General features: G+C 55.8%; 153 protein-coding genes, 4 non-coding genes and 1 pseudogene across 158 annotated transcripts; 78 read left to right on the top strand and 80 right to left on the bottom strand.

Annotated features, from left to right (window-relative positions):
* Positions 1-70: 70 nt before the first annotated feature.
* B0T15DRAFT_7553 (uncharacterized protein) lies at positions 71-885 on the bottom strand. Its single transcript, XM_062871283.1, has one exon. It carries the CDS (start codon positions 759-761, stop codon positions 252-254), a length of 510 nt encoding a protein of 169 aa, XP_062725378.1. The 5' UTR covers positions 762-885; the 3' UTR covers positions 71-251.
* Positions 886-1,475: 590 nt separating this feature from the next.
* B0T15DRAFT_7551 (uncharacterized protein) lies at positions 1,476-3,065 on the bottom strand. The gene is made up of 3 exons (XM_062871282.1): positions 2,442-3,065; positions 2,079-2,375; positions 1,476-2,008 (listed from the first exon to the last, which is right to left on the bottom strand). The coding sequence occupies exons 1-3, from the start codon at positions 2,687-2,689 to the stop codon at positions 1,771-1,773; spliced, it is 783 nt and encodes a 260-aa protein (XP_062725377.1). The 5' UTR covers positions 2,690-3,065; the 3' UTR covers positions 1,476-1,770.
* Positions 3,066-4,249, top strand: B0T15DRAFT_7550 (uncharacterized protein). The gene has a single exon (XM_062871281.1). The coding sequence runs from the start codon at positions 3,443-3,445 to the stop codon at positions 4,214-4,216; it is 774 nt and encodes a 257-aa protein (XP_062725376.1). The 5' UTR covers positions 3,066-3,442; the 3' UTR covers positions 4,217-4,249.
* A 1,388-nt stretch (positions 4,250-5,637) lies between these two features.
* B0T15DRAFT_506355 (uncharacterized protein) lies at positions 5,638-11,967 on the top strand (the record flags this gene model as incomplete). The annotated part of the gene is made up of 5 exons (XM_062867564.1): positions 5,638-10,332; positions 10,417-10,531; positions 10,784-10,940; positions 11,483-11,634; positions 11,720-11,967. 5 exons carry the CDS (start codon positions 5,638-5,640, stop codon positions 11,965-11,967), a joined length of 5,367 nt encoding a protein of 1,788 aa, XP_062725375.1.
* A 1,925-nt stretch (positions 11,968-13,892) lies between these two features.
* On the bottom strand, positions 13,893-17,204 carry B0T15DRAFT_481238 (uncharacterized protein; the record flags this gene model as incomplete). The annotated part of the gene is made up of 2 exons (XM_062866011.1): positions 13,893-16,557; positions 17,170-17,204. 2 exons carry the CDS (start codon positions 17,202-17,204, stop codon positions 13,893-13,895), a joined length of 2,700 nt encoding a protein of 899 aa, XP_062725374.1.
* Positions 17,205-22,925: 5,721 nt separating this feature from the next.
* B0T15DRAFT_7363 (Rad1/Rec1/Rad17) lies at positions 22,926-24,330 on the bottom strand. The gene is made up of 2 exons (XM_062871265.1): positions 23,981-24,330; positions 22,926-23,919 (listed from the first exon to the last, which is right to left on the bottom strand). Exons 1-2 carry the CDS (start codon positions 24,147-24,149, stop codon positions 23,057-23,059), a joined length of 1,032 nt encoding a protein of 343 aa, XP_062725373.1. The 5' UTR covers positions 24,150-24,330; the 3' UTR covers positions 22,926-23,056.
* On the bottom strand, positions 24,280-24,627 carry B0T15DRAFT_488311 (uncharacterized protein; the record flags this gene model as incomplete). Its single annotated transcript, XM_062866498.1, has 3 exons — positions 24,280-24,325; positions 24,380-24,434; positions 24,489-24,627. 3 exons carry the CDS (start codon positions 24,625-24,627, stop codon positions 24,280-24,282), a joined length of 240 nt encoding a protein of 79 aa, XP_062725372.1.
* A 187-nt stretch (positions 24,628-24,814) lies between these two features.
* B0T15DRAFT_7342 (histone acetyltransferase-like protein) lies at positions 24,815-26,545 on the top strand. The gene is made up of 3 exons (XM_062871262.1): positions 24,815-24,967; positions 25,040-25,164; positions 25,236-26,545. The coding sequence occupies exons 1-3, from the start codon at positions 24,955-24,957 to the stop codon at positions 26,286-26,288; spliced, it is 1,191 nt and encodes a 396-aa protein (XP_062725371.1). The 5' UTR covers positions 24,815-24,954; the 3' UTR covers positions 26,289-26,545.
* An 800-nt stretch (positions 26,546-27,345) lies between these two features.
* On the bottom strand, positions 27,346-29,562 carry B0T15DRAFT_387098 (glycoside hydrolase family 37 protein; the record flags this gene model as incomplete). Its single annotated transcript, XM_062864364.1, has 3 exons — positions 27,346-28,594; positions 28,657-29,316; positions 29,384-29,562. The coding sequence occupies 3 exons, from the start codon at positions 29,560-29,562 to the stop codon at positions 27,346-27,348; spliced, it is 2,088 nt and encodes a 695-aa protein (XP_062725370.1).
* Positions 29,563-31,121: 1,559 nt separating this feature from the next.
* Positions 31,122-32,423, bottom strand: B0T15DRAFT_488308 (pyridoxal phosphate-dependent transferase; the record flags this gene model as incomplete). The annotated part of the gene is made up of 3 exons (XM_062866497.1): positions 31,122-31,950; positions 32,008-32,266; positions 32,327-32,423. 3 exons carry the CDS (start codon positions 32,421-32,423, stop codon positions 31,122-31,124), a joined length of 1,185 nt encoding a protein of 394 aa, XP_062725369.1.
* Positions 32,424-33,662: 1,239 nt separating this feature from the next.
* B0T15DRAFT_488307 (uncharacterized protein) lies at positions 33,663-35,185 on the bottom strand (the record flags this gene model as incomplete). The annotated part of the gene is made up of 4 exons (XM_062866496.1): positions 33,663-34,073; positions 34,330-34,699; positions 34,758-35,072; positions 35,124-35,185. 4 exons carry the CDS (start codon positions 35,183-35,185, stop codon positions 33,663-33,665), a joined length of 1,158 nt encoding a protein of 385 aa, XP_062725368.1.
* A 152-nt stretch (positions 35,186-35,337) lies between these two features.
* On the bottom strand, positions 35,338-36,403 carry B0T15DRAFT_488306 (uncharacterized protein; the record flags this gene model as incomplete). The annotated part of the gene is made up of 4 exons (XM_062866495.1): positions 35,338-35,681; positions 35,742-35,832; positions 35,894-36,247; positions 36,341-36,403. 4 exons carry the CDS (start codon positions 36,401-36,403, stop codon positions 35,338-35,340), a joined length of 852 nt encoding a protein of 283 aa, XP_062725367.1.
* A 2,803-nt stretch (positions 36,404-39,206) lies between these two features.
* On the bottom strand, positions 39,207-42,635 carry B0T15DRAFT_481234 (uncharacterized protein; the record flags this gene model as incomplete). The annotated part of the gene is made up of 2 exons (XM_062866010.1): positions 39,207-41,192; positions 41,265-42,635. 2 exons carry the CDS (start codon positions 42,633-42,635, stop codon positions 39,207-39,209), a joined length of 3,357 nt encoding a protein of 1,118 aa, XP_062725366.1.
* Positions 42,636-43,376: 741 nt separating this feature from the next.
* Positions 43,377-44,783, bottom strand: B0T15DRAFT_7140 (Dolichyl-diphosphooligosaccharide--protein glycosyltransferase subunit Swp1). Its single transcript, XM_062871238.1, has 4 exons — positions 44,435-44,783; positions 44,166-44,364; positions 43,822-44,109; positions 43,377-43,767 (listed from the first exon to the last, which is right to left on the bottom strand). Exons 1-4 carry the CDS (start codon positions 44,569-44,571, stop codon positions 43,528-43,530), a joined length of 864 nt encoding a protein of 287 aa, XP_062725365.1. The 5' UTR covers positions 44,572-44,783; the 3' UTR covers positions 43,377-43,527.
* Positions 44,784-46,454: 1,671 nt separating this feature from the next.
* On the top strand, positions 46,455-47,853 carry B0T15DRAFT_515874 (uncharacterized protein). Its single transcript, XM_062868227.1, has 4 exons — positions 46,455-46,660; positions 46,773-46,957; positions 47,012-47,100; positions 47,173-47,853. The coding sequence occupies exons 2-4, from the start codon at positions 46,858-46,860 to the stop codon at positions 47,554-47,556; spliced, it is 573 nt and encodes a 190-aa protein (XP_062725364.1). The 5' UTR covers positions 46,455-46,660; positions 46,773-46,857; the 3' UTR covers positions 47,557-47,853.
* Positions 47,854-48,089: 236 nt separating this feature from the next.
* Positions 48,090-50,103, top strand: B0T15DRAFT_7089 (CDP-alcohol phosphatidyltransferase-domain-containing protein). The gene is made up of 3 exons (XM_062871230.1): positions 48,090-48,646; positions 48,710-48,835; positions 48,889-50,103. Exons 1-3 carry the CDS (start codon positions 48,497-48,499, stop codon positions 49,927-49,929), a joined length of 1,317 nt encoding a protein of 438 aa, XP_062725363.1. The 5' UTR covers positions 48,090-48,496; the 3' UTR covers positions 49,930-50,103.
* Positions 50,104-50,790: 687 nt separating this feature from the next.
* Positions 50,791-51,763, bottom strand: B0T15DRAFT_488301 (Phox domain-containing protein; the record flags this gene model as incomplete). The annotated part of the gene is made up of 2 exons (XM_062866494.1): positions 50,791-50,854; positions 50,907-51,763. The coding sequence occupies 2 exons, from the start codon at positions 51,761-51,763 to the stop codon at positions 50,791-50,793; spliced, it is 921 nt and encodes a 306-aa protein (XP_062725362.1).
* Positions 51,764-52,592: 829 nt separating this feature from the next.
* Positions 52,593-54,273, bottom strand: B0T15DRAFT_515869 (peptidase family M28-domain-containing protein). The gene is made up of 2 exons (XM_062868226.1): positions 53,370-54,273; positions 52,593-53,273 (listed from the first exon to the last, which is right to left on the bottom strand). Exons 1-2 carry the CDS (start codon positions 54,035-54,037, stop codon positions 52,760-52,762), a joined length of 1,182 nt encoding a protein of 393 aa, XP_062725361.1. The 5' UTR covers positions 54,038-54,273; the 3' UTR covers positions 52,593-52,759.
* Positions 54,274-58,437: 4,164 nt separating this feature from the next.
* B0T15DRAFT_6918 (uncharacterized protein) lies at positions 58,438-59,652 on the bottom strand. Its single transcript, XM_062871218.1, has one exon. It carries the CDS (start codon positions 59,549-59,551, stop codon positions 58,886-58,888), a length of 666 nt encoding a protein of 221 aa, XP_062725360.1. The 5' UTR covers positions 59,552-59,652; the 3' UTR covers positions 58,438-58,885.
* On the bottom strand, positions 59,653-62,847 carry B0T15DRAFT_6926 (uncharacterized protein). Its single transcript, XM_062871220.1, has 3 exons — positions 60,619-62,847; positions 60,396-60,556; positions 59,653-60,340 (listed from the first exon to the last, which is right to left on the bottom strand). The coding sequence occupies exons 1-3, from the start codon at positions 62,697-62,699 to the stop codon at positions 59,754-59,756; spliced, it is 2,829 nt and encodes a 942-aa protein (XP_062725359.1). The 5' UTR covers positions 62,700-62,847; the 3' UTR covers positions 59,653-59,753.
* Positions 62,848-63,772: 925 nt separating this feature from the next.
* On the bottom strand, positions 63,773-65,003 carry B0T15DRAFT_6924 (uncharacterized protein). Its single transcript, XM_062871219.1, has 2 exons — positions 64,041-65,003; positions 63,773-63,978 (listed from the first exon to the last, which is right to left on the bottom strand). The coding sequence occupies exon 1, from the start codon at positions 64,817-64,819 to the stop codon at positions 64,220-64,222; it is 600 nt and encodes a 199-aa protein (XP_062725358.1). The 5' UTR covers positions 64,820-65,003; the 3' UTR covers positions 63,773-63,978; positions 64,041-64,219.
* Positions 65,004-65,622: 619 nt separating this feature from the next.
* B0T15DRAFT_t32 lies at positions 65,623-65,714 on the top strand. Its single transcript has one exon. It is a non-coding gene; the product is annotated as a tRNA-Ala (tRNA).
* A 326-nt stretch (positions 65,715-66,040) lies between these two features.
* B0T15DRAFT_6900 (uncharacterized protein) lies at positions 66,041-68,152 on the bottom strand. The gene is made up of 2 exons (XM_062871216.1): positions 67,087-68,152; positions 66,041-67,026 (listed from the first exon to the last, which is right to left on the bottom strand). Exons 1-2 carry the CDS (start codon positions 68,040-68,042, stop codon positions 66,351-66,353), a joined length of 1,632 nt encoding a protein of 543 aa, XP_062725357.1. The 5' UTR covers positions 68,043-68,152; the 3' UTR covers positions 66,041-66,350.
* A 160-nt stretch (positions 68,153-68,312) lies between these two features.
* Positions 68,313-69,413, top strand: B0T15DRAFT_515856 (uncharacterized protein). Its single transcript, XM_062868225.1, has one exon. The coding sequence runs from the start codon at positions 68,459-68,461 to the stop codon at positions 69,140-69,142; it is 684 nt and encodes a 227-aa protein (XP_062725356.1). The 5' UTR covers positions 68,313-68,458; the 3' UTR covers positions 69,143-69,413.
* Positions 69,414-69,477: 64 nt separating this feature from the next.
* On the top strand, positions 69,478-71,147 carry B0T15DRAFT_515855 (BCS1 N terminal-domain-containing protein). Its single transcript, XM_062868224.1, has one exon. The coding sequence runs from the start codon at positions 69,580-69,582 to the stop codon at positions 71,104-71,106; it is 1,527 nt and encodes a 508-aa protein (XP_062725355.1). The 5' UTR covers positions 69,478-69,579; the 3' UTR covers positions 71,107-71,147.
* A 292-nt stretch (positions 71,148-71,439) lies between these two features.
* Positions 71,440-72,667, bottom strand: B0T15DRAFT_6812 (uncharacterized protein). Its single transcript, XM_062871197.1, has one exon. It carries the CDS (start codon positions 72,352-72,354, stop codon positions 71,773-71,775), a length of 582 nt encoding a protein of 193 aa, XP_062725354.1. The 5' UTR covers positions 72,355-72,667; the 3' UTR covers positions 71,440-71,772.
* Positions 72,668-72,730: 63 nt separating this feature from the next.
* B0T15DRAFT_515851 (cytochrome b-c1 complex subunit 9) lies at positions 72,731-73,565 on the top strand. Its single transcript, XM_062868223.1, has 5 exons — positions 72,731-72,828; positions 72,897-72,916; positions 72,973-73,038; positions 73,118-73,166; positions 73,226-73,565. Exons 1-5 carry the CDS (start codon positions 72,826-72,828, stop codon positions 73,280-73,282), a joined length of 195 nt encoding a protein of 64 aa, XP_062725353.1. The 5' UTR covers positions 72,731-72,825; the 3' UTR covers positions 73,283-73,565.
* A 1,059-nt stretch (positions 73,566-74,624) lies between these two features.
* On the top strand, positions 74,625-80,903 carry B0T15DRAFT_515849 (uncharacterized protein). The gene is made up of 2 exons (XM_062868222.1): positions 74,625-80,300; positions 80,380-80,903. The coding sequence occupies exons 1-2, from the start codon at positions 74,695-74,697 to the stop codon at positions 80,645-80,647; spliced, it is 5,874 nt and encodes a 1,957-aa protein (XP_062725352.1). The 5' UTR covers positions 74,625-74,694; the 3' UTR covers positions 80,648-80,903.
* A 232-nt stretch (positions 80,904-81,135) lies between these two features.
* B0T15DRAFT_6761 (uncharacterized protein) lies at positions 81,136-82,988 on the top strand. The gene is made up of 4 exons (XM_062871189.1): positions 81,136-81,430; positions 81,492-81,941; positions 82,006-82,696; positions 82,755-82,988. The coding sequence occupies exons 1-4, from the start codon at positions 81,341-81,343 to the stop codon at positions 82,958-82,960; spliced, it is 1,437 nt and encodes a 478-aa protein (XP_062725351.1). The 5' UTR covers positions 81,136-81,340; the 3' UTR covers positions 82,961-82,988.
* An 832-nt stretch (positions 82,989-83,820) lies between these two features.
* Positions 83,821-87,191, top strand: B0T15DRAFT_497829 (uncharacterized protein; the record flags this gene model as incomplete). The annotated part of the gene is made up of 4 exons (XM_062867291.1): positions 83,821-84,010; positions 84,067-85,048; positions 85,133-85,438; positions 85,484-87,191. 4 exons carry the CDS (start codon positions 83,821-83,823, stop codon positions 87,189-87,191), a joined length of 3,186 nt encoding a protein of 1,061 aa, XP_062725350.1.
* A 503-nt stretch (positions 87,192-87,694) lies between these two features.
* On the top strand, positions 87,695-87,766 carry B0T15DRAFT_t33. Its single transcript has one exon. It is a non-coding gene; the product is annotated as a tRNA-Arg (tRNA).
* A 460-nt stretch (positions 87,767-88,226) lies between these two features.
* On the bottom strand, positions 88,227-89,804 carry B0T15DRAFT_497828 (class I glutamine amidotransferase-like protein). The gene is made up of 4 exons (XM_062867290.1): positions 89,211-89,804; positions 88,727-89,113; positions 88,495-88,623; positions 88,227-88,437 (listed from the first exon to the last, which is right to left on the bottom strand). The coding sequence occupies exons 1-4, from the start codon at positions 89,392-89,394 to the stop codon at positions 88,415-88,417; spliced, it is 723 nt and encodes a 240-aa protein (XP_062725349.1). The 5' UTR covers positions 89,395-89,804; the 3' UTR covers positions 88,227-88,414.
* A 1,870-nt stretch (positions 89,805-91,674) lies between these two features.
* Positions 91,675-94,300, bottom strand: B0T15DRAFT_6684 (glycosyl transferase family group 2-domain-containing protein). Its single transcript, XM_062871179.1, has 4 exons — positions 93,462-94,300; positions 93,074-93,299; positions 92,422-92,980; positions 91,675-92,353 (listed from the first exon to the last, which is right to left on the bottom strand). Exons 1-4 carry the CDS (start codon positions 94,032-94,034, stop codon positions 91,762-91,764), a joined length of 1,950 nt encoding a protein of 649 aa, XP_062725348.1. The 5' UTR covers positions 94,035-94,300; the 3' UTR covers positions 91,675-91,761.
* Positions 94,301-97,844: 3,544 nt separating this feature from the next.
* B0T15DRAFT_6610 (Fms-interacting protein-domain-containing protein) lies at positions 97,845-98,854 on the bottom strand. Its single transcript, XM_062871164.1, has 3 exons — positions 98,392-98,854; positions 98,064-98,307; positions 97,845-98,004 (listed from the first exon to the last, which is right to left on the bottom strand). Exons 1-3 carry the CDS (start codon positions 98,748-98,750, stop codon positions 97,963-97,965), a joined length of 645 nt encoding a protein of 214 aa, XP_062725347.1. The 5' UTR covers positions 98,751-98,854; the 3' UTR covers positions 97,845-97,962.
* A 695-nt stretch (positions 98,855-99,549) lies between these two features.
* Positions 99,550-101,016, top strand: B0T15DRAFT_387563 (hemolysin-III related-domain-containing protein; the record flags this gene model as incomplete). Its single annotated transcript, XM_062864392.1, has 1 exon — positions 99,550-101,016. The coding sequence occupies one exon, from the start codon at positions 99,550-99,552 to the stop codon at positions 101,014-101,016; it is 1,467 nt and encodes a 488-aa protein (XP_062725346.1).
* A 198-nt stretch (positions 101,017-101,214) lies between these two features.
* B0T15DRAFT_488285 (uncharacterized protein) lies at positions 101,215-101,774 on the bottom strand (the record flags this gene model as incomplete). Its single annotated transcript, XM_062866493.1, has 3 exons — positions 101,215-101,304; positions 101,502-101,537; positions 101,592-101,774. 3 exons carry the CDS (start codon positions 101,772-101,774, stop codon positions 101,215-101,217), a joined length of 309 nt encoding a protein of 102 aa, XP_062725345.1.
* A 2,132-nt stretch (positions 101,775-103,906) lies between these two features.
* On the bottom strand, positions 103,907-105,890 carry B0T15DRAFT_6599 (rab-GTPase-TBC domain-containing protein). The gene is made up of 3 exons (XM_062871163.1): positions 105,196-105,890; positions 104,327-105,132; positions 103,907-104,269 (listed from the first exon to the last, which is right to left on the bottom strand). Exons 1-3 carry the CDS (start codon positions 105,760-105,762, stop codon positions 104,146-104,148), a joined length of 1,497 nt encoding a protein of 498 aa, XP_062725344.1. The 5' UTR covers positions 105,763-105,890; the 3' UTR covers positions 103,907-104,145.
* A 2,459-nt stretch (positions 105,891-108,349) lies between these two features.
* Positions 108,350-111,061, top strand: B0T15DRAFT_497822 (sulfate transporter family-domain-containing protein; the record flags this gene model as incomplete). Its single annotated transcript, XM_062867289.1, has 2 exons — positions 108,350-109,298; positions 109,361-111,061. 2 exons carry the CDS (start codon positions 108,350-108,352, stop codon positions 111,001-111,003), a joined length of 2,592 nt encoding a protein of 863 aa, XP_062725343.1. The 3' UTR covers positions 111,004-111,061.
* A 717-nt stretch (positions 111,062-111,778) lies between these two features.
* B0T15DRAFT_515833 (Endonuclease/exonuclease/phosphatase) lies at positions 111,779-114,125 on the bottom strand. The gene is made up of 2 exons (XM_062868221.1): positions 113,025-114,125; positions 111,779-112,962 (listed from the first exon to the last, which is right to left on the bottom strand). Exons 1-2 carry the CDS (start codon positions 113,851-113,853, stop codon positions 112,136-112,138), a joined length of 1,656 nt encoding a protein of 551 aa, XP_062725342.1. The 5' UTR covers positions 113,854-114,125; the 3' UTR covers positions 111,779-112,135.
* Positions 114,126-114,334: 209 nt separating this feature from the next.
* B0T15DRAFT_6579 (WD40-repeat-containing domain protein) lies at positions 114,335-116,448 on the top strand. Its single transcript, XM_062871161.1, has 2 exons — positions 114,335-115,606; positions 115,678-116,448. Exons 1-2 carry the CDS (start codon positions 114,447-114,449, stop codon positions 116,312-116,314), a joined length of 1,797 nt encoding a protein of 598 aa, XP_062725341.1. The 5' UTR covers positions 114,335-114,446; the 3' UTR covers positions 116,315-116,448.
* A 134-nt stretch (positions 116,449-116,582) lies between these two features.
* B0T15DRAFT_488280 (transcription factor Pcc1-domain-containing protein) lies at positions 116,583-116,984 on the bottom strand (the record flags this gene model as incomplete). Its single annotated transcript, XM_062866492.1, has 2 exons — positions 116,583-116,871; positions 116,947-116,984. 2 exons carry the CDS (start codon positions 116,982-116,984, stop codon positions 116,583-116,585), a joined length of 327 nt encoding a protein of 108 aa, XP_062725340.1.
* Positions 116,985-117,590: 606 nt separating this feature from the next.
* B0T15DRAFT_6549 (protein-tyrosine phosphatase-like protein) lies at positions 117,591-119,996 on the top strand. The gene is made up of 3 exons (XM_062871155.1): positions 117,591-117,777; positions 117,944-118,243; positions 118,319-119,996. Exons 1-3 carry the CDS (start codon positions 117,720-117,722, stop codon positions 119,914-119,916), a joined length of 1,956 nt encoding a protein of 651 aa, XP_062725339.1. The 5' UTR covers positions 117,591-117,719; the 3' UTR covers positions 119,917-119,996.
* Positions 119,997-120,342: 346 nt separating this feature from the next.
* On the top strand, positions 120,343-120,837 carry B0T15DRAFT_6553 (uncharacterized protein). The gene has a single exon (XM_062871156.1). The coding sequence runs from the start codon at positions 120,443-120,445 to the stop codon at positions 120,797-120,799; it is 357 nt and encodes a 118-aa protein (XP_062725338.1). The 5' UTR covers positions 120,343-120,442; the 3' UTR covers positions 120,800-120,837.
* Positions 120,838-121,556: 719 nt separating this feature from the next.
* B0T15DRAFT_6506 (uncharacterized protein) lies at positions 121,557-123,667 on the bottom strand. Its single transcript, XM_062871151.1, has one exon. It carries the CDS (start codon positions 123,539-123,541, stop codon positions 121,718-121,720), a length of 1,824 nt encoding a protein of 607 aa, XP_062725337.1. The 5' UTR covers positions 123,542-123,667; the 3' UTR covers positions 121,557-121,717.
* Positions 123,668-125,350: 1,683 nt separating this feature from the next.
* Positions 125,351-126,103, bottom strand: B0T15DRAFT_6516 (uncharacterized protein). Its single transcript, XM_062871152.1, has 4 exons — positions 126,040-126,103; positions 125,792-125,979; positions 125,533-125,719; positions 125,351-125,400 (listed from the first exon to the last, which is right to left on the bottom strand). The coding sequence occupies exons 2-3, from the start codon at positions 125,927-125,929 to the stop codon at positions 125,591-125,593; spliced, it is 267 nt and encodes an 88-aa protein (XP_062725336.1). The 5' UTR covers positions 125,930-125,979; positions 126,040-126,103; the 3' UTR covers positions 125,351-125,400; positions 125,533-125,590.
* A 2,819-nt stretch (positions 126,104-128,922) lies between these two features.
* B0T15DRAFT_387850 (uncharacterized protein) lies at positions 128,923-131,547 on the top strand (the record flags this gene model as incomplete). The annotated part of the gene is made up of 6 exons (XM_062864410.1): positions 128,923-129,445; positions 129,512-130,089; positions 130,153-131,031; positions 131,096-131,138; positions 131,194-131,349; positions 131,444-131,547. Coding segments are annotated over 6 exons (2,283 nt in total), but the record flags the coding sequence as incomplete, so codon positions are not given.
* A 737-nt stretch (positions 131,548-132,284) lies between these two features.
* Positions 132,285-134,251, top strand: B0T15DRAFT_6246 (uncharacterized protein). Its single transcript, XM_062871136.1, has 4 exons — positions 132,285-132,391; positions 132,547-132,763; positions 133,393-133,768; positions 133,878-134,251. The coding sequence occupies exons 2-4, from the start codon at positions 132,596-132,598 to the stop codon at positions 134,003-134,005; spliced, it is 672 nt and encodes a 223-aa protein (XP_062725334.1). The 5' UTR covers positions 132,285-132,391; positions 132,547-132,595; the 3' UTR covers positions 134,006-134,251.
* B0T15DRAFT_6238 (uncharacterized protein) lies at positions 134,252-136,048 on the top strand. Its single transcript, XM_062871135.1, has 6 exons — positions 134,252-134,481; positions 134,571-134,805; positions 134,865-135,095; positions 135,161-135,228; positions 135,292-135,461; positions 135,526-136,048. Exons 2-6 carry the CDS (start codon positions 134,586-134,588, stop codon positions 135,968-135,970), a joined length of 1,134 nt encoding a protein of 377 aa, XP_062725333.1. The 5' UTR covers positions 134,252-134,481; positions 134,571-134,585; the 3' UTR covers positions 135,971-136,048.
* Positions 136,049-147,501: 11,453 nt separating this feature from the next.
* On the top strand, positions 147,502-149,715 carry B0T15DRAFT_545341 (uncharacterized protein; the record flags this gene model as incomplete). The annotated part of the gene is made up of 4 exons (XM_062870131.1): positions 147,502-147,553; positions 147,645-147,850; positions 147,912-148,682; positions 148,745-149,715. The coding sequence occupies 4 exons, from the start codon at positions 147,502-147,504 to the stop codon at positions 149,237-149,239; spliced, it is 1,524 nt and encodes a 507-aa protein (XP_062725332.1). The 3' UTR covers positions 149,240-149,715.
* Positions 149,716-151,151: 1,436 nt separating this feature from the next.
* On the top strand, positions 151,152-152,408 carry B0T15DRAFT_388750 (glycoside hydrolase family 5 protein; the record flags this gene model as incomplete). The annotated part of the gene is made up of 1 exon (XM_062864457.1): positions 151,152-152,408. One exon carries the CDS (start codon positions 151,152-151,154, stop codon positions 152,406-152,408), a length of 1,257 nt encoding a protein of 418 aa, XP_062725331.1.
* Positions 152,409-153,201: 793 nt separating this feature from the next.
* B0T15DRAFT_388146 (uncharacterized protein) lies at positions 153,202-155,715 on the top strand (the record flags this gene model as incomplete). Its single annotated transcript, XM_062864428.1, has 4 exons — positions 153,202-153,279; positions 153,439-153,681; positions 153,748-154,484; positions 154,542-155,715. The coding sequence occupies 4 exons, from the start codon at positions 153,202-153,204 to the stop codon at positions 155,713-155,715; spliced, it is 2,232 nt and encodes a 743-aa protein (XP_062725330.1).
* Positions 155,716-159,407: 3,692 nt separating this feature from the next.
* Positions 159,408-161,724, top strand: B0T15DRAFT_5945 (ammonium transporter AmtB-like domain-containing protein). The gene is made up of 4 exons (XM_062871108.1): positions 159,408-159,760; positions 159,873-160,204; positions 160,273-161,211; positions 161,272-161,724. The coding sequence occupies exons 1-4, from the start codon at positions 159,715-159,717 to the stop codon at positions 161,530-161,532; spliced, it is 1,578 nt and encodes a 525-aa protein (XP_062725329.1). The 5' UTR covers positions 159,408-159,714; the 3' UTR covers positions 161,533-161,724.
* Positions 161,725-162,876: 1,152 nt separating this feature from the next.
* Positions 162,877-164,391, top strand: B0T15DRAFT_5938 (Alpha/Beta hydrolase protein). The gene is made up of 2 exons (XM_062871106.1): positions 162,877-163,295; positions 163,354-164,391. Exons 1-2 carry the CDS (start codon positions 163,068-163,070, stop codon positions 164,377-164,379), a joined length of 1,254 nt encoding a protein of 417 aa, XP_062725328.1. The 5' UTR covers positions 162,877-163,067; the 3' UTR covers positions 164,380-164,391.
* Positions 164,392-164,393: 2 nt separating this feature from the next.
* On the bottom strand, positions 164,394-167,130 carry B0T15DRAFT_515770 (uncharacterized protein). The gene is made up of 8 exons (XM_062868220.1): positions 166,842-167,130; positions 166,632-166,700; positions 166,468-166,573; positions 166,284-166,394; positions 165,949-166,227; positions 165,639-165,888; positions 165,276-165,589; positions 164,394-165,222 (listed from the first exon to the last, which is right to left on the bottom strand). Exons 1-8 carry the CDS (start codon positions 166,909-166,911, stop codon positions 164,793-164,795), a joined length of 1,629 nt encoding a protein of 542 aa, XP_062725327.1. The 5' UTR covers positions 166,912-167,130; the 3' UTR covers positions 164,394-164,792.
* A 1,967-nt stretch (positions 167,131-169,097) lies between these two features.
* Positions 169,098-173,064, top strand: B0T15DRAFT_5911 (uncharacterized protein). Its single transcript, XM_062871102.1, has 2 exons — positions 169,098-172,654; positions 172,731-173,064. Exons 1-2 carry the CDS (start codon positions 169,318-169,320, stop codon positions 172,805-172,807), a joined length of 3,414 nt encoding a protein of 1,137 aa, XP_062725326.1. The 5' UTR covers positions 169,098-169,317; the 3' UTR covers positions 172,808-173,064.
* On the bottom strand, positions 172,973-174,081 carry B0T15DRAFT_515763 (uncharacterized protein). Its single transcript, XM_062868219.1, has one exon. It carries the CDS (start codon positions 173,884-173,886, stop codon positions 173,260-173,262), a length of 627 nt encoding a protein of 208 aa, XP_062725325.1. The 5' UTR covers positions 173,887-174,081; the 3' UTR covers positions 172,973-173,259.
* Positions 174,082-174,350: 269 nt separating this feature from the next.
* Positions 174,351-175,893, bottom strand: B0T15DRAFT_506314 (uncharacterized protein; the record flags this gene model as incomplete). Its single annotated transcript, XM_062867563.1, has 3 exons — positions 174,351-174,457; positions 174,501-174,587; positions 174,759-175,893. 3 exons carry the CDS (start codon positions 175,891-175,893, stop codon positions 174,351-174,353), a joined length of 1,329 nt encoding a protein of 442 aa, XP_062725324.1.
* Positions 175,894-177,545: 1,652 nt separating this feature from the next.
* Positions 177,546-182,849, top strand: B0T15DRAFT_570296 (C2 domain-containing protein). The gene is made up of 4 exons (XM_062870831.1): positions 177,546-178,154; positions 178,230-178,539; positions 178,611-181,294; positions 181,351-182,849. Exons 1-4 carry the CDS (start codon positions 177,963-177,965, stop codon positions 182,656-182,658), a joined length of 4,494 nt encoding a protein of 1,497 aa, XP_062725323.1. The 5' UTR covers positions 177,546-177,962; the 3' UTR covers positions 182,659-182,849.
* Positions 182,850-183,655: 806 nt separating this feature from the next.
* Positions 183,656-186,013, top strand: B0T15DRAFT_506312 (ELMO/CED-12 family-domain-containing protein; the record flags this gene model as incomplete). The annotated part of the gene is made up of 1 exon (XM_062867562.1): positions 183,656-186,013. One exon carries the CDS (start codon positions 183,656-183,658, stop codon positions 186,011-186,013), a length of 2,358 nt encoding a protein of 785 aa, XP_062725322.1.
* A 1,149-nt stretch (positions 186,014-187,162) lies between these two features.
* Positions 187,163-188,807, top strand: B0T15DRAFT_545325 (uncharacterized protein; the record flags this gene model as incomplete). Its single annotated transcript, XM_062870130.1, has 3 exons — positions 187,163-187,238; positions 187,305-187,435; positions 187,493-188,807. 3 exons carry the CDS (start codon positions 187,163-187,165, stop codon positions 188,564-188,566), a joined length of 1,281 nt encoding a protein of 426 aa, XP_062725321.1. The 3' UTR covers positions 188,567-188,807.
* A 203-nt stretch (positions 188,808-189,010) lies between these two features.
* On the bottom strand, positions 189,011-189,455 carry B0T15DRAFT_497803 (uncharacterized protein; the record flags this gene model as incomplete). Its single annotated transcript, XM_062867288.1, has 2 exons — positions 189,098-189,455; positions 189,011-189,028 (listed from the first exon to the last, which is right to left on the bottom strand). The coding sequence occupies exons 1-2, from the start codon at positions 189,365-189,367 to the stop codon at positions 189,011-189,013; spliced, it is 288 nt and encodes a 95-aa protein (XP_062725320.1). The 5' UTR covers positions 189,368-189,455.
* Positions 189,456-190,342: 887 nt separating this feature from the next.
* Positions 190,343-192,683, top strand: B0T15DRAFT_5571 (uncharacterized protein). Its single transcript, XM_062870437.1, has 4 exons — positions 190,343-190,776; positions 190,847-190,952; positions 191,025-191,452; positions 191,506-192,683. Exons 1-4 carry the CDS (start codon positions 190,532-190,534, stop codon positions 192,620-192,622), a joined length of 1,896 nt encoding a protein of 631 aa, XP_062725319.1. The 5' UTR covers positions 190,343-190,531; the 3' UTR covers positions 192,623-192,683.
* Positions 192,684-193,533: 850 nt separating this feature from the next.
* On the bottom strand, positions 193,534-196,015 carry B0T15DRAFT_5586 (ATP-NAD kinase-like domain-containing protein). Its single transcript, XM_062870474.1, has 2 exons — positions 194,271-196,015; positions 193,534-194,201 (listed from the first exon to the last, which is right to left on the bottom strand). The coding sequence occupies exons 1-2, from the start codon at positions 195,730-195,732 to the stop codon at positions 193,687-193,689; spliced, it is 1,977 nt and encodes a 658-aa protein (XP_062725318.1). The 5' UTR covers positions 195,733-196,015; the 3' UTR covers positions 193,534-193,686.
* A 2,655-nt stretch (positions 196,016-198,670) lies between these two features.
* On the bottom strand, positions 198,671-199,554 carry B0T15DRAFT_488260 (uncharacterized protein; the record flags this gene model as incomplete). Its single annotated transcript, XM_062866491.1, has 3 exons — positions 198,671-199,084; positions 199,144-199,301; positions 199,365-199,554. The coding sequence occupies 3 exons, from the start codon at positions 199,552-199,554 to the stop codon at positions 198,671-198,673; spliced, it is 762 nt and encodes a 253-aa protein (XP_062725317.1).
* A 186-nt stretch (positions 199,555-199,740) lies between these two features.
* B0T15DRAFT_5456 (uncharacterized protein) lies at positions 199,741-201,740 on the top strand. Its single transcript, XM_062870133.1, has one exon. It carries the CDS (start codon positions 200,000-200,002, stop codon positions 201,389-201,391), a length of 1,392 nt encoding a protein of 463 aa, XP_062725316.1. The 5' UTR covers positions 199,741-199,999; the 3' UTR covers positions 201,392-201,740.
* Positions 201,607-203,198, bottom strand: B0T15DRAFT_5467 (uncharacterized protein). Its single transcript, XM_062870160.1, has 2 exons — positions 202,078-203,198; positions 201,607-201,810 (listed from the first exon to the last, which is right to left on the bottom strand). Exon 1 carries the CDS (start codon positions 203,068-203,070, stop codon positions 202,090-202,092), a length of 981 nt encoding a protein of 326 aa, XP_062725315.1. The 5' UTR covers positions 203,071-203,198; the 3' UTR covers positions 201,607-201,810; positions 202,078-202,089.
* Positions 203,199-204,002: 804 nt separating this feature from the next.
* B0T15DRAFT_5444 (uncharacterized protein) lies at positions 204,003-208,242 on the top strand. Its single transcript, XM_062870066.1, has one exon. The coding sequence runs from the start codon at positions 204,342-204,344 to the stop codon at positions 208,044-208,046; it is 3,705 nt and encodes a 1,234-aa protein (XP_062725314.1). The 5' UTR covers positions 204,003-204,341; the 3' UTR covers positions 208,047-208,242.
* Positions 208,243-208,308: 66 nt separating this feature from the next.
* Positions 208,309-210,486, bottom strand: B0T15DRAFT_5447 (uncharacterized protein). The gene is made up of 2 exons (XM_062870099.1): positions 210,335-210,486; positions 208,309-210,233 (listed from the first exon to the last, which is right to left on the bottom strand). Exon 2 carries the CDS (start codon positions 210,223-210,225, stop codon positions 208,498-208,500), a length of 1,728 nt encoding a protein of 575 aa, XP_062725313.1. The 5' UTR covers positions 210,226-210,233; positions 210,335-210,486; the 3' UTR covers positions 208,309-208,497.
* Positions 210,487-210,649: 163 nt separating this feature from the next.
* On the top strand, positions 210,650-211,456 carry B0T15DRAFT_515731 (Tim10/DDP family zinc finger-domain-containing protein). The gene is made up of 2 exons (XM_062868218.1): positions 210,650-210,912; positions 211,010-211,456. Exons 1-2 carry the CDS (start codon positions 210,815-210,817, stop codon positions 211,185-211,187), a joined length of 276 nt encoding a protein of 91 aa, XP_062725312.1. The 5' UTR covers positions 210,650-210,814; the 3' UTR covers positions 211,188-211,456.
* Positions 211,457-211,601: 145 nt separating this feature from the next.
* Positions 211,602-214,599, bottom strand: B0T15DRAFT_5435 (uncharacterized protein). The gene is made up of 2 exons (XM_062869994.1): positions 214,299-214,599; positions 211,602-214,232 (listed from the first exon to the last, which is right to left on the bottom strand). Exons 1-2 carry the CDS (start codon positions 214,478-214,480, stop codon positions 211,733-211,735), a joined length of 2,682 nt encoding a protein of 893 aa, XP_062725311.1. The 5' UTR covers positions 214,481-214,599; the 3' UTR covers positions 211,602-211,732.
* Positions 214,600-215,132: 533 nt separating this feature from the next.
* Positions 215,133-217,007, top strand: B0T15DRAFT_5411 (CTLH/CRA C-terminal to lish motif domain-containing protein). The gene is made up of 2 exons (XM_062869834.1): positions 215,133-215,446; positions 215,510-217,007. The coding sequence occupies exons 1-2, from the start codon at positions 215,296-215,298 to the stop codon at positions 216,682-216,684; spliced, it is 1,326 nt and encodes a 441-aa protein (XP_062725310.1). The 5' UTR covers positions 215,133-215,295; the 3' UTR covers positions 216,685-217,007.
* A 941-nt stretch (positions 217,008-217,948) lies between these two features.
* B0T15DRAFT_5399 (uncharacterized protein) lies at positions 217,949-219,606 on the bottom strand. The gene is made up of 3 exons (XM_062869762.1): positions 219,173-219,606; positions 218,639-219,110; positions 217,949-218,584 (listed from the first exon to the last, which is right to left on the bottom strand). The coding sequence occupies exons 1-3, from the start codon at positions 219,310-219,312 to the stop codon at positions 218,093-218,095; spliced, it is 1,104 nt and encodes a 367-aa protein (XP_062725309.1). The 5' UTR covers positions 219,313-219,606; the 3' UTR covers positions 217,949-218,092.
* Positions 219,607-221,621: 2,015 nt separating this feature from the next.
* B0T15DRAFT_5357 (uncharacterized protein) lies at positions 221,622-224,226 on the top strand. Its single transcript, XM_062869513.1, has 4 exons — positions 221,622-221,655; positions 221,740-222,105; positions 222,173-222,221; positions 222,290-224,226. The coding sequence occupies exons 2-4, from the start codon at positions 222,044-222,046 to the stop codon at positions 224,030-224,032; spliced, it is 1,854 nt and encodes a 617-aa protein (XP_062725308.1). The 5' UTR covers positions 221,622-221,655; positions 221,740-222,043; the 3' UTR covers positions 224,033-224,226.
* Positions 224,227-224,322: 96 nt separating this feature from the next.
* B0T15DRAFT_515724 (uncharacterized protein) lies at positions 224,323-228,343 on the bottom strand. The gene has a single exon (XM_062868217.1). It carries the CDS (start codon positions 227,961-227,963, stop codon positions 224,421-224,423), a length of 3,543 nt encoding a protein of 1,180 aa, XP_062725307.1. The 5' UTR covers positions 227,964-228,343; the 3' UTR covers positions 224,323-224,420.
* A 2,121-nt stretch (positions 228,344-230,464) lies between these two features.
* On the top strand, positions 230,465-232,309 carry B0T15DRAFT_5310 (uncharacterized protein). The gene is made up of 3 exons (XM_062869212.1): positions 230,465-230,643; positions 230,712-231,867; positions 231,924-232,309. The coding sequence occupies exons 1-3, from the start codon at positions 230,557-230,559 to the stop codon at positions 232,085-232,087; spliced, it is 1,407 nt and encodes a 468-aa protein (XP_062725306.1). The 5' UTR covers positions 230,465-230,556; the 3' UTR covers positions 232,088-232,309.
* Positions 232,310-232,816: 507 nt separating this feature from the next.
* B0T15DRAFT_515716 (uncharacterized protein) lies at positions 232,817-234,120 on the top strand. The gene is made up of 4 exons (XM_062868216.1): positions 232,817-233,055; positions 233,131-233,154; positions 233,209-233,397; positions 233,479-234,120. Exons 1-4 carry the CDS (start codon positions 232,989-232,991, stop codon positions 233,859-233,861), a joined length of 663 nt encoding a protein of 220 aa, XP_062725305.1. The 5' UTR covers positions 232,817-232,988; the 3' UTR covers positions 233,862-234,120.
* An 82-nt stretch (positions 234,121-234,202) lies between these two features.
* Positions 234,203-235,122, top strand: B0T15DRAFT_5226 (uncharacterized protein). The gene is made up of 2 exons (XM_062868640.1): positions 234,203-234,662; positions 234,738-235,122. The coding sequence occupies exons 1-2, from the start codon at positions 234,405-234,407 to the stop codon at positions 234,981-234,983; spliced, it is 504 nt and encodes a 167-aa protein (XP_062725304.1). The 5' UTR covers positions 234,203-234,404; the 3' UTR covers positions 234,984-235,122.
* A 1,080-nt stretch (positions 235,123-236,202) lies between these two features.
* B0T15DRAFT_5205 (uncharacterized protein) lies at positions 236,203-240,194 on the bottom strand. Its single transcript, XM_062868506.1, has 3 exons — positions 239,175-240,194; positions 238,522-239,115; positions 236,203-238,463 (listed from the first exon to the last, which is right to left on the bottom strand). The coding sequence occupies exons 1-3, from the start codon at positions 240,081-240,083 to the stop codon at positions 236,505-236,507; spliced, it is 3,462 nt and encodes a 1,153-aa protein (XP_062725303.1). The 5' UTR covers positions 240,084-240,194; the 3' UTR covers positions 236,203-236,504.
* A 2,701-nt stretch (positions 240,195-242,895) lies between these two features.
* On the bottom strand, positions 242,896-244,866 carry B0T15DRAFT_5178 (GWT1-domain-containing protein). Its single transcript, XM_062868333.1, has 2 exons — positions 244,528-244,866; positions 242,896-244,467 (listed from the first exon to the last, which is right to left on the bottom strand). The coding sequence occupies exons 1-2, from the start codon at positions 244,654-244,656 to the stop codon at positions 243,076-243,078; spliced, it is 1,521 nt and encodes a 506-aa protein (XP_062725302.1). The 5' UTR covers positions 244,657-244,866; the 3' UTR covers positions 242,896-243,075.
* A 753-nt stretch (positions 244,867-245,619) lies between these two features.
* B0T15DRAFT_5142 (uncharacterized protein) lies at positions 245,620-247,197 on the top strand. The gene is made up of 2 exons (XM_062868101.1): positions 245,620-246,691; positions 246,748-247,197. The coding sequence occupies exons 1-2, from the start codon at positions 245,743-245,745 to the stop codon at positions 246,945-246,947; spliced, it is 1,149 nt and encodes a 382-aa protein (XP_062725301.1). The 5' UTR covers positions 245,620-245,742; the 3' UTR covers positions 246,948-247,197.
* Positions 247,198-247,685: 488 nt separating this feature from the next.
* On the top strand, positions 247,686-248,972 carry B0T15DRAFT_488243 (uncharacterized protein; the record flags this gene model as incomplete). The annotated part of the gene is made up of 2 exons (XM_062866490.1): positions 247,686-248,537; positions 248,718-248,972. The coding sequence occupies 2 exons, from the start codon at positions 247,686-247,688 to the stop codon at positions 248,970-248,972; spliced, it is 1,107 nt and encodes a 368-aa protein (XP_062725300.1).
* Positions 248,973-255,832: 6,860 nt separating this feature from the next.
* On the bottom strand, positions 255,833-257,664 carry B0T15DRAFT_488242 (glycosyltransferase family 2 protein; the record flags this gene model as incomplete). Its single annotated transcript, XM_062866489.1, has 4 exons — positions 255,833-256,156; positions 256,216-256,510; positions 256,596-257,477; positions 257,579-257,664. 4 exons carry the CDS (start codon positions 257,662-257,664, stop codon positions 255,833-255,835), a joined length of 1,587 nt encoding a protein of 528 aa, XP_062725299.1.
* A 2,801-nt stretch (positions 257,665-260,465) lies between these two features.
* Positions 260,466-260,746, bottom strand: B0T15DRAFT_515697 (uncharacterized protein). The gene has a single exon (XM_062868215.1). The coding sequence runs from the start codon at positions 260,736-260,738 to the stop codon at positions 260,502-260,504; it is 237 nt and encodes a 78-aa protein (XP_062725298.1). The 5' UTR covers positions 260,739-260,746; the 3' UTR covers positions 260,466-260,501.
* A 6,722-nt stretch (positions 260,747-267,468) lies between these two features.
* Positions 267,469-269,304, top strand: B0T15DRAFT_4876 (uncharacterized protein). Its single transcript, XM_062866448.1, has one exon. It carries the CDS (start codon positions 267,618-267,620, stop codon positions 269,034-269,036), a length of 1,419 nt encoding a protein of 472 aa, XP_062725297.1. The 5' UTR covers positions 267,469-267,617; the 3' UTR covers positions 269,037-269,304.
* A 1,005-nt stretch (positions 269,305-270,309) lies between these two features.
* Positions 270,310-273,196, top strand: B0T15DRAFT_515692 (amidase signature domain-containing protein). The gene is made up of 7 exons (XM_062868214.1): positions 270,310-270,754; positions 270,819-270,915; positions 271,001-271,502; positions 271,562-271,578; positions 271,637-271,721; positions 271,822-271,857; positions 271,911-273,196. The coding sequence occupies exons 1-7, from the start codon at positions 270,621-270,623 to the stop codon at positions 272,855-272,857; spliced, it is 1,818 nt and encodes a 605-aa protein (XP_062725296.1). The 5' UTR covers positions 270,310-270,620; the 3' UTR covers positions 272,858-273,196.
* On the top strand, positions 273,197-275,534 carry B0T15DRAFT_497780 (uncharacterized protein). Its single transcript, XM_062867287.1, has 2 exons — positions 273,197-273,345; positions 273,513-275,534. Exons 1-2 carry the CDS (start codon positions 273,230-273,232, stop codon positions 275,410-275,412), a joined length of 2,016 nt encoding a protein of 671 aa, XP_062725295.1. The 5' UTR covers positions 273,197-273,229; the 3' UTR covers positions 275,413-275,534.
* B0T15DRAFT_4761 (uncharacterized protein) lies at positions 275,501-278,040 on the bottom strand. The gene is made up of 5 exons (XM_062865994.1): positions 277,462-278,040; positions 276,127-277,398; positions 275,934-276,028; positions 275,770-275,850; positions 275,501-275,681 (listed from the first exon to the last, which is right to left on the bottom strand). The coding sequence occupies exons 1-5, from the start codon at positions 277,739-277,741 to the stop codon at positions 275,589-275,591; spliced, it is 1,821 nt and encodes a 606-aa protein (XP_062725294.1). The 5' UTR covers positions 277,742-278,040; the 3' UTR covers positions 275,501-275,588.
* A 300-nt stretch (positions 278,041-278,340) lies between these two features.
* B0T15DRAFT_389760 (uncharacterized protein) lies at positions 278,341-280,215 on the bottom strand (the record flags this gene model as incomplete). The annotated part of the gene is made up of 1 exon (XM_062864509.1): positions 278,341-280,215. One exon carries the CDS (start codon positions 280,213-280,215, stop codon positions 278,341-278,343), a length of 1,875 nt encoding a protein of 624 aa, XP_062725293.1.
* A 1,180-nt stretch (positions 280,216-281,395) lies between these two features.
* B0T15DRAFT_4718 (P-loop containing nucleoside triphosphate hydrolase protein) lies at positions 281,396-282,649 on the bottom strand. Its single transcript, XM_062865990.1, has 2 exons — positions 282,379-282,649; positions 281,396-282,309 (listed from the first exon to the last, which is right to left on the bottom strand). Exons 1-2 carry the CDS (start codon positions 282,533-282,535, stop codon positions 281,645-281,647), a joined length of 822 nt encoding a protein of 273 aa, XP_062725292.1. The 5' UTR covers positions 282,536-282,649; the 3' UTR covers positions 281,396-281,644.
* A 1,227-nt stretch (positions 282,650-283,876) lies between these two features.
* B0T15DRAFT_515683 (LETM1-like protein-domain-containing protein) lies at positions 283,877-285,987 on the top strand. Its single transcript, XM_062868213.1, has one exon. The coding sequence runs from the start codon at positions 283,929-283,931 to the stop codon at positions 285,561-285,563; it is 1,635 nt and encodes a 544-aa protein (XP_062725291.1). The 5' UTR covers positions 283,877-283,928; the 3' UTR covers positions 285,564-285,987.
* Positions 285,988-286,335: 348 nt separating this feature from the next.
* B0T15DRAFT_388666 (uncharacterized protein) lies at positions 286,336-287,866 on the top strand (the record flags this gene model as incomplete). The annotated part of the gene is made up of 2 exons (XM_062864453.1): positions 286,336-286,605; positions 286,664-287,866. The coding sequence occupies 2 exons, from the start codon at positions 286,336-286,338 to the stop codon at positions 287,864-287,866; spliced, it is 1,473 nt and encodes a 490-aa protein (XP_062725290.1).
* Positions 287,867-288,597: 731 nt separating this feature from the next.
* B0T15DRAFT_563877 (peptidase S8/S53 domain-containing protein) lies at positions 288,598-291,771 on the bottom strand (the record flags this gene model as incomplete). The annotated part of the gene is made up of 3 exons (XM_062870629.1): positions 289,612-291,771; positions 289,239-289,560; positions 288,598-289,188 (listed from the first exon to the last, which is right to left on the bottom strand). Exons 1-3 carry the CDS (start codon positions 291,339-291,341, stop codon positions 288,598-288,600), a joined length of 2,643 nt encoding a protein of 880 aa, XP_062725289.1. The 5' UTR covers positions 291,342-291,771.
* A 782-nt stretch (positions 291,772-292,553) lies between these two features.
* B0T15DRAFT_4670 (uncharacterized protein) lies at positions 292,554-293,542 on the bottom strand. Its single transcript, XM_062865977.1, has 2 exons — positions 293,498-293,542; positions 292,554-293,402 (listed from the first exon to the last, which is right to left on the bottom strand). Exon 2 carries the CDS (start codon positions 293,150-293,152, stop codon positions 292,643-292,645), a length of 510 nt encoding a protein of 169 aa, XP_062725288.1. The 5' UTR covers positions 293,153-293,402; positions 293,498-293,542; the 3' UTR covers positions 292,554-292,642.
* B0T15DRAFT_545287 (uncharacterized protein) lies at positions 293,108-298,845 on the top strand (the record flags this gene model as incomplete). Its single annotated transcript, XM_062870129.1, has 4 exons — positions 293,108-295,581; positions 295,662-297,087; positions 297,142-297,351; positions 297,414-298,845. The coding sequence occupies exons 1-4, from the start codon at positions 293,367-293,369 to the stop codon at positions 298,843-298,845; spliced, it is 5,283 nt and encodes a 1,760-aa protein (XP_062725287.1). The 5' UTR covers positions 293,108-293,366.
* A 1,438-nt stretch (positions 298,846-300,283) lies between these two features.
* B0T15DRAFT_515677 (Sodium/calcium exchanger protein-domain-containing protein) lies at positions 300,284-303,492 on the top strand. Its single transcript, XM_062868212.1, has 5 exons — positions 300,284-301,037; positions 301,199-301,322; positions 301,372-301,443; positions 301,498-301,575; positions 301,624-303,492. The coding sequence occupies exons 1-5, from the start codon at positions 300,307-300,309 to the stop codon at positions 303,025-303,027; spliced, it is 2,409 nt and encodes an 802-aa protein (XP_062725286.1). The 5' UTR covers positions 300,284-300,306; the 3' UTR covers positions 303,028-303,492.
* A 521-nt stretch (positions 303,493-304,013) lies between these two features.
* On the top strand, positions 304,014-305,764 carry B0T15DRAFT_4588 (uncharacterized protein). Its single transcript, XM_062865967.1, has 3 exons — positions 304,014-304,590; positions 304,670-304,957; positions 305,117-305,764. Exons 1-3 carry the CDS (start codon positions 304,130-304,132, stop codon positions 305,658-305,660), a joined length of 1,293 nt encoding a protein of 430 aa, XP_062725285.1. The 5' UTR covers positions 304,014-304,129; the 3' UTR covers positions 305,661-305,764.
* A 103-nt stretch (positions 305,765-305,867) lies between these two features.
* On the bottom strand, positions 305,868-308,215 carry B0T15DRAFT_563874 (P-loop containing nucleoside triphosphate hydrolase protein; the record flags this gene model as incomplete). The annotated part of the gene is made up of 1 exon (XM_062870628.1): positions 305,868-308,215. Exon 1 carries the CDS (start codon positions 308,124-308,126, stop codon positions 305,868-305,870), a length of 2,259 nt encoding a protein of 752 aa, XP_062725284.1. The 5' UTR covers positions 308,127-308,215.
* A 110-nt stretch (positions 308,216-308,325) lies between these two features.
* On the bottom strand, positions 308,326-311,653 carry B0T15DRAFT_515672 (tRNA synthetases class I-domain-containing protein). The gene is made up of 3 exons (XM_062868211.1): positions 311,519-311,653; positions 311,257-311,459; positions 308,326-311,159 (listed from the first exon to the last, which is right to left on the bottom strand). Exons 1-3 carry the CDS (start codon positions 311,566-311,568, stop codon positions 308,536-308,538), a joined length of 2,877 nt encoding a protein of 958 aa, XP_062725283.1. The 5' UTR covers positions 311,569-311,653; the 3' UTR covers positions 308,326-308,535.
* A 395-nt stretch (positions 311,654-312,048) lies between these two features.
* B0T15DRAFT_488228 (Tom37 C-terminal domain-containing protein) lies at positions 312,049-313,339 on the bottom strand (the record flags this gene model as incomplete). The annotated part of the gene is made up of 2 exons (XM_062866488.1): positions 312,049-313,118; positions 313,192-313,339. The coding sequence occupies 2 exons, from the start codon at positions 313,337-313,339 to the stop codon at positions 312,049-312,051; spliced, it is 1,218 nt and encodes a 405-aa protein (XP_062725282.1).
* Positions 313,340-314,411: 1,072 nt separating this feature from the next.
* B0T15DRAFT_4546 (uncharacterized protein) lies at positions 314,412-315,313 on the bottom strand. Its single transcript, XM_062865959.1, has 2 exons — positions 315,182-315,313; positions 314,412-315,108 (listed from the first exon to the last, which is right to left on the bottom strand). Exon 2 carries the CDS (start codon positions 315,104-315,106, stop codon positions 314,615-314,617), a length of 492 nt encoding a protein of 163 aa, XP_062725281.1. The 5' UTR covers positions 315,107-315,108; positions 315,182-315,313; the 3' UTR covers positions 314,412-314,614.
* A 3,498-nt stretch (positions 315,314-318,811) lies between these two features.
* B0T15DRAFT_4531 (uncharacterized protein) lies at positions 318,812-319,762 on the top strand. Its single transcript, XM_062865956.1, has one exon. The coding sequence runs from the start codon at positions 318,982-318,984 to the stop codon at positions 319,669-319,671; it is 690 nt and encodes a 229-aa protein (XP_062725280.1). The 5' UTR covers positions 318,812-318,981; the 3' UTR covers positions 319,672-319,762.
* Positions 319,763-321,569: 1,807 nt separating this feature from the next.
* Positions 321,570-323,096, bottom strand: B0T15DRAFT_4491 (uncharacterized protein). Its single transcript, XM_062865955.1, has 3 exons — positions 322,691-323,096; positions 321,717-322,606; positions 321,570-321,655 (listed from the first exon to the last, which is right to left on the bottom strand). Exons 1-2 carry the CDS (start codon positions 322,926-322,928, stop codon positions 321,852-321,854), a joined length of 993 nt encoding a protein of 330 aa, XP_062725279.1. The 5' UTR covers positions 322,929-323,096; the 3' UTR covers positions 321,570-321,655; positions 321,717-321,851.
* Positions 323,097-324,392: 1,296 nt separating this feature from the next.
* B0T15DRAFT_424190 (GPI transamidase subunit PIG-U) lies at positions 324,393-326,344 on the bottom strand. The gene is made up of 3 exons (XM_062865608.1): positions 326,074-326,344; positions 325,744-326,011; positions 324,393-325,677 (listed from the first exon to the last, which is right to left on the bottom strand). Exons 1-3 carry the CDS (start codon positions 326,234-326,236, stop codon positions 324,822-324,824), a joined length of 1,287 nt encoding a protein of 428 aa, XP_062725278.1. The 5' UTR covers positions 326,237-326,344; the 3' UTR covers positions 324,393-324,821.
* Positions 326,345-326,505: 161 nt separating this feature from the next.
* On the top strand, positions 326,506-328,856 carry B0T15DRAFT_515651 (Pescadillo N-terminus-domain-containing protein). The gene has a single exon (XM_062868210.1). It carries the CDS (start codon positions 326,570-326,572, stop codon positions 328,568-328,570), a length of 2,001 nt encoding a protein of 666 aa, XP_062725277.1. The 5' UTR covers positions 326,506-326,569; the 3' UTR covers positions 328,571-328,856.
* Positions 328,857-329,260: 404 nt separating this feature from the next.
* On the top strand, positions 329,261-332,013 carry B0T15DRAFT_488224 (uncharacterized protein; the record flags this gene model as incomplete). The annotated part of the gene is made up of 2 exons (XM_062866487.1): positions 329,261-329,578; positions 329,668-332,013. 2 exons carry the CDS (start codon positions 329,261-329,263, stop codon positions 332,011-332,013), a joined length of 2,664 nt encoding a protein of 887 aa, XP_062725276.1.
* Positions 332,014-332,021: 8 nt separating this feature from the next.
* Positions 332,022-333,066, bottom strand: B0T15DRAFT_4451 (Haloacid dehalogenase-like hydrolase-domain-containing protein). Its single transcript, XM_062865947.1, has one exon. It carries the CDS (start codon positions 332,961-332,963, stop codon positions 332,127-332,129), a length of 837 nt encoding a protein of 278 aa, XP_062725275.1. The 5' UTR covers positions 332,964-333,066; the 3' UTR covers positions 332,022-332,126.
* Positions 333,067-333,548: 482 nt separating this feature from the next.
* B0T15DRAFT_424183 (P-loop containing nucleoside triphosphate hydrolase protein) lies at positions 333,549-337,595 on the bottom strand. The gene is made up of 3 exons (XM_062865607.1): positions 336,962-337,595; positions 334,745-336,901; positions 333,549-334,688 (listed from the first exon to the last, which is right to left on the bottom strand). The coding sequence occupies exons 1-3, from the start codon at positions 337,421-337,423 to the stop codon at positions 333,828-333,830; spliced, it is 3,480 nt and encodes a 1,159-aa protein (XP_062725274.1). The 5' UTR covers positions 337,424-337,595; the 3' UTR covers positions 333,549-333,827.
* Positions 337,596-338,014: 419 nt separating this feature from the next.
* On the top strand, positions 338,015-339,905 carry B0T15DRAFT_4421 (uncharacterized protein). Its single transcript, XM_062865936.1, has one exon. The coding sequence runs from the start codon at positions 338,136-338,138 to the stop codon at positions 339,669-339,671; it is 1,536 nt and encodes a 511-aa protein (XP_062725273.1). The 5' UTR covers positions 338,015-338,135; the 3' UTR covers positions 339,672-339,905.
* Positions 339,906-341,731: 1,826 nt separating this feature from the next.
* Positions 341,732-345,634, top strand: B0T15DRAFT_515644 (uncharacterized protein). Its single transcript, XM_062868209.1, has one exon. The coding sequence runs from the start codon at positions 341,902-341,904 to the stop codon at positions 345,586-345,588; it is 3,687 nt and encodes a 1,228-aa protein (XP_062725272.1). The 5' UTR covers positions 341,732-341,901; the 3' UTR covers positions 345,589-345,634.
* A 236-nt stretch (positions 345,635-345,870) lies between these two features.
* Positions 345,871-348,682, bottom strand: B0T15DRAFT_570256 (SAC1 family phosphatidylinositol-3-phosphatase). Its single transcript, XM_062870830.1, has 3 exons — positions 348,230-348,682; positions 346,434-348,172; positions 345,871-346,345 (listed from the first exon to the last, which is right to left on the bottom strand). The coding sequence occupies exons 1-3, from the start codon at positions 348,435-348,437 to the stop codon at positions 346,175-346,177; spliced, it is 2,118 nt and encodes a 705-aa protein (XP_062725271.1). The 5' UTR covers positions 348,438-348,682; the 3' UTR covers positions 345,871-346,174.
* A 131-nt stretch (positions 348,683-348,813) lies between these two features.
* Positions 348,814-350,236, top strand: B0T15DRAFT_515639 (ras family-domain-containing protein). Its single transcript, XM_062868208.1, has 4 exons — positions 348,814-349,177; positions 349,236-349,282; positions 349,341-349,532; positions 349,581-350,236. Exons 1-4 carry the CDS (start codon positions 349,105-349,107, stop codon positions 349,926-349,928), a joined length of 660 nt encoding a protein of 219 aa, XP_062725270.1. The 5' UTR covers positions 348,814-349,104; the 3' UTR covers positions 349,929-350,236.
* Positions 350,237-350,511: 275 nt separating this feature from the next.
* On the top strand, positions 350,512-352,998 carry B0T15DRAFT_515636 (mitochondrial inner membrane protein Mitofilin). Its single transcript, XM_062868207.1, has 3 exons — positions 350,512-350,786; positions 350,851-352,698; positions 352,762-352,998. The coding sequence occupies exons 1-3, from the start codon at positions 350,667-350,669 to the stop codon at positions 352,804-352,806; spliced, it is 2,013 nt and encodes a 670-aa protein (XP_062725269.1). The 5' UTR covers positions 350,512-350,666; the 3' UTR covers positions 352,807-352,998.
* B0T15DRAFT_424167 (Mur ligase) lies at positions 352,984-355,152 on the top strand (the record flags this gene model as incomplete). Its single annotated transcript, XM_062865606.1, has 1 exon — positions 352,984-355,152. The coding sequence occupies exon 1, from the start codon at positions 353,296-353,298 to the stop codon at positions 355,150-355,152; it is 1,857 nt and encodes a 618-aa protein (XP_062725268.1). The 5' UTR covers positions 352,984-353,295.
* A 163-nt stretch (positions 355,153-355,315) lies between these two features.
* Positions 355,316-356,942, bottom strand: B0T15DRAFT_488215 (Mur ligase; the record flags this gene model as incomplete). Its single annotated transcript, XM_062866486.1, has 3 exons — positions 355,316-355,566; positions 355,623-356,850; positions 356,916-356,942. The coding sequence occupies 3 exons, from the start codon at positions 356,940-356,942 to the stop codon at positions 355,316-355,318; spliced, it is 1,506 nt and encodes a 501-aa protein (XP_062725267.1).
* Positions 356,943-357,329: 387 nt separating this feature from the next.
* Positions 357,330-357,441, top strand: B0T15DRAFT_t34. Its single transcript has one exon. It is a non-coding gene; the product is annotated as a tRNA-Leu (tRNA).
* Positions 357,442-358,569: 1,128 nt separating this feature from the next.
* B0T15DRAFT_4227 (chaperonin 10-like protein) lies at positions 358,570-360,021 on the top strand. Its single transcript, XM_062865574.1, has 2 exons — positions 358,570-358,703; positions 358,773-360,021. The coding sequence occupies exons 1-2, from the start codon at positions 358,695-358,697 to the stop codon at positions 359,901-359,903; spliced, it is 1,140 nt and encodes a 379-aa protein (XP_062725266.1). The 5' UTR covers positions 358,570-358,694; the 3' UTR covers positions 359,904-360,021.
* Positions 359,988-362,870, bottom strand: B0T15DRAFT_4255 (glycoside hydrolase family 2 protein). Its single transcript, XM_062865631.1, has 2 exons — positions 362,262-362,870; positions 359,988-362,193 (listed from the first exon to the last, which is right to left on the bottom strand). The coding sequence occupies exons 1-2, from the start codon at positions 362,766-362,768 to the stop codon at positions 360,139-360,141; spliced, it is 2,562 nt and encodes an 853-aa protein (XP_062725265.1). The 5' UTR covers positions 362,769-362,870; the 3' UTR covers positions 359,988-360,138.
* A 718-nt stretch (positions 362,871-363,588) lies between these two features.
* Positions 363,589-365,373, bottom strand: B0T15DRAFT_497754 (P-loop containing nucleoside triphosphate hydrolase protein). The gene is made up of 3 exons (XM_062867286.1): positions 364,926-365,373; positions 364,733-364,862; positions 363,589-364,634 (listed from the first exon to the last, which is right to left on the bottom strand). The coding sequence occupies exons 1-3, from the start codon at positions 365,075-365,077 to the stop codon at positions 363,873-363,875; spliced, it is 1,044 nt and encodes a 347-aa protein (XP_062725264.1). The 5' UTR covers positions 365,078-365,373; the 3' UTR covers positions 363,589-363,872.
* Positions 365,374-365,653: 280 nt separating this feature from the next.
* B0T15DRAFT_4203 (uncharacterized protein) lies at positions 365,654-366,832 on the top strand. Its single transcript, XM_062865538.1, has 2 exons — positions 365,654-365,733; positions 365,800-366,832. Exons 1-2 carry the CDS (start codon positions 365,696-365,698, stop codon positions 366,548-366,550), a joined length of 789 nt encoding a protein of 262 aa, XP_062725263.1. The 5' UTR covers positions 365,654-365,695; the 3' UTR covers positions 366,551-366,832.
* B0T15DRAFT_4187 (D-isomer specific 2-hydroxyacid dehydrogenase) lies at positions 366,630-368,176 on the bottom strand. Its single transcript, XM_062865513.1, has 2 exons — positions 367,693-368,176; positions 366,630-367,599 (listed from the first exon to the last, which is right to left on the bottom strand). Exons 1-2 carry the CDS (start codon positions 367,883-367,885, stop codon positions 366,710-366,712), a joined length of 1,083 nt encoding a protein of 360 aa, XP_062725262.1. The 5' UTR covers positions 367,886-368,176; the 3' UTR covers positions 366,630-366,709.
* A 1-nt stretch (position 368,177) lies between these two features.
* On the bottom strand, positions 368,178-368,965 carry B0T15DRAFT_4186 (uncharacterized protein). Its single transcript, XM_062865508.1, has one exon. It carries the CDS (start codon positions 368,788-368,790, stop codon positions 368,233-368,235), a length of 558 nt encoding a protein of 185 aa, XP_062725261.1. The 5' UTR covers positions 368,791-368,965; the 3' UTR covers positions 368,178-368,232.
* A 219-nt stretch (positions 368,966-369,184) lies between these two features.
* Positions 369,185-371,904, top strand: B0T15DRAFT_4172 (fungal-specific transcription factor domain-containing protein). Its single transcript, XM_062865486.1, has 6 exons — positions 369,185-369,414; positions 369,509-369,857; positions 369,927-370,143; positions 370,197-370,228; positions 370,283-371,587; positions 371,638-371,904. The coding sequence occupies exons 1-6, from the start codon at positions 369,308-369,310 to the stop codon at positions 371,698-371,700; spliced, it is 2,073 nt and encodes a 690-aa protein (XP_062725260.1). The 5' UTR covers positions 369,185-369,307; the 3' UTR covers positions 371,701-371,904.
* B0T15DRAFT_4160 (uncharacterized protein) lies at positions 371,905-373,827 on the top strand. The gene has a single exon (XM_062865465.1). The coding sequence runs from the start codon at positions 372,109-372,111 to the stop codon at positions 373,717-373,719; it is 1,611 nt and encodes a 536-aa protein (XP_062725259.1). The 5' UTR covers positions 371,905-372,108; the 3' UTR covers positions 373,720-373,827.
* A 764-nt stretch (positions 373,828-374,591) lies between these two features.
* B0T15DRAFT_481170 (uncharacterized protein) lies at positions 374,592-375,796 on the top strand (the record flags this gene model as incomplete). Its single annotated transcript, XM_062866009.1, has 2 exons — positions 374,592-375,077; positions 375,137-375,796. The coding sequence occupies 2 exons, from the start codon at positions 374,592-374,594 to the stop codon at positions 375,794-375,796; spliced, it is 1,146 nt and encodes a 381-aa protein (XP_062725258.1).
* B0T15DRAFT_545279 (uncharacterized protein) lies at positions 375,641-378,245 on the bottom strand (the record flags this gene model as incomplete). The annotated part of the gene is made up of 2 exons (XM_062870128.1): positions 375,641-377,739; positions 378,224-378,245. The coding sequence occupies 2 exons, from the start codon at positions 378,243-378,245 to the stop codon at positions 375,932-375,934; spliced, it is 1,830 nt and encodes a 609-aa protein (XP_062725257.1). The 3' UTR covers positions 375,641-375,931.
* Positions 378,246-381,033: 2,788 nt separating this feature from the next.
* On the bottom strand, positions 381,034-383,206 carry B0T15DRAFT_488206 (heterokaryon incompatibility protein-domain-containing protein; the record flags this gene model as incomplete). Its single annotated transcript, XM_062866485.1, has 2 exons — positions 381,034-381,631; positions 382,281-383,206. 2 exons carry the CDS (start codon positions 383,204-383,206, stop codon positions 381,034-381,036), a joined length of 1,524 nt encoding a protein of 507 aa, XP_062725256.1.
* Positions 383,207-383,915: 709 nt separating this feature from the next.
* On the bottom strand, positions 383,916-385,021 carry B0T15DRAFT_515617 (uncharacterized protein). The gene has a single exon (XM_062868206.1). It carries the CDS (start codon positions 384,927-384,929, stop codon positions 384,303-384,305), a length of 627 nt encoding a protein of 208 aa, XP_062725255.1. The 5' UTR covers positions 384,930-385,021; the 3' UTR covers positions 383,916-384,302.
* Positions 385,022-385,111: 90 nt separating this feature from the next.
* On the bottom strand, positions 385,112-387,545 carry B0T15DRAFT_4091 (uncharacterized protein). Its single transcript, XM_062865346.1, has 4 exons — positions 387,314-387,545; positions 387,143-387,253; positions 385,320-387,028; positions 385,112-385,255 (listed from the first exon to the last, which is right to left on the bottom strand). Exons 1-3 carry the CDS (start codon positions 387,350-387,352, stop codon positions 385,358-385,360), a joined length of 1,821 nt encoding a protein of 606 aa, XP_062725254.1. The 5' UTR covers positions 387,353-387,545; the 3' UTR covers positions 385,112-385,255; positions 385,320-385,357.
* A 1,913-nt stretch (positions 387,546-389,458) lies between these two features.
* Positions 389,459-391,920, top strand: B0T15DRAFT_488203 (uncharacterized protein; the record flags this gene model as incomplete). Its single annotated transcript, XM_062866484.1, has 6 exons — positions 389,459-389,518; positions 389,648-389,973; positions 390,040-390,091; positions 390,783-391,117; positions 391,370-391,641; positions 391,700-391,920. The coding sequence occupies 6 exons, from the start codon at positions 389,459-389,461 to the stop codon at positions 391,918-391,920; spliced, it is 1,266 nt and encodes a 421-aa protein (XP_062725253.1).
* A 192-nt stretch (positions 391,921-392,112) lies between these two features.
* On the bottom strand, positions 392,113-394,683 carry B0T15DRAFT_545269 (extracellular metalloprotease). The gene is made up of 3 exons (XM_062870127.1): positions 394,295-394,683; positions 393,703-394,218; positions 392,113-393,632 (listed from the first exon to the last, which is right to left on the bottom strand). Exons 1-3 carry the CDS (start codon positions 394,596-394,598, stop codon positions 392,383-392,385), a joined length of 2,070 nt encoding a protein of 689 aa, XP_062725252.1. The 5' UTR covers positions 394,599-394,683; the 3' UTR covers positions 392,113-392,382.
* Positions 394,684-395,708: 1,025 nt separating this feature from the next.
* On the bottom strand, positions 395,709-399,250 carry B0T15DRAFT_488201 (uncharacterized protein; the record flags this gene model as incomplete). Its single annotated transcript, XM_062866483.1, has 4 exons — positions 395,709-395,950; positions 396,067-396,568; positions 396,719-396,877; positions 398,039-399,250. 4 exons carry the CDS (start codon positions 399,248-399,250, stop codon positions 395,709-395,711), a joined length of 2,115 nt encoding a protein of 704 aa, XP_062725251.1.
* Positions 399,251-401,226: 1,976 nt separating this feature from the next.
* Positions 401,227-402,534, top strand: B0T15DRAFT_515586 (uncharacterized protein; the record flags this gene model as incomplete). Its single annotated transcript, XM_062868205.1, has 3 exons — positions 401,227-401,832; positions 401,937-402,313; positions 402,392-402,534. Coding segments are annotated over exons 1-3 (698 nt in total), but the record flags the coding sequence as incomplete, so codon positions are not given.
* A 937-nt stretch (positions 402,535-403,471) lies between these two features.
* On the top strand, positions 403,472-404,736 carry B0T15DRAFT_506249 (uncharacterized protein; the record flags this gene model as incomplete). Its single annotated transcript, XM_062867561.1, has 3 exons — positions 403,472-404,370; positions 404,445-404,617; positions 404,696-404,736. The coding sequence occupies 3 exons, from the start codon at positions 403,472-403,474 to the stop codon at positions 404,734-404,736; spliced, it is 1,113 nt and encodes a 370-aa protein (XP_062725249.1).
* B0T15DRAFT_3859 (uncharacterized protein) lies at positions 404,593-406,644 on the bottom strand. Its single transcript, XM_062864300.1, has 4 exons — positions 406,453-406,644; positions 405,894-406,381; positions 405,695-405,829; positions 404,593-405,642 (listed from the first exon to the last, which is right to left on the bottom strand). The coding sequence occupies exons 1-4, from the start codon at positions 406,511-406,513 to the stop codon at positions 404,773-404,775; spliced, it is 1,554 nt and encodes a 517-aa protein (XP_062725248.1). The 5' UTR covers positions 406,514-406,644; the 3' UTR covers positions 404,593-404,772.
* An 829-nt stretch (positions 406,645-407,473) lies between these two features.
* Positions 407,474-408,939, top strand: B0T15DRAFT_497739 (uncharacterized protein). Its single transcript, XM_062867285.1, has 4 exons — positions 407,474-407,735; positions 407,798-407,921; positions 407,978-408,262; positions 408,344-408,939. Exons 1-4 carry the CDS (start codon positions 407,701-407,703, stop codon positions 408,803-408,805), a joined length of 906 nt encoding a protein of 301 aa, XP_062725247.1. The 5' UTR covers positions 407,474-407,700; the 3' UTR covers positions 408,806-408,939.
* Positions 408,940-410,331: 1,392 nt separating this feature from the next.
* B0T15DRAFT_497738 (general substrate transporter) lies at positions 410,332-411,935 on the top strand (the record flags this gene model as incomplete). The annotated part of the gene is made up of 2 exons (XM_062867284.1): positions 410,332-411,339; positions 411,398-411,935. 2 exons carry the CDS (start codon positions 410,332-410,334, stop codon positions 411,854-411,856), a joined length of 1,467 nt encoding a protein of 488 aa, XP_062725246.1. The 3' UTR covers positions 411,857-411,935.
* A 1,450-nt stretch (positions 411,936-413,385) lies between these two features.
* Positions 413,386-414,647, bottom strand: B0T15DRAFT_488195 (uncharacterized protein; the record flags this gene model as incomplete). Its single annotated transcript, XM_062866482.1, has 5 exons — positions 413,386-413,449; positions 413,683-413,812; positions 413,936-414,356; positions 414,439-414,522; positions 414,606-414,647. 5 exons carry the CDS (start codon positions 414,645-414,647, stop codon positions 413,386-413,388), a joined length of 741 nt encoding a protein of 246 aa, XP_062725245.1.
* A 1,310-nt stretch (positions 414,648-415,957) lies between these two features.
* On the top strand, positions 415,958-418,063 carry B0T15DRAFT_515562 (uncharacterized protein). The gene has a single exon (XM_062868204.1). The coding sequence runs from the start codon at positions 416,330-416,332 to the stop codon at positions 417,740-417,742; it is 1,413 nt and encodes a 470-aa protein (XP_062725244.1). The 5' UTR covers positions 415,958-416,329; the 3' UTR covers positions 417,743-418,063.
* A 582-nt stretch (positions 418,064-418,645) lies between these two features.
* On the bottom strand, positions 418,646-419,001 carry B0T15DRAFT_488193 (uncharacterized protein; the record flags this gene model as incomplete). The annotated part of the gene is made up of 2 exons (XM_062866481.1): positions 418,646-418,714; positions 418,792-419,001. The coding sequence occupies 2 exons, from the start codon at positions 418,999-419,001 to the stop codon at positions 418,646-418,648; spliced, it is 279 nt and encodes a 92-aa protein (XP_062725243.1).
* Positions 419,002-419,766: 765 nt separating this feature from the next.
* B0T15DRAFT_424134 (uncharacterized protein) lies at positions 419,767-420,895 on the top strand (the record flags this gene model as incomplete). Its single annotated transcript, XM_062865605.1, has 2 exons — positions 419,767-419,919; positions 419,982-420,895. 2 exons carry the CDS (start codon positions 419,767-419,769, stop codon positions 420,816-420,818), a joined length of 990 nt encoding a protein of 329 aa, XP_062725242.1. The 3' UTR covers positions 420,819-420,895.
* A 90-nt stretch (positions 420,896-420,985) lies between these two features.
* Positions 420,986-422,336, bottom strand: B0T15DRAFT_515561 (uncharacterized protein). Its single transcript, XM_062868203.1, has one exon. It carries the CDS (start codon positions 422,092-422,094, stop codon positions 421,135-421,137), a length of 960 nt encoding a protein of 319 aa, XP_062725241.1. The 5' UTR covers positions 422,095-422,336; the 3' UTR covers positions 420,986-421,134.
* Positions 422,337-423,146: 810 nt separating this feature from the next.
* B0T15DRAFT_3749 (uncharacterized protein) lies at positions 423,147-428,375 on the bottom strand. The gene is made up of 2 exons (XM_062864222.1): positions 423,969-428,375; positions 423,147-423,914 (listed from the first exon to the last, which is right to left on the bottom strand). The coding sequence occupies exons 1-2, from the start codon at positions 428,100-428,102 to the stop codon at positions 423,366-423,368; spliced, it is 4,683 nt and encodes a 1,560-aa protein (XP_062725240.1). The 5' UTR covers positions 428,103-428,375; the 3' UTR covers positions 423,147-423,365.
* Positions 428,376-428,990: 615 nt separating this feature from the next.
* Positions 428,991-430,481, top strand: B0T15DRAFT_488189 (fungal-specific transcription factor domain-containing protein; the record flags this gene model as incomplete). The annotated part of the gene is made up of 4 exons (XM_062866480.1): positions 428,991-429,057; positions 429,118-429,425; positions 429,488-429,624; positions 429,680-430,481. The coding sequence occupies 4 exons, from the start codon at positions 428,991-428,993 to the stop codon at positions 430,479-430,481; spliced, it is 1,314 nt and encodes a 437-aa protein (XP_062725239.1).
* A 423-nt stretch (positions 430,482-430,904) lies between these two features.
* B0T15DRAFT_3732 (uncharacterized protein) lies at positions 430,905-433,073 on the top strand. The gene has a single exon (XM_062864215.1). It carries the CDS (start codon positions 431,132-431,134, stop codon positions 433,004-433,006), a length of 1,875 nt encoding a protein of 624 aa, XP_062725238.1. The 5' UTR covers positions 430,905-431,131; the 3' UTR covers positions 433,007-433,073.
* A 659-nt stretch (positions 433,074-433,732) lies between these two features.
* B0T15DRAFT_506238 (uncharacterized protein) lies at positions 433,733-434,763 on the bottom strand (the record flags this gene model as incomplete). Its single annotated transcript, XM_062867560.1, has 2 exons — positions 433,733-434,426; positions 434,519-434,763. 2 exons carry the CDS (start codon positions 434,761-434,763, stop codon positions 433,733-433,735), a joined length of 939 nt encoding a protein of 312 aa, XP_062725237.1.
* A 659-nt stretch (positions 434,764-435,422) lies between these two features.
* Positions 435,423-436,573, top strand: B0T15DRAFT_3714 (uncharacterized protein). Its single transcript, XM_062864202.1, has one exon. It carries the CDS (start codon positions 435,531-435,533, stop codon positions 436,335-436,337), a length of 807 nt encoding a protein of 268 aa, XP_062725236.1. The 5' UTR covers positions 435,423-435,530; the 3' UTR covers positions 436,338-436,573.
* On the top strand, positions 436,550-436,641 carry B0T15DRAFT_t35. Its single transcript has one exon. It is a non-coding gene; the product is annotated as a tRNA-Glu (tRNA).
* A 125-nt stretch (positions 436,642-436,766) lies between these two features.
* On the bottom strand, positions 436,767-438,096 carry B0T15DRAFT_3719 (glycosyl hydrolase). The gene has a single exon (XM_062864208.1). The coding sequence runs from the start codon at positions 437,865-437,867 to the stop codon at positions 436,887-436,889; it is 981 nt and encodes a 326-aa protein (XP_062725235.1). The 5' UTR covers positions 437,868-438,096; the 3' UTR covers positions 436,767-436,886.
* Positions 438,097-440,792: 2,696 nt separating this feature from the next.
* B0T15DRAFT_488184 (heterokaryon incompatibility protein-domain-containing protein) lies at positions 440,793-442,099 on the top strand (the record flags this gene model as incomplete). The annotated part of the gene is made up of 2 exons (XM_062866479.1): positions 440,793-442,002; positions 442,083-442,099. The coding sequence occupies 2 exons, from the start codon at positions 440,793-440,795 to the stop codon at positions 442,097-442,099; spliced, it is 1,227 nt and encodes a 408-aa protein (XP_062725234.1).
* Positions 442,100-446,312: 4,213 nt separating this feature from the next.
* On the top strand, positions 446,313-447,574 carry B0T15DRAFT_387372 (FAD-linked oxidase-like protein; the record flags this gene model as incomplete). Its single annotated transcript, XM_062864381.1, has 3 exons — positions 446,313-447,288; positions 447,351-447,415; positions 447,476-447,574. The coding sequence occupies 3 exons, from the start codon at positions 446,313-446,315 to the stop codon at positions 447,572-447,574; spliced, it is 1,140 nt and encodes a 379-aa protein (XP_062725233.1).
* B0T15DRAFT_3662 (uncharacterized protein) lies at positions 447,456-449,437 on the bottom strand. Its single transcript, XM_062864174.1, has one exon. The coding sequence runs from the start codon at positions 449,281-449,283 to the stop codon at positions 447,781-447,783; it is 1,503 nt and encodes a 500-aa protein (XP_062725232.1). The 5' UTR covers positions 449,284-449,437; the 3' UTR covers positions 447,456-447,780.
* A 280-nt stretch (positions 449,438-449,717) lies between these two features.
* B0T15DRAFT_506232 (uncharacterized protein) lies at positions 449,718-450,695 on the top strand (the record flags this gene model as incomplete). The annotated part of the gene is made up of 1 exon (XM_062867559.1): positions 449,718-450,695. The coding sequence occupies one exon, from the start codon at positions 449,718-449,720 to the stop codon at positions 450,693-450,695; it is 978 nt and encodes a 325-aa protein (XP_062725231.1).
* A 449-nt stretch (positions 450,696-451,144) lies between these two features.
* On the bottom strand, positions 451,145-451,909 carry B0T15DRAFT_388058 (NADP-dependent dehydrogenase-like protein; the record flags this gene model as incomplete). Its single annotated transcript, XM_062864422.1, has 1 exon — positions 451,145-451,909. One exon carries the CDS (start codon positions 451,907-451,909, stop codon positions 451,145-451,147), a length of 765 nt encoding a protein of 254 aa, XP_062725230.1.
* Positions 451,910-472,218: 20,309 nt separating this feature from the next.
* B0T15DRAFT_t2 lies at positions 472,219-472,295 on the bottom strand (annotated as a pseudogene). Its single transcript has one exon. The product of its transcript is annotated as a tRNA-OTHER (tRNA).
* A 26,307-nt stretch (positions 472,296-498,602) lies between these two features.
* On the bottom strand, positions 498,603-500,384 carry B0T15DRAFT_545227 (uncharacterized protein). The gene is made up of 3 exons (XM_062870126.1): positions 499,735-500,384; positions 499,562-499,653; positions 498,603-499,511 (listed from the first exon to the last, which is right to left on the bottom strand). The coding sequence occupies exons 1-3, from the start codon at positions 500,325-500,327 to the stop codon at positions 498,643-498,645; spliced, it is 1,554 nt and encodes a 517-aa protein (XP_062725229.1). The 5' UTR covers positions 500,328-500,384; the 3' UTR covers positions 498,603-498,642.
* Positions 500,385-501,955: 1,571 nt separating this feature from the next.
* Positions 501,956-502,812, bottom strand: B0T15DRAFT_3560 (uncharacterized protein). Its single transcript, XM_062864147.1, has 2 exons — positions 502,341-502,812; positions 501,956-502,291 (listed from the first exon to the last, which is right to left on the bottom strand). Exons 1-2 carry the CDS (start codon positions 502,633-502,635, stop codon positions 501,984-501,986), a joined length of 603 nt encoding a protein of 200 aa, XP_062725228.1. The 5' UTR covers positions 502,636-502,812; the 3' UTR covers positions 501,956-501,983.
* Positions 502,813-503,388: 576 nt separating this feature from the next.
* B0T15DRAFT_515523 (uncharacterized protein) lies at positions 503,389-504,643 on the top strand. The gene is made up of 2 exons (XM_062868202.1): positions 503,389-503,737; positions 503,907-504,643. Exons 1-2 carry the CDS (start codon positions 503,493-503,495, stop codon positions 504,427-504,429), a joined length of 768 nt encoding a protein of 255 aa, XP_062725227.1. The 5' UTR covers positions 503,389-503,492; the 3' UTR covers positions 504,430-504,643.
* Positions 504,644-504,666: 23 nt separating this feature from the next.
* B0T15DRAFT_545221 (uncharacterized protein) lies at positions 504,667-506,159 on the bottom strand (the record flags this gene model as incomplete). Its single annotated transcript, XM_062870125.1, has 3 exons — positions 504,667-505,331; positions 505,447-505,571; positions 505,651-506,159. The coding sequence occupies 3 exons, from the start codon at positions 506,157-506,159 to the stop codon at positions 504,763-504,765; spliced, it is 1,203 nt and encodes a 400-aa protein (XP_062725226.1). The 3' UTR covers positions 504,667-504,762.
* Positions 506,160-507,430: the final 1,271 nt, after the last annotated feature.

The following is a 507,430-nucleotide window of genomic DNA, read 5'->3' as shown; positions in this document are numbered from 1 at the left end:
TGTGAGCTACACCATCGGGTTCTCGAGCTTCCCGGACTTTGCAGGCATAGCACCCAAAGCACTACTTTAATTACTACCCCTGAGCTTGGCTTGACGCTCTCAGGGAACAAGTCGCACCCGGACACCTACTCGGACACCCTCTTGGAGAACATTGGACGTACCATTAGTACCAAGCCTTACATTCGCGTTGGCGGCAACACCCAGGACTACTAGTACCTATGCTCTCTATGATGCCTCGCTTCCTTGCGCCCTCAACGGCACCGTTGACCCGGCACGGTCTCCCGACTAACCAACAACCATAACCATTGGGCCGTCCTACTTTGAGTCCTACAACACCCGGAAAGACGTGAAGTTCTGCCACGGCTCCAACCGCGGTCTCGGTGCAAATCGGTCCAGCGGGCGGCAGACCCTCCTAGATACTGTTCCTTTGGCCTGCAAGTCACTCGGGGACACCAGAAGCTCTTTGTTTGGGAACACGGGAACGAGCCAGATCTGTTTCCCGTCATCTGCCCAAGGACTCGTAAGATCGTCGGACTGGAACGAAGCCACCTACTGTCTCGCAATAGCAGAATGGCACTATGACGATCAGATCCCTCCTTGAGAAGCATTGCCCCGAGCTTGCTTTCGATAACGTCTACGGCTACATGGCGCCGTCCCATGCCGGTGTCGGCAACCACCTGAAAGCCCCTGCAGCATGGGCAGCGGGCTTGACCGAGAACAAAAGCATCAAACCATCCTCCACTCATAAGTGCTCTCGCCATTTCTGCCTCCTTCTAAGTACTAGTAGATACCAGCAGTACACTGACCGTCCCAGCTACATAAGCGGTGCAACCTCTCCGGTGGTGACCCTCCAGGGGGACGCTCATGAACCATGAGTTACCAAACGCTCCGTCGACGCCCACGTCACCCAGTATGAGGCCATCCTGTCACAATCGTCCGCTGCAAACCCAATTCCGCCGCGGGGACGGTCCTCAACGTGAAGCGGCTCATGGCCAACGGCAGCGGCGCCATCACGGGGCATCGCCTACGACGGGTGGAGCTCCAACTATGACCTGGACCGTGGAAGGCCGGTGAGGTTGGGGAATATGACGGCGCAGGTTGGAGAGAGGGTTGCGGTCGGGGACGGAGGGGTGGTGAAGGTTACCGTGCCCGATTCGAGTGCCGCACTTCTGGAGGTTCATCCGTCGGAGGGTAGCGGGAAGGCAAGGAGGAGATGGTGGTATTAACGGAATAGGGTGGTGACTGAGTTGAAGGACTGGGAGGTGAGAGAGTGAAAGCAGAAGGGTTTTCGGCTCAGGTATTATACTCTCATGTTGTTGATGGCTGATGATGAATGATAGATGAATGGTGTAGTGTTTTTGTTCTTGACAGTCAATGTTGTATGTTAAATGCAATGATCGGGAAGGACGGAAAGGCTCGGTTGGGTAGCTGTGTTCTGTGTTGAGTGTATCAAGTACACTGAATGAAATAGGTCATCATCTGGTCATGTCATTCTAACCCCCGACTCCTCGTGGCTGAGAACGAGTGAACCCAAAGCTGGTAGGCGCCCACCAAATTAACTAGTTAATGACCCTTGGAGATGAGCGAGGAGGTCCAGCTATTACAGCCCATCTGGGCATTGTGGATATTCCAGCAGCCTTAACTCCATGTTGCTCCCAGGGCGACGAGGTTCTGCCCCGACCAGCAGAGCAGCGGCACAACACAGCTCTGTGAACGCTCCCTCAAAAAAGAAAAAGAAAATATGCTCGTACACAACAGCCTACGGCCGCCTCAGCTGTAGCGAAGCGGCAGTTTCCTGTCCAAAGTATGGAATGCCTGCGTCCGGGGCGTAAACGGCATCTGCTGACTCGGCGGGGTCGGCTGCAACTCGACGGATACCGCCACGCCCTTGTCCTTGCCCTTTTGGCTGGGCCCATAGTCATCGTCATCCGAATCATCCTCCATGTCGAGCTCCTTGTTGGGGAGCATTGCCCAGATGGCGAAGGCGGATTGGCACACGTATACGGTCCTATGGCTCGGTTAGCACCCGAGCTACTCAAGTACCGGGGAAAGAGAGAGTAGGACAGCAGCCGGCTTACATCATAAACACGGTCACGGCAAACGCGCCCTTGGCCAAGTAACAGCTCTTGGCCGCACCGTAGGGCCTTGCAATATCGCAGCTCATTCGGATGTACCAGGGGACCGGGCTCGGGTAGCGGGCGTCGGCGTAGTCGGGGCCGGCCTGCCCGCCAACGCTTGTGGCGTAGAGGGCCGTCATGGAGAGACCGATGATGACGCCGAAGATCGGGTAGAAGACCTTCATGATAGTGGCGATCATCTTGGCCAGAAGGATGAAGAGAGATACGATAGAGATGGCGACATTGAAGTCAGTCAGTCTGCCCCGGGGTCAGTCAGTGATACTGCCAAGCGCCAGGTTGGCCAGGTAAGGTAGTGACACTTACGTCTGTGACCAGACGAACGGGATTTTCGGCAATGGTCTGAAATTCGCATAGGCGTAGATGATCATGTTTGGGTTGGAGTTGAGGCCGTTCTCGAAGCCGATGCGCCAGAACATGGTCCGGAAGGCATCCGGTCGCTGGACGGCGAAGAGGACGAGACACGCGATAGTGCCAGCCAGTTCGGGAACCATGCCCCAGTACAGCGGTTTCTTAGCCCTCCATGGCCGACGCAGAATTCTGTAGGAACCCATTACGGCCGTCGCGTAAATGTGTTATTCGGTGTCGCTCTCGCGCTCGCGCTCGCTCTCTCTCTCTCTCTCTCTCTCTCTCTGCTCGCTTTCTGCCGGGTCTTAATTTAACTTCTGTGCCTGGTATCTGCGCGCCGCTCGGATGGCCGTCAAGGGTCCGCGGTGAAGTGCCGGGAGGCTGCTGCTGCGGAGACGCGGCTCACATCGAGATCCCGGTCAAGAGATCCTACTATCTCGACCCTCCGTCGTTGGCGACAGCAATGATCGCGATGTTCCTCTCCAGTTGTTGTCCGGGTCGCAACGCCGGAACAGCGAGGGAGGGGGTCAGCCTCGATTAAAGAGCTAGCTGCAAGCACTTCCTGTGCTCCCATGCTGCCGCCCGCGACTGGCAAAGCAGCCCATCCCGAGCGGCCTGAAGATGCAGGCGGAAGGTTGATCACAGCTCGTCGCCCAATGAGAGCGCCGTACTGGTCCGGTTGGCAGCGTGTAAGCGCCGGCCTCGTCCAATCCCGGAGCGATGCGCCTGAGGCGGGGCAAGTATCGCCGGGCCGGCAGACGCTCTACGCAGTGCCAGCCCGACTGCATAACGTCGCCAGCGACCCAGTGGCCATTTTGTACAGTCCCGGAGGTCGTCGGACGGAAGACACCATGCTGTGGTTTCATAGGGCGTTGGCTGGGCCAGTTCCTGCTTCTTGTCTTTACCCCAACTATATGTGTACGGAATACTGTCACAGTACATAAGATAATCCATGCAATATGGCGCCTCCGACCTCTCAGAGTAACGTGACCGCGACTGGACCACTTGAGTACGGGCGTGCACTTCCCGAGAAAATAAGAAGGGGGAAAAAGAAGACCGAAGGAGCAGAGATAAGGAGAAGGCCGCCCATCCAGTGTGATGAACTCTCATCTCATCAATTTGGTTCGCGGTTGGGTTTTCGGTGGGGGTCCCTGGTGACTGGGGAGCGGGCGCGTTCGCGCGGGAGATCTTTTCGGCGATCGGCCCTGGATTCCAACGCTTCAAGCGTCTCCCAGTTCCAGACTGCGCGCCGCGCTGCTGCGTTACACATAACTAACCCATTAAAACCACGACACCGACGAAGTCTGGTTATGGCTGCCCAAAACACCTGGAGTGGCGCACCATGTCTCCAGGTGTGTGACTTACCGAATTTATTTAACCGAGGAAAGGCTCAGATGACGTGCCACAGTGGACAGTGGAGAGCTGAACCGAGTGCGTGGAAACTCCGATCTGCGAGGGGAAGGACACGATCTCACCGATCGAGACGAGCCGATCGCAGAGCGGGATGGAGCAGCGAATCCCAAGGACAAGTCGAGTCAGTCGACAGTTCAACCCCGTTATTGATTTCTGCCGAGACCGTTGCGGGATTACCTACACTAGCTACACTAGCTCACACTAGGCACGCCGTTGCGCCGCCTCCAAACCTCCATAGCTTTCGCCGGGCATTGTTGAGGATTGACCCCTTCGTCGTTGTTGTTGTCGATTCTCTTGCTTTCAGATGCCTCCCTGAGTAATCGACTGCACGGTATGCCCCAATATTCGTATTGTACATCACAGTAGCGTATTAGTAGTGTATGCAGCTCATGGGAATTGCGGATTGCCGCCTCGCAGCTCATGGGATTGCTGTGAGGTGTCAGTGGACTCGGCGCTCGCTGATTGGTCCGGTGGTGGTGCAAGATTCTTTTCGTCGTCGTCGGAGTTCAACGGTGAGAAAACCGGCCGTTCCAGACCGCGAGACTGTGCGCCGCCGTCGCACACCACTTTTGCTTTCCCCAGACCTCCAGACAAATTCTTTCGCATGTGGATGTGTGCTGCTCCAGCCTCCTCCTCCCGGGAGCCACCGAGATCCACACAAATGGAAATTGGTCAAGACGGCCGAAACCGAAGCCAGACACCAAAATGGCCTCCGAGAGATCTCGAAAACTGGGAGGAATCGGAGATGAGAATCAACACGCAGGTAATTACCGTGATGTCTTTGGTGCGATCGAGAACACAGACGCTTCTTAAGCACCTTGCGGCGCGGTGGGTGGTCTGATATTCTCGAACTGCAGGGGTCGCAAGTCGCAAAAGGCCCCACTACCGCAAGCTCCAGACCTCCATCGGCCTTCGACCCCTGTCTCTTGCGCTCCTTCCCACGCGAATTCGTTTTGTGGCCGGCGCCTTCCATTCGGCACTGGCACCGAGGACGTGAGTTATTACTACCTAAGTATACGTGGAGGTGACGGCATGAGAGGATTACCTGACCTGTAACGTACGCACTACACCGTACTGCGGTACAGAACATGCAGCAGGACGGGAATTACCAGCCCCTGCCTGGTCTGTGGTTGGAAGGACTGTTTCGTCCGGGCCAGCGAAGGAGGTGCAGAGTCATCGCAGTGAAATGAGTGATTTGACCGATACCATTTCGCACAACGCCAAGCTAGGTTAGACTGCCCACTTCCCGCCTTCGAAAAGCTTCCACCTCGTGCTCAGCGGCAGGTCTCCGCCTGTGCATTGAGTCCATTGATTGCATTCCTCTACCCTCCGGTCACGCCTCGCGGCAGGAGCACTGTCATATATGGTGACACCTCATCATAGGCCCGCCCAGGCTCGCCGACTTCGACCGGTTGCGTGCGTCCCTGGAATCCCTGAATCCTCATAGATCTCTTCTATCCGTATCCGTTTCTCTCGTCAATGGGGCGCGACTGCTGGACTGCTCGATCCGTCTTGCGCGCTGCTCGAGTCCTTGCTCCCTGCTGATAACGGGTGGTCGTATGTTTTTGCAAGTTTGCCGTCGCAGCTCTCCGTGCTCTCCCAGGTATTCGGGTTATTCGGTGTGGCGAACTGTGACACGGTAGCAGTGCAATAGTTCTGGTTCTGGGATAAGTAAGGTGCCTTCGCTGCACCCCCCGGTTGGGCTTGGGAAAGCGCCCGTTACGCTCCATCGTGTCCGGGCATGAGACTGGAGGACCAAACCGAGCCCTGTATCTCCCCTCGGCAAGCGGCTGCTGCTCTGGGCTCGCAACCCGAATGCTCCCCCCACCAGGCCGGCTTCCGCTCTGTTTCGCCTGGCCCATTGTACAGCAGCGCGGAACATCCCACGCACAACAACAATAACAGCAGCAGCAGCAGCAGCAACAGTAGCAACAGCGGCGCTGATCCGGCAAACGAGCGTGAACAACGATACGCCGACGGGTGGACGCGGATGCCTGATGATACGAGCCGGTATGATCTGGGAGAATCCTCACTGCTAGCCCTCGAAGTGTCTGGATCCGGCCCGCTCGCATCCGGAGCCCGGGCGTGGCCTGCACCGGGGGCACCGCCGCCGCCGCCGCCGCCGATCCCCGAAGCCTCAACACCGCCGCCAGCAGGGACAGGACCCGCTGGCAATAAGAGGCACTCGGTGACGGGGACGGAGGACAAGAGCGTGGCACGGCCGCTAGATTCGCAGGAGTCGCCCACCAAGAAGCCCCGGCTGGTTGCTCCCGGTGACCTGTCACTCTCCCTGCCGCCGCCGCTGGCCCCGGGCGACGACCAAAGCACACCCGCTCACTCCGCTCTAGCATCTCCGCTCTTCTTCTCGGTCTCGCCAACGCACGGGATTCCTTACCCGCCCAGCGCCTCGACGCCGGAGGCGCCCCTGTCCATGATGGCCGGCAATGAGAATCCCGACGGGGTGACGACGCTCTGGTTGCCGAGAGGGCAAGTCACCACCACGAATACGAATACCACCATCGTCACCTCCACGTCGCGGTCTCTGAGCACGTCGCATAGCCGGCCGTCGACCGAACTTTCCAGTCTATCGTGTAGTCCCGACGACGGGCCACAGCCGTTGGCGGTGCACCTGCTGCGGGGGATAGGGGTCGTCGAGCTGCTGGAGCAGGACGAGAGGCCAACCTTCATCATCGACCTCAACGACCCGGCGAACTTCGACGACGGACCCCTACACCTGCTCTACGCCAATGATGCGCTGAGGACAGCGCCCGCTCTGCTGACACTGTTGCAGACCGGCCCGGCCGAGTTGGGCGACAACGACGATTTCTTCAAATTCAAGGCTTGGGCGGTCAGCTTGCTGCTGCATGACCCGAAGGTCGCGGGCGCGGCCGCTTCGTCCTTCAAGTACTCTGGCTTTCCTTGGACTCGCTCGACGCTCCAGCGACGGTTTCGAGTCATCCGCGGCTATCAGGACACAAGCTCCTCCACGCCAACATCGCCGATCCAGGCAGCGCCAGTAGTGGCACCAATACAAGTACAATCCTCGCCGGTGACTGACCTGGGATTCAGCGGCGGCCCGTGGACGGACACGCAGAGCCAGCAGCCCGAGGCACCGGCGGAACGCAGCGACTACTTCGGGCTGACGAGCCAGCCTCACACCCGCGCGCACTCGGAACCCCGGCGCAGGACCTCCTCCTTTACCGACGCTGTTGTAGAGCCCTTCGATGATCTCGTGCTCGCATCTCCTCCGCCGCTACGGACAACGTTTGACTGGACGCAGATCCCCATTGACGATCCCAACCTTCCTCCTCACCACCGGTTTGCGCGATCCATTGACTGGGCATCCACGCCGCTGGGTCCGATCGACACGTGGCCTCTGGAACTGCGCATCATGTCGACCATGGTGCTGGGCAGCCCGCACCCGGCCGCGCTCTACTGGGGCAAGGACTATACCGTCATCTACAACGAAGCCTACATCTCGCTCGCCGGAAAGAAGCACCCCCGGCTGATGGGATCGCGGTACCAGGACTGCTGGGCCGAGATCTGGGACGAGGTGCGGCCCGAGTTCGAAGCCGCGTGGAACAGCGGGTATGCGACGATGAAGCACGACGACACCCTCTTCCTGTCGCGGCACGGCTTCACCGAGGAGACCTTCTTCAACTGGGCCACGATCCCGCTTGTCGGCGGCGACGGGTCCGTGGTGGCGCTCTACAATCCCGCCTTCGAGAACACGCGGCGGAAGATCAACGAGCGGAGGATGCTGACCCTTCGTGAGATCGGCATGAAGACCGCAGCAGCGCGAGACGTGAAGAGCTTCTGGAGCCAGCTTGCGCAGGGCTTGGAGTACAACGAGCTGGACGTGCCGTTTGCGCTCCTGTACTCGGTCGCCGAGGACAGCGAGAGCGAAGTGTCGTCCATGGCCTCGGGGAGCCTTGCGCATCCGCCGCAGATTGTGCTCGAGGGCGCCATTGGCGTTCCCGACGGCCATCCGTGCGCGGTCCCTTCGATCGACCTGCGGTACAGCGACGAGGGCTTCGCGCCGTACCTGAGGCAGTCGATGGCGCTTCCGACCAGCTCGGTGGTGCTCAGCGAGGACGACGGCACGCTGCCGAGGGAGCTGGTCCAGGGGCTCGCATGGCGAGGGTACGGAGATCCGTGCCGCACCGTCGTTGTGTTCCCGGTGCACCCGACCACTGCGGGCGACTCGGTCGTCGGCTTCATCGTCTTGGGCGTGAACCCGAGACGGCCGTACGACGAAGACTACCAGCTGTTCCTCAATCTGCTCTCCCGCCAGCTCGCCACCTCTCTGGCCTCGGTGGTGCTGTTTGAGGAGGAGATCCGGCGCGGCCAGCGGGCGGCCAAGCTGGCCGCCCTGGACCGGCAGGAGCTGTCGCTGCAGCTTCACCTCCGCACACAGGAGGCCGTCGAGAGCGAGTATCGCTTCGCACGGATGGCGGAGTTTGGCCCCGTCGGCCTGTTCATCGCCGACGGCAACGGGCAAATCAACTACTGCAACGACATGTGGTACCGAATCTCGGGACTTCAGCGCGACGCCAGCACCTTCGCCGCGTGGATGCAGAGCATTCGGGACGAGGACCGGCATGGCACCGAGCTGGCCTGGCGCCGCCTCGTGGAAGAGAAGACGGCCGTGACCCACGAATTCCGGTTCAAGGGGTCAAGGGAGCTCATGGACGGCCACTCGGTCGACGTCTGGGCCCTGATGAGCGCGTACCCGGAGCGGGACGAGTCCGGCGAGCTCAAGAGCATCATCGGCTGCCTGACAGACATCTCGCAGCAGAAATGGGCCGAGGACTTCCAGAAGCAGCGGCGGGACGAGGCGGTGGAGCTGAAGCGCCAGCAGGAGAACTTCATCGACATCACGAGCCACGAAATGCGGAATCCGCTGAGCGCCATCCTGCAGTGTGCCGACGAGATCTCGACAAGCCTGACCCGGTACAGGCAAGGGGAGCCCGTGGCGCACATCCCCGGTGCGCTGAGCATGTTGATTGACAGCTGCGTCGAGGCGGCCAGCATCATCTCGCTCTGCGCCAGCCACCAGAAGCGCATCGTAGACGACATCCTGACGCTGTCCAAGCTCGATTCGAACCTGCTGCTCGTGACGCCCGTCGACGTGCAGCCGGTCCGGATCGTGCAGGACGTGCTCAAGATGTTCGAGACCGAACTGCGCTCCAACGACATCGACAGCCGGCTGAGCATCGAGCAGTCCTACCGAGACTTGGCCATCGACTGGGTGAAGCTGGATCCCTCGCGCCTGCGGCAGGTCCTCATCAACCTGATGACCAATGCCATCAAGTTCACGCAGGGGATGCCGACGCGCGAGATCGTCATCAGCCTCGGCGCGTCCACGGACTTGGGCGAGGAAGAGCACGGACTGTCCTACGTGCCCGCGCGGCAGCAGGACCAGGAGGATCTCACAGACGACGCCGACTGGGAAAACGGCGAGAAAATCTTCCTCCATCTCGCCATCACCGACACGGGCTCGGGGCTGGACGACCACGAAAAGCAACTCCTCTTCCAACGCTTCAGCCAGGCCAGCCCGAGAACCCACGTCAAGTACGGCGGCTCCGGGCTGGGCCTCTTCATCTGCCGGATCTTGACCGAGTTGCAGGGTGGCCAGATTGCGGTACACTCCAAGAAGGGCCAGGGCAGCACCTTTGCCTTCTACATCAAGAGCCGGAAGTCGGATCGCCCCCGGGGTATGTCGCCAGTCCGCGCACCCACGCCTACGCCCACGGCCACCACGTGCACCCCCGATGGTCCATCGCCTTGGCCGTCCCCTCTGCTCCGCGCGCTCGGGGATGAACAACAGCAAACGCAGTCGCTAACCGCACCCGCCACGCCACCGCCACAAACACCAACTGCGCTGCCAGCCCAAGCATTGCCGCCGCCCCCATCCCTGCCCCTGGGACAGTCCAATACGTGCAGCCTCGACGTTCTGATTGTGGAGGACAATCTGGTGAACCAGAAGGTGCTGAAGCGGCAGCTGCAGCTCTCGGGCAACAACACGTATGTCGCCAACCACGGCGGCGAGGCCCTGGCAGAGCTGAGGCGCTCCCGCTTCTGGAACGAGAGCGCCGCCACCATGGCGAGCGAACCCCCCCTAGCCGGGCAGCCGATGGTCCCGCCGCCGTCGCCGCTCCCGAGAAGTGACTCGCAAGGGAGCGCGAGCAGGGACGGGAGCGAGGAGGACAACAACAATAATAGCAGCAACAATAACAACGCCGACGACCACAACATGAAAAACATTTCGGTGATCCTGATGGACCTGGAGATGCCCGTCATGGACGGCATCAGCTGCACCCGCGAGATCAGACGGCTTGAGCAGGCGGGCGTCATCACCCACCACATCCCCATCATCGCCGTCACGGCATATGCGCGGCCGGAGCAGGTGGAGAATGCGAAGGCCGCTGGCGTGGTAAGATTTCCCTCCGCATTTTCCACTTTACATGGTCAGTACCTCGGTTGTCTCATCATGTACTGAATTTGGCTCTCCCTGCAGGATGGCGTGATTTCCAAGCCCTTCCGCATCTCCGAGCTGATACCCAAGATCGAGGAGCTGGTCATCAAGTATGACATGGTGCCCGCCCTGGAGGAGGCTCTGCAGCCGCCCGTGCGTACGCCAGTCCGCTGAGGACTCAACGGTATTGCTCTCCCTAAAATGACTAAAGGTGTCGGGATGATGAAGCGCTTCGGAGTTCGTTTTGTTGTTGATGCTGCACAACAAGGCGGTTCGGCTTGGCTTGGCTTGGCTTGGCTTGACTTGACTTTTTGCCCTGGCAGGGGAATGGATGGGAAAGAGAGAACGGGGGTTAGGACGTGTTTGGCGAATCGTTGACTTCTAAATGTTTGCTTGCCTACAAGCATAGCATGGCGCGCGGGAGTGGGGAGGGGAAGATTCACAGCGGCATTGCAGGATCTCTGTCGCATCTATTCGGTACTGTTGTACAGCACATACGTGCTTCTGAAGGCATATCATCTACGGCCCTATTGGTTGCGGAGGTTAGAAGAGGAAGAAGGTGGTGGGTAAGGTAAGGTAGTCAAGGCATTTGTGAGTCAGCGGACGGATGGGTGGATTAAGGGAGGGGAAGAGTGACGGGAAAAGAGAGGGAGCACATCGCATGTTACCCCGTTGCCATCAGTCAGTATACCTCGCAACTCATGTACGACTGGAGCCGTTTGGGTTAAGCTACCATGACGACGGAAGGTAGAGAGGAGAAGCGGGATGTGGGATGGCTTACACAGTAGAGTTGCATCCATAATAGAAAACCCTAACGTCTAGGAAGTATATGAGCCAGTTACTGTACTTATCACTCTAACGTGTCACCCTTCGTCCATTGCCTGTGGGCGCACCATATCGTATGATTCCAGCCTAGGTCCGACTTGCCCATCCCAACAAACTCACCCCGGTTTAACCGATCAACAAATCAAGAAACAACCCAGGGGAAAGCGACTTCGTAGCCACTTCCTTGCTAATGATGCAACAGGGCTCGGTGACGGGCTCTAATGTTATGTGTTATTGACAGCAGATTTTGCTGAGAAGAACCAGATGAAAGTGGGAATTGTAGTCGATATCCATATGCGCATCCTATCCTGAAAGGCGGCCGGCTCATCTTCTCCTCCGGAGGCAGTCGGCCCCACTTCATCGGGGTCCCGATGGTCAGCCCCAGAGTGAGCCCCAATCTTCTCATAACAAAGCAGGAGCAATACGGAATACTGTGTAAGCAACTTGAACTTAAAAAGACCAACCTTCGTATAGACAACAAGCAGCCATTATTGCGATCCTGAAAACTAACCTGCTGCAGACATGATGGAAGTCTCTGCTTGGCGGTACCGCCTACAGTCAGCGATCGAGAACTGGCGGTTGACTGCTTGCATCGGCGCATCCAAATCCTTGCAGTCCACAATTCGCCCGGCGGCCGGCCTGGCACAGCAACATCCCGTCAGGCAACCAGTCTCCCAGGACGTGAACAGAAAAACAAGACCTTCCCCCGTCTCCGGGCCTCCACCCGGTCAGATCCCTCAATGCATCTTTATACCCCTTCTGTCATAACCCCGTTTGAAATATATCTAGAAACTTACGTTATGTAAATTGCCCGTCCCGCGGCCTGGCCAACATGAAACATTGGGAGGCACCACTGCCGCAAGGATTCCGATTCCGCACCCGCACCGTGCGCTCCATGCGCCCCCCGGGGCCCGAGCCAACGGCCCCGCATTGTTTCGTTTCGTTTTGTCTTACGTCGATACACTTAAGCGCAGCCGCGGCAACGCGCGGCAAAGACCGCCGCAAAAGACACAAGATGCACCGCAGCAACCAGCAAAAAAGGCTGCGCACCGCCTCATCCGCAGCGCGGGGCGTATTCCGCACTACTGCAAGACAACGCTTCCGCTGTTGTTCGAACTTCGTACCTGCATTGCGGGTGGATCAATCTGATCGAGAAGGACGTTTATGCCTAGTGCGAGTAAGCTCTGTACTCTCTAGTAGGAGCGTGCAAAGTTAGACTAGGTATAGAATTTGTATGACATGACTTTCGCAAACGCAAACTACCTACTGTACAAGTACATACCTACACTCCTTGGTAAGCCAGTTACTGGAAGTTGGGTAGTGAGGTGGTAGGCTGGTCGTATTTATGTACCAGCCTCCCTGCAGCTATCCTTGGTCAGCCAACCAACCAACAACCTACCCTACTACAAGACTCAGGAGCACACATGGAAAGATGTGAGGAACGGGAGAAAGAAATCTGAGATATTGATGATGCCGCTTACTTCCGTGGATCTCGCAGATGGCTCGGCCCTTCCACAGCCACTTGCTGCAGCCGCAGGCCCAGTTAGTAGCCAGGCTGACAGGTTCCAATATTTTCTGCGCTGGACTGGAAAGTTACATTGGATTGGATGTGAGTACATACATACATACACGTACAGTGTGGAAATAGTTACGTTACCCACAAACACCTAAGCACGCGCGTGCCTCCACCCCGTATCTGCAGGTAACGTAGGTTATTTAGCAGCCCTGACAGCGGGGCGATGCTCAACGCATGCACAATCCCATCAAGCCATGTATGAGCGGGAGGAAGTCCAAGGCCTTGTGCTCTCTTGCAATGCAAAATCCTAGCGGGAACCAAGTGGAGTTTCCAGGGATAGTACGGAGTAGGTATGCCAGTCGAGCTCTAGGCTGCATTTGATATGGATACACAGTATGGATTTGTATGCGGTGTACGTGGGAAACCGGGGGGTTGGACGGTCGCGCAGAGAAGCGAACCAAACCGATGCGTTGAATGCAAGCAAAGATAGTGGCAGGAATAAGACCTGTATTTGTTCCAATCTCACACCTAACGTATAGTTATTTGCATTTTGCCCCACGAAAGAGGTAGAAGAATCTTTTACCCCCCGTTAGCACGACAATCATGGTGCGAAACACAGCATGCGCTTTTTTCGTCCCTCGCCCTTGATCCCATCCCATCCATCCCTATTGGCCGCTCATCTGCCCCTCCCAAACACATGCTGCTGCCCCAAATGAAGACACCGAGTTAGAATACCCTCACACCCGGAAAAAGTAGAAGAAGAATAGTGCGAAAGAGAAGAAAAGAAGAGAAGATATCCGAGGAGAGAAAAGGAAGGTGGTATCAAGAATGAGAAGAAAACGTGTCCCTGCCCTTCCTTGCGCCCCTCTCCCGATGCTGCCTAGATATGGATATGCCTAATGACCGTTTGAACGCCGCCGCCAAAGGCCGGAGAAAGAAAGGAAGAAAGTAAGAAAAGAAAAGAAAAGCAAAGGAGATGATGAGGATGGATGGATTGGATGGGAAAAAGAAAAAGAAAAATGCCGCTGTGTCCCCGCCTGCCTGGATGCTACCAAAACACCTGGTAAATGTAGAAAGACCGAGAGGATATGGCAAGGACGAGAAAAAAAAAGGGGGAGAGAAAAGCCTAGAGGAGGAGAGGCAGACGGAGAGTATAGTAATTGCAGTAAAAATAGAATCAGATATGGCTCCCATCCGGCGCCGCAAACCCAGCACCGGACACGTGCTCGGCATGCCAGGTGAGGAAATCGCCCAGATCATGGCTGAGGTTGAAGCCCATGGGGACCATGTACTCGTTCCCGTCGACGTCGTGGCTGACCACGAGATCCATCATGGGACTCTGCGGGAGGCTCTGGATGCTGTCGACGCTGGGCCGCCGCGCCGAGTCGATGGCCAGCCCGGCGTGGTTGCGGCCGCGGCTCTCAAACGAGGCCGACTGCTTCAGCGTCGGCGGAGCCATGAGCGGCTGGTGGCCGAACGTGGTGCTGCTGACGCTGCGCCGGTGGCCGCCGGGCTTGTGGGAGCTGCCGACCGGCGGGCCGAGAGATACGGTCGGGAAGAAGCGCCCCGCGATCGAGTCGCCGAAATCCAGCCTCCTGCTGCTTCCGTCGTCGGCCTCGCACGGCGCCGGCGGGTCTATCCGCCGGAAGCCGGGGCTCCGGGTGGTGCTACTACCCACCACCGTCCGCGGGCTTGGGCTGCTGCCGGGCGTCGAGGTCGGCGAGGGAGGCGTCAGCGCGGGCGTCCGCGGGAGGACGGGCGTCCAGCCCTGGGTGGGAGTCCGTGGCTCGCTGGGGCCGATCAGCGAGCCGGGCCCGTCGAAGCCGAAGCTGCCAAACCACGAGGCAAGCTCTTCGAGCTGCTCGAGCTCGGCCTCGGACGGCCGCGAGTAGTCGGTCGGCTCGCTGAAGAAATCGCCGGCGCCGCCGAGAATGGCCATCTGAAACGCTGTCCAGTCAAGCGTGTCATCAACCGCCGCGGCCAGCGTGCCGATCGGCAGATCGGCCTTGGCCAGGCGGATCTGGCCATGGCGGAAGGCCGGCATGGTCAGTGTGTAAGGCGTACTGTCCAAGAAAACGTAGTCGTCCGTGTTCACCTTGGATGCGGATCCGGGCGGCAGCGGCGCGGACGTCGGCGATAGCGTGGCCTCCTCGGGTCCTATTGCTATCACCTCGGGAATCGTGGGGAGTGGTGGCAGTTGTCTGCTCGGGAGACGGCGGTGCATGGGAGACGCCTTCAATGGTGGCGGCATGGCCGACGCGGCTGGCTGGCTGGCCTCGACTGGCTTGGCTTCTGCCGCCGACGCATCCTCGACCATCATGATTGGCAGAGACCCTTCGTCCTCATCCCCGTCGTAAGACTTGGTGGTTGGCGAGTCGGGCTGCTGCAACGGCAATGCCGGTTCTTCTTCCGCCAGCTCCGCCACCGGTGCCGGCCCATTGTCAGACTCCTGGTTCGTCCCTTTCAACTGCTCTTGAGCCGCCAGTGTCGGTGTTTTGCAATCCTCTTGGCCGATCTCGGTCTCCTGATTGTTCACAACAGAGGCACGGGGCGTCACCACGTTATCCTCCTCCTCTGTTACCGCGCCGAGGGAATTGTCGAGGCTCAACGGCTCGATCGGCGTAGAGGCGGCGCTCTTATTATTGTCCTTGTCCTTCTTCTTACCGTCCTTGATGTGTGTCACGCCCAGCTCGGGCGACTGAGTCCAGTGCGCGGCTCTGCTCCTCCTGATTTCCCGCAGCGTGCTCTCGGGAAGCATCTCATCTACTTCGACGCGGTGGAAAATGCGGATCGTAAACTCCTTGGCGCTCTCCGTCAATTGCCACATGGATGACTGCCTCACCGGCGCACGTGGCCGCCGCCGCGACTTCTTTGACTTGGCCCGCTTCGGCCGCGAATTGGAGGGAAGGCGGGCTTGGGCTGGCAACAAAGGATCCTTCATCGATGTCTTTGTCGGTGACTTGACCGACTTGACGGAGCCCTGACTGCGCCGCTGCGACTTCCTCCGTGCTGGAGGGGACACCGGTGAAGGGTCCTTGAGTTTGGGAAACTTGTCCAGCTCATGGTCGGGTAGCCTTGCGTCGGCCACGGTCACGGGCTGGCGTAGCTGGAATGCCTCGTCCGTCTCGTGCATGAGCTGCTGGGCTTCTGGGGAGAAGCCCGCCTTGTCGCCTTCGGCTGCTGTCTCAGGCGGTGGCGTCACAGTGATCACTTCGAGAGACGGTGGGTGAGTGCTGGTCTCGGGCGTGGTGGGAACAGTATCCGGTGTCTCTGCGGGCGTGTGCGGGAATTGCGGGAACATGTCTGAGAGCTGGGGTGGTGATGACGGCGGCGTAAGCTGAGGATGTTGGAGTGAGCGCGTCGACGCTGGACTCCTGCTTCGCGATATCTGTTGTTGCTGCTGCTGCTGCTGTTGTTGCTGATCGTCGATTTGGTGAGGGAGAAGAAGAGGACTCCTTTGAGGACTCCTTTGAGGGCTTCTCTGGGGCCCCATCAGGGGACTTCCCAATGGACTTCGATCCGGACGGCGGGGAGGCGAGGCGCGAGGGCTCGGGCCCGCGTTCACAACATAGCCGGTACCATTGTCAATGCTGCACAAAGAAGTGGTCGATGATTGCGGCGTATCGGGCAACGGGGGGATGCAGATGATGCGATGGAGGTCTTCGCTCCGGCGGATGTCGATGCTCGGCTTGGACCGCTTCATCAATCCCATCGGCGGTCTCCATGTTCTGATCCGGCTCAACGTATCCATCTCATCGTCGTCGTGGTAGAAGTATGACCCTTCATAGTCCTCGGGGCCATCCGGCTTCTTCTGAGGACTCGGAATGAGCTTCTTCCGGATGCTGAACATGGCGCTTGTCTGTGGGGACAAAAGGGAGGAAAGAAAGGAAAGGGCCGGAATGTAGCACGAAGCACATGGCACGGAGATATGAGTGAGGAGGGTTTCGAGGCGTTGGCTAGGTTGACGGCCACCGCATTCCCACAGCCGTCTTGTTCGTGTGACCTAACGAACCAACAGGCTTACACACATGTAACGGATGTATGTAGGGAGGAGTTGAAAGGCCAGACTCGCCGGGAGAGGGCAGGGCCGAGGCGCGGGGGATAGAGGGTAGGTGTATGCGGTGGTGCTGTGCTGTGCTGTAACTAGTGTAATATTAAACGGAACGGCGCATGGCCGTAGAGCATGCCAGTGAACGCCATGGGGGGTACCGCACCGTCCGGGCCCGCTCGCCCTGCGACTGGCATCCGGTCCCATCTGTGTGCTACGTACGGTGGTACTCTTGCACCAAGAGTGTGGCGTTGACCATCGCCAAACCTGTGAAGAATGCAAAGACCGGGGCCCTGGTTGCCAAGCGAGCTGGGGGCGGGCACACATCTCCATCCGCGACAAGCGAGGGACAGGCCGGGCCATGGGGTGCGAGGCGCGAACGACCGACCCCTCCGTCGTTTCTCACCCATCAACCCCCGGCTTCCCTGTTTCCGTTGCCATAGTGCCGCAATTGGCCAACCGTTTTGCGAGCTGACGGCCTGTACGAATATTGGTCTCTCATCAGTGCTGGACAGCGGAACAGGCAGGCGAGCACGGTGTGTCAGCCATACCCAGAGCTGATTTTGCAAAGTCGTCCACGGTGCCGAATTACTGTCCGGTGAAGTGTCGAAACACATCGTGCTGAATAGATCCTTCCAAAATGTCCCCGGAGCGCAATCGCCTGGTGATCGACGCGCGACTCGGCAAGCGGCACTGATTCTGGGTCCGATCCTAGGCACAATCCTGGGATCAATCCTCCCAGCTTTTGCGATGCTGGCCCCGATCAAGCTACGATCGCGCAAGTATTTTGCACCATGGACTCGACCATAGTGTAGTGTATCCCCTCGTCTACCTGGAACTGAGTCGGATACACTATAGACAGCCCGCAGGCAACAGGAAGAACGGGGGGAGAGAAAGTGGGCTAATGTGAGACGGTGGGTCTCACGATCGTCTACACTATGCCCTTGTCGAGGGGCCATTCTTATCTGCAAAGCGGAACACTTCGACTCCAGCGAGAAAAGAGGGGAGCTGCACTCTCGGTCATCAGACTGATGAGCGCTTCCTAAACAGCGCGTTGGCGTAAGGTGAGGGCCAAGCAGTTAGCAAGACTCCTTATACGTAAATCGGGTCAGGTGTTGGCCCGTTGATCACTCAGTTGGCGCCCTTCACACACAGCTTCTGGAGGGGGATGCTGCTTCCCCAAGTATGGAGAGGGCACAGTGAGGGGAGCTGTGCTCGAGGCAAACTGCCCGCATGCTGTTACCTGCGGCTGAATCACCAACACCAGGCCCGGCGCTCAATTTGCAGTTCCTGTCGATTGCAAAGAGGGGCTCGAGGTCGGCTGCTAGACTCGGTGAGAAAATGGAATTGCGAGGATATAACAAGGGAAACAAAGAACGTGCAAATCCGGGCGGCTTAGCTCCATCAGATCCGTCGTTGCGTAACGCAGGTTTGGAATGAACGGATTGGCTGCGATGTTCGGATGAGCGCGGGAGCGATGTAAGAATGCCCCGCACCGGGCTGACAGTGCGCAATCTCGCAATTAGGCACGCGCACTGTCTAGTTAAACTCGCCGTTAGAGATCCTCATCGGTGGTGGAGCCCTACGCTATCGAGTGCCTGCCGTGCCCCTATCCTTGTTAGCCGAATTACTCTCCGAGCAAGCCGTTGGCGCACTGTACACACGAGCCATAGCTAAACTGCAACTCGAATCCACTCTACCTAGCTAGCTCGGAGGCCCGCCGACGATCCCCAGGCACACAATCAAACCAAACAAGACACATCCACTTATGCAAACTCACTGAAAAGATGCACCTATATCAGGTATTATAGTGCAGCGTATCGCTAACGAGCGCCGACCACGTCCGCACGAGTCTCCGCGGAGTATGGGTAGTGGACAACGATCTTGGCGCGATGCAATACCGGTATTGTTGCCCTGACGGGAGTCAGGATCAATTGGGTACCGGAGGGTTTCTGCGCAACACAGATGCAGGCCTCCCTGATCAGACCATTCCTAGCCCGCACGTGGACGGTACGCTAAGAAAACCTGCTTGGCCAATGCTTTGGTGAGTTCCTTACCTCCCTCAGCAAACAAACCTGGAAGGGATCCCGCGAGCCCGCTCAAATTTGTGGGAGCAGCGGGTCCTCAGACGCTAGTTTAGCTCCCTCGGGCGGGTGATTATTTCACAAGGGTTAACTAGCACTGTCTAGCAAGGGAGGCAGGGTTGTCGCCGACCTTCCCGCCGACAGGAGAGCAGGCTCGGTCCAAGAAACGCCCCATGATGCGAACCCTCACAGAAAGGTCCTATGTTGCAACGAGAGGAGATGCTCCTGTGCAGGGCGGTCTTAGTGTACGAATCTCACCGTCGCTTACACTAGGCGAGGGTAGGTAGCTAACGTTATGTGCTGCGTGTACACCAATCCCTCTTCCACGGCCCCGGTGCGATGCAAACCTGCAACCCTCGGCCAACACGACCCTCTCCGTACGGATTACTCATGCATGGGTTTTTGTCGGCTCTCTCACAGACGGGAAGCACCGCTCTGCAGGCCTGTCCGGCAGCTGCGATCTCCAGGCAACAAGTTTAAATCAAGCTGAGCATCGCCCGGCTAATGGAAGTCATCCAGCCCAAAGCCCGCTCGTTTGCAGGGATTTTTACGTCGGCTGCACACCATCTCAACTGCAGCTGCCGCGATAGTGCATTGCAATGAGTACACCCCGGCCAACCGGAATCGCAGCTCGGGGCAGCGAGAGCAAAAGCGGGAAGCTTCGCCACAACCACGCACCGTCTTGACTGAGCACATGCCAGATCAGGAACAGCGTCTCTCGACAGAGCGTTCTGTTCCTGACCTGTGCACGCCTTTGTTGCCCATGGCAGCCGTCATCCTTTTGGCGGCGCTATTCGGTCCTCTCCACCGAGTCCACTCTCGATTCCCGTCGGCCGGGGCAGCCTGATGGCATGCCACGGCATGGCACCGTGATAGGATGCATCATGCGAGGGGACCTCGATCAACTCCGCAAGCAACCATTGCACGTGGGCCTCATCCGCGCGCTCCCTCATCATATACGGGACGAACGGGTTACGGGATGCAAATGAGTGTGAAGTTTTTGGCGTCGCACCCAACGACTCAGCTCCTCCGCGCGATGCGCTGCCGTCACGCTTGTCTACCGAGGCTCCTATGGAAGATATAACGGGCCCGCCCGGAGTTCTCAGCGGCGCGGGCGAGATGATCTCACGTTAGGGCTCCTTCCCGCACAAGGTAAGCTGGGAAGCAGTGCAAGTAGACGACTGGTAGGCTGGTATGTATTCGTTGTCAGCTTCATCTCGGTCTCGAACTCTATGTCGCTTGTGTAACCGTCTCATCCAAGCTCAGAGGATTAGCAAAACACCAGACAATCCATCGTCCCCGCGCAAAAAGGAATGCCCTGAAAGCACCTACTTACACAGTATGTAAACATGTTGTTTGAGAGAACAATGAGATGTTTCTCTGGTTGACAGTGTGACTGATGCGACGCAGACATGGATACACCATACTGTTTGTATGTATGTACCTAGTTGCTGAGACGTTTAGCTGAGACGTTCAGCTCAAGCCTGGCAACACAGTTCTGACGGGATCGTTGTCCACGCCACATCATGGCACTGGCTGTTTCAGATAACGGGACCTGGAGGTTGGGGAGAGCACAGCAATTGTCTAGCCGGAAAATCCCCGGACGGAGTTGGATCCATTTATGCGGCTGCCACCATTCTCAGACCGTGAATGGCTTCCTATCAGACTCCATCCCACGGTTCTGGATCCCAGGACCCCCGTCGATCTTCCATGTGTCACCCCAACCAACAGGCACACCTTTTGGCCCGAAAACGCGACCTCACTGTCTGCAGTCCAACCCAAGGTGTTGATACGGAGCCGCACACCCTTCCCCATCCAAACCCGCTCCCGCACAACGATGTTCCGCATCACCCCGGGGTTGCCTATGCACTAGGCCGTCGCGGCCCCAGCTACTATGTATAGATGTGGGGTAGTGCACGAGCGACGCCCCCTCCTCCCCGATCCCCTCCGTATGCATGTATTGTACACTATGTAGGCCGCGTTCAAGGAGCGCCGCGGCCGAGTCCGGGACGACCATGGCCGTTACCAGCGCCGTGGCGGCGGGTTGCCCTCGTACACAAAGCCGGTGAAACCAACGTCCTTAAACTCCTGCCGGATCTTCGCACCGAGAAGCTGTGCCCCGTCTCGGGGCTGCTTGTTATAGGCCCGGCAGGTACAACTCGGCCACCGCTGCCGGCCTGCCTTCCCTCATCCAGCCGAGTCCGGACCATTGTTTCGTTTCATCCGTCTGTCCCGCGGCCGGGGCCGGGGCCGGGATTCTTCTTTCGGCGGGGTTGTTGACCTTCACGGTCTCTGCTTTAGGAATCCCCAACAGCCGCCGCCCCTTTTTTGCTGACGACGGCGGCGAAGGCACTGGGGATGATAAAGACACAGATCCCACACACACGCACAGCAGGTCAGAGGATCTCGTTGGCCTTCTGCATGGACCTCGTCGTGGTGGTCTTGAGGAACGATGTCGCCGCGTTGGTTGGCGTGTGCGTGTATTTTGTTTTCTGGTCCTCCGGGACTTCTTCGGGGCGCCAGCAGCGGGACAGGAAGGAGAGAGACGATCTGAGCAGGACCATGGGCTGGTAATGCCTCCAGCTGGTTTCTCCCTGGGAGCACTGTTCCCCTCCTTCGTTTTGTTCTAGGAGTTGGTGCTCCTCAAGTCTCATTTTGGCGAGTATCTACCTAGGCAGGTGAGAGCGAAGAAGGGATAGGTAGGTAGGAAGAGAGGGAAGTAGCTGGACGCCGTTGATTAGGAGTGGGAGTGAAAGAGAGTGTTAAAGAGACTCGCGGTTTACTTGGGAGTAATAAGGGCCCGCTTCACAGGGACATCGAGAAGATCCATTCCTCGCGGCTCGGAGGAGGAGGAGCCTACCACACCTACATTGCTGGGCCCCAGCTGCATATGTGTGGCGACTTGGACCGGCCTCCGTCTTCCCACGCCATCAGCCTGTTCTAGGACGTCGCCGAGGCGTGGGCGAGGACACCATCATACCCTCGTTCACGACTTTCCATTGGCGGCAGGTCGGTAACGAAGGGCCCTAGAAATCATGTAGGCACTCGGAGCCGCACACAGACGCCGAAAAGCCCATCAGCAGAAACAGCAGCCCGTTGGGAATGCGGAAGCGCCTTGTATGCATTCGCATGGAGAAATGGAGGTCTATGAAACGCATGCCATCGGTCATCGTCAACATTCCCTTCAAATGCCTCTAACTCTCTGTACTTCCCCGGATTATTATCGGCCTGCCCTGCCTCGGCTGCTTGTCGCCGCAATGCTGTGCCTGTGCAGAGAATGCATCGAAACTCGATCACATGGGTAGCGTAGTAGGTGAGCTGACTTCTAAGCTACTTTCTTAGTACTGTACCTATCTAGATAATCTGGGTCAGCTTACACTCGGCTGACTCACTGACCCGGTGAACCAGTCGAATGTCAGACCCGCCACCACCGACTCGGGGTGGCACGGCTGAGAGCGAGGAATATGATAAGAAGTCTTCCATGCCTACTATTGCTAAGTGCCTGGTACCTATTCGTTTGTCTTCGTGAGTAATAAGCGGCCAATCACCAACTCTGGCCTCTGACATTCCCACATTCCTCACGGGATTAAGGTGCATGTTGATTTACTCTTGATCGTCTAAAACACGGCAGTAGAGGTAAGACCTCTCAGTATAACGGAGAGAGAAAATGGTCACAATGGGTCAAGGAACCACTGGTTAACATGCCAGTGGCGAGCGTCATTCCATTCTTCCCCTCTCCAAAGGAAGCAAGATCCCTTCCGCCAGTTCTGCTTCGTCCAAGTCACACGTCCATCCCTAGCGTCTCTTCAGCTCTGGTGGCGTCTGCAGCTTCAAGGCCCTCGACCAACGCAATGGGTTCTTCGCCCTCCTCTAAATGCTCCGGGGTCTCAAGTCGGGTCTCGGAAGGGAAATGCGGCTTAAATCTCGGCACATCATGGCCTTGGTAAATAGCTCAAAGCCTTGTTCTCGGGCTAGCTAAAGTCGGCATACATGCGGACAAGGTACATGTGTGCGATGTCAAAGTGTCTGCGAACGTGAACAGTTTTTTGCAGCCCTGAGCAGTGGAGTGAGGCATCGATACAGCGCAGCAGCTATGGTTACCTAGTCTCTGTCGGCTGCGAGCTGTAGGAATTCATCGCCACAACTCCTGGCTGGATCAATGTTGGCAGAACACATGCAGGAGATCCGGGATCAGCCCCTTGGAAATGCCTATCGCTCCATCTCCGGGCCCTCCTCCCCTTCACCCTCCTCCCCCTCCTCCCCCTCATCCTCGCAAACCGCATACGGCACAAACCGAAAGTCCAGAAAGCTCGGACCAGACCCCTCCACTTCAACCATAAACTGCATACTCAACACGCCCTGGCCATCGCCGCGCAGACTGACCTTGCTGGCGATGCGCATGGCCTCGCTTGCCGATTTGATAATGTCGAACTTGAACGTCTGCACCCACCGCTGCCTCACCGAGAATGTTTCGAGCAGATCCCGCCCCTTGGCAAAGTCGACGTTGCTTGAACCGAGCGGACCGCCCGAGCTTGTCAAGCGGAGGTAGGGCTCCCGCTTCGACGCGGCGATCGTCAGCTTCTCGGGACTTGTCGGAGCCAGCTCGGTGAGGGCATCCAACAGCCAGCGAGCCGAGGTGATGATCTTGAACGACAGGTCCTCAATGTCAAAGGGGATGTCGTCCGGTGTCTCGGGCACGTAGGTGGTGAGGTTGCAGGTGGTGCTGACGCCGGACTCGTCGAGCACGATGCTGAAGGGCTCACCTTCCTGGGTGTACGAGAGGGAGCAGGTGCCCGCCATGCCCAGCGTGTGGTTGGAGAAGGCATCGGATCGATAGTTGCGTAGGTTGCTGCGGTAGGGGTCGGCGTCGGCCTTGGCTTGGCGGGCGGCCGCGTCGGCAGCGCCGAAGATCTGGAGCGTTTCAAGGAGTGCGGGAAGAGAGATCTGGAAGGTTGGTGGCGAGGCCTCGTCTTCTTTCTCCGAATCCTCAGCCGAAGGGGACGTCCGGGCGGGGCCTGAAGGAATATTGGTGGTGTAGGTTGTGAAAAGGCTCTTGCTCCAATGCGCGACCCCTGATAATCCAAGTCAACATCGAACCGTTACCCAGACGTTGGGGATCGCAGGCCCACTCACCTTGCATCACTCGAGCATGGTCGGCCGCAAACCTCAGGCCATTCTCTGTGATATCGATATGCACCTTGTTTGTGAAGTTGATCGCCTTGAGAAGCTGATACAGCGGCCTTGTCGAGTTGGCAACCGCTCGGAAGATTGGAGGAGCGGGAACAGAGCCCTCGGGCTCCATGATGATTCGGGGCGGCACGCCTGTAGAGAGAAGATATCAAAGGTTCAGGAGGACCTCTGCTTGAGACTGCGCAAAAGCGACTTCTTTCAGATAACGCTACGCTACAGAATTGGCGAGAGGCTGGGGTATCTTAGACGTAGACTCCGACCGCACAGAACATGTAAACCACGCCAAACCTGCGACTTCTGTTAAAACCAGCTGAGTGGTCGACAGGGTGTTGGACGACGTACGCAAGTGCCAGGGACGCTGGAACAGCGAGGACGGGCAAATTCACGAGTGAGCGGTCTGTGTCGCCGGCTGGTTAGCAAGAGACAGCCATAATAGATGCGCCAGACATACTCAGCGCGAAAGCGCCGGTCAGGAAGAAGCCAATGACCAGCAGAACGAAGGCGACCCAGAATTGACTGCCCTTGCCAACAGTGGGGATGAAGGGCGAGCCAGCTGCCGCCTGCCAAACCTCATGCAGTGTCGAATCCATGTGCTGCAGTTTTGGAGGCTCTGAATATGATCCCCTCAAGATACAAGCTCAAGCGCTCCAAAAATCGTGGAGAATGCGTGAATTGACTTACGCGTCCACAAGGTACGGAGACGCGAATGTTGGCGATGCAAGTCTTCCAGTTTGGAATTGGACAACTTTCGAATTCCCCGTTCATATCAAAGCTTGGCGCTACCACTGTGTGCACTGTGCAACGGACCCCCTGCCCTTGTCGCTTGTGTATCCACTTCTCCGCCTCCGTCATGAACCATCGACATCGCACTCCACGGCGCGAACCTTGCCATCAAAAGGCTGCCATAGTCCATCACTATGAAGGACGAGAGTAAGTGCATTTGATGGGCTGACCTTGTTTTTTACTGTGTGTATGGCTTTCGCTGATGCGTACTCCTGCCAGACGGGAAGCGCAAGGCAACAGACGAGCCGTCGTCGCCTGTCGCATCTAAGCGCGTTAAACACGATCCTTCAGACGAACCCGAGAAACAGCCCGCCAAAGTCCCAGCGATACCATTTCCAGAAAAGGTGAGCCTGTAGCCCGCCGGCTCCCACTTCTCCTGCATAGAGCGCGTTGTCTAACGACACCCTGCACTCAGCCAGCCGTGATCGAAGAGCGCAATGGCGAGATCGAGTTTCGAGTGGTCAACAACGATGGCGAGCGCGAGAGCATCATCATTCTCACCGGCCTTAAGTGCCTCTTTCAGAAGCAACTGCCCAAGATGCCCAAGGACTATATCGCGCGCCTGGTCTACGACCGCACCCACCTGTCTATCGCCATCGTGAAGAAGCCACTCGAGGTGGTGGGCGGCATCACATATCGGCCCTTCAAGGGGCGCCAGTTCGCCGAAATAGTATTCTGTGCTATTTCGTCCGACCAACAAGTCAAGGGCTATGGCGCTCACCTTATGTCCCATCTTAAGGACTATGTCAAGGCGACCTCCGATGTAAAGCACTTCCTAACCTACGCCGACAACTATGCGATTGGTTACTTCAAGAAACAGGGTTTTACCAAAGAAATTACGCTCCCCGAGTCTATTTGGATGGGCTATATCAAGGACTACGAGGGCGGAACGATTATGCAATGTACCATGCTACCGCGTATTCGATACCTCGAAGTGGGCCGGATGCTGCTCAAGCAAAAGGAATGCGTCCAGGCTAAGATCCGGGCGTATTCCAAATCACACATCGTCCACGAGCCCCCAAAACAATGGCAGAAGAATGGCGTATCCCCCATCGATCCCCTCTCCATCGAAGCGATCCGCGCCTCGGGTTGGTCACCGGCCATGGACGAACTGGCGCGACAACCACGCCACGGACCAAACTACAACCAACTCCTCCACCTGCTCAACGATCTACAAAACCACCCCTCCGCCTGGCCGTTCCTCGTTCCCGTCAACAAAGACGAGGTGCTAGACTACTACGACGTGATCAAGGAGCCAATGGACCTCTCGACAATGGAAACGAAGCTCGAAGCGGACCAGTACAACACGCCCGAGGACTTCATCCGCGACGCGAAGCTCATCTTCGACAACTGCCGCAAGTACAACAGCGAAACGACGTCGTACGCGAAGTCGGCCAATAAGCTTGAGAAGTTCATGTGGCAGCAGATTAGGGCTATACCCGAGTGGTCGCATCTCGAGAATTCTTAGGAGGGATTCGCTGTTGCAAAGGGCAAAGGTGCGGCCACGAAAGATGATAAGCCCATGGCCAAACGGCGCCGGGGTAGGCCTCCGGGCCGCGGTCGCCGCCGGGGTGGCGGCAGGATTGCGGATGAGGGTTTGGCTGGCGTTGACAGGGACAAGACTGGCGAGGTTTCGGCTGGCGTTGACTCGACAGGCGCTGCTGCGGACGGCTCGGGTTAGGAATCGGGATCGGGCCGCCTGGAGGGGCAAGAGCGCATGCAGCCGGACCAGGTTTTAGATTGCATTGTTATCGGCGTTGACGACGATGCGATGGCGGGTTTGGGCGGTACTGGCGTTCTGTGCGGGTGAGTCAATTCCACTTGTTGTGGCTCGCTTCGGAGGATATTTTGCCTCAGCGCTTTTTGCATTGCTACCTACCTTAGCGTGAACCATGATGCCGAGGGGCCTGAGCGAGCTACTGTGGGACAGATCCAACGGTATCTGAAGCCTTCTAGCAAACACTGCCAGTGGCAATTATTGGCTAGCAGAAATTGAAAGGGACTCCCTCGACGCCCCGAATAAGGATGCTACAGAATCGAGATAAACGTAGACGGCAGAGATGAACGTCCGTATACAATCTGCCGTTCTTTGTAGGGGTTGGCGAAAACCAAAGAGTCGACTGTCTAGTCCATGCAGACAGGAACCGGTGGCAGCTCATCCCAACCCATGTGGAATTGGAAAAGCCCCCGACAATGTAATGCGATGAGAACATGTTAGATAAGATGTCGACGCCACTTTGCATGGAAGTACAGGATGTGGTATAGTGTCATGCCCTAGTTGAGCATGCCCATATTCACAACCTCATCAGCCAGTTGTCATCCCATGTGTGCCATTAGATTATCGTTCGCAGGGACCTCTGCCGTACCCGGCTAGCCTGCAGGACGAAACCTTCAGGCTTGCGGCGCATGCGGCCTTTGCCAGGAAGCAGAAACGCTTCCTAGGTAGGTCCGGCAAGGAAGTCATGCTAAAAGTATGTAACATCGGAGTCATAACTTGTTCCTACCCCTATTAATTTCCATCACAATCATGACTTCCTCACATTCTCCCTCTTTGAGTGCCTCAACGCGCTCCTCCCAAACATCTTGGTCCACTTGGCATCCCACGGGTCCAGCTCAACCGCGCTCCGCGGCCGCGACCAGCTGGCAACACCATCTGCCGGCGCACTCCTCTTGCTAGAGTGAGTGTGCGCTGCCGTGATGTTACCACAGTCAGGCCTCTTTAGCTTCGTCCCAAACACATCCGCTGCCCAGATCAGCACGCCGTTGGTCCATCCGAAACCCTCAACCACCTCGTACTCGCCGCCGCTACCGGCCACGTTGGTCGCGTTGTCAGCATACTTCTCGAACATGATGCCCGTCGCGCCCGGCGACACGCCCTGCAGCTGCGGCGTCTGGCTGGTCGAGCCGCCCGTGGCGTACCACGTGCAGAAGGTGGAGTCGAGATACCGCTGTCCGAGGCGGAGGGCGAGGTCCATCACGCCCTGGTACGCCGGGTCGGACTCGCCAAAGGTGGCCGGGGTGTTGAGCAGGCCGTCCATGAGGACGTGTTGGTGCGGAGGCCACACGTTGGGCTGGTCCCACTGCTCGTCCGTCCTGAAGTTAGTGGTGGGGATGGCGCCTCCCTTCTCGTCGAGCATGCGAGCCACGCGGGCATAGGCCTTTTGCACGGCGAGGGGGTTCTCCTTCAGATGAGCCGGGGCGGCACCGGTCCAGAAGGGGTAGAGCTGCGCGATGTGGAAAATGACTTGATGGTCGGCAGGGGCGTTGGCGCGGTCGAGGTCGTTAGCGTCGGCGTCGAGCGGGACGAAGATGTGCTGCGAATTGCTGGTGAGGTTGTAGTCGAAGTAAGACCAATGGGTCGCGTTCCACATCAGCTCGTACATGGCCTCGCTGCGCTCGCGGGCCGCATAAGCCCACCGCTCCGCTTCAGAGTCGTTGCCTTGCTGCTTGAGGTACTGGCTGATGATGACTTCGTTCTCGTACAGGATCGCGTTGAGATCGACGGGGAGCGTGCCAATCACGTTCAGGGAGCGCAGCGGGAAGTAGACATCCTTGGCGGCATCGATGGGGTTCTTGAGCCATCGGGCCGTGTAATCCCAACCGGACTCGGCGCCGGTGGCCAAGTTGGAGTAGAGCTCAGCTTGCTCCGTCTCGTTGAGCGGCTTGCTTACGGGATAGATGATACCCGACTTGGCGTAGTAGGACCCGTTGTTAACCGTGATGTAATCCGGCCGGTACCCCTCTGGGCGCGGTTGGTTGTTGTTGACGTGGTATCTGTGAAGCAAAGACGTCAGCCCGTCAGATTCACTACGGTCCGGTCCCGCGTCGTGACGTACACGTTCAGAGTGTATGCTTTTCCGCTGGGGGCTGTGACGGTCACACTCCGGTTGTTCATGAAAAACTCGTGCTCCTTGATTAAGAGCGGCACGGCTCTCTCGATAATGCTCGTGTCGTTGGTGTAGTCAACATAAGTCTTTATCATCCGCGACAGGAGCGGGGGCTGAGACCTGTTCAGGTAGTAGATTCTCGCGCCGTTCGGAATGAAGCCGATGGTCTCAATGAAGTCAAGGAAGTTCTCGAGAATATTCCTCGAGATCTCGGTGAAGGCACCTCCGGTGCGCACCAGGCCCTCGAGGATCCAGTACGAGTCCCAGTAGTAAGGCTCGCGAAAGCGACCACCAGCCACAACGAAAGTCCGGTTCACGGGTATGAAGCTGTTGGCACACTCCGAGCAGTTTCCGGGGCCGCCGTACCGCCTGGTAAGGTCTGGCCAGATGTCGATCACCTTCTCAACAAACTCCTTGATGACGGTGTCTTCGAGCTTGTCTAGGAAGCGGGGGTCGGTTGGAAGCTCCTCTTTGGGCACTTCCACGAGCTCGCCGCCGGCTGGTGCAAAGTTTTCGGCCAGGAAGGCATTGAGCTCCGAGTTATTGCTCAGCGGCTGGCTGAGTCGGTTGAAAGCTGCAATCACCTCTTCCACCGGCTTGATCGTGGGCCTGGCGGGAATGTAAGTCAGCACATGTCTCACCGCGGATGCACCCAGCAGATCGCTTTCTGACTTACATGTCCACGAATGTCTTGGAGTCGACGAAAGGTTGAGCAAGCTGAATCGCCTTGAGGATTTCGCCATGGCAGTACAGCGGCGAATCGCATGGCGCCGTCACGGAGCCATTGATGTACAGCGCAGAGGCGCTTGAGGCTAGGCCAGCAAGCGCTGCCCCGAGGAGGCGTCGCGGTGCCATTTACGAAGGTCTCGGCACGTGGTGGTTGTGAAGGTGCCTAGGACTGTCGATGGAGTGTGCCAGTGAGGGACATGGCGGCAGGAAGGTTCGGTTAAACGAGGGAGCTGCCGCCCTCAAATAGATGAGCGACGGAAACCTGATGACCGGCCAAGGCAGGTATGCAGCCCGGAAATCGGATGGAAGGTACCTTCGGTACAGTGTAGCTTCCAAGTCTGCATCCACCGGTTTGGGCAGGAGACGAACCTGGAATCTCTGGAAGCTCTCCACATGCAGCAAAGTCAAGTGTAACCATGGTGACAGGGCAAGTGCAGCTCTTCATGTTGGGGTAGCAGGGTCACGCCGGATCTAGTGTAGACTTGGCCTGGTTCGACCATCATTGCCGCCAACTCGGGCGACGCTGATCGTTTGGCAAAAAAGGAGGCACGCATCGCTGCAAGCAGCTTCAGCTCACTACCACTTCAGATTCCGCCGGAAACATAAGGCAAGGTACCTACAGGTACCTAGTTAAGTCCCTGTCCGGATGCATGCTTCGGCTTCGCGCCTCATACGAGCCTGTCTACCCCTCGGCAGGCGCATTCTAGTTTGCATTCGTCACAGTTCATTCACTTCGGTGAGAAGGATTGAGAATTCGATGCATTGGGAACTGCATTCCCCGCAGCTGCAAGTTCAATCCCACCGGCATTGGCCCGCTCGCTAAACTTTTATAGCGTGGTCATTCGCCAACTTCCCCAAGTTTGCTGTGACGTCAGGCCAGGGCTACATGCGGAGAGACAGGGGTAATGCGGGGCATTAGCGTGAGCTCCCCAACTGACAGTCAGCAGATGCTTGTTCCTTGTCCATTCACCGCAGGTTCCAGATATTCCGGTTCCTCAAAGTGTAACCTTGGAACCCGTGGCTGGGCAGGCTGGGCCGCCAGGATCCGAGAGGCTCGAGACAGGTCATCGTTGGGACGAACTCAACCGGGATATCCGCATGGCTTGACGTTCATGGTATCGTTCCCTGGGCTCCCTACTTTGGCTTACACCGTACCTTACTGGTTGTTTCAGTCAGAAGTACGCCTTACCACCGTATCGGGGCTGGATGGAGGTATGTATGTAGTGTAAGGTAGTGTGTGTACAGTAGAATACAACAGGCAACCCGCGTCGTGAATGGCTTCTTTTGCTTCTTTGCGGTTCCACAACCCATACCCGGCGGAGTTCGGCGGAGTGCAGCCCGGTGCCCTGCCCAACTCGAGTGGGCTATTCAACGGCCAGCCGGGGGACTTTGTTGACTGCTCGGCCCGGGTTGTCGGCCCTTCTTTGCAGCAGGGCGGGGACTGGAGGAGCTACACTAAGCTGGGCACCCAGACGAGCAAGGGCGGGATTGGGGATGTCCAGAGGCTCAGAGACGTTGTTTGTCGATGCGTGACTGGAAAAATTTTGACGCCGATGTCAACGATCACTTGGCAACGCCAAGTAGCCCGGTCTATTAGGCCGGTAGGATCTGTTATTCTCGTATGTTGCATCTGTTGGATCAGCGCAAACAGTTATCGTCCGCTTGTCTAGCGAAGCTGGTTCGCCCTATTGCGAGCGGTACATGGAAACTTCTCCGTCACCGCTCTTGTCGGCCAAACTACCCCGCGCTCTGGCCTCCAAGACCGCCTCGAAAATGCGTGCTAGCCTCGGGATGACAAAGTCACGGTTCTGGTAGATCTGGTAGTGGATGACCAGTCGGCCGCCCATGAGCTTGAGGCCGGCCTCTTTGCCGAGTTCCTCAAACTTGGCACCCGGGCAGTTAGCATCATCCAAGTCAAGCCAGACCATGTTGGTATGCACAGGATGAACGAGCTTGCCGCCCAGGTCCGTCCACATCTTTGCTATCTCTTGTGCGAGAGAATGCGTGGTCTTTAGCAGGCCGCCCTCGCCGTTTGGCCCCTTACCGAATGTCTCATCCACGGCAACTCGCGCAGCGGCCGTGACGACGCCGGACTGGCGCAGTCCGCCGCCGATGGACTTCCTCACCCAGCGTGCGTGCTTGATTATGTCCCCACTACCGACCAGTACGCTCCCGATTGGGGCACCTAGGCCCTTAGAGAAGCAGAGGCTCACCGTGTCGAAACACGAAGCAAACTCAACCAGGCTGCCGGCGCCCGACGCGGCGACTTCCCAGAGCCGTGCTCCATCGCAGTGCATCTTGAGACCATGCTCCCGGGCAAAGGCAGAGATGCGTCGCGCCTCTTCCAGCGGCATAATCATGCCATTGAGCGTGTTCTCCAAACTGATGACACGCGTCGGGCATGTATGAACGTCATCATCAAGATGGACGTTTGCCCTGACATCTTCCAGAGTGAGATAGACACCGTTCTTTGGCACGACCGCCTTGACGAGAGCGCCAGTTAGTGTGGCGACCCTGTGACGGGCGTCAGTGAGTCTTGCTTCGCGCGCGCGGAAACCCCGGTTGACTCACCCTCCAGCCTCATATCTCACAATGTGCGAACGGTAGTCGCACAACACGCCATGCGGCGGCTGTGTCAGCAAAGACCGCAGCGCCAGGACGTTCCCCATGGTGCCCGACAAGACAAACAGCCCGGCTTCCTTGCCAGTCAGGGCCGCACAGTGGCTCTCCAGGTCAATGGTCGTAGGGTCTTCGCTGAAGACATCATCCAACAGCGTGCATGATTGGATAGCGGCAAGCATGGAGGCCGTTGGCGTCGTCATCGTGTCGCCTGTTGACGCTGTCAGCACCACTGGCCTGCAGGAACCATTCCGAGTTCATGGCAGCTGACTTCTGAGATCCGTGCCGGCTGCCCCGGCGCTGCCAACCCAGGCATTATGCTTCGGAGCGCCCGCATCCTTGGGAGTATATCCATTTGCTTGAGACATCTTGTGAGCTTGTGGTGATGATGTACCATAGGCGGAGCCCGAGCCCGGAAGAGAAAATGGCTGTCTGAGACGCCGATGCTGTCGCGTGCTATTTTCGAAAAGGGAAACGCGGGGTCGAGAAGTTGTCACGGTGCCCCTCCACCTTCCCGAGGCCGATATGACTCCGAGCCTGGCTTGACGGAGGTGCATTGTTGGGTGTACCGTCAAGTCCCTTACCCGTCCCGGCGCGGAAGGGGCCGAGGTCGCCGACGCTTACCGGATGAAAGCGCAACCTCTGTACCTAACGCACGGCTGGGTGGTTCTAGCCGTTCAAACCCTCAGCAGAAACAAAAGGTCGTATTTTAACCTGGGATGTCTGCATACCTATAGGTACCTAGGTAGGTACCTTAGTTTCCAGGTTGCACTGCCCGTGCTGTGAGCCTGGCAGGTGCGAGTCGCGCGATCCATCATCGCGACGGCTGGGCTGGGCAACTATTCAAGGTCCCCATTGAGTGGCACGACTCCACCGGGATTCTCACCTCCAGGAGCGTTGCGCCCGCGAGAGCCCAGCAACAACCAAACCAGAACCTCTCTTCTCATGTGGCAGTACCAGACACCCAGCAAGCCACGCGGATTGATCGCTGTAGCGCCACCTATCCAATCCCGAGTTAGGAATGTCGCATTTGTACCTTAGCTCCGAGCTTACACAGTAGGTGATAAAGCTGTGTGACGAAAAGCGGCGCACAGTCGCCACAGCACGCGTCCGATGGTTTTCGGGGCTCGCGACACTGACTAAGAATTAGCATAATCCACTGCCGTTCGTTTGCGGGAGCACAATAATGCAGGGGCTATAAATAACGACCTTCTCACACACCTTGAAATCCCTCACTGTCCCTGTGAAGGGTGGTGTTCATGACCGCAAAGGTGAAAATGCCCCGATCAACGACACAACCTAGCAATGACGAGAGCTTCAGCGTGGATTGTGATTATCATTCTGCATTACGATCGAGGTCAGATGAAGATGAAGGCCCCAAACCCCCTTCATACAAACTAATCCATTTCAATCTCAGGAACCGCAAATATCTTCCCCCGCGGTTCCTTTCCCTCCCTTACGCACCCATGTTGGGCAAGTTAGGAAATCCAATGAGGCAAAGTCTCCTTAAATCGTCGAAAAGGGCAATCAATACGGAAGTCATGAAGAAAGGTGAATTAGATGCTCTATCTCCTGTCAATGCGACAGCCAGTGCCTGTCGATGTGCCTCACTGGCTCAGATCTTCGTTATCCGGACTCACAACGCCACCGTTCGCCAAACTTGGGCCACGGAATCCTCCCGAGACGCCAGCCTGGGTAGTGGGGCTCCCGTTCTGATCGCCGACACGGGGCGTATAGGTGTTTCGAATCCACTCCATGGGGTGTCCGAGGTTGAGGCACTGCCAGTCCCACGTCTGGAGAACCGACGGCACCGTGAACCCTGGTAGGGTACCGTGGTCCAGGCCGTTATCCAGGCCGTTATCCAGGCCGCTGTCGAGGCCGTAGTCCAGGCCGTTGATTGCAGGAAACAGCCCATATGATGGCTGTTGCCAAGGCGCCTCACTGAGGGAAACAGGGTTCGGCTGAACGGCAATTGTGGAGGGCATGGGCGGCATGGCGGTCATTTCTGGCGTCCAGCTCTGGTATAGGCGGATCTGTGGGAGCCGACGACGACACGAACGGGGTGGTCGACGGAAGACCGTTGAGGACGCCTTGTGCAACCCCTGTTGGGGATGCTAAATCGGGGTCCGTCTGCACATGAGCAGCACCAGACAAAACCTGGGGATTCAAGCTTTGATAGCTTTCTGGTATCGACCCAGAACGTTCGCTGGGGGACTCGCTGCCGGAGCTGGCGTTACCAACTGTTTGTCGACATCGGATTGTCTCGGTTCTCACCCGTTTCGCTGCTCCGATCGCTCGTTGTTCAACGGCGCTCAATGGGAGTTTCATAAGGAGTCCTTCGAGAATGCGGTACAGTTTCTGCGTGTTCTTGGACTCCTTGCCCGCCTCTTGGAGCAGGCTCAATCCTTTGAAGACAGCGTCGACGGCGGCGTCGCGCTGCGGAAGGTTGCGAGCCTCATCCTTGTGAAGGGCACAGTACAGAGCGGTTGCCGTGTCGAAGATGCAAAAAATAGCATAATGGAACTTGGCCCCCATTGTTTTCAGGTTTTCGAAAAAGATCCAAGCCCGGTGCATCAGACCGAGTGCCGACTCGACGCCCGCCGCTAGGAGGTCGAGTTCGAGGTCCGACCTGTGCTTGGCCGTGCTGTGCGCGACGAAGGAGACTCAGATATCCGATCAGATGCAGATAGCGCCGCTGAAACACGACCCATCCGAAGTCTTCATCCCATTTCATGTCCGGGTTCTCCAATGCGTATTCGGCTGGGATCTTCGCGAACCATTCATCAACCACGTCTTTTACCCGCCCGGCTTTTTTCGCCTTTTCCACGTCCGAATCCGAAGGCGCACGAAGTTGCGCTCCCATGTCGATGCAAAGCTGGCAGTGGAGATTCATATGCCGGAACGGCGACGGCTGACCTGGGCGATCCGGGCTGATTTCCAGGGCCAAAGTGGGCATCACGGCTTTGCACTCGGTGTGGTTGATATGGAATGACCGGGACAACATAGCGCTCAGTGAGCTATGGCGACGGTTTAGCCCACGGTCTCGACAGCCGAGAGGGTCTACTCACAAATCCCACAGATACAGGATCGTCCACATCCGTCTCCTCATCTCGCGGTCAAACTCCTCCATACCTTCGGACAAGGAGTCTTTATGAAGACCTTGGCGATATCAGCTTGGCGCCGAGAGCTTTGATAGGCTCGGGAAAGAAGGGAGAAGAATCTACCTATCTCCATTGCTGAATGCACGGCCCTACCCAGGGCATGCCAGGCTTCTACCCATCTCTAAGCCGACTTGAACCAGAAAGCCGTGAGGAAGGGCTGCTGGATGTGGACGAGGCCGGCTTTTCCTGGGCCAATGCTGGCACTTAGCTTCTGGGCTAAGACGTGCATCCGATTCGCGTATGTCAGAACGTCGGTCTGGAGTTCTTCCAACTGCTCTCTGACGCGATCTCCGATGATGAGGTGGAGGGAGCAGGTACAGACACGCAGGATGAGGCTCGTGAGCTCGGGCGTCACCTTATCCTGCGATTTGGCGCACCAACCACGATACTGGTTCCTAAAGGCCTCCGAGTATAGGGCGTAGTAATGATAGTTCGCGCCGTCCAGGAAGTTATCGACGAGAACGTCTACTTCTAGTCAGCCCCCCGCGCAAGGCTACGGTCGGCTACGGGGTCGTTGAGGCTTACCAATGAGCCCTCTTTTGGGCATCAAACGCAGAGTTTCCTTCAGTTCTTCCGACTGTTCAACGTCGGTCTCCTCGACGAGATCTCTGCCTGTCTGCTACGCCGTCAGTGCACGGTACCTCGCCGACCCCTGGCACACCGCACACCGCACTAACCTTTGGTCCAGGGCCCTGACCCAGCACCACGGCGTGATGAAAGGGCATGTAGCCCAGGCAATTCAGGGCGTCGCTAACGTTGATATCCGAAGCATCATCATGCTCCGAGTCTCCATTAGGAGGGGCCACATCGTCTTGACTCTCGAGCCTGCGCTTCCCATGCGTGCTGAGGGGGGAGACCGCGGCAGAATTGTCAGCGGAGACGCAGAAACAGTGTCGGACCTGTGGGCCTAACCTGGACTGGCTGTCATTTGAACGCTGGTCGTTAGGGGTTCTGGAATCGCTTGCCCTGAAGGTGCAGAGGTGGGCTACCTTCCGCTTCACACAGTGGCCACAGGGGAAATGGCGGTCACACTGGAGCGAGTGTCAGTCGAAGCCTAGTAAAAAGGAGCTAACGGGCGATGTGGCGCTGCGAGGTTTTCCGACCAAGAGGCCGAGAATACTCACCCCCTGCTTGCGTCGCTTGCATTCGACGCACGCCGGGTTATTCGATGAGGCCTCTGAGGTCATGTTGCCTTCTCACAGCCTCAAGTTGCGTTTGGTGGAAAAGGGAGAACGACTCCGAGATCGAGCGCCTCCGCAAATGGTGTTGTAGAGGCTTGGTTTGATCACAGCGATGGTGGTGGCACGCTGCAGTCGTGGGTGGCGGAGGGGGCGGATTGTGCCGTCTAATAAAGCAGGAGGGAGGGAGGGAGGGTGAGAGCTGTGCGCCAGGTTTGCTTCAAAGCCACAAGGCCGGCCCCGACTCTCAGACAGGGACAGCTATGCGGACACGGATGTGGCCACAAGTCGCTTTGTTCGAGACTCGGCTAACCATTAGCGTAGTCTGCAACAAAGGACGCGATCATCATGAGACCTTCGGCTCAGCCCGACAACTTACAAGCAGTCCTTCAGCAGCCATATTATCTACATGTAGTGTACGCTGGAGCACGGTCCATCGGCAAGGCTGATCACATACATGCACTGTAACGTCAGACTGTCGCTACTCCGGCTCCTCTTGCATGCCAACAACAAGACCGAGATGACTGTCAGCTACCTACCTATATCCCAGGCTCTCCGTTCTGCCAGCAAAGCGATCATTACACTTAGACTAGCTCACCCTCCAACCCTGTGGCGGAAGGGAGCGGGGAGTTGAGGATTCGAGACCTCCCTGGGCCTCGCCCTTTGTTCGATGAAAGAGGCTTGGCATATCAGCGAATGCTCGATCCAGAATGGCCGTGCTGGCTCATTGGTCTGTTCCAAAGGTGAGGATGGGAAGAGTCTAGGCCCGTGATGACATACTTCGCACAGTACTAGTATGTATAGCACAATTACATGAATACGTTACCTAAGTTGTGTCTGACTACCTACCGAGTAGGTAGGTACCAAGACCACTACGTATAACGATGGGGATGTTGTGGATGTTGAAAGACAGGAAGGATACCTTCCCACGGAAGAGTTCCTCGTCAGGGTTCTGATCCCTTTAGTAGTCGTGGTTCTCTTATTAGACGTAGATCGAAAGAATCTCCGTTCGACTACAACAAGCTGTAACCCCAGGGAAGAGCCGTAGCTATCTGGAGGTATTGTGTATACTGTGATGGTTGTAATAAGGGAGAAACGTCATGAGCTGCGGAGAAATAATAAAGTCATCCGAGGTCTGGTGAATGGATTGGTGTGACGTCTGACATGCCCTCACGGGCAAGCCACTGCTGCCGGTGACCGAGCTCGGTTCTTGAACTCTCACCCCCGGCATCTGTTTGTGGTCACAGCTTTTACGTTAATAATAAGGCCACCGAAGAGTTGCCCCGATTGGGCAAGCTATACTGGAGGCTGCTTCCCACGCGGGGCACACATACCACACTGGTAGATGGCCAAGCTTCTATCAAGCAGTTGTGTTCACTACTAAATAGAGACGTTGAGGCTTTGAGTCTCGAACAACGACACTTCAATCAGAGGAGAGACCCCAGAAATACTGGATGTCTCCTCGATTCACCCACTTCGAGCTAGAATATCCGGGAAATTGAGCATTCAGGTAAGGTCGTCGATGGTTGCCTCGATCGGGGCGCGATCGAGGGTGGGGATTGTTTGGTGATGAAGGCGCCCAGACCTCCGAGCTTCTTGGGCCGCTAGTACTGCTAGTTATGCCAATCTCCGCGCTCGACACACTGTGCATGGCATGCTTATGATGTAGGCCTACCTGCCTGGCACTTGGTGATCGTATCAGTGCCCTGAACACTAAACCAAGGCCTATGGCCGCGCAGCTATCTGTATCGGTGCATGTGCCTGTTGCCTCGTACAAAATTGCACACACCTGTGTCTGTGCGCAGATCTGTGCCTGTGCATATTCAGATCCTCGGTAAATGATGGTTTGCGTTTTCTGTGGTTGGGTTCAGATAGTATTCAGATAGTATTCAGATAGTATTCAGATAGTATTCAGATAGTATTCAGATAGTATTCAGATAGTATTCAGATCGTCGATGAACTCTTATTGGAGTCGGTGGCCGCCTGCGGGGCTCGGCGGGGCACACTCCGCAAGGGGTTAAACACAGTCCCAATATCCGTGGTAACTACATACTCTAGTAGTAAAATGCTCTGCCGATAACTTTCATTCCGCTTCTACCGCCACTAAGTTGTTGATCGGCTCCGGGGCCACGGATATGGGAACTTCCAATTAGAGTGTACTTTGTCATTGTGTGAAACAATGGCCGAGATTTGGGGCCGCTTTGGCTCAATACGAGGCGGTGCTCGATTATCTCGCTCATGCCATAAACGGAGGGCAAGACTTCGTCAACGCTGGAGTACACCGACACAGGCAGCGGTTGCAAAACCACTTCCTTCCTCAAGCAGTTCTCTTATACTCCTGCTGGAGTTCGAAGAACGATTGGGAGATAGGCCCCTCCCGGAAGGCCGTGCGGTTCGGCACAGTACTTGCATTACACCGAGACAAACCTCATCATTCAATCCAACACCGGAAGCCAGCCCGACGACGCACGGATGAACAGGAAACCAGAACAATGTTATTCTTCTCCAGCCTCGAACGCCCTGCAGAGTTGCTCCGAATATGCAAGCCAGACGGATCCCGTTTAGTCTGCAGCCTGAAAATGAACCTGAACCTGAATCGTAAACCAACAAAGCCAATTTGCAAACCCAATCCCATACAGACAATACTCCAAACAGCGATCCTCACCCAACAAACATACCATGACAACCAAGTCAGCCCCCTTCCTTCGCGTGCGCCAGCCAAATACTCGTACCAGTACCGCATTGGAACAAACCTCCGTCAGCCCCTCCCAACACCGCAGTCCACACCCGATTATACTCGTCCAATACTCCATCAGTCAAATCCATTCCACTCCTCTATCCCTTCCGCTCTGCTTTCCCCAGTCATTTCGGCCCTCAACAGGCCACTTAGAATGGTAACATCGACCTGTTCGCCCTCCATCAGCTGCCCCGCCTGTTTCTGCCCCTCTAGCACATCGTGTAGTCGGTATAGGTGTCCGCTCTTGGCCTCCAACTCGCCCTGCAGGCGCTTGATCTCGCCCATGACCTTCTTCCGCTCGCGCATGCCCATGGATTTGTCCAGGGCAAAGTACACCTCGTTCGCCCCCTTCAACTCAATCTGGAGATGGTTGATTTCGTCTCGGGTTTCTTTGATCAGGATTGCGAGGGCCTCGCCAGGCGACATGGAGGGCCGCATGGTAGGTTCATCGTCGAACTGTTGGTTCCGTTGTTGCTGTGCTGCGTGGGTCTGGGCCTGTTCGGCGACGCGGTCTGACACCGGGATCGGCTTCTCCACTGAGACAGTCTTCTTGCCCCGTCTGACATCCTCGGCCGTGATGAGGATCTTGTTCGTGGTAAGAGTGGAGTTGTACGTGGCGTTCTTCTCGCCGTGGCTAGCGATGCGCACGCACACATTGCAGTTGGCCGAGTTGTGCTTGCAAATGCCGTCTAGAACCCGGCGGGCCTCCTTGCTAAGGGATGGGAGCGGCAGGTCCTGCGCGGCGTGCTGCTTGCTGCCCTCCAGCGTGATGTCGGGCATGAAGAAGGCCGAGGTCATATTCGGCTCCGTCATGTCACGATCAATCTCGGAATTCCTACGCATCCGGGATTGCGGCCGGGGAAGCTCGCCCTGGGTGTTGCCCGCCCAGGACTTTTGACTCTGCGAGGTGATGAGGGCCTCGTCTTCTGTGTGCTCGCTGACAATGCTCAGCGCAGACCTCACGCTGAAGCGGCCGGTGTCCTCCTCAACAGCGAATTGGCTAGTCTTCTTAAGTATTCCGGATAGCTGGGCCTTCGGCTGGGTGGACTTGGAAGGCACGACGCCGCTGTCGGACTTGCTGCGCTGGAGCATCGGCGCGGATGACGCCATCGAATGATCGGTATTCTCCGTCTCCTGTCGTGCGCGACTCTGAAGTGCCCGATAGTTATGTCTCAGCTTGGCAATTTCGTCCTCCATGACGCTAGCGAAATCAGAGTCGTCAGTGAGATTAGGCTCCCTTCTGGTGTGCTCGTCAACACTGGTAGCGATACTCTTTCCGGTCCCCTCGTTTGTACCACTGTTCATATCTTTTGGCTCGACGATGCGGGTGACTTTGGTTGTTTTGCCGAGAAACTCCCTCTCCGCAATGTCGCTGATTTTGCTCGACAGCTGCTTGACCTTCTTAACAGCTGCTTCTCGGCGCTCGAGCTTCTCCCTGAGAGCTGCTTCCGTCTGCCTCAAATCGTCGGCCAAGCGGACACCACCGTCAGCGGTCTCGCTGGCAGTGTTTTTGCCGAGGAGCTGGTTTAACCGAGCCACCTTGTGCCTTTCGTCGATCCACTGGGCTCTGATTTCCTCATGCTCTGAACGAAGGCGCTGGTTCTCCTCCTGAAGTCGCTCGTTGTCGATAGAGAGATCGAGGTTCTGCTCCTTGAGGGAGCGGATCCTGCCTTCCTTTGTGCTGATATCGTCATCTTTTTGATGCAATTCGGCCGTCTGCTGCTCCAGCTTCTGCTGCATGCGTTCCACTTCGGCCTGGAGATCAGCATTCAGCTCGAGCACTTCCGTATCCGCGTTCAAGTCCTGAATGTTGTCAAGCATTTTGTCTCGAGAGCTGATACCCTTCTTGAGATCAGCAATGTGCTGGTCCCGCGCAGCTACCTGTGCCTGCAGTTTCTTGTTCTCCTTGAAGTAGTTCTCATTGTTGCGCTCCATGCTGGCATGGTCCTGCGCAAGGTGTCGCTTCTCCTCCTGGAGAGTCTCGCACTGCCTGCGGACCGAGGAAAGCTCCTCACGGGCCGCACGGAGGTCCTTTTGGACCCCACTGAGCTCACGACGAAGCTTTTCATTTTCGGCGGTAAGAGCCTTGTTCTTCTTGATTGCGGCATCACGCTGTTCTTTGAGAGTTTCGACCTCCGCACACAAGGACTCGTTCTCAAGCTGCAAGGCTTCCTTCTCCTGCAGCATGTGAAGAGAGGACTCGAGATCCCTCTGCGAGGCCTCCAGTTCTGCTTGAAGCTTTGTGGCCCGCTCACGAGCAATCGCGGCTTGGTGCAACGCCTCGTCCCGCTCTGCAGCGAGGGCAGCATTGTGGATATCGTGGACACCGACCTGCCTGCTAGCCCGGTCAAGACGATCACGCAGCTCAGCGATTTCATGCTCCAGTTCCTGGTCACGTCCGCCGCTCCGCCTGAACGAGGACTCGGATTCTGAACCAATGGCGCTGTCAGAGAGCTTTGAACTCCTGAGCCTCTTAAGCTCAGCCTGGAGCAGGTTGACTTCCCGCTGCAGCTTCTCTGCCTCCTGCTGGAGCATTGCGTCGTGATCGTGGAGTTCGCGGACTTCCTCCTGGAGCTTATCCATCGAGACAAAGATTTCCTCGTCCTCCTCCGAGATGCCGACAGCGTGAATCTCACCGTGCTCCTTGCCATATTGGTCAAGGCGGACGCCTGACTTGCCCGACTTGACAAAGACCGGGACACCGTTCTTGGTCGTGCTAAACTTGAGAGTGCCAGACGTCCAGTCCGGAAGATGCCGGAAAGATGGCAGGAAGAAGGACCGGTTGGTAGCGGTGACCATGCTGTTGTCCACCGCTAAGCTTTGCGCCGGGGTTTGGTGATTGGTTTGTGCTATTGATGAGTGCCTTGGAGTAGTGTCACCCCTTGTCGTCTGTTTCTCCGTCCGGATCTTGGAGACCATGTCCTGCAGTGAGCGTTTAAGCCCGTCGGGAGATGCCGTGGCGTCCGGCTGTGTTGCTGCGAAACGGGAGCGGCGAGCAGCCGAACCGGGCCTGGCTGGCGAGAGAGAGAGAATAGTGGAACAATCTGATTCGTTCTCAACGCGAGCCTGCAAATCAGAGCGGAAGCGCCTCCTCTTCGCGTCAGCCACGATCTCGAACGTGTTCTCGTTAGCACGTTCCTGCGTCGGGGGCATGTTCTCCTTCCCAACCGGGGAGGCAGAAACGGGCTTGCTATTCAGCGCGGCCATGTCGGCGGTGCGGGTGTCCTCGGCCAGGAGGCCGGTCCATTCGGGAAAGGTGCGAGCAATTGCCGATGTGTTAAGGACGCTCTCGGGCATTTGCTTGGAGCCAAAGCGGCCTGACCGGGCTGTGTATCTTCTAGACGGGCTCTGAAGGTCTTGGCGAGTGCCCTCACCGTCGGGCCCAAAAGAGAAGTCGGATAAGTCTTGGGTTAAATCTGCGGTGGTGGTGCTGACCGTGTCGTGGGAGCCGGTGGAAGATGGCGGTGAGCTGAAGGGGTTGTGGTGCATACGATGCTGCAACATTTCTTTTCTGAGTCTAGAAATATGCTTTGGTTTGGTAGTGGCATGGTTGCCTCTATTATTGCTGTTGATGTTCATGGCGAACCTGCCGAGCGGAGCGTGGAGCGCGATGGCCCTCGCGGACTTCGAGAATGGCAGCAAGTGCGACCGGAAACTAATGACTAGAGGGGCGCCGATATCGATGGGCTGGCGAAATACAATTCGAGCCGAGAAAGCGCGGTTGTCGTTAGGCCGGTTACAATTGCAGTGCTGTGAATTTCTACGCGTGGTTTCGGGAGAGTTGCGCGGTCAATGGGAAACCACGAGTCGACAGAGGAATGCAGCAAGCTTGCGGGCATCAGTGACGGATGGAGGGAACGCGATCTGAAGACCCATTTGTTTATTTACAGGGGTCAAAATAATATGCTGTGGGCCCATCAACCGGCGCTGTGGGGCCTTGACCAAGGTAGCCCAGCTGGAGCACACGTTCTGATTGGCAGTGCTTCTGGCCAGCATCATCACCACCTACAGCAGCTGCAGGTATGCGAAGCATTCACACCTTGCTGCCCGACGAGACAAGAGGTGAGGTACTGTGCAGCGGAGGCACATTTATAGGCCGGGCAGGTAGATCCCGTATCAAGCTTTGCTATGCGTAGCCGGCCAACAGTAGAGCGCCGGGCCATACCTTCGCATGCTGGCTCCGATGCGCACTTTACTACTAGTAGCTACCATACCAAAACTGATGCTGATGTTCTGCGTGACCCGAATGTTCCCTTTTTGTGTAGACCACCTTACACGTCATAGCCGACCTCGACCGGTATGCGAATACAAAGCATCATTGCTTCGAGAGCTACGAATCAAGACGTGCTCAGCATATTCTCCGATGCATTTTCCCATCAACCAGGTGCCCTTCCCGTCAGCGCTCTCCTGCAAGCCTCCTGTTCTGCACTTCTCCCAACGCCTTGGTCCCGCTGAGTACTGTGACAGCAGCGACTGCCGCAATGACCGGCAATGTTTGGAATAGATTCCAGCTGGTGTAGTACATGAAGAAAACGAATTCCAGAGCCAAGATCGACCCAAAGAAGGTGGCGTGCGACAGGGGCGCGGTACCCATAGCCTTGGATAGGTGGGTGAGGTTGCCGCTGAGGATGGCCCACTGTTGGCGGGATGTCAGCATGGCTCGAGAATAAAGCCTCCGAATGAAACTTACGCCGACAAGGAGCGCGGGCAGGGTGACTATCACGGCCAGCGTGAAGATGAGCGAGACAATCTTAGGCGGGCTCTTGGGGTCGGGGCGGAAGATGTGATGGATCTCAGGCTTCTTGCCGTAGCGCAGGGGCTTCTCGTAGGCGGGGGCCGGAACGGTCGGGTCTGTCTCGATCTTGACCTCGAAGACCGGCGCATTGAGGCCTTGGGCCGAGCCAAAGGAGGCGAGAACAACCGAGGCCTTAAGCGGCTTTTTAGCAACGAGTAACTGGACGGGGATATCTTTGTGGGACTGTTGTACACTGGTCAGCAACCTTGCGCCTAAGGGACGGCCAACGAGCCCCTTACAATCTGAGCCGCCGCCTTCCCGTTCTCTTTTACCGTGAGGGGAAAGGGTGCTTCAAGCCCTGACTCTGACTCTTGCAGGACCAAAAACGCCTGGTGTGGCCGTCTTCCTTTGCCATTGTCTTTGGCCGTCAAGCTTAGCTTCAGCGTGTCGGAGCTTCCAAGCGAGACGGGTTTCTGGAGAGGAGCCTTGTGGTTGAGCCTGGATGTAGCGAGATGGGGTTAACATTTATCAGGATGTCCGACTCCTCGCCCCTGGTATGGTTGCGTACTTCTCCTTGATCGTCTCGCCGGACTTCTTCGCGACAATTGAGAGGTTGCCGTCGTCAAATCCCCAAGCTGAAGCGGCCTGGGCAACTCCTGCAGCAAGCAGCAAAAGCGACGGGATGATTGACTGCGTGAGCCGCATCTTGGGTCGTTGTCGTGGAAATATTTGCCTGCCCGTGGTGAGAGCAGCTGGTGGGCGGACAACCTAAGGCTGACGGTTGCTTCCGAAGCTCTGGACACTTGTTCCGACATTTGTTTAGCTCCAGCTGACGTTGCCAAGAAGCTACGACCACCTGAGGATGGCCCCACTTCAAGGTTACAAATGGTGAGCGCAGACCGAAAGAGACTCCCCCACATTTTGATCAGAACGTCAACGTTATGAATAGTATGTACAAGTACCTCTACTAAAAGTGGTACACTACAATACATGCATCTTAGCTAAGGTACCTATTACTAATATCAAGGATCACCTCTGACCCGTAAGGTAATATTACATTAACTAACGCGGCGACGAAAAGCCGGAAACGAGGCGTCGAAGTCAGGCGTCGCAGTCAGGCGTCGCAGTCCTACGATGGAGCTCCAAATACACCGTGCGTCTTGATGGCGGGATCGAGGAAGCTCTTCAAATCAACCGCCGCAATATGCTCGGGCTGATGATTTACCCCGGAAACGTCTGCACGGAAATACCTAGTCTCCGGAATCAACGTTTGAGCGTCTACTCCACGGCTACGCCTGTTTTGCTTCTTAGTAGACGTACATGAACATAGTACCTCACCTGAGCTCACCATGGCAGGCTCGGCACGCTCACCCCAAAGCAGTACTACTGCAGTATGACCAGGAAGCTTCCAGTTGCTTTGGACCGGTCCGAACGACAAGAACTTCCCCGCCATTCAGAGCGGGGGCCGACGTCCATGGCGATCAGCCCCACGGACAGGCGGCATCGCCCGTCGCCAGAACTAACTCCTCGCTTGATGACAGCCCGATCTCATCGGCATAGGTACTAGAGTATGCAATAGTATCGGCCGGAGGACGCGGCATGTGGCGAAGCAATAGTAAAGGAATACGAGCTGGGTTGGAGCGGTCTGATTCCATCTAGAACCTGAACATGAGCTTCGGACGGCGGGGCTTCTCGTATGCAAGTCTCGATGCAACACTCGGCCAGTCAGCAGAGTATCAAAGATAACCATCGAAACATGCAGACCGGAAGTGCGTCAACTGCAGCTATCATTCCTCGATGCGGCCACCGTCTCATTCCACCGCAGACGCTGTGGCAACGGTGTTATGATGGCACAGGATAAACTACCTTAGGCAGGTGTTCATCGGCCAGGGATGCCAGCCCCCGTGTATCAGATGGCATCCCTCGGCTTACCTTGCCTCACCAGGTATGCGAAGAGGTGTCCCATACGGGGCACATTCACCACTATCTGGCAACACAGGCGGGGTTGTCGTCTCCTGCTTTCCATGAGGCGCAGATTCCGCCGCATACCACAGTAGGCAGAAATCTTCGGCACACACACTGGTAACTTCTCGTCTACCTGTATGTCCGGATCGGATCTCCCTCCACTTTCGGGATGAGCGGTCGGGCTCTTAGTCCGTGATGGTGGAGCTTGCTGTGCTAAGGGCACTTCTTGAATGTCAACGGTTGTTCACGTTTGTCTGATGGTGCCAACAGAGCTTGTTGATATGCAATCGGGTTGTTATTCTGGCCATTGTCCGAGACGAATGACAAGCCGTGCCGCAAACGCCGCTCCACATCCAGCCTCCTAAACATCCGAGTTGCAGTTTGCATGCAGCACAGCATCGCGGAGAGCTTGGGCCGCGGATCCTTGCGGCGGTGGGGGTGGACACGGCGAGGAGGACAGGGATTTTCAGCTCCAGCCTATCATGGCGGTGTTCTGGAGATGAAAGCAGCCAAGTGACCAATGCATGCCGTTTCTGGCATCGGGAGCTGCCATAGCGTCCCGCCAAGGGGACTGGGTCGAACTGGAGTCAGGGCCTTTTATCATGCCAGTCCGCGTTTTTCCTCCGCTGCCGTCCTTGCAATATTCGATTCCACAACGGCACCGTGCTCCCACTCGCTTGAGGCAGGGTTCGTTGACTGGGGATTTAAATCTCGTTCTCACCTTCGTTTGTCTCGTCTGTTTTGCTGTAATAATCTAGTTCTCCTACCTAATCTGCTACCTAATCTCCCCCTTTTTCCGAAGCCCGATCACCCGGATCCGCCCACAAATGTAAGTCGACACGGTTGTGCTCCCGCTGGAATGCAGGCCCGTCTCTGCGGCAAGCATCATGCCGATGCCCGTTGTTAAGCATTGGCACTCAAGTCACTCACATATCGCTTAGTTTGCTGCCATCTCATCTCCATAATATTTACGTTCGCAACCACAACAACATCGAACCCTATACTAGCGCTCCAGCATCATTCGCAATGGTCTCGTTCCGCTTGACGCTCCTGGCGCTTACCAGCGCTGTCGCCGTCTCGGCGGACTACTACATTGATCCCGAGAGCGTTCCCATGTCCAGCAGAAGTAGGCTCGTTGTTCCCGTACCACACTGGAGCAAAGACTAACACAACAACACAGAGGCGTGGTGTAACGACCAGCGGAGCAGCTGCCCGACCATCTGCCTCCAGACCAGCACGGGCCAGCCGGAAGTGAACACATGCGATCCCGTATGATGAGCCTCCCGTTCGCCGGCAGATGAGAATATATTCGCCCCTCGCTAACACCTCCTTTTTTGCCAGGAAACCCTGACATACGGCTGCGTGTGCAGCGACGGCAAGCAGCCCAACATCTCCCAGTACACTCTGACGCTCCCGTACTACGTGTGCACAGAGTGGGGCAACCAATGCGTCAAGGACTGCGGCAGCAACAACGGGTGCGCCTCGGACTGCCGTGAGAAGCATCCCTGCGGCGCCCAGAACCCGCCGCGCGCCAACACGACCGCAACCTCGACGACAGCGACGTCGTCGGCCACCGGTACCCCTACCAACCAGGTCTTCGATGGTGCGGCTGATGGCTCGAATATTGGGAACAACAATGCCGCCGGCGCGCTGCGGTTCGGCAGCTCGTACGGTCTCGCGGTTGTAGCGGGTAGCCTGTTCGCTGGGTTCGCTATGCTGCTTTGAGGAGCGGGTCACGGGGCTTCAGACAAGACTGGGGGTCTAGTCTCAACTTTCAAGAAGCTGAAGAAACACGTCGTGGGTGCGACTGGGGTGTAGCTTGCAATGAGCGGGACAGCTTTAATCCTTCGGTATCGTTAATGTCTAAGTATCTGTTTGGCGAACTCGGTCTTGGGTCCACAGAAACGGGATTTTTTTGCATCTTAGCCTCGTCTGAGATCACCTGCTCACCTGGGTTTATCGTTTATAGAATGACAATTGAGAAAAGTGTTCGAGCCGCCGTTTCACGGCCCTGACTTGTTGCCTCGTTTATTATCTTAGGTACCTTATCTTACACTACGGTAGGTAGGTACTTTGTACTATGTGTTGTGCCTCGGGAACCATTGCTTCCACCCTTACGAACGCGCTACGTCAAGCCAAGCCCATGGCCCTGGGGAAGATGAGATGAAATAACGCGAGGGACAAATCAGAGGCCACACCCACAAAGGGCGTTTTCACGTGTCAGATCCAAAGGTCAAGATCATTGGAGTGATTGAGCGGGGTGTGGACCTCCCGGCGAAGCTTAATTGTTGGTGCTCAGGCTCTCAACAAACTTGAACCGGGGCAAAGTCGAAAAGACGGAGACAGGCCATCCGGGTTACGTATGCCCGACGTATAGCTACGCTTGCAATGCTAGATCTGCAGAGCTTCCACTTTCAAACCTACGAACTGTGCAACCTTCGTTCACTGAGGAAAATCGCGTTGGCGACTGTCAACTTTTAGCTTCCGCTTGGCTTTCCTAGACCCACAAAATCCATCGCAAAGTCTCCTGAGACCCATCAGATCCTTAGACGGCGAGATATCGAGGCGGCATTTGTCGCCTCCGTCCGACAGCCTACGCCACTATGGCTTCCAACAACAGCAGTACGCAGAGGCTCCGCCGCCCGCCCACTACCTTTTGGCTGCCATGGCGTTGGACCTACCTTATGCTAACCATTCCGCAACAGAGCAAGCAGCCGCCGAGTGCGTATCCGAGGAGGCACTCAGCCACCTGAAGTCATACAAGTATTCGGCCGTCGACAAGTCGCCGATATCACACTACATTCTGAGGCCATATGTAAGCACTGCCCTCCTCCCCCGCCCCGTTGCCGCGTAGAGCTCAGCTGAGATCACACCACAGTGGAATGCCTTCGTCGAGCTGTTACCGCTATGGCTGGCGCCAAACATGGTGACGCTTCTAGGGTTTATGTGCATCATCTTCAACGTCGGCCTGTTGGTGGTGATGATGCCGGATCTTGAAGGACCAGTAAGGCTCTGCCGGCATACCGCTCACCTGCCGTCCGCGCTGACCTGCTGTAGGCGCCACCATGGGTCTATTACAGCTTCGCCTTTGGCCTGTTCATGTACCAGACCTTCGACAATGTCGACGGTAAGCAGGCCCGCCGCACCGGCACGTCCAGCGGCCTCGGCGAGCTGTTCGACCACGGCATCGACAGTCTGAACTGCACGCTCGCCAGCCTGCTCGAAACGGCCGCCATGGGGCTGGGCACGTCCAAGTCGGGTGTCTTCACCGCCCTCTGCCCCTGTCTGCCCATGTTCTTCTCCACGTGGGAGACCTACCATACCCACACCCTCTACCTGGGCGTCATCAACGGCCCGACCGAAGGTCTGCTCCTCGCGTGCGCCTTCATGATCATATCGGGCTACTACGGGCCGGCTATCTGGACGGAACCGCTCGTCAAGCTGCTCGGGCCGGGGCGCATGGCCATGATCGGCACGGCGCTCGGTCTCACCGACGACTGCCTCGCCGACCTCTCGATCCGCGACCTGTGGGTCACTGTCATCGTGGTCTCGCTGCTCTTCACCCACGTGCCCTTCTGCATCCGAAATGTGGTGAAGGCGCGGCGCGCCAGGGGCCTCCCCGTCGCCCCCGTCTTCCTCGAGTGGACCCCGATGGCCGTGTACACGCTGTCGATCGGCGCCTGGCTGTACTCTCCCTACTCGACTGTCTGCGCAGAGAACCACCTCGTGCTGTTCTGCGTCATCATGAGCTTCGTGTTTGGGCGCATGACGACGAAGATGATTCTCGCGCACCTCACGCGCCAGCCGTTTCCCTACTGGACCGTTATGCTCTGGCCGCTCGTAGGCGGCGCCGTGTTGGGGAATCTACCGCGCTTCGGGCTGCCCGCGGTCACGCCACAGATGGAGTACGCTTACCTGCTAGCATACCTTGCCTTCGCGGCGGTTGCCTACTTCAGGTGGGCCTATCTGGTCACGACGAGCATCTGTCGCTATCTGGGGATCAACTGCTTGACCATCCCGGCCGAAAAGCAGAGGGAGAATACGATGATGGCGAAGATGGTGACGCTCGGGGAAGCAAATGGGCGGAAGGTGGAATAGGCGGCGAATGGACGGGATCGTAATAAAAAAAACGGGGTTGTTGTGGCACGGCAACGAAGCTATAGAGGGTGGAGGGAAGTGGGCATTGGCCTAATTGTTCGGCGCCTAGAGTCACTTGGAGACCGGGGCTGCAGGATTGGGTTCATTGGCATTGGGATTTACATCGTGGGCATGGCGTTATGCATTTCGGGCTGTCATTTTACGTTGATGGCATTACGACCCTTCCTGTGAAGAGCCTCGGCTTTGCTGTTTCTGACCTCCCAGATATGTCATCGCTTGTCTGGATAATATAGATAGAGACCTTAGACGGAGACGACGATAAAGTAGTAGTACGTAGTAATTATCTTTATGTACCTAGTTATACCAGCAGTTCACGTCATTAGCCTCGCCACAACCTCCGTTCTAATATCGCATTCCCGTCCCCAATCTGCAGGAACACTACTTAGGCTGGAGACTGATCGGGGTAAACATGCGAGGGCACCAGTTCAATTTCAAGCCCGCGACTAGGCACCTTAGGCGGGCAAGTAGCAGAATGATCATAACGCGTCCGCGGCCAAAGGGCAGTCGTGCGCTCGAGCCAGTAGTAGGCGAATCAGTACATGAAGCCTAAGGTAATTCACAAGCTGAGCGAAGCACATCCTCCCCTAAGTGAAGTCCGTAGCCGTCTAGCTCCGTTCGACCCAAAGGGGTCCTCCGGCGTGCGATTGACTCCTATATACAAGGATGAGTCTCTTGCACCCGGAGCTGCTCCTCGCTGTTGCCGCCGTCTCTACCGCCTCCACCAGCCATCATTATCATTACTCGAGAGATCGCATCTTCGTTACTGCGTTATGAGCATGTGAGATGTCATGCAACTGCATTTCATGAAAAGAGAAATTCCTTCAGGACAGGCGAGCCTGAAAACTCGGGGTTGAGGAGAATACAGCTTCGTTGGGTTAGCAAGATGCTTGGGACTTCCGCTGGTACAAGTTGCGTACTTGAGAAAATACTGTAGGCCGGCCCGTCTCTTCTCGAGGAATCGGGGATGGAAGCGCTTTAAGACGCTCTTGGGCGGCAGCGCCGGCACAGCCGCCTCGAAGTTGGGGAAGGTCAGGATGAGCCGCTTGCGGAGGTCGTCGAACTCGGAGTAGCGCTTGCGGATATTCATGCGAGAACCCTTGGGCACCGCAGTTAGTATCATGCGTTCTTTGGCGTCGCGCTTTCTCTGCGCGTGGGTCGGGCGCATACACACATTCAATGTCTCAACCTTGATATTCCACACTATAAACGCCCCGATATTCGTCGTGCTGCCGTTGACCATCACGAAATCCGTCACCTGAACGCTGCGCGCCCAGCACGCCCGGTTGCGGTCCCGCCCGTATATTTCACTGCTATTGCTGCGCCTGCCAGCGTACGCAACGTCGTCGTCATCGCGCTCGTTGTCTTGTAGGGTAATGGCGCCTGGTGGCAGCACCGACTCAGCCGAGGCGTTGGAAACGGCCCGTGTGTGCCGCGGACCGTGGGGATGTAGTTGGCTTTGCGGTTGGGTGCTCGTGTGCGACCAGTAGGGCGGGACTGAGACGCTCGGGGACGCTGCCTCTTCCGAGGAAGCGTCGGAGGAGTTCGACGTCTCGGAGGCATTGTCGTCGCTGGTGGACAAGAGGGGTCGCGGTCCGGGTACGGTCTCGTAGGAAGGAGTAGTGGATGGTGCTGCTATCTCGTGTCTTAGAGCATCATCGGAATCTTGCACCGAGACCTCGCTGCCATTGTCCAGGTTGCGTGGGCTCTCAGGGCTTTGCTGCCCGTGTTGCGCCAGATGCTCTAGGTGCTGTACTTGCTCGTTTTCTAACGCCATTCAGGCCGTCCGAGGTATGGGTTTCCCTCATGAAGCTCCCCGGGGCCTGGGATATCTTCCAGAAGTCGTGCGCAGCGGCTTACGACTGTTGCGATAGTGGCGAGTCTGAGTTTCTGAGGTCGGATACGGAGCGCAACTTGTCTCGGGTTGTCAAGGTTCGCAGATGCAGGCTTATTGCCGCAAGTATATAAAGCCGCACGTCAAATATGTACGTCGCACAATGCTCTTCGCAATGGTGAAGCTCAGTTGATATCGTAGAACTACTGATACTATGTAGTTGTTTTTCACAACGAACAACGAACGGTTTGGGCAAGGTTTCGGGAAACGATCCAGGGATACATGAGTAAATTACATGCGTAACGTTGTCGTCATCCCAAGCATAGCCCCACTGCGTATTTATATGTACTTGTACAATACGAGCTGCCGTATCTAGGGCCCTACATAAACTGTATAATACTAGTACAGTACACTCCAAAATCAGGTCACTTACAGGACGACCCGTGAAAGATTATTAGCGCGGAACCTACGACAGGGGTCTTCTTCTCAGCCCCGAAAGAACACTCTTAAACCACGAAAAGAGCTGATTCAACGCAAAGAAACAGAGCGTCTTGTAATAATCTAAAAGGCTGAGTCCTTGGGTACGCTTTTTTCGGAGAAAAATTGACCGTTTTAAGGTTGAGATTGAGAGTTTGGGGCTAACCCTGGTCTTCAAGTAAGACGCTAACGAACTTTCAGGGGTCCGACTGTACATCCACTATAGTGGGGCCGTAAATCTTGGAAATCACCTATATGCTTTCCGATTACGGCATGGAAGGGATCATAGCCTACCTCTAATGACTAATCCAAGCTTCAAGATTATATCTACCTAACGGGTTCTAGATTCTGATTGAGAAGACAAAAGCTCTGCTCGACGACAGGGGATGCATAGTCTGATGTCAACAAACAGGATATCCAGATTCCAGGCCGACATATCAGCCACAGCCCACAGGTGTCTAACTATAACTCTTCCTTCTCATAAAATCTGCTCTCTGGTTTCCCCACTGCCACCGGCATATAGTCCTCCAGGTCCATCCATTCAGCCACAAACGCAGTCATGATCCTCGCCCAGTCCCTGATGGTGGGCACATCGAGGTGCGCCCCGTCGTCGTCCATGGTGTGCCACACGGGTGGAAATGGTGTGGGGATAATGTGTAGAACGTGAACCCCCCTCTGCATGAACGGGACATGGTCGTCCTGCACATAACCCCGATAGAAGTGCACCGTTTCCTTCTCGCCCTCCGCCAAGAAGGGTTTCGTCGGTCTCGTCTCCAGCACGCCCAGCTTCCGCAATCTCTCCTCAGCCCGTGCCAGGTTCTGATATGCCCAGTGAGTTGTCGGGAAGTACGACGGAATGTTGGGCTCTGGCGCTCCCAGCAGATCCAGCAACACAAACAGGCTGATAGCCTCGAGCGGCGTAGCAAAGTTACTCCCCGCTTCGTATCTGGTGTTCTCCCAGGCTTCTGCCAACGCTCTGTCGTCGGTATATCAGCAACCCGCCCCCCCAGCACGCCACTTCGTCTTCCCCTTTTGCCTTCTGAGGCGAAAATCTCCAGAGAAGGACGCTCACCTCGACCCATACAAGCTATCCTCATCACTCCACCGCTCCCACGCCTCCTCCCCGTCCAGCAACAGAATCTGCACCCCTTTCTCCTCCTCCAATCCCTCCTCAGCATCATGATCCATGCCCATGCTCTCCCACCGCCTCGTCAAAGCCCGATCCACCGCCCGCGCAACGAAGAGAAGCAGCGCGCACGGCACCGCGCTGTCCACCGCCCCGATGAAACCCTCCGGCTGGTACAGGCTATCGTAGTGCGCCGCCAGCGTGAGCCGCGCCACCTCTCCTTCGCCCTCCGCGCCCCTGGCCCGAATCCACGGCGGATCGCGCCGCAGGATCAGGTTCTGGAACGGAACCCCCCTCGCGCCGGTCGCGGGCGTGGTGGCCGTCGTGTTGTGCCATTCGACGGTCCAGGATGGGTCAAGGTAGGTGCGGATGAAAGAGATGAAGTGCTCTTGCACGCGTGCGTGGTTGGGGGTGCCGGGGACCCGGGGGACGAGGATGGGGGACAGGAGCGCGCCGGTGACGGGGTCGAAGTCCGGGTCCGGATACGTCGAGGAGGTAGTCGGGTCGATGCTTGGGGAGATGAGATGCTTGAGGGTATGGTCGGAGAGGGGTTTGTAGGTGAGAGATGGGTGAGCTTGCGTAAGGAGGAGGAGGGAGCTGAAGAGCGTTTTCATTTTGGAGGATGCCTGCGTCCAGCAGTTTGCGTTTTGGGTAAAGATATCAAGATCATATCTTGCATGGCTGCTAAGTCAATGCTTAGTTGTATGTTGACGTTCTGACCATGTCACTGCATGGACATTGTGACATACAAGTTGACTGTTGAGGCAAGCAGCAAAATGTACAGAGTAACATTATCTTGGAAGCTGCTTTGGATGGAATTCACGGTATCTGTTCAGGTGTAATATTTCACTGCATAGGCTAACTGGTAATGCAAGGCACAGTTACATTTACGGTAAACCCAAGCGCTCAGCACGATAAATATTACGTACCGCGAGATATGCAGATAGCGAAAACTATACTACTACTCAATACCTAATACGTAAGTCGTAAGGTACGGTACCTGTATTGCATTGTACCTTACCACACCGGCGTCCGACACTTCAAGTGACGGGCACTTTTAGGCTGATGAAATGTGGGTTTGTAAACCCGTACTAGTGCTGTGTAGAGCTAAGGTATCCTGTAACGCTGATTGCTGTAACTTACAGAGTTCACTCCCGTTTTCATCTTCATCCATCACCATCACTACCAACGGGGTTTCACTTCGGATCTCCCAATTTGAGGTTTTCTCGGCCTCAAGGCGTTAGTAGAGCGCAACCGATCTGTGGAAGGGAGGCGTCCGGTACCTTTCTCTAGACCGGTTCTAGCGTGTGATGCAGTCCAGAATCCGTTCCCATTCGAAGATGTGAGTGCTTATTCGCTGCGCATAAGGAGTTGGAGCTAATTATATAGGAATTGCACATATCTGAGCGATGGAAGCGCTACGCCAGAGTTGCAGCTCGTAGCCTTGGGGCCTCGAAACCCGTGAAAACTTTGCTCTGGAACCGTGCAGCCATGGAGGAATGTGCCAGGTCGCTGCGCCTGCGCCGCTTCAGCGGCACCAAGCTCTGGCCAGCAGAGCGTTCCCGAGAATATGTAGGTGGCACAGCATCTCCGATGCTGTAACCACCGTTGAAGAGCAGTCTGGGCTGACCGAGGATATCACCTTAAGTGAACGTGGCGTTTCTGATGCTGTAGCTACTAACCTGGAAGGTACCGAAGAGGAGCCTGTTTCAGCTAGAGAGCTCGAACTTCGACTTGTTGATAAGCTCTCTGATCTGACTAAAGCGCAGGCGGAGAACTTGAAAGAGCTGTTGGGGCTTTCGAAAGGTATTACCGTAAAGGGCAAGTGCTGCTCTAGATCTGTCTCAGTACGATCTTCTTCAACATATTGCGGTAGGTGTCTAAGAGGCGGAACATGAGCTACTCGCTGGGGCTCCCAAAGCGGCCTGGCCAGCTACCCGCTTACTCAACACGTTATACGTTAAATCTCAATTGGCGCCGGAGCATGTTCAACATGGAGCAGCCTGCAGCGCTTGTTCGAGTTGAAAGTGTCATGGCCTCGAGAAAGCAAGAATCATGAATGAGGACCGAAACACCCTCCAACCGTGTTCTCCACCGACAGCTCCACTGACCCTCGGCGGTCCCCTGACTCGACTACCTTGTCATCTGAAACTAAGCTTTGCACTAACAGTGCTAGCGCCTTGGCGGATCAAGCTCGGGATGGGGCAACACATCCCGTTCTGTCTCATTGCATCGCACGCACGGGAATCGAAAGGAAGAGGAGACGTGCATCTTCCTGGATTATATATCCCGGACAACATCTCTAGCCTCAGTCAAGGCGGCTAGTAGAGCCGACGGCGGAAGAAGCGAGACGTTGGCGCCATCCAGCTTTCGGTTTCTGACCAATGTGGGCTCCAAGGTTGGGATCCGTCTCACCGGACAACAGGCCGCGTGGTGTCTGCCGTCCAGTCCGATAGGCTTATGCACTCATTCGTCACAGCCCCTCTCGGCCCACGCATAATCGCACATACTATGTGGTGCTGCACTCATGTGAGCTGCGATCAGGGCAGTGCATTAAGATGACTAGCAGTCAAATTTAGTTTATTACCCCATGTTCTGTTTCTCAAGAGAATATCGATAGTCTTACTGCTCTCCAATGACTTCGATCGGATGAGCGATGGACGCAGCCGACAAGCAGCCTGTCACCTCTCCGGCGATGGCTACCCCGCTGTCGCTGCCGTCATCAACTGAGCACCGAGGTTCAGACGCAAGACCGGCCAATGCAAAGCGGCCTACCTCGCAGGGCTCGATCGCCTCGGTAGGGTCTTCCCAGAGCCACCAAGAGTACTTGGACTCCCTAGTAGTGCCAACCAAGGATGAAATCGCCCACATCGCCGAGGTGCAGGCCGAGCGGGAGGCTGAGCTGAAACGCCGCCAGCGCCAGCTTCAGCGACAGAGCCTGGACGCTACCGTCCGATCAGAGGTCGCATCGGCGTCGCAAAACCAGCGGCACCCTCAAAATGCGCTCACCAATATGTTTGGCTTCGGCCGCCGTACCGGCGCCAGCGAAGACGGTGTCCGGGCCAAGGCGGCGACCGTCATTCAGCGCACCTACCGTGGCTATCGCGCCCGCCGCGAGATGAAGGGACTGGGTATCGACGCCTCCACCCGTTGGATACATGCGGTCAGGGAAGCCCAATGGAGGGAGATGACCACTCCGCGCGCCAGACCCGGGCTGATCGCCGACGGACCGACATATCCCGGAAGGCCGGGTAGCCGATCATCCGCAGCGCGACAGAACTGGAAGAAGGTATCGACAATTGCTCGCCACGCCGGGGGCGACGTGGATGCCGACAGCTCTTCCACCAGCAGCAGCGGCTCGCTTCCCTCGTCGTCCTCCGACTCTGAGTCGGGCAGCGGCAGAAAGACGGGGGAGCAGAAGAAGCTGGCGCGCAAACGGAAGGAAGAAGCCAAGGCACGCCGCAAGCAAGAAGCCAAAATGATGGGCTTGCAGTATTTTCTTGAGATGGTCGATCTGAAGCACCGCTACGGCGCGAACCTGCGTGTCTACCACGAGGCGTGGAAGCGCGCCGACACCAAGGAGAACTTCTTCTACTGGCTCGACTACGGCGAGGGCAAGAACCTCGACATCGAGGCATGTCCGCGCGAACAGCTCGAGCGGGAGCAGGTGCGCTACCTCTCGCGCGAGGAGCGCCAGTACTATCTCGTCAAGGTCGATGGCGAGGGCCGCCTCTGCTGGGCCAAGAACGGCGCGCGCATCGACACCTCCGAGAAATGGAAGGACTCGATCCACGGCATCGTCCCCAGCGACGATCCGACGCCGGCCTATGCGCCCGTCTCTGGTAACCGAACGGCCCTGCTCGGTGACTCGACGACCGACTCGGCCATGTCCTCCCGCCCTTCGTCCTCTTCATCCTCCTCGATCGCCTCCGCCGACGCGGCACGGTACGCCGGCGACTCCGCCACCCCAGCAACCGGCATCAAGAAACTCTCGCACCACCTGTCGGGCGCCACACTCTTCAACAAGCTCCTCCGCAAGACCGTGCGCAAGAACACGTGGATCTTCGTCGCTGACACGTCGTTCCGCTTGTACGTGGGCATCAAGAACAGCGGCGCCTTCCAGCACTCGTCCTTCCTGCAGGGCAGCCGCATCTCGGCCGCGGGGCTGATCCGCATCCGCGACGGCCGTCTCACGTCCCTGTCCCCGCTTTCGGGCCATTACCGGCCGCCAGCGAGCAACTTCCGCGCCTTCGTCAAGTCCCTGAAAGAAGCCGGCGTCGACATGAGCCGCGTGCGCCTCAGCAAGAGCTACGCTGTGCTGGTCGGGCTGGAAACGTACATCAAGGTCCGTAAATCGGCGAAGGATGCGCTGGGGAGGATCACGCATGGGCATCATGGCACGCGGAGCGGCGCGGGAGAGCTCGTGGTGCCACAACAACAGGAACCAACAACAACAGCGCGGGAAAAGAAGGATGAGGAAGAGCGAAAAGAAGCGTCAATATCAGGAGGCAGCTCCGGGACAGCTGGGCTTGCCCCCGTCTCCGGGAGTCAAGAACACCAGCCACCGCCACAAGCTGCCCAGCAAAAGGAAGAAGAGAAGATGAGACAGGAGAACGAGATTGCTGTCGAGGTCATGCAGAAACTGGACTTGGGCACTGGCGTGACGGAGCCGAAGGGCCAGAAGGGAGACGGTGCTGGTGACAGTGGGGCGCACGGCAGCGGAGAGAAGGCCGTCAACTAGTAGGCGGATGTAATGGATAGGCCGTTAGATCCCCGCGAGTTTCTTGCGGGTTTGCGATGGGGATTTGGGGATCCTGGGGGCGCCTGGACGAGACCCTATGATGATATCCCGTTGCGCTGTTGAATGGCGTATACACCGTTTGAGGTGCAGGACCTGTACCCTAACTTGCGATTGACTATCAAGTACTAGTAGGTAGTATGACTAGTAATCCCTAGAGGTATTTCCGAGGGTTGAGTCGTTTCCTGTGACCTGTTCGATTCCTCGTAACTAAGATAATCTGACATCTAACTGAATACCGAGAACCGATTATCCGTCATGGGATGGTCATCAACAAAGCTTTTCATTCTGACACACTGATATATTTCCATGTTCGGTTTCAAGACCCAATCTGCCCTGTGGCCCTCCTTTAACCGTCACCTCTCATAACAAGGCCCATAAACTTTTCCCATTCCGCCTGTCTAGTCTACATATTTTGCTCACCCCATTTCTTTCATCATCATGACATCTAATCTACTTCGTCAACCTCTATCATGTATCTGCCGAACCAGGGATAGACTGTGAAGGCAAACCAGATAACACCCCGAAAACTTGTATCGATGACAGTAACAGTTATGATGAGTAAGAATATCCCATCTTTATCACCTAATCGGCCGCAGGGGAAAGAAAAAAACGGGATAAAAAGCCAAAGAATCCAGAGCAGTCGATACCCGAAATTCACGGGTCAACCTCCTGAATGCGACCCAGACGAGGAGGAGGAGCCAGACCCCGAAGCAAATGCGACCGGCTCGCTCCTGGATTGTACCCTTCTCGAATACACAGGGTATCTGAGCCCCTCCCCTGCAAGCAAATTCGAAGAGAAACTCATCGTAGTGGAAGAATCCCTCGACTTATTGTTTCTTTCTTCATCGCCACCACCTTTCTCGTTGTTGCCTCCTCCTCGCTCCAGCCCTTTCATTTCCTCTAGCGCTAGGCATGGCTCATGGGTCCCCTGTCCCCCATCTTCTACACTACTACTAAACTCAGCACTACTCTCGAACCGTCTTCCCCTCACCACCGGTAAGGGCGGCGAAGGTGAAGACGAGGACAAATTAGCCGGTATCGGCATCGCCCAATGCATCGTTGTATGCTCGGCATGAAACACGGGAGCGTACGGCATCATGACCACTGGCACCGACACCGACACCGGCGCGGTAGTGGCGAAGAACTGAACGTGGGGTGTTGGCGTTGGCAGTTGTGGTTGTTTCGGCCGCACCGGGGCGAATATAGGGCCGGACAGGGACAGAGGCGGGAGGGTCGGAGATCGGCTGTTGTCGGGCTGGATGGAGTTGAGGAGCGGGAGAGGCGGTTGTGGTCGTTGTTCTTGTTCTTGTTCTTGCTGCATGGTCATTGGTAGGCTTGAAGGAGCAATGTAGGCCGAGGAGCGCGGCGTGAAGGCCGGCGCCCCTGGGTTGAGCTGTTGCGGGCGTGGCACCTGCCGGGGTTAGAAGAGGAGACTGAGGGAAGAAACGGCCGGAGTATGTATGTAATATGTGGTGTATGTTGTTGGATAATAATACATATACATATCATGCTTCGGAGTTTCTCGTCGCTCATACCTCTTTCTTGCCGGTCTGCCCCGATGTGTCCGACTGGCCGTTTTGCTGTTTTGTTGCGGTGCCGTTGGTAGAATGCCGGGTCTGGCCATCGACAGCTTCGCCTTTTGTTGTGGGAGTCGACTTGACCTTGGCCAGCTCTGAGCTGGTGGCCTCGGCGCTCAGGTCGTTAAGAATATTTGGGGTTTTCCGCCCTTTGGCAGCGGGCTTGTTGTCCTCGCGTGGTCCCTTATCTTTGGGTTTGACAAATATTTGCTTGGACCAGAGCTCTGCATACTTGCCATCCGCGCGAATCAAGTCTTCGTGGCTGCCTTGCTCGACAATCTCTCCTCCGGTAACAACGATAATACGGTCAGCGTTCATGATGGTGGACAGGCGATGTGCTACGATGAAGGTCGTACGGCCCTCACAGAGGATACGCAGAGCTTCTTGGATCTTCTGCTCTGTCTCCGTATCCACTGCACTGGTGGCCTCATCAAGCAGAACAATCGAAGGCCGCTTTAGAATGGCTCGCGCAATTGCCACTCGCTGCAACTCGCCTCCTGAAAGCTTGACTCCCCGTTCTCCAACTCGGGTTTGGTAGCCTTGCTCGTCGTCAGTGGAAACCCACAGGGTGAAGTAGGCAGAGAAGAGACGTACCGTCCGTGAAAGATAAGATCTGGTCGTGGATGCTGGCGGCCTTGCAAGCCTCATAAACCTCCTCGTCAGTCGCAGTGAGTTTGGCGTAGCGCACATTGTTCATGACGGTGTCGTCGAACAAGATAGGGGCTTGGGGTACGACTCCAATCTGCGCACGAAGACTGCCAAAAGGTCAGCCTACCACACGCTTCAGATACCGATTCAGGGATCCGGAACCATTTACCTGTAAAGATCGACATCTCGAATATCCTGCCCGTCGATCTCAATGGAGCCCTTTGTGACGTCGTAGAAGCGATCCAACAGCTTCAGTATAGTGGACTTGCCGGCGCCTGTAGCTCCGACAAACGCCACCGTCATGCCTGGCGTCGCGGTGAAGTTGATGTCCTTCAGGATGTCTTTCTTCTTGTCGTACGAAAAGCAGACGTTGTTGAACTTTACTTCTCCTGCTGTAAACTGCAACGGCGGCGCTCCCTCCTTGCTGAGAACGCTCGGCTTGGTCTGCATGATCTCCAGAAGCTGCTCGGCTTGGAGCAGATCCCTCGAGATGCTCTTACCCAGGCCGGCAAAAAAGGTAAGAGGAGAAACCAGTTGTGCCCAGTATGTCAGCAGCATGATAAACTGACCGGCAGTAGCTTGCTTATGAGTGACTTGGTAGACGGCCAAGAAGGCTCCGGCGAGGAGTCCGGAGAGCAGCACCAGGAACTGAAAGGCGTAGGCCAACACGTAGCCAAAGTAAACCTTCTGCGTCTTAGCCACGCGATCCTTGACCGCCACAGCATAGCGGTCCTCTTCGTGTCCGATCTGATTGAAGCTAGCGACCGTCGCCCAGCCCTGGATTCCAGCCTGTCGGACGTAGTGCTCCTTGTACCAGGCGCCCACCTCGTTCCTGCGAGCCGTCTTGAGCGCCGCGATCATCCGTGTGGCAATGTACATGAAGACTGCAGCAGTGGCAATCGTGATGAAGCCCTCGTACGGCCCAAAGGTCGCGGAGAGGTACAAGAAGGCAACCGTCATGTCGATGAGCATGGGGACGGCTCGGAAGCAGATCGACTCCAGAAGATTGGAGATGCTCTGGCCGCAAGAAATGGCCATCATGATGTCGGACGAGCTCTTTGAGTCGTGGAAGTCGGACGATAGGTTGAGAACATGGGAATAGGCGGCGGTGCTGATGGCATCGAAGGAATAGAACTCGACAGGGATCCAGAGCCACTGACGCAGAAGCGAGAGACCGGCCTCGGAAGCCACCAGCTTGAGACCGGCGAAGATGAGAACTTGGGTCCAGGGGTTCTTGCTGTTCTCACCGGAGAGACTGTCCATGATGAAGCCCAGCTGGCGCGGAATGAGCACATTGACGAAGTTCATGGCAAGCAGACAGAAGCCCACAAGCACGACACGGACCTGGAGCGAGCGTTGGTTTACGGGCCAGATGTAAGGGAAAAAGACGAGGAAGCTCTTCGCATATGTGACCCAGTTCCCCTTTTCCTTGAGCCTCTTCTCCATCTGCTCGCTAGCTTGGCGTTGGCGTCTCTCATATGGGGTTTCGTCGTCGCCGCTCTCGGAAGAGGAGGAGGACGACGACGAGGAAGAAGACTGGTTGCTGTCGGTTGAAGCATCCGAGGTCGCTCCATATCCGTTCTGCTGCGTTTTCGCGGAGTGGTCATCTGAATCGGAAGAATCATGGTGGTTGGCATCGCCGTTCGCCTTGAGAAGACTCTGCCGCTCAGAGTCCGATCCTTTCTCGTGACGGGCGCTGCGGGTCCCTTCAAAGTAAAAGGTCACAGCCAGGACGAGAGCGAGATACCTGGCAGCGACGGTCGATATGTCAAAGAAACCGACGAAGCTGAGAGGCTCCGTAGGCCGCGCCATCAGCGACAGGGTTTCTACGACGGGTTCGAAAACCAGCGCCAAGCCCAAAGATCCAATGTACGGGTACCAGACCGGCTTCTCTGCGTCCGAGAGCCCGGCGAACACGACCCCGAAGGCCAAGGCGCACGACATGAGGCCTATGATGGTATCCTGATCGGCGAGAGGGAACATGTTCCTGACGAGGCCCTGTATTCCCAGGGCAATGAGCTGGGCGAAGTAGGTCAAGACCACAAACGTGAGGAGCCATGTGATGGCGCGCCGACGCGGGTGAGCCTGTTCCGCGGACTTAGTCTGCAGGGTGCAAACGGCGATTGTGGACGTGAGGATGTAATAAACGAAGACGGTAGTCGGATAGGCGTAATGGAGGCTTGTCAGCGCCTGCCGTAGCGGCAGCTCGGCCATCTTGTCGGCCATGTCTGTGTCGTACGGGTCTGCCATGATCGAGATACTCTCCGGCCGATTCGGTTAGGGATATGGCCCGAGGCTGCAGATGCGTCGACAAGGTCTATTCAAGATCTTGAATCTTCCAAAAGATGTCGGCCGTCTCTTCTGATGCGAGGATGGCCCAGTCTGCTGCTTTTGAGGGTCCCTACGCGCGGACAAGTGTATCCCATGTAAACCGACGAGACAGTTTCACCGGCTTTGTTCTGGGCTGGCGGCTCAAAGGTGGAGTGATCTGAAACCTCCAATCTGACGCAACAAAAAGGTCGTCTCCTTCCGTGCCAATGGACCCTAATGGTGCCAAGTGGTCGCTCCTTCCCAAGCTGGTGCTCTCGACGGAGGGAGAGTTGGACTGCCCCCCGTGGAAGGAGCGATTGCCACGCGCCCAAGGTAGTAAACACGGCGGGCTGTAACAGGATAGCAAACGATGATCCGAGGCAAGAATGGACTTTCCACGTGCCTGGGCTTGCAGTCTTCCCACTAACGACAGGCCAATTTTCTGACAGCTGCGAGAAGAGCAGCAATTGGCCGAAGAAACAAGGACCGCAGCGACGGGACGCAAAGACCAAACAGTGTCCTTCCCGCCGAGGACAGAGCCTTGGGTTTGCTCTGTTTGGTCACTCACGCGGCGAGTGAGGTCGCGACAAGTCGGATGTTGTTCTTTTGACCCTGCCGTTCAACTACCTCAACGATCAACAGTTCCACAGCGCGTTCCACGAACGGTCTTCTGCTTGCCACGGTCGGGACCGGCCACCTAGAGTAACGACCTACACTCAAACCGCCCAATCGACTATTGCTAGCTTGGTGTCAGTATACACGAGTCGGATAAGGGCTGCGGTAGTTACCTGCCGTTACCCTCCGGACCCGAGCACCACGGTTGGAAATCACAAGCCAGGGAACCGGGAACAATGCGCCTATTGTATCTCAGAATGGACACAGGCCGAGACGCAAATGGAATCTCTGTGGCAGCGGATCGTTCCCTTTCGCAACTCGCAACCAACGGGTAGGGCTTCCAAAAGCAGGGCACGGGGTGACCGAGTCTAGTCACAGGACTACTTCGCGATGTGCAGGTGATGTTGGTTGTGGACTGTTGGTGGTCTATGTCGCCTGGCCGCCAAACCCAGTCATAGCAGACAGTGGAACAAGGAGGACAAGAATAGGTAGTCAATGATGACTGCCTGATTGTGGTGTTCAGTGGCACGGCGGTCCCATTGCCACGCCACGTCCCAGAGTTCCGGGTTCGGTATCCGCCAGGAATCTGACCACATGAACGTGGCTCAACTCAGCGGGTTAACGTCAGCACAAGCGGCGATGGCAACGGCAAATGTGGTTGTTAACTTTGGGGGTGATTCCGTCAGCCCAACTAGAAAGGCACGCTCGCGGCGTTCGACTAGCGGTGGCAGAATTCGTAACCCTCGTGATCCATCCATCTCGGGCCTGGCAGAAAAGAGACGGTGAGAGCAAGCTAGCCGCAGGAACAAGGGATTCCCACCGCTCTCGCTCGCCGCCACCGGCTCTTACACCCCTGAGCTGCCAAGAATGGCGCTCGGGAGTTGGCTGCAGTGAGTTGGGAAACCCCTGTCGTCATCTCTCTTGAATAGCACACGAGGAGAAGAAGGCAGACAAAGGGTGATCTCGCAGCCAAATGCGGAATCAACATCGGCGGTGAGGCTGCAGGCTGCAGGTTGTCGCCGGTTGTCTACCGGGGCCGAGTCCGGCATTTCCCAGTTCAGATGAAAGAAGGAAGGTCTGGCAGAACAAACATCAAAATCCCGGCCCCTGATTTGCTTCCACAGCGGCGGACATGCGCCCATTGTTACTGTACGGAATATGGTATGTAGCGTCAATTCTCGGGTAGCCTGATTGGCGAATGTTGTGCGACGGATACTACTCCGTCGGCGCCTCCATACCTCCATACAGTTTACGAAACCGATCGGTATCAGACAGATGGGGGCTACCCTACTACTACCTAAGAATGTACTACTCCCTACCACGGCCGCCATAGCCTTGCAGGTGTAAGATCGGCCATCATGTGATGCAGCTCCCCGTGATGAAGCATACGGCGGCCTGCTTATTCTGAGAATGGAGTTGACGTTCAGGCAACCGATGATTCCCATGCTTCCTCGTTAATTCGGAAGCACCGATTCGGGATTCCGGACGGGGTAAATTTCGGCATCCGCCGCCGCCCGGGGCTGAGACCGATAATGACTTCTGCAGCGACAGGAGGCATGAGAAGTGATAGGCCGTTTGCTTGAGTCAATGGGGACCGGGAGTCTTCGAGGGTTCCTCGCTTGGTAGGTCCCAGGTTACTCTTAACCAGACGAGCGAGAACTTTGTGCTCGGGTAGGTGCCTACACTATATGGGATGAACCAGCGCATACGGTGACTCAGAAGGCAACTCGGATTGGTTATGATCGGTTATGGCTGACGTGGTGGCGCGGCTATGACTGACAAAGGCGAGCTCTTGCTTGGTTGCATTAGCCAACTCGCAAATCGAGGCAGAGCCTATTGATGATGATTGCATGGGGTTGTGTAGGTCAAAGGGTGTCTGCTATGGCTTCCGTAGGCACTGCTCTCAGATGTCTGGTATACGGGCTCCAGCTTCCAGGTTAATGTGATATAGTAGGTAAATTCGAACTTGCTATGTCCGCGCAAAAGGGCCGTAATGTACGTATACATACCTCAGGTACACAAAGCGCTTCACCCAGATATTCCAATCAAAAGCGAAGAAATAGACCTGAACCTAAATGAAATGGAAGAAAAATAGTCGACGAAAGGGAAACAGAAAGAAACAAACTAAAAGTAGGAGGAAACTCTTGAAACCTTAACCCTGGCAGTGCCTGGGTACTTTGAAGTCGCCCAGTCGGCCTGACCTCTTCCTTATATGATTGGCGGGCGGACCGTTCTAACGGTAGACTCTGGGGGTATGGTCTAGTGGTATGATTCCTGTTTTGCATTGATCTTTCGATCCAGCCATACAGGCGGTCCCGCGTTCGATCCGCGGTGCCTCCAGTTCATATTTTGCCATTTTCGATAGCCACGGGTGTCTTTTCGCTTGCTTTTCCACTGCGCCTTCATATCATTCTGTAATGTCTTCCCCCGCTTGTATTCCCTAGTGACAATAAGCCACGGCAGATACGGACTGAAAGCGTAGTGATGAAGGGGTTCGAGGGGACGTATGAGGGAGGCAATGGAAAGGAAGAACACCTATGGAGCATCGAGTCTTCAAATCAGGTTGGGTAAGGTAGTGATTGATACGGTTAATAGCAGAGCTAACATGGGGCTGTCAAGTTTGGTCATGCCTGCTTGGGTATTATTGTAGATAAACGCTCACTGGTGGCATCACAGTGGTCGTTGATGCCTTGTTCCTCCTCATATCGTACTGTACATTGTGGACTATTGTGTCATGGCCGCCCTCTCACATGGGCTCCAGAAGAGTGGTGCTGGCCGTGAAAATGCATCAAGGCGCCCCGCTCCGCCTCCCTCTATAATGTACCATGGACTTCCCAAAAACTCCCTGCAGTCTTAGGCGACAAGATCCCGGATGCAATATGATACAGTTTTGTGACAGTAAAACGCAATGAATGGAGAAGAGACTGGCCGCTGGGAGTCGGATGGTTGGACGGCGATCGGTAAAACACAGCTCGTTTAGATGTAATCGCGGCCGCTCTTTTGCATCTCGATCAGCCGCCAACCTCTCGTCTCCGGGTTGGTCACTTCGTCGGCAATGCGGGTGATGCCAATGGCGTAGGTGACAAGTTGGACCTTGTCCTCCATGCCCGCCGCTAGCTCGTTCGTCTTGGCGTTGCGGTATACGTGAACTTCCTGTGTCCGGCAGGTGACGATGAGGATGGGGATCTCGCCGGGGTCGAGCATGCGTGCTCTGAGGATATCTACTCCTCGAATGTCGAGAATTTTGCCATCGGATTTCAAGCCAGCTTGGAGATACTGTTTCGTCAGGGCGTCGTAGACGGAATACTGCGCCTCCGACAACCACAGCTTCAGCGTCTCAGCGTCACCCTTGACGTAGGCATCCAGCACTTCGGGAAGGATGTACTCGCGGAGCTCCTGCAAGAAGGGCTCCAACTTGAATGATGGATCCATGGCGCGCAGCTTCTTGATCACCATCGCTGTCTCGTTCTCTGCAAAGAAACCGGCGACCTTGTCGGTGATGCTTCGGGCGGTAGAAATCAGGGGGTTTTCCGACTCTTGATACACCGTCTTCATGCCAAAAATGCTTTGCACGAATTTGTTGGAGTCCTTGAAATCCCTCCAGGCCTCCTTCCACGCGGCATCCTTGTGGAGGGTTACGCTGGTTCCGGCACTACAACGGGGTCAGCCGAATTGCGATAAAACATACTGTGTAGGGCAGGTGGCAGCGTACTTTGGGTTTTCTTCAAGGATCTGTTGTTGCTCTCCGTTCTTCTGTCCCATCTTCTCCCGCAGCTCCCGTCGCCTCCTCCGCTCCTCCTTGTCCACCCACCCGCCGTACCTCGAACTGCTCCCGTCATCGATAACCTCCTTGACGTTCTTGTACGCCTCGGTTTCACGAATCGGCTTGGTCGCCTTGTCCAGCACCTCGCCCGTCTTGTTCGCGCCCTTTCGCACGCCCTTCATCACGGGGGTCTCCCAAGTATAAACAGCACCCTTGGCAATGGCGCCCGCTGTGGTCTTGACGACTTTCTCAGCCGTAGAGCTGACAGCACCTGTCGTGGCTTCGTAGGCTTGCCGCGCCTTTCGGACGGACTCGCTCTCGACAAACTCAGTCGCGGAGGATGCGAGGGCCTTGGTCGACTCGTTCCATTCTTTAGACTGCTTCAACTCCGTCTGCATGGTGTCTAGGAACACCTGCCACGGGGTCTTGTCTCCATGGGGCGGCGGAGGCGGGAGGTCCTCCTTCTCCTTCTTCTCTTTCTCCTTCTTCTCTTTCTCCTCCTTCTCCTCGCCCTTCTTCCCTTCTTTAGCCTCTTCCGTCCTCTCTTCCTTCGACTGGGACTCACTATCCTTCCCGTCTTCGCTTGTTTTTGACCGTGCATTTGCCCCTGTGCCCTCGGCCTCCTTCTGCCGTAGCCGGATCGAAGCGTGGAATGGGCGCGCGGTGCCCTGTGACAACCTACTTAGCCTGATGGCATGTAGGGAGAGCGTAGAGCGTAGGAGTGGTTGTTGTTGATGGACTGGCGTAGAAGCGTAGCATGCCGTGTTCTCAGAGATGCTTAGCTGCGACGCTCTGGAGGAGAGGAGACGGTAATGCGGTGCTGGTGTGTAACCGGTGCTTCGCAAGCCTGTGACCCTCGACGGGGCACCTGGCGCGAACCTCTGGACCTGCCGGGCTGCATTCATGTTTACGTACGAGTCAAAGCCGCCCTGGTCAGTAGAGGCAGATGTAGCAGGAAGGGGAGGATGGGTGATCGGAGGGGCGGCGGCGGCACAAGACGGGACGGGAACTTGTGTCGATAAGGATTTTGCGCGCGATGGCGGGCGACCCAGAGTTGCTGAATTTCGCCGGTGGGGCAAAAGGTTTGTTGAAGTTGATTGGTCGGATTGGCCAAGCGAGAGTCTACAATAAGGCCCACCCTGAATGTGAACAAACTTGACGGCATGTTCCGATTCCCAAAATTTCCAATTGGCGCGGTCATCGACCACCGAAGTAGCAACCTTCGACTGTCCTGTGAGCGAAATTGCCGGCCCGAAAGCCAAGCCCACTCCCCGCCTTCCTCTGGCACCGAGGTCACCCTGATGACCGTCGCCTGGCGGATATGAGTCAATTTAAGATAGGCCGCCTTTTGGCGCCGGACCTAGTCCGACCTCTCTCCAAGACTGTGTACCCGACGACGACAACAATCGTCCCATTATGGACCCGACTGTTCTCCCAATCCTCCCCCGCAGGCGACGGCTGGAACCCTCCTCAACATCCATCGGCCCAGCAAAACGGTGCCCCACCAGCGCAAACATGGCATCGACTCGTGAAGAGCGTCATGGGAGGCGCTCTGGCCGGGCGCTCGGCTACATCGAACCTCGCGGAGGATGTCACAGGGACGCTGCCGATTGAAGAGGAGGAGGACAGCCACGAGCCCTACCACTTCCACATTTACAGCCACAAGCACAATACCCACATCACGCTCACCAAGCCAAACCGGGACGCCATCCTCTCCTTGTCGTGCGGCAACATTGGCTTCAAGAAATCCGGGCGCAAGCACTACGACTCGGCGTACCAACTGGGCGCGTATTTCATAGACAAGATGCACCAGAAAGGCCTGGTCAAGAAGATCAATAAGCTCGAGGTGGTTTTGCGAGGTTTCGGCGCGGGCAGAGAGGCTGTGGTGAAGGTGCTTATGGGGAACGAGGGCAAACTGTTGCGGGGTAAGATTGTGCGGGTGTCAGATTCGACAAGACTCAAGTTTGGTGGCACCCGGAGCAAGAGAAAGAGGAGATTGGGTTAAACAGTTGGCGCGTGATGAGTGGTGGGTTGGCCTTTGCGGAATCCAAGGGGGCATATATGGCGCCGGATGGCTGGGTGGAGGTCACGGATTCGCGGATCCGATGCTCGTGTACATCTGTAACTATACTGCAAACAATTATTCGAACCACTCACTGCGCACCTTGAGCGAAGCCTACACATGTCTGCCTGTCAATACCAACTGCATTTTACAACTGAGTGGCTGGCACGGGCTTCTAGATGCTTGCAGCTGGGTTGAAGGCGCGGCACCGGACGTTATTCGAGAGGTCTCGGTGTTTCGTCGCCCGAGATGCCGGCGTTGCCCCACTAAAATATCAGCTCCGTTCGGCATCCCACAAAAGCGCCCCCGCCATCACTGGACCTGCCACTTACACCAACCAACGGTGCAGAACGATACAAAGCATGTAGCAACCACCAACAATGTCACCGACTATATCACCCACCGTCCCAACAACTCCTGCTCAGCCCACGCTCCCGTTCCAAGCAGCTTCGAGGTCAGCCGCCGAATTGTCAACCGCAACCGCAGCAACCACGACATCATCCCCGCCCTCGATCCTCGGCCTGGATGCGCTCTTCAACAATCCTGTTTTTGCGGGCGGCATTGGCTTAGCCGGGCTCGGCGCAGCCGCCGCCTTCGGTCGGCGCGCGCTGATCTCGGGCGCGGGCCTCCTCCGCCGTCAGCTCCTCGTTAACATCGAGATCAGCAAGCGGGACCCCTCCTACAACTGGGTCCTGGCTTGGCTCGCCCAACCGCGCGACAACCGCGGCTTTCTCGCGCAGCGTCTGACCCGTCTGCGGAACCTGTCCATCACCACCAGCACCCGGTCGATGAATCCCAGAGGCGGCGGTGATGACGGCGCGGGAAAGATCCATGCCGATTTCAGGGTGCAGCCCGGATTCGGGAGGCACATCGTGCGCCATGCGCCGGGGGTGTACATCGCAGTGAACAGGGAGAAGGCCGGGACGGCGACGACAGCGACGGGCGAGCCGCACGAAACGCTCACGCTCACGCTGTTGTGGATGCATCGGCATGTTCTGGCCGATGTGTTCACACAGGCGCACGCGCTGGCGCAGAGCTTCCAGCAGGGCAAGACCGTGGTGTACACCGCCCGGAAAATGGAGTGGGCCGTTCTCGGGAAGCCGAGGCTGAAACGACCGCTTGGGAGTGTGATACTGGATAAGGGGGTGAAGGAGAAGTTGGTCGAGGACGTGAAAGAATTCTTGAAAGCGCAACAGTGGTATACGGATCGTGGAGTGCCCTACCGCAGGGGATATCTGCTCTATGGTCCCCCCGGGACGGGTAAGACGTCGTTCATCCAAGCCTTGGCCGGGGAGCTGGATTACAGCGTTGCTATGATAAATCTGAGCGAGATCGGGATGACGGACGACTTGCTGGCACAGTTGCTCACGCAACTACCTGAGAAGAGCATCCTGCTGTTGGAAGATGTCGATGCGGCACTGGTGAACCGTCGTCAGCGGGATCCGGATGGTTACAGTGGGCGGACGGTGACAGCCTCGGGGTTGCTGAACGCCTTGGACGGACTGGCTGCTGGAGAGGATAGGATCACCTTCCTGACAACGAACCACATTGACAGGCTGGATCCGGCCCTGATTCGGCCTGGGCGTGTCGACATGATGGTGCGCATTGGCGAGGCCACGCGATACCAGGCCGCTGAGATGTGGGATCGCTACTATGGCGACATTGACCAGGATCACTCCAGCCGGGAGCGGTTTTTGAAGCGGCTTGATGAGCTGGGCCTGTTCGGTAGCGACAACCGGGAACCGGGCGTGCCGAAAAGGCACACCTCTACTGCTGCCATTCAGGGCCTCTTCCAGTTTAACAAGGGTGATATGGAGGGTGCAATCAGGATGGCGGAGGGCCTGATCCCCCGGACATTTGAGGCCGAACAGCCCTCCGCGGAGGGGACAATAAGGACGCCGGCGTAAGGTAATGGGGAATGGGTCTTGTAGTACAACTAACTAACTGTATGGTTACATTGTAAGATATTGTCATGATATAGACCGTTGATACCCCTTGCATCACACTGTCACGCTTTGCTTGCGTAATCCTTCTCGAGACATGATCTCCCATGACAACTGTCCGCTTTGGGCACGACCTTGGACGCCTCCCAAGACCTGTGACTTCACCGAAGGCCATCATGGACCAGTTGTGACATGGTCCTGTGCATAGTCTACAGCACGCATCGGTGAGCTCAGGGCACGTAATATGTCATCAGCCGCCCGCGAAAAACTCATTTCCTCGATTACCCATCCTCCTTTGGGTTTGTCGAGGTCTATTCCCCAGCCCGAGGCGCCCCTTCATGTATCGGCATGGCTGCTGGCGGGTTGCCTCGATTGAATGCTTGGCCGGGTCACTTGAGCCCATTGGAGTGTCTTGCCTAACGTTGGGATTCGTAACCATCGGTCACCGTACTCGGAGTTAACGTCTCGTAGGTAGCAAGACGAGCTCCAAGACATGCCGCTGGTATGGCTCCGTTCTGGTGCCGAGACGATAAGGCCTAGGAGGTCGCAGCAGCATCATTCGTCTGCCGATCGAGGTAGGCTGGCGCCCCAAATCTTCAAAAAAATGAAGTCCGCAAAATCGTGAGTCGATCACTCCGGTGATGTCTCTGTAGGGGCGGCAGCAGTCTTGGGCTCGCCCTCGGCGTCAAAGCCAAGGGCATCCAACTCCCGGATCAGCTCGCTGATCTTGATCACCTTAGCGATCTGTTCCGGCAGCAGCACCTGGCCGCCCTCTTTCTTCTCCTTAAGCTCCTTCGCTTGCCTGAGCTTCTTCTTAAGAGTCCGGGCTTTCTTCTCATTCTCCGCCTCAGGGTCCAGCTCTTCCTTCTTCACCTCAACTGCAGGTGCCTCCTCTGATTGAGTAGCCCCGGCTGCCTTGGCCTTCTTACGTGCTTCGCGACGCTTGGCGTTCTTGTTGACCGCTGCGGAGGATGCCTGCGCTGGCTTGTCGCTCTTCAAACCCTCGGCGCCAGGGACCGGGCCTTTGCCACGGTTGCGGAAGTTCTCCGCGATTGGGTTTCGGTAGACTTCGACATCCTCCGGTGGCCGGTAGCCGGGACGGACTTTGATGGCTTTTCTTACGCTGCCATCGGCTCTTTTGGACTCGGGAATGTGGCGCTCGCCGCTCCGTTCGTCGGTTACGATGCCTGAGGCGGTTGGTTGCGAGGGCATGATGGGCTGATGCGGGGTCGGGGTGAAGCTAAGGAAGTGAAGTCCTCCGAAGTGTGCTTCAACCTTAGCGCAGCCGTTTATTTTGATCAATGAGTTGTGAGACGTCCGTTAGAACTTATTGTCTTGGATCTAACGCATTGGCCTGCGATGATAGCCTCGAGCCAGGTAGCTGGCCTTTTCAAGGCGTAATCAGCGCGGGATGTTTGCTTGGACAACTGAAGATGAAGGTGAGCTCCGGAAACATTGGTGGGGGGTTGCAGGCCCAGGCTTTCGGGCTTCGGAATGCTTGAACCAATCAGGAGCTGGGTCTAAAGATGCCCGGAAACATCCGTGCGGCCTTTCCGGCTTCAATCAGTGGTCCAGTTTTGCTCCGTTGCTCGCAGTGCAAACACTCGGAAACAGCTTGCAGCCTATCCCACGCACCACGGTCGCGGTACCTGCCCTTCAACTGGGATCGTTTATACCTTCAAGATGGTGAGTACGCTGGGATCTCCCAGTTTCGCCAGCATTCTATGAACCCAACGCTGACAGCGCATTCACAGGTCGCCAAAACAATCTACGAGCAAGTCCTTCCGAACCAATGCAGCCGACCTAATCGAAGCTAACCCGCTCCGCCAGCGCCTTCTTCCGAAGGAACTCTGTCATGCTTGGCGTCGTCTTCGCCGGTGCTTTCGCTTTTGAGCTGTACGTTACCACTTGGAATTGGAACTACCGGGGGGGGGGGGGGGGGGGGGGGGTTTGCCGTACTGACCTGCATGTGCAGCGGCTATGACAACATGATGAACAGGGTCTGGGACAACATCAACCGCGGGGTATGGATGCTCGACTATTCTTTTCATATGCTAGCTCAAATGCTGACGGCAGAGAACAGCGCCAATGGAAGGACATTCGACACAAGTACGTTCAGGGTGGGGATGATGAGGAATAAGCAGACTTGGGCGATACCACAAAGCGGCGAGTAAACTGGGTTGAAGAGCGAGGTCTGGATGCTTCGACCGTGTACATTTCGTTGTACGGAGGAGGGCTTGGTAGAGAATAGATCATCGGTCGGAGACATTATCTGCTTACAGCAATTCGAAGGGTTCATTGACAGAACGGCTCCGACCTTTACTCTTCGGGCCATGAACTGCCACAATCTTTGGGATGGTACCTTATGCAGTGCAGTGCCTTGCTAGTTCTACAACTTACCTGAATACTTACGGTGCTAGGACCATCTGAAGTTAGACGGTCGAGTCTGATCGTAATGTCACACGTACAATACAGTACATACCTTCGTGTTTGATTCCAGGCGCAAAAGTTAGGTGACCTCAGTCGACCCCTGCAAGGTTTATCAACCTGCCCAGAAGAACTACGTACAGTACCTTACGTTTCACTGCATTGAGCTTGTGTTATGGGCAACTTCAAACTTACCTATCCTCCGATCGAAGTCTTAGTTCAAAAAAGAAGCATTGGTTTCCTTTAGAGTCGCCACACAGGAAGCTCTCTGATAATCTGATTAGACTGGCCCGGTGTTAGCGATTCAAAGCACGTAACTTGTACGCAAGGAATACCCGCTCACTGCCGCTCTTGGTCAATAAGACGAGAACCCCACGATAATCCGTGGGCCCTCCTACCTCCTGTCATCTTTCTATCAGCAACCAGAAATTCCGATAAGGCAAGAAGCAACCACACACCCAACCTTTTGATTGCCTTCCATCCTCCCGACTTCTGTACGCCATCCACGACGTCCTTCCGAACCGTGCTACACACATGACAGCAACATAATACGCATCGCTTTGTCGATCGACGATGGAGACGCCGCCGATGTCGACGCAGGAGCAGCAGCTCTGCCAGCTTCTGCTGGAGCTGCCCGCTCGCCACCGCTATCGCTATACCGACGAAGCCGCCCGCGAGCTGCTGACGGCTCTGTTCTGGTGCATGGCTGGCGGCAAGACTGCCTACATGAACCTCTTCTTCCCGACGGGCGGGCCCGCGCGGAACGGAACCCTGAAGATGAGAGAAGCTCAGGGCGCTGTCGAGGGCGCCGAATACACCGAAGCTGCCCGTGGAAAGGCCTGCGGACACATCTTCAAGCAAGGTGAGGCCTCGTATGCGTGCAGGACATGCAGCGCCGACGACACATGCTGTCTGTGCAGCAAATGCTTTGACGCCACAGATCACACCGGCCACATGGTTCGGATCAGCATCTCGCCGGGGAACAGTGGGTGCTGCGACTGCGGAGATCCAGAAGCATGGAACCGGCCCGTGTTCTGTACCATTCACTCAATGTGGGAGGGCGAAGGGAAGGGGAAGGGGAAGGAGGCGCCTGCGGTACCAGAAGACCTAGTTTCCAACATACGAATGACCATCGGCCGCGTCTTCGACTATATGTGCGACGTCATCTCGTGCGCCCCGGAGCAGCTGCGCCAGACGAAGACAGTCGAGGCCATCAGGCAAGACGAAAGGATGTCGAGGTTATCGTCGACTTACTGCGGCGGGGACACCGAGGCACCTGAAGAGTACGCCGTGCTCCTCTGGAACGATGAGAAGCACACCGTCATCGATGTCCGGGACCAGGTAGCTCGCGCATGCAGCACCACCTTAGCCAATGGGCTCCGGAAGGCGCATGAGACAGACAGCATCGGCAGGAGCATCTTGATGTATCACAAGAGCATCGAGAAGCTCATCGAGGTTGCGACGACTCTCGAGAAGATTAGGGTGACAGTGACGATCCGCTCTGCTCGTGACACCTTTCGAGAAGAGATGTGCGGAACTATGATCGAGTGGCTCCAGGACATTTCTGGTTGCAGCGTTGGCGAAGACCACCATATCCTGAGGCGGATTGTGTGCGAAGAGATGCTCAAGCCATGGCGCAAGGGGAGCCCGGCTGCGCACGCTATCGTAGGCAAGGACGGCATCGATGACGAAGACTTGATTGACCGGGAAGATATCGAGACCAACGATTTCTACATGCAGCAGAGCAGGATTCTGCTGCAAGCTCGTCTAGCTGCCCGAGAAGCTGAACGAGAGGCTGCGATGGAGGGCGCGAGCGACGATGGGGACGAGGATGGAGACGAAGGTGATGGCAACAGTATTGGAAGCGCTATGGATGAAGAGGGAGACGACGACGACGACGTCTTAATGCTTGACGGCCGAAACGAGGATGTGCACATGCAAGACTGGCAGCAAGACCAAGCGCTGGAAGAAGACGAGGCCACAATGGCTGGCTATCCACCTCCGCCTCCGCCACCTCCGGCTGGCCGCCGGAATGCGCGAGAGCGCGAACTCACTCCATCTGACTCCGATACGGCAGAGCCCCTCATTGCTCCCACACTGTACGCGAAAGCCCATCTGGAGATACCAAAGACTCCGGGTCTGAAGCAGGGCGAGACGGCGCCGCCTCCCAAGCCCGGCCATTACTGGCTGGTTACGCCCGCCGGCTATGTTGAACGGGACGACATTCCGGTCGCGGAAAACCTCTTTGAGCGGGTCCGGCTTGACTGGATGATCCTTTTCGATCTCCGGATGTGGAAGAAGGTCCGTAACGATCTGCGCTCGCTGTACATCTCGACCGTGGTCACCATCCCAGAGTTCAAGCGCGTGCTTGGGCTGCGGTTTGCCGGTCTCTACACTACCCTTGCGCAGCTGTACCTCATCAGCGACCGGGAACCCGATCACTCCATCATCAACATCTCGCTGCAGATGCTGACCACACCTTCCATCACGGCCGAGATCGTCGAGCGCGGCAACTTCCTCACCAGTCTGATGGCTATCTTGTACACATTCCTTACCACGCGTCAGGTTGGCCACCCATGGGATGTGGCGTCGAATGCAGTGCTGTCCTTCGACACCGGGTCTGTCACGAATAGGAGAATGTATCACTTTTTTCTCGATCTGAAGTATCTCTTCAGCTCTCCGCACGTCCAAGAACGCCTCAGGACAGAAGAGCGGTACACGATGCAGTTCCTGGATCTTGTCAAGCTGCACCAGGGCATCTGCCCTAATGTGAGGGCCGTGGGCGAGCACGTCGAGTTCGAAGGGGACAGCTGGATCAGTGCCTCTCTCGTTACGCGCGAGATCAATCGGCTCTGCAGAAAGTTTGCTGAGGCCTTCCGTAACCTCAAAGAACAAGACTCGCTCTGCATGTCAAGGGTGATACGGCTCGCGGCGAAGGCGGTCATCGTCAACTCGATCGGAGCGGAGCGGCACAGGTTCAGCCAGGCGGAGATCAAGGAAGAAGTCCGTTTCAAGACTCTCGGCGACTTTGAATTCGAGGCGCCAGAACGCGATTTCGATGTCGTCAGGTTTACGGTGGAAGAAGAGCCCATCAGCTTCCATCACGCACTCCACTACACCCTGTCGTGGCTCATCGAGTGCGGCAAAGCGATGCCTGTTGAGCAGCTGAGGGCCCTCCTCAGCTTCACGACGCAGGAGCTCACCATGAAGCCGCGTTCCATGGGCAGAAAGACAATGCCGCGGTACGGCGAGTATGGTCCGGAGGACTACCTGCTGGCGGCCTTTGACTTCCCACTCCGGGTCTGTGCATGGCTCGCCCAGATGAAGGCGGGCATGTGGGTCAGGAACGGCCTCAGTCTGCGCCACCAGGCCGGCACCTATCGTGGCGTTGGCCAGAGAGACGTTGCGCACCAGCGTGACGTCTTTCTCCTGCAGACGGCGCTGGTCGTCTGCGACCCCAGCCGCGTCCTCGCCTCCATCGTCGACCGGTACGGTATGGAAAAGTGGATCAAGGGCCTCTTCGAGCAAAAGGCCAAGGCTCAGGATGACACTCAGCACCTGGATGTCGTTGAGGACATGATCCACCTCCTCATCGTCCTCGTCAGCGAGAGGACTCTGCTCGAGCCGACGGATGATCAACAGGGCCCGCACCTTGCATCCATGCGCCGCGACATCACGCACGTCCTTTGCTTCAAGCCCCTCTCTTTCTCCGATTTGACCCAGAGGCTCCCGGAGAAGTTTCAGGAGCATGAAGATTTCCACAGACTACTGGACGAAATGACAACGTACAAACCACCCGAAGGCCTCAGCGATGTTGGCATTTTCGAGCTCAAGCCCGAGTACGTCGAGAATGTCGACCCGTACATCGCGCACTACAACAAGAACCAGCGGGAAGAGGCTGAAATGGCCTGGCGAAAGTGCGTGGCCAAGAAGACCGGAAAGCCGGTAGAAGACGTCGTCTACGAGCCCAAGCTACGGCCCATCTCGTCGGGGGTGTTTGCTGGACTGGGCGAATTCACCAGCACCGGCATGTTCGCGCAGATCATCTACTACTCGTTGCTCTACACCCTTGTGTACCCCGGACTGACACCCCAAGTCCCCTCGACACGAGTAGAGACCTTCCTCCAGGTCGTCTTGCATCTGGTACTCATCGCCATTTCCGAGGACAAATCAAACGACGACCAGCCGCAGCAGGCATCGTTCATTGCCACCGCACTCTCGCGGCAAGCCCGCAGCAACTTCATGCCCGATGCGCCGCAAGCCAAGACGATCGTAGCCCTACTGAACCTGATAGCCTCCAAGGATGAGTTTAAAGTGTGTCACCCAAAGGTAGCTATGATCCTCCGCAGGATGCGGGAGAAGCGGCCCAGGGTCTTCGAGTCCAGCCGCGAGCGTCTCGGCCTCTCAGTGGACGGCATGGAAGCAACGTCACCGGCTACGAGCGGCGCGGACGAGGAGCGAGAGCGGAAGAAGCGGGCAGCATTGGACCGCCAGGCTCGGGTCATGGCACAGTTCCAGGCCCAGCAGAAGAGCTTCATGGAGAAGCAGGGCGACATCGACTGGGGCGAAATGGAGGGCCTCGAGGACGACGAGGACATGCCGCCGATGGAGGAGCACAAGAAGTTCTGGAAATACCCGTCCGGAACGTGCATCCTGTGCCAAGAGGACACCGACAATCGCCGGCTGTACGGCACTTTTGCCTACTTTACCGAGAGCAACATTCTTCGGCAGACGGACTTCCAGGACGCCGACTTCGTGAGGGAGGCGTACAATACCCCCGACAATCTCGATCGGTCCGCCGAAGCCATTCGGCCGTTCGGCGTTGCTCACGAGAACCGGCACATCGTCCACAAGGTAAACCGGCAGGGCGAGACGTTCGAGACAGAGCGCCAGGTCATTGGCAAGGGCTTCCCGGCGAAGCTGTCTCGCCGGGGCCCGGTGGCGGTTGGATGTTGTCATATCATGCACTACAGCTGCTTCGAGGCTCACTTTGACGCGACGATACGACGGCACCACCAACAGATTGCGCGACACGCTCCAGAGGACACTCGCAGGCTCGAGTTCTTGTGTCCACTATGCAAGGCGCTGGGCAACGCGTTCCTGCCCATCATTTGGAAAGGACAGGAGGAGTCATATCCCGGACCGCTGGTGCCATCGACTTCGTTCTCGTCGTTCCTCGACGCCCAGCTGCACTCTGCCTACTACACGCTGGGAGCAACGCGCCCCCCGGACCAGATACAAAACACGTTCGCTTCGTACACCGCTAGTCATATGGTCAACAACCTCGCGGAGAAGTCATCGCAGTTGCTGGACGATGCATGGGTCGAGGTCGGGCCGCAGTCGGTCTCAACGGGGACGCCTTTTAGTGAAACGTTCTCGATGGTGTCGGCCTCGGAGTTGGGCCCTCGCGGTCCCACCCCAGACGCGAATGGCGCGATGCGAGAGCTGGTCAATGTATATCGGCGGCTAAGGGACACGCTGCAGAAGAACGATATCACGTCGCGCCATCAACCCGAAATGCGCGAGCAGGAGGCGAATGAGCTCTACGGCAGTGACGCACTTGCGCGATCGGTCGGCTTCTCCATCTCCGCTGTGGAGATCCAACAGCGCGGCGTCGAGGCTGAGTATGGCATGACCTTCCTCGAGAAGATCCCGGAACAGGTCCTCACGCAGCTTCGCATCCTCAGCGAAACGGTTACCTCGTTCATTGCCGTCGGCGGCCTGCGCGAGTCCGGCGAAAACAGGATCGACACCGAGTACCGCAAAGATAGCGAGCGTCAGCACTGCCAGCTCTTCATCATGCAGTATCTGGATGAGGAGACAGAAAACACGCGGTTCCCGGCCAAATCGTACCCGCCGCTTCTCAGCCAAGATCCGTTCATCTTCCTCTGCGAATGCGTTTTTGGCGTTATCCCAGCGCAAGGGTTCGAGATCGCGCACATGGTTCGCCTCTGTTACCTGGCCGAGATCACAAAGGTAGCATACCACCTCGCTCGGAACATGCGGCCAACGCTCTGGTTCCAGTTCATCTCTCGACAGCCGAACACGGATTCCGACATCACGAACTTTGCAGCTTTCTGTGAGGCGCTTTGCCACATCGACGTCGAATACTCCGCGGATCCCCACGCCGGCATTGGCCTCCCGAGATGGGACAACAAAGCCTTCGACCAACCGGGCCTGGACGCGGAGGGATCGTGGTACACCCTCCTGCGCAAGTATGCCCTCACATTCCTTCGCAAGTGCGCCGTGCTCTTGCATGTGAAGTACGGCGTCGACTTCAACAGCCGCGTCTCGCCCAACCCGGAGCAGCCCGAACTCGAGCGGCTCTCCGAAGCGCTCCGTGTGCCTTCACTCGGGGAGATGCTCACGGCGCTGACGCCCGACCGGGGTGTGCAGCACGGGTGGCCAGCGTCTACCCCCCGACTCGTCGCAGGCTGGGTCAAGCACCAGGCGTTGTGGCCGTACAACGGCAACGAAGCGGACCTACCGCAATCGGCCATCCTCAGCCACCCGGGTATCTTCGAGCTGGTAGGCCTGCCCAAGAACTATGATACGCTCATCGAGGAGTGCACGCGGCGGCGCTGTCCCAACGGCGGGGATGTCAATGACCCAACCATCTGCCTCTTCTGTGGCGACATCTTCTGTGGCCAGGCCGTCTGCTGCGCGAAAGAGGTCAAGGAGGGCAGGCACAAGGTCCTCAAGATCGGCGGGTGTCAACAGCATATGATGGAGTAAGCCTCTGTCTCCCCTTCCCCTCCGCCCTTACTTCGATTTATGCCCTACAGCTGCTAATGTGTCTGTCTCGTAAAGGTGCCAAGGTAACATGGGCCTCTTCATCAACGTACGCAAGTGCTGCGTCTTCTACCTATCGCGCGTCTCCGGCTCCTTCAGCCATGCACCGTATATCGACAAGTACGGCGAGACGGACATTGGCCTGCGCTACGGCAGGCAGCTGTTCCTGCATCAGAAGCGCTATGATTCGATGCTGAGGAACCTATGGCTGAGCCATGGCGTGCCGAGCTTCATTTCTAGGAAACTGGAGGCGGATATCAATCACGGGGGCTGGGAGACTATTTGAGTTGGGAACGAACTGCTTATTAATGGATGGAATTCAGCGAGCTTTTTGGGGCGCTTCAGGTTGATGTGATAGCTTTGCATTTGCGGTTTGGGGGTAGGTATTCATGCATCAGGAGAATTGAGTGTTATCATGTCCTAGGATGATGTAATGAGAAGCGCGTATAGTATCTACGTAAAGTTTCTACAGAATGAAAAAGCAGTGGCTTTCAACACATGGCATTAGGGGGTGAGGTACTCAGTGGGAAGAGCGAAGTGGTTGAACGCTTGAAAAAAGCGGCGGACAGTGAGACATCCAGTTTCCCACTCCAATGGGTCTCATGGAAAGCCCACCTGCAGCGGTCCGCTAAGCCAAGAACAGTAGGCGGTGATGATTTACAGGGGCCCACTTCGGTTGGCCGGGAAGCTAGCGGGGCGATAACCTCTTATCAGGCAAGTTTGTGGGGCCCGAGCTGCAGAAAAATTTGGAGCCGCCCGCCTTAACCGTCTTGCTGCAGAAACCACCTTTTAACCAAGCCGTCCCATCGCTGTTCTTCATCTTTTCGCATCTCCATTCTGCAGCTGCTTAGATCGATCGCGGCGTCCCAGATACCATTACTCTGATTACATAGTCAGTCACTTGGTGGAGAGCATACTCTATCGTTTTCGTCAAGCATTTCTCTTCATCTTTACTCGATCGATCAGACTTGCATTCAACATGTCGCCGCTCCTGCCTCTCGCCGTGTACGGCTTGGAGGTCCCTCCGGGGGACGTCCTCGTCCCTGCTGCGATCGAGTTCCCGGCAACTGTATGGACAAAATAGACCCTATTTTGCAATGCGCCAGCGCCTTTGCTCACAATTCATCTAGATCCGCATCACCATGGCGGCCATCGACCCCGCCGCTGAGCCCGAGACTGACGGCCAGGGCAATGTCCCATCAGTTCCTCGCTCGACCTTGAAGTTGTACAAGGTGAGCGCTGATGAAGACGAGGACGAGGACTATCTAGAGAGGCTCCTCGGGGGTGGCGACGATGATGACGAGGACTCCGACTCCGACGATGAGGAAGTCAACGGCGGCCCCAGCGACCCGTCCAAGTCCAAGAAGGCGCGCCGCGAGGCCGCCATCAAAAAGCTTCTTGAAGCTACTAAAGAGGGCTCTGATGACGAGATGGAGGATGCCGACTCAAAGCCCAATGGCGCAAAGAACAAGGGCAAGGCCAAGGCTAGCGACGAGGACGAGGACAGTGACGAGGAGAGTGAAGAGGGCGACGACGTCAACATGGAGCAGTTCGTCGTCTGCACTCTCGACACTGAGCGCGTATGTGTTTAATCCCGAACACTACTGAGCTCTAGGATCTGGAGTCAACTGACCTCTTCGCTAGACTTACCAACAACCTATTGACATTACTATCGCCGAGGGTGAGAAGGTATTCTTCGGCGTCAAGGGTACTCACACCATCTACCTGACCGGCAACTACGTCGTTCCCGCCGACGGGGAGGAGGACGACGATGAAGAAGACTCGGATGACGGGTATGACCTCCCTCCGGGCATTGACGACGTGGCCGACGAGGACTCGGATGACATGAGCGATGAGCTGGATGAGATCGACGGTGCGGAGCGGATCAAGGAGATCGACACGGATGAGGAAGAGGCGCCTAAGCTTGTCGACACCAAGAAGGGGAAGAAGCGGCCCGCCGAGGAGGAGGCTGAGAACCTCGACGAGATGATGGCCAAAGACGAGAAGAAGCTGAGCAAGAAGCAGCAGAAGAAGCTCAAGAACAACCAAGGCGAGGCCGTCACCGCTGAGGCCAAGGCCAAGGACTCCCCGGCCGCCAAGGGTGATAAGAAAGTTCAGTTTGCCAAGAACTTGGAGCAAGGCCCGACCGGTCCTGCCAAGGACAAGGCGGAAAAGGCCGACAACAAGGGTGACAAGAAGGCCACTCTCGGCGTTAAGGTCGTTCAGGGTGTCACCATCGACGACCGCAAGCTCGGCACTGGCCGTACCGTCAAGTCTGGCGACAAGGTCGGCATGCGGTATATTGGCAAGCTCCAGAACGGCAAGGTCTTTGACTGTAAGTAATCGTGACGGCAATATCTTGGGGCGGTCACAGCTAACTCCGCATGCTGCAGCGAACAAGAAAGGTGCGCCGTTCACCTTCAAGGTTGGCAAGGGCGAGGTCATCAAGGGCTGGGACATTGGCATCGTCGGCATGTCCGTCGGTGGTGAGCGTCGTCTGACCATCCCTGCCCACCTCGCCTACGGCAGCCGTTCCATGCCCCAAATCCCGGCAAACAGCACCCTCATCTTCGACGTCAAGCTGCTCGAGATCAAGTAAACATCTGGTCATACATTATGAGCACCTATGAGCGACTGAGCTCAACCCGCCATCTCTAGGTATCTTGAGCGCGGCGTCGGTCGTTGTAGGTTTCATGTATTCTCAGGCGGTTCCCGTCCGTTTCTCTTATCTCTATCTGCGTCCCTCGAGGCGCCTTAATTTTCTTTGGCATTGCTGCTTCCGTGGCGGGAGAACACACACAGCAGCGTGGAGACTTCTGACCTGGCGTGGTCTGCGAGGATCCCTTGCTCGCTGGGGAGCAGACGAACGGTTTGACGGGATGACGAGGTCTGCATTGCATAGGGTCGGCGAACGGAAAAGCTTTTCGGACGGTTTCTTTACATATCGCGTCTATATTCTGCTCTGTGGCGCTGTCTCATTCACAGCTGCTGACAATGGTATCTTGGACGTTTCGAGGATATATTTTGATCAAGTACTATCATCCGGTTTTCCTCGTCCTACCGCAGCTTCAATGAGAAGAAGGCTCCGTGCCTGCCTAAGCAAATGCAGTTGTCCTTCTTCAAGTCGTTGTCTAGCCCCTGGCCTCTCGTGTTGACGGCAGGTCGCTCCTGCCGTAGCCGCCTTCAAATTGCGTCAGAGATGACGGGCTGAGAAAGGACAACCCCAGAGTCTCGGCTCACTAGGTCGGGTCTTAACACAACAGAACTGAGGAGATTTCCCATACCAGATTTCCACCACATTTTCACGTTGACATCTTCAAAGCTCTCGACATTAGTTTAGTCCACTTGTTCTCAATCACCCGACTCTCGTTAGCTCCAGGGGGGTTCGATCACACAAGAGGCCACAGCATCATCATCATCAGGTTCTTAATTCCATGCAAATGCCCAAGACGCACCGATATGAACAGCCACCTTCTCCGAGGGCCAAGTCAAACCGGCGACCTCCCCGGGGCGCCTGAGCACCCGCTGGAAGGCATCTCCAGCAGCACCCACTCGCTTGCTCCATCCAAGTCCAGTTCGTCGCTCTCTGCTAAACTCCGCCGGCACGGGAACAAGGTTGTCTCAGCCCTCAAGTCGTTGGCCACCGGCTGTAAGCAGTCCTCAATCCCCCATGGCGCAATGCTCGAGAGCTAAGTTTGCTGCTAGCTTGCGAACAGCCTGTCGCCACGGATGCGTTGAGCACAGCCCCCGGGGGACATCTGATAAAGTCGGCCTTCGGATTCGGCGTACACAAGGTGTCGAGCGCCATATTCCGCGGCCCAATGCAGCCAACGGTCGTCCACAGGGCCTCACCAAAAGGTCGACCCATTGTGAGGGAAACCTTCCAGACGGCAGCTCCATTGCAAGCAGCAATATGCACTGTGTCCGCGCAGATGCAAACGACGGGCTCGGATACCAGCCCCAACAGCGCCAGCACTTCCAAGAGCAGCAGCTCTGCGCAAACGAGCTCAAACTCGACGGCTAAGACTTCTGCGGTTTCGGTGTCGAAGAACAAGAGTCCTAACATAGTGAGAGGCGCGCGAGAACAGGGCCCAAACGCCGACGTACAGCGGTTTCGCCGAAGCCCCGGCCCCAAAGCGAACAGTATTCCTTGTGCCCCTCCGGACAACAACCTCGGCACCATTCAGGAGATGCCCTTCGGCCTCTGGTCTCCCGGCATTGCGACGGTCGAGCGCGCAGCGGCCGCCAAAGTTCACCTCGAGATATACTTCAACGAGCTTCTCGCCTCTGGGCCTTCTCCACGGCAGATGAGACAGCAGATCCTCGAAACAGACTTGTTCAACCGCGCCCGAAAGAGAGGCACGCCCCTGACTGCGGCCGAGATGCAGGCCGCCCGGGCCCAATTCTCGCGGCGCGAAAGCGAGTACCTGCGGGAACTGAGGGTAATGAAGACGAGAAGTCTCAGGGCGCTCGCTCGGTCAGGAGAAGCGGGTCGCGTGATGGGCTACGAGACGCTCAAGAGTTTGGGGAAAGGGAGCTTTGGTGTGGTGAGGTTGGTGAAGGACTGCCGGAGCGGCCAGCTCTATGCAATGAAAGTGATCAACAAAATCAAGACGCTGAGGATAAGCCAAGAAGGGCATCTGAGAGCAGAGAGGGACATTCTGGTGGCCAGCGAGGGGTCTAGATGGTGAGCATTAGGCACATTTACCTTACGGCTTGTCCCTGCCTGATGGCGCAACTGACCATCTTGCTAACCATGCGTGCCACCTAGGATCGTTCCACTCGTCGCCAGCTTCCAAGACCTGTCGAATCTGTACCTCGTAATGGAGTACATGCCCGGTGGAGATTTCCTGAGTCTCCTGATGCGGGAAAATATACTACATGAGTCAGTGGCGCGCTTTTACATCGCCGAGATCGTCCTGTGCGTCGAGGCGGCGCACTCGCTCAAGTGCATTCACCGAGACATCAAGCCCGACAACTTTCTCGTCTCGGCCTCGGGCCACCTGAAGATCAGCGACTTCGGTCTAGCATTCGATGGGCACTGGTCCCACGACACGACGTACTACACCAGTCACCGGTAGAGCCTGGTGAAGAAGCTGGGCATTCACATTGACGGCGACAGAGAAGACAAGGAGGAGGCTGGCAAGCCTGAGAAGCCGGAAAAGAAGCGGTCTAGCGGTGTCAATGCGAGCATCACGAGGCATCACAAGAAGGACCTGGGCGACGGCGAACCTCTGCTGAACTGGCGCAACAGGTGCGGGAACCGCAAGGACGCCTGGAGTATCGTAGGGACCAGTCAATACATGGCCCCGGAGGTGATCCAAGGAAAGAAATACGATGCGCGGTGCGACTGGTGGAGCGTCGGCGTCATCCTGTTCGAATGCATTTACGGCCACACGCCCTTCCTGTCCGAGGACCGGCACGAGACCAAGAACAACATCGTGAATTTCCGGGAGACCTTTTACTTCCCACCACGCCCGGCCGTGTCCCGCCGGTGCCAGCATCTCATGCTCTCACTGATCACGGAGAAGGAGTACCGGCTATGCTCCGAGCGCTACCGCATGAAGGATCTTGTCTCGCCGTCCAAGTCCTCCGGCCGACGCTCAATCCGGCGTCCTGGCTCGAACTCGAGCTCGCGTGGCCGCGGAGTGCGCGACTTCGCGGGCCGCTATGTGTTTCCTTACGATGCCGAGGACATCAAGGCACACAAGTGGTTCCGCAACATTCCGTGGGAGCGGCTGCACGAGCTGAACCCTCCGCTCGTACCCAAACTCTGCTCTGTCGATGATACGCACTACTTTGGAAAGGTGTCGGTCAGCGACGACCCGAGCGAGAGTGACCCAGAGGACAGCGGCGTTCTGTTAGAGGAAGCTATCGAGGGCGCGAACACAGAGCTAACCCGGGTCCGACAGCCATGCCCGACCCAGGGGCCTCCAACAAGTCATCTTACCGTCGCGGGACACCATCCAACCGGCCATGCCCACCCTCATCAGCAACAGCTTTTCCAGCAGCCTGACCTGTCGAGAAGCGCCACGAAGGACGAATACTCGAGTCCCCATCCCTTGTCGCCATGGGAAACTCCGGTCCCGCTACCGCCACCAACGAAGGAAGAACTTGCCTACCTCCGACCACTGTGCCCTCTCCTGCAGGAACTGGCCCTGAACGTCCGAGCCGTCACGGCACCGCGGCGAGTGGGCAAGTCCCACAGCCCCACCCAGGCACTAGCGCTCTTGGAGAATTGCATGGCGCAGCTGCCGAATACGGACGAGTCCGAGAAGGACCGACTGCGCGAGTTTGTTCGACGCTTCGGCGGTCGCCCGGTCGGGTGGCGCCCGCGCAAACGGCCCCGCGACCGGCTGCTGCGCGACGCGGGGACCAAGAGGATTGCGCTCGAGGTGAGGAGGCGCACCGCGTTTCTCGGCTATGAGTGGCGCCGCATGGAGGAGGTTGATGAGCTGGCGATGCTACAGCCGGGGACGGGGATGCTGGGTGGGGGGAATGTTGGTGTTGTGGAAGAGGAGCCGGTTCCGGTTCCTCTCGGGGCTCGAGTCCGCGACCAAGCTGGTGTTGCTGCTGGTGGTTGGGGCAAGCTCAAGGAGAAGAACCATGATGGTCACGATAGTGGTGTCGTCTTCCCGGCGGAGGAAGGGGAGAACGCACATATTGTCCCGCCGTCCCATGGGGAGGGAACTGTGGGTGTCACGACCGGTGATCGCCGAAGCCCAGACCCCATCCTACAGCAGCGCGACCGCCGCGGCGGGTTCCAAGCTTGGGGAGGGGATGTTGCGTTGCTACGGGCTTTGCACAGCGGCCCGTGGAGTCTGCAGTGAGGAGGGTGGCATTTTTCGAGTTTCGAAGACGGGATAGAAAAATGACAGAAGTCCGGGGTAACAGGGGCATAGATGAAGAGGCATCGATAGTACAGTACGATACCGACTTGAGTAGCAATAGAAAGTATCACCATCTCCCAACTGAAGGGGCAAACAGAGGAAACCTGGATCGCCTGCTAATTTGCCCGTCTGACCGTCATTGGTTGTAGGGTCGAAGCCGGTGTCTCTTGGGAGGTGTTGGTGATATAGACATCTTGACGTCAAGTAAAACCAAGGGAACTAGTAACTGTCATCATACGGAGCAGGTCTTGAGAGGTAGTCATGGAAGGGAGATGTTGTGTTGTCTCCAGAACGGCATTAATGTCACATACCAAATCTCCAAGATGTAATGTAATGTATTATACGGGATACATACATACGTCTGTAAGCCGAGTTGACCTGATTTTGAGGTATCGCTACCTTAAGTACCAATATTTCATATTATACATACAATTGCATTCCAAGGTCCGCTGGCTCAATGGCAGAGCGTCTGACTACGAATCAGGAGGTTCCAGGTTCAACCCCTGGGTGGATCGGTTTTTTTGGATCTCTAAAATCGACGACTTCTCTTTTTGCCCCTTTTATATTTGGCTCCCTCATTTTCTCCCCCACCTCGGCCCCCCTACGCGCACCTACCGTGCCTTGGTGTATAAGTAAGCTTTGTGCGAGCTTTAACTAATAGGGAGATGGTTTAATACCTTCAAGCTGTCTGTGCATCCCTGCATGAACTAAGGACCTCCAATGATAGGAAGGAAACGAGCCGTACGTACGCCATGGAGCCGTAGACGGGGGTATGTTGGATACTTCAGTCATCTCCAACACTTAACCTATTCTCAGGTCCCTCGGACTCTTCCCCTCCGAGTCTTTGCCAACGGAGCGGCGATGTCATAGCACTCGCAACCCCAGGATGTCGCACTGGAGGTTGCAGTGGCCGCCTGTTCTCAGCGCAGGAATTGAAGTAGCCCCTATTTTCGCTACGAAGTTGCGTGAGCAAAGCATTGATCGTTGGTGTCCTACCGTGTAGCAGATACGAGCACTCAACATACCGCCACACCAGGTGGCTGTTGTCGTTGGCAATTCCGTGGTTGATATTTCCATGTTGCCGGCCATCATCTATGCTACAACCTGTCCTTGTTGTATATATAGTCTTGCCCTGCCATGCACCTGCCAACAGACCCGTGATTTCAAGCGGTCTTCTTCCCGAGCCCTATGAACACGGCCTTTAGCACCTGCCACACCATTCCCAGCGTCACGGCGGCCTTACCAGTAGTATATCGCTGCGGCCGGTCGCCAACATCGACCATCAGCAGAGCCAGCTCGGCGACGGGTCCGGGGAATCGGCCGCTCTCTCGCGCATATGCGGCCGCGAGGTCGTTGCCGTTGGTGACGCCCCCTATTTTTCACACAGCATTTTCAATTTAGTAAAGGAAAGTGGGAAAAAAAAAAAAGAAATTTGAGATGAACCAAGGAAGGAGGAATATATGACGGGAACGTACCACTGCTCCAGAAATTCCCGTCCCTCACCCACCGAAGCTCGTGCCCGACCCAATCCACGCCCTCATACTTCTTCGTCAGATCAGCCTGCAGTCCTCTCGGCCCGCAGGCCTTCTTGCCCTTCAACAGCCCGGCCGCGCCGCACGGGTAGATGCCCGTGCACACCGAGAGGATGTCGGTCTTCTCGACCTGCGCCGCGTGGGCCGCCAGCCAGTCCAGCGCTTCCTTCTTCTCCTGCGTCGTCCAGTCGAGGGAGGGGTCGGGCCCAGGGACGATGACTATGTCGAGCTGGCCTGGCTGCACGGCCGGGTCGGACAGGTGGTGGGTGCAGGCCAGCTGGGCCGTGGAAGTGAGCTCGATGAGGGAGCCGGGCTGGACGGTAGAAATGTCTGTTATTTTTTTTAAATCACATAGTGGTACTTTCGTTAGTTGTTATTTTAATTTTTATGAAGGAGGGGATGAAGAGGAAAGGGAGGTTAGGCGCACAGAAGATCTTCACGCTCGGGGTGAGCTCGAGTATCGGAGCCGGAACCAGCTCGCTTACCACCGAGAGGTACTCGTAGCTCATGGTGCCGAAGACGTCGACGCAGGCCATGTCCAGGAGTTGACATCCAAAGGGGATGAACACCCCAATGCGGATTGTGTCGCGGGACTCGGTAGCAGCTGCCATGGTGTATACGATATGAGATGTCTAGAGAAACACTTCAATAATAATCTTTCACCGGTGACTAATAACAGCTCTTGGAAATCGGATGTCCCACTGTCTTCTTGGGGACCATTTCTCGAGGATAGTGCACCAGAGCTCTTCTTTAAGTATCATTGCTCTGGCATATGCTCAACCGTTCCCCCCCGAGCAGTACCGGCACCTAGGCCACGGCCCGGCCGGTCAACTCCGGCGCGGCCTTCCGGGCTGGGGCCGGGTGTGCGCGCTGATTGGTCACTTCCGCCTCAACCTCCGAAGGCACTCGGCATGAGAGGGCGAACAGACTCGGGAATTCAATCATGAGCTGGCTACATCCCAATAATGGCTAGATCGAGATTTTCTTGATTCTTCGCAGTAAACAATTGCGGTGAGCTCGGAGCACACCCATGCAAATCAAGCGCAAAGTCTCTCGACAGCATGTTGGTAACTCGGCGTTGTAATTTTCCGTGCTCAACGGTTGATCAACTTAGACCCGACTCTAGGCCACAGCACACTCAGATCTTTCGAGGTTTCGTCCCAACATACATGGGGTATGGCAAAATCTACATAGCCACTATAGCGCTAGTAAGGTATCTCTAGTAATTCACTCGTTGTCTGCAGACTGATTTCCATACTATGCTCTGCAAAGTGTTGCTCAATCCACGTAAGGTACTCCGTACGGATAGGAGAATCCGTTTCTGAAGTCGCAGGATTCGAAACTCACACACGGTCCACTTGGCGACTCAGCGCTCTGGCTTCGCCTGGGGAAAAGCGTGTGGCGCAGCGCCCTTTCTGCAGAATTGGCGCATTATCTATCCTGAACGTTGCAGCCCAGCAGTGCCTCCTCCTACGTACCTCGGGTAGTTATGCCTTGCTCACAGGTGTAGTATATACGGCTTACGCGTCTTTGGCTTTGACGTGACGTAGACGTGTTCTCCGGGCAGGTTCGGAGTTGATGCAAATTAGGGATGTGGCTATGGCTATCTCGGAAGCCACGGGGCACGGGTTGGTTCAGACATCAGGGATCCTATCTTTTGACATGCTGTTTCAGTACGGCGACTTGAGAGTATATGGACCCATGGATGGGCGACGTTGCAAGACTATCGTATCCCTTTCCGGCAAAATTTGTTGGTGTTGCCCGCGGTGTCCATGCAGCTTTCATAGCTCCATGGATGTCAGTCGGTCGCCCTCACGGTACCTAGTTGACAACCAAGACCAACCAACCAGTACCCGAGCATCCACACTGACAATGAGCAAAGCCCTGTCCACGATATACAGTGAAACTCTGTGCAGGCCAAGCAAGTAAGCGAGCGTGATGAATATATTCCTTTCCCTATACTGATGCTCCCTCTTCTCTGGGTATCGACTCCCGAAGAGGTGATAAACAAAGATGATACATCAATAATCCCTTGGATAGCGTGGCGCCTGCTGCCGGTCCAGGTCAAACATCACGCCCCCACCCGCCACTACCTGCGGATGCCGTGACGTTCTTCCCACCCTCCCTCCGTCCCTCCTCTTTGGTATGTACACATTGTAAGATTAAATATTAGGGGCTAGAATGCTGATTGTAGGGTACCCCACTGGGTCGTTTTGCTTCGCCCCAGTCACGGATCATGGGGCCCCGTCCTCATCATGTGTTCGTGCCGCTCCTGGGCCTAGCCCATCCCAGCCCGAGGTGAAACCTGTCGTCTTTCTCGCTCCTTGAGTGCGCCACGTCGTCGTCGTCACTTAAGTCTTTCGAGTCGGCTCTTGTCATAAGTGTGTGTGCGGGCCGCTCGACGGGCCTGAAAAGCCGTATTTCGTTCCACCTCTTCTCCTCCGGCCTGTCCTGTATTTCTAAGCGAATGGCGCCAGCAGGCGGGATATCCGTTCGTGTTTGATGCCCCCAAAGGCCCTGCCGGTATAATGGTTCCTCACCCCGTCCTGCTCCGAGAACTCCAGAGAAGCCGCCCAGCCCAGAAGAGCAAGCGGGACTAAAAAAGATAACAAAAAGTCAGGGCCCCATATCTAGATGCCAAATGCCGATGCCATGCCATGCATATCAACATCATGTCCTCTTGATTTACACATGTGCGCCTTCTCAAAGCCGTGTTATAAACAAAGGTCGGGACAGACGAAAACACGCGCCTGTCGCCCGAGCAGGAGAAAAATAAGAATTTCCCAAAAAAGAAAAAAAAGATAACGGGCTTCGGCGCTCGGAACATGGCGTGCTGGGCACAGCTCTAGGCCAGGAGCCACTTTGAAAGACGGCAGCGAGTCCGGGGAGAAGAATTAATCGACACGCGAATAAATAGGTAAGGTCGCAGAAAGATAAAGACGGCGTTGGAGAAAAGACGTAAATCCATGCCGCGATCATTATACCAAAGCGTCTGCTGTCACGGACTTCCCTCTGCGCCGGGTGACTTTCTTGCTGACCGTGTATACCAAATCTAGCGTCCAGAAATGGCATATTTGCGCTTGCGCACATGGTATCGAACCAAAAACCGGCGCTACCAGCGGGACCATCACGTAGTCGATGTAATTCGTCTTGACTTCTCTTCGCGAGAAGTGCATGCCCTTCAGCAACCCGGCATCGCCCATCTCCTTCTCGCGGGAGTCGACGCATATCCTGTGGAACCGTTCGTAGAGGAAGAGATAGAGGGCGACCTCCATGACGCCGGCGGTCCGGAGGACGTTGCAGACGGTGAAGATCCACGCGACGCCGTGGACATCGGGAGCGCCATCGGTAATCCACATGTAGAGAGTCGATGCGACAACGAGAATGGTCATTTGCACGGGGAGGAAGTGGGCCTCGAACAAGCGGTGGAACAAGATGAAGATGCGCTCCCAGTCGGGTTCCTTGAGGGTGTCCGTCACAACGTCGGAGAAGATACCGCTCTCGGGAGTTGCCTCGGCATCTACGCCGTCGATCTGCACCTGCGGCACATAGTTGTCGGATGAGTCGTTCCTGAATATTACCAATTAGCTATCTGCTTACCAGTGGGGTCCCAACTTCTTGCGGTATGAGAGACTTACAGAGACGTGTGAAGAGGTCGGAATGCCCGAGAGGTGTGTTTCCTCTCTTTCCACACCTCAACAAGCTTGCGCAGTGCATAACCGGTATCGAGAGCACCCCACATGTGCCTAAGCGCCTGCTTGTATCGGGCGCGCACATCGGTGATGATGCCAGCAACTCCCTTTCCGCGGCCACCGCCCGTAACGTTTGTCTGACTGACAGGGCTCAAAATAGTTCGCACCGTCAAGTTGCCATTGAGAGCGAAGAAGCACTTGAGGTACATGTGCAAGTCCTCGCCAATCGCCTCCGAGTCACAATCCCAGCCGCCAACGCGATCGACAAGTTCAAGGGGAACAGAGTAGACAGACGTCGGAGGAGCGACCGACGAACCCTTGTACAGCCCGGACATGCCGGCAGCGGACCACAAAATGTCGGCGACACGGACGATAGCCGGGACATTGTGGGCATTGCGGTCAAAGACAATCGGAGCCGAGTACAGGGTCGTGTTAGCCGTATCGGGATACGTCATATGCATGGTCGTGAGCAGAGCGAAATAATTGGATGAGAGGTGGCTGTCGGCTGCAGTGGGCAAGAAGGGTTAGCGCGTCCTGACGTGCAGAGTTTATTAAGGGGGCAATTGGCCAGATCCAGGCCATGTAGTGGAGCACCCACCATCAATACCCGTGACGATCACGTCTTTTCGCTGCCCAAGATTGTACTTTTCGCTAAGCTTCCGTGCCGCCCACGCCATATTGCTACCCTTGCCGGCCAGCTCGCCGGGGATGTCGGACGGGTGCATTGTGAAGTCAATTGAGCGGAACTTCTTGGAGAATTCGTTCGCGAGCCCGGCAGCCTTGCTCTCGGCATTGTGCTCTCTCTGCTCCATCGCAAGGTAGACCTGTGTGTTCAAGGTTGTCAGTCCGAAGCTCTGCGGCAAAATACAAAACTGGAAACCATCCCCTGAAGATCACAACTCCACCAATTGGCCACTACAGCCAGGAGCGGGCGTTGGCAACGAAGCGTTGCCGCATTTGGGATGCGACTAACAAAAGAGACTTACATCGTAGGTTGTGCGCGCCTGCGGGTGCGAGGCGAGAACCTCCAGCGTCTCCCTCAGCGTGTCATTCTCCTCCTTGTAGTTGGGGATGACGATGGCATGGATGACGCGATCGGGAGCAATGTCGCCGTCGAGTAAGGATTCGGGGTCGAGGTCGAAGTCGCCGGCTTCGCTGCTGGAGGTGGAGCTCAGGTCTCGTGAGGAAGTCAGGGTTTCGGAGCTGGAGAGTGAAGTCGACGAGCCACGGCGGCGGTGGCCGAACTTGAGATCTCTCAGGGCCCTCGCGCGCGCAGCCTTGCGTAGGCTTCTCGTGATGGTGAAGACGGCCCAGGAGGAGCGTAGTGGGAACATGAAGACGAGCACATGAATGAGCAAGCAGTAGTAAGAAAAGACCGTGACCCAGCTGCTGGTCCTCTTCGCGTCGTAACGCGGCGCATTAAGACTGTCCTCTGAGGGATATCTGTAGACATATCGTTGCGCATCCAGCTCGCTCGAGATGACCCAGTAGGATAGCCCAACGGTAGCCAACATGGCCAAGCCGCCTGCGCGCCGGCTGCACCACGTAAAGATTGACATCTCGGCACCTTCAAGGACTTGGCGGGAGCCGGATTAAGGCGAATGGCTCCGAGTGCTGTCGCTGACTGTCAAGTTTGACCGCGCCGTCGAATTGCCGAGGCGACGGGAGGAACCGACAGGTTGACGGAGAGCGAAGAGGGTGTGAGGCCTTGTGGACAGAGGGGAAGTCGAGTCGAAAGGCGCCCGGCGAAACACTTCCACAGGTCCACAGGCGCAAGCTTGAAGGTCGGGGAGGAAGGAAGGGACTGCGGGAGGAGAGGGAAAAAAGGGAAGGGAAAGGAAAGAGGAAAAATTGGGCGGAGTGGCACCCGTAAGGCGGCTGAGTCGTAGGGGAACGTGCTCAAAGCTGGGCATAGAAACTAACGTTAGCCTGCCGATGAAACCACGACGAAGGGGGACAAGCCACGCGCAATGAAAAAAAAAGGGGGGACTTGCAGGCTGCGCGTCGAGTGCTAGCCCGCGATGAACAGTACCAGGGTTCTCTATTCATCTTAGGGGCCAGGGAACAGGGGCCGGTCCCACCTTAGTGGAATTAGCCTCACCCATCAATCAACCGTATCAACGTTACCTGGCAATTATTTCTCGCTTGTCGCATTTGGGTAAGCTGTTAGGAACAATTGCTCAGAGCCAAGGTTGAGCGTGAGGTGGTGTCGGTGGTCTTGTGGTAGGAGCCATCATCCAAAGTTCTACCCCACCTGGGCATGAAATCGTGGGGAAGGCACATATGATGGATGCGGGTGTCTGTATCCATACTGTCCTTCGTACACCTTTGACTGTTTCCTTGGGTCTACAGCTCATCACGTAGTAACTATACAGATAACCTACACCTAACGGTGGTAGAAATATCGCAACGGCGCTGCTTAAAACGCCTGATGCGTCAAAGATTGGCCAAAATCGCTGCCAAGAAGAGGTAGTCCCAACCATTGCTTGTCGTTTGCTGCATGTTACCATATTACCAAAAACAGGAGGGATCTCGCAGGCCCGGCGTGATAGCTTAAGCCAACCACAGAGCCTCTTCGAGACACGCGTGGGGATCAACTTTGAGGTCAACTCCACAAACGCGACGGCGGTGTATCCCACCACCTGCAACCATTGGCATCTGATCAGGGTCTTTGATGCAGTAGCATTGAACCGGCCGCATCGCTCCTGACGTCGATCGACTGTCAGGTGGCCCATCATCAGGGCGCCGTCGTGGTTGATGAAAGAATCTTACTTCCAGACTGTCAATTTCGAGCACGGCGGGCCAATCGAGACACCAGGTGGCTGGGGAACGAACCGCAAGTGTGGGGTTCTTCTGTGTCTGAAGCTTGCGCACAGCATGATGATCCGCATCATCCCAAGTCCCCAGTTTCCCTGCGCCACAACTTTGTGGATTTGTCCGCAAAACATCAAAGGAGGCAGTCATCGGGCAAAGCGGAATTAACTACATTTAAAGTCGGCAGTTGGTACATGCCGTTCGCATTCCGCACCGGAGTAAGCTAGGACTGGGGGCCGAGGAAGCCTTGAAGACGATGGATATTTACACTTGCTCCCTCATCGGCCCGCCTATCTCCGCCTTGCCGGCTGAGAGCATGGGCCAGTTTTCCGCTGCCTTGTTCGGGGCGGGTCAAGGCATGCCATGCCACTGGGGAAATTACATATGATGAGGGTCTCCTCCGCGTAAGTTGGCCATTGGACAGGTAGTCGAGGTCACTCCACTATTGGTAAGAGCTGTAACGCATTAGTACTTGCCTTACAATAGAATGTCCGGAGCCGTGTATCCGTACGTATGCGGTACGGTACTTACTTGTGTGGCGTGTCAGATTTGCACAGGCTTGGGCTGACAGGCTTCGCCGTTGATGCAGATTGTCTCATGGGGCTGACACAAAGCTGTCTCGGGTCTGACTGCGCAATGCTGCAAACTCGCGTTGCGTGTGCTACTACAACTCTGTAGCATATAATAAACACGTAGTATACGCGAAATCAATTGGATCGGACAACACTCAGGTGCTCTTCACCGCAGGTCAGATCAGGTGTGTAAGGCTAACGATACGGAATAATGGCGCGCCAGTCGGCTGGGTAGCTATGGTAACCACACGTATGAACATGTACGGACTACTAGTACCAACAAAGGAGGCCTCGCCTGGCTGGGCACGATCAGCTCTTGGTTCTCGGCAGCACCTGCACGATCCGTCATCTCATTTCACTCGAGGATGTGACAGATGCTTATTGGCTTGTACGACCGTCGTCATCTTTTCCCGGACTTTAACCCCAACATGGGCAAAGGAACAGCGAAGTCAGCTAAAACTACATACGGAGTACGGAGGTAAAACCTCGCAGCTTTTTCTTGTCAGCGTTGCGATTTTGTGGAGGATCATCTCGTTTGGCAGCCCGGTGAAATCTGGGGGTCTCTCTAAGTATCCGAATATCGCGCAGTTACCTATACGGTAATAGCCACGTACAAAGTGCGATTTGCCCGGTCGTCAACCGGGCAATTGATTCATATTAAGCTGGTGGTTTTACTTCAGTATGGCTTGATAGTCGCTGAATCAGTACGTGAGACATTGCAACGGCTCGAGCAACGTCGAGGGGTCCATCCGGGCGCCTCAGGAACCGGAAGCCTGCATTGAACCCGCGCCTTCCCGGAACCCGACAGATCATTCGTGTTACCTACCATCTGACCGTGCTCGCCGCAGGAGCGCAATGGAATAGGTTTCGAAACAAGGCAGAGGGCTGACGACCTACGGACTAGTGTAGGGATGGATGCTTGTGTGATACCGTACATACAATATTATACGCATACCACCTACTGCCTCGCGGTGGGGAGCTTGGACCCTGAAAAACGGGCATTCTGCCTCGTCAACCCGGGTTCCCATAACCGACACCCGCTCCGCAGCGGTTCCGACTTCAGGGGTTACGGTCCGTGATGGCAGCCGTTGTTCAACTCGTCACACCAATAAGAGCGATCCATCAAAATTGCAGTGATGCATCGTGTCGCGAACGCGCTCCCTCAGGCTTTTAGTGGTCGCATTGCAACAACCCAGGTTCTTACTCCTCCGCAAGCGCTGGATGTTTACTGGCCCATTCTATGGTCCCGTATAAGGCAGATTGCTTATCATACGGAGTAGTAGAAGTTAATTCCTCGGTTCTTGCGAAGCTCTGGTGGCCGATGGTGGTGTCCAGATCAAGTTGCCGAAGGAAACTAGAACCATCTATGCTCCCGTTCTCAGCGGCCGAAAGGCCAATCCCATGTATATCACTGGAGGAGCATCATCCAGCTAGGCGATGGTTGCATTCATAGCTCAGGTTCGCTGAATCCTAGCACAGCAAAGCGAACTAGAGTCGTTCTCTGCCTCCTTTCCTTTCATACCTGCACTACGGATACTGTGTAGGTGTTCCCTCTTAGGTGTTTCCTCTTGCCAAGGCACAACTCGATTTCGTTGATGCGGCTGGGTGGCACGGAGCGATGGAGGCTCGGAATCAATCCGCCGGATTGGACCCCACAAGACCACCGGGCGCGGCCATCCTCCCGGCCAGGCCCGGCCCGATAATCTCACCCGCTTTGCGCCTTCCGGCCTCCCCTTCCAGACCCGCCCCAACTTTCGCCCATTGTCGCCGTTGTCTCCAGCGAGTCGCTTTCCCTGCCGTTCGCTTCCGTAATCCAGCCTCGCTTTGTCCTGTGCACCATGTGTCCATCCCAATTCCCGAACCATCTCCTTATGCCAACGAGAAGCGAGGGTTGGAACGGAGCCTGAAGAGCCTCGTCGTGTCTTCCTCAGCGGCGTCCCATGTAAAACCGCCTTGGTAACTGAAGGAAGCTATAAACCTTGTGTCCTAATGTGCATACTGCACGCAATCCGAGAACCAACGTCCCTAAGCTCGGAATAGCGACGGAGCTAAGTTGTCGAACCCAGCTTTAGCTGCCAAACGGTATCTCCCCGAACTGGTCTTAAACCACCTTCTCAAACATCTTCTGAATAGGTTTGGCGGCCTGGCAAGCATCGGGTTAGCCAGTATCCTCACAATAATCCAACACCAGCGCCAGCTTACGTCAATGAATTTCTCCAGATCCCTGTCCAAGTTGGCGAGATCGTCTCTGCGCTTCTTGTTCTCGGCAATGAGCTTCTGTTTCCGCTTCTGCAGCTCGACCCGCTGCTGCTCAAGCGCCTCACGCTCCGCGCGCTCGTGGTTGATGCGCGCCACCATCAGCGCGTTCTCGTCAGCATCGGCATGCTCGGGGTGCCTTGCGATAAATTCTTCCACGGGGATCAGTGGGAGGAGTTGGTAAGTGTGCCTATAAGCGGAGTGAGGTTCTGTCAACATCGTCCTATCGTCCATCAAAGGAAAGGAGAAACACGCAAGTAAAGAAGAACCCTACTCGAATCCCTCGCAAGCCGCAATCTCCCCCTCCAGATGGCGCTGTTCATAATACAAATTCTGCAACTGCAGATGCAGCACGTCCACCTCGTGCCGCGCCTCGGCGGTCAGGCTCTTCGTCTCGCGCGCGCGGAAGTGGGCGGCGCGATGCAGACCGCGAAGCTGAGCTAGGGTGGTGTTCAGCAGCTTCTGCTGCTTGGAAAGTTCGGTCAGCGCGTCGGCGGGAAGGGGCCCGTTGGCGTTGGCAGCGGTTGCTCGATCGACCAGGTCGACGAGGGTCTGCGCTTGCTCCCTCGCTGCTCTCGACGTCTCGAGGACCGAGGCTAGGGCGGCGTCGGTGATGTGCGTGTCGATGGTCATGGCTGAGGCGCTTTGAAGTTAGGTCCTTGCATCGAACAGCTGCATTTACTCCGCAGCACGTGGACTGCGATGGCTGGTGCCGCGATCAGTTCATTGTTGAGCTGCGCTTTTGTCAACAGGTGGAGCTGAACCCCAACGTTTGTGATCGTTGCGCTAAGGCATGCGCTGGCTGGCTTTTCTCATGGGCTCGGACGTTGCAGGCTGTGGGGCTAGATGTGGGCGGAAATGGCGGCACTGACGGCATCAATTGGTCCTGCTCGGGCGAGAGCTGGCTGCACTGACGCTGATGAAGGAAGCAAGCGGGCGCTCTCGGATCCCTTTTGGGTCAACGCCCGGGACGGGCTCGGCAAATCCAACCCACTCATAATAATAAACTGCGCAACTCGCTCTCCCTCTCTCGCTCAAACGTTATTCACTCCTCATACTTGAAGCATCGAAGCAGAACTTGATCCGTACGGAGCTCGCAGATCCGACACGTTGTGGCGGCTTTCACTAGGTTAAGATTGTATCTTACCTAGTACGCTCCCGGGTCCTCCACATTTGCCACTTCCATCTCAACCTGGAAGTCCTCCTCCCTCTTCTTGAGATCGCACAATCCACAACATCGATCACTTTTCCCCCACAGCCCTTTACGATACCGTCGCACCCAGACTCAAGGCTGTGTTGTCTAAGGGGTTAGACACCGGAAGTTGGTGTTCTACCGGACTGCGGTTCATTCATCGCCGGCGTGGTCCATTCCCGGTAATACCGGACGCTGTTCGGTATTCCGGTTCGTTGGATATCTATGTGTTTGCTGTCCATGGACGTCCCGTCCAACATGGGGTGTTCCGCTGCTGTTGCGTGCCGTTCCCACGATGATTCTCACGAGGGCTTGTCGTCCGGGGCGCAGGTGCAGGATCCCGCTGCCCGCAGGCGCCGCCACTCGCGGTCCATCGTCAACCAGATCAAAGACGGAGAGGAGGGTCTGCTCCTCAAGCTGGATCAGTTCTTGACTGAGCTGGAGCGGCGGGTTGAGTACTGGGAGAATTATGGGGAAGTCAGCTTTGACTCGAGCATCTCTGCCGCCTTCGCCACCCTCCAGGCGGTCCGAACACGATGCTCGCAGGTCTCGGAGGAAGTTATGGACACGGGCCGCAGGAGGCTGCATGTCATGGTGGAGACCCTGGAGACTGGCTATCATGATGCCATGGCTGCGGCGGGCTCGCTGAACGAAAAGGCGAGAGTTGGTATTGAGCTGCTTGACGGGATGCTCCAGGACATGGAGACACAGGCGGCCAGATTTCGGGAGAAAGGGTTGGCCAATGCCGCCGAGAGCCTCAAGGCCGAGGCTCACCGCGTTGTCGATGAAGGTATCGAAAGGGCCATCCGCGCAGCCGAATCGCTCGAAGACCATGTCCAGTACGCCATCGCTCGCGCCAAAGAACGCGGGCTTCTCCGCTATGAGGAGCTGCCGGTGCCCTGGAGAATTAATCCTCACATCCTCAAGGGTTACCGCTTCTCCGAGACCAAGCTAGCCTGCGTGAGATCGGCCTTTGGCTTCTCCAACGAGCTTGTCAACATCTGGTCCCACGCTCTTGGTCTCGTTCTCGTCCTGGCCGTCGCCTTCTACTTCTACCCCACGAGCACAACCTTTTCCGTGAGCTCAAGCGCCGATATCTTTGTCGCGGCGGTCTTCTTCTTCGCGGCCTGTCAATGCCTGGTCTGCAGCACCATCTGGCACACAATGAATTCGGTGGCCGATGTCAACCTCATCTCGATGTTCGCCTGCGTCGATTACACCGGCATCTCACTGCTTGTCGCCGCGTCCATTATGACGACCGAATACACCGCCTTCTACTGTGAGCCCGTGAGCCGTTGGATTTACATGGTGACCACTGCTCTCTTGGGAGTCGGGGGCGTCATCCTCCCATGGCATCCGCGATTTAATGGAGCGGACATGGCTTGGGCGAGGGTCGCGTTCTATGTTGGCCTCTCGGCCACGGGCTTTCTACCAATCCTGCAGCTTTCCCTGACCCGCAGCCCCCAAGCCGCCCTGGAATTCTACACGCCGATCGCCAAGTCCCTCTTCGTTTACCTTCTCGGCGCCTGCGTCTATGCCAGCAAGGTCCCTGAGCGGTGGTTCCCTGGCATGTTCGACTACGTTGGAGGCAGCCACAACCTCTGGCACATCGCCGTACTCGGGGGCATTCTTTTCCACTACACGGCCATGCAAGAGTTCTTCTCGCAAGCTTTCATCCTCGCCAAAGACGGTTGCACCGCATACTGAGCTGGAACGCCCGACTGGTTTGCCAGCGGAGCGGACAATCACTATTGCATTACGCCAGTATAGTCGGCCCTCTACGCGCCAGAATTGTCCCAGGATTCCCCTTGATACCCGGCCATGCATCCTCAGCTGGGCGCTACACCGGGTTCTGTCGGACCCCTGTGTTTCCGGCATCCGTGTCGGTGTCCTTGATGTTGAGCTTTAGGCTGCGGTTGTCGCGTGGTTGGCAGACGTCTCATTGCTTGGCAGCGTGAAACCTGCATTCCTGGCGCAGGACTCGAGGTCTTCGGTCTGCGTTGTCGGTCAGCACTTCTGCCTCCTCCACAGGGGCTATGAACGGCCTCACGTCGAAACAGCAATACATAGCTACCGGCGCACACCAACTACCCGCATCACAGTAGTAATTCACGTTATCGGCCTCGCAACAAGACTGCGCCATGGGTCAGCGATCAGTCAATTAAGACCAGAACGGGCTATGCCCGACTCACCTGGCCCAAAGCTGGGCTGTAGCAGGATCTCATGTTCTGTGTCACGCATTAGCAATCACACTCCCTCGCTTGACTGGCAAGGGAACATACCACGTCCCCGCAGTTCTCCCATCCTTTGCCATATGTCTGTTCACACGGCAGATATTGCGTAGCCGAGGTCGAAATCGGTGCGAGGCGGCCAAGCGGCTTCTGTTCCAGCTCCCAACCACTCGGCACCGCCGCCCCGAGCACCCCGCTGGCCGACCAAAAGGAGACGAGAGTGAGCCAACGCATTTTGCGGAGATTTCCTATCCTCGCATCCGGCAGTTCAAACTTTAGGCTCTCATCAGTGGCGGTTGTCGCAGCTCGAACATAGCGGTCGAGGAGTTTACCGAGAGTCGAATCAAATTGAAAGCGAGTAACTCGGTGGGAAGGAGCGTGTTGATACCCAGGGCTCGGCGAGCGGAGGGGTTTAAAGCAGAGCGCCGAGACACCACACCACTGAGTAATGCTCGTGCCAGTCGCAGTCGCAGCCGCAGCGTAACGGGTCACAAAAGGGGCGTCACCAAGGATATGACGGAACGGCGCGAGTGCGGCATGCGGATGGCGAAAGGAATGGACTGTGCGTGTTGCAGCAATCGGTGATGGACCTGGTTGGGTTGGACAACTCAATAGACTATCTAGACCTTAGACAAGAGTTAGACGGGCAGGCCGGAGTAACTAGGTAGCTTAATTAATCACTCTGATAGACCGTCGTAGAATAGGTATAAAGAGGGAACCAAGAGGAAGTGACAGCGTAATTAACCTAGGGATGCATTGCACGGGCATGCAGGTACATACCTTACAATACATACATGCTTCCACTTTAGAGACACATAATATCACTGCCGCAATGGCATGGCATGGCATGGCATGGCATAGTGTATCATACCTTATTACTGCGGGACAGCAACGAAACGGCCAGTGCCGCATCAAAAACCCGCCAACCACGTGTCGGCCTGTGTTTCACGGGTGCAGTGAGGGATGGCGAGGTGGAATTCCGGTTACCAATGGAGAAACACACACACACAAACACTTCTAGGGATGACATCTTGCCGCCAAAACGCGGTTGTCCTACATGCAGTTACAGATCTTTGATACTAGTAGTTTTCTTCTGAATTTACAACCTAACGTAGTAGGAGCAGCGAAGCACGGCTAACGAACACCCGTGCACAACCTAACAACGCAGGCAGCACACACACAGCGGCGGGCTAATACCTCTAACCATCTATGTATCTTAATCAACCCGCCTTGGAGAGTCTGGAAGGTCGATCTGGGGTAACTATCAAGACAGCCCTTGCAGGAAGAGCCAGGTGTGATTGGGGGCTTTTTTCTGAGGGTGAAGATCTTATTAGAGTGGCGAGACCAGGTACCTACATACAACACAATACAATACAAGCACAGCACATACAATACCTTGCCACTCAGTATGAACAAGACAGTCGAGGTGGAGAGTGAAGCCGTCTAGCAATGGGTGCCAACACAAGACAACATATATCTGCAAGGGGAAGGGCGATTAATTGGCACAGTTGTATTGCACATAGACACACCCACACATCACACCCGCGGCTAATATACTCGTCAATTCATGGCCACTGGCCGGTGCCTGATCCGAGCAACCGGGAAGAAGCGAAAACGCCAGAACGCCCGTTCACATGTATGACTTTGTCCCCATCCGGCGATTTACCATCCATCCATCGCCGTATGGTCGCATTTACCACACCGGTTGGTCGGCATCGCTGGCGCAGCGCATTGCATTAGGTAGGTATGTGGGTGGTATGCATCCAGGTATAGTACCCAAGTGAGATTCCATGCGGGATCGGGGGTAGGTAGGTAGTCTGCGATGCCACCACACAAGCGAGATTCGACTATAGGACTTGACTCAGCTACCCGGGGAAGAATGACGTGAGGAACGCGCGCTTAGTAGAGGATATCCCGGTGCGCAACCTCTATGGATCTGCTCGTTGGTAGACGTGCAAGTCGTGGCGAGTTGAAACAGCTGAGCGTGACGGGCTTGTTTCGTTCCGTTTATGGGAGGCAGGAGGACGAAAATCTCATCCTTCCTAGTTCGCATTACCGCCTGGTGAAGCCGTTGCTTGCCTTCCTCCAACTGTAGCAGGCGTCTGGATGATGCCCTTCCCATCTCCATGCCGCAAATTAGCGGCTAAATGGGCTCCGCGAGCACTCGGATTCTTGTTTCTTCCCTATTGCCGTTCGAATGGCAGATCTCCGGGCTTTACAGCCATCCTCTATAGAGGGTGGCCCGGCCGGCCATCATCGCGACGAATAAACCGGAAATGCGTGCATGAATGGGCGCACTGAAGGCAGAGTATGCAGCGCGCGGCATGGGTTCCCTGCAGCTTGTGGGTGGAGCGATGATGTAGAACAGGAACAGGTTGAATGAGCAGGCTGCCGAAGTATTGCTCGGTCTCCCCGATGCTCGCCTCTTTTAAGCAAGCGGACAGCTAGAACGTCTGGATAGCGGCTTGACATTTGCGATTTGGGTTTGAATGCATCCAACCGGGGATGTTCCAGATTATCATTACGTGCGCGGCTTGCCGAGACCTCTCGCTCGATGATCTGCGCTGAGCAGCAGCAGTTGCCTTGTCAGAGCGTCTTTCCCGCTTTACCGCGCGTGAGAAACAATCTCAGCGTAGACATCGTTGGGTATCATCTTGATGATCGCTAAAGTCGTACGCTTGATCTGATCCGCTTGAAGAGCCGGGAAGGATCTCAGGAGCTTATTGGGACTGGCGGCATGTGTTAGATGGTGCGTCCAGAGAAACAGAAGCAGGAGACAGCCATACCTAGGTGACTCCATGATCTTGGTGCGGATCATAACCAGCTGCGCAACAATGCACAGAATATTCAGATGCGGGCCGTATGCAAAAAGGAAGTCCCAGAGCCGCAAGACCTCCGGCAGAGGCGGCGTGCAGGCACAGAGCGTCAGCACGGAGGGAAAAGCGTAGATTTCGGCTGAGAGGTTCTTGGAAAGCAGGTACAGGCTGAGCTTTGGGTCGACGATGGCCAGCACCTTGTCGACCAGCGCCAGGCCCTTGTGTACGCCGTCCATGGCACCGCGGATGTAGCCAGGGCACTCCTTCGTCAGGAGCTGGTGGAAGGCGACAAACGCCTCGGCTTCGCTACGCGCAGCGTACAAGAAGGGAGCCGCCAGCACGTTCATGCCCTGGACGTAGGTCCCCGCTTCCGCTGTCATGCTCGTAACGGAGCCCTCAGTCGTGAGCGTCAGGGCACGTGCTCTTTTCGCCGCGGGAGATGAACTTGGGCTCCCGTAATCGCTTCCGTAGGCCGTTCCTGGTCGGCTACTGGATTGGTCTAGCGACAGACGCGAGCTGCTGGCTATGCTTGGTTCCCGATTGCGCTCCTCACGCGTATCGTGGAGTGTCCACGCGAAGGCATTTAGCAGTCGGATAAGGCTTGCCTCGCTCACACGGCGTCGGAAAAGGGGATCGGTCGATAATGTGCGGAAAGTGTCATTGCGGATCTTGGAGTAGGCCGGAGACGCGCCGCGGTGTATGAGGGCCAGGTAGGTGTCGGTCTCGAGCACCGGCGCATTGAGCAATATGAGCCACACGTAGATCCGGAGTGACGACTGTGGTGGAAGTTTAGCTATACTGGACGCTCTACAGCAGGTATCTGCCGAATTGGTGCTCACCATCCCGTCGCTGTCCGACTTGATACCCTGGTCGAGAATCTTAAGTCGCGTGCTCTCGAGAGCACCCTCGACGTCGCCGTTGGGCGGTCCTTCGCGAAGCAGTCTCTCGAGAGACATGGCATCGGCGGCGAGCGACCGCTTGCTCAGCACGGAGCGCCTACTTGCTGTTGCTGCGGTCATGGTCATGGTAGCATTGAGCTGGGTAACGTTGGGAATCGGCGGTGCGTCGCTGTTGGCGCGTCCTCTCTGTGGCGAGCGGTTGATGCTCGCATGACTTCTCGGCTGGGCTTGAGGAGGGAGTCTCTGGAGGTGCTGGTTCAGGTTTTGGAACTGCTGCTGGCGTTGTATCTGTAGCCTTTGCTGCGAAATGAGCGACGGTTGAGCTGCGGCCTTTGCTCCAAGGCTATGCGCCGACTGCAATCTCCTAAGCGTTCGGGGAGTGCCAGGGGACGGAGGCGGGTGGAGCTGCGTCGCCAAAGAGGGAAGAGCGCCTCGCGGAGACGGGCCGGGGGTCTCCTTGGTGGAGCTCGGCATCCTGTCCATTTGATTCAGATCTCGGGGTGTCATGGCTGTTCAATCTTCTCGAATGCATAAGTTTTGAAGTTCTGGAACAAAGACGTTGGCAATGCTGGCGCCTTTGCTACGTGTGTCAAACAGCGTGAGGTTGGTGTTCCCAGTGGAGGGGAAACTGGGTGAGAGCCTGAATGCAAGCGCCTGCAACTTGGCTGCGGACAGCCCAGTCCCAGCCATCCGGTCGTGTGCATTTCGCGACACCACATTGCAGCGCGTTGAACTCGGCCAATGAACCACATTGCATGCGCACTCGGGTTAGTGGTCTGCAGAACACTCGTTTTCTTCATGAACTCGAAACCAAGGACTCCACGTAAAATCTCCCGTGGCCCGAGCCATTAGTGTATATTACCACATGTGGTTATCGATGTCCTTGGACCCGCGCTCGTCTGATGGTTAGGTATCCTTCTGCTGGTTTCGCTTGGCTGGATGGGATTTTCCAATCTGGCCGTTAATTCCCATAGCTGCAGCCATGTTTTCGGTTACGCCCCATCCCGGAGAGAGTTTCCACATTTTGAAAGGGTGCCGTGCACAGTAAGCCCTGAGAAAACCTTTGCCCATCTTATCTTATCTGAACGAACTCTTTGCTGGTTCTGAATTTCTTGTCAAGGTCTCCTATATCAACCATGCAACATGCATGGAAGACTCATCGGAAATTCTCCTTGCTGCCAGTGTCGAGTTTTTGGGTTGCTCTATGCCAAGAAGTCAATGCTACGGGTAAGCACTAGCACAACCTGCTGGTAGGATTTTGACCACCCGCAACTGCTGGGGGAGCATCTCCCTTGGGCGTGAAGTCTCTATACCTAGGTACCTATGATTGAACTCATTTGCACTGCTATTTGGACTTGCGTGAGGAGGTGTTTGGCTCGGTCCATGAGCAGGGTGGAAACAGAGTGCTATCGCCTTCTATCCTAACCCTTTGTCCCATTCATCCATTGTCCCCACCAGCTTCCCGAATAGGATGTCCGCTGAACGGGGATTGGTCCAAGTGAATCTCGAAGATCTCACTATAGGACGCATATGTGCTTCCATTGTCCAACTTGACTCGTGCCTGAGTTGCAGGCCGTTCTATCGAGATAAGGATCAAGGAATTAGGTATATCGTAGGTGAAGATAACTACACCGTAGGCCATCGCAAGTTCCTACTGTATGTACTCATTGTACAATACATGTACTGTACGTATATGGTACCCGAAGTTGCCTAGAGTTTTCTTCGGCAGCCTTGTTTCCGCCTGGAATAGTGCATCCTCCACACGACCGTGAAGCTCTACACAGGGAACATCAGATCCATATTTGACACCGACTGCCACTTGCCCGATGGAAGTTCTCGCAGCGCAGTGTCGGCCGTCAGGTGTAGAGCCTACCGATGCAAGCTTCAAGTTGTAGCGGGGCCGAGCATGTTATCGTTGCTTACGGCATCACGCGTCTTTCCTCCCGTTCCTTAGATAATCCTGACTACCCTTGGAGGCCGGCGTTGTGCTGCATCCAAGATGCGGTTACAGTACAGTGTATAGTTTCAGTTGAAGTCTGGTAGTGGTCTATCCCGCCAGTTGTTCCGATTGGCGGTTAGTATACTGGGCACCAGCTTGGGAGCAGCTGGAAGCGGGTTGACAAGACTCCGGCCCGGCTACCTCCTACGACCGAGAGTTTTTCCATTGCCGGTGGTGGGGTCAAGCTTTGCGGCTACAAACCTTGGTAAGCACATCAATTTGGCGCCCATTGCATCATCGCCGCCGCGGACAGTTATTCGTTGCTTAGAACGGCGGTTGCCCACCATGATGCGCGCCTCCACGCACTCATTGGGTCCCAAACCCACGGTATCTATGCTCTAACAGCTACAAAGGTATTGTTATGGAAAAGCCTTCTGCGATCTCAGGAGCGACGGCCGAGGGATGAGATCGCATGGATGTGTTTTACGCTCGGTGCTCGGCGTCTAACCATGCCGACATCGTCTGGCCGATCGCCACTTCCAATAGATGATTGAGTAATCGACACGTTGAGGTCGCGTTGGGGCCTGGTCGTTTCGCAGCTACGCTGTCCACTCGGTCTCTGCGGCTGCTAGCCGTGATAGGCAGTGGAGCGATTGCGCCATCGTTGTTAGATGCCGGCCTCCGCACCTTCCAGGTTCCGCCAGGTCCGCTTCCCTGCAGAGTTACAACACATTTACCGTATATACACCACAACTTGCTGACAGCTGGGCAGTATGGATATCGTATGGCAATTGAGAATTGAGGGGGCTGTCAGTGCTTATATCCCCCCCTCCGAAAATTTCCCTCCTCCCCGTCTTGCTTCTTACTGTACACAATCTCCATATTGGGACTCCGTTCAGTATGCCGTCATATATCTCTTAGGTGGCGTGTATCAGACGAAGTCCACGTGCTACCCTTCAAGCTCGATATTGTTGAGCATTCGACGTTGAGCATTCGACCTCGACACCTCCAATATCATAATACGGGTTAGAGTCAGATTGGTTACGACGTTCTCAGGATCTCAGCAAAGGTTTCCAGGTATCCCAGCCAGTTCCCCTCGTCGTCGCGCAGCGCTGGTCGCCGTCCTCTCTTCCACCCTCTATCGGCGCGAACAGAATGGCACCCCGCGCCCGCCACGTTGTGGCCAAGGCGCTGGGTATCAACCTCCGGGAGGATCTTGAGAAGCCAGGAGCATCGACGTTCTCCGAGCGAACGGACCACACCTTTGTCGAGGAGTCCCCTCAGGTCCTTGAATACCTGACCGGCCTTGTCCCGTCCAGGAAAGAATCTTATCACTATGTTCTCTCCCTGTTCCCCTTCGTCTCCTGGATCGGCCACTACAATGCGCAGTGGTTCCTGGGCGACCTTGTTGCGGGCATCACCATCGGCGCCGTGGTGGTCCCGCAGGGGATGGCATATGCCAAGCTGGCCAACCTCCCGGTCGAGTTCGGCCTGTACTCGTCCTTCATGGGCGTCTTGATCTACTGGCTGTTTGCGACCTCGAAGGACATCACCATTGGCCCTGTGGCCGTGATGTCCCAACTCACCGGCGGGATTGTCGCCGACCTGGCCAAGACGCTGCCCGAATACCCGGGCCATGTCATTGCTTCGGCTCTTGGCATCCTCGCCGGCGCCATTGTTCTCTTCATCGGGCTCATTCGCTGCGGGTGGATTGTCGACGTTATCTCGCTCACTGCGCTCTCGGCCTTCATGACGGGCTCGGCTCTCAACATCGTGGTTGGCCAGATTCCTGCCATGATGGGCATCAGCGGCTTCTCGACTCGCGACGCGCCCTACCTCGTCTTCATCCACACCCTTCAGGGCCTGCCGCGTACGACGCTGGATGCTGCCATGGGCCTCACCGCCCTGACGATGCTCTATGCGATCAGGGCAGTGTGCTCGTATTCTGCGAAGCGCTGGCCGAAGCACCAGCGGTTGATCTTCTTCCTCTCGACGCTACGAACCGTCTTTGTCATCCTGCTCTACACCATGATCAGCTGGCTGGTCAACCGGGGCCTGCCTAAGGATCAGATCAAGTTCAAGCTTCTGCTGGACGTTCCGAGAGGTATGTGTTGGGTTCCACCTACAAACGTGCTGCGTGAGCCAACGCTAACCGTCGTACGACAGGCTTCCAGCACGCGGCTGTTCCCGTGTTGAATCAGCGGATCGCCAGCCACCTCGCCGGCTACTTGCCAGCAACCGTTATCGTCCTGCTGATCGAGCACATCGCGATCTCCAAGTCGTTTGGGCGGGTGAACAACTACACCATCAACCCGTCGCAGGAAATGGTGGCCATTGGCGTCTCCAACATGCTGGGCCCCTTTTTGGGCGGATATCCTGCAACCGGCTCCTTCAGCCGGACCGCTATCAAGTCGAAAGCCGGCGTCCGAACTCCGTTTGCTGGTGTGATCACCGCGGTTGTGGTCCTCCTCGCCATCTACGCCCTGCCAGCCGTTTTCTACTACATCCCGAATGCCTCGCTCGCGGCCGTCATTATCCATGCTGTCGGTGATCTTATTACGCCGCCAAACACCATCTACCAGTTCTGGCTCGTTTCGCCGCTGGAGGTGTTTATCTTTTTTGTCGGTGTCATCGTTACTGTCTTTTCGACCATCGAGAACGGCATCTACTGCACGGTCTGCCTCTCGGCCGCGATGCTTCTCTTCCGTATCCTCAGGGCTAAGGGCCGGTTTTTGGGCCGTGTGAGGGTGGCATCCGTGCTCGATGACCACGTTGTCGGCGACGACTTCCGGCCGATCGCCTATGGTACATTCACTGGATCCCCCGAGGCACCCTTCCGCAACGTGTTTCTCCCCATCACCCACGCGGACGGCTCTAACCCGGAGGTGGAGCTCGACAATCCGTATCCGGGCATCTTCATCTACCGCTTCTCCGAAGGCTTCAACTACACCAACGCTAGCCATAGCTTGGAGTACATGACGGAGTACATATTCGCCCACACCCGACGCACCAACCTCACGCACTTCGAACGACAAGGCGACCGCCCGTGGAACGACCCCGGCCCGTCGCGCAAGAAACTCAAGGCCGCCGTGGCCGCCGGCGCCAATGCTGCCACCGCCGACGTCGACACGAGCAAGCCGACGCTGAAGGCCATCATCCTCGACTTCAGCTCGGTCAACCACGTCGACATCACGTCGGTGCAGCAGCTGATCGACGTGCGCAACCAACTCGACCGGTACGCGTCGCCGGACACGGTCGACTGGCACATCGCGTGCATCAGCAACCGCTGGGCCAAGCGCGCCCTGGCCGCCGCCGGGTTCGGCTACCCGACCATGCGCCCGGACGTGCCGCACCTGCGGTGGAAGAGCATCTTCAGCGTGGCCGAGATCGGCGGCGCTCAGAGCGCGGCCGCGGCCGCCGAGCTGGAGGACAACGAGAAGGAGCTCGAGTCGCTGCACCGCCGCCAGTCGCACGCGCCGGACCTCGAGGCCGGGCTGTCGAAGGGCGGCGACCAGAGCAGCCCCGTCGAGACAGCGACAGCGACAGCGACGGAAGAGTATCATGGCACTAGCGCTGCGGCGCCGCATGCGCGTGCTGCTGGGTGTACGCTGAATTCGGGGCGGACGGTGGCCGTGCACGGCATCAACAGGCCGCTGTTCCATGTCGATTTGACGAGTGCGCTGCAGAGCGCGATCGCAAACGTCGAGGCCAGGGCCGAGGTGGACGGCAATGAGCTGCCTGCTGTTGGTGAGCAGCCGAAGAAGTCGGATAGTGGCGAGGCGACGGATACAAGTGGCAGTTCGTCTTGAGGATTTTGGATTATTAACTCTATTGTGTGTGGTGTGTGTGTGTGTGTGTGTGTGTGTGGTATCCTGAGCATCAAAAATCTGGGCATGACTTTTGGGAGAGGGGATTGCATTATACGGCGTTTTTTTTCTTTTTTCTTTTTTTTTCTTTTTCTTTTCTTTTTCTTTCTTTCTTTTCTTTTCTTTTTTTTTTTTTTTTTTTGGCATATTCATTATGAAATACCCCTATAGATCGACGAGGGTCTTGTGGTGATGTAGGTGATGGTCTTTGCCTGTCATCCGGTAGTCGGCTCCTCACAGCGGAGTATTCTACCTACCGTCAAAATAGACGAAAGCGTTGCTGATGCTTCACTAAACTTGTGGAGTTGGCACCATCCATGGATACCTGATGAGTCCAATGACGCGTTTATGGTGGCCCCGTGATGGGTGTCTACACTTTCCATCCCAGCCTAACGTTGTCTCCGTAGGTAGTCGTGTGTGTAGGTGTTGTGCGTGCCGCCACGCGGAGATAAGTATGTACACGGGAATCATACATACCTTACCTTCTGTTTGATCAACAGTGTGCACCTATTGCAGCGGAAACCAGGGAGGTCAAAGGATGCTCAGCCAAGGTCTAGAAAGGTGTTGAACATTAATCCTTGGGCGGTCTACGAAAACTTGCCGTTGTCCATCCATACCGCGCATGGAACAGTTTTCAGGGTCGAGTCACTTTCGATGGGTCGCAGCGTAATACCAGTTGACCGAGCGTTCTCTGGAAGGGGCGCCGACCTGCCGTCTTGCACACGAGACGTTCCTTATACTAGCTCCTCGCTACATTCCCTTCGAGAACATCACGGCTCCTTTTTTTTTCTTCCTGTGATGTAACACGCATAAGGCGGTTCACATCTCTATTCATAACAACTAGTAACTGAATGAAGCCAATTATCCCTTAGAAGAAAACTACCAGGTCAACCATTCCTCTGCAAAGCTCGCTAGATCAGATAGAACATGAATTCTTCTAGCCTAACCAATACCTGGATATTACAGACACACGGCCACGTCCACTGCCAAGTGATCAACTGAGATACCCCAATGCGCGCTGACTGAGCAGCCTTTCCCGAACCCTCGTCATATCCCCTTTCCCCCCTTCACCCATCTAATACTCCGCCCATTCCTCCTCCAGCTCATCCCTCCCCATTCCTCCTCCTCCTCCTCTTCCTACAGCGCCACTCAAAATAAACCCCTTGGCGTTCCTTACCTCCCACTCAAACTCGCGCAGCGCTTTCAGCTCGCTCCGGAAGAACAGAAGCGCCATCAGGCCGTCCACCGTGCCCGCCGCCAGGCCCAGCGAGCTGACCAGCATCAGGACGAAGGCCACGTAGTTGCCCGGGCTGAACCACACCGCCACCAGGCAGGCGACGGTGACCAGCACCGAGGCGAAGAAGTGCCGGCCGCGCCAGGTCAGTTGGCTCTCTTCCCTTGCCCGGTAGGACTTGATCAGCGAGAGGATCTCGTCGTAGGCATTGGCCGGCAGCGTGTCCGGCGAGGGGTGCAGGAAGGATTGGAGCTGCGAGGCAGGGGGTGCAGGGGCCGTGGAGGGGTCGGTGTCAGGGGTTGGGCTGGGGGCCGGGGATTGGAGTTGCAGGTAGGCGCCTTTGTGGAGGGCTGAGTCGGTTTTGGAGTTTATCGGGGAGTTTGTTGTTGTTGGTATTCTTGTTGTTATTGGTATGGAGTCGTCGGAGGGTGGGACGGTGGTGGTTGGGTTGGAGTCGGATTCCGGTGGTGCGTGTTCGCGATGGGAGTGCCGGACTGGGTGGAAGGCGAGTGTGGATTCTATGGCGAAGTGGTCGCTCAGAGAACAGCCCAGCTCGGGGTGCCGCATCATCATGCCTACGCTGACCCGCTTGACTACCCAGCCGCCGCCGAGAGCACGGATGTCGCCGGAGCCGGCGAAGATGTAGTCTAGCCGTTTCCCGAGGTAGTCTTTGGGAAGATGGTCAGTACTGGGGCAGTAACAACGGAGCCGGAGAAGAGAGGAGACATACCCAGAGTGTCTGGGGGCACTGTCACTGGCGGCTTCCCTGGCCCCAACAGCTTCTGTTGCGCCTTGGTCCAGCGCCAGGTGTTATACGGGCCGTCCGAAGCAGCGCCGTTTTCCTGAATGTTGAACTCGGCTGTCGGAACCGGGCGTTGACGCGCCTTCTCGGCTGGGTGATGGGCCGGCCCCACCGAGCTGCCAGGGTGTAGAACCCGCCAGACATCGCGAACGGGGGCAAGAGCTGTGACGAGCTGGTGTTCGAGCGACATGGGGATCATGTTGAAATCGCCCATCGCGATCACCAGATGGCCCCGCTCGGCAGCCCCTCGCAGCAGCTTGGCCATCTCCCACGACTGGGCAGTGCGGTGGCAGAGGTACGAGTCGTCTGGCTTGTCGCCCTCGTAAGGGGCGTGAGTGTGCGTGTTGAAAACCTCAATGACCTGCTTCGCGGCCGGCCCGTAGCGGATCTTGGCGCAGGCCACGCCTTTCCCAACATACCAGTCGCCGCGCCAGAATGCCGTCGGGCGGCCATTCAGCGGGTAGCGATACATGGTGCTCTCCTCGATGGGCCAGCGCGACAGGATGGCCAGGCCGCCGCCGAGCGCGGCGCTGTGGTAGAACTTGCCATAGGGCAGGATAAAGCGGGTCTGCCGGCGAATGCTCTTGTAGTCCTCCTGCGTCCAACACTCTTGCAGCGCGACGATGTGAGGCTGCGGGTCGGCGATGGCGAGCTGGCGGCCAATCTCAGCCAGTCGCTCTCGGCGCAGCTTTGAGATGTACTTGAGGCCCCAGCAGTTGAGGGTGACGAGGTTAATCTCGTCGGGTAGGTCATGCATTTTGTGTTAAGACGATGTGAGAATAGGTCGACAATGGCGGAGTGAGGAAGCAGAAAATGGTGCTGCGTACCTAGCTACGAGGTTGTTGTCAGCTGCTCTGCATCAGATTGTGATCTGCTTCTGGGATGTTTCGGCGAAGACCCTCCGGATCTACCGGCCGATTAGACACTTCGTTTGAAAAGCAAAAAGGTTTATATAGGTATGTATGAACTCATATTATTTGACATGGCATAAATGACGTCCAGCTACCTACCACTCCCCCGATATATAAGTTGACCTGCCTTGAACAATAAGTAGCAGATTCACTTCGTGTACATACTGAGAATGAGAGCTCGACCCCTAGACACGCGGAAGTCGGGCCTGTGCTTCAGCTCCATACACGTCATTCCATTGGTCAATCCCAAAGCGGCTGAGCGGCCCAGTTGCAGTGCCAAGTCTGGGCCCGCTTAAATTTACCTTAAACCACTTGGCACCCGTTACCGTCATGGACGTCGTCACGCATTGGACCTCAACCGCGACGACCAGGTCCAGGAGTACCCTATCTACCTGAGGGGCTGCGACCTGTCCACCTGACCACATAACCAAAAATAATCATGTCAGAGCCAGACTTTACAGCAGATATTCCTGTCGCAGAGCCGCCGTCAAAGCGGCGCAGGGTGCGCGATGACAGTACTGATTCCCCAGAGCGCTACGGGTCGCCCGATGGTGGACGCCCCAGCTCCCCGCCAACGAATGGTCACCTTACGGATCAGAAGCTCTCCATCCGGCGCGGACGACCAAGCAGCCGTTCCCGTAGCAGAAGCAGAGACAGAAGTCCCATAGTGGATGACGACGACAGCACAAGGCGGTATCGTTCCTCGCCATCAGTCTCCCAGTCGAGGAGATCTCGATCGCGCTCTCGCTCCCGCCGTCGCCGCCGATCACCATCACGTTCACACCCTCGAAGCCCTTCTTACTCAGACTCTCGATCACGAACGCGAACAGAATCCATCTCCCGCAGTGGCTCGCACTCCCGAACCGGAAGCCGAAGCCGAAGCCGAAGCCGAAGCCTCTCATCAACCTCGCGCCCCGAACCAAGAGCCACCCGCCAACCCCACCATCAGAACCCTCGTAATTCGTCACCCATCCGTCCCAACTACCAACCGCATCTCCTCCTCCGGGGACACGCGCGCGCCGTCTCCCAAGTGCGCATCTCCCCGGACGGCCGCTGGATCGCCTCAGCCTCGGCCGACGGCACCGCCAAGATCTGGGACGCGGCCACCGGCGCCCACCTCAACACGCTGGTCGGCCACATGGCCGGCGTGTCCTGCCTTGCCTGGTCACCCGACAGCAACACGCTCGCGACGGGGTCAGATGACAAGGCGATTCGGTTGTGGGATCGCGTTACCGGCAGCCCGGCGCATGCCGTTGGGCATCGCGAGACCGCTGGGGAAACACTACTCAGAGCGGCAAAAGGCGCAGCGAGGGGCGCAGGAGGGAGGAGGGCGCGGACAGGTGTGCCTGGGGAGGGCGTGAGAGGCGGCCGGACCGGCCGCGGCCCGTTATTGGGGCACCATAACTATGTTTATTGCCTGGCTTTCTCGCCCAAAGGGAACATCCTGGCCAGCGGGAGCTATGACGAGGCCGTGTTTCTGTGGGATGTGAGGGCAGGAAGACTTATGAGGAGCCTGCCGGCGCACAGTGACCCGGTCAGCGGGATTGACTTTTGCCGGGACGGAACGCTGGTGGTGAGCTGTTCTACAGATGGGTTGATGTAAGTGTGCCGCCGGCCCTTCCTCACACAGACACGATTGAAGTGTATGGCTGATCTATTGCCTCTTCCAGCCGCATCTGGGACACCTCCACCGGCCAGTGCCTGCGCACGCTGGTGCACGAGGATAACCCCGCCGTCACCAACGTGTGCTTCAGCCCGAACGGCCGATTTGTCCTGGCATTCAACCTCGACAGCTCCATCCGACTGTGGGACTACGTGTCGGGCTCCGTCAAGAAGACCTACCAGGGCCACACGAACAAGGGATTTTCGATTGGTGGATGTTTCGGCGTGATTTCCGGAGCCGAAGAGGGCACCAAAGAGGAAGATGGAGACGATGGCAGCGCCAGACGTCAGGCCTTCATAGTGTCAGCCAGCGAGGACGGAGATATCGTCATGTGGGATGTAGGAAGCAAGACGGTGCTGCAGCGAATCAAGGGGGCGCATGAGGGGGTGTGTTTCTGGGTCGATGTTCATAGGGGCACCATGGTGAGTGCCGGGCAGGATGGTCTCATCAAAGTGTTCCGGCATAGAGCACGGGGCGGACCTCTGAAGCGGGAGGACGACGAAGCGCATGGCGTGAACGGCGCCAATGGTTACGCACGCGAGGGTGTTACTCTTGATGCTGCTGCGGCCGATGACGAGCTGCAACGGCAGGTTGAAGCCGAAGCCGAGTCCCCTAGACAGCACGTTAAGGAGGAGCAGCTGTGACCCCGGCAGGGTCATATGTTAGACCATTAGATCCTACCTGAGCATCCTGGAGCATGCATTATGATACCATTTCCATCCTCGACCGCAACACGAAGCGCCACCCATTCCTTATGATTACTTCCACCGGGCCCTTGATCGCAGATGAATTACCCGCCAACCAGGACTGCATCTGCTTGGCCCGGTCTGTACGGGAAGTAGGCGTCGCTGCGATCCTTTCCAGCGCAGCCCAAAGGAGGCCCTGTGCCGGCATATTGTTTGCCACCCATCCTCAACCGCTCTCGCCTTGTGGCTGCGGTGCATCTATCACGTCCTCGTCTAGCCCTCCCATGACTTCCGTCACCAAGGCCACGTTGTCAAGAAAGGCATTGACAGCGACGCGCAGCATCCGGTTTGTGGCGGCCCTGTACTCGACGCGCAAGACGGTCTGCTTTGATGAACCTTCGCTGGCGACGGTTGACAGATTTCGTGTTACAAGGTTTGAAAGTTCTTTATCCACCCTGAGTACCCGGAGCGCGATTCCAGCAAGTCGCGCATCCGGGAAGGGGACGTCGAGAGTCCTGGGAATAGCGCATGGTAAGCGGGGTACCGGCTTGAGCTTGCGCAGCCCGGTTCTGGTTCGTGAGGTGACTTACAAGGCGCAAGGGAATTCGACGGGTGTCTCCACTGCCATGGCTGATCTGGCACTAGCAAGTTTGAATATTGGCGATTCTGGACTGATGTGTCTGACAGCTGATGATGACAATGTTCAGATCCTAATGCAAACGAACACGGACGGGTTGCAGATCGAGGGGCTTGCTCGATAAGATAAGGTTTGGAACGGTTGCGGGATGGGACGGTCACGGAAGGATCCCGGTCTTACAGACAGGCTCCACAGCGAAAGCCACAGAGCCTCGCTCGTCCCCAGTTCTGTTGCCATGACAACAGGACCCCAGAATGGGAATAGAGGCCGCCGATTGGCTCAAACCTGCCCTGGCCCAGAAGCAATACCATAACAATAGCAACCAAAAACATCTGTCTTGCCATTACAAAACCTCGCTCGCGCCATTCGCATGCCCGCATGCTCTCCTTCCCCATTGCATTCGCTATTGACGCCCGTTTGCATCCTCATCGCTCCGATCTTTTGAGTTCGTGGACGCTGGTGTAGCATCGTTGCCGATTATAGCTCTCCTTCCTCCCTCAACATCCTCACATGGTCGCGCGTCGTCCCTGAAGGCGGCAAACAACAAGGTCGAAAGTGCAGGCAATTTGTATTGTTTGTGCTTGCGTCTCATTCTTCGCAATCCGGCGTCGGCTTGACCCGCAGCAACTCAAACGCTAGCAGCTTCCCATCGCACGGTGCTTGCCACGTGCGCAGCACCAAGTCCTCCCCAAACATCCTCCGTCGGCAACGCTGAGTCTGGACGGGATGGCTCCTTCCGCCCGCCTTCACAGTAATCTGGGACAGATTATCGAGTATATTCCGGGTACGTCAGAGCTGCTAACGTTCCCCTGCTCGCATCGCATCCATGGATGGATGTGTTTTGTTATTGTGGTTTCCACCGACCATCACCAATGGGACGCCATCGCAGAGCTACGAAACGTCGCCTTGCGCCGCCCCTCTCCGAATAACGGCGCTAATCATTAAGATAGACCGTCTTTACCTTGCGTCCTACCTTGAAGCTCCCGATGCGAACACGCTCTTCCCGTACCCGGATCCTCCGCGCTCGCCGAGTAAGAGGTCGCAACGCAACGCCGAGGGTCAGACTACCCGGAAGCAGCCATTTTATTTCACGGTAGACGATACTCTTCTCTACAATGCCTTCCATCACGACTTTGGCCCGCTGCATATCGGCCATCTCTACCGCTTCGCGCTGCAGTTTCACGAGATCTTGGGAGCCAAGGAGAACCAGGACAGGCCGATTGTTTTCTGGAGCAGAGCAGACCCGCGCAGTATGTTCCCTTACCCAGGAGTGATATCCTTCCTTCTGTAGTAGCACGCCCTACTGACCGCGATGGCGATGCTAGGCCGCGCCAATGCCTCTTGCTTGTTAGCATGCTACATGGTCCTAATACAGTCGTGGCCGCCTCACTTGGCACTGGCACCTGTGGCCCAGGTGGACCCGCCGTTGATGCCCTTCCGAGACGCCGGCTATAGTCAAGCTGACTACGGCATCACGGTGCAAGATGTGGTATATGGGGTCTGGAAGGCGAAGGAGGAGGGCTGCTGCGTGCTGGAGACTTTCGACCTCGACGAGTACGAGCGGTTTGAGCGCGTCGAGCAGGGCGACTTCAACTGGATCACTCCCCATTTCCTCGCTTTTGCTTCGCCGCAAAGCAATCCTCCGGCTCGCACACCCGAGGGAACTGATGCCTGGAGGGCGTTACCCAAGACATTGTCCGAAGTTGATGCTCATCCCACGCTTGGACAGCCATTCAAGAACGTCCTGAGGCATTTTACCGAGAGGAACATTGGACTTGTCGTGCGGCTCAACTCGGTTCTGTACGACGCATCGTACTTTGAGGCGCTCGGCATCCGGCACATCGACATGATCTTCGAGGACGGCACCTGTCCACCCCTGTCCATGGTGCGCAAATTCATTCGCATGGCGCACGAAATGATAACGGTGAAGAAGAAGGGCATCGCAGTGCACTGCAAGGCCGGCCTAGGTCGCACAGGCTGCTTGATTGGGGCCTACTTGATCTACCGACATGGCTTCACCGCCAATGAGATCATCTCCTACATGCGGTTCATGCGCCCGGGCATGGTCGTTGGACCCCAGCAGCACTGGCTTCACTTGAACCAGGGAACCTTCCGGGAATGGTGGGTTGAGGAGCGTCTTGAGCGTAAGCTGCGGAAAGAGGCAGCCCTGGCCGCCGCCGTTGCTGCTCAGGCCAATGGGCACCAGCAGCCCAGCACGCCTGTTCGCGCGATGCAGAAGAGCGGCGTTGGGCGCAGTGCTAGTAAGAATGGGACGTCGACGCCTCCAAACAGGGGCTCGGTCCGGACGCCGCTCGGAGAGATTGACCCGGACCGCCCCCGGGATAACAACATCGGTGTGCAAGAAGACTACCTCCCAGCGCCAACGCCAGGCCAACCCCGAAAGACTCAGCGGTTGGCCGCCGATCGTCACCATCCATACGGCCGCAGCACAAATGCGGTACCAACGGTCGAAGAAGAGTGTGCCGTGGAGGAAGAGCTCCAAACAGACGTCATTTCGATGCACCGTACGCAAGGAAACGAGTCTGACGAGGAGTACCACCTCCGGATGCGCGCACACCGTAAAGTCTCGGCTTCCGTCTCACCGGGGCGGCGAGAACGGTCAGTCAGCCACCAGACCACCACGACCACAACGTCCACAACCATCCACCAGGTCATCGACGACGATGACGCGTCCAACGACATTGAGAACATTGGCATGGCAGTCGCAAAAGCCAAATCGCACGAACAAGTCCAAAGAGCCACCTCCGCCTCTGGCGTCCTGATGAAGACCCGCGGGGGCAGCAGCCCCAAGCGCGCCGTTGCCGGTACGCCTCGGGATGCTGGTGTTCGTAAGACCAGCGGCCGGATTGGCAGCGTTGGTCAGGTCTCGCCGACAGCACGGAAGATAAGCGGCACGCATTAACACGACCGGCGCGCGAGTTTGTCTCGTTTCGCGCTCAGTCCTGTGTTACACCGGCGACTGACTTATGTTCCGATGTTGATGAGTTTATGACGACATGACCAACCACCACCTTTCTCTTCCAAGTTCAATGTGTTTCTCAGGATTGTCTCGGCCCTTGGGTTACCTGTACACCAACTGGGGGATGCAGCTCGGGAGGGCTGGATCTTGGGCTCTTTCGATGACGTTGTGTGCTTGCATACTGCATGCCTGGCGTTGCGGGGAAACATCAGGAGTTTTACTCTCGCCTCTTCTGCTCTTAAGGGGTTCATGGCGGCGAGTGTGTTCATTATATCGCATATAATGCATGCATCTTCGGGCAGGGATTGTTCTTACATCAATACCATACCCCCATTCATTCGGACCCCCTCGTTCATCTGTTCCCTTCTACTGCATGACTCCTCTGCGCCGCTCCCTCGACCCACGCCAATCTCGACCCTCACCCCAGCGGTGATTTCGCAGTACGGGTGTATGGGAGTCGTTGGTGCGAATGGGACAGCGTTGGTGCTGTGTCGAAGGCAAGGAAAGGAGCAGACGGTGGAGTTTGTGTTTTCTTTTTCTCCGGCTTGATTTGGCTATGTTCATGGTTGTGTACTGTTTGTTGGTGTTACGGGATTTCAGGACGCATGGAGATGTTTTGGCCGGCGGTTGGTCTGCTGTGGCGCTTGTTCTGTTTGAACTAATGCGCTGCATTGTAGTGATGGGATTCTGTCCGGGATACACTGTAGCATTTGGGTTCAGCTTGTCCACTTCGGGAATGCAGCAATACAAGAGTATGAGGTTCAGGTTCTTGTCTTCCTTGTTGAGCGTGACGTGTGGTGGGCGTTTTTCGCTCCGGTCCGTTTGATTGCCTGTCGTAACCGCTTGCTTCTGCCCTGTGTGATGTATGTATTGTACTTGTATTGTACCAATGTATGTATGTGCACGGAAGGTGTGTATATCCTTCTTTCTCCGACATCCTCGACTCCCTCGGGACCATCATCCTCCCAAGCCGTACAACTGTTCCTCAAGCTTCAAAGGCGGTACGGAGTGGCCTGCTGTCTCTCCTTGTCCGCCGTTTCCGTTCCACAACTGACGACTTTCCGTAGGAGGGTACATGCTTTCATAGCTAGCCGCTAGAATCATTGAACGCCTCAGCCAGAGTGATGGGAGAATAGCAACGATACCTTACCTAGATACTCAGTTATCCTACCTACCTTACTTACGTACGGTGCGATTACCCGAATAGGTACCTTGTTGTGTTTCGGGACCCACACCGGACGTTGCAGCGATGATTCCCGGAGCTCCACACCACCGGCTCAACCGCCGCAATTCCGGGCTCCGGTCCCGAATTCCCGGAATGGTTCCTCCCAACACACAAATGGGCCAGAGCCGATTGGCACAGATTCTGGCGAGGACACTACTCTCGGCCATCTGATAGGAAGGCTTCTGGGGAATTCGACCTTGGAGTATTTGGTGAGGGCCCAACTGCAGGACGAGGGAGATGCGTCGAGGACAGACGTGGGCAAGTCTCTTGACGAAATTGGAAGGAAACATTACCTACAACATTTGACAAGAACTCCAGAGTCCGCAGTTTGAGAGTCTACTGAAGTTCTCCGCACTCCTTGGACAGTCGCAGGCACATATTTCTAAGGCTAGCAAATCTTATTCTGGAATTGACGCTACCTCCTCGTCGGCGGTTAGACGGGCTATGTCTTGGCTGCGCTGGATGGTCTGATTCTGGCATCCATTCATCTTTGAGTCCGCCCTCAACATGCTAAATCAGTCATCGACTCACAATGGCGGCAGCGTCCATCTGTAGACGAAAACGCTCCAACTCTGTAAGAACCTCCCTCAGCTTGGGCCGCCCGAAATGGTTGCCATCCCAGCTTCCGCGCTTCTTTTGCTCTCCGCGCATCTTGATGTACTCCAACATGGCAGAGACCTCAGCTTGCCACCACATCTGAGCAAACTCGCGCACTTCCTCGGGGCTGCTGCTCTCCTGGTCGCGCAGTACCAGCTTGCTCTTCCGTCTAACAATCAGACTCGACAGCGCTTCACGCCTGCCTCTCGTACAGCAATCAATGAGGTTTCTCAGCCCGGGCGGCGTCAACTGGTAGGCGGGGAACTCGATGTCCGGTTCGTACCGGTATGACTGCCAGACTGCCGCCGTCTGCGGCGCGCTTTGGCCTTCGAAAATGCACCACAGCACTCGCCCGAGCATGTACACCATGGAAGCTTCCTGCTCTGCCTTGTCGAGACTGAGCCAGGGGATGTTGTAGTTCGCATACGCCTGCGGCCTAGAAGAAGAATAACTCTCGCAAGCCTGCAGGGCATGCCACCCAGGTAGAAGCTGCTCTAACATTGGGGCAAACCCGTCAAGGATCCGCTCGGAAGCGATATGACTCGGCCCGCGACCGGCGTCGTCGTCGGATTCGTCACTAGCTAAGATGCGCACATACTCGATGGCGTTGACCTCGGGCGAGGCAAACTCGCACCACACGCCGCGCTGCTCGAAATCGACCATGATAATGTCGCCCGTAGCGGAGAGTAGGATGTTGTCGAGCCGCAGGTCCGGATAGAACATGCCGCCCTGCTCCCAGACGTGGCAGACGGCGGATGTGAGCTGTGCCGCCCATTTCAGCTGGCGTTCTAGCGTGAGGCGGCCGTGGACCTGGAGTAGCGGCAGTTCGTCGCGGAGGCTTCCCGGTTTGTGGTAAGAGATGAGGAAGCCAATAACTGCCGTTTTGCCGCCAAATCGACACTGTTTGGTGACGAGATACTCGGGTCTTGAAATGATATTGGGGTGCGGCTCCATCTGTAGAAGATTACGTAGCTCCACGAAGAGATACTTGGTATCGCTCGTCATAGCTTTAAGAACCCACAGCTTGCCGCCCTCATCATCTGCTCTGCCACCCCTCATGCGCACAAGGCACGCGCTGTCGGCGAGCTGCTGCACAACGCTCAGAGTTGAGATATCGATGGCCTCGGGTAGCGGTTGAGTAAGGCCAAGAGCGTGGTTCAAGCTTGCCAGCGGGAGAAGCTGCCTCTCCACGTAATAAGTCGGCACGATGGAAAGCTTGATCGCGTGGATGTTGGCCTCGAGGTTCTCGAAGATGATGCGGGAGCCGAAAGGGAGTGTTTTGCACATATCCGAATACATGTCGCGACCCTTTTTGGTGATCCATGCCTGCAGTGTGCGTACAATGTACCTTGCGATTCCGAGTCGCTCCAGCCTTACGGCGTCCTTGGTGTGGAAGGCGACAGTCAGATCCAACAGCTCGCGGAGCCTGGGGGAGGCAACTTGAACTTCCTCTGGGATGAAAACGTCGAAACGCATCGGGGGGACATCGTTAAGGAACAGGGGCGTGGCATAGAACTGCGTGCCCAGACCGGTACAGCCGTCAATTCTCCAAAGCGGATCGAGGGGAGGGTCGAGGCTGTCGATCCGGTTCTTTGGGTTGAGTTGGGACTTGTCCCACGGGGAGCTCTCGGGTTCTACCACAGCCCGGGTTCCGGACAACGGTGAACTCTCCGCGAAGGAATCCGGAGGGATGGTGGCAGCGGTGGGGTGGATGGCATCACGTATTGCCGCCGAGTCGAGGTCCATGACGACACCGGGTAGGCGACCCCGTATCAAGCAGCACTTCTGGGAGTCTCGATCACAAAGCCGCAGGAACAAAACCGCAGGCGCACGCTGTTGAAGAAAGAGCGACGAGTAGGATAGGAATCAACTGGACACGGCTCTGATCACACGTAGGGAATCGGCCTGGCACAACTTGAACGCTGGGAGTGCTGAGGTCATCCAGCATACCCGGGGGTGCGTGGCGGTTTCCTAGTAACAACGTCTGGGCGCTCACACTCACCGGCTGCAACTTGCCGCGAAGACACCGTGACCCATCCGTGTTGGTGACCGACGAGGCGGTCGCGCCTTCCTCCTAGCCAACGCGTACCCTCGAACTTTCCTCCACAGGTCGTGGCGGCGGAAATGTGGGCTTCCCGTGCCCGCCATTCGAAGCTCCCGCCCGGGCGTGTGCAGACTGCGGCCTCGGGAAAGCAGGGCGAGTCGGCTGTTTCTTGGAAGGACTGCCGAAGGACTTGCAGTCGCAAGCCATACCTGAAGAATTTGTTTTTCTTTTTTTCGCTGCAAGAAACCATTTCCGGCTTGACGCACATTTAACTCTTTTGATTGGCTGCTGTCTGCGCTTCTCGCCGTACGCGATCGGTGATGGATGGGGACATGGTCGTGCCGGAGGTTGGCGCTGGAGGAAGCCGCAACGGCTTCAGGGGAAGATCCAATGCCGGGAAGAAAGCCGCCGTTCCGGTACATCGTGCCCGACTGTCCTTGATTGCGGTGTTTCCATGGCATGATCGGCCGGTCCGATCAGGCTACGTCTCAGTGCCGACATGCAGCCTGGGGCTGTGGCGGTGGCCGCTCCACCTTCGCTTGGATGCCCGACTGAAGTAATAACAAGCATTGCAGTGGATGGGTTCGGTTGGGCTGCCAAGTCAGACTGCGAGCTGCAATTGCTGCTGCATGTTCAGCAAGCAGCGAGCCACCATCAGACCAGGTTGGAGTTGAAGTTTAGGCTGCTCGATAGTATGGTAGAAGCAGAAGATGCGTCCGCGCAGGCAGGCGAGAGATCCGAGTCGCCATCGCAAATGCAGGGCACTGTGAGAGAACTTGAAGTGACGTGGGCGTCAAGTGATGGACAAGGTCCGTCGGGTGGAATGTTTGCCTAGGTTGCTTCCTTCCCAAGACTCTGCAGGGCGGGCATAAATGACGGCCCATACGTAGTCGGCACACGACAGGGCGTGCACTCTTCGTGATTAGAAGTTTGTTTGGCTTCCAGTTGTCTCGCTTCGACTCGATCCAGCTGTTGTTGGGGAGAGGTAACAGATAAAGGGACCGTTGCAGAAGCGTGCGGCTTTGAAGGTTTGAACTACGGCATCCATTGCCGGGCCAGGGCAACCTGCTACCTTACCTTCCCCGCTGAATGGCCTATTTCTATCACCCCGTTCATATGTCAGCAAGCATGGAGACCCGGACACGTTGGGACGGGTCGGAGATTCCTGGACTAACTCCTGGCATGAGGGTTTCAGCCTGACAATGGGTGTGATGTCACCGAAAGAAGGATTGCACCAACAGTTCCATAACGGGGTCTGTACACATAGCTCGGTTATCTCAGAACTTCACAGGCTATGGCGGCAATCTCGGTCATGCGTAAGACATGGTTACAGTCAACGACCGGCGCATCCCAAGAACGGCGCGGCCTTGCCGTCCCGCGTGGGCCGAAGACTTGTTCATTGAAGGATCCTTTCTTTTTGGTTAGCGGACCTCAAGATGGCGGCTTGCGCCATCAAGTCTAAGCAGCCCTGAGTACATTGATGGTAGGCCGCCGTCTGTAACCGTAAGGGGTTCACTGCATGGTATTCCAGCACAAGGCTTGTTATTCAATGATCCAGAGCCTAAAGAAGGTCAGCCTGAAACTCCCCATGTTGTTAGAAAAAGAAAGCCACCCGATATACTTCGCAGGGTCAATCTGAGTTCCCTCACGACGCAAACCGAGGCCGCTAAGTACATTGCATAGAACTGCGTACCTCGGTTGAGCACTTGAGCTAGGGTGGCGAGCTCAAGTACCGAGCAGTAGCTGAGAAACTATGACTGCCCAGTACGTCTCACCGCAGGCTTAGGTAAATCACACAACTGTAACCCAAGAGCCGGAAGCGGGCAGCTGCAGGTGTTGGATTGAAGGCGCAGATGCCACCCGGGAGTATCCTTGGTGTCCTGTCAAAGGTTCATACCGCAGATTGCGTCAGTATGTCGATGACTCAGCGTCAGTCACGGTATCAAAAGCACCTCTCGGGCGCTCACTGAGGTAAGTTCCACCTTCTTTAGCCGAGGAAATACCAGGCTGGGAGAAAGAAGTGAATGTCGCAAGAAGTCCGATACTGCAAGGACGGGTTGGAGGACCAGTGCGGTTGAGGTGGTGGTCATTGACAACTCGCGCCAGACTAGCTTCTTGCCGAGTGGTTACATCTGCAAGGCTATATTGACCGGTGAGCAGGGGTCTCGGACCCCTCTCCGCCAGGATGGGGTCGACAAACAGAGTCGAGAAAAGGGCCAATGAATTTCGATTCTGGAATCTGGGCCTGCCCCGACGCCCAAGGCCTTTGGATCACGGCCCTTGTATTGTCGATTTGACTCCTACGGATACACGGCTCTGGAACAGGAACGGACAGCTCGAAACAATACTAGTACTAGGGATCTAGGCTCAGACTGACCTTATGAGGACCTGTGCTTCTCCCATTCAGAGCACAAGACCCAGGAGCCTCGTTTCCGATGCGGCCCGTCGGTCCCCTTTGCGGAGGAAAACTCCAATGCCCGAACTATCTTTACGTGGTCAAGCTTGGGGACTCGCCGGAGACGACCAGCAGTTGCACCTAACATATGTTTGCGGGGTCTTAGCCACAGAATACCGGACTTGCAACGCTGCGCGGGCTCAGGAGGCGGGTAAGGTTGGACCGTTGGATGTGCGATTCCTCGTAGTCGGCTCGCCCCGGCGTCCTGTATCACTCCCCCGTTCCGTGGGTTGTCTGGCCTTTCGGCGTGGGTTGTATTGCGCCGTCTAGCCTTGGCCAATAGGCTCTCGGTTCGGAGAGGGTCAAGTAAGATGGACGCAACGACGGGATCTGATATGCAAGTCAGACCTGTGCATCATCGACGCCAATTATGACCCGGTCAGCAGGCAGTTCAAAGATCAGGAGGTCAGTCATTGACGTTGAACGGCTGGCTGAATTCTTCGCGTGAAAGCGGTGTGGCTGCCACGCGAAGTCCGCTCGACTTGCACGCGGCGAAGTTGATGCTAACTCGGTACCTACACGTAAATTCCCGAAGACGAACAGCTCTGGCTTCGCACAGTTGCCGTGTCTCTCGTCCGATTGATGTCGTGTCGTCCAAACCCGGTTCCAAGTCAAGAGTCGAAGCCCGAGGCATTGACCCATAGTTAATCCGAAGCCATGTACACAAGGCACGGCCGTCGGCCGGAGGTCTCACATAAAAGCGGGGCACTCGAACCCGCAAGTCCACTAAGCCCAGACCAGGAAAAGTACGACGCTAGAACCCTCTGGCTCTGGTTCCGTAACTGGCGATTGGCCAGCGAGGTGCAACCCGCAGTTTGTTCGCTTGGCATGACCATTACGCGCCCATTCAGAACGCCTGGACGCAACTGGACGGGTCTGAACGGTGGGTATAGCTTTCTGCAGTTATATGTATGCCGGTATGACATGCGTGTCCTGAGTCGGCAGCTCGGTCGTTGGACTCGGGCTGGGCGAACTCGAGCTGTCAATTCTGATGAGGCAGGCCCGGATGATGATGGATGCGAATGATGGCTTCTTGTGCGACACGAAGGACCTGTGAGACAGGGATTAATTTTGGGACAAGCAGCTTATCCTCAAGGGTGCTCGCACGTTCCCTCGTCTGTGGCCCGATGCAGTGATGACTGCCAGCTCCTTCGCGTCCAAGGATCTCTCAATCTGGTCCCGTCGCATTTCATTTTACCGTAATTGCCCTCCCCTGCTCTGCTTGCCAGGTGCTCCTTCCACCTCTGCCACTCATCAGCCAGGAAAAGGCAAGGGTGAAGGCGCAAGAAGTGGTCAGGCCGCGCCTTCCCCACGACCGGTGAATCTCTCCTCTTCTCTTCCTCTTGTCACGACTCTCACCGATTCTTTCCTTTACCAGCAAACGGGACAATAGCATTCTTCACCGGCTGTTCAAGGACTCCACCAAGTAACCAGCAGGCCCATATCGGTCTGTGCCGTGAGACACCACGCGTAGCACCTGCCGCCATTGGGCAGCACGGGCAGCACAGGCAGCGGAGGCAGCACAGGACAGCACAGGGCAGCACCCCGCCGCCGACGGATTCGCGACGAGAAACACGGCCGCATCCACCCTGGGGGAGCAGCGTGTAGCACAGGCACGCCGCTGGCCATCAGTCAAGCATACTGGCAACAGCGCCAGAGGGCTGCCCGAGTCCTGTCAGTCAGCCGAATTCAGGCCGTGCATCCTAGGATTCGTTGTCCGCAGTCCCCCGTGAGCTCTCACCTCAACCGGCTCCCGGCCACGTCGGCGGGTCGTGCCGGCACGAACGCCGCAAGCAACGACGCCGGGGGACCGGATCCCGAACGAACCGAAGAGCGGACGGAGGCCCAAACACTGAACGAAACCTGGGGGCGGTGGCAGGTGTTCAAGTCGCCACTTGTGCGACTCCGTCACCCGGCTGTCGGGTTTTCCTGACCTGTCACTTCGCTCCCCCCTGCTCCTCCCTTATCAATCCTCTTCCCAGTCTTGTCATCCCCCACCCGTGGCGTCTCTCCTTGCTGCGTCGGGTACCGTATTCGGTCGCACCCGCAGCACTCTCCCACGCTTCCGCAGGGCTGTCTCGTCCTTTATGGTGATGGCGCGCTTCTGAGTTCTCTGCTCTAGCCTTCACACCCCCCGCCTCTCCCTTCCTCGTACGGTTTTATCCCTGGAACACGTTACGCCTTCGTCGCTCTTTGCGCTCTCCGGTTGTGGTACCCACCTTCCCTGTCGCCCCCTTGCATACCGGGCAGCTCCCGGATCAAACGCACACCGGGCCTTCTCTTCCGGACCCGCCCAACACAGTACATATCCTGCGCTCGTCTTCAACATGGTAAGAATGGAGTCTCTCATAGTTACAGGGCTGGCGGCAGGTTGCACGGCGGAACTCACCGTCCATTCCCCCGTGACTGCTTTTCCCCCCAAAAGCCACCCATGTTTTCCGATTGTCGCTCCGAGCATTCATGCACCCCCCATCCTCGTGTCACTTAAACACTCCTCCTTCAGCTCTCCGGTTCCTCTCCCCTGCCCTGCCTAATCATGAACTGCCTCACCGGTCCGCGCCCCATTCCTCAGCTCATGTTCTCATTCGCCACATATGCGGTGGATTGACAACGCTGTTCTAGGAAACCAACGTCAGAAAGAGGCGGGCTTACTGCCCCGAGGAGGCGCCTGCAGAGCCGGTGTTCCATGGCTTGACTTACTCGTCGCCAACTGGCCATGCCACTCTTAACTTCCCGGCCGATCACCAGTATATACTGCAGCAGCCGCCTCTGTCGCATGTGCTTCCGTCCAGCTACATAGACCCGAACTTCCCGGACACTCACCTGTTTATCCTGGAGCAAGCCGCCATTCTCCTCAACCAGCCCTTGGATTCTCTCCTCAATTTGAACAACCAGCAACACCCATATGTCAGTGATCAAGATCACTTCCACAAGAAGCCGCGCCTGGACCCAACCGCTCAAATGCCGACACCATACTCTGACGGTCTCTATAGGCGGGATGGCCAGGAGAAGCCTCCTCTTGGTGGCCAGCCCGGTGCTGGGGTGATTCCTAGCCACAAGCCTCCTGGGCTCTTCGGCGGGTGGACTGGATCGCGACTGGCCGACTGTTTCGCGAGCTTTTCCATGTGCGCTACGTCTGACTCTCAACCATGTATGTGTTCCCGTGCCGTCATGTCTGCCCGCAGGTCCCAGAAAGATACGCTAACGGCCGCCTCAGCGTACCAGCCGCTTGTTACACCTCCTCCGTATGACTATCATGACCGTAAGGCGCTGGCCCTGGATACTACCATGGTATCCGTGCAAACTCCGTCTCAAGGCTCCCTTCTTCCTACCCCCGTCTCTCCGCAGCCTACGGGGCTTTTCCCCTGTGATGATCCCGCGTTGATGTCGCAGTATATGTCGAACCATCCACCGCTGCAGCCTTCTCAGGTCCTGGGCCTTCAGCCTGCTGCTAGTAGGGAGGAGATGGTCTACCCGAGCCTCTCAGCCCAGGGGTACCTGACTGAGGTATCCCTGCAGGCAGACGCCGCATCGGGCACATGCTCTGCTGGAAGCCAATGTTCGCCTCTGGATGGCCACGGCATTCTTATGAACCTACCATCACACTTCCATTCGGCACAGGTTTGTGATGTGAGACCAGGAGCGGGGAACACGGCTGTCCAGGAAGACTTCCTTCCTACGCAGAGAACGACCCCTGTCAAACGTGGCCCCTTTAAGGATCAAGATTCTCGGGAGAAAACTGCGCTTACCAGGAAAATGGGCAGCTGCATTCGTTGTCGAATGCAACGAATCAGGGTGGGTGCTCACCACCTAGAGCAACACTTGACGGAAAGCCGTATTCTAACGTCCTTCATGTAGTGCAACCTTGACCCGGACAACGAAAGAGGTCCCTGTCTATCGTGCAAGAAGATTGCCAGTACCACTAGGGTATACCGGCTAAACTGCCTGCGCCTGAAGATCACAGACGTGAGGCTTTTCAAGCCCGGTCAGGTCAAAGGACAAGAATGGACCAATCGGTGGAAAGACAGCGTGATGGACGACATCGGGAATTGGGAGTCGGCTCAGGTGAGAACGATATATGTCACGGAGGGTTACACCGGACAATCGGTTCGACTGCAGGTTCGACAGTTCAGGCCGCTGCCCGGTGATAGCCTCGAGAGGAAATGGGTGTCGAAGGATGGTGCGAAACGAGCGGTCAAGATCCCGGCATTTGCCATTGTCAATCTGGACGAAGCCAAAGCTGCTTTTGACCAGTACATCAAACACGGCTTGCTCAACTGCTGCGACTACCTTCTCGGTCCGCGGGACAAGCTGCTCTGGAGGACGTATACTCTCGCCATCAAACTCGCGCATGACACCTCGACACCTCTATCGGAGAGGAGTCTACTCGTCTCCACTCTTGATCTCTGGATGTCGGTTCGCTTGACGACGAAGTCGTTCGAAATTGTGGGCGACGATACGCTGGACATGCCACGGGACATCATCAAAGACGAGGACAATCCGCTCCACGGAAAGATTCCGATCCCGCCAGTGATGGGAGCGCAGATCGATTCGGTGATCATCCACCAGATCCAACCTCGACTTCGCCGAAAGGCACTTGAGGAGTTGCAGAAGATGACCCAGGAGAAGAAGCAAAAGACGTGGCTCACAACGTACCTGGTCACCTTCATCCTGTTGCACAACATTGCCCTGATCACCAAGCACGATGCAGACTACGCTAAGAAGCACGGTTTGAAGGTAAGTTGTGGCACGTGGAATCCCGAGTAGGGAGAAGTACGGTGGCTGACACTGGCCAATACAGAGACGGTTCGCAAGAGAGGCCCATGTCAAGGAGTATAATATTGGTAGGTGGACAACTGCCGTGTGCCTGCCTGCAACTCGCGGCTAACGTACCTCCAGGCGCGAACACGCTGCTCGCCTACTTCCACTACTGCAACAAAGCAATATACCCATTCTCCACCGAGTGCAAGGATCAGGACCTTCAAACGTTGGCGGAGCTCAACGATGAAGCCATCTCGTTTGTCAGGTACACCAGACGTGTCGTTGCTCAGAATAGTAAGTTGATGCCGATGCATTCGTATTGCCGACGCTCGCATGCGAAGTCAGACGCTTGTGCAATGCTAACTTAGTGTGTTCCTCGTGTGCTCAGAAAGGGAATGGCAGGATTTGTGGCTTCTAGACGCCTACGAAAACGAGTTCTACTACGTCAGCCAACTATTCGAGCCCAACTGGCAACCTCGGACCATGGCCTAGGCATTCTCTGGTGCGGGGTTTTACGGCTCGCGCAGGCGGCAGGTTTCGGTCTCAACCGCAGTGTTTGATGCAGGTTCACGAAATAGACATACCCGAGGAGGAGTCAATTTTGGGCAGATCATTCGCTGGGAATCGGGTTGATTGGTTCGTTGGAGACTCTACGACGACAGAGGGATGGGCCCAGTGCAGCTGGACGCTCTTTACGAATGAAGCGATTGACTTGGTTACGGATGGTATTCTGGCTACGTACTTTTTGTATGGGACACGAAGCTCGCCCGACGATGGCTACAGGAGAGCAAAGGACTCGGAGAATGTGGCATTTGGAGGCTTTCAATTTGCGCCCCAACCCGTTTTCGATTCTTCAGAACAGGTGGGCGTTGGCAATCGTGTGAGATTTCCCCAATCAAAGCTGTCTGGTGATAATTGACACCACGCTCTTCCGTCTGCAGTTCTGGCTTCCTCAACGCATGCATATGCAGCTGCCACAGCGAGCCAATCGCGGAATGGCGTCTTCATTCGAGCGGATTCCCACCTGCAGATCGTCGCCGCGCCAGCTTTCCCACCTGCCGCAACAAAGTTGACCTTCCGATCCCAAGTCCAAGGGTCCCATTTTGAGGGAACACAGATCAGATCTCTTCCGTGCCGACTGCTGGTTGTGATCCTTCCCTGGCTGCAATGCAGCTTATCGCATCCGACCCGATCCGATTTATTCATTTCGATGGCTGGCCAGGACGGGACCTCGCAGCGGGGAGGAAACCAAGAGCTATGAATCACAGGAAGCCAGAAGAACGGGCTGCGGCGGCATACAGCCGACAGAGCTGGCTGTGAGCGGTTCAACAACTAAGTACGGACCTGTACATGCCCGCCACCCAGTCATTTCCTCTTTTCCGTCTCCCGACCGGTTCCTTCACCGGCCAAGCCACGCACATGTCAAGTGCCGGACCGGTTCCAAGATCGATTGACGATTGGATTTGCCATCTTTCTCACCCCCGGAATCAGGCAGTGGCGCAGCCAAAGAACGAAAAGCAATAAAGTTTGCGATGCTGTTATGCCCGAGATGGCGAGCAGCCACAACCTCAACCGCAATGCACCAGACGGGCGCAGTGCATGTATGCGGAAGTCTCAGCTCTGTGCCTTTGGGCCAAATCTGAGCTCAGATTGTACGTGTACACTACTGGGGATGTGCATACAGACGTCCTGCAGGTTGGGCATCCGGGTAAGAAGACTCCCGTCCCGTCCGTGGCGCGATGTGATTTTGCAAGAGACCAGTCACATTCGCACCCCTCGTTTTCGTTCCTCTTGCCCTCGCAGTCCTGGATCTGACCAGGTTTTTGAAACCTCTCCATTTGCTTTTTTTAACTCCTTCCTCTCGGCACGGCATGTCTCAGCAGGAATGGTTCAGCTCCAAATCGACTTGGAGCATGACTCTTCCAAAAGCTCATTATGATGCCCCAGTTTTTGCCCTCGATGCTTCGCTCCACCACCCTTTCTGAGTTCGTTCCTTCATTCGACGTCGGAGATGCAGCCAGCGTTGCACCGCAGACAGAGCGACCCGCCAGCTTGAGCCCCAGCCGCTTACGTCGTGTTGTCGTTCGTTCCTGCCACTCGCGGCACGTTTAGCTGTTTGCTGTATTTTCACACAGCGCCTCAAGGGTCGTGGTTCCTCTTGACCTCCGCAATCCATGAGTTTATTTAAAACTACTGCCCACAACTTCCCCTCGGGCCTTTCAACAGGTGCCATCAACGGGATGCCGCTCGCTGTGCCGCTTCCACATATTATTTGTCCCGGCTCTTGCCACCGTCTCCTACACCTGGCTCTAATACACGCCGGCTGTGTCCCTGCAGTCCCTGATGCACGAACTGGTACGATCTCGGTTAGCTCCGTTCGATGAACGGGAGGGTCTAGATCTCCGCCATGCCTCCGCGGGAAGCTGCTTTACCTCATGTAGGTCGCTACTTCCGGTTGAGCTTCTCCACGTCGGCCCCGCCATGTTGCTCGTGCCTGCTTGCTTGTTTCTGTTTGTCTGCAGCACTGGCACTGCAGTTCAGCTGACAACTCACCCCGGGTCTCCTGCGTCTCCTGCCGCGCCGCCGGGAGTTCCTTCCGCGACAGAGAAGCAACTGGACCTTACGCGACGGCATGCAGCTGCCGCTTTGTCTGGTCACCTCAGCTTCCATACCGTGACGTCGTATGAGTCCACCAGTCTGGCGAGAGCTATGGGTGCGTCTTTCCGCAAAGCTCACGGAAACTGCTGATTTCATGTCTCCTCCCGCCCTCTCGTCGCTGCCTCTTTCCTCACCCGAACTCAACTTTCTGCTAACCGGCCAAGCCCGGCGTCCTATGTCGATCTCGCCGGCTACCTGCTCATCGCCGGAGAAAGAGCGGATGTTACTAGCACAGTCGTCGCTCCAGACGTTGAAGCCAAGGCCCGTCTTCGTGGATGCTCGCTGCCGATAGTCTTGTTGTGCCACGCCTCGCGTCATCCTCACTCGCTCTCCCGTTCACCGGCCTCGGTCCTCTGCGTTCAACGGTCACATTCCTTCGTTTGTTCATCTCGGGCAGCTACGGTCCGCCGGGTGTACACCGTTCCACCACGACCACGACAAGTACGGAAGGGACACATTGGCGAACAGTTGTCGTCCTCAACATACCGACTCGAGTTCTCCTGCCTTCCTCGAACCTTCAGGCTCCTCGCCAGACAGATACTTATATATGACTGCCTCGACCTGGTTTCCCTCGTGGCAGTCAGTCTAAGGCATCGACTTCCGCGTTCTCTCCACCAACACTCGTTCCATTCCTCTTTCTCCCGTTTCCCGTGGCCTACGGTTCGCTTGGCCCTGTGTGGGTTTCAGCTTCACTAGGTCTTTCGGCACACCAAACTCTGCTCTTCAAGCTCGACTACTCTCGGTCCACACCTAAGAATCTCTTTCAGAGTAAGTTTGACCATAACTGACCTCGAGGGCCAACGCACCTCGCCTGAACGATATCCGCTTTTGATGCAAGGTACTGAGCCGCAACACAGGAATCCTCCATTACGATGTCGGCTGCAACTACTGCCCCCATCATTGGCACTGCCAGCTTGGCCTCACCCGCCAAAGCTAGTACCGAGGTTGCGGCCCTCCCTCCCGGGTTCCCTGCCCGCCTGGCGGACGAACTGGCATGGACGGGACGGGACTTCGCCAAGTCGTCCGACCACATTCTGACCTTGGACGACGTCCACCACGCGGAGATCAAGGCCGCTCTGGAAAGCTTCAAATGCGAGTGTGCCCATACCAGTAACGCCTACCTATTTTGATTTTGCTAACCGCCTCGACAGCTCTTGACCAGGACGGTGACCTCGTGGAGCCAGCCAGGTTCCCGCTCCCAACTCTGGGCCCGAAGCTCAAAGAGCTCAGCCGGGATGTGCACGACGGCAGAGGTTTTTGTGTCATTCGAGGCATTGATCCTGCTACGTACTCTGTTGAGGACTTGACGCTCGTTTACCTCGGCGTCCAATCGTACATCGCTGAACAGCGTGGCCGCCAAGACAAGCGCGGAAACATGCTCGGTGAGTGACCGGGGAGCTAAAGTGGTTTCTTTGGCGAGTGATTCGACTGACGATCGCCGGTGCAGTGCACATTGTCGCCGACAACAGCACAAAGATGGCGGCAGAACATCACCGCCACTCTACCAAGGCAATCGTGAGTCCTGAGTCCTTGCCTACTGTTCGCGAGTGTAGAAGGACGAGAGCTGATCATCTCTAGTCGTTCCACAACGAGGAATCCGGCGATGTTGTCAGCTGGTTGACACGCAGTACCGCTGCCGCGGGTGGCAAATGCATCATTGCTTCGGCTTACACCATCTACAACGTTCTGGCCGCCACCCGTCCTGATGTGATTCGCACTCTGGCTCGGTCTGATTGGCCATTTGCCATGTAGGTTCACACCCTCCCTAGCTGGCACTCGGAGCCGTGCTCTGACTGGATATTCTCCCTGCAGGCCCAGATTCCAATGCCGTCCGGTCATTTTCTACCAGGGGTCGAGGCTCATCATGAACTTTGGCCGCGCCGCTCTCATGGGCAGTGAGGCCCACCCCCGCCCTGAGCACCTGCCCTCCCTCACGGCCCGTCAGGTGGAGGCCTTGGACGCAATCGAAACCATTGCCCAGGCAACCCAACTGGAGATTCAGACGCAGGCTGGGGACATGCATTTTATCAACAACCTGGCTATCCTCCACCGCCGGGAGGGATTTGTCAACGGCGAGGCTCCGAGCACGAAGCGTCACCTGGTGCGTATGCGCCTTCGCAGCGGAGATCTGGGGTGGTCAATTCCCCGCGAGCTCGAGACCGAGTGGGAGAAGGCCTTCAACGACAACGCTCCCAAGCAGTGGCACGTGGAGCCGATGCCTCCCTACTTCTTCCCGATGCGCCGCTATCCTAATTGAACGGACCCGGTGACTTCAATCTTCCCCATCGTCATCAACGTACTTTGTCACTCCGTCACGTGCTTTCTCTGTATGTGATACGTTCGTTTCCCAACCAACAACGTTAGTCGAGGGATAGGGTCCGCGGCGCTCAATTTACCATTTCTTACCTTGATTCTATCTATCTTTTCTTTTACTATTCGCCTTTAGTCTCTTGCTATAAGTTCTTGGGACGGCGATCGACTGGTCACGGCGGGAACAAAAGACGGATTGACACCATAGGTGACGGAGAGGATAATGATTCAAAAGTCTGCGTTTTACAGTTCGATGATGCCTCCGTGACTCGATTTGCTTGACACGATTTGACACGAACAATCTGGCGATGTTTGCGAACTGTGGTATCTGGCCCAGCAGTGTATGCATGCCGAGCTGCCGTCAACCAACGCAGCGCCATCACTCTGCGGAGAGATGCAGCTCTGCAGCGCTCTACCCCGGGGGGGCAGCTCCCGGATGCTATCGGTCTTAGCGATGCAGGGAATACTCATCTCCTTCCAGGTTCTCCTACTATGTTTTGACCTCAGATTCGAGCCCCGCATTAGACTCTTCGCTTAGGACGACAACCGGCGTTCCTTTCCATCTTAGTCGGGTCCAGTGACGTCCATTGCAGGAGACAGGCGCCCCCATCACGCCGATCACCTCTTCCAGCTCCGTATGACGCGGAAGATCTAAGCCAGGTTTGTTTGTGCTGCGATTCAGCTCGCTGCATACAGCGCTCTACGTTCAGAATCTGCGTGATAGCGACTAATCTACTGCATTAGCACGATTAGTCAACCCCAGGACAGTCAGGATCTTGGTTTAAGTCGATCGAACAGGTACCATGTATGCAATCGTATCGGGCCAACTAGGTACAAGTAGTATCCTGCGGCCCTAATCCAGATGCGGATGGCTCTACATGCACGAGCCTGCGTACAATAGTGCGGATCAGATCGCCGAGTGGGGTCAAGAGGTGTGTGGGAAACAAGAACTTCCTGCTTCGGTAGGTCATCAATAAGCTATGTAGGAAGACGAGATCCGCAGACGCCTTCCCCTCTGACGACTAGTTAATAAGTGCTTATGGACAATGAGTGAGACGCCAGGGTGCTTTCAACTCCGCATAGCAGCCGCAATAGACCATATTATTGCTTTGTGCGGTGCTGCATCTCTCACGAGGTATCTTTCCGGGACCAAGGCCGGAGTGGCTCCGAGGTTGCATCGCCGATCCGATCGGGGTGGGGACAGGAGGGGCCGGAGAGGGGCTGGCGGAGTTGTCTCCGTACCGTGAGGTGCCAGTGTCATGATGATGTGGGGCGCACTTTAACCCAGGCATCCGCAGGACCTCCAGGTTTATTATTTGGCTACCTGCACCTTAAAGTCCCCGTCGTTCAGACATTCTACGTTTGCCTCAGCTTCTTTTGGCTTTTTGCCGCTTTCTAAGTAGGTGCGAATCCTCCCGTCGGGCGGGTGGCTTGTTCGGCTAGAACTGCAACTTATAACTGAGGTGGTTTGTTTCTGTCCTTTCCGGTCAGGATTCCCCTACCCTCTATTTGTACCCTGTTCTAGGCCAACGTTGGTTCTTCACCGCAATACTGTGGTGCGGTGTACACGTGTAGAGACCTTCCAATCCTTTCCCATCCTTGCATCGCGCTTTTCTGTTAGCTGCAACTCCGGCCCGGCAGATCCTTCGATACCTACGTCGATTAGTGTCCCAAGGTCGTGGGACGGGCGATGCTACCTCAGACCATTCCAGCTTCGGCATCTCTCTCCTCTTTCTTGCCCCTCACTCTAGACTACCGGAAGGAAATTATTTGGCCTTGGTTATTTTGGGTTTGGTTCACGAACTTGATTACAGAATCATGGACACACTGGACTCACAACCTAACTGACCAAGCAGACAGCTAACGGATCGAGGATCGTTTCCTTGTGCGTCAGAGTCTACATACATGTACTGAACTAGGATACCTGATACGTAACAAGGTAGGTAGATGAATTACCTTACGTACATGTGATCGGCCGCCCCCGCCCCCCAACCCCCCAAAAATAATGCAGGCGCCTTACAAAGCTGCCGATCTACACTTACAAATTCGCAGTAGCATCATGCCCGGCAACTACAGGTTGTCACACCGCTTATACATCCCGTAGAGGGTGTTTGCAAGGCAACACAATTGCGCGATGAATCACGTAGTATTGGCTATAGCTAATTGTGTGGTGGGAAGAGGAAGAAAGATGCGGCATGGTGATGACCAATGTGGAGAAAGGATGTCATGGTATGCGAAGGAGTTGGATACAGATTACCCTCACGTTCTGAAATAAGCAAGGCAGAACGGGGCATGCTCTATATCGGAGCGATGTATGTACCGTCGCTTTTGAATTGTCGTGGGATATACTGCTTTTGGCTTCTGATAGCCCAGTTCTAGATCTCGAGAAGTCAAGCGGGGACATGGCTGCGGGCTCTGCTAGCTTATTTACTCTTTTCGTCATCACTTTACGAGGATCCTCCCCCGGCGTCGAAGTCTGTGAACGGCATCCGTTCTGTCTTGGCCGCTTCCATCAGCCAGAAGCGGAGGGTGTGCAGCGGGGAAGTGGGCGAGGAAGTTGGCATTGGAAAAACTATTTGTGACTACTAGTAAGGTGCAGATGCTGTCCTGCAGGTGCGCACGCCCCTGAGTAGTCCGAGTAGCGTGCGTTTCAAATTTCAAAAGGAGCTCGTAAATGACAGTCGCAGTGCCCTTGAGCCTCGGAGTACCTACCTACTTAGTACCTTGCTTGCCTGGCTTGCTATGACGTGATCTCGCATGGAATAGTAAAAGTCTTGACCAGCCCGGCACCGTTTACCCCTGGATATAGCAGCTTCCTGTCGACAATTGTGGCGTGTTGCTCTTACACCGTACTGCAGGCACGTATCCGCCGTGCTGTAAGGCAAGAAGAACTGCGAGAGAGCCTGGAAGTATGTGCTGTTAATGTTGCCGGCTGAGCATTTGTAGCGTACCTAGGTGGTCTTTCTAAGATGCCTATGTATGTATGTGTATCCGTGGCTGTAGAGTCCTCGCTGCTTGACTTTTCTTTTCCACATTACTGGTCTCACACACGCATTGCTACATGCTGCATTCCACGCAGTTCCGGGATTGGGAAAGTCTTGTATGTGTCAAGGAGTATACCCAAGGCAACTTCACCTCATCGTAATCCTTATAACGTTCCAGATGGTGGTGGATCAGAGTAAGAGAATTGAACGGCACTGCTTAACGTATCATCAACTCGATGCCCCGAGAAGCATTAGATACGTCGGTAGATGCAGAGGGAGTGTGCAGTTGTAGAGGGACATCCAAATCTGGCACTGTGCAACCTCCTTCCAGTCATGTGCACACCTGCCTGAAGTCTCGATCAGTTTCCCAGGTCGATATATAAAGGTAGGCATCTGCTTGAGCAATCTTCTCCTCGCTTGGGGCTAACGTAAGTCGTGTGCATGATCATCGTATGCCCCAGCAACAAGTGGTGACCATTGACTAAGTAAACAATATTATGAACTCCCGCGAGTATATCCGCCGATACTTCTTGGTTGTTGGTTGTGCGCCCACTTTATTCATGGCTGTCCTAGCATCGCTTGCTGTACGTATCCGTTGATGTTCCTGTTCTGTGAAGGCCGGCGAGGTCCAGTCTTGAGCATGAGATGCAGGTCGTAAGATAGTTAACCTAGTTTTTTGAGCTTTCCATCTTGCCCGTCTGGTGGACTTGGCCTGCTTCACTTTGAGACAGAGATGTACACCATGTATGTTTCTGGTCGTCGGTGCTCATACCTGTCTCGGGAGTTGACCCATGAAGCCGAGACACAGCTTTCAGCAACCAGAGAAAGCTTGAGTTGGGTTTCCAGTTGCAGCTTGTGTGATTCAGTTGCATCGTGCAGTACGGTAGTTGAAACGTAGAAGGGCTGTTATGGATAGTGGGACAAGTTGAACGTTGCGCAGTACTCGGTTCCACCATGTCAAGGTGCTTACACGTGTGTATATGCTGAGTGAGTCTTAAAAGATCCGTGGAGTCACGAGATGGTTGTTGCCATCCACATCTGGTTATACCGTTGCCAATGCCCCTTTGCTGCTGTGCCCTGCTTTCTGAGACCCATACGCTCCCTATTTTGGTTTCTTTATACAAATTGAAGTGTGACGCCCCTGAATCTATTGTCACACCCTGAAACTCACCGTGTCCTGTAAACAAGTATGCATGTTGACCTCTTGCAGATGAGCGTGCGAGGAGGACTCGCACAACATACAACAAAAGTGCCGTGCAATAATTGTCCAAGCGCCTCCTGCCAGGCTCCCCAAATGGGGCAGAAGCTCCCTGGCCGGAAGCCGTTTGTACTGCTTGCAGGTATGCCATTCTCTCACCAACATCTCATAGGAAGCAGAGGATTGCCAGAGAATGGTAGTGCTTTGCTACCACTGAATCACCGTCCAATATGCGATTGTAACTAGGGAGAGCCGAGGTAAAGGTGAGGAGGTCCTTAACAAGCAGCTCGATTCTTGAGTGAGCATGGTGTCGAGACCTTACGACGACGAGAGAATTAGACTTCTATCTTCCGTCACTTGCTGCCACCACTTTATCCTTCAATCTTCCCTGCCCTTTTCCGTAGCCTTCCTGCTCCTTTCTTTGTCGGCTCTTATTCTTGATCAAATTTCACCTTTCTGCTCCTCTTCCTGCTGCCGTATCGTCCTTCAAGATCTAGACAGGCTATGTACCTATCCTCAATGTGTGGCACTATGTTCAGATGGTGAAGTGAGAGTTTACAATGACATCCGAGCCAACTCTTTCTCAACCAGGATACAATCCAATTGCCGCCTAGTGATGTATACAGTCCATCCTGGTCATGTGGCTACTCTCAGAACTTATCCATCCCTCGATGCCTCAAAGGACCAGCATCACTTGGCAGCTTGACACAGGCTGAAACTCCAGACGGATGGCGGAAGCGTACTATAAGACTGGCTACGTGATTCCACGTTTCACTCTCCCACCGTCTGATTCCAACGTCCTCACCGACGGCTCCAGGCACCCGACACAGGCTGTCTGCAGGGTGCTCTCCAACTCCATTGCCGTAGGCCAAAATATTTTCGTATATGCTCATTCTTTACCGATTGACGACACCAATATGACAGCTGGTCCCTTAACTGCGAGACAGGCATCGAGGAGAGCCCACATGATCGGCGCGTGACCAATGCTTAGCTATATGCTTAGCGTCAAGACCGACGAAGATCACTTCCCAAGTCTTTTTCGATCCATCGCGCCGGCCCATACATGGTTTGGTTATGTAGTATGTTTAGGACCCTCTCGCACAGTGCTGCAGATCTGCGCACCACCAAAGGACCTCGGTATCATGCTGATATGTACGTACGTGTGATATCTTACGAGCTAGTCTGTGCTGCTATGTCTCCTTAGCCCGAGTCCAGGCTATATATTCGAAGACGGAATAGAGCTGGACCAAGACACATCTCCAGGGGTTGTATTGTATTGTATGTGCAATTAATTGTACATACTCGAGCACTTCAAACACCCAAGGCATAGGGGTTTTAGCGTGCAGTATCGTCTCGGAGAACCGTTTCGGAGAATCGTTTCTTCCAGGGCAGCGTGAAACACTTAGCCGGCCTATTTTCGCACTGGCATTATCACCGTAGCATTCGCACTTTGCCTACAGTATGTTGAAAACCGTGAATTGCAACATGCCATTTTAGCCTCGACCGGTACCAAGAACAGTTATACGGCCGTCCTATAACATTCTTTGTTGGGCAGAAGGCAAGCGAGGCGCGAACCCGGGCCCATGGTTCACCACAGCAGACCATTGCGAGGGAATTCCGTCCTCTCTCCCGGAAACCGGATGTCCTATCCGGAAACCAGAATGCCACCCTACACTGTACCCTAATAAGGCGAGGCCATTCTTCTCCAACCTCGCGAAGCTGGGATGGGCAACTGCCAAGTCCCGAAACGGTGATAGTGTCGGTGCCTGCATCCGATGCTACCAACAGTTTTTAAGATGAGGGCCCGATTCCTACTCGGGAATCGGTCCCAAACACAGCCAAGTCTCCTCCTGCTGCTTGGAACAACGGAAGTGCCAATGCCTCGAGAATTTTGAGAGATGTAGGTGCGGCCCCGAGAACCGCAACCTGGGGAAGTGCCCGGGACAGAGAGGGACCGATGCAAGCAGGCTTCGGTCGACAACGCAGATCGGCCGAACTAAGAACCGACGAACTTCCTGAAGTAGAAGATGCTTCTCACCGATCGCAGCAGGTGCCGCCTCCGTGGTGCCGGCTTTACATAACAGCTTTTACATCTATGTAAGAGCTTGATTATGGGGCACCTACGTAAAAGTGTAGAAAGAGGCCCGCGTCAACAATGCCATCAAATCTCGCAAACTCCACAGACAATCTGTCAAAAAGGTGCAAGCCGAAGACCGGAAAGACAGAGCGGAACGGGTACCCCAGAGGAAACCATTGTTTCGTTGATCAACTGCGAGTCCGTCCGTGACAAGGTGAACAGGCTCTCATCATCACGAAAGCGAAAGAGAGCTAACGTTATGTACGGGGGTAGCTGGCCCCTCGCTTCTTCCATGTCGATGTCTCACATAAGCGGGTCTCGCGCTACCCCTGGCTAGCAGCAGCACGCTAGTTAGCCCAGGGACACCGACGATGGATGTCCCACGAGGCGGACCAGGGGCAGCCCCGAGTTCCCGAGGAAACAAGAGCAAAGAGAGAGAAGGAAAAAGCAAAGAGAGAAGATCCGACTTGGCTTTGTTGATGAGAAATCCCCCGCCGCCGCGCCGAAGCGCGTGAAATGAAGTTGTAATGACCTCGCGTCGCCAAGCCAATGTCCAAAACCAAAAAAATTCAGCAGATCGGGAAGGGCTAACGGCTTTCGGTTCGATCCTCCGAGTTATAGGGCGCTGCTGTACACATTATGTATTGTATGTATTGTACCAACGAGTCCGGGTGATCATATGTAAACGACTTGATTCTTCGAGACCACTCTGCGTAATGCGGGGCTGTTTCGACCGTCGATGGGACCGCTGTCCGTTGTGATGTTGCCGCCGCTGCTCAGTCCATTGTCTTGATTTTGTTGGGTTCCCAAGGTCGGTAGTTAGTCCCAACAGTTCGCGCGATGCTACACGTACATACGAATACATAAGGCGATCTGCAGAGACGGAACAGGTATATCAGCAACGCGTCCGCGGGACGGTCGGGTAACACACAGCATAGGCAAATCTCACAGTCTGTGCTTTAAGACCTCGCGTGACAATCCGGCCAACGTACTCCGTAGCCGTTCTTTGGAACCGGGAATCGACTCGTTCGGGCGGCACAAGAACTGATGGTGTACACACCTTCATAATCAGCTCCCAGGGTCGTTTCCGTGGGAGTGACAGCTCTCATCAACGCTCCCGACGACGGGCCGAACCAGTGGGCCTGGATACCTGTAAACCGTTGCAATGTCCCCCTTGGCCCCTGCAGGCTAATATGCGCTTGTATGATTAAAACAGTATGTCAGATTGTCAGCGCAGGGCTATTGTTGTAGTTTGATGTGAAGTTCCTGCAAGTGCCGCAACTCGCATTGCAATATCACTTCGGTTCCAGAGGCGCATTTCTCGAGGTTGACGGGGTCTTGAAAAGAGCCCGAGACACTGTGTTCTTAATATTTTTCCTCTGTCGTGCGACAGTCGGGAAGGCTGTAATGAACGACAGTTCCATCGTTTGGGAATTCGCTTAGAACCAGTTCATTGGCGGGTTCGGGTGCAAGATGAAGGTAATCTTGAGTTTAGCCTAGGGCGCTCGCCTGGAGATGCCGACTTCCTTCGTGCGGAGACTCGGGAGCGATGGCGTCCGCCACGTTTTCTAGAAGCCCGTGGGTGGTAGGGCTGCCCGGAACACCGACAGCCCGCTCCATACGCCTGGGTCGTGCGCCCGGCCATCTCCCGGGTCAGTGGCGTCTGTGGTGGAGGGAAGGCCGCAAATGTTGTGTTGTCGCAGAGGCGGCGCGATAATCCACTACCGCGGGCTTTGTAAAGCCTGAGCAGGCGGCATTGCTGGCCCCCAATAGCCATGGTGACGTGATAATTATGTCGTGCAGGCATCGCCTCGTCCTTGCGGCGCGGTGCCTGGCCGTCGGGCCTCCTGGGGCGCATTGCTCGTTGGTTGAGGGCTCCGATCTGCCTCTCATTTCAATGCACCATATCATGTCGTTCGCTCTCCGGGACCTCTTCAGTGGCTCAATATCTAAGACCCGAGCTGATGGTTATGTCTCAGACAGGAGACTCCTCCCATCCCGTCCGGCCGTCTCCGTGTTCAATTTTTCTTGAAGCCAGACCGATTTATTGGCAAGTGCGGCGCCGATGTGGTACCAAGCCTGAAGGCGTGCTGGCTGTACGAAAGGGCTGATAGTTTGGTGAACTTGGGAATGGGAACCGAAGACGGTAGGTATTGTACCGTACCATACGGCCGCTTCAGAGCCAAGAGAGTCCGGTCTGGCCGTGTGCAGGGCGTCACACTACATAGAAGCCATGATCTCTACCACAGTAGGGAGGCTAAGATTGATCGCCTGCAGGGTTTCGGCTCGATAGCAGTTTGCCCAGAGATTCTGTATCTTGGTCAGGTGTTGGCAAGTAACAATCGGGCACGCACTGATGAGGCAGCTAACTAGAGGCCTGAGTCTCGAATTCGGCGACACAATGGGCATCCAATCGAGCGGACTGGCACTGGCGAACAGTGTGTAGCCTGGCCCAAGACCTGCCGCTGCCGAATATCGACGATGCGAAAGCGACCCGAATCACACTTTCAATGTAGCGCCATCATGCCATCCAGCCCCTATGAAGCAAGATCTGCATCGGTGTGATTTGCCGGGATGCTGGACACCAAATCTCCCAATCACGCCATTGGCAGGACTCCTTGCTTTCGCCGTTGGCAACTGTCGGCCGCGTGACTGGACCTTGTCACCTGAGCGTGGTAAATATCGCCGTATGACTGGCTGAGCTTTCGTTAGTTGTTTGAACCAGTTGAAACCTCAGAAGCGTTTCTCTTTCCTGCTAGAGGCTCGGCAGGTGTGCGAGCTGAGAGATCATTGCAGGTGCCAGGGAGGTCGACAAGAGGCAGTGTGCCGATTGGCGAATTACAGTTAGCTTCGTCGATGGCAGACAGTGCGTAGGATGGAAAAGCGACACAGTAGGCTATGGACTTGGGACATTCCCAGCGTGATGACAGGACGAAAACCGACACTTATTAGCATGAGAAACGCATTCAATCTTCCGACATGAGCTGGAGTCCACCAGAGATGTCTTTTTGGACCATGATTGCATGGCTTACAGGTCTGGCTCCGGAAATCGTCCCTGGGCGCTATTGTGTGTATGTAATAAGCTAGGCTATCCCGCCTTCGGCAGAGGTTCAAGTTTATCGGTCTGAACTCATGCGACTTTGGAAAAGCCGCCATCCTTGGACGGCGCTTTCCGATACAGTTAAGATCCACTCATCCGTGGAGACATACTATTGTCCCAACTGCGCTACTTCTAGTGATTTACATTGTTGATTCCGGAGAGAGTCTGAGACGGTCTTCCGGACCCTCCAGTCGCGGCCAGAGGGACACCGTCCCGTATCGTCGACATCCTAGGTGACTCTCATATTCGACGCCCCAGCGGAAGATATCGCACACTCTCCAGTTCCTGGTCGTACACAGCTGGCGCTCCTGCAACGGACGGAAGTCTCTGCTGCCCTGTGTTATGATGGTTTGTCTGCAAGAGGATGCACTAAGTAGATGTATTGTACGTACATGCGTAGATAGAAGTTGATGCAACTGTCGATACCGTCATACCCTCTGGATGAATTACGGTTTGTATCCGTATACAACACAGTACATAGCAAAGTACACTAGAGGTCCGAGCACAAGAGCCGGACTCCACCGGGTCGCGCATTGCGTTGGTTTTCCTGTCCATGGGCCAACTCGAACTGCATCATGGTCCCGGCAACTCTCGATACACGGCCACACAGAATCGTTCAGGACTCTACTGCGTAGGCCCGTTTTCCGTCACGGCGCCGAATAATTCGTGTGGCGGCTCTGTATGCCTTGGCAATCGATGGCTCCTGACGCATTACTGGCCCCTAGGCCGACGACCGCGGACCCTTCCGCATGAGATGCGGATTGTAACTATTGGGGTTGGAGTTCTTTCCAGCCGCGTGACAATGGCCTACTCATGCTTGGGTCAGATCTGCGAGCACCAGCTGTGGAATGTCGGCTCGATTACAAACTTGGACCAGGAAGTTGACGAAGGTACGGATCCGTATTGTATGTACGGATACAACCTGAAAGTCTCATCAGACAGTGTGCGCGGCCGTGTCGAAGTGCTCTGTTCCAGACTTGCCAAGCCGCGAGCCTGCAAGAAAGCCGAGCAGGCACCATCCCTGCAGAAGCGGGCAAACCGGCCCACCAAGCACGCCAAGGCATGAGCACCCCGGCCGCCAGGAACGAGTGAAGTTCGTGCCTTCCAAACCCGGCCGCTTCCTGCGGGTCTTGGCCTCCCCCCGTCAGCCCCGCCCTCCCGTTCATGGCTGGGACCTTGGCGGGCCCGGTACCATCAACTGGGAAGTGCTGCCTCCCAATGGGAGTCCGCCGTCGCCGGTGCCATCCTCGGAAGATTGCACGTTTTGGACAATGACCGTCGCAGGGCAGCTGCTCCGCACCTGCCACCCAGGACTCGATGGGCCAGGGTCCTTGTTGCCATCTCCGAAGCAAACTGGCTAAACTGGTTGGTCCGTTGCCTGGCAGTCGGCCCACCTTGCGAAATGGTCGCGAAATGTCCGTGTTCTGTAACAACGGGCCGTTCAACAGAGTTCTCGTCCCTCCTCCCCCCGGCGGTGCCTCGCTTCCCCTGGGACCCCAGATTGAAGGAGGGCAGATCTTGACAGGATCTGTTCTACATATTGTTCCACACCCCCTCCATTCCCTTCCTTGCCACCCGTTCCCTCTCTTTGGAGATTTCCCTTCTGTTCTCTTCGCATGTCTTGAGGCCAAAGTCCCCAATCCCCTCCTTGTTTGAGACTTGGCTCGCCTGTTGACTACACGCCAACGAACGATCATTTACGCCCCCAGACCCCGTTGGAAAGGAAACTGGAGCTTTCTCGACGATTGCCCCTCCGTTACAGCAGACTCGAGACACCAGTTCACCACTTGTACTCGTTTTGTATCATAGGTATCACACAAAAATCGATCTGAGCCCCGCAGGACTGGTATCCGAAGCTCGATGGGTCCATAGACGTATGTGTGTTCCCGCACACCCGACCAACACGCAATCGACCGAACACTGCGCCGCTTGAGGGCAACGCGCGGTCCAAGTTCTCACAGAGTCCCGAGAGCTGGAGACCTAGGGGCTGTGAAGCGATTGGACCGAACTTTCCACTGGGCCCTGACCGTGGGCGTCGAGCGAACGGGGTCAAACAAATCATCATTCGGCAGAGGCGGTTCTGAACTTGAAGGGGAGGATTGTTCGAACCGAAAACAAGATGGAGTGCCCGAAGCCTTTCCTCCAAGACATCTATTATACAGATGGAGGGTGTGAGTTGATAGTTGTCGATCGTTCGCCTATATATCAGACGCTAACACCACGGCTTAGTCGTGGAAGGGAGAATATGTCAGGCGCTCGGAGACCTCACTTGCTGCTTGCCATGCCCATTGACGGATTGGGCGTACCCTGATAACTTCCAGACCATGAACGCGGCAGCCAATTGGGTGGCAGTGGCAAGCACACTCTGCTGCGTCTTTCTCTTGGTATCGTGGGCTGTTCTTCCGGTCGACAAGACGTATAGGCATTATCTGAGCATCTGCCTCACCATGGGGGTCATGTTCATGAATGTAAGCTCTGGCACCCCTCGCGGTGTCCCGTTCGGTGTGAGATTATTGACCCGTTGCACAGCTCGGTTTTGTCATTCCACTCGCCGGAAACCCAGATCAATGCTACGACGCGATCACGCCCAACTCGATGAAAACGAACTCGATGTGCGCCGCCTCCGGCTTCTTCCTCATCTTGGGGGGCTGGGCAGGCGTGATGTGGGTCTTCTTACGAGCTCTATCTCTGCACCTCCAGATCTGCTGGCAACTGGTCGTTGGGCGCAACTTTATGTGGTTCTCCCAGGCTCTGGGCTGGGGCATTCCCGTCATCGGCGTCGTTATTGCCTTCATCTTGAGCGGCGTGTCGTTCCGATTCGGGCAGACATGCCACATCAACCACAAGAACAGCCTCGCCGACCTGTGGATTCCGTTGCTGGTATTTGCGGGCCTGACCATTATCATCCAATTCGCCACGTTCGGCTACTGCATCAAGGTTTACCTTGCCTCGCTTGCCGACAACAGCGCCTCGACCGAAGGCTCTGGTCTGCCCTCGTACACGAACAGTATCCGCACCATGACCCCGAAGCAGGCCTACCGCCGAGTACGACGAGTCATCGCACTTCAATGGAGAGGCATCGCCATTGTCCTGATCATCATTGCCGACGTCATCTTCTTCTCCGTGGTGTTCGTCTTTCAGGACAATACAGTCGAGGCAGTGAAGCGCGATCAGAGCATCGCAACCCCCTGGGTTCGTTGCCTCCTCGCTAAGAATGGAGATAAGACAGCGTGCCTAGATGAGGCCAGCATGCTTGCGGTTAGCATGCCAACCGTCGGCGCCGTTCTTTTCCTGCTAGGGGTAAACCACGGGCCCCTCCTGCTTACCGACAAGTTTCTCTGGCTAACGTATCGCGCACTTAGATGAATGGCATTTGGCTGCTTTTCCTTCTCGGCCGCTGGTCCATGATCACCGGCTGGCGCGACATGTTTATGTCAGTTCCAAATCGGAACAAGAGGGAGTTCGTCTCAGTCGATGCGCGGCTGGATGATCTCAAGAAAGACACACGTTCGTACGAGATGCTGTCCCGGGACACCGGGAAGACCATGGACGAGTCAGTAACACCCTCCGCAGTGACCCCCGTCTCCCCGACACAAGCTCGGTCGCCAGTGGGGAGCCCGAATTTCCATGATTACGCGCAGAATTACGCACAGAATCACACGCAAACCAACGACGGGCGCCGGACCCCCGACTACTTCGGAAACACTGCCCGGTACCATACCCCGGCGAGGTCGTTTTCGAGCCCACGACCGCCTCAGACAGTGACGTGGGATGCGCGGGAGACGTATGCAAGATCGACGTCGCCGTACGCACAGCAGGACAGATACGTCAACCCGCTGGGCATGAACAGGATATGAAGTTATGACAACCACGGAACAATAACACAACAAAATTCACTCCTTTTTATTTATTTTTTTACTTTACCTTCCGATAATAAAATCAACTAAGATTCCGCCGATGTCGCTTCCATTCGGGCTGAATCTCGGCGACGAGAGCCTCGCGGCCATTGTTGCATATAAAGACGCGTCCCAGCGGACGGCGATGTTGGCAGGAGCCGCCCACATACTTGCCATCGCCATCAGTCGGACAACCCGCTGCGATCCCCTATTCTCGGCTAATCTCGAGGAATCTTGTCGTCGCATGTGGTGGAGGTGTTTTAAGAGGGATAGATTCGGGTCGGCGTCAGGAATTCTCTCAGGCAATGTCTGTGGCGCAAAGTGCGGGGTATATCAGTCCTCAGTGGGAGTTGGATCGGGCATCAAGGCACAAGGTGCACCGTGCAGCGCCCTGGGACGGCCAGATGTAGGATGAGAGACGGGTAAACCGGAAGCCGACTCGCGTGACCAATGTATATTTCACGTTAGATTGGATTGGAAGCTTGCAAACCTGCAGGCTTTTGAAGTCCTAAATGCCAGCGTGTCTCGGGACTGCCGGATGCTCATCATGGTGCGGGTGGGGCGGTAGGGTACGGTGTCCGTCTGAGTGCCCGCCCAACCTCCTGCTGGCGTGATTCTCCGATAACTAAGAATCTTCCGGCTGTTAACGTGAGTGCCGCCTGCGGCATTGTCAATGTCTCCCATGCCGATCGCTGATTGGGGTATCGGACGGAACAGAAATCGCAACATCCGATGATTCCGGTCCTGATGGTGCCATACCGCAAATCCCACGATGTTTCTGGAATGGAAAGTAAGACAAAGCCCGGACGCGCCGGAAGAGGGGGCCTTCGGGCTCGGGGTCTCGTCGGCGCCGCTTTTGCTGTGGACCCTCTTCTGCACTTAATAAAGAGCCCGGGCGGGTTGCTTTACATAAGAGAATAGCGACAGTGAGAGCTTGAGCAGAAGGCGGTGGCTAGTGCATTCCAGGAACATCAGATCGATATCTCTAACTCGGCCTTCTCTGGGCCTGAGACTTGTTCTCCCAAGCATCACATTTCGGCCACCAAAGAACCTGGAAGCGTTTGTCTCGTGCCCTGTTACGAAATTCGGGAACGGCCTTCAGCACACGGCCGACTATTCGACCGGCCCAGTTAACTCGCGCGCCAAGAAATCCCAGGGCTCACACGCCGCCTGCAGCCCTGTGGGGGAAGCGAATCCGCTGCTCCCGGACCTAAGCAATGTGAAGGCAGTCATCTGGCCTCGCGCTGTCGGCATTGAGTAAGCGGCTACTCTCATAAAACCATATTTCTGGGTTTCCTTGCCCGTCCAAGTGGTTCTCCAACCATGGAGATGCCGGTTTTCTTTTCTACTTCGTTCGACTACATATCGGGCGCCCGGCCCTCGGAATGGCCAATTGATGGGTTTGCGAGGGCCTCTGTGGTTTATAGGATCCGAGTGGGATGAAACAAACTGCGGCGACGACAACAGGCTCTGACCTTAAAATGGGTGAATGAATACTGATGCCTGGTTGACCGAAGCATACATTACATATACGCTAGAGTTCAAGCTCGCGAATTCCCCTCTTCATCGTTCTTCGTCATCATAACCAACCTTAGCTATCGCCTAGCGGCTCGGGACCTACGCTTCAGCCCCGTCTCAAACTGACAGCCGCAGCCGCTCGGGATCGGGCTCCTCACCGCCCCCCAGTACCCACTTCTTTTTAGGTCGCTCCCGCCTCACGGGAGCCGGTCTTCCCCCAATGCTCTGCCTACCAGCACCACGCGGGAAACGAATAGCCCTGCCAACCTCATCACCACACCTATCATCCTCACCAGGACCAGAAAGCCGCTACTACCGGCCCGTATTACGACGAATACTACCGCAAAAACGGTCAATGTTCTGCCTCCTGCTCGGCTTCTTCCTGGCCGGCGCCATCTACGTAGCCTACCTGTTCGCGGCCGAAGCGGAGCTGAACATCCCATGGGTGCCCGACGCCTCGGCCCGGCTCTTTGCGCAGCGGCCCCTGCCGCCGCCGCTCGAGGACACGTTCCTCTCGTCGCCGCGGTACACGCTGCCGCTGCGCGCTAGCGGCCGCGACATTGTCGACGCCAACGGTCGCCGCTTCAAGCTGGCCAGCGTCAACTGGTACGGCGCGTCCGACGAGCTGTTCGTGCCCGGCGGGCTGGACGTGCGGCACCGGGATGACATCGCCAAGACGATCCGCCGGATGGGGTTCAATTCCGTGCGGATGCCGTACGCGGATGAGCTGGTGATCGCCAACCCCGTGATCATGCCGCACCTGCTGAGCGCGAACCCGGATCTAGTGGGCAAGCGGGCCATGGATGTGCTGCAGGCGGTCGTGGAGGCGCTGACGGCGCAGGGGATTGCGGTTATCATGAATAACCACATCACCAGCGCGACGTGGTGCTGCGGCGCGGATCCGTGCGATGCCGGGTGGGCGAACGACCACTTGCCCGGGGCGATGTGCCGGGTGCGGCAGACGGAGGAGCAGTGGATCGAGCACTGGGAGGAGGTCATGGCGCGGTTCTCGAACAACAGCTTGGTGATCGGGGCGGATCTCCGGAATGAGGTGAGGGGGTTGTGGGGGACCATGCCCTGGGAGCGGTGGGCCGCCGCGGCGGAAAAGGCGGGGAATCGGCTGCTGAAGATGAACCCGGACTGGCTGATCATCGTCGGCGGGACCGAGTCCGGGAACGATCTCTCCGGCGTTGGGAGGCGGCCGGTGGTGCTGGACGTGCCCGGCCGGGTGGTCTACTCGGCGCACGTGTACGCCTGGAGCGGCTGGGGCAGCCTGGAAGGGCGATACTCGAAACGGTCGTACCCGAGCTTCGTCCAGTCGATGCGCCACAACTGGGCGTATCTGGTGGAGGGCGACATCGCGCCCGTGTGGATTGGGGAGTTCGGCGCGCCACAGAGGCCCGGCGTGGGGGACGCCAATTACTGGGATAACCTGTTGCGCTATCTCAAGACGATTGATGCCGATTTTGGATACTGGGCACTCAATCCGCGGAAACCGAAGGATAATGAGACGGAGGGCTACAGGCTTCTAGAGGACGACTGGACCACGCCGGTGCTAGATTACAGGATGAAGGACATGACTCAGTTGATGCGGGCTGGCAGCAGGAAGTGACCAGGGTGACTGGCTCTCTTTCTGTGCCCGGGATGGGATATAATGGTGTTTGGGTCTCGTTTTGCACCTCTGGCGTCGTGGTTGGGTTATCTTCGAAACAACATTGTTTCAAAGCATCAATAGCGTCGGTTCGAGTTGGCTGCTCTGTGGATATGGATTGGGCACTTTGGCGTTGCTCGGTGGGCTTGGCACTGTGCGCGATTCCGGTGGCGGCGAGGGTTTCAAGGCGTTGTTGGGAGGAAAACTGGTCGTGAATGCTGGGTGACGCATCTTGATACCATCAACGCCCGAGGTGTTACCATTTTATGAATTGACCTGAATGTTCGGTTGCATCGCCAGACGTCATCTGATTGTATGTAAGGTAGTATCTACCTGAAGGAAGCGTCCGCCGGAATTAAGCTAGAGTGCTTGATAGGTATCGTATATTTGGAGCGACGATCAAGGAAGTCCCTTATGCACAAGTTGGCATGGTTTTCTGCTAGCAGTCGTCTTATAGCTTAAAAGGCTTTACCATACCTACAACATCAACTTGCCGTAGGCAGTACCGTTATCTCACGTCCCAGAACCGATGCGTGGTGCGTGCACCGGTGACGTCTTGGATCACCCGATCTTTCGCTACCTCGTTATCGATAAGCCCGATAGGGTATGTAGCTCGAGTCGGTACCTTACCCAATGCCCCTCAACGTCGCGCCCCGCCTTATCCAACTTACAACAACAACTCGCCAACCTCTCTCCACAAACGATGTACCGCGCTCTCTTCGTAAAACTCAGATCGGTTGACGGAACGTGACAAATGGCTAACGACGGCCACGAAGGCCGCGAAGACCTCTACGTCAGCCGGACCTGCTATGTCCAGACAGCTGAGAGCAGGGTGAGCACATTGTCGTCTTGCAAATCATGGCTCAATGACAGCGAGATTTCCAACTCCATCCTGGAGGAAAGGGGGGAAGGTGGAAGCTTGTTGTGTCCCGGACCACTCATCCATGGTTTATGGGCCAATTTTAGCTAACCTAACCTGCTCCCGTCCTAGTTCGGGAAAGATGTTCTCGACGAGATAGAGACGTTTGTCTTTGAGCTCCCACACGTATCCAACGTCATTGTGGAGGACGACGTCGGAAGTGAGTCTGAGGATGAAGAAGAGGATACTGAGATGTACGATGTCGAGACCTCCTCCGACTTGGGGGAGGAGACAGATTCGAACCACGCCCAGCACGGATTCCCTAAGATTGCGACGACGAGGAACAATCTGACGGCCCTCTCGCAACGGTACAATGTAGGGACAACCCGGCCGCGAGAAACAGTAATGGAGAGTTGTACTGACCATAAGTCGATGGGACAGTTGTACTTCGCAGCCTATCAAGACAGAATTTATGTCTACCAGCCCCAGAGGACCGGGCCACGGATCTTGCCCGCCCCGTCACTCATCCTCCACCCGCCGCGATCCCCGCTTGGGACATCCTGTCCCGGAGCCATCGACACATACTTCCCGCATCAAATCAACCACATAATCGTGGGCAATCTGGGGAATATGGAAATTGTCCTGTTTGCCTACGATGATGGCGACGTGGCGGCTTACTACACATATGCGATCGCCCACTGCATCAAGGCTAACAGCGATGCGGGCCGCAGCCCTGGATCTCGCAGCCGTCAAGCAGCGCACCCGAAACTCTGCTTCCAGGACAATGTCGGTAGCTCGGCATGGGGACTTGCTATCCACGAGCAATCCCGCCTGATTGCCGTCGGCTCGAACTTGCGCATGGTTGTTGTGTTTGCTTTTGCACTCAGCCGCCCCTCCGCCGCCGCCGTCAAATTCTCTACGGATGGGAAGAAGCCCGACGAAATAGAGCTTGAAAAGCACGTGCGATCCAGGACTAGGACTTGGCGGATCGTCCTACCGCTTGGCTATGAAGGGCACAACATCCCCAACGTCACCTTCATGGATGACGAAGCGGGAGAGGCAGACAAGGTTGTCGCCATCGACATTCGTGGCAACGTATGGCTTCTCGACATCTGGAATGTGGGCCAGGCGCCCGTCCGATGGCCAAAGGCTGTTTCAAGGGGACGTCGTACGCCAGCGTATGAAGTTGTCAAGGCTATGTTTTCCGAACCCGAGATGTGCTGACAGTTCTGCAGGGTTGTGGGCTGGGGCGTGCTGGTTCTTCCGGATAGGTGTTTCAAGCGGACCCAGACGGTGCGCGAATGTCTCGGGGTCCCGGGAAACGAGGTCATTGCCGTCACGAAGCTCGAACAGACGGGTCCTGCATTATCGCAGAACAACACAGTTTGGCTGGATACGACATGTAGCCTGTATTATATCCGGGAGCTGTCGCTACCCGCCGAAGCCGTGTTCCGGCGGCGCCAGAACACCGCCGAGTATGCGGTGACCCACGCCTGCAAGTCGGTATTCGTGGAACAAGATCTCTCGGACTCATGGGAGACCGATTCCGATTCTGAAGATGGGGCCGTGAACCTTCCTTCAGCGCCGGACCCTTTTCACAACAAAGCGGTACCCTCCGGGTCGAAAACCGGCACCGAGAAACAGGGGCGTAAAGTACTGCCGCCCTCCACCACCGACTGCCCGTGGTATCTCAAGTCCGGCGATACGACAGACGGCGCCCAGATGCTTGGAGTCATTAATCCCACCTCTAAGAATGTGGCATCGATCGACAGCCTTGCCGGCGACGGGATGTACCATAAAAAGCTCGGAAGCTATAGCCTCCGTCAGACTAGGGATGGAAGCCAGATCGAGTTCTCCAAAGCCGATCTGCCGGAGCACGCCGTCAAGGATTACTGCCTCCTCCGCACTTCCTTGACCGACATCGAGCTCCAGCCCTTTAACAAAGACGCGCCCTGCATCGACTGCAAGTATGTCCTCCCGCACCACACCAACGCCCCGAGCACCCCCTGGGATCTCCACCCGACCTACTCGGAGCGCGTGAGCATGCTCATCCATATCCCGCAGCTGAACCTGGTCGCCGCCGGCTCGCCCACCGGTCGCGTCGCCCTCATCACGCTGACCAAGACGGCCAAGAGGCTGCACATGACCAAACTGCGGCACGGCTTCCGCGTCGACTACGTCCTGCCCCGCAGATCAGAGGACGACAGAAAGCTGCGGCCGGGGTGTACGTTGATCGGCATTGCCATGTCGCCGGTGCCGTACCGGCCCGGAGTCGACCTCGAGCTGCGTCCGCGCGGGGAGAGGCCGTCGCCGACCATGTACAGACTTATCCTGCATTATAAGGATCATACGATTCTCATGTATGATATTGCGCGGAGTGGGGATGATGGCAGTTTGACGGTGTTTTAAACTGGAGCCGAGGGTCTGAGGGGGCTATCGGCTCGAAATGACGGGCATCTGGGGGGTGGCACTGGCTATGGGAATTGTGAGGATAATGGCAACGGAACCGGCTTTCGCTAAGGCGTTAGGTTCTGGTCTTGGAGGCTAGGGTCGCTCGCGGAGTTACACGGTACGGTAGATACCCGCCATCCATACCGGTCTGCGTGGATTTGCTTTCAGTTCCTTTGATGCTTGTATCTTTACCTTCCCCTCCTCTCTGTTTTCGTTGCTGGTTTACTGGAGCGCATCGGGAAAATAGGGTTTATTTTCCAGCGGCGGGTGAAGGGTAGACTAAGACCGTTGAGGTGGCCTGGGGACAGAGAGGAGGCAGCGCGAGCAGCATGAAGAATAGAATGATGGACTTTTGCCCTGAGGTTATGACCGTAATGTTCTCTCTTCTACTATGCCCATATAATAAGGAGTATCTTGATTGCAGCATGATGGGCCCTGCGGCTTAGATGCAAGTATCTGGGTCTGGAATGCGGGTCGGCGCTGATATGGAATCTCGACGTGTTTTCAGGGTTCACACACGCTCTGCCGAAGGTAGCGCACCGTTGCACCTAAGCTCTAAATTAGAAAATGAATATATCGAGCTGTCGATGGCTTTTTGAACCACAATGGCCTGTCATCATGTTATCTTTATTAGCGGTTAGCTGCCTTCAGCTGCACCATGAAGGAACCCTGCCAGTTGTCGGCGTCCATTATTACGTTGCAAGTTGCAATCATCTGCAAATCGAACCTCGAGCACTGCATCTCAACATTTGTATCTTCGGCCGTCCCAGGCCTCCCCGCAATATGTCGATCAGCGGGGACCTCACCCGTGTGAACATGCTGTGATACTTGAACTCGTGGATGGTGATGTAATCAGTGTTGAGGCAACCATGGAAGCATGGTTGGTCCGCTTGGTGTCAGTCGGGAACGTATCCTACCACGCCTACCTATGTGTTTCAGAGATTCACGTTGGTGCAACGCAATCATGGTGCATTCAAGGGTCCAGTTCAGGCTTGAAGAAGAAAGTATACACGTGCGCCTGATCACTTCGTAGCTTCCAAACAGGACAGCATTGAGGACTCCGAGAGTGTGGTTCAAATGGTTCAAGCAGCTCCGCCGGCATCGGCAATACGGGGGAGTCGGGACAGAAGATGCCACCACAGTGTGGGGTATTATCGGAATGGACCGTATCTCTCAAGACTTAGCTTGCCTTATCTTGCTACATAATAAGGCGGAGGAGAGTGAAAATGAAAAGGAATATAAATAATAACGAGGAGTCCAAACTAGATCCAGACAGCAGCCGTCCGCCAGAGAACTGCTGGCTCTCATGCGATGCCTCATGCCGTCCAAGCACAACTGTAAAGTCGTGACGTCGAAGCACTTATCAACAGCTTTCAGGTTGATTGACGTTTGGCTTTTGTTCAATCCCGCGTGTTGTCATTGGCTCCTCTCGACCGATAAGCTGCCTATCTCTTGGCAGACTTAGCATCCGCTTTCACATGGAATTCGCCCCGCTTCAGTGGGACGTCCTCTCATGGCAACAACAACCCAGAATCTCACTTCACGTGAGCCTGAGTACAAGTGTTTAGCATCAGTAGGGAAGCCCAAGGTTGTGGGAATCAGACATCAAGGCTCAATGAGATGGGTATCGGATATGCCGTAATTTCCATGGTTGAAATTCGGCCCGGCACATCGGGAGGTCCTCGCTTACGGTTCAGGGTCCGGCCGTCAGAGCATCGATCCTCGGTTTGATAGCGACCGCGGCATTTGAGTCTGCAATGGCTGGGGGAGCGGGTATGAAATGCGTATTCTGCCCATGAGAGGCAGCCTAGATATGACATACATTCGTGAAGAAACTGCTGATATCTCCGTTCAATCATGAACGATCTGGCGAATATTTGTCAGTCAGCGTGATGATTGACGGTTAGGCTCCACAGGATAAAGGCAGCAGGGTTACCCCGGTGTGAAACGCTGTGGAAGATCTCTGGAAAAGAGTGGGTACACAGATAAGGAAGCAATTGAGACTTTGATTGGCCAGCTTGACCCGACGACTGGTTCAGCTTTGGGTCCAGGCCGGAGAACTGAGCCTCAACATAAACTATTTGGTAACAGAAACTTGCGGCCCCACGCTTCCCGACTTGGCCATGATTGTGGCTTTTCTGGCTCGGGAAGAGTCGCCTTCCTGCATGAGCATTTCTTGTGGTCTTCGGGGGAGGCGGTTCTGCTCACGTTGGCGGCAGTGGCATGCCGTTATAGCTGCAGAGGTTCAGCTTCGACGGGTGCGTGAAGTGAAGCATCAGATAACCAGAGCGAGCTCAATTGGGCGGCGCTGTCCGGCTCCATGCATGAGAGAATGAGTTGCAGCTGAAAGGTGCGCCAAGAGTACGGCAAGGCGAGTTTGCCCACCAGCGGGTGCCGAGCCCTGCATCAGGCACAGTTGAACCCGATCGCCAAGCTCATTGGCCAGTGGGGACGCTTTGAGGTCCATTTATGGATGTCCATTTTTCTGGGACGACTAGCCGGGAAAGGTATTCCCCAACCCGTCATCTGTGTTCCGCCGACGATGCAAGAATTGTGATGGTGCTCTTCGGTTTGCCCGTCAGGTTGTGATTGACGGGTGACGACATTGACCTGAAAAGGAAACGCCAGCCCTGTGCCCCGCAGACACGGGAAGATTCACGCCCTCGCACAGAGCTTGCATGAACTCCCGGCACCGCGGGGAGCCTGCAGCTTTGCCGACATTCTTCACTACAGAGCTTTATTATGAAGGAGGGAAACCGACCCGCAAATGCAATCATTCAGCTTGGAGAAGGTAACCCCCTCCTTTATCCGCTGTCGTGTGCCTGCACCCCCACCTAAACCCGGGACTTTGGAACTCATAAGTTCATCGTTTTAGACATCCCGATAGGAATCTGAGCCCCCATGAAGTGACAGTGTACTGATGATCTAGACATGCCCTACCACCTCGAGATGCTCGCCATAAGAAGGATTTCATAACACGGTTTGAATCTAGTAGTGCTCATTGACGGTCATACGGAGTCCAGGTTGGGCACTCCATTGATCATGCCCGCCTTTCACCTCATCACGATGTGATCCCCTCTATATGTCATCTTTGACGATCGAGGGTAATGGAATCCAGTTTTGATGCTAGGCGAGCACAACCAAACCTAGGATACTCCTGCGTCCGCGGCGCGGAATGCGGAGGTGCAGTGCAGTGGTAGCTTGCGGCAAAGTTGAGAAGAGTATCCGGAGCGCGGGGATCCTCCTCCACATGTTGGATGCCACCCATCAGGCGTCGTCCGCTAACTCTTTTAGGTAGCCCTTCGAGAAATTTAATGTTTTTACAGTTGATCCTCGCTTCCATCCATGAACTGGGGCCACACTCCGTACAGCCACGCCCTTCAAACCCAGCATCAGAGATTTTGCCGCGCCTATGTATTCCACACGATCGAAACCGGGCGACAAGACGGCCTGATTGCACACCGATCTAAGCCCAATGGCAGGGGAGGAGCGGAACCCACGCACCCTTTTCGGGCTCCCACGCCAAGGTAAGGAAAGACAGTCGACGACTCGACACGCCTGCAGCGCTCACCCGCACCCGCAATCGCAACCCGCATGGGGCGCGTTTCCCTTGTGCCTGCCGAATTGCCCCGGCCTGCTGTTACTGCTCCCCACTTTGAACTGATAGGGCATTGACGAGGTCCCAGTAGTAATCTGGTGCAGGGTTCCTTTCGGCCCTCATTTATATACTCGTGCTCTTGTCTCACCTTGAATCATGCTTGTTCACTTCTCAGTCTTGTTGTTCTTGTGCCTTCCGATCTCGTCCCCGGCCCTCATGCCGCATCGGCCCCATTTGCTCCCGGCCATCCATCCCATCACCTGAATCTACAGTCCCTCGGTCGCAGTCCTCTTTCCTGGCACAATAGCAAACTCCCTAACACCCGAAGCCCCGTCCGCAACGGACTTCCTCCGCCCGCCATGTCGACCACCGACGAGAGCAGCGGCAATGCCGGCACTAACTCAGGTAAGTTACCACACGACACCTCCCGACACACCCAGTAGCTCCATACCGGTCTCAAGACAAACCCCCCGGAGAGACTTTTCGACGATCACTGACATCGCCACCGCTCTTCCAGCCGACGATAACTTGAACCTGCCGTTCAATGCAGGCGACCAGGCCTTCATCATCGTGGCCTCGGCCATGGTCTTGCTTATGATACCGGGCATCGCTTTCCTGTACTCGGGTCTCGCACGGAGAAAATCGGCGCTCTCGCTCATCTGGGTCGTCATGATGTCCTTCAGCGTCATCGTCTTCCAGTGGTACTTCTGGGGGTACTCGCTCGCACTCAGCAGCACGGCGACCAACGGTTTCATCGGGAATCTCGACAAGTTTGGGCTGAGGAATACGCTGGGTGACCCGTCGCCCGGCTCGCCGCTTATTCCAGAACTCCTGTATTCTTTCTATCAGGTGGGTGGGAGAGAAAAGCACTCGAGAATCCTAATGTACTCCGACAGGGGGCTAATAAGCGTACACAGATGCAATTCTGCGCCGTCACTGCCGCCCTGGTTGTCGGAGCGACCGCCGAGCGTGGCCGCGTCGTCCCCGCCATGGTCTTTACCTTCTTCTGGGCCACGCTGGTCTACTGCCCGGTCGCGTATTGGGCCTGGGGCGCGAACGGGTGGGGGTTCAAGTACGGCGTGCTCGACTATGCCGGCGGTGGACCTGTCGAGATTGGATCCGGTTGCTCGGCGCTGGCGTATTCCTGGGTACTCGGTCGCCGCAACGAGAAGATGATGCTCAACTTCCGCCCGCACAACATTTCGCTGATCACGCTCGGCACTATCCTGCTGTGGTTTGGCTGGTTGGGATTCAACGGCGGTTCGGCGTTCGGAGCCAACCTGCGTGCCACGATGGCTTGCTGGAACAGCTGCCTCACGGCCATGTTTGCCGCCATGACTTGGTGTCTGCTCGATTTCCGTCTCGCGAAGAAGTGGTCGCTGGTTGGCTGGTGTTCCGGCACCATTTCCGGCCTCGTGGCAGCCACCCCGGCCTCGGGTGTGATCACCCCCTGGGCAAGCATCATTCTGGGCGTCGTCGCGGGTATTGCCTGCAACTTCGGCACCAAAGTCAAATTCATCATTGGCATGGACGACGCACTCGATGTCTTTGCGGAACACGCCATCGGTGGGATGGTCGGGCTCGTCTTCAACGGCTTCTTCGCGGCTGACTACATCATCGGCCTCGACGGTGTCAACATGGAGGCCACGGGTGGGTTCCTCAACCACAACTGGCGCCAGCTTTACGTTCAGATCGCCTACGTCGTGGCCGCGACCGCGTATACTTTCGTTGTGTCCGCCGCCATTGCGAAGGTGATCGACCTCATCCCCGGGCTTCACCTGCGTGCAACATCCGAGGCGGAGCTGCTCGGTATGGACGACGATCAGCACGGCGAGTTTGCTTACGACTACGTCGAGGTACGGGACCATATCCACTTTTCTCTCCTGATACCCCTACTGACATGGTATTTGCTACAGGTCCGTCGTGACTACCTGGCCTGGACGCCCGCTGAGAGGGAACCCAAGGAAGACGGCGTGGTTGTGATCCCTCAACATGGCATCGAGGGGCACCAACACCTTGTCGACAACGCCCGCCTCCGCGCCCCGAACAGTTCCAAGGGTGGGAGTAGTAGTGGCGCTGTTACGCCGCCGCTGGAGAGGGAGCCGGAGCACTCCTTGGCGAAGAGCCCATCAGATTTGCCGGCGGTGAACGAGAAGCCGGATGAGCCTACACAATAACATATTACCCGCTTTTAATACTGCGTGCTTGGTTGGCTTGGGTCGGTTAGCGCTGTTTTGGTTCTGGTCGTTTGGGATTTCTGGGTTTTGCTTGGGCTAGGTTATGTTTGCCTGAGAAGCAAAAAATGCGGTCATGGTTTCGGGATACAAGATGGTACGAGTCGTCTTTTGACGCACGAGTCATCCGGGGGCTGCTCTTCCTTTTTCCCTCTTCCACTTCTACTTGTCTTTGTTACCATCTCATATGAGCTGACATCTTTTTGTATAATACCCCATGGTTACTGCCGCTACCTGCTCGCTCGTGAAATTGAAGTTGGATTCTTCATCTTACCCTTGCGCCGGCAACAGTGTGAACTTTGACTGCACATGGTGGGCGTTCGATGTCTAGTCGGGACGACTGATATCTAGTACTTTTGCGCGGCATCTGTCGTCGGAGCTAATACAGCTAAGCGGTTTTGCCTGTGCCAGAGGGAGGCAGAATGGAGGGTACCGGGGAAGCGGGAGGGAGGTGGGATTGAAGCTGGCTAGCCAGGCACAGCCGGGTTCTTGCACGGTTACACAACATCGGTACCTAGGTAGGCAAGCGTCTCGGTGAGTAGTAAGGTATGAGGCCTCAGGAGGCCGACACGGTGTTGGATAGCTTGAAAGGCGGCAGGAAAGGGAGATCCGTTCCGGGTTAGGGGTGCGTTTGGTTTGACGTCTAATAGAACGGCTGCGCTGACGGGCCCTTGGACAGCCTCCTGTCGATAGAACGAAGAAGTTTGCGGATTCGAGGTCTCGGAAGGCTGGCTCGCCACATCCCGTCGAGTGTTCCGAGCCGAATGCCCTCTCGACAGGACGGCATAGTGGGGCCGTCCGGTGCCGGCGTCGGGTCTGCGTTCCGGCTGGGGCGTCCCGTCCGTTCCTCCGAATTGCCGGGGCGGAATCGGCACGTATACCTGAAACCATCCAAAGGTGGTCTTAAGTTCTGGTGTTTCTCAGCCGATTATCAGGATAAGGCCACTGACTGCCTACCTTATGTGCTTTAGTTGTGCGGTAAATCAAGCCAGAGCACTCACGACCCTAACACCGAACCAATCATTCCCTGTACCGAGGCTCACCGTCGCTGACTTGGGACCTGATCACACCTGTCCATCCGAAATGGTGTGGTAATCAAATCGCATTGCCAGAGGTGTGCTTTCGGACCTGAAACTGCCACTTCCGGCAAGGCTCAGCCAGGTATCCGGATTTCATAGAGACCGGGGCGTACGGGAGACACCTAACACTGGGTCGTGCCCGACAGTCAGCCGCGTTGAACGCCACGTGGGCGCAGCCGGCCTCAGTCGACGCGCCGCTCATCTAATTTGGTTCTGCCTGGAACAACTGAGCTTTTGGTAGCCGTGATTGTATGCTCAGCGAGGCTACTTAGTCCTCTTACATATCTGAAGGTAGTTCTTGAAAGAACAACTCTGTTCTTTTTTTATTTTGTCGCCGCTCATCTCTCACTCCGCCATCTATTCATATTGTTCACTCACCACGACGAGCCCACCAAAACCATGAGCCCCATCCAGACCGAGGCCGACAACAAAGGCCTCGTAATCGCAGGAACTGCCATCGCGACTGCGGCGTTGTTCTCGGTCTTCCGTGCCTATTTGTGGCCGACGCCCCCGAGGATTGATCGCTCCCCTCTTCGCACCGTCCTGCCCAGGTTATCTCCAGATGAGCTTGAGAACCTCGAGTACAAGCCAGACGACCTTCCCGGCGGAAGAGATGTCGAAACACCGGTATGCCGCCAATATATCCTGTTACAAACGGCCTATGCTAACTTCCCTGCGTCTTCAGTATGGCTCCATCCGGGTGTACGAATGGGGCCCGTTAACCGGCGAGAAGGTTCTCTTCGTCCATGGCATCAGCACCTCGTGCCTGACCCTGACCAAGCTCGCCGACGCGCTGGTCCGGGATAAAGGCTGCCGCGTCATGCTGTTCGACCTCTTCGGGCGCGGCTTCTCCGACAACCCGTCCGACCTGCCGCACGATGCGCGCCTCTACACGACCCAGATACTCATGGCGCTGGCCTCGTCCCCGGGCCTGTCCTGGACTGGGCCCCAAGCCTTCAAGCTGGTAGGCTACTCCCTAGGCGGCGGCATTGCCGTCCACTTCGCGGCCTCCTTTCCGCACCTGGTCTCCTCGCTCGTGCTGCTCGCGCCCGCGGGGCTAATCCGCCCGGAATCGTTCGGCGTCCTCACCCGCGCCGTCTTCACCTCCGGTCTGGTCCCACCACGCTTGCTGGCCTGGATCACCCGCCACCGGCTCAAAAAGCCCATCCGCTCCAGCGGCAAGCGCGGGAACAACAGCAGCCCCCTCCCCGCATCCAACAATCACGACGCCACATCAACAACAACAACAACAACAACAACAACAACAACAACAACAACAACAACAACAACCGCGAAACCAGATCCCGTAGCCGCCTCGCTCTCCGAAACCACCCCCCTCCTCCCGGGCTCCTCAACCCCGTCAGAGCCGCGCAACGCGCTCGAACAGCGCGTGTTGCGCGCCGTGCACTGGCAGCTAGCGCACCACACGGGCTTCGTGCCGGCCTTCATGTCGTGCATCCGCGACGGCCCGATGATGGGGCAGCACGCCGTGTGGCGCAAGCTAGCCGACCGCGCACCGGGCACGACCGCCATAATCCTGGGCGAGGGCGACGAGATCATCGACCCGGAGGAGTACGCCGCCGACGCGCTGCCGCTGCTGGGCGGGCGGGAGAACGTGCGGTGGGTGCTGGTGCCGGGCGGCCACGATTTCCCCATGACCTTTGCGGAGGAGGCGCTGGGGGAGGTCTACAAGGCTTGGGGGTGGGCCTGAAGTCATGTTTAGGGGTGGGAAAGGGGTTGGAAGAGAACATTTATTATAGAGCGTGGGAGCCACTTTGATACCAGATTCTGCTCACTCTGTTTAATCACTGTGTGTGGGAAGCTCGTCCGTTTGAGCTAGACCCAAGACCGAAGATTGCGGAGTAAAGCATGTGCAGATGGAAATGCCGACGCCTCCCAATCCCGAAGCGGAGAGAAAACTGTAGCCATTTGCAAGGTATCATCTCTACTAAATCCACCGGACCGGAGCGCCCTTCCGAGTCGGCACACAAACGCACACCTGACGCGATTATCATCCCATTCCGGACTACCTATCCAACCTCCGAAGTTGGGTCTATGGAACTCGCAACGCAAAAGCTGCAATGAAGGATGGCTCGAGGGACGAGCGCCGTCGTTGAGCGATTTCTAGCCTTGGGCGTCAACGAACACGTCTTCCGACTCGGCCGTGTTGGTCCGCTTGATGCCGCCAGGTAGGTCCTTCTTCATATCCTCATGAAAGTCGACCAAGGGACCCTCTTTGGTACGGCTCCCTGTCGAGGAAAGCATCTCTTGAATCTCGCTCGTGCTGTTGTGAGAGGGGTCAATGGGTGGCCGGTATCCTTGATCTTGCTCCTGGCTTTGCTCCCCATTCGATGGCTGCGGCGATACTGATGATTTCTCGTCACCAAAGTCTATTAGATTGCCGTCCTCGCTATTTGGCTCCTTCTGCTGGTCTTCCGCGTCAGACGGCGGCGCTCGGGGCGGAATCGCGTTTTCATGACGGAACTGTTGGCCCTTGAGGATCGGGTAGATGGCCAGTATCTGCTCCGCTTGCTTCTCGGGTGTAGATCCGTCTCTGTCACCGCGTTAGCCCATGCCTTGCTGCACAGAACGGGAGTGTTGTCCAACATTTGGGCGTTGATGATCCACTCGAGATCTTCCTCGCCCTCTTCCGACCCACCAGGGCCGCCTCTGACCCTCCTGAATAACCTGGGGTGCCACTCCACGCCGTCCGCGGCTCGCTTGGCGGCTTCCTCGCGCTGCCTGTCTTCGATCTTTGTCTTTTCCTCGGTTGCAAGCTCGTGGTTGCGTTTCTTCACAGCTCGTGCCGTCTTGGCCCATAGTCGCTGCGATTCCCTCTCCTCTTGTTCCTCCAGGGGTCGACAGATGGGAGGACTGGGTTTCGCTTCCTGGGCATTGAAGAACATCTCCTTGCGTCCGGTCTTCCTCCAAGTTAGTTTGATGCGGCTGGAAACTCCTCTGTAGACATACCTTCACGTCCTTGATAAACATTTCCTCGCTCCAGAGACCTGAGAGTTCGTAGAGTATCTCCCCTGTGTGGTCGTTCTTGATCACGCCACCAATAGCGTTGTATGTGCCACTAACCCAACCCTTGGTCTTGAACTCGATATCGGCCGATAGTCCCGTACCCGGACACCGCACGTAACTGTGGTCTCCGAGCTCATACTTCATTTTGCCGAATAAGATACCCCTGGCGTACATGTTCGGTTGCGTGAGGATGCTAAGACACAGCGCATCAGCCAAATGGCCGCCAAAGTCTATCAGAAGGGGCCTTGCTCACTATCGTTCGCCTTTTACCGGATCTTTCCCCCTGTTTAAAATCGACAAGATGGCGATACCCTCCATCATACTGGCGGCAGAATTCCCCAGGAACTTGCTCCTGGGCTTGAGCGTCCCGTCGACTCTAATGTGATGTCCCGGAACCATGTAGAAATAGCTTGATTTCGGTGGGTGATGCGAGGTCTGCTCGGAGATGTAATAGGCCCTTGTGTCGTCGGGGAATTCCCAGCTGCAGGTGAAGATCTCGCCGAGGATAGGGTTGAGGGGCTTCTTTACTCCCCTAACGCTCTGTCAGGACTTAATACTCAGGGTGTTTCCGGGCGAGCGAGGACTCACGGAGGACGGAGATGCCAGCCACTGAGGTAGAATTTTACCACGGCGACGAATCTTTCAACGGGGTCGTCGATTTCGGGAATCGGCAATAGCATCTCGGGGTGGCACATGAAGCTTTCGCCTGTTCGTTAGCTCACTGAGCATTGTACCCTCCACGGCACTGAGTTCAACAGGCACATAGGCATACTTGGTGATCCTTTCAAGCATACTGCGTGGTTCCAGGATGAAGGTTGGCAGTACCACTCTGCTGAGGTCGGCGCCCGGTCTCAACTGGGAGATAATGTGCGAGAGGACTACGTCGATGTCAGCTCCTCCTGCCCATCGACGTTCTTGGCGCGACTGTTCACAGACCATTTCCTTGATCGGGCTCGACCACGAGTGTGTCATCTTCTTCCGTTGCTTCCCCAGAGGATCGACTGCCTGGATCGCAAATCTCATGTTAGCGCAAGCAACTCGTCTCTGGCATGCGTTTCCCCCCGGGACGCCTCAACCGGACTGCCTCCACCTGATCTTGGTGTTCGCAGTATCGCTTGCAGAAGAACGGGATTGTTCGCTACTCACTCGCATTCGAGGTCGCCCGGCGGCGCCCAGGGACAAGGTGGCCCACCATTTTCAAGCTGTCGGTAGGCATGATCGCCCTTCTCTTCGTTCAAGCCGTTGGCAGAAGAACAAGAAAAGGTGGGGTAGGGGGGCTCGAAGGGGGTTTTGTTGGGATCAGGAGAATGTCACAACTGGAATATGCCCTACAACCTGCCACCGGTGTCTTATTAACAGACGTGAACCCGGAGTTCGGATGCCTAGAGCGTCTATCCAGGGGATACCTACGTCAACAGACAGGCAGCAACTAGGTCCACGGGTTGGCCGGGAAAGTTTTACTGGATGGTTTTGTAGCCGCAAGCATTGAGCGAAGTCGGGCGGGGTCTCGGGGAGGGGCAGAAGAGCGATGACGTGGGTCTCCCGGAACCCTACATCATGTGCCGGAAAGCAGCCCGAGCATAACTGAAATGTGATCAATCAGGGCGTAGTGTACTAATAATAATAATAATGAACAAACAATGAGACAAGCCTCCGGAATTCCAGGATTAAGATCAATTGTGCTGCCCTGGCCGACTAGTCAAAGCTGCCATAACCACAGTTGCTCTCGAGAGTATCTTGCTCGAAAATGCTCCCTTTAGGTACTCCGTACGAAGTTCTTTCCATCTTTTAACCCCACGTGGGGCGGGCCCACCGTAGCTCTCCGTCCCAGTTCTGCAAGGGGTGACATCCGATCTCCGCCTCCACAATTCAATTAACCCTCAAGAACGGGAGGTCTGGGTGTTGAGAGACCGTATCAATATTCCGGACGAAGAAGGAGCCAACAACTTCTCTTTGGCAGAGTTCTTGAAACATGTTAGAATTGGTCCATCTCTTGTTGCTGATCGGGTGTGTGAAGGACGGCGTCAGTTGAATGCGCTCACGCTTTGCGTTTTCCACTGGCATTGAGCCCATCGATGCCATTTACGCTGTACTGCATTCTGTACTGTACAACCTCTCCTGCACACAACCTAGAAACAACAATACTACAAACGGCACAGTATGTGCTGACCAAACAAACTCGCTAACAAACTGACTGCTAAACACTCAACCAGACCTGCATAGAGAACAAGCGCTGACTACGTAGGAGCTGAGTGAGCTGGTTGATTGGGCCTCATTCTCTAACTATCTAGGTACCTACATGTAGTCTGGAAGGGCGATGTAGGCTGCCGTGGGCATGGAATTCCAGGGTCGCAACTCCCGAATAGGTATGTCTCTGCTTGAAGTTGAGAGCCGCCTTGCATGTGGATAGTAGTTAACTATTAGGGGACACGTGGGCGCTGCTGTCTCGATTGACGCTTCGGCATCAGGGCTATTGTTGCAACAAATCCTGCTGTTTCTGAAAATCGAAAGGGATCTTCACTTCACGAGCACCCAGGCTCATGCCGGGCTTTATTGCAGTGATTTTCCCTACGCACCACTGCAGGGTAACATGAAGAGCCTTATATAGATCTGCATAGACAATCGGCCCCAGCGGTTTCAGGTGTGCTGCCGTCAAGTGGCATCGTGTCGGGCCGCATAGGTTTGCACCTCGGATCTGAATGGCACCCTTCAGAAATAGCAGGACCGCATGAGTCGGTGAGCTCGTACACTAGTCCCCGGGCCATTGGGTTGCAATACGAGCTTCAGCTGTCTCCAAACCATGATGGTGATGGAGGAATGCGCTGGACGACACGAGTGGGGCCAGAGAAACGAGATACGTATTAAGGGTTCGCCAACCGAACACTGGCATGTTGGCTAACGGTCACTGCCGCCCGACTTGTGGAGAAACCCTGAGGCCGTACCTTGATTCTGAAACATAAACTCTCGAGACCCGTCAGTTTGGTCTGCTGGTTCAGATGCGAGCTAGTCCGCTTTTCAAAAAAAAAAAAAACAAAAGGGGAAAAGGGGTCGGAAACGGATCTTTTCGAAGACTCTTGGCTTTTTGCACCTGCCCAAAGTTGCGACGTTCGAGTCCGAGTGTGAACTGGAACCGCTGGCGTCCAATACCGATTCAGCACAGGGCGCTTTGGAATCCTGTTTAGGAAGTCGATCCCTTCGCTTTGCTTGCGTTGCCCCGCCTGGGTAACACGGCCGACTGTCCACCGTTGCTGCAGCAAGGTAGCGCACAAGTTTGTGCCGGTCGAGAACGACGCCCTCGAGCCCTCCCTCTTTCCCGCCGTGCAATTCCAATTTACCACCAAACAACAACCTTCCGTCCGCCTCTCGGTCGAGCGACCCGCCTTTCCTTGCCTTGATCGAGTCACATGCGACATCCAAAGCCCAACAACACCAAGCCTGTTTGGCAACTCTGCAGTCAATCGTTGGGCTGCCAAGTGGTGGACGGCGGTGACGGGCACATGCTCCCTTTCCATTTCGGTCAAGGGAGCAACGTCTCTTTTCGGCCAGTGCCTCACCAGCGTTGAACGCCAGAGAACACTCATGAAGACGTCGCCCGCTCGATAGCGTTGCATACCGATCGAAAATGACCGAGAACGAGCCGCCCGCCGTTGCGATGCACGATGATGGGCGAAAGGGGAGAAGGGACCGCATCATGGGGAAGCTGTTCGGCCGCGATCGCGAACGAAGGGCAACCAACGAAGGCGACCTGAATGATTTCCTGCATGGAAACACCGACAAGCTGCAAGTTGCTCATGCAAGCCCACCCGTCCTCGCCAAGATCGACACCAAGACCGCCAGCCGATATCCAAATGCCGACCAGTTCAAGGGGCCTAGTGAGCCCACGACACAGGAGTATGCCCTGCGGCCACGCAACACGGTCAAGAAACCCAAGAAAGGCCTGGCCGTGAAATTTGTGGAGACATACCCGGAGATCATCGGCGATGGCGGCGATGAGTGTGATGTTCCCACAGTCGAGGTGTCGAAACGCAAGAAGCAGAGACCCCAACCTACGCCTAGCAGCACTCCGGGCACTGCTCGAAACCCGTTTGGAGACGAGAATGCAATGGATGCACCAGTTGGCCCGGGGTTCCTTCGGCGCACCCAGACAGGCCTCCCGGCAGGTTCGGGCGCCCCAGCATCCGCCCCGGCCGCAGGAGCCACGGGCAACACTAGTGGCCGTTTTCTAGGCGCCCCGACGACTTCCCAAGACGAGAAGCGAAAGTCGTTCATTGAGATACAACAGGCCCAGATGCGGGAGGCCGAGGGACGGGCCTTTGCCAATGCTGTAAGATCAGCCTCGGGAGATCAGTCGAAGCGCGAGCGGGGGGATTCTTCGCCTACCTTGACCGATCGTTGGGAGACAGAGTCGCCCACCACTTCTTCGCCAGACTCAGTACAACCCCCGCAGCTTCAATCGCCGGGCCAGCCTGTGAAGCCTCCCCCAATCCCCGCAAAGGCTCAACGGCCGCAGCTACATCAAATCCCGCCCTTGCCGTTTGAATCACGAGAATCACCTCCATCCCAGAATTCTTACACCACGACGAGCCAACAATCAGATCCATCACCCGAGAGACTGAGGAGGACCCAGACACTTGAGAGTAGCCCAAAAACGCTCCAGTCGGCGGTTTCCACTTTCCAGCACCCATTCGCATCATTAAGACAGGGAAGCAGGATTTCGGAGAAGGATATCACGTCTCCCGTTCAGCAACAAGGAATCGCATCGTTCCAAGATGTTGTGGCGGCTGCATCAGACGACGCTATGAACGCGTTTGTTAACCGCACACGTCACTTGTTCGAACTTTTCCGTCTCCATGCCGAGAGCGTGCGGCCGCTGATCTCTTCCCTACCCCAGGACCTGGCAAGGGCGGCCCTGTGGTGGTTTCTAAAGGGGCGGACAGCACTCGAGGTCGCCATCCGAGACCGCCCTTCCACCCCTGAATCACAGAGGAAAAATGAAATCACCAAACAGCAGGCTTACGCCGACTTGGCAAAGGCCTACTGGCTTATGGAAGAAGTTGTGCCCGAGATAGCCAGCAGCGGGCGAAGTCGAATTGACAGTGAGACGGAAACTGTCCGGGCCACACTCACCTCCAGCCTAAAGAAACTAGCTGTGTCCATGAAGAGAAACGGATTCCTGCCCCCTGAGGAGCCGTTCTTGCCTCAGATAGTCGACAGGTCAATCTGGCTCGAGTATCCCTCACTATCTCAAGATATTAAGTCTCTGCTCTGGGGCTCCAGTTCTGCTCTTTCCCAGAGCCAGGCCACTTCTGGAATGACGGTACTGGAATCCCTGCCACTAGGCGATTCCGCAACCACCTTCTGTTTTGCCCGCTTCCAGGTCGACGTGTACTTGATGGAGCAAGGAGGCAGGGAATCACAGCGGCTTTACCTCCCGTGCTTCTTATCCACCGTCCGACCACAAACACAGTCAGACATGGCGTTCGTCCTCGCAAGCCAGAACGGGGTGGTGCAGCTTCGGATCTCCGGCAACAAGAACACCGGCCCGGTCTGGGAAGATGTGCGGTGGCGGTCCGAGAACTTCAACTTTGAGGTAAAGTTGCCTCGTGGTTTCATGCTCATGGTGCAGTGCACTCAGCAGGCATACACGACATTGCGGAACATGTACGAGTTCAGCGCAAAGGTACATTCCAGCCTTTACCCGAGACAAGACGAAGCCTGCATTTTCAGGTCGACCCTGCGTGCGTTCCAGTATTTCGACAACGACCCGCAAGCAAGACAGTTTCCCAAAGAATCTACGCCCAGTTGTGAAATCGCCTTGTTCGAGCGTCTCTTTCGTGAGGGGGCAGCAACAGGTCCAAGGACCTATCACAGAGGATACCGGATCGCGGTTGTCACAGGCCCCCGGACCAAGACCCTGAGCGGCGTCAACCAGTCATACTCCCCCCAAACACCGATTCAGTTTGGATTCTTGCGGAGTGAGGCCAATGACCCTGCGCTCTCCCTCAAGTTCGACAACGGTCGGTTCAAAGGGAACATGGTCTTGTCGTTTGCGGATGAGAAGGAAAGGCTGCGTATGCACAGTCTACTGATCGGAACTGCCCTGGACCGGGGCGAAAGCGTCTTTGGCGAAGCACCTCTACAGGGACTCTGGTTCTCCGAGAGATACGGTGATGCGCGCGATAAGGGGTTGCAGGCGCTCTCCAGCATGGCATGGAACAAGGTCAGGGTCATCAACTACGACAACGATGGTGACAAGCCGGCATGCGTCCTGGCCGACAAACTGCGCGTTGTCTACGAATTCAAAGACGGCACCTTGACCGACCGCATCAACGTCGCACCTGGCGAGCTCAAGCTACGGCTCGACGTGCAGAATCCGACCTGCCTCATGGTCTTCCGCCAGCCCCAGTGCGACCTCACCCTCGCTGTTACCGAAGCCGCCAAATCCTCGCAGGACCTGACGAGCGGGCTCTCCCGGGCACTGGAGAGTCTCAAGCAGTCCGCCACGATCCGCACTTTCAAGTTCCCCAACCTCGGCGCACTGCACGCCTTTGAGACAGCCATCACAGGCTTCAAAGTCCTCTTTGACGGCGTGGCCTCTGCATTCGCCATCTCACGCCGCCGCATGGTGGTGCCCATCCACAAGAAGTGGGAGGCGGGTGCGACGAGGATACAGGTGGTGCAGCAGGACGGTGTGGCCCAGCTGCTGGCATTCTTTGAGGACTTCAGTCACGGGCAGTGCATGGGGTTCCATCTCAAGGGCACTGACGTGTTTGAAGCCTTCAATAGAGGCGGGAAGGCAGGGCTGAAGATCGACGATGCCAAGTTTCCGCTGCCAAAGGTCCTGGCGCCCGAGGCGGACGGCGCGCAGCAGGCGGCGGACGCGGCCTTCTTGTGTCTGGATCTACCTGAGTTGCCGGGGGAGCATGACGATATTTCCATACTGTTTGACAACGAGGCGGGTAAGTGCATGCATGAATAAAGAACCCTTAGGTGATTTCGGGTGTGAGGGCATGGCTGACAAGGAACATTGAACAGAGCGCGACAAACTTGTAGCTTGCCTCCCGGCACCGGTCAAGGCCCAGCGGCTACCCAAGATCAAGGGCATTACTTGAGGGGTTGCCGACGATTAGAGGCCCAGGGAGAGGAGCATGCCATTTCAGGAGATGTATCCTGCGTTGGTAGCATGAGATACCCCCTCTGAAATCTACCATGTTTTCTTGAAGTTCATGGTGGTTCGTTTTCTTTTTTCATGTCACATCATGTCAAGCATGGCTGCGTAGTGGTTTATGCATTGCTTGGACGTCGGTTCTCTATAGCTAAGTACAGGTCAAAACCCCCAAACCCTCAACGCAAGGACAATTACCATCCATCAACGCCTCAACTCCATTTGCAAGACTGTGCGTGAATTTTGACCGCTCCTTGCCCAACCACAGATGTGGCATCAGTCGTCTTGTGTAATGTTTCAACCTCCACTACCCCAAGAGAAAACCATCAGTGACGTTTCCGCATGAAAATTAGTCCCCTCCAGAAAGTATCAACCCCTCCGTCCTGGCACACGTCTCCCCTAATACCTCCTCCTTGTCGGTTCTGGGCTGGGCGACCGGGTGGGGCTGCGTGACCGCGGCCTCATCTTGAGCCACTTCTTGGTCGACAGCTCCAGCTCCCTCTCCAATTCGGGGCTCGGGTTCTTGCGGTGGATGAAGTTGCAGAAGCCGCCGCGCACGCAGCCCTCGCCGCTATTAAGCCGGCAGCAGGCTTCGCGGAAGTCGGTCACGGGGCTGAGCTCGCAGTAGATGGGGCGGGCGGCGTACCAGCGCGAGTTGAGCGCGTCACAGGCCTTCTGCGCGCTGTCCTCGTACTTGAAGCGCGCGTACACATTGCCGATCAGGTGGTCGTTGTTGTTGTCGCACACGACGAGCTCCTCGAGCTCGCCGTACTTGCACATCTCGCACCAGATGTCCTCGTAGAAGGCGTCGAAGTGGTTCTGCAGCTGCGACGCGTTCATGCGGTTCTTGGGATCGAACGCCGGGTTCTGGTACAGGTTCGGCATCAGAATCGTCTGGCTGTACGACGGCTTGACGTGCTTCCTGCTGCATCTATCGCCGTGCCGGCACGCGCCGATCTTGTAGTAGAAGGAGCAGTTGACCTTGTCTTGCTCGGTGCCGAAGATGGAGGCGAGGAAGTTGGCCATGTTGAGGCTCTGTTCTCTCGTTCGGCCGGTATGGTGTGTCAGATTATTTCTTTTGCAAGGTCGGGAGCGCTATTGATGTTTTCGCTGTACTTGCTGGATGATGTTCGAGTTTGGTGTTGAATGTTCAACCGCGATTGCTGCACTCTAAGACCGGCAGAAATGGTCTGGTTTGGATTCTGTCAGCCCTTTTGCCACAAGTGGCTGGAACAGGGCCTGATTGGCTGAAAATAGGTGCCAAGAAGCAAGGCTGAGAGTGTGGCTGAACATTCCAGAACATCCAAAGTACACAATCGCCCTGCCTCGGACTGGAACCGAAGGTTAGCCTTGTGGTTAGAGTGCCTAGAGACATTTTACATCACCTTTAGCTTTATCTGTACGCCTTGTCTACCATCTAGCTTGTTCCGCCTGGATATTACATTTTACACTTCCGCCGTACACCATTCATCATCGTCAACCCTAGAGTCCTAGATTTGGGGGTTCCGGTCTCTCCGAGTCTTGAGAGGACCGTAGAGCGGGACTGGGGATGACTCGACCAGTAGAGTCCATCGAATCCCCAGACAAAATGTGAGAGCTGTGAAATATGTTGCGGCGTCGTTGCTTGGGACTCTACCTACGTATGCTAAAATCTCGAGAGCTGTCTGTTGCACGCTGCTTTGAATAGGTAACGTGCTCCCAGCGGGCCTTGCGGTAGTGTTGTTGGTCTAGACCTTCCAGTGAATATAGAACCCCTGCCCTCCCTAGATCATACCAGCGAAGGTAAGCCTGAACGTTCATAGGGCTGCCGTCAAGTTTCCCTGAGATTGTACCCATAGACAAAAATTTTCGCTTACAAAGAAGGAACCATGGCTAACGCCCAACAATCTAGTACATACCTTCCCATTCGTCTTCCGGCATCTCGGCATGGAATAGTGGCAGCCCGTCCAAGTCCATGGCGTAGTACTTGTGGTAGAGCATCATGCAGCTTATCGTAAAAGGAGTCACCCACGACACCATGTCGTTGTGTGTGTGGCCGGTCGGTCCACAGTCTGGCACATGCCGGAAGGGACAAGTGGTCCTGGTACTGTCATCCGTGCTTCCATGAAGAACGTAATCTTTGAAATCAAGCATCATTTCAAACTCTTCCTGTGGGAGGGCTCGAAGAGCCGTGTGCTGTGCGTGCCAGAGCAACGCCTTCAGGATCTCCAGGACGGAGCGAAGTGGCGCAGGTTCGCCGAAACGAGGGTGATGGAACCGCCCGTACCTCAAAATATGGAGTTCCGCAATGTCGTGGTCTGGAATGTGATAGAGATCACAGTCAAATGCTGAACCTCGGACGCCGGAATCTGTAGCCGCATCTGGGAGTGAAGCGGCCGTGGATCCGGACCAAAAGCAAAGAACGAACACTTTGCGTAAGCTAGGTAGGGACTTAAGGTCTAGCTTGATAGCGGCCTCGACAACAAGTTCGGAACCCTCGCCAATAGCAATTTGCTGAAGACGACTGCGATCCAAACTCAGGAATGGATCAAAGACTATACCGTAGCGATCAACGCCGGTACGGCGCAGTCCTCCAATGTCGACATCGGCTTGTGCCCATGGTTGGAAGAGAGTGAATACATCCGTCTCGTAACTGATGAAGGGAACATCAACTCGTATGTTGTATGAGGGCAGTCCGCTACACTCGTCGGGCTCATATCCATAGTCGCGCAGGCTTAAATAACGTGGAGGCCGGAAGTAACGAGGAAGCCAAACGCCGCGCGACTCGCGGCAAGCGTGTAATGGCGGGAAGATGGCGTGCTCCGGCGATAAGACAATATACCGAAGCCGCCAGTCAGGGTGCCGGGTATCTACGCACAGCCGTCTTCCGACCTGGGTAAGGGCGGGCTTGCAGATGTTGCCGCCGGAGCATGCAGAACATGGCGTCTGGCCGATGAGGCATGTTGGCTGCGGTACGCTCTCCCAGATCATGAGGCGGAGTTCCACAGGAAGCTCCGTGAATAGGGAGAAAGGCGTTGAAGAGTCCTGAGACATTGCAGAGGTGCACTAGGACAGCAGCACGAGCTTGACAAGATGATCTCGATAGGTGAGTGCGTGGCTAACACGTTCAGTGTCAAAGCCGTATCCGGGCCGGTTCGCGCGATGGTAACCTGGAATTCTATCGGGTCCGTGGAAGAGAAGGAAGTGAATGGTTCGGCTGCAAACTACCTAAACACCATATTGGGCCTGAGTTTTTCAAACTAGCCCAGTTCAAAACTGGCCAATTCGTGACTTTCTGAACCATCTCAGTCTCTCTCAGATGCTCATCATCATCAGACCAGCTGTGGCGCAGGCTGCCGTGATGTACTGGAGAGACCCACTACCATTCTCAGCCAATTTCAACCAATATGAGCGAATATGAGTGCCGTGGAGCAGTCTCTCTACCTGTAGTTAGGCTGTGTAGAAAATGAAGGCCGCCCTTCGGTTCTGCGGCTGGCAGCTGCCACATCTCCGGTATATGTACCAGGCGAGCCAGGTACGTTTGTATCACCTTAGGTAGCAACAAAGCCGTTCAACGTTGTCCCATTCACCGCAGCCTAGCCGACAGTGATGTCTCACGTTCTAACAGAATATCTAGAACGGAGGGCACCTCTGCTGACAAAAGCGTTTGTCTCTCGCAGCCCAACCGCCGTCAGTCATTTCATCCCAGCGTAACATCGAAATCGAGGTCGCAATTCGCTTCCCTCATAGGGGCCGATCCACAGTTCCACTCGGCTCACGTGGTTCAAGAACAAATTAATTGCGACTAGCGTTAAGGAGATTCTAGCTTAACAATGGTCATTTTGTTAATCGCCATTCGTTGTCCTCGATCCCGTTGAATCAATCGCTCGCCCTAGGTTCAGCGAAAGTTGCCATTAGCTCCATGTATCGCAACTTGCTGCTACTAGTATCTAAACGTGTGCCGTTTCACGAGTCCGTGTCGCAACCTGGAAATCAAGGTTGCGGGAACCAAAACCTGCCGGGTGGCCGGTGCCGAGATTTTCGGCAGGGATCCTTGCCATGGCAGGCCCACACCGGACTCTGGGGTCGGAGCGACAGCCCACTCGCGGTAATGCAATTTGAAGGTTTGATCCGGACGAAACTGCGCAGGACACGTCGGCAGGAGCGAAACATAGCAGCAAATACGCTCAGTACTGGAATCAGAATACAAGGAGAGCACCGACTGCAGCTTTGGCGTAACAATACCAACCAGACACAAGTTTCCCAAGGTTACGGGATACATGTAGCTCTCCTCTTACATCACACATTAGCGCGGCAGCGCCAGCTGTGCCGGGGTGCATCACCTCCGTGATAGTTTCCTATGTAACTACTGTACGGATACTGACTGGCGTTCTCATGCTCCGCTCTCCGCCATTCAGCTGTGGAGGTCCCTAAAAGACGCATTCGAGTGGTGGTGGGAGCACCAGCCACATCTATCAAAGCTCAGAGTGTCTCAAATGCCTGCCCTGCACTACCTTAGGTTGGCTTAGCCGACACCGGTACCCAACCGCAGCCGCAACGGGGCAGCTGCATCACAATGGACGGCCCCGCCCTGTCCCAGACCCTCCTGACGTACCTACTGTAGGTACGGAAGTTACGTAGTGTATGTACCGTAGTACTCCGATCTCTGCTGATCTCCATCGGCCCAGCTGGACCTGGTTCTTGCTGGTATTGTGCCAAGACCAACCGCTGCATCTTGACACCTTGTAAGCCAGTGTGCTTGCGACGCTATTCATCTTGGTTTTGCCCTTCTTATCCCCCCTTACTCAACTTAATGTTAAGGCTTTTGCACGGTTCCAAAGGTCCAGTTCCTAAGACACGTTCCCACTGAACAGGCGTCTGCATCCATTTCCTCCGTTTCTCACACTCTCCCTTCCGCATTCGACTGTCTTGATCTGATGCCCTTTGTGCCGCATTCGCCGTCATAACGGAGCTCCAGACCCAGCTCGTCCAGCCAAGACAATCTGGCCCGACCCAGTTGCTGTCGCCAACAGACTCTCTCCGTGACGCTCTCCAACGCCGCCAATTGAGCCAATTGAGGAATTCAGCTACAGCTGCATGCGCAGCGTTGACCTCTGGTCATCATGGCGACCGCAAAAGCCGCCAATGAGCTCAAGCAGCAGGGGGTCCTGGAAGCTGCCCGTGACCCCAACAGCAACGTCACCGCGGAAGATGCCGAACGGAAGATCGTTGAGGACAGCAGGCAAGCGGGCGTGACGGCATTCACATTTAACCCTGATGCCAGTCCAGAGGAGAAGCGGGCTCAAGCCGAAGCTGTATGTCGTAGCCCTGCCTCCCCGCGCATCCCCTTTCCTTGCTCACGGCGGGTTCTGACTGTTCATTGTGGACAGGCAATTCCGGAGGGGTTCCACCGCAGACCCAAGGGCGTTGCTGTCGTAACCGATATCGATGACGGGACGAAAGCCGATGTCGATCTTCCCTCGCCCTCCAAAGCCGGGGCAATCGAAGTTGTCAAGCGCGAAGACGGAAAGAAGACGCTCGTAAATGGGCAAGTTGTCGAGGCCGAGGAGGAGGACGACTGGAGCAAGACAGGCTGGGCCCCGAGGTTTGGTTGGCCTACCGAACCCATACCAGAGGGCGAGGATATGCTAGACCATACGACGTGGGCTGAGTCGCAATTGCCTGAACAGTACTTTGGAGGTAAGGAATACCGTTCGCATGCCAGGAACTTGCATGCAGGCGGACGGCAGCTGACATTGCGCGTCATGTAGACTGGTACCACAATGCGGCCGTCATTGCGTTCGCCTGCCTCGCCTCGTGGCTAGTAGCTGTGCTTGGCGGAGGCCTGGCTTGGGTGTTTATTGTCATGGCCATCTGCTCGACCTACTACCGTACCTCGATTCGTCGTGTGCGCCGGAACTTCAGGGACGATATCACACGAGAGATGGCCCTCAAGAAGCTGGAGACCGACAACGAGTCTGTGGAGTGGATCAACTCTTTCCTGGTCAAATTCTGGCCCATCTATCAACCTGTCCTCGCGAAAACCGTCATCAACTCGGTCGACCAGGTCCTGAGCTCGGCCACGCCGTCTTTCTTGGACAGCCTGAGGCTGAAGACCTTCACCCTCGGTTCGAAACCCCCCAGGATGGAACATGTCAAGACGTACCCCAAAGCCGATGACGACGTAGTCATCATGGATTGGATGTTCAGCTTTACCCCCAACGACACGGCGGATATGACAGCTCGCCAGCTGAAGAGCAAGGTCAATCCCAAGGTCATCCTGGAAATCAGAGTCGGTAAGGCTATGGTGAGCAAGGGCCTTGATGTGATTGTTGAGGACATGGCCTTCACCGGCCTGATGCGCCTTAAGATCAAATTGCAGATGCCATTCCCACACGTTGAGAAGATCGAGATGTCTTTCCTGGAACGGCCGACCATCGACTATGTCTGCAAGCCGCTCGGGGGTGAGACGTTCGGTTTCGATATCAACTTCATCCCCGGGTTGGAGAGTTTCATCATGGAGCAGATCCACGGCACACTTGCTCCCATGATGTATGCACCAAACGTGTTCCCGATCGAGGTTGCGAAGATGCTCGCGGGCACCCCAGTCGACCAGGCCATCGGTGTGGTTGCCATCACGCTGCATGGCGCCCAGGGCCTGAAGAACAGTGACAAATTCTCGGGCACACCGGATCCCTATGCTGTGGTTTCTCTTAACCGGAGGCAACCACTCGCGCAGACCAAGGTGATCAGGGAAAACGCCAACCCCCGCTGGAACGAGACGCACTATGTCATCATTACTTCCATAAACGATTCTCTCGACATCGACATCTACGATTCCAACGATATTAGGAAGGACAAGAAGCTCGGTTCCGCATCCTTCCCGCTGGAGCACCTCGAGGAGGTCTACGAGCATGAGAACGAGAGGCTTGAACTTACCCACGACGGCAAGGCGAGAGGTGTGCTCCTCTGCGATGTCCGCTTCTTCCCGGTCCTGGAGCCAACGAAGCTCGACGATGGAACAACTGAACCGCCTCCTGACTCGAACCAGGGCATTCTGCGGTTCACTGTCGAGCAGGCCAAGGAGCTCGACGGTACTAAGAGTATGGTCGGGTTACTCAATCCTTACGCAATGCTTCTCTTGAACGGCAAGGAGGTCCATACCACCAAGAAGCTCAAGCGGACCAACGACCCGATCTGGGACAATGGATCCAAGGAGATTCTGATCACGGACAAAAAGAACGCCAAACTTGGCGTCGCAATCAAGGATGACCGTGACATAGCCGGAGATCAGCTCATTGGAACGTATCAGATCAAACTGGAGGACATGCTTGAATTCATGGCCAAGGGGCAAGAGTGGTACACTCTTGCTGGCGCCAAAACCGGTCGCGTCAAGATGATGGCTCAGTGGAGGCCGGTAGCCATCTCTGGAGTCGCTACCGGCACCGGAGGGTATGTGACGCCTGTCGGCGTCCTGCGGTTCCACATGAAGTATGCCAGGCAGCTACGGAACGTGGAGGCGCTGGGCAAGTCGGACCCGTACGTACGAGTGGTCATGTCGGGCATTGAGAGAGCACGCACCGTCACTTTCAAGAACAACCTCGATCCGGACTGGGACGAGGTTCTCTACGTGCCTGTGCATTCCCCCAGGGAGCGCCTCCAGCTGGAGGTCATGGATGCCGAGAACGTGGGCAAAGACCGCAGTCTCGGTCTCACTGAGATTTACTCTGGCGATTACATGGCGCAAGATGAGAACGGTGAATGGCTTGTACACGACGAAAAGAAAGAACGCCAGGACGGCCTGCGCATGCATGGCAAGGGAACCTCCAAGGGTACTCTTGCGTATACTGTGGCCTTTTACCCTACACTCAACATCGCCGATCCCGAGGAGGTGGAGGAGAAAGAAAAAGAGGAACAGAAGGAGGAGGAAGCGAAGGAAGCCGAGATGGAGAAAGACAAGAGCTCCTCGTTGAGCAGGCCATCGTTCGATGCGAAGTCATCCACCAGGCCATCTCTGGATGTGAGGCCCGGCGACGGAAAGGAGCCCGGGACACCCTTGACGCCGAAGACGCCGACCAGCCCTTCGTCCGCCATCTTCGCCAGGAAGTCGCGGGATGAGAGGGAGCCACCGAAGGTCTATCTTACACCTCAGGAGCTGCTCCGATACGAATCCGGCTTGGTTATCTTCAGACTGATGGAGGCAGAATTGCCCAAGAGTCAGAGCCGCGTCGAAGTCTTCGTAGACGACATGGCCTTCCCGTCCTACGTTTCCTCGGTGGCGAGGTCAAGGCACCACAAGTTTGATGAGATCGGTGACTGCTTCATTCGCGAGCTAGAGTTCTCAAGGTTGACAATCAAAGTCTCGGAGAGGAACGACAAGCGCGAAGAGGGAAGCAAGGAGCACACACTGGCCCGCCTGTCGGGCAACACACTGGATACCCTCAAACAGTGCCTGGTACGTGACAGCCTCCCATGTCTATAACCTTTTCGTGGAAAGCTAACCCAAGCCAGAACAATCCCACGATACTCAAGATGAAGGACGACGACGGCAATATGTACTCGATCAGGGTCAGCCTCAAGTACGTCCCGGTCAAGATGAAGCTCGATCCCAGCGAGAGCATCAACAACATGGGCAACCTCCGAGTCGACGTTCTGGACGCTCAAGACCTGCCGTCGGCGGACTCCAATGGCAAGAGCGACCCATACACCAAGTTCGAGCTCAATGGCCAGGAGGTGTTCAAGACCAAGGTGCAAAAGAAGACACTGAACCCGACGTGGAACGAGTTCTTCACTGTCCCGGTTCCTTCCAGGACCGCAGCCAGGTTCAGGGCCACCGTCTGGGACTGGGATTTTGCCGACAAGCCCGATTTCTTGGGCGGCACCGACATCAATCTGGAGCAGCTCGAGCCTTTCCGGGCGCAGGAGTTCCGGTACCCGCTCGACGGCAAGTCAGGTGTGCTCCGTTTGCGCATGCTCTTCACGCCAGACTATGTCACACGCACTAGACAGGGCACATCGACCCTGGCGGGCACCTTCTCGGTGCCAGGCAAGATTGTGACGGGCGTCGCCGGCATCCCGATCAAAGGTGGCACGATGGTCGGTCACGGGGTCGGCAAGGGCGCCTCCTTCCTCATCCGCGGATTCCGCAGCAAGAAGGGGGACGACGACAGCAGCAGCATTTCATCCAAGAGCTCTGTCGACATCCCACGGATCACCATGGAGGGCCCAGCCGAGAGCAGCCAGACTGCCGCTGCCGCCAACGGTGGCCCTTCGCCGCACCACAGCCGGACCAAGAGCATCGGCGCCTCGTCTGTCCACAGCGCCATCATCCCTGGCGCTGCATCCGGCACGGCATCCTTCACCGTCGTCTCGGCCTCGGGCTTCCCGCCGTCGGCCGACGTCTATGTCACCATCACGCAGGTCAGGGACGGCAAGGCGAAGCAGGTCGGCAAGACCAAGCACCGCAAGCAGTCGTCCAGCGGCACCGTCCGATTCGACGAGACCTTCCGCATCCAGTGCACGCCCGACGCGCAGTTCAAGGTCGAGGCCAAGGAGCACCACACCTTTGGCAGTGACGATCCGCTGGGCGAGACGCTGTATTTTGTGGATGACTCGGGTTCCGGAGCGGAGAAGGCGCTGCCCGTCGGCAGCGGTACGGTGGTCATCAAGAGCTCGTTCGTGCCGGCAGCGGGAGGGAGTGGGAGTGAGGGAGGAGATCGGTTAGGCCTGTCGGATAGTCCTAAGTCGACTAAGTCGGCCAGGAGGAGCTTCTTGGGGAAGAGGGAGTTGAGGTTGCCTAGTCGGGACGGGACGCCTTGATGTTGATGCAAACGCAGTGGGAGGGTACCTTAGTTTCATTATTCTAGCTGGGAGAAAACATGGCGGTGCGGGGAGTATGGAGCGCCCTTGGGAGTTTTCATGGGTGGAAAATCGTTAGTTGGTCACACATTATAATATCTCACTACCTATTATACTACAATGGTATTTGATGCCGTGCTTTGGTCGGCGGTCGCTTTCAAGCCTTTTTTGGTGGTTTCCCCTCTATATAGGGCTGTGGGCCGGGCCCTATGAATTGTTAGCCGAGGTCTCTCCGTCATCGGGGCTGCGGAGTACAGTCCGAATGATGGTCATGGAATGGGACACTGAAAAGCAAACGCTCAAACATTGAGGACGTCGTCAAATTGCACCATTTTCCAGGAAAGCATTGGCCGCTGAGAACCGCCCGGCTCACACATAACAGATACAAATCGGTAAGAAGAAAGGGTTATCATCGACATCTTTATGTCGGGCATGGGAAGGCCAGCAGCTTGAGCATATACATGGGTAAGTAGACGGCTAATCTGAATTATCACTACCATTGAGAGAGTAACGGTTACTACTACGATGGCTCGGAGTTGACGAGAGCCCCAGCTGCGCCAATTCTCGAACCATTGGCCAATGACCCCGATGCTCCACTCTTTGAGCCATGTAACCTGATTGCCTATCAAGGTATGTAATTACCCCTGGGCATCTCTCGAGCAGATCGATTTCATCAACCTTCCCGGTGCGCATCGGCGGTCGCAGCAGCATTCGCACATGGATCTCAGACCTTCCTTTCCACAACAAACACGAATACCGACCTAGCGTTCAATACGACCCAGTGCAATCAGCTTAGAACCCCGGCGCCCAGGGGCCCGTTCCACCATTCTTGGCCTCGAGCACCCGACCCGATTTTCGCCTGAGAAACACAGAACAAAGGAATCCCCTACAGTACCCGCCCCCCGAAACCGTGCCGACTCGGTTCGAGTCGAGTCGGCCCCGAGCTCCGCACACAACAATGGACCAAGCCGACATCCCCGCGCTGCTCTCGCGGCTCGCGTCCGACGAGGACGCGGCCCGCAAGATGGCCGTCTTCAAGCTGCAGTCGTCCATCAACGACCCCGCCTTCGCCGACGTCTTCATCTCCTCGGGCGGGCTCGTCGTACTGCGCCGCCTAATCATGGCCACGGGCGGCAACACGCTCGCCTACTCGCTGCAGAGCCTGACGCGGCTGCTGGAGGTCGACATGGGCTGGGACATCTTCGAGGGCCCCGCGTCGAGCGACCTGGTCGAGCGCATCGTCGAGCTGATCGTCACCAACCCGCTGGTGAACATCCTGCGCGGGGCCATGTCGATTTTGGTTGCGCTCGTCGGGAGGTCGCAGTCGTCTTCTTCGTCAGCCGCCGGCGGCGGTCCGCCTGGGTCATCCAAAGGAGGGCTTTCTTCTCCCCGCACCCCGACGACGAACGCGCTTCGCACGCCCGGCACGTTTGGCTTCCGCGCGCTCAAGCCGGCCGTGGCGGTGTACCCGCAGTTCTTTGAGCTGGTTATTCAACAGCTGCAGAGCGCTGACCACGCGCTGTGCGCCAATGCCTTGATGCTGATCAATGCACTGATCCGGGACGCGGTGTCGAGCGACGGGAGCGGCGTGGGAGGGATACAGGCCAAGGGTTCTGTGTCCGCTGCCGGCGAGGAGTGGAGCAAGTTTATCAAGCGCCTGCAGGACCTGGGTCTGATCCGGGCGGTGTATAACCTGCTGCAGAGCTCGGCGCTGCAGGACCTGGCTCATCCGCTGTTGGAGTTCCAATCATTGACCAAAGTGCTGTTGAGGAAGTGGAGGGAGGTGAGGGTTGACTTGGAACGACCGGAACACAGGAGAGCGCTGAAGGGGCTGCATCTTGCCAGTGCGCCCGACAGGAGGTATGCGAACGGTGTTGCTGCGACCGCCGCTGCCGCCGCGGAGGATGGGGACGCCGGCAAGAAGGGAAGCAGGAAACACAACCCGGAGAAATGGCGGCGGTTGGGCTTCGAGACAGAGTCGCCTGCGCTCGAATTCGAAACGGCCGGATTCTTGGGGATGATGGATCTGACCGACTACGTGAGGAAGAATGAGGATGGTTTCCAGAAGCTGCTACTGGAGCAGTCAAGTCGACCGTTAAATGAGCGCTGTCCCGTGGCCAGGGCAAGCCTTGCCGTCACGATGATTCTCTACGACCACTTCGAGGTGGATAAGACGGATCTGGAGGACATCAGGGGCTACCACGCTCTCAACGACGCCAAGACCCACGACAAGCTGTTCCACCCGCTGCTGTTACAATGGTCTCGGTTACACACCGCCGGTCTTCACGCCTTCTTCCGTCTGTGGAAATCCACCGGAGCGCAGCGCGACGACTTTGACAAGGTGGCCGAGTTGGTGCGTGTCCTGGTAGAGCAGGTGGTAGGGCAAGCGAGCAGGACTAAAGATGTGCTCGAGGTGGAGGACGAGCTGCAAGAGTATGACGCGGCAAGGTTAAGGGAGATACAAATGGAGCTGCTGGAACTGTCGTTCGAAGATCAGTGGGCCCCGCATCTCTTCCAAGTGCGCGAGGAGCTCAAGCACGAGGCGCTGCAGTTTGTCAAAGAACAGCGGGTCCGCTGTCTGCTGCAGGGCAGCTGGTTCACGAAGCCGATGCTGCATACCCGACAGGAGAGCTATACCAAGCGGCGGCTATACCAGCCATGGCGCTATGCCAAACTTTCCCACAACCGTCGCTACCTCCACTACGCCGACTTCCCCGAGAAGCTACCCTACGACCCCGGGCTCGAAGCCCTAACCGAGAAGGTAGACCTCGGAACAATTAGCTCAGTCGTCTCCAACGTCTCGGCAACGCCCGAGTCACCGGAGGCCTCCGGCGACAACAACGAAACCGACCAGTCCCCGGACTCCAGCACGCCAACCCTCCGCACCTTCCGCGACAACGCGGCGGCCGCAAAACCAACCACCAAGATCACAATCTACTCCTTTGCCGGCGACTACATGGCGAACACAAGCACCAACCCCAACGCCAGCCCCGACGCCTCCACAACAACAACGACGACGACACCAGGCGCCGTCAGCAGTAGCGATACAGAGCCCAAAGAACAGCCCGTGCTGACTCTGTACCCGCTCAACCACAGCCTGGCGTCCGAGTGGCTGGATGGCTTGCTCATGCTGCTCAACCAGGCGCCCATCACGGCCGAGACGAACAAGCTTGTTACGCTGGTCAGCGAGTACGGGCTGAAGATCAGGCTGCTGAATGTCAGGTTGGAGCAGATGTACGCCCATCCTGGGGCGCAGGGCGCTGGGGTTGTTCCTAGTCGGGAGGGGCTGGACGAGGATTATTTCTATGAGATTTGAGGGTTGTTTTCTCGTTACGTTTTGCCTTTCCCTTGCATTTTGACGGCGGGTCTGGTGCTGCTTCAGTTGAGCGCAGGCTGGCTCTCCCTCTGATTCTCGGATTCGTTGCTCTGGCAGGTTCTTCAGCGTTCATTTGGCTGGTTGCGGATACCCTGTGCCTGTACTGTACATACCATAACCATGTTTATACCCTTTGTCTTTTTTTCGAAGATCTTCCTGGTGCCATACTTCGCTGGTTTCGCTTGTACTATTTCATTTGCTTCTGCACTCGTAGCAAGCAAGGCTAGAGGACACTAGAGCTACTCTATGAGAAACAGACAGTAGTACAGCCTTTGACCCCTTTCTTCCGCTTATATGGTACCCTACATGGAAGAAGGGTGTTAAACTTGACCTGCGTGTCATCCAATTCCCAGCAATGAGGACGGCACGTTGGGAGACCGCATCTTGCCGTGCGGCCCGCTTTTGACACTTATCACCAGATATGTTTTAAGACCCTGTCGCTCATCCAAAGTCTGGGGTAAGGTACTCATGCCAAGAGCAGCGGTGGGTCACTGCTTCTTATAGGCGGGGCGGTAAGGCCCACCACTCCTGTCAGCCAAAAGCCGCAAGGCTCCCAAGGCGCAACCGGATGGCCCCGAGGCCCTCATTTCATCCGACATAGCTGGAAAATCGATGCGTCGTGGTCGTGTCGCAGAGTTCTTCCCACAAACATCCTCGTTTCAGCGCATGAATCTGTGATAAATCCCAATCAAGCACTTCTCAATCCACTCATCTCACTTTATATCTTGCACGGTGCACCATCCATCATTCATCGATACTAACAATATACGGCGACCTGCGACGATAACAGTGAGTTGGGACGACAAGACTGCGATTCCACATTATTTCATGTGTTTTCCCACGACCTGACTTGTGTCGGCATATAAAACCCCTCACTTCAGTCGCCCGCTGGGCCAATTTCTTAGAACTCTATCCCGCACTTCACGATTTCACCCCTCGTACTGTACTTGTACATTATTCGCACGGTGCACTATCACCCCTCAACACCAATTATCCCGAGAGTTGTGATGATAACGGCGAGTTGCGACGGCAGCACGGAGATCAGACAATACTGTCTGGTTCGGACGACCTAAATTGCGATGGCATAATATGGCTTCGCCGGTGCATACATCGCCCAGCCAGTCCGGGCGCGAACTGGGCAAGTACGAGAATGGGAAGTGGTATTGTATGTTGCTCGTTCTCAACTACAGTGTCCCTAGGCATCGTCAGTCTGATATATCATCAATTATAGGTTGCTGCAACCTTGAAGCAGCTTTCTATACGGTGAAAAAGGAAGGCTCGAACAAGGGGAGGCGCTTCCACAGGTGCCCGAAATGGGACGACCAACAATGTCGTTTTTACCTGTTCGAGGATGATGCAAAGGTGCATGAGCAGCAGGCCTGAGGCCAAAACTCGAACAGCCCCGCTGGATTGAACCAGAACTCGCCTTCCACAAGGAGCCCGAACTCGGTTCCCAACTCCCGCGTCCAAGTTAAAAGGAACAGCTTAATTCAGGCTATCCGTAATCGTCGCGCTCGTCGCGACTTGCCAGACTCCGAGGGCGCGTCCACCATCACCGAGGGGCCAATTTATTCGCCGGCGAGTAGCAGATTTCACACCCCGGCCTCCCATCGGTCCTTTCTCAGGACGCCTCACCTATCAGAGCCAGATTGGGGTTCTGAGGAAGACGAAGGTACTAGCGGCACGGCGGACGGATGGCGTCAGCCTAGTCGCAACAGGTACGCCGATCTGCCGACTCCTACACCAAAGAGAAAGCGACCAGAAACAGAGGGCACGAACGCTGGAGCGGATGCCGGGGGTCCCGCAGGCGACGCCGAGTTTTCGCAGATCGATGTCGACGAGGAGGAGTTAGCGGAAATGGCGGGTGAAGCTGCTAACCAAGGTCGACCAGCGGCACCGGCCCAGCCGCCGCGACCATCCCAGGGAAGCGACTTTCGCGTTACCCCCAGCCGAATAGGCATGCGTGCGGCCTCGGGCGGGCTGCAGACTCCCAGCTCTCGTAGCAATGTCACTAACCCCGCATCCGGTAATAATGGACTCAACCCGGGGTCCGGCAATAGCTTCACTTCTTTGGTATCCGGAACCACGGCCGTCGAAGCGTCGCAGCCAGGATCCAAGCGGCGCAGAACCACTCAGCGATTTGCAATATCAACACCGACAGCGTCCCGAAGTAGTAGTCAGGGTGACGCCGAGACAACCACAACAATAATGGACCTGCTGAAGGTGGGAGAGCGCATATCGCCGTTGCTCCGCGAGAAGGTGCTTGAGTGCCACAGGCGGGTTCAAAACAAGCGGCTTCAAACAATCGAAGCTCAGCTGAGGTTTGCCCTGGATGCCGCGGAGGAGAAGGAGGTGCAGAATGCTAGGCTGGTTCGGGAGATTGCCATGCAGCGTATGGAGATCTCGGGGCTGAAGGACGAGTTGCAGGCCTTGTTCGGTCTCGTTGCAGCACGGTACCAGAATGACCAGAACGACGATGACATTGGGCACTGAACGTCGGGTGGCCTGTGTGGTTCGCACAGGTGCGAGATCATGGACAGCATCTCGAATAGCCGGTCATTGAATCCATCGGTCTCTGGACGAGAAATGTCCAACTGCGACCCAAGGTGCTACAGCCCCATCAGGGCTGAGGGTCCTGCTGGTATCCGTAACACGGGACTGCAACGCGGATCACCTCCGAGCCGTCAGGCGAGGACTGGGGAGGTATGCACTGGCTGAACTCTAGCGTGAGGTCAGACAGTAGTATGATGGATGCCCTTCCTAAGATGAGAGTAGGAGGAGTGTCTGACTTAAGTACATGAACGCGATGGTGACCCCTATCACTGTAGGGGTCAGTTCTGACCACGATATGGTTAGCACTGACGCGCTCCTCCTGTAACACAAGGCAAGAAATGACCGAAAGGAGGGGCGAAGTGTTGTTGGCTTTGAGACGCCCCCTTAGGAGCGATCCATTGTCTGGTGTCACGATCCAGATGTCATTTAGCGTCGCGCATACACCACTCAACTCTTGAATTGGAAGCCAACGTTGAACTCGTCCGTACTACCCACGTCGAACTTGGCCTCCTTGACACTACCTTTGCCGTCCGGCTCCGGGTAGCACAGGACAAGGGTCTTGTGGGAGCAGGTAGACGTGAAGCGAACCTTAGTCGGGTTGCCGCGGATATTCTCGAGCGAGCCAAGCGAGTGCTGGGAGGCAACACTACGGTCATTTTCGTAGGCGTTCACGCACCAACTGGGGTTTGTTGATCCCCTCGTGTAGGTAGCGGCAGGACCACTCGTGTTAGTGGCAGGCATCTTGATATAGAAACGGGGTATAGGTATGAAACTAGTAATATAACTATAATAGCCAAAGAACAAAGTAGATGGTTAGGTAAGTAGCGGGAGTTAATTAATATAATGATCCAAGGGGAGAGGTGGATAATGAGAGAGGGTTTAGCTCTCTTATACTTCAGTAAGCTTAGTTGCCAAGACCCGGCTAGTATTATTATCATTTAGATATATACTTCGAAGCTATATACAGCACCTGAAACAGCAACCGGATCAGGCCTGGGTCCCGGATGGTTGCGAGTCCGAGGGACCTCGCAATTGCGATACCCGTTTGGGAAGTATAGCAAGTCGAGTGGATCAGATTTGCGCTCGCCGTCATAGAGCTCGGAGGAAGGCTTGGGATTGCCCATTATCTTGTCAGGGCTAACGAATTCCTTGAAGTTTCGCGGTGGTAACCCTCCGTTTCCCAACTTGGTCACACACAGTATGGGAGGCCCGGAACCCTGGCGAGATCGGTGACGGGAAACATGGTCGGGTTGAGGACATCATTTATTAATGTATATACACCGTATGGCTGGACCACTGGAACAGGACGGACGGCTCATGAACCAAGATAACTCACCTTGATAGTCTAACAATCGCGAGATAGACTAACACTTTTTTAAGTGCCATCGAGAGCCTTTGCCATGCATCCGGAAGCCGGCAAACAGGAAGTCAACGCAAGAAGACGGCCTCAAAGGTTACTCGAACGTTGTTATGGTGTTGAAATCTTGAAAGCGCGCCTGTGGCGTGTGGACCACCCGCAGGAAGGGTGCTGCAGAGCTAGATGAATTTTGAGAGGCTTGGCATTGCGTTGCCCGGGCCGTCTGTTGACATCATCTCCCGATTGGGGTGAGAGTCACTTCTGCAGGCGCGCTGATAGGTCAGAGCTTAAACGCGCGTAGGCGCGCGACCTCAAGCTCGCAACACGACGTGGGTCCATGCGAATTGATTGTGGGTGCTGCACCACACGTCAACCCCCCCAGCTGCGCGGTGTATGTACTGTCCCGGACGTATTCCGTGCAGACAGCAGCGCCTCCCAATCCACCTACAACTATCTACACGTTGTTCCTGTCACGCCTTTGTCTCTTGCCTGTCGGATGCACAGATTCTCATGGCCGGTGTAGTATTCTCTTAGCACGTCCTCTCACCATGGAACCCCGCGCGCCGTCCTCTTCGTCTGCCAAGGCCGCCACCTCTTGCGCGTCGTCTTCTGGCGGTTCGCCTCCTCCTGCTTCATTATCGCCCTGCAGCGCCTGCAATGGACATTCTGGTTCCATTACAAGTAGCAGTCCAGCCCGAGAGGGAGCCTCGGCGCCAGGAGATTCTACACAAGATATTGGCAAGGTTGCTGCGGAGGGGGAGCGTCATCCCAAGGGCAAGAGGAAACGAACCCAGTATGCTTCCCGAAGCTGCCCTTGACACCGATCCGATTGGCCGTCGAGACTAACGCGCTCGCCCTTTCAGAGCCAAAGACAAGCAGATCCTCGAAGAGGAATACCAGAAGAACTCGAAGCCGGACAAGGCGGCACGTCTCGAGATCGTAAAACGCGTGTCGCTTACCGAGAAGGAGGTGCAGGTCGGTTCTGTCCACCCCACGCGTCCATATCGGCGTGGTATGCATTCCCACTAACGTCGTGCCTAGATCTGGTTTCAAAACCGGCGTCAAAATGACCGGCGAAGGACGCGAACATATTCGGCCGAGGAGGTGGAAGCTATGACAGGCGGTCGTATCAGACTTCTCGCTTCCCAACCTATTACCCCCAACACTGTCCTCGGCTTAAACGATATGAATTCCATCCAGTACACGCCCGCACAGGAGCACGGGGCAACAACCTCGCTCGCGTCGGACCCCGCCAGCTCCCAGTCTCGCGACGAGCCCGGAAAGGCACAGGGTGTATCGCACGAGGCCACCTTGGTGGGGCATGGACACGTCGAGCGCGAACCTCGAAGACTCAGTGAGCCCTGGCAGCCGCGTTCCCAATTCTTCTCGGGTTCAGTAGGCTACCTCTCCAACCGATGGAATGCCCCGAATTCCTCGTTCACGTCTGCTCCCTCCTCCCATCTCGTTAGGTCTGTAATCCATCCGATACTCTTGCCGCGTCCGCGCCTAACAGAACCCGTAGGTCTCACTCTTTCTCGTCGGCCTTGCCGCCCGCAACAGCGCCCAGTCTGGTTCCTTCCCCACCGAACCCTCTCCGTCTGTCCACATCCATAGACGGCAAGGCTGAGGTTGTTCCCGCAAATGCCTCGCCGGCGCACCCTAATGTCGCGCCGCCTTCACCAGGAACCCTGCACCGGCAAGGCCCCGGGCGCCGACTAGATTTCCGACGTAGCCACAGTACAACGTCTCTTCCCCTCCCCCCAATCTCGACGCTTACCAGGTCCTTGTCGCCAGCACCCACCGGCCCACTGCCTCCTCGTCTCACGCGCGGCCGTTCCCGCGATGTCAACGCCTGGGAATACTGCTGCGGCTCCGAGAACACCGAGGATCTTCTGACCATGCAAGCCCAGCACGAGAGCAGCGGCTCAGCCGCCGCCGCTATCCACTTGATCAGGTCGACGAGCTCGCCCGGCGGTATTCCACCCCCGCTTAGCGCCGGTACAAAACGCAACGCAGCCGTAACCAGGACCGCTCGACGCGCAGATCCCGCTAAGAAGCCCAGGCTAAGCACACAGGCGAGCAGTCTGGGGAGGATGGAAACAACAGTATTCAGTCGCGGCCAGCGACACAATATCAAGCGGCCTGTGGCCCCGGCCACGCAGTTGGACAAGCCAAAGACGACCTCACATGCACCTCTGCTCCTGTCAGGCAATGATTCGGACAAGGAGAACTGGGACCCCGAGGAGGACGCCACCAGCCCGCGCGCTTTCCGCCGTCTATCTCCCTACCGTCCGAGGCTGCCAACCAACGCCAACAACAGACGGCCGCTTCCCACCAGTCCGTCAAGACGACGGATGCTCCACCACGACAAGTCGCGCAGCCCGCATCGCTTCCTCTCCCGGGCCAGCACGATGCCCGCCGCACGTGGGCGGGGCCGCTCGCCGCCGCTCAGGATATTTGAGGACGCTGATGACAAGAGCGTGGCGTCTGGTGGTAGCCAGGGCAGTGGTCCAGAAGAAGAAGGCGTGGATGACGAAGTGGAGCGCTTCATGCGCGGCGCTGTCATCAGCCCGAGCAAGAAAGGCGATGCCGACGCTGCTGCGAGCTTGCTCTCCCTTTGTCGGGGTAAGTGGCGATGACATCCATAATAGAGACATCACATTGTGTAAGGGACTGGGTGGGGGACGATGTGGAGTTCGTCTGGTTGATGGATGGGTGCGTTTTGGGAAACCACTTATTGGCAGTCCTCGAAAGGGGATACTATACCTCTGCGGAGGGCCGTAGTGAGGCTGATCTTTGTCGAAGATGTCTGAGGACGTTTGTTTGTATGGCGTTCGTTACGTGTTGGAAGTTTCCTTTGTAGGTAATCATGTGGACGGAGGATGGTTTGGGGTGGTTGATCTGATTTTCTGTAGGGTGTCTAAAGTACTGTAGGTAGCGTGCAGGAGCCAAGTTGAACGAGGACTTCCGAGTTCGCAAAAAAGGGCCGAATCCTTGCGTGGTGTGGAAGACCGATACACTGACTGACCAGATCGCGTCGTAGCCCATGTGTTAAGCTGTCTCAACTGCTCGTATAGGTACCTTAGTATTGAGCTGCTATATCTTCGGAATACCTTCCCAACCTCGATAGTTGTTTCCTACTAACATAAGCCCGGGCCTTGTACAATACATAATGGTATTGTGCCCAACTCCTTTGAAATGTGATTCGATTATCGTTCGACTCGGCTCGACGGATCGGTCGATTGATTTGCGGGGTAGCCGCCTAATAAGGGGCGCTTGAACGTTTTGATCTGGGGGAATGACATCAAAGGGGGGGTTGAATCATTCATTAGAAGACCATTTCTCAGTCGTCCCAGGGCCGTAAAAACTGACAGCAAAAGAGGAGCCTGATGCTGCATTATCTGTACTTGTAGCTATGGTCGCGCTACGGTAAGTGATTTCCCCGATTTCCTAATAATCCCCATCAACCCAAAGAAAAAGAAAAAGCCAACAGCCTCCTTGCAACGCCTCTCCGAGTCCCTGCGTTCTTGATGCCCCAATTCTCACACAATTATAGGTACTTAGTTCATGGTGTGGGGCTGCCACATGCCATGCCATGCCATCACGCACTCCCGTGCTCTGGCTCTAATGATGCTCTTCGAGAAACAAGCAATCCAAAAAGAAGGCCATCTCTGGGCAGCCTTGAAACAAGGAATGAAGGGAACTACAACCCCAACATGCTCATCTGTCTCCTCAGCGGGCTCGCAGCAATGCTGGACTCCTCGCTGGTATAGTACGCCGAGTCGGTATCGAGATCCCATCCGTCGCCATCCTCGCTCCCATCCGAAGCAGCCGCACTGCCGCCATTCCCGCCGTTGCTGCCGTTGACAGCGCCGAGGTCAAACGCCTTTTGCGTCGCCGCGCGGACGTTCCACCTCAGCGTGCGCGAGACGCTGTCGAACCACTCGGTATCGGTGCGGACGACGGTGGGGAAGGGGTACTGCGACGCCGTGATGGTGACGTGGTCACCCTGCTTCAGCTCGATGCGGCCTTTGCCGTCGAAGGCGCAGTACGCGGTGGCGCGGCTGTTGCGCGGGACAGATACCCGCAGGAGCATCGTGTCCGAGAGGACCATGGGGCGGAAGGACAGGGTGTGTGGGCAGATGGGGGTGAGCAGGATGGCGGGGATGTCTGGGTGGACGAGCGAGCCGCCCGCGGAGAGGGAGTAGGCTGTGGATCCTGGATTGCCGCCGAGTCAGCACTTCATCCGAAGTAATATTTCACGGTGGGGTCAGAGTGAAAACTCACCAGTCGGCGTCGAAAAGATGCAGCCGTCCGCCTGGACTACCGTCAGGAGCTCGTTGTCGCCGTACAGCTCCAGGTTGGAGACATAAGGTGACGGCCCGCGGTCGATGACGAGCTCGTTGAGCACCTCGAATTGCTCGCCCTCTTCCATCTCATGGCCGGTTGGCCCGTCGCGGTACACGGTGCAGGTGAAGCGCATGCGGAGGTTCACCCGCATACCGTCCTCGCCCATGACACGGTTCAGGTGGTCCTTGTACCGCTCAAACTCGAAACTCGTCAGGAAGCCGAGACTACCCAGGCTGAAGGATAACACGGGAGGCACAATGCGCTGGAAGAGCCAGGAGGTGAAGAGGACGGTGCCATCGCCACCGAGAGTGAGCACCAGGTCGAACTTCTCCGGTTGGATCCAGCACAGGTCGGGGGTCCAGTACTTGAGCATGTCGTGAAAGCGTGGGTTCTCGTCCGTTATCCCGGGCGCGTTAAAGCGTTTCGAATGGCGCAGTTTGGCGTCCACATATACGTTCACGCCTAGGTCGGATCCATATCGCGGGGTTCGAAGCAACCACAGTGTGAGCTCCCGGGTGAGTAGCACGAGCTGGTTGTCACGCGCCTTGGTCACAATCATGACGTTCTTGACGGCGCGCTTGATGGGCCGACGCTGGAGCTGCTTGGATACCTCCCGGACGCCGGTGGCGGTCTGCACCAGGCGCGAATGCGACATCCACTCGTCATTCTTGATCTCCTCGAGTACCTTGTCGATGTCGACCGCATCGTCGAAGCGATTGTGGTAGAAGCACGGCGACTGGAGCGAGGGGAAACCGGTGGTCGGCGTGACCGTCGTATTAGAGCGGGCGTTCTGTGCCTGCGCAAGACCGTTGAGGGCGTCGCAAAGTTGTTGCGAAGAAGAGGAGGCGGGCCGGTTGTCGCCGCCATTCGGGGCGCCGGTTGCTGACAGCATGTCGGTAAGGGACAGGGCCTGGGGTTTGTTGTTTCGGGCAACCGAGGCCAATGCCTTCATAATAGTCTGTCGAGGCACAGACTCGATCGAGAGGGCGTTCCTGCGGTGCCCGTGGCCACCGGCGGGAACAGAGCGGGAAGGAACGGCGCCGCTACTGCGTTGTAGGAAATCGAAATCCGGTGATGCAGAGGCGCCTACTGCAGGCAAAGCGGGTTGAGGCTCGGCGACAGGTGCATCATTCCGGGTTGGTGTTGTCGTTGTTGATGCTGAAGGTGGCGCGGTCAAGGAAGTGGGCGTAACAGATGCAGAGGGTATGACAACGCTCGGATCCCCGTTGTCCGGAGGGGACAGGAACAGATCTAAAGCGACATTGCAATTCTTGGGGCGGCCGGAGTTGGCGGGCGATGGGTTATTAACTGCGTCCGAGAAGTTGCACCGCTCTTGCCGAAGTGGGAGCGGCGGGAGGTCAGCGGGGTGACCAAGGGCTGGGTGAAATGAACCGGGCATGGTTGAATCAGCTGTGGGGGTGCTATTTCAGGCCGGGCTTAAATCCTGGTCCACTCTGGGGTTCGTAGTAAGAACCCTTACTGTGTGTACTGTGCAGATCAGGGTCTGGTGCCTTTGGAAACAAGGCACTCCCGTCAGGTGGCGAGTGGGAGGTTTATAGTACAGTATGTACTGTACAGTACTGTACGAATCTGTCTGGTAGCGAACCTTCTGGTGAGGTCAGGTCGCAGGACCGGATCTCAGTGAACCGCTGCAATGGAGCTTCCGGCCTGAGGTGTGTATAACCTTCGAGATGCTGCAGGGGTGCGAGAAAAACGCCCGGGCGACCCAATACTGTACACGGTTCCGTGCGTTCCGTCGATGTCACGCCGTAAAAACCAGCTGCGATGTCCGTCGGCGTTAGCTTCTTCCCTCTCTTTCCTTCGGTCGTTTATTATTATTACCCTCTTGGCTTGGAATATCTCCCACTATAACTCTCGAGGGATCAGAATCCGGCCAAAGGAGATACGGTCGGCTGCTGGAAACCAAGAGTCAGCGGGCCTGTCCTGAGCTAAGGTGGCCGTTGCAGGGGTCAAACAACCGTGACCGGGGCCTTCTCGACCTGGCAACTCGGGTTCCCAAAGACAGTACTGTGTAACACAGAAAGGTTAGGGTGCTCACCTCGGAGTCCGCAGATCCCCCAGGTTCGGTAGTAGATCCTGCTTCCCAGTGGTCGTACGGATAGCCTACTGCTCGGGAATTTGAAGGTGGTTGTGTGGTCTCGGGGACTCGATGCCGAGCAGTAGCGGGAATGGCTTTTGTCGGGGGAGCCGGTGGCGGGTCCGTCGGGTGGAGTTCAGTCCTGGAACAATAGCCCCGCCGTGGTCGAAAGTTATCTCCGGCCGGCTAGCTTATAATCGCGTTGGCCGTGTACGGTATTTACTGAAGTGCTTCAATTGGCGCCGGACTGATGACGCTTGTGACCCCAAGAGATGGCAGCTTGTCCTCCAGGTGGGTGCGTTGCTTAGGCGGGGATGGCAGTAGTGTCTCCGTATTGCGTACGTGATGCCGGGCTTGATTCGTCTGTCGCTGTGACCGGCCGGCCGCGCGCACAGGATAGGTGACTGGAAGGAGCCAATGCACGTTCGTTGGAGTGATTAGAAGGCGATTGGGTGCAGTTGGTTGAACAGAATCGAGCGAAGATGAACCAGCAACGCAACACTCTCTAGGAGCAAGCCGAATATTAAAAATAGTATATGCGAAAGAAGCGAGACCAATCGACAAAGCCAAAGTATAAGGTAGAAGTGATTAGAAGAGCTACCAGAGCCCGCTCCTTGAGGTGCTCCCGGAGCCAAAGAAGTAAACTGGGATGGCGATAAAAGAATGGTTGCTTGGCTTCGCGGTCAAGAGAGCATCACGGCATGCGTTCTGGCGGTTTAATATCCATCTCATGGCCAAAGAATAATACTGGAAACCTTGCGAACTCAGGGACACTGTCAGGAGCGCGGTTACAAGGGGGCCGTTTGGAGTTACCTGGGGATTTCTGGGAGCCGCAGTTAGCCCCGCGAGCCCCGTTGTCTCGGCTGGTAAGATCTGCAAGGAGTATAGACACCTTGAGCATAGCAAAGAGTACATTTCATTATATACGTACACTAAATCGAAGAACGTACCCATGCATACGAAATACTGCAATACTTACACAGGGCTTTGATGTGCTATGGAGGAGCACGAGCCACGGCTTAAGCATATAGTAATATGCTACATTGCGCGGAATATAGAGGCAATGGTGTTGTCCAAGCCCGTTGCTGCGGACTCTCGGCATATTCTGACAAAACCACAGGATTCCATTTCCCGTGCCCCAGCAATGTAGGGTCGCCCAATGTAGTCCTGAGAGTCGGAGGTTTCTTACAGTGTAACTGTCTCACTGAACCTGAGAGGGAATCCCCCACGTAATAGGAACCAGCAAAAGTAATCCGTAGGTATGTTGGATGGTTTTCCCCTAGAGAAACAACAGGCTTCTGTCTTGGCGGCCGGAAATGCCAGCCGTCTCATCAGGTTGTCCCCTCGAAACTAGGGTCTGGAGGCGAGAGGCTGGGGGTTGACAGCACTCAGCGTAGCATCGCCGTGTGCATCTCCAGCAGCATGAGCGGGAAGCGCTGTACATCTGCCGCCGCTTCAGCTCGCCCAAGCAGCCGCATGAAGGCGATCCTTTTGTGCGGCCGAGAATGTTTGAAAGCTCTCGCGGTGAGCTTGTACATACAATACGATACAGGACAGTACAGCCCCGTGGCTGTCCTACGCTAGCTGCAAGGCTGCGCTGCCATCGTTCTGGGACTTCCCCCTACCTTAGACCCCGCAAAATCCGCCACCAAGCGCCGAGTTTCGAGTATCAATACCAAATCTAAGCCTGCAGCATCCAACCTCGACTTTCAGACGCCTGTCACTGTCAGACTGCCCAGACAAGGTATTTCCGCCTAAGGGGAGCAATGCTGAGATGAAACAGGGCCTCGGCCCGCTAATGGAGTAATTTCAAACATGGCCGTTGCAGGCGGGCCCACCAACGTTTGAGATGGTGAGTCGTGACACCTTGCTTCCAGCGCAACACTGACCCCGAGCGGAACATCGCAAAGTCGGCAAAGCTCCGAGTCTCAGGCATTGATTCTCTTCGTTCCTTAGTGACAGCTTCAAAAAAACTGGCTGCCGATAACCGAGCTGTCGTGTCACTGCGCAGCACTTCAAGTCGCCCTTGGAGCGCCGCACCCATGCTTTACCCGCCTCTTTCCCCTGTTCTGGCACACCATCCATGACCGTTGTGACGGTTTTGAAGGCCGAAGCCGCGATGCGAGCGCTACCTCGAACAGCTTCCGCTTGAACCCGCCTCATCCTCATCCTCTTGAGCATCGGACTGACTTCGGCGTTCGGTATGGAGAGTCAAAACAAGCCCATAGCGAATCCCGCATCACTTCCAATGCAGGTCCGTAGCCACTTTTGATTCCATTGTTGACCTCACAAAGTGCCGCATATCCGGCCCGCTGGCATCCTCATCGTCGAGTACCATGGCAATACCCTCCTTTTGTGTCGTAGGTCGACAGCAAACTTTCCTGGCAGTTTCGTAGACGTCGTCCCATTCATTGACCGTAAAGTGGCCCTCGCTCTCAGCAAGAAGCAGCTCGTCATGAGACGTGAAAGCCAGGACGTGCACTGACTGGGCGGTCTCAACCTCCCTCGGCGAGGGATCAACTATCGTTTGTTTTGTGCCATTTTGATGACTTAGCGCTACAGCAGTAGCAGTTGCTATTGCTTTCATCGGCACGCCGGCTGAGAGAAGCGCTAACACAGAAGTCTGGAATAGTGCAGGCATGATGGAGATGTTCTGTCATAGGGATTAGTGTACCGGTGTTGACCTAATCCGTCTTCAGCAGCCTCACGCACCAGGTTAGCCTGAACCAACTTTGTGTTCACATAGTCATTCTCTGGCGAGTGCTCGATCTGTAGAACTATTTGGATGAGAGATCGCGGGAAGTTCTTGACAAGGATGATCTGGGCGAGTGAGGATTGTAGAATCGACTCGAGGTGCCGCTCCCGGGTTCCTATATAGTCGATTCAGTCATGAGGTGCCCTTCCGACATGAGAATTAGTGCGGTGCCTCTCACCCCCGATCCCTGCTGCTGGTCGTACGATGACATCGACGTGTGCCTCATATGGGTGCTCATCCCGCCGCTGCGCTTCAATGGGCCCATTCACCGAGCCTGTCACGATGTAACCCGCGTGAGAGTACTTGGCAGACCCGTCCGCACGCGGAAGAACGCCAGTGGCGGCTTCTGGTACTGTTGTTGCTGTCATTGTAGAGGCAAATCGAATAGTATCGGCGTGCAGAATTCAGGGTTCTCGACGTTCCCTAGTGTAGTTGGAATTTGAGCCTTTTGAGGTAACAATCGGGTTGGTGGAGTTTGCACCCAGACTTCTGGGCTGAGCTCCGTACAGCAACAGGCGGATAGCCCCGCATCTCCGGAAGTTGCTTGCAGGCGAGCAAGCCACTTGCAGGGATTAGGGCTCTTCTTGCCTCAACCAAAGAGACGGAACCACATTCGAACCTCCTTCGAGAAACCCTCTTGGAAGGTGCAACACACACACCCGGGGTATGAAGGCATTTTACAGGCACTGGCCGGGCTCTGAGAAACGGACTCCTCTTACCAATCCACCAACCAACACAAATACAACCACATTTTGACTCTGTTCATCCCTCCCATCCAACACCCAACAGCAGAAAGGACGGAGCTTCTCAAATATGACATCGCCATCAAACACACCCCTTGGCCACGCAGCTAATGGTGCCGGACCTGCACAGGTGCCGCCGGGGCCAGCCCAGGGATTACTGAACCTGAAAGACCGGATCCCTAAACTGGAACCTCGGCGGAGGAGGGCCGAGCCGACCAACCCGATACCTGTCCCGGAGACACCGCCTGCCCCTCCCCGTCCGGACCCGGCAACTGTTGCCTTCACTGTTCCCAGGCGCAGAATACTTTCACCCTCGGATCACCAGCTGTTCCTATCTTCACCAACCTACAAATTAATCCTCTCCTTCATCTTTGGCCTCTCCGAGTCCGTCCTCGACAAGCCCATCTCCTCCGTCAAAGAGAACGACCTCTCGCCCACAGTCAGGTCCATCCTTTCGATCTTAGAAGAGATAGACTACCTTTGCCGGGACTCGCCGCCGGATGACCAAGGCGGCTCCCGCTTCGGCAACAAAGTCTTCCGAGTCTTCCTCGACAAAGTCAAGCAGCGCTCTCCTACATGGCATACCACCTTGTTCAACCTCCCTGACTCCTCCTCCTCCTCCTCCTCCTCCTCCTCATCATCATCATCACCCTCCGCGACTGCAACAGCATCCGAGGAGCTGTCGGCATACCTAACCCACTCCTTCGGCAACCGCAGCCGCATCGACTATGGCTCGGGCCACGAGCTCAACTTCTTGATGTGGCTGCTCTGCCTGTACCAGCTGTCGCTGCTCGAGCGGGGCGACTTCCCCGCGCTCGTGCTGCACGTCTTCACCCGCTACCTGGCCGTCATGCGCCGCGTGCAGAGCACCTACTACCTGGAACCGGCGGGCTCGCACGGCGTGTGGGGGCTGGACGACTACCAGTTCTTGCCGTTTCTGTTCGGCGCCAGCCAGCTGGTCCACCACCCGTTCATCACGCCCCGCGCAATCCACCAGGAGCTGACCCTAGAAGAGTTCGGTGGCGAGTTCCTGTACCTGAGCCAGGTGGCGTTTGTGAACAGCACCAAGACGGTCAAGGGGTTGCGGTGGCACAGTCCGATGCTGGACGATATCAGCAGCGCGAAGAACTGGGCTAAGATTGAGGGGGGCATGAGGCGCATGTTTGTGTCGGAGGTATTGGGGAAGCTACCGGTTATGCAGCATTTCTTGTTTGGGGGTCTGATTCCCGCAGCTGAGGGGATGAGTGACCCAGCGGAGATGGGGCTGAAGAGTGAGGAAGAGGAGGAGGAAGAGGGCGGCGAGGTGCAGGTGTTTGATGATCAGGAGGGGGTGAGGCATGTGCATCAGCCGAGCGGATGGGGGGATTGTTGTGGGATCAAGGTGCCGAGTAGTATTGCAGCGGCCGAGGAAATGAAGAAGAGGGGAGCCGGAGAGCAGTTGAGGAGGATACCGTTCGACTGACTGGGCCTGAAATGTCTTTATGGTATCATTACTTCCCTAGTCGTTGTCTGATTGAACAGCGGATAAGCCGCGGCATGATGAAATTAATGGCCGTGTTTGGATCGTCAATCTAGCTATAGTATACCGCAGGGCGTGTGAAAATGACGATTGAGAACATCCTGCGGATACCTTATATCGCTAGAGAGGAAACCGTACTTAATGAATGTCCATTTGGGACAGATCGTAAGCATCATCGACCATCTGCCGTACGGGATGATCAGACAAGCATGGATCTGAGAAGTGACTTGGTGTCCCACGGCCCTTTGACGGACGCCGCTATATTTGATGGGCTATGATTCCCATTGAAGCTGGAATACGTGCCTTAGATGATAAGAGGGATGCTAACCGCTCAGACTGAGGCTCCTAAATACGATACAGCTGTGGCAACCGCTCACGGCGCCTGGGGGAATACCAATGGAGAAGGGTATCAAAATGACGACAATTCCGCTGAACGCCTGCTAATGTGACCCTTACCGTGATGCCGGATGAAGAAACTGAAAAAAAAAGGGAAGAGAAACCAACATGCCTGCTAAACCGGCAAGAGCCGCGCCAATGATGTCCCGTCCCATGCTGCGTTCCAATCTGTGGAAAATGAGAAGAAGCTGCCACCATGCTGTGTTGCCGAAGTAATTCGCGACTCGCAATATCAATGGGGGGCGTCAGTCCTCCCATATCGTCTCCAAGTCCAGATCCTGCCTTCTCTCGGCACCACACACACTCCATCGCTTCCGCTTGTCCCGGGAGCTGAAGCCGGTCAATGTCCGGCCGCGGATAGGCATATCCAGGCTGCTTCTGCCCTTGGCATCGCCGCCTTCGGCAGCGTCCGCCGCAGCTTTCAGCTGGGCTATTCTCTCGGCTTCCAAGGCAGCCTCTTCAGCATCGGGGGAGTCGGGTATAGTCTCGAGACTAGAGATGCTGGGGCTCCTCGACCTGGCAGAGGTGGGAGTCGAAGGCACAGAGGACGAGGGGTATATTGCAGAAGAGGCGTAGCTGCCAGAAAACGAATCGTATGATCGGTATGATGGGGAATTGCCAATCGAAGAGGGTGTGGTTGGGATTGCGCCGGGAATTGAGCCGTTGCTGACATGAGCAACCTGGAAGAGCGGTGATGACGGTCGCCGCACTTTGGGCATTGTTGTGGGAGGTGCGATGCCCAGCGCTAGGTTTGGCGAACTGCTCCTCTCGGACAGTTTCCGCTGGGGGTCTAGGACAGAGACGCGGGTCGGCGAGGAAGGGAAGCCCTCGTCTATCGGCTTTCGCGGGATGCGGATTCGGCTGGGGGAACCGGCGGGACTCTGCGGGCGGAGCTGAGGAGAGTAGAGGAGGTGCCCAGTAGCATTTGTACTGGGCATGGACTGAGTCCGAGCCATGGGCGGAGCCAAGCTCGCGGCCGATCGCGACCTGACGTGGTTGCTAGACAACGGCGAGGATGCGCGGGGTCGATACGGGAGAGCAGGCGGCATCCAAGACGGCGATATGGGAGAGGACGGTGAAGGGTCGGTAGATCGGCGGATAGTGGGAGGTTTTCTCAGGAAGTCGTTTTCGTGAGAGCCGCCAGACGCTGTTCCCTGAAGCCTCAAGCTGGGAAGTGGTGATGGCCGGAACTCCTCCATCCTCTCTGTTTCGGGAACCGGCTCCATGTTGACCGAGTTATGTTGACCGAGTTATGTGCTGCAGTCGGGATACCGTGCTGATGGCTGAATAGAGGGCATACGGGACCAAGAGCAGCGGATTGCTGCGGCGGAACCAGCGCTAGGCGAGGCGAGGGAAATTGGACGGACAATCACCGCAAACAAAGTCCGTTTGCAACTTGAGTCGGTATCGCGGCTCGTCGTGGCCAGAACCGCATGCGGTTTCAGGTTGAAGAACCCACCTGTCGGTTTTACAGGGTCCACGGTCAGCCGCTTCTTATGCAGACGCCGTAATCATGACCGATGGGAAGCCGGGAAAAGCTTGCTCTGTGGGAGCGACTTGAACTTGATGTTGTTGAGTCGAGACCTTGCAGGCCAGGCAGGCGCTCCTGCCGTATGACCAGAAGGGAGAGACACACCAAGTGAAGGACCGGACCGGGAAGAGAAGGATCGATGTGGGGGTTCTTTTATCCGGCGAAAAGGCGCCAATAACAGTTGCCAGGCAGCGTGAGAGTTTGCCGAGGCGGGACATCTGTGGAGAGCCGGGTGCTGATTGGACGCTAACCATGCGCCGTCGCGCGTTTTGCATGCGGACCTGTTAGGGGCGCCAGGAACCGCGCTTGGTCACCTGGAAGTTACCGGTGTCTTCTGGCCAGTGGCCACCGCAGTCAATAATTGGTGCCTACCGGGCTGTCTCAGTGCCATGGAGTACCTAGGCTCAGTTAGTTAGGTGGTTCAACTCATTGATGGCTGGCGAGAAAATAATCACCCATTATACCAACATTATCCGTATTTCCGTGTGAACTAGGTTCCTGGCTGAGCCTGGTTATGGCTTCAGTACGGGTCCTCAACACTCCAGCTTCACTGATGTTTCTCCTCAAATAAACCACTTTACCTAGTACCTTAGATGTTGCTTCATCAAATCGAATTGGGTGAAGGCCATAAGATTGATGGGTCGGGGCCAACTTGAATTCACAGGTTTCTCTTCACTGTTGCCACCTGCGGGCACTGTATTACTCATCCGGCAAAGCTCTGCTAACTTTATTTGCCTCCGTCCTTTTAACAGATAACTTCGGCCTTGACATCTCCAGTCAACGCTTTCCTTCCGCCTGCGTCACTGCGGGTTCTATTTGCCCCTTCTCTGTCACTTCTCATTTTCTTGCACTTTCCGAAGTCGCTGTATTTCAAAAAGCGCACCATAAAGAACCTCTCTTGAGGACCGTTCACAAGTTGCCCCACCTGTATGTCCTTAGTTTGCCCACACCTAACTACTTCCCATCATGTTGGAAACAGCACCGGCGACTCGTTCACAGACTGGTCGTCACCGAGGAAGAGGCAGGAATCGGGGCTCGGGGAGAGGCCGTCACAATGCGCCCAGACATTCAGATGCCGCCACGGAGAGAAACCAGGCCGCGCGGCCATCACCGTCTCCGAGTCGACCTGAACCAGTTGTCGCGGCTTCGAGTGGAATCGAACAGGCAGCGCCTCCACGGGATGGGCAATCCTCGAGGGAACGAGGGCGAGGCAGGGGCAGGCAGGGCGGCGGGAGGCGTGGAAGGGGCGGTACCGGTCAACGATCCATGGTGGTCTCCCACCGGGGAGGGCGAGGGCCGCCCCAGGTCCCAGGTCCGGGAGGCAGCGGCTCGTCAGAACCAGGATTGCGCGTTACTGCGCCCGAGTTCGTGCCGGGGCAACCGGTGGCAGTGGCTGGGTTGACCACCTCTTCAGCATCGACTACTGCCACGGCTCTCGGTGATCGAAGCTCCCGGCGACAAGCCGCTGCTCCGGCGCAGAAGCAACGAGCAGGACCTCCAAGCAGAGTGCCGAAATCCACGGCACCAGACCTGACCACTCGTATCCACGAGGACATCAATAATCACGAGTACGAGTGCGTCATCTGCACGAACGAGGTGCTTCGAAACTCAAAGGTGTGGGCCTGTCCCATCTGCTGGACAGTCACCCACCTCCACTGCGTGAAGAAATGGCACGCAAATCAAGCGAAGGAGAAGCAGGAAGACCAGGAGAGAGGGCAAAACCAGGAGATCAAGGACTGCTGGCGGTGTCCGGGTTGCAATTCTACCCTGATCGAGCAGCCTGGGCCATATCGCTGCTGGTGTGGCAAGGATACCGACCCGAAGCCCATTGCAGGGCTTCCTCCCCATTCCTGCGGCCAAACTTGCTCGAAATCGAGGGATACGTGCCCGCACAGATGCTCGCTAATGTGCCACGCCGGGCCTTGCCCACCATGTACGTTGATGGGCCCGACTCAGGCCTGCTTCTGCGGCAAGAACACCTCAACCAAACGTTGCAGCGAGACCGACTACGGAAAGGGATGGAGCTGTCAAGAGCCTTGCGGCGATTTACTTCCTTGTGGCCAGCACACGTGCACTCAGCCATGCCACGCCGGACTTTGCGGAGCGTGCGAGATCCCGATGCTCTCCGCCTGTTATTGTGGCAAGGAACAGCGGGAGATGCCCTGTAGTCAGCGCGACGACGTCCTGGAGTCCTTCGACCATGGGCAACGGAAGTCGACATCACCCAGCCCTGAATCGGACTCGGGCCGGTGGTTCGAAGGCTCATTCCGCTGCAGCAATCTTTGCAGCAGGCCATACGACTGCGGGCTTCATACCTGCCAAAAGCCCTGTCACCCGCAGGACGAAGCAACAGCCCACTGCCCGTTCTCCCCCGACGTAGTGACCCACTGTCCTTGCGGCAAAACCACACTCGAGTCGATGTCTGTGGCACCAAGACAGGCCTGCCAAGATCCCGTCCCTCATTGCGACAAGCCATGCAATAAGGTTCTGGCTTGTGGTCACCGGTGCCCGGACCGATGTCATACCGGTTCTTGCGCGCCTTGCACCCAACATGTCGACGTAACGTGCCGATGCGGGAGAACAACGGGGCGCTCCATGTGCCATCAGGGGCATGTGGAGCACCCACTCTGCTTCCGGGTTTGCAGAACCAAGCTCAACTGCGGGAGACACGAATGTAGCGAGCGCTGCTGCTCCGGCGAAAGGAAGGCGGCGGAGAGGCGGAAACAGAAACGGACTAGCGCCGACGAGAACTACGAGCCGGAACACATCTGTCTGCAGGTTTGCGGTCGGCCGTTGAAGTGTGGCATGCACACTTGCCAGCAGCTATGCCACAAGGGCCCATGCATGTCATGCCCTGAAGCTATCTTCGACGAGATCAGCTGCTCCTGCGGCCGGACTGTGCTCCAGCCCCCGCAGCCATGCGGGACGAAGGTGCCCGAGTGCCGATTCCCGTGCACCAGACCTCGTCCTTGTGGCCACCCGGCTGTACAGCATCAATGTCACTCCGACGACACACCCTGCCCTAAATGCCCCTTCCTGGTGGAGAGGCCTTGTATTTGCGGCAAACAAACGCTCAGGAACCAGCCCTGCTGGTTCGAGGACGCGAGGTGTGGTCTACCTTGCGGTAAAAAGCTCAAGTGCGGAGCTCACGAATGCAGGAAGCCATGCCACAAGCCCGGGGAGTGCGAAGACGCCGAATTCTCGGGCTCACATTGTCCCCAGCGGTGTGGCAAGACCCGGAAATCCTGCGAACATGCCTGCGAGGAGCAGTGCCATGCTCCTTATCCGTGCAAAGAGGATAAGCCATGTCAATATAAGACCTTCATCACTTGCCCTTGCCAGCGCCGCAAACAGGAGGTCCGGTGCCAGGCTACAAAGTTGAGCCCATGGTCTACCAGAGAGACGACTTTGGAGTGCGACGACGAGTGCCTGCGGCTCCAGCGGAATCGGAAGCTAGCTGAGGCTCTAGATATCGACCCCGACGCACACAGCGATGACCACATCCCATATGGTGATTTCACGCTCAAGTTCTTCCGTGACAACACCAAGTGGGCACAGGAGAAAGAGCGCGAATTCCGCGACTTCGCTGCTGCACCGGAGGAGAAGCGCCTGCGGTTCAGGCCGATGCCATCCCACCAGCGGGCGTTCCTGCATGCCCTCGCTGAGGATTTCGGTCTCGACTCGGAGAGCCAGGACCCGGAGCCGCATCGCCACGTCTGCATCTTCAAGACCCCGCGGTTCGTGTCCGCGCCGCACAAGACGCTGGCGCAGTGTCTCCGCATCGCCAAAGCAGCCTCCACCCTCGCCGCCGGCGCTTCGTCGCTGCGGCCTGCCGCTGCTGTTGAGAAGCAAGCTCCCCAGCAAGCCTTCAACGCGCTGCTGCTCAGGAACCCGCGCTTTGGCCTGACGATCGACGAGCTCAACGCAGCCTTGTCCACGCATCTTGCCTCCTCCTCCCGCAGCACGGGGCCGGCGCTGACCTACACAACCAGCTTCCTCCCTTCCTCGGAGAAAGTGCTCATCAAGGCGACCCCGGTCCTCACAGCCGCCGCCGTCGCGACCTCACTCGCGCCCACTCCGCAGGAGGTCGAGTCGATCCTGTCGAAGCTCAAGGTTGCTGTTGCGCAGACCGTGTCCCGCCTGGGTTTGGCCGGCGCCGTGTCGCTGTGCCACGTTGATACTGTCTTGGGACAGCATGTCATTACACGGGGGGAAGATCAGCCTGCGGCTGGCGATGCTAGTGGGTGGAGCGCAGTTGCTAGTCGCGGGTCGTGGAAGAAGGTGGCGAGGATGCGGGCGCCGGCGGCCGCTGCGCTGCAGCCGGCTGTTGCGAGCGGGTTTGTGGCGCTGAGGAAGTTGGAGGTGAAGAAAAAGAACAAGAAGGAAGAGGCGGCGCCGCAAGAGAAGGAGGAGGCAAAGGAGGAGACGGTGGTGGATGATTGGCGTGCTGCGGCGGAAGAGGAAGAAGAGAAGGGCAAGACTGATGGATCAGAGAGCGGTGGCCAGGGGAGTGCCAGTGAAGATGGGTCCGTTGAGAACGGGAGAAATGATAGTAGTGCTGCTACTGTTCAGAGAGCGGAAGGAGGAGAAGGGCAAGATGAGACTAGACAAGGGGGGCTGAAGCAGGTCGAACCGGAAAATGCTGTTCCTGGCGTTGCTATGGATGTATAGACCTCCGCAGAGAAGGTTTGGGGCATATTAGACTGCAAATCCCGATAGTCGTGTTTGTCTTCGGCATGCCGGGACAAGCGAGCATACCTTAGATAGCCCCCCTGATGCAATGTCATGGTGATAATAACAACTGGTGGGTTATCCCGGTGAAGACATGTAACCCACTTGGATATTGTTATTCCCGACTTCGGTATCAGCGCGGGTGAGCTGGAGCAGAAATTTGCCTCGACATTTAAGACGGTGGGCTAAGGTACCTACTTTTAAGACAGCAGGTGGCCCGCGTTTGGGGGAGAGGGGTTGTTAGGGCGGACCAGCATCTGAATATAGCGAGACATACTGAACGTATCTCGATCTGATCGCCAACGGAATCAGTTGGGGGTATCTGGTGTCTAATCAACCACAACTCATACATTCATACTATAGTGCAGTCCTGTACAACAAGACATCACTATCACTCAACTTCTGCACTAGAAGCCGCGACAGATGTCCTGCCCCTCCCCTGCTCCTGCTGACCCTGTTCCAGCTCCGGAACCCGCTTCCCACCAGCAGCAGCCAGCCCGACCACATTCCTCAAGTTTCCAAAGCTGAGACAGTCGCTGATCCGCCTGGTCCCCGCAAACAGCATCACAAGCCTCTCCACGCCACAACCCCACCCACCCGTAGGCGGCAGCCCGGACCCGAGCGCATGCACATAGCTCTCGTCGATCTCGACTGACCCGTCGTCCCCTTCCCCATCCGCGTTGCGTGTCGCCGCCTGGAGGAGGAACTTGCGCCGCTGCTCGAACGGGTCGTTCTCCTCCTCGTACATGTTGGCGATCTCTCGCCCGCCCATGAACAGCTCTGTTCGCGCGGAGACGGTCTGGCCCGTCTTGGGGCAGACAAAGCTCTTGGCGAGCGGGGACATGCACACCGGGTGGTGGGTGAGGAAGAGAGGCGCGGTAGAGGACAGCGGCTCGATGTACGTTGCCGCGAGGCGGTCGAGGAGCTGCGGGAGGGAGGTTGCGGGCGCGTTGTTGTCGTTGTCAGCGCTTAGGGCGTCTAGGGATATGTTATGCTCTTTGAGTAAGGCGACGAGGTCGGATAGGGCGGTTGGGGAGGTGAGATCGGGGAGTGTGAAATTGAGGGCTGCTTCGAGGGTGGGGATGAACTCGGCCTGTTTGAAGGGGCTTTGGTACGTTGAGAGATCGATGGGCGGGAGGGAGGTGAGTTTGGTCGAGATGAGGGATTGGCAGTGGGCAGCTGCGCCGCGGATCAAGTCTTCGGTGAGGGAGATGAGGTCGGATAGATTGGCGTAGGCGTGGTAGAACTCGCAGATGGTGAACTCCGGGTTGTGGGTCTGATCGATGCCTTCGTTGCGGAAGGCGGGGCCGAGTTCAAAAACGCGGTCCACGCCTCCCACGACGAGCCGTTTGAGCCACAGTTCCGGGGCGATTCGCAGGGAGATATCCCTGGATACCGTCTTGGCAGAGACGGTGAAGGGGCGGGCATTCGCACCGCCGGCGTCTCCAGCTAGAATAGGGGTCTGGAATTCGAGGAAACCTCGGTCGTGCAGGAAGTCGCGGAGGTACTTTATGAGGTAGGACCGCAGCCGCAGGATGTCTGTCGTCCGGCGGTTAACGAGCATGTCGAGGTGGCGGTGCTGCGTCCGCGACTCCTCGTCCACTAGCTTTGTCGGTAGGGGGACAAGGCTTGGGGTCAGCAGCTCGGGGAGGTAGGTCGCCTGGATGGTCAGCTCGCCAGCCGGCGTGCGCGTGGCCTTCCCGGTCACAGAGATGATGTCGCCCCTGGTGAGCAGCCTGGCAAGCTCCTTCAGCCCATCTATGGTCGTGTCGTCTACGAGCTTCCCAAAATTACAGATGCCCTGCACACGCTCAAACTCGCCCTTCATATCCAAGAAGATGAGCTTGGACCCGGCACGCCGGACAGATTCGATACGGCCGTGCAGGGTGACCTCCTCCTCGGCAACCTCGCCCTGCTGGATGCGGGCATACTTCTCCCGGAAGTCCGGGATCCGCATAGGCGGGCCATTATGGCGGAGGCGGGGATATTTCAGGGCGTTGGCTTGCTCCAGCTCCTGCTGCCGGGCTAGGTGGAAGAAGCGTAGGTAGGCCCGGTTAGGCGGACCGACAGACTTCCAGGTGTACGGCCGCAGGAACTGGAGACTTGGTGTTGGCCTCATTGCATTGTCTAGAGAGGAAGTCAGCGCCTGATCCCCGGACTCGAAATTCTGTAAAGTCTTTGCAGAGGAAGACGGATATCAGAAGAATGGTTTAAGTTTGTGATCATACACGCATAGCGCGTCAGTCGCAACGGTTCTTTGATATGTTGTTCATCATTGCGCGTCAAGCAAATCTAGCTAGTCAAGGGCTCCTCTTACTCACAATTGGATTGCTGGACTCCGGGGATGTCGTTTGTCCCAGGTTGAGTTCACAGATCCAACTCGTGAGCCGTGAACCTCAAGCCTCAACTTTTTTGCAGCACATACCGGGATCCACAATAACGTTACTGCAGCAAATCAGAGATCAAGATGCTCCTTAGCTCCCCTCTTGGCTGCCGGTCAGAGAGGCCCGATGTTCTGCCGCCAGCTCTTGGCATGACGAGCAAAACAGTTCAATCGCTTGGTCGTGCTGGTGTACAAGTACAATACCTGAAAGCCGAAGAACAAGACGACCACGACGAAGAAGACGGCCATCGACCAAACCCCCAGCAGGCCAACACAGCCGATTCCATTCCTCCATCGGCAATCCAATCCGCCGCAACCTGCCAAAATGTCTTTCCTCGGCTTCGGCCAACCCAAGCCCACCTCAGCCGAGAAGATCGCGGCCGTGGAGAACGAGCTCAAGGTTGTGGCCGAGATGCACTCACGGTAATTCTCCCTTTTCCACACGGCGGCCGTCACCCTACCCCCCATGTACACCCACCCGATCAACAGCTGACCAAAGGGTGAACCTGGCGTCAAATAGTATGATCAAGGTCTGCACAGCGAAGTGCATCGACCGCACGTACCGCGAGGGCGAGCTGTCCAAGGGCGAAGCGGTCTGCTTGGACCGGTGCTCGGCCAAGTTCTTTGATGCCCACCAGACTATTTCGGAGCAACTACAGAGGGAAGGGGCGGCGCGCGGGCTCGGTGGGGGGATGTAGAGACCTACATCCACCTAAGGTACCTTAGCTGGACAACTCGGGATGGCTATTCATTTGAACAGGTGGGTATCTTTGAGAAGAAGTCGGTTTTTGGCGTCATGTATGATAACTTGCTCGGGAAGCGCAACATCCATGTTGGGGCGCATGTACAACACGAGATGGGATCGAGGGGACCGGGGAAGGCATATCTCGGTTTCCTCAGGCACAGGTTTTGGTTGGGTCGTGGGTTAGATGGGAGCTGTTTAAAACCACGAAACAAGTTGGGCCAGATGTACTGCGACATGTACAGTGGACATCAACCAGTGCCCGGTGAACGGATAAAATAGTGTGATCAGGCGCAACTATGGACCTAGGTTAGTATGTAATGATGGCATCTCCTCCCTGCTGGCCTAATTCATTACCCATAGCCCATGTGAATGCGATCAGGCCTGTAATGCTGGCGGTGTTATGCTAAATGCTCTTCCGAAACTCCCAACGCCGTTCAACTCCAAGATACCCAAGACTTCACCATTCAATGCGGAACACAAGCGTAATTCCCTTCCTCTCTACGTGCGATGTCGCACGACCTCCTGACTCTCACTCGGCCCCCTGGTGATGTTCGGCCCCGTCCCGATGCCCGTCAGGGTCCGAACAAACCAGTGCACCCAGCTCTCCGTCTCCAGCACAATCTTTAGATCCTCGGCCCTCCTCTCGACGTCCTCGACCTGCGCCTCGAACTGCGCGACCCCGTCCTCGACCTCGTTGACCCGTGACACGAGCGCGCCAATCTCGTACTCGAGCTTCGCCGCCAACCCCTCGACATCCTTGACCGCCTCACCAAGGCGTGCCCGCTCCGCGGCCAACAGCTCGCTGCTGCTGTGTCGCATGCGCTGGTACGTTTCGTCTACATCGCTGTGTAAAGAATGGAGGTCGGTTTGTTGGGCGTCAAGGGTCTGCTCGAGGGTTGAAGCGTCTGACACCCCCTTCGACACCCAGGGCACAAGGTCAGTTTTGATCAACTGGAGGCGGTTGTACAGGTTGTAGGACAGCTCTGCTTGTGATTGTAAGGGTAGCAGATCGCTTGTGCTAGTGCCCGCAGACACGTCGGTGAGGCTGATCAGCTCGACCCAGGAGAGGATGGCGTCCTCGGCCGCGCTGAAGGAGAGCCGTCGCGGATAACGGGCCTCGTTGAGACGGTGGCTCAAGGAGGAGACCATGCCGTCAACGCTGTGGCGACGCTGTAGAGCCAAGAGTGGTCCGTCAGAACACCGCTCGAGGGCGAGAACAGGCCCTTGGAGGTCCCCGTCGACTACGACGGAACCACGCGCCGAGACATTGGTGCTGCGGACCTCCTTTGCCATTTCAGTGACTGTAACCTCTAACGTCTCTTTCGCACCGAGTGTTGTGCTGGCAGCTGACAAGTGCTCCTCCGCTCTGTCCGCGCTCGTGACAGACATAGGAGGTGCCGACTCGTCTCCCTCCCTTTCTTTCAGGGCAGCAAGGTACTCTTCCGGCTTGGCCTTCCATGTGAATGCCCTGCCGACCGCGACTGGGCTTGTCACAGCGGCTGACGACTGGGCCAGCGTCGCAATACTGGGGGTCGAGTATCCGCTCATGCCTGTGTCCGGACTTTCGTCCTTTGACGGCCGGCTGACGTGCCCTCTGAGGCCGCCTCCCACGGCATCTCTAATACGTCCCAGCCCCGAACGGGCGTCATTCACCTTGTCCGCAACGCTTTTGAAGACCGTCTTGCGCAGGGCGTCTCGGTCGCCGCCAGGCGTGTCCGTCGTCATCGGCGCAGAGTTTGATGCCTGGAGAGGGGAAGAGGTTGCAGGTGACTCTTCCTTCTTCTTGGCCTCTAGCTCGTCCTCGACTGGTGCGGACTGCGCCCTCCTGTTTCCTAGCTGAGAACCAATCTCGTCTCCGAGCTCCTTTCCAAACGCTGAAACGGGATGTTCGGGCTCCTGATGCTGGTCCTGCAGCGTCCTCCTCGGCTTTCCGTGCCAGAGCCATTTGGCCCGTTCACCAGATGCAAGATTGATGAACTTGCCTAGGTCTAGTGTCTCAATATCGCCGATGTTGGCCTTATCCCGGCCACCTACCATGCCGATGACAAGTTCGCCTCGCTTCCCACCAATCTCGGCAACTGTAGACTTGACCGCCTTCTGCACGCCCCAACCGCCTTCCCCGGCTGCCGCCTTGGCGGTTACGCTGTGCAGTTTGAGAAGGGTCTGCCGATCAAGCCGCCGTGTCTTTTCCAGCCTTACGGATTTCTGGAATGTCCCGATGCCCTTCTTCGTGCTCTCTATGTCGAACGCGTCTTTGGATACCGGAGCGCCATAGTAGCTGAGCCGGTTCCTCGCTCCTAGAAACGTGCCTAGGAGAGCAGCGACCGTTGTTGGCCCAAGGATACCGTCCGTGGGCTCAATGTTGAAATATTCCGAGCCAATCTCGATCCACCAGTCGTTGATGGCCTTTTCCGTGACGTCACAAAGCAGGCCATCTATGTACACCTCCTCGAGCATGCCAAACATGAAGAGGGCCAGCTGGCAGAGCTTGACAAGCTCGACGACGGCCTGAACGAATGATATCCTGTCGCTCGTCTTGTACGTCTGCATGAATTTGGCTTGTGTTGCCGGTGTCGGTTCTGTAAGCGTGAGTCCTGACCGCCCAGAGCAGCCCAGCCGCTTCAGATTCTCGTTGACAATGAAAAGCTGGCGGTGCTTGCGTATGTCCCCTTCCGGGACCGGAATCACGGTGAGTGCCGAGGGGAAGCTGCTGAGGTTGGTGACCATAAGCTCCCCGATCTCCGTCTCCTTCGGCCGCGCATGATACTGATGGATGGCCCTGAAGTAGGCCCGCAGCATCGGCGACCAGTCCTTGCTGTCGGCGGGCACTTCCAAGACGCCGACAACAACCGAGTGTCTCGGGTCCCCAGTGTAGGTTGCGATAACGAGGGTGGGCGATTGGCGCGAGCAAGCCCACTGCTCGACCAGGTAGAGCTCATAGCCGGGAAGGACATGTCTACGTTCGACAACGGAGACCAAGGGATCGCTTTCTAGGAACCTGCACAGCGCACGTTAGCAGATGTGGTTGCTGGAACTGCAGCTTCGCGCAGTGGCCTGGCCCTACTTGAAAGCAACGGGGTCTGGGAGGACCACGCGACGCCGGTTGGGGTTGAAAGGGGCAGCAGCGCCAGCCGCCGCAGCGTCGGATCTCTGCTGCTGCGAGGCTGTCCGCGCCAGCGACAGGTCCTCCTCCCGATGCACCCTCGGGTCAAGGGCTACGGTCGGAAATCCGAGTCGCCGGGACATTGGATAGGCGGTGCTAGGACGTCAATGTCAACAGCCCAGCTGCGCATTGCTAGGGACCCAATAATGTTGGGTTCGTTCACCGGGCGGCCTCCATGCCAACAGCAGGGAAACAAGGCCAAGCGAGACAAGACGCCCCCAGACCCATCGTGGGGCCGACCGGGCGGTGAGGGTGAGGGTTGCCGGCGCCAAAGTGGTTGTGGGCTCGGAATTGGCTGGAGAAGAATCGCCTTGGTTGACTTCAAGAGCGTTGCTTCCAGAAAAACATAATTCGTCGGGAAGGGGAGCTCGAGAGGAAGCAAGTTGAGGTCGGTTGGTGCAACCGGCATGTGATGCAATAGGCAAGGTTCGGCATTCGGTGTCGCCGTACCGTACTGTACGTGTAACAGTACTGTAGCTTTTCAGACCTGTAATGTACAGATAAAACCCTCGTTTCTGAAAAAGGATAGTGCAGTACGGAGTAGGATTACAATACACGCGTATTTTACATAAACGTAAGTTTATACGTACTACGTTTCGTATCAGCTCCTCATTACCGCTGTGTATTGCACACATCGTTTTCCCTAACGGGTAATCTAGCCGTACCACTTTGCGCTCGCGACTCCTACTGTGTCACGATACATAAGGTACTAGTACCACATAAACCCCAGTCCAAGAGCGGGGTCCGAGACGGTACGTCACTCCGAGTCGCGAATTCGCAAGTCCAACTGATAACGGCTATTTGCCGTTTCTCTACCTTCTCACCTGAGGTAGTATCGTGCCGGCGAAGCAATGCTAGGCACACATGTTTGCTAGTATTTACGGAAGTCAAAAGTCTTATGGAAGCAATGGACGGGCCAAAGAAGAAGTTGGAGACTCTCCTGGACGAGTTGTCTCGAGTGAACAGTCTCCCCACGCTCAAAGCGGCGGCTCACGATGTCGACCGGATCATCGACCTGCTCAGCGAAGCCCGCGAGCAGATCGCTGGGAGTAAGTTTCTCCCCAGGCTCAGACGGTTGAACACCACTCTGCTGACATACACGTCCGTGACAGCCATGGACTCTCATACCGCGAGCTTGACAATGACAAAGCTCCAGAATCCGATCAAGACGGCCTTTGACAAGGTAAACGACAGTCTCAAGGCGGCATCATCGGCGCACAAGAAGGTGGGGAGGTCATTGGACAAGCACTTCCCTCTCAAACCGCTTCCCACAGACGACGACGTCATGGAGCAGCATCTTCCGCTAATCAACCGCGCTATCGCTATGCACTTGTTACGGGAAGGCCAGTTCGGCGTGGCCTCGACGTTCATCAATGAGATTCAGGCAAAGCAACTAAGCACCTCGTCATCTGACCCTGACGAGGCTATGGATGAAGATGAATACGAAGACGAGGAAGAGGAACAGGAGGCAGATGACACAGGCTCACCCGCAGATAGCAAGCACAGCAGCCTTGCATCGCTACACTCGGAAGAGCTGCAAGAGAAGTTCGCCGAGATGTACAGGATTCTCCAGCAAATACGAGCCCACAACCTCCTCCCGGCGATCGAATGGGCGCGGGCGAACTCCTCCGAGCTGGAAGCCCGTGGCAGCAATCTAGAATTCGAACTCAGCAGACTCCAATACATCTGGCTCTTCAAAGGTCCCGCGGTTAATGGCCTGCCCGACGACGAACGCAACGGCCAGTTGGGGGCGCTTGCCTACGCCCGAGAGCACTTCAACCGCTTCCAGGCACGACATCTGCGTGAAATCCAGCAGCTCGTCAGCGCCATGGTCTTCGCACCCAACCTCGCCGACTCGCCGTACAGCTCGACCTTCTACACTGAAAACGCCTTCGACGACGTCGCCTCTTCCTTCACCCGCGAATTCTGCAGCCTGCTCGGCCTCTCGGCCGAGTCCCCGCTCTACCTCGCCGTCACCGCTGGCGCGCTCGCCCTCCCGCAGCTCATGAAATACACCCAGGCCACCCGTAGCAAGGGGACGGAGTGGACGACGACTAACGAGATGCCGTTCGAGACGCCACTGCCGAACAGCATGCTCTTCCACAGCATCTTTGTCTGCCCCGTCTCCAAGGAGCAGACGACCGAGGACAACCCGCCCATGGTGATCCCCTGCGGGCACATGCTCGCCAAGGAGACGCTTCAGAAGCTGTGCAAGGGGAACCGCTTCAAATGCCCGTATTGCCCGAGCGAGGGCGTGCTGAAGGACGCGCGGCGGGTCATTTTGTAGGGCGTGGATCCGACGTCGGGTGCTGGGGAGCCGTTGAAAGCGAAGTTTGTCCGGGCACGGAGCAGTCTCCCTACTATATCCGCTTTCGAAGAGACAAGGCTCGAGGCAGCCCGAGAAGCATATCGGACGACTGTCAGGATCATTGAAGCTATTGCGGCTTTGCAGAATATCTTTGGGCCTGCTCGGAACAGTACCACTGCTAGTTGGGCTGATGATCCGCGGCGCTGAACACGACGCTGGCCTACCCGCCATAATAGGGGACCACGGTGCGGAACGGCCAGGAGGGAGGGGGAAAGGGGGGCGCCAAGGAGTTGGCACCATTCATCAATTATTATATCTTCTAGGCTGTCCTCTTCTTCATCAGCCGCACACGACGGGAATATGGGTTGGTTTGCGGGTCACGGAAACATGGAGTCGACTTTGGATTTGGAGTTCGGTGCTCTTGCTCTATTGCATACTCTCGCGTGGCTGGCTTCGTTCCAAAGGGTAATCAAACACTCACTGGCGACAGTAGCGGAGCGATGCAGGTTCCAGTCTGTTTTCCGCTAGCAAGGGCTAACGGATTAAATCCTATCGGAGCATGGGAGTGTAGTGCATAGGCGTCTCTTTCGGGATACCGTCGAAGCTTACGGCAACAGCTTCATGAATCTTGTTACTTAAGCCTTGCATTACTATGCGACAGCCATTAGCGAGGTAACTACGCCACAGCACACTTGGCGAACCACCGCTGCAAAACCGTTCGAAGCTGTAGATGTTATTTCCACAGATGATACGATTCCTTCCGCTCCCTCACCTATATTCCAGCGAAGACTCCACCCTTCTCCCTTTGTCCACCCCAACCCATTCGTCCCACCCACTCCTCAGCATCTTTGGTCCAGATAGCATCGAGGTCGACCTCCCGGTCAGCCTGCCGACGAGCAGGGTAGATGAAGGAGTAGATGTGTATTCTGATAGTCTGGACAGTGCCCCCACCCCCCGGAAAACAAACCGATCCAGACTCACTCAGAGCAACCCACTCAAAGCAAAGCCACTTGTTATGAAAGGAAAAGAGAACGCCATTCTCCCATCCAGCCCTTACCATTGCCTCCTCCCCACGGGGGGAAGGCAAGACAGGAATTGATCGCTGCCCAAACGCCAGAAGGTATGTGTGCTCGAAGGCTTACACAAGAAAACGCACAAATGTCAGAAAGCACCATATGGGGATATCTAATGCCGGCCGGTGTTTATAGAGTCCGGGCCTTCCGGTTCCTGAGATGGCAAAAGTAGGAAACAGCCTCTTCCAGCTAGTTTGTTGCTTTGCTTCAGACTCCAGAGTCGTAAAAATTCGTAACCGGGCGAATGCAATGCCCTCGTCTCGCTTCGCCTCGTCTTCCTCCATCCTTCATCGCCCAGAAGGTCCGCCCAACCCTTAATCGATAGTCATCCGAGTAGGAAGCGAGGGCTTGTGGTCATGTAGTTGGTATGAGTTGGCGTCCTCCTTCTCTGGGTCGACGCCCTTCGGCCTGAGCAGGTGAGCCTTGAGTCCTGCACCAAAATTGCTCATGCATATGAACGCATTGATGATGGTCAGGATGATGAGAAGGATGGTCAGGACCGCGAAAGCCGTCAGCGATCGCCTGACCGCATCGTAGTTCTGGCTGTAGCCCGGCTGATAGATGCGCACCAGCTTGAAGAAGAAGTAGGCCAGGCCGCCGAAGTAGAGGAGGATGACCAGGCACACGCCGATGCGGTTCTCGCGTTGGGTGAAGAAGGCAGCACACAGCAAGATGGCAATAGTGACTGGGATGGCGACGATGTGCAAGGCCATTTCGGGCTTGCTGAGGCCATTGACGATGACGAGAAACTGCACCGTGAAGCCGAGGAAGAAGAAGAAATCGAACTTCAGCAGAGCGATGTAAATCTGGACGGTGTCAGCGTTCCAAGCTGCCGCACGTACTACGCTACGGGAACCCACCTGGTAGTGCAGGAAGCGTTTCTTCATGCGGTAGTCGGCGCCAATCTGCTTCAGGATATCCCAGGCGAACTCGCGGTAGAGCTGGTAAGCGATAGCGCCCATGGCGACAGTGATCACGCCAACGACGGCGGGTACGGCGACGAGGAACGGCCTGCACAGCGCCCACACATTCCTGTCCTCATCGTCCGGCTTAATAGCGCCGGCATCCAGCAACCGATTGATCGAATTGTTAATCTGATCTATCTGGAGGATGGTGTAGACGAAGATGGCCAGGTTGGCGATGCAGAGGCCGATCACTTGAATCGTGTTCTTGAGCCGCAGGGCGTCCCATGTCAGGATCAGAACGTAGATGAATCCGAAAATGAAGAGCGTTAGGAAGGTCGGGATGGTGCGGTATTGCGACTTCAGCCTGTCGTCGATGCTTTCGCTTTCCTGATATTTAAGACTGAACTGGAACCTCCCGAACACGTATCTGCGCCGCTCAGGTCAATCTCTCGAAGTGGCTATGTGCTTGTCGGCTCCATGATGACTTACGCCTCGAAAGCTGAGCATACTAGCGCCTGCAGGCCGACAACGAAAAAGAAGAGTTTCGCCCACTTTGACGCGAGAAACTCTGTTGAGAAAAGGTTCGTCTTGCTCCGGCTGGAGCTGTTGGCAATACCGGTTGCCATCATAGCGCTGTCCCGGTAGTGAGGGCCGGCGCCGTATGTTCCGTCAAAGCTCGAGATGGGTTGCGAGCCGGCCAAGTATGACCGGCGAAGATCTCGTTGCGAAGCCAGGACGGGCGGTTTTACAACACACTAGTTGTTGCTTGTATTCGTATGGCCTGCTGTTGGATCGTGGGCGGCGGGTGGATATGGCCGCTGGTGTGGGCGTGGCCGGTCGCTGAAGATGGTCTGGGGTAGAGGGCGCAAACTTTCGTGGACTGTTGGCGCCTCGAGCGGAAATCGATGGGAAAGCGAGTGGTAGTTGAGCGTTTCTCTGCCGACGCCGATGATGATTCGTGTTGAAGCGTGAATTTGTGCTTTGAGAGTTCTCGGCGGAGGGCAGGCTGAAACACGACGAGGAGCTGAGATGTTCGAGCGGCACCTCACCAGACTTGGCTTCACTCGAATTGCAAGGCAAACACTAAATGGGGACGTCGTAATACACGGGGCGTAACCATGACGCGACAGCGTAATGCTCCTAACGAGAGATTCGGATGACAACAGAAGCGAGAGATTAAACTACGTGTAAATGGGAGCCGGAATTTAGATAAATAGATGTGTCCGTATCCTGGGACGACTGGGTGGAAAACGAGGGAACCCAAGGACACGGGCCTGCTAGAGTTGAACTTGGATGTTGCGGAGGATGCAGTTCTTTCGCAGGGGCCGGCCGAAAAAGTGAAGAATCAGGACTCTGGCGGGACCCAAACAGGGGTTACTTTCCCCATCAGCCTCCCCAAGTCCTGCCGAAGCACGGCTTGGGCTGCACTGGTTCCGAGGCTGTGCAAGACGATGCGTCTCCGACGTCAATGCAAATGTGGGACGGATTCTATCTTTGTACATGATAACAGGACTTCAACTTCTCTTTCAACTTCAACTCTTATGTTCTACGGGTATAAAAATACAGGAATATCACCAACCGAGTTGCTCATGATTTATTACTCCCACGTCTGGCTAAGGGGCACTGGGATCCACAGATAGTTTCAACACCATGTCTCTCAAATCCGAAATGACAAACATACCAAATCCTCAGGTCTCGCCGACGAATGCCAGCTACCTAGAAGGACTCACGGAAAGCTGGAAAGCTTCCAGTAGTGATTCAAGTTCACCTACGAAGTATGCTTTTGAGGCCAGGCGGATCAGCAGGAATCTAGATCGCGAAGTCCCGTCCCATCCTGTGTTTCATGCCCTTCAGCCCAGCGCCATCAAGGGATACCGGCTTCGACTGGGGAGAACCGTCGCTCACACCACGCAGTACAGTAGTTAAGTCAGCATTGTCTAACACATCGTGACCTCGGACTGGGTCGGACAACGTGGCAAATCAGTTGCACGGTACTCCGTAAAGGGCCTCTACATAGCCGCATAAGCACCAAAGAGGCTCGAGGATTATATCCCGGCAAGTTTCCGGTCCTTTAGGTATGGTGTCTTTTCGTTGAGCTTCCAGTCGGCAGTACATACATACTCACCACCTGTGTTTCCGGCGTCTAGCTGCTGAAGCCGAGGGACTATTATATATGTAGACACACGACAGCCCTGAGAATTGGACCCCGAACCGTCGCGCGCGCAGCCTTGAAAGTGGGACGTTACATACTGAAGCGGGGACAAGCCAGGCCCAGCGGCGTTCAGGTGCTGTGTAGTGTCGTATCGCTGTATTTGCCGTAAAATGACGACAGAGTTGCAGCCGGTTGCTGCCCTCAAAGTTGTTGCACTTCCTTAACGTTATACGAGCTGGATTCTTCGAGTACGGGGCAATCCACGATAGGGGAGACCCAGGGGGTCAACAAGACGACTGATAGGCCCGTCAACCGAAGACAACCGGCGATCTCGGCTGACTTAGACCGTCGATCATATGCCGCCGTCACCTGGCCAGATTCCGAATTCGCGAGTCTCGCCCATCGCTTTAACTGTCACCAAATTACTTCCCCAGGGGTGACTTCGTAGGGCCTTAACGCCAGACGCGGTTCCTACTTCCCTAGCATTCTCTGTTGTTCCAGTACCTAACTTGGCTACTGATAATGGCTGCAACCCGGGCGATAAGAAGAGAGCGTAAAGGAGGGTGCCTTTCCAGAACGACAAAGGGGGTATAAAACAGAAAGGAAATAGAGGAAATGTCGAGTTGCCGTTCACAGACTGATTTCTATTGATTGTGAGGCCTCACGGAACAAGGAACCACAGTTGCATGATCTCCGTACATACTGTACACAGCAAGGCAAAGCCTCCCCCACATGAACATGGATGGGTTTGTGGCTTGCCTGCCTGCGGGACCGGACGATAGGGCCAACCTAGGAGGTTAGAGTATGAGCTCACTATGCAGTAAGTAGGTTTACAGCTCCCGGTAGTTTCCATAGGCGGAAATGAGAGTGTCGGTATTGCTAAGTTGGGGCGTCTCGATGGAAGCTTCAAGTTGCCGTGCCTCCCGTCGGATTTGATCGAGGTGACCGACTTCGCTGGGAAGATTGTAAGTACGGTTCCTTACGCCATTACGTTCACCCCATATGTATGTGCGGAATACATTACAAGAAAACAGACATCCGCCATGCAAGCCGCCACCACAGTGCCGGACCAGACCATGTGGGGCAACCCGCAACATAGCGCCCGGACCCGGTCCTACACTACGAACCCGACGCGTTTCCGGCAATGCGCAGGCACGCGCCAGAGAACCACAATCTCGCATCGACCCCACCATTCATAAGCTTCCGGGATGGAGATAGAAGCTGGCGACGACATTCTAAGGAAGGCGGCGGAGGACGGTTCCCTGGACTAGTGAGTGCCCGCGATGCGGTAATCGGTCCCTTAACGCGCAAGCGCCTGACAGTTGCGAATGTCGCAGCGCGGCCTGGCCCGACCTGCTGCCCTTGGTTCTGGCACGTATTGAGAAGGTGAGGCTTCACCGACACTGGAGACCTACGGCGAGCGTTATCCTGGTCTAATGCTCCCTACTGTCCAGATCGCACACACCGAATTTCCCATTCCCGCCATCACGTCTCCCGTCCGACCAGCCCGACCTCCCTCGCCCCGTTTCCTTGCCCCGCTTCCTTCATCGGACCCAGTAGAGGCGCCGGATCAGACGAATCCGCCGCCGACGTCGTCGCAAGAAACAGACAAAGAGAATGCCAAGCCGTCTCCGCCATCGCTCTCTAGGGGCGCCGGCACCAGTGCGAACGCTGGGCCGGCCTCCTCCGCTCCAGCAGCTTCGTCGTCGCAACCGAGCGCCCCTACCCAACAACACCCCGTGACCGCCCCTCTCCCAAAACCCATTGCCGACATGCTCGACGAAGTCTTAACTGTTCTGCGGACCGATTTCCCTCAGTACCCGCCGCATACAATACAGCGCCTGGCCGAGCTGGTGCTCCGCCCGCGCGAACATTACCGCAACGTGGTGCCTTATCTCCATGCGCTCGACCGGATTGTCCATGTCACCAGCGGTGCTAACACGTACCCGCTTCCCCCGGCCCTTCCCGATATAGGCGCCATGACTCTGCTGGCAAACGGTGTGGGTGGCCGTGGGGCGGGCGGGTTGTCCGTCGACACTGCGGCGGCGAACAATCTCGGGTCGGATGAGGCGCTGGGCGGCGCTCTGCTGACGCCAATACCCTGGCTATCGAGGCGAGCAAACGCAGAGGGCAGTGACGACGGCGGGGACGCAGGGAGTTCATCCCCGCTGTCGGCAAGCGGCAACCCCTCACAGCAGTTCCAACTCCAGCAGCACCAGCAAAGGCAGAGTTCCCACCTCGAAGGCAGGATACAAACTGAGAATACGGTGACCATAGAGGGCCCCAATGGTATGGGCAGCATCGAGACCGTTTCGGTATCGGTCAACGGCATCCCGTCCACCGGTGCCGGAGTGGCCATGCTCACACAGCGCAGCGTCACGCAAGGCGAGCTCTTGCGCCAGGAACAGCGTGCGGGCGTCGTGCCTCTGAACCAGCTCAACAGGCAGCAGCAGCGACACCGACCCATGGACACTGACGGCGGTGATACTGCGGATGAAGATGCGTCCATGAGCGATGGCGCCGCGGAGGAGGAGGAAGAAGAGGAGATTCCGCATGCCCGCGGCCCCGAAGAAATCGGCCCCGCCGACACGGGCCCCCAGGACCCAACGACAGCAAACTACATCGCTGGGGCCGGCCGCTCTCTAGGTGTAGGTCGCCTCAACTTAGAGGCTGCTGTCGGGCGAAGAGTGCAGACGCCTCCTACCCAGCAGCAGGAGCAACCGGATGGAAGCAAACGCGCGAGCGGCAGCCCAGACGGGGAGATCATCCAGCGGAGTCCCAAGCGCGAGGCAACCGACAAGCTCGAAGCGGCAGTTCCTAAGAAACGGATCAGGGAAGACGGATCTACCATCTCGGCACGCAGCAGCGGAGGAGAATCTCAGGACCAGGGACAAGAGGGGGCAACAGGGCAACAGCAGAAGTCGGCTGACGACAAAGCTGCATCCGGAGACGGCGAAGCCGACTCAGAGCCAAAGCGCGACGCTGAGGGAGACGTTGTCCTCTCCGATGTTGCAGCCGAACAGGCGGGTGAAGACGAGCCAGCTGTTGATGACTCTTCCGAAAACAAATCCGAAGCTGCTACGAAAGATGAAGGCAGGGATAGGGATGACGAAGGAGACAGCAAGACAGTGCAAGACGGCGAGGCCTCAACTGGTGCTACTGCCGCCGAATCAGGCCCAGGAAGTCAAGGCGGTTAGTGGGATGAGCTCTTCTGTTGACGGGTACTGCTACAGGCGCCTAGCAAACCAAGCGAAAGCACATGTTGTGAATGGTTCTCATTGCTCCCAGTAGTTGCCTATGGATTTCCTCTCTTCTAAATCTGTAAATGGTTAGGTTTTGTGTGGGTTTTGGGTTGGTTTGTACGATCTCTCGTGATGATTTCCTTTGCTGGTTTCCGGCTTGGTCCTGGAGTGGCTGGACTGGACAACCCATCTACAGTCATCGCAGCTGGCGGTATGCTTGACACACCTACAAACTGAGTTCCTGGTATCCCGGTGACTCTCCCATTACCATATCATAAATACTACTAGTGATGACTTCATGCGCGCATACATTACACACAAAACAACAAGCCCCCGCGCCCCCTTACTCCATGATCCGCGTGATACTCTCCCTCACAATGACGCTATTCTGCTTTTCATCCCTCTTCACCCTGTAGAAATCGTCGCAGAAATCGCTGCACTGCATGTGTTTCAAGAACTCCTCGTCGTGCGTAATCACAATGAGCTGCAGATTGCTCTGTGAGCGCCGGGCCTTGATGATCCCGTGCAGACTCTCGGCCAAGCTCCGGATGTTATCGCTATCCAGGTTGGTCGTCGGCTCGTCGAGGGCGATCAGGCCGCAGTTGATGCCGAACGACTCCGCCAGCGCCAGACGGATGATAATACTCGCAAGAACCTTCTGGCCGGCGCTGCACCGCCCGCGCATGTCCATCTCGGTATCGCCCTTGACCATGGACACGCGGTAGTTGTAGTTGCGTTTGCCGGTACCCGACCCGGCACCTGCTTCCACATCGGAGCGGATCTGGATCGTGTCGATATCTGTGCCCTGGTATGTGCTCTGCCACAACTCGCCAATGGTGCGGTTGATTTCCTCCATCTTGAGCGAGTGGTACCGCATGATGGCGTGGTCGAGGGCGGCGGTGCCGCGGCCCAGGTCGTCGATCGCGGCTTTGGTGGTTTCCACTTTGATGTGCGATTCTTTGTACTTGGCCTTAGCGTTCTTGAGGTCGATCTGGTATTCTTCGTAGAGACGGCCGAATTCTTCGTCCTTCGTGCCCAGAGAGCCCGCTAGCCGCTGCTGGTCGGCGGCTAGTTTGGCACGGCGTGACTCGAGGTAGCGCTGTTCCTGGAGGAGCCGCTCGTAGTCTTCTGAGGCATTTCGGGACTCGAGTTCTTCGATTTCCTGTTCGAGGACTTCACGCTCACGGAGATTTTTGCGGTAGGTGAGATTGTCCATGATGTTCCGTTTCTTGGCGTCGCTGTTGTCGATTTCCTTGTTGAGCTTGTTTATCTGGACAGTCAGGTCGCGCATCTCGCTCTCGAGGCTTGCGATGGTCGCCTCGAGACCAGCAATGGCACGCTGGTTCGAGGCCAAGTTCGAGGGGCCACCCCGGTCAAGGTACTCCTGAATCTCGCTATTGATCATCTTGAGCTCACTGACCGTGGTTGCAATCGCGTCCCTCTCTTCCGCTACCTTCTGCTCCTTCGCGCGACCTTGTCGACGGACCTCCTCGAGCGCGGCACGAGCGCTGGCGATCTCCGGCTCGAGGCGCTCTACCTCTTTATCTGCCTCCTGAATAGTGTCCCGCAGCTGGCTCTGCTCCTCCTTGCACCGACGGATCGACTCCTGGAGGCTTCTCTTCCGCTCGAGTTGCTGGACAGCATTGCTGATCTTGTGCCTCAACTCGAGCTTCTCAACGTCAAGTTGACCAGCCAGATCCTTGAGACGCTGCCTTTCGGCAATTAGCTTGCTGAGCTTCGCCTGGGCAACCCTGGTCTGCTCTGCACAAGTGGTTTGTTCCTCGTTAATGTCATCCGGGCTCCGCATTGTGATGCTCGATGACTGCTGTGACCTCTCCACCTGCCTTTCGGCGTCCAAAATGTCTTTATGAGTTTGCGAAATCTTCAGGACGTTTTTGCTGAGTGCGTCGATTTCCTGCCGTTTATCCTCTGCCTCTCTGAAAGCTAGATCCTCATCTTCGAGGCGGCGAACCAACTCTTCCTTTTGCGACGAATATGCGTCGATATCCTTGTTCAGGGATGGCAACTCACCCCCCAACCGTTGGTAATTGTCGTATTGGGAGCGCACGGCGTTGAGGATCCTGAGCTGCTCGGTGAGGTCGACTTGGTCGTGCATTAGCTCCTGCTTATCCTCATCTGTGAGCCTCTTTGCAATCTTGTCAAGCAGCTTCGATTTCGCAGATGCCTGGTCCTTGAAGTCGCGTTCGCAGAAGTAGCACTTATTGAACCGCACAGCCTTGTCTTTAATGGTCATATAGTGCTTCTTCATTTCGTCATAGAGCTTCAAGTCCGTCTCTGTTTGACTCAGTGCGGCCTCGACGCTCTCCAACTCCTTGGTGTAGTCCTCAATAGGCGGCGACTCGGGATCTCTCACGTCCTTGAGAGCTTTTGTAACAGCACGTTTGCAGCTCTCCTTCTCCGTAGACAATCTGTTATGTCGCTCGCGGGAATTGGAGAGCTTATACTCCACCTGCTTTAGCTCCTGCTGCCTCGCGTCCTTTTGTTTCCTGCACTCAGCAACAACGTCGTTTTGGCGTTTAAGAGCGTTCTGAAACTCGATCTCGATTGTGTCCGGTTGCCACTCATTGCCAAGTAGCGTGGCGAGCTGTTCGCTCCACGTATTCCTGAGGATCTCCAGCTCTCGTCGCCGTTCTTTCAATTGCTTTTGCCGTAACTCGAGCTGGGCCCGTTCGGATGCCAATCTCGTGCACTCGACAAGTTCTCTGGCAAGCTTCGCAGACTGCGCTTCGAGGTTCCAGATGTCATCGTTCACCTTCTTGATCTGGGAATCCAAGTCCGCCGCTTGCTCCTCAGCCTTTGCTGTCTCGATTCTGGCCTCAAGCTCTTTCATCTCGGTACGAAGCACTGCCTCCGCACCCTCGTCAATATCAAGCCTGCCCAGTTCACCTTGGATAGTGGCCGACTCCTTTCCAACATTGATGATACGCTGCTTCGCCGATGCACGGTCCCGGACGAGCGATGCCTTCCGGCTCTCCCGGTCCGTAATGACGGCAGTCTTCTTATCGAGCTCTTCAGCATTGTCGCGCTGGAGGTGATCCAGTTCGCGTTTCTTGTCGTTTAGGATCTTCTGGATACGTTCGTTGAAGGCGGCAATCCTCCGATCATCCAAATCCCCGTCGTAGCCCCGGATCTCGTGACGGGTGGCAGCATCATGGATCATGCGGTCCCGCGTATCAAGCTGCCGCTCGTACTTGTCCTTGTCAGATTGGTGTTTCCCCTGCTCGGCAGCCTTGGCCGTATGCATCTCCCGTGATTTCTTGAGTTTCGCCTGAAGCTCATGAAATTCTGCGGCTTTTCGTTCTCTGTCGGCAACCGTCCTCTCAATCGTCTGCTCGTACTCATCCAATGTGCTTCTGAGCACCTGATCCGTCTCGGGCAGTTCTTCGATGCGGCTCCACAGCTCCGCGATGGCCTCCTTTTTATACTCAAGCTTTTCGGTTTTAGTCTGGAGATTGTTCATGATGCTGAGGAAGCTGTTAGCTTGCTCGCGCTTGTCTGTGATCCTGGTGTCTTCCTCCTTCATCTGCTCTGATATCTCCGCGACTTTCTGTTTCCCCTCTTCTATCTCCCTGGAGAGTTGGCTCATGATCTTATCAACCTTGTCCGCTCTTTCTTTGTTCGCCTTGTCCTGCGCCTCCTGTAGCTTCAGCTCCCGAAGTTCCTCTCCTTTCCTCTTGCGAAGCACCTTAAGGTTCTCGATGACCTTGGTGTACTTCATGGCCTCAAAGATCTCGTCGAACCGCTTCTTGAGAGCGGCCGGCTCGCTCATGGGCCACAGCGATTCATCTTGGTGGCAGAAGATCACAGCGTCCAAGACGGCGGGGGAAACACCCAGTTTCTCTGGAACAAGCTTGTCGAGTTCCATAACCCGGGTAGAGATGACATGTCGTTCCCCATTATTTCGCAGGAGCAGGCTCCCTTCCAGTGTCTTCTGTGACCGTGTGTTCTTCTTAACCAGGAGCTGCACGTTCCTGGTAACGACGTACGACTCGCCGACGGTCGACCGGAAGGAGACCTTGACCTGGGCGCGTACGTCCTTCTCGCCGGCCAAGTTGGGATCGTGAATGAAGGCGCCACCCTTGCTGTTAGGCGGAAGCTCACCAGTGGTGGCATACTTGAGGCACTCGATGATAGTCTGTCGCAGAGTCAGTAACCATAATCCAAAAGAGCTAGCCTAGCAACCCCCACCGTCTTTCCCGACCCGTTATAACCGACGATCAAGGTAAGCGGGGTGTTGAACGCGATTGTCTCCGGGTGCTGCGGCCCGAAGGAGCGCACACCGAGAATAGAGAGCTTCTCTATCCTAGACATGATGACAGTATGTGGGACTGGAGCGACCCCCAAGACAGGCGAAATCTCCGTGACACTACTCCCATGCAACGTCGTTGGAGAGCGCCGTGATACGCGCGACAGTCGGAGTCGTAGAGAAGCCGACAAGGTAAAAAGGAAGTCGCATAGAAACTGGCTGCCTTCTGGTATTTGGCGAGCCTCTTGCAAGCCACGAGCCTGTAGATGTATGGTGTATGATTCCAGCGACCGTCAATTTATCAAACCTGATGAGACGCGTGGTTGTCGCGGTCTCTGTTCCATGCGACAAGCGCTTCTCGCGTCCTCACGGGACCTGCAGGTTGGGTTGGGGGCCCGCTGGCCCCACCGGAGAATCTTAATGTACCGGTAACTACGGATATTCCGTACGGAATACATAGCTGCTCCAAAGAAACCGGGACAGAAATCTGTGCACCTTAAGAAACCAACGTCGGAAAGATTCAATAGAGGGATGCTGGCTTTGTTGGCATGGCATTACGTACTGGGTCGTCGGGTGCTGAGATTGCGCATCTATCATTTAATCGACTTGTCGCGCAGAGCGGTGGTCCAACTTCCTTTTACCAAGGGACGTAGGTAGTTCAGACATACACCTGGAAACGAGCCCGGACAGAACCACGGCAATTTCTGTGGGACATGGTTGCCTCTGACCTACGCTTTGCGGAGCACTTAGGCTTACAGTTGCTCGAATAGGCAGAGAGATATATCCCGAACCCACGTCAACTCCCATTTTGCACAGCAAGGGCTGCCAACAAGGGGTTTAGATCGGCTCCGGCGAGCAAGCGGCACGGCCCGGGCTCCGTCTGGCCAGAAAGCCGTACGCTGACCGAGCTTCGTCAAGGACGGAACAAAAATCCATGATTACAGAACCTCATCTCATTCCTTTCTTTTCTTTCTCTTCCTCCCTCCTCTTCTCTTTCATTTTAATATTCTCAGTCCTTCATAGATTTGATGCTATTGGTTGACCTGATTGCCTTAACCTTCGGTTTACCTCCCAGGCTTCGTGTCCACCTAGCCTTTTATCGGCTCCCCAGAGGAAGCGGGGGCATCACCGAGTCTCGCATTTACATAGTATGGTACATCTATCTCTGGTGTCACGGGTGTCTTCTTGTTGACAGCATCGATGCGTGAACGATGGCTTGTTCTCACGCTAAATGTGAAGGATTCTCGGAGAGGTCTATTAGCGCTACCACTTATCTAGAAAAACAAACCATGCTCTGTACCACAGTCATGGGAGTGAGCTCGCCTTGGAGGGTTTCGATCTGACGTTCCAATATCCGACCCCCGAACGCACCGTTGGCTTGGCATAGATGAGGTCACTACTCCTATTGTAGCCAGTTGGTACAATTACCTTACCTTGCGGATCCGTTCGCACAACTTAAAGTGCCTTACCTAAGCGGATAAGTGGGAAATTGGGAATGATTTTGGCACATGCAATTCGGAACTTCGAACAAATAAAACGAAAACGCTATAAGCCTTGGACAATCGGAGCTGCTAATCGCCTCTTTTGTTTCATCAACTGAGCAATCAGTGCTGCATCACGCTCGACATACCATGTGCACACTCGTCCGAAGTCGCCTCTCCGGCGGACAACGATAGGTGCCACAAGCGGCAAACAGCTAGAGGTACTGTGTAGGTAGCCTGTGCCTTGGTTACGCCACAGCCGACGGTCCGGGTAGCGATTTCTCGCCAGTGGGGCTTGAGATTCCCATGCGTATTTCCAAGGAATCCCATCCTGCTCTCTCATTTCTTCGGAGAGCCCCGCCCCCCGCTTCCAGGTTGGCCTGCTGCGAGCCTGTGATCGCCGTCTCCTCGACAGCAGACCAGCCTAGAACGTCCGTCTCGGAAGTACGCGCGCTTGCTCTCCTCGTGCGAGGTGACAGGTCGGGCAGGAGGATTTCTTCCGCCCACACACCTGACGTGGAGCTCCCCCAACGTCTCCTGGCCTGATGAGAGCTCCCTCTTTCCGTCTTTCTCATTATCCCGGCAATCCAAATTGCCACCCATCTTAGTATCTGTAGAGAAAGCACTTGTTGGTTTGCCCTCTGCGATCTCCAGTTGCTTTTGAAGTTGTCCCCATCTTGGCGCCTACCAAGCTAGTAGTAGTCCACTACATTCAATTCCTGTTATTATTCATGTCCCACAGGCCTCCGTCGCCAGCTGGCTTCCTGAACTATGGGGCGCCGGCGAGCCTGGCCCCTGGCATGACACGAACGCTGCAGGTCCGCTGTGCCATTCTCTCGAGGAGCAGCATCCTGACCCGCTGACCTCCTGGCGTTGCGCCGCGCAGTCTAATACGAATCCAAGCGACGCAGGGTCACTATTTTATCTCGATCCGTTTCTCCTCTCCGTTGACGGCACCATGTCTACGGGCTTTGACTTCAGCAGCCGGTTGCCGCCACCTTTTGTCACAGCTGCGGTTCAACCCTCATCGACGGCCCTGATGGGGAGCACCCAACAGCCGTTGTTCCCTAGGGGCGATCGAGCAGGCAGTGGACTTGACGCGTTCCACGCGCCCCAGGATAGCCTTGGTTCTGACAACCCGAGCAGCGTGAGCACTGTCACCGAATTCACCAAACGGCGCAATTGGCCGGCAAAGGTCGTGGAAGAACTTCCGGACCTGTTGCAAATCCTGGATGACAAAGGGAGGATCAAGCATGTTTCCCGCAGTGCTAAGCGCCTCACCGGCTATGACCCGTCCGAGCTCCTCGGTAAGGTCATGCACGAGCTGTTGCACCAAGACGATGTGGGCACCTTCACCGCACAGCTTAATGAGGCGATCGCCCACGGTACGCAGTTGCGGGTATTTTACAGGTTCAGAAAGAAGAGTGGGACCTATTGCGTCTTCGAAGCCGTTGGCCATGGTCACGTCGCCGCCAACAAGTTCGCCCCTAGCCCGGACAACCAGACTCCCCTTTGCCATGCCGTTTTCATGATGGCCAGGCCATACCCCACCAGAAACGCAGCGCTTCTGGATTCATTCCTAGAACACAAGATAGAGAACGAGCGGCTCAAGCGGCGGATTGCAGAACTGCAGCGGGAGGAACAAGACGAGGCCGAGGAGTCGGACAGGGCCTGGCAATGGAGCCAGGAGGCCACGCCGGCCGAGAGCGGCGGCTTACGCCTGGGACCAACGCCACTCGCCTTCTCCCATACCCCTGGGGCGCCGCAGGAGAGGCGTCTGTCGCTGGATAGCGGGACGTCGGAGAGCACCGCAGGGATCAGGCACCCCTCCGTAGGCGCCACTCACGCAGACACCATCGAGATGCTCACCGGTCTTCGCTACCAAGAAGGAGAGCGAAGCCAGGGCATCACTACAGGCAACCCCAGCCCAGCGCTGATCACGGGAGACGTCGGCATCGCTATTACGGTGGACAGGGACCAGCGCATGGGGGAGAAGAAGAAGAAGGTTAAGACGGCGGAGGAACACTTGTGCAAAACCTGCGGTAAGCCATTGATGGATTCGGGAATTGACAAACGCTAAGTTGCTGCTTAGGAATAGCGGAGTCTCCAGAGTGGCGGAAAGGGCCGGACGGGCCAAAGACGCTTTGCAATGCTTGTGGGCTTCGATGGGCGAAGAAGGAGAAGAAGAACTTGAAGAGCACCCATTCCGGCGGCACTACCAACTCAGAAAATACTCCGCACGGGAGTGCGACTGTCGGTTAGCGGTATGGCACCTACCGGAAGAGCACTTTTGTCGCATCCTGGGCTCTCGTACGGCCATCGGTTCTAAGCGCCCCAGTCATGCTGGTTGGATTTCATGGCACTGTACTTTCCGAAGCTGGTCCTCGCCTTTCATGCATACGGGGTGGGTGGATGCTGTCAGATATTACAAAAGATGCAGGATACCGTGTACCCCTACTCAAAACAGCGGGCATGGAGCATCGGATTACGGCCTTAGCATGGAGCGTCAACGGGACTTACTGATATATTAATGGGCGCAGGATACAAGGATGTATCTCTCAAGACTCGGGAAGTACCTAGGTACTGTGTATAGTTACCTGAGCCATGCTTTCACACGAAACTTATCCCCTTCAACAACTCATGCTAGCTAGGTACAGTACTTATTATTCAGAATGCGTGGAAAATAGTGCGATGAGGGGTAACAGATGCCATGGCCCAGAGACGCCCATCACACAGTCAGTAGAATACGGATAATAGCCCTTGCTTGCTGTCCTTCAGCCCGGGACAACCTCCCTGCTATACCTGAGCCAGCCTCATATCACCATTCATTGGATGACGGCGAGTTTGAAAGGCAGCCTTACGTGTGCAGGATACTAGGTAGGTAGGACAGGAGCTCGATACCCTAGCTCGAGCCTAGGTAGCGTGTAAGGGAGAGCTCCCCCGCCCCCACCCAAGCTGAACCCTCCCTTTGCCCCTCTCTACCCCACAACACCTCAATCCTCAGCTGCGATTCTCATCCATCCTGCAATAAAGTGTAGTATCGCGAAAGGAGACAGCGAGTTCTCGGTTTCTCTGGCATATTACAGTCACTTTCCAAGCCCCCCCGGCCTGAATCCTACGCGTAACACACAAAAGTTTCCCCTCTGAATATCCCCAAGCCAACATGGACAAGCTGATCGGAAAGGCCGTCGACAAGGTGTTTGGTGACGATGATGAGCGTCGCCAGGAAGGTGAGTGATCCTAGACTCCTCGCGTCTTCAGCACCGAACAGGAGATGTCTAACGAGCTGTCACTCTACCACGCAGGGCTGCACCAAGGAGGCGGCAACCGTAGGTCAACTCTCCCTGTTCCTGCTCCCATGGCGTGGTCTCACACCTCCACAGTAACCCACGGCGGCGCCTACCCGGCCGGTGGTGGCTACCCGCAGCACGCCGACGCCGACCTCCGCGGAGCTGCCTCGGTCGCAGCCAAGGACGCCGACGACGACGAGGGCTTCTTCTCTGACGTTCTCGGCAAGCTGCTCCAAAACAAGCCGCCGTCGCAGATCGCCGACGACGATCTCGACGAAGAGGGTACGTTCTGCATTCCTCCTGCTACCCTTCATCATCCCCCGTACCTTGGCTCACGCGCAACACATTTGCCCCCGCATCCAGACGCAGTACAATCCCACCGCAAGTTCTTCGGCCTCGGCGGCTCGGAGCCCGCGGCCCACGAGCAGCAGGCCTCCTCGTCGTCGCTCGGCAGCGCCGCCGCCATGCAGGCGCTCAAGCTGTTTACCTCAGGTGAGACGGGCGCGTCGTCGGCCCAGGGCAGCCAGAGCCAGAGCGCCTTTGTCGGGCTGGCCATGGCACAGGCGGCCAAGCTGTTTGACGCGCAGGCGTCACAGGGTAAGGTCGCACCCGAGGCGGACAAGCAGAGCGTGGTGATGAAGGCGGGCGAGATGGCGTTGAAGATGTACCTGAAGAGTCACGGTAGCCAGGCCGGCGGGAGCGCTGGCGCTGGCGGGTTGCTGTCGCTGGCGAGCAAGTTTATGTGAAGCGGGAAAAGTGTCTCTTCTTTTGCCTAGATGAGGTGGGAGCGCTCAGTTACTCCTAAGTCACCCCCTGGAGATCGATCGATTCAAGCAGTGCGGTTGGTTATCAAGATTAGAGGAACCCCTGGCGGGAGTTCCCTCATGATGATCTCCATCAACAATTATAGCCGGATTCCAATGCCTCATTCTTGGTGCTGAACATTTCTCAGTACTGAGCTCTCATACGAAGTTGAGACGATGACAATGGTAAACTGTTACTGAAGTGAGTGAAAGTGTCAAGTGCGATGCCGTCGCTTATATTAGCAGCTCAGATATTCAGGGTTAGGGTCAAGATGGAGTTCATGAGGCCCCACCTCCGTCCGCATCCCACTGCATCCCACTTCGCAACCTCCGGTTCATTCAACCACGTCCTTTCTTGCCCCAGCCTGCATACAAAACCACTCGCGCCGCTGCCCAACCTCTGCCGCATTGCTTCACCGGTCTTGGAAAAACACACAAGATCTCAAAAACCCACATTACCCGTTCGCAATCAGCACACAAAACAAGATGGCCTCAGACGAGATGGAAGTCGACGAGCCCGTGTCGCCGCAGCAGGGTTCCGGCAATGACACCAGTTCGGCCAAGCTAGCCGCCATGCAGACACAGACCAAGGCGACCGCCGTGCGGTCCATCGAAGGCTGGATTGTCATGGTGACAAACGTGCACGAGGAGGCGGACGAAGAGGCAATCCACGATAAGTTCGGCGAGTTTGGCGAAATCCGGAATGTACACCTGAATCTAGATCGGAGGACGGGGTACGTCAAGGTAGGCGACTCATCTGATCTCCTTTCTTACATCTTTCTTAGTCGCTGATGTGGCGATGCTCGCATCGGCGAACAGGGCTACGCGTTGATCGAGTACACCACGCTGGAAGAGGCGCGCGCCGCAATCGACGGCGCCAACGGCACTGAGCTCCTGGACCAGACTGTCAAGGTAGACTTTGCGTTCGTGCGGCCCCCGCCTGGCAAGGCAAATCCACGACAGGGTGGCGCAGCGTCCGGCGCGGCTAGGGGATCGAATCGCGGGGCGCGCAGTGGCAGGAGTCGCAGCCGGAGTCCGGACGTCTCTAAGGAGGACGTCTTGTGAAGCTGTCGAGGGGAATGCTAAAGGAGACCATTTAGAAGCTCTCTACCTGGCGAGGCTAGGCGTGACTGGATGGGGAGGTAAACGGCGGCCTCTTATCACATAAGAATTTGCCGATGTGTCGTCAAGAAGAAGGGAAAAGACACGTCGGCGTCTTGCCATTACCAGTTTGAGTGTGAGTTGCGCAACGCGTCAAGAGCCTGAGGCGCCCCCAGCTAACCGGTCTCTCGAGACATGAGCAGATTGCAGCCTTCTGACATATCTCAGTTGGGGTCACTGGTGCTAGACGAGGAGAACAGGTTGATAGATCTGGTACATGTGCAGTACACTCAGTCTCAAGTAGACATAATGAGCTTCAAAGCGGAGGCAGCAGGACAACTGAAGGGCCCCATTCAAGATTATCCTGTGCAGTTCTCTGGCCTTTGCTACATCAGACACAGGCCCCGGGAGCTCTCTCCGAGTTTAGCACCGGCGCTATCAACCGGAACACAGGCATTTCAGCTTCGCAGATGTAAAAGATGTCGGCTAACGACATTCTCCTGGTCGCCTAACGCACAGAAACCAAGCAAACTCGGTATAAGGGATGAGGATCCGCATTGATGTACCTCGAATATCAAGTCAATAGTATTACAGACTAAGTATATCTCTTTACAAAATGCTCTGATAGAACATACGGCACATACGGAGTACTCCTCTCCCGAAGGGCTGTCCCTCCCTTGATGACCCTTGCTACCTAGCGGGCCGGTACCCAGGTCATCAACATTCAGAAAGATGGTGATGAAGATACTAACATAAAGGAATCCCGCAACTACATTCCCCCGTGAAAAATGTGCTGCATCGTCCAATGAGATAGCCTCAAAGAGGAAAGCAGCTGAGAAAAGGGCAACTCGAGCCGCCCGCCGGGCAACCATTTCCCTCATGCTGGGATAGATGGGCCCATCCTCCGAGACGAGCGTTCCGCTTGCTGCTTGGTCCAGCTTCGACCGGCGGCCCCCTCATATATAGATATACAGGCATCATAGTGAGATGCAGTTCGCAAGCAAATGAAAGCGGCGCCAAAGGGAGAAATGTTCGTCAAGCACGTGGTATGTTGTGTACATAGACAACAAAGAACAAGAAAGCAATACCTCGAGTCTCGCTGCTTTGATCTGACGCCAACAAATGTATACCTTGCTGATATGTGTCCGCAGTTGTATTACAAGAGCATATATTGACGTATAACAGGTTGTTAAAGAGCAACGTATCTTCCGTTCTTCAAGTTTCCCAGCGAAGGAGAGATGATAGTGACAAAGGAACCTGTCAGCCCTTCCACTGTTGTGAATGGTCGACGATTCCTTGGGTCGTAATGATTTTGAGTGTTTCCAGAGACCCCGGCGCCCAAACTCCGGCCCATTCCGCCCGCCAAAAGCTCACCCAGCCATGACCAATGTGGTGTGTACTAGCTGCAGATATAGAGGGGTATATGTATAGTGTCGCGACCATTGACGAGCGAATCGGCCACGGAATCACCTCTTACCGAGATGCTCAGCCACTCTCACCGGCCCTGGCTTTCGCTCGTCTCCTGAAGAAGTCCATCACCTTCCTTGCTGGGCCACTGCTTCCTGAATGGTCATGACCGCGCGAATACGAGTCTGTGTCCCAGGCGTCGACGAACCGCTTGTTCTTTTGTAGAACGCCACGGCCGGACTTGGTGCCGCCAGCGGCCCTGCGGCCATCGTAGCCTGCGTCTTGTTGCGGCATTTGTTGAAGCTGAGGCGCGGAACCTGCAGGGCGGCGTACGTTGTCTACCGAGGGATCCGACCCACCACTTAACATCGTTGGGGCCATGTAGCCCTGACTTGCTGAAGGGTGCCCATACCCGTTAGAAGAGTACTGTTGATGGCTCCCGTATGGATCCAGCGACACCCTAGGGCCGCGCAGCTGTTCGTACATGCCATCCAAGGTTGTTGCGTCCACATGCTGTTCCCGGCCGATGTTCGGGTCGGCGTAGCGCTCATCATACTGGTCAGGAGGCTCCTGGATTGGCAAATCTTGCTGCGAGTCAAGCTGCGGTGTGTTGTCGTCCTTGCCGATGCCAATTGCCTTGAGGGAGAAGGATGCCGGGATGAAGGAGAACCGTCTTCCTTGCTTTTCTTGCGACTTCTGTGAACCCGTGATGCTGCCTGACGTCTTCTTGCCGAGACCGATTGAGAAAGATCTCCGTGAGCGCTTCGAATCCATGGACGGCCGACCTTCATCGGCTCCCGACAGAGAATTGTTCATGCTCACTGGAGGGTATTTCTTGCCCTTCTCCCCAGCCGGTTGCTGCTCCGCCCGCTTTCGGCTCTTACCGCCGCCGAACAACGACCCGCTCCGACCGAAGAGTTTACCACTGATTTCACCCATTGTGCTGGATCGTTTGTGGCCCTTGATCTCAGGACTTTGGGTGCCGCTGGTGCCGGCGGTAGGGGAGTCGTGGGCAAACCCGGACAGTCTCGCGAATTTTGGCGGCACACTAATGCTGGGACGGCCATACTCGTTCTGGCCTTGAGAAGCTGACGTAGGGATTCCGTAACTGCTGCCTCCCCTGGAGGGTTGTTCGATCCTCCCTTGTGCATTAGTATCAGCTACCTCAGGAGGTACTGGCTGGCTGTACGAAGACCTTTGGCCCGCGCCCGGGCCTCTAGAGCCAGTAGACTGCATGGAGCCGCCAGTTGGTGGTCTGGCGCCAGACGTGCTTGGCGCAGTTGACATAAATGGAGCTTCGCGCCCACCGCGTACGGCGGCGCTGGATGTGCCAGCATTGCGATGAGCACTTGGCGGCCTCCTCGAGGCAACCGGTGTCTTGCCGTAGGCGTCATCGACAGCCGGAGGGTCTCTTGGTAACGGTTTATCGTTAGGTGACGATACTGAGGCAGCTTCCGTAACTTCGACAGCACCCTGATTGTCTGAGCGGGCGCGAGTACGGCTGCTGGACGCCTGCGTACCCGAAGGTTCACCACGTTGTGTGGTTGTATTTGGCGCGACGTATTCCACCTGCACCGTACGGCGCTTATTGTCTCTCTGCTGTTTGGCATGCGAGGCCTCGGCATCGGTGTCGACGGTGCCCTGCTTGCTGACCAGACCGCCAATCGGCGGTGAGACCGTAGTCTTTTTCGTCGACTCGCGTACTGACGCACTCCGCGCGAGGACCGGGATATCCTCATCTTCTGCGGGTACCGTGGTGTTCTGTATGTCTTTGGGACTCGTGGTGCTCGAAGTGATGAACTCCACGACATGGGCATACTCGCTGAGCCAGCTATGACGGGCAACTTCAAACAGGTCGGCTCTTTTGCGAGGGTTCGGTACCAGGATCCTCCGTAGCAAGTCTCGCGCATGGGGGGTGACATATTCCGGAAAGGTGAGCGGCGTGTTGACGATGTACTTGTAGAGGAGATTGATGTTGTCTCCTTCAGGGTTTGCGGGGTCGTCATCGAATGGTAGATATCCAGCCAGCATCGCGTACTAGAAAGAGGGCGCGATTAGCGAGATCGACCGAAAGTGCAGGTCGTACTTAACATACCAGAATAACTCCGCAGCTCCAAACATCTACCTTTCTTCCGGTGTACAGCGAGTCACTAACCACGAGTTCCGGTGCTGCGTAGCAAGGACTGCCGCAGCTAGTTTGCATTAGGTCCCCTTTTCTTGAGCCATTTGGCTTGACCTTGTCCAGCCCCAAGCGCTTCACAAATTCTCGGTCAGTCAGGTTCAGCTCCTCTTCTTCTGTCAGCTCCTCGGACGGATCGAAGGTGTTAGCGAACCCGAAGTCCGTAATGATGATGTTGCGGTTGCGGTCAAGCAGTAGGTTTTCCAGTTTCAGATCGCGGTGCACGATGCCCTTTTTGTGCAAATAGCCCACGCCGGACACCAGCTGGGCGAACAACCGCCTAGCAGCATTGTCCTTCAGATATCGATGGTTCAGAATGTAGTCGAATAGCTCGCCTCCGGAAGCGTATTCGAGCACAATGCCGAAATGCCTCTCTGACTCCTCCATCTTGTGCAGCCTGACAATGTTAGGATGAGTTAATTGTTTCAAGATGGCCACTTCGCGCATAATTTTGGCCATGCGAGAAGGATTTCCACCCAGCTGGTCTTTCTTGATGAGCTTGATCGCGACCTAGGGCAACAGCTTAGTTAGTAGGGCAAGAGTACTGGCGTCACGCAAGGTTGGCATACCTGCACACCACCATCTTGCTTCCAGCCGAGTTTGACTTTCCCGAACTCGCCTTCGCCGATCGTGTTGCCCAAGATGTACTCGCCAAACTTGGTCTGCTTCTCTCGTCTCGAATGATCATGCCGGCTCCGTCCGCCGCGACGGGCTTCATCTGCGTTGTCTGACATTGCAACTACCGGGGGCGGCGCGGCCTCGTCATCCTCTTGCAGGCCCGCTGCTTGGTGTGGTTGAGCCAGAGCGAGGCGCTCCTTTTCCCGCTCGATGTCAACCTCGGGTTGAGAGATCAATATGCTGTTCAAGATTTCGCTGGCTTCCCTTGACGGACCATTTGCCGATTGTGAGGCGGGAGGCGGTGAGCGGACCGGCACGGTCGTTGATGAGTTTACGCGACCATTGCTAGCACCGGTCGACGCATGTTCGTCGTGGAATTGGTCGTTCGCTCGTCGGCTACGCGAGCTGTAGTCGGCTGGGTCTACCCTCCCATTCGTATCGCGGCTGTAATCACCCTGGGTTCGGCGGGGTGAGTCGGTGGCCCGCTCGGTCGGTTGCGCGCGCCGGGAGCTTGACGTCCGCGGCGGAACGATGGCAGGCATATTCTGTCTTCGATCCGCGTTTGCGTGATGCTGGTTATGAGAAGCTATCGGCGAAGCCACGGGCATAGGAACTGGGGAAGCAATGGCGGCGCGGGAGTTCATTGGCAGGTTGGGATTGCGGGAGGGATGTCGCGACAAAGATGCTGGTGATGCTCCCGACGATTGCTGATTTGCATGATAGCCGTGAGCCTCCTGTGTCGGAGATGGATGGGTCGACGACTGTTGTCGATTGAACTGCGAAGGGGCAGTCAGGGGCGGCGTGTGTAGACCAGGAACTGACGTCGGCTGATGTGGAGCTGTTTGGAGAGCACTAGACATTTTTTTGTCTCCGCAGACGCGCGGAAAGACAATGTGAGCAAGGCCGGGTGCAGCAGAGCGCTGGATGGTTTCGACCCGGCTCCCAGGCGGGCGATAAACGAAGCGGGCGAGTCCAATTGGAAGCCAAAGAGGAAGAAAGCTCAGGCCGGTCCCAGATGAATTGGGAGCACAATGCCTCCTGGTTTCGAAACACAGACTTTACAGTTCGTTATTTGCGTAAAGCTCAGATCGCGTCGGCCTCTCGAGGTATCAATGCGTCAATTCGACTCTCATTGTGCGCTGCGATTTGGTGCTCAGAATTCTCGCGTCCTGATTGACCGCCTGTGGTCTGGCGTAATTTCACAGAAATGGTTGAGAGCTGATCCACGGCGCGACGTGACGCTGCTTGGCCTGGTCGCGGAACCTTGTTTACTTGCGCCGCAGCCGCAAGAACAATGCGCCTTACGCAGCCAAGGGGTGGACTCGGCACACGGAGGAGGAAACGGTGTGAGGTTGCTGCCCTGCGGATCGCTCTCCCGTCGCCAGACGGTGGAGAGGGTATCAAGGGAGAGGGCGGTGAGGTGAAAGGATGTTTGAGAGTTGAGAATGGAGGGCCAATGGGTAAGGCTTGGTACACTGTACTGTACCTCGGGTGTTGCTTGGGTTTTGTTGTCGAACGACTTGGGATGTTGGCGCTCCTGCGCCGTGCCGCTCCAAGCTTTCAGGGCTGGGCCGGGTCCTCCCAGCTCCTTTCCTCCCGCCCGCAACTCGGCGTGCAGGCAACCTCCGTCATCCATCATGGATGTGTTCGGCCAGGTCGTACCTTATGGAGCTAGTGTATCTCGTTACATGCAGTGAAATTATATTGTGGGTTTCAGTTAACTCCTACCAGTCAAGCCCACCATGAGCGTCCCGTTACGGAGCAACGCGAACGGTATCTCTGGTTCGACCCCGCCAGTTATCTTATTATTATGGATGTACATACATGATAGAGCTGGCCATCCTGAGGTGCGCCGGCTGCTGTCAGCTCGCCCGCTGAGACATCGATTACCCAGCATCAAGCCATCCAGCTGCTGGCCAAGCTCTCCAGTAACAATACGGTGAATGAGTGTCTTACACTGTCTTGCTTAGGGCGTATTATATCATCTTCCGAGCCCAGCATCGTTCTTGAGCAATCATCGCCAACGCGTTACCTAAGGCAGCCGTCTTAACCGTACTGTGTCTCCATGTACAATACATTACGGATCCGCCCCACATGTCTTTCCTTACATTACAGATGCGAGTCCGTACAGATGAAGTTAACTTAATGAATGTTAGTGGACAGAACAATTCAGCCGAGGGTCAACAGGTCTCGTGGAGCCGTGGTCCAGCATGATCTTAACCACAGCTGCATTATATTCAATACTAAAACCAGTAGGTCCCAGCCATGAGAGTCAAGTTGCTCGATATCCGTAGGTAACATTTGCATCTTCAGCAGTTACGGATTATGGAGTCATGACAACCGGACTCGCCGTCCCATCCATGTTTGCAGTTCTGAAAGTTTCAACCCTTCCAAGTCAAGCGGGGTACAACGTATTGTACCTATGTTTCGCAGATCAGCGGCACCGTGTTGAACATACCGTCAGCGAACACTGTGTCTTGACTTCAAACAGTTAGTGGCCCGTACCTGGCGCCAAGCACCAGTGAAGCAGGGTTCAGGGGCGTCCATTTCAATGCGGTGGGTCTTTTGTTTCCAACCATCGGCAGCCTCCTGGCTTCCGATGGAGATGGATATCAAACCCGTCTTGAAAAAGTAGAGGCGAATCCAAGCACACTCTACCTCGATCTGCGCAAGACAGGATGTTGCTCTTCTTAGGACACCAGCGTTGTTTCTCGCTCGGGTCGGTTGCAACAAGAGCATGGCTGCGTACCCAGGTGCCTACCTAGGTCAGGTAGGTAAGGTAAAAGGCACAATAGTTAATCTGTACCTTAGTCGACAAAGGTTAAGGGTTCGTTTCGGTTGGTCCACCAACCCCGGGACATCACCGACAGCCAAATCCGCCGGCCCAACCTTCACAGGTATCCCCAAGGTCCGCATGAAACAAATGGAATGATAAGGTAACACGGAGAGAAACCACACTGCTTTTTCCCCATTGATATATACGACGGCGTCTCCGAGAGAAAGCTTGAGAAGGCATTGACATCGGAGATGAGGTGCACATCGAGATGCAAGGGTCCGCATGCGACCTCCAAGCTGACAGTACCCCACGTGCCCCTCCAAAACCGCAAATGCAACCGCAACAGGACAAGCAGCATCGTATCGTACAGTAACTAACTCTCGGAATTGCGGCTGATCTGACAACAGGATCCCGGCTGAAAGAAACAGCCCTGCCCTGTCCATCAATCCCGTCCCCACGAAATTCCAGAAAACAAGCCGTCCTCTGTCACACGCTCAGGCGGCGAAGCCCAAGAACTGGGCTGACCGAACAGCGCTGCAAGGAGCAAGTCTTCTTATTACTTCGTACCTACCTTAGGTAAGTATTTCCCCTTGCAGCACGCAGCATACTGGTCTCCGCTGCCCGCTGTGCCTGCATTGACGGCAAATAAATGAGATTCTCAAATTGAAACTCAGCTATCGACCTAGTACCTGTACACATCGTCCTGTCAGCCAGCATTTTGCCTGTCACCTGTGTCCGCGGCCTTGCAAGCTCTGACTATCTGATAGCTGAGATGCCATGTCCTTTGTCTAAGGTAGGTACCTTAGGTACTACTAGTATCAGGGAGCAGGTATGTAGTCTGTTCCACCACAAGTAATTTGAATGGAAAGACCAGAAAAAACCAAACCCAGGCACGAAGGCAGAGCGATCACCTGTGGCTGCACTCACCCGCTGCAAACGGCCAGCATGTCTCACTCTTCTGCACGCTCAGAAATGGGCATGATCTGACGACACCCAACCCAAGAGATACCGCTGCCAGGCCAGGCCGCTCTGGACAGAACCTGTCACACCAAAATCTCACCTTCGTCACCCTTTATCTACAATCTAATGGTGATATCGTACATGTCCAACGTGACAGCGGCGGCGGTCAGGGCTCCCATATACCCAACCAATATCACCATCGTCGTGATGCTGCTCACATCTAGCGTGCGCACCGTCATATTGACCAAGCCGGTCAGGAGGTTAGCCAGCAGAAAGATGGCCAGTCCGTTGCGGTTATACGCTCTCAGTACTCGGCTCGTCGCAGTGTTGTAGGCTTCCTTCTCCGCTTTGGCGTCCTGCGCCTTGTAGAACGCCGGGAAGAAGAGCGTGTCGACCAGGCAGAAGGCTAAGACAAGCGTGCTATTAGAGGCCACGACCCACAGCATGTACGGCAGATTGGCCAGTCTCCGAGACACGGTCAACCCCGCACCGTAGGTGTAGTCGGTGCAGAAGAAGTAGAGCGTGATCCAGACCAGCGACCACACGACCAAGGTGAGTAGAAGCGTATTGCGCTTGGACCTAGTGATGGTCCCGGTCACGCCGCGGGCAGTGAGACTCCTTGGCAGGACAAACATGCCTGTGTCCTGGCCGGCGAGGAAAATGGCGAGGTATCCCCAGAAGCTGAAGACACCCTCCCTATTCATGGACAACAGGTTGGTCCGGGGCCCGGCGAGAATGTAAGCCTTCAAGTCCGTGCTCTCCAAGACGACCTGGTACAAGACGGCCAATAGGAGCGCAAGGCCGGCATACGAGGGCACTACCTTCAGAGCCGACTGGAAGAGCGCCACGAAAGGTGGCAAGAAACCCAGCGTGAAGAAGAAGTTCCAATGCACTCCATACTCAGTCACATGCTCGGCATAATCCAGGCCCTTCACACTGAGAAGTCTCACAAGGCCGAGAGCCAGGAGTGGCAAGGAGTGGCGCAGCGCCCGCATCAACCGGTGGCTCAGGGGTGTGGTCCTACCCTCGGCGCGCTCCTTCAGCACGGGTCGGGAGGCGACAACGCCAGCTGAGAAGACAAACGACCCGACGCCCATGTCCATCAGCGACGTGCCCCAGGTCTCAACCTTCGCGAACCGGCGCGGGAACAGTCGGAAGTCGACGGCGAGGATGCATATGCAGGTGACGACCATCATGTTGCCGCGGTAGTTGGTCAGAAACGGCTTGGTGGACAGGGCGCTGGGCGGGTCCGCCGGTGTCTTAGACTGGACATCGGGCGGGAGCTGGGGCTTCTTGCGCGCGGACGGGACATTCGGAGGGACGAAGTAAACAAAGGCGGCAGCCGTCAGGAGGAGGATGTTGAGGAGCAGCGGCGCGTTCGAGTAAAGGGTGACAGAGAGCAGGAGGGCGCCTACATTCAGGAGGAAGTCGACTATGAAGGCCAAGGAAGTGTACGGCCTGAAGAAGGACTGCCGAGCTTGAAGGACGGACCACAGGAGGGCGACGACCTGAGTTGTGAATCAGCAACATGGCACCAATAGCTTTGCGGCTTGCCTGATATCCCATACCGGTGCCACTGCGCAGACATGCGCGATCTCGGTCACTGATCCGCCGGAGAGGTTCGACACAAAGTCCTCCTTTAGCTGCTTGTAGCTCTGCGCCGTCGACGCAGCCGTGTTGCTACCCGTCTCGGCCATAGTGGGGAAAGGAAAGCGGCGAAAAGGGGGAAATGGGGCGATGAAAGAGCTCAGTATCCAATGTCAGGAAAACATCTCCTCAGCAGATGGTCCAGCAGCAATTGGGACGGGGATCCCAGAGCCCGTTTGTCGGTTGCGGCGGTATGTGTTTGTCGAAGTGAGAAGTAATAGTGGAGATCCAACCTTCGCATATGCTAGCTTGCGACTTCCCGATAATGTTTTAAAGTTCAGTTTATTAGCGACAGCCCGCAGCCGTCAAGGTGCAAATGCAACTGTGCGTGCGATTGCATCCAGCCAATGATGAACGGAGCCTTCCGAAGCTGTATCCAGGCTGAGACCCATGCGAAAATAACTCCCCTGTCACATTCCACAACTCAAAACTGTGTGCGGCCACCGAGAGCGGCACGCTTTTGGGCAGGCTCACTCTCATCGGGCAGTCCTTAACCATGATGACTTTCGCTCCTAAAGACGATGGCTGTGCTTCGACGGTCCAAGTTTTCTACAACTCGGCCGAATAACAAGTTGACTGGCTATTATTACCTGTCATCTTCAGGGACTTTCAGCCTCGGCTCACGGAAAAGCAGGATGTTGCTGGCGGTGTTGTCAGTGGCATGCTTGCGCGCGCTCTTTGTTCTCAAGCCGGATTGCGCCGGGTGACTGCGCGGCTTCCAGAAGGGTTGACGACCCTCTGGAACGTGAAATATGGCATTTCACATGCCGTGCCCCTAAAGACTGTGTTGTCTGCACGCGTGTCTTTGTCCACGCTCAGCAGCGTGAGCCGGCACAAGCTTTGTCTCGTGTCGCTGCGTCTGGCTGACTCACCAGCAAGCCTGCTTTGAGGGCTGGGGCAGTCTTTCAGCGCTGGAAAAGAGCAAGTACAAAAGCAGGCATGGCCAGGCTGTCTGCACCGCCGCCCTTGTCGCCGTCGACAACTCGACATGCCTCTGGCCTCGGCACCTTGAATGCCGGACTTCGCTACATACGGCACACCCACCGGTATCGCCCTGAGCACAGTGTCAGACCAACGCGCAGCCAGGAACAGCCTGTGCCGGGAGCTTGAGTCGTCATCGCCCCCATCCAGGCAAGATGGAGACACAGACGCGATCACGGCCCGAGTTGCGCCCAGTCTGGACCGGCCGCGAGCAACATGCAGGCTATGCCCGAGCCTCGCCATACTTGGCGACAAGCCCGCTATACTCGGCCTCCTCGAGTGTCCCCAGCCCGTTGTATCCGCCATCCCCTGGCTACGACCAATCTATGAGAGCACATGAGCGGGCTTTGGTAGACCGGCTGGACCACCGAGGACGGCGCGAATCTCAAGAGTCTCTGACCACGATCCGCTCGCTCTCCCCTATTTCCGAGCAGATCCTGCGCGCTCGTCGCGCATCGGTGGCCAGCTTACCCCAGTCCCGTCCGGCGGCCCCATCCCCACGGTCTCCCCGGCGCATGCAGTTTGCCAGGAGGCAGACGCTTGTGGCTGAGGCAAGGTCGATTCTGCTTTCAGGGACGCCCGACGGACTGCCTCGCCCTCCACCAAAACCCGCCGGTACCCTCACCGATCGTCGGCAGTCCTTGCCTTCGTCGTTCCTTAGTGCGCGGCGGAACAGCCAGCAGCTGCGGCAGGAGCTCCTGGATTGGGGCCGCGTTTACCTGGGCAACGCCCGAGTAGCCGACTGCTTCGTAGCGGCTGTGGCTCTTAGAAGACCTAGCGATAGCTCGTCAGCAGACGAGGCCGTCGCAGTGAAGGACAAGCCGGCCGAGGGGAGCAGCCGGGTTACCATCCGCGCCCGTGTTCGGCCGTGCGCGCTAGATCGAAAGCCTTTTCTCATACGACGAACGTTCGACATGGATGAGCTGAGAGCTACCATTCCGGAACCGTCAACTGTGACACCCAGAACCGCACGGCCTACCGCTGAGCGCAACGGCCAAAGCCCCCTCCCAGCTAGCCAGCGACGCTCGTCGATGGCGGCCAGCATTGAGCATGGCTTGCATCTTGGCAGGTCGCCGCTTCAGAGCACCAATACAGTGCCAATCCGTGTGTAACCCGTTCCACCGTCTTTGCAGTGGCAACCATTGACTAACCGAATGCAGACCTGAAGTATGCACGTGCCTTTCTCCCCGTCGTGGCTGCATTTCTCTACTCTGGGCACATCAAGACAGGCGATATCATCGATCTGCCGCTGCCCTACCCCGAAGCCTGGGTCCAAACGGTTGCACATGTCTACACCGGCCAGGGAGAGGCGACCGAGGCCATGAAGCAAAACATCCTGTATCTGGGAGGTAGAGTATGAGACCGGGAGTGGGGAGCATCAGGGAGTTCTCATCACGCCTTTAACTGTTATTCTCCTCTGTCGTCATCAGCCACATGACCTGAGCTTTGACTCGTCACTAATGGACCCCTCATCTTGTACTGTATACAGTATGGCGGGCTTTTGCCGGGGGGCTCTTGCCCTACACAGTTTTGCAACATGTCTTCGCGACATCACATGCCCAGTGAGAGCCCGTGTCTGCCGTTTGTCCGTCCATCACCAGGTGTGAATTTTCGCTGACTGGTATCTTCGACCTTTATATGCAGCTGATCAACTGTGAAAAGCGCGCCGCAGTGTTCGACATCGAAGGGCGGGATGCGCTGTGCAATTCTACAGGTACTGTACATGTACAGGGGACAAGCTACTTGAGCTCGAGTCGCCACGAGTCTCCATAAATCCAGGCCACTCGGTCGGGCTCCGCTAAGAGAGTTGGAGGTCAGTGCGAACACCTTGCTGAGTCAAAGCCAACCTCCGACGAGTCCAGACCACCCAGGCATCCTAGACTGGGAGGCGACAGTAGCCGCCCACACCACCAGAGCTCGTCCATATCAGCACCCAGCAGCAAATCTGGCGTGCTGGCTCTGCGTCCTCCTTTTCATCCCAAAATGATCACTCTCATCGAGCATCACCCAAGCATGATATCGTTGAACGCAGCTCTCACATTCAAACCGTAGTCTTGCCTTATAGTTCGTTCTCACCCGGCAATCCCCAGATATCGCGATGAGTCCAGCTCAAACCCGCCGTCCGGCTCTTGCCACCTCGTTCTCAACACACAACATTTTCTGCCGGCCGATCATTCCCCCACCAGCGCCGGTAGTGTACGTCAACGGCTGGGACGGCGTCGGGAAGGGGACGGTATCCGAGTGTTTGACGCTCCTGCTCGGCAGGGACAAGTCCCTGCTCATTGACGTCCGCAGTGTCGGTTGGGACAGCGTCGAAGAAGGACGCCGTGGCAGCACGCCTCGCACGAACGCGTCGCCACAGAAACAGCACGATCAGCATCCCCACTTCCTCCTCACCCCCGAACATCCCCGCTACTCCTCCTTCGAAACGGACTACGGTGTCAACAGCATCGCCAGCCCATCCTTGTGTCAATCGCCCTCCTCCCCTTCGTCCACAAACCAGTCCGCCTCCCGTCCCACCTCTCTCTGCTCCTCCTCCTCCAGCTTGTTCACTACCACCACCACCACCACCACCACCAACACCACCACCGCCACAAAGGCCACCATCATCTCGACGACGACGACGACGACGCCGGAGTGGACAACCCCCTGCAGCAGCGAGAACCTAACCCGCCTGCTCTCGCACCCGGCCAACCGCTACCGCATCGCCGTGCTGCCGACATGTGCGCCCGACACGCCCGGCGGACGCGCCACGCTGCGCACCTTCGAGGCGGCGGCGTCGCGCGCCGGCAGGCTGTTTGTCCCCGTCGCGCTGACCTGTTCGCCCGCGACGCATGCACAGCGCATCTGCGGCCGGTCTGCGGGGGGGCTGGCGGCCGATTCGGCGGCCGGGACGACGTCGGGGTCGGGGGCCTCGCGGATGATGCGGCTGCACCTGCATCGGAGGGGGGTGAGTGAGGGTTCCGTGCCACAGCGTTCTGGGGGTGCTGGGGGTTCTGGGTGTGGTCATGGTCATCGTGATCAGCGGGGGGTCAGTTGTCCCTGTGATTGCTGTGGAGATGGCCATGATGGACGGGAAGAAGGGGGGGAGAGAAGAACGGGGAGGGTAATGAGCGTGCCCGGGCCGGAGATCGGCACCGGCCCCGGAATGGGGATGGGCATGGGTGTGGGCTGGACAAACGGCCAGGGCTTAGCGACGTCGATGAGTACTAGAGCCCTGACGGTGGACACCTCGTCTGTGACGCCGTTCGAGACGGCGTTGCAGATTGTCGAGTTTGTGAGAGCGCTGCAGGCCGAGCTGGAGGCCGAGCTGTGCAGCATGGGTGAGAGCACTAATAAGATGCCTACGAACTCGCTGGGCAAGGTCGAGAGAGAAAAGTGGTGAGGAGTGTCGGGTTCCAGCGACAGGAACCTGGAAGTAGGTGTCCCACCTCGCCTTATACGGATGACACCCTCTCACTTCCAGGCTTCATTCCGAGCGAGTGGGAGAGATGGGCGTTATGTGCGGCATATATCTCGCAGGATGATGCCACGTGCTCTTCCCTCCCTGCCGAAGCGATTCCGGCAGGCCTCACTTATTGGCCTCCCTTCCTTCACCGACCAGGAAGCGAGACTAACCGTATCTGAGCGGGCGATGCCGGTCACAGCACCACACCGGATATGTACAGCATCACAAGATCACAACCGGGCAAGGGGCCCCGCACATCTGCACCCGCGGTTACCTCGGCACAGCATCCGTATTGCCGGCACATATTATCCCGCGCTGAGCCAGGGTCGGCCGTCTCACAAAGCCCTCTGGATGGGCGGACGGGCCGCAGCAGGAGGAGGGCCGGCAGGCTATGCTAGGCGGTAGGTGAGGACACCCAAGCAAGGAATCGGGGATAGGAGTACCTGGCAGCTGAGCATGGGATGGTCGCCTGCCAGAGATGGTGGGCTGCTGATTATCCGGCCCCTCGGCGACTGGTTTTCGGGCCGGAGCGGCCTCCCATCCCCTCACCGTATTCTGAGCAGGTCCAATTTGCCTGGCCGGTACATCAGGGGGTCGTTACCCCTTTCGGCCTTTACACCCTGTCTCTTCGACCTCCTTCTCCCTCGTCACCGCCACAACCTCGAGCTTACCGTCTACCGTGGCACCTGGAACCATACCGGATTCGTACCTGAAGCAATCACCGCAGCTTCAGCGACGGAAACCGTAGGAAAGGCTTTCAGGTCAGCTCTCTATCTGCCGGAGACGGGGCGACGAACGATGTCGGTGTAAAGCTGGTTGCGATAAGGGAGCACGTCATCTAAGCTGTCCTATTCGCCTAGGCAACATCGTGATATATCTTCGCGACCACCCGGCGAGTTCGTTGGTGCGTTTGGCTATTGAGTTCTCTTACGAACAGGGTCGAGGACATCAGAATTGAAGATTGGGATCACAGTGAGGCATATAATGATTCATAAGGTCTAATCTTTGCAATTTTCGACGGCACATCATGCGCATATAATCGGAGGCTCCTAGGTGTTGCGTCCATTGGTGTACAGTACATTACAGCTGTTTCTTTTTGACTACCTAGGCCACCACCCACCCTTCAATAATGAATGTATGTGTCTCTCCAGATCTTATACCTCATTCCTGAGTACCCGACACGATGTACGTATCAGTAGCAGCCCGTACCTCAGCACTCCACGCCCGTAATGCTCCTCCGCGTTTCCCTCGTGTCGTGCACAATGCATGTCTGCGAAAGGAGAGAGAGGGTTTGGCCCCTTAAGGCTGCTGGGTTCACTCCCTTACGCAGGGCGATCTCTTAACCTCTGGCTAGATTGCTCTCTTTAACGAGTTCCCGCCCCTTCCGTGCTCGAGGCGCAGCGGCCACAGTATTGAGAGGAAGAGAAAGCGTACACATACACTGCAGTGGCTCACCGCGGGTATATATACGCCTCAAGCAATGGCACGGTACTTAGCTCGGATGTTCAACCATATCACAGTGGCCTTGCATACACTTCAGACGATCCGTATAAAGATACCAGCATATCTATATCAGCATGCTATATGGAATATGGATCTGGCGGGCATAATCTCCACAACCATTCGGACCTGCGACGCGGGTCGAACATATAGGCGTCATCTTTTCCGTCCTTCGATGGGTAGGTAATCCTGATTCTCGCCGTGGGGTGGCATACTGCTAGGTACAATACAAGTATGTAGAAACTGTCTGGCTTGATGAGGTTCCATCGCAATCTGTTTGCTGCAGGTCGGCTCCACGAGTGCTACGGCGCGTTTGTGGATATGGAATATTGGTTGTTAGGAGCACCCCAGGATGCTGCCAGTGCTAGCGGATTGCTTGGTCCCGTAGTCACTGTGCAGAGAAGCTAATGGTTAGGCACCTTGTAGTAGCGAAATTTAGTTACTCTGTGCATACATGTCTCATGGTCCGATGTGAAAGAGGAATGAATACGAACTCCCAGACCCCGAATAGACCGGGCCGGGTAGGTACCTTAAGTAAGGTATGTACTTCTATTTAGTGTGGTATATTCTGCCGTGGTGTATCCTTATGTTAAAACCTGCCAAAGGACGCCAACTTGAACCCTGTTTCTTGATGAATCGCCGAGTCGCTCGCAGCCGGCTTGCTGCTTCGTCAGTCGTGTTTGTGCATTCATCGCATGCATGACGAATTGGTGCAGCAGCGGCGCTTCCTCCAGCTCCGCTAAGGCTAGTGTGCGCTAGCTAGCGCAGCAAGATTGCTAATTAGACTGAAACGGGCGGTTGGTTGATTTGCGCGCATGATGGGGGCAACCCACAATTCGAGCAGGCGAGAAGACGGAAAAGGGAGAGCGGATGGAAAATGGAACATCTCGTCATTCTTGCATACTGAGTGCAGTGCATTTTCTATCCCGTTGTGTCCATTATGTCCTCAAGTATGGACTGTAGTAGTATGTACCAACGTTAATAATGTTGGCGTGCCTTTGACACGCCCTGCCGATATTCATTCGGCCCGCGGCTAAGTTAGGTAAATCATCCGAGTCCGGCTTCCGGCCCCAGATCTGCGAGAAAAAAAGGTAACAGAATCCCTGTCAACGGCCAACGGTCGCGGCACGGTGCGGGGCAGAATGTGGAACCCCCCGGGCTTAATCGGCCGAAGGCCGAGATCACCAACACCTGGGCACCTGCACTTCCGGGCGAATCTTCGAGGAATCGAACAGCAGCAAGATGTTGGGATTTTGGGAAGATGAAGTCATCAAGGCTGCAGCATTCTGAATTCGCCATACCTATATGTCTCCCGGGAAATTTACAGAGTTACTAATGTAGTGTGCCTGTCATTCATGCCGCTGTCGACATCTTCCGGGAAACCAAGCCTGTCTTCAGTCCGATCGATGCCGATCACGATTGGCCCGCAACATGGAAAACAGGAATCACCCAGAGCCGTATGTACACAGTTAGTTCGAAAAATAACACCTCAATAGGCGCGCACCATACCAAGATCGTATCCTGCGCGCAAGAATTCGGCCTTCGAGCAGGAAAGGCCCGTGTCTATTGTCACGAATGCCTACTAGTACCGTTACCGTGTACACACACATCAGCGGCATCGTCCTCTGTTACAAACCACACTTTGTAGTGTAGACAGTTAGCTGTCGATGGGACCGTGTTTAGCCTTGTACTTCGATAAAGCTTTGTTTGCCATTGGCTGCTCTCTACAACCCATCTCCGGGCGTGGCCATTGGCTGTTTTTTGATTTCCCGGCCTTTCAGAAGGCCCAGATTGGAAGAGATTCCACGCCAACAAGCGGCACGGGTTGTAGGGTTCTGAACCGAATCAGGACAGTAGGCGACATCATTTGGTGTCTATACTGTACATCCGGGGGTCTTGTGCATGCCTGCAGATTCGAGCCGCACATTCACCCCACTCGCTCACCTTCTTCTGGAGCCATGGAATGTCCTGCTCCTCGTGTTGATCGCGGTTGGTGTTGGGGGTGCTCTGCCGTCAGGGTTCGCCTTATTAGCTTTGTCATCAAAAACCCCCCCAACTGCCGCGACAAGATTCCATCAAAACGGCCTGGCCACGGCATGCCGTGTGGGCGTGCATTCGCTTGCAGTGACAATGACACCATTGTGGGAAGCCCTGCATCGGAAGGGCAGTTCCCATGTTAGGCGAGGGGGGGGCGGGGAGATATCGCTTGCATATGCCTTCATGTCTTGGAAACTTGCGGGTGCAACATCCGGCGTCACAGCGCATCTTCGCGAGCTGCATTGCGGCAGAGCAGGCGAAAGACGTTGAGAAGCCAGAAGCAAGCGCGGTTCGAGATGCTCATGGACCTGCTGTGCATGCAGTTGCTAAATCCTATAAGCACTTCAGTGTATGTAGGACCTGGACAAGATAGGCAAAGCCAACGTACTATTCCGGCAGTTGTTCTCCTCTCGCTAAAGTGGAATGTCTCCGGCATGTAAACATGTATGTACTGTATACAGTAGGCACTGTGTACCATAAGGTATGGAGTGATGACTGCATGTAGTGTACTTCTACAAGGGACTGGACTGTAAAGGTTGTCCATACCCCTCTCTAATAGGTAAGCCATCTCCAAAACTCCAACGCCTGTCAGGGCCGCCAAGGCCGAGTTCTGAGTGGTTGGATAAGGTAGCTAGCTGCTGATCTTGAGCTCATGCGCGTAACCGATCGATCCCACCAGGGCTGCCAGGTGTGCCGGGGTAGCCCGGTCTGGAACCCTCCCTCCCCCCCCTCCTTGCTGTGGCGCACTGGCACAGCCTTCAACAAAGTTCATCTTGTCCACGTGTGGAGATTGATGAATGTCGAAGCTGGAGGTAGGCCCTGAAAACGGTTAGGCTCACCATTTAGGGTCCTGTACATACATAGCAGAACGAATGGGTAACGATAGTTACTGTAGGTGAGCGCCGTGTCGCTCCCCCTTTGGCCTCTCACACAACGTCTTGATGTATGTACTGTATGTCGAATGCAGCTTCCTAATAACTTGAAAGAACTGGTCAGATCGATGCGTGGTTTGGGAGGGATCCTGGCAAGAGGTGGAAACAAGTTTCCACTAGCAGATGCAGGCCGGAGAGAAAGGGGTTAAGCGCGGCGTCTTGAAAAGAGGGGTAAGCAGAAGAGGTGTGGAGAGGGGCGTGGTGTGTCAGATGCTGGGAGGGTGCTGGTAGGTTCTGGAGTTGGATAATATAGCTGCAATACATTCACCCTCTAGTGTAGGGCGAGGGCCGGATATTCTCTCGTGGGGGGCCAGACTGGCCACGATCAGGCGGCTCTTTCTGCGTCGTCATCTTGGTGCATTTCCCTCATCGGGTGGAGAGGAAAGGGCGTCCAAAGTACCTAGGTATCTACCTAGATAGGTAATCGCGCGTTAGTAGATCGACGCAGATCGTTAGATTCGGCCGATGCTGTGATTTGACCAGCATGCCTGGTGGATTTGCGTTGCATTGTGATGGGTATCCGGGGCCGAAGCGCCATCGCTCCTGTTGCAGAGGGGTTGAACAAGATTGGGTCCTTTCATGATTCATGAACGGTTGCTTGTCGACCTGTCAGAAGTTGGAGGCATGGTCGTGTACCGTCACGGTGCATGTTGTTGGCTCAGATGGTATGTGATTCGTGGCCAAGATGAGAGAGAAGGTTCCAGTCGTTGGTTCTTCTCATCGGAGTCAATAGTGAATAACCACAACTCAAGGATCTGTATGTACGTCCCCATGACCGAGCCTACCGAAACACCTCAGCTGGACGCTGCCTCTTAGATCCGAGGTTAACCGGTTGTGCTTGCCTGTTGGGACAGTTCGGTGTTCGAAAATCAAATAGAAACTGGGCCTCATTCTTCGTCTCTTGGTTCGCTTCTACTATAGGTAGGCCACTTTCGGGGCGAGCAATCGACATAGACGCATTTGTCGGTCTGCATTGAGCTCAATCTTTTGTCAGGGAGGTTTACTTGTGTAACGGTGGAAGACGGGGGCGTCGGGAGACTCTGCCGTTGGAGCAGGGATGTAGTGTAGATGGCATTGTAGTGTAGGGACTTGAATCGTCCAAATGTTGATCCTGAGGGGGGGCAGTGCGGCTCATTACCACCCCAATCGGGCAGGGCTTGATGCAAGCGGCAGCTGTTGGACGGTCATCTGCAGAAGAGGTTCGGGTGGAACGGCCGTGTGGGACAGACGGGAGGCGTGCACCGCTGCAGGCTTCAGAAGCAGTCGGTGTCCCGTAAGGGTCCAACCTCATTGAGATCTTGGAAGTTACAGTACTGTGTTGTGATAGCAGTTTCTCCTATTTCAAATCCCAACTTCAAGCCAAGTTTCCATTGCACTGCGTGATGCGAACACTGCCATCCTTCTGCCATCATCATCTACCGCAGAACTTTGTAATGCCAGAAGCTTGGTCAAGTGTCACCTAGCACTGCCTTAGTTCGCCAAGAGTGGACAACATGAGGCGTTTCCAGGCCAAATGCACGATTGCGTGCATTATGTACATGTACATACATACCCGGGACAGTACATACATACCTGGCCTGATGTGCGACCTGGCAACCTGGCAACGGGAGGGATCACTAGGCCTGTAGCCAAATCGGGATAACTGCCCGCGCCTGATTGGTGGCCCGGTGCCTGAACCCTGGTTTGAGATCGTCAGGTTCAAGATTCCCTGTTTCGATCTTGCGACAAACAACCTGGAACTCATCATTGTCGAAATTCATCTGCCGAGAGAGCATCTTCGTCAGTCTAGCTAGGTCTACTACATCTAACCTACACGTTCTAATGCATCTTCTCTCCTTTTCTCCTGTTTCCACTCCACTGCACAATACATACCTTTTCCATACACCTGGTCTTTCTCGTTCGGATTGCTGCCGATGCTAGAGCATGCCATTCCATGTCCCACCGCCAGGCCTAACCGTGCCGAAGTGCTATTCCGGTAACATTATTCTCTCACTCTCCGCCCAAACTCTGCCAATACCACTAGGATTACGGATATTGGCGTCCCACGAAGGGACAGCGGCCCCTGCTCAAGAGGTGCCCAAGAAAATGAAGAACCAGAGACTCAGTAAGAACTTTTCCCGTCCCCGACTCGGTTCCCACCCCGATTTTCCCCTGTTTATTATGCCTCGCATAATGAAGAAGGAGCCTTCAATGGGTGAAACATAATTCTCAAGCGCAATCCCGGTCCGGTCGAGTTCCGTTTTTCCTCGACCGCGTGCCTCGGTGCCGTCGAGACCCAAATGAACCATCCATGCCATCCACCCGTGAGTCGTAGACTTCGTCGTTCCACTAGAGCGCGTCAAGACTGCCCCCCCCTGGCGCATTCAATAGAGGGTTTGTGCCCTGGTCAGCAGCCAGGGCGCCGCCGTGCTGTATGGATGAAGGTTTCGTGGCTTTCGCGTACAGGCAGTCCGTAGTAACGGCATATCCCTGGGTAAAACTGTGCTTCTCTGACAAGAAGGCCGCGCGGCGAACCTGCGAGAACCGGAAGCACTCCATAGCCTTGGGCAAGTCCGGCCCCGAGGGCGTCGCCATGCTCTGGCTGCGGGGAGGCTCCTTCTGCAGACGGAAGGTGTTGTGCTCATCACCGTCCTCACGGCTACCCCAGGAAGTCTGTGGTACGGAAAGTTAGAGGGAAATGGTCTGCGTAGTATGCAGAGTGTGTCAGGTACCTGTTTGAGCGTGAAAAGCGCGTATAGCTTGATCAGGCCGTGGAAGTAGCCGAAGACGATCGATACTGGCAAGAACATGATGTCGCTCGGGTTCCTGCGAAACAGACCAACCAGTTTCACAACTTTGGTAAAGCCAAACATGAATACGATCTCCGCCCCAAGAAGAATGTACCGATTTCTGGGCTCCCAGTTCTCCGTACCCCACCAGCATGAGAAGAGCAGGAGCGGGTCGACCACGAAGGCTAGCGAAGTGAACGTGGCAAAATGCAGCGCATACAAGCTCCAGGGTTGCTGACTGTATTTGGGGTAGGTTCGACATTAGCATTGGTCGTTAGGACGGCGAGCTCGTATCGGCTGCCAGGGGGCATAGGATGACCTACGTCCAAACGTATCTTTCGCGTACCAGGCTAGTCCAGTTGCTCCTCCAGTTACTCCTTGCCCAGCGAGAGCATTGGTATAGGAACTTGTAGCTGTTCTCTAGCGTCGTCTCGATCTCGCACTCGCGCTCGTACTGTATCCAAGTCTTCCACTGGTGAGCCACCAGCCAACGCGTCACAAAGTTGTCGTCGTCAGCATTGAGGATGTACCTTCCCCACTTCTCGTTCTTGAAGCCCCCCAAGAAATCGTAACTCTTTAGGATCTGCGTGCGGTAGGCGCCGGTGCGCCCGGACATGCACGAGGTGCCGCCGTCCATGTTGTGCGTGGCCGAAATCTCGAAGTTGCGTCGCTCGATGTACGCGGCCCCGAGCCAGTTGAAGATGCGGGTCGTGACATCCCCGTCAACCACCCGCTTCACCCTCTGGCACGTCCCGACCCCGCCCATCCTGTCGTCCTCGAAGGGTGCGAGTAGCCAAGGCATCAGGGTAGACGGCCACTCCACGTCGTCGTCGGCCATGACCGTGATGGCCGTCCTGACATGGTCGTCCTCCAGCGCCTTGCAGACCTGCAGCCGCTTGTTTGCCTTGTCCACGTGCAGCACCTCAATCTCGACGGGCGACGCGGGATCCGGCACGCGCAGAGTCGCAGCTACGCGGCTCAGCGCCTCATGCTTGTTCCACGTAGTTACGAGGATCAGCTTGGCGGGCTTGCAGGCCAGAATGCTCTCGAGCGAGGGCCGCAGCTCCTCTGGCCGGTTATGGATGGTTGGGATGATCACCGTTACGTCCTGCGAGGTGTACCGCGGCTTTTCCCAGTTGGGTACATAGGACTTATAAATCCAATGGCTGACGCAGTGGACAAGCAGACGAACGTAGCGCCAAAGCCTGGAAGTAGGAGCACCGTTAGCCGTCACCACATAGTGGGACGAGAATCTCACGGGACGCGGTGAGACGCATGCCCAGCATTTTAGGTAGAGCAGACATACCATAAAATCGTATGGAAAACAGCCCAGAATTTCGTGGACCAGAGGAAGTCCAGTCTGGGCATTACAATATCCATTAACGCAGACATGCTGAAGGCGGAAACAACAAGAGCTGCAGTTGAGTGGGAAATCGTCTCCTTTTGGAAGTAGAAAATCTGTTTCGAAACAAAAGTCTCCCCTGCTCCGATTCACACAATTTTGTGAAGATCTCCTTGCCGGACTGTGAGGGTGGTTGCTGGGCCAAGTGTTCGAGGTTCCGAAATGCGGCGTCTGGACCGAGCCGGACCGGAGGCGGATGGGGTCGGTGATCAGACGACAACGGCACGGCCGTGTTATTGTGGGGGGACCGGGTCGGGGGAGCAAACGAAGAGAGGCGCCTGTTTCACCAGTAGACCTGGACACTTTGACGCAGACAAAGACCTTGGGAACCGGAGTGCCTTGTATTCGAGCCCGGGGCAGAGGCCCAAATGGAACGACCGACACAGGCTACTCCTTCCGACACGACGGAGAGTTCGCATTCAGGGAGGGTGCCAGGAATTGATGGATAGGGTAGGACAGTACAAGGTCAAGGAAACAAAGCCATTGAGAAGACCAATTGGTCGGCCCCTTCGAAGAATGACAAACTAAAGAAAGAACAATGGGAAGAAGGAAGAAGTTGTGGGTGGTAGACCGGCTCATGTGTCTAGACCCGGGGAGTGACTGTCGGATATATAGGTGAGGTCAAAGGCTGGCCAGACTGCCAACGGAAGGTGTTGCCCTGCGGGAACGAACCGAGAAGGAACGAATGACAAGAGGTTCAGTTCGATGAAGGATGGTGATGGCAGTTACATCGGCGGCGGACCGGCAGGGCAATCTTGTACTTGTACGTGTGTACTGTACATCGAGGAATGTCGCAGTCTCAAGGGTACTGCGTAAATCCCGTACCCCGTATCTCCATCATTGCGCGCCTTCTCCCCGGAGGGAAATATAGTACACAGGACCCTGATAGGCTGCGCAGTACATGTAGGTAGCGCGGTTTGTTGATGGTTCTTCGGGCTGTTGTAGTGCATTAGTGAAGGGGGGTGCTCCTACGTACATCGCGTGCCAAGGCCCTTGGAGATGCACCCCCGAGGGGACCTCGTCGTGGAGGGGGCGTGCATGCAGAGGAACTGAATGCCCAGGTGAACGCCCACCCCTGCCGTCCCTAATGCCCTCCCGGCCCGCTCACCCCCCGGGCATGCAGTTAAAATTCTTCTTCAGCAAGCGAATCAGACGTTCCAAGGGAGTTTACCCATTAAAGGATTCTGGTATCCTCGTGCAGATTTGAGCGAGTTTATCGAGTAGTAGTAGATAAGTAGAATGTAATTGTAATCTGGCCACCGGGCACGGCGTTGCAATGCCCCTCCGACGAGTGCAGGTGGCTTCGAGATGATAGCGCGGAGTCGCGCTTTGGTCCACCACGCTACCTTAGCCTGGCAAGAGACGAGAGTACCGTGCACAGTATGGACAATTGGAAAGTACCGTACACGGTGCTTTTGTGGGATCCACGTGAGAGTATGTCTACGCATTTCGCCTTCTGTGGAAGTGTGTTGCTGCATGACCACGGAGGCTGGAGACGGATCAAAAGTCCGTGCCTCAACCTGCAAACGTCTCACTTCCCTCGGGAACCACGAAATTATGGCCAATGGTTAACCTTCCCGCTAGGGGTGAATTGACAGCTTGCCAGCGACAGCGGGATATTGTGCAGGTTTCGCCTCTCGTCGAAAGGGCGCCGATCCAAAGCTAGGCTCATGGTCCACAGGAGCTCAAGATCAGTCGACAAACAGTTTCCACATCAGTTGTCACCACTCGGCCACCAGGGCTAGGCCTTCTCGGTAAAGGAAGTAAGAAGAGACATTCCAGGTTGCTTTGATGTGGGGAAGCCGCGCTTTCGCAAGACAGACTGCCACTAGAGACGGCCCACGGTCCCTACACGTGTATGTGTTTGGCCAGATTGCTGGAGTTGGGTTGCTCGATGTTGACGCGACGCGCACGACATCGGAGGGGCCGAGAGGCAACAAACCCTGTTTTCGATAAGGTTAGAATACTGACTCAAAATAATACACGGCGCTCCTTGGCTATCCTCTGTGCTGATCAACGGCGTTCTCTTCGCCAGTTGATCTTGGACTGCTTGAGGTTCATCAATTGTCTAATCTATTCCTGGCAGGCGGGGGAGTGGGCGAGCTTGGAGAAGATGGAGCCGCTAATGGCTGGCTGTCAGGGTCTACCCCTGAAGCGCGCGGGAAGCCGCTCAAGGCGATCTTAGCCGCGAAATTGGATGAATTCGCACTGTCTCCGAAGCGAGTCAATACCCAGAGTATCAGTCACGGCTGGTTAGGAAGGAGCGAAAGGGAGTAGTATCGGAGAGGAACTGGAAGGGAAGGGCGATTACTACTAGTATCTGTTCTTAGGCAGGAAAGGGAAAATCGCTGACTCGTCTCGCCGATGCCTTCCTGTCCTTTAGTTCCGCACTGCGAGGATATCAAACGCACGAGGATTGGAGTCATTCACGTCGACATCTTACATACCTTAGCTACGTACTAGGTTAGTAACTACTGCGACAAGCACAATTGATGACAGACAGAGAGGGGTTGGTAATTAAACACAGCATCGCTTAGTGCAACCACGCTGTCAATTGCCGTCCCGGAGCCGGTCTTTCATGTTGGGGGCTGAGACATTCCGGCCGAGGACCTCGGACGGGAGAGTTTGGGGCCGATTCGGGCGCTAGGTATCCGGATGTGTTGCACCACATCAACCAACGGCTTTGTTGTGCGACTTGCTACAAGAAGTAACGGCGACGACGACCCATGCGCCCGAAGACGTTGGAGCATCGTTTTGCAGAGTCTCCGGCGATATCGACTAAATCGGTTATCGAATGTGAAAGTCTGCCCATCTCAGCAAAGTAATGTCACATTGTGGCACTGCCCCTCGGGTGCATCCTCGGTGAGCGTCGGAGAGGTATCTTTTTGACTTTCCGGGGTCCGGGAACCCACTCTGCCCTGACCTCTGCCAACAAATGAGACACCTGCGGCCAGCGGACCCCAGGCTGGAGGTGCAGCAGAATCAATGCCGCGAAGGTATGCGTCGTCAGGGCGGGCGTACACAGTACTATGAGCCATTCAGCCGATGCTGCACACCTTTCCATAGGTAGCTTGCACTGTGCGGCTGTAAGCCGACCCGCGGGAAGAGCTATGTGGCAGACGCGCAAAGGACCACAAAGCAATCTTGGATGTTGGCGTGCCCAAACGACAACAACCTTTGGGCTGAAGAACCTCGGATGTCTGTGGATCAAGGGGGTCGAGGGGTCCGTCAACTCTTAACAATATTGGCTTCTGAAAGACCTTTTCCGTCCACCAGGAAATAAGTCTTCCGCGGGCTCGGCGGAGAGCCGGCGCGGAGAACATTGAACTGTGCTCCGGCCCGGCGCCGAGAGCTGCTCAGTTATGATTGCCACGGATCTCGTTCCCGGCCGCTCCCAATTTGGCAGTCCGGATCTGGAATGCCGAACAGGCAGTGTCGTGGAGGCTGCTCACTTGACTGGGAAAATCTCAGCTATGGAATCAAGTAGGTAATTTGTCTTCCGGGGGAGTGAGAAGATGGATCAGCAGCATTCACTTCATCTGCCTCATACGCTCAGGCTTCCCCGCCTCGACCCGGATGGCACGTAGAAATGAAGCCGGGCGCTGAAACCGAACTCGCTTGCGCTGCAGGTCTGCCGAGGTCGGATGTTTACCTAACCATGGTATCTAAGCTAAGCCGCCAAATATCCTAGGGAGTAAGGTTAGCTTGGCAAAGTCCTTACTGTTTGGCACAAATAACCAAATAACTATACGAAGCTACCGTCGCCTGAAAGGAAGTGTCAAGTTATGTCTCACTAGCTCCTAAGACTGAGGAAGGGGTGAACAGTACAGTCGCGAGGGAATACGGATATGGGCAGTTTTCCTGCTGCTCAACAAGCACGGGGCACTACACCATGTGTAATTGTGTGTTGGAATACTGTAGGTTAGCGAGCAGCACAGTGATGGCCAGCTGTTCCTAGCTAGCATGACGATCTCCCGTTGGACTCGGGCCGGTGTGGCAAAGTGAAACAAAAGAGCTCCACGACCCTTACCGGTCCCCGTGCGGTGTTCTATGTAAGGAACATGTACTGTACGTACGTGTACGTCGGGTGTCCCTGGTATGTAACGGATTTAGTGGAGCACAAGCCCGCTTCGGGAGCGACCGCCTGCCAAGCATTCTCCCGCACAGTCGAAAGAACGGGACCAAGGCCGGCCGGCCTTGTGGGGCGCTCATCCCGAGCCGCTCGGACCTGCTCGGGTGTTCCAAAGTGCGTGCGAAGATGGTTTAAAGGGATGGGAAAGCATGACTCAATTAGAACGCCTGCCTCCTCGATTTGTTTGCCCCCTTGTGACAAATGGATGGATGAGGAAAGTTCCTGCTAGGAACATGTAGAATTTAGCCTGCCACTGGCTTAGGAAGAGGGACTTGAGGGAGTTCTCGGCAGGCACAACCCCTACAACCCTTGCTGGTCTGTGCGGCGATTGCTGCATCGCAATTTGCAAGACTCGGAGCTTTCTACGCCTTCATGAGCACAACATTCCAATCGGTCTCATTCGCCCCGAATCTGGCAACAACCCATACCTGTTCCAGGGGTCACCGACCGATCCTGGTGCTCAAGGCTTTTGAGAGCTTCTCATCTCGGACTCCGTTGGATACCGCTTCTCAGGTTTGATTTGGAATCATCCGTCTGCAGCAGTTCCATGGTTCTCGTCGTTTGGTTCCCTCGAAGGCTGAAGCAGCAGCAGATGCGGTTTTTGCATTTTTTTATCTCGCTTCAGCCATCTCGTAAGCCCTTGGTCATGGCTCATATACCGACCTTGACAGTTCCCGTGCGTTCCTCCCCTAGCCTTTCGGAGTCTGGTAGTGCCAGTTTTATTCTAAACAACCCCCAATCAACCGTTCTCCCGTCTTGTTGAATGCGTGAAGGGTTCTACAGAAGCTGAGAGACTCGTTTCACAATTATCGGGCTCCTTCCTTTGTCTGCCGAGCGGGTGCTGAAGGCCAGCTCGCACTGGTTCTTCTATCATCCGCTCTTGCGTCACATACTCCGTACCCCGGGCCGCCAACTCCACTGCGGTTGCGGGGAATTCTTGGATCTCCGGCCGTTTCGGTCATCGCGACGGGCCGCCTGGTTTAAGGTGGGACCTCTCTGCCGAAGCGCAAGCGCGGATCGCGCGGGAGGACATGGCTCGGGGAAGCGGGAAAGGCCCTCCCGGCCGATGAGGACAATCCGAAGGATCGCTTCGAGGGCTCTTCCTGTGTTTGTACAAACTGTACATACACCCAAGGCGGCATGTATTGACAGCATTATATGGAAGCTAAGAGGACCTGGGACGGAAACCCTAGCTTCACCATCCGACAGGCTGTTTTGGATCAACGGCCGGTGAGCAAGGGGTACGAAATATGCTCGGTGACGCCGTCCTCTTGCACAGGTAGTGCGGGATATGCCTCAGACTCTTTGGTTGCATATTATTACCAGGTACTACATCATGCGTTGTTCGGCATCCTGATGCAAGCGCACAGAGCTCGCTCGGGTCAGCCCGTCCTATCATACTCACTACAGCACGGCGGAGCCACAGAACCAAGTCAGCAAGTGGACTCGAAAACGCACCAGAAATTTATTACGTCTTTCCAAAGCTCCGCTCTAAGCAGCCGTTATAGCAATTGGCAGGGCCCTGCATGGTCGGTAAAGGCGACTGGAACCGTGTGCCGTGGCATCACTTAGGCATGACCGCGATAGCGGTCAGAAATCCTCCGCCAACTCGCAGACAACCTCGCCGAACCAACAGAGAAACATCTACACCTGTATGCATCCCGCCCGAGGCCCTGAGAAGTGGCACTGACGTATCTCATCTCCCCGGCGACGGATGTGGAAAGATATCTCGTGGTCATGTTTATGGGGTTCCTAAGGGGTTGGGGCCACATCGAATCGTAAAGGCCTCACTGTTACTCCCATCTTTGCGATGGTGACCGTCCGATCCCAGCTAGTCGCCGCTGACTGGCATCAGTCTACCGTTATGCACCCCATTTATTGTGGCAAAATGTTTCCGTATGGTTGCCCTGGTTGTCGCATGACGAGACCGGCCCGCCGGGCCTCAGTGATGACGGAAAACGAGAGTCGTTGCCTTTATGGGAGCCTCGGAGGCGACTTCTGTGAGGATTCCAATTCGAAAGTCAAGTGATTCCGTGCGGAAGCACATAGTGTGATGATCATTGCTTGGCCGGCTCGTCAAGGCTGAACTGGGCCCTTACCACGACGGCTAAAGGCCTGCCGTTGGTCAACGTTCTCGAAGGAGGCGAGTCTCTGGTCGCCACTGCCAGTGCGCTTCGACTTCGATCATCTACAATAGGCTGATCTGGCTCCTCAGCAAGCCTCACCGTCTGTGGGTTATACGCCAGTGACACCGGCCAGCAGCGGATTGATAAGATGATCAGCAACGGGACTATGATTTTCTATGGTACAAGTACATACATACCGGGTAAGCGTTGGCAGGACCTGACAGTACTCTCTCGCACGTTGCAGAATCGAGTCTCGGACTGGAGAACCGCGGATAGCTTCGAGATCCCCGGATTTGTGGCCATAACGGGACGGCGTGGGGCAGGAGTTCGGTACCAAGGAACAACAAGCAGGAGCGGCTCGTCTTGTGACGGTCATTGGTGGCCAAAGGTTGTAAAGGTTACCTATGATGGTACCACGGGAGTGAAGTGGGAGAATTAGGGGTCCTGAGAGGCTCGTTATACTATCTATCCCTGTCGACCCTGCCGAGAAGGTGTCCTGCAGATTCGTTTGGCTGATCCCATCTTGATATTTCCCCGGAAGCATCGAAGTGACAACGATGATCCCTCATCGTTCTCCTCGCCCGCCTCGGTAATGTACGAATCACTTCTTAGCTGTGGGATTTTGCCATGGTGTTAAGCTCAAGTCACCCCATCACCATGCGCCACAGGTCAAGATGCGGTCCTAGAGACCTCCCCGGTGCCAGCCTATCTCTCCAAGCCGCGCAGCTCTTTGTTGGACCTCCCAATAGTGCATCAAGTGGGCTGCTATTAGCTTCTGAATGGCCCGGAACGCGTACCGGGTCCGCGCCGTGGTGACAACGCAGGTCATGCTCAGTCACTGCCACGCCTCGGGCGATTACTGGATAACTGCGGGGAGCCCGGGTACGCTAGTCGAGGTTGAATGGTCCTATCAGTCTTGCAGGCTATCGATACGAGTGAGTCCCGCAGCTCGAGAGAGCCACTCAGCTCTCCAATGCCCTCCTGTGAACGAGGTGTCCCTCGCTCTAGCCATGCTGTTCAATTAACTAGACATACATGCCAAGTTTGGCAATGGCCTGGGCACTAAGACCCACCGAAGCATCAGAATACTACGGTAGCGATGGTTTGAGCGCGTTGACGAATTACTCCTCGACACAGCACCAATGCCGGCATGGTTACTAGCACAGACATACTGTTAGAGTACTACAACGCCTCTTTGTGAGTACTATGACTCCTCGACGAATATGATAGCTGATTACCTCTCTCCTTATGTTCACCGACGTGGTCGAAGACGGCTTCTCCATTCTCACAGCGTCAAGCAGAACTGGACCTTCAAGCAGCCGACCTTGAGTCCCGGCATTTGAAACAGGCGAGGACGGTTGAAGGCGCCCGGAGCCGGCTCGGAGCCGACCGGTTCTGCAGCCGTGCTCGTCACTCTCCGCTCCTGGACGAACAGGTCCAACAAACGCGGAAGCAACGAGGCGCCGGATTGGTTTCCGGGACGGTTGATACGGCGGCACGGCACGGAGCCGGACTCGACGGGAAACGAAGCTGCTTGCGCGCTAGCCTTTGCGTCAGTGTCGCCCTCCTCCCCCCGTGGCTGAACCGACTCCGCAGCCTAGGGAGACATTCACACCACCGTGGTGTGAGCAAGACGGGCGGGCATGTCCGTTGTCTAAAAGACCCGCTCGCAGCATCGCACTTCAAGAGTCCCCCTCCTCACCGTCATCGACAGGAGACACGCCGACGTGTCGAAACAACCCAGTATGCCTTGCACTGCTGGCCCAGGCGCTTTGATCTTCTGCGAGTACCAAACGGCAGCAGACATACTATACTTATTCATCACATGATTGCATAAGGGTCCCCTGCTGAATCGCCAATGAAAATGTCGACGGCGATACACTATGCAACGTCCCAGGCGCGACATCGACGATAAGAATCGCTGGATCTGACAACACCTGATTGCGGGCCGAGCCAACGTCCCCGCATGCCCACCGCCTTTCTCTTCTGCGCCTCCACCGTTCGGCGTTCACCGCCCCCTGAAAATCCGCCCGGGATCCGGGATTTCCGGCAAAAATCCCGCCTGAAACATGTCCGTTGGCAGTTTTAGTGAAACCTGGGGATACTGGGCACTGATGCATAAAGGAGAAAAAAAAATTTCGAAGATTCAGAGACCCTCGATGAGGATTGCTGTCCAATTGTTTTGAGGGGCTGTCAGAAGGCGGGGTCCCATCACCTCTCCGGAGAACCAAACAAAAAGGGACTCAGGCCGGCCAAGGCTCTGTGAGGGGTCGACGTGGCGAAGAGGAATGGTGAAACGATGAATCGGGATTCCTCTGCGCGTTCAACCTCTCTATGGTTCCCGCCTGCAACATGCTCCGACCTACACTACCTCTAGCTGGCATCGACGACTGAATCAAGAAACGTCCAGAACCAGCCGATTGAGGGGAGAGAAGTGGTGGCAGCCCCGCATTCGTCCGGTTACCACAGAAATGACAGGCCCTTGCTTCGAGAGGAATTCGAGTCCAGGGGACGACGGATGAAACCGTCCATTGTGAGTGATGGAAAATGAAAAGAAACGAAAGATCGATGGCAGGGGCATCGGCGGGGAGGCCGGGAACGAACCGCCGGGTGCGATATGGCCACACGATCAGTCAGGATCGTCCGCACCCGGTTGGCGCTATTGACTTCGACCCCTGGTGAGAGCTGGAGCCAGCTTGACCGCCGGTATGGACTGGAGCGTCGCGTCGAGGTGAGCTATTTTGTTTCCGGCCGTCACCGCAACAACAGCATCGACAACAACGGGATCCGCAACCAGACCGGAGTAACTCCAACTCTGCTGTGTGCGTCTGTGATGTTGATAGTTTGGCCATGTTTCCGGCCAGATACTTAATCAAAGTCCATGTGTCTCGGGACCAATCGCAGACAGTATCACAGTTCAGCTTTCCGGCTTCCCGGTTCCAGACTGTTGGCCAATCAACCAACACGCGTGAAGGACAGACCGTGTGGCTGACGAACGCGGTCTGCAGACCGCTTCGTCCAATGTTACTGGCCGATGTCTCCAGGCCCCGCGCGGTGGTGTCCAAAGCCCAGGGCACCCCGGTAACCCCTCACCTTCCCCACAGTGGATGAGGCTGAACTGGAATCGGTGTGGTTTGTCGATCCGGCGTTGCCCGTGCTCGGTGGGCATGTCAGGTCCTGTCGTAAAACAACCTCGAATGTCCTCCCAGACATCTTATGCCATAGCCCTCGCTCTCTGTTTCCGGCAGCCTGCCACTCCCTGATCAAGTCGTTCGATCGCGGAACTATTTCAATCGCTGCCCCGGTGCCTCTGTCCGGTGACATCGGCAATCCGTCTGCGACGACTGTGCAATCCCGTCTGCTGCGCCTCCTCGGACGATCGGACATCGTGCGGTTGTCATTGCCTGTTTCCCATAGACTCGTTGGGCCGGCCGTGGGCCTGGGTGACGTCTACCCCTCGTTTCGCTCCATTGCCCGTATCTTAGATGCTCTTCGAAAAGGCTCCGGTGGCTGTCCCGATTTCCCGCTGGTCGTGTCGTGCCTGACACGGCGGCAGCGCCGACATACTTGGTGGGCTAGTCGGCCGTTCTCCCGCGTCTATCCCCGGCGGTCTGTGGCAGACGACAGCAGTCTCCTTCTCTCGTCGCCGCTTCCAGTTGTCGGTGTCCATCGGTGAATCTTCAACATGGCGGTTTTGACTGGTCAATTGGTCACTCCGGCCAACAAGATCACCAAGGCTGCTAAAGGGAAGATGGTGAAGCCGGTAAAGCCGATATTGAAGAAGCTGTCACAGTCGCCGAAGAACTCCCTGGATTTGGATCGGGGGTGGGATGAGCAGGATGTCGAGCAGCTGGAGGTTGGTGGATGGGATGAAGGGTACGGGTATGCAGGGCAGGCGAGAGACGTAACTTTTGCAGTTGCGGGAGGGGATGGCATCAAGGTGGGTGGTGGGGGAAGCGGCTTCCGGACGCACCTGAAATTTCAACACGGCCGGTCTGGTTCCCAAACTTCGGCGGGAAGCGCATCTCGTGCTGGTTTCGTGCATCCTTTTGCGCAGACCCCTCGCACATCCACGCCGCCATTGTCATATGCGAACTCGCTAGCCTCGTTTGATAATGGGAGAGATTGCTCGCCCACCATCACCGAAAACGAGGACGACGACTTCGACGCTGCGCACAGCATCGCGCATGGACAATCCGTACCGACTGCTTCACGGTTGGATTTCGCACGGCCCTCACTGAGCAGCCAGCGCACGTCATCCTATCACGAAGTCGGCACTAAGTCGAGTCCGCCGTCTCTCCGCATTCATACAGGCCGATCTGTTTCTGGCACTACTGCTGCTTCCTCGCGTTTTGTGCACGGCAGCGTTCCATGCGGTAGCCACTCCGACCTCCATGTCGACTCCCAGGGTCTCAGCGTTAGCGTAACTGGCAATCTCGATTCACCCACAGGAAGTTTGGGCGCCACCACGTCCCGCCACAAAGAGTCGCTCTCTTCTCCTCTCAGGACATCGCTCGATATGGGGCAATTTCCGCGCTTGCGGAGCCGGTCCGAGCTCGACACGGTGACTCGGCAAGACCAGATCCGCGCCGCCCGCCGCAAGTTTGAAGAGCGGGAGAAAATCAAAGAGGAAGAGTATGACCGCAAAATGATCCGCAAGCGTGAGCGCCGCGATAACAAGGAAGCCACTCGGATTGAGAAGGGCGAAGCCCCTTCCCGTCCGTCATTTCATCGCAAGAGAACGCCTACAGCGCTCTCGACTGTTTCCGCGCCGCCTGCAGGAACCGCCTCGAGACCGTCGATGAGTGGCTCTCTTAAACACTCCACTACACACCTGGGGGTTTTCTCGTCTTCTGCTCCATCTGGGAGCGGTGACGCTGAGCTTGAGAGCCATACCGAACGACCGATGGGCTTTGCCAGCCGCGGGTACGATGATCTGCCGCTTCCTCGAACGCCGCCGTCTTTCGGGGTGACGGCGCACGACGTGCAGTTTGAGCAGACCCGTCCCAGGAGAGGCAGCGGTACCAAGCGGAAGACGCAGAGCTATTGGCAGGGATTTATTCTTTGGTTGAGGACAAAGCTGCTCCGGATGAGTAAGCATTAACCGTCTCCTCTTGTTGGCGCTTGGGTTATCACGGAACCAAGCTAGGAGCGAAGACGATACTTGCATCCCTGCAGCGGCGATTCACGCGTCCCGACCATGAACACTATCTTTCACACGGCTCACCCACCTAACTTTACACATCATCCATCACAACTAGACCGGCTCGATTGAACGACTGGACGACTTATGAATCGGACCGACTCACTTGCTCACTTTTGAGCATTTACGTTTCACGCATCGTCCCCCCCCCACAGCAACAGTAGACAGAGCAAGCAACGGGGCAGCGCAGTCGTGGCATCTGGATTGCTTTTGAAAACAAGGCGTTCGAGTGCTGGGGTTCCGTCATGGGAAGGAACCGGAGGCAGGCTCAATTTTTCTTCCCACTCGCAGGTTGGCGAAGGCGTCTGGGGTGGTTTTGGCATTTTGTTTTCGCATTCCTTCTTTGCATGTATTTGTTTTCCCCTTCTTACGGTCTTTTGGCTTCGACTCCATGGGGTTTCGGATCGGATAGGATTGGAATCCGGGTACCTACCATCTACATAGGGAACGGAACTGGGCTACAGTATCCCTCTCCTGAGTAGAGGCTTGGAGCGTACATCGTCACGGCAGACCATGGTTCCGGCTCAGGTTTGGGTCTCTTGAGAGGGTCGGATACGCCACGGCCACTGCAATTGAGTGTGCAGGGACTTGGAGTTGGGTTGATTTGATCAGGCTGGACTGGGCGAGGTCTTGGAAGCACCTCCTTTTGAGCCTGGGTTTTGCATTTTGCTTCTTTACTCTTCGCCGCTATCGTTAAGGATCGTGGTGGGTGAGACGTTCTGGTCGTGGGATTGCTTCGGCACATCCATGTGGACACCTCAGCTGCGGATCGAGCCCCTGATAAGCTCGTTCTGCTCTCAGAGGGCTGGTCTCGGAAGAGATAGACTAGATAGAGAGACTGAGCACTGATGGCTCTGAATCTATCTTGCGTTGCCCTTGCGGACAAAACCACGTGGATGTGGTTTGGCACCAAACTTTGGTTGCTGTGAGTCTGTGTGATACTGCGTTGCTTTCTGCGATTATGTGAACATCAAGAGGTGGAACGAACAAATCTCAGAGCTCCTCCCCTCTCTGAAGTTCTGAACCTCTCCATTGTTCTCCTTTAGTGGTGTGCGGAATAGTGTAACTCAACCGAGGTATCGCCAAGTGGATCCCGCAGATCCCGTCGTGTCCCTAAACCCGATATCCGAGAACTGGAAGAGCTGAACGGGTACGTATCCCCCTATGCTTGGCTCGCATTGCAACCTCTTTCTAGAATCAATACTTCGTATTTGTCCTGAATCGAGATCTCGCCAGATAGAAACCGTATCCGATTCAACTTAACTTTTGGACTACATCAGCCGCTGACGTACCCCTAGTTGCATAGGAGCCCAGCCTCTGATTGTGTAACTCTATTACTGCTGCTCACTCACCAATACGGAGTTACGCTCGAAACTCCGCCATAATTATAGTGAACCAAAGAACCTGCGGGATCGACTGCAAATCATGAGTATTGGGTGTCAAGACAGCTGAAACGTGTACAATCTCCAACTCTCCCACGGAATCATGGCACCCGCGAGCCAACGTTTCGCCAACCATCCCGGTGCAAAGGAGGCACCGGCCTCGGCGCTGGAGTATCACCATGACAGAGACGAGAACCCAGTGCTTCGTGGACTGCCTCTTGCGGTAGCCTCTACTCTGTAAGTGCCTGTCTTGCCCCTTCCCAACTACAGCGAACCCTCACCAAGTGCTGACCCTCGCCAGAGTCGAAAGATCAGGATGGGTCCAGAAACTTATCTGGAAAAACGCCAAATTCGGCCAGGCCACTCCTGGTCTGGAGGGCGTGGCATGGAGGATACTGGTGAGTTTAAAACTCCAGCTGTGCCAGCACACACACAGACCGTCCTAGACGCAGGACGATGCTGACATGGTCATGGCCGCGCAAGCCCAACGTAATTTCCCTGGGAGACGGTGTCTCGCCAGCTGGCATGCTTGAACTCGGCCCAGAGCTCCACCAACCCCAGCCCGCAGACCTACCAGGCCGGTTCTACTCAGCCGCCGATTACCATGGGCTCTACAAGTCCGGGGAGGTCACACCTCTGCAGGTGGCTGAGGCGCTACTGCCATTGATCAGGCGAGATGTCCGGCCGCAGTCCAAGTATGCTGTCGCTTGGACCCAATGCAATGTCGACGAAGTGCTGGCTTCGGCGAAGGCGTCGACTGACCGGTGGGCTGCTGGGAAGCCGCTCGGCATTCTGGATGGGGTGCCATTTGGCGTGAAGGACGATATTGACGTGAAGGGATTTGTTTCGACTATGGGTATGAAAGTGGACAAGTCGGAGGGCTATTTCAACAAGCCCAGCACGAAGACTGCTTCGCCGGTGCAGAGGCTTGAAGAAGCCGGGGCGATCATGATGGGAAAGCTGAACCAGCATGAGCTCGGCATGGGTAAGTCGGCCTCGGTTTTGACCCGAACGACGTTCCTTTAGCTAACAGTTCGGTACTAGACACCACTGGTTGCAACGTGAGCATCATATCAGTAGGGCCGAACTCGTACCTAAGATGAACTGACGTCTCTCCAGCCATCCACAGGCACCCCTACCAACTGGTACAACAAGTCATACTACCCAGGGGGGTCCTCGTCAGGCGCAGGGTCTGCGCTCAGCGGTATGTTAGATTCGCGCTCTTTCCCCTTGCGGTATTCTCTAGTTCCCGATGGCTCCCCGCACTTGTATTGTCGAATAGATGGCTGACATCTGTCTTCAAGGTGGTCTGGTGCCTATAACGGTTGGAACCGATGCGGGTGAGTTGAGCCTTAAACAATCCACACGTTCAACATCCCCTGACATACCGCAGGCGGCAGCATCCGAATCCCGGCATCGTTCTGTGGCGTGTACGGTCTGAAGCCGACGTACAATAGAACCTGTCAGATGAGCTCGTCGATGGTCGTGATGGGGCCGATAGCTTCAACCGTCGCAGACCTGACGACTGCATACCGGCTCATGTCGCAGCCCAACGCTGACGACCCACCCCAGAACCTCTTCGCTGTGTCCACGCCGCCTGACCCGTCGGCCAAGAAGTACCTCGGCATCTGCCGCGAATGGATAGCCACGGCGTCGGCCGACGTCATTAGCGTTTTTGATCAGGCCGTCGCCCATCTCATCAGCCATCTCGGCTACGAAGTAGTCGACATCAAGCTCCCCTTCCTCCGCGAGGGCCACATCGCGCACGCAGGAACCTGCCTCACCGAAGCCGCCGCCGACGCCCGCGCCCGCGCCAGCAACCCGTCCCGATACCTCAAGCTGCTCAACTACCCGAACCGCATCCTCGTCGCCACCGGCACGCAGACAGCGGCTGGGGATTACCTCCGCTACGGCCAGATCCGCCAGGTCATCATGCAGCATCTGGCCTTCCTCTTCGAGAAGTACCCGGGCCTGTTGGTCGTCACGCCGACGTCGCCCATGGCCGGGTGGCCGATCCGGCCCGGTGACGAGACGTTTGGGTTCTGCGACGGCAACCTGACAATGGATAACATGAGGTTTGTGTGGTACGCCAACACGAGCGGGTGTCCCGCGGTGGCGTGTCCGGCGGGCTATGTCGATCCGGCGCAGGGCGAGGGTAAGTTGCCGGTGGGATTGATGGCTATGGCTGAGTGGGGGGCCGAGGAACAGCTGTTGGGGTTTGCGAGGCACGTCGAGGGGTATTTGAACGAGGTGTATCCTGGCGGACGGCAGAGGTCGAAGGAGTGGGCGGATGTGATTGCGCTGGCAAGGCAGAGGAGTTGGGCAGGGGCGAAGCAGTGAAGAGTGGCGTTTGTATGCGACAAGCTGTACTAGTAGTTACAGGAGGTTGCATGGGGAGGCATAGAAGAGCAACTACCACTCCCGGTTCCATCCTGCCGTAAATAATTTGAGCCAGATGTTCATGAACCGTCAGGCAGTCAAGGGGCAGTCATCCATGCTTTCTCATATCACACTACTAGCTAGTATGTATCTGAGTCTCTGAGATGCCTGGCACCGGATTGCGCATCGAATCACCGCTCCACAGAAGGAGAGTGCAAGACTGCGCACAGACCTCCAGCGTGCAAATCAGACCACCTGCGCAAAACCCCCCAGTTTCCCGCTAGAACGTAACAATTCTCCTATTCGAGTTCAGAAACTTGGACATCGCCAACAATGGTCTACCCATGGAAGAATCATCGCGAGACGCTCCGACGTCTTTACGTCGAGGAGAAGAAACCATTGGATGAGGTGGTGGAGTATATGCGCGTTCACCATAACTTCACGCCAAGGTGTGTTTTTCTCCTGACCTCTCCTCTGCCTTACCGTACCGCGTCCCCGGCCCCGTTAAGCACTTCGTACACTCCTTCGGTGTCCGATTCGCCGTGATGGCTGTAGCAACAAGGCCCCACCCGCATGTGCGCAGCATCCATAGCTGACGATGGTGATGCTGCCGCAGTCGACGGTCGTACCAGGCTAATTTTGCTCGATGGGGATTCCCTAACAAATTGAACCCGGCCTACAAGAATGAGCAGCTCGTTGCCCGTGTGCGAGAGCTATGGGAGACCAATGTCAAACAGAAGGACATGATCTCTATCCTTGTAAACGAGGGATACGAAATCGGCGAGCGCGAAGTAGCTCGAATCCGGGCCAAGAATGGATGGCTTCTGCGGGGGCCCAATCCAAGTGAGCTTGGGCGGCGGCGGCGGCAGAGCCAGAGCAAAGACCCAGACGGAGTCGAGGACGATGAAGATGCCGCCGGTGACGATGACAGCAATAACGATGGATACAGCCAGAGACACGGGCCCCGGGCCAATTACTACGGCTTCAGCTCTAGCGGGCTCTCGCCAACTGATGCGCAGATCCAGGAGGAGACCCAGGCCGCCATGCGAGAAGCACACAGGGAATACAGGAAGCGGCTAATGGAAGCCGAGTACCACGAGAGATGGCTGGCCAAGAAACGGCGCCGACATACCAAGGCATATGCCGGCTTGCCACCGGATCCTCCTGGGCCACCTCGCTTCCCGTCGGAGACGACTCTCAGCGAATCCAAGGAAATACTGCAACTCGACGCGGATGCGTACAAGACGCTTCGAGAGAGGTTTCATTCCATATGCGTGGATGCAGGCGTCTACAAGAAGACGCTCGTTGGGCCGGAACGATGGGAGGCGCTCAAGGAGCAGCTCATCCGCGAAAGCATGCACCTCCGCGCTGTCATGTGGGATCCTACTGACCTGGACAAGAAAAAGCTGGCGATCGAGATTATTGCATGCGATGTGACCAAGAGGATCAGGACCGAAACCAACGCTGTGCGTCTAGCCGATGCCAAAACCATACTCGGACTGAATCCGGAGCAGTCGAGGAATATCCGCTCCCAGCTCTACAATATACTGGCCCAAGAGAAGTTCACGTCAAAGCTTGAGGACGGGCTGGAATACTTTGAAGCGCTCAAGCAGAGATGGATTGCTGGGTCGCTAGAGCTCAGTAGCGTCGTGGCGGATGGACCGACAGACCCCGACTATCAGCGCAAGATGAAGGCCATAAACGTGATCTGCCGCGATGCGACGAGGAGATACCGCGCCGATCTGACCCGCTTGGGTAAAATCCCTGAACCTATACAGCCGTCTCCGCCAAAGCCACAGACTACCAAGCCAGCTCCGAAGAAGTCAGCAGAGGCCGCAAGCAAGCAGGCAGCCGGGCAGGCATCGACACCGGATCTGGCATCCGCTCCGGCGGCTGAGTCAACGTCGACAGGGGCTCCAGTCTCCGCCGCGGCAATCGAATTCGTAGAGGTGACCACGTCCGACCCGTCATCTGTGCCCCGCCGGCGTGGCCGGCCTCCGGGTAAGCGCAACAGGCCGAAGCCGCTTCCGCACGTTAGCTCTCGCCTGGTGCTGGCAGAGCCCCTCGAACCCCAGGCTGACCAGGAGATGCTGGATGCGCAACTCGAGGTCAGCATGCCTGTCACATCCGATGACCATGGCTCGTTTGTGGATCAGCAGTACGTGCAAGGATACGCTGCGGCGCCGCAGGTACAGCAAGAACAAGCAGCGCCGGCGTCGTCCAGTGCCATTGCCGTCTTCTTCCGCCTGAATTCTTCCTCCAAATTCTTCTTTCCGTCAGCGCCGGCGCAGTGGATATGTCCCCTTGAGTCGCGGACCATGGCGGACGTGAAGAACGCGGCGGTCCAGAAGACCCCGGGCGCTATGTGTTACAAAATCGAGGGCATCGTGAAGGACGGCAAGGGCGGCGAGCTGCCGCTGCCGGTGAGCGATGAGGCGGAGCTGGAGACGTACCTGCAGCACGTCGAGGGCAATGGGGCGCCGACATTCAACATCCATATCGTGCCTGGTGAGTAAGGTACGGAGGCGCACGTATAGGTCAGGCTTGGAATGTTGGTAGGATGGCGCGGGAGGGAAGTTGAAAGGATGGAATATCCCACATCGCTAAGGACTGCTTATTTGTACTGAGTTGACAGTTCAATGTAGCGTTAGATCTGTAGAACTTTTACATTTTCTTTTACAAGATTGGTCCATCACCACTCAGCGACCTCCCCGCGCTTAGGCTTCTGCACGCGCACCACCTTGTCTGCGTTGAGGAGGCAGAGCGGGTCGAAGGCAGCTTTGATCTGGTCGGGTTGAGAAAAGAAAGATTAGCAAGTTTGATGATACACACTCATCAAGTCCATCTTGCGGGGACTGAATGCTGCTGCTTACCTTCCTCATGGCATCCACCGTGGTCTCGCCCAGCTCATGGGGCAGGTAATCGCGCTTGACGAGGCCGACTCCGTGCTCACCCTGCAAAAATAGAAAAAAAGACGGCGTCAGCTCAAGGCGCCCATACGATACTAGCATGAGAATCATTGGTGGTATTTGCTTACCGTGACGGTGCCCTCCATCTCCACAGCGCGCTTCACCATGCGGTGGACGCAGTCCTCGGCCAGCTTCCTCTCGGTGTCGTTGTAGAGGAGGATGACTTAGCCGGTGTTAGCCTTTTTGTTTTCTTGCATTACTGCGGGGGATAAAAAGGGAAAACCGAGGAGGTTTGAGTGTAGGTAGGGTCTTGAGACATACTATGGAAATTCCCATCGCCCACATGGCCCACAATCGAGCTCGTCAGCCCGGACAACTTGAGGTCCTTCTTGGTCTCCTCAATGATATCCGGCAGCCTGCTCATCGGCACCGCCACATCGCCCGTCCAGACATGGTCGCCGGGTCTCCTCTGCGACATGGTGCTCCACAGCGCCTCCTTCCGCGCCGACCACAGCTCGCCCTGCTCGGCCTCGTCCTTGGCGAACTCAAACGACTGCCCGCCCGCCCGCTTGGCCAGCTGCCGCACGATCTCGATCTGCTCCTTGACGCCGCTGGCCGTGCCGGTGAACTTGAAGAAGATGGTCGGCGCCTCGCGCCACTTGCGCGACGTGCTGCCCGCGCCGTTGATGAAGCGCATCTGGTCGTCGTCGAGCAGCTCGACGGCCGCGACGGGGATGCCGTCGGCGACCACCCGCCCCACGCAGTCGGCGGCGCTGCGGACCGACGGGAAGCTCGCCACGGCGACCGACGTGGCGGCCGGCTTGACGCACAGCTTGAGCGTCGCCTCGGTGACCAGGCCCAGCGTACCCTCGGACCCGACGAACAGGCGGGTGAGATCGTAGCCGGCGGAGCTCTTGCGCGGGCGCTGGCGCGTCTTGATGACGGTGCCATCGGCCAGCACGACCGTCAGCGACAGCACCCACTCGCGCATGGTGCCGTAGCGGTAGGCGTTGGTGCCGCTGCAGCCGGTGCCGATCATGCCGCCGATCTGGGCGCCCGGGCCCGGGTCCGGCGGGAAGAAGAGGTTGTGCGCCGCCAGCTGCTCGTTGAGGTCCTCCCACCCCACGCCCGGCTGCACCACCACGTCGAGGTCGTCCTTGTGCAGGGCGAGCACCTTGTTCATGCGGCTGAAGTCGACGCAGATGCCGCCGCGCGTCGGCGTGTAGTGGCCCTCGAGGCTGGTGCCGCCGCTGTAGCCGACCACGGGAATCCGCCGGGTGTGGCACACCTTCATGATGGCGGCCACCTGTTCGGTCGTGGAGGGGTAGACGACGCAGAAGGGCTTGTGGGCCGGGTCGGACTGGTGGGACGACCACTCCGACGTCGCGTGCTGCTTGATGTCGTCCTCCAGCGTGCTGACGTTCTCCCGGCCAACAATCTCGGCGAAGTCGGCCCAGGCGGCCTCGAGATGGGCGGGATTGAGCCTGTACGTCGGCGGTCGTGTGGCGTTCAGCGGCAGGGTTGAGTCGGGGTCGACATCGCGCGGGTACTTGTAGCCCATGAACCAACAAGAAGCGCCGACGAAGAAGAGCACTACGGGGCTAGACATTAGCTAGAGCGTCCTTTTCGTTTCTGTGTGGCGGGAATCGCGCATACTGAAGGTGATGCTAAAGTTCCGCGCCAAGGTGGACTGCGGCCGCGTCCTCGCCAGGCGCTCGAGATCGGCTCTCTCGCGCGCGAGACGCTGCATGATACTTGTTGTCAATTGGCCCTTGAACGAAGGCCCGCTCGATCGGGGCTGATTGTTCCCTGTGGAAGAGTAGCGCGCCGGCGCGGTGCGCAGGGCGAGGCATGTTGGCCGGCGAGCTGCGGCGGCAGCCGAAGCCGTCAAGGTCTGCCCCAGGCCTTTGGGCATTCTGCCCGCAAGCCGCGACATGGCTTTGGTCGGTGTGTATGTAGTCAATGGTGTCGGATTCGGTTGGACAGCTATTTGGACCGCATGCCGGGTTTGTCGGGTGGGTTTTGTTCTTTGCTTGTCGGGGGTTGTTGACCCGAAAGGAAGCCGGGACTGACGGGTCGGACGACGAAAAAGGTCGGGGCTTCCGCTCGGCGTCCAAGCTAGGGCCGCCCCACAGCCGTTGCGGACAGGGTTGTAGCGCCGACGACGGCATTCCGGGGCTTGAGCACGCCAGTGTGTCACGTTGATTATTGTGTAACCACCTTTACAGTATCCACAGACCAATCGATATTCTTAGCACTAGGAGCGGGAGGGATGAACTATGTATGAAAAGCGTGGCAGGGCATTTATACGTATGTAGGGGACGATGGAGACGACTGGTGCTTTCTGTTTGGAGTCCGATTTCCATACTACTAGTATCTTCGAGCCTGACCTCGGTGGAGATCGCAGGAAATGGGACATGATGTGATGAGTGAGCCAAAAGAAAGTAATGTAGTCTTGACGATACCAGGTCATGTATATCCGTTCTATCCATGCACACAACCCATATAGGCAGGTATCAAACCCCGTCATTGCCGTCATAACTCATGTCTAGAGACAACCCACAACGCCCTAAGTACCGCCAGCCCGCCGCCCTGCGTCTCTACCGTCCTTCCTCGCCCGCGAAGATTCGGGTCCGAAGTAGAAGCACCAGCCTCCACACCCGGCGACGGACCCCTCTCCTCTCTGACAGCACGCGACTTACTTCCCCTAGAAGAACCGTGTCGGCCCCCACTGCTGCTCAAGGGTTTCTGACCGGGCAGCGGCAACGGCAGCGACAACGGTTCCTCCCCTACAGGAGGATGAAGATCGATTGGATTCCGCATCCACACCGCGTCCCGCGGCACCCCAAGATTCCGATAATCCACCACGCCCTCCTCGCCTTCCGATGACTGCGGCAGCGCATCCCCCGCGAGCTCCATATTTTCACTCGATAACCCCCGGAGCAGCCCAGCAGTCCACCACATCCCAAACAGCCCCCTCCCATCCCTCGTCCCCATCGCCGCCCGGGCGTTATGTCTCAGCCAGGGGAGATACCGCCGACACTTGCCCGCATGTCTTGCTCTGATTCCCTCCGCCGTCGTCGCACCGTCCAGCCCACCGCCACCCTCACCCTCACCCTCACCCTCGGGCGCGTGGAGGAAGCGCAGCGCAGCGGGCGAGCAGAACGTCGCAAAATGGTGCATCCAGATGCCCTTGAAGGTCTGGGCGTCCTGCGAGCAGGAGCCAAACACGTCGCACGCGTCTTCGAGCACGCCGGCTCGGCCGAGACCGCGCCAGGGGGGCAGCTGCCCCCCGCGGAAGTGGCGAATGTCGTCGACGGGTGCGTTTCGGGCTAAGGAATATCCCGTCGCGCGGATCACGTTCCCGATGAGCGTGTGCCCTTCCTGCAGGTAGTGTTCGAGTCCCGTGGCTTGGAATAGGCCTAGTAGGCCCGACAGGATGACGCCTTGGTTGTAGGTGTAGACCATCTCGTCGCGCGAGTCGCAGCGGGTGGTGTTGGTGGAGATGTGGAAGCCGTCTATGTAGAGGCCCTGCGGGTTGCTCATGTTGGAGGAGGCGAGCCATTTGTGTGCTTCCTGGGCAGCCCGGGCGAAGACGGGATCGTGCGGCTGCCATGCGGCGTTGCGGTGGCTATTATGGGGTCCCGAGTCGGGGCTGGTGCCGAAGAAAGGGGACGTATTAGGGTCGCCTGGGAAGTTCAGATACATGCCAATCGATGCAGAGATGAACAGCTGGTTTGTGATGGCATTCTTGTATGGCATGAGGCGCGGGTTCCAAATCATGCCCCCTCCGCAGAGCTCCGTGTCCCATCCCTTGGCTGCTAGTTCCCAGAATATCCTCGCGCGATGGGCAAAGGCGGGTACCCAGCGACTTCCATACCACGCCTCGGCGGTGGGTATGCCCGCCAGCCCCCGAGAGGCCTTCCTGGAGAGAATTGTTCTGCGTTCATCGACGAACCGGATGGACTCGAGCCAGCCCAGAACCACCCAGAGCATGTCGTCGTAGGCCTCGTTGCGAATGGCAAAGGCATCCTCGGCGAAGTAGTAGGCGATGATATCCGCAAAATAACCAGAGATAACATCGTCCTTCCTGAGGGCACACTCGGCAGCCTCGTGAGGTAGAGGGATTTTTAGCTCGTCCGAGATGGTCCGGAGCGTAGCGGCAACATGGGTGCTCATCACGGCACGAGTCCAGTCGATCCCCTCGGGCCACGTTCCAATCCAGCGCTGGAAGTAGGTGTCCTGCATGTCGTCCAAGGCCTTGATCATCTCGTGGAATATTTGAAACGCCGGGAGCGACCCTGCATGGCTACGGTGTTCATCCCCAAGCCGCAAAGGAAGTGCTGACCACGCCGAGGCCGCAGAGACCCCCGTAGCCGAGGCGATCGCTACGAACCAGCTCCCCAGCATGCTGCCTCGTCCAGCAGGGCCCGGAACGGAGGCCCGGGCTTGAAGATTGTTCTTGCCCCTGAGAACCCCTCGTTTTCTGTTTTTGCTGTGGAGGCGTCAGCCGTCTGAGAAACGTGGCGTGGTTTGAAGGTACGAACCTCTATTCAAGTCCAGGCAGCAACAATATGGTCTTGTTATAGCAGAAGTACGGTAGGATGTTGACGGGTGTAGTAAGTCACAGTCCAATCTCATGGGCCGATGCTTCATATGCCGGCAACGGGAGTGAATGTTGTGCCAAATACCTTCGTAGCTCATGAACGCTTAAAACAAAGACAACAGGCACACAACGGAGACCAGCGAACTGAAAGGCTGCAAGCTTCTCGACCTTCGGCTCAGTCATGATGCATTCATCCAGTATCGCGAGATATATATCTGGTTTTCACGATGGGAAGCGGCTCCTTGAGGTGTAGCCGCTGGTCTTGACGAAGGAACAACGACGCAAGCAGTGAATGACCAAAAACGCAACGGAAGTGCACAAGGCGACACCAGCTGAGTGAATGCTCAAGCCATTCTCACCCTCGAGATGATCAGGCGGTTCGGGTATATGTACCGGAGCAGAAAGGAAGAGATCCACGGACCGAGAACAATGCGTGGATGTTTCAGCGGAAGGTGTGACCATTGGTCCCCTGTGAAGGTCAGCCTACCCCACCATTTTAGGGGCCCTGGGCCGTCTGAACTTTCTTGGCACCTGCCCTGGCTTGCCTGGCTGAGCCCCAGCGTGCCCTGCAAGGAACCGGGACCCCGCATGCACCTGGACAGTGTGCGCCGTTCTCGGCCCGAGGCCCTTCCACCCGTCGTCAAAGATGAGACCTGCGATCGGGAGGCTGGCGATCAGGTTTCGGACTCAACCACGAGAAACGGCGAAGCAGAGACGCTGTGAAATAGTGGAATGATCAGGTCCAGGCCGTTGAATCCTATAGGCGAGATTCATGCATGTTACGTTGTCATCCTCTCCTGCTGTGATACAAGTCCATCTCCGTCTGACCAGCAGACTATCCTGGAACTCGACATGCAATGAACATGCTTCGAACCTGCAGCTGGAAGGGCAATCACGAGGATGACTACATATGGGAAAGAGGAGAATAATCAACGGTATTCATGAGGGCCGGGAGAAGATATGTATTATATAACGGTATGGTCGATATCAGGTAGTATCGGCCACTGAGTGTTGAACAACGCAGAATAGGCCTCCATAGTACTCGCAGGAGTAGTAATCCAAACCTAGGATGGTAGCCGCAACTTGCCTTCCCCGTAAAACGCCTGGCGCCTTCCCATAAGCAGCGATCCGCCATCATGCATCGCCCGTTCAGCATACACGTACCACTGGCCAGTTCTACAAGGAACCCCAGAAACGATCAAAAAGAAGTCTGACACGGTCGGAATGGAAATCCTACTCGACAAACCGCCGCTCAAACTCCCGGAATAGCTTCGGCGTGATCTCGTCGCTGCTCATCCCCTGCACCTCCCACAGCACCCCCTTGCGGGCGTAGTGCGCCAGCAGCGGCTCGCTGGTCTCCTGGAACTTCTTCCACCTGGTGCGATACGTCTCCTCGCTGTCGTCGGCCCTGCGCACGAGCGGCTCGCCCGTGACGTCGTCGCGCCCGGGCACTTTCGGCGCGTTGAACGTGGTGTTGTACACCCGCCCCGACGGCTCGTGCACCCACCGGCCGCTGATGCGCTCCATGATGACCTCGAGCGGCGTCTTGATCGACACGACCAGGTTGATGGGCACGATCTGGTCGAGCCGGTCGGCCTGCGCCGCCGTGCGCGGGAAGCCGTCGAGGAGGAAGGACGCCGAGGGGTCTTCGTTTATGCGACGGCCGTAGCCACGGGCGTGTGCCGGTGAGGACAGGAAGGCGGCGACTTCGGCGTCGTCTTCGAAGGGTCGCGCCGAGTCGGCAGTGCCGATGGCGGAGGACGAGAGGGTCATGATGTTGCTGGCTGGGTGGCTCGAGTAGATCCACCCTCGTTGATTAAGCTCGTTGCTGATGAGTCGGAGGATGAGGTCGTCCGGGACGAGCCCGCCGGCTTTCATGGTGCTCTCGACCTTGATTCCTGCATTGGTGATGATTAGCTTGTGCTGGGATGGGCCCGAAGAATACATAGACGAAAAAGCTCACGCACCGAGGGGTGTCCGTTGCTTGACATTGTGCCGAAGTAAATCTCCGGAGCTGATCGAGGAGAGCTGCGGAAATCTTTGGAGAAGCCGTTCTGACTGTGTTCCTTTCCCTACGCCTGGTGCCCCTACAAGGATCACTCGAGCTGCTTTTCGAAGGCGCATCGTACGGAGGGTGGGTTTGCGCTATCGGACGGATAAGGGGCAGAGGTGAGGGAACGCCGGGCGGCCAAGCTCAACCTCTTGTACGACTGGACTCGGAGTCCGGACACCGGAGCAACAAGCAAGCTCTCCGAAGGTGTTACAGCGATCGGAGTGCGGGGAACCATACGATCGGCACACCTGCGAAACGCAACCGAGGACCGAGAGGCTCACAAGAATTCCATGCTTGGCAATGTCAAATGTTAGGTTTGAAGCAATGGCTTTAAGAAATCGCCAGTCCCAAGACTCCCAACGGCCATGTACTACTGTGTACGGAGTACTTAACGTAATAACGTTAGCTCGCAGCTTGCTGCGAGTCGCCTGGGAGCAAAGTGTGACTGTCTTGGCATGTCGAGATCGAGCTCCAACAGGGGGAAAGATTGGCAGGGCTGGTGTCACCGTGTCTCACCAAAATTCCGGGACCATCTTTTGTTGAGTTCTCCAGAGTCCAGGCACACCGACAGCGTCTTGAAATGCTATGTAAATTACATACATTCTGACCTTCCAAACAGATCCGGTACGCCCGGAACTCGTCATTCCACCTGTGGAACTCATTTATTTCAGGTAACTATTATCTGAGGAATCTGGTGTGACTACAGCTACTCCAGTGCTACTTTGCATTGCTGGCATCTCCATGGAAAACGAGAATCAGGACAGAGGTTACCTTGATATCTGGATATTGGGCAGATCTCTCATCCACGATCGGGTGTTCATGCTTGGAGCATTCGTCCGAAACCGACCGTCCGATCGGCACGTGGCTGCATCCGTTCGAATGAGTTGGACTTTGGGTAGCAATGTCACGTGACTCCATCCGCTTTCTTCCTGACTCGCCAGCTGGCCCCTAGTCGGAGTTGCCGCGGGGCGGTTGATGGATCTGGACTTGCCGAAACGCAGCGAAACGTTGGCTTCCATGCTTTTGGTGCCCTGCGCCCCTTCAGAAGAACATCAACCAACTCACAAACTACAGATTTGATACTTGAGTGCCGAATCCGCTCTGGCAAACCCGCTCTTTCCTCTGTAGTTCCGTGTGTTTTCAAGAGCAACTGCACCCGAGTCTCTGTTTCCCGAAGCCGCCTAATAACGTTCGCTTGCGTTTACCGCCCGTTTCTTGGCCCCTTTCGGCATAACATCATCGGCACCCTTTATCTGCGTATCGGCGAAGAGGTCGTTTTCGGTCTTACAAATCCAACGCGCCGTTGAGAGTAGGAAGCATCATCCAGGCGTGACGACTTAGACCACTCGTAACCTACATTTCCGAACAATAGCCATGAGCGCCTCAACAAGAGTTGCGCGTCGGGCGCTGGTCGTCAACCCCTTCCTTGGCACTAGTGGGTTCTCTGCGTTTCTCTGCGTTTTGATGTTGGTAGACTCAGCTCAATTGCTAATGGTTCCTTGCGTAGACCGTGCACTGCCCAGATCTGCTCTCCTTGCTACGTCGATCCATCTTGCACGCAATGCCCAGCATTTGGGCCCGGCTTCTGCCCTCCTGATCCCAATCCGCACCCTCACCACGGAGACGACGACCCATGGTCCCCCGGGAGGTCCGCCGCCAGGATTCAATCCGGAGCAAGCTAAGAAACCGCTTCCCAAGGAACCTGCCAGTGCGAAGCCGGAAGCGAAGTTGGCCGAGAAGCCCAAGGCAAATGAGACCGAAGTGAAAGCGGCGACGAAGGGCGCCTCGGCCGACACAGAGGCCTCGCTCACAGCGCTCGCCGCCGAGAAGCAAGCAGCCGTGGAGAAGACAGAGGGCAAGAAGGAGGAGAAGAAGTTGACCATCGGGCAGAAAATCAAGAAAGAGATCCAGCACTACTGGGATGGCACCAAACTGTTGGCCGCCGAGGTCAGAATTAGCTCGCGATTAGCGCTCAAGATGGCTGCCGGGTACGAGCTCACGCGCAGAGAAAGTCGGCAGCTCCAGCGCACTGTCCAGGATCTCGGCCGGCTGGTCCCCTTCTCCGTCTTCGTCATCGTGCCATTCGCCGAGCTGCTGCTCCCGGTTGCGCTCAAGCTCTTCCCCAACCTGCTGCCCAGCACGTACGAGGGCCAGAAAACCAAGGACCAGAAGGCTTCGACGCTACGGGCCACGCGCAAGGAGGTTAGCGACTTCCTTCGCCAGACCCTGAGGGAGACGGGCCTTCCCTTGACGCAGGCGACGGCCCAAAGGGAGGAGTTTACCAACTTCTTCCGGAAGCTCCGCTCCACCGGAGAGAAGCCAACAGCCGAAGATGTCATCAAGGTGTGCAAGATATTCAGGGACGACCTTACCCTCGACAACCTGTCGCGGCCACAACTTGTGTCGATGTGCCGGTATTTGAACCTCAACACTTTTGGTACCGACATGATGCTTCGGTACCAGATCCGCCACCGCATGCGGCAGATCAAGCGCGACGACCGCGCCATCAGCTACGAGGGCGTCGACAGTCTTTCGGTATCCGAGCTCCAGACGGCCTGTGCCAGCCGCGGCATCAAGAGCTACGGTGTATCGCCCGCTAGGCTGCGTGAGGACCTCCAGACCTGGCTTGACCTGCGGCTCCGCGACGGTGTGCCGTCGACCTTACTGGTGCTCAGCAACGCCTACATGTACGGCCAGACACAGACTGAGGAGGGCATGGCCAGCCAGATCGAGGCGCTGACGGGAGTCCTGTCGTCCATCCCGGAGGAGCTCTTCCATGAGATTGAGCTCGAAGTGCACAACGCCGAGGGCGCCGCCACGAACAAGCAGAGACTTGAGGTGCTCAAAGAGCAGCAAGAGCTGATCGACGAGGAGCTCGAGCAGAACGAGGAGAACCAAGCGACAGGCTTTGCCACGCCAAGAGATACAGAGGACATCGACGAGAAGGAGGAGCGACAAGCGCACGCCGAGTCGGACGGCACCATTGAGAAGGCGCAAGTTGGCGAAGCGCTGGATGCCGAGAAGGACATGCTTGCCGCCTCGAGGGCAGAGCAGCAACGGGAGGCGGAGGCGGCGCAACCCAAATCCAGCGACAAGTGAGAGCTGGGAGCAGGGCTGCCGTGTAACAATAGCCATTCGTGCCATGGGGGGCCCCACGTTCTTTGACTTTCTTCGTGTACCATGTTTTGAGTAGGTCGCTTGACAGACTCATAGGATCAGTGGGTATACATTAGACTCCGCTAAGGGCTAAAGCTGCGCGAGTCGCTTGGGAGTTTGGCTTTGACTTCGATGGACAACCCTTCTTTCGTCGTAAGGGGTGGGAACTCCGGATATAGACCTCATCTCACTATAGATATTGCTGGTAAAGGCGCTACGCATCTCAACGCGATCTGAGCGTTGTCTTGTCTCTGCAAACGGGTTGTTAGTGCAATAAAGTCCCAGACCCGGTTGAAGGCTGGGGAACCTGGTGATCAGGCACCCTGAGGAACCTCGTGCACTAACAGCCAAGCCTGCCATGACCCACAAGCAACAATCGTCCGGGCTTATCGTAACTGGAACGGCCAACAGTCTGGACGGGAGCTTATTACCCCACCAATCCAAGTCTCTCGGTACCTTACGTCAATGGGCGGCAAACCACTGGCAAACCTTCTAGTACCACCAAACCACCATCAACAGCAGCTACCTTAATAGTAGTAATCGATCGAGCCCAACCCTCCAGCGCGCTGCCACTCAACCTTTTTAAGACCCATCGTTGCTGCAACTTAGAGCTCTCCGCACATCCCTCGCGGCAGCCGAGAGCACCTTATTCCTTACCACTGACGATCCCGCGCGCACCCTGGTCGCCGCGACTCGGGCCTCGTAAGCCGACAAGATGGCCGTCCTTGACCAGGACAATTTCTCCAACATTTCATGGCACAGCGAGCAGAACCAAGATGCCGCAGGGCCGAGTACATCTACGTCTCATGACCGTAACCACGATCCCGAGTATGCCAAGAGCAGGTCGGATGTAGACAGGTCGGGCGACGAGGGACCCGACCATGGCCACACCGGCGGGGAGATCCTTGAGTGCGTCGTGTCGGAAGCACACAAGGAAAATGACGGCACCAAGGACGCATATGTTTCATACTTAATCACAACAAACGTATTTGGATACCTTACACAGCAGGGTGGATCAGACGGGCGCTGACAGCATCTCCCAGACGACCTTCCCTACCTTCCAGCGGTCGACAGCCTCCGTCCGCCGCCGCTTCACAGATTTCGTGTTTCTCTACAAGGTCCTCATTCGCGACTATCAGGGATGCGCGGTCCCACCGCTGCCGGACAAGCAGCGGATGGAGTATGTGCGAGGTGACCGGTTCGGGCCAGACTTCACCTCGCGCCGCGCCTACTCCTTGCAACGCTTCCTCACCCGGCTCGCCCTGCATCCCATCCTCCGCCGCGCAAGCATACTTCACACCTTCCTCGAGAGCCCCGACTGGAACGCGACTATGCGCAGCCAAAAAGAGCGGCTCGGCCCCGCCGGTGCTGGCGGAGACGGCTTCGGCCAAGTCAGTCAAGCCCCTGCCGGCGGCAGTGGTGGCGTTTTCGACTCCATCGCAGACAGTTTCATGAATGCCTTCACCAAGGTCCACAAACCAGACCGGCGCTTCATCGAAGTCAAAGAGCGATCCGACAAGCTCGACGAGGATCTCAACCACGTCGAGAAGGTCGTCTCCCGCGTGGCGCGCCGCGAAGCCGACCTGGAAACGGACCTGCGCGACTTGGCCGAGCAGTTCCAAAAGCTCATCACGCTTGAGCCGGGCGTCGAGTCCGCCGTGCACGCCTTCGCTGCATCCGTCGAAGACACCGCGGCGGGACTCAAACAGCTCCGCGACCACACTGACCAGGACTACCTCGGCTCGCTCCGCGACATGACCGCATACTCGGCCGCTCTCAAGAACCTGCTAAAGGCGCGCGAGCAGAAGCAGCTCGACTACGAGCAGCTGACCGAATACCTCAACAGGGCCACCGCCGACCGCGACATGCTCGCCTCGGGCCACGGCCACTCCACGGGGTCGTTTGGGTCGGGCGCCCTCAGCGGTGCGGGCGGGTTCATCCGCTCCAAGATCGAGGACGTGCGCGGCGTCGACCATGAGCAGGCGCGCCGCGACAGGCAGCGCAAGCTGGAGCTGCGGATCGACGAGCTGACCGGCGCGGTCGAGACCGCGCGCGCCGAGGCGGAGAACTTCGCGGACCAGGTCGTGCGGGAGGTCGAGAGCTTCGAGTGGATCAAGCGGGTTGAGTTCAAGCGCCAGTTTGGCGGGCTCGTCAATGCGCATATTGACTTCTACGGCGGCGTGATCGACGTGTGGGAGCGGTACGTGAAGGAGATGGAGAAGGAGGGCGTCGTGGGCCCGGCTTAGCAGGCAATCCATTACGGCGGGAAGAAAGCGGAAGAGGACGACGGGTTTGTGCTCCTTGCGAATCAGGACTACCGGCGTCCTTGAGGAGGATTGCCGGCTTGTATTCCACCGCTCGAGGGGCTCACACATGGCCACTGGATGTGGAACTAACTGATGGAGGTTGTGGGAACGCTTCAGAGTATTCGATTCAAGCGGTATGGGATTTTGGAACGGATTCGGAGTGGTCTGGCGGTAGCTTTCAAGGTTGGGGAACGGCGGCCAGAGCAGGGTGGCGGGCAGCGACGAAGCATGTCCCTATGCCCGGAGCGTTTTTTTCAGAAACAAACATCCATACCTGTATTCTTATTTAGCTTTCGGGATCGAGGCGTTTGGTGGAAATCTTTGAGTATTGGGGTTACTGGCATTAGAAGGGAGGCTATGCGATGATATTCTGGGTAGGCAGCTAGTATCTGGTTGCCTTCCAAGAGCAAAACTCGAATAGGAGTTGATTTTGATGCAAGCAAGACATCCCTTTCATACCTACCGAGTGTAAGGTAGTCACGGACGCCGCAACAGACCAGCACCTCCTCTACGCAAGTGTGTGCCAGGCAAATGGCTGAGTGCATACTCCCTTAGCATTCAAGTGGGTTGTTTTATACACGCTTTCTACGCTGGTAGATAGGCAGGTTCTAACAACCATATCCGGTCAAACCCAAAAGACAGAAATTATGAAACACGCTACGAAAGAGGGCCTACCGGCTCCCACCCTGCAACGGCCTCGCCTCGTGCCGGCGATCATCATCTTCCTCTTCATCGTCGTCGTCGCCGTCCTCCTCATCGTCATCGTCCCCGACAACGTGATGCTCCTCCGACTCCTCACTCTCTCTCCTCCTACCAGGCAGCTTCTCACTGACCGCAATAGCCGAACCACTCCCTGACTCAGACCCAGACCCGGACCGGTCGCGGTACTGTGCTCCTCCCGCGCGCACTACATCTCCAAAATCATCCTCGTCGTCCTCGTCCTCGTCATCGCTTCCCCCGGCAAAAGCATCGTACAGCTCGCCTCCGCGCGTCGTCCTCCTGCCGGCGGCGCCTTGGCCGCCTTTCCCGGCGGCCACCTTCTCGCTGCCAGCCAGACCCTCGGCTTCCTCGTCGTCGAGCAGCTCAAACTCGTACTCGTTACGCGGGATGTTGCGCAGGCGCTTGCGGCGGGCGATGTAGAAGTAGATGCCCAGCCCAGAGCAGAAGAGGACGATGAGCACCAGCGAGCCGTAGATCCAGGCCTGGGTGGCTGCTGAGACGCCGAAGGTGGGCAGGAACGACGGGAGCCAGGTGCTGTTGCCCTTGCCAGCGCCGGGGGGGCGGAGGTTTCGGCCGCGGTTGGTTCGACGACGGGCTCATCGGTTGGCTTGGCACCTGTAGGCTTGGCGTTGACAGGCCTGTCGGGATGGTCGGAGGGGTCGGCGACGATTTCGGAGTCGGTGGCGGAGCCTGGATTTGGCGCGATCGTGGTTAGAGTCGCGGGAAGGGTGGTGGTGGCAATGACGGCATGGTCGTTGTCGTCTTCTTCGGTGGGCAAGGGGAGGATCTTGGCCTTGGACGCATCGCGAGATTCGCCCCAGAGTTTGAGGTGCCAGTCGACGAACTTGCCGTCAAAGGCGTTGACGTTGGTGTCTTTCACGATGATGGTCCAGGTGCCGATGCCGCTCTCGCCCCTGTGATGTGTGAGTAAAGGTGAGTTCGTTTTGGAATGAGAAATTGCTTACCAGTGAGCTACGCTCATAAATGTCCAGTCGTCATAGCCATCAGTGGAATCGTCGTATTTGCGGGTGACAGAAAGGTGGCTAACAACCTTGCTAGGGCTGATCAGATCAACACTCAGATCACCGCGCCGTCCATGCTCGACATTCATGGTAACGGTAATGTGCTCGACTCGCGCCAGATTGGCTTCCTTGAGCATCTCCTTGGTGACCTCAAACCCGACGGTAACGCCCTGGTCACCCTGGGGAATGGCCTGGTTGACATGGATCCAGGGGGAGTAGAACCAGGCCTGCGGCTTCACCTTCTTCCAGGTCCTGGCGGCTTCAACGATAGCATAGCTATCTAGCTTTCCATAGCCATAAGTGTGGCTGAACTTCTTCCCGATCGTAGTATCCTGCCAATCTCCGGAGTCCAGATTGATGGGAACGGCGGTGTCCATGGCGAGGTATTGCATGTCTCGCCATGACAAATCAGGACGTACCTGGAGCACGAGAGCGAAGATGCCGGCAGCGAGAGGTGCCGCTGCCGAGGTGCCGCCGTGGCCGTTAGAGCAGACATTTTGGCCCACGTCTGTAGTGTGGATGGCATCACCACTGCCGCTGGAGTACGTAACAACTAGGCCGGCCGAGCATTTCTCAGAGTAGTATGGGTGCAAGCCCTTCCTGTCGATGGCGCCAACGGTAATGCTGTAAATGCTGTTGGTATAGCCGTCGAAATTGCAGTTGTCTTCGTTATGCGCGCCGTTGCCACTAGCGAAGACGTAAATGGAACCCAGGCCCTGGCGGCCATTCTGCACGCCGTTGACCATGGCACGTCGAATAAGGATGCCAGGTGCGTCCATGCTGCGCCCATCGTCTGGCGGACCCCAGGAGCACGAGTAGATCTGGTTATGCTGGAAGTCGTAGTTCATCGCCACGGCCTCATCCGCATCCGATATCAACTTAGATAGGATGCGCAGGCCGGCAATTCTGGAGTCGTAAGCCACACCCACACCGCAGGCGTTGTTTCTGGCGGCCGAGACTTCGCCGGCACACCGCGTTCCGTGCCTGTCATCCGACAGGCGAGGTTTCGGCTCATCCGTCTTGTCGTTGAAGTCGTAGGAGCCCTCTGCGTAGTAGTTTGGCCTGAGGTCGTCGCTGTACATGTCCAAGCCGTCATCCACAATGGCGACAGTCGCATTCTTGCCTGTGATTCCTTGCAGCCACACCCCCGTGACATTCACGTCATGGCCGAGCTGGACGGTGTTGAAAAGGTGCCATTGTTCGTGGAAGATGGGGTCATTGATCTGCAGCGCTCGAGCAACCTCCTGTTGTGTTTCGACGGCTGACTGCACCGGACTATTCTCCGCCCTCGTAGCATCGACCAGCGGTACCGGGGCGCGCCGTTCGGGTATGATGCGCTTCTCCCACGGTTTACGTAACCTCTGCTTCTCGGAGAACAAGACGCCGTCCAGGACATGTCTTTCGCCGAGGGATCTTCTCCTTCGTCTTTCAACTATTTCCCGCTTGACGACATCGTGGTCGGACTTCTTCGCAACAAAGAGATGGTGGTCCTTCAGTTCCCCCAGGGGCCCGCTGTGTGAAAGGCCCAGGCTCCTAGCTACCTCGTGGGGCGAAGTGTTTGGATCGAGATGGAGCACGTAGTAATCGTTTGCATCCCAGTTCCGAGGGAGGACGTGGGATGCTGCTGTGAGAGTGGTGAGGCCCAGCAGCGCCGCGGCTGACCAGAGCTTCATGGTGTGTTGGAGTCGAGGGCCCGAAGCCCTTGGTTGAGCCAGGCACCGGTACTAGCGTGGGGGGTTGGGGCAAGCGACAGCGGGCATATGGTAATCGGCGACAATGGGAACTCTTCGACGGGTGGCCGAGTCGTTCAAGAGTTAGAGGAGAGTCGGGGGCTGCCGATCGCCACTCTCGAGGGGCGAGACTGAAACTGTGTCGCAGGCTGCCGCACGGGCGAGCCAAGAAGGAGATTAGGGGATTGCGCGAACCAGACAAGCGCTATAGCAGAAAAAAGCTCTACCCTAAGACTCGAGGACGCAAAAGCTCAGAATACAGTGTTAATAATCGGAGGGAACAATGAAAAAAGTCTTTCGTAGGAGTCGATGGTACCTCTCCCTTTGAGAGGCAGAGAAGTGGCCTCGCGCGGCTCGCATGCACAATGCACACAGAGTCTGGGGCGCTCTGCCAAGCGTTTCCCGGAATGCGGCGTTGCAGTTTGCAGAGGACCCTTGCGTGTCCACGTATATAGCAATGAGCCAATCAGAGAATGATCCGCTGCTCAGCTCGGACCGTGCTGGCCATGGTGCTGAGACCGGGAAGCTTCAACTGCCGACTCAACATGAAGCCTTGGCAGTGCAAATGGCACTGCCCTGGTTTACTGGTATGCTGTTGAAAATACACGGACTCAGACAGCTTCATATGGCTTCTAGTAAGAGTCTTCAGGGCGGCTGATACGATTTTGGAGGCAATCGACGTCGATCGCTTCTACCAGAGCTTTGGAATAACCTGGGAATTATGAATCCCGCTTTGTTAACTACGTGGAGAGACACCTGACGGTAGGTCGGATCGACGGCGTCTTGAAGTCTGCTTGAGAGCAGGAAGTAGTTCATAACCTGAACACCAAAGCAAGGTAGTCCTGAACAGCTCCGAACAGACTTTTCGAGAGACCTCCTAGCAATGGAGCATCTAAGACGAGCGTCCAGGTAAAGGGCGTGGTGTACGGAGTACTAGTGGTAGTTATGCAGGATGGGCGCTGTGTGCCTTTGGTCTTACCCAGACATCCACGCCATACACCAAGCGCTGGTTGTTGGTGATCGATGCTAGCGGCAAAGGAATTCCATACCGTATCGATCAATCCCATAGTAAGAGATATGTAACCGCAGATTCGGCTCAAGCACGTTCACCGTAGTCTGCCTGCCTACCTAAGGTATTCAGTTTGTCCAGTCGCCCCATTGGTTCGTCGAACTCCATGTGGAAGCCATGTGCGATTTGATTCGGACCTCGGATTGCAGACGGCTCGCTCCGCGCATCTCGTTCATCAACGCCCAGTTCGCCGAGACAATCGCAAGCCGAAGGTCGCCGAAGGCTCAAGACGTCCGTTCTTGATCCGGGGATGATCATTAGCCAGCCACCGGTATTTCCTCAATACATACACAGTAGAAAAGAAAACAAGAAAACAAGATATTGTCGGAGACCCCATCAAGCACCCGAAGCTGCGGTTCTTGTTCCTTTCCCGCCCTCCGATTTCTGGACAATTTTGGCAGCGACTGGCAGCAGCCCAACCACGCCAAGACACCCGCTCAGATCTTCCCGCCCAAAGCTCCAGCTTCCAAGCAAGTTCCCAGCCCCACGCCCGACCAGCCCAGCCTGCCGTCGACCAGAGTACCAGACGTCCCGGCCACCTCGGCCCATTACTTAACTCGCGAACAAGCCCCGGCGTGCGCTGGACATGGCTGGTTGAGCCCGAGGTGCATGTGTCTGCAAAGCATTGGTGTGTCCAAGGCCGCATGCAGCTCGTGGACGAATGGCGACGCCCCAGCCCCGGCATTGAACTCCATTGAGCTCCATTGAGTCTTCGAGGAGCGGTCAGGCCACCCCCACTTGGCAGCCACTCGACCGCTTGGTTACTGTGTACAGCTTGGTGGTCTTTGCCAACCAAGCCTTTTCGAGACAGCCAGGCCCGACGGGCGAGCTCGAGTCCACGCTTGCGCTCCTTGTACAAGCTGCGCGGCACCCTACTGTTGAAGTGTCAGGACTCAGACATGTCGACTCCGTACTGGGGCCAGCTCCCACCCCCGAAGGCGAGCCAAACCAGAGCCCGCCGTCTGTCCGACGACCAGGGCCCGCCGCCAGATCGCCGCCAGTCATTGGATGTCCCGCCCCAGGGACAGACGGGGGCGAATCGCGTGTCTGTGCAAACTACAAAATCGGATGCGCCGACTGAGTCGACCCAGAGCCCCTTCGCGTCGCCAACCGCCTCGAGCTTCCACGCCCAGGGTCTCGCTCCTCGGCCACCGTCGCTGCCCTACGGAGCCAATCATTACCCTCCCGAGCTTCTAGAGAACCGTCAGCGGCGCAGGAGCCGCAACCGGGACCAGGAGGACGAGTATGTCGCCGTGACCGGTCCACCGCCTCCTGCCGCCCCGGACGTACCGCGCGCTCCCCCTTCGAGCTACAAGTATCAAGCAGTGAGCGGCGCGCCGCCTCAACGGTCCAGCCGCACCGGTACTACGATGGGCACTGAGGAATTCTACCAGCCGGCGGCGGCCCCGGACGGCCAGGAAGACGACAATCCCGTCCCGGACAGGACCCGCAAGACGCTCGGAGAGTCGGCAATGCCGCGCCCTCCGCGTATCAACACCGATCCTACTTTCGGCAGAAACTCGCCGCTGCCTAATGGTCGCCCGCGGAGAGGGTCTGCTGCGGAGCAATCGCTGCAGAGGAGTGCCAGGAGGTATTCGACGCAGGGTTCGGCAGACCGGCCCAAAGTGTTCGCAGACGACCGTTCGCCGCTCAAAAAGCTTGAGCTGACGCTTGACAGCATCTCGAAGGAGGAGAAGCGGGCGCGCGTCGAAGCGGCCGAGCAGGCTGCTAGAGAGAGGTTAGAGAGGGCGGCCGCCAACGGAGCCGCCCGCCCAGGCGACAAGACCCCGCAGCAGGCGCGCTTCCGGGAACGACGGCCCTCTGTAGCGACCGGAGACGCACCCAGAACGCCGATAACACCAGCCAGGCCAACACCGGACTCTGCTGGGCAGCCGGGGCAGAACGGCCCGCTCTCGCAGAACCCACCCGAAGAGGGGCGGAGACAGAGCACGACTGCTGAGCCGTCGCCGAGGCCAGCAACCGCGGAATCCCGGATCCCTGTCCCCGTACATTCGAGCGGCATCCCGCAGCGCAACCTCAGCTTCCGCGAGCGCGCAGCCAGAAATGACGTAAAGCTACCGACCACACTCGACAGCCCTGCGTCCAAGGAAGGCTCGCCTGCGACTCTGTCGAGGAGCGGCAGCAACAAGCTGAAGAAACCGCCTCCGAGAGACCTGTGGCCAAATCGGATATCCGAGGTTGACGAAATCAACAACTCTGGCGGGGTGGTTGCTCATAGCCCACAGGCGGTGGCCGGCGTGTCTGCTGCTCCTGTTACCGCTAGCGACGCCAAACCGCCGCATTCCCAGCCCAGGTTCGTCTCGCCGGCGAGGGGCCCAGAACCTGCAGACCAAGATGACTTCGCGGACGAGTTCATGGCATACCCACCCGTCGGGAAACTGACAAAGCCACCGCCCGGCCAAAGAAACGCCCCCGACCAGTTCCTCGCGCGGATCCCGACCCGGACGGCCGAGACAAACGGGGCGCGACAGGTGACTTTCCAGCACGACGCGCATACGGACCGTGAACACCGCTCTATGGACGGCACTGGGGCGCAACACCACATGTCCGACCTCATTTACCATGCTCGCGACAAATACCAGCCCGGCCAAGGCACTTTCAAACCCACCACGTACCTTGACGAGTGGAGGAAGGCGACGGTGGGGACCCTGGCGGGAGGGCTCCTCGACCTGGAGGATGTCCCGCCGCCAGTGCCGGAAAAGAATGCGTCCTGGGGCGGATCCCAGCAGTCCAGGCGGCGGAGCGACAGCATGTCGTCGCGGCCGAAGAAGGCGGAGGCCTACGAGGGAGAATATGCCGAGTCAAACGGTACGCGTACCCCTAATCAGCAGGCTTTTTACCCCAGCATTGGCGAGGTGCAAAGCAGCGACCTCTTTTCCATCCTGTCCACGGGCGAGTTGGGGGGTGGTCTTGTGCGCGAGCCCCAACACCTGGCGCCTCCGTCAAGGAGGGCGAAGGCCCGAGCTAAGCGCTGGGACGGGCTGCGTCCCTTCAGCCCTAGTCCTTCTGCGAACAGTTCTCAAGACAGCCTGGGCCGCTTCTCGCTGCGCAGCAACGATGCCGCTTTCTCCCGGCAAGCCATGTCATACTCTTGTACAACGACCCCGACTTTTTTCTCTAGGTTTTTCTCGTAGGTTGTAAGGGGAGTCGCTAACCTGGTTTCTTCTATGCAGCGCCCACGCGATTCAAGCCGCCCCTGTACCTCAAGTGCGGGCCCCTCCTGAGGTTCTGCGGAATCCGCCACGAGCGGGTGCCCAACCGGTCGAACGCGAACGGCGGCGTGGTCGAGAGGGAGATATGGAGAGGCTCCATCATGATCGTCACGACGGATGCCGACTCGTCCTACGACATCGCTCCGACGCTGAGACTGTTCGCCCAGCCGATCGAGCTGCTCCCGCCACCGCCGAGGGAGATCAAAAGTGACGAGCCCCTGGCCCCCGAATATGTCGACCCGATCGCCGGGCATCCCAAGCTCGGCCGGAAAGGCGAGACGCTCTACGTCAGACCCGTGGACCATCTCCAGGAGGGCAAGGATATCTCCAAGGACGAGACGGACGACGGACTATTTGAGAAGTCGAAGAGTCCACCGGAAGTGCCCCTGCCGGAGGGTGTGGTGGATCCCCCTGGCTCGTTCGCGGCCAGGCGGAAGCGAGCCGAGATGGACGGCGAGAAGGCGGGCAAGTACAGGGATATCCGAGGCTTCAGGCTGCACGCCGAGCGCGGCTACACCTTCTGGAGGTTCAACATCGAGGTCGAGCTGCGGGAGAAGCAGCAGCGGATCGCGTACCGCATCAACAGGGGCCCGTCCACGGGCTTCTGGGTCCCCGCTAAGGGCCAGAGCATGAACATCATGTTCTACAGCTGCAACGGCTTCAGCCTGACGGTCAATCCCAATGACTTCACCGGGCCGGACCCCATGTGGCGCGACGTGCTCAACACGCACCAGAGCCAGCCCTTCCACGTCATGATTGGCGGCGGAGACCAGATCTACAACGACAAGTGCATGCAGGACACCAAGCTCTTCCAGGACTGGCTGATGATCAAGAACCCGCTGCACAAACACAACGCACCGTTCACGCCGGAGATGCAGGACGAGCTCGAGAGCTACTACCTCGAGCGCTACGCCATGTGGTTCTCGCGCGGCCTGTTCAGCATGGCCAACGCGCAGATTCCCATGGTCAACATGTACGACGACCACGACATCATCGACGGGTTTGGCTCGTATCCGCACCACTTCATGAACTCGCCCGTGTTCTCGGGGCTCGGCAACGTCGCGTTCAAGTACTACATGCTCTTCCAGCACCAGAGCATCGTCCAAGAGACCGAGAAGGCCGAGCCGAGCTGGATTCTGGGTGTGCAGCCCGGCCCCTACATCAACGAGCTCAGCCGGAGCTTGTTCATGTTCCTGGGCGCCAAGGTGGCCCTGCTTGCCGTCGACGCGCGGACCGAGCGGACACGCGACGAGGTGATTCGGGAGGATACGTGGAAGAAAATCATGGACCGGTGCTACAGCGAGATCGACAAGGGGAAGGTGGAGCATCTGCTGGTTCTGCTGGGCGTGCCCATTGCCTACCCGAGACTGGTGTGGCTTGAAAACATGTGAGTTTGGTGCGTGAGACTGGTGCAGGGGAACTTCCGGCTGACTCCTCCCAGCTTGACTTCCCGGGTTATGGATCCCGTCAAAGCACTCGCCAAAATGGGCATGTTTGGCGGTTTGCTCAACCGCTTTGACGGCGGCGTCGAGGTGCTCGACGATCTGGACGACCACTGGACGGCCAAGAACCACAAGCGCGAACGTGCCATCGTGGTTGAGGATCTGCAGGACCTGGCGGCCGACAAGTCCATCCGAGTCACCATCTTGAGGTCAGTATCCCGGAAGGGCTCGAAACCTGGTACCGTGCGTTCCCAAGCTAACTTCTTCCCAGCGGCGACGTCCACCTCGCAGCAATTGGGCAATTCTACTCGAATCCCAAGCTCGGCCTAGCCAAGCACAAGGACTTCCGCTACATTCCCAACGTCATCTCGTCCGCCATCGTCAACACGCCACCGCCGGACCTGTTGGCCGACGTCCTGAACAAACGGAACAAGGTCCACCACTTCGACAAGGAAACCGATGAGGACATGATTCCCATTTTCGCCCACGGCGTCGACGGCAAGCCGCGCAACAACAAGCACCTCCTTCCCCACCGCAACTGGTGCGCCATCCGCGAGTATGTGCCGGGCCATACCCCGCCGCCGACGCCGGACCGTTCCGGGACGCCCGACGTCACTCCAATGGGCTCCCCGTACGGCGTCACCGACGGCGAGACACCACGGCGGAGGAGTGGTATCTTCCGGCGCCTGTCGCTGTCCAGGTCCCGCACCACAGGCCCCGACGTCCTTCCCAAGGACCGCTCTCGGCCGCCCATTTCCGGCGGCCTTCTGCGCTCCCTCTCCCGCCGCGCGGGCACCGCCAGCGCAGACGAGGTCGGCAGGCCTCCGTCGCAGCCCAAACCAGGCTTCCTCACCCGCTCGCTGTCCAGCTCATCCGTTTCCCGCTTTGGAGGGCTGTTCCGCCGCCGGAGCACCAGCAAGCGTGACGATGGGGGTATCAACGGCGTCTGGGGCCCCGACACCGACGAGGAGGAGGCAGCCTACCAGCAGAATATGCGCCTGCGCGGCGGCGGCGGCGGCGGCGGCATGGCCGACTCCCAGCCCGCATCGGGATACAACAGCGAATTCGATCAGGGCGACGAGAGCTACTTCTCCGTCCGGCAACCGCCCCACCAGAATAACCCTTATGCTCCGGCGCGGCCGGGAGACTCGTTGGTCATGACGGGCGCTACCCCTCCGTCTGTCTCCACGCAGCAGCAACAGCAGCAGCAACAGCAACAGCAACAGCTGGACCACCAGGTGTTTGTGCCAAAGCCGGGCGCGTTCCACCGCACACCTACCACGCTGACAGCCAAGCAGCGGAAGCGCGCTGGCGCGGAGGAGGCCCTCGCGGTCAACCTGCAGGGCGCGCTGGAGGTGACGCTCAACGTGGAGATCAGCCCGCGCGATCCGGGAGGGAGCACCGTGCCGTACCGGTTGGTCGTGCCGCGGTTGTGGTATGAAGATGACGTGGAGGACGGAGGGGAAGGACGCGATGGTGGTGGTGGTGAGGGTAGTGTGTTGAGGGGCGGTGGCGAGGAGGAATTTCCGGGAGGAGGTGAGGTCGTCTCCGGGGAGATGGAGATGATGGGAAAAGACGGGAGGAAGTCGCCGAGGGGGTTGAAGAGGTTGATCAGCTTGAGGAGGAGGAGGACGGCGGATTCTTCTGCTCAGACTGCGGAGATCGGATATGTGCCGGGTGCGGGTGCGGCTGGGGAGATGTGAGTTAGAATGTTGTTGAGGGGTTTGGATGAGTCATGAGTGATGCGATGGATGAATGGTCATGATGTGATGGTTCTTGACGATGGGAATGACATGGTAGTTATAAAGCGGTGCGCGCTTTCGATATCCGTATCAAAATAGTTTAAGCTTTCTGGCGTTTTTATGGTTTGCTTTTCTTGCCTATCTAGATATCTAGCCTTTTTCGCTTATTAGTCTCGAAGTTTTAGATGCCCGTACACACAGTTGAAAAGCCATTGAATGGTTAGGATGGATTTTTTCCTCAGCTACTCGTGATCCAGGCATCATCATAACTACTAGTAGGGAGGTAGGAAGCTATCTTTAATGCGTCGTTGAACGGGTGTGTCTCGTTCTCCGGCCTTTGATGAAAACTCGGGTTTCTGATTGTATGTAATTACATGTTTATTAGGCGGTGTACTGTATTGTACAATACGCACGACTAATAAGGCTTACTAGCGAGCCTGCAGTGTTACACTGCAGACAATCCGTGCGTCCGCCGACCTGCCGACCCACCCACCGACCGACACTGAACAGCACTGCAATAGGTAATAGGTAACTAAATCTAGTATACATTTGCACTCCCTTATCAACATCTTTTATAGTGCAAATTGATGTCGTTGACTGTCCAAAGCCTGCACTTCAAAATTCACGGTTCGTTGTTTGCTGGCTTTGTGGCCATGATTATGCCAGCACACTTCGAATTTGAACTGACGTCACGCCCGCACATGACCTTCCCCACTGTAAGCTGGGGACAAGAGTCCCACTCTACGTGGAAAGGGGCACCTTTGTGACCTTCGTTCTGAAGCCGCCACCTGAGTTCTCAAAGATTCTGAGCCTACTACAGTAAGGTATCATGCCTGGGGAGAATGAATGACCGCATGAGAATGGGATATGTTCCTATCGAAGCTTTGTTCCATGTTTTTTACGAACGCCAAGCAGCTGTGGTAGTATTCAGCTTGGCTTACGTAGCCATTGGCAAAGGAAAGACAGGAAATTTTGTAGCTTACACGCGTCCCGGTTGCGTTACTGAGGGAGCCTAGTAGTACCTACTTTACCTACCTTATGGATCACACTGCAAATCAATACTGTGATAGCAGGCCATTCTGCTGGCACCGGCCAATGCGGATAATTCAAGACTGGCGCTTGCCATTGTTCCATCACTCGAGTCACTCAAGCTGCAGTGCAGCCAGTTCGCAGTGCTCGTGCGGGATCCTGAGAACAGCCATCTACGGAGTACAGCTTCTTGCTCGACGTTTCCGACTGCAGGGAGGCCTTCTTTTCTGTCCAATCGTCACAGTCTCTCAGAATTCCAGGGATCCCTGTACCAGGGGTTAATCTGTGGGTCACGTCGCCTTGTTTGCCTGCGCAGCAGCCAATGACCCGGGGCTGTGCGGTAAACTAACGGCGCCCGGAAGCAAAGAGCCGGTCGGTTAGCACGTTCCCGCAATGACACCTATAAATCGGCCGCCACGTCAGTGGTTCGCGCACTTTGCCCTCTTTCCATACCCGAGGAATCCTCGCATTACGACCATCGCGTCGAGACCTGCTGCAACAACACCGTATTCGATGAAGGGAGTTCCCTCTATACCGCACACCAGAACGCATGGCGGCACTCATCGCTCGTCGAGACGACCCGATTCGAATCCGGTTCCCCTAGACAGCCCGGCCCACCCGAACGCCGACATCTCCAACAATGGCAACACAGCGTCATCCTCGCGTGCCGGCGCCCAGGGCAGCTCTGGCGGCACCGGCGGTGGACCTGCCTCCGCGCAGCCCGCGCCGCCGACTGACCCGGACAGTAGTAGTAGTCGCCGGCCGGTCAATACATCGCAGGCTACACAACCGGGGCTTGTCGTAGGCGTCGAAGGCGAGAACCAGAAAGAAACCCAAAAACCACAAGAAGAAAAGAAGCCTGTCATGTATCGGTTCTGGCGCACACTCAAGGCAATCCTGCTCCATTCCAAGGTCAATGTGCTGCTTGCGTTCGTGCCCGTGGGCATCGCCATCGCCCAGACCGGCGCGTCCCCGGCTGTTATTTTCGCCATGAATGCCATTGCCATCGTCCCGCTTGCTGGTCTGCTGAGCTTCGCTACCGAGTCGGTGGCCCACAGGCTCGGCGACTCGCTGGGTGCACTGCTCAATGTCACGTTTGGCAATGCCGTAGAGCTGATTATCTTGTGAGCTGACTGTCCCGGCCGACCCTGCTGCCTATCGTGCTAAGCTAACCGTTGGCAGCATGTACGTAACCCGCATCCGCGACTCATTCAGCTCGTCGTCCGAACTCCATGTGGGGGGTTGTCCAAGCTATGTAGCTTATGACTGACCCCGATATGTATAGCATCGCCCTCGTCAAGAATGAAATCCGCATCGTCCAGGCCTCGCTGCTTGGCTCTATACTGGCCAATCTGCTGCTCATCTTGGGCATGTCGTTCTTTCTTGGAGGCATGCGCTACCGCGAGCAGGTTAGTGCCCGTTGAAATCCTGGGGGTCGATGATCGCTAACCAAACCAGATCTACAACAGCACCGTCACTCAAATGAGTGCCTGTCTCCTGAGCCTGAGCGTCATCAGCCTGGTCCTACCGGTACGTCGGAATTCCAGCAAAGCGTCTTGCGGATTGCATTCTAACACGTGATAGACGGCGTTCCACGCATCGTTCAGCGATAACGAGCTTGCGGATAGGCAGTCTCTCAAGATCAGCCGCGGCACCAGCGTGGTAAGTACATCAAGATTCGACTATATGGGTCAAAAGCTGACTTGGCAGATTTTATTACTGGTGTACATCGTCTACTTGCTGTTCCAGTTGATCTCGCATTCATACATGTATGAATCGACGCCGCAGCACATCATCGATGAAGAGGCAACACCAGGGCCCGTCGCGAATTGGTTAGACTCCTCCAGCTCCGACAGCAGTTCCTCGAGCGACTCGGATTCGTCAGACTCGGATCATTCTCGGGAGACCATGTCCAAGCGGATGAGACGGGTTATGCATCGCCGCCGAAGACCTAGTGTGGTCTCGACTGAGGCTGGCGAAAGCACAAGCCCAAGCTTCCCACGCAGCCCTTCAGGGAGCACTGGAGACGCGGACCTGGCCAAGGGACAAACAAATTCGGAAGAGCCGTCGTCCCGCCCGCGTGTGCACCATCGAAGAGAAAGTCACGGCGGAAACGAGGATGTAGACGACGAAGAGTCCCCTCGCCATGGCAAGCGTCACCGCCATCGGCTGCCGCGCAAAAAGCACCGCAAGCACAAGCACAGGTCGCGTCACACAGGATCTCCGGAAACCGTGAGCGAGACTATCGACGAAAACGCGGTGGTCGAGCCTGTCATTCGCGAGCAGCGGAAGGTCGAATTCGCTTCCGACATACCCGCCGCCAACCAGGAGACTACAACCGCTAAGCCACGGAATCAGAGCCCCTTTCAAGGCCTGCGTGCAATGTCTCTCCGCCCTGTCGTGAGCAGTCTGGCACCGACCGTCTTCACGCAGCCGCCCGACGCGGGGATGCCGCCCGTCCCTGCGGGCCCCGTCCCGCGTGTACGCTACGGCATCCGGAGGACCAACTCTCTGCCGGACAGGCTCAATCAATACCGCCGCGCACCGGGTGCCATGATGCCCTCGCAGATTCCATTGGCTCGTCCCCCCATCACGGCCATTGTCAAGGAGGAATACGCCGCGGATCTGTCGCGCACCGCTGCCGTCATCCTCCTCCTCGTCTCGACTGCCCTGGTCGCGGTGTGCGCCGAGTTCATGGTCGATTCCATCAATGGGCTCATCGAGACGAGCAGCGTCGGCGAGATATTCATCGGTCTCATCATCCTGCCCATCGTGGGAAACGCGGCGGAACACGTCACGGCTATTACCGTGGCGATGAAGAACAAGATGGATCTGGCCATCGGCGTCGCCGTTGGCAGCTCGATCCAGATTGCGCTCTTTATCACCCCGCTCGTTGTCATCATCGGCTGGGCCATGGACCGCGAGATGACTCTCTACTTCACGCTCTTCGAGACGGTGTGCCTGTTTGTCTCGGCGTTCATCACCAATTTCCTGGTGCTGGATGGCCGTAGCAACTATCTAGAGGGCGCGCTGCTGATGGCCACCTACGTTATCATCGGCGTCGTTGCCTTCTTTTACCCTAACGCTGGGGACGCCAGTCCTGCGGCTCTCTAAAGGGTCTGCAGGACGAAAGGTGGATGTCGACCAAAGGGTGGGTTGGTTGGCCTGGGTGTAGGTCGTGAGGGACCGGCCACTGAGGCAAAGGTGCACATATTGCGTGGCATGATTTTTCTCATCCATAAGTTGATGGCAAGGTGGTTGGCAGTTGGCGTGGGTTGGGGTTGTCAGCGGCTGCTTCAAGAGAGGTTGACACATTGTTCTCTCATGACATCCACGCCCTTTTCTTGGGCCAAATGCATGAGTGACCAAGAGATCGGTGCTGATGTCTGGGAAGGCGAAGCATGGAGAAGTGGACGAACGAGCGATGAGTTGACAATGAGCTGTGGAGTAGCGGATATTGGAGAATAGGGGTTCCTCATAGCATTCTCAAGAAGATAAGGGAATCGTCGCTTTGCAAAGGCTATTCACAGCCAAGCTAAGTCACAGTATCCAAATTGAGACTCTAATATTCGCCTAACATTGAATTCTACAAGCTAAGCATGACCATGGACGTGACTCGATGGTGAGCAGTAAAGTAGTACCTAGTATCGAGCAATTGGGTAAGGAGACACATCCTAAGGTATTGTCTATTCGTCCTTCGCAAATCTCAGGGCTTTGGAGATACCTCAGTATCTCAGGTAAAGTGCGAGGCAAGGGGCTGGTTCTCGTACCACTTGATTCCCTCACTACGATATACATCACTTACACAGCTCAGCGTGACAACGTACGTCAGTGGTGCGGGCCCAGCAAGAGGCCGCCAAGTTGCGGGGCATACGGATAGCTACTTAGGATGTTCAATGCGATGGCAAAACAACTTCTTGGCTGTTGCACAGCCTCCGGTTAACTTTCACTTGCATCAGAGTTTGGATTGTCCGCCGACCTAACTCACCGACTTGCTGTGTAGAGCAGCCTGCCATCTGACCACCAATTCCAAATCTCTACCAGGAGTTGGCCGAACAAAGTCACCTCGGTGGTTAAAAGCATCCGACATGCGCGCTGCCTTTGATGTGTGCATAACACCAACTTCATTAGCTGCATCATACTTGATATTTCAGCAAGCGAACTCTCACTCCCTCTCTTGCAGTTTCGACTATCGCAGTCACGGAAGGTAGCAAACATGTGTTTTGGCAGCAAAGACAACGCTGGTGAAGAAGAGGCGCCCCGGCCAGCGCAGCACCGCCAACAACAATCGCAGATGCATCATCAGCAACCAGCACGCGGCGGCAACTTTGCTCCTCCCCGGGACCCACCGCCGTCTCAGAAACCGCTGATGGCTGTCGGGCCGGATGAGATTGCCCCGCCTCTGGGACCGCCACCGAGCCATAGGGTCGCGGCGGGTGATGATTACGCTCCCCCGCCAGGCCCGCCTCCTTCACATAATAGAGCCCCGGCTGCGGACGACTTTGCTCCTCCGCCCGGTCCTCCTCCATCCCACCAGAGACAAGCGACGCAAGACGAGTATGCGCCGCCTCCGGGTCCTCCCCCGTCTTCCCGGCCTCACGATGACCTGAGCTACATCGCGCCACCGCCCGGCCCACCGCCGGCCGAGAGCAAGGGCACGAAGCCACAGCACGACTGGTATGTCCCACCCTCTACCCTCCACCCGCGCTCTGCCCCCTACTCCCTGGTAGTTACTCCATCACTGACTCCAGCCCAGGGAGGCCTTGGTTCCGGACACGTCGTTGTTCCCGCCCCCTCCCAGCTTCTTCTCGGGCTTCGACCGGTCGCCCGCGCACAACGCCACCGAAGCCGAGGCCGAGGCCGGCGAGCGCTGGTGTGCCGAGCACCCCCTGACCGCGCCCATCGCGCTAGACAGCACCGCCGTCACCGCGCTCCACGCGCACGACCCGCGCCTGATGCAGCCCCAGGGCTTCCGCGGCACCCTCGTGTGGACGGCGCCGGGAACGTGGAAGGCCAATACCGATTCGCGAGCAGCTGATTCTACGTACGTAGGGGGGCCCCAGGAACCAACTCAGTTTACTTGCTCCTATTTTTTCAATATCTCCCCTCCCCAACCCAACCTAACCCAACCCCCCCCCCCCCCCCCCCCCCCCCCCCCGCGCCCAACCCCTCTTATTATTTTGACTGACATGCAGTGAGCAAGGATGATCGCCTACCCGCCCCTCTACGCCGTCACGCTGCACTCCCCGCTGGCACCAGCCAACGCCGCCCGCCCAGCAAAGACAATCTACTACGAGGTGCAGCTCTTGCAGCACGGCAACCCGCGCGCCGCGGGCGACATCTGCCTGGCGCTGGGCTACACGGCGCTGCCCTACCCGTCCTTCCGCATGCCGGGCTGGCACCGGGCCTCGCTGGCCGTGCATGGCGACGACGGGCACCGCTTCATCAACGACCGGTGGGGCGGCAAGGCCTTCACCACGCCCTTCGCGCGCGGCGAGCGGCTCGGCATCGGCATGACCTTCTCCGTGGTCGACAGCCGGATCGAGACGGACGTCTTCTTCACGCGCCAGGGGCGCGAGGTCGGCCGGTGGAACCTGCACGAGGAGACGGATGCCGAGCAGGACCTGCCTGTCACGGGGCTCGAGGGCTATCATGACCTGAGTTGTGCCATTGGGACGTCCGGGCAGACCGACTTTGAGGTGCTCTTTGACCCGGCGAGGTGGCTGTTTAGGCCGGTGGGGTATTGAAAAGGTGATGGATTAGCTGGTTTCGTTTTCATTTGGCAATGGGGGGTACCTTAGGTATAGCAGTCATTTTTTTAGCGAGCTCTGCTTGTAGTTTGCTGTAGCGCTTGTAATGATACCATCCTAATAACACCCACTTCATCGCCACACGTCACTCTTTGATCTTAACACGGGGTATCAGTCAATCAATCAATCAATCAACCCAACTAATCAATCATCCAGCCCTCCCCACTCTTCGTCCTCCCTCTCCGTTATGCGCTTCTTCTTCCCCTGCTGCTGCTGCTGCTGCTGCTGCTGCTGCTGCTGCCTCTTCCGCCGCTTGCTCGCCTCGATCGCCTGTAGCCGGTTGTGCTCTCTCCGCCGCTCCCACGAACTCTTGGTCGTGATGGTCGCCTTGCCGCCGGTGCGTCTCGACTCCACGCCGCGCACCTTCAGCTTCCGCTTATCCTCCTTGGCCACCTTGGGCAGCGCATCCAGCAGCCACTTCTGCACCACCGCCTCGCCCTCGCCTTTGCCAGCCTGCTTCTCGCTGGCGGCAATCACGTTCGCCACGCTCTTCACGAAGGGGATGTCGTCCTTGGTGTAGAACGTGACAGCGACGCCGCCCTCGCGGCCCGCCCGGCCCGTGCGCCCGGCCCGGTGCACGTACGCCGCCGCCGAGGTGGGGACGTCGTAGTTGACGACGCCGTTGACGCCCGCAAAGTCCACGCCGCGCGCGAGCACGTCGGTCGTGATCAGAACCCACACCTCGCCGCCGCGGAACCGGGCCATGATCTTGGACCGCGCCGAGTCGGCCAGCGACGAGTGCAGCACCGCCACGCGCGCCGACCCGCCCGCCTCGACCGGGATGTCGTACTTCAGCTCGTCGTGCAGCGCCTGGGCGCGCTCGATGGTTTGTGTGAAGACCAGGAACGGGGGGCGGAGCGGCGGGCCCGAGTCGGCGGACGAGACCGGGTGCAGGAGTTGTCGGAGGGCGAGGAGCTTGCCTGGCTCGGTGGCCGTGTAGATGAGCTTGTGCGTGATGTTGGGTACTGCCGTGTCCTTGAGTCCGACGACGAGGCGGATGAGCGGCCGCGGCGTGCTGCCGGGCCGTTTGGACCGTTTTTCGAGCTGCCTGGTAATGAGGGACTCGATGTTGGAGGCCATGGTGGCGGACCAGCAGGTTAAGCCGACGTCCGGGTGGGTGCAGGCGCGCCAGATGCCCATCGTCTGCTTGCGGAAGATGGGGTCGAGAAGGACGTCGGCCTCATCGAGGATCAGTGACCTGACCGAAGGTAGGACCTTCCGAGGACCTGATTTGCCGCCAGAGAGGAAGTTGAGTAGGATCTTAGGCGTCGTGACCAGGATATCCACCTTTGCCAGCGGCTTCGCAACTCCCTCCTTGCCGGCCTTCTCCTTCTCTTCCTCGGACTCCTCTTCACTCTCCTCGTCCTCACTGCTGCTTGCTTCACTCCCACTACCATCTTCCTCCTCCCTCTTGCTCTTCTCCCCTTTAACCTCCTCCGCAGCAAGCCTCAGACCTTTCTTCATCAGCACCACCCTCACCCCGGTCCCGATCGCCAGCTTCCTACCCTCGCTCACGATCTGGCTGGCCAGCTCTCTCGTGGGCGCAACGACGATGGCCTCCAGCACATGCTCCTCATTATCCCTCCCTTGCGCCTCGCGCTGTCGCAGAACCCCGTCAATCGCCGGGATGAGGAAGGTGATGGTCTTGCCGCTGCCGGTGGGGGCAACTGCGAGAAAGTCTGCTCCATTGTCCATCCCGGGAAGATCAACGCTCTTGGCTCTCTTCAGCGCCGTTGATGGCCGAAGGAGAAGAGGCAGGCTGCCCATCTGCACCTCGGTCGGCACGCGGAATCCCTGCGCCGAGATGTTGGCCGCGAGCTGGGAGGAGACATCATATGTGTATCGGAGCTCACCGAAGGACGTGAGCGGCTGGGGAAATATCTGCTTTTTGTGGTCGTCCTTCTTTCCCTTGTCATCCTTGTTTTTTGTTTCGCCGTCGCTCTTCTTATCCTTCTTCAGCTTCTTCTTTCTCGAAGAAGGCTTCTCCTCTTCGGGTTCCGGCACCTCGGCCTGGGGCAGCCCCGACAGAATTGTAAACTTGAGACGGTGCGACCGCAAGATCTGGCGGCACTCGTCCTCGTCCAGGAGCTTGATCTTGCGCTTCTTGGGGGCAATGTCCTCCTCGGCCTCGGCTGGCGCGGCATTGGCGGCGGGCTTCTTCGGAGCGAAGTAATCCACGTCACTCAACTCTTCGTCCTCTTGAGTTTCCTCTGTCTCATCGCCTTGCGCATTCCCTCTCCTCTTCCTTTTCTTGCCTCGGGAGTTTGTGCTCACCGGGTCGTGGAAGAGCTGCGGGTGGGGGAGGGCGCCGGCCGAGGGGAGCTGTGTCGCTGCCGCTACGGCCTGGGGTCTAGTTTTCGGGTTCGGTTTTATGCCGCGCGAAAGCACCTTCAAAATATCCATGGTGAGCCGGATCAAACAGTCGAGTGCCGCTTGGAAGCTTGTGCGCCTTGTTGTAGAATCAATCCGAAAGATAAATTTTGGGAGAATCGAGGTCCGATAAGAGAAGATCTGGGCCACAGAGTGCATGCCAAGGCCTTATCAATCGCCCCACCATCAACCGCAATACATACCCAGCCAGGTGAGCCAGGTAGCCGATTCACTCGTTTCACTGGTACTACGAAGTAATGCATAGTGCAACCTGACTTGTGTAAACAGCTTCCTGAGAATCCCTTCAGGGCATCTAGTCCACCCGGATAGTTATTGGTCGTTGTCTTTAACTGATACGACGGAATGGGGTATACACCGCATGGGCCATGCGTAACCTTTATCTAACACCAAAATACCTCAGCCATATCATACAGCTAACCTACTACTGTACACCATCTCCCACAACCTCCTCGCATCTCGCGCAGAGCTCATCCTCCTTGGGCGCAACATACCTCCAGCACCTGGGGCACTTGGCCTGTTTGGGCGGCTCCACCCAGGCCTTGCACGGGGTCCCAAGGAGCTCGAACTCCTCGCGGACCGTCCACTCGGCCTCCGCGACGGCCCCGTTGAGTTCGACCGAGGACACCACGAACATGGCCTCCAGCTCATTCCTGTATCTGCTCAGAATATCCAGCGCTTTCCCCTCAGGCACCTCCAACACCACCGCGCACTGCAGCGACGACCCGAGCAGCTTCTTCTCCCTCGCCAGCTCCGAGGCCGCCCTGATGGCTGCGTGCGTGCGCATCAGCACCGGCACCGCCTCGCGCAGCTCCGCCTCGTCGGTCGTGAGCCGGGCGGGGTCGATAACCGGCGCCTTGTAGAGCTGCCGCAGCGGATGTTCGACCCCAGCATCCTCCTTGAGCCACGCCGGCCGGTGCTCCCACGCCTCCTCCACCAGGACGGGCGTGATGGGCGCCAGCATGCGCAGGAAGCCCATGAAGATGGGCTCGAGCACGCCACCGCCGTCCGCGCAGTATAGCCTGTCCTTGAGCGCCTCGAGGTAGAAGGCCGAGAGGTCGTTGTTGATCCAGCGATTGAGGCTGCTGAAGGCCTTGTTGAACTCGTGGTTGTCGTAGTGTCTGCCCACTTCGTCCATGACGTCTTTGAGCTGGAGGAGCGCGATGTGGTCGAGGGCGGTGAGCGGTGCAGTGCGCGCCGCCTGGTGCATGCTCCCCGTGAGCATCTTGATGGTAACGCGGTACTTGCTGAGCGCCTGGTGGATCGTCTTCAGGACGGGCTCGCCCAGGACGATGTCGCGCGTGTAGTCGCTGCTGGCGATCCAGAGGCGGAGGGCGTCGGGACCGAGGGCGTCCTTGACGGGCGCCGCGTTACCGCCCTTCTTCTTGCTCTTGAGCGGCGGGAGCAGCGAGCCATCCATGACCTGATCGGCCGAGATGATGTTGCCCAGAGACTTGGACATCTTTTTGCCGTCTTGGTCGAGTGTGAAGCCGTGCGTGATGAGCGTCTTGAATGGCGAGAGGCCGAGCGTGTTTGTGGTAGACCTTCCGGCGACTTGGTCCGCCATGGCAGCCACCCGCGTCAACAGACTGGACTGGAACCATCCGCGGTGCTGGTCGGAGCCCTCGAGGTAAAGATCTGCCTGCCTCTCCTCCATCATTGTCCAGCTGGTGCCGCTGTCGAACCAGACATCCATGGTATCCCGACCGCGTGTGTATGCCGCCTTGCCGCGTAGTGACTCCGGGATCCAGGCCGGATCATCGGGGGCATCTGTCCACCAAGCGTCCGTCCCTCTCTCTTGAACCACTGAGATAATGTGGTCAATGACTTCGTCCGTCATGACGGCATTGCCATTCGGCTCATACAGCGCGGGTATTGGCATGCCCCAGGCTCGCTGCCGCGAAATGCACCATTCGCTGCGGCCCTTGACGAAGGCCTCGAGCCTGTTCTTGCCGTTCTCGGGCACAAAACGCACCTCTTCGAGCGCTGCTAGCGCCTCGTCCTTGATTGTATCCACATCGGCGAACCACTGAGCCGTAGCCCGGATGATGATGGGCTGTTTGGTCCGCCAATCGTAGGGGTACTTGTGCCGGTACTTGTGAACGTCCAGAACATCGTCTCCAAGCAGGTTCAACACCGCAGCGCTGCCACCGTCGAGCACAGATATCCCCTTTAAACGGGCCGGTTCGTCCGGGTAAGCCTCCTCTGTAAACAATCCATCGCTGTCCACCGGCGCAGACACCGGGATGCCTAGAGACAGCCCGGCTAAGTAGTCATCGAACCCGTGCCCCGGCGCGCAATGAACCAATCCGCTCCCCGAGCCGTCCGTGACAAACGAGCCGTGGATGAACGGCTGCGGCTCAGCCGACTTGCCCTGGAGCACATTGACGTAGCGTAGCTGTGTCAGTTGGCTACCCTTGACTGTGGCAATAATCTCCGGCGCGGCCCCTTCGCCAACCAGCAGCTTCGCAATGCGCTCCAGGCAGTTTTCCGCCACCAAATACGCGTCTTCGCCGAACCGGACAATGTGATACGCCAGATCGTCGTGGATAGCAATCGTTCTATTCGCGGGAAGTGTCCAGGGCGTAGTCGTCCATACCACGGCAAACAACTTCCCGGCAAACCCGTCCAGTCCCGGCAGCCCGTGATACCCCTCCACAACCGGAAACCTCACATAGGCCGCCGTGGACACGTGGTTCTCATTGTACTCCAACTCGGCCTCAGCCAGCGCCGTGCCGGACGACGGCGACCAGTACACGGGCTTGTACTTCCGGTAGACGAGCCGGCGGCGCGCCATGCGCTGGAAGAGCCGGAGCTGGCGGACCTCGTACGCCATGTCCATGGTCGTCCAGCGCGCGTCCCAGTCGGCCATGACGGCGTACGAGCGGAAGCTCTTCATCTGTTCAAGCACCGTCTTGGCGGCGAGCTTCCTCGCGGCCTTGCGGATGGCGCCGGCGCTCATGCGCTTGCCCTCGGCCGTGCCCACAGCTTTGAGCTCGATCGGGAGTCCATGGCAGTCCCATCCGGGGATGTACGAGACGCGGCGACCTAGATTCGGGGAAGTTGAATCAGCTACTGAGAAGAGAAGTCGAGGATAGACGGAGCGAGCTAGGAGGGGCGAGCAATCTGCTTCCGCGGTACACACCTTGCTGGACCTTGACGCGCAGGATCATGTCCTTAAGGATTTTGTTCAGGGCGTGCCCCGCGTGCAGGCTGCCATTGGCGTAGGGTGGTCCATCGTGCAAGAGGAATTCGTCGTCAGCAGGGCGATTGGCGGCCTGCCATTTGTAAAAGTCGTCGGCGCATTGCCTGATGTACTGCTCCCGGTTCTGCGGCAGAGGACGCGGTCTACGGGCAACGTTAGTTGAGGGCTGGTATCTGAACGCGAAAGGCCGTGGGTGGCCTACGGGAATGTCGATTTGGGCAGCCTTAGCGTTGATGCCCAGCTCTTCGACATTGTCGCGGACCCGTCATAGCGCAAACCGCTCGCCGGTGAAAATGTTGTTTGGGGAAATTTCCGGCTCGGCGGTTCGGTGGAGAACTGCCGATGCTGCAGCTGTCCCGGATCGGCGGGACCCCACATGGAACATCGGATTCCGGTCAATACATATATACACAGTGTACGCTTTGAGCTTGGTTCAAGACATTTTCGAGCACTTCGGACATATGTTGTGTAGTAAATGGTATTCCTTTGTATCCGCGATATGAATCCCTACCTTCACAACTTGCACACTGGAGGCGGTCACTTCCCAGTATCCACTCGCCGCAGCGTCGGGTATCAACGATTATTGAAGCCGTCACGGAAAGGGCAGCCCCTTTTAGACCACCACCCCCTATTCCTCATAATCAATACGGCAGAGGGAATCTGTCTAGCGATTTCCGCGGCATAGTCACTCCAAGACGCTTCAAAGCCATGGTAACCGTTGGCGACAACTGTCTAATCCAAGCCGTAGAGAGCCCCCGAAAAGATAGCCCCTGCCGCACCTAAACCGCTCAATGTGCCCAACGGCCTCCGCCAGACCTGCACTGCTTCCCCAAAGGGCGGCAGGCCGCGGTAGAAGAACGCACCCGCACCCACAAGCGCCATTCCCAAACCAGCCTCGAGCAGCAGGAGCATGCCACTGCTAGAGCCGTTCTTCATACCCCTCGCTGCCAGAACCTGCCTCCTCTTCTTCGCCGTCCACCATTGACTCCAATACTCCCCAATCCACGGTACTTCACACAACGCGCCCCGCGCGAATCTCGTCACCACAACAGCAGCCGCCATCCCAGCCTTGTCCTCCGCCCACGGCAGCGTCCTCCCCTTGGGGAAGACCTCCCTCCTAAACCCATTCACAAAGTCACACAGTTCCGGATACCTCCGCCGCATCACCTCCCTCAGCCACGGCCGGGGCACATCCGGCAGCATCATCAGTGCTAGATACCCAAACGCCAAGCACCTCGCCGCCAGGGACAGTGTACTCCAATCCTCCACCTCCCCCAGCACGTCCAACACGTCCGCCGCCAAGCCCTCCAACCGTATCCTCGCCTTCTGCTCGGGACTGAGCATGCCACCCACCCCCTTCTCTTTCTGTCTCCCCAGTTTCAGCGCAGACGGCACAGTCACCCACCCCTCAGCCGCCGCCCGCTCCTCCGCCTCGCGCTCCTTCTCCGCCCGTGCGTCTGTATCCAGGCTTGACATACCCAGGTGCTCTGCGCGGCGCACCATCACGGCCCTGACGGCCGGCGGCTCGGTCCAGGGCAGCGGGAAGGGGAGGATGGCGCTGTATGCGGGCCGGGTGGCGGCGGCGTAATTGGCGGAGGAGACGTACAAGGAGAGGGAGAGTAGCGGTGCCGCGTGCTGGGTCAGGAAGGCTGTGTAGGCTGTGCTGTCGGCCTGTTCGAGGGGCGATGGTCGGGACGGGTCGGAGAAGGACGGTGGTGGGTGGGTTTGGAGGTGGGTCGCTATGCGCGAGAAGCCGCTTGTCCAGGTCGAGGTCGAGGGGTCGTGTAGGGCCGGGAGATGCTCTGCCATGCGATTGTGTTAGCTTGTAACGGATATGGTTGCGGTGTGTTGGTTGAGGAGGCGGGGGCTTCGCACGGGTTGGGACGGCTGAGGGACTAGTCTGTATGAGTTGGTATTCGGTTGGGCTGGTGCTTTCGTGGAGGTAGGCGATGGCAGCAAGGCACTCTGCGTCGATGGACGGCAGGCCGAATGCCGGCCCCCAGACGTGGAGCTGCAGAACCATCACGACCCGTCCCTGGACAGCCTCCCCTCAACGACTGCTTGGTCGACCCCTTCAAGTGTTGTCGTCGGCCAACACGTAATGTACCTAAGTATGTACCAAATCGCGTGGTATGCTGCCACAGTGTGCTATATCTCGCTTTCTGTGCCGATCTATCAAGCGGATGAGAAGCGCAGGTACTCACGTGGCAATAAGACACGCAAGTGGCAGGCTATCTACTGTGGTAGCGAGCCAAAGTTTTGTGACCTGGTCAGGTACCGTCCGTGCGCTCCCCCAAAACAGGTTTAAGGTAAAACTTACAACCAGGTTACAAGCAATTTTACACTCGAGGTTTCACCAGAGATCGAGAATGCACTCGCAAAAACAGTCGTACAACACCAAACACCTTAGCCCTGATGATAGGTGTCATTGATGTTAATGGCATGCATACCAAATACTAGGCATTCTGCATAGAAAGTTGATGTGGTTGTCGGACCTGACTGACATTGTATGATCGTGTTGACGGCTCGATGGAGACAGAGCGGGTGAGAGCATGACGTCCGATCGCGCGATATCCGTCTACGTACACGTACTGCAGCACAGATCGGACGTATGTACAGAGATCGCTGGTGTTTTCACCGGGACAGGCCTAGATCACCGCAAGATTAATGATCTGTTTGAGACACCGCCCCGTTGATCTCCCGCGGCAACCTCTGGGACCGCTTCGGCCGGCTTGCCGTCAGTCATTTCCGCCTCAGACAGGCGTTCCTCAATGCAGATGTAACCACCCGTGCCGCCTTGATGCCGAAGTGAACCTCCAGTGGCGGGGGAGAGTTGCAGTTGCTACCAGATCCCCACTGCAAAGCCAACGGCACATGCAAGACATGATCTGATGAGGGCAACTTGGTCCTGAATCAGCCGATTGAGGATTACAAGTCACAGCAAGGGGTACTGTTACATTCTATGCGAGCAATCGGTGTAAAAATGAACCCATGAGTCATGACAGCCTGGATTATTATGCCTAGAGCTAATATTCTGCTGCAATGAGAGTCCAATTCGCCCAAGCCGAATTCCCTCCATTCCCCTGAAGCCCGACTCGGCAACAACCCGCCCGCGCCCGACGCATCACCTAGAAACTCCCGTTATCCTCATGAAATCAGCGTCCTGCGGAGTCTCAGCCCCGTTGGTATCATATGACGCCGTTCCCAATGCTCATAGTGTAGTGATACAGGTGAAACCCTCTCTATAAAAAACCCAGATGTGCCGAAACGTCGTAACACTCAATACCGATATCGTTGCTCAAATCAAGAAAAAGAAGCAAAGCCGTGGATTAAAATGTCCGTATCCCCCGTGGTGGTACAGGGGTGAGAATGCGCCCGTAATGTTCGCGCTGATTAGGTTGGAAGTCGAAGGTGAGAATCGAGATTGCTGAGCCGGCTCTCGAAAGTGCATCCCGCGAAACCATGGAAGTGGCGGCGATGGTGTGTGAATGACTCCAGTGGTGAAACAGCGATGCGGATTGGTGCGATGCGAGGGCAATCTGTCCAGGCATGCACAGCATGCTGCGAGGTTGAGGAGCGCAAAGCTTCTTAGGCCGCGTCGGCCAATTAGCATGCGAGGGTAACACCCGCGTGGCCGTGTCGAGGTACTGGGGGCTTGTGATGCGTCCAAAGTCTGCGGCTTCAAGGCATACAGAAGCGCAATGGCGTGCCTCTCGGGGCGTTGGCTCCGGAAGAAATACAGCACGAGGCCGTAGCTGGAGAGTTGTCGCATGCCCATGTGGGTTATCATGACTCCACGACGTGGAACGGCAATCGAGTAAACGTCCGCAGGGCGTAGCGACCAAAGTGATGAAACATGACACACATGTCGAATCCGAAGAAAAGAGGTCGCGAAACCCTTCAGCCTTAGCCTCTCTTTGGCACAGGAGGCAAAGGCCGGCTCGGCGGAGGGCCAGGGCAGGGAGGAAGTTGAGACGGTCTCTGCTCAGGCATCATGGCTGACGGTTGGATCGACGTATGTGGTGATGGGTGTCGTGGTGAGGGCGAAGCTACTGGTGATGGATAGCTGGGGTGGTAGGCAGGTAGAAAGCCCGGGATATGATCGTGATAAAGTAGTCCGTAGAGAAACGCTTAGTTCTCTTGATGTTGTGCTGGGCTGTCTTCTTGTCTTCCTGGTGATCGAGAATGCTTTGAGAGTCGCGACGAAGGCGGGGAGGGTGGGAAAGGCTGCCTTATGTAGGGAGCCGCGACTGACAACTTGCAAATTGCTCGTCCAAGGCCAAGGGCAGAAAGGAGCAAGCTCACCGACAGGGCTGCGATCATGGACTTGTGGGGCTCCAGGTACCAGCGCGACTTGAAGTTCTCAGTACACAGCTCGGAGCCGGCGGTACATTTGAAATCCATCGATTCCACGTCATCTGCCTGGGCCTACTGCCAAGCCTAGGTTGCGCAAGCCAAGGGCTAAGTACTTTGACTCTGGCGGAGATCGACTTTGCGGTGACGCAGCCACGGCTTGGCGACAACCGACACAATCGCCGGGCTTTCAATCACCGTAACGAAATGAAACGCTGCATCAGGACCTGGGTTATCCCTGTCGTCGCTAATGCTGCCCGCCCCTGGCTCGGGAGACACAACATGTGTTACAGTACACTGGCATGCCACATCTGTACGCCGTGAAATCACATTCTTTGAGCAATCACTCGGCTGGGAAAGAGCGGTCGGCTTCACTCCAGGGCATCGCTGCCAGCAAGAAACCCGCCTGGCGGTCGCCTTTTTTTTTTTTTTTTTGGCCCGCCGACCCATCCGTTATCCCGTTTGCTCTTGGGGTCTGCATTAACAGGCTTCATCCGAATTCAAGAGCGGCCGATTCGCGACCACCTTGTTGGGCATCTCCAATGCACATGGAAAATCAGACGCTGACCCGATGCAAACGGAAGCGCCCGTTGTGTGGAGGACGGGGCTGGCAGCGCCCAGGGATGTCTCCGTTCTTGTTCTGTCCAAAACGGCGCACAGCGAGCTGAGGACGATCGAGGCAAATGCAAATTTAACATTTGGAGTGTGGGGACGATGGACTCAGGTCGAAGCCTTCTGAGGCTTCTGCGAGTTCCTCAACCCCACAGGCAATTTCAACAAAGTTCGCACTTTTTCTCAATCACTGACAATTGTGCGCGAGTAAATTTCCTTGGGGGTTTCCAGGGGAAGTGGACCATGACCGGAGCGAAGAGCCAAGTGTTGTGTGACTGTTGGCCGCATTCATGGAAGTCAGGGGCCGCGATGTCAGTAACAAATTCTCAGGAGCGCTGGCAATTTCCGGAGCGGATGGTGGTCTGTGGGCTGAGTTCTTTTCTTTCGCAGCACCGGTTTGAAAACAACGACTTGCCCTGACAAATCTCTCATGCTGTTTCAGAGAACACCTCTCGTGTACCTTGGTCAAAGCACTGGGTTGACACGGCACGCTCGGATCGGGAATCTGGTCAGCGGCCGATGCAGGTCCTTCCGAAGGTCAGCCGGCCTCTTCTGTGACCCTTTCTCACAAACAATCCCTGCCCTCGTATCCCACCTAACCATGGGCCACGTCTTCTTGAGAATGTGGCTTGCGACAATCAAACTACCTAGCATACAGATTACACAGCTGGGTACCTTAGTTATCATGATCACTGATGACAGATCTTAATTGTAACGCTGGTCGCAAGGAACCCGATCGCATCATCTACCTTGTAGGTAGGTCCTTTGTTTTTCTCAAACTCGCGGGGAGGCCAATCACGATAGGTAGTTGAGGTGCCGTTGACTCTCCGCATACGGTCATTGGTTATTTCAGTTGTCACTCACCCAAAGTGGAAATACCCTCGCCCGGTTTTATTCTTGCGCCGGAGAAGCCGACCTTCCCGTGCACGGCTGCGTGCAAAGCACCAATTGTCCGAAGACTGGCATCCAGCCCTGTTGCCCATCGGCGTTTATCCTCGGGCAGCTCCGTTGGACCGGTTGTGAAAGTCCCCATCCATCGTTTTCCATCCCACCATCTTCCAGGTTGTTTGATGGTTGCCCACCACCCAGCGACCTCCTTCGCCAGCCTGCTCCTCTGTAGGCTGCACTGCTTTGGCTCTGGAACAGGTGCGGGAGGCAGAATCTTGATTGGTCGCCCGAGAGATGTGCACCTCACGGAAGGCCTTGGCACACGTACAAATACCTGAGCGGGTGAGACCCAGCTGGCTGATTATCATGAGGGTTGGTACGATACCTACACGGAGTAGTAGCAGTCTGCAGTCACGGTGCATGCTTTCCCCGCACTTAAGAGAGGCGCAAAAGAAAGTCATCAGATGTCTCAACAAGATTTGTGACGAGATGCTTTCAAGATCGGCATGACAGAATGGGTGCGCAGGAGTCCATGATACCCAACGATGGTGCGTTGATGCCGCCTCCGAGTGCAGTAACGTCACGGTTAGCGCCCAGGCCGCAACGTGATCCCCGCTCCCCCACGTTTCTGATGGACGCCAAACTCACCTCATGACTCATATGCGCATGCGTTGGGCACTTACACAGTAACTACAGGTTTCGATAGTCAAATCCGGACAGATCACGTTGGCTGTGAGCAGGTTGAATTGTAAATCCCGGAGGATCGTGAGGATGAGCCCTTCCAAGCGACAAATGTGACATGTCACATATGACTACTCGGGGTATATTCAGATTGAACCTCAAAATATGGCCGTAACTGTACCTTACTAGTGACAACTGCCGTATCAATGGCATATTTTTTTCATCGTCGATATCAAAAACATGACTGCCTAGTCACATATCGCGGCAGCACCGTGGCTACTACTCCAGCCGCCGTGTCATCAGCGCTTAGGTGAAGGTTACTCGGAGTGATTTTGCCGCGCTTAAACGCTAGAGCGTCACAATCACGACAATGACAACTGCAGTCGCTAGCGTTTACTCAAACATGTTTCTTAAATCGAGACCATATTTTTGGCATCACTTACGCTGCGATAACGTGTCTGCACCCCAGCGGCGAAGGCGGGTGCTGAAGGTGGCACAGTACGGATATAACCAGAAGCTTTGTAAGATGGTGTGCTGATGTTGCAGACACAACCGGCAACCGAATAATTGGGTGTCCAAGGCTGGAGCACGAGAGGCTAGGCAAAGCCCTGATTAGCCGCTGTATAGTGTATATTATAGGCAAGGTATGTATCTATGCGCTACTGACGGTGTCAGCAGACAGAACTACCTCATGAGCCATGTATGTCCTCGCCTAAAGACCCCAAGTCCTTTATCTCCAAGTGTAGTTGGATTGCGTGGTGAGTCTAATAAGGTAGATGATAACGAGAGGATACACGAGCTCTTGTCGGATACAGTTCCCGAAGGATTTGGGTATTACACTGCACACCCAGCTAATCAGCACCTGCAGGTCACAAAATGCAAATGTAACCCGAATCTCACTCAGCAGCAAGCTCAGCACTCGAGCGGGAGGCTGCAAAACGGAAGGGCAAGCGTTCCAGCAACGGACACTGTCCACGGCCGTGCGGCGTCGACCTGACCCGGCAGCTTGGAACCAATGCCATCCCTGGAATCCAGCGAAACCGTTCCGTCGTGGTTCGCGCAAAGACCTTGGCAAAAAAACAAGTGCGGCTAACTGTTGGGCTCAGCAGAGTTTGTCTCTGTCAACCACGGATGTCCTTGTTCACTCGATCTTATTCCCCGGTCATACGAGGCGGTGAGGTCGATTGTACGGAGGATGTTGAAAAAACCTCTCCGGGGTGGGCTCCATCTCTGCCCGATCGCAGCGCCACGAGGTTCTGTCAGAGAAATCGGTCATCTGACCAAAAGCTCCGGAGGTGTGCCACACCCACTTTTGTCTTGGCTCTTCCAGCTTCAGGGCAGCACCGTTTGCCCGACAGGCCAGCCTGGCGAGGGCATTGGTCCATCGATCCACAACATCTCCGGCGCCCCAGCCTTCGAAAGCTTCTAGAAGGCCACGATGCCTGCCCAAACGGAGTACCATTCAAACACCACCACGACCACCATCACACCGCCGGTTTACCGCCCGGTATCGGAATTATCTTATCCCTGGAATGTCGCAGGGCCTTGGGAGGAAGGAAGCGGCGGCTGGAACCCGTGACAGAATGCCCGAGCCCGCGTTCCCAAACTGCCGGCGGAATACAAAGCGGTGTGTTACAAGTACCCTCTCCGTTCGAAAGAACGTATAGAGATGCAGCTGACGCGGTACCGTACATGCTGCGGCATGCTGTGCGTCAATCCCAGCTGAAAGATGATTCGATAACCACGTTGCCGGGCTCAGGCATGGGCGTCATCCACAGCCTTATTGTTCCAGTCCCCACCGGCACGAGCTTACCACAATAATAAACTCATCTGCGGTCAGCAGGCACAGGTGGGCAGTGCAGGGACACCGGGGGGCCCCGCTTGTCCCTCGTGTCCGCTCTTCTGTTCTCGGGGGTGATGGTTTCGTCATCGGACAAGGCGATACGGGAAAAAAAAAATTAAATAAATAAATAAATAAAAAAAGGGACAGAAAAACATGAGGAAAAAAAGAGACAGAAAAACATAAAAAAAGTGAAGGCTAGAGCCCAGCGACCACTTCGGCTATCGGGATCCGTAAAAGGTCCATTCACAGAGCCATTCTTCCCCAACAAGGGCGCGGCGGTCCGGAAATCATAGTGGACCGAGAGCGGAAGCGCATTCACATGCTCGAACGCAGAAGGAGAAGAGCAAAAGAGCAGAAAAGCCCAGCAAAAAAAGGGCTCTTAGCGTCCGTTACCCGCTCACATTGATCTCTCCAGGCGTTTCAGCTCGGGTATCCTCGTTTCTCTCGCAGTCGGCGGATCTTTCGGTACCGTGATAAGACGTCCCGCTCCTTGACCAATGGGAGCAAGCAGTTGCCGATCGAAAGTCCTGAAACCAGGGGTAAAGCCGAGGTCCCCATCAAAAGCTGAGTGGCGCCATCCTTGCCCACCACGTGGAAATGGCTTAAAGGTACTTGGTAGATGCAGGTGGACGCATGGATGTGCAAGTCAGCCAACCTGAGGACAAATTGATGGTGAGGACCGGTGTTGCCGCAAATTGGACGAGGGTTTGGAGCTATGCAATCACTCAATGAGCTGATTTGGACCAGACTCTAAGGGCGTCCGACACGCCACTACCGGCAAGGCGAGGTCCGCGATCCAGAGGGGTTTGCTGCAAGGGAGGCCGGAAAGGGAGAGGTTGAGAAAGGCACGTAAAAGGTTGTAATAAATAGTAACCAACAAGCCTTGCGCTAGTTGTGGTTGATTCAGGCACTGGCAAGGAGAGCAGCATTTGCTGCGGCCCACTGTCACCCCAGAGTTCGAGGCGACGCACGGACACAGGGCACTTGCAATTCGTTGGACCCCTTTTTGCAATTACGAGAGGTGTCGTATCTACATAAGTTACACTATTATATGTAAGCTCGCGATAACATTGACTGCCAAAGGGGAAAGCCGATTTGGTTACGGAGCGCTCCGTGCGTCGCAACCCTTCAGTTACCTTCAGCCGAAGCCGATGCGAGGTCTCGGCTGAATTAGAGAGTCGACACGTGGGGGCGCAATGGGGTTTCAATGCGTTTGACCGGGTATGCTGAATCGCATGTCAACGGCATGCTATTTCTGGTTATCCGGGAACTGGGCGGACACACCCGAGCTGGCGAAGCCTTCCGGCTGAATGCTCGATCAATATCAAAGTTTCCAAGCTCAAAGGCGATGCGGTCGCGCAGGAAATGGTCTGATGGAAGCCCAGAGACACCGGTCCGTCAAGGGATGGTCATCAAGGCGCAACCAGCTGACCTCATACCAAGTCTTGTGGTGCGACATTGATGAAGCCATATCGCGGCGGCTTCGGCACAGCGGAACGGGTGCCTCGCAGTAGCGTACATACGCAACGTCTTGCCGTTCGAGTGACAGGCTGGGGTTGTGGCGTGTCACGCTCTTAACCGCCTGGGCGCAAGATCGACAGGACATGGGCCGGCGATTCCAACTTGGACGGATGTGACGGATGTGATAGCGCTAGTGGTAGCCCCAATTCACGACCATATCCGGATCCTAGGTGTACAAAATGCGTCGCTCTCAAACCAAACTGCAGGCGATCCTCAGAGTCCGGCAAGGGCGGGAAAATCCGCATGCTTTTAACTGGTTAAAATCAGTATGATGCAGTCCCACGAACCCGGCGCAATTCGTACGGAGTACGTATGTAGGACGGATTGGGCCCATCCTCCGTCCAGACTCCAGAGATGATCATGGCCCCATCCCGTTGCAGCAGTCGCAAGCGAGAAACTGAAACAATCTCTGCGGGGTAGGTTATCCCCAGTCTTGTCAAGCTGTGATGATCTGTCAAAAGTTCACGCTTCTTTGCCGTCCATGTACCGAGTCTGTACGTACACTATGACATCAAGCTGCTGCTGATCGAACACAGCCAAGAGACGGCGCAGTAGGTAACGATCTCAGCGCCGTGGCCCGGCATATCCTCCACTGCCTCTTCCCCGCGTTGGCGGCAAGCCGCACCTTGGCCCGCCGTCAGAGAGCGTCCGTGTCTCCCGCATCTGTGTCGGGAAGCTGTGTGGAGGCAATCCAGTTCTCCATCATGGCCTGGCCGCCAGGCCGGTTGGTTTGGGGTCGGCCGCTGGGCGGGACGGCTGATGAACCGCCGCCTCTGCTTCCGCTGTTGTCGCGCCGCTTGACCACGAGGCACAGCACGCGTCCGTAAATGGCGAAGCCCTCGTAGGAGATATCCAGGGTCATCTTTTTCTTTTCGCCGCGGTCTGCCGTGTCGCCGACAGCGGCCGCCTTCTCCCTCCGGCGCTTTGGTGGGGGCTGGCCCATTGCAGCATCACTCTCGCCACTCGCTTCATCGCTTGCTTCATCGGTCACAAACAGCTCGTCGGCCGACGACTCCGTAGCAGTCGCTTCCACATTGCTGCCACCATCGCCCTGCTCATCAAGGGGGCTGGTCAGCCCTCGGCGTCGTCTCTTGGGCCTCCTATTGGTGGGTTCCTGGTCTGCGGCCGTTTCATCCTCTATCGCGGGAATCTCGGCCAAGTTGACGATGCCTTGATCCTCGTCTTCCTCACGGAGTATCGGCACGTCAGCATCCCCGGCTCCCTGCGGGAACTGGCCTTCCACATCAATGGGCTTCTCGCGGGATGCGCCCATCAGCTTGGATGAATTTGACGTAAGCCTTGTCTGCACCTTGTCGCGGAGCAGCTTCTGCTTGTGCAGGAGCGAGTGCCGCGTGTCGGTCTCGGTAAGGAAGATCGACACCTCGAAGTCATCTGGGGTTGCTCAGCATGATCGACCAGGATGCGAGTGACTCGGCAGCGGTCTGATGAGACTCGAATCATAGGAGTCGTACACACCTTCGACGACCACATCCTTGATGCTCCGTTTCTTGTTCTTCTTCTTGCTCCGTTCGCGCTCCTTCTCCTCACGCAATTTTGGCAGGACCAGGGGGCGCACGCTCTCGATGACCTTGGGCAGGATGGGATCGCGCGGGTTGAGCAGCCAAGACTGGGCCAGTGCGGGGTTGTCCAGGTAGATGCGGCATTCGAGGACCGAGTACTTAGTGATCCTGAGATAGCGACGTATTGGCGCCATGATGGTGGTTCTCCGATGGGACAGCAGGGGAAGTGCGAGGACAAAGTCACTTTCGGTGAATGAGAGAACACTAGCATGAAGTTAAATGCCTGTGGGGCGGCAGCTCACCGTGCACGGAAAGCACTGTCGGGCTGACATGACGTCGCCGGGAAAGCACTTACAATCCGAGCCGTCTCGTGATGGGTGAATAAACACACAACCTGAGGGTTGTGATCTTGACTGATCAGTGGAGATGCATCCAATTACTACACCGCACTTCACATCCCTTAGCATAACTTTCGGAGCAAGATAGCTCAGGACAGCCGAAGTCCACCACGTTGCTATCGCGGATTCACTGTCAGGACCTGCAGAAGGAAACCCAGGTTTGGAACTGACAAAGCTGCCTGCTTATAGTACGGTAGGAAGTATAACTAGATAACACAGGAACTGTGTTGAGCGAAATATAACAAGAAGTCCCAAACACGAGCATATGTAAGCCTCCTTTAGCATCGGGGGCGAATAAGACACATGCTGAACGGGAAAGCGAGGTATTAGGAGCTAATAAGGTATACTACCGTCGTCGACCGCCTAGGAGCGGCAGGTAAGGAACTATGCTGACGATTGGGAGATTAAATAGAGTAGTTGACGTTCCGCGAGCTTGACCATGAGTCAACCTACTTATAGGAAGCTGTTTCCATCCCTAGGCAACAGATCGCCTTATATGAGAAGGTATCGTCTCAATCTACAGATGTGCCAAAGGTAAGGTAGATACAATAGCCAGTCCTGGACGTTGTCACGTCTTCTAGCTCATGTCCAGTATAGCACGCAGTCTGCATCCCGGGTAGCCTCTCAAATCTCATGGTCACAACTGTTTCATTGTCCTGATAACCTATACTCTGTAAGCAAATACACTAGTACCTTCACCGAACGGCTTAGACGCGCATACAAGTAACTTCCACGTCCAGGCACTTTGGTGTCAAACCAGATCTCAGAGATCCGCAGAGTAAACACGATCTGAACGTTTCCTCCATCCCTTCTTTGAGGTTCTACCCAGACTGTTGAAGATAGTGAAGCCCAGCACTACAACCACAAGCGCATCCTGCCCATGGATGAGGAGCAGCTTCAAAAAATTGAATCCCATTGGGCCAACGCCCCAGTTACACATGTAATGCCTTACGGTGAAGGCGGTGATGAGATGGTGCACCGCCGAGTTGGTAGGTTGCTTGAATAAGGTAGCTAGGGGCATCCTCCTTAGAGCGGTAGCTTACTCTGATGAGAAAACGTCCTTCATACCTACTCCCGTATCGGTTGAAGGCTACCTATATCTAATTCTAAATGACTGCCTCCTTCCCATTAGTAAGCCGCGGAGTCAAGCCTCCCACCACCACACAAGTCAGTAGAACTAAGTCCACTGAACCTAGACCCTTCTCACATTGCCTCCGCAGCTCTGTGTCATCAGCACGCACATAGAAAATTCAGCGTAAGCTACGGACTTATCTATTTAGTGCTTTTGGACGATCATAGATGGCATTGTTGGACCAATGCTGTGAATAGATATACCTTCTTGCATCTGCCTGCGTAAATGCTTTATTCAGGACCTCCGCACTCGCGCCATATACATCTGTCAAACCACTTCAAGTGTTCAGATTCGACTTAACATGGATGGATGTCTGACTTCAGCTGTGGGTATCTAGGTAGCTTGAACCCGATTGCTTTGTCTCGCCCCTCAGTGAACAGATTAGCTCGGGTCAATCGGCAAGATTTCATTTGCTCGAGAGCATCCGAACCATCAGAGGACACGAGAGTTCACTCCCTGCCACTGACAACCGCCCTCATGTCCACTAGGCTCCAAGCAAGGCCGCTATGGATTGCTCGACGTCCAAGCATGGGCACAGGGCCCTCTCGACATTAACTCTATATCTGCCTGATCTCTTTGCCCACCATCTCTGGCCGCTCCACCTCCCACTCGTCTCTCAACACCGCGAACATCAAGTCGCATACCAACAGACTCTGGCCGAGACCCCAGACCAGCGTGATGGCATAGAAGAAGTTGGCGTTGCCGCTACCGGCATAGATCCACAGATGATAGAACGCCGGCCCGAGGAAGGTGGCATACATGATCACCGCTGCAATCACAAACGTGTAGCGCATCAGCGGGAAGACATGCCGGTAGAGCGGCACCATGGCCAAGAAGAGCGAGGTGTCGCTGATGCTCGGGTACGGCTTGAAGATGGCGAAGATGCCGAGCAGCAGCGTGAGCACGACTAGCGGCTGGCGACGGATGCGCAGTGTCAAAGCACCGACGTAGCTCGACAGGTGCAGCCAGAAGACGGCCAGGAAGAAGGAGCGGAAGGAGTCAAACATCTCGATGAAGAAGTACCACCACAAGCCGACGTTGGGCGTCAGGTCGGAGAGGGTCAGCTGTACGCCGTACGTGGATGGAAGAAACTCCCACGAGCCCGTAATAAGGTAGGACATCTGAAAGAGGAGCGCCAAGACACCGGCGACGACGGAGACGCATGTGGCGGAGAATTTGAGACCGGATTTTGTAGCCCGCTCGGGGCGCTGCCGGTCGTAGCAGAGGAGAATGAGTGGCGGCAGGAGCAGCAGGGGGTACATGGAGAGGTAGCTGGCAAAGGATAGGGCGACCATGGCACCGAACGGGGAGCCCGACACAGCCTTGGCGATCGCATGGAGGATGGCACAGGTCGTAAAGACGCTTGTGGATCGCCCGATGCACGTCGCTACTGTGAAGGGGTTAAACAGAAAGCTTACGACTAGTCAGTATACACAGAGAAGATGGAAGTGGCTGGTGTACGTGGGACGACAAACGTACAGGGCAGCGATGACAAAGCCGCTCCAGCGCTTCTCTCGACGCGCGGAGGTAAAGCGAGCCGAAGATCCTGCCTCGCCCGACTCCGCGATTCTCCATAGCGCATTGGCGCTCAGCAAGTCGACGGCGATGTAGAGCAGGTAGGTAAAGATGGGGAAAGTCAAAAAGCTGGGGAGCAGAGAGAAGAGCGGGAGGAAAAGGGGCGCCTGATGGTAAACCCCACCGTCGTATGGGGAGACATTATGGTTGTATAGAAAGAGGCCTTCCTGCACTGCGACCGAGTTAGCATGGGAGCAAAGGCAAAGGATAGGAACTCTAGGGAGGAGGACGGACAGCGTTTGAAGCTGGTCACGGGAGTCGAGATCTCGACACGGCCCGTTAACAGAACCGGGAGGCCGGGAAGCAGAGCGAGGATGGCAAGCCGCAGGGCGGCAGCGCTGACATACAAGTCCACCGCCCCGACCGCCCGCCCCGGGGTTGCCTTGGCGCCGTCCATCGCTCAATGCGCCATGCCCGGGGACATGGAAAGAGATGAAGATGCCAAATTTCGGGATGCAGTTTCGCGCTCGTGTCAGCAAACCATTGAGGCAGCTGCAGGTTATCCCCACAGCTGCCAGGCATGCCAGTGGTCTTGGCAGGGACAGTGGAGATTTTGGGGAGCGCTAATCTAATCTTATCAATAAGAGCGGTGAGGAATGGCATGAAAAAGTTACCAGATAAAAAATCCAAAAGTTCAAGCTTCGATCGAGATTGGCCCCGCCAGTTGACAACTTTGCAGAGGGTTGAGCTCCAGCAGCCGCCGCCCGCCAACACTTGCGATTGAAGCACAATGGGCAAGATTAAGAAGAGGGGCCAGGCCGGCCAGGCCAAGAACTACATTACACGCACACAGGCGATCAAGAAGCTGCAGATCAGCCTGCCCGACTTCCGCAAGCTGTGCATCTGGAAGGGCATCTACCCGCGCGAGCCCAGGAACCGCAAGAAGGTGTCCAAGTCAGCCACCGCCTCCACCACCTTCTACTACACCAAGGACATCCAGTACCTTCTGCACGAGCCGCTGCTGCAGAAGTTCCGCGAGCAGAAGGTCCTCGAGAAGAAGATCTCCCGCGCCCTCGGCCGCGGCGATGTCTCGGACGCCGCACGTCTCGAGCGCAATGCTGCGCACCCCGAGAAGACGGGCAAGCCGCGCTACACGCTCAACCACGTTATCCGCGAGCGCTACCCGACCTTCATCGACGCCCTGCGCGACCTGGACGACTGCTTGTCGATGCTCTTCCTCTTCGCCAACCTCCCGTCTACCACGGCCGTGCCTGCCAAGATGATCGCCCGCTGCGAGCGCCTTTGCCTCGAGTTCCAACACTACCTCATTGTCTCTCACAGTCTCCGCAAGTCGTTCCTGTCGATCAAGGGGATATACTACCAGGCAAACATCCAGGGCGAGGATATCCTGTGGCTGGTGCCGTACAAGTTCAACCAGAGGATCGTTGGAGACATCGACTTCCGGATCATGGGGACCTTTGTCGAGTTCTACATGACGCTGCTCGGTTTCGTCAACTACAGGCTGTACACGTCCGTCGGCCTGAAATACCCGCCCAAGTTCGACCAGCTCAAGGACGACCAGGGTGCCGAGCTCGGCGCTTTCTCTCTCGAGGGTGCAAACCTTGCGACAAACGGCGAGACCAAAGCCATCACAAACGGTGAGGCGGAGCATGGCCCCGATCCCAAGGTTCAGGCCCAGGTGGACAAGCTGGTGCAACAGCTGAGGGACGAGTCAAATGGCGAGAAGGCGGACGATGAGAGCCCGGCTGGCGAAGCAGACGGAGAGGACAAGCCCAGCGACGCAATTGACAAATTTGAGCCCGTGGCCCCCGGTGGTGACGTTCTGCCGCAACCATCAGACAGCAGCAGCGACCCCTCGCAGCTTTTTTCCAAGTTTACTTTCTATCTCTCCCGTGAGACGCCTCGCCAGCCGCTGGAGTTTATTCTCCGCGCGTTTGGCTGCAAGAGGATAGGCTGGGACTCGGTCCTTGGTGAGGGCGCCTTCACGACAGACGAGTCCGACCCGTCCATCACACACCAGATCGTGGACAGGCCGGTGGTACGGGCCGCGATGAGCGGTGAGGGCGACGGCGAGGATAACCAAACGGCGCAGAAGCTCGGACCGAACCACCGATATCCTGGGCGGGTGTATGTGCAGCCTCAGTGGGTGTGGGATAGCGTCAACGATGAAGAGCTGAAGAGCCCTGAACTCTATGCGCCCGGGGCGGCGCTGCCACCGCATCTCAGCCCATTCGTCAAGCCCACACAGGGCCAGTATGATCCTACCATTCCTCTGGAGGAGCAACAGACAGAAGGCGAGGCCATTGAGGCTGAGCTGGAGGACGCAAACCAGGAGGGCGAGGGATCTGAAGTGGAGAACGACATGGACGTTGCTTCCGAAGTAGAGGACGAGGAAGAAGAGGAGGGAGAAGACGGCGACTTTGGCGGGTTTTCTGAGGAAGAGGAATATGAGGAGGAAGAGTCCGAGGAGGCGGAAGAGTCTGCGACACTGCAGCGGCAGCGCGAGCTCGAAGCCGAAATCTCGGGCAAGTCGGTTCCAGGCAATAACAAGAAGGTGGATGCCAAGACCAAGGCGAAGCTGGAGGCGAAGAAGGCCCTCGAGCGCAAGAAGCGGCAGGAGGCCGAGGACCTAGAGCGGGCCAAGGGCATGCTCAGCAAGAAGAAGCGCAAGCTGTTTGAGCAGATGCAGTACACGAACAACAAGAAGAGTGCGGAGGATATGAAGTTGCAGCAAAAGAGGAGGAGACTGGAGAAAGAGAAGAAGGCGTAGTGGTGTTGTTTTATAAGGTCTGCGTACGTCATAATGAGATACCATTGAAGGTTTCCAGTTGTCCGGGTGAACGGGTTGTTTCACTGAACAGTTGCTTCTAGAGGAACGATATATTTTGTACATTCTCGAGGTATGTTCGACCTCCTGAGGGATTCAGTACAGACATTACGCCCTTTCATCGCATAACTACTATATCTGGCAGCCGACTTTTGACTCCGTCAGACCCCCGACAAATCCCAATACCATCCCATAGATGATATGCGCTGCTCATACGTGTACTTTCAACCATTTGCGCATTGAATTCCTGAATGTCGGTGTTGGGATGTCTCGTGTTCTTCAAGGGTTAGGGTTGAATGCGTCTCATGAAGACCGTCCATGCACTTTTCACATTTCTCTTTCAATACCATCCATCCCATACGCAAATACCCGGTACATCGTCGGTTTCAATAAAGATCACTATCTGTAACTTTGCTGTATTAGACGATATCCCCAATCCACCCAAATTCACATTTCCACTCACATTCCTGAACCTCACTGAGACCTCACCTATCAGTCTCAACCCTTTTCGGGAAGCTGTTCACCAACGTTCATCAAAAAACGCCATCTCCCACCCACACAGCTCTCAACCCAAAGCTGCAGATTTGAGGACCAGGATATGACATGCGACGCAACCAACCTTGACTTCCAAGCATGGACGGCAAAGTAGAGGTGGAGATGAATCCGGACAGGATGGATATGGACATGGGCATGGACATGGACGACATTGATGTCGACGTCGACTCGCTCGACTCGGAGGACCTGCACGAGACCCGTCCCAACCGCTGGCGTGGCCACCCGGAGACGTGGAGGAAGTGGACCGAGCTCGATCGCGCCACGTGGACGGCGCTGGAGAATGCGCGGAAGGAGGACCTGGCTGTGCATTTGTACAACGCCTACGGGCTGAGGAGGGGGTTTCGGGTTGGGCCTATGGTTGCTGACGATGTCAATGTCAATCTTGATTATGATGGGGTGAGTTTTCGTTGCTTTTAAAATGGGGATGGGGAGGGGGACGGTCGTTGTGGTGGGAATTGGGCTGACAAAAGAAAATGATGATGTAGGATGATGAAGACGGGGATGGAGAAGGTGAAGATGGGCAAAGGCCATGGAAGCTCGACAAGGCGTGGACTGCGTGGCCCATGAGGGCCGACGAGGTCCCGGACGATGGGTTAATGCCCAGGACGATTGACGTCAATGAGCCGTTTACCCTGCGGCGGGAGGAGACGCAGACGTTTGCGGGGGTGAACTTGGAGGAGGAGATTTCGGCGACGATTCTGCGGCGTGCCAAGGAGAAATTCCGGAAAAGGGATCTGCAGCAGACGGCCGAGGATGAGCAAGCCCTGCCGTCTGTCGAGCAGGGAGATGCTGATGCTACTGCTGCTCAAGGCGAGACGGATGCGTCAGACACCGCTGCGACTAGTGCTGTGGACGACGAAACGGAGGCGGAGACGGATGCGTCACACAGGAGACCAAGGAAGAGAAGGCGCAGAGGAGCATCGCCTACTTTTACGCCTGTCTTCTCGGCGGATGATGACCGGTCCTACATGCTGCTTCGCCCAGCAGCGAGGCGGATAATGGAGAAGCTTGACCACACGCTCATGATCCTGCATAACCAGCGCGCCGCAGGCCTCGGAAACATCTCGGAGTCCTCTGCTAGTGACGAGGACGAGACAGAGTCTGAGGAGATGTCCATCCGGCCGTCAGTGTCACCGGAAAAGTCGCCGGCGCCACGGAAAAATAGGGGCGGCAGGCCTAGGAAGGTGAACGTACCCCTCGAGGGAGAAACAGAGCAGGAGATGACGGTCAGGCTGGCGAAAGAAAACCACAGGAGGAATCCCTTCTTGACGGATACGCCAGGTTCCGGGGAGGACGAGCGCAGCCGGAGCCAGAGCAGGAGCAGGAGCAGGAGCAGGAGTCTTGGCAGAGGACGGCAGTCATCACTCCCTTCGCTGGCGGAGTCGCGGGCGAGCTCCGTTAGAAGCTCCTTGTCACGGAAATCCGGATCTCGAAGCTCTAGCGCTTCATCAACAAACAGGGAGAAGCTTCTCGGGCGATGGGGCCTGCGAGACTGGCGTGACGTGCTGGGTGCCGCTGCACTGGCCGGATTTTCGCCGTCAGTCATCGCCCGCGCCGCTCAACGATGTTCCACGCTTTTCAGGGAAGAGATGACGCTGCATACGCTGCACGAGCGGTCTGCTGCTAGCGGCCAAGTCGAGCTAGAGACGGTGCGGTATGTGCCCGGAGCAGCCCTTCCTCCATCCTCAGACGAAGACGATGATGAGTCCGAGGCTGAGCTGGCCCAGACCCGCACGATTAGCCGCTATTCTAGTGTCCGACTTCCCGAAGAGATGTCGCCTGAGCCGACCCCACAGACACCACGCGCCAGCCGGTCAGCTACGCCAGCAACAGGCTTGTTGTGTCCCCATCCGGGCTGTCCAAGGGCCATGCATGGGTTCAAAAAGCGATGGAACCTTGAGAGGCACATGCAGACTGTGCACAAGGGACACGCGCCAGCCTCGCCAGAACCAGAGCCGCAGACTCGGCGTGGTGGCCGCTCAGAAACGGCGGCAGCCCTGGTGTGCTCCTACCCTGGCTGCTCGAGGGCCACGCGCGCGTTCAAAACGCGGACCGCTCTTGACAAGCACATCCGGACCGTGCATGAAAGCCAGACAAGCCAGACAAGCCAGACGGGAGGCTTTATACAACTGACGCCGATAGAGCTGGAGAAAACGTTGAGGGACCTCGACCGGTCAGGCGCTCATGGACTCCGGGCGTGTCCCGTTCCCGGCTGTCCAAGAGGCTCTAAATCGTTTCAGAGGTGGGCGAAAGTTGTGAGGCATATTCGGACGGTGCATGGGAAAGGACATGTAGCGGGCTCTACAGAACTGGAGCTTACAGAGCCGGAAGAGGTACCAAGGCAACGCGGCCAGTTAGCCACGCCGGCGCCGGCAAACCTACTTTGTCCCATTCCGGACTGCCCGAGGGCCACGCGTTCGTTCAAGAAGTGGTCACACCTTAAGAGGCACGTCCGCGAGCTGCATAAGGAACAGGCAGCAGACTACTTGACAGAACCGGAGCTTACCGAGCTGGACACTTCATCAAAGCAGGGCAGCCGGTCAACCACGCCCGGAGCTGTCTATTTCTGCCACTTCTCGCATTGCCCAAGGGCTGTTGACGGTTTCAGTAAGGTGACAAACTTCAAGCGGCATATGCAGACGGTGCACGGGAAAAGCGTAGCTAATGTCGCAGAAGAGGGAGAGGACAGTATGGACGAGATGCACGGTGGGGCGCACCTGGACGGGTTTCTGAAGCCCATCAAATTTAGGAGGGGGTGGCGAACGGCCGACACGCAGGTAGGACGCCATCGGTCACGGAAGGGAACCAGAGATGGACCAGAAGAACTTTGATTTGGCGTCTCTGGCGCGAAGCCCTTGCTGTCAAACTCAGCCAAGGTACAAGTACATACATACAGTTCATACCTCGCCATTTACGGAGAAAAGAAAATTGCGGCCGCAGCGGTTCACTCGCCCTTGCGGCTCTCCTTCTTCGCAGCGAACTGCCTCTCCACCTCATCCGCAAACTCCCCAATCGTTTGGAACTTCCACTCAAACGCCAGCTTCCCCTCTGCCTTCAACTTCTCATAATCACCTCCCGTGCCATAACCCTCAGGCTTATCCCCTCCCCTCGCAATCCACACACTCCTCAACCCGATCTCCTTCGCGGGGACATGGTCCGCCGTCAAGCTCCTCGCAACATGCAGCAACTCCCCTTTCTCATGGTCGACGCCGAACTCCCGCTTGACGCCCGCAAACAGATACCGGAAATTCTCGTGGCTCGGCTTGTAGCTCCCGATCGCCTCGGCCGTGTACACGGCGTCGAACCGGGCACCCGCCAGCGGGCCGGCCACGGCGCGCGTGATGTTGGCCTCGTTGACGTTGCTCAGGATGACGAGCCGGTAGTGCCGCCCCAGCCGGCGCAAGCCGTCCACCGTGTCGGCGAACGCGGGCCATCGGCCGGGCCCGTCGCCTACGCTGCCGTCCAGTTGCTGCAGCACGCCACTCTTCAAGTTTAGGTCGGCGGCGGCGATGACGCCTTGTTGTTCCTGCGCCAGCAGCCGGAAGGATTCGCGCAGGTTGGCGTCGTAGGCGAGCTTCGGCTGCGTCAGCCACAGGTGCTCCGAGTGGTCGTTGAAGCGCTGCACGGCGAGCAGGGGGTTGGCGTGCCACGGGTGGGATGGTGGGAGGAGGCTGATGAGCGGGGAGAGGTCGGAGGCCAGTCCGGATTCCCAGTCTATCAGCGTGCCGTAGCAGTCGAAGGAGAGGGCTCGGAACGTGGTGAGGTCTGGGTGGGAAGACATGTTTACAGTTTGTGTGTGGGGGGGGAGTGAAGGTGTGTTTTTTTTTTTTCAGAGGACGAGGGTGGTCCAAGTTGTGGTTTTGAGAGGCGTGGGATGGAAAGTGGGGGATTGGAAGTGGTGATGCTGTACTGTACAGACAAGTGAGAAAGGAGGGAGGTGATGTTATACTTCTCGAGTTCACCTTCGTGCGAGCCCTTGGAGTTACATGCATGCACATAACGGTAGTATCAACTGGAAGGAATCCAATCAAGTTCCAAAGTCCACTCAACAACCCCTCTATGTGCGAGGGGACCCCTCTCGGAGCACACCATCGGCGATCAAAGCGGCTAACCCCCGGCCCGGCGGTCCCGCTGCGGCCGTTACGTTGTGCTCCGGCGCGCTTGCCTCAAAACGCAACCGGCGAGTCTGCCCGAACGACTCACTCGGCACAGTAGGTGGAGTCTGCCGAAATAGGTGGATACTCTAAATTTATCTTATCTCCGCTTGGAGTTCCGCGGTAGTAGTTTGTATGAAACTATTTCAGCAAGTTATCACGGAACAGCGACCTTCAATTATCACTCGCTAGGGAGCGGTGGGAAGGATGGACAAAGTGACCCAATCAATAAACAATAGCCTGAAGTTGTCGTATCATAATAGACTTCCTATACACACTTCATTGAATCAAAAGGAAAACCTCCAACCTGAACCGTATGGGTATCGGTGCTCAGTAACCCTACATCCTAGACAACTGCCTGCCTCCCTCCGCCAAAACAAAACATACCATGGCTTCCCAACAGTAATAAGCACATCAACTCCGTTCGTCACGTCCGTCCGAACAAATGAAAAACTCCAACAAAGCGAACGCGACTCAGTGAAAAAGACGCCTTAATGCAACCGTGGGCTTTTCCTCCTAGTCGAACTCCGCAGTGCCGGCGGCGGCACGTTCTCCGGCCCTTCTGCCACAACACCCACGACCTTCTTGGACAGCCGCGACAGCCGACTCCGAGTGTTCGGCTTCAACGCCGGGTTATTGGCGGCGGGTGGAGGCGAGAAGACAGGGGGCGATGGGTCGCACAGCACCTGGCCCGTCGTCATGTTGGCATTGACCTCGCGCAGGCTCATGCTCATGCTTAGCACGCTCTTGCCGCCCTCGGAGTGGTGGCTGCCGGAGCTGCTTGGCCGCGTCGGCGACCTGGCTGGTGTCAAGCTGATGTCTGGCAGGACGACGGGGGTACTCGGTTTGCTCGGCGTTGGCGAACAGTCCCGCATAGCGGCGATCAGGTTCTCGTGGGCGCCGGTGCGGGGCAGTTGCGTGGGATACTGGTACTGGATCTTCTCCGGGGTCTCACCGGTGGGTTCGTACTCGTGCATGTCCGTGTTCTGGATGTCGTCCCTCAGCTCGGCCAGCGGCCGGCAGATGTTTTCGTCGAGCGGCGCGAGAGCTTCCTGCAGATTATTGGCATCGGCATCCATCTCCTCGCCAAGGGTCTGCACTCGGTCGAATGTCTCTTTGAAATGGCCTGATATATTGGAGAATGACTGCTCGACGGTAGCATTTAGACTCTGCACGGATGCGGCGTGCCGGTCGTGGAGAGTGGCGTTTTGCGACTGGGCGCGAGACACGAAGTTGTCGAGGTCCTGCATCTGGACGTCGAGGTCCTGCACCTGCTCCTCCACGATTCGCACTGTCTCTGCGTGGACTGATTTGGTTGTCGTCTGGATCGAGGTGCTGTGTTTGTTTGCGGTCTGCATATGTCAGCGATCATTACCACGAATAAGCCGCTGTAGGGAACGGAACCTACAGTCCAGTCGTCTTTGAGCCTGGCCTTCAGTGCATCTCTGGATCCGGCGACATCCTCCAACAGCTTGCTGTCTCTCTCCCCCCAAGCGTCCATGCCTGCGGAATACTCAATCACGGTTCCCTCGAACGTCTTGTTCGAGTCCAGGATTGCCTCCTGGATAATGGCCGCCTTGTCCGCTAAGCGGGACTCTTGCAGTTCGGCCTGCGAGTTGATGAGCCTTGTTATTTGCGAGAGCAGCGCTTGCCGCTCTGCTGCTGTTTGTGCCCGCTCTTCGTCGAGCACCTCTTGTATCCTCGCAGAGACCGACTGGTTCGACTCTATGATGGCCTTGCTGGCCTCTTCCAGCTCCTGTCTGAGCCTATCAGACTCGGCCTTCTGGGAGCGGATGTGACGCAGCATATCCTCAAAGAGCGATTTGAAGTCCTTCCCTAGTGAGTTGTATGACGTGTGGAGCTCATTGTGAAATGTGCTCAGCTCGCTCAACACATCGCCGGCAATCCGCTCGGCGGCCGCAGTTATGGCCTGGAGGCTCTCGCCCACGCGCTGTTTCACGTTGTCCCGAACAACCTTGATTTCTTCCAGCACCGTGTCCATGTCCTGCTTGGACCGTTCCTGCTGTTCCAACAGCTGCGTCCTCGATTCGCCAAATCGCGCTAGGTTCTCATCGAGGAACGCCTGCGTGGACGAGAGCTTTTCCAGCTCCTCCTTCACAAACGTCTGCATACGTTGTGAGATGCTGGAGATATGCTCCTCTTGATCCTGGCGGAACTCCTCGATGCGGCCCTCAACAAGCTCGGTGATGTCGGCGACGTGGCCTTGCGATGTGGTCCACGTACTCCGGTTCACATTGTGCAGATCGGACTTGCGCTGGTTCTTTGCATGGAGGCCATCGATGTCGCCAATTGTCCTTGCCAGCGTACAGAGCAGGTTCTCGCCGAGGTCGGCCAGCTTCTGTTCTGTTGCCTGATGAGCCCTGCGAATGTGGGTTTCCTCGGCAAGGGACTTCTTGGTCGCCGCTAGCACCATCTCGGTCTGGTCCAGAAGCTCCTTGGTCTCGTCGAACTGGACGAGCGTCCCCTCGTGTTCCTTCTTGAGCCCCATGAAGTTCGACGTCAGCGACAAGAGTTCCTGCACCTTGTTCTTGAGGTTGGCCTCGAGGGTCTCGATCTTCGCCGCCTGCTCCTCGGTCAAGATGCGGCGTGATTCGTTTTGCACCGTCAATTCCTCGTACATGTCGTTCGACAGGTAGACGCCGTTCCGTTGCCGCGTGGCGATCAGCTCGGCCTTGAGACGCTCGATCTCGATGGTGAAGTCCCGCAATAGCATCTTCTTGCTGGTCAGCGCATTGAGCTGTGGCTTGTTGCGGATGTTCTTGGCCCGAAAGGCGTAATCTAGCGTCGAGATGGTCTCTTCGAGATTGCTCTTGGCAGGGGATATCGTCGCAATTATGCACGTCTTTGTCCGACCGCCTAGCGAGTCTTGCAGCAACCGAGTAAGTTTCGACTCTCTGTAGGGAATATGCGCACTGCGGTCGACCAGGGCATTGATGACACGCCCGAGGGTGAGCAAGCTCTTGTTGATCAACCCGGCCTCGGCCGCCCGCTTGTTCTCCGCCCCTGAGCGCTGGATGTTTTCGCTGCCAGCCAGGTCAACCAGGTTCAGCTTGCCCAGCATGAGAAAATCCTCCCCGTTCTCCGTCTTGTGTTTCGTGTAGACCGTGATCGTAAAGACTGTATGGCTCCTGCTGCTCAGATCGTTGCACTTCGTAGCCGCCACCTGGCGTTTCACGCTGCCTTCTCTGAGCCATTTGAGACCGTCGCTAGCATTCTGAATGTATCTTTCCTCCATCCCTTGCACCATGGTAGTGGAGTGGCCCTTCCGTGATGTATCGTCATAGATTTTGAGCTTTGCGTTTTCGTCTGGAGCGAGCAAATCTCGTAGCTCCTCGTTGTACAGCTCAATGAAGGAACACCGGACCGAATTTTCCTTCTCGTCGAGCTCAAGCTTGTCGAAGAGAGCCTTGAGCACCCGGGGAATGATGCCGGCATTATCGGACAGCATTCCCATCGTCTCGGTCAAGTCGCCTGACATGGTATATGTTTTGCCGGTGCCCGTCTGCCCGTAGGCGAAGATGGTGCAGTTGTAGCCGGACAGCATCTGTTCCCGTCAGCGCGATCTCCAAATGCGATCTCCAAATGCCCTCATCATGCTGCTTACCTCGTCCAGAACAGGCCTCACCACATCCTCAAAGATCATGCCCTGGTCGGCGGCTTGAGAGAAGACATGATCGAAGGTATATGTTTTGTTGCTGACCGCGTTCGGCCCCATGGATAGGTCTACCACCTTGCCTCTGGTCGCCTCGGTCCTCACCACCACCGCGCTGTTCTCCTTGACTTCCCGCTCGTTCCGACCGCGGCATCGCACGACGACGTTGATGTTCGTAGCCTCGCCGCCGTCGTCGGGATCAAAGTCGCGTTCCTTGCGCTTGGCGCCTGCTGTGGCCGAGGTCGCGACTGACATAAGCGACTCTGCTGGTGAGGCCGCTCGCGCCAGCCGCGATACTCGAGTGCCTCCGGCCCTCGATGTCGCAGCTGTATTGCGTACCGGGGGCCGAATGCTAGACCGCCCTCCAACGCCAGGCCGCGCAGGCGGCGCCATCGAACCGTGTCTGCGCTCCATCAGGAGCGGGTCGCCTATGTCTTGATAACTGCTGTGTTTGTTCGTTGAATTGGAACGCTACTAAGTCGGCACTCGTAAAAGGTGAGTTGGGGAAATCCAACGATGGGTCTTTGGGCACGCTTTGCCTCGATTTGCAAAGGTAGGCAGTGGAGGGACATGGATTGGCGTGTGGTGTCACGGCCCAGAGTGGGGACATGCAGGGCCAATTCAGCAGGCGCGCGACACAAAACAATGCAAGGTCGCAAATTGCGATTGCCGTGGCAACGATCTGAGTGCCCCACATGAGGTATCTTCCCGTTTGGGAGGTGGAGGGGCTGAGAGCCTGACACTGACAGCTTCAGACCCACCAGGCTGCCCCTCCATCCCCAACGTGGCAGATGACGTCCCAGCGACACCATCAGGAGAGGCCCGTGACTGCCTGTCTGTGCGTTGTGTCCAAGCGGTCGCTCGGTCATTGGTCACCTTATTAACCTTTTTGCCTCCAGCTTCCAGGCGTTCTTGCACTCAGCCTAACAAAATTCTATGACTTCCCTTGTGCTACTGCAACAACCGCAAACAGACTAACAGAGTCAGCACCAAAAGAGACTACCCAGCAGGTTCTCGCGACCGATAGCCATCTCGGAAGGCAGAACCCATAGATACAGTATATCCAACAACTTCCGCAGGTATTTGCACATATAATCGCCGACCATCAGATCTGACACCATTTGCCATGTCGTCGCTGTTCTCAGCTCAGCTACATCCCGGGCGGGCCCTGGGCTTTCTTGTGCTCGGCGCCTCCCTGCACGATATTTTGACCCGTATCAAGGCCGAGCCTCAACGGTTCCCGAATATCGAGGTCTTTTACGACCCCAAAGACCCGGTGAAGCAGCCGGTCACCATTGGCCTACCAGCAAACGGAGTTCGGATGCGGTTCGATGGGCCCGAACAACGGCTGAGGCTGATCGAGGTGCTCGACTTCACCAAAAACCATATCTTCCTCAGGCCGGCCAATGACAAGGAGCGGGATCTCGTCCGCCCAAGTCAAGGGGCCTCAGCCGCTACTGACACTACACCCGGCCCGACGTTTCGTCATATCTACCAGCGATTCTTGGGCCCTACATATGATGGGGAGTATGCAGCGGCGGCCGAGATTTATATCCTGTCGTACCCAGGTGTCGCCTTTACCTTTCCCCTGAAAAAGAAAGAATACTCGTCTTCCAAAGACGTCGTATCACTGCTTCCTTCAACAGCGGTCCCAAAATCCATGGCTGTGTTCAGCGGCGATTCCTTTGCCCAGGCTCGCCAGACGATGTGGACGGAGATACTTCCGAGCATCAAGACATTTGCGCCTCTTGCCAAGGGCAAGGACATGTGTCCGGACGAGGTCTCCCTGGTGAAGATTCACGGCGGTGGCCGGCTGCAGTTGATGCGAAAATGGACCAACAACTCATTCTCGATCATGCTCGGCGAGACTACGCCGCAGCAACTAGTGGCCGAGCTGGGCCCGCCCGACGCCATCTACCGCAAAAACGACCAGGGCATGTACATTCACAAGCTTAGGGCTGCTAGTAACACCATGACTCAGCCTAGCGGGAGCGACCTGAAGCGACAGGACGATCTGACAGACACAGACCAGTCATCGCACCAGGCCTCGGACGAGTATGACTCGGACGATGAGGCCGTCGATGATGGCGTGGTGGCCAACGTATCAGGCGAATGCTTTTACAATTACTTCTATCTCGGATTTGACGTCCTGGTCTCGACGCCCACTGCCCCCTCCCAGCCGCCGCCGTCGCAAGGCGGTAATCCATACATCCCCGGGACACCCGCCGACCGCCTGGTGGCCACCAAGCTAATACTCCACGGAAATGTTCCCGGCTCCTACCCCTTCAACCGGCATCGCCGCTGCCGCTGGGAACTAATTTACCTCAGCCCTTCCTCTGCAGATTCCAGTCCTGACGCCGTCATAAACTCCGAGACGCCCTTCCCACAGATCGAGGAGCGACTTCGCGAGGAATGGAAATCAATCTACCCGTCCGAAGCCGAGGCTCGGCAGAAGCAGCGAGGGATGGTGCTCAACCGCGGCTGGGGCGACAGCCCTGGCAGTAGCTGCGAGTTGCTCGGCGGGTGGGAGGAGAGCGGGGGAACGAATCCGGGTGTCGGGAAGGGCAAAGCGGAGGACTCGACGACCACGCTGTATGGCTTTCCCGGACTGGTGTTTGAGGTGTTGAAGAATGGCTATGTGAGTGCTGTTACGGTGTTTTAGGGCCGAGTTTACTCGATAGGTTCAGGGCGTTTAGGTAGTAGGTTTTAGGGTCAAACGGGGTTGCAAAGGGAAAGAGGGACTGGGGTTCGAGTTTTGATTATCCGGGGTCATAGGGCGCATTACTACAGGCTAGCATCACGCCAGCCGGGCTCTGGGATTGCTGGCTGCGGAATACACTGATATTGTTATTCTTCTTCCGTTGCTGGTTGGTTTTTGGTGAATGTTGGCGAGTCAAAGTCGTGAAGAGTCGGACGCGGATGCGATTGAGGGCTTGATGTTACGCAGACAAACGGATAGGGGCCAATAGGAGAGTCCTCGAGGGTCCGTTTGCTCGCTGCCATTGAGGTAGTCCTTGAGCCTTGGACTAGAGTGAACTAAATCTCACGAGATCTCTTCCCCTTTTTTTGTACCTCGTAACAGACAGCTCTCTAAGAGGCAGCTTCTCTCACAAATCACAGATTTTGGAAATGGCCATGTATAACGTACCCAAGCCCGAGGTCTCAGACTATTACGCGGACCTTGGAGTGTCACAGTACGCTACCGTCGGGGAGATCAAGTCGGCCTGGTTCAAGCTGGCCAAACTGTATCATCCGGATAAGAAGGCACCGGGCCAGACTCTGGATGCCAAGGAGTTCCGCAAGGTATGCCCATATCATGTAGTCCTGGTACGCGCTTCTCATAGGGTGAGCCCAGGCTAACTAACCCGCTCTAGATCCGAGAAGCCTACGAGTGCCTCAAGGACACAAGCTCTCGCGCTAGATACGATGCTTTGTATCAGCATATTCAAGCAGCGTGGGCACAGTACCGGGAAGGACAGGACAGAATGCGCCAATCTCAGCAGCATGCACGGGCTGAGGACGAGGCCAGACGAAGACGGGCAGCCGAGCAGCGTGCTGCAAAGGAAGAAGCTGCACGTTGCCAGGCCAGGGAGGAGCGACAGAGGCAGGCTGACGAGCGGTCTCGTGAGGCGGCACGCAGGGCGCGGGAGCGACAGGAGCAGGCGGCGAGGGAACGGCTGCGGAGAGAGGGAGAAGCGGAAAGGGAAGAAGAGGCGGCGAAGCAGCGGGAGGAAGAAAGGAAGAGGAGGATGGAAGAACGAGAGAGGGCGGCCGAAGAAGCAAGGAAAAGAAGGGAGGAAGAGCTGCAGAGAGCAAGGCTAATACGGGAGCGACAGATGGAAGCCGATAGACGCTCAGAGGAGGCCGCGAGCAAGGTGAGGGCAGAGCAAGAGCAGGCAGCCCGGGAGAGGCTCAAGGCGGCCGAGATTGAGGAGAAGCACGAAGCCCTCCGTAAAAACTGGGCGAGCTTGAGAGAGGCAGCTAATCGCGGACGGATTGGGCGACAGCACCCAAGCAGTCCAGACCAGTGTGCACATTCTCGCTCGGGCTGGGCGAAGAAGAGGGGACACACTAGCTGTGTGTTTTGCGGGGCGGACCGGAAGAAAGGGGGTTTCCTGTGCCTCGACTGTCTCTCGGTGGCATGCCAAAACTGCAAGACCAAGCAGTGTACCGGGAGTCAACGGCCGTAGTACTGGGTACTTCTCGTCAATGAAGTATCGAATGTCTATCAATCCATATACTTTGAAACGCCAGGCACTCACTTAGTCCGCGTAGTACAGGCATATTGAAGTGATGGTGTCTGGCGAGCAGTGGGCCGTAGTCTCGTTTCCGTCCCATCCATTCCCGGGCGGTAACTTGGGCGCATCGTAGAAGTTCAGCCGGCGGCAGTGTGACTCTTCTTGATACTGATCAGTACAGTAACGTTCTTTAAGCCTATACAGCTATTAGTATATATCTCGCATACCTGTTTCTCTCCATGAATAGATATCATGGAAATGGGTGTCCTAGGTTTTGACATCACATGCATGATCCATTCGTCTGGTACGTAGACGGATCCACCTCGGGATCTGCGCCTTGCATTGGCGTGGTGGGCCCTATCCCTGTCAGCTGCCGTGAACCTTCCTCGTCGACTGGCAACTGCCGAGCCGAATTCTGTGGGCCGCTTGAAGCGTCTCTGCGGACCAACCGCTAACGTTCTTGTTGACCCGACCATCGGCGAATGAGAAGATTCAGCGACCGCTTCCTGACGTGCACCTCACATGGTTCGCTCGACATCCAAAACCAAGGTTTCGCGACTCACGAACGACATGCATGGAAAATAGAACTTAACGTAAAGTTCGAGCCCCGTCGAGAAGTCCTCCCGGCAGCTGGAGGCATCGACGGGTAGCGCAATGGCGGACCAAGATGTCAGCCCACCCTCAAACCTTCCTCCGCGACGCGCCGCCGGACGCCTTCACCCTGCCTCCCGTGAGGTTGACGATACCGAGAAAGCCTTCCTGAATGCAGTGGCGCCCGACTCGACCACAGCCTTTTCGTCGGCCGAAGACCAACCCAGGGGTCAACCACTCTCGAGCACCACCCATCGCAGTGATGCCGAGAAACGGCTCTCAGCAGGCGCCCATCGTGCCCATAAGCCCCGATCGAGCCGTGCCTTCCTGCTAGCGAATTCTCTCTTGAGCCGTAGCAAGTCTGCCCAACACCACGACGTGCAGCCATACACGCCTCCGGACAAGCGGCAGTCTCGGCAACATCACGCGGAGCAACGCGGATCCAAATATGTCCATCATGGGCCGGCGGGTTCAATGTCGAGGGCATCCTCAAGTAGCATGCCAGGTGTTGCTTCTGATCCGGGAAATGGCCCCGAGCTCAGCGGGCAAGTCGAAGAACGCTCGACGTCAACCACCGTCACAAAACGCGACTCCTTCAATGGGGACACAGCCGTCGACTCCCCTTCGAGCATCGCTCAACTAGACATGGAATCGACCCAAATTGTTACAATGGCTCTGAACTTGAGCGAGTCGAGGAGGCTAGCAGCTCGGCGGAACGTTTCGCAGCCGACTCCGCCAAGACTAGCCCCCCTTCCAGATGGCGCGCCAGGAGGGAGCCTCCGATACCATCTCCAACAGCAGAGGAAGATGTCTCGTACAGTTTCTCCCAAACCCGACCGGTCGCCCCGAATGGGCTCCGGACGGGCTTTCACGCCCTTACAGCCCGCTTTCGAGCCGGGAGCAACCTACCGCTACCATTTCTCGACCTCGACCCTGGCAAGGGTGCAGAAGGCCAAGGAGTATCTCGAACTGATGGCACAATACCGGCGAGCTCTTGAGTTGCTTGCTCCACTAGAGCCCGAGCGGACAACACCTAGACCGTGGACCGTCACCCCTCCAGTGACGCCGAACGGCTCGGCTCCCGTGTCACGAATGCCCAGCGGCGAACCGGAGACACGGATCGGGCGGCCCTATAATCCGCTACAATACATTCGAAACCGTAAAGTTCGAGCTCGGGAGAGAAAGGCCATTGATGGTGCCGCCCAAGGGTTCGATGATGCCGCGCGAGTCTCGGAATGGATAGACGAGGTCGCTAAGTGGGTTGCCACGGGGCAGGCTCGCATACCCGGGAATCCTGCTCTGCCCCCGTTCCCTAGCACTCAAGCGGCCGACCTGCAAGGCTCTCCACCATCATCAAATGGGAGAACATCCGTTGTGACGAAGCCGAAACGTCCACGGGTTGACTGGGTGATCGACCCTGCTGACATGCTAGCAGACGTGTACTGGCTGGAGCTTGATGACAACAAGAAGCTAGTTGAAGATCGCCATTGGAGGCGCGTCTTCCCCCAGAAGCTTGATGTCGCTCGGCCATTATCACGCGATGAGACACCGCGTCTGGCCACGCCAAGGTCGGCTAAGGAGTTGTCAGATGCGCACACGCCAGGTGAAAAAGCAACTTCCGATCCGCCATCCTCCAGACACCAGACGGAGCATGTCCTAAGCGCGGCTCGGGATCGGGCTCAGCAGAAGCTACAGGCGCTCAAGGGCTCGCATCACCGGCACTCCAGCTTGATTGTTAATCGCGACCTGCTCCGCCTTCACCGCGGCTCAGGTTCTGAATCGTCTGACACTGACAGTGATCGCCGACGACGGGCGAGGGGCGGCGCCGCGGGTAGCACCGTGAGGTCTGTCTTAGAGAAGCAGATGGAGGAAATGATCGCGAGGGAGCAGAAAGAAGCCGAATGGCACCCGCTCTATGACCACGAGGCTAAGCGTATGAGGTTCGCCTCGCCATCTCCTGAGCTAGATGCGCAGCATGCATCACAGGATCCCAAGGGTCCGGGCGGAGCCGACTCACACGCAGAACTGAGTGAGGCAGAGGCCAGGGGACTCGGTCTGAAGCCGCTCCCATGGACGCATTCTTCGCCACCATACACCACCGCTCGCAACAGTCTCGACGTTCCGGGGAGCAAACGTGTTTCTGTTGACGACGGCATATCACAACCAACCTCTCCGGCCTTACGACCATCTCACGACGGCGGGTTGATTCCAGCGATTGGAATGGACCTGTCACCCGTGTCCAGCAGACCCAGTTCACCGCACCGGAATCCGTTGACAAGAGTAAGAAGCTTCTTCCGCGAACGTAGTAGGGAACGCGGCACAGAGGGCCACCTCACCGGAGAAGAAGCGGCTGGGATGTTGAGCTCTCCGTCTGACAACTGGATCGCGCCGCCGGAGTCCGCCGAAAGCAGCGGCGCGTCGTTGCCACAGCGGAGGGCCTCCAGGAGTCCCGTCGGAGACGGGGTGATGAGCCACCGGTCGCATAAAAGCCTCAGCAGTGTCAGGCTACGCGGAGAAGATGGCGGTATCAGCCTTCGATCTTTGATTCGAGGCCAACGCATTGATACTGTTCTGCGCAGCGGCGTCTCCAAAGTCAGCGACATGTTTTGGCGGAAAGACGCTAGCGATGAGCAATCCTCCAGCACATCATCTGATGACTCTGAGGACGAGGTCAGGGGAAGATCGCGGGGCATCTTACATGGCCGCAGTCTCTCCGTGCAAGATGCAAAGCTCTTGTCTCCCGGCGGGTCCCAGCTCAACCCTGATCACGCCAAGTCTGGTTCTCATGGCCAACTCCTGCACCCACCATCAAGGCCAATCAGCCGACGGTCATCACGATTCGATCTGCTCAAGCCGCCTAGAATCAATGTCCAGAGCGCCTCATCAAGTCAGACCGCGACACCCGTTTTGGTGCCTCAGCAGGAGCCTCCTGGATCGGACACGGAGTCGCTAGCCGGACGGGATGACGTACGAGCGCCCGCAGCTAGCCTTGACGCTGTGCTTACAGTCCACAACCCTCACCGTCATTCAACAACATCCTCCAGCCGGCAATGGTCCATCCCTGACCGCGGTGCCTCTACCGGCTCGGCAGTCTCTAGGCGCGAAATCGCCCGCCTCCGCGCGCTCCTGCTCAGCTCAGGCATCCACGCAATGGAGCTTGACCGCCGCGCTAAACAGCGCAAGCTGCTTCCCTCCCCAATGCTCACCACCGCCACCAGCAAACCGCCGCCGTCCTCGAACTGGCAGGAAATAGTCCGCCTTGCTCCCGACGCTTCCGCTCAGCAGCGCCTCCTCAATACCCCGCTCACACGAACCGACTTCTACCCCATCGCCGCCCGCACCCTCGCCTCGTCGGTCGAGAAGTCCGCCGCGCACTTCAACTCCCTCTCTTCCAAGTTCAGCGCCGAGACAGCCCCCGAGCTGATCGCGCGCATTGAGGCGCTCCGGAGCAAGGTGGACGGCGAGCTGACGGCCCTCACCCGGTCGGCGGCCGACGCCGCGGACGAGGCCAACCACGACCTCGTGGTGGGGCAGCGGTTGAAGGTGAAGAGGGTAGTGGACTCGATGGAGACCATGTTGAGGCGGCGGCGGCGGCGGTTGAGATGGGTGAGACGGGCAGGCTGGCTCGTGGTGGAGTGGTTGCTGGTCGGGTGTATGTGGTATGTTTGGTTTGTGGTGATGATCGCACGGGTTGTGCTTGGGGTCGGGAAAGGGTTTGTGAGAGGGGTGAGGTGGTTGCTGTGGTTGTGATACACCCACCCACACACACACTTCCCCCCCCCCCCCCCCCCCCCCCAACACACACACAAACACCGCACAGTTAGGGAGGGTTTATTTCTTCTGTATTGGTTGCATAACTTTGGGAGCTGATGGGAGTAGGGTTCTTTGGCTTATTAGCATACACGCGGTTGATGGTGCGGGGAGCACAGGGGAATACGATACCCAAGGACCTATATGTACTTACTTGTAATACTTTCTCATGTCCTTATTATGGTAGAGCTCAGAGAATAGAGCACTTGAACTTGCTAATAACCTGTACCGGCTGATGGGGACAATGGCCTGTGACTCTGCGAGTCACTGAACTCGTAGGACCAAGTTATCTTTGAGTATTCTAGTATGTGTACAATACCTTACTTAATATTACAAGCCTAGGGGAACAGCACCCACGACAAAACCAGTCGCTCCAATCTCAATATCCCTCTACCTCGCTCGAATTGAACTCTAAGGTTCCGATTACACCCAGTAATAACAACAGGCAGATACGAACCGAAGCAAAGCCATGATTGCGAATCTTAGAAAAAGGTCTACAAACACACAACAAAATGCGAAGCAAAGTCTACTCGATCCTCTTCTTTCCTTCCTCAGCGTTGATGTATCTCGCTGTGCTGAGACCGCGCTCGTGCCGCGCCACCAGTGGCCCCAGCAGCCGGTCTTTGCGCACCCGGCTGATGGTCTCGTGGTAACCCTCTGTTGCCCACGGCCGAGGATTCAGCTTGGGCCAGTTGACCTAGGAGGGAGTGAGTCAGTATACGTTATGTTTGGCGGAAAAAGGGGGCGGGCCGGGGGGCAGGTTCAGCGAGGGGGAAAACACGTACATAAAGCATGCCGTTGCTGAGGATGAAGTGCACACACCAGGCCGTGACAGCGGCCCAGAAGAACATGAACAGCCGCAGCGGCCAGACGGTTGCGTCGGGCAACCGCGGCGTGTATGTTGCTACCAGGACGAAGAAGAGGCCGAAGGCGGCAATGTATGGCACGCTCTGGATCCAGACAGGCCGGCGGTCCGCAAAGATAAAGCTGGTCCCAATCCCGCCCGGCGGCACCTGGTAGGCGCCCAGGAACAGGTCGAAGGCATCCTGCCGGGGGCCGTCCAGGAAGTTGTTCTTGCAGTACCGCGTCACCGCCACGTTTGCGTCCTGCAAGGCGCCTCCCTTGGTTCGCTTCCCCAGCCTCGTCAGATCCGTCTTCATCGCGCCGGTCCCGGAGTAGCTCTTCGACACGACATCGGCGTTATCAGCCCACATATTCCGGAACAGCAGCTCGAACGCGTCGTCCTCGTCGGCGAAGCGCGACCCGGGCGCCAGAAGGCCGAGGTCAATAAAAATGCGGTCGAGCGTCCAACGCGCGAGCATGCTCTGCACCACGTTGGTGCGGTCCAGGCAGTCCATGCAGTTGGTGCGCACGACGCTCGTCTGTAGGTTGCGCACCTCCAGCCGCCCGTCGATGCGGCTGCCGGGCATGTCCGTGGCGCGGAAATACTGTTGCGCGACGAGCGCCTCGCGCATCCGGTCGATGAGCAGCTGGGCGCGATGCATTTGGAGGCCTTTCGTTTCGGCGTGGAAATCGAAGTAGATGTAGTGCAGCCGGTCGAAGTCCGAGCGTGGTTGGCCTCCGGTCTCGATGGTGTGGAATTTCTCTTCGGTGCGCTGGTCGGCCTGCGTGCGCTCCTTGGGGTTGGAGACGAGCATTTCGACAACCTGCTCGTACGCCTGCTTGACGCGCTGCTCGCGACCCTTTTGGTTGACGAGGTTCACGAGGTAATTGTCGCCGTAGATGCGGATCTGCTCGTCGAAGTGGGCTTTGGCGGCGGGGAAGGCGGCCTCGATGGCGCGGATCTGGAGCTTGGGCGTGTATTTGAGGGTGTTGACCTCGGCCCAGTATGCTGGCACGCTGCCCCGCGTTTGCACATATGACATGATTTGCATGTCTTTGCCCTCGCCCGATGGGTTGCGCTGCCACCCTGGACCTGAGCTGCTGGCAGACCCGCCGAGACCTGCAGCGCTGTCGTTAAGTATGAGCACCTGTTCAGTCTCGTTGTAGTTGGCGGCGTTTCCCTGGTCATCGAGGCCCCGTGTGAAGTAACGGGTGCCTGCCCGGTGCCGAGACCGTCTTGTGATCAGGGCTATTGTCACGGGTGTGCCCTTGAAAGTCGTCGGGTGGATCTCGAGCATGCCAAAGATGACAGGTAGAATGTAGGGGTCAATGCCGGGCTGGGGAGCTGGCTGACCACGGCCACCACGGGTACGGAAGTCGATTAGGTCAGATTGGATGAAGCGGTTCCAGAAGAAGCGGTCGTCGGCGCGCTTCCAAAGCGGGCTCGAGGTGTCCTGCTGCGCTTGGCGCTGGAAGCTGTTCGTGATGTCGACCGAGTACGAAAAGTACATGGGACCGGACTTGATGAAGCTGCGCAAGAGTGCGAGGAAGCGGTCTTCATCGGGGTCGTGCACTTGGCGCTCGCGCAGGGGCAGGAGCTCGGTCGCGATGATCTTGTACACCATGTTCCCGCGCAGTCTCCCAACGGGCTGGGCCTTGGTGATGACGATGATGTACTTGTCTGAAGTTGTTAGTAACCCCTGGACCAACATAACGATCCCTCAGGTGGTCGACATACCAAGCCGTAACCGGATCATGCCCAGGATGCCGGCGATGCTGGTAACGCGGGACACACGTTTCCCGGAGAGGAGGGATGCATCGCTCAGCCTAATGTCGCCCGTTGGGCGGTCAACGCATAGGGCGGGCGCATTAGGGCTCGACGGCGAGGAGAAGATGTAGGAGTCCGAGGCGGTTTGGACGTTGATGTCGCGGAAGGGGAGAGCCATGGTTCAGCGCCGTCAGGGATAGCGGCGATGTAGAGCGAGATTCAGCTGATTTTAGCTTTCTGATTGCATTCCACCGGTTTTTAACTGGATTTAGAAGGTAAAAATCTCGGAAATCTGTCGTCAACCAGTGCAGTCAATGTTCGAATGCTAGGAATACGAGGGTTAGTCTCGACTACCTACCATCCATCACCGACTTAAAGCTGACGTCTTAGGTTAGCTGCCAACAGGAGGCGCTTAGTGTAATGAGTTAGTTGCCAGATTGAGCTCATGGGCGGGGCGCCTGGCGCAGCCTTGGCACTGGCCCCTGTCCGCCAGCCCGTTCACTGTCACGTGAAAGCGCACAGACCATCCCGGCTTATCGGGGCTAGCCTGACGTGTGCAACCCGCCTTCTGACCACTGACGAGTGGCCAAGGCCCAGGCAGTGTTCAACGATCTCGCCGAGCGGCTTCTCGTCCCGTGGTCTTCCTGAAGCAACCTCAACTGCAACTTTACAAGAGCCCGACCGTTTATCTCGGCCTTTATTCCGCAACTTCCCTGCCTGCCTCGATTTTTGTCCCGCACTAGAACATCGTTCTTTAAGGGCGAGCTCCCGCACTCAACAACACTGCGCCGTCTTGCCGTCACCTCCGGCTGTCTCTTATTACACCGCATCACCAGAACGTCACGATGGCGACTCGAGGACCCCCCGGCGCTCGCGGCATGAGCAACCGCTTTGCACAGTTCAAACTGGTGCTTCTAGGTGGGTGACCCCGTGCTGTCAGGCGGATACAGCTGCTTACTTTGCGTACTTTGCGCAGGCGAATCCGCCGTAGGAAAGAGTTCGATCGTATTGCGATTCGTTAAGGTGGGTTTCTGAAGGCTGTCCGCGAACTGCGGAACGCGGATCGGCTGACCGCGACCAGGATCAATTCGACTCGTACAGAGAATCCACCATCGGCGCTGCCTTCCTAACACAGACAATTTCGCTGGACGAGAACACGACGGTCAAGTTTGAGATCTGGGACACAGCGGGCCAGGAGCGGTACAAGTCGCTGGCGCCAATGTACTACAGGAATGCCAACTGCGCGGTCGTTGTCTATGACATCACGCAAGCCGTACGTCCTGTCTTCCTCGGGTTTGAGTCGCTACTCACCAAAGTTTAGACATCACTCGACAAGGCCAAGTCGTGGGTCAAGGAGCTGCAGCGGCAGGCAAACGAGAATATCATTATCGCTCTCGCTGGGAATAAGCTGGACTTGGTGACGGAGCAACCCGACAAGCGGGCAATCCAGACGGCCGACGCCGAGGCATACGCGAAGGAAGCCGGCCTCCTCTTCTTTGAGACTTCGGCCAAGACGGCGGAGAACGTGCAGGAACTGTTTACCGCTATCGCTAAGAAATTGCCACTGGACCAGGTGGGGCCGAGGCATACCCGGCCCGGCCAGAGACCGGGTGTCAGCCTAGCCCCGGAAGGCTCAAACACAACAGCCGGAGGGCCCTGTGCGTGCTGATGGAGCTTCAAGGATTGGGTGATTGGCACAGTATACGGGCGGCCCAATCCGCTCCGCTGCTGAGTCGGATGGCACCTAAGAGGACGGGCTCGGGTTACGATCATAGAGCAGGTCATTACATGTTACTTAAGATTTTCACGGGAAGGACGTTGGCATCACACTTCTGGAGCGGAGTCTGCTGGATGGAGGACGTGGATGCCGTTTAATACCTTGTTCATGGGTTTATGTTTGTTCTTGCACACCGGCTAGAGAGAGCCGCACATCGGGTAACATGGGAGAGGCAAGGAGGGCAGGCTGGTTCTCTCGGTGTATAGTATTTCTGATAGAGCAACGGCTTGTAACGACACGATAATCCTAATCATGACGCTGGCTGCCGGTGGAGTAGGGTTGGACATGTCGCAGAGTCAGAGCTCAGTGGCCCAATACAAATTCTGGGCGGTCAACAACCAATTTGGCGTATATTTATTTGCATTCCTTATCCATTCCGGATTGATTTTCTCCTGCTTTTCGAGTTCACTACCTACATAAGATAGCATCGGGGGACGTGGAGCCTTGATGCTTGACCTTGTGCCCTCAATTCCCTGTTTCGTTGCCAAGACCCGACCCGCTGCCACTCAGCAGCGAGATCACGCAGCTCTGTCCCGGAACTTTGCCGAGCTCTTTTTTGCTTCCGCATTCTTCCCAAACCCACCACATCCACCCTTCACAATCGCGCCTTGTCGGCCACCCCGTCCCCTCATGTTGCGGACATCGCTGCGATCCGTGAGGGCGTTGGGCAACAGGCCCGCGGCAGCCGCTGCCGGCCGTCAATGGCAGTGGCAGGTTGCTGCAGCCCGGCGTGCAGTCGTGCCTGGGCAGGTATGAGGTCATGCGCGAGCTCTGCACCCTGGCTGTGAGCTAACCAGACCGATTCTGGATCCAGAGATTCTATGCCGATGGCAAGAAGCCCGATGAAGTCAAGATACCTGCCTCCGAGACTCTGACAGCTCCCTCGACGCCGCCACCTCCGCCGTCCGAGAAGGTCGCTCCCTCGACCATCTCCTCCAAAAACGCGCCGCTTACTCCGCCGTCGCCTCCCCCTCCGCCGCCGGCACCGCGCAGGAAGAAGGGCTTCTTCCGGAGACTGCGCAACTTCATCCTTACTCTTACCCTCCTGAGCGCATTGGGCTTCGGCGGCGGCGTCTGGTACTCACGCATCAACGACAACTTCCACGACTTCTTCACCGAGTATGTCCCGTATGGCGAACAAGCGGTTCTCTACCTGGAGGAAATGGACTTTAGGAAGCGCTTCCCCAACGTGGCGAATCGGGTGACTGGCAGGCGGCCAGATGGCGAGCAGGTCAAGATCCCCGCCCAGAGCGGCGCCTCATGGCGTGTCGCGGACGGCCACGAGTCTGGCGGACGGCAGTCAAGCGCCATCCAGAAGGTGGCTGCTGCAAAGCCCAAGTCCGAGCCTGCCGTCGTAAACGAGGCCAAGACAGAGACTGGCAAACTGCCGAAGACTAATGCCAAGGAAAAGAAGGGGGACATCCAGAAGCCTGTGCCAGCGCCTGTGGAGAAGAAGCCCGAATCCACGCCAGAGCCTACACCTGCACCGGTGCCTTCGCGGGCGCTCGCGCCGGCCCTGTCGGCCCCGCCTGCGGACAAGGCGTGGAAAGCCCCCGAGGTGGACGAGCCCTCACGATGGCCCCCGGCATCGCCCATCGACCCTCTCGCTGTTCCGGACGCTGCCGAGCCCGTCGTGCAAGAGCTGGTGCATCTGCTAAACGACATCATTACGGTAATCAACCACGACGGAGCCAGCGAGAAGTACGGTGCGACGGTCGGCAAGGCCAAGGGCGAGCTCAACAAGGTGGGCCAGAAAATACGCCAGCTGAAGACGTCTGTGGAGCAGGAGGCGGCACAGCAGGTCAAGAAGCGTGTCGACGACTTTGACAAGGCAGCCAACGAGCTGGTTTCGCGGCTGGATGCCGTCATGTCGGCCCAGGAGCAGCAGTTCCGGCGCGAGTTTGAGGCCGAGGTGGAGCGTCTAAAGCAGAGCTACGACAACAAGGTTAAGCTGATCCAGGAGCGCGAGCGGCAGCTGGCCGAGGAGAAGCTCAACAACACCCTTCTCCAGCAAGCCATCGAGCTGCAGCGCCAGTTCGCCCGAGACATCAAGAAGCACGTCGAGGAGGAGCGTGACGGCCGCCTCGGCAAGCTGAACGAGCTCACGGCCGCTGTAGCCTCGCTCGAAAAGCTCACGGCTGGCTGGAACGAGGTGGTCGACGCCACCCAGCGCACGCAGCAACTGCACGTGGCTGTCGAGGCGGTCCGTGCCAGCCTGGAGGACGCCCACCACCCGCGTCCTTTCACGAAGGAGCTTGTCGCGCTGAAGGAGATCGCGGCGCATGATCCGGTCGTTGATGCCGCCATCGCCTCGATCCACCCGTCGGCCTACCAGCGCGGCATCTCGACGCCTGCCGAGCTGATCGACCGGTTCCGCCGGGTGGCAGCCGAGGTGCGCAAGGCGTCGCTTCTGCCTGACAATGCGGGCGTGGCCAGCCATGCAGCGAGCGCTGTGCTGAGCAAGGTGCTCTTCAAGAAGCAGGGCTTGGCTGCGGGCGACGACGTCGAGAGTATCCTCACCCGCACGCAGACCTTCCTTGAGGAGGGCGATCTGGATAACGCGGCGCGGGAGATGAATGGGCTGACGGGATGGTCCAAGACGCTGAGCAGGGACTGGCTGGCCGAGGTGAGGAAGGTGTTGGAGGTGCGGCAGGCGTTGGAGGTATGTCCAGTCTTTCTTTGCACTTTCCGCTTCTTGTTCTATCACGTGCTAACAAGTTTACAGGTTATCCAGACGGAGGCGAGACTACAGAGCTTGAAGCTGGAGTAAGGGCCCTGGGCTTCAGTGCATTTCCTTTGTTGATGTATGTACATTGCTGGCTAGACCTTGTCTTTCTGTCGGTAGAAAAGGAAGGTCTTGGACTGGGTGCTGTGTATTAAATAAAGGTAGTCAATAGACATGATCTGGCGGACGATGCTTGGATTGTGATATTATTTTAGTGAATCCAAAGCTTCGAGATCCAACCTCCACGCTCTGCTTGCTGCTACCAGTGAATGCGACGATATTTAATCGGAGCGGAATTTTCCGCGATTGATTTGCTCAAAGAATGTCATCTTGCACCCGCCGGATCTTTTACCATCAATTGGTATCCCCGGGTTGGTAAATCGATTGAGGACTCAAGGCTGGTTGTATGATGTGATAGACACCAGTTTGCAGCTCTTTTTATCGGAGTCCGCTCTTTTGGTGTCACACACACCATGGAAAGTACGAGTGACTTATCTTCTTAGTAAGAGAACCAAAATCTCTCTAAGTGATGAAATGATTCCAGCACGTCGCTCCATCGCGGCATCTATCACCCAAGCCTCCCATCTCCGAGCATCTCCCACGGTAAGATCAATCTGGCGTCCTCTCATCCACACAACTAGATCCAGATCCCATTCCAGCACCACCACCACCACCACCACCACCACCACCACCAACATGGCCACCCACGCCACATCAGAAGCAGAAGCCGACGTCGAAAGGGCCTACGCCTCTGCTCTCGCCCGCCTCGCCCAACTGCAATCCAACCGCGCCATAACAAGCCTCTTCGACTCCTCCTCCCCGGCGCCCGCCGCCGCCAAGGACACGGACCTCAATGCGCTCGCCATCCCGGAAATGCTCGCCTGGCTCCGCCGCGCCGGCTACACCCCGGCCTCCCTGGCCGCGTCGGGCCTGCGCTGCGTGCACGTGGCCGGCACCAAGGGCAAGGGCAGCACCGCCGCCTGCATCGCGTCCATCCTGGCGCAGTACAGCAAGGATCAGTACCACGCTACTGCTACTGCTGCTGCGGATGCGGATGCCCAAGGATGGCGGGGAGAGGCAGCAGGAGGAGGAGGGGGGGGAGGGGCGCCGGCGGCAGCGGTGGGGCTGTACACGTCCCCGCACGTCTTCTCGGTGCGGGAGAGGATCGCGCTCGACGGGAAGCCCATCTCCAAGGCGAAGTTTGCGCGGTATGTGGACGAGGTGTGGGAGCGGCTGACGCAGGCGGCGCGGGAGGAGGCGGCGGCGGCCAAGGGGAGGATCGTGGTGTCGGAGGAGGAGCTGCGGGGCCCCGGGACGAAGCCGTTCTATTTCAGGTTCCTCACGATCCTGGCGCTGCATGTCTTTGTCAGGGAAGGGGTGCGCTGGGCGGTGGTCGAGTGCGGCATTGGCGGCGAGTATGATGCGACGAACGTGCTGCCCGCCGAGGCGGTGACGGCCGCGGTTGTCACGCATCTGGAGCTGGACCATGTCAATATGCTCGGGGACACGGTCGAGAAGATTGCCTGGCACAAGAGCGGGATTTTCAAACCTGGGGTGAAGGCCTTCTGGATACGGACGGAGGAGGACGAGCACGTGGGGACGCGGGCGGTTCTGAGGGAGAGGGCCGCGGAAAAGGGCGCTACGTTGGTGGAGGTTGGACGGACAGAGTTGGAAGCGTGGGATAGCCCCAAAGGCGAGAGACTGCAAGGCGAGTTTCAGATCTTCAATCAGGCGCTGGCGGTCTACGCGGCCAGGGAGCACCTGCTGCGGACGGGGGTCAAGCTGGACGGGGTGTTTGGTACGGATGAGTGGACGCTGAACGATTGCCCTCGCGAGTTTGTCACAGGCCTGAGGGAAGCCGCTCTGCCGGGGCGGTCCGAGGTCGTAAAGGACGACGATGATGTCGAGTGGCATCTTGATGGCGCACACACCGAAGACAGCTTGCGCTATGTAGGGAAGTGGTTTGCTGGCCGATCGAGCGATGACCGGCTCGGGCCCGACAACAGTGTTCGAGTTCTGGTCTTCAACCAGCAAGAGAGGGATCCCTCAGGCTTGTTGAATGCGCTACTCGCCGGCGCGGATATGAGAGGCCGGGGATCAGCCTTCACACACGCCATCTTCACCAGAAACGAGGAGAAAGATCCGACGGAGGGCGAGGACCGGGATCTCTCGGCGCAAATTAAGGCAGAGAAGGCTCTGCGCCAGGCAGTTGGAGGGGCCACACCTGGCACTCAGACGACGGTACACACCTCCGTCCCGTCTGCGACTGCGAGGGTCAGGGACATCGCAGCGCAAGCGAGGAAGGACGGAAAGCCGTGCAAAGTCTTGGTCACGGGGAGCTTCCACCTCGTCGGCCCCGTGTTGAAGACCCTCGGTAGTTTTGAAAACTAGGTAGTCTGCCATCCAGTCTATTCGTAGTACCTAACAGAAACTCCATACTGGTATCCATTGCTCATGCCGCGAAGCCCAACCTGTAAGTTGAATATCAAGGTAAATGATGGGACATGCGTCGATGAAGACGAGTCCGGCCACACAGATTCCCAAATACCCCCTTCTACAGCGCATCCGCACCCTCGAGAATACCCAGCGCACCGCCGACTAGGTGCAGACTGCCGGTGACGAGCACCTGCACTTTCGTCCCGCCAGCCCGTTCTGCTAAATCGCGGGCCGTGTTAATGGCCTCCTCGATGTTCGGGATGAGCATGACGTTAGCAGACGGGTCCAGGGCCTTCCACCTCTCGGCAAACCCCCGCTGCATCGTCATCTTCTCAATATCTGCGGGATCGTGTTGGTGGTTCACGAAGTCTGCGTGTATTAGCCTCCCACGAGATACTCAGCGAGTTGGACTGACAACTACTTACCCCGTTTGTACCCCGTCGTGGCATATGTGACGTTTGTGCAGAAAATGACATGCTCGAACCCCTTCCCAGCTGGGTCAGCGTTCTTGACGGTATTGCACAACCCGTCGAGGAAGTCGACAGCCTCGGTGCGCCCCTGCTGGTTAAAGATGAGCACCTTGGGTCCCCCTTCAGCTCGGGCGGCGCACTCGCCGACAAACCAGCGGGCTGCCATCTTCAGGCTGTCGGCCGTGTGGGCACCGTCAACATGCCAGAGCACGCTCCCTTCTTCTTTCACCTCGCACCTGCCACGCCAGACAACCTGCTCCAGGCCGTCCACAAATTCTTGCGGCAACCTCTCCGGGTTGGGTGAGAAGGAAGGATCCAGCTTCTTCAACGCCGTCTCAGCCAATGCAACAGCCAACGAGGCGTTCCGCTTCTGAAACGTCGCGTCCGGGCGGATCTTGACCGACTCCAGCCGCGGATCGATGTCTAGCACCTTCAGGTCAACCCCCTTCTCAACAGCCCTGTTCTTGAGCACCTCGGCCGCCGACGGAACCTGCTCGATGGTAAACGCCGGACACCCAGGCTTCATGATGCCCGCCTTGTGCCATGCGATCTTGTCGACGGTGCCGCCCAGCATAAACACATGGTCGATCCCGAGGGTGCTGATCCCGCTGGCGACGGGCCGCTCCACGACGTTCGTCGCGTCGTACTCGCCCCCGATGCCCGTCTCGTACACGGCCGCGTCAACGCCCTCCGACAGGAAGACGTGGTAGCTCATCAGCGTCAGGTAGCGCGCATAGACGGGTTTGCTGCCGGGCGCCGCCGCATCGGCCGCCACGTCGGCGTTGGCCTCGAGCCGGTCCCACACCTGGAAGAAGTACTTGGCGAACAGCTCCTCCGATATGGGCCGCGAGTCGATGCGGATGCGCTCGCGCACCGCGATCAGGTGCGGCGATGTGAAGAGGCCGACCTTGTGCGGCGGCCCCCCGCCGCCGCCGCCGGTCTTCTTCTTCTGCCGGTAGCGCGAGAGGATCGAGTCGACGAAGGCGCACGTGCTGCCTTTCCCCTTGGTGCCCGCAACGTGGACGATGTTGAGCCTGTCCAGTTCCTCCGGCCCGTAGCCGATGCGGGCGAGGTAGCCGCGCATCTCGCGGATCGACGCCGCATCGGGCCGGATGCCGGCCTTGCGGCGGGCCTCGATCACGGAGAAGGGGGTCTGGAGCGAGTTGAGCGCATCAATTGCGTCCTGCGCGGGTTAGCCACCCCTAAGATGGAGATTTTTCGTACGGCGCAGATATAAATTTGCCCTACATTGTACGTGCGGGTGGCCGTTGCCATTTTCCTCGCAAAAGGGCGGATGAATTCAACGTTCACGCGGGCCAATGACCTGGGGACTACGCCTGTCCAGCGCGCATGACGCATTGGAGCGAATCCCTCATCTCTCACTACTAGAGTAAGCAACGGATGGGGATTTTTGTCACGGGCACCCGAGATATGCGGATGTGCATTCCGACCCCCGAGATGGGACAGCGCGGAATACTCCGGTTTACGTCGGTGGAAGCATCGCCGACACCGGTGACCGGCCAAAAAGACGTCACTGCCCCTCTCTAGGTGGTCTGTGCGCAAGCACCCCGCTCTGATCTTGAACTGCTCAGGGCCGGACATCTTCAAAGTCCATTTTGCCATTTTGGAATCACCAAGTTATCACCGCTCTGGTGAAAATTAGGCAAGGTGGCCGAGCGGTCCAAGGCGCCAGGTTCAGGCCCACCTGAATTCTGCTTCAAAAGCATCTCCTGGTCTCAGTAATGGGGCGTGAGTTCGAATCTCACCCTTGTCACTCTTTTTCTCAGCTGTTCTTTTGGCGGGTTGGATTGTGATTGTGATTGTGATGGGATGGAAGAACCTCCTTTTGAAGACATGCGGGGCAGGGTGTTGAACGAGGGGCAGTGTTGGTATCGGCTGTTTCTATCATTCGGTCTGTTTGGATACTGCCTCGACAACATGTTGTAGTCTCACTAGATAGCAACATGCCTGCGAGCTCGGCCTCAACTGCCGCGACCAGCGCGGGCCAGGCCTGTCTTGCCGACGCCGCAATACGACCTTCCCACGAGCTGTCGGATCACGCGCCAGGCGATAAATAGCGCCCGTCTTTGCATCTTGGTGTATATCTCCTGTCCTGCAGCACCGCCCGCCCGGCTTCCGAGTGCCTCTGCCGTCTCTTGAGATTGCCGTACCAGGCTCACAGCTCTTGATCAGCCCATAATGCCCTCAACATGCCTCTCAAACCCTAGTCATCCAGTTGCTCGGGTGTCCCGTTCCAACCCAGCAGATACTGCGGCAAATTGCATCGAGATTCACTCTCCGTCGTCTGTTCTCGCAAACACTAGGTAGATGATGGATAAAAGAAGTCCCTGATCCTCACCTGACAGGCCTGGCCTGAAACTTCCTCGCGGCGACCCCCTCGAGTGGATCCCAGCCGACATGCACTCTGTCGCTGATTGGTGCGGGTAAAATGCTGGCTAAAATGATCACTCGACGTTCGTGGGGTGCGTGGAAACTTGGAGCCACGCCCGACAGCTGCACTATCATCCGCTGGGAGCTTCCCGAGAGCTGCTTGACGGGTGTAAGCGGCCCTCACCAACAGACTCACCACCATAACCATGGCGTAATCAGCTCCTGCTGGCCAGGCCATGGGCTGGGTGGATTGCCGGCTGTATGCTGCAGTGGGGAGGCCCGGTGGGGGATTTGACTGTGAGACTGTTAGGCGACGGTATCGAAGCTCCCCGCATACCGTCAGTTGAGGCGGTTGGACAAGGTCATAATAACCTAGGAGGGGCATCAGTACATAACGTACGCTGTCTGTGTTCGCTCAGGCCAGTTGGAGATCTCCGAGAAACGGCGGCTCTGCACGACGAGCAGTGTAGGTAACGTATTTAATCCCAACTGATTCTCGTCTGATCCTCTTCCTGTTCCTTCCCGACGAGCTTCCTCCATTGTCAACTCAACCGCTGCTCCGTCCCGGAGTCCATTGTGAAGTTCATCGTTCCTCCCCTCCGGCTTCACACTCCACAACAAAAACTGAACCTCACAATGGCTTCTGTAAGTCCCGCCCTCTACGCCGCCAACCCCGCAACCAAAAAAATAGAAATCACTAACAACCTGCTCCAGAACCTCTCCTTCGTCCTCAACAAGCCCAACGATGTCACCTTCGAGGAGCGGCCGCGGCCGCAGCTCCAGTCACCGCACGACGTGCTGGTAGCCGTCAACTACACGGGCATCTGCGGGTCGGACGTGCACTACTGGGTGCACGGCGCCATCGGCCACTTCGTGGTCAAGGACCCGATGGTGCTGGGCCACGAGTCGGCGGGCACGGTGGTGGAGGTCGGGTCGCAGGTCAAGACGCTCCGGAAGGGCGACCGCATCGCGCTCGAGCCGGGCTACCCGTGCCGCCGCTGCGGCGCCTGCCTCTCGGGCAAGTACAACCTCTGCCCGGACATGCAGTTCGCCGCCACGCCGCCCTACGACGGCACGCTCACGGGCTTCTGGGTCGCCCCGGCCGACTTCTGCTACAAGCTGCCGGACAACGTGTCGCTCCAGGAGGGCGCCCTGATCGAGCCGCTCGCCGTGGCCGTGCACATCGTCCGGCAGGCGCGCGTGCAGCCCGGCCAGAGCGTGGTGGTGATGGGCGCCGGCCCCGTGGGCCTGCTGTGCGCGGCCGTGGCGCGCGCCTTTGGCGCGAGCAAGGTGGTGTCGGTCGACATTGTGCCCGCCAAGCTGGAGTTTGCGCGCGCGTATGCCGCCACGCACACGTACATGTCGCAGCGCGTGTCGGCCGAGGAGAACGCGCGCAACATCATTGCCGAGGCGGACCTGGGCGCCGGCGCGGACGCCGTGATCGACGCGTCGGGCGCCGAGCCGTCGATCCAGACGTCGCTGCATGTTGTCCGCATGGGCGGCACCTACGTCCAGGGCGGCATGGGCAAGGCGGATATCACGTTCCCCATCATGGCGCTATGCCTGAAGGAGGTGACGGCGCGGGGCTCGTTCCGGTACGGGAGCGGCGACTACAAGCTCGCCATCGAGCTGGTGGCGGCCGGCAAGGTGGATGTCAAGAAGCTCATCAATGGTGTTGTGGCTTTCAAGGATGCCGAGGATGCGTTCAAGAAGGTCAAGGAAGGGCAGGTCATCAAGATCCTGATTGCAGGGCCGAACGAGAAGGTTGAGCAGGGCATGAACACAAGCGTGGACGAGAAGAAGCTCAGCCAGGCGCAGGCGGCGGGTAGCACCGGGTGCTGCTAAGGAAAAGGGGGGGGGGGGGTAAAAAATGGTGTACTGCATATGAAACGACATGGATGGTGTGTGTGGTTGAACGGCGTACGGGGCATACGGGTCGGGGTGGGGTGAGCAGTTTTTCATTTTCGTCATCGTGTTCAAGTCGTTGTATCTATTGGCGTCTCGATTGTTTACAGGGAATCTGATGGGGAGTAACTGGTACCCTGAAGAAAGGATTGTAATGTATCCGTAATCCTCACATCTAGAGCATGCCCAAGTACCGCGTCTCGATCTTCGGCTCGGCCGTTGCCCCCACAACCGGAATGCTCACCACCTCGCCGGGCACGATGTCGACCAAGTTATCCGCAAACTTGACATTGTCATCCTCACACTCCAGCGCCACGCCCTTGACAGGCACCTCGGCGCTGATCTCGACGGCCGTGCGATCCGCCGTCAGCTGCGCCTTGAGCGCCTTCGGCTTCTGCAAGTGCACATACTTGAGCGGCTCGGGCCAGTTGACGTACCGCGCCACCTGCCTGCCGTCCTTGTCGACGAGGTAGGCCGCCACCACGGTGCGGCCCTCCTCCCCGGCATCCTGCTTCCGCACCGGCACGTCCAGCGCCGCGATCTCGGTCGACCTGTTCTCCGGCAGCAGTTTGGCAGTGGCCACCGTCTGCGAGAAGGTCTCCTCGCCCGTCTCCACGTCCCACGCCTTCAGCACGCAGTCGGCCGTGACGTCCTCGAGCGTGAGGTTGCTCCCCCACACCTCGATCTGCGTCGTGACGTCGATGTTGACGCGCGTGTACTTGTCGCGCGGGTGGCGGTGGGTGCGGCGGGCGATGCCGATGCTGAGCGGCGCCATCTCGCGCTTGACGGTGAAGTAGGCCAGCTTCGGGCGCAGGTAGTAGTCGGCGATGCTCCAGCTCGTCACGGGCCAGCAGTCGTTGATCTGCCACACCAGCGCGCCGCCGCAGTACTCGCGGCCCGGTCCGCGCCACTCGCGCTTCCACAGCCGGTAGGCCGATGCCAGGCACTCGGCCTGCATCAGCTGCGTGCTGTAGACGAAGTGCTCCAGCGGGTCCGGCGCGTACCGCATGTTCTCGACCAGGTACAGCGCGATGCGCCGCTCGTGGCCCTCGGCCTTGTTGTGGAAGTCGACCGTCGACGACTGCGGGTACCGGTCCGGGTCGTCCCTGCCCCGCGGCAGGTAGGCGTCGATCGTCTTGACCGAGGGGAAGGCCTGCATGCCGAACTCGGACACGAAGCGGCCGACCAGCTTGTCGAAGTTCTGCCACTTCTCCTGCGTGCCGTGCCACACGTTCCACTGGTGGATGTCGCCGACGGTGGCGTCGCGCGTGTCGCGGCCCGCGCCCCAGGGCGAGCCCGGGTGGTAGAAGGTGGTGGGCACCAGGTCGGCGCACGCGTCGGCGAGCACCTTCTCGTAGATGTAGCGGGCCGGGAAGTCGGTCTGGAGCCAGCTCTCGGCGTCTTTGTTGGCGTAGTCGTACGTGAGCCCCGCCGACTCCTGGTACTGGTAGTCCTCGTTGTTGCCGGCCCAGATGACGATGCACGGGTGGTGGCGCAGCAGCTTGATGTTCTCGCGCGCCTCGCGGTCGATCGACTGTAGCAGCTCCGGCCAGGCCGGGTAGTTGCCGCAGCCGAACATGAAGTCCTGCCACACGAGCACGCCAAGCTCGTCGCAGGCGTCGTAGAAGGCTTGCTCCTCGTAGATGCCGCCGCCCCAGACGCGGATCATGACCTGGTTGCCCTCGGCCACCAGCTTGACCCAGTCGTAGTACTTCTCGCGGCCGATGCGGGGGATGAAGTTGTCGGCGGGGATCCAGTCGCTGCCGCCGCAGAACACGGGGATGTTGTTGACCTCGAAGAAGAAGCTCGTGCCCGGCTGCTCCTGAACGGGCCGCTGGACCAGCTCGGCCCTCCGAAGACCGATCCGCTTGGAGAGGGCGTCCACCTCCTCGTCCCCGTCAAGCAGCGTCGCCTTGATGTCGTAGAGGGGCTGCTTGCCATAGCGGATGGGGTACCACAAGGCGGGGCTGTCGATGAGGAATGACACGCTGGCTGTGCCGGAACTGGCATCGACAGTCTCGGAGGCCACCTGCTGGCCGTCCAACGAGACATCAAACCGCACCTTGCCTGCCTTCCCTTCGACCGGTGCCGCCACCGTGACATTGGCACGGCTCAGCGACTTGTCGACCACTGTCTCGGCGTGCAGATCCGCCAGGCGCGACTCGTAAATCTCAAGGTTGATCGGCCTCCAGGGGCCACAGGTCAGGAGGGTCGGGCCCCAGTCCCAGCCCTAACAAATTGGTAAGCCTTGAGGTTCTTGCAATGTCCAGTCTCACAGGGGTCGAGGCGCAGACTCACCCAGTGATACTGCGCTTTCCGAACGGCCAGGCGCGAGGTGTCGCCGTTCCAGCAACCCCACTTGTGATCCGGGTACTTCTCGACCAGCTTGCACCCGCGCAGGAAGGCGCTGTCAAAGGTGATGACCAGCTCGTTCTCCTCCTTCAGCACCGAGGTCACATCGACCCGCTCTGGGACGAACATGTTGTCCGTCTCGAGGATGGTGGTGCCGTTGAGCACGACTGTCGCAAAGGTGTCGAGCCCGTCGAAGGCGAACACTGCCCTGGCATCACCCGCGGGCACCGGCTGGGCTGCAAAGCTGGTCCGGTACGTCCATTGCGCCTCACCCACCCACTGGACGGCGAGCTCGTTCTTGCCGATGAACGCATCCGGGATCAGGCCGTGGTGTTGCAGGTCGAGGTGGACATTGGTTGGGAACTGGCTGACGGGCAGGAACTTGGAGTCCTCCTTGTCTGCCTGTCTAAATTGCCAGTTCTTGTCGACGGGGATCACGACGCGGGGCGCCATGACCGGGCAACAAGATGGGCGAAGGATGGATGGATGTGGGAGTTCAGAGGGGTGGGAGGGGCAGACTGGCGGGGACTACATACAAATTAATGAAGCTTCCTCTGCCGTCTCGCACGCGGAACTTGGAGAGAAGATGAGGGGGGTGGACGAGGCAGCAGACAGCGACTGGCTGCGCCAGCACGACTTATAGAGCCGCCTTCTCGTGTTAGTGATCCATCCATGACATGACTGAACTCTGGAGCTCGAGTTGCCGGATAGGCACCGGCAACAACCGCGGGGCTGGTGCTCCCGACTCCTGAACACCCCACCACCGACGCACCAGGATTCGGCTTCTGGATCCAGGAACATCGCGTTCCCAGAGGTGCAGTACAATTGCCATTGGAACCCTGCATTCAATCCATCCGTCTGATGCCGCCGTGCACGATGTGCCGTATGAATGCGTTGATGCAGACCAAACTGGCGAATTCTGTGATTCCACAGCCATAGTAAACATCTACTTTCTTAGAAGGCGCTCTTGCTGGTTGTCTGAAGAGCAAAGTGCATGCCGTCTACATGCCACATCTGGAAGTCCTTCGATCTGCCCACTAACACGCCCATTTACCCTGCCGCGATAGCGTGGAGACTTGACGGCGGAGGGAGCTGCTCCGTGATGTTTTTGGACAATGCCAAGCATTCAAGCGCGGTCCTGGTAAGACTGTAAGACATGCGCGGCTATCAGCTTCCTGCAGAGTAACGCCGCTGCCGCCGTAGTCCGGAATGTTCACTGCAACTTCACACTGACCTGGGACCTCGCGGCAAGAACGTCAGTTGGATTACTTTTGTTGAATTTCATGTGAGGACGTTGTCCGGTCTGATCGAGAATGTCTTAATATTATGCGGCTACGCACCGCAACTATCTATCGCTCCCGACTCCAGAAGCCCGTAAAAGAACATCATGATGCCGCGAAATCTCTACCAGACTGGCCACCCTAAGCCTCAAGACCCCCATTAAGCTCTTCGGCCCAGCCGACCGAGTATTAAGTATCGTAGTAGTTATGGTATCATCGAAATGCGCCGCTCAAAATCCCGACCCTGCATCCCATCACATCAACCGCCCCAACTTCATCAACAGCACCCTCTATTTCGCCTCCGATTCGTCAACGTAAACACCTCCTCCCACTCCCTCAACCCCTGCGCGCCCCTCCTGCCTCTCTTCCTTCTCCTCCCGCCTATCCCAACCTCGTCCGCCGTGATGGTGCTCTTGATACTGCCCCCGTCGCTCGCCCCAGCGTTCCACACCGCCCCGGCGTCGCCGTACTGGATCCCGCTCATCGGATCATCCGGATCGATCTCGCCGAGCTCGATCTTGGTCAGGATCATCCTCGCCAGCCGCCCAAACACCTCGTCCACGCCCTCGCCGTTGAAGGCGCTCACCTCCATCGTCACAGGTATGTTGACCGTGCTGGCCCACCGGCTGGCCTCCACGGCTGACACCTCCCTGCCGTCCGGCGCCACCGTCGCCTTCAGCTGCGCGCCCAGGCCCGGGTGGATCGTCGACGTGGACGAGTAGCTCGACGAGGGTACGGGCGTGCTGGCGTAGGACGTGGACGCGGACGCCGAGCTGACGATGCTGGCGCTGCTGCTCGGCGTCGGCGGCGGCAGGCCCGTGGTGTCGACGAGCGGGTCGCCGGCCAGATCGAGCTTGTTGCCGACCAGGAGGAGCGAGAGGTTGGGCGAGGCGAGCGCGCGCGCGTCGTTGAGGAAGGGCTGCAGGCTGTTGAAGGACGTGCGCGAGGTGATGTCGTAGATGAGGATCGCCCCGGCCGCGCCGCGGTAGTAGGACCGTGACACGGACCGGAAGCGCTCCGTGCCTGCTGTGTCCCAGAGCTAAAGGCAAGGAGGGGAGGGGTTCGGTTAGCCAGGGGTTCTCAAGGCAAGGGGGGAGGGGGCCCCTGCGGGGAGCCTGCCGATGTGCATCATCATACCTGCAGCTTTATTCGTTTCCGCCGCGCTCCCGTGCCGACTTTGATGATCTTGCTGGCGAACTCGACGCCGATTGTTTGTGATGAGAGGACCCGCCACTCGTTCTTGACAAAGCGGTGCAGTAGGCACGATCTGGTCTTTCCGTCAGTTTTTCCGGTTCCTGCGACGGCGAGGAGGCGACGCGCGCAAACTCACTTCCCCGTCCCGCTTGGCCCTAGCAATATCACCTTTGCCAGGTAATCGTACATGCTCCCCAGTTCCTGCTCGCGCACCGTTCCATTGCTGTCGTCGCTGGTGGCGGATGAGCGCCGTGGGCGCGTCATCCCGGGCAGTTCAAAGCTGCTCATGCGATTTCCAGCTGCAGTCGGGCCAGGTTCCGTGGCTGCCGAAGCAAGTCCCTTGGGCGCGATCGTGTTGTCTTCGTGATGTTTGGTCGCGAATGCCCCCGCGTGCGTCTGCGAAGCTTCCCGGCCGAGTCAGGAGGGCGTCGCGGGACAGGGCCCTTTCGATTGCTGCTTATCGCGATGTTCAGCGATTCTTCGAAGTGGGTGCTCCTTGCTCATGCCGATATGACAGGGGATGCGAGTCGCAGTGACATCGCCGGTAACATCAACTGGCGGAACGGACCAACAATGCGGCACGGTCACTGCGGAGTCTTTAACAGTCCAAGGGGAAATACTGTATCGCTCGGTATCCATTACATCAGATATGGTAACATACACATTCGCTCGTAATTTACCGTAACTACCCTACCCATGACCACCCTGCAATGTACCGGCAGGGGTTTTACTTCCGAACCGAGGCCCGCACCCTTCCTCATGTTCCAGCTGTGGAGCCTCACTGCACTGCTGCTACGAACAGCAACGGCTTCGTACCAAGATGCCACATGCAGGTTATATAACATGACGCAGAACTGAGTCTGATATCCTCGTCCTCTCTTTCAACAGATCCGCAGTTTCATCAGCATGAAGATCTCGGGACGCACATTCGTCATCTCAGGCGGGTAAGCCTCCCTCTCGGGAATGACATGCCAAGTTGCCAACACAAGTCTCACTCACCACCAACACAGCGCATCCGGCCTCGGGCGTGCCTGCGTCCGCGACATCTGCGCCGACGGCGGCAACGCCGTGATTCTCGACATGAACGAGGACTTGGGCAACTCCCTAGCCGCCGAGCTCGGGCCATCAGCCAAGTTCTTCGTCTGCGATGTCTCCGACACAGAGAGCATCGCCTCGGCAGTGAAATCCACCGTCTCTTGGGTGAAAGAGACCGGCAAGCCGCTGGGCGGCATCATCCCCGCCGCCGGGGTGGGCCACCCCGGTCTCATCCTGGACAAGCAGCTCCGCCCCGTGTCGCTCGAGTCAGTCGACTTCGTGCTGTCCATCAACCTGCGCGGCACGCTCGACCTCGTGCGGCAGCTGCTGCCGCACCTGGCGGCCACCACACCGCAGGGACCGGATAACGAGCGGGGCGTGGTGGTCATGGTGGCCAGCGCGGCCGCGTTCGAGGGCCAGATGGGCCAGGTGGCGTACGCGGCGAGCAAGGGCGCCGTGGCGGCCATGACGCTGCCCATGGCGCGGGACCTGTCGCGGTTCGGGATCCGCGTGGTGACCATTGCGCCGAGCATGTTCGAGTCCAACATGACGGCGGCCCTGTCGGACAAGGTGCGCGAGGGGCTGCAGAAGGCGATGGAGTTCCCGCGCAGGGCCGGGCAGCCGGAGGAGTTTGCGTCGCTGGTGAGGCAGGCGATTGAGAATGTCATGCTGAACGGGACGGTTATTCGGTTGGATGGGGCGACGCGGATGCCGAGTAAGATATAGTGCCTAGTGGAAGGTCTTGGAGAATCGCGGAACAGGACCTGCATGTGCAAGTTTTCATCCGAGGACAGGGGCTACCTGGGGCGGCAATTGGAACCAACTTGATGTGACTAAACTTCATGTAAGGACGCGCTTCTCACCGCGCGACAGTCCCGCCATGGCCTAATACAGGCTCTCAACCAAGTCCTCCCCATTTTCCCACCGCAGGAGATTCTCAATCTGCATATCGTACCATGCATCCAGCGTAGCCCCTTCCACATAGCCCATATGTGGTGTCAGAAGCACCTGACTCCTCCCGTCCCGGCCCCATTTCGTCGTCCTCCATCGACTGTCCAGTGGGAGAGGCTCCAGGTCAAAAACATCGAGCGCCGCTATCCGAATCCTGCCCTCCTCGAGCACATCCAGCAGGTCCTTTTCAACCACCAGTGGGCCCCGCGAGGTATTGACAAAGATAGACGTCGGCTTCATCAACTCCAGATCCTTCCTCGAAATGCCCCCTCTCGACCGGTCCGACAGCACTAAATGCACACTCACCACATCCGCCGTCCTAAACAACTCCTCCTTGCTCACCACTTTGAAAGTCTTGTCCCCTCCCGGTCCGGCATCAACCCCCAGCCCAGCCTCCCTAGCCTTCTCATCGGCCTTCTCCTGCGTGAGATTCTCACTCCACGCCACCACGCGCATGCCAAACGCCACGTGCATGATCTTCGCGACCGCCATGCCCAACCTCCCCAGCCCAACCGTGCCAAACACCTTTCCCGCAAGACCCACCGCCGGCACGGTCTGCCACCCGCCGGTCTTGATCGAGAGGTCGTCCTGCGCGAGGTTGCGCGCCGCGCCCAGGATCATGGCAACGCAGTGCTCGGTGGTGGACACGGAGCCGACCGAGCCGGCGTGCGCGCGGTCTACCGCGCCGGCGACGGGGATGGACCGCTCGCGGAAGGCGGCCAGGTCCAGCGCCAGGTTGCGGTTGCCCGTGGTGAGCAGGAGCTTGAGGTTGGGCAGGCGGGCGACCAGCTCGCGTGGGAAGGGGGTGCGCTCGCGCATGGTGGCTGTTGGGTATTGATCATGGATTTGTTACTCGCTCACTCACTTACTATGGTACCTAGTTATGGACGGGGATGATGGAAAAGGGGAGTACGAACAGATGACTGTGAACGGCTCGAGTCGGGCAGCTAATTTGTCTTTCACCTCCTGCGGCGTGTCTGGGTGGTTGTAGGGGAGGAGGGTGTCCTTGAAGAAGGTCACTTCGTACTTGGCAGGGTCCAGGCTCTTGAACTTGGGCTCCGAGATCCCCTGGTAGTCGTCGAGGACTGCGATCTTGATCGGCGCTGGCATTGTGACGGCCGTGTTCGGGAGTGGTGAACGGTGTGTGATTTGGAGATGCTTTATTGTAGAGTGAACATGAAATGAGAAGGGGAAAGGTGTTCTTATCAGCTTTCCTTCGGCAAGCCGTTGTCCCGTCGTTGTCCGTTGTCTCCGAAAGCCGGCCCGATCACAGTGTTGTCTTTGCCGGCCCCACTGAGGTGTTCCCTACCCCGCAACAACACATACCGTATTGTATTTCCCGAGCGGAAAGGGTGGTTCCATTCTGTCGGTACTTGAAGCGGGTACGAAAGATCTATATGCCGCGGGATGATCCGCCGCCCGCTGTGGTTCCTGTAGATGCTAGACCACATTCATATTCAACTCGTGGACTTCCGCGTTCTATGTTGATTATCACTTCCGCCGGCCCCCGAGTTCGGACTTTCTTCGAGATGGTCGTACAGAGCTCGGGCAGGCTCGCCTTTCGTGTTACGATTCATTGGGACTGGAGTTTGGGGTTTAGAGGAAGTTACGGGCTCATCTGCGATAAACATCCGTTGAATCGAATGATCGTTACTGGCAGTGCAGTTAGGCAACGGGTTGTGTAAGTAGAGCGCCGGGACTGGTTGTCGACTACTTGTCATGTCGCCTTTCGAAATATAGGGGGTGATTAGCATGACCGCGATCTGAAAGACCCTTGGAGACATCAGCATTTCGATCCTTTCTTGCTTGATGGCTGATAGTACTCCTGGAAGATTGAATAAGTGTAAGGATTCAACTCGCATGTAAGGATCATGAGAAAAATGGAGATAAGAATGAAAAGAAGAAACGACAGGCAGAAATAGAATGGGGTAAACGTGGGATGGAAAATTGACGAAGAAGGAAAGCGAGCGAGCACAGAGATAGGAGGCGAAAAAGCTCACTACCAAGCTCTCCATTGGATCTGTCGCAAGGGAGGTTGGTAGCTACGAACGCCCCCTACCAGGGATTTACTTCGCTGGATACAATAGAAATTGAACCCAGACCATCCTTTCCTCGATGAATGGTTCAGAAGGATGTGTTACGGTGTTAGGACTCAGGTGTTCGCTGCATGGCATCGTTGCCGATCTGATATACTCCACCTTGCCCTGAGTTGTGTGGTGCCTCTGAAATCTGAACTGTCATTTCAGCGAGGTAACCAGTGCTTAAATTAGCCGTTGTAATGTATTGCGGCCTAGGGGCTTGCAAAGAACAACAAAAACAGAGCGATGTCAATGTAACGGTTATGGATATCTCCGCGGACTTAAGGTCGTAACACCGGATGTGCTAGCTGACGCGGCGGATCGCGCCTGCCACGACTATTCCATCTTCCTGACTCCATGGACTCTGACATGATCGCCTGACAGCTCGTTTCCAGTATTCATCCATTCAGGTCAAAACCGGAGCCAATCTGCCAGCTTCCGCCCTGCCGTCGATATGGAGTCTCCGGGGCCTGCATCCCCCGCGCAAAACGCGCGACAGCAACGCAAACCTATTCGGCGCAATCGCATCCCATTGTCATGTGAGCCCTGTCGCATTAGAAAGTTTGTAACTGCCTTGCATACTGGATCTGATCAGTTCGGCCATTGAGCCACGGTGAAAACGCTGCTGGGTGGTTCATGTGTTGACTTGGCCCAGGCTCAAATGCAACCGAGAGGAGCCTTGCCAAAACTGCACGGCTCGCCATGAGCAGGCACTTTGCAAATTCCGCGGACAGAAGAATGGTGCTAACGGAGCCCGGCAAGCTGCGGCTGCTGCCAACGGGCTCCGCCACCGGATTAACCACTTGGAGGATCTGGTCAAGCGACTGATCGAGGAACGTCAACATGTTTTACCCCCCGGCAGTATGACAGTCCACACTCCCGAAACCCCTGAACGCTCGACGGCATCCACCTCGTCAGCCGGGGCGGGCACAGGTAAGACAGTTATCGATGGCGTTCACTCAGTCTACCTGGGCGGCGATGACTGGCAGATCGTGCTTGAAGAGGTTAGTCCTTGGGAATGCTCTCGTACGTCGGGACTGGAAAATGGGTCCCTTGGCTAATCTGGCGGCTAGATTAAAGAGCTCAAACATGCTTGGACTGAAGAAGAAGAGAGCATCACACATGATCTCCAAACGCCCTTCTCGCACGTCGTCGATGGCTCGAGTCTACTGTTCAACCAGATCAAACCCCTCGAAAAACTGGAGATTCTCACCACGCTACCACATAAAACCAGAATAGACCGGATGATCTCCTATTTCTTTGATCGAAGTTTCCCCATCCGACTACCTCGTAGGTCGCCGAGGCTTGTGTTTCGCTGCGAGCACTGCTTACAACATCACTAGCTATCCTCCACGAACCGACTTTCATGCGCGAGGTGCGGGTGTGCCTGCTTACTTCCTGCTTCCTTTGCTGACGAATGCGGTCCTAGTATGACGAGCACTGGAAGGACCCGTCTAAGACAAATCTAATATGGCTCGGGCTCCTGTTCTCTATCCTTGGCGTAACCATGCTCGCATACCACCAGTACGGGGAGCCGCCGGAGTACGAAGGCACATCCGAGTCGCTAATGCAGCTCTATCGCATTCGCACGTCGCAGTGCTTGCTGAGCGGCGATATCACCAAGTGCTTGCCATACACCGTTGAGACGCTGCGCTTCCACGCCACTGCCGAGCTGAATCGCAAGGATGACAACAACCGCGGCCTATGGATCATGTCGGCCGTCGTCGTCCGTGCCGCCGTCAACATGGGTTACCATCGTGAACCCGCGCGGACACTGGGTATGTCGGCCCTGCAGGCCGAGTATCGACGCCGCGTTTGGGTCTCCGTGGTTAGCATGGACGACATGGCCTCATTCCTGGGCGGCTTGCCACGCATGACGTCGGCGATTGACTCGGACACCATGGAACCACGAAATCTGCACGACTGGGAGCTGCCGGAAGACCTGGCCGTTCTCCCTCCTTCGCGGCCACTCACAGAAGCTACTCCGGCAACGTATCTAATCGTCAAGGGCCGATTGTTTCGTGCCTTAGGACGCGTGGCAGATTTCAACAGCGCCGCGGTCCTGGGCTCATACGAAAGCCTCCTCGATATTGACCATGCTGTGCGCTCGGCGTATGAGGATTTTCCGCTGCACATGAAGGAAGTAGCAGTGCCTCCTGCTCACCAAAGGGGAACAACCATGGCCGACATTTCTAACTGGGGTCTGAGTGGGATGTATCACAAGGGCATGTGCACGTTGCATCGAAAGTTCATGGCAAAGGCGGCAACGGACAGCCGCTTCGAATTCTCCCGGGCTCGTTGCATCGAGTCTGCCTTGGCCCTCCTGGATCTGCAGCAGATGTTGACGCAGCAGTTTTACAAGCTTTGGCTGATCCGGAATATGCTGATCCACGCGGCCATGGTTTTACTTTTGGAACTTGAGCTGAGACGCAAGGGTCCGAATACAGAACCTGAATCCTTCCCGGCCACCACCGTTATTGTCCGCGCTCTGGAGAGGGCTTCTGCCCGCTGGACGGACGCGACGCACACCTGCGACGAGGCACGGAAAGCGCATCAACTCCTCGCCAGCATGCTCTTAGGCTTTAAGACCCGGAGTAGTACTGGGACGACGCCTCCTGGAGCTCTTGCAATGGTATCGAAAGAACCACCTTTTGAGCTTTCCAGTCCACACTTCGAACTCTCCAATGGCTCCGCCTCGTTCCAACATGACTTGACTGGCATGGAAGTAGACTGGGTTTGTCTCCTCCTGACTGTCTGTAGAAGAAACCCAGCTGACAAGTACAGGCTTCGTGGGATGCGTTCATTGAGGGCACAGGGGCTAGTTACGGAGCTGGCCCAATCTATTGAACGATAATCTCCAAATGACATGAGCACCAGTAAGCGCCGATGATCAGGCAGCGGGAGTTCATGCGCCGGTGGATGACAGCAGCGCCACGACTGGCAGGCCTCATTTGTGGTCAGGTAAACGGGGGGACGCTTTGTGATTGGGGGCGATGGGACGCATAAGTGACGGGAATATGCCTAACGAGGTGCCCGCCTATGGCCGCCTGTCAGGTTGCACAACATTGGCGTAGCTGTGACAAGCAAACACTAGGTAATATATGCTCCCGCCTCTTCATCCTATTTCCGGTCGGAACTTAATCCTATCGTCTCTGAGCGAGCTTGACTTTGATTCCTACGCCCGGGCACCTACACCACCTCATTTGACTCGCCTGAGACACAGTTGCTCATCACCATACGGTGTCTCGAGGCATCATGAATAAAACAGGCAACACCACGACTGCGTTTCGCTGTGAGCTATGCGACGCACCATTCCTGTCCCGAAAGGCCCTCCAGCAGCATTCTCTCGCCAAAGGACATCCAGTTACGTGTTACATGTGTAACGACAAACCATTTCCAACCCCCGACGCACTCGAGCAGCACTGCAAAGCCAAAGGACATCCATATTGCCGGCCATGCAATCGATTCTTTGCCAGGGCCGCTTCTCTGAGACAGCATCAGACAGACGCCGTTGCGCATACCACCCGTCCCGCTCAGCCAAATCCTCCTTCCCCTCCGCTGTCCAATGTGCTCCGTGAAAAGGGGCCCTTCCCCAGCCCCTTATTGTCGCACGCGCGCCAGTTGACCGATGTAGAGGAAGGACAAGAGCAGTACTCGGCCCCCTTCGAAACGGGCGCCAACATCCGCCCCCATGCGTTACCCTCGAACCAAATGATCGCGCAAGAGATATTGCGACAGCAGCAAGCCGCAGCCAGCGGCAGCAGCACCACTGACGCCGGCCTCACCAACATTCCCGGCTTCCCTCAGCCGCCCCTGACCTGCCGAGGCAACACCTACACCACGCTCTCGCCCGCCGAGCAAGCAACCCTCTATACCAAGCTCCTCGCACACTGCCACACTCGCGACCGCCTCCAAAGCGAAGGCTACACCCTCGACCCCAGCAGCGCCCCGCGCCACCTCCCCACCCCACCGGCCTTCAACCCAGCCGACCACCCGGCAGCAAATCACAAAGCCGTAGTGCTCGACTGCGAAATGGTCGGCACCGCGTCGGGAACCGACGAGGTCATCTCCCTCTCGCTAATCGACTTCTTCACCGGCACGCCCTTACTCGCCAACGTCCTCGTTTACCCCGATCCCGATCCCAATCGCGCGGGAGAAGACGTGATGGTGCGGATCACAGACTGGCGCAGCGACATCACGGGCGTCACGCCGGCCATGCTGACCGTCGCAAAGTTGCGCGGCGAGGCGCTATGCGGCGGGCGGGAGGCGGCGAGGGCCGCGCTGTGGAGGTACGTGAATGCCGAAACTGTGATCGTGGGCCACTCGGTCAACTTTGATTTGGCTGCCCTGGGGGTGGTGCATCCCCCTGGGCGGGTGGTGGATTCGGCGATTTTGACGGCTGAGGCGTACTATGGCAAGAAGAAGATTCGGGGGAGGTTTGCGGGGTTGGAGAGGCTGTGTAGGGAGTTGGTTGGGCTGAGGATCCGGGGAGGAGGGAATGACAACAAGAACGGTAGCGGTAGCGGTATTGGAGGGGGCAGGCATGATAGCATGGAGGATGTGTTGGCGGCTAGGGAGGTGGTGATTTGGTGTTTGCGCCATCCGGCGGAGCTGAAGGCGTGGGCGGCGGAGAACTGGAGGGAGAAGCCGAAGTCTTATTATAAGGCAGAGAGCAACAAGAACAAGAAGACAAGGAAGAAAAAGAATGGGCAGAGCACTGGTGGTTACAAACCTGCCAGAGCCGCACGGGGACTGTCGTCGACTGGTGGTTCCGGGGGCGGGTGGTATGACGACGAGGTTCTTCGCTGGAGCGATGTTGTTGACTCGGACACGTGGCCGAAGTCTCCGCCGGATTGGTCTGATTAGGATTAGGGGTGCTAGGTTGTTACATGTTTGCTGCGATGAGAGGACTTGTAATCCAATTATTCGGCTTCGAAGAGCCCGATTTTCCTACCTACCAGGTTAGTATCGACTATTATGCTGCTTATGGGATTGCAAGGTCAGGTACGGAACCAGCCTTGTTTGAAAAGAATTTTCCAAGAAAGGAGGAGCTCCTGTCTCCTCGGCGTAATTATGACCTTCTATCTAATGTCTGTGAGCATTATAGACCACAAGCTCCTGCCTTGGCTGAGTCCATATCTGCACAAGACCTGCTTGGCCCCTTCCAACATTAACATTGGAACAGGGGGCCCAAAACCAACCAACGTGAACCTACCTGGGTAAGCCTCATAGCCGCGCGGCCCGGGAAAGGGCGACACAATGTCTCGAATTGGACTCAAGCGGGCGAAAAAAAAAAAATAACAAACCTGACAACATGTTTCTACTCCTTAGAGGCTCAGCCCCGCATTCAGATTTCTGACTTTGATCTTATCGGTTTGCTCCGTCTCCAACGTGGCTGTGCTTGAATTTTGATTATTCTTCTCTATTCAGTTGTTGCCAGGCCGTTTATTGCTTATCAACATCCATCTCTTCTCCCCACCTTCCAAGCCTTTCCTCCCTTGTTGAGACTCCAGACAAGATGGGATGTTTCAGCAACTGCCGCCCCTACGAGCGGTTCTCGGTGCACCGAAGAGGGTTATCGGTGCACCAAAGGGGGTTTGGGAGGGACGGGGCCAGCCTCTCGGTCGCTCTCGTCGACTGGGACCAGCGGCGCACGATTCGCGTAGTAGCTATGTCTAGAGAGGCCCGGACAGACGAAAACGGCTTACTCGATGACGGGGACGCCCTCTTCTTCTTCGATGTCCTGGCGCGGCACATCGACCATCTCGCCCGAAATCATTCAAATTAGCGTAGGACCCGACGGTGACCTGCCCTCCACGTCGTGCGATCCCAACCTCGACCTCACCGAGGTCGCCAACTATCGCCCCCGCAGCGTCTGGCCGCCCGAACTGCCCACCGTGCGTCGTCGCCAACTCACAGAACTTGATCGTCTGGGTGTACAGACCGACCTTGTGTCCTACCGTCTCGGAGCCGAAACGCGCATAGTATGCTTCAAGTACTACTGTACCAACAGGAACTACGCCGTGATCTGGCACGAGGCCAACTGTCTCGCCAACATGCCCAAACATCCCAACATCGTCCACTTCGACAGCCTCGTCGTCGATCACGTAGAGGGTGGGGAGGATGTAGTGGTTGGCTTCACCACCAAGTTCATTCCGGGAGACACCGTCATAGACAACGTAAGCCGGGTCTTCAAGCTCAAGTACCTCAGGCAACTGATAACGGTGTGTGCCACTGACACCTGGTTCCCCGGGGTCAATGGTCACTTACTTTCTTTTTTCAGGCCGTCGACTTCCTCAATCTGCGACTGGGCATCGCCCACGGCGACATCGTTCCCTGGAATCTCCTGATCGACGAAGAGACCGACAACGTCGTGCTGTTTGATTTCAACCTTGGTGCCAAGCTCGGGTGGGAAGGCGATCCGAGCTTCAGGAACACCTTCAACTACGAAGAGCCACGCAACGACGTCAAGCTCACCGTGTTCACCATGTACGAGATCATCACGCGCGACCTGCAATTCCGCGGGGAGCTGTACGGGCACCCCCACGAGATCACCATCCTGGACGTGATGGGGCTGGAGGAAAGCGAAGAAGAGTGGTCGAAGCACGAAGACGTGCGGTTGGATGCCTCCATCGCAGAGTACCGCGCCGTACTCCACGAGTGGCTGGTCCGGAGGTTAACGAGCGACGACAAGGAGATCACCCACTACACACAGGCACCGGACCACATCGACTGGCCGGATGCGCCGCCACTGCCCGAGATGGATTTCGACGGAATGTCGGAGCGAGCGCCCTTGATCTTGAGGCAGATGCTGGTGAGGAAGGGGGAGAACTTCCTACGGTGGCAACGGCCTAGCAGCCATCAGCTCCCGCTTCCTGCTGGGAAACGACTGCTTGCCACGGGAGAGGTCGTGGATGATGATGATGAACAGGCCGCAACGTAATGGGCCTACTATGGAACTACCAAGAGCAGAAAAGGAAAAGAAGAAAAAAAGGAGAAAAGAAAATAACAGACAGACATCGTATGTGTTTGAAGGGGTCAGGCCACACTGTGCTAGTAGTACTAATACTACTATTTATCAGACACCCGCAGGCAGCTTCCCGCTAGTCAACCAATACACATTGTAATTGAACCCCTGCGCGTCATAGAACGGCGCCAGCGTAACGGCCTTCCCATCCGCCGTTGCCTCAAACGCAAGACTGTCGGCGCGACGACGCAGCGAGCCCAAGTCCAGCCTCGGCATCGCCGAGAGGGCCGCGCTGCCATAGTTCCCCGCCAGCACGACGGGCCCGTACGCCACGGCCGCGACGTCGGCGGGCCTGTCGTTGGCCGCGATCGTCCGCAGGCCCATCGGCAGCCGTATCTCGACGCGGTCCCCCGCGCGCCAGGTGCGCCGGATCGAGGCGTACGTTCCCGGCTTGGCTGCTGTAACGCTCTGCTGCCCGTTGACGCGGATCTCGGCCTGGCCCGCCGTCCAAGAGGGGATCCGCACGCGCAGCTCCCACTCGTTGTTGTCGTTACTACTAGTAGTATCGCTGGCTTGGGAGATTATGGTCAACACGGTCGTGTCCTGCAGGGGGAACCGCGTGGTCTGCTCGATGGTGAGGTTGCGCTGCGACCAGTGGAGCACCGAGGGGGTGAACAGGTTGACAAACAGTGTGCCCCCGTCCTCGGAGCGGAAGTAGACCGAGTCCATCAGCTTGGTGTTGGTTTCCAGGCCCGTGCCCTGGCAGCACCAGAAGGAGTCGTAGTCGGTGCTCCACGTGCCGCCGCCCCACGCCGGTCCGACGCCGCGCTTGCCGCCCGGGTTGAGCGGGGTGAAGTAGGTGACGTGGCCGTGGGTGGAGGACGGGTTCTGCTGTCCCAGCAGGTGGTTGAGCAGCGCCTGCTCGTAGAAGTCGAAGTAGCGTGTCGTGGTGCTGTCCATCATCCACAGCTCCCGGGTCAGCTTCAGCATGTTGTACGTGTTGCACGCCTCGGCTGTGTCGCGGGTCAGGTACTGCGCGATGGCGTTGGCGGGGCGGAAGTGCTCGGCCTGGCTGTTGCCGCCGATGGCGTACGTGTGCGCCCGGACGGTCATGTCCCATGCGTTGCGCGCGATGTCGCGGTAGCGGGTGGTTCCTGTGGCCTGGTACTCGCGTGCTGCGCCGATCCACTTGGGCACCTGCGTGTTGGCGTGCAGGCCGTTGAGCTTGTCGGTATTGGACGCCAGCGGATCGAACACGGCGGCGTGGTCGAACCGCTGCGCGACGCCGAGCCACCGCTTGTCGCCGGTTTCCTGGGAGATGTCGGCCAGCACGTCGTTCATGCCGCCAAACTCGGTTGCCAGCATGGCTTGCATCTGGCTGTAGCTCAGCCCCCGGGTGCGCGAGTCGACCCATCCGGCCAGCGACAAGAGCACGTCACGGGCTGTCGTGTCGCCGATGAACCGCCACACATCGAGCAGCCCGGCCATCGTTTTGTGGATGGCGTAGTAGGGCACGTTGCCGTTGCTGAGAGTCCGCCGCTCGAGCGCGGTGAATTCGGACTCAGGGAAGCCGGAGAGGTAGCCAGCGCCAAATCCAACGGCGGCGTTGTTCCGCTGACACTTGGCGAGCTCAGTAACAAAATAGACGGCTCGGTCGCGGCAGGCCGGATCCCGCACCGAGGCGTAGCAGTGGGCCCAGGCCGTGAGGAAGTGGCCCTGGGCGTGCGTGCGGAAGGGGAAGTCCGGCGCGTCCCATCCGCCGTTGGGCGCTGCTCCCTTGGTGGACAGGCCGTGGTTGGCCCGGAAGTTGTAGAGCAGCCGGTCGACGTCCACCCACTTCAGGTACGTGAGCGTGCGGTTTTGGTTGGCCATCCATCGGCTCTCCGTCAGATACACCTCGCTCAGATGGAAAGGACGTGCTGATTCTGAAGCCTCAGCGGCCTCGACGACCTGGCCGACCGAGTGTAGAGCCGCCCATATGAGCGCCGTGACCAGTGACTTCCAAGACAACATGGTAAGGGCGTTTAGAGTAGCCAGGATGATGAGAAGAAACAAGGAAAAGATAGAATGGCTGCTTGAGTAGAACCAGGAGTGCCGCTAGTATATGAATGAGCTGACATGGCCGTCCACTTTGTGGAGGGTGATTTTCTGAAATTGTTCCTCGAATAGCCTTTGCACTTCAATCCGTATATATACTATGAGCACTACTGTAGTCGACATTTCAGTCCCTTGAACGCTCTGGGCAACTTCACGCTTCGCTACTATATCCCTCGACGACATGATCTACCATTGATGAAACCGTAGCATAGGAGCAAACTAGTGTCTTATCCGCACCAATCGTCCAGTCCCGCCTTGAGGTCACATCGTGGAGCTGATCTCCGCTTCCTCGCTGCCGGCACGCACATGCTGGCCGCAGATCGTACATATTTGCCTGCAGTAAGAATGCGGGGAAGTGGTATCTGGTGCAGTAGTGACAGCCGTCGCTTCGCTGACCTTCCGCTAGAGGTGATCAGCGGCCTACATGGAAAACTACTCGGATGAGCTGCTGTAACTGATTGGCGCGGCTAACGTTTAAGCTTGTTGTGTTCATATTTCTAGAATGATGCCAGCTCCTGTTGATACCGTAGGTATGTAACTACCTGATCCTCTTACTCCTTACTTGGTAGGTAGATAAGGTACGTTTGGTAGTTCCTCCCATTCAAACACTTGCCACAAAGTCGTTTCATTTCGACCTTTACTAGTAGTATCCTAGTACTTGTATGTTATAAGGATCCAAAAAGCCCTTTCCACGTTTGAAAACGTAGAAGAGTCTTAGACCACCTAGGAATACTCGATTCATGATTATCGCCCGTGCTTTGCCCTATCGCTCTACCTTTACTTCTTTTGTTTATTCCTCTTTCTTTTCTTTTCCTCTTTGGTTCTTCATTTGTGTTTTGTACCCCCTGGCCCTGGTCCGGCAGCTTCGCCGGGAAAGTGTGGGGAATTGTGGGGAAGTGGGGGCATGAAAGCCGACCGATACAACAACGGGAGACCGGTCCGACCTAGATGACCCGGGAAAGGGGCTGGTCAGGTTCGACTACGGATACTCCAAATGTCATTAATTCCACCAATAATGGATTTAGCGCTAAGGGTAGGATAATTGAAATCATGGAATTGATCATGATGGGAGCACCAGCCTGGCTTATTGCATTTGCTGTCCTGCCGCTCTGTAAGTACAGCAGAAGGCTTCTTCTTGGCCATGCAAGCTTGAGGCCTCTCTGTTCGATTTCCATCCTGCATTCGAGGTTTTTAGAGAGAGCAAAGAAAGTGGCAGTGGCAATCAAGTTGAATTTAGTGAAATACAATGGCCAAATCTGGGGTTGCGTTATTAGTAGCAACAACGTCTGGATTGGTATCAACGACATCAACGGCTCCTCGGCAAAGTACAATGTATCGTTTCCGGCCCTCTACAACTCCATCATCGACGTGATGTCCGAGAAGACGGTCCAGCCCATGCACGATGCCGGCTACCACAACTTCCTGTTCATCAACCTCCCACCGCTGGACTGGACGCCGGGGAACCCTATGTCGCCGAACCCGCTGCCAAACAAAACCATGATAGGCTGGTGGGATCCAGCCTTGCGCAGTCATACCGCTTTTACAGCCAAGAACCCGACAGCGCAGGCGATGTTGTTTGATGCGAACCATTTCTCAACCACGTGTTGGATCATCCGGAGGAATACGGTATCTCGAATACGACTTCGTACTGCCCGGCGTACGATCAGCTGGGGGTTCTGACAAACCCAGACAGCTACGGTTGTCGGCCCTTGGGGGAGTATTTCTGATACAACACAGGGCACGTGTGAATCTCTCGATTTGAACATACATGTACCAAAGGGACAGATTAACGTGTACTGGCGACTTCGACTTCCAGGACAAGCCACGTTCATAAGGTCCTGGCGCAAGAGCTAGACAGCCATCTTCGCCAGTGGCCAAGTCGGGTTTGAACTGTTATCCTATCGCTCGTGAGAGAAGCCGACCGGCCAACAAGTCCATTTCCTCAGCGTCCCTCACGGTGTCGTGGCTGGTGGCAAGGGACCCCTCATAGTCCAGGCCAGTATAAACTTCTTCTTCCTCACTCTGCTAACCTCGGCTTAGTCACAGCCCTTCCTGTACATCCGGGGCCCTCGGAATCACAGAAACTCGGAGAATGAAGTGTCTGGACTCTTCCCCTCGGCAGATCAGTCTGATGCTGACGGTAACACGTTCGCCGTTCCGGAGCTGACACTCTGCCCTATCGCTGTCAAGAAGTCCCTTCGATCTGAAGCCACCTTGCATCGTCAAGATGCAGCATGTAGAGCTCCGTGGTGGGAGTTTGAGCTCCATCTCCACGAGTATCTTCTCTTCCGGCACGACCTCTAACGAAGTTCGGCTGTGGGTAGCAATGTCGACCGAGATATGCAACACGTCGTCTTCCTTTAGAGCTTGATTTGCACGCCACAGCTTTGTCAGGCAACCCGCATCTCGTCGGTCAAAGACCGGAAGATCATGAAAGTAGAACTGGGGTCTGCAATATCCCAGGGTGACAGTGGTAGTCTCCGACGACCTGAGTTCGACATCAAGGATGGTATAGAAAATAAGGGGGACATTTCAACTATTGGTCAGCCACGTGCTGCTCGTGCTCAAGTAGATTTCTGTGGCCTTCATGCTCCGGAGCATCACGGGATCCAAAAGGAGAACACTGGGCCAGCCGGCGTGCCCGGGTAATCTGACGTATCGTTCTGGGCCAGAATGGTCCTCTGGCCCAAGAAGGACGCAAACCAGATTGTTTTCGTGAACACACCCGGTCCACATCGCATATCCCTCGGCAATTGGGGTGCCGGGCAGAGACACACGGAGTCCTCGAGCGGTTATCTGAGGAGGACTCCACACCAGGCTGGGCCGGGAAGGACCTAGCGACAACTTAGGGACGCCATTACTAGTATTCAGAGACGGTGCCGAATCTTGCACAGGGAAGCCCGGTGTAATGGCTGAGTAATCGAGTAAATGATCGCGATTCGTGATGGCTCCCATCCGGAGGAAGCATGCAGGCCGTGGCGCAAAAACTGGAAGGCGTGTCGCTGGTAGCCAGCTGGTTTTGTGTGTAGGGACACCAGACCACAGAAGAAGGCTATGGTCTTCTGATTGTTTGATGAGTTCTTCCTGGAGCCGATAGAATGCTCTCTTCCCTTCCCCTATAACAAGGGCATATGGACGCCGAAGAGGCCAAGAAGACAGTATGCTTCGTCCTCGATCCTGGTGGTTTGCCTTTCCGATGCCCACGACGTTTTCTGGGCGATGCTGCACTGATCAAGATCTTGGCGTAGCAGTACCGACCTAGGGATTGATGTCCTGCGTTCGATATCCTCGCACCTGCTGAACTTGGTCCCAATTTCAGACCAGTCCGTAGCGTAGAATTCGACCGCTCTTGGTGCAATAAGCTCCTGGAGGCACCAACCGCGGGTAAACCAGCGGGCTGAGAGAAAGTCTTCTAACGGGAAGCCATCGCCCTTGACTACATCTTTCAAATAGACATAGCAAACTGCAGAGTCGCGGTACCAGGCGTACATCGAATTGATGGCCTCGGAGAGCTCGGCGCTGGACGTCTTGTCGATACAGCAGGTGTCGACCCAGACCCAATGGAGGCCATCTGCCCGGGCCCGGCGGCAACATCCTTCAATTTTGGCAAAGCCCTTCTTCTGAGCGCGTTCGGGTGATGTGATATCCTGGAAGGTCACCTCCTCGGGACCCCAGGTATGCGACAGAATCGCATATGGAGGGCGGTCGCTACTGCTAGGGAACTGCCTCAGCTCCAGTGTCGTTGAGTGAAGTAGACGCATTCTTGAATTTGAGACGTCCAACTTTGAACTCCGAGTCGATGATATGAGGTTCGCCAGAGCAACCCTGGAAAATGCCTAGAAGCGTTGGGTCGCGGTTGGGCTGAAAAGAGATACCTTATTCTTTCTAGCGGGTAGTGAAAAACGGGGGTAAGCCTCCATGGCTTTTAGGGGCAGCCCAGAGGTTCCCAGGTCTGCTCCTTTTTTTGCCGACATAGACCCCGTTGGTTGATTCTTCCAAGTGCCGGGAGGGCTGCTCGGAGCGCTAGAAATAGGCTGCCCAGACCCACTAACTAAGAATGGCAATAACGACCAGAGTTCCGTGCTCCCTTCTAACGGTAGCCGATGGGGTAAACACGGTCCAATATTTCCGGATTACCACATCAAACCTCCTCGCATTCTTCACAGACTTCAACCCCCTCCGTCCGGCACACTCGAGCTGAAGGTATGTCACCAACATGGAGTATCTTGCAGCTATATTGAAGGAACTACCTAAGGTAGTAGTACCTAGGAGGATCGCAAGAGGATCGTAATCTTAGGCGGTGGCGCGCTCTCATGTCAGTGCCGTGACTAGTACATCACAGGAAATTACCCCTTCCCTCTACTTCATCAAGTACTTGGCCACAACCGCCACGCCACCCGTACCAAACCCATCCTGCACAGCCTTGTCCATCAGTCCGCTGAGAAATGCCAATCCCGATCCATCAACACCCTCCTCCTCGCACGATTGCATGATATTCCTGACCCCGACAGCCTGCATCGCCAACGGGTTACCCAAATCATCCATCCAATCCTCCCGATCAATCTGGTCCGCAAGCAGGCTCACATACGGCACCAGCTCCTTCAGCAGGGACACCATGACCCCGTCCACAAGCGGCTTGACGGCCAACCCCTTCTTCTTCCCGTCTTGGTCACCCAGGCCCTTCTGGCGCTTGAGCAAGCCGATGCCCGTGAAAGCGCCGACGAACATGCCGTACATGGCCGCGAGCGCCGCGCAGTCCACCAGGCTGGCCGCCCCGGCGTCGGGCGAGATGTACAGCAGCTTGCCGACGGGCTCGAGCAGGGCCGTGTCTGCCAAGCGCGCGCGGTAGACGGCCTCCGACTCGCCGCTGAGCACGAGGAAGGACGCCGGCGTGCCTACCAGCTGCGGCGTGACCATGATGCCGCCGTCGAGGTAGGCCGCGGCCCCGAGCGTGGTCTTCATGTACGCCTCCATGTCGCGCGCCTGCTTGGGCGTGCCGTTGGTCAGGTTCAGCACTGTCTTGCCCTGCAGCGGGCGGGTGGCAGGGTCCAGCTGGGAGAAGATGGCGGAAAGGACGGGGTAGTCGAGCACGCAGAGCAGGACGACCTCGCTGGCGGCGATGGCGGCGGACAGCGAGGACTCGAAGGTGGCGCCCGCCGCCATGACAGCCTGCACCTGAGGTCGCGAGGCCGTGCGGTTCCAGAGGGTGAGCTTCACCGAGGACTTGAGCAGCGCCGTGGCGATGGCGGCGCCCATGTTGCCGATGCCGATGGAGGTGACGGTGGACATTTTGGCTGATATATTTGAGTCAAAGAACTGGTGATTCTTCGTTTTTGGTGGTTGACGTCTTTTGTCGTGTGCTTGTAGGAGTCGGCGGACTGAGTCTGGTGGTGAGGATGAATCGAGACGGGAGAAGCTCGAGGTTGGGCAGGTTCTTATACGTTTTGCCGTTTATCATGAGAGTCGAAACATCTTCTTTGACCACCAGCAACCATCAAACTAGCAGCCCTGCATCTCCTGCCACTCGTATCCCCGACACCATGCGTTACCTTAGCCTTGCTGCCTTTCCCATGAGGCTGGCGCGTCGCAAACGTGTCTCCGTGTATCCTCTTGGGTCTAACCGCCCCGTTTTCCGGGGCTATTGGAAATCAACACGGGATGTGACTCACGCCGACGAGCTCTTGACATTAGCGACGGCGTCCTTTGGAGCTACGTTGTGAACATGAACGAATGCTCTTCCTGCCCCCCCTTTCTTTACGGGGCCAGGCGCCGCCAAGAGGCCGTTCGGCGATGCTTGGCGCTTAGAAATTCAGGCCAAGAAAGAGTTGTCGACCCCAACCGGGTCAGCAATGGCCGTCAAACCCTAGAGCTGATCTTTATGCTTATAAATCGAAATGCGAGGAATACCATGCTATGATTCTGGAAAACGACATTGAGCAACTAAGTCACAAAATGAGTTGCAGTGTCGGGTTGTTGAACGAAGGATCGGAAGAAACCTCTGTCTTTGTGTGATTCAAACTCGTACCGTAGCTAGCGGGTTGGCTCGGCCGATGTGAAAGAAAAAAAGATGAGTTTTTGGAACTATGATAACTGGTCCCGCGGGACAATAGCCCGTATAAAACCTCAACCCCTGCATCATCTACAAGAAAATATAAAAATAAATGGAAAAAAATGGAACGAGTAAGAGAGAAAAGAACAGAAAACATAAGAAAGCAGGGGAGGTAGATAGGGAACTACTAGTACGCATATCAGGTGATACAAATGTTCGGAACACAGCGACACACCGTACCGGATTGTCCCTGGTGGCATGGGAACAACTGAAAATTGTAAACATGGCAGACACGACGCTCTAAATCATAAGACTGAAAGTGAATTCGATCAAGCCTCAGCCTGATGCACCCCCCTCCTCCTTTACCTGCTTCTCCCCTTTATGCCACTTGCGCGGCAGCTTATGCCCCATCCTCAGCTCCCACAACGTCCGATCGAACCGTCCCTCCTTCAGCGCTTGCCCGTCTCCGGCATACTTGAACGTCTTTCCATGCACCGCCTCGTCCTCTTTCTGACCCTCTGCATGGATGAAGTGTATCTTGCATATCGTCAGGGCATAGGCATTTGTCTCGTAGTAGGCCAGCTTGTACGCCTCCTCGGCGGACTGCACCATGTAAGCGCAACCGGTTACCGCAGCTTCTGGCGTGCTGTCTATGAGCGCCCGGTATTGCCCCCAGTTGGCCAGTTCGAAGCCATAGACCTTGGCGGTCCGCAAGAGGGGTGTCGTCTCCGGGCCGAGGACGGCCTTGAGAATGTCGGGTTTCATGAGGGTGCCATAGAAAAAATAGTACATGGGTTCAAACGGCGCCTCCTGCTTCAGTGCGGCCGTGGCTTTGGCAGGGCCTGCCTCGTTCTCGGTTGGGAGTCTCCGGAAAGGTGGAGGGGGAGGCAAGGGCGGAGGGCGTGGAGGCTCAGAAGCCTTTGGAGAAGAGGCGCGACAGAATTTGGTTGGTGACTCCGGCATGGATGAGACAACGTTTCTTTGTTCCTTTGCAAGTGTGATGATTATTGAGCATAGGGATAAGGGGTCCGGGAAGAGGTTGAAACCTGAGAATGCGTTGGAAATTTTCCTAGGCTGCCGTATCCAATCGCATACACGAGTCTAGGTGTATTATCAAACGCCACCCCGCTAACATGCATGCTCCGACAGTCAGCTAAGGTACCTTACCTTAGCTTTCCCTACCTCTGATCTTCCTATCGCTGGTCTCTATTGTTCCTGTCTCTTTCCGTCCCCGCACTTTTCTGCTCCTGCTAGGCCAATAATCACCCGGCAGGGCCGGCGCGAATTACCTGGAGAATGTCAATAATCCTATCCTAAGACTGGGAGTCTCCTGTGGCCTGTGGCCATCCTCACCAGATCGCGAGTAGTTCCGATGCCATGAAAGACCGGATTTAATCCACCCCCCAGTACAGATCCCACGAGCCGAACCCTTGTTCATCATCCCATGCTGGTCCTGTTTGATCATTTGACACCCCCTCAGGACCAATACCACCAGCACTTGCCTCCACAAGTTGTTCTTGGACTTCCGGCTGGGAGTGGGAGCTAGACAACTGTGCGTTCGTAGCCAGGCCACTGGTCGGCAAACTTGGCAATGAGGAAACGGCTGGTGGTGTCAGTTGCGGGCCCGAAACAAGCTCAGTGTCGGCCTGTGCTGCATCTGAAGCTCTAGAGTGCCACCCCCCATACATGTGGTCAAAGGCCTCCTCAAAGACGTATCTGAGTATGCGTTGTATGTCGTCTGCGGATAGTTCGGGCCCTGACCAACGGCCGCTCTGCATCATAGATTCAATCTCGCTTCCCAGCAAGGCCGGTCCGTGGGTGTGACAGTACTCGTGGAACGAGCACAATTCCTCCGAGTCATCAGCGTTCCGGTACGCAGAGCAAGGCCGAGCACGACCGTGGAAGGCGATATCCCAGATGGCGAACCATCGTTCCTCTTCCGACAGCTTAGGATCCGCCTTCCGCAGAAGCCTGGACCGCTGCTGGTGAGAGAGGCCGTCCAGCACCGAAGAGGGCCTGCAGAAGAGGCCATCAGGGTTGTCGATATGTTTCCGGTGCCTCTGGTCGTCCGGGAAGATTGTTGAGCAGCGGTCGCAGTAGAACTCCGGGCAGTGTTTCCGGGTAAGGTGCTGCTTGACATCCTTGATTCGGCTCAGAATCAAGGTAAAGCAGCGGCGCTGTCTGTCTGGATCCGCCTTCCAATAGGGACATGCAAATATCCTCTTCAGCCTCTTCCCGGAGCCAACCATTGCTCGTTTTCTGTTGGGCGGCTTGATCGATGCGCCGTCCTCGAGGCCGTTGTCATCCAACAGGCATCTCTTCCCTTTGCTAGTCGACGAGGACGCTTGAGAATTAAGCATCGGTGCTGCGCTTGAATTTGTCGGTGCTGTTGCTCCGCTTCCCGGACTTGCGCTGTTAGAGGCAGCTTGATGGCCAGACACGAGACGGTGGACAATGGCTCCTCCCAGCTGTAGATCTCGCTCGCTAAGGCTGCTTCGATCTGAAAGCGAGGTGCTGCCTGAGCACCCTGAAACTGAAAGCAGATCGGAGTCAACCGAGTCATCTGGAGAACCACCAGCCTTGGGCGAAGATGTCTCTGTTGACGAATTGTTCGGTCCTTCCATGCTGATGTTGGAAGCTGGGCCACTGCCACAGTTTGAGAAGCTTGCTTCCTGCCTCCCACTCGAGTGGAATGAGTGAGTGCTGTCAGCAGTCGTCATCGGTCTCTCTTCGCTGTCGCAAGAGGCGACGGTGTCTCGTATCGGCCCTCCCGTCCCTTCGTCCTCTCCCGTGTAGTTTCTGCTTTCGACCACGCAGCGTCGAAGGTGGCTTCGATGTACGAACTCTGAAATGCCACGTGATGGCATGGAAGTCGCCTTCGCATCATCATCTCGACGCGGTCTGCGCTCAGCACTCGTTGAGGAAGATGGTCCTTGAGACGTTGAGCTTGGAGGGTTGAGCCTGGAAGGAAGTCGTCTAGCCTGCATGCCAGCAGCATTATGCTTTGTATCGTTGCGAGGGTAATGGGGTGAGGTTACAGGCGGTTTGCCTGGATGCTCGGACTGCATATACAACTCTGTTAGCTTATCTCTGGGTACTATTATTAGGTACTAGTAGGTAGTTTTAGGTCGCGATCAGACATGTTGCCGGAAACTTGTAGAGGTGATACGACTGACCAGAACCTTGACCGTGAAAACTTCACATCCTCTGCAGCGCGCGTGAGCGCAGTGCGGGTTCGGGCAGGCTATGTCAAGGCTGAGGTTAAGGTCTGAGAGGCCGCAGTTCTCCTAGATAAAGTCGTTAGATTAACCTCGAATCCGTGGCCCAGCAAGACTGTACGAACTTACGCAGGTCCATCGATAGACATAAGTATAAGACCTAGGCATAGTATTGCCCTATTATCCTTATGTTAACACTAATACTCCGCCGAAGACCTTCTACCTTCTGCTCACTCAAGATGGAAAGGATTGGTAGATTTTTTGAAAGTGCGGCTGGTTCCCACTGATTAGAGGAGTAACCAGATGTGATATACGATGGTGGTAGTTGAACTATAAGCGCTGCCATACCGATTAGTACCGTAGTCACCTGGTTTTGGCACGGGCTTTAGCAGGGAGGCGTTGCGTAGAGAGGCAATACAGACAATCGTACAGGGTCGCTTGTCACGGTTAGCAACTCTGGTAAGCGACTGGTAATGCCGACTTTTATTAGGCACCGTGCTGTCAACAGTGTAGCGACCTTAGCAAGTTCCGTTGGAGGAAGCGGTCCGCGACCTGATGAGGGGTCAAGAATTGCTGACGCCTGCAGGAGCAAGGCAACCGACCCATGGACCTGAAAGCCAATCAACTGGTTGGAAGCAGCGGAGGGCCGAAGAGCGGCGGCGTGCCGAATGCGAATCTTGTGCCCTTGGGTGTATTGGCTGTGTGTTGTGCGTTTTGAGGATTTGGTGCATCCGGGCGCTTCGCTCTTCGCAACTCCATAGCACAATGATAGCATGAACACTTTCAAAGACAACCAATTCTCCTTATTTTATGCTTACAGGAGTATCTACAGGTTTGTTTAAACTACTTAAGCCATCAGGTTCCTTAGTCAGTACTATTTATCTCCATCCAACCATCACTCTTCAACACGCTCAGGTAGACAATTAACCGATAGCATCACCATGCCAAATAAGCCAGATACCTCGGTCGCCAATACCGCTAAACAAAAGTGAGCTGAATCACCTTTCAAACATTTAATTGGACTCTCACCAAAATCTTATGAAGCATCGACACGAAGGGTCGAGCATTCGTCATGGACAAGTTCCTCGCCCATCATGGACCTACTGAGAGGCTTGCTTTTGCACGATCAACTAAATATCCTCAGCCCAAGGATCAGGAGACTAAGAAGTGGCTTGAGGAATGGCAGGTGTCGTGGGAGAAGCTAGGGCTGCGCAAGGAGTAGTGGGTCCTCATGTTATCTTTTTGTAGCCATTGCGGTTGAACTGCGGGAGCTATTGCGATTGCCCAGGTACTATATCCGTACTACCAGGCCGTAGGTACCAGGCTAAATACCGGATCGGAAAATATCATGGTAACCACTCAAGTGGAACCTGGAATTGCCCGCGTAGCGGGCTCACAGCACTACCTAATTAGTCACCGAATGCGAGATCACCTTCCTTCAAGTTTCAACACTAGTAATGTTCTTGCGCGGGTAAGACTTGTTGAACTTGGCGGGGCACAGGGGTTGTATTGCTTGCTTGAGGAGTCCGAGACTCTAGGGACCTTGGTTCCTTATGTACATGAAGAGACTAATTACCAGCATTCCCCTTGTTCCTGCTATACCGGTCCCTCCTAGCTTGTGGTCTCTGCCCCTGATTTCAGCAAGGTTAAGGAAACGCACGGCGAGGACTATTCAGAAATCGTGTGTAGATATAATCTGATCAACCTTACGGTACCAGATAATATCAGCATATCATCTGTCCTCCGCTTGCTTAACTGGCAGTCTCTGGGATAAGGTTTCGCTCTGCTGAGCTCGTTGATTATTTGCAGTACGTTGAACTCAAGCCGAATCCCGGCCATCCTGATTTTTTCCTTCACACTGATCCCAATACAAGTCTCACTTCTCTATTTCAACTGCCATGATGTGGGCGGACTAAGGTGCCGATGCTTATGCTGGGCCATATTTATCTAGTTACCAGATACTAGCTTTTCGGGGCCGCAAGGAAGGTGCGGCTATCTATCCTGTTCTTTTGATATGAACATGCCTGCCTAAGTTCTATATTGGCACATCTGACGGAGAGGAAGGAACCAACAATCCAACATTACCTCAGTCCTCGTCCTAGCCACGTCCCGTTCCTCCTCCTTTGCTCGTCTGTGTTCCTCGTCACGTTCCGCTCCTCCCCCTCTTTGCTCGTCAGTGTTTCTCTACACGTTCAGTTGATCCTCCTCTTCTCGTCAGTGTTACCGTATAAGCAACCGTAAACCACACTTTCCAACGCATCACTCGCCATCGTTATGAATGTCATGAATGAGCCTGCGGAGAATGTTACGGTCGTGGAGGAGGACAAGTACGATGTACGGGATATGCCGTTGGCGATACCCGAGCATTTTTCCGAATTTATACAATGCTCTTAACACTCAAGTTCACGACTTCACGGTCGAGTTCCTCCATGCCAATGAGAGGAAACCACACGTTGTTTTCAGCTCAACTTTGCTTCCGGAATCCCTAACGCAACCGTTCCGGCCAGACCGATTCACGCCGCGCGTGTTTCTATGGAGGCACGCATAGGGGAGGAGTCCGGTGAGGACGGACCGGGAGCATGCCAGATCAAGCTCTGCCCATTTGCAGATCGCTCATATTCAGCAATCGCCGGGTTCCAGTTTGAGCTCCTCCGGACCATCACCCTCGCCAACATGATGCAGATCATCGAGGGGACATTTCCCGACCTGCCAGCGGCCTTGCGGTGCGACATGAAGGGTTTCGACTTCATGGATGTGGACGGCTACTTTGATGGATGCCGTGATTGGATGTAAGCCTTCCCCTTTTGCCCTCTCGAGAGCGACAGCCAATGTCACATTCTTACTGACTATCGCAGAGCCCAGGCATTTGTTCGGGCCCATGCAGCTGGTGTAGTCGGCTGGGATATTGTAGGAATTGTTGGGCCTGCGGCCAAGTTGAACGAGCGCTTTTGCCCCCAGCCGGGGGCAATAGTGACATTGATAGACTGGCATGTGGCGGGATTCCACGATGTCATCGGGAAGTTTTTCGAACCGCCTGCTCGAACCCCCGGCATCAGAGTTGTCTTGTACCGGGATCTGCCGATCGAGTTAGGGCACTTTCGGGCACCAACATTTACGCGTTGGGTTACGGACTTCTGGGATCAGGCGCACTCGCTTCCATACACAGTCTGGATGTAAATAATCCGTCAGCCTTCTGCTTTGACACTTCTGCTGTCATGTCGGACCTTGGGGATTACACGCTCGTGCCGAACTTTCACGAAGTAACTTAATCGTCGTCAGAGTGAAGCGTATTGTACCAATACTAATAAGCTCGACTATGATTGCTATGCCGTGCGTTTTCCTACTATGGTCTGTAGCTTCATCCTTCCTTTTTCCATTTACAGGTCTATATTGGCTTAGGTCCCAAAATTGACAGTAGGTTGTTCCCATCATGGCCTTGTACGACCCGTCGGTTAAGCTCACGTCAGAGAAGGGGAATGTTTATGATGCACGCGATGTAGCAAAAGCATCCGTTAGGCAATTTTATGATCTGCACGTTGCTCTTTGGAGGAGAATTGAACATTTCACGGTTGAATTTCTCTACACCGACCGGATAAAGCCCCACGCCGTGTTCAAGCTCGACTTCGTTCCTCCGTTCGGCAGCTCAGAAGACATCAAGTCTGCACTTGTTTCCATAGAGCTGCGGATTGGCGAGGACAGCCGCAAGGAGGGTCCCGGGGCTTGCCAGGGCAAGCTCTGTACGGACACGGGCCGTAATAAGCGGCGCGTAAGCGTTGGCTTCCAGTTCATGCTCCTGCGTCCGATCATCCTCCGCCAGATGATCGACTTGATCAATGGTGAACATTCTATGCTCCCGAGCACCACGGGAGCTGACTTGAAATGTTTCGACTTCATTGATAACGACCGCCATTTTGACGGATGCCGCGACTGGATGTAAGTGTTCGCCACCCTATATCCGGATCACGCTACTGGTTTTCTCCCGCTTTCCTTATGTTTATTTTCGTCTTCTGTCGTTCCCACCTTTCCTCTTTCCTATCGCTTATTGTCTCCTTTCTCTCTTTCGCTTTCTCCCCTTTCATTTATCATATTTCTCTTCGCCTTGCTATGCCAAGCTTTTCCTCCCTTCAGCTTATATTCCTTTCTCTTTCCGTTTCTCTCGTGCTTTCTTTCTAACAACCGCCACAGCGCTCAAGCCTTCGTCCGGGCGCATGCCATAGACGTGGTGGACTGGAAAATTGCGGGCATTACCGGCCCCAGCGGGCAACAACTGCAGCACGTGAGTCTGCGTCCGAAACCTGGGGTCAAAGCAACGGTCATCGACTGGAATAACGCAGGCTTCCACGACGTCATTGGCAAGTACTTTGAGGAGCCATCGATCGACGGTGCTGGCAACATGGTCGTCCACTACCGTCATCTACCCCTCGAGGCCGGCCGCTTCTGGGCACGGGACTTTTCACGTTGTTTTAGCGATATAAAGCATCGCTATACGCTACCATACAAATCGGTCCCTCCCAGCGCAGCTCATACCCGAGCCCCCGCTACTGGCCGTGGTGGCGCCTCTGTGCCTCTTGCACATGGCGGTGCTGCGATTGATGGCCGCGGTGGTAGCGCTCTTCCAGCTGCGCGTGGTGGGGCTGCTTCCTCTGCCGGACGTGGCTGTGGTGGCAAAGCTCCTACTGCCGAGCGAGGTGGTCTTTCAGGACGCCGGTTGGGCTGAGGCTTGTGTCCAAGCCTAAGAATGCCGTGATATTAACCCGGTACGTATTTGCCATTCCCACTTCAACGGGAAAGAGACTAGGGGATACCGGGCTGTCAGAGCTTTGTAGCGCTGTCCGTACATTGGAGACGCTGGAGAATACCTAGGTTTGAATAGAAACGGGCATTCGCTATCATACTATCCTGTATTCGAAGGGTTGGACTTAGAAATGAGATGGCTGGCCGTGATTTCACTTCGGTCTGAGAATTGTTTCGACTACATAGTGAAGCAATTGTAACGTGGCTATGTGGGAGAAAGAAAAAATAAGGCAAAGGAAAACACGTGGATTCAATCTGTGCCGAAGTGCTAGTACCCTGAAAAGCTGAAAAGCGCTGACGTCACTCGTTACCTAGTCGTTACCTACCCCTGGGCTGATCATCTGATGTTGCCTGCACCTACGGTCCCGACACCCCAGGCCAACAAGCCCTCCCTCTTTCACCACCTACTTCCCATAGGTAAAGTCCAGAAACTCGGCCTTGTTCTGCCCGTTGACCTCGCGCAGCACGTCGGCCACGACGGGGGCGATGTACTTGGCCACGTAGGGCGACGCGCGCATCATGATGGGACCAAAGACCTTGACCTTGTCCAGGATCTTGGAGAAGATGCTCTTCCTGCGCGTCGCCGACTCGGTCTGAATGCACTCAACATACGTCTGCAGGCACGCCTCGGCCAGCAGCGCGCGGTGGCCCAGCGGGTCAAGCGCCGACGGCGGCGGCGGCGGCAGGGGCCGGCCCCCGCCGGCGGCCTCGGTGCCGGTGCCGCTGCCCAGCAGCAGCGGCAGGCCGATCTTGGCCACGTCAGCTATCACGGGTCCGGCCTTGCGGAAGGCGCTGCCGATGACGTCGCCGATGGTGGTCAGCGTGCTCCAGAACGACTCGACGGCGTCGCGGTCGGCCGTGTCGATGAGCCCCTTCATGAAGGCCTCCTCGTCCGCCGTCAGCGCGCGCCCGAAGCCCGTGTCCTTCTCGGCGTCGAGCGACTCACGCGTCGCGCGCACGCTGCCGCTGTCGGGCGGGCCGGCGATGGTCGAGAGCAGCAGCCGCATGCTGGGCTCGAGCGTGCCGCGCAGGATGCGCGGGCCGACGCGCGTGTAGAGGGGCTTCAGCGCGGTGACCTTGTTGCCCATCTTCTCGCGGTACGGCTTCTGGTCCTCGGGGGACAGCGAGAGGAAGTGCTGCAGCGCGCACTCGGCCAGGATGGACCGGCCCAGGATGCCGTCGTACGGCCGCGTGCAGCTGAGCGACTCGACGTTGGCCCCGCTGACGCTGTCAGCCGCGAGCCGCCCCGCGGTCGCGATGGCCGCCGACGAGAGGATTGAGAGGCGCGGGCCGGCCTCGGTGCCGAACGTCAGCGGCTGCGCCCAGTCGACGATGCTGGTCGCGGGGGCCTTAACGACCGTCTTGGCGCTGTTCATGACCGTGTCGAGTTCCGCGCCCACGGGGTCCGTGTCCGACTCGGTGGTCTCTTTGGTGCATTTCCACAGCCAGTCCGGCTTTCCTGCGGGGTGGCTGGAGCCGGGCGGGTTGTTTTGGTCATCGGTGAGGGCCTGGGCGACGAGGAAGTAGGCGTGGCAGCGGTTCCCGTAGTTTCCGTTGAACACGGACGCCGAATTGTACGAGTAGCCGCCGAGGACGTGCACTCCGATGACGTCGACAGCCTTCTCGCTGTCGAACACGGGGGAGCCCGAGTTTCCTTTTTTTTTCGGGGGGTCAGCACGGGGACGGAGACGAACTAAGGGACGGGGACTGCTGCTCTTTCTTACCGCCGTACGTGTCGATCTGATACTGCAGCATCTTCCGGTCTGCAGCAGCCAGGTCGTAGTCGGTCCGCCGGAACATCTCGTACAGGGACGCGCCTCTCTCTCCGTTCTGGCCTACGATGTCGCCCGGGTAGCCCACAACACCCAGGTTGACGCCCCGGCCGCTGAGAGGCGTCGCCTTCATGTTGTAGTACGTGCTGACTTCCTGCGCGGTAAAGGCGCGCTTGAGCTTGATGAAGGACAGATCGGCCGGCTCACTGCCGCTCTTGTTGATCCAGCCGTCCGTGGTGGCGACGGCCGCGCCGTAGCTGAAGGCCACCGAGTTCGTGCCGTATCCCACGTACGCCTTGGCCTGGATCAGCCGGCCCAGCCCGCGCGAGTAGTCGAAGGCGCAGTGGCCCGCAGTCACGACCACGTCGGCCGACACGAGGAAGCCCGTGGCGATGGCCCAGGTGGCTTCCTCGGGCGTCGCGTCGCCCGTGACCTGTCCGTCGTACAGGAGAAACAGCTTCACGATTCCTGTCCAGTGTCAGTGTCTCGCCAGTCAGTGCTGGTTTTGCGTCTCGGGAGAGTTCATAAGGGCATTGTCGCATACCGCGATATTTGCCGGTGGCGGTCGAGTAGTCGGCGCTGGCAACCGAGGCCCTTCCGTCGATGGTATTGACGACCGACTCCACGCCAGGCGGGTTGGCGTGGACCGAAAGCATGCTCTGGCTATACGCCGGAGTGGCGCTCTCGGTAGAGACATCCTTGCCGAAGTACCAGAAGTACACGTCCGTGTTCTCGGTCGTGGGTCCATTGGAGCCTGGCTTCTGCGCCCCGTCCTGCTGAGGCAGGTTCGGGCCGGCCTTGACGTCCGGATGCAGAACCCGAGGGTCGTTGATGAAGCCCGAAGACATGATGGTTGATGTTGGTCAAGAAATTGCAGAGTCAAAGTCAGACTGTGAAGAAGATGGCAGATGAGTAAGAGGTGTCCGGTCTGTCCAAATCCAAGTGCCCCTACGAAGGTGGGCATGAGGGTTGTTATATATCCGTAAGTCACTACTGCCTACCCTCCTTCCCGGAGAGCCCTTCGCCTTCTAAGATGAATCCGCTCTCCATCTTCCGAGACACTTAGTCCCATTACTCCGTGTCCTAGGCACTCTTGCCACCATTTCCGTGGCTATCGTCGGCTGCCCGAAGTCCTGTGATCTCTTGCATCGTGTCCCGTCTCGGTGTGGCATTCGGATGTGATATTGCCTTCTTGCAGTGTTTCACCGTGAGTCAATATTGGAGCGGTTGATGGCGGCATTGCTGCATTGCTCAGCCAGCCATATTCTGGCTTCCTCTGTGTGTACTCGCAACAGCTTCTTCAGCGCAGCGGGAAACGCACACGGGCACCTTGATGACCACAAAGCGAAGGTAACAGCGGGAGAAGATGGAGGGGACCAAAAGGTTAGACTTGCGCGGCCTCATAGTTTCCTCCTATACGTTCGCGAATCGTGGCATATCCGCGGGCCACCAACGACACACCCGCCGCAAGCCTCGCGGCGATCACAGTATCCCCTTTCGACTACTTCAGCGCATGCTGCCGTTCACGACAGTAACAATATTGGCCATCGCTTCGGCAGAGCGCTGGATTCGGATGTGTTGATCTTCACCGGCTGCACAAGTCCAGAGCTGAGCGCCGCATGATGATGCGCGCTTCAAAAGGGTGGGAGCCTCGGGGTGCTTCAGGCCCGGGCCGCAGAATTGTAACGTCAATGATGATCTGCGATGCTCGATAGGTAGGTGTTTTCGACTTCCCCTCTTTGTCGCGGCCATTCAGCTCGTGCAGCACGCTGTGATACCGTCTAGCGAAGCGTAGAGTCGCAACCGGGGAAAAGCCGTCGCAGCGCGGCCCAAATCAACAGCTGCCACTGCGGGACAATCATGAGACTCGATGTAGGATGACCGAGATGGAAGCTGCTTTCCATTCAAGAACGCCTGTCGTAACATGAGTGCTGTCTGTGTCCGAGCAGGCCGCTGTCCTAAAGCCTACGCGGAACAGGCACGTAGCACAACCACTCCCTACCACCGCCGGCCTGCACCTCATGGTCAAAGCTGCTGCCATCACACCCCCCTTCCAGTAGCCGGATCCCCTCCTCGAAAAGCCCAAGGTCAATTCCGTGCAGACCACCAATAGCGACAGCCGAGTTCCACGACCCTCCGGAGACGTGAACACCAACCACGGCAAAGTCCCGGTCTCTAACCACCGGAGCTCCCGAAAGCCCTGAGTTGTCCAACAACAACACGAAGCATGATCAGCTGAAATCTCGCAGAAAGGACCAGCGGGAAAGCAAAAAAGAAAGAAAGAAAAGAGGGGAAGCGGTAGCACATCCAACTTACCACCCTGTACATCACCTCGGTACCTCAGCAAGCCATCGGCCGTGTCTCCTACAACCGGCACCACCACCATTTCGTACATGCCGCCCCCGGGCATCCCGCCCACCCGCACATCAGCCGGGTAGCCCACGACGGTAAGGAGCTCGTCCGCGTCCGCACCGCCAAGCCCCAATGGACCACCGTAGGCAAAGGGGCGGACGTTCTCGAACGGCCGCTCGAGACACACCAAGGCCACGTTGTGCTTCGAGTAGTGGGTGGTGCCCAAGCGGTGGCCGTCGGTCCATTCCCGGGGCACGACGACCCGCTTGGCGGACCGAGTCTGCTGCTGCTGCTGCTCGGCACCATGAGAGCCGCCGAGGACGATGGCCTGGATGCTCGTGACGTGCTCGTCGTGGTCGTGGTCGTAAACGCAGTGCGCGGCCGTGACAATGATGTCGTTCTTGAGCAGCCAGCCCGTCGCTGTGGTCCAGGAGGGTGGCGAGGTTCTGCCGGAGCGGATGAATAGCTTTACAATTGCTTTTTGTTTTGATTTTTCGCCATGTTAGCGTTCTCGGCTTGTCTCCTGTTGTTTGTCTATTTAGATTGTGGTGTTCGGGGGCAGGAGGAGAGGACACACAGTGATACTTCCCCCGGACCTGACATCCGCCTCGCGTACCGGTTTCCGGGCGTCCGGCTGCTCGTCGGGGAAGAGAACGTCGACGACGCCTGACGTGCGGATTATCGGCTGGACGGAGCCCGGCGCAGGGAACGGCTGGTCCTCCTTTTGCACGTCCAGATTCCAGAAGGCAATGATGCCCTTGGGTGCGGATTCTGGCTGAGACGCCATTAGGTATGTAGAGGAGGTACCGTCTAGCTTGTAAAGGATGGGCAAGAGAGTTTGACTCAGTGTGGTTCGTCCAGTGGCTCCGCGGTCACCCCGATGTGGTGCTGCTTTACTGCTGCGGTGCTGGCTGAGAATGTTGGGCAAAGATGGCAAAGTCGGCGTGCACCCTTAATAAATCCCTTTGGCCACAGGTCGGTCCTTGGGCCTTCGCCAGAAGGACCCGAACGGGAACTCCACCCCACCGTTGCATGCATCATGTGTAACAGCGGCCTGCCGCCCTGCGCGATGTTGTCGCCTAGCGCGCGTGACAGCGTGACGGCGTGGCTTGCTAGTAGCCTAAGGTAAGGTAGGTAGCCTGCTTCTTCTGGATGGTGTAAGGGGGTTTGATTGGCCGGAGCAATTCGCAATAACGAACGAAATCACTTGGAAATGTGCAGGTATGTACAGTATTGTATTGTATAAGTACATGACGGCCCTGAAAAGATGGCTTGACTGTTAGGAGCTGGCTATAGCATAGTATGTACGAATATAATCGTATGCTTACTCACCGGGGAAAACCGAACGTTTGGCAACAATTCAGAAGTTCATCCGAGTTGCTATGTACTCGTTACTTTCTATGCGCGTTTTTATCGTTGTTGAGGTTTTAGCACTAATAGGGGTCTCCAGGTCGCGCGCTAACAAACAAAAGAAGTAACGTCGAGTTTAGCTCTGCTGAAAATAAGTAAAAGAAGACTAGATTGGAAACGAAGAAAGAGAAGATCAATAAAGGAAGATCAAGACGAAGACGATAAGGTGCCGTACCTGGGAGTACATCACGTTATTTTTCAATGAAGTTCAATCAAGCAAAGGCGATAAAAACAGCAATGGTTCACCGGGTAGCCTGAGGAAGAGGGGTACCATCACAGCTGAGGTGAGGGACATCGCGCGAGGGTTTTACTCCGAAAATCCGCATTGCGATCCTACATAGAATCGGAGGACAGGCCTTCGGCGGACCGACTGGCGAGCGTCCCCCCCGAAGCTGGTAGCCTCTATTTCCCAACGCCTGTCTAAAGCCCGCTAAGTAGTAGGTACTAGTAATAACGAATGTCTCTGTCCTCGCTACCAATGACCGGAACGCCCCCCCGGTTCCTCCGCATCAAGCAACCTTCGCACTTCCGCCACCACATGCCTGTGAATGCTGCTGTCCGCAGTGATGATCCCCCAATAAGCACTCAGATCGCGACCGCCATCGTACCTGATCGGGCGACCAGACATGTCGGTGATGATGCCCGGCCCAGACTCGGTATAGATCAATGGCGTGCCGACATGATCCCACATCGACCACTTTGCGCCGCGCTTGTTCGGCCAGCGAACCTGTGCAAAGTTCCGTGTGCCCAGCGCCATGGCGACATAGCGCATGTGCGACGAGTAGAGCTGCGTGGTCGACGCCCCGTACTCGCTCTCTCTGAGTCCCGCGAGCTTCTGCACCTTTTGCCACAGCGTCTTGGGGCTGTTCATGGAGTCGACAAAGTGCAGGTACCGGAGCGGGGTTCCTGAACTCGAAGTCCTCGGTTCCTTTCCATTGCTGCGATCGAGCTTGTACACGTCGCGGCTCAGCGCGCCGGGCCCCATCCGCCTGACAGTAGCGCCGCCGCCCCTCGAAGCAGCAAGCATCCAGCCGTACCCCTGCAGGTCCGCGTGCGAGTCCGACAACAGCCACGTGCCCTCCTTGCTCCGGGCCAGGTTGGGACAGGCCGTGACGCCCACCAGCTCGACCCCGTTCTGCACCAGCGCCAGCGCAATGGCGTACTGCCCGCCCTTCTTGAACATGCTGGTCCCGTCAACGGGATCCATCACCCAGTACCGCTTCCCCTCCTTCATAGTATCCTCGCGAGCCCCCGAGTCGATACAAGCCAGCATATCGTCGACGTTCCTCAGCTTGCCGAGCTTAGCCTCGGATGTTTCGTCGCTCAGCTGGGTGGTCCTGACCAGCCGCCAGACCTCGTCCAGCAGGGCGCGGTTCTTCGGATCGCGCAGCGCGTCGGCGCTCTCTTCACCCAGGAAGAGGTCGCCGGGGAAGGCCTTGATCAGACCCGAGATGAGGAGGGCCTGCGCGGCGAAGTCGGCGATGGTCACGGGGGAGTTGTCCTGCTTGTTGAGGGACGAGTTGGACGAGGAGGAGGAGAGCAGCTTGAGGACCCTCTTGGTGGCGAGCGAGGCGCGCTGCACGGCCAGCTCGGCGATGTTTACTTCGTGGGCGAGGTTGCCGGCGGGTCGTGGTCGAGATGACAGTTGCTGGTGGCTGGGTTCGGCGTTGGTCGGAACGGGACCGGGGCGTCCAACCCGGCGCTGGGGATCCTCGCGTGTGTAACGGTGAGAGGACATGGTGAGTAGTCAAAGAGGTTGAATAATGGATGCGAGTTGCTTGGGGACGGATGAGAGCGTCGTTGAGAATGTGAATCACCGTAGCGGAACGAAAGCAGCTATGGTATCGGGACTAATGTGAGAAAAGAAGATGGTGAAGGTTACTGACTTAATCTGTGTGGAAACAGCATCCAAAGAAAGAAAAATAAATAAATAAATAAAGAGGCGGTACTACCAGTAGTACCTGGGTGAGGGGATAAGAAAGGGAGTTTGGTAAATCAGATGTCGCGGAAGAACTGAGCTATGAACATTAAGGTGAGCTGGGGTGCTTTTATACCGAAGGGACAGAAGATGTGGCAATTCATAATTCATACCCTGTTGCATAGACCAGCGTACAGCGCAGCACAGTATGTTTGAACCACTGGTGGACCTAGGTGACCACTGCCGGCATCAGTCTCCTGCGAAGTCTCGTTCTCATGACCGACACCAGCCTGGTGACCTTCCTTCGTCCTCTAACAGGATTCGCTTGGCGCCCGATGGTCTTGATCGGCTCTTGACAGGCATCCCGGAGGAGCGAGAGGAAGTAGTCTGGCGTATGAGGACTGTATCAGGGCAACTGCGCTATGGATACCTGTGATGAAATATAAGGTTACTGACCATAAGGTACTCTGGTTGCAACAGGCAATTGGGATCCAGTGATTGTTATCACCTGCGCCATTGCCGGTCTGCTAACCTGTCCGGACTTGAAGTTGTTGGCCAACCCGTGCTATGCCTTGTTACATCCGTCGCGGCGTTCCTGCGGCGGGCCACGGTGGCCGTCTGTTTAGCTGCAGGATTTAAAACTCGCTGCGCCGCACCGAACCCTAAGTTGTGCTCCCCGTGGCCTCGACTCAACCTGCCCGGCCGTTTCATTTCGCCGCGGCATAGCGGAATCTCGAACGACTAGGTCGCTACAACCTCTCGGCGACACCGTTCTTCCAGCGGCACAGCCACAAGGCTTTTAAAATAACGCCAACATCCTTAAATACCATGTGCATCCCCAAGCTATCTGGTACGCTTTGTTTTAGCATTTAGAACAAGGTCCCCTCTTTGCTTGGGCCAATGGCCAAAAAGCTGGTAGGTCCAAGTAAGATTCACCATATACAAAGTTATCCAGCACCCGTCTGAAAATTATCAGGTCTTGGCTGTTTTTGCTCGGACGGGGAAACGTGCAACTAACATACCTGGTAACCACGACGGGCAATCAGGGTAATCATTCTGCTGTCCAGGAAAACTAGCGGCCCTTTCTTCTCAAGGTGTACCCAATTTCTCCATCAACCCATCCTACGTCTATCCGGCCAGGACGCCGTTCCCAAGTTCCGGCCGGGACATCCGCATTTGACCGAGGAGGCAGAAAAAGAAGGAAAATGGAAAAGATAGAAAACGCCAAAAGGTTTCCCGCTCATCTGCTACCTTGGTCCGTTTGTCAAAGGCAGGAGCCGGTACGGAGAATCCGGTTGCTTTGCTTCGAGGTCTAACTCTAACCAAAGTTCAAACTATCAATGCAGCGAACGATAACCGTGCAAGGAAGCTTTTGTATCCAAGTGCTTGGTGGCTGGAATGCGTCACGGTATCACGAATCTAACGCGACCAGACAGAAACCAAGGGTGGCCTCGGGAACGTAAGGACCACTGGCTCCGTTGCCCCGCGCCGTTAGTGGGTCTTCCGGTCGCGGTGGGTCCTCGGGGGTCGGAGGCCTGGAGTGGGGCCGTGTGGCATCCAGGTTCACACATATCCGGCCTAGCGTAAATCGACGATGGACTCAGCCTCCAACGTTGACGGCGCGGTAATCGGTTGGCTAGAAGGAGTGTCAGCCGCACGCTATATACATACAATACAGTAAAGTTTAGCGCTGGCTGTGCCCGCGACTTACATAGTGGGGGCGGAAGCTAACTCCGCAGGTTCAAACCCCCGTGGACGCACGGATCTTGATCTCGACAAGATCCGCCTGAAACGGTCGGAAATCGTGTGAACGTGACCAGCCTGGCAGGCACTCTGCATGCATGCTCAGCCCGCTAATAGCCTGTCCGCTTACCCGCCCAACGCAAGTTCAGTCGCAAGCTGTCGACTATCATGGTACCACCGTCACGAGCCGCGAGACTGCATATGGTGTTCAAGTCTGAGACGATCCACAATTGGGGTCCGCAACACCACCTGTGGCACGGATTAGTTCAGCTGCGAGTTTTGACCGAGAAACTCATGATAATATTAGTAGTAGGCATCCCTCACTCCGATCGCGATGCTCGTACTCCCAGCCGGACCTCCATCTTCTTAGTCGTTCGGAGCGCACCCAGCAGGTCATGGCGTCCTCCTTCTTCACCAACTCACCCGTCGCCGCTTTTGTGGTATGCATCGTCACCGCACCCATCTGCATCCTGGCAGCCATCCTCCGCTTCCTGGCCACCAGGAAGACCGGCCGCAAGCATAGCATTGAGGACTGGTGCGCCTACGCCGCCGTGGTGTTCCACCTGGTCTACATCTCAATCGCGCTTCACACCATCAACTTCCTGGGGTGGCGGGACGTCGTGACGATCCCGCTGCCCGACTTTCTCTACGCCGCCAAGGTAAACCCTTCCCCCCCCCCCCCCCCCCTTCCCCCCCGGGCTCCCGGACCCATACGTAATGGGACCAACTAGGAGTTCTGGTGCTGAAAACAGCCTCGGACTAGATATACTACGCCCTTCCCATACCCTTTGGCATCAACCAGCTGCTGACCAAGGCAAGCCTGCTGTTCTTCTACCACCGCATCTTTAGCATCCACCGCGTCTTTGCGCGCTGGATCTACGTGCTCGCGGTAGCCAACGTGGGCTGGTTCATCATGATGGTCGCGCTCTCCCTGTTTAGCTGCCGTCCCGTGAGCAAGGGCTGGGACATCTTCGCGCCCGGCACGTGCTTCGACTACAACTCGTCCACGGCCATCACCGAGACCATCAATGCGCTGCTGGACTTTGCCATCGCCATCCTCGGCGCCCTGATGGTCCGGACGCTCCAGGTGTCGCGCGCGACCAAGTGGAAGCTGGGTATCCTCTTCGCTATCGGGGGCCTGTAAGTGTGTTTCTGGTCTTGTCTTTTTTGCCTGGTGTTCTTGCCGCTGAATGCCAGGTTTGGAATACTCGCGCACAGTGCGGGCGTCGTAGCGTTTGTCATGATCGCACAGATATACACCTTCACAGGGAGTAAGTAGTAGTACTTTTACTCAATCCCCAATCCTATTTGACTCCACTAATGTGCACCGGCACCAAGTTATCAACTACATGCCGGCGCTCTGGGCGATCGTGCAGTCCACTTGCAGTGTCATCTGCTGCTGCGCCCCGATATACAAGTCCATCCTTCCAAAATGGGGACTGTTCAAGCGGCTCAGGGCATTCACCTCTCCTGCTGCCGGTTCCAGTTCTGCCGAGAAGCTTCACTCCAGTAGTAGTACCCTTACCTGGCCCAGGGCTGATCATTTCACGGCCTTGGGGAAGAGCGATGCTCGTGTCTCGCTTTCGACCAGCGCGCCGATGGCGCTGGGCGAGAACTTCGGTTGGCTGCAGCTGGATGACGGCAATACAACAATGCCGAGGGCGGCGGTCTGGGTCCAGGCGGGTTCGGGGACCAACGCCGAGAGGACGAGAGAGCGTGTCTATGAGCTGAATGGGATCAGTGTCCAGAGAACGGTGGAAGTCGTCTAAGATGCATAGATAAGAACAAGAAATCACGGTAGATCCTCAACACCCAGTTTGCCGTAAAGATTCACTTCCGGGTTAGTCAGGAAGGTATGTGAACTCCCATTGTCAGCATTATGCTACCCGACCACGACTCTGGGCCGCTGACCCGATCCTATCAAAAATGTCTTCGCTTGTCCTTCCTTATCTTCACGGAAATAGATTGCAGGCAATATTGGGAGGGGGTTTGAGTCCGGCACATAATTCGTCGACAGCTCAGACTTGCAAGCCGCCGCCTAAATCTGCCGCCCGACTTAATATCCAAAGCCATCCGGCGTAGTACCCTGGATATTGGCCACAGTTCGAGATCGGCGCTAGAACCACATACGAGAGCGGCTTCCGATCGGAAGCACCGGGCAACACCCATAAACCCCCCATGAGAACTTATTTGGCAGCTGAAGTCCAAAACCAACACCCAGCCAGGTTCCCTAATCTGACAACCGCCGGACTCAAGCTCCCCCAAACACTCCCCTTCTTCACCTGCAACATCCACAAGATGTTACCACAGTGGAGACCTCTCACCCTCAGCCTAGCAGGCATTCTCGTAAGCCAGGTATGGCTCGCCTCCAGCCAGGAAGTCGGGCCCTTCGACCCATCGACGGCACCCATCCCACCGATGCTGCGCTTCCAATGCTCGCAGCTGGTGGTCGAGCGCCTCGACCCGCTCGTCACGCCGGGGTCGATCCCCTCGCCGCACCTGCACCAGATCGTGGGCGGCAACTCGTTCAACGCGTCGATGGACCCGGCGACGCACGACCTCGTCGCCCAATCCTCCTGTACAAGCTGCACCTTCACCGAGGACTTCTCCAACTACTGGACGGCGGTGCTCTACTTCCGCGCGCGCAACGGCACCTACAAGCGCGTCGCGCAGAAGCCCAACGACGGGCTGCGCGGCAACGGCGGCATCACCGTCTACTACATCCCGCCGCTGGGGAAGAACAAGACGACCGCCTTCCGGCCGGGCTTCCGCATGCTGGTCGGTGACGCGGCACTTCGCGGGAACCCCACGGGCGGGAGGAAGTACGATCCGAAAGTGTGTCACCGGTGCATGCCGACAAAGGGCGACAACAACAACTTGAACTGTGCGGCGCCGGATAGCATCACCCTCCCTAAGAAGTTCTGCTCCGGTGGGATCAGGAGTGTGATCACCTTCCCGACGTGCTGGGACGGCGTGAACCTGGATTCGCCGGACCACAAGAGCCACATGGCCTATCCCGTCGAGGGCACGCAGTGGAACATGACGGATTTTGATGGCGGCGTGTGTCCGGACAGCCATCCCGTACGGGTGCCGCAGGTCATGTACGAGGTCATTTGGGATACCACGCCGTTCAATGACCCCGACTTGTGGCCCGAGGATAAGAACGAGCAGCCGTTTGTTTGGAGTACTGGGGATGAGTACGTTTCTCTCTCTATCTTTTTTCTTTCTTTTAGAGAGTAGCTGGCAAAGCTGATTGTGATTGTGAATGCAGAAACGGATACTCCCAGCATGGCGATTATGTATTCGGGTGGAAGGACGACGCCCTCCAGCGGGCGATGGACAACCGCTGCTTTGGCGACGTCTGCGAGAGCTTGACAACTCAGACCCCCGAGAAGGCCGCCGAGTGTGTCAAGAGCAGAACCGTGGAGGAGGAGATAGATGGATGTGAGTTGCCTTTTCGTTTCACCGTCTGCCTCTAGCGAGTTGAGAGCGTTGCTAACCTGACCACTTTGTGTTGTACAGGGCTGACGGAACTTCCGGGCATGGCGGGTATGAGGAAGTGATGGGTATCACGGAGGATGTTGTGCTGCAATCTTAGGTTATTGTAGGGTTAATCTACGAGAAAGCCGGTTGGTCTGCTTCCAGGAAATAGTCTCCCCTTCTTCTTCTGTACCGTTGCCAGCGTCGCAATAGTTCTGCCGCCCTGGGCTACCATCGACGCTGACGAAATAGCCGGCGAAGACCCTCTGTGGGTCCTGGAATATAGGAAACTGCGAAACTAGCCGCGAGAAGTCGAAGTCCAACTGTAGCTGGTCGCGCAATGCACAGTAGACAATGCCAATCGTAGCTGGGGTTACGACTGTCACCGCCGTCGGTGTAGTAGCCATAAGCCGTCTGATACAGGACAGCGTCATGAAGCCCTCCGCTGCAGCTTGGCATCGAAACTTGACTGTGCCGGGAAGAAGAAGGGGGTTGTGGCGGGACAAGGCAATCTGCTGGCGGATGTATCCCTCGTCATCCGGTGACAGTGGCTCGTGCCGTGGGTCCTGGCCGTTTGCGACACTCCTGATCTGCATCAGATAGACAAGGGCGGCATTGTAAAGCAAGATGTCTAGTGCCAGCCGCGGAGAGTCGAACTCCAAGCTGGCCTGCAGTATGAGCTCCATAAGAGGGGTCGATGTTATGTCGCCCTCCTCCATACCTTCATTGTGAACCTGACGAACGGAACCGGAGTTTGCGCACTGCCAATTCCACCGCCAGTCGTTCAAGGCAATGGACAATGCATCGATTTTTTCGAGGCAAGCGGCTCGGTTGGTTGGAACCACAACGGCCTCCGCAATGCCGGGGAGATCGACGAAGATGTCCATGAGACGGTCCTCAAATGTCTTGGGTGCCCGCTGCCATGGTATGGTCTTCCAGGGTGTCTCTTCGAGGAAGCAGCGGCTCTGTCGGCAAAGCGATTGGCAGAGCTATGTCATGTGAGATCATAACTCGGTGCATTACAGCGTGGGAACTACTTACAAGGAGTGCTCGGCACGATCTAAACAAATCAAGAAGCCTTTCGTCCTGGTACGTCTCAGGTCCACAGTGCTGTAGAATCCGTATGATGCCGACGTGATGGGGCGGTGCCCGTCCCATGATGTTGTTCATAACGAACTGCAAACAGTGTTACGATTTTACTATCCTAATCCGAACTAAAACTGATCATAGTAGTACTCACCTCATATATGCCCATTAGCACAATCGTGAAGCCAAGCTTTGCTAACTCGGCCTTTGGAGGCTGTCTGAGCAGAGACTGAAACTCAGTAAGGACCTGCCCGTACAGTTGCCGTCCCTTGGCTTGCAGGGCCTGGTCCCGACGGCCGAGGCCCATGTAGCCATAGGAGATGGCTCGGAAGCAGAGCTTGTTTATCGCGGGGAACTCATCATTCGTCGCTGCCAGCATGGCCGGGCGCCAAAATGGGGCCCAGTTGAAGGTGTTGAAAAAGTGAGACGCTGAGATCTCTTCCTCGAACACGCGAAAGTCGAGTTCTAGAGGCGGCCGGGATGCCAATTTCGCGAGGCTTGATGGCCGCTGGATGCTCACTAACCGCTGCGTCCCGTCAGTTTCTGACTGGACGCCAAAGGCGTGCACACGTAGAGGGAGCACATAGCCGCCGCAGGTGTGGCCAGATGCGGCACAGCGCTTGCATTCGGGCCGTGTCTTGTCTGTATGTGGAAGCCCTTGTCTTAACAAAACGAGGAAACATTCTCAAGGCTGGGTAACCCGCGTTACTCACCGCACTTGACGCGCCTCCTTCGGCATGTTTGGCAGTAGCCACTTGTGGGTTGGCGGCCCATGGTTTTGTGTTGTTCTGGAAAGCTTGTCTCGCCAAGCCTTGGAAACTCGATCCACGATTCCACTTGCTCGCTGCTCGGCCCGGTCTCGAGTCAGGTCACGCAGGGTCTATCTCGAGGTAAGTTGCTTCTTAAGGCAACTCATTGGAGGCTACGAGACAAATGGACACCTTGGAAGCATTTCAGATAGCTTATAGAATCTTCCCTAAGCAACGCTTTGTCATCCAAAGTGTAGTTGCCTCAGTCCCGGATTGTGGGGCGGCTGTTAGTAATTCCGACTGGTTGCCAAAGATCAGCCGGATGCTCAATCGTGTAGGGTTCGGTAAGTGTCACTGACAAATTACGAAATACAGCCAAAATTTGGAAATCTGTAATTTCCGAGAGACATTACAGCATTTATAAGTAAGGTAGGTCTATATAGATATAGAAGATCTTCAATTAGCTAACCTATTCGGCCCCTTATACAAAAGAGTAATAAACAATAGTCGTAATAGATTCTGGTTACTTTGGTGATGTTGTGTTAGTGGTGGGTAAAGTTCGGGTGTGTTGTTACGGTGTGGAAAGTTGGCTCGGCGCCTGAAAAAGGGCAGAAAGGGAAAGCTAAGATAACTCTAACCCGGGACTTATACCGCCTGTCTATCATTGAAAGTGAAATCTTGGCGGAAATGTCGTAAAACAGGGCTATTGAGAAAATACGTCTTTCCAAGAAAATGAGGAAATTACCGAGCCCTACAATCGTGATGCGAAGGAAGATGCGAAGTCCGATATAGCGAACTGCGGCGTGCGTAGCTTGGATACAAGTGCGATGCAATGTGATGCGATGGAGCGCACATGCTGGCACCATTGGTTTTACAAAGACCCACTTCGACGACGCGATGCCCGATCGGGAAGGTTTCGTCGAGGTGCATTTGACATAGTGATGATGACACAGGTCCGCAATTGATCCTTCGCTGGTCTTGACCTCAGGCTGTCATATGTCTACCTGGATTTCTAAGCCGCCAATATCGCGATGTTTGGGCCACTGGCATATAAAAGAAACCAGACTCTCTTCGGGTCCGAGGTTAAGGTTCAAAAGCACATTCGACCACTCACCAAGTTACACCGCGAACCCCCACTTCAATTAACTCAAAGTTAATAAACACGGTCTTCAGTTCAATTCGCAACATAGCGGATATATCACACTCAATACAATGGAGAACCTCCCGCCGGACCACTTCGTCACCAGGTGAGGCCCGGCCCTTCTTCGCAGCAATGAAAACCATCAAACCTGTATCTGACAAAACACAGCCTGCAGTTTACTAAGCATGTCTACCAAGACGTGTACCCGTCCATTGACCCCTCGAAGCCAGAACTGTCTCTGGCGGGTAAGGTTGTTATCATCACCGGTGCAAGCCGCGGTATAGGAGCCATGGTGAGCGCTTTCCGGGTTTTGATTGTTGGGGATGATGCATCTAACCATCCGCCCAGGGCATCGCTCCGGCATTCGCCAAAGCGGGAGCAAAGGGTCTTGTGCTGGTGGCCACCAATGCTGAGAAGTTGGCGGCGGTCGAGGCCAACCTCAAGACCATCAACCCCGAGGTCCAAATCCTATCGGTAGCGACGGACATCTCCGATGCATCGTCTGTGGCTGAGCTATTCGCAAAGATCAAAACTAAGTTCGGACATGCCGACGTCCTCATCAACAATGCTGCCATTCTTGCTGGCGGCGGCACCATCCACGAGGATGATCCCGCTCAGTGGTGGAAGAACTTTGTATGTCCCACATCCTGCCAGCATCCAGTTGTGATTTACCTTACAAAGCATTAGCTAACCACTGAATTCTACCCTGTATAGGAGGTCAACACCAAGGGCGCCTTCCTTCTGGCGCAGAACTTCATCAAGGCCCTCCCATCCCCGACCTCCACCCCAGCAACGATTGTGAACCTCATCACGGGCGCCGCATGGCTCGTGATCCCCTTCATGAATGGGTACAGCATCAGCAAGCTGGCCACGCTGCAGCTGACGACGCACCTCGCGGCTGCCTACCCCAACATCACGGCCATCTCGCTGCACCCGGGCCTCGTCGAGACTGACATGATGGACCCCGCCTTCAAGCGCTTCAACCACGACTCGCCGCATCTGGTGGGTGGCCTGACGGTGTGGCTATCGAGCGAGAAGGCCAAGTTCCTCTCGGGCAAGGCCATTGCGTCCAACTGGAGCGTTGATGACCTGGTCGAGAGGAAGGAGGAGATTCTAGCGGGAAACCTGTTGCAGGTTGATTTGAGGGGGAGGTTTGGGAAGGATCAGTTTGAATAGAAGTGGTACAACGTAGGCATGCAAGTAGTTTTAGGGATCACATATATAACGTTATATGCAACCCCATACTCTCTTGTCAGATCTGCCATTTCAATACTATGCCTCTGTCTCGGGCTTTGGGGGGGATATGCAACCATCTTCTTGGGCCACGTCCTATAGTAGCGGTGAAACGGTTCTAAATCTGCTCTGCCTGTCTCCTTCGAGAGGCGCTTCCAGTCGTTTGGCCAAAAAGACGATACAGGGATGCCCGAGGCCCGTTCGGTACGTTTTTATCACAATGACCCCACACTTGAGTTGCCATTGCAACCTACAATGACTGCGCCAGGACCTCTTCACCGTTTAGATCTTGAATCCTTGAGAACGTCGTACACTGGGTGCTGCGATTGAGGCCATTCTGGAGCAATCACGGGTCGACTGTCGCAGCGCCTCCAGTGAATCTGAAGGTATAGCACCTTTCACACTTCAAGTCAATTATATTTTCCGACCACAAATACTACCTATAACCGCTGCTTTTGAGTACGAGGCACCGCTTGGAGCGCCAACCTGTCTCAGTCTGGTATGAAGCTTGGCCTCCTTCCTCCCACGCTGCTGGCCGGCTGCCGGCATCTGTCTCGGTAGCTGCATTAGTCGGGCGCCTTGGCTTCCTCTAAGCTTTTTTAGACGAGGGTTCCAAGACGACAAAGTGGGCCGAAGAACAAGTCCCTCGCGATACCAGCAATTGTCTAGACTCTAGAGTGGCCAGAGCCGCCCTTCGAAATCGTCTCAGCGACCGCGTTCTGCAAGACAAATCAATCAGAGAGATGCGGAAGAGTTGAAGACCAACAATAATTCCGGCCTGACATGCCGCGACAGCGTCAGACTCTGTGCGTGCCCGGCCCCGGTCTTGAGCCAAGGCTAACGGTAGATGGAAAGTTAACGGGCCGATCGAAGGCGGCAATGTAACGTTGAACGTCACATTCTCGGTCCACTAAAAGACCGACCAAGTCGCCGGGATCTTCGGGATTTGGGACCGACTGCCTTCGACGTTCGGACGAACCTGCAGTGACGAGGAACTGATTCTGCGACTTCTTCTTCTCTTTCCCCAACAATTTCGTCCGAAATATTCGAGGATGCCTGTGAGAACAGACAGGTGGCGTCGCGGCGCGCACACTGACTTCTCGCTTCGGGAGTCCTTCTAGAAACATGTTCGATAGGCCAGGGGCATGATCCGGTCTGTTTCCCTGGTTGGACAGGTTAGCGTCAGCCGTCCGAACAAAACCTGAATTGTTCTCCGCAAAAGAGCAACAACCCACACCTCCGCAACATCCCCCCGCCACGAGCCCCCAGAAAAATGCGTGCAAAATGCAAAATTGGGTCCCTTATTGTAGAGTTTCCCCGGATATTGGGCGCTGATCCAAGTCGACCCCACGGGGTCGCATCGCGTCCACAAAATGCTATATCTGGTCCACTCCCCGCGTCCTCCTGCTCTCGCGTCCATTTGCCCTAACAAGTTCAATTCCTAACTCCTGATCCCGCCCTCCACGACAATGGATTCGCCAGAGAAGACGCAAGCACAGCAGTATGAGGCGGCAGGGACCACATTACGGACCATGGACCCTCAACGGCGGGTCGAGGTCGAGAAGAGCATGAAGCGCAAACTCGATGCGCGATGCTCCTTGTTCATCCTCCTCTACATCATGAACTACCTCGACCGCAACAACATCGCGTCGGCCCGCCTCAAGGGCCTGCAGAGCGACCTGAACCTCTCGTACAACCAATACGCGACCTGCCTCAGCATTCTGTACGTCGGCTACATCCTGATGCAGGTCCCTTCGAACATGGCGATCAACCTCGTCTCGCGGCCCTCCTGGTACATCGCGGCCTCGATGCTGCTCTGGGGGTTGATCTCCACCCTGTCCGGGATTGTGACGAACTTCGCGGGCATGGTCGTCATCCGGTTCTTTCTCGGTTTCATCGAGGCGGCCTTCCTTCCTGGTGCCCTGCTCATCCTGTCCAAATGGTACACGCGTCGCGAGCTCACTACGCGGAACGCGCTGCTGTTCTGCGGCAACCTCATCTCCAATGCATTCTCCGCCCTGGTCGGAGCCGGCGTGCTCTCCAACATGCAGGGCACCCTCGGCCACGCCGCGTGGCGCTGGCTGTTCTGGATCGAGGGTGCTGCGACTATGTTCATTGCCATCACGGCCGCTTTCATCCTCCCCGATCTGCCGCACAACTCGCGCGGCTTCACCGAGGAGGAGCGCTACGTGGCGCAGCTGCGCATGACTGAGGATGTCGGTGAGGCCGACAGCGACGAAGGCCAAGGCATCTTCCACGGCCTGCGTATGGCGCTCCAGGACGGCAAGGTGTACCTGATGATGTTCACCCTCACGGCCTATGTCGTCGGTCTCTCCTTCAATGCCTTCTTCCCAACCCTGACCGGCACGCTCGGCTTTAGCTACGTCCCGACGCTGCTCATGAGTGCGCCTCCATGGGCGTTTGCCTGCTTGGTCTCGTTGGTCAACGCGTGGCACTCGGATCGTACGCAAGAGAAGGTTGGTACTCCATGAATACTTCCCTCGGAGTTACTTTAGTCTAACCCATCCCCTCTAGTTCTGGCACATCACCGGCCCCATCTGCCTCGGCCTGATCGGCTTCATCATCAGCATGTCGACGCTCAACGTCGCCGCGCGCTACGTGGCGCTCTTCCTGCAAGCGAGCAGCTACGCCGGCTTCATCGTGTTCTACTCTTGGATCTCATCCTCGTTCCCGCGGCCGCCGGCCAAGCGCGCCGTGGCCATCGCCATGATCAACGCCTTCAGCCAGCTCGGCAACGTCGCGGGGTCGTACGTCTGGAATCTGACGGAGAACGGCTACCGAAAGAGCTACGGCATCGTCACGGCCATGTTCGGCATCACCATCGTCGGGTGTCTGGCCTTCAAGCTGGTGCTGGTGCGGGCGAATCGCAAGTTGGAAGCGGAGGAAAGCGCCGGTGGTGGGGCTGCGCTGCCGGCGGCGAGCGACGCGATCGATCCCGAGACGCAGAATAAGGGCTTTAGATATTTGGTATGATGTATGAACATGGATTTAAAGTGGGTATATAGGAAACGGTTAAGAAATGTTTGATCCGTAGTCTCGGGGTCTTGCCACATTTCTCGCTGTCTTTGCGTTATCGCTTGCTACACAAGGCTCCCCGTGTCTAACAAAGATGGACGCTTCAGCCCTGCACGAAGAGCTGAAACGAAGGAAAAAGCGCGACCTGGGTCTTCCCGACGTCCCACCCGCGGGCCGACTACTGAAACATGCCGCCGAGCAACTGAGGCGGCATCTGGTAGAGACTAATCGAAGCTGAGAAGGCACGCAAAAGCTCGATCAACAATAACACCCAGAGGGCCAGAGATCTTACCCCTGGCCGGTTGCTAAGGGGTGACTACATGTAAGTAGGACATGCTTCTCAGTCAGGTTAACCGATGCCCGGTTAGGTCATTGTGGCAAATGAGAGGGGAAAGGGTGAATGCAAAAGTAGGATGACACGATGAGCGTAGTTGCCATGTCGTCACCCTGTTTCTGAGGACCCTATGATGGAAAATACCGGGGTACAGAGGCAGCCTCTGTTATTTAACCCCCCCCCCCCCCGGCGATTTCCCGGCTGACAGTAACCTTAGCTCGGGGAAAGTTGCACCGGGTGGGGAAAGCTTTCTCTTGGCATTGAGGCAAGTGAAAGGGCAACGTTTGCTTGTGTGCCTGCTTGCTGGCTTATTATTGCTTACATGTTACCTAGGTATGTTGACATTGACAAGCAAGCCCCCAAGACCCCAACTCAGGCAACTTTCCCCGAAGTCCATGAGAGATTCAGAAAGCTGCCAGCTTTGCCCATCCACTCAAGCATCCCAGCCCAGCTGTCTTGTCCACAGCTCGTATCCATCAAAGCACCTATCGATATACCAACCATAATGGAGAAGAAACAAGGACAAGGGTGCTGGACATGCAAAGGTCAGTAGCTTTCTGGGTGGGTCGACAGATCGGCCCGTCGGGCAGAGAACATAGCTCGTAAGATCCAATGCGATAGGGTGTCACCCACATACGAACAATGCATCTGCGACAATCGAGCCTGTCAAGGACCTGGAGCACGCCTATCATGACCCAAAGAGAACGACGAGAAGCATGCCAGGACTGCGCCAGTGTCCTACACACCCGAAACGACGATGACACGCAACTCCCCGCGTCGTCACCACTACCAATTCATCAACATTGGTTGCCTAGACATCGATTTACACCGTTACCTGTCACGCCAGGCCACGGCCGAACCCCCCCTTTTCCTTGGGACTAAGCAAAGCATGCCCACAATATGGAGGCAGCCATCGACCAAGCAAAGACATGAAGAGTTGCTGTACTATTGTAAGTCAATTTCCAGATCACCGTGCGGCCGATTACTTGATGGGCTCACAGTAGCTACAGTCCATGATATCGCCTACCTCTCCCTGTTGAGCTTCAGCTCATCCAGCCCGCAACTGCGCAATCTCCTGATGCCCATGGCTTTGGTCGACCATGACACTGTGTCACGGCGTGCCTTTCTCTACGCCATGCTCGCGTTCTACTGCCTACACCGCAGTGGACTGCACCAGCAGACGATGCAGCTGAAGATTGCCGCCCTGCGCGCCCTGTCTGCATCGGGTAAAGAGGCCGTCCCCAGGCATGGAACCATCGGAGCTGTCCACCACGTGGCCGCGTGCATTCATAAAAGTATGCCCTGTATGCCAATAATTACCACAGCATGTGTCTCTACCTAGTTAAGCGTGCCTCACTGGTTCTACCCCTAGGAATGTACATGTCCCATGAGGTCAGAACCTGTTTCAGTATCCATACTTGGTACCACGCGACGAAAGGAAAGCACCCACATCCCGTTCTCGATGCTAGCCTTCTCCCACAGGTTGATGACGTTTTGCATGGCCACATCTGGCTTCGTGGGGCCGGGAAGCCGGGTATGGCCGCCTTGAACCTGGCCTCCATGGCCTTGACTGCTTCCAGCTGCTTGGGGGATGCTAAGGTCGGGGGAAAGCGGAAAAGTGGTTAATAGTAGTAGGTTCTAACTTCCAAAAAGCATTTTTGGCTAATGGAGGGGCATGCCGCATATGATATTTTTTCTCGTACCATTGTCAAAGTGGCCCACATCGACCATGCCCGGCCATATGCTGACGAACAAGACGCCGTCCTTCTTGTACTGGGCCGAGTACTTGGCCATCAGCACGTTCAGGCCGGCCGTGGTGAGGGCGTACAGAGGCGAGTTGGTCAGGCCTAGTCCGTTGAGCGAATTCAGGTCGGCCAGGCCGCTCAAGAAGGCGATGACCTTCTTGACGTCGCCCCTGAGGATGAGGGGCAGGAAGTAGCGGCAGAGCTGGATGTTGCCGGCGATGTTGGTCTGGTAGAGCTTGGCCAGCTTCTCCGAGACCATGTCGGCCTCCTCGGCCAGCTCGCCGATCGGGTCGTACGCATCCCACTGGGGCACGTAGCCTCCGTTGGCGATCAGGTAGTCCAGCTTCCCGCCGGTGATGGCGGCCCGTGTCGGCCGCGGCTTGGGACAGGGAGGCGTAGTCGTTGAGATTGCCGTGCAGGATGTGGATGTTGGTGGACTGCCTGGCCAGCTGCTGAGATACGGCTTTCTCGGTGGCAGCCTTGCCGCGCACGAGCCCGATGACGATGTATTGGCGGTTCTTCGAGAGGATGCGCAGCATCTCAAACTACGGAGTGGCGTATGGTACGCTACTTAGCTGCTGCGAGAGGCTGCGCTTTAACAATGGCAGCCAGCGGGAGAGACACTCACCTCCAGGCCTTTGGAGACATCAGTGATGACGTAGGAAGGCATCTTCGGTTTTGTGATACGTCGGCGCATGATCTATTGAACCTGGTAGTGGTTTGTTCACTGTCAAGCACAGGAACATGAACATTGGGCACATATAAGTACCAAATATGAGTAATTGGATTTTTAATTATTAAGGCAACGAATAGATTCCAATATGATCTTCTTTCGGTCATTCACTGGTCTTTTGTCACATTCTACCACATCCCACATGGCGTCTTGTTTCGCAGTTAGGTGCTGGAGGTGGGTCAATAATCTGAAACTGTCTGGCGTACCTGGTAGTCCGTACATCTATAGCCAGCTGCCCGCCTGGGCTGGACCTGGATCCGAATCCTATCGCCATTACTTGCTTCCGGTGGGGCGTTTACTTCGGCACACCTGCGGTCCTCACTCCTTCCGGGCATTGCTGGCGACTGGCGCCCTTACTCCGGTCAAGCTTTCATTAAACTCATTGTTATGCGTAACTTCAGTGAGTATCTTATTTCAGGCTCTTGGATGAGCTATCGAATCTGCTGCGGAAAGCACGATAAATCGTCCTCGGCGAGCCAAGAGAAGAGCGGTATGGGCATGGAACATTGTTGTGGCTTAAATATGCATGAGATGGCGCAATTGGCAATTGGTTAGATGTATCATGCCCTCTTCTGGAACAATAAAGTAGAACGTAAGTTTTAATCGCAATAGCTCCCATAGTTCCATCGCAATGGCTCCGGCAGTTCAATCTCAAGTGTCGTATCGCAAGACCTAGGAGCGCGGGAGCCACAGTGGTTGGCTATAGTGAGATCGTGGGTAATGAGACAGTTTGAGCTTTGCACCTCAGTAATAGGTGCCAAGAAGTCGGTTACGGTGCATCGACCATACGAATCGAAGATCGAAGGGCACTTGATTGTGATTTTTCGCGTGACGGCTCAAGAGAGTGTATGGATGGAGTAAGGGATCATTTGAGATAGCCAAGGGTTAAGGATACGCCGCCGTCCTCGGAGGCTCCGGGGAGTTGTTAACTTGTTGCTGTCCCGGTGATCAGGTAATACGAGTGTTGTTACTTGTAAGTTGTATGTATGTACTGTATGCGCTGTCCACTAGCATAACACTGCACCTTGGAGAGTTTCGTCTGGGTCAGACGTCATACTACACGACCTCGGACTCGATCTCTACTTCCATAGAACCGAGGAGTTGACGGCTTGTTTTTACATCATTGGGTCGTAGGCCCAGTGCTAAGTTGTACGGATGTCGTGTGAAATAAAGGAACCTGGTTCGGCAGTTTTGGTTGGACCCGCTGTGGGGCCGGATGTTCCCTTAAACGGCCGCCACATCCGGTCGAGGAGCAGCGCGCCAGATCGATGAAGTCATGGATCATGGATTCTGAGGAGATCGGACGCGCAACACGATAGCAATCGGGAATTGGGCACGCCGGGAGAAAGCTCATCGTACAGTTGAGTCCCTCAGACTCCGCAATGATGGCTTTCACTTGGAGTGACAATGTGTGACATCACATCGACGGAAGCTCATCAATCCGGGGATCGGAATGGGGGGGGCGATCCGGCGATGTCATGGACCACGCGCGTATAAGAAGCGTACCTGGACCGCTTTAGTTGGCTGAATTGGAAGTTCTGCAGACCCAAGCTTATCATCGGCCTCTCGTTTCACACAGTCGGCTGCTCCTTCCGGTCACTAGCTTCGAGGTTGCACACATGGCTGCCAAGGCGGCTCTCCAGGTTGCGGGCCTGCTTGCTCTGGTGAGCAACGTCCGCGCCGTGCCCGTGGTTTCGGAGCCCACGACCACGGTCTACTCGGAACCCACGAACCTTCCGTCACCGTACGCGATTTCGCACCACAATGTAACGTCGCATGGCCCGTACACCGGACCGCCGGCAACCACGACCGGTGCCCTTTCCACCAGCGTCATCGCGCCTTCCGTTGCCGCGGGGCCGCCTCCGCCGCAGATTGTTGCCTATCCCGCGGACGGAAAGCTGCACGGCGACCAGCCGATGCCCTTCACGCCCAGCGGCGGCATCGGCACCAACGGCTCCGAGCCAGTCTACAAAGTGGCTAGCGATTTCGACTACCAGTCGCTAGCACTTGCGCTCTATCACGAATGGATCGAGCTCGACCTCTTCCACTGGGGCCTCGCCACCTTCTCGGACGAGGAATGGGAGGCCTACGGCATCAACGCCGAGGACCGCTTCCTCCTGCAACACATGGCTGACCAGGAGATCGGCCACGCGTCCGTTCTCGCCAATATGCTCGGCCCAAGCGCGCCCAAGCAGTGCACTTACAACTATCCGGTCTCGAATGTCGCCGAGTTCATCGACTTCAACCAGAAGCTCACGCGCTGGGCCGAGGCCGGCGTCTACGGCTTCCTGAGCCACCTCAACTCTGGCCCTGCGGCCAGCATGCTCCTGCAGAGCATCACCATTGAAGCTCGCCAGCAGCTCATCTTCCGCCAGTTCGGTGGCCAGTTCCCCATGCCCGAATGGCACACTCCAGGCATTCCCCAGAGCTGGGCCTGGACTCTGCTGGCCCCGTACATCAGTTCATGCCCCTACAACCAGACCCGGCTCGTCTGGCAGAACTTCCCGGCACTGCACATCCTGAACCAGCCCAATGCCGCACGCATCAACGGCTCCGCCGTCTGGAACGAGACCACCGGCGGCTACGCCAACACCCTGTCCACCAAGGGCATTCCGCGAAACGAGCTGTGCGCCAATGCGACGGACGAGACCCTGGACTGCCGAGCCGCCATCTCCCAGAACCGCAGCATGCCGCTGTCCTACCCGGGCAGGCAGGTCTTCCTACAGTGGGATGAGCCCGGCAAGCTGGTCGGTCCCAACAACAGCTACGTCACCACGACCAACGTTAAGGAGCCCAAGTTCGCCGCCTGGCTCAGCCAGCTGAACGTCACCTACACGGCGCTGCAGGACATCAACCTGGACAACCGCACCGCGTACACCATTCAGCCCAACGTCTCGACCTGGAAGAATGATCCGGCCGTCAATGGCACCATGTTCATTGCGCTGACTGACACGGATCTGTTTGTCACGCCGTACAATGTCACCATGATCAACCCGCACGTTGCCGCTCTGGCTATGTACCAGGCTGGCTGAGCTCTTTTCGCATGTTTAATCTCATGTAAACAAAAGGGGGTGGTTTTGGAAGAGTTGGAAGGTGTGAGGATGGGACGATGTGATGTGTATGAAACTGGAAGTACTAGTAATTGTTATTCATTTTTCCTTGCCTCTGCCTATCACAGACTGCTGTACGAGTGTTCCTCCGTGACTCAAGGCCGAGTTAGCAGGCTTTAATGTGTACGCAACTGCTAGTACGTCGCGAGGTTCGCTCATCTCAACCCTACTTCCCCTCATCCACACAAGTTACTAAATGCCACAACACCGTTATAGACCAATCCTGCCACTGATGATCATCCCCGGCCATACAAAAGGCAACATCTTAACTATCGCGCCGTAGCAGTCTAGATAGCCCAACCCCCTTTTCACTTGTCATGTTGGCAGACACTATGTGAAAGAGCAAGCTGACCGACACTCCTCCGTTTGAACGGTTTATCACATTCGTTCCTGCTTGACGGTTCATTAAAGCCTAGTAACAAGCTAGCAGCCCAACCCATTGGGTGGTCAACCCATGCGCTAGATCTTTCTCGACTACGCCGATTCCTACGTAGGGCTCGCGCCCGCACTAGCTAACAGACACAAGTGCCGCTATTTCAGCAAGGGCCAGCCGGAGTGCATGTGCAAGTGTCATCGTGGCTGACTGAGACATTGGATCTTGCTGCCTTGTACCTTTAAAAATGCATCTCTGTGATGTGCTAGTGGCTTGATACAGACCATCACCCCAGGCAGTACTCCTTCTCAGGTTCCAACTTTCACCACGATGCACCTCCTGAAGGATTTACAAGTCCCCTCGCGCATTGAGGCACACATCTCATCGCATCCAGATCTCGCAGTCTACTTCCGCCTCATCGCCCATACCCCATCATCCGACTCCGAACCTCACTAACAGAAGCGGTTCTGCCGCACCCAGTTGCACATGACGGTTCCGACACAACTGCAGCATTTGCACGCCTATGACGGCAGTCAGCACAATCATCGCTGTATTCGTATTCGTCCGTGATATGAAAACCCCCAAGTCCGGGCTTTACCTTTCTCTTCCTATCTGCGTCGTCCGTCCCGTCAATGCACCCCAGGGTGCGAGCGCTCCACCGGAACTGGTTGTAGCAGGCCGTCGGGTTGACTACAGCGGCGCACTCGTCTGTTCGGAGCAGGTCCTGAGTGCATTCCGGGAAGTCTTGTTGGGCTAAGGCTAACCCCAAAATGAGGGTGAGGAAGCTGAGGGAGACAGTGAGCTTCATTGTGGTGCTGATGTCGACCGTGAAGGATAGAGATGAGAATTGCCTTAGGCATACGGGCCCAAGTACCGAGTTGCTGGGTATATCAACGGCCGGCTGGCCTGATACTGATGCGTATTTACCGAGTCCGGGTGTTGATGATCTGCCACACCCTTAGCGCGGAACGATATTAGGCGGAGACAGCCGCTTCCAATCGGCTGTTTGCCATTGATGAGCAGAGGAGAAATAAAGTTGGCAGACGTGCTAGACTATTAGCACCTCATGCCGGCAGAAGAGAAAGGTCGCCCGCTTGCCCGATACCGTGGTCACGCTGCCACGTAGAGATGGACTGAATTCACCACATCCGGTCAAGATCTCAATCCTGAAGAGGTTGGCCCTGGGCGTCACTCATATTGCCAAGCTTCTCATTATGCTTGGTCAAGCCAATAAAACAGTTTTCAAGCTTGGTGGAAGATGCAACGAGCCTCCTCAGTCCCATCCTGCAGGCTCACTTCGGAAGCGGATGGAGAGTAGATAATATGAACAAATGGAGAGCGGCTCGGATGCCGGCAAGGAGTACTATATTCGTCGACTAGGAGCCTTACACAGATTCTCGTCAGCTCTGCGCTCCGGGTGTGGCAGGCACCGGCATATGGTGGCTCAGAAAGGCACGGAGGTTCTAGGCTTTGACCATAAGTCTGCCACCTCGGTTCTTTCCCGACCCCTGGGTCCCTGTTGGCATCCTCCGAGAAACTCCAAGGTTGACTGCGACATTACCCAGGCGCAAAGATGAAGTGGAATGCGATTGCGGCCCTGGGGCTCGTCGCCCCTACTCAGGCACTGCTTCGCTTTGGCTGCGCCCGCCTGACGATCCAACGCCTGGATCCGCTGGTCACACCGGGCCAGAACCCGTCGCCACATCTTCACCAGATTATTGGGGGTGTATGGACTAAGACCCCCGTTTAACTATACGACGGTTTATCCAACTAACCCTCTCTCCCCAGAACTCGTTCAACGTGTCGATGTACCACCCGGAGCACGACCTCGTCAAACAGTCGACGTGCACCAGCTGCCAGTTCACCGAGGACTTCTCCAACTACTGGACGGCCGTGCTGTTCTTCCGCGCGCGCAACGGCACCTTCAAGCGGGTGCCCCAGATCGCGCAGGCGGGGATGGAGGGCACGCAGGGCGGGATGGTGGTGTACTACATGTCGGACGCGCTGTTCGACACGGCGCAGCGCTCGTCCGTGACGGCCTTCAAGCCCGGGTTCCGCATGCTGATCGGCGACGCGACCATCAAGACGCGCGACGACGCACGCGCCTTCCGGCAGCTGACCTACACGTGCATGGAGAACCAGGCGTCGCGCCAGCCCGAGTCGGTCGGCTTCCCCAAGACGCCGTGCAAACTGGGCATCATGGCCAACCACCGCTTCCCGACCTGCTGGGACGGCGTCAACCTCGACTCGCCCAACCACCGCGACCACGTCGCCTACCCGGAGACGGGCACCTTCGAGTCCGGCGGCCGGTGTCCCGCGACGCACCCGGTCAAGATCCCGCAGATCCTGCTGGAGACCGTCTGGGATACCTCCCAGTTCAATCGGAAGGAGGACTGGCCCGCCGACGGTAGCCAGCCGTTCGTGTGGTCGAACGGCGACAGCACCGGATACTCGAGCCACGCCGACTACGTCTTTGGCTGGAAGGACGACGCGCTGCAGCGGGCCATGGACGCGCACACGTACGTCTCGGCGCCCATGCTCAAGACGCAGAGCATCGCGCAGCAGAACCAGTGCCAGAGTACGGTCAGGAAGATGGTCAATGAGGATGTGGATGGCTGTAAGTGACAGCGTTTGCCCTGTATGTGTGTGTGCGGTGAGAAGAGCGTGCTGACGATTTTTGTTGTGATGCAGGGCTGAAGGAGTTGCCTGGTGGAAATGCCGTGTTTTAGGAGGTTTGGGATACTGAGATGTATTGGCACGGTGTGTGTCGGAGCAAGGATTGCGGCGGCTGACTGGGTTACTGGGTTTTGTAAGTCTGCTTTAGTTTCTTTTTGTATCGTCTTTTTACCACTGCTTGCTACTCTGAACGAAATGACCAACCATGTGCTACTATTGCATTGAAACCGCCCATGTAAATATATCGCCTCAACCACTGTCCCACCTACTCATCATAAAACACCAAGCACCGCACCTCGATGCTCTCCCTGGGCTTCGCCCCCTCAGGCGCCGCCGGATCCACAAACGCCGTATGCGGCGTGTATCCCGCGACGCCCTTCTTCCCGCCGGGCCTGCCCTCGCCCCAGCTATCAAAGCACTTGATCAACATGACCTCATCGGGCGTCATGTCCTTGACATAGTAAAACTTGTGTCGGTCACTCGGCACCACGCCATACGTCTCCCCCTTCACCTCATACCGCTGATTCGGATCCGGCGGCGCCTCCTTCCCCCTATCATCATCATCATCATCATTTTCACCGTCCCCATTCCTCATCGGATACAGCAAATCCACCTTCACCAAATCCCGCTCCTCGCTGGTCGTGCGCCAATCCACAAGCGCGAGCGGGAAATCCTGCGCCGCATGCCCAATCGGCCGCCACACATTCACAATCTGGTACCGCCTCCCCACCAGGCTTGCATACTCCTCTTCTTCTCCATCACTCCCAGCCTTGACATTGACAGCATGCCTCCGCACCCGCGCCTCGGCCGCGCGCGGCGTCTGGTCCACATGCACCTGGCGCACGGGCTGGCGCGGCGCGGCCGGGTCGTGCCGGCGGATGGTGTGGTCGAAGATGACGACGCGCGCGACGCCCGGACCCAGCTTGGACCGGAGCAGCGCCTCGACCTCGGCGTAGTACCCCTGCCGGATGGCGGCGTCGTCGGCGAAGAGCCTTTCGCGCGCCGGCGCGTGGTAGGCTGCGAAGCCGGCCACGTCGATGTCGGTGCCGAAGGAGCCCCGTTGGGACGACGGGTTGACGGATAGGCAGTCGCGGAAGCTGGTCACGCTGCGCCGGCGCCGGGTGAATGCGTAGGACGTGCCGCCGCCGTCGACTTTGGAGAAGGGTTTTGCGGTGGGGGAGATGGAGGCTGGGTCGAGGTAGAAGAAGTCGCCTGTGGTGGTCATTTTGGACTGAAGATTAGAGAGATGGGGTAAGAGCTGTCAGTGCGGTTCGTAAATATAGGGAGGTGCTGAGATGTGAATTGGGTGTCTTAGATTAACTTTCACGTCGCGGGAATACGGCGGCTTAATATTCACGGTGGACACACCCTCTATTATCTCAGCAAACGCGCCTTGTGAGTGACCATCTGCACCGGGAATTACTAAAGTCGGGAGGAGAAGTTGGCAGCGGGGGAAGCGGAGCTGGTGGGTAGCCAAGTGCAGCCAATCTGGGGATAGAAGGCGCTGGGCGTTACTTAATAAGCACGGTAATATGGGATATAAGTTATTCCATTCAGTCTTGACCTTGTCTTCAAGTATTTGCGAGATATTGGCCACGCAAAGTTGACGTCAACCGGGGGATGAGTGAGAAACCAGTCACGGAAGGACAAGTTTACCCAAAGCGAGAGAGTTAGGAAGAACACGGACACAACCAGAATCCAAAGTCCCGCTTCTACGGAAGTATTTGGCATCACATTTCTCGTGGCTGAATTAGAAACCAGCAGCTTTCTTCCCCCTGGTTACTAATGCGGAACCACAATGTTCGGGGCTGCCCGACTACCCTACAAAGTACACCCGACCCTACAACGTGATCAGCTATCAAAGATAGGGCTGTACGCCGCAATCTCCCTCCTCTCAAGCACATACACCAACCCCTTGGTCATAGCCTGGATGCTGACGACACAACCCGCCGCGGCTCCAAAACTCGGTATACAGCCGCAGCACAATGGGCAGCATAGCATATCCACCCTCCTGAAAACCGAGCGAGTCGAGCTGATATGTGAAGCCGATAAAGGCATGCCAGTCGGCTAGCGGGTGGCGTGTGGCGCTAGTTCCCTGGGTTGATTTCACCGTGGTGTGGGACAAGTGCAGGTGGATGGCGTGCGTGGCGAGGGGTTAGCCACGACGGGCACGCGGCGGAGAGAAGCAGCCAGGGGTGGATTGTTGCGAGCGTCAGCAGGAGGAGGAGGAGAAGCCAAAAGGCTGGGAGGCAGACCAGGAAACGGGCAATAGATGGTGTTTCCTGGGAGGCGAGGAAGAGGAGGGCCCAGAAGAGAACCAGGCCGAACCAGATGAGAACAAGGACGGCAATAGCAGTCGGCGAAGGCTGGAAATGGTGAGTGTAGAGTGCCCACTCTTCGTATCAATGTCACCCTTCTTCTTGACCATTTCGCCTATAATCTTAAATGAACCAGTCGCTGGCTTCGCTGGATTCGCTGACTCCGCTCGCTCGCTGCTCACCCCGCAGCATCCCTAGGATCCGCATGCCTGACCTCCTCGTTGTGCCTATCATCCTCCTCCGTCCGCTTTTCCTCTTGCTTAGTGAGCAATCGCTGCTGTTCCTCCGGCTGCCTTCCCTGCTCATCCTCTTCGCCCGCCATGGGATTCTTCGCATCCTCTGCAGCCCCCTTGACGATCTCACTCGGGTTGCTGGTCGGCGGTTGATCCGTTGGTTTCGTACTAACCTCCTCCACACTCGCCTTGCCCTCGTGGAACCAGCCGCCTCTCTCCCATTGACCAGGCTCGTACAAGCACTGCCTGCGGATATCCTTGTCGACGATGGCCGCCATGATCTTACTCAGGCGGTCGAAGGAGACTGGCTTGAGGATCCAGGCGTCGAAGCCGGCGTCAATGTAATGCTGGCGGTCTTTTTCCATCAACGAGGCCGACACGGCGACGATGGGGATGCGGCCACAGAGCGCGGCGCGCGGGGAGTAGATGTTGGTGTGGGTCCTTTCGTAGGAGCGGATCATCTTGGTGGAGGTTAGGCCGTCGACGATGGGCATCTGGTGGGCTGTTAGAGCGATGTACGGAAGGGATAATTATTAAAGAATGGTTACCTGCATGTCCATCAGGACCACGTCAAAGTCCTTGGGACGTTCGCCAAACGCAGATGCACATTCCTCGCCATTGACGGTAAGATCCACGGTGTGCTGCATCTTCTCTAACCGCTTCTTAAGGATTCGACTGTTGACTGGATCATCCTCTGCTACGAGAACGCGCATTCTGTCCGAGGTGAGCTTCTCAGGCTCAGGCGCAGGCGCAGGCGCGGGTGGAGGCGACAACTCCCCTGGTTCGTCGTGAACTTCGTCGAGAATCGAACCCATCGTCGATCGCTGCGTAGGCGATGTGGCATCGTCCGGCAGACGGATAGCCCTGAGAGGCTGAGAGGAGAATGCGATAGGCACCTCACCGGGTGTCTCGGTATCAAGACTTCTTTGGTGAGGCGGGATCACAACTCTGCCTTCCGCCATCTCAAGGCTCTTGGCCCTAGTCCGTGGAGGTGACCCAGGGTCCATGCTGTTGCCCTTGGTAAGAGCAGGTCTCAGTGATCGCGAACTAGGGCTGCTGTCCCTTCCTCCGTGTCCTCCTCTTCGCCTCTCGACCAGATGTGGCGCTTGAAGATCCTCGATAAGTCGGTCAACATCGTCCCGTGCGCTTTCTGTTGGGGACGAGGTCCTGCCACTCCTGAAGCTTCGCAAGCTAGTCTTGCTCTTCAAACTGTCGGCGCTCTGTCTCCTACCCGCAGCCGGGTGGTTGATCATCGTTCCATTCACCTGCGAAGCGCTGCCGCTCGAACCGTGCCGTGACGTGGTCGGAGATATCAAAGTTCGTTCACCGCCGGGTTGTATCAAGCTGCTCAATGACTTTGACCGTTCAGGATGTGGTGTGACACTCCCGGAGTCTGAGGTAGTATCTGCTGGTGGCAGTGACGGCATGTCCTCGTCATCTGGCAGATCGAATGGGAACTGTATGACAAATCGTGTGCCCTTTCCCTCTTCCGATCTGACTCTGAGTTGCCCGTTCATGTTGCGGATGATGCGCGCCACAACCGCGAGACCGAGACCGAGCGCTGTTTTGTCGTCGTTGGCCTTGATCTGCTTGGAGCCTGGCACTATAGCATCCTCCAACGCATTGATGGGCTCAGACTGGACTTGCTCGAGGTCGTAGAAGAGTTGATCTAGTCTTTTCGGGTTGATACCAACACCGGTATCCGTGACCGCGATTTCGACTTTCGCATGGTCTTTGCTGGGTCTCGACGCAACATAGGCTTCAATCTTGACACCACCCTGACTGGTATGTTGAATGGCATTCGCTGTGATGTTCGAGATGGCCTGTCTTACACGGCGCTGATCACCTATGCATGACTTGGGAAGGCCCTCGTGTTCGACAACCTCGTAGTCGATGTTCTTCCGCCGGGCGTCGCCGCGGAACATGTCTGTCGCCTCTTTGATGGTCTCGCTCAGCTTGAACGACTCTCCCTTGATCAAAGGGCCTCCTTCCTCTGTCTTCGTCAAATCCAAAAGATCGTTGATGACGTAGATGAGCGATTTCGATGCCGAGTGCGACCGAGCCAGGTTCTCTCGAGTCTCCGGATCCAAAGATCCTTCGAGGGCAATTTCAAGATAATTGATGATGGCGTTCAGCGGCGTTCGAACCTCATGAGCAGAGTTGGCGAGTAGCAGTCGCGTCAACTGACTGCTCTGCAACGCTGCCTCCTTCTGTCTCCAGACTTCGATGAACTTGCCGTACACGAGGCATAATACCGAAGCAGCTTCTATCTCTTCTTCAGTCCATTCGCGACATTTGCCACCTACGGTCTCCGACCATGTCTTGAAGCTCTTTCTCGGCTCAAGGTAACCTTCGGTGCCCTCCTTAATGAACTTCTCATACGGGTTACCGGCCCATTTGACTTCTCGCAGCTGGCCCTTCCGGAAGAAAACGATGAAATCGTTGCCACCGACAGTCAGAGGCACGATCAACATGCCCGCAACGGTGTGGAATCCAGGCTCGTATCGAAGATCGGGGAAATCTTGTGTGATGTCCGTCGATGTCGTTACCGACTGGATCTTGCGCATCCTCAGGTATTCCAGCAGAACCAAAGCTTCCTGAGAATTCTCCATGCGACCAAGAATCTTCGTCTCGCCTCTGATCGACAACAGACCAAAGTCGGCATCAAACAGCTTCAGCAGGTCGTCCGAGGATGCGATAATGTAACCGGAGGGATTGAGTTGGGTGGGCACGGTGTTGATAAGCTTCCTAGCTTGTAAGCGTGATGCGTACGAAAGTCGCTCAATATTCCGAGACGCGGAGTCGCCAACCAAGCGGCACATTTTCCTGATCGGGAACGAAACTCGCATGCCGTGAGCGCCGTAAGAGTGACACGCGATGAGTCCCCATAAATCATTGAAGGCATTGATGGAGATAGACATAGAAGAGCGGACCGCCATGTTCGCCAAGTACTTCAAATGGATGGGTGACATGGCGCGCAGATAGGAATGTGTGAGGTCAAGAGGTGTCTCCAGGTCCTCGGCAGTGCGGCAGACGAGGCGAGCTGTTTCTTGGTCGCGGTCGTAAAGCAGGCGGACTTTGTTGAGCTTGTAGAGCTCTCTGGCTTGTTTGGGGATGTCTGACGCAGGGAAGTTGAGCCCTTTGTACAGGTCTTTCGTGGCGCGAGGATCGACAAGCTCAGTAACGACTCGTCCGTTGAATGTCTGGTCAAACTGGTATATCATAACGCGGTGGAAGCCTGTCAGTTCCTTGACAACGCCCACTAAAACCTGGAGGAACTTTTCGAGCGTAGGTGCCGCTGCTAGCTGCTCTTGAACCTGAGACATGATATTGAAAACTTCCATAACAGCAGCCTCGCCTTTCCTCTTTCTCGCACTTCGCAGTACTCTGAGGGGCCGGCTCTTTATTTCAGTACTCTCGAGGTACTCCTCTTCGGTAGGGTTACTGGACAATGTGTCCTCGGGAAGTTCGGGCGCCATATCGTTCGGTGGCACCAGAGGAAACTGCGGGTCATCTTCAAGTTCGAATTCGCAGATGATCAGCCCAGGGTTAGCGTCATTGATGTGAACTGCACACCATAGCTTTCGTGCCCGGGACACCCCGGGTACCTTGATCGATATTGTGAAGACCTCAGGACCGTTGGTCAAAACATCGGAGTCTTCGTCTTTAATGAAGTCAATGTGATCGAGAAGGATGTCGGCTTGTTCTTCGGATAGGATGTCTGTGAAACTCTCCAATGCGAACAGCTCATTTGGTGTCCGCCCGACGAACCTCTTAGAGTTCTCAGAGACCACACGGACAAGGAGGCCACCGTTCCCTCCAGGGTCGTCCTGAAGCGCAATCAGAAGACCAAATCCCTGCACAGCCCCCGGTATGTGGATGGGTTCGTCCTCGCAACGCTGCAATGTCTCGCCTTCTCGACCTGTGATAACCATATGCCCTCCCTCGGTAACGACATGCTTGAAGCGCGGTGTTATTAAACTACCTATCTCGCCGACGCTGCTGAGAGTGCTTCGGACCGAGTCACCACCGGGGGACGGTGGCAGATCTGCCGCCTTGACCGACGGCGACCGGCTGCCTTCTCCCACCTCACTATTCCCTGGACTCGAAGATGTGATTTCCTTGAATAGTGACGCAGGCAACTGCGATTCTGGTTTGTCCGGGTTTTGTGGTGTGGGGTTGGTGTTCTGCCGTGTCGGTGGTAGTCCTCCTCCCCTGGGAGTGGTCGATGGCCGCCGGGTCTGACCTTGACTTTTGGAGACGCGTGATCGGTTCGATGCTGTAGACCCCGAGGGCCGTCGCGAGTCGATCGGCCGAGAATACTGGTGGAGGTTGTCGCCAGCATGTTGTCCAGTAGGCTTCGGTGTAGCTGTTGGGTTGGGGTCCACGGAGATGACACTCCGTATGGGGAACACACGGTCAAGCGCAGACGGACTCAACGCGGCCGCCGAGGGCGAGTATGGTCCCACATTGGTGTTGACGTTGGGGTGGGTAGGCAGCGGGACGTTGTCTGACTTCGAGTTGTCCCCAGCGAAGCCGGCCGTCTGTGTATGGGCCTCCGGCGCCGACAATGGATCGTGGTCGTTGGGCGATGGCGGCGCGGGGGAGGTCTGGCCCGCATCGCCGTGGGACAGGGAAGCAGAGAGTTCGGCGTCCTGGGGCTGCTGTGGTGGTTGAGACATGGAGCGCGACTCCGTGTGGAGCAGCGCGGGGTTCTTGGTCGTAGGGGAGGCGGTGGCGGGCCTGGCGAGGTCGAGGGTGGTGGTTTGCGCCCGCACAAGAATGTGTCACTACTCTGCTCAGGCGTCCACGGACGACGATAACGCGCTGCGAAGGCTGCCGGGGGCGCGAATACTGGTCGAGCTCGCAGGCTTTGTCGCGATACTGCTTCCCTTGGCGATATGCAGGGAACAGAAAATACTGGGTGGGGATGGGTGGCGGAGAGAGGGGCCTACATAGAAGCGGCTCCTGGGATTATCAACGTCATGTGCTGGGCTGCAGGGTCCAGGGCCCAGGGGGAACAGAACCCCCACTCTCAGTGGTTTTCGTACAAATGTGGAGCATTCGGAACTCTTTATACCTCGGTACAATAACAATACGGAGAGAACACTCGCAACCTAAATTTGACAGCATTTGAGTTTGTACCAGCCAAAGCTGCTCCGTCCCGCAATATCAAACGGGTGGACGAGTAATTCGCCCAAGACGTAGTCAAGATGGAAGTGTTGCCAGGTTTGCGCCTGAACAACGCCCCGGCTAAGCCAACGATGCGGCTGTGCACCCACCATCCGCACTCCACTGTGCTGCTGAGCTTATTTTGATCCCGCTCCTCGCTCTCGCATCGGGATCGTAACGCCAAGTCAAGTTTCGCCAATAGCACAGTCACCATGCCCGGAGTGAGAGGCGTACAATGCTGGGAATGCCGACGGCGACGGCTGGTCTGCGACTCCATCCGCCCTAGATGTCGCAAATGTCAGGTCAGGGGCGTGGACTGCCCGGGGTATAATGGCAAGAAGCCCCTGAAGTGGCTGCAGCCACAACAGGTAAACTCGAAGGGCCCAGAAAAAATGATCATGCCTCGCGCTCTCAAGTCAGCGAGCGAGCGAGAGATGACCGCCGTCTTTGAGGCCATTGAGTACTGTAAGATCGCCGCGTGTCGCCATGCGAGATGTGCGAATATGCTAATTCCGCCGTCCATAGACGACTTGCATATCGCCCCTGACTTGGTCGCCACAGGGGCCAGCGGACCGCTTAATCCGTACTGGATGCCCCATGCCGCCGCTCCATATCTTTCAACGTCCTGTGCCCAGAGCCTCGTATGCTCCGCACTCTGCCACCGAGTCCTGCAGTCCAGTGAGGCACCGCCGTCCGACCAGTTTGTTCTGGTCCGGCGACTCCAACGACATCGGGGTGAAGCCATCCGCGCTTTAACTGCCGACCTAGGCTTGCCGGAACAGCAAGCATCCGATATGACACTGGCCGCAGTGCTGTTTCTTCTCTTGGTAGAGGTTGGTAACCTGCAATCAGGACAAGAGATATTGTATTTTTGAATCTAATCCCGCCATCTCAGCTGCAATACTCCTTTGAGCCGCCTGACTGGCGACATCACACCAATGGAGCAAGTGCCGTGATGCAGTTAAAGGGCGGCTTGACAGCCCTAGTGCTGACTCGCCCTGACTTCCACCACTTGCTTCGATTCTATGCTCTGTACGCCAGGCAGGTCCCGCTACTCAAGACCCACCCGCTAACTCTGTCGCAATAGGATCGAGATTATGGGGAGTACAACTTCGCCTTACGTAGAACCCGTGTCATCAAGTACCCAGCTCGAGCTCATCAGCCTGCTTCCGGCCCTGTATGGGAACGGCATGTCAACCTGCTTCCCCTGTCCCCCGGATCTACTCGCCGAAGTTATCCGCGTCAACCACCTTCGCTCGACGTTTGAGTGCCCCGAGTCTATTCCCGTGGATACCCTACCGGCTGCCCCAGAAGAAGGCAAACAGTGGGTAGCCCTGGACATCATCCGGCGCGTTAGAGCCTTCCCAACCAGCAGGTGGGCCTGCGAGGTTGTCTCTGCCATCCCTCCGGACTTACTCGAATCGCAAGGCGGTCTCGGCGGATGGCACTCTATGGCTTGTATCTACCAGTCGGCCATCGCCATCTACTGCATCCGTGCTCTTCTGCACGACACGAGCGAATTGTCCATGGACGCAGTACGCGCACCGGGCAGCTACGCCCCTTCACAAGGTCGTCTTGCTACCTATGAGGCGCTGGCGTCGGCAAGGCGAACATGTGCCGCAGTCCTCGTCAGCCGGCTGCGCGAGATCTGCAGGTACAGCCAGCTGCGCAAGATGGTTCTGTGGCCCCTGGTAGTCGCGGGGATTGAGGCAGAAGAGGACACAACGAAACAATTCGTTGTTAGCGAACTCAGATGGATCAGTAATGCCCTCGGAACGGCTGCGCCCCTGGTAGCGAAGGACCTGTTGGTGAAGCGCGTGTGGAAGCTCGGGTTAGGGAAGGGGACCTGGGACACATTGTTCGACCAACCATATGTCTTCGTCATGTAAAGGACATGGCTTGCCTTCCTCGGCATGTATTCAAGAGACGCGTCGCAGCCCCAAGACCGCAGAATACTGTGAAGCCGAGACTCGACGACTTCGGGCTTGAGGCAGTCCGATGTGGACAGTGGAGTGCGTGCTTACCCACCCTGGCTCCCGCCCTCTCACCTGGACAGGCTGAAGCACGAGTCGCCTGGACTCCATCAGATCCAAAACGGAAAGATATCTACAGCCGATCCGCTCCCATCACCCTTTCTGACTGTCTAGGTGAGTTCCGGAGACATTTGGTCAGGGCACGACTACATAACGGAGAGCGCCGGCCGGCACTGCCACGTCAGGTGGGGCCGCCTCGATTTTGGTCTTGGCCTTCTTTCCTTCCGTTTTAGGAAGGATCCAGACATCGTGGCTCCACGCCGCAATATTCGATGCTCGGGACGACCACGGACTCGGCCATTAGCGACTGAAAACTGCAATAAGCTAGGCTTCTCGACGTCTTAGGATCGTCTCGAGGCAGATCTCGATGGTGTGCCATGTAAATCATCTCACGCCCGACTCACGGGACTCTAGAGACATAAAAGGGCGCTCTCCCCTCCTCGAACCTAGCATGACGGCCATGACCAAACACACCCCGACACATCATCAAACAGCATTTGTAAACCATGGCACCTCTTCTTGGACTGCTTCCTCTGTTACTTCTCGGATGGATCCCTTCCACCATTGCGGGCTCTCTCCGCCCGCGCATCTTGGCCGACACCAACAGAGATGGAGTAGTCACCCAGCTCGACGATGCCGACAAGCAGCGCTGGACAGCTCGCCGAGGAGCCATCTTCCTGCCCAACATTGGAGACTCATCCCACCGCTGTCCCATGGCCGACCTTACCGGCAAACCCCTCTCCAACCATGAGCTCTCCCGCTGCCACGACTCTTCCGGAGACCACCTGCTGCCGTCGAGCGCACAGTATGCTGCTCCGCTGCTTACGCTGCCACTTTCGGACGTCTCCGATGAGGCTGAAGGCTGCATCTACATCGAGCCGGCCCATGCCAGCAACCGAGTCCGTTTGTTTTGGAACGAGACCGACATGATGACGGGCTACTCGAGCGTCTGGGCCGTCGTTAACCGGCAGATCACCTTCAACGCCACGACTTTACGCAAGGGCATCTCTCTTGCTCTGGACGGACGCGAGCTCGTGACCGACTCGAAGGTTTGGGATGGCTCGATTAAGGTTGTGTTCGAGGTGACAGACGGCAACCGCACCGTTCGCGACTCCGTTGCCATGAAGCAGGCCCCCGTGCTGTTGCATCACCATCTGCAGCGGACCGAGGTCGTGCTCAGCAGCGCCGCTGGGGACAACCAAACCGTCGGATCGCGCTGGCAGGCTCACTTCCTCCGCGGCGTGGAGGATGCGGTGAGCGGCGACACGCCCATCGTGTTGTTTAACCAAAGCACGGACCGGACCGACATCTGGGCGCAGGACTTCCTCGAACCAGGCTACGCCAGCATGCCCGGCCCAGACGGACCCGTCTCGATCCGTGTACTTCTCCGTTCCGCCCAGTCCGGACGCGAGTCCGGGCGCCAGGTCTTCTCCCAGCTCCGCAGCGCTGGAATCGGCGGCTTCCAACCAGGTGCTGGCTCCGGCTTCGGCTGGGAAGAGATCAATTCCGGCGGCAACATCGAGACCATCCCACCCTATACCTCGCGCTCGGGCAAGCGCTGGCCAAACGGCCGCATCGTCATGGGCAACCACTTCGAGACACCCCCAGCCGAGTCTATGACCACCTTCCTGCGTAGCCAAGGCACCCAAACCCCGCTCTTCATCGAGGCCGGCTGGCTCGTAATCGGTCACGTCGACGAAATGGTGCAGTTCCTGCCCACCAACGCCACGAAGCTGGGCTTCACCATCGCCATCGCCGACACCGCCGCCGCCATTGACCTTCTTCGCACCGCCAACGCCTCCGGCCACGGCGACGTGCCCTTCCTCTCCTATACCGGCGATGCCACCCCAGACGAACTGACGCTCTTCCTCGACCCAGCCCTGCTCTTGCCCAACACAACCATCGCCACCGTCCTCGCCGACCCGACCTTCCACAAAACCCAAGCCTACGCACAGAAGTACCTAGACCAAAACTTGCGCACCCTCCTCCGCGAGGTGCCCCTCCAAGAGAAAGACATCCTCCGCGTCCCCACCCTCTTCAAGGACGCCACTTCGGACCCCTGGATCCACTTCCCCACGCCGGACGGCCTGCCGCCCAGGATCAGCACGCCGCGCGCGGGGGAGAAGCAGCTGAAGGCGATGGTGCCGCAGGCGCTGAACGGGCTGGTGCTGGGCAACGGGAAGTATGTCGCGCCGCAGCAATGGGGGCCTGTCGTCGAGGGAAGGGATATCTTTGCTGATTCGGTGGAGAAGATCTATGGCAGCGTGGGCATGCAGGTGAGGTGGGTGGATGATTATATGAGCCATCATGTTCGCGGCGGGGAGGTGCATTGTGGGACGAATGCGCTGAGGGAGATGGGCAAGTGGTGGGAGACGGAGTAGGCACCACCTTAGGTAGTATTGGTGGTTGAGGAGTAGGCGATGGAGGTGTGGAAGTCAATGAAGGGTGATCGGTGTGTGCATGGGGAGAAGTGAGGGAGAGGAAAGGGGTTGATTTTTCACTTCTCTTTTAACCTCATTTCTTTAGATTTGATCGTGGTTGGGATTTAATGGCAGTGTAGGTTGCAGTGGATATAGATAGAATTTGGTTGGAGATAGGGGTGGAGTACCAGTAGAAATACACGAGTTTGGATAGCTTCCAAGAGTCTAGATGAACTGGCGATCCTTGATGGGCGGACACAGCTTACCGTGCAGTCATCTACCGTCCTGCTCTTCTGTGTACCAGTACGTTCTGGGCCTTGTTAGTTTATGATCACTGCCCTGAGTATCAAAACGAGGGGAAGAGAGGTAGGAGTGTGTGTAAACGATTCTTATATTCATATACCAGAAGAACTGCTGGGTGCTTTCAGAACGCTGTTATTTCAATGGGGATCACCGCTGCCATGTGTCACGCTTTCCTCTTCCCCCATCTCATTTGGGATGCCACGGTTCACGTATATTGCCACATCACCAAAATTCTGGCTCTCGTGCTGTGGAAACGGCAGCTCAACATACTCATCCATCATCCGTATCACGCGTGGCGAAACCGGGTCCGGGTCACTAATCAAGTTCCGGCCTGTTAAGACTCGTTCTCTCATCAAGAAGATATTGCGAATGCCAGACTTACACCTATCCCTCGGCTAAAGTGCGGCCTGACCCTGAGTCCACCACTCTATTCCAAATGATGATGGCGGGCCCGGGGTCGGCGATGTCCGCTATGATCTGCCGTACTGGGATGCTCGGGTTGACAGAAATGACCACGCTTGCTTCGTCGATTTCGAGAAAGGCTGCAGGGTCTTCGACAACGGTGATGCCGTCTTCTTCGAGGACCCGCTTATCGAGTGGCGTGTAGAGCGGGTCCTGGGCATAGCATGGCATTCCAACCGTGCTCCTGCTGCTACTACTGCTATTGCTCTCACCCGGTGTCGTCGGATGCGCAGCACTCGCTGATAAATGATCTCGCAACGCCAGGGCCAAGGCGTGCTGGGCCATGCTGCGCCGGTAGGAGGAGTGATCGTTTGCCTTTGTCATGGTGCCGCAAGCGAGCGCAACAACCTTGCGGATGCCCACAGGGAGTACAGCGGAGGCGAGGGCGGCCTTGATGTATCCGAAGGCCTCATGGCCGAAATTTTCCTTCGCCGCTGCGAATCTCCGCTTCACCGTGTGGTAGTCCGCCTCCGGCCAGTCGGCCAAGAGCTCCTTCGTCTTTCGGTCCCGCCTTTCCGTTCTATGCCATACCATGACTGGTAGATAGGCATAGAGGCTGCCTTCAGGTAGGCTCAGAAGACGCTGTATGCTGCGGTAACCAAGAACCGGTACCTTGCTGTTCCGAGGTAAGAGTATGAAATTTTATGGGACGGAGAAAAGGAGCGCGTGGAAGTGGACGGCGGGTAACTGGCCAGGTGTGATACCTACGTTTTATAAATACCATCATGGTCAGGACGATGATCGGGAACTTCGATTTGATCTCTCTCTATAGGAAACCGGACGAGATGCCCATTGAGGTTGTGCACCAGGATTTCCTTGTACAGCATGACTTCATCGTCCAAGCAAATCCGCACGCTGTGAAGTTGAGTTCTCAAGCCCTGAAGTGCGTGTTTTGAGAAAAGAGTAGCACCGGTTTCGTAGCGGGTCTTGATCAGTTCCTGCTGCGTTGCCATTGTCGGGATCAAACCGGCAAGCGTGTATAAAATGTAATAGGAGCAAGATGAACAGCTTAGGTAAGGTAGGTAGGTTTGAATGTATGAGTGACGGGTTTCCGAGAGATCGAATTGGGAACTTCCAGGGTTTTGCGAGGCCATCTACCTAACGTCACATTTCTCACACTAAATTCCGTGTACGGGAGCCAGTTTCCGTGTGGGACTCTTACACCTTGAAGGGCCGGGAGTAGGTAAGAGCGAAGAAGCAGCGGTTCGTGGAATGGAAATAGCGGGCCGCAGCGTGGCGCTCTGGGCAAGCAAATTCAGAATTACACCTTCATTGGAAGTGCCTAGCGGGTAGTTACACACAAATCTTTGCATTTCCATTCTTGCAAGGCCAAAAGTCAGTCATTTCCCTGTGGTCACAAGAGAAGTGCCGCGTATTGGCGTCACTAGATGTTAGACTGTTGGTATGTACCGGTATGTATTGTATTGTATGTAGCAGTACAGTACGGATACCTCTTACAGGTTTAGCGCACTCAGAATCCGCCAAATGGTCAGCCCAAGCCATGCGAGGACCTTGTGCTAGGCACTCGCGTCGGCGATAACGTTAACTTGGCTAGCTTCTCCCTTCGAGACCTGAATCCCTGTCAACGGAAATTAGCTGCCAGAAATTGCCATGTGAATAAATAAGGGCCCCTTTTCTCCCAAGACGCGTCCGCCGGGAGCTCGCGGCCTCCGTCAACACACCACACCACACCGCAGTCCAACACCTCAACGGCTTATCAATGCACTATCCGGCTGCGCTCGTGGCCCTCGCGGCCCTCGTCGCGCCGTCGGCCGCCTCGCCCAACGGCTGGTCATCGCCAAAGTCGGCGCCCGATGGCCCCACCAAACTGGACGACTGCGGGTGCTGGCCGATCTACCAGGCAATGCTCAAGTGCCAAAAGCTCAAGGGGCCCAACAGCAACATCGACGACTGCGTCTGCATCCCCAATCCGGACGGGTGGTACACGTCGCTGAACGGCTGCCGGGCGTGCCTGTCGCCGGGGTCGTACGACGACAACGATTTCTTCGACAACCTGTCGCGCACCATCAGCCAGCTGTTCGTCTCGTGCACCAACGTGGGCGGCGGCATCAACAGCCCCGACGGCGAGAGCATCTGCGCGAGCAACTACTATTTCCAGGCGTGCGCGTCGCTCAGGACCGATGGGCAGCCCAGCTGGGCCAGCTACGAGGTCTTCAAGGACGGGACGGGAGGGAATGGGACATACGTCTTGGATATTGCCGAGTACGGCGCGAGTTCGTCGGCTGCTTCGAGTGCGACGACGGATACTGCTACGTCGACCACTGCGACAACCTCAGGTAGCACGACCGCTACCGGCGCCACCACCACCGATTCCACTACCGGGGGCTCAGAAACCACCGGCACGTCTGTCGCTTCCACTTCCACCACCGTGGTAGAAACAACTTCTGCACCGGCTGCCACGACGAGCAGCCCATCATCCGCCATGGGCTATGCAGGCTCTCGGTCGCAGGCTGGGCGTATCGTTGGTTTGGTGTTTGCGGTGGGGGTTGCAGTGGTGTTGGTGTGAGGCCTTGTCGATACGTCAGCGATCTAAGCTAGTTGTCGCCAACAATGTGTATTGTACAATATTTTGGATATTCTTGCATGATATTCTGAGGATATACCCTGTTCAAGTCATAGCGATTGATTCATTTACGCTACGAATGCAGATCTCTGAGTTCTATGGGGCCAAGAATCGGGCCGAACCCGCAACCACCAGTCGGAACCACACTCGACTCATCGGGTATGGTGTAGCGGTAACATCGTTGACTCTCACTGCAAAGCAGTGACTGCTCTCTCAACAGCCCCGGGTTCGACTCCCGGTATCCGAGACAACATCCCTTTTGCACCTGTCTCTAAGTTCGAAGGAGTTTCGAATGAGTTCTTAAAATGTGGGGTTCCTTTAGGGGGGTTATTCTTTCTTTCGTTTTTCTTTTTTATTTCCTTGTAACTAATTGTAGGTTACTATCTATCCTGTGCTCGAGTTCACCTCTATGAAAGATATCTATCCGCTGACAACGAGCAATGTAACAGTCCCTCCTTGCCTTGCACCCAAGGCCAATACAACAGTCCCCTTTCAAGCAGGAATCTTGATCTCACCACCCTCCAACACATACTCTGTCTCATACATGCACCGCCCTGCCGGACAGTTCGCATGGAACACCATTGCCAAACCACCCATTACGCCCGTAGCGCCTCCCGGCGCCTCCAATCCATAATCGCCCGCCTGCTTCCCAATGAGCTGCCCTTTCCTCGTGTACGGCCCCTGAATCCTCTCCGCCGTCGCATACTTCACATCATAATCCGGACTATTGAAGCAATGCGACGAGTAGAACAGCACAAACTTACCGCCAGCCCTCACCAAGCTGGGCGCCTCAACAAGCGGGCCATCCAGCTCCGGATCCCGATCCAGAATCGTCTCGGCCTCCCCGACAAGCGTGACCCCATCCGTCTCGTCCACCCGCTGCAGCCGCAACGGCGTCGGCACCCCGGGAGGATCGCCATTCCCGCACGGCCCGCCGGGGCCCTTGGCACTCCCGTCGACCTTGTACACCACCCACCTCGACCCGTCGCTCTCATCCCTGAACCCGGCCGCATCGATCGCCCCGCCTTCGTCCAGCGGACAGATCAGCGGCTCGGCTTGCGCGGTATACGGGCCGGTGATGTTCTCGGCCGTGGCCGCGCCGACGCAGTGATACGGCGAACCGCCGGCCACGAGACCCGAGTAGTACAGCACGAAGCGGTCGCTTTCCGAGAGGTACTGCACGTCGGGCGCCCAGATGCGCGGGGAGGTGGTGTCGACCCAGGATCCCGGGACGGGGAGCAGGTCGGTGGAAGGGAGATAGGTCCAGGGCCCCCTGGGGGAAGGGGCGGTCGCGACTTGGACGTGTTTGTTGTTTGCCTGTGTGGCGAAGGCGTACCAGGCTGAGGAGTGCGGGTCGTAGGTGATGGAGGGGTCGGCGAAGTCGAGGTTGCCGAGGGTCTCGTGTGGGCGGGCGAGGGCGTGGTCGGTGGTTGCTAGGAGGACGAGGGGGAGAGTGGTTATTGGGAGGTGCATCTTGGCGGTGGAGGGGAAGAGGCTCCGGCTGTTCTATTGTTGGATTGTGCTCTCGCCTGGCTGTCTTGGACCAGTTGCAAATATGGGGATTTGTGCCTGTGATGATGATGGGAGTTGCGATGTTTCGACACCACCGAACGTCAGAGACGGAGGTTCATGACTCGGACAGAGGCCGGTTTGGCGATCCAGCAACGGGTGATGCGCTCAAACTTATAGCGGTCGACCTGCGATACTCCTCCGGGATCCCATACTCGTGATCGCCGTGCCGTAAGAGGCGGTAGACCGCCTGCATGGCCACCATCGGGTTGTACGGCATGCGCCGGACAGCATTCTCCTCGCATAACTGGACATAAACCTGATGTTCGGTGCTTGTGAAGGATCACAAGCCTCCAGTGGTCCGAACCCATCTCCTTGGCAAGGTTGACACCGATTCGTGAGGTTCCCAGTTTCTGTGAGACCCTATCCGGAAGAAGGGCCACTCATCGCACAACACACTTCGGTCTCTGCCTCGCTCAGGCAGGTAGTAGCCTCTTTGTGTAACGACATCCAATCCGTATTGGGTCCTGTAAGATGCATGGCCTCAGCCAAAGCCCCGAAGGATTCAGCTCCCGATGACGTCCATGCTCCACCGAGTTGGCTTCGTCTGAATCAGCTGCCGATCATGTTGCCAAATCAGACATTTGTGAGACCCATAGATGCACGGGTCTCAAGTTTCTTTTGCGGTTGCGGTGTGCTTGATCAACGCAATGGGCGGTGGAAGCGATATCAGTGCGCAGAGTGCGCGGGCCTCGGAAGCAAGGTGAATAAGACAAAGACAAACGGTCCAAAAGCCCGTGTATGATGCGCCCACCGTGGTTGAGGTCGAGATTCCCGACGCCATGGAGATGGGCCTGTACGCGTCCCACCAATTCCCAAAGGGAATAACAGAAGTCAGTGATGTGCATCGAGTTATCGTAAGACGCCATCAAAGGCTTCCGTTATCGAGTCGGCAAAGCGTACCGTGGCTACCTACCTATTACGAATGCAGGACACTACTAGACATATTAGACTTTCAGCCTACTGGGTCTTGCGTAGTTTTGCTGTTAATTCCGGGTCTACTGCTAACCTGATGACCCCGCCCAAGCGTAAATTCCTGGCGCCTATTGACCTCATCTATAAGTTTACTAGAACGCTTCCGCTTCTGCGTAGGTGAGTAATCTCTGTGTATGCCCTACCCTCCGCCTACCACTAAACATCCGGGGTTAGCCCGTAGCGTTTAAAGTGTCCCCTGGGTTGTCCTTGACGACGTTAGCTACCGGTTATGCACGCTAATGAACCGTCCACAAAGTTCCGGATTAGACCCTAAGGTGTAGGGAGGGCGCTCGGGAGGTATAGGAACCTAACAATAGGGACGGACGACTATATTAGGAGTTAATAGCCATTAGGTAGGGTACTACCTACGTATCGTATACCTACTGCTATTCGCGTTACGTACACTGTTAAGATCCACCGTAGGTTTGGTTATGGCCCTTGTCCGGATTATTCGATCAAGGATTCAAGATTAGTATGCTACTACGAGTAGCGTTAGGGTGTACCACACCTGAAGCTACAATGAGAAACGCTGAACTCGCTTTTCCTCACGAGGTATGGTATGGGGTGAGTCGTGACGCAGTACAACAAGTGAGCTTTTACCCGTGACGCGGAGGTCTATAGATTCAGGGAAACTCCCAGCCTTTGTTTCCTTCCCGATGTTGTCCCCCTGAAGCTCCAAGCCAGCAGCACAGCCTCTCCAATCTCGATGAGCCTTGGTCTTAAGGTGCTCATATATGTGGGCCGCTGGAGACAAGACTGGCACAGGCACGTTGCTGCACAACAGCGTTAGAGAAAGTGGCAATGGAGTATCGTAGTAGGATGCAGCAAACGGGTGGGTAAAGGGCGGTGTTACCTCACAAGACACTTTATGAGAGCTTTTCGTCGATGGTGGCGTTATTTCGGTTTTCTTTTTTATTTTTTTTCTTTTTTTTAATTTTATTTTATTTTTTTTATTTTTATTTTTTTTTTTCTCTGTTTCTTGAGTCAATGTCTGTGCCACATCTGCAGAAGCGTCCTGCAAGGTGAGCAACTTGAACTCTACATTGCAGTACTACCTGAATATTTATCCGATTCGTAGATACCCCGAGGCCCGACTTATCGGTACCTAAGGTACCACCTTAGGTGTATTGCACCTTCCGCGCGCCTCAAAACTGCGGCATCGGCCCATCCAACCCCGCATCGAGAAGGCGACCTACTTCGAACGCCATCACAAAAGCCCACTTACATCCAGACACCCTCTCCAGCCCAGATACATAGCACTGCGCATTATGCTTTGCACAGTCTGCCGTAACTTGGATATTGACCGCATTCTCCGGCCAACCTCAAAGCCCAGAGCAGCGGGCGATCATCCATTCCATGACAAGCTCAGCACAATCCACGACTCTGCCTCCCAGGGTTGCGAGTTCTGCAGTCTCGTTGGCCGGGAATTACGAAGACGGTACAAGCCGGAAGAACGGAAGCGGTACTTTGAGTCTGAGGATACCTAGTACATCGGCCTCGGCTCCAAATACAAATACAAACCCCACTTCGCCGGCGAGTTGGACTTGTGGATCAGGAGCAAGATGTTGAAAGGTACCAACGGATTGACATGGTGTTCCATCTTGCTTTCCTTCACTCCCTGCATTCCCCGGAGTGATGTGGAGTGACGAACTGGGCGTCGGTAGGCATCCAGCCAGCTCCCTTTCTGGCCTTCTGCCGGTTCCGTTTGTTATTAAGTTCTGACTACTGTATTCACCGTGGCGATGCAGAGACGCTGCCAACATTGGCAGCAACTTTATCGAAGGTCGTCCTGCTTGCGTCGAGGTGAGATCAGATCGCTGCCATGGCCTCGCCGCAGCATGGCTCGGAATTTGCATGCGCGAACACGGCGGGCCCCTATCTTCCGGCTCGGGAAACCCCGACAAGAAAGAATACGTAGAAGAGTGGCCTGTCGCGACACAATTCAAACCAACGAGGACGATCAGCGTGGGAGGGAAGGATCCATTCCTCGAAGAGCACGGACGACACGAGGACGGCGAACAGTCGCAGCCGCTATCCTGGCCGGCTCTGAGTCACTGCTGGGGTGGGAATAACAACTTCATCCTGACCGCGGACAAACTGGGGGTCTGGAAACAAGCGGTCTCGCTGTCCTCGATGCCCAAAACATTCCAAGACGCTGTGGTTGTGACGGGACAGCTTGGGTTGAAACATCTGTGGATCGACTCGCTGTGCATCTTGCAGGATTCCAAAGCAGACTGGGCGCATGAGTCCGATAGGATGGCAAATGTCTACCGGTGCTCGACAGTTCATCTCGCGGCGCACACCTCCCGCCACAGCGACGACGGTTTCCTCAAGCCCCGGACACCTGTGGAGCACGTACCGCTCCCGTATTCGAGCACTCGGTTGGGCGTGTCCGGGACCATGCTGGTCCGACCGGCAATCAGCTCTTGGAGGCGCTCTCTGTTGTCCGGCGAGCACAGCGTACTTTCCACTCGAGGGTGGGTGCTCCAAGAGAGTCTGCTCTCCCCGCGGACGCTGCATTTTGGACACGAGCAGATGTTCTCGGAGTGTCCGAACATGCGTCTTGCGGAAGGTGACTTCTCGCCTACTACTATTTCCGACCCAGACGCCCACGACGTGGATCTCAGCGCAAGCAAACAGTTCGTGAATGCGATGGGCAACGGGACCCAGGCAGCTGTGACGACAGGCCAAGCCCGTGAGCTCTGGTATATGCGGTGGTATGAGATTGTTACCAACTACTCGCAGCGAACTCTCGGATACCCCTCGGACATTTTCCCCGCCCTTTCCGGCCTGGCCCAGACCATTGGCGCCCTTATTCCCGGGAATGAGTACATGGCAGGGCTGTTCAGAGGAGATGTCTGTCGTGGGCTGCTGTGGAAGCCGGCGGACGATTCGAAAGCTTCGAGAGCACACCCATACAGAGCGCCCAGTTGGTCATGGGCTTCTATCACGGCACCTGTCGAGTTTGAAATTCGCCCCAGCGAATACAGCCCGGAACTCATTCCCGAGCACGATCTTGCCGTGATAGGTGTCACGCTGCGCTCGCTTCACGACGCTGACCTCAGTAAAGGGATGTATGGGGAACTCATGAGCGCTACACTCGAGGTTGAATGGTTCTGGCGTGATGGTGCATCGTGGGAAAAGGTGAAGAAGAGTACTAAAGGTGGCGCTCAATGGGATTTCGTTGACGGTGGTGTTCTGGTCGAAGCCGATGTTGCCTTTGACATAGAGTCAGACACGTTCGATCCATCACTGACAAATGACTGGGCATTGCTCCAAGTCTCTTGTTGGAAGTTTTTAACAGGATTCTGCTCAGTTATTGAACTATATGCCCTTATTTTACGGCCAGTCGAAGGGGGCTCCGGGTGGTCGCTTCGAAGGGTTGGGTTATGCACGTTTCGTGCGATCGACGAGCCCTTGGAAAATGTTATGGGTATTCAGTGGGGACGGAAACAAGCTATCCTGATATACATAATTATGGAAACATGTGTGAGACGGTTTGGATTGGATCGAGGCAAGGATGGATGTGATATTGAAGGCATCTAGTTGAGTCTCTTACTGGATAGGTACTAGTTAGTGTATGAAGACATGACCTTTTCCCTTCTACTTTAACATTGGCTTGCAGGGCTACTGCAGTATCTGAGTTTTATTACCGGTGATACTATGAATAGGCACCGTTGCATCCTTGTCTAGTCCATGGGTACTATCTTGACAGCCAAAGCGACAATCGATCCATTTCATCGCCGTGAGGCCCCAACGGCGTGTTCGCCACGGGGTTCGAAAGTGACGGATTAAGATATAAGCAGCTCCTCATCTCGCCTTCCTCCCCGATCCAAAGCTCAGTCTTGCAACCTTTTGAAGGCTAAGGACCACAGACTGTCATAAAGCTTTTGGATCCCTTACTCTCCCTACAACGGTGTCTCCGGGTCGTCGACTCTAACTTGAACTGCAAGCAGAGCACCATCATGATTTGTCATTCTATATAGCTCCTTTGTCCTCTCTTTCTAACTGTTTACTTTGGATTTTCCGCTTTTGTTTGTCGTGTGTTTTCGGCTGGATCTGATGATGCCGAGACAGGCTTGCTTGACTTATATTACTAGTAGTCACCAGAAAATCGAAAAGAAAACAAAACCAAAAAAGCATGGACAATAGCACGTCAGCATTGTGTCGGTCGTACGACGCGCAACACCTTTCTCTGCCGCAAATGCTTTTGCTTTGGCGATTGCGTTGGCAAGCACTGGCGTAGTGCCCGAGTCGACCGGCCGAATTGCGCTCAAATCGATGTTTCTGGTCGACGGCGTCGTGGACAATGCCGGAATACTTCGGCTGCGTTGAGTATTGCTGGCCGTCTTCGCCGGCATCGGTGCTGTCCGATGAGCCATCCTTGCCGTGGTAGTACACAACGCTCTCTTCGGCGTCGAGCTTATCTTCTAGTACTCCTTTGCGGTGACTAGACCATATATATATAACCCTTCTATTATCCGGGAGAGGCCGTTGCGGTTGATCGACTCGGTGGCGAGCGATCTCACGGCATCGTGAGGGACAAGACGCGAGTCGTTGATGTGCTTCGCCTTGGATGAGATGGACAACGGCCTCTCGAAATCCTTGCACGCTGGACTGGTGCCGGCTTTTGGTGCACAGAATCAATGAGGCCCCGGCGCGCCGTCGGCAGGGGGAACAGGCCCACCTGGCCAAGGTGCGGGCGAAGGAACAGGTAGCGACCGCCGGGGGGCCGTCCGGCGGGCGTCGACTCTTGCGACGACACTCGCGGCGGCGCCTCCGCCGGCAATTTCGCAACGGCGGGGAGAAGGCACACATCTGCCACAAGGGCTCACGCAACGCGGCGGACGCGGCCCCTGGCGGCCCAAGATACAAGACAAGTCGACGGTGCGAGATGGGGGGACCACGACGGACATTCAAGACTCATCCCGCTGAACCGATCCGATCCCGAACCAAATGGATCCGAACGAGGGGTAGAATCTCTTATGAGTGGCGCCCGCATGACGTATTATATGGTTGGCAAGTGCCCGGGCCGGAAGCCCAGGCCCCCGTCGCGCCTCCCGCCGTTCCCCTCCGCGCGTCCGGCCGAACTGAACCCCAACAACCCGAAGCGAGCGAACAATACGAATCAAACGAGGGGATCCCTTGGCCCGGCTCCCGCATGACACAGTCTTGCAAAGGCCCAGGCGACAAGAGCGGTTGCGAAAAGGCGTTCATACCCAGAGATCATGGCTCGAACAAAGGGCTAATTCAGAGATGAGGGAGTCTCTTGGGAAGCTTCACCACAAGACGGTCGAGCGGAGCCACGACGATAAAAGAGCGCAAGGAGACGACGGGCAACCGGGTCCGGCTCGGCAAGACGGATTTGTGGATCACGGTCGAGAAGGACTACACCGTGTACGGCGACGAGTGCAAATTTGGTAGTGGGCCAGCAACATGGACTCTCAGTGGGCATGGTGGACTATTTGGAGGGTTGAGAAGATTAGGGACAACGGGATGGAAAAGAAGAGACATGGGGAGATAAGGGGAAAGACACAGAGAGGTGGAGGAAGGCAGAAATGAAAATAAAGAGAGATAAGGAGACTAGGAAGAATAGAGAGGGACAGGGGGATACCGGGGAACATGAAAAGACATGGAAAGATATGGAAAGACATTGGAAGAGAAAGATGAAGAGAGATGGAAAGAGATGGAAAGAAATGGACAGAATGGAGGAGATATAGAGAGATATGGGGAGACTTGGAAAGAGAGAGATGTGGAGGTCTGAAGACTTTGAAGAGTTGAAGAGCGGACTGATGGAAGATAGCAGTGTCTGAAGGATAGGTATGGAGGATGGACGGACACCTATGGGTATCTAGTCTTGGGATAGCTATTAGGTTTTAAAAAATCAAACTTGAAATAGAATTATTAAGAACATAATTATCATGGTCGCTATGCTTCTCGTACTCCGCCCTCTACTATACCGTGCCAAACTTGAACGATATAGTTGGTTATGTATTCCTTATGTAGTTAGTTACTACTAACGTTAGTATTTCCTATTTCCTGTTCAATCCAAGCCCCACAATTCTAGGTAATTCTCCTCTTTCGCGCCGATCTACAATGCCGCTTAGAACCAGGAGCTTAAATTTCCCATCAACGCCTAGTGGCCTCCCCCCTTTAAAGGAAACATCTCTTGCAGCACTCGCTACCGGAGATGAGTGATGCATGCCTTCATCGATATCACTCGGCCTGGAGAGCGGACTCTGGAGAGGTGATGAGGGGGTTGCACTCAAGGTGAGAGACCCCGCATGATCCAGGAACAACATCGGCCGGCAATTGTAGTGCCGGAATTGGAGAAAGCGTGATATACTACACTCAAGCGACGAAATGCTCGCGCACCAGGACTTCCTACACCGAGTACATGCGTGAGGGGGTGTTGATGAAGAAGCGCGGGAGTTGGGTTCCGTCCCGAGTGGGATCATGATTCATCATATCATGTACGGTACGGATTACTTGAGCAGCCAGCAAGCCCAGCACAGCCTCGCCTCTCACACTCTCACACTCTCTCCACCACTTCATTACCGAGACTTGAGTTATCTAGGTAGTGAGAAAAGCATTCATTATGTCAAGCACAATCACCGGAGCAACCTATCCCGATGCCGACTATGAAGCCGCGCACCAGGCGACGTACGAGCGGGCTCCGCGGCACCCCATCCAGCCTGTCCTCCCGCCGGGTGTCCGCGAAGCAGACTTTGCTCAGGCGATCCAGGAATTCATCGACGCAGTGGGAAAGGATGCAGTGTTTGTGAATGAGGGTTTGACCGATTACATCGACCCGTACGATATCCACGAGGCCGACGAGACCAAGCGCAAGGTGCCCAGCGCAGCCGTGTGGTGAGAACTTGAACCATTCTTCCCTTCCCTTTTCTACTAGTGATACTAGTACCTACTATAAGTTCCCACCACCCACCCACCTCCAATCACACATTACAGTATGGACTAAGGCATGCCCCTCAGCCCGCAATCAACCGAGCAGCTCCAAAAGGTCCTGCACATGGCCAACCGCTACGCCATCCCGCTCTGGACCTTCTCGCGCGGCAAGAACCTGGGCTACGGCGGGCCGGCACCGCGCGTCAACGGCTCGGTCGCGCTGGACCTGCACCGCATGAACCGCATCCTCGAGGTCAACGACGAGTTCCACTACGCCGTGGTCGAGCCCGGCGTGACCTTCATCGAGCTGTACAGGTACTGCGTCGAGCACGGGAAGAAGGTCTGGCCTTCCACCCCGAGCTTGGGGTGGGGCAGTGTTGTTGGTAATGTATGTATTTCTCTCTCTCTCTCCCATCTTGATGATACTAACCAAAAGATAAAACAAAACAAAAGACGCTCGACCGCGGGATGGGCTTCGGCATGAACTACGCGCACCACCAGTGCGTGTCCGGGATGGAAGTCATGCTGGCGGACGGCGACGTGGTGCGGACGGGCCAGTTTGGCATCAGCAACTCGCCGTCGGCCTTCCTGTCCAAGTTCACGTACGGCCCCTCGGTGGAGGGCTTGTTCGTGCAGAGCAATCTCGGCGTCGTCACCAAGCTGTCGCTGTGGCTGACGCCGCAGCCGCAGGCGTATATGGCCTGCACCTTCTCCATGCAGGAGTACGAGGGGCTGGAGGTCATGGTTGATGCCTTTGGCGAGATGAAGCGGAACGGCACCATCCACAGCTGCGTGTGGTTCACGAGCCTGATCGAGACGCTCTGTATCTCGGGCCGCCGCGAGGATTACTGGAAGGGCCCCGGGCCCGTGCCAGACTGGCGGCTGGAGGAGCTGCGCAAGGAGACCGGCTTCGGGCACTGGTACGCCCGCTGGGGGCTGTACGGGCCGCAGCGCATTGTGCAGGCGCAGTTTGACGAGATCAAGGCTGTCATGGAAGCGAGGGCGCCGACGGGGGAGATCAGGGGGGTGCTGTATGCGGCCGCCGCCGACGACGGCGGGCTGGACGCCGCGTCGGTGCCCAGTCCGCACGGCGAGATGTTTGTGGGCGTGCCGTCGCTGTGGAGTCTGCCGCTGATCAACTGGCCGATTCCGAAGGACCGCCCGGGGAAAGCGGCGCACGGTGATTACGCCCCCGTGATCCCGTCGTCGGGCAAGGCCGTGCTCGAGTGGATGAGGGTCAGCAAGCCGATCTGCGAGGCCAACGGCGTTGAGCTGATGGCCGACTTCTTCATGCACGAGCGCCACGTCGTGCTGATGAACATGTTCACCTGGGACCAGACGGATCCGGAGCAGAAGAGGAAGATGGAGAGGCTGTACTACGGCCTGTACCAGGAGGCCAAGAAGCGGGGATACGGCATGTATCGCGGACACGTCAATCACATGGGTGAGCCGCGTTGGGCCATTACCTACCATTTGTGCTAGTGCCTGTAGCTGACCGCATCGCAGACCTTATTGCCAACCTGAACGATTTCAACAACCACGCCTACAACCGGTTTGTCGAAAGGATCAAGGTGAGCATTCCCTTTTTTGTTGGTTGGGTTTGGGATTGCCGGCGCTGATGGATGTAAAAGGACGCTGTCGACCCAAATGGAATTCTCGCCCCTGGCAAGCAGGGCATCTGGCCGAATAGGTTCCGACATTTGAGGGAGACGCAGGAGCCAAAAGTCTAGAACGGTGTATTTGGTGAATTATTCAAGGCTATCGCGCATTAACGAAGTACGTCTATCAACGCCTGCCTAGGTGTGCTGGCAGGGTAGCATATCTACGAAATGGGAAACAAATCAACGACCCTCAAACATCCAGTGGCCGAAACGCAGAAAAGTATAGTAATGGCACCGCAAGCCCGGGTATTACGTACCATAACCTCCACCGACGCTCAGATATCCTTCTTCTTGCTCCCGAAAGTGAACTTCATCCCCTTCTCAACACTGCCCGTCACCAATCGCCACATATCCCCTGCCCAGTTACTACCGTTGATCCAGGGCGCCCTCCCCGCCTGCTTAGGCGTCCGGTCATACGCAGCAACCATGTACGTCGAGTTCAGCCCCACAGCAGGCTTGATCGGCAGCCCAGTCCGCTCGGTCGGGTCGATGTAGGGCGCCGCAGCGGTTGCCCCGGTCTTCTCCATGTGCTTGATCACTTTGATGAGCTGGCGTACCCGGACGTCGGCGCCGGGCGTCCAGGTGGCGGCCGTATAGCCCGTGATGAGTCCCGTGTTGGGCACGCCTTCGAGCATGACGCCGTTCCAAATGTAGCGGTTGGCGATGGTGTCGTTGATCGACACGCCGTCGACGGTAGCGGCCACGCCGGCGAGGAGGGCAAAGTAGAGGCCCGTGGCGGTGATGATGACGTCTGCTTCGAGGGTCTCGCCCGATTTCAGGAGAATACCCGTCTCCGTGACGGTGTCAATCGCGTCAGTCACGATGCGGGCGTTCGGCTGATGCAACGTCTTGAAGAAGTCTCCGCCGGGGCAGAAGCAGAGCCGCTGCTCGAAGGGGTTGTACCACGGGTTGAAGTGCTTGTTGACGTCGAATCCCTCCGGCAGCTGCTTCCGCATCTCGCTGACCAGGAAGCGCCTCCCCGCGCGGGGGAATGTCAGGAGGAAGCGGACAAACAGCGTCTCGATCACCATCCTGAGCCACCAGTTGACGCTTCTGGCCCAGCGCAAGGGGAGCAGCTTCGACCAGAAGGCGACTACACGATCCTTGAACGGCATGCTGAGGACATACGACGGGGTGCGTTGCAGCAGAGTTATGCTCTTTGCTGTTTTGGCAAGCGTCGGGAACAACGTCACGGCGGTCGCACCGGAGCCGATGACGACGAGCCTCTTCCCGGCGTAGTCGACGCTCTCGTCCCAGAATTGCGGGTGCACGACCTTGCCGCCAAACTTCTCAATGCCCGGGATCACCGCCGGCAGCGGCTTCTCATAACTGTAGTAGCCGCTGCCGTTGATGACCCACCACGCCTTGAACACCTTTCTCTCGATGTCCCCGCCAGGATGCGTCACCTCGACCTGCAACGTCCAGCGCTGCTCTGCACTGCTCCAGTTGGAAGCCACAATGCGGTGGCCGAAGCGTATCTTCTTGTCGATGCCCTCGGCGACGGCGCATTCTTCCATGTACTTCCTGATGGCGGGACCCCCGGCCACGTTGGTGTTGTGCGGCCATGGCCGCCAGGGAAAGCCGAATAGGGCCATGGAGCTGTCGGTGCGGACTCCCGGGTAGTTCCAGAAGGACCATGTCCCGCCAATCTCGCTGCGCGACTCGAGGATGCCATAGCTGCGGTGCGGGAGTTCGGTCTGCAACCGGTACGCCGAATTGATGCCGGTGAGACCGGCACCGACGATGATGATGTCGAGCGTTTCTGGTTCTGGCACCATCTTTGCAGATAGTCCGCAAAACTGAAATTGGTCGGGTGTTACACTGAGGAAAGAGAGACCCGCGGAGACGCACCTGTGAAACTTCCAAGATTTAAACTCAGCCGTTCCAGCCTCGGAATCGCGCCGACGTCCGTGTTGTCCACCGGGTTTGTCCCGAGCAGGGAAGTGGGGCTGACCGGTGGTGGAGCCACGAATCATAGTGATGAATATAATCTGTAAATTTGGAATTCGTACGTATAGTTACATACGTGAAATTCCCAGTGTATCCATGGTACTTACGATCCCTCCACAACACCAACTCCTTGGTGCGCTGCTCTGCTATCAACCGACTTTGAAATGCACATCATCATCAACAGCTGCATATGACAAGTCTTCTTCCATCAATTCATCACACGGCATTGTTTCTTCTTGGATCCCAAGCCTTTGCTGTTATCATGGCGATCGACATCCCGCCAGAACAACACGCTGCCCTCCTCAGTGTTACGATGTTCCCTTGTGAATATTACGACATGGGCCTATTCTGGAGGGCGGGCGAGACCCATGACCCGGTTTGGCTTTCCATGACCATGCCCTTCCCATTCCCGGCTAAAGCGTCACTTGGGAACCTCTCAGCCTTACCGACCGAGATCGTCGGGATGATCTGCTGCACCATGGACGTCCACTCCTTGTTCCGGTTCCGTCAAGTCAACCGACGTGCCCGCGCTATTGTCTCGGAGATCCCACAGTACCGCAAAATTACGACCTGTGCAATCGAGACATTTCATGCCCTGCTCTTCACCCGCATTGCCGCCCACTTCGATCTTTCTCAATTCTACGACACGTTCCGTGCTAGGGACTGCCACGTTTGCGGCTACTTTGGGAACCTCCTGTTCCTTCCCAACCTGCGGCGATGCTGCTACACTTGTCTCATGACGTCTAAGCAACTGCACGCTGCGAGTTTGTACGAGCTGTCGAACCTCTACCCATTATCAGAAGAAGAGTTGGGCCGCATCCTGCCAGTAGTCCACTCTGCCCCAGGAAGATACTTTGAGGATGATGGGGTGATGAGAACGCGCAGGAAAGTGGTCAGCGTGGTTGACTCCATGCGCACCTTGCATAAGCTCGGCATCAAGCAACGTGCAGAACCTCGACGTCGGTCTTTTAGGGACGTCATCAACTTCCCCGACCTAACGGCGCTCATGACGACAGTTCACTTTCCATATCTTGATCGCGCCACAGACACACTCGAGTTCGGCATGCTGTGCATTGGCTGTGGTAACGCTCTTAAGTACTGCAAAGTGGGAGACAGGCTGTGGGCTGAGCGACACCACACCTACACAACACAGCAGTTCCTCGAACACTTCCAATCCTGCCGTGAGGCTCAGGAGCTCTGGAGGACCCGTCGTGGGCGCACCGATTGCAGCAGCGGCTGATCTCGCCCGCCACATCTAGCTGAGAGAATGGACTTGGTTACACTCCTGCTGTGGCTGTGTAGTCACACACACACAGAGCTTTCAAGGTGTTTTCATAACTTATTGAACATGAGATGACTTTGTACGAACATGTACCTTGCGGATAGTGGGCGAGGTGGATCGTGGATGTAGGAATTCGGATGCTGTTTCTCGATTTGGAGAGAGAAATCGATTTCGTGGCTCATTAGCAGGCAGACAGGGTCTAATCTCAACAAGATCTGGCTGTGAAGAATGCGTTCACTCTTGGTACTCTCTCGTTGTTCACTCGCTTGAATCACCTTTGACAAGAAACAGATTCCAGGCGCTTTTATTGATCACAACAGGATGCTTGTCATCTCCATCTCCAGACGCCAAACAAACCCCCATACTCTGGCAAAGTCACACGAATCAACACAATGCGAAAAGCCACGTCACCAAGGCAGCTCCGCCCCTGTATACAACAGAAACCTCCCGGTATCCTTCACCCCAAGCCCCTCCAACACCTTCAACACCCCGCTGGCACTATCAGCCACCTCAACGACGGCATTCGGCCCCCCCATCTCAGTCTTGACATGCCCCGGATCAACCGCCACAACCACAACCTCCTTATACGCATCAATCCCCCTCAGCTGGCGCGCCTGGTGCACCGTCAGCATATTCAGCGCGGCCTTGCTGACGCTGTACGGCGTGATCTCGGCTTTGATGCTCCCGTCCCTCACCAGCGCCATGCTGGCGATGCCCGAGGAGACGTTGGCCACCTTGGCGCGCGGCGAGAGCAAGGGCAGGAGCGCCTGCAGGACCAGGGCCGGGCCGAGCACGTTACTGGCGATGTGGGACTGGAGCGCGGATGGGGTCAGCGACAGGGCGGTTTCCTCGCGGGAATGCAAGGTCGCTGCGTTGTTGATGAGCGTGTCGATGCGGATTTCCGCTGCCGGGTTGGATGGGTTGGCGTTGCGGATGCGGTCCGGCAGGGCGGCAATGGAGGCCGGGGAAGAGATGTCGCATTCTACGATGTGCACTTTTGTTTCGGGGTTCGGGACGGAGGATTGCACCGCGCGCAGGGCGGTGAGGTCGCTGTCGAGCTTTCGCACGACGGCGAAGATGGTGTTGCTTTGGGGAGGGACGGCGCGAGATAGCTGGCGGACGTATTCGAGGCCGATTCCGGTGCGTGCCCCGGTAATGACGTAGACTGGCATATTTATGGTGTGGTCTCCGCGAACTGTTGTGAAGGTGTCAGGTGTGCTCACTGAGCTGCGTTTCGAGGCTTGCGTCGATGATCATGGTAGCTGTTGCCCTCTATGGCGTGCTATATAACCTCTAAAGGGTGTAACTACATGGCAACATGTTCCTCCGCTGCTTACAGCCTAGGGCTCTTTTGTCCGGAGTTAATTGTTCGTCCATGCCAAGCTCCGTCGCTTAACGACCACGACTTCGACGAAGACTCCGTAAGAGTCAGTAACGTGCCAGCGACACTTCATGGTGCTGCCTTCGCCAAGAGAGCATGGTGAACAGGAGACTGCTTCAGTCGTTTCCATTGTCTTCGGCGCAGGTTGGTATCAAATTTGTCATCCACTTACACGGCTCAGTATCCCGGCCGTCCTAACGGGGACACCCGGGGAAAGCGGGCCGGTGCCGCCGGGCGGAGAGGCGACGTTTTGCCGGTTCGGAACCAATCCCCGGGACTAACACAATTGGGATTCGACGTCAACCCAAAAAGCTAATGTAAAGTAACAGGGTGGAGAACCAATTAATGCAGAGAACTTTGGGACAACGGAAGTGGGTGAATAGATCGATAGTCGGGATTAGCGCTGCATTGTGTAATATAACCCACGAAGTTCAGGTCTATACAGACTATAAGAATTTGCGGTACTTTACCACCACCAAGGTGCTAAACGGACGGCAAACTCGATAGGTAGAATTCCTCTCGGAATTCAACTTTAAAATCAACTATAAGAAAGGCTCGGAAAACGTATAAGCAGATGCGTTAAGCAGGAGGCCAGATCACTTCAGGAATAGCCAACCAGAAGCCTCGCCACCATTACTTTAACAATAGCCAGACGGTTCCCTATAGTACGCTCCCCAACCGATAGAAGATCTCGATGACGATACGCTTCCATAATAGGGTAAAGATCCCGACCTACAACCTCTATAACCGTTTAAAGAATACTACGCAGTCTTTAGGGAAGAACGGCTAGGAATAGACTTCCAGGACCGGAAGAGGAACGACATAGACGATAAGGCAGGCATCTCTTAGAGAGATGGAGCGTTATAGTACAATGGCAAGGCCTACGTCGCACTACAGGATCAAATAGAACTGATCAAGACGATCTACAAGTCGAAGCTTGGAGGATATATGGGAATCGCCAAAACAATCGCCAAGGTTCGGCAACACTACAACTTCCCAGGACTTAGGACCAGAGTCAAGAACATTATATATATATATATATTCTCCTACTCCGCTATGCCTCGCTATTTACAAGGCGTGCCGGACCCTCTACTGCTATGTACAAAGGAAAAACCGTACCGTTTAGGCCGGGTGAAAACCTTTGTCGGAAGTGATAGGAAAGACATAGTTCCAGTGATACACGCTGCTGCGAGTAAAGGAAAAAGGCCTTGGGAAGGCCTTGGGCCAACGGCTAGTAGGGTACTAGCCCGGCTAAGCCGTGGCCACGGGTATGGCTAGCCGGGCTCCCTAGCTTCTAGTTCCTCATCAAGGTTCCGAGCGAGCCTATATTCCCCTAGCCGGCCCGAGTCCATCAGCCAACCCAATACCTTCTTCAGAAGTCTTCGGTTCCGGTAGCCTAGGCCCTGTAAAACAAGGCTAAGATCCCGGTGGGTGCGTATTAGTTGTCTAGGCCAGGTTTTTGGTATAGGTGGTATAGAGCACCAAATCACGAGATGCTCCACTGTCTCTCGGGCTTCTCCGCATTCGCAATAGGGGGTAGGCTGGTTACGGGCCTTTTGTTTGAAAAGAAAGTCCCGTAGGCCTATAGCTCCTGTACGAGCCTGTACTAGTAGAGAGCTCTTGGCCTTTGTAAGGCCTTGGTGTTTCCGTAGGCTCCGGTTCGTAAAGAGGACTGTTGGTAGGCCTTCATCAGCTAGCCTAGTTGGCTGTCCCTGGACTTGGGTCTTCCATCTAGCCTCCCAGCCTCTTAATAGTGCCCAGTCATCCTGGGTCTTAGCTAATGGTGGGCCCAAGGCCTTAGCCTCGGCATTCCATTTGGCCACTATAGCCGATGCCTTTTCGGCATCTGTTAGCTTTTCTAGGCTCCAGGGCCGGCCCCGTAGCGACCGGAACCTTCGTTGAAGCTTGTTGCAGGCCCCTTGGATGATTTCCTTTGGTGGGCGTCTGGGAGCCTCTAGGCCTAGCCCGGCCTATAGGGTAGGCTTGTTGAGCCGGTCTTCGAGGTCGGCCAGCCTCTTGTTAAGGTAAAGGTCTAGGGGGGGGATCCAAGTTTCCGTCTCGAGGTTCCGTATAGGGGTAGCCTTATAGGCTCCGGCTACGATGCGTAGGCTTCGGTTCTGGGCCTTTGCTAGGTCCCTGGCTAGACCTTGTAGTGAGCCGTTGAGTGTTGTAGGCTTGTGGAAGCTGGATGCCCCATAGGCTATTGCACTGCGAATGCACTTGGTATAGGCCTCTCGAGCCCTGATTAGCCCCGGGCCCCAGGTCTTAGCTGCTATCCTTGATAGGGCAAAGTCTTAGGTTCTTAGCTTAGTGGCTATGCTAGCTCCGTGGGCCTTCTAAGAAAGCCTCCAGTCAAGCCAGACCCCTAGAAACCGGGCCGAAGCCGTTGGTTTGACTATAGTATAGTCATGAGAGTGGCTAGATTTGGCTAGTTGTAGTGGTTCAGACCACTGCTTTCGGCCTTTGTTGAAGTGAATCAGCTCTGACTTAGCCCCGTTGAATTCCATTCCGTAGAATCTAGCCCACTGTAGGCATGTAGCCCAGGCTTGTTCCAGTTGCCGGCAGTTAATATAGGGGTCCCTTCCAAAAGCTAGGAGGTTGGTGTTATCTGCAAATCCCACTAAGCTAACCAGAGGGTGCTTTTCCTTTAGTACTTTATATAGCGAGGCTATATATAGTATAAAGAGGACTGGTGATAGTGGTGATCCTTGTGGCACTCCAGCTTGGATGTTAATTTCCAGGGCAAGTTGGCCGTCGAATAAGAGTGTAGCCTTCCGGCCTGTTAGCCACGACTGTAGCCAACCTACAAGCCACTGCGGGAGCCCAAGGTCCCGGACCGTAGCCAGTAACCGGGTATGATTTACCCGGTCGAAGGCCCCTATTAGATCTAACTGCAATAGAGAGGCCGTAGCACGGTATCTCCAGGCCTCTTGGATCTGGGCCACCACAAGCCGTATGGCTAGGTCTGTTAACCTATGTTCTTGGTTGCCCATCTGTTCGTCGGGTAATAGGCCGTAGACTTCAGCTGCCTCCGTGATTCTTTTGGTAACCACTATTTCTACTACCTTGCCAATGGTAGGAAGGAGAGAAATAGGCCTGTAGCCTCCGGGGGTAAGATAGTCAGCTGGGGTTTTACCAGGCTTTGGAAGCACTATAACTATAGCTTCCTTTAGCCTGGCCGGTACCCATTGTAGTTCGAGGCATCTCTGAGTGAGTAGTGCGAGGATCTTATATAACGGCCTACCACAGACCTTCAATAAGCCTATAGGAATAAGGGAATAATACTCTCTCGGTCTATCTCTCTTGATTCGAACGTCTGCTTTATAGAGCAAATACTAGCTTATGGCCGGACGACTCGAAAATCGTAATTTTACGAAACGGTATTGATAACAAGCTTAAGATAAAACTCGATATACAGTTGGAACTCCCTATAAAATATAAAGAATTTATTAAGGCTCTATATAAGCTTAGTAGATATAGTAGCTCCGGATAAGGGAACTCTCTCGGCAACTTCGGAAAGCCCTTGGCGTCCTGGATCGGTAAACCAATAGACATTTCTATAATGGATATACGGAATAACGATATACTCCAGGTTTCGAGTATCCGAACAGGAGGCGCTATTCGGTTTGCGCCTAGCTCAACGCCTGTATAACGACAGGCCCGGCAGGAGGCTAGAGTCTGTATGCGATATGGCGACCTAGGCCACTAGGCATTGGACTGCCCTTATACACCTGCTTTATATGCTCTGAACAGTCTTGCTCGGCTTTTTAATCCGGTTTCTAAGACTTCTAGTTCTAATATATATATATAGTACTCTACAGCTATTGTGCCTGAGTACGATATATAATTCGACTTTAATTTTAGTCTTGTTTCAGCTCCTGGTTTTATTGACCTAGTTGGGGGTCTATGTTTTGGATCTTGGATTTAATAACCTAGTTGGGGGTCTATATTTTGGATCTTGCATCTAGTGACCTACTGAGGGGTCTTTGGTTTCTGTCTTTATGGACCTAGTCTAAGGCCGTGGATCTTGTTTCTGCTTGAGTTTTCGTTTTGGTGGACAGGGTCTCGTTTGGCATAGGGAAGTGTCACGGGATCACCTGACCTCTGGTCATGTGCCTCTGCTCCAGTATTTAAGGTCTGGTCGCACGCACACTGCTGTCATCTAGATCTTGCTCTCTCTCTGTCGCAATATCAATCTTGTATGTGCGAGCTGACCCGACCGGTACCCGTCACAGTGTTCCAGATACTATACAACCCTCGGGAAGCCGAATCGCAGTCAACCCTTATCAAGACTCGCATTGCGAACCATCAAAATAGCTCCCCGACTTCAATGTTGGCTGCTGTAGACCAGCTTGCTAAAAGCACAACGGCTGTGATGCACCAGGTGGCCCTCCTTCAGGCAGAGAACGCTTCGCTCCGCAAGGCCAACGAGGCACTAAGCAAGCGCCGGAGAGCTAAAAGAACACGCGTGTAGCTTGGAGGATCACTTACTATACAGGAGGCACAAGAGGTGGTAAGTCAGGGGGCTATAGGTGGGGAGGCAATGCAAGAAACACAGCTAGATAGTGGTGGTGCCGGGGTGGGTCGTACGAAGGTTCGGTGCTGTGGTGTGTGCGGCAAGCCTAGCCATAATGCCCGCACTTGCCAGGAGGATGTAGAAGGATCTGATTTATCTGTTTCTGATGTAATTATAGTTGGTTGCTAGTGTTGTTGTATTGTAATTGAAGATGGTGTTCGTAGGGTAGTAGGGAGTGCGGCGCTCGGTGATATGCGGCGCTCGCTGATAAGATACGTTAATAAGTGTTCAATTCTTCAGGCTCGACCTGCAAGCCCCGAGTCTCGATTAGCCGATCTATCAAAGATCTATCAATAGACCTCATATCCCCCAGCAGGTAGCTTTTTGACGTTGAGCGGGTAGCGCGTCTGGAGCGGAATGCTATATTCCACATGTTGGCTGACGACAAGTTCAACGTGGTAGGTGCTTTGGGCGGAGTTGTCAACCAGCTCGGAGCCCCCGAAATATGTGATGCTTATCCTCCGAACCAACATTCCAGGGGCAATCCTTATAGGTTGGTGGAAACCCGCTATCATAGTTACCCCCTTTAACGAACCATTCTTATCATATGATAGGGAACGGCTAGAGAGACGCGTAGAGATATGGTTAGTATAGAAGCTAGACGCCCCCGCTCTCTATGCTTGGGTAGATCATATCCAATATACCTATGGACCTCGACTTTTATATTGCCACTCGTAACTCCTAGCTCTGGCAACCCTTGCTTGATCATATACTCGACCACAGCTTGCTCTTCTGCTAGTCTGTCCATGGGCCAGCGGGTATATTCGATCTGGGGTCCTCCCCGCGAAGGACCTTGCTGACCTGCAGCCTGACGAGGCGCTGGAGCGTTGGAGGCACTTGATGCCGCAACCTTGGGGGTTTTTGGCGCTGCAACCTTGGGGGCCCTTGGCGCCGCAGTCTTGGAGGGACTTGACGCTGCAGCCTCGCGATGGGACATGATGGAGACGTGGTGGATAGCTGAAGATAAGGGAGTAGAGGTAAAAGTTTATTGTGAATCTAAGATGATAATGAAAGAGCCTGATTATTGATTGTAATTAGGGTAGGGAACTAAAGAGAGAAACAGCCTTTTTATAATTCCCCTGGCCTAGTAAGCAAAGCAATTATTCGAAACACTGGACTTCCTATCTTTATTTCTACTTGGATATCTGAAACACTTTTGCTGTTGCCTACTGTACCTACGATAGGTAATAGGTATTTAGCTTGGACTTGTCATACGTACTGGGCTACTTTAAGCTTGAAAGGTAATCGAGAGATCTAGGTGCCTAGGCTAGTTTCATATGATCCTGCCTGCGGCAAAGGCAGTAAGTAACCTTTTCCACTTAATCTAACTAGGTAGATACCTGGGTAGGTACTTCTATCTAGGGAGGTGTGGGTCCTGTGACGGTATGATGCAGTTTACAGGGTCAAGCCAGCTGTTCGTAGCATGCAATTCCATAAAACTAAGCCTAAGGAAAAAGAAGGAAAAGGTTCTGGGCGGTCGGTCTAGAATTACACAAAGATGTTCCTGATTTACAGGTCACGTGACTTATGCCCCACTTCGTCTGTTCCACCCAGAAGGTCGTGGGTTCAGAATAGAACAAGGGACACGAGAGCTACGGTGGTACTTATCTACTCAATCCAACGGAAAGAAGTTGAGCCGCCCTGCCAAGGGACCGCGAGCTGGCGGCGGTGGTGCAACCTGAGGCAGTGATCGAGGTGGCCGACCGCCCACCCTCACCGAAACGACCGAGCCGCGCCCCGAACCCGAGTTCGAAAGTCCGTGAAGCGATGTAATCACTGGAGGATGCGGCCACTACGTCGAGAAGAACCGCAATCTATGCTACGCAAAGCATTGCATCGAAAGGAACACGCGTACTGGGAAACGGGAGCGGAGCCAACGGCCAGACGGAAGCGGGGAAAACAGGGCTCCAAACGCTCCTAGAAGCAATCAACGAACAATGAAACGAGACGCGTGAGATAATTGCCGAACGACGGAATATAATCTGCGAACTATGCGATATAGTTAGTAGACAATAAGACGCGATTTAGTAGCTCTACAAGGAGCTAAAATAAGCCTGCGATATGGTCTGCAAACAGCAAGATGCGATTAAGTAGCTCTCTAAGGAGCTAAGATAAGCCTAAAACTAGATAGACGCCCTTTGTCACGAATTAACCAACGGCAGGCTGCAGGGCAGACGGCCGTATGTGGGGACGCGGGGGCGTCCCCAGCCAATCATTTGGACAACTAGGCGGACCAGTCAGAGACAGGCAAAAGTGCTAAGGTGCCAATGTCGCTGAGCACCCTGCAGGATGTAAGCGATCAGAGTGATCAGAGGCATATCACGATGAGCACCTGGGTGCTCATCCGAACCGAAGCACTGAGCGCCCAAGAAGATAGCTAGTATATAGTCACTCGTTCTGGAGGACTCTGGGAGTTCTCCAGTAAGCAATTACAAGCAATAGCCTACACCTATTGTGCAGACATTGCGACAAGCATTGTTGTGAACCTTTTGGCTTTACCGAGACCTACAGTCCGACCAGCAGTTACCTTCGACCGGCGAACCCTTTCAGAGGCAGGACTGCCTATGGTTTCGTTATACGTTGCTCACTCCCTTTGACTCTATCACGGTTCAGATCGAAGGTACCACCAATCATCATGGCGCCTTAGACACCCAGTACCCCGGAATCCCAGAGCCAGGCTGCAACTATACGCCAGATGTAGCAGGCTCTCGAGGCTCTTAACGCCAAAATCGCCTAGCTTGAGGCCGAAAACGGCCATATGCAATAGCTTGTTAATGAGGCCTATAATAGCAAGCCCAAGGATAAAGCCAAACTCAAAGCACCTCCTAAGTATAGAGGAGATAAAGAAGGACTTATTGGATTCCTTATATCTATAAGGGCCTACCTTAAGTACTACCCGGACAAGTTTGCGGACGAATCTGCCAAAGTTATATTTATCTCCTTATAGCTTAAGGGGAAGGTACTTCGATAGTTTGAACCTATCCTTAAGGATTAGCTAACCAATAGTACGGACGCTTAGGATGACTTTACTATTGAAATTTTCAAATTGTACGACAAATTTAAGTAGGAAATCCAGAAGGTGTTCGGAGACTATGATAAGAAGCTCTATATATAGGAGCGACTTATACGCCTAAGGCAGATAAAGTCGGCGGCTACCTATATTATATAGTTCCGCCAGGATTCACTTCGGTATAAGATTAACGACGAAGGTCTTATATAATTGTTCTATAATAGCTTAAAGGAAGAAATCAAGGATGAACTATACTAAAATGACTGACCCGATACGCTTGATGAATATATTACTATAGCTATCCGTATCGACGATCGAATTTACGCCAGGCGCCAGTAACGTAAGGGACACGGAACGTAGCCTATATTTGTCAAGGCCAATGATAAGAAAAAGCGATAATATCTTAGCATGTTATATGGTACCTATGCTGGACCGATGGACGTAGACGCTATCTAGCGTAAAGAAAAGGGACGGAAGGACAAGTCCTAAGCCACCTGTTTCAACTGTAGCAAGAAAGGATACTTCAGGCGGGAATGCTATAGTAAGAAGAACTGGAGACAGGTGCCCGGCAAGGAAAACGCTATAATCGACAAGTCAACCCGCATGGTTGAAGTGGCCGCGGCAAGTTATACCGAAGATGACTTCGACGATATAATTGACCGGGGCATGGCTAAAGGAAGCATCAACGACTCCTCCCGGTTAGGAAGTAATAGTCCTTACGTTATATTCGAAGAGCCTATCATAGGCTACGATATCGCCGCTATTATAGTATTACAACTTGTAGAAGATTAGGGATTCTAGCTGACCTAAAACAAAGAAGGTCAATAGAGGATACGACAAGCGGATAACGAACCTGTTAGCCCAAACCCTATCTTTCTCGCTCAACGCCTTTAGGAGGCTGAGGAGGAACAAGCCGAACTTCGAACAGTTACCCGAAGACTTATAGAAGAAAAGGCTTAGGCTATAAGCCAGCTGGAATTTGTCAAGGCCAAGTTGGTCAGGGTCTAGGAAAAGCACTACTCAAACTTGTAGGATGGACCGGCATAGGACCAAGGCCAGAATAGGAGAAATAGTAGAATTAAGAACCCCGAGGCTAAATACTAGAAGGCCTAGAACTAGCGAAGACTCAAGGGGTAGGAACCATAAGATTAGGATACTTTTTGGAATAAGAAGCCGTATAACGGCGTCGGGGATAGTAATGCGGTATATATCTGGATTGGATTCGGCCCGCACTACGAACCCTACGAACAAGACGTACTTCGACTCTAACCCTAGCGATACGACTATGTCTACGTCCTATGGTTCTAGTATATTACGTACAAATGCCGATACTATTTTCGATCAAAATTTGACAATGACTTTTGGCCCGATAGGCCTACCGACCGAAACGGAGAACCTCGACCAGTCCCGTGGGTTTGGGATATAGGGACCGGCGCCGACTAGTTCTTATAGAAGGTCAAAAGGACTAACATATATGATAGAATTAGGGTAACACCGCGAAGAACTTAGCTAGAAGACTGCCAGCGATGGCCTAACAGCACTCGATAGTGTAAGAGCCAGGATTGCTTAATCTATATATAAGTAAAGCTCTAAGAGTATCACGAACGCAAGATATATATATAAAGATAGATGATGCCTTGCGAACGACGGCAGGAAGAAAGAAGAGCTAACGAAACCCGACGGTTATTCGAAGAACTCCTGAGACTTAGACCGTAGGACGGCAACCGAGAGGCATAGGAGGATAGGGACGCCTATCCAGACGCCAGGACGGAGTTAGGAAACGACTTAGGGCCCTCCGAGGGGCCCGAAAACCACTAAATCCATTATAGCAACGATAGATCCGTGTCACGGTCGGTATGGGTGTCGCCCCAGGCGGGGGTCGAACCCACGACCTCCCTGATTGACGGCTGTTGTGGAGCACCGGTCACATGACCCACAAATCAGGAATATCTTCGTGTAATGTTCTGAGCCACCGACTCAGAACTTCTCTTTCCTTTCCTCAACCTTAGATTCACGAAATAGAATGACAACAACAGCCGGCTTGACCCTGTTCAATTGCATCTAGTCGTCACAATCTAAGGTTCATTTTCCATAGCCTGGGAAGGCATCATACAATATCCCACATTACGAAGAAGAACGAATCGGACTCGCACGACGGCGACTCCACTGATCTGCATAGCCAAGACCGGCACTGCAACGAAGCGAACCAACCAACTCGCGCACCAAGATGGCCCGCTCTGTGCAAGGCGATAAGCCTGGCAGTGGCTCCTCTAGCCACCCGAAGAAGAATGACAAGGGCGAAGCCCCTGTCGAGGGACCGAAGGTCCATTTCGATACCGAAGAATTGAGCGATTCCGCCTCGAGACTGCGCCGCGATTCGGCCCGGCGTTCTAGCATTCGAACTAATGAGCCCATCGTAGGCGACGACATTGAGTACACCTTCGAGAGGTTCAACGAGGTTGTACGACCGAGACTGCACTCCTATAACTGGGAGGACGATGACCTCTCTGAGGATGCGAAGCACCGAATCATCGAATTCGATAAGAAGCTTGTTGACGATGACAATCAGAGGGTCATCAAATACTTCAGCTGGCAAGCAACGTCGGCAATCCCGACCGACAAGCCCATTGGCTACGAGGAATTTGAGAAGGCTGTTGCAAGGAACCCTCGGGAGGTATTCGAAGACCTCCGTAATACGATGATATATTTTATGGCTGTAAAGACCCAGCTGGACGATGTTCATCAACTCGCAAAGGCAATCGACGGCGACCTCGGCGATGTTACGCACTGGATTGCTGAGCTAGAGAGCATACAGGCCGATTCCGGCGACCCTGCTCTATATGCATATGCCCAGCACGAAAAGGATCAGGAAATCGACAAGCTCAACGCCGAGATTCAACGCCTGAAGGCCCGCATTTGCGACCTCACAGACGCCCTACAGGCCGGCAACAGTCACGGCGCCAGTGTCGTATCCAACGTTACAGCAGCCACCGCTGCAACCGTGGCTACTGCAGCCACTGCCGCCGCAAGCGACAAGCGAAGTGCCAAGGTGCCCGGCCCCCCGGTCTTCTACAACGACGAGAGCCGCGATACTGTACCTTTCGAGCAGTGGTACCGCCAGGTGGAGTACAAATTGGAACAGAATGGGGACCACTACCGCAGCGACCGAGCCAAGCTAGGCTACATCGAGTCCCGAGTCGGTGGTGAGGTCTCCCAGAACCTAGGTCCTTACCTACGCGGCACCCACCCCGACCCCATCACCACGTCTGCTGGGCTATTGACCTGGCTCTAGGACCAATACTTTGACCCTAGCACGAAGCAGAAAGCGATTGACAATTTCAACAAGCTCGAGATGAAGCCCGGCGATGATTATCACACGTTCAAGCATAGTTTTGTCCGCCTGGCCGGCGAAATTGGCCGCAACAAGAGCGAATGGAAGAGCGAGTTCCACCGTCGCCTTCCTTATACCCTGGCCAACCCGTTGACCAGAGAACTCGTTGACGAGAACGTCACTTTCGAGGCATACGCCCGCATGGCCGCAGAGATCGCCCTGGGCCACAAGCGTAACCGCGAGCGCAGCGATGCCCGAAAAGACCCTGCCGCAAAGGGCAACCGTGGCAATGGCGGAGGCAACGGTCGCAAGCACGCAGACGGCAAAGTCGTCAAGCCCGGCCGCATCAACGAGAGTGGTAGCGGCATAGCCGGAGGCCTAACCAAGGACGAGGTCCGTAAGTTATTTGACGAGGGTCGTTGTTTCACATGTAAAGAGAAAGGCCATGTCTCGACCGAATGCCCACAGCGCGGCAAGGCCGCACACAACAACAACCGAGCCGAACGCGAGGCCCGCATCGCAGCCCTCCAGGCCCGTTATGCCGTCAACGCCGACAGTACCGGGGCCAGTACCAAGACCAAGCTGGCCTCGAACAAGGAGAAGCTGGAGGCTACGAGTGGTAGCGAATCGAACAGCGCTTCGGAAAACTAAGCACCCTAGGGAACATTACCTCCCTCCTAGGGGAAGTGTCAACACTGAACAGCAACGAATCTCACAAAACAGACCTTGTAGATAGGCTACTGGGTGGGGAAGCCTTCACCATTGCCTGTACCCTTAGCAAAAATGGGATGTCATTGACCACAAACAACTGCCTTGTTGACACGGGAGCAAACGGCTACTTATTTGTAAGTGTGCCCATGGCCAAGCGTATGGTCAGACTACTGCAATTCGAGAAATGCAGCGATTTCCGCCCTCGCCATATCGGAGGATTTGACGGCAAGCCTAGCCAAGTAGTCGATGTGGCTATCCGGGGCAACATCACGGTCCAGAATCGGACTCTCCGCAACGAATGGTTCCTGGTCATCGACACAGGGCACCATGACCTCCTGATCGGGCGGAAGTGGCTCGATCAGCACGATGTCCTGGCAGACGCCAACCGGCGAAGACTACTATTCCCAGAGGCACTACCTCCAGACCCAGGCTGGTGGAAGACAGCCAACATTCCTCTGGACCACGTGCCACAGAACGAGCAAGCCGACCCACCTGTCATGAAGGATGTTCGACGGCGCGAAAAACTGATGGAGAAGGAAGACAAACGACGCCGCGATGGCCGCGCAATGGTGAGGCGCATCCAAGAATTGGAAGCCACGGTGAAGGCCGTCGACACGCCCAAGCCTACCCTGAAGATCACAAGCATTCTTCAGCGCCCTGGCAGGGCCAAGACCACGGCTGGCGTGGACCGAGAGCTTGGAAAAATGCACAGGGTTATGTCCGACCTGCCCGAACCACAAGAGGGTCCCCGGAAACCAAAGAAGACAATGTCAAAGGACGTTGACGATTCGAAGCGTGGCCATAATGGCCGCGGGCCGTATATCCTGAAAAGGGACTCTATCGGCTGGCATGAAGAGAGGCCTATCGACATTGCGGTCCTCGACGACCGAGTTTTCGAGAAGGTTACCAGCAGATCAGACTTCTTGACAGGCCATACCACCCTCTGCGAGATCGAGAACGTTATAAATGACAAGCAGAACGATCAGGCAAGGAAGGTCATGCCTAAGGATGAGGAGGAACTACGCCGGCAAGCGTTGCGAACTGTACCGCCCTGCTACTACGACTTCCTCGATGTGTTTAGCAAGGCTAGCTCCGATACCATGCCCCCGTTCAGAGGCCCAGCCGTGGACCACGACATCCAGCTGTTGCCGGGAGCAAAGCCATCGGACCTAGGCTACAGCCCCCTATATAAACTCTCTGTGGAAGAATTGGAAACAGCCCGCAAATACATCACGGAGAACCTACGGAAGGGGTTCATCGAGCCCAGCGATGCACCCTGGGCAGCTCCAATCCTGTTTGCATTGAAGGGAGATGGGAGCCTACGGTTCTGCGTGGACTACCGGAGGCTAAACGCCATCACAAAGAAGGATCAGTACCCTCTACCACTGATCGACGAGACCCTAGCCCGCATTTCCAAGGCCAAGATCTTCACAAAGGTCGACATTCGCCAGGCATTCCATCGAATTCGAATCGAACCGCAAGCCGAAGACCTGACGACCTTCCGAACGCGGTATGGAGCCTACAAGTACAAGGTACTCCCTTTCGGCCTAACAAACGGCCCCGCAACATTCCAGCGGTTCATCAACAACACGTTGATGGGTTACCTCGATGATTTTTGCAGCGCCTACGTGGACGACATCCTGATCTTCTCCGAAGACCCCGAAGAGCACGAGGAACATGTTAGAAAGGTCCTGGCAAGGCTGCGGGAGGCCGGCTTGCAGGCTGACATCAAGAAGTGCGAGTTCCACGTACAACGCACCAAGTTCTTAGGCTTCGTCGTCAGCACTGAGGGTTTGGAAGTCGACCCTGCAAAGGTGGACGTTGTACGGCAGTGGCCGGTATCAACCACCATCAAGAAGGTCCAGTCCTTCCTGGGCTTCTGCAACTTCTATCGACGATTCGTCCGAGAGTATGGCCGCATTGCCAGACCTCTCACAGCGCTAACCCGCAAAGATGCCCCGTTCAACTGGACCGCGGAGTGCCAGCGAGCCTTCGAAGACCTCAAGAACCGACTGTCGAGCGCGCCCCTGCTAGCACACTTCTCGCATGGCCTACCCACGCGCCTCGAGACCGACGCCTCGGCCGGAGTCCTGGCCGGCGTATTATCACAACAACAAAAGGATGGGGAATGGCACCCTGTCGCCTTCTACTCGGAGTCCATGCACGGCGCGGAGCTGAATTACCACATCCATGACAAGGAGCTTCTGGCCGTGATTCGGGCATTACAGCACTGGAGGGCAGAACTGATCGGCCTGCAGACCGAGGAACCGTTCCTTATTATCACCGACCATGAGGCCCTGAAGTACTTCAGCACAAAACGACTACTGAACATTCGCCAGGCTGGGTGGGCGGAGCTAATAGCTCAGTACCACTTCCACATTACCTACCGCCCTGGCAAGGCCAACGCTGCAGCGGACGCCCTCTCACGGAAGGTTGAGGACGCTGCCACCCAGAAAGCCAAAAAGGAGGCCTACCGCACAATGCAGTTGTTTGCTCCGGTAACCGCTATACAGCACGACGAAGGTTTCGGCGAGGAATTGGCCCTCCTGGACGAAGACGTCCCGCCTCCCCCCGGCTCAGGTATACAACTGGTTGACGACCTGTTGAAATGGAACCGCACCGCCCCGGAACTGGAAGAATGGCGCATCAGGGCCAGGGAGCACGGAGGAGAACACGGGGACTTCGCCGTACTAGACAGCGGCCTTCTCCTCCACAGGGGAAGGTTGGTCGTACCCGCAGCGGAGCAGTTGCGCACCCGTGTCGTTGAGGAAGCCCACGGCCGTATCACGACGGCACACCCAGGAAGAAACAAGACTCGGAAGCTCATCGTCGCGAGGTACTGGTGGCCACGAATGGGCAGTGATATCGACCAGTATGTTGAGAACTGCATGCCATGCAGGTCATCGAAACATCCACGAGACAGGACCCCTGGGCTCCTACAACCACTGCCCGTTCCGGCTGCGCCATGGCGATGTATCGAGATGGACTTCAACGAGCAGCCGAAGGATCGCTACGGTTATGACAACGCACTGGTCATGATCGACCGCCTGAGCAAGGCTTCATGGACCATTCCGTGCGCGAAGACCGCCACGGCGCGCGACGCAGCAAAGCTCTACTACGAGGGACCATACCGGGTCTATGGCCTACCGGAGGAGGTCCTCACGGACCAAGGGCCACAGTTTCGAGCCGACTTCACCGATGAATTGTCCCGCATTCTAGGCATCAGGTGGGAACTGGCCACTTCCGGTCATTCCCAGACCGTGGGCCAAGTCGAAAACCTGAATCAGTGGATTAATCAGCGGCTAAGACCTTTTATCAACAATTACCAGGACAACTGGTCCCGGGCCATTCCAGCGCTCGACGCGGTACAGATGAGCCTACCGCAAGACAGCATAGGCCTGCAGCCACACGAGGTCCTGTTCGGCCGCCCGATGCGCATGCCTTTCGATTGGCAGGCCAGAACACAAGACTTCTCCGACATGACACCCCGCGAAAAGATGAACCGTGAAGAAGCCCAAGCCGTTGCGCAGCGAATCCAGGGCTATGTCGATACCGCAAGAGAGACAATGACGAAGGCACAAGCCCGGCAAACAGAGCAGGCGAACCGTCACAGAAGGGAACCTGATTTCGACGTCGGCGACCACGTCGTCATTCTCAAAAAGTCATCCGAGACCACGAGCCGCCCGAGCGACAAGCTCTCGTTCCCTGTTACACAGCAACACTACGAGATCCTCGAGAAGGTTCACAATGGCAAGGCATACCGCCTTAAGGTTCCAGATTCGTGGAAAAGCTCGACCGTGTTCACGCCTGACCGTTTGAGGAGATATCCCAATAACCCGTTGCCAGGCCAAGCGGCCGAGAACCCACCGGGCGAACAAGTCAATAACGAAGAAGAGTGGGAAGTCGAAAGGGTCCTAGCTAGCCGAACATACCACGGCAAGCTCCAGTATCAAGTGCAGTGGAAAGGCTGGGACCCTGACCCGGAGTGGTATCTGGCCGAGAACTTCCGAAACGCTCCCATGGTGTTGAAGCGCTTCCACGACGAGTACCCTGACAAGGCTGGGCCTCCGGTCCGCCTCGCCCGCTGGGTGGAAGCCGCCGCAGAGGACCGCTTCGCAGAGGAACATGACGATGACAACGTCCCGTTGAACAGAAGAGCGCCGCTGCGGCGATCAACGAGGAAGAAGTAGCGTCTGATACAGAAACATGTGCTGGTTCGCAATTACACCAATTGGTGTAAAGAACATGGCTGGTCTGGAATTACACCAATTGGTGTAATACCCACGGCCATGGCCACGGCGGAGGCCTGGGAATGGTATGGAACGGTGGAATGCGCGTTGAAGGCGCATACGGCATTGAAATTCAAGACTCGCGGACGAGTCTTCTTTGGAGGGGGGGGTTGTCACGGTCGGTATGGGTGTCGCCCCAGGCGGGGGTCGAACCCACGACCTCCCTGATTGACGGCTGTTGTGGAGCACCGGTCACATGACCCACAAATCAGGAATATCTTCGTGTAATGTTCTGAGCCACCGACTCAGAACTTCTCTTTCCTTTCCTCAACCTTAGATTCACGAAATAGAATGATAACAACAGCCGGCTTGACCCTGTTCAATTGCATCTAGTCGTCACAATCCGCAGGTATAGGAAGAACTACGCAAGGAAAAGGATCTATGATCTCCTAGCGAGCGAGAAAGAAGCCGCTACGATTTAGGATAATAAACCCGATGATAGAATCTAGGTTATAGTACACTGGAAAGGGTTCCAAACATTGGCATTAGTAGATAGAGGATCTCAGGTCGACCTTATCTCGCCAACACTTGTTAACCAACTTAGGATCCCGTAGAGGATCAAAAAGGAATAGTATATTATTAAAGGACCATTTAACACCTAATAGGTCCGGCGAGAAACAGAACTACTTATGATCATAGTAGAAGGAAAAACTACCAAGGTAGTATTTGATATTATTAAAATAGGGCCTAAGAAGGATATGATTCTAGGACGCCTATGGCATCGAGATTACAACCCAGACATCAGTTAGAAGGGAGGTGGCTACCTACGACCTCGAGAGCAGAGGCTGTATCCAACCAACCAGATGGGGAGCGCAGACGACGGATCACAGCAGGGAAGATTACCCCGGGAGGTGGCCCCTATAGATCCACTGTAAGAGACGGGCAATGCTAGGCAGCGTACTACGGACTTAGGAAGAGGCGGCAGTTACTAGGAAGAATAGCGAGAGTCGGCAAGACCAGGCTAGAAATAACGCCACTTGCAACGATACTATCGCACGGCCTATAGAGATACAGACGATATCGAAATCGCTGTTATCTCAATCGACAAGGCCGGAGAATTCGAATTCTAGGATTAGGTCACCTAGAGGGAAGCGGCTAATATTACGGCCGGAGATAAGTTCTCGTACTATCGGAATATAGAGAAGAATACGGAAACGGGCAAGATCCTAGCAGAATACCAAGGACATCCGGCGTTCGAAGCAAAGCATCTTAAAGGGCTACTAGACTATGGACCTTGGGATTACGAAATCAAACTCAAGGAAGGAGCCCAGTTGAAGTTCTTCAAGGTATACTATACCAACGAAAAACAAGATGCTAAGTTAAGGAGATATCTTGAGGAGAATCTTAAGATAGGGTATATTAGACTATCAATATCACTGGCGGGCTACCTAGTCCTATTTATTCCAAAGAAGGACGGGAAGCTTTAGATATATATAGACTACCGATAGCTGAACGGAGAGACAGTAAAGAACCGGTATCCCTTGCCACTTATCTTATAGCTTCGAGACCAGTTGGCAGGCGCCTGTTACTTTACTTGCCTTGACCTTCCAATAGCGTACGCCTATATTCGCATTAAGGAAGGGGATGAATAGAAGATAGTGTTTCGCACTCCCTACGGCCATTACAAGTACCTTGTAATGCCCTTTGGATTGACAAACGCACTGGCAACCTTCTAGGCGATTGTTAATTATACGATCCGCCTATTCCTCGACCGATTCGCAGTCTATTACCTAGATGACATCCTTATCTTCTCTAAAACACTTAAGGAATATAAGAAGTATATAAAAGCAGTACTAGACGCACTCTATAAGCATAAGTTATTAGTAAATAAGGATAAAAGCGAATTCTATATCACGAAAACAGTATTTCTTGGATACGAAATTTCGCCTAGTAGAATTAGGATAGAGCCAGCAAAGATTAAAGCGATCAAAATATAGCTATGACTAACGACGATAATAGAGGTACGAGGGTTTATCGGATTCGCCAATTTCTATCGAATGTTCATTAGGAACTTCGGCAACCTTATATAACTATTGTACGAACTTACAAAGAAAGACATCGAGTTCCGATAGGAAGCCAAGCATAAGCAAGCGTTTTAGAAGATCCGCGACGCAATTATCGCCGATCTAGTGCTCTGGTTACTAGACCTACAGAAACCATTTGAGGTCGAAACCAATATATTGGATTATACAATCGGGGGATAACTTGGTCAGCGCGACGAACAAGGGAAGCTATACCTAGTTACATTCTTCTTAAAAAACTCGAAGGACCACGGTTTAACTATCCAATCTACAATAAGGAGCTGCTAGCTATTATTGAGGCTTTTTAAGAATAGAGACTATACCTTAGCAGTACAACTTATAAAGTTCAGGTCTATACGGGCTATAAGAACTTATAGTACTTTACTACTACTAAGATATTGAACGGACGACAGACTCGATAGGTAGAATTCCTTTCGGAGTTCAACTTTAAAATCAATTATAAGAAAGGCTCGGAAAACGCACGAGCAAATATATTAAGCAGAAGGCCAGATCACTTTAGGAATAGCCAACTAGAAGCCTTACTACTATTACTTTAATAATAGCCAGACAGTTCCCTATAGTATGCTCCCTAACCGATAGAAGATCTCGATGACGATACGCTTCTACGATAGGACGAAGATCCCGGTATATAACCTCTACAACCGTTTGAAGAATATTGTATAGTCTTCAGGGAAGAACGGCTAGGAAAAGACTTCTAGGACCGGAAGCAGAACGACGCAGACGATAAGGCAGGCATCTCTTGGAGAGATGGAGTGTTATAGTACAATGGCAAAGCCTACGTTATACTATAGGATCAAACAGAATTGATCAAGACAATCTACGAGTCGAAACTCGGAGGACATATAGGAATCGCCAAAACCATTACCAAGGTTCGGCAACACTATAACTTCCTAGGACTTAGGACCAGAGTCAAAACCATCGTATAAGAATGCAATCTCTGCAATCGAAGCAAGACGGCATGATATAAACTATATAGGCTCTTGGAGCCATTGCCAGTTGTAGAACGACCATGGAGTTCGGTAACAATGGATTTTATTACCAAACTACTACTTTCAAAAGATTCGACTACTAGAACGAAGTACAATAGCATTCTTACTATAGTTGATTGACTTACTAAGTAGAGCTACTTCTTCCTATATAAAGAATTATAGTTAGCAGAGCAACTTACAGATACGATCTATCGGCATATCGTAATAGTTCATAGATGGCCAGAAGAATAGATCACGGATCGAGACACCAAGTTCGTATCAAAGTTTTGGCAAGCGCTTATAAAGCGTTTAGGCACAAAGAGCAAGCTTTTAACAGCATACTATCTATAGACAGATGGCCAGACCGAAAGGCTTAACTAGATCGTCGAACAATATCTTAGAACATTCGTCAACTTCCAATAGGACAACTAGGTTAATCTATTACTAGCGGTATAGCTTATATATAATATAATACTAACGGAGACAACAAAGGTTACTCTATTCTTTGCGAATTTTAGTTACAAAGCGGATTTATGCCAGGGACCAGATATCGCAGTGCCTAGGGCAAAAGTCAAGGCAGAGAAAATATATATACTATACGCGATGCTAAAGGAAGAACTCGAGTTCGTCAGGCTTAGGATAAAGAAGTACTATAATAAATATTAGCTTAAGGGACCTTGCCTTGAGAGAGGAGATATAGTCTACCTCATTTCCCGAAATTTGAAAATAAAACGGCCAAGCCAGAAACTCGACTTTGGGAAGATTAGACCGTTCAAAATCGACGCAAAAGTTTCGATATCTAACTACCGACTTTCGTTACTATTAACGATAAAGTTATATACTAACGTCTTTTATATCTCGCTCTTTGAACTAGCACTTAAGAATATATAGGCTATAAAGGATATCGAAGCCAAGGACGAAAAAGAAGAATAGGATGTTAAGGAAATCTTAGACTTGCGAATAGCCAATAGAAGGCTAGAGTACTTGATCAAATAGCTCGACTTCGGACTAGAAGATAACTTATAGGAACCAGCAGAACACCTTAGCTATACGGAGAAGCTAAGAGAGTTCTACCGAAGGAACCTAGACCGCCTAGGAAGGAGGAGAAACGCAAAAGCTAACCGTGTTCTAGGTGACGACTTGCACAATGTCATCCTATACCATAGCTAGCAATAGCATAGATAGGATTCGAACCTATAGTCTCCTAGAGCAATTACTCGGGTATAATAACCAAGCTATACCACTAAGCTATTTCATTTGTTGGGAAACAGGCAATAAGAATCAGGTTGAGAACCCTAGGCAGGAAAGAGCGGCTGCAGACAGCCACGCTATAATACGACATGCACGGCAGGCGCGATCAAGACCTAGCCACCATCGGCTACGAACCCCTACTACCTTGAGAAACCGGAGGGCTCCTACCACCAGAACCCTATAGAGCCAGAAACAAGGGACCCCCCCTAATAATACTCCAGTCTATAGGAACGTCCGATAACCAGTTGGGATCTAAATGATCTGACGAAGCAGGACCCGGAGCAAGGAAATCCGATAAAGAAGGCAAAGCGGTAGTACCTAGGGACGCTGCTGCTATACCATCCGAAGGCAGAGCGGCTAGGGAGGCCTGCTCCGACTCCTCCTTCTCCTCCTCGTCCAATAAACGAGACTCCCGACGGAAGGCTATACGAGCCCTCTCTTCTAACGCCCGCAACTGTTGCTCCAAACAAAGCAGTTTGCTAATCGTAGCCCGACGCTCAGCATTAAAACGCTCCTTTTCCTTAATAAAAGGACGTACTACGGAAGTCAGCAAACATAGGAGCAAAGAAAAGCGGCAGACTTATAATCTACGCTATAGATATTGCAGTTAGAACGACCTGCCTTGACGTAAGGAAGGTAACGTTTATAATGCTTATAAGCGACATACTCCAGTTTCTTCTCGTAGCAATAAGTATAGGAAGGCATAATAACACTGGTCTATATAAGGAAGCGCACCTAATTGCAACGACGGTTAGAACTCGTTCGTTTCTTTTTCTCTATATGGTCAGGCATAGTAACGACAATATAAGAGGGAAGAACCTACTAGGGCAAGATATAAGGAGAATAGCCAGGACTATTGATTATTTTAGGAACTTAGTCGTTAGGGCGTCGACCCTAGAGGAGGGGCATTATGTCACAAATTAACTAACGGCAGGCTATAGGGTAGACGGCCGTATATAAGGACATGGGGGCATCCCGAGCCAATCATTTGGACAACTAGGCGGACCAGTCAGAGACAGGCAAAAGTGCTAAGGTGCCAATGTCGCTAAGCACCCTGCAGGATATAAGCTATTAAAGTGATCAGAGGCATATTACGATAAGCACCTAGGTGCTTATCCGAACCGAAGCACTAAGCGCCCAAGAAGATAGCTAGTATATAGTCACTTGTTCTGAAGGACTCTGGGAGTTCTCCAGTAAGCAATTACAAGCAATAGCCTATACCTATTGTGCAGATATTGCGACAAGCATTGTTGTGAACCTTTTGGCTTCACCGAGACCTACAGTCCGACCAGCAGTTACCTTCGACCGGCGAACCCTTTCAGAGGCAGGACTGCCTGTGGTTTCGTCACACCCTTGTATGTAATATAGCCCCTCCTTATATAATTCAGACGAGCCCAAGGGCGTTATATACAGAGGTTGCTTGTACGCCGCTAGCAAGCCAACCGAGTAGACTACGAACTATCTCCCTGCCGAATATAACGCTGATGACCTTTATAGATACCTTGTTCTATACAGTTGATATATCTAGAGTGGAGGAAAGTAAGAAAGGGAAAGTTCAAGTAGCAGATATAAGGAAGGCAATCGAGGTAGAGATCTAAATATACGAGAACTAGGGAACCTAGCACTATATAGTAGTTATAAAGGAAGCTAGGAACTTAGAGCGGATTAGAGTAATCTATAAGGACGAGAGCGAAGTTGCTCTTGTCAAGGAAGTAGCGTAGAAAATTACGGTGCTAGGAGTTTATATATTAAGGGACTAGTTATACCTAGTGAGAATCGATAATGCCAACCGGATAGCAGTCCTTAATGCAGAGGGGAAAATCCTCCCTAGAGCGGCGGAAGTACTAGGAAGGGAAAACGAAGTCAATATTGCCAAGATCGCCTAGCTTAGTAGGAAGAATGCTGGTAAAGCGTATAGCTCGATAGTTGTCTATATAACTAAGGGCAGCGAAGCGAGACGGCTCCTAGATATACACTGCTTCTATCTAGCTGGGGAATCGGTATATATAGCTATATTTACGCCCTAGAAGGGTCTAATTCAGTGCTTTAACTATCAAGAACTAGGTTATAAGGCCTTTGTATATAAAAGGCTATAGATATATAGATGGTATGCCGAATAGGGGTATTATTACAATATATATTAAGCTATAGTAATAAAGTGTATGCTATAGAGGATTATATGAATCGTTTAGTAAAAGCTGCCGGGTTGTGACGAAACCACAGGCAGTCCTGCCTCTGAAAGGGTTCGCCGGTCGAAGGTATTTGCTAGTCGGACTGTAGGTCTCGGTAAAGCCAAAAGGTTCATAACAATACTAGTCGCAATGTTTACATAGTAATATAGGGCTACCTTACTGCTTATATTGCTTACTGGAGAACTCCCAGAGTCCTCTAGAACGAATGACTATATACTAGCTATTTTCTATAGACGCCTGCGCTCGCCGTTGTCCATGAGCGTCTATGGTCGCTAGTGCTCGCCAGCGTCCTCGGGCGTCTATACAGACGCTCCTGGACGCTGTCGTCCATCGGCGTCTATATAGGATATCTTACTGCCTCGTGCTTCCCGATTGGTAACCTTATTATCTGTATGGCCCTACTAGGTCGGGTTATATGGTTGGTTCGTAATACGATGCCCCTCCTTGACGTCTTTTGCCCCGAAAGACCTTGGCTATCGTTATATTTCCTTTTAGCGCCAACTGCCCCCTTGATTTTGGTTCCCCGGTAAGTCGTTATTCTTCTTCCTCTACTATTGCTATAGCTAATATAGTGGCGGCTAGGCCCTGTCGAAACTGTGCCTTTGAACGCCGTATTGCTGCGATAGCAATTGAGCGCGACGGCGAGGAGTCCGATATGCCTTGCGAACGTTGTTGGAACGTAAAGCCGCGTAGGCGTTGCATTATAGTGCCTGGTTCCGACAAGTGTTCCTCCTGCATTCATATAGGAAAGAAGTGCAATAGTCCTAGCGTTGCGAACGCTTATAGGTACCTCTTTGTCGGTGCTTGTTAGGTCCCTTCTAATAAAATAGTAGTGGCAAACTTGTCAGCCCACGACAAGATTGATAAAGCGATTATAGATGCTGAACGTCAGCTTGCTAAGGCGTTAAGCCATCTTTCCCGTCTTCGGCAGCAGCGCTAACGCCTAGCGGAGACTGGCTCGTTATTGTTGGCTTGTGGACTGGAAGGTTTGGAAGAGGATGGGGCCCCTTCCCTAGAACCGATGTCGGAGGAGCAGCAACTTGTTGGTTAGGCGCAGGCCTTAGGTGCCTTTGGTATAGTTGACTGGGAGGCTGCTGGTGTTGTTCCTTATGGGTCTGGTGTTTCAACAGGGCCCCTTGATTTCGATGTGCTCCTGCAGTCTAGGGATTCCTCTTCTGTTGTTGACGAGGCTCAGAGTGGTATGGGTTTGTAGTTGGTGGTGGTTAGGTCTTGATCGCGCCTGTTGTACGTGTTGTATTATAGCGTGGCTGCCTGCAGCTGCTCTTTCCTGCCTGGGGTTCTTAATCTGATTCTTATTGCCTGTTTCCCAACAAATGAAATGGCTTAGTGGTATAGCTTGGTTATTATACCCGAGTGATTGCTCTAGAAGACTATAGGTTCGAATCCCGTCTGTGCTACTGCTAGCTGTAGTATAGGATGACGTTATGCAAGTCGTTACCTAGAATACGGTTAGCTTTTGCGTTTTTCTTCCTTCCTAGGCGGTCTAGGTTCCTTTAGTAGAACTCTCTTAGCTTCTCTATATAGCTAAGGTATTCTGCCGGTTCCTATAAGTTGTCTTCTAGTCCGAAGTTGAGCTATTTGATTAAATACTCTAGCCTTCCGTTAGCTATTCGCAAGTCTAAGATTTCCTTAACGTCCTATTCTTCTTCTTCATCCTCGGCTTCGATATTGTCATGAATTAACCTGCAGCGGCCGGTGGGGCCGACCTGCATAGTCTGCGGGCGACGCCTGCGTCCAATCATTCTAGTCTAGGAACGGACCAATCAGAAGAGGATCACACTTGGCATAGGGAAGGCTTGGTGATCTAGGTATAAGGCTTACAAGGGATCACCGGTGATCCAAGGTGATCTAGTGTGAGGGATCACCGGAGGGAGACCGTAATCTATAGGAAAAGCCGTAGTATATAGGATAGCTAGACACTCGTTCTGGAGGACTCTGGGAGTTCTCCAGTGAGCAATTACAAGTAATAGCCTCTACCTATTGTGCAGATATTGCGGCAAGCATTGTTGTGAACCTTTTGGCTTTACTGAGACCTATAGTCCGACCTGCAGTTACCTTCGACCGGCGAACCCTTTTAGAGGTAGGACTACCTATGGTTTCGTCATACGTTGCTCACTCCCTTTGACTCTATCACGGTTTAGATCGAAGGTAATATTAATTATTATAGCGCCTTAGATATCTAGCACCCTAGGCTCCTAGGGCCAGACCGCGACCATACAGCAGATATAGCAGGTTATCGAAGCCCTTAATACGAGGATTGCCTAGCTTAAGGCCCAAAAAGATAATACCTAGGTCCTTAAGGCTCTTAACGATAAGATCGCCTAGCTTGAGGCTGAGAATAGCAATATATAGCAACTCGTTAATAAGGCCTATAACGGTAAGCCTAAGGATAAGGCCAAACTCGAAGCACCCCCTAAGTACGGAGGCGATAAAGAAGGACTTATTAGATTCCTTATATCTATAAGGGCCTACCTCAAGTACTACCCGGATAAATTTACGGATGAGTCCGCCAAACTTATATTTATCTCCTTGCGGCGCGAGGGGAAGGTACTTCGATAGTTTGAACCTACCCTAAAGGATTGGCTAACCAATAGTACGGACGCTTAGGACGATTTTACTATTGAAATTTTCAAATCGTACGATAAATTTGAGCAGGAAATCCAGAAGGTGTTCGGAGACTATAATAAGAAGCTCTATATATAGGAGTGACTTATACGCCTAAGGCAGATAAAGTCGGCGGCTGCCTATACTATATAGTTCCGCCAGGATTTACTTCGGTATAAGATTAACGACGAAGGTCTTATATAGTTATTCTATAATGGCTTAAAGGAAGAAGTCAAGGACGAACTATACTAGAAAGACCGACCCGATACGCTTGACAAATATATTGCTATAGCCATCTATATCGATAATCGGATTTATACTAGGCGCTAGTAGCGTAAGGGATACGGAATATAGCCTACGTTTGTCAAGGCCAATGATAAGAAAAAGCAATAGTACCCTAGCATAGTATATAGCACCTACGCTAGTCCTATAGATATTGACGCTACCTAGCGTAAGGATAAGGGACGAAAGGACAAGTCCCAAGTTACCTATTTTAATTATGGCAAGAAGGGGTACTTTAAATAGGAGTGCCGTAGCAAAAAGAATTAGAAGCAGGTGCCCGGCAAGGAAAATGCTATAATCGACAAGTCAACCTATATAGTTAAAGTAGCTGTAGCAAGCTATACCGAGGATGACTTCGACAACGCAGTTGACCGAGGTATGGCCGAAGGAAGTATTAACGACTTCTCTTGGTCAGGAAGCAATAGCCCTTACATTATATTTAAAGAACCCATCACAGGCTACAATATTGCTGCTGCTGCCGTATTATAACTCGTAGAAGGTTGGGGATTCCAGTTGACCTAGAACGAAGAAGGTCAATAGAGGATACGATAATCGGATAACGAACTTATTGGCCCGAACCCTATCTTTCTCGCTTAACGCCTTCAGGAGGCTAAGGAGGAACAAGCCGAGCTTTGGACGGTTACCCGAAGACTTGCGGAAGAAAAGGCTTAGGCTATAAGCCAGCTGGAATTTGTCAAGGCCAAGTTGGTTAGAGTCTAGGAAGAATAGCACTCGAACTTGTGGGATAGACCGGCATAGGACCAAGGCCAGGATAGAAGGAATGGTGGAATTAAGAACCCCGAGGCTGAATATTAGAAGGCCTAGAACTAGCGAAGACTTAAGGGATAGGAACTATAAGATTAGGACACTTTTTAGAATAAGAAGCTATATATATATATTCTCCTACTCCGCTATGCCTAGCTATTTACAAGGCGCGCCGGACCCTCTACTGCTATGTACAAAGGAAAAACCGTACCGTTTAGGCCGGGTGAAAACCTTCATCAAAAATAATAGGAAAGACATGGTTCCAGTGATACACGCTGCTGCAAGTAAAGAAAAAGGCCTTGGGAAGGCCTTGGGCCAACGGCTAGTAGGGTACTAGCCCGGCTAAGCCGTGGCCACGGGTATGGCTAGCCGGGCTCCCTAACTTCCAGTTCGTCATCAAGGTTCCGAGCGAGCCTGTATTCCCCTAGCCGGCCCGAGTTCATCAGCCAACCCAGTACCTTCTTCAGAAGTCTTCGGTTCCGGTAGCCTAGGCCCTGTAAAACAAGGCTAAGATCCCGGTGGGTGCGTATTAGTTGCCTAGGCCAAGTTCTTGGTATAGGTGGTATAGAGCACCAAATTACGAGATGCTCCACTGTCTCTCGGGCTTCCCCGCATTCGCAATAGGGGGTAGGCTGGTTACGAGCCTTTTGTTTAAAAAGAAAGTCCCGTAGGCCTATAGCCTCCGTACGGGCCTGTACTAGTAGGGAGCTCTTGGCTTTTGTAAGGCCTTGGTGTTTCCGTAGGCCTTGGTTTGTGAAGAGGACTGTTGGTAGGCCTTCGTCGGCTAGCCTGGTTGGCTGTCCCTGGACCTGGGTTTTCCACCTGGCCTCCCAAGCTCTTAATAATGCCCAGTCATCCTGGGTCTTGGCCAATGGTGGGCCCAAGGCTTTAGCCTGGGCGTTCCATTCGGCCACTACAGCCGAGGCCTTTTCGACGTCTGTTGGCTTTCCTGGGCTCCGGGGCCGGCCCCGTAGCCTCCGGAACCTTCGTTGGAGCCTGTTGCAAGCCCCTTGGATGATTTCCTTTGGTGGGCGTTATCACGGACCGTATGGGGTGCAATGGTATATATGTGGTTGCACGAGGGAACCAGAAGTGTGGCCCTGCCGCGCGCAGGGAAATACCCTGCGCTGCACAGACCAACCCTGTGGGCCCGACCAGGGCTCCACAACCCTCGTGCCTGAACCCTAACCCTACTCTACGACATGGCACGGGCTATGCCCGTGACACTACCCCGTCCTCCAAAAAGGCCCCCCTTTCCGGGCCGTCGGCCAAATTGGCCAATTCTTACAAAACGACGTTTTCCCTGGTTATGCGCCCGGCCTGAGCCGGTCATGTGATACCCTTCTTCGCCGACGGACATTCCGTTCTACTGATTCAATTGCCCGCGCGCGCGCATTGAACCCGCTTGCCGCCGCGCCGGTCACCCTGGTTCCGCCTCGCGCGCTCCGTTCCGTACCCTCGACGAGCGCCGTCTTCCTTCCGGCGCCTGCTCCTGCTGCTCCCGCTGCTCCCGCGCATACTGTCCCGGTTCCCGTATGCCGTCTCGTGGCGCCGACGACCTTCATGATAATTCCCTGGTGTTGCGGCGCGCGACCTACGCCGGGGGTCCCGGCTGGTCCGGGTGGGCGTTATGGTACGCCTAGATCGCATTATCGCAGCCACGCAGGTCTATGGCTGGTTGCCAGGTCGGTTCGTCATAGCCCTCCTACTTCACCAGGTATTGCCAACGGCCGTTGTCCGCCTTACCGTAGTCCAGGATGCTCTCGAATCGATATTCCTATACTTCCTTGCCGTCGTCGGTTCTTATAATGACCCTGCTACGGTTGGCTCGGACGTCTTGCTATATTTCTTCCTGCCCGGGCAGTCCAGCTTAGATATAGAGCCTCACCCGTGATACGTGGAATATGTTGAAAACCTTTATGTTGGCCGGTAATTTTAATGTCACGGCATACGACGATGCCTTTGTAACCTCGAATGGTCCCTCCCAACGGGGTTCCAGCTTCTATAACGGCCGGCCGGTCTTATAATTCTATATACTCAATATTACACGGTCGCCTACCTAGTAGACTGGCGCGTCATCTCGCCTTTTGTTCGCGCCTTTTTCGTAGCGGTCCCAGGCCTATTTCGAGAGCGCCGTGATATAGTCCCAAACCACCTGGAACCAGGCCGCAATTTCCGATGCGCGGAAGAACTCCTGTCGCTGCAGCTCTATGAGATTCGGGGGGCATGGCTTTGCCGGCTCAACGCCTATACGCGGGTGGAAGCCGTAATTCGCGTAGAACGGCGATACGCCTGTTGTCTCTAATACCGTATTATTGCCTGCGAATTCGGCTACTAGCAGCCAATCTACCCAGTCATCTTATGCCTAGTCCATAAATAGCCTTAGGTATTGCTCTAATTCCGCGTTGATACACTCTATCTAGCCATTCGTTTAGGGGTAGTAGGCCGACGACGGCCGCAGTGTCACCCCCAGTCGTGACGACAGTGCTCTCCAGAAGGTCGATACGAACTATATGCCGCGGTCGGAAACAACGGTCTCCGGCATGCTATACAGGCTGTAAACCCTCTCGATGAATCGTTCTACTAGTTCCTCCGCTTCTAGTATAGCCATTGGTATAAAGTGCTATATTTTCGTCAGGCGGTCGACTACAACCGCGATATATTGAAAATCCTAGCCTCTCCTTGCGCACGTAGGCAGCGGTATAATGTAGTCGACCGAGATATTACGCCATAGCGCCAGTGGTATAGGCAATGGCTTTAAGAAGCCTGCTGGTGCCGCCTTTATGGTCTTTGTTTTATCGCAGAGAAGGCATCCCTTACAGTAGGCGCGCACTGCTTGGCTTATTCCTGGCCACCAGTAACGCCTGTTCATTAGGTCCAAGGTCTTTATACGGCCCAGGTGCCCCCCCGGCGCCGAGGCATGCACTCTATGGATCAGTTGAAGGTATATATTACTATCGTCCAGGTCGATAATTATGCGGTCCCTATAGTAGGCCTTGCCGGCCATGGCTCTATACTCTGCAAATAGGACTCTCAAGCGCTTCTTGATCTCCTTCGGCCATACGCGCGCTGTTTTGTTGGCTAACGCCGCTATAACGCTATATAGGAACGCCGAGTTCGTATATATATCCGATAGTAGGTCGTCGATATACTGGCTTACGTCGAGTTAGAACATTTGTAATTCTTTGTCTTCGCCGAACGTGGCCGGGTCGAAGCGGTTGGGGTAGATTAGTGGCCTTTTTCTATTGTGCAGTCTGTCATCCTTAACGCCTTATGGTATGTCCTCTGGTTTCCTACTTAGCGTATCGGGCCTTGCGTTTGCCGCGCCCGGTCGGTATACAATGCGGAAGTTGAACCGTAAAAGGAACTCTGACCACCTTATATGCCTTGGTGACAGCTGTTTCGTTGTTGCAAAAGTCTATAGGTTCTTATAGTCCGTAATAATATTAAACCGTTATACTACGCCCTCGAGTTCTAGGCGCTATTCTTCTAGGGCCTTGATAATGGCTAAGAGCTCCTTGTCATAGATATTGTAGTTGCATTCCTAGGCGTTATATTTGGTACTAAAATACGCTATAGGGTAAAGCTTGCTGTTGTCGCCTACCTACGAGAGTATACTGCCCGCTGACCAGTCTAAGGCGTCGGTTTCTATTATAGTTGGGCGCTCCTAATCGAAGATTCTAAGCGCGGGCGCTATTGAAAAGCTTCGTTTTAGTTGCTCAAACGCCAGCTGGCACTCTTTGGTCTAGTTCTATTCGGTTGTCTTCTTTGTCAGGTCGTATAATAGCTTGGCCATACCTGCAAAATTGCTAATGAAACGCCTATAGAAGTTTGCAAAGCCAAGGAATCGCTATAGCTGCTTTCGTATTATTGGTGCCTCCTACGAAGTAATTGCCGTCACCTTCTCTGGGTCTATTTCTATACCCCCGGGCGTAATAATTAGGCCTAGGTATTTCGTACGTTTGGTATAGAACTCGCACTTGTCAATGTCAATCTATAGGCCTACGTCGATTAGCCTTTCAAGGACCTCCCAGACCTGTTTTACATAGTCCTCTATATTCCCAGAGTAGATGAGCACGTTATCAAGGTAGGCCGTAGTATATTCGTCAAGTGCGTTATAAAGTAGGTCGTTAATATAGTACTGAAACGTTACAGGCGCACCCTATAGCCCAAACGGCGTCACTAGTGATTCGTATAGCCCGAACCATATAATGAACGCTGTCAGCCATTCGTAGCCTTCCGCAACGCGTACCCTATTGAATGCCGCAATAACATCGAGCTTCGTGAACACCTTTGCCTTGCATATAGAATCCAGGGTCTCCCAGATCAATAGGATAGGGTAACGGCTCTTCATAGTCACGTTATTAACTGCGCGGTAGTCTATATAAATACGCACTCCTCCGCCCGGCTTATGCGCTAGCAATACTGGCGACACAACGCTCGACTTCGACGGTCGAACAAAGCCTTTTGCCAGGTTGTCATCGAGCCACCTCTTCAATACGCGTAGTTCTATAGGCGAAAGTGGCCTGTTTCGCGCCGAGGGAAGCTTAGTTCCTAGGAGCAATTCGATCTTGTAGTCGTACGAGCGGTATGGTGGTAGGATATTGGCTTCTTGCGGTAGGAAGGCTTTATAAAGGTCTCTATATTACAGTAGTAGCCTGTTCTTGATATCTTCGGCTATAGGCGTCGGCTTGTTTGATTTCTCGAAGAAAATATCTATGTCCTGCTCAGTGATCTTACGAATGGTTGTATCTTCCATCTATAGGGCTCTAATGAATTTATAGTACGCTTGGGGAAGCCGTTCGGTATAGTCTTCCGGCCGGCCTTCCTTGCACAATAGACTCCGAAAGAATTCGTCAGGGAGGCATAGAAAGCGGAGGTCCGGCTTACCTGCTACTAGCTCGAGCTCGGTGAGTATAGTTCTTATTACTACAACGCCTCTCTCTCTGCATATACGAATTATACCGGCTGTAGTCATAAATTCGATATCCTGATCGTCGAGCTCTTGGTATATAGTTCGCATGCTCGTCGGTATACGTAGGTGGGCCGTTCCTACGCGGCGTATTCCCGCCGCCGAGGTCGCTAGTGCCGGCTTACGGTGGCCGGGGAGGTTAGATATCGGCACTCCCCTCGCCTCCTGCGGAGCCATAGTCCAGCAGGGGCCCTATTCCAATACTCTCTTCCTCTATGCCGCGAAACGTGCTCTTTTTCTCTGCTCCTGGCGTTGCCTGGCGTAGCGAGTTTTCTCTGCCGTAGTCTTCCTGGTCGCCGGCGGTGGTTACGTCTATGCTTGCGGTTCGCCTTCGTCCTCCACTTCTTCTACCGTCATATGGAAACGGCGTGTGTCTTCCCGGGCTTCTGGTGCTTATTGCCGGGTAATGTCTAGCGGCAGGCACTGGCCCCGGCATTCCTCTATAAATTCCAGGCTTAGGCTCTTCCAATCCACCTCTGGGTTGTGCTTCTGTAGCCACGGTAGGCCTAGAATAACCGGGTTGTCCTTCGCGAGCGTTGTGATATAGAAATATAAAACCTCAATATGATCGCCAATCGCCAGTTTCCTTATAGCTCTGTATTCTATCCATGTTAATATAGCGCCGTCGGCGAGGTATAGCGGCTTTGGCCTTATAAGCTTGAATATCGGAATACCATGCCGTACGGCGAAACCGAAGTCGAGGAATGCCAGGCCGGTACACCCCGAATCCACAAGCGCCATATACGCTATTCTACGCTTACTATCATCGATCAGGTAGGAGGACAATATAATAGAATTCTTTGACTGCCCCAACACACTCAAAACAAGTCTCTATTCCTTCCTATAATCCCAGTGATTATACCTCTATGTACGACTTTGCATAGAGGTTAGGCTTTTCCCTGCCTTTTGAAGTCCTTATCCTTATATGCCTCGACCTAGTCCTCTATAGAGTTGCTGCCGATCTCAAAGGCGAAGCCAGGGTTAGGCACATTCATAAAGCGAACGCTCTAGTACTGGCGGTTGCCGCTAGGCTGCCATACTCTGTTGACGGTATTGCCTTGGGCGCCGGCGTATCCCCGAGTGCCGGCGTAACCCGCCTGGGCTCCCTGGGAGTTCTGCGGGGTCTGCTGCGGGAATATATTCCGTGCTCTATAGGGCGCATTGCCATTGCCCTGTTCGTTGCGCTATTGGCTGCTCTAACCGCCTCGGCTGCCTCTGCCTCCGTTGTTCTAGTTGCCGTGGCCCGGGTTGGTTTCGGCCCTGCACCATTTGGCGATATAGCCGGCCATGCCACAGTTGAAACACAAGCCCTCGTTTGTGCGGCGGTTGTATTCGGCCTGGGAAACCTTGATTTTCGCGACCTTCAGGCGGTCCAGGTCTATAGGGTCGTACGCGTTATTACTGTTATTACCCTTATTGCCGCCTTGGTTGCTATAGTTACCGCCGTAGTTATAGCCGTTGTTCTTCCTATACTTTGCGTTCTCGAGGTTAACCGCAAGCTTATTAGCTATATCGACCCAATTCTCCCAGTCATTCGTAGCAGGCAGGTTGACCTATACTACGACTATATTACACAGGCTATCACTGAACTTCTTGCACAGACTGCATATGCGAGCGGCATTATCCCACTCGCATTCGTCTACCAAGTTATTAAACTCGGTAATGAAGTCGGTGAAATTAGCCCAGCAGCCGGTCTAGGTTAGGTTACGCAGCTTGTTTTCCGCCGCTATGGCCAGGTCCATTGTCTCGTATTTCTTGGCCAGGTGGGCTAGGAATTCCTCGCCTGTTTTCCAGGGCCATTCTAAGTCGTTCTTAGGGCTTATATTAACCTTATTAAGGCCCCTAATGACTGAGGAAAAGGCGACACCCTCGAGCATTGAACTGGCGTATGAAATCTTGCTATATTCATTGGTATAGTCCCTAGGGCGGCTATTCCAGCGCCCGACGATTTTTATACGCCAGGTACGGAACTGGGCTATACACTTGGCCGCATCGTGCTCCTAACCGTTGAACGGCTACGGGTGCGTAACGGTTGCATTGACCAGCTTGCTAACGTCCTCGCTTGTGCTGCCTATCTTGCCACTGTTGTTGACCAGGGTCGCCATACTCGCAATAACGCCATCTTTGGCCGTGTTCGCTGTCTCTAGGCTTGCAACACATACCTGGGCCTCGTTCAGGAGCGCCTGGGTGTTATAGAGGCTCTGCTCGAGCTCCCGGGCGTACGCCTGTATACCAGCAAGAAGCTCCTGGACCCTGTTATAACGCTCGGTTTCAATTTGTAACATATGCTCGAACAATATAATAACCTTGGCTCCTGAGCTCCGGCGAAGGCTCTAGTAGACTACGTATAGGACATTCTCACTATTGAAAATAGGGCGATTGCATATGTCGAGCCAGTTCCTCAGCCTCGGGTGCTTCGTTCCGTCGATCAGGTTGACGATTTCCTTGCGCATATCGCGCCTATTGTCCTTGGTCGCTTCGTAGGCGACCTTCTCTGCTTCGTTTCTAGGCTTAATCTCACTTTTCTTGCGCGCCAGCAAGGGCATTGCCCGCGGCGAATCGGCCTCGTACAACACGTCCCCCGAGTGCGCTGTCTCCAAGTCGTCGTCTGTATCGGGCATTGTAAAATCCCGGTATGCCATGCTCATAATGTCGTATTGCTGCCGCCTTGGCACTGCTCAATGCCGTATTCCGACGGCTCCAAAGGCCGTGATTCGCTCACTTGAATCCTTATAACCGTAAACCGGTAGTCCGCGCCACGTTCCGACTGGCCACAGAGCTCTGAAGTCGCTGTATGGAGAATCGCTCGGCGTACCGAATCGCCGAAATGTCGCTCAGAATTGCTGAAACTCTCTGAATCAATTGAAAATGGCCTATAGTTGCATAGCCAGTCGAAAGAACGCGCACGAACTAGAGGTGCAACCAACTATCACGGACCATATGGGGTGCAATAGTATATATGTGGTTGCACGAGGGAACCAGAAGTGTGGCCCTGCCGCGCGCAGGGAAATACCCTGCGCTGCACAGACCAACCCTGTGGGCCCGACCAGGGCTCCACAACCCTCGTGCCTGAACCCTAACCCTACTCTACGACATGGCACGGGCTATGCCCGTGACAGGCGTCTCGGGGCCTCTGGGCCTAGCCCGGCCTGTAGGGTAGGCTCGTTGAGCCGGCCTTCGAAGTCGGCCAGCCTCTTGTTAAGGTAGAGGTCTAGGGGAGGGATCCAAGTTTCCGTCTCGAGGTTCCGTATAGGGGTGGCCTTGTAGGCTCCGGTTACGATGCGTAGGCTTCGGTTCTGGGCCTTTGCTAGGTCCCTGGCTAGGCCTTGTGGTGGCCTTGAAGTCCTTAGATTATCACTCTACAAACGTGCTACCTAAGCGTAATCGCGAAGATCCGCCTTAGAGGTAATCTAATCAGAGAGGCAAGGCCAAACCTCTCTACCGGACCAAGCATAACAATACTAGGCCACGGGACTCCAAGGTTTGCACCTTAAGCCCTCCACAAGAGGCATAATACTTCCTCCCTCTTGGATGACCGACACGCGCGTCTGTCCTCTCCGGCCGGCTATACTACTCCTTTAGAGCCATGAGTTCCTTGTAGCGGCGACACTATACATTTGATCTCCAGCTATAGTACTCTCTAGTACGTCCTGTCGGCGGTTTCCTCCCCTATCGTACGCCTCTGGCTAAAGGAGCACGCTCCCCGCCGCGTACGATATTCCTACGGGTCCCTCGCCGAGGGAATAGCTATATCTCTCCTATGGCCTGGGTGCGAGCCAGGGCTATACCTCCGTCATCCTCCTCTCGGTCTAGTATAGCCGCCACGGCCCACCTTCCGCCAGGCGCAACCCTGACTTCTAGCTTCCTATTGCCTTGCTAGGTCTCCCTCACAAGGCCGACCGTGTCTTGCAGCAGGCCGTCGTACGAGCTGCCACGCCGGCGTAGCTCGCTCGGTCGCTCTGCTATTAACCTGCCCTGATCCACCTGCCTCGCCTCCTATCCTCAGATCCAACTACAGTATTGCAAAGGGCGAAGTGCCTCGCAAGAGGGCCCGGCCGCCTGTGTTGCCTCCCTTAACGAGCCCGTATTCCCTCTCTCTCCTGCTCTTATAGTTGGTCGTACGATCGGTCGGCGATACCGGCTTTCGCTCTGTATCCTTGTCGCCGTACGACTAGCCCTCTAGCGTTCGTTGCGGGTACCCTTAGAACCGGGCAGGGCCGGGGGTGCCCTATCTCTTCTTCAAAACATCGAAAGAGTCGGGTGGTTTTCGTACCTAGTGTCCCCCTAGTCTTGCAAACTTGTTGCAGGTAGATTGTCGTGGTTATCGTCAATGGTAGTTGTTGTACGGGGTAGTGCGGGATTTTCGGTGCACTCGAAAATCCTCACTTTCTTGTTGCGAAAACCAATAATCCGACAGCCATACGGCCGTATAGAAGCTGCGCGTCGCTGCAACCCCTTGGAATCGAAAGAACAGATCACAAAGGACCTAATTCCCGATTTTTGCGATGCCCGGCCGCCCGCGTGGGCGGCCCCCGATGTTTGTTCACCGGGAAGGGTGTATATAGTATATATATTTTTTCTGCCTTGACCTTTGCCCTAGGTACTATAATATCTGGTCCCTAGCATAAATCTGCTTTATAACTAAAGTTCGCGAAGAACGGAATTACCTTTGTTATCTCTATTGGCATTATATTGTATATAAGCTATGCTACTGGCAATAGATCAACCTAGTTGTCCTAACGTATCTTATAAGCGAGTGACCTATATAAGCGAATGACCCACTTTCTACGCGATGCGACACCTCTACCCTCAACAATATATTTTCTCTACCATTGAGGATGCCTGCTACTTTGAAAGAGGATAGGTTAAACTTGGCTCTCCAAGTTCTTCAAAACGATAAAAATCTAAGCGAACGAGCTGCAGCCAAGATCTATAGGGTCGACCGTAGAACCCTAGCGCGTCGATACGCCGGAAAGCCTGTACAATGCGATACCACGCCCAACTTGCGCTGGCTTACCGATTCCGAAGAGGAGGCGCTTGTTCGATATATAATTGAGCTCTCTGAGCGAGCTTTTCCGCTTAGGTTATATGGTGTAGAAGATATAGCCAACTAACTTCTACGCATATGCGACGCGCCCCCTGTCGGCAAGCTCTGGGCATATAACTTCGTCCAACGTAAGGAAGGGATCCGAACGCGCTAGGCGCGCAGATACGACTACTAGAGGGCCAAGTGCGAGGATCCAAAGGTCATTGGCGATTGGTTTGCCCTTGTATAGAACGTCAAGGCCAAGTATGGTATTGTAGATGACAATATCTATAACTTCGACGAGACTGGGTTTATAATGGGTATTATCTATGCGGGTATAGTCGTTATAACCTCTAATGGCAGGAGCAAGGCAAAGCTAGCTCAGCCTGGCAACCGCAAATGGGCGACGGTTATCTAGGGAGTTAATGCCCTTGGCTGGACCATCCCTCCATTCATCATCTTGGCCGTATAGTACTACCTCGCTAACTGGTATACCGAGTGTGATCTCCCGGCCGACTGGCGTATTACAACCACCGATAATGGCTGGACTACTAATGCCGTAGGCCTGGATTGGATCAAGCACTTCGACTACCATACGGTGTCCTGGGCAAAGGGCAAGTACCGGCTGTTGATCCTCGATGGCCACGAGAGCTATTACTCCACCGAATTCGAGTTCTATTGCCAGCAGAATAATATTATTACGCTCTGTATGCCTCCGTATTCCTCGTACCTCCTCCAGCCACTCGATGTCAGCTGCTTTGGGCCGCTGAAGAAGGCGTATGGTCGCCAGATTGAGCACTTGATGCGGATGTATATCACCTACGTAAGCGAGCTCGAGTTCCTCTATGCCTTCTGTAAGGCCTTCTTCGCCTCTATAACGGAGAAGAATGCCTAGGGTGGCTTTGCAGGTGCTGGCCTTGTGCCGTACGATCCAGAGAGGGTGCTATCCAAGCTGGATGTAAGGCTTCATATACCAACACCCCTGAACTCGCGGGCCGGCATACTATAACCTTGGATCTTCCAGACACTATATAACCCTCGAGAAGCGACCTCGCAGTCAACACTTATCAAGACTCGTATTGCCAACCATCAAAATAGCTCCCCAACCTCGATGTTGGCTGCTGTGGACCAGCTTGCTAAGAGTACAACGGCGGTAATACACCATGTGGCTCTCTTTCGTGTAGAGAACACTTTGCTCCGCAAGGCCAACGAGGCACTAAGCAAGCGCCGGAGAGCAAAAAGAATACGCATGCAGCTTGGAGGATCGCTTGCAGTATATGATGTAAAGGATCAACTGGGCCAGAAGGCCGTGGTTGGGGAGGTGGCGCAAGAAAAGGAGCAGGATAGTGGTGGTGCAGGGGGGGGCCGTACGAAGGTTCGGTGCTGTAGTATGTGCGGCAAGCCTGGTTATAATGCCCGCACTTACCAGGAGGTTGTAGAAGCATCTGATTCAGCTGTTTCCGATGTAATTATAGTTGGTTCCTAGTATTATTGTGGTATAATCGAGGATAGTTGTTAAAGTTTGGCAGGGGGGTGGGTCATTCGCTTATATAGGTCATGTCACGGTCGGTATGGGTGTCGCCCCAGGCGGGGGTCGAACCCACGACCTCCCTGATTGACGGCTGTTGTGGAGCACCGGTCACATGACCCACAAATCAGGAATATCTTCGTGTAATGTTCTGAGCCACCGACTCAGAACTTCTCTTTCCTTTCCTCAACCTTAGATTCACGAAATAGAATGACAACAACAGCCGGCTTGACCCTGTTCAATTGCATCTAGTCGTCACAGGTCACTCGCTTATAAGATACGTTATTGGAAGTTGACGAACGTTCTAAGGTATTGTTCGACGATTTGATTGAGCCTTTCTATCTAGCCATCTATCTATAGGTAGTATACTATTAAAAGCTTGCTCTTTATACCTAAACGCTTTATAAGCGCTTGCCAAAACTTTAATACGAACTTAGTATCTCGGTCTATGATCTATTCTCCTAGCCATCTATAAACTGCTGTGATATACCGATAGATTATATCTACAAGTTGTTCTACTGACTATAATTCTTTATATAGGAAGAAGTAGCTCCACTTGGTAAGTCGGTCAACCATAGTAAGAATACTATCGTACTTCGTTCCAGTAGTCGAGTCTTTCGAAAGTGGTAGTTTGGTGATAAAGTCCATCGTCACCGAACTCTATAGTCGTTCTGCAACTGGCAGTGGCTCTAAGAGCCCGTATAGTTTGTGCCGTACTGACTTGCTTCGATTGCAAAGGTCATATTCCTATACAATGTTCTTAACTCTGGTCCTAAGTCCTAGGAAGTCGTAGTATTGCCGAACCTTGGCGACTGTTTTAGTGATTCCTATATATCCTCCGAGTTTCGACTTGTAGATTGTCTTGATTAATTCTGTTTAATCCTATAGTACGATATAGGCTTTGCCGTTGTACTATAACGCTCTATCTCTCTAAGAGATGCCTGCCTTCTCGTTTATATCGTTCTACTTCTGGTCCTGGAAGTCTTTTCCTAGCCGTTCTTCCCTAAAGACTATACAACATTCTTCAAACGGTTGCAGAGGTTGCATACTAGGATCTTTATCCTATTGTAGAAGCGTGTCGTTATCGAGATCTTCTATCGGTTAGGGAACGTACTATAGGGAACCATCTGGCTATTGTTAGAGTAATAGTAGTAAGGCTTCTGGTTGGCTATTCCTAAAGTGATCTGGCCTTCTGCTTAACGCATCCGCTCGTGCGTTTTCCGAGCCTTTCTTATAATTGATTTTGAAGTTGAACTCTAAAAGGAATTCTACCTATCGAGTTTGTTATCCGTTTAACACCTTCGTAATAGTAAAGTACCGCAAGTTCTTATAGTCTATATAGACTTGAACTTTATAGGTTATACTACTAAGGTATAGTCTCTATTCTTAAAAACCTTCGATAATAGCTAGCAACTCCTTATCGTAGATTGGGTAGTTGAGTCGTAGTCCTTCGAGCTTCTTTAAAAAGAATACAACTGGGTATAACTTCCTATGTTTATTGCGCTAATTAAGTTATCCTCCAATTGTATAGTCTAATATATTGGTTTCGACCTTAAATGGCTTCTATAGGTCTAGTAACTAGAGCACTAGGTCGGTAATAATCGTATTGCGAATTTTCTAAAACGCTTGCTTATACTTGTCTTTCTACCGGAACTCGATATCTTTTTTCGTAAGTTCATATAATAGTTATATAAGGTCGCCAAAGTTCTTAATAAACATTCGGTAGAAATTGGCAAATCTAATGAACCCTTATACCTCTATTGTCGTCGTTAGTCGTAGCTATATTTTAATTGCTTTAATCTTTGCTGGCTCTATCCTAATTCTATTAAGCGAAATTTCGTATCTAAGAAACACTATTTTTATAATATAGAATTCGCTCTTATCCTTATTGTCTAATAGCTTATGCTTATAAAATACGTTTAGCACTGCCTTTATATACTTCTTGTATTTCTCGAATACTTTAGAGAAGATAAGGATATTATCTAGGTAATAGACTACGAATCTATCGAGGAATAGGCGGATTATATAGTTAACGACTGCCTAGAAGGTTGCCGGTACGTTTATTAATCCGAAGGGTATTATAAGGTACTTATAATGGCCGTAGGGAGTATAGAACGCTATCTTCTATTTATCTCCTTCCTTAATGCAAATATAGGCGTATGCTATTAGAAGGTCGAGGTAAGTAAAGTAATAGGCGCCTACCAACTAGTCTTAAATCCGTAAGATAAATGGCAAGGGGTACCGGTTCTTTACTATCTCTTCGTTCAGCTGTCGGTAGTCTATATATATCTAAAGCTTTCTATCCTTTTTTAGAATAAATAGGACTAGGTAGCCTACCGGTAATATCGATAGTCTAATATACCCTATCTTAAGATTCTCCTTAAGATATCTTCTTAACTTAGTATCTTGCTTTTTATTAGTATAGTATACCTTGAAGAATTTCAACTAGGCTCTTTCCTTAAGTTTGATTTTGTAATCCCAAGGTCTATAGTCTAGTAGCCCTTTAAAATGCTTTGCTTCGAACGCCAGGTGTCCTTAGTATTCTGCTAGGATCTTGCCTATTTCTATATTCTTCTCTATACTCCGGTAGTATAAGAACTTATCTCCGGCTGTAATATTGGCTGCTTCCCTCTAGGTGACCTAATCCTGGAATTCGAATTCTCCGGTCTTGTCGATTGAGATAATAGCGATTTCGATATCGTCTATGTCTCTCTAAGCTATATAAGGGTGTCGTTGCAAGTGGCGTTGTCTCTAGCCTAGTCTTGCCAATTCTCGCTGTTCTTTCTAGTAACTGCCGCCTTTTCCTAAGTCTGTAGTGCGCTGCCTGGCACTGTCTGTCTCTTGCGGTAGATCTATAGGGGCCGCCTTCCGGGGTAATCTTCCCTGCTGCAATCCATCGTCTGCGCTTCCTATCTCGTTAGTCGGATACAGCCTCTGTTCCCAAGGTTATAGGTGGCTACCTCCCTTCTAACTGATGTCTGGGTTGTAATCTCGATACTATAGGCGTCCTAGAATTATGCCCTTCTTAGGCCCTATTTTAATAATGTCAAATACTACTTTGGTGGTTTTCCCTTCTACTATAATCTTAAGTGGTTCTATTTCTTATTATACCTATTGGGTATCGAATGGTCCCTTAACAATATACTATTTCTTCTTAATCCTCTATAGGATCCTGAATCGGTTGACAAGTGTTGGCGAGATAAGGTCGACCTAAGATCCTCTATCTACTAATGCCAATGTTTGAAATCCTTTCTAGTATACTATAATCTAAATTCTATTATCGGGTTTGTCGTTCTAAATCGCAGCGGCTTCCTTTTCGCTTGCTAGGAGGTTATAGATCCTTTTCCTTATATAGTTCTTCCTACACCTACGGATCTATTGTCGTTATAATAGATTTAGTGGTTTTTGGGCCCCTTAGAGGGCCCTAAGCCGTTTCCTAACTCCGTCTAAGCATCTAGATAGGCGTCCCTATCTTCTTATGCCTTTTGGTCACCGTCCTACGGTTCAAGTCTCGGGAGTTCTTTAAACAATTGTCGAATCTCGTTCGCTCTTTTTTCTTCCTGTTGCTATTCGCAAGGCGTCATTTATCTCTATATATATATTTTATGTTCGTAATATTCTTAGAGCTTTATTTATATATAGATTAAGTAATCCTAGCTCTTGTATTGTCGAGTGCTATTAGGCTACCGCTGGCAGTCTTCTAGCTAAGTTCTTTACGGTATTACCCTGATTCTATCGTATATATTGGTCCTTTCAACCTTCTATAGGAACTAGTCGGTGCTAGTCCCTATATCCTAAATCTATAGGACTAGTCGAGGTTCTCTATTTCGGTCGGTAGGCCTATTGGGCTAAAAGTCGTTGTCAAATTTTGATCGAAAATGGTATTGGCATTCGTACGTAATATACTGGAACTATAGGACGTAGACGTAGTTGTATTGCTAGGGTTAGAGTCGAAGTACGTCTTTTTTATAGGGTTTGTAGCGCGGGCTAAATCCAATCTAAATACGTACTGTATTACTATCCCCGATGCCGTTATATAGCTTCTTATTCCAAAAAGTATCCTAATCTTATAGTTTCTATCCCTTAAGTCTTCGCTGGTTCTAGGCCTTCTGGTATTTAGCCTTGGGGTTCTTAATTCTACTATTTCTCCTATCCTGGCCTTGGTCCTATGCCGGCCTATCCTATAAGTTCGAGTGCTGTTCTTCCTAGACCCTAACCAACTTGGCCTTAACGAATTCTAGCTGGCTTATAGCCTATGTTTTTTCTTCTGTAAGTCTTTAGGTAACTGTCCAAAGCTCGGCTTATTCCTCCTTAGCCTCCTAAAGGCGTTAAGCAAGAAAGATAGGGTTCGGGCCAATAGGTTCGTTATCCGATTATTATATCCTCTATTGACCTTCTTTATTCTAGGTCAATTGAAATCCCTAATCTTCTATAAGTTATAATACTATGGCAGCGGCGATATCGTAGCCTATAATAGGTTCTTCGAATATAATATAGGGGCTATTGCTTCCTGACTAAAAGAAGTTGTTAATACTTCCTTCAGCTATGCCTCGGTCAACTACGTCGTCGAAGTTATCCTTGGTATAGCTTGCCGCAGCTACTTCAACCATATAGGTTGACTTATCGATTGTAGCGTTTTCTTTGCCGGGCACCTGCTTCCAATTCTTCTTGCTGCGACATTCCCGTTTGAAATGCCCTTTCTTACCGCAGTTGAAATAGGTAACCTGGGACTTGTCCTTATGTCCCTTATCCTTATATTAGGTGGCGTCTATACCCATCGGACTAGCATAGGTGTCATACGATATACTAGGGTACTATCACTTCTTTTTGTCGTTGGCCTTGACGAATATAGGCTGCGTTCTATATCCCTTACGCTACTAGCGCCTAGTATAAATCCGATTGTCAATGCAGATAGCTATAGCAATATATTCGTCAAGCATATTAGGTCGGTCCTTTTAATATAGTTTATCCTTGACTTCTTCCTTTAATCTATTATAGAACAACTATATAAGACCTTTATTATTGATCTTATACCGAAGTAAATCCTAGTGGAACTATATAACATAGGTAGCCGCTAACTTTGTCTGTCTTAGGCGTACGAGTCGCTCCTATATATAGAGCTTCTTATTATAGTCTCCGAACACGTTCTGGATTTCCTGCTTAAATTTATTGTACGATTTGAAAATTTCAATAGTAAAGTCGTCCTAAGCATCCGTACTATTGGTTAGCCAATCCTTAAGGGTAGGTTCAAACTATCGAAGTACCTTCCCCTTAAGCCGTAAGGAGATAAATATAACTTTGGCGGATTCGTCTGCAAATTTGTCCGGGTAGTACTTAAGGTAGGCCCTTATAGATATAAGGAATCTAGTAAGTCCTTCTTTGTCGCCTCCGTACTTAGGGGGTGCTTCGAGTTTGGCCTTGTCCTTAGGCTTACTATTATAGGCCTTATTACTTGCAGCAGCGTGTATCACTGGAACTATGTCTTTCCTATCACTTCCGACAAAGGTTTTCACCCGGCCTAAACGGTACGGTTTTTCCTTTGTATATAGCAGTAGAGGGTCCGGCGCGCCTTATAAATAGCGAGGCATAGCGGAGTAGGAGAATATATATATATTATAGGCCTTATTGACAAGTTGCTATATATTACCGTTCTCGGCCTCGAGCTGGGCGATCTTATTGTTGAGAGCCTTGAGGATCTAGGTGTTATCTTTCTAGGCCTTAAGCTAGGCAATCCTTATGTTAAGGGCTTCGATGACCTGCTGTATCTGCTATATGGTTGTAGTCTGGCCCTAGGAGCCTAGGGTACTAGATGTCTAAGGCGCTATGATGATCGATATTACCTTTGATCTAAACTATGATAGAGTCAAAGGGAGTAAGTAATATATGACGAAACTATAGGCAGTCCTGCCTCTAAAAGGGTTCGCCGGTCGAAGGTATTTGCTAGTCGGACTATAGGTCTCGGTAAAGCCAAAAGATTTATAACAATGCTAGTCGCAATGTTTGTATAGTAGTATAGGGTTACCTTACTGCTTGTATTGCTTATTGGAGAACTCCCAGAGTCCTCCAGAACGAATGACCATATACTAGCTATTTTCTATAGAGGCTTAGAGCAAGAGGTATACTAGAGCCTCTGGTTAGGTAGATTGATACCTTTTGCTCTTAGTGTACAGCAACCATCATAGTGAATGGGTTTACATCTGAAGGGCAAGAGTTGCCCTAAGCGGGTTTGCTATAAGGATTACTACTGTCACTGATTTTGTTCCTCTTCTTTAATATAAACCTAGTATAGTATAAAATCAATACGAACGGAAGCTCAATCGCTTTTATTAACGACTATACGGCCTAGGTTATAGGCCTAATAGCAGAGTGTGACGAAACCACAGGCAGTCCTGCCTCTGAAAGGGTTCGCCGGTCGAAGGTATCTGCTGGTCGGACTGTAGGTCTCGGTGAAGCCAAAAGGTTCACAACAATGCAAGTCGCAATGTCTGCACAGTAATGTAGGGCTACCTTACTGCTTGTATTGCTCACTGGAGGACTCTCAGAGCCCTCCGTAACGAATGACTATATACTAGCTATTTTTCCGTGGACGCCCACGCTCGCCGTCGTCCTCGGGCGTCCATGGTCGCTGGTGCTCGCCAGCGTCCCTAGGCGTCCATACGGACGCTCCTGGACGCTGTCGTCCATCGGCGTCCATGTGGGGCATCCTACTGCCTCGTGCTCTCCGATTGGTAACTTCATCACCTGCATGGCCCCACCAGGTCGGGTTATATGGTTGGTTCGTAACACAGAGGCGAACTGCTCTGGTATCCAAGCCATTATAGATAGGGCTCTAGATTGGGGAAGACAAAGCGGCGCCTAGTTCGAGAGCGAAAAGACGGCTATCGTATACTTTATAAGAAGTAGGGAGCGATCCTCCGAAACGCCGTTTATAGTTAGAGCGAAGTAAAAAAAGAGCGTAAAGATCCTAGGGGTAACAATGGACTGCGAACTCTGCTATAAGCAGCATATTGCCAAGACGGCAACTAAGGGTCTTATAGCTATTCTGGCACTAAGGAGGCTAAAGATGCTTTCTCTGCAAATAGCAAGACAACTATTTATAGCGATAATGGCTCCTATTATAGACTATGCGGCTAGCGTCTGGATATATGCGTATAGGGGAAAGGCGCTAAGCTGGCTGAATAGGGCTTAGAAAATTGGTACCCTAGTAATTATAGGAGTCTTTCGGACCGTAGCTATAGCTATAGCAGAAGCCGAAGCGAGCATTCTCTCTATACGAGAACGATATACCTAGCCGGCAGCTAGACTATAGATCAACATTCAGATATTGCCTAGAACTTGTCCCCTAGCTTAGAAGAAAATCCGGATAATAGTACGATTCATTTCCCTACTTTAGAAGATCGCCTATATAGTAGAAGGAATAAAAGCAGAACGGATAGAAACAATCTAGGAATACACTATCGCTCCCTAGGCACCTTGCCTACAGCCGATGATTGAAGCTAACCGAGAGAAGGCGACCGAGATGGCCAACAGAGCTATAGGCATTATGATTGCAACCAGCTCATCTATAAAGAAAGGCATTGTTGGTATTGGTAGTATCGCATAAGATAGTCTCTTCAATAGGACTAGCGAGACTATAACAAGATTTGCTATAACCCTTGGCATAAGGGAGGAGCAGAACCCGTATACAGCAGAACTAGTAGCTATTACAATGGCCTTAGAGAGGATTCCGGCCAACGCCTGCTATAGATATATTACCATTGTCACTAGGAACCAGTCAGCGCTAGCAGCAATTAGGCAACTGCGATAGCAGTCTAGCCAAGGCACTTATAATAAATCTACAAGTTGGCTAGATAGCACTAAGAAAGAGGGAACTCGGTCGACTTCTTATAGATCCTAGCGGAAGCTAACTTTGCGTTGGGCTTAAAGGCTAAGGCGGCAGTATAAAGGACAACGAGGCAAGGACAGATATCCAACCTCCAAATGCCCCAAGCCAAATCTACTGCAATTAGGCTGGCATTGACCAAACAACGATAGAGGAGTACTCTCCCGGAAGGCGTAGGCAAATTCTTAAAGGCTCTAGATGTAGCATTTTCTAGCAAATACACTTGCGATCTCTACGACAAGTTGAAACGAAAAGAAGCCTATATCTTGGTATAACTCCGAACCGGAATGGCGAGGCTAAACGGCTTTCTAAACAGAATCAGAGCGGTCGAGTCAGGCCTTTGTCCTTACGGCCGAGCGAGGGAAACCGTAGAACATTTTCTATTGCGATGCGTAAGATAGGCAGCTCTAAGGGAAGATATGTTGCAATATATAGTAGCAAGGCGAGGGAGCCTCTCGTTCTACTTGGGAGGGAAAGCACTATTGGATCCAAAGATGTGGTCGCCAGATATAAAAGCAGTCCGTACAACGATCAAGTACGCAATGGCAACAGGGAGATTAGATCTTGACGAGGAACGACGAAGATTGGGACAACCACGGTAGGGGAGCTCTACTAACATTATACAGCCTCAACCAGCAGATCCTGCTTTAGCTGCTGAAGATAGGACGCTGAACACTTAGAGAACGCAGCCTCCAAGTCGATCTGCTAAACTAAGTCAACAGGCAACAGGTGGCGTGAGAAAATGGGAGATAGTAGAGGGCTTGTACGAGTTGATGGTTGAACGTCAACGAATTGGATGTTGCGAGGGATACATTTTCTTGACATATCGGACACTTCGGTGTTAACATCACCACTTTTCCATAGTTCCAATTCATGGTGTTTGGCCTGCAGTACCGGTGCGTGCAACAATCTCACCCTTAGCAATGGTGACATATATCCAGGATTAGGACCGGCGAGTAGAAACCACAGCTTGGAACGAATACTCGAATTAGGCAATGATGCCGTGCCACTGTAACAGTAGCAAAGAGATGGAGTGACGAGGAAGCCAATTGAAGCAAAACAAATCAATGAGTTCTATTCAGATTTCTTCTTAATCACCCCGTCCCTCAGTTCGAACTCACTGGAAAAATGCCTCCGTCCATAGTCCCGCATCATCCCTCTCCAGAGACTCGTCAGCGCCGTCAGCGGCAACAGCGCAAGCAGTCCGAGTACGATCAGGCCCCCCACGCCGGCGCTGCCATCCCAGCCGATGCGCTTCGTGGTGGCCGTCAGATGGCCCGCCGGAACGTCTCGTGGCCACGAGAAGAATTGAGCCTCCTCCCTCCACTGCCGGACAAGGCTGAAGTAGGCCTGTGCGGTGTCGACCAAGATGTGCTCGACCAGCTCGTTTAGCGCGAGCGTCCGGCCGCGGAGATGATCCCACATTTCGAGCGAGGTCATTCCGGCAGCCGCCATGCCGGCGACCATGGCGCCTCCATCGCGGCCGAGGGCGTTCTCGATGGCTGACGCCATGGGGTACAGGTCCTCCATGTCGAGAGCGTCCTTGGTGTCCATGATGTCCCCGATGGAGATAGGCTCCAGGGGTGAGGTCATGGTCACTTGCCTGATGACATCGGCACCTCCGTACAGACAATCGAGGAGGATGACCCTGGGGACACGGTTGATTGGCCCAACGTTGGTGAACACGAAGATTTGGTGTACCTCGATGTTGTCCGCATGCCTGGCGTCATCGCCATCCTTCTTCAGGGCTTGCCAGGTCTCGAGGTTGAACCCCTTGCTCCCGTCCACGTATGTGACGGTTTGATTCGGCCCGCGCGTGTGCCAGTCTGTCTTGGGCGAGAAGTGGAAGCGGTGTGTGACAGTGTTGGGCTCATCAGGTTCTTCCGTCGAGGCAAATTCGTGAACTTCGTAGCCCAGGCCCAGTCCTCGGTGCTGTCGCTGCACTGGACCGTCACGTTCGTCGCGGCCACGATGGGCTCGTACGCCAGCACACGGCCCTGGTCAACCGGCACGCGGTAGCCCCTCCGCTCCCACGGGGCCGGCGCGACACCGACGCCGTGCGTCCGAATGGACGGGTAGACGGTCCTCCCGACCCGCACGCCCTCCCCGTCCGCGAGGTGGCGCGAGAGATAGCGGTGCGTGACCTCCCGGCCATGCGCCTTCTACGAAACAACGCGCTCGAACGCGCTGCGCAGCATCACGGCCGACATGTCCCACGGCGTCGCGGCAGGGACGCGCGTCATCTCGGCGGTGATGGCCGCCGTGGAAACCGCGCGGATGGGGCTCGTTGTCGTCCATGTTGCGGGGTGCATGCCCAACAGGCTGGAGAAGACCCCCGCGCCAATCGTCATACACGCCAAGATGGTGCTGGGACCCATCTTGCTGCGGAAGTTGAACCCGAACTCGTTCCATATGCTTGATGTCGCCGAGTTGGGCGCTCGGCGCGCACTCGGGCCCGAATTGGGCTGGGCCGTCGTCCATTGTGCTTGCCCATTGCCGTGACGCTGGAAGGCAACAAGAGTAATCACCGCGATGACTCCTCCGCAGATTTGGATGGCGTAGTTCCAGAGATCGGCGTCATAGCGCGCCAGACTGCGCGAGTGGCCAACGGTTCCTATCTTCTGGTAGGAAAGGTGTGTCGGGACGTCCCATGCCAGAAGCGGTTTTCTGTGGAACTGAACCGCATAATAGATCCCGGTCAGCAGACAGAGCAGTGAGACGGTATTGAGTGCGAAGGACCATATGCGGGAGGTGGCCATGGCCAACCTTAGGTTCTGGTTCAAGATTTCGTCGCTTTCATCGTCTGTGCAAATTTCTCATCGGAGGCACGCAGCCTAATAAAGGGCCTGACACGCTAAAAATACATACACGCAGGATCACGACGTTTAAAATAATCTTAAACTTAGCGCGGAGCTAGCGACAGGCGCTAACGAACTCTCAGGGATCAGACCATGCATAGGTACCTAGGGTACCTGCACTACGAGAGCGACTCGCCGAGGCTGTATATGTTGCAATGTGCAGAGTTCAGAGGGAGAGAAAACAGTGTAATACTAGGTGATGAAGAAGGTAATGAAGGTAAAGAATCAATGTCCTCAGCTAGGCCAGGGAGCTGCTTTATATATAGGTGGGCTTATAAGCTATAACGTTACTAAATATAAGAACTATAAAGGTCTTTAGCAGCTTATCACGACGAGTTGCAGGCTCCATTGCTCAGCGCCATTTCTCGTCGTTATAGAGGCAGCCCTGGTCCAGGAGCGCGAACCTGGATCTCGTCCCCCAAAACATCGGGCGACTGATCAGTCGGGTCAGTCAAGTCCGCATATTAGCATTGTAGACGTTCGCCGTCATCGACTTTGCGCTGTTTTATATCGGAGATGATAAGACAGGACTGGCATACCTTAGTCGGCACAGTAAGATACCTACCTACCAATGGGTGCCACCCATTGGCTAGCATAGCAGCATCGAGGAGTATCCATGGGCGTCAGCAGGAGAGCCCAGCTCACTGGAACGCCAGAGCTGGCGGATTACATTGGAGCCGTGTCAATACTTCCGCTTCAGACGGGCGCTTGCACCTTTTACACGTTGCGGCAATATAAACATCGCACCAGCTTACAATGTGTCTGTCACCGAGCACACGGATCACATGACACAGGAGATGATAGACACCTCGCAAGGAACGGCTTTCATTATAAGAAAATTATAAGGTTGGAACTAGGAGATGGCTGTCATAACCTCATCAAGGCCACCTTAGTGTCGTATGCTTCCAGGTGGAGTAATGAGAGCAAGAAAAAACCAATCCGCCGGAAACCAATGAGCCGAGACGCCTCCGCCAACGAAGAATAAGTATAAAATAACCGTGTTCCCAGCAAGCCGGGTGCCCCATTCTCACTCGCCGGAGTGGCAGCTTTGCCGGCCAAGACACGGGAGCAATCCAATACCAAGGGAAGGCCCAGTATGGCCAAGCGTGCCCCAGTCGAAAACCGCTTATTCTTTCCGCCTCTCCCTCCCCAGTCCATCGGCGTGCTCGTGCGGGCTCCCAATGGCTGGAACGTGTGGAGGACGTGGCAGTGTGACAAGGCTGTGGACCAGAGCGTCCCGTCACACTGTGTTTCGGCCAAGCCTTTCGCCGCAGCGCCGCTGGCCTTGGATATGGTTTTGGTTTCACCTCCCGTGTGTTCCCTGCATTTCCCCGCAATGAATGAGCGCGCTGATAGGTATATGCCCTCTTCTCCCTTGCTGGTTATGAGTATGGAGCAACCTCCAGTTGAACCAGTTCCTCCGTTTGCGTGTACCTGGTCATGTGAATGGTGCCGGAGGCCTCCGGGCGGCGTCGTGTTTGCTGGCTCGGGCTTTGTGTAACGAGGACTGACTCGGAAGGCACGTCGCTGTCCCAAGACTTCGGTTCCCCGCCGGAGTCAAGATGAAGATGACCGTCGTCGGGTCCAGGAGCGGCCCAAACGCACAAGGAAAGGGGATTTTCTCGGGTCAGCTTTAGGATCCTCGCTCTGAATGGTAGACACAGAGGGTTGCCGTTGCTTTCTCCATGAACCTCTCCGGGGTTGTGCTGTTGGAGATGATGTTTCGACGTCGCGGACATCAATCTCCTTCAGGAGGAAGGCCTCGCTTCCGTGGTCTTTCAGTTCGGCTTCATTGCTCGTTTCGCTGGGGGATACTTCAATGCTTCCGCGCATAAATGCGAACGGAAACTCGATGCTACTCCCAACTGCACGGATGTTAGCCGTAGGCTGCAGGAAGAGCAACGCTCAACATACCATGAGTGGCCCACAGCCGCGCGTCGACACTATACTTGAACAGCTCTTGGTCATCACCAACGTAATCAGTCTGGCTGAGCCATGCCGCAACCCATTCTTCTGCGGCCTTGACGGCATCGGATTTCCGTCCGGGGATTAGAAGCTTCGTGTCTCGAGTCGCAGCGAAGTTCAGAATGAATTGGCGCCTGGAGTATTCGGCGGCCGTTAAGGCTTTGATCACATTGATTCGTTCCAGTTCCAAGGCGGTTGCCCGCCGTCTGTTTTCTCTCACCGCCGCGTTTGCTGGCACGGCCATATTGCGTTCTCCGAGCGCAAGGCAGCCAGACACCTGTCGCGTCAGGGATGTCGACGGTGGCGGAAGTGTCGGTGTGATTGAAGCGGCATTGAAGTCGGCCAGCGTACTGATCGATAAGCCACAGAACCGAGGTCACGCGCTGCTTGTATGCACGATGACTGATGACCTTCTTATAGACTAGAACCCCATTGACTATGGAGTACTCGGATGTCTCCGGGGCGGTGATATCGAAGGGAAAACCCGGAGCGTGTAGGTGCTGGAGGCGTTCAGGTAAGTCTCGGCGCCGGGATGAGAGTCGCTGATGACAGGCTGCGTTGTTCGAGTGTGGAAGAAGTTTGGTTCGATGACCAACCGTCAAACAGACGAGAACCACTGCTCCAGGCGGTCACTCCGCCCTGCTCCCTTGCCGTCTCCTTTGGCCCCAGCATGTGCCAAGATATTTGAGCAAACCAATCGCTGAGATAGATTATTTACCAAGATGTCGGGTCCGTTGCCCAAGCTGCGTGCCAAGAGACTGCCAAGGGCGCCGTCAAACTTGGCGAAGAGGGCCGAAAGAAACAAGAGTTCTGGAGTGTAGGAAAGGGAAGGAGAATGCGGGGCAGGGGCCGCAGACGAGATCTGAGAGACTCCAAGTACCGGCCGCAGAGGTTCCTCCTATGACGCGAACACTTTAGGCAGATATGCGCTTCAAAATTGCCCGAGACACGCCCGGGTGCGTGTCTCTGATTCGATATCCTTATCTTACCTCCCTCTTGTTACTACACTGTAGGGAAGGAGCAGCCAAGACCTGGCTGCAAGCAGTCGGTCTTACGACAAGCGACTTGGCGTGATGATCATTGCTTTCCTCGACGAGACGCATGATTGTTCCAAAAATGGATCTATATGTATTTGCGATGAGTGCCGAGGCACTGATGGTAGGGAATGGCAATCGGATCGCGAGGCACGTTGCCTCATCAGGGACATATGGTCGGCCGAATGTTCGTTCCCGTTACATACCTCATCTACCGGGGACTTTAACCCGAAGCAGACGGATATCTGCCGAACACACCGTACCCAGCGGAGCGTCCCATATACCTATCATATACCGTTATTGCAAGTTAAGGTAAGGTATTGTTTCTGCAACCAGCCACCGTGCCTGTTCGGTGGACCGTTCATATATTTCAATAAACGTCGCGAAGTTGGGGGATTCATGTATGGACTTCAGCGAACTTGCACTTGGCTAATTAGGGTACTTACGAACTTGCACTTGGCTGATTAGGGTACTTACCCAGGCAGACAAATGTCTGGCAATACCTGCAGACGCCGCCGTTTCAGATCCGATCAGTCAAGTGCCACCTTGGGGTGTTACACCTGTGTGACTATCGGGTATTACAGGCTCTTCATGCCATGTCACCCGAAGAGGATGACTCGATATGCCATGGGTCACACGGTCACACCCCCATGAGCGGGACGTCGTCGGATAATAACAATCGGGCTGGCCACTTGTTAGCGGCTGAAGACTTCCTTTCCACCCTACACCATGGAGCTCAAAAGTTCGGGTTTACGTCGTCTTTACGTAAAGGATGGCAGTTGACGAAAACTGGCCCCTTCTACATGGCGAATCATTCAAGGCACAAAGAGCGGTTGGTTGTTGGATCCGAAGGCATCATTTCAACTTCGAACCAGGGTTTGGTCTATGTTCTTTCCTCCCTAGTCCAAGCCTTTCGGATGGACAAGAGTTATTTCTTGCTGCTGCGGCACAGCATTCCGCATCGTCTCCGAGCAGTAACCTATTGGCCTGTCACGCCGCCATAGACCGAGACTGTTACGCGAGATACCGGAAGAAAAGGTAAAGCTGGACCAGACACACTATATTCGCTGTCTACAATTCCCGTGCACAGCAAAACAAGGAGCAGGTATCGGGTTATCCAGTCGCTGCCAAGCAACCCATACTACGCGTCATACTCCTCACCCGGTTTGCCACAGACCCCCTTTTCGCCGACGAGAAGGAGACTACTAGTATAAGACCCGGTTGCGCCAACGCCGCTCCGCCGATATTCCTGTTGGTGCCTGACCTGCTGCTGAGGTGGTGCTTGGCAGCTATCTACCTTACCTCAGCTAGTGGAGGAGTAGTATCAAACCTCGAACTCAGCGTCTCTTGGTGCTCGCATAGGGGTCAACACGGCGGGGGTCGACTGAGCGCGAGCTTGAGCTCATATAACGGGGGTCAGCGTAACGCGGGTCAGCGTAGCGCGGGTCCGTGTAGCGCGAGTCCGCGTAACGGGGGTCAGCGTAGCGCGGGTCAGCGTAACGGGGGTCGGCGCGGCGGGCGTCCGAGGCACGGGGGTCAACCGAGCGAGAACTGGAGCCACCAGGGTCCCGACCGGACGCGTTCTTCGGGGTTCTCAGCCCAAGCACCTCCTCGACATACTCGACACGACTCGGGTTGCGCTCTCTCTCGGCGTACGCGTCGGCAAAGTTGCGCCTGAGGTCCTCGTCCAGGTCCGGCGCTACCCTGCTGACCTTGTCGGAGTGCTGGAATATCATCCAGCACAGGTCCTTGTAGTCGTTGGGGCCCTCTCGGTTGTAGAAGGACCTCAGCTTGCCCTTGAAGAAGTACTTGAGCTTGAGGACCTTCCACTCGCGCCGGCCCTGATTGGTGGTTACAGAGATCGTCTCAGTTGCGCCAGAGAGGTCTCTCGGCGTGCCCCGCTCTCCTGCCGTCGGGGTAGTGGGAATGGGTTAGCATTGTTTCCTTGTCCGGAGCGAGCACATCATCCACCCTTTGCGTCCAAGGCGGGTTTGTTTTGTTACTAGTAGTACTACACTCACCATTCAGAATTAGATCGACCTCCACAGCTAGACGACGCACCTTCTCTCCAAATTCAGGACCTGTGAGGACGAAGATCCTGGCGACACCAGCCCCGGCAACGGTCTGAGCGCGGGGCACGTAGACCCTTGTTCTCAGATGTTAGTTTTGTACTAGTACTTAGTGATAGCGGAGTGCTCCGACGACAACTGAGGAGAGTCACATACCGCTTGTCATGAGCAAAGACAGCCAACAGGTCCTTGACCTTCACCTCGACAGCAATGTCGGCATCCCTCGTCGTGCGTCCCTGGTTGCCGAGAAGGACCATGCCCAAGCCCCCCAGAATACCATATCGAATCCCGGCCTTCTTCAACGTGTTGATGACATGGTCCGAAGCGTTGATGAGGTGCTGCTGCGTCACATGTTCTTCGTTCTCCTCCTCGAAGTAGTCGAGCATGTCGTCGGTGTAGGTGCAAGGAGCCGGCGGGATTCCGGGCGGCGCACCGGCGGCGTCGGCCGCTGGAGCGTGCCGGCTCGAAGAGCTCGAACTCGGCGGGCCTGCGGACCGGATGGGAAGGGTCATGGAGGAGCTCGGCGGCGGCTGGCTCCGGGAGCTGCTGGACGGCGGCGCGTGGTGGCTTCTGCCGTAGGCATCCCGGGGCGGTACTTCAAGCCTCCTGCCAGATGGGCGCGGTTCTGGGGCGAAGCGAACGTCGCGTCTGGAAGAGCTAGACATTTTCTTTTTGAAGAAGCGGTATTACAGGTTACTGATTGGTGTCGGAGAGCGAGAGAGCGTGGGAGTAAGTCGCCTCAGTGATCAGTACCAGCTGATTCCCGAGCAGCGAAGTTCAAGGGAGTGGCTTGGGTCAGAATGATGCCTGCGTGGTTGGCGCTGGAGGTGAACCAAGTCACCACTGTCCCCTATATACATGGTGGTCGGTGTCGCCGTCGTCGACGATGAGTGGGATCCCGACCCTTGGCAGGCCATCAGAATAAGACGGGCCACTGTGTCGAACGTTGGTCGGAGTCCACGACATCCGGGGTCCTGCGTCACTCCCGACCATCTCTCGACCAACTGGACCAGACTGAGAACCGATGGGACAGACGGACTGGTGGTTCAACTTCATGACTGAAAAATGTCTCAGCTCCGGGTTGGCTGTCGCGGTGTGGAGTTTGATGATGGGCATGGAGGGCGTAGAGAGCATGATTACTCAATGGAAAGAAGGGATATTGTTCAAGAGATAGGTGGGTAGTAGTAGACGCTAACTAGAAAGGTCGTATAGGAAAGCTTAGGGGTATACTAGCTACAAGTGAGATTGGAACTGACTAACATATGCCATACAAGAACTACTAGTATGAACTCTCACCATGTAATCTCATGATAGCTCCGGAGCGCCTTCCTCCTAGCTAGCTGCTTATCCGGTGGTTCCGCATGACGAGTCCGTGACAACACCGTAACCGACGGCCAAGGCTGGGAACAAAAACCTGATTTCCGTGTCACAGAAATGCTGAGATAATGCGGCGCGGAAAGGGTTGAGGGCCGGCGCCGGCGACGGCGACCTTGCCCTTGGTGGCGCTGGCGTGAGTGGCCTTAAGAGTTGTAAGATGTTCGGCGAAATTCTGGACTTAGAATGATGAGGGCCCAGTAACGAGAAATTAGCATCATATGGAGACCTCGCGTGCCACTCAGTATGTAGTAAGTATTTAGTACGATGCTACTCTGGCATACCAAGTAAGATCAAACTTCCGTGGGGTGACCCATGAGATTGATTCCCATCATCACTCCTGAGTCCTCAGTAACATCCCCGATCGAGGAAACGCAATCTCCATAACGCCGCCGAGGCGTGTAACAACAAGCTTGCCCACCGCAACACCGCCACGATGGTCAGAGACTGACGCGCGGGATATGCCCGTAACAGGAAATTGAGGTTCGATGATGTTCGATGGGACTATGTAAGACTGGGTCCATCTTCTAGCGGTTTGTTTCAGATTGCGCTGTCAACGCCG

This window comes from Chaetomium strumarium, assembly GCF_033439665.1.
Source record: "Chaetomium strumarium strain CBS 333.67 chromosome Unknown B0T15scaffold_1, whole genome shotgun sequence".
Classification (NCBI taxonomy): domain Eukaryota; kingdom Fungi; phylum Ascomycota; class Sordariomycetes; order Sordariales; family Chaetomiaceae; genus Chaetomium; species Chaetomium strumarium.
This window is presented reverse-complemented; position numbering and strand designations above follow the sequence as displayed.

Bases quoted from the DNA above. Each gene is read 5' to 3' on its own strand.
- B0T15DRAFT_515770 (XM_062868220.1), bottom strand. From the start codon at position 166,911: ATGCCTACCGACAGCTTGAAAATGGTGGGCCACCTTGTCCCTGGGCGC. The intron at 166,574-166,631 runs GTCTGTGAACAG...ACATCGACGTAG, and splicing joins CGAGCCCGATCAAGGAAATG to TCCTCTCGCACATTATCTCC. The intron at 166,228-166,283 runs GTGAGTCCTCGC...ACAGAGCGTTAG, and splicing joins GGCTGGCATCTCCGTCCTCC to GGGAGTAAAGAAGCCCCTCA.
- B0T15DRAFT_570296 (XM_062870831.1), top strand. From the start codon at position 177,963: ATGGCGACCGCAAAAGCCGCCAATGAGCTCAAGCAGCAGGGGGTCCTG. The intron at 178,155-178,229 runs GTATGTCGTAGC...CATTGTGGACAG, and splicing joins AGCGGGCTCAAGCCGAAGCT to GCAATTCCGGAGGGGTTCCA. The intron at 181,295-181,350 runs GTACGTGACAGC...AACCCAAGCCAG, and splicing joins ATACCCTCAAACAGTGCCTG to AACAATCCCACGATACTCAA.
- B0T15DRAFT_515561 (XM_062868203.1), bottom strand. From the start codon at position 422,094: ATGACCACCACAGGCGACTTCTTCTACCTCGACCCAGCCTCCATCTCC.
- B0T15DRAFT_4091 (XM_062865346.1), bottom strand. From the start codon at position 387,352: ATGCCTAGGTCTTATACTTATGTCTATCGATGGACCTGC. The intron at 387,254-387,313 runs GTAAGTTCGTAC...GACTTTATCTAG, and splicing joins ATGTCTATCGATGGACCTGC to GAGAACTGCGGCCTCTCAGA. The intron at 387,029-387,142 runs GTCAGTCGTATC...TTGTATATGCAG, and splicing joins TTTTCACGGTCAAGGTTCTG to TCCGAGCATCCAGGCAAACC.
- B0T15DRAFT_3662 (XM_062864174.1), bottom strand. From the start codon at position 449,283: ATGGTGCCAGAACCAGAAACGCTCGACATCATCATCGTCGGTGCCGGT.
- B0T15DRAFT_7140 (XM_062871238.1), bottom strand. From the start codon at position 44,571: ATGCGGCTCACGCAGTCAATCATCCCGTCGCTTTTGCTGCTTGCTGCA. The intron at 44,365-44,434 runs GTACGCAACCAT...CGCTACATCCAG, and splicing joins GGCGAGACGATCAAGGAGAA to GCTCAACCACAAGGCTCCTC. The intron at 44,110-44,165 runs GTAAGGGGCTCG...AGTGTACAACAG, and splicing joins GGAAGGCGGCGGCTCAGATT to TCCCACAAAGATATCCCCGT.
- B0T15DRAFT_515731 (XM_062868218.1), top strand. From the start codon at position 210,815: ATGTCTTTCCTCGGCTTCGGCCAACCCAAGCCCACCTCAGCCGAGAAG. The intron at 210,913-211,009 runs GTAATTCTCCCT...GGCGTCAAATAG, and splicing joins GTGGCCGAGATGCACTCACG to TATGATCAAGGTCTGCACAG.
- B0T15DRAFT_5444 (XM_062870066.1), top strand. From the start codon at position 204,342: ATGTTGGAAACAGCACCGGCGACTCGTTCACAGACTGGTCGTCACCGA.
- B0T15DRAFT_424190 (XM_062865608.1), bottom strand. From the start codon at position 326,236: ATGGACGGCGCCAAGGCAACCCCGGGGCGGGCGGTCGGGGCGGTGGAC. The intron at 326,012-326,073 runs GTCCGTCCTCCT...ACTCGGTCGCAG, and splicing joins CGTGACCAGCTTCAAACGCT to TGCAGGAAGGCCTCTTTCTA. The intron at 325,678-325,743 runs GTACGTTTGTCG...ACTAGTCGTAAG, and splicing joins GGCTTTGTCATCGCTGCCCT to CTTTCTGTTTAACCCCTTCA.
- B0T15DRAFT_515833 (XM_062868221.1), bottom strand. From the start codon at position 113,853: ATGCATGACCTACCCGACGAGATTAACCTCGTCACCCTCAACTGCTGG. The intron at 112,963-113,024 runs GTATGTCTCCTC...ATCTTCCCAAAG, and splicing joins AGTGCCCCCAGACACTCTGG to ACTACCTCGGGAAACGGCTA.
- B0T15DRAFT_7363 (XM_062871265.1), bottom strand. From the start codon at position 24,149: ATGGAGCCCGAGGGCTCTGTTCCCGCTCCTCCAATCTTCCGAGCGGTT. The intron at 23,920-23,980 runs GTGAGTGGGCCT...TTGGATTATCAG, and splicing joins CCATGCTCGAGTGATGCAAG to GGGTCGCGCATTGGAGCAAG.
- B0T15DRAFT_5586 (XM_062870474.1), bottom strand. From the start codon at position 195,732: ATGCCCGGTTCATTTCACCCAGCCCTTGGTCACCCCGCTGACCTCCCG. The intron at 194,202-194,270 runs GTGAGTTTTCAC...GCGGCAATCCAG, and splicing joins CATCTTTTCGACGCCGACTG to GATCCACAGCCTACTCCCTC.
- B0T15DRAFT_4421 (XM_062865936.1), top strand. From the start codon at position 338,136: ATGTCGTCGCTGTTCTCAGCTCAGCTACATCCCGGGCGGGCCCTGGGC.
- B0T15DRAFT_4172 (XM_062865486.1), top strand. From the start codon at position 369,308: ATGGAGTCTCCGGGGCCTGCATCCCCCGCGCAAAACGCGCGACAGCAA. The intron at 370,144-370,196 runs GTAGGTCGCCGA...CAACATCACTAG, and splicing joins TTTCCCCATCCGACTACCTC to CTATCCTCCACGAACCGACT. The intron at 370,229-370,282 runs GTGCGGGTGTGC...ATGCGGTCCTAG, and splicing joins AACCGACTTTCATGCGCGAG to TATGACGAGCACTGGAAGGA.
- B0T15DRAFT_4761 (XM_062865994.1), bottom strand. From the start codon at position 277,741: ATGTCGCGGCTTGCGGGCAGAATGCCCAAAGGCCTGGGGCAGACCTTG. The intron at 275,851-275,933 runs GTAAGCAAATAC...CTATTTTTGCAG, and splicing joins AGATGGAGGGCACCGTCACG to GGTGAGCACGGAGTCGGCCT. The intron at 275,682-275,769 runs GTAAGCAGCAGC...CAACCCGACCAG, and splicing joins CGGTGGATGCCATGAGGAAG to ATCAAAGCTGCCTTCGACCC.
- B0T15DRAFT_7342 (XM_062871262.1), top strand. The intron at 25,165-25,235 runs GTGAGCCTGTAG...CCCTGCACTCAG, and splicing joins CGATACCATTTCCAGAAAAG to CCAGCCGTGATCGAAGAGCG.
- B0T15DRAFT_497828 (XM_062867290.1), bottom strand. From the start codon at position 89,394: ATGGCAGCTGCTACCGAGTCCCGCGACACAATCCGCATTGGGGTGTTC. The intron at 89,114-89,210 runs GTGCGCCTAACC...AAAAAATAACAG, and splicing joins CCCGAGCGTGAAGATCTTCT to ACATTTCTACCGTCCAGCCC. The intron at 88,438-88,494 runs GTAAGGCCGCCG...CCGTGTTCATAG, and splicing joins GCCGCAGCGATATACTACTG to GGCTCGGGAAGAAGACCGCT.
- B0T15DRAFT_6684 (XM_062871179.1), bottom strand. From the start codon at position 94,034: ATGTCAATCTTTACGTGGTGCAGCCGGCGCGCAGGCGGCTTGGCCATG. The intron at 92,981-93,073 runs GTGGGTGCTCCA...TGCCCACTGCAG, and splicing joins GATCGTCACGGGTATTGATG to CCGACAGCCACCTCTCATCC. The intron at 92,354-92,421 runs GTAAGTCTCTCA...GGTAATATTCAG, and splicing joins CGACCTCTTCACACGTCTCT to GAACGACTCATCCGACAACT.
- B0T15DRAFT_6924 (XM_062871219.1), bottom strand. From the start codon at position 64,819: ATGGGAATCATCGGTTGCCTGAACGTCAACTCCATTCTCAGAATAAGC.
- B0T15DRAFT_3560 (XM_062864147.1), bottom strand. From the start codon at position 502,635: ATGGCCGTGCCAGCAAACGCGGCGGTGAGAGAAAACAGACGGCGGGCA. The intron at 502,292-502,340 runs GTATGTTGAGCG...ACATCCGTGCAG, and splicing joins GCGGCTGTGGGCCACTCATG to TTGGGAGTAGCATCGAGTTT.
- B0T15DRAFT_545269 (XM_062870127.1), bottom strand. From the start codon at position 394,598: ATGTCTTCGGGCTTCATCAACGACCCTCGGGTTCTGCATCCGGACGTC. The intron at 394,219-394,294 runs GTATGCGACAAT...GACACTGGACAG, and splicing joins CGCCACCGGCAAATATCGCG to GAATCGTGAAGCTGTTTCTC. The intron at 393,633-393,702 runs GTAAGAAAGAGC...CGAAAAAAAAAG, and splicing joins TCAGATCGACACGTACGGCG to GAAACTCGGGCTCCCCCGTG.
- B0T15DRAFT_515716 (XM_062868216.1), top strand. From the start codon at position 232,989: ATGGACAAGCTGATCGGAAAGGCCGTCGACAAGGTGTTTGGTGACGAT. The intron at 233,056-233,130 runs GTGAGTGATCCT...TCTACCACGCAG, and splicing joins TGATGAGCGTCGCCAGGAAG to GGCTGCACCAAGGAGGCGGC. The intron at 233,155-233,208 runs GTAGGTCAACTC...ACACCTCCACAG, and splicing joins GCACCAAGGAGGCGGCAACC to TAACCCACGGCGGCGCCTAC.
- B0T15DRAFT_6506 (XM_062871151.1), bottom strand. From the start codon at position 123,541: ATGGACCTCGACTCGGCGGCAATACGTGATGCCATCCACCCCACCGCT.
- B0T15DRAFT_3732 (XM_062864215.1), top strand. From the start codon at position 431,132: ATGGCACCTCTTCTTGGACTGCTTCCTCTGTTACTTCTCGGATGGATC.
- B0T15DRAFT_4546 (XM_062865959.1), bottom strand. From the start codon at position 315,106: ATGATAACCCACATGGGCATGCGACAACTCTCCAGCTACGGCCTCGTG.
- B0T15DRAFT_3719 (XM_062864208.1), bottom strand. From the start codon at position 437,867: ATGCACCTCCCAATAACCACTCTCCCCCTCGTCCTCCTAGCAACCACC.
- B0T15DRAFT_515869 (XM_062868226.1), bottom strand. From the start codon at position 54,037: ATGAAAACGCTCTTCAGCTCCCTCCTCCTCCTTACGCAAGCTCACCCA. The intron at 53,274-53,369 runs GTGAGCGTCCTT...TACCGACGACAG, and splicing joins GATAGCTTGTATGGGTCGAG to AGCGTTGGCAGAAGCCTGGG.
- B0T15DRAFT_6516 (XM_062871152.1), bottom strand. From the start codon at position 125,929: ATGACCACCACCTCAACCGCACTGGTCCTCCAACCCGTCCTTGCAGTA. The intron at 125,720-125,791 runs GTGCTTTTGATA...AACCTTTGACAG, and splicing joins CCTCAGTGAGCGCCCGAGAG to GACACCAAGGATACTCCCGG.
- B0T15DRAFT_4187 (XM_062865513.1), bottom strand. From the start codon at position 367,885: ATGCCAGCGCCGATCAAGATCGCAGTCCTCGACGACTACCAGGGGATC. The intron at 367,600-367,692 runs GTTCGTACTCCC...AATACCCAACAG, and splicing joins CGAGCCGTTCACAGTCATCT to CCACCATGCGCGAGCGCACC.
- B0T15DRAFT_515644 (XM_062868209.1), top strand. From the start codon at position 341,902: ATGGCGGACCAAGATGTCAGCCCACCCTCAAACCTTCCTCCGCGACGC.
- B0T15DRAFT_545227 (XM_062870126.1), bottom strand. From the start codon at position 500,327: ATGGCCACCTCCCGCATATGGTCCTTCGCACTCAATACCGTCTCACTG. The intron at 499,654-499,734 runs GTAGAAGGCGCA...GCGGGTCGGGAG, and splicing joins GCGTTCGAGCGCGTTGTTTC to GACCGTCTACCCGTCCATTC. The intron at 499,512-499,561 runs GTGTGCTGGCGT...GTGACGGTCCAG, and splicing joins CGTGCCGGTTGACCAGGGCC to TGCAGCGACAGCACCGAGGA.
- B0T15DRAFT_7550 (XM_062871281.1), top strand. From the start codon at position 3,443: ATGGCGCCTCCGACCTCTCAGAGTAACGTGACCGCGACTGGACCACTT.
- B0T15DRAFT_3859 (XM_062864300.1), bottom strand. From the start codon at position 406,513: ATGGGCCGCCAACCCACAAGTGGCTACTGCCAAACATGCCGAAGGAGG. The intron at 405,830-405,893 runs GTGAGTACTACT...CACTGTTTGCAG, and splicing joins TGCTAATGGGCATATATGAG to TTCGTTATGAACAACATCAT. The intron at 405,643-405,694 runs GTAAGTAGTTCC...CACATGACATAG, and splicing joins GATCGTGCCGAGCACTCCTT to CTCTGCCAATCGCTTTGCCG.
- B0T15DRAFT_4160 (XM_062865465.1), top strand. From the start codon at position 372,109: ATGAATAAAACAGGCAACACCACGACTGCGTTTCGCTGTGAGCTATGC.
- B0T15DRAFT_3749 (XM_062864222.1), bottom strand. From the start codon at position 428,102: ATGTCTCAACCACCACAGCAGCCCCAGGACGCCGAACTCTCTGCTTCC. The intron at 423,915-423,968 runs GTAACCATTCTT...ACAGCCCACCAG, and splicing joins TGGTCCTGATGGACATGCAG to ATGCCCATCGTCGACGGCCT.
- B0T15DRAFT_6599 (XM_062871163.1), bottom strand. From the start codon at position 105,762: ATGACACCCCGAGATCTGAATCAAATGGACAGGATGCCGAGCTCCACC. The intron at 105,133-105,195 runs GTGAGCACCAAT...CTTCCACCACAG, and splicing joins AGTCGGACAGCGACGGGATG to TCGTCACTCCGGATCTACGT. The intron at 104,270-104,326 runs GTATGGCTGTCT...ACATGCCGCCAG, and splicing joins AAGATCATGGAGTCACCTAG to TCCCAATAAGCTCCTGAGAT.
- B0T15DRAFT_4203 (XM_062865538.1), top strand. From the start codon at position 365,696: ATGAAGATCTCGGGACGCACATTCGTCATCTCAGGCGG. The intron at 365,734-365,799 runs GTAAGCCTCCCT...CCACCAACACAG, and splicing joins ACATTCGTCATCTCAGGCGG to CGCATCCGGCCTCGGGCGTG.
- B0T15DRAFT_515763 (XM_062868219.1), bottom strand. From the start codon at position 173,886: ATGGCCAACTTCCTCGCCTCCATCTTCGGCACCGAGCAAGACAAGGTC.
- B0T15DRAFT_497780 (XM_062867287.1), top strand. From the start codon at position 273,230: ATGGTCTACCCATGGAAGAATCATCGCGAGACGCTCCGACGTCTTTAC. The intron at 273,346-273,512 runs GTGTGTTTTTCT...ATGCTGCCGCAG, and splicing joins CACCATAACTTCACGCCAAG to TCGACGGTCGTACCAGGCTA.
- B0T15DRAFT_4876 (XM_062866448.1), top strand. From the start codon at position 267,618: ATGGCGGTTTTGACTGGTCAATTGGTCACTCCGGCCAACAAGATCACC.
- B0T15DRAFT_424183 (XM_062865607.1), bottom strand. From the start codon at position 337,423: ATGGAGCGCAGACACGGTTCGATGGCGCCGCCTGCGCGGCCTGGCGTT. The intron at 336,902-336,961 runs GTAAGCAGCATG...TGACGGGAACAG, and splicing joins TGAGGCCTGTTCTGGACGAG to ATGCTGTCCGGCTACAACTG. The intron at 334,689-334,744 runs GTAGGTTCCGTT...TGACATATGCAG, and splicing joins GGCTCAAAGACGACTGGACT to ACCGCAAACAAACACAGCAC.
- B0T15DRAFT_7089 (XM_062871230.1), top strand. From the start codon at position 48,497: ATGGCGTTGGACCTACCTTATGCTAACCATTCCGCAACAGAGCAAGCA. The intron at 48,647-48,709 runs GTAAGCACTGCC...ATCACACCACAG, and splicing joins ACTACATTCTGAGGCCATAT to TGGAATGCCTTCGTCGAGCT. The intron at 48,836-48,888 runs GTAAGGCTCTGC...GACCTGCTGTAG, and splicing joins TGCCGGATCTTGAAGGACCA to GCGCCACCATGGGTCTATTA.
- B0T15DRAFT_5399 (XM_062869762.1), bottom strand. From the start codon at position 219,312: ATGATGGCAACCGGTATTGCCAACAGCTCCAGCCGGAGCAAGACGAAC. The intron at 219,111-219,172 runs GTAAGTCATCAT...TGAGCGGCGCAG, and splicing joins GTATGCTCAGCTTTCGAGGC to ATACGTGTTCGGGAGGTTCC. The intron at 218,585-218,638 runs GTGGGTTCCCGT...GACACCGTCCAG, and splicing joins AACGCTTCCTGCACTACCAG to ATTTACATCGCTCTGCTGAA.
- B0T15DRAFT_515874 (XM_062868227.1), top strand. From the start codon at position 46,858: ATGGTCTCGTTCCGCTTGACGCTCCTGGCGCTTACCAGCGCTGTCGCC. The intron at 46,958-47,011 runs GTAGGCTCGTTG...ACAACAACACAG, and splicing joins CGTTCCCATGTCCAGCAGAA to AGGCGTGGTGTAACGACCAG. The intron at 47,101-47,172 runs GTATGATGAGCC...CTTTTTTGCCAG, and splicing joins AAGTGAACACATGCGATCCC to GAAACCCTGACATACGGCTG.
- B0T15DRAFT_515724 (XM_062868217.1), bottom strand. From the start codon at position 227,963: ATGGAACTCGACAAGCTTGTTCCAGAGAAACTGGGTGTTTCCCCCGCC.
- B0T15DRAFT_5911 (XM_062871102.1), top strand. From the start codon at position 169,318: ATGACCGAGAACGAGCCGCCCGCCGTTGCGATGCACGATGATGGGCGA. The intron at 172,655-172,730 runs GTAAGTGCATGC...AACATTGAACAG, and splicing joins ACTGTTTGACAACGAGGCGG to AGCGCGACAAACTTGTAGCT.
- B0T15DRAFT_6900 (XM_062871216.1), bottom strand. From the start codon at position 68,042: ATGAATGCAGCCCGGCAGGTCCAGAGGTTCGCGCCAGGTGCCCCGTCG. The intron at 67,027-67,086 runs GTACGCTGCCAC...ACCCCGTTGTAG, and splicing joins ATCCTTGAAGAAAACCCAAA to TGCCGGAACCAGCGTAACCC.
- B0T15DRAFT_6579 (XM_062871161.1), top strand. From the start codon at position 114,447: ATGTCAGAGCCAGACTTTACAGCAGATATTCCTGTCGCAGAGCCGCCG. The intron at 115,607-115,677 runs GTAAGTGTGCCG...TGCCTCTTCCAG, and splicing joins TGTTCTACAGATGGGTTGAT to CCGCATCTGGGACACCTCCA.
- B0T15DRAFT_5357 (XM_062869513.1), top strand. From the start codon at position 222,044: ATGGAGATAGAAGCTGGCGACGACATTCTAAGGAAGGCGGCGGAGGAC. The intron at 222,106-222,172 runs GTGAGTGCCCGC...CGAATGTCGCAG, and splicing joins GAGGACGGTTCCCTGGACTA to CGCGGCCTGGCCCGACCTGC. The intron at 222,222-222,289 runs GTGAGGCTTCAC...CCTACTGTCCAG, and splicing joins TTCTGGCACGTATTGAGAAG to ATCGCACACACCGAATTTCC.
- B0T15DRAFT_515651 (XM_062868210.1), top strand. From the start codon at position 326,570: ATGGGCAAGATTAAGAAGAGGGGCCAGGCCGGCCAGGCCAAGAACTAC.
- B0T15DRAFT_5945 (XM_062871108.1), top strand. From the start codon at position 159,715: ATGTCGACCACCGACGAGAGCAGCGGCAATGCCGGCACTAACTCAG. The intron at 160,205-160,272 runs GTGGGTGGGAGA...AAGCGTACACAG, and splicing joins TCCTGTATTCTTTCTATCAG to ATGCAATTCTGCGCCGTCAC. The intron at 161,212-161,271 runs GTACGGGACCAT...TATTTGCTACAG, and splicing joins TTGCTTACGACTACGTCGAG to GTCCGTCGTGACTACCTGGC.
- B0T15DRAFT_5310 (XM_062869212.1), top strand. From the start codon at position 230,557: ATGTCCCACAGGCCTCCGTCGCCAGCTGGCTTCCTGAACTATGGGGCG. The intron at 230,644-230,711 runs GTCCGCTGTGCC...TGCGCCGCGCAG, and splicing joins GCATGACACGAACGCTGCAG to TCTAATACGAATCCAAGCGA. The intron at 231,868-231,923 runs GTAAGCCATTGA...GCTTAGGAATAG, and splicing joins ACACTTGTGCAAAACCTGCG to CGGAGTCTCCAGAGTGGCGG.
- B0T15DRAFT_515617 (XM_062868206.1), bottom strand. From the start codon at position 384,929: ATGCCGGAGTCACCAACCAAATTCTGTCGCGCCTCTTCTCCAAAGGCT.
- B0T15DRAFT_5456 (XM_062870133.1), top strand. From the start codon at position 200,000: ATGACATCGCCATCAAACACACCCCTTGGCCACGCAGCTAATGGTGCC.
- B0T15DRAFT_515639 (XM_062868208.1), top strand. From the start codon at position 349,105: ATGGCGACTCGAGGACCCCCCGGCGCTCGCGGCATGAGCAACCGCTTT. The intron at 349,178-349,235 runs GTGGGTGACCCC...TACTTTGCGCAG, and splicing joins GTTCAAACTGGTGCTTCTAG to GCGAATCCGCCGTAGGAAAG. The intron at 349,533-349,580 runs GTACGTCCTGTC...ACCAAAGTTTAG, and splicing joins TCTATGACATCACGCAAGCC to ACATCACTCGACAAGGCCAA.
- B0T15DRAFT_6918 (XM_062871218.1), bottom strand. From the start codon at position 59,551: ATGACCATGCAGCAAGAACAAGAACAAGAACAACGACCACAACCGCCT.
- B0T15DRAFT_515856 (XM_062868225.1), top strand. From the start codon at position 68,459: ATGAGTCAATTTAAGATAGGCCGCCTTTTGGCGCCGGACCTAGTCCGA.
- B0T15DRAFT_5205 (XM_062868506.1), bottom strand. From the start codon at position 240,083: ATGTCTAGTGCTCTCCAAACAGCTCCACATCAGCCGACGTCAGTTCCT. The intron at 239,116-239,174 runs GTATGCCAACCT...CTGTTGCCCTAG, and splicing joins AGCAAGATGGTGGTGTGCAG to GTCGCGATCAAGCTCATCAA. The intron at 238,464-238,521 runs GTATGTTAAGTA...CCCTCTTTCTAG, and splicing joins GGAGCTGCGGAGTTATTCTG to TACGCGATGCTGGCTGGATA.
- B0T15DRAFT_515851 (XM_062868223.1), top strand. The intron at 72,917-72,972 runs GCAAGTCCTTCC...CCGCTCCGCCAG, and splicing joins GTCGCCAAAACAATCTACGA to CGCCTTCTTCCGAAGGAACT. The intron at 73,167-73,225 runs GTATGGATGCTC...GGCAGAGAACAG, and splicing joins GGGACAACATCAACCGCGGG to CGCCAATGGAAGGACATTCG.
- B0T15DRAFT_5938 (XM_062871106.1), top strand. From the start codon at position 163,068: ATGAGCCCCATCCAGACCGAGGCCGACAACAAAGGCCTCGTAATCGCA. The intron at 163,296-163,353 runs GTATGCCGCCAA...CTGCGTCTTCAG, and splicing joins GAAGAGATGTCGAAACACCG to TATGGCTCCATCCGGGTGTA.
- B0T15DRAFT_6238 (XM_062871135.1), top strand. From the start codon at position 134,586: ATGTCGGCTGCAACTACTGCCCCCATCATTGGCACTGCCAGCTTGGCC. The intron at 134,806-134,864 runs GCGAGTGTGCCC...CCGCCTCGACAG, and splicing joins CGCTCTGGAAAGCTTCAAAT to CTCTTGACCAGGACGGTGAC. The intron at 135,229-135,291 runs GTGAGTCCTGAG...GATCATCTCTAG, and splicing joins GCCACTCTACCAAGGCAATC to TCGTTCCACAACGAGGAATC.
- B0T15DRAFT_6553 (XM_062871156.1), top strand. From the start codon at position 120,443: ATGGGACAGCGTTGGTGCTGTGTCGAAGGCAAGGAAAGGAGCAGACGG.
- B0T15DRAFT_6761 (XM_062871189.1), top strand. From the start codon at position 81,341: ATGTCGCCGCTCCTGCCTCTCGCCGTGTACGGCTTGGAGGTCCCTCCG. The intron at 81,431-81,491 runs GTATGGACAAAA...CAATTCATCTAG, and splicing joins CGATCGAGTTCCCGGCAACT to ATCCGCATCACCATGGCGGC. The intron at 81,942-82,005 runs GTATGTGTTTAA...CCTCTTCGCTAG, and splicing joins GCACTCTCGACACTGAGCGC to ACTTACCAACAACCTATTGA.
- B0T15DRAFT_515562 (XM_062868204.1), top strand. From the start codon at position 416,330: ATGGCTGCCAAGGCGGCTCTCCAGGTTGCGGGCCTGCTTGCTCTGGTG.
- B0T15DRAFT_4531 (XM_062865956.1), top strand. From the start codon at position 318,982: ATGTCCTTGTTCACTCGATCTTATTCCCCGGTCATACGAGGCGGTGAG.
- B0T15DRAFT_5142 (XM_062868101.1), top strand. From the start codon at position 245,743: ATGGAGACACAGACGCGATCACGGCCCGAGTTGCGCCCAGTCTGGACC. The intron at 246,692-246,747 runs GTGTGTAACCCG...AACCGAATGCAG, and splicing joins CACCAATACAGTGCCAATCC to ACCTGAAGTATGCACGTGCC.
- B0T15DRAFT_5571 (XM_062870437.1), top strand. From the start codon at position 190,532: ATGGAACCCCGCGCGCCGTCCTCTTCGTCTGCCAAGGCCGCCACCTCT. The intron at 190,953-191,024 runs GTGCAGGTCGGT...CGTCGTGCCTAG, and splicing joins TGTCGCTTACCGAGAAGGAG to ATCTGGTTTCAAAACCGGCG. The intron at 191,453-191,505 runs GTCTGTAATCCA...CAGAACCCGTAG, and splicing joins CCCTCCTCCCATCTCGTTAG to GTCTCACTCTTTCTCGTCGG.
- B0T15DRAFT_4718 (XM_062865990.1), bottom strand. From the start codon at position 282,535: ATGCGCCTTCGAAAAGCAGCTCGAGTGATCCTTGTAGGGGCACCAGGC. The intron at 282,310-282,378 runs GTGCGTGAGCTT...TCACCAATGCAG, and splicing joins CAAGCAACGGACACCCCTCG to GAATCAAGGTCGAGAGCACC.
- B0T15DRAFT_5226 (XM_062868640.1), top strand. From the start codon at position 234,405: ATGGCCTCAGACGAGATGGAAGTCGACGAGCCCGTGTCGCCGCAGCAG. The intron at 234,663-234,737 runs GTAGGCGACTCA...ATCGGCGAACAG, and splicing joins GGAGGACGGGGTACGTCAAG to GGCTACGCGTTGATCGAGTA.
- B0T15DRAFT_570256 (XM_062870830.1), bottom strand. From the start codon at position 348,437: ATGGCTCTCCCCTTCCGCGACATCAACGTCCAAACCGCCTCGGACTCC. The intron at 348,173-348,229 runs GTATGTCGACCA...TAACAACTTCAG, and splicing joins CATGATCCGGTTACGGCTTG to ACAAGTACATCATCGTCATC. The intron at 346,346-346,433 runs GTACGTGTTTTC...ACTCCCTCCTAG, and splicing joins TCAGCAACGGCATGCTTTAT to GTCAACTGGCCCAAGCTGAA.
- B0T15DRAFT_515697 (XM_062868215.1), bottom strand. From the start codon at position 260,738: ATGGAAAGGTGTGCAGCATCGGCTGAATGGCTCATAGTACTGTGTACG.
- B0T15DRAFT_497754 (XM_062867286.1), bottom strand. From the start codon at position 365,077: ATGAGCAGCTTTGAACTGCCCGGGATGACGCGCCCACGGCGCTCATCC. The intron at 364,863-364,925 runs GTGAGTTTGCGC...CGGAAAGACCAG, and splicing joins GGGCCAAGCGGGACGGGGAA to ATCGTGCCTACTGCACCGCT. The intron at 364,635-364,732 runs GTATGATGATGC...CCTTGCCTTTAG, and splicing joins GGAAACGAATAAAGCTGCAG to CTCTGGGACACAGCAGGCAC.
- B0T15DRAFT_5447 (XM_062870099.1), bottom strand. From the start codon at position 210,225: ATGAGGCCAACACCAAGTCTCCAGTTCCTGCGGCCGTACACCTGGAAG.
- B0T15DRAFT_515849 (XM_062868222.1), top strand. From the start codon at position 74,695: ATGACCATCGGCCGCGTCTTCGACTATATGTGCGACGTCATCTCGTGC. The intron at 80,301-80,379 runs GTAAGCCTCTGT...TGTCTCGTAAAG, and splicing joins TGTCAACAGCATATGATGGA to GTGCCAAGGTAACATGGGCC.
- B0T15DRAFT_7551 (XM_062871282.1), bottom strand. From the start codon at position 2,689: ATGGGTTCCTACAGAATTCTGCGTCGGCCATGGAGGGCTAAGAAACCG. The intron at 2,376-2,441 runs GTAAGTGTCACT...ACCCCGGGGCAG, and splicing joins CCGTTCGTCTGGTCACAGAC to ACTGACTGACTTCAATGTCG. The intron at 2,009-2,078 runs GTAAGCCGGCTG...ACCGAGCCATAG, and splicing joins GCCGTGACCGTGTTTATGAT to GACCGTATACGTGTGCCAAT.
- B0T15DRAFT_6246 (XM_062871136.1), top strand. From the start codon at position 132,596: ATGCCCGAGATGGCGAGCAGCCACAACCTCAACCGCAATGCACCAGAC. The intron at 132,764-133,392 runs GTAAGAAGACTC...GTGTCCCTGCAG, and splicing joins CCTGCAGGTTGGGCATCCGG to TCCCTGATGCACGAACTGGT. The intron at 133,769-133,877 runs GTGCGTCTTTCC...TAACCGGCCAAG, and splicing joins CAGTCTGGCGAGAGCTATGG to CCCGGCGTCCTATGTCGATC.
- B0T15DRAFT_5467 (XM_062870160.1), bottom strand. From the start codon at position 203,070: ATGGAGCCGGTTCCCGAAACAGAGAGGATGGAGGAGTTCCGGCCATCA.
- B0T15DRAFT_6549 (XM_062871155.1), top strand. From the start codon at position 117,720: ATGGCTCCTTCCGCCCGCCTTCACAGTAATCTGGGACAGATTATCGAG. The intron at 117,778-117,943 runs GTACGTCAGAGC...TCATTAAGATAG, and splicing joins GATTATCGAGTATATTCCGG to ACCGTCTTTACCTTGCGTCC. The intron at 118,244-118,318 runs GTATGTTCCCTT...TGGCGATGCTAG, and splicing joins GAGCAGAGCAGACCCGCGCA to GCCGCGCCAATGCCTCTTGC.
- B0T15DRAFT_515692 (XM_062868214.1), top strand. From the start codon at position 270,621: ATGGCACCCGCGAGCCAACGTTTCGCCAACCATCCCGGTGCAAAGGAG. The intron at 270,916-271,000 runs GTGAGTTTAAAA...TGGCCGCGCAAG, and splicing joins GCGTGGCATGGAGGATACTG to CCCAACGTAATTTCCCTGGG. The intron at 271,858-271,910 runs GTGAGTTGAGCC...GACATACCGCAG, and splicing joins AACGGTTGGAACCGATGCGG to GCGGCAGCATCCGAATCCCG.
- B0T15DRAFT_515672 (XM_062868211.1), bottom strand. From the start codon at position 311,568: ATGTCGAAGAGCTGGGCATCAACGCTAAGGCTGCCCAAATCGACATTC. The intron at 311,460-311,518 runs GTAGGCCACCCA...CGTTGCCCGTAG, and splicing joins CTGCCCAAATCGACATTCCC to ACCGCGTCCTCTGCCGCAGA. The intron at 311,160-311,256 runs GTGTGTACCGCG...CCCCGAATCTAG, and splicing joins GCGCGTCAAGGTCCAGCAAG to GTCGCCGCGTCTCGTACATC.
- B0T15DRAFT_515523 (XM_062868202.1), top strand. From the start codon at position 503,493: ATGATTGTTCCAAAAATGGATCTATATGTATTTGCGATGAGTGCCGAG. The intron at 503,738-503,906 runs GTAAGGTATTGT...GTACTTACCCAG, and splicing joins TACCGTTATTGCAAGTTAAG to GCAGACAAATGTCTGGCAAT.
- B0T15DRAFT_4255 (XM_062865631.1), bottom strand. From the start codon at position 362,768: ATGGCGCCCCGCGTCGTGATCCCCGTCGACAAGAACTGGCAATTTAGA. The intron at 362,194-362,261 runs GTGAGTCTGCGC...CCAATTTGTTAG, and splicing joins GGAAAGCGCAGTATCACTGG to GGCTGGGACTGGGGCCCGAC.
- B0T15DRAFT_6926 (XM_062871220.1), bottom strand. From the start codon at position 62,699: ATGGCAGACCCGTACGACACAGACATGGCCGACAAGATGGCCGAGCTG. The intron at 60,557-60,618 runs GTAAATGGTTCC...ACCTTTTGGCAG, and splicing joins CGAGATGTCGATCTTTACAG to TCTTCGTGCGCAGATTGGAG. The intron at 60,341-60,395 runs GTACGTCTCTTC...ACGACGAGCAAG, and splicing joins GATCTTATCTTTCACGGACG to GCTACCAAACCCGAGTTGGA.
- B0T15DRAFT_4670 (XM_062865977.1), bottom strand. From the start codon at position 293,152: ATGCCGGGGCTGGGGCGTCGCCATTCGTCCACGAGCTGCATGCGGCCT.
- B0T15DRAFT_3714 (XM_062864202.1), top strand. From the start codon at position 435,531: ATGCACTATCCGGCTGCGCTCGTGGCCCTCGCGGCCCTCGTCGCGCCG.
- B0T15DRAFT_515683 (XM_062868213.1), top strand. From the start codon at position 283,929: ATGTTGGTAGACTCAGCTCAATTGCTAATGGTTCCTTGCGTAGACCGT.
- B0T15DRAFT_515855 (XM_062868224.1), top strand. From the start codon at position 69,580: ATGTCACCGACTATATCACCCACCGTCCCAACAACTCCTGCTCAGCCC.
- B0T15DRAFT_515677 (XM_062868212.1), top strand. From the start codon at position 300,307: ATGACACCTATAAATCGGCCGCCACGTCAGTGGTTCGCGCACTTTGCC. The intron at 301,038-301,198 runs GTGAGCTGACTG...CGATATGTATAG, and splicing joins GCCGTAGAGCTGATTATCTT to CATCGCCCTCGTCAAGAATG. The intron at 301,323-301,371 runs GTTAGTGCCCGT...TAACCAAACCAG, and splicing joins GCATGCGCTACCGCGAGCAG to ATCTACAACAGCACCGTCAC.
- B0T15DRAFT_515636 (XM_062868207.1), top strand. From the start codon at position 350,667: ATGTTGCGGACATCGCTGCGATCCGTGAGGGCGTTGGGCAACAGGCCC. The intron at 350,787-350,850 runs GTATGAGGTCAT...TTCTGGATCCAG, and splicing joins GTGCAGTCGTGCCTGGGCAG to AGATTCTATGCCGATGGCAA. The intron at 352,699-352,761 runs GTATGTCCAGTC...ACAAGTTTACAG, and splicing joins AGGTGCGGCAGGCGTTGGAG to GTTATCCAGACGGAGGCGAG.
- B0T15DRAFT_4186 (XM_062865508.1), bottom strand. From the start codon at position 368,790: ATGGAGAGCTTGGTAGTGAGCTTTTTCGCCTCCTATCTCTGTGCTCGC.
- B0T15DRAFT_4588 (XM_062865967.1), top strand. From the start codon at position 304,130: ATGTGTTTTGGCAGCAAAGACAACGCTGGTGAAGAAGAGGCGCCCCGG. The intron at 304,591-304,669 runs GTATGTCCCACC...ACTCCAGCCCAG, and splicing joins ACGAAGCCACAGCACGACTG to GGAGGCCTTGGTTCCGGACA. The intron at 304,958-305,116 runs GTACGTAGGGGG...GCAGTGAGCAAG, and splicing joins TCGCGAGCAGCTGATTCTAC to GATGATCGCCTACCCGCCCC.
- B0T15DRAFT_5435 (XM_062869994.1), bottom strand. From the start codon at position 214,480: ATGTCCCGGCGACTCGGATTTCCGACCGTAGCCCTTGACCCGAGGGTG. The intron at 214,233-214,298 runs GTAGGGCCAGGC...TGCGCTGTGCAG, and splicing joins CCAGACCCCGTTGCTTTCAA to GTTCCTAGAAAGCGATCCCT.
- B0T15DRAFT_4451 (XM_062865947.1), bottom strand. From the start codon at position 332,963: ATGTCTTCCCACCCAGACCTCACCACGTTCCGAGCCCTCTCCTTCGAC.
- B0T15DRAFT_5178 (XM_062868333.1), bottom strand. From the start codon at position 244,656: ATGGCCGAGACGGGTAGCAACACGGCTGCGTCGACGGCGCAGAGCTAC. The intron at 244,468-244,527 runs GTATGGGATATC...TTCACAACTCAG, and splicing joins ATGTCTGCGCAGTGGCACCG to GTCGTCGCCCTCCTGTGGTC.
- B0T15DRAFT_4491 (XM_062865955.1), bottom strand. From the start codon at position 322,928: ATGGCGCCAATACGTCGCTATCTCAGGATCACTAAGTACTCGGTCCTC. The intron at 322,607-322,690 runs GTGTGTACGACT...GAGCAACCCCAG, and splicing joins CAAGGATGTGGTCGTCGAAG to ATGACTTCGAGGTGTCGATC.
- B0T15DRAFT_6610 (XM_062871164.1), bottom strand. From the start codon at position 98,750: ATGACCATCGACACGCACATCACCGACGCCGCCCTAGCCTCGGTCCTC. The intron at 98,308-98,391 runs GTAGGGTTCTTC...CTCCGCTTATAG, and splicing joins GCGGCTTGCGAGGGATTCGA to GCACACTTACCAACTCCTCC. The intron at 98,005-98,063 runs GTAAGCTGGCGC...GATGCTTGCCAG, and splicing joins ATCTGGAGAAATTCATTGAC to GCCGCCAAACCTATTCAGAA.
- B0T15DRAFT_6812 (XM_062871197.1), bottom strand. From the start codon at position 72,354: ATGCCCTCGCAACCAACCGCCTCAGGCATCGTAACCGACGAACGGAGC.
- B0T15DRAFT_497739 (XM_062867285.1), top strand. From the start codon at position 407,701: ATGGAGAACCTCCCGCCGGACCACTTCGTCACCAG. The intron at 407,736-407,797 runs GTGAGGCCCGGC...GACAAAACACAG, and splicing joins CCGGACCACTTCGTCACCAG to CCTGCAGTTTACTAAGCATG. The intron at 408,263-408,343 runs GTATGTCCCACA...TACCCTGTATAG, and splicing joins CTCAGTGGTGGAAGAACTTT to GAGGTCAACACCAAGGGCGC.
- B0T15DRAFT_5411 (XM_062869834.1), top strand. From the start codon at position 215,296: ATGGAAGCAATGGACGGGCCAAAGAAGAAGTTGGAGACTCTCCTGGAC. The intron at 215,447-215,509 runs GTAAGTTTCTCC...CGTCCGTGACAG, and splicing joins CCGCGAGCAGATCGCTGGGA to CCATGGACTCTCATACCGCG.
- B0T15DRAFT_7553 (XM_062871283.1), bottom strand. From the start codon at position 761: ATGGCGAGAGCACTTATGAGTGGAGGATGGTTTGATGCTTTTGTTCTC.